Source organism: Globicephala melas, chromosome 15 (genome assembly GCF_963455315.2).
Source record: "Globicephala melas chromosome 15, mGloMel1.2, whole genome shotgun sequence".
Classification (NCBI taxonomy): domain Eukaryota; kingdom Metazoa; phylum Chordata; class Mammalia; order Artiodactyla; family Delphinidae; genus Globicephala; species Globicephala melas.
The window spans coordinates 13,096,529-13,565,274 of record NC_083328.1 but is presented as its reverse complement, the minus strand read 5'-3'; the positions used below and the strand labels follow the sequence as shown (position 1 = coordinate 13,565,274).

Below are 468,746 nucleotides of genomic sequence, written 5' to 3'. Positions count from 1 at the left end.
AGAGGAAGGGCGAAGCTGGGTGGTCTGAATTTAGACTTTCATGTGGCTTCCAGTACAGGGAAGTCCTGCTCCCCAGGAGGGAGGGCGGCCCCCTTCCCCTTTCAATTACAAAGTTGTGCCGGGGAGATTTGGAGATGGAGGAAAAATGGAAAGAAACCAAAGAAGATAGGGTTTTGGAATTTCGTGGGGAAACAGACTACTCACAGGGTGCCCTGGACCAACATGTGGCCAGAGCACTGTGGCAATAGCACCCAGCCCAGCGAGGGAGGTGAGGCTTCTTCCCCATGGCCTGGGTGGGGCCCCTGGGAAGTCCAGACATCTCTGCAGGCAACACTGTAAGGACCTGCAATTAGTGAAGTGACCAGTGGTGCAGAATAAGCTTGGAGGCAGGATAAGGTGGCCACGGAGCATAGCACCCTTGTGCCCTGAAGATGCTCCTGGTTATCAGAGGTGGATGGCTCGCGGAGACCATCCGTGAGGTCAGCGGTGGTCCTGAGGCATGCACAAGAAAAGAGAGGTCAGGGGCCTAGAGTCAGGAAGAGCCCTGTCTGAAGTTTAGTCCAGCCAAGAGGGCCAGGAAGGCAGGCTAGGTCAGCATTTTCTAGCCCCTGAGTTCAGCTCCCAGAGGCTCCTCTGAGAATTGTGACATTTCCTCTCTTGTCCACTAGATGGCAGTGCTGCAGTGCTCCTTCACCTTTAAGAGGGAGGGTCTCACATCCAGGCAGGCTCCCCGAAGGCAAGAAGGGTTTCCAAAACATCTTTCAGTGTCTCCCTGAGGTTTACTCTATGATGTCCCTGGTGCCTCAGATTCCACATCTTAGAGCTGTTCTAGAGCTTGTCCGCCTGTCCTACCAGCAATTTAATGAGGATCAGGGTTCTCCTGCCTATGTTCTCCGGTGAGATGTGGACAGAGTAACTGGCTGGGCCCCTCATGGGCCCTGGAGTGCTCGTGACCTTGGGACTCTGGTTGTAGCCACAAGAGTGGATACTTGCTCTGTGGCCCAAATATTGATCTGTTGTGTCTGAGGGAAGCGATTACAGATGTGGATATTGTGCAGCTGGATAACCCACCGCTTCCCTGCACTTTCTGGAAAGTTAACTACCGCTTTGCCTTGGGGGAGAATTATGGCAGGTCATTAGCTGAAGTGCCTAAAGCCAACTGCTTTGTAATATCCCGCACTCCTGGAGGGTTGCCTCTAGCTCTCTTGCAGGGAGGACCTAGCTAGAAGGGATCTCTGAGGGCTTGGAGGAAGATGAGGAAGATTCTTTTGCCCAGACTTTAAGTACTGGGGACCCTCTTCCTGACTCATAGATACACCCCTGGTGTCCTCAGCTGATGAGCCCCTACATGGAAGCTTTAGAAAGACCCCACCAAAGAGAACCTGGTCCCTGACGAAGTATCTAAAGAGGGACTTCAGGGCCTGCGTCAGGGGTCCAAGGCTGGAGCTGGTTAGCTGTGATTCTCCTCAAACATACAAGGACTCTGGACCAACTGTGCCCCCAGAACCCCATTCCTTTCCCCAGGGACAAGCTCTCCACATGAGGATGGAGGCTTTTGTCTCATCGTGGTTTCTCTAAGAAACAGACACTGAGACAAAGATTCAAGTGCAGGTTGTTTTTTGGGGGGAAATGCAGGAAACCAGGAAGGCAGCCGATAAAGCCAGCTACCACCGTGGGTGACTGGAGTTTAATCCCGTGGGGGAGATTCAAGGAAATGGCATGGATGGCTCCCCCAGATTCTCAGAATTTGCCCACTCAAGTAGTGAGGAAGCTGGATATTTACACACAATTGTATGAGGCATTGTTTGGCGGCTGTCAGAGGCCCCCCCCAGGCAAAGAGATGCTGGCATTGGGAAGTCAGCGGGAGCTCAGTAATGTGAAAGGCCTGAGGGATGGATATAGGTGGCCACCAACAGCATCCCTTATCCTCACAACCTTCCTTTACCTGCTGGGAAAGCCTGATGGGAGTCTATACCACGTCCCATGGGTCCAAGAGGAGAACCAAAGTGTTTCCTATCTATAGTTTAAAAGGGGCTATGAGACAAATGCTCAATCTGAGGTCAAACCAGAGAAACGTGCTGAACAACAGTCATCAAAGTAGGTGACGTAAGCAAGCCTCTTTGGCCCAGTGTGTGGCAAAGTGGCATTTAGAACCGAGAAGGCTGGGAGCGAAGAGGAACGGAGAGAGTCCGTTACCAGAACAAATTCTAGGCTGAGATCCTCTGCAGAGGCTGAGAGACGCCCTTCTGACCTGCATCCTTCAGGGACCTGGAGCTGGAGGCTGGCTGTGATGACCTGGGAAATCAGCATTCTGCTGGGATATTGTCGGGTTGTCTGGGCTGGTGATGGAGTTTGGGGTGGAAAGATGGAATGACATAAAGGCTTCTGCATGGTGTTGGCACATAAGACATTTTGGCCATCTTTTTTTTTTCCTAAAGTGTGTACTGTTACTATTATGATTAGTGATGAGGGAGTCCATCCATTGAATTGCTGCGTGCCTTTAACTCGCTTGGGAGCTTTGGCTCCTAGAAACCTGTGTGGTATCAGGTGGTGCCTTGGTACAATGAGATTGGGACAAGACCTCTATCTCTGCAGCTTCCTAAGCTCAGGTCCATGGACTCCGAAGGGCTCCATGTGTAGGATTCAGGGAGTCTGTGAACTTGGATGAGAAAAGAATGATGCCCTTGGTTTTTTTTACCTCTAAGTGAAATTTAGCATTTCCTTTAATGATGAAAGGAGATAACAAACCACAATTGATGAAAAGTACCTGTACCTTTGTCACCAATAAAAATCACAGTTTCATGTCAAATTAGTTGTTGCAGAAATCTTACAATAACATCTATAACCATACAACTTCATATGTTACAGTGATATCACATCTTATTTAATGTATTAATAAAATGGTATATATATTTCTATATCATACATTTGTGTATTTCTATATAAGTGGGTTTCTTGGTAATCCTATGTACTTTATTTTACACATTTCTAAAACTTTATTCTAAGAAGGGGTCTGTAAGCTTCCACAGACTGCCGAAAGGGTCCGTGGCGTGGAAAATGTTAAAACCCCCTGGCAGGCCCTCAAATGTCAGAAGGTACAAGGTCAACCCAGGCTGGTACCACCTGTCAGACCAGAGGCCAGAGAACACGGGGAAGGTCCCAGACTGTGCTGGTCTCCTCTTCCCCGCCCCCTGGCGAATCACTGGAGGGGCACAACCTTCCCTGGTTTTCTTTTAACTCATTTCAGAGGAAAGGAGCAGCGGAAATCAGTCTGGCGCCGGCAGGAGGTGCAGCCGCATCGCTCAGAGCCGCCTACGGGAGGCGGTGCATCTACGGAGCCCCGACCGCATCTCTTCACACCTCCAACCACCAACTCCCCGCCTCCCACGCGGCACACGGCGCCACAGTCCTTGGCAGCCACTCCACACACCCGGGCCAGACCGAGCCACGGGCAACCTGGGCCGGCTTAACGATTCGCTGTCCTTTCAGACCCCACCATTCTCTGTCCTTTCAACAGGTATGGGGGACGCAGGGTCCCTGCCACTGAGGAACGGAACTCGAATTTCCACCAGGGGGCGCTGGGTATGCAGGTGCGAGGAGAGCCCACCTGCATTCCTCCTTCCTAAAAAGATGGGCTTTGAAAGAAAGATCGGAGGTGACCAGCCTGCTCTCCACTCCCTGGTTTTTTTCTCTCTCTGCCTGTGCATCCCACTCTGCTTATCTTGCGCTGTCTCTGACGTCTCTTTCTTTTTTTTCTTCTTTTCTTTGTCACCTTTCTGTCTGAATGTCTCTCTCGTTGCTATTTCTAACACTGTTTATTTCTTCCTGTCATCTGTGCTTGTTTCCTCTCTTTATATAGGTCTCTTTCTGCCTCTCTCCTTCCGTCTCCCTCCCTCCCTCTGTCAGTCACACACACACACCCTCATGATTCCCTCCTAAGGCTGCAGGCAGCTCTTTGGGGCTGGGAGCCAACCCTGCAGCTCAGGAAAGCAGGGACTGTGTAGAGGGACGGTGGTGGGTGAGCAGCCTCTCTTTTTCAGGCTCCTAGGCGAGTGATTTCTATTTCCTATTTCTGGGCAGCCTCAGTGCTGGGTAGGATGCACCTGAAGCCCAGATGGAGGTGTGGGAAGACAAACACAGGTGCTGGCCCTACACAGCTGGTTCTCTCTCTACCACTGATGACCTGTGTAACCCTGGACAAGCTGACATCATCAGACATCCAGTGCCTGAGATGATTGGATAAGACAATGCTTATGTTTTTTTATTTTTTAATGGAAGTATATGATTTACAGTGTTGTGTTAATTTCTGCCATACAGCAAAGTGAGTCAGTTATACACATATATACATTCTTTTTTATATTCCGTTTTGGTTTCCCAGGATACTGAATATAGTTCCCTGTGCTATACAGTAGGACCTTGTTGTTTATCCCTTCTGTATGTAGTAGTTTGCATCTGTTAATCCCAAACTCCCAATCCACCCCTCTCCCCGCCCAGCAACCACAAGTCTGTTCTCTATGTCTGTGAGTCTGCTTCTGTTCCATAGATAAGTTCATTTGTGTCATATTTTAGGTTCCACATACAAGTGATATCATATGGCATTTGTCTTTCTCTTTCTGATTTCACTTAGTATGATAATCTCTAGGCTGGATGGTGGGATTCTTGATGTTATTTTCCTCTTGTTATTACTTACCTCTATTATTTAATTTTTCTCTAATCAACCTTCAATTCATTTGTAACTTACCCCCCCAAGTTTTGCTCCTGTTTGTGTCGGACTATTTTCCTAGCCTGCTGAGGGCTCTTTGAACCATTTCAGACAGATCCTGCCATTCCTTTTTCACCTTAAAGTACATATGTGTTGCCACTTCAAGCTGACCAGAGGGAAACAGAAGTCTGGGCAGGAGGCAGAGCCTAAGGCAGCGCTGGCCGTTGGGAGTCAGCGGCCGCCTCCCAGGGACCAAGATGCTCCCAGGGCCTGGGGACGTGTGAAATGAAGTTGGTGACTCTCTGCTCCGCCATCACGCAAGCATCCGTGGCAGAGAACCTAGGCATAGTCGTGTAACTGCTTAGCCAGCCTCCTCCTGTCTTATCCGAGGCTTTTATGTTAGAACAGAGGGCTTGGAGCAAAGCTGCTGGACAGGTAGTGTTGCCTAATGATTATGAACAAGTGCTCTTGAGTGAGTCTGAACCGCAAACCTGCCCCTTACAGACTCCGGGACATTGCGACATGTTCTAACTCTCTGAGCCCCGGTGTTCTCACCTATAAAGGGAATAATAGCACTGGCCGGGAGGCCGTTGGGAAAATTAAGAGAGAGGGTGCTTGTAAAAGCCTTTGCCCGTGACCTGCATACAGCATGTGCTCACATAAAGGTGGCTGTTATAACTATGGTGAGAATGACACTTTTGTGCCCCCCTCCCCGGCACAGGCTGGTCCTGTCCTGCCAAGCAAATCCTCCCCACGACCCGCATCAGCAGTTAGCACCAGCCTGATGAGGAAACTGGCCCACCAACAATGGAGATCCAGGGGAAGCAGTAGAAATGAAAAATAGCAAAACAAAACCAAAACACAAAACCTCGCTGTGTTTGAGAGAAACACTTGCCCGCACTCAGCCTCGCCAATATCTAGGTGCCAGTGGGAAACTTCCTCACCCTTCTGGAGAGTTCTTTTGGGGTAAGAAAGGTCTTTAAACAGCAGATAACTCAAAACCCAAAAATTTAAGACCAAAAACAAAACCGAAGAACAACAACACACTTCCCACTACAACGACCCAAAGCACAGACTATTTCCTCCACAGAGATGGCAGGTTTCTTCCACTGAGCTGTCATCAAGCATGTTTATCTCACAGCTGTCAAGAGCTGGACTCTGTCTAATATGACACCTCTGGGAGACTGTCACATGCACTGGGAGAGCCCAGGAGAGCAGAGGCTCTCCATCAGGGTCAGGGTCAGGGTCAGGGTCAGGGTCAGAGTCAGGCTGTGGACCACCTGAGCACAGGGTGGATGAGAAGCAGGAGTTTCTGGACTCTTCTGTCCCAGGCTCCTGCAGAGAGCTAATTTCCCCCGTGCCCTGCGTGCTTCGAGCCTAGCGCCGTGCTGGTTACTGACCAGAACCTCACAGAAATGCTCCAGAAAGAAACACACGTTCTCTCTAGGAGCCAGAGCAGCAATTCCACCTTCAAAAAGAATTCTAGAAAGAGTCCCAAGACAGACTTAGAACCTCACTAATTTGGACAAATTTGTGGTGGGTTAGGGTTGGGCTTCTGGGGACAAAGGGACTCTGAATTCTAAAACAGTGGAAAGGAAATGCATTCTCAGTGCACATGGGAACCAGAACTTTCCTCTGATTTCTGCGTTGGCACTAGGTGGGTGACACTCTTCAAAGAACATCTAAGATGTGGGTATAAATAGCAGAGTGGTGGGATGCATGTCCAAGGGGGTCTCGGAGGCACTCTGCAACCGTGCAGTGAAATAATCATTTTCTAAGCTTTGGTCATAGGAGCAAATGTCCAGGCAAACATTTACTCAAGCATCTGAAATACTGAATCAGAGAGGTTGGGACTTGGAATGATGCAGAGAAATTCGGAGACATGAATTTGGGCACCAGAAACTTGGTTTGGTGGCTTGGGCCAGGACGGGGAGCTTTCGTTCTTCTTTGTGTGTTTTCAAGGGCAAAAAAGTCTGAGGAAAGTTTTAAGCAGAGCAGCCTGTACATTCTTTTTTTTTTTTTTTTTTTTTTTTTTTTTGAGGGATGGGTATAGTTGCTTTACAACTTTGTGCTAGTTTCTGCTGTACAGCTAAGTGAATCAGCTATATATATACATATATCCCCTCCCCCTTGGACCTCCCTCCCATATGTCAATTCCAATCTCCCACTTCATCCCACCCTGCTTCCCCCACTGTGTCCACATGTCCGTTCTCTACATCTGCGTCTCTGTTCCTGTCCTGCAAATAGGTTCATCTGTACCATTTTTCTAGATTCCACATATACGCGTTAATATACGATATTTGTTTTTCCTCTTTCTGACTTCCTTCCCTCTGTATGACAGACTCTAGGTCCATCCACGTCTCTACCAATGACCCAATTTCGTTCCTTTTCATGGCTGAGTAACTGTACATATGGCAGCCTGTACGTTCTTGTTTGTTATCTGCATGGCTGGAGTATAAACCTGCCTTATAACTAACCAAGGGCGGTGCCTCTGTAGAAATTTCAGCATCTGAAGTTGCCGATGCACAAACCTCGCCCAGTGCCTGTTGGATGTGACCATTGAAAGCTCTGCTTTTCCTGCTGTTCAAAGCTGCATCCCACACTGGATGCAAAAGCCCAGACTCCCGGGGCTGAGGGAGGGTTCCTAATGTTAGCTACCCATGAACTACGTATTTGTTGAAAAGGTTAGTCCAGCTGAAATTGACAAAGTTCACCAAGAATCTCTCAGCCTCACTCTGACCAATTTGACTGTGCCATGAAGTGCTTCCTTTAGGTGAAAGGTGAAAATTCTCCACTTAACAAGGAAAGAAAAAAATCATATGTTGAGGTTACTAAGATCTGCAGTGAGAACGAATCTTCTATCTGTGAAACCGTGAGGAAGGGAAAAGAAATCTGAGCTAGATTTGCTGCCGCACGTCAAACTGCAAAGGTTACGGCCACAGCGTGGGACAGTGCTTAGTTAAGATGGAAAGGGCATTAACTTTGTGCAATAAGAAATACTGAGAGAGAGAGAGAGAGAGAGAGACCACATTCACACAACTTTTATTACAGTGTATTGTTCTATGTTATCATTATTGTTGTTGATCTCTTACTGTGCCTAATTTATGAATTACACTTCGTCATAGCTATGTATGTATAGGAAAAACAGTATATATAGGGCTTGGTACTATTGTAGTTTCAGGCATCCACTAGGGGTCTGGGGACGTATCCCCGAGGATAAGTGGGTACCGCAGAGCACCCTAGCCTGTGGCAAATGGATCGTGGCTGCCTAGCCAAGACAGTGAACCATTTCACGAGGCGGCAAAGATGAATTCTGTCCATGATAAAGCTGTCGTCAAGGGAACATAGGTTGCTTCTCTCTGTTACAACCAGCAGCATTAAAGCTTCACAGAGGGGCCCTGACTTAAGGTGCAAGGTAGATTTTTTTTTTTTTTTTTTTGCGGTACGCGGGCCTCTCACTGCTGTGGCCTCTCCCATTGCGGAGCACAGGCTCCGGATGCGCAGGCTCAGCGGCCATGGCTCACAGGCCCAGCTGCTCCGCGGCATGTGGGATCTTCCTGGACCGGGACACGAACCCGCGTCCCCTGCATCGGCAGGCGGACTCTCAACCACTGCGCCACCAGGGAAGCCCAAGTGCAAGGTAGATTTTAACAGGCAGTTAATCTTGTTTTCAGAGTTCCAGAGGGCCGGACAGTGGGAAGCAGTTACTGATATTCAGACCTTATTTGGTTCACTGTCAGAAAGAGGGTTTCTGCCCTAGAACTAGCTGTCTCTAGAGTTTATCAAGCCGATAGTGGACTGGTGGATGGGCCTCCAGTGGGAGAGCGGATTAGATGGTATTTTGACCCTGGAGTAACAGGAACCCCCGACCATTTATTAAGGATGATGATCGCTGGCAAGCCGGACAGTTTCCAGGGTCCCGGAACAAGCGGCAGCATCAGTGATGCCTGTCTGGCCTTCTCACTTCCTCATTTTGGCTTTTCGTGTTTGGACAGTGTTGGGGGCCCACATCAATAAGCAGCAGCAGAAGCGAAGCTGGGAGCCACACTTGCAAGAGCTACCCATTGGCTGGAGCCTCTTTGGGGAAAGAACACTGGAATCTGCTAACACGCCAAGAACCCCATTTACACCGATAGGCAAAGACCCCATCTCATGACTGCCCCGGCTCCAGGGGTGGGGAGGCCCAGTATATTGTTTCTGTTTTCTTTATTCAGATATAAGCTTTAAAGGGTAAATACCATGGTACTCGTCATTCATCATGGTGCCTTGCAATTGCTCAATATGTTTTAGGTCCTCCTTCTTTCGTTCCCTCCCTCCCTCCCTCCACTTCTCTCCCTTCCTTCCTTCCTTCCTTCCTTCCAGGAAGTCTTAAAAAGCAAACCACAGAATAGGTGTCCAAATATATTTGTTGAACTGGACCGAAGTAAACCTCTGGAGTTCGGGGCCCGCCACCTGTCCCTATATGTAGGTCCTGGAAACTGGCCTAAGTGAGAAAGCAGAGTAGCCGAGAGACCCAGGGACTTGTGCTTCGGGCGAGAGGAAGGGGCAGCTGATTAGGAGCTGGGGATCTGCCAGCCCACCTGCTCCTCTTGAGCTCAAATCCAAACAAGAGGCTGGCACACTGGCAATCAGTGGGGATTGGGAACCTGCTTCTGGCCCCTTGGCCTTTCCAGGCTTCGTGGACCACCTGGTTCCGTGTGCAGGCTCCGAGCTCCTCCCCGGTCCATCCCTGGGCTTCTGACACTCAGCTCTTCTCAGAGCAGCCCTTAAAAGCAAAGTGGAAGGAGGGGAGATTGCATACAAATCAGGGACGACCGATCACCGGACAGCCCAGGGGTGTGCGGGTCACCGGCTCTGCCCAGGCCTGACTTCTGCCCTTTGTGAAACAGGGATCCTTTCTGAGAATAGTGGAAGAAATAGCAGATGAAAAACACGTGGCTTCAGAAACCCAAGTCAAAGGGTTTGGAGTCATGGCTTACGATGACGACGTCTGGCCCGAACTCACCTTTCTCTGCCCTTTCGGTTTCTTCTTTTGTAGCCCCCAGAATCAGTATAAAGAACACATTCGAGAAATAAAACATTCAAAGGCGTCAGCTTTCATGGCTTGGACATCGATCGGGAATACCATCTGTGATTTTTTTTTTTTTTTTGCCTTATGAATCGAGGGGGAATAAATGAAAGAGAAGGAAACGGCCACCAGACAGGAGAGTGGGAAGCGCCTATGTGACGGGACCGCATGGATGGAGGGAGGTGCACAAAGGTTGTCAGAACTCAAGCCCGATGCCTGGAGCCTGCTGCCTGAGCTACGCAGAGGGATGGGTCTCTGGAACTTCCAAATTCCCCTGAAGCTCTGAGACCCTAGGCTTCCCCAGGGCCCTGCTCATCTTTTCTCTCCTCCCTCTCTGGCTACAGTTAATTCTTCTTCTGTGCTTTGGCCGCTGGCCTGCCACCCCCAAGCCTTTAGGTCGCCTGGGATGCTGTGGGGCAATGAGGATGCCGACCCAGATGCTGGCCTCAGGCTCTGGCCTTTGGGAGGAACCAGTGCTGATATGAACAGACAGCCCAGGCTTCCTGGATGCTGGAAGCAAGGGCCAGAGCCAGGATTTGCAGCACACATGCTGTGCCGGGAGGCTGAGAGGCCCCCATGGCCCTAAACCAGCACCCTCATCCCCATCACGTAAGCAGGCAAACCCAAACATCCTGCCTGCTGCCTTGTGGCCCTGAAGAAAAGCAACACTTCTCTCTTGAAAACTCCAGGGCTCTTCCTGCTGTGCGTATGCTAGGGGTGCAGCCTTAGGAATAGAAACGAGCCCAAAGCGCAGTGAGCAAGTCAGAGGGTGGGGCTCCAGCTCCATCGGGGGACACAGAGCAGGTCTTGCGGCTTCTCTGGTCCGAGGCCATTTCGGCCCATTTCCCAGAGGATGAAGGATCCCACAGGGGCCCACTGAGTACCCCGGGGGGAGTTGGGCTCAAAGCCTCAGCTAACGGTAGAATGGAGTATTTGTCTTCTTTGAGCTTCTACCTTCAGAACCGCACAGGAGGAGAATGGCTCAGTCTGGGCAGGACCGCTCCTCAAAGCACCGCCTTGGAATGCTACCCAAGGCCCCCTTGACCCCGCGGGGGACCGGCAGACCCTTGGCTCTTTCGGCTTAATAGTTACCCCGAGGATCTGATGTTTAAGTTTGATGAACCCCTCCTCACCAAACAGCAGAATTTTCCATCTGTGCTCATGGACCCCGATTCTCAAAGAGCCCCCCCAAACGGCAGCTGACACGCATGTCTGTGGGTTGGGTTACGCCGAACGAGCCGGATCTTCTTGGCTTCCTGGGAGGGAAGAGACTTGGGGCTGTCAATGCCCAGGGGACTTCAGCCCATTTCCTTCCAGGCTCATTTCCAGGGCAGAAGGCCTGCCGTCTTTTTGGATTTCGCTTCTCCATGAATAGAAGGGGCAGCTGCTTCCACTACGGGCTCTCTGGTCTCGAGAGATAGGAGTGGCGGCCGGCAGTGCGAAGAGGCGGGTCAGGACGCTTGGCCAGGTCACCCACGGCCCTTCTCTGCGTCACAGCTTTCTGCACCCACCTGACCCTTCTAATCTGGGGTCAACAGGGGGTTAGCAAGCAGGTGTCCAACGTCAAGTTCTGTCCTGCTTTGGGGGGAGGCGAGAGCAAGGGCAGGCTGGCCGTGTCCCCACCCCACGAATGAACGCTCTTTGCCTTTTAATAAACCAGAAGCCCTTGCCACGTCCCAGGAAGTGCTTCCTGGCCCAGGCTCTGGAAGAATCGAAAAGCCAAAAAGGCTGAGCTGGGAAGTGCTCACATGTATTTATTTCACAAAGGGGGGAAGGATCACCAGTAAGATGCCACCACATGAGACACTGTGAACCCCAAACTGGGCAGGTGTGGGGTTTGGTTCTGGGCAGGGCTTGGCCGGACAGCATGAGGGAGACAGATGGGAACTGGCAGAAGGGCAGCCTTCCATCTGGGGTGCCAGCCCTGTCACATCCTGCTGGCCAACCCACCCCCACAAGCTTCTCAGCATCCTTGATCTGATCTGGGCTGGCAGTAATGCAACAAGTCCAAGGCCACACCTCTACGTCTGCCCTACCGTGCACTCAGACGCACACGCCCTGACACACGCGCCATGCACGCACGCACAGGCAGCAGCACACTCGCCCCACCAGGCACACACCCTCATACGCATGCACACTCGTCCATATATTAACTCTGATTTATAAGTGCACCCTAACCAGAGGGCAATCAGAAAGAAGTTATTACTCTTCAGAGGGGACTCGACTGCCTTCTTCCCTGTCCGCTGGCCGAGCACAGGGAGACACGAGAGCATCCTCCAGGGTCCTGGCCCCCTATGTTGTGCCGACGTCAGTCCTTAAGCTCCAGATGGGGGCTGATTGCTGTCCCCGCTGCGGTAGCCACTGTGAGTCCGGGCTCCCCGGCGCCTGGGCAGGCAGAGCAGAATGGGCCCGGCTCCAGCCTGGGGGCCCTCACAGCTGAGACCACCGCACATGCTCTCTGCCTCCCTGCTGACGACATACATGGAAGAGCTGGTCCAGGCACATAGGATCCTAGTGCCCAGGTGACCGTGGGAGCATCAGCTCCTTCCAGGTCATCTCGGGGGTGGAGTCCAGAAAAGTCCAAGGCCACCTGCTGGAAAGGTTTGGGGGCTGGCGATCTTGGGCTGTGAACAGGTGTCTGGGCAGAAGCAACCCGGGGGACACTGGGTCTCAGGGCCTCGCTGCCTCCTCAGAGGAGGGGGAGCGAGGCTGTGGCCCAGCACCCCCCCCCACTTCGTTGAGGGCTCAGGTGGAATTCAGAAGCTGCTGCTGCTGCTACGAGAGATGAGAAAAAGGAGGGGCCCCCGCCTGTCCCAGTCCTGCAAGTGGATGGGAAGAAGGACAGGAGGAGATGCGATGTGTCACTCCTCAGTACCAGGTCCGTATCCAGGCTGCGGAATACACGGCTCCTGTGCTCCCAGCGAAGGGTCAGGGAGCTCTGCCAGGGCGCACGAGCCTCAGGCAGCTGGACGCCTGATGGAGGGGCAGTGTCTCCATCTGGGCCCCAGGCTGCCCTGGAGAAGCCCCGGGAGGCCCACTGAGCACCTGCTGACTCCTTGCTGTTTCTCTCCCAGCGTGGCTGGTCCAGAGGACGCAGACCCTGTCCCGAGGGCCAGGTTCCGAGGGCCCCAGCTCCTTCCACTACTTGATGAAGTTCTTAATTGTCCACCTCTGTCCCGTGCAGCTGCGGAGGATGAGGTCGATGCCAGCCAGGCCTCGGTTCTCCACCTCCAGGCAGCGCCCTGTGCCCTTGTTCATGACGGCGCCATTCTGGGAGCACGTGGGGGTGAGAGGGAGAAGAGACAGCCAGAGAAGGAGACAGAGAGATGGAGACGGAAAGACAGAGACGGAGACGGGAACAGAGAGACAGGAACAAAGAAACAGAGAGAGACAGAGACAAGGATGGAGAGACAGAGAGATAGAGACAGACAGAGAAAGATATAGAGAATGAGAGACAGACAGAAACAGAGAGAGAGATACGAAGAGACAGGGAGAGACAGAGATACAGAGACAGGGAGAGGGGGAGGGAGGGACAGGGAGAGGGAGAGAGAGAGAGATTTAACCACCATAGTGCCCGGCACATGGCCCCTCTTGGGGAACAATCCCACCAAAATTCTGTGCACAGGAGGGAGGGATCTTTGGGCCTTTGGACCTTCTCTGGAAACCCTAAAGTCAGAAAATAAATAAGCTTCACCGAGTCTGAGTGGCTGAACCAGGTGAAAGCATTGGTAGGGGATGGTGTCAGGATGGGGGACTGCCCTGGATAGTCTCAAGCTGACTTTCTCCATCTCTCTGGCATTTAGAAGATTCCAGAGAAATCACCCCGAACTCCCTCTCGAGATGTATCAGAGCCCAGCCCAGCCTAGCGCTGCTGCAGGGATTCTGAAGGCTGTGTCACGGGGAAAGGCTCCAGTGATTCTGCCTGAACCTGTGCAGCAGTCCATGTGCCTTAAGCCGGGAGACTGTGGGTTGCACTTTGCTGGCTGCCCTTCCCGGGGGCGCTCGCGGCACCCTCCCGTGCTCTGGGCTGCCAGGCCTGTCCGTGGAGCACTTACCTGGATGAAGTTCCAGCGCTTGTACAGGCTGCTCTTGACCTTGTCGCAGTCCAGGAGCTGGGGCAGACGACTCTTGGAGTTGTCCACCAGGCAGCGGGTGTCAGGGAGGAGCGTGGTGGTCCCCAGGGCTCCCAGGTGCAGGAAGCCCTCCTTGGTGTAGCGGGCCAGCTGGGGAGAGAGCAGAGCGGCAGGGCCACGGGAGGTAGAGGTGAGACCACGAGGGACACATGGGTCACCCAGGACTTTGTCCATGCTGCAGTCCCGGCCACCTTCACAGGCCTGTCACACACACACCCAACTCACAGGGGCACCCCGTCCAGGAAGCCCACGGCTTGCTAAGCCTGCATACAGATTCCCTGGACCACTCCCTGATTTCCTTCTAAGCATGTCCTCGGTCAATGTTTCAGGAGTCTGGCCTTCTGTTCAACAACGCAGGGAGCAGGAATAAGTGAAAAAGCGGGACATCCGATTTCTAAAGCTTGGCTCTGTTTCCAGCTGGCTGGGCCACCTTGAACAAGTCAATTAACCTCTCTGAGCGTCCATTTCCTCCTCATTTGTAAACCGGGATTAATTAAATCTACCCTGCTGCAAAAGGGCCCAAAGAGTCAGTTCACCGAAGAAGCAACAGGCATATGAAAAAGCATTCAACCTCCTAGGTATTAAAATAAATCAAAACAATGAGACACCACGTTTTAAAAAAAGAGATTATTTCTGTTTTGTCAAGGTGAGCCTAAGATGGGCTGGAGGGAGGGTAAATTACTACAACCTTTCAAAAAGGAATTGCAAAATATAAGCAGTGTGCTTTTAAAATGTTTCTCTCCTTTGACCCAATAAATCTACTTTAAAAAATCTTGGGAGGGCTTCCCTGGTGGCGCAGTGGTTGGGAGTCCGCCTGCCGATGCAGGGGACGCGGGTTCGTGCCCCGGTCCGGGAAGATCCCACATGCCGCGGAGCGGCTGGGCCCGTGAGCCATGGCCGCTGAGCCTGCGCGTCCGGAGCCTGTGCTCCGCAACGGGAGAGGCCACAACAGTGAGAGGCCCGCGTACCGCAACAACAACAACAACAACAAAATCTTGGGAATTCCCTGGTGGTCCTGTGGTTAGGACTCCACACTTTCACTGCCGAGGGTGCAGGTTCAGTCCCTGGTGGAGGAACCAAGATCCCTTCGTAAGCCATGAGGTGCGGCCAAAGAAAAGAAAAATGAAAAAAAAAAAAATCTATCCCAAGAAAATAATTAGAACTGTGAACAAAAGTTTATGTAGAGGGGTGGGGAGGAGGAGGAACTGGATGAGGGCAGCTAAAAGGTACACACTTCCACTTATAAACAAGCACCAGGGATGTAATGTACAGCATGGTAAATACAGTTAACACTGGTGTATGTTATATAGGAAAGTCAAGACAGTCAATCCTAAGAGTTCTCATCACAAGACAAAGAATTTCTTTCTGTTTAATTTTGTATCCGGGAGAGAGGATGGATGTTCACTAAACTTACTGTGATTATCATTTCGTGATGTATGGAAGTCACGTCATTATGCTGTGCACTTAAACTTATACAGTGCTGTATGTCAGTTACATCAGTGAAACTGGAAGAAGAAAGTTTATGTACAGGGTATTTATTGCAATGTTACTTCTAATGCTGAAAAGGCAGGAATACCCTAAATGCACAACCCCATCCTGGTACTTGCTCCAGGCTCCGTGTACTGCAACAAATGCTAGGTAGCATTGGGTAGGTTCCCAAAAAGGCCACATCCTTCTGTGCGCCCTGGGCAATATGACTTTGCTGCAATTTCTATTAGGAAGTGGAGTCTGTTTCCTCATCCTTGAATACTGGCTGGCTTTGTGACTTGCTTTGGCCCACAGAATGTAGCAGAAAGGGGGATGCGACTGTTGCTGGTATACACCTTGCATATTTCCACCCTCCTGGAGCCCTACGGCCACCATGGCAGTAAGGCCAGGATGGCCTCTGCTAAAGGATGATAGCCACGTGGTCCAGACAACCAGCCAGTCGACCACGAGACAAGTGGACGAGGTCATCGTCGATCAGGCGGCCCTCAGCCGAGCTGCTGGCTGATGGGAGATGCGCGAATGAGTCTGACCCAAATCATCTGAACCTGGTCCAGATCACAGAACCATCCAGATGACCCATAGACTTGTAAACAATAATAAATAAATAAATACATATTGTTTCATGCCACTAAGTTTTGGGGTAGTTGTTACGCAGCAATAGCTATCTGATACACAGATGATAGTGCCTGACAATCCTTCTCACAACTAGTTGTGAGTCCGTACTAGTTTGGTGCCTTGGCCTCTCCTGACTGCCCACGTTGTTTAAAGCCCTGTATTCCAACTTCTGAACAGATACGTTCACCTGTCTTTCACGCTCCTTTGGGGCAGGGATCGTGTCCAATTTATTTCATTCTTCCTAGGAGACGATCACAGACCAAGGGCTCCGAACATGTTTGTGAATGAACACATTACAAATGCGATCAACATCATCATTTACAAAATGCAGCCATGGCTATTCCTTTAAACTCCACAAACATGTTTTGAAGAGTCCTCTATGTGCCCAGGCTGGGGACAGGCACTGAGAATACAAGGATGGGGCTGTATTCCCACTGAGATGATTCCAGGGCAGGTTGGCGAGAGGCAAGCACAATCTTCACGTTCATTCTCATGATCCTATGAGGTGTCTAGAGCAGGAGTGATGATCATTATTAATATACAACGGATGCCTAGTCCATTACAAAACAATATTACCAGCCAGCATATATTGGAGGCATACTCTGCCCCATTTCTAAGCATGGTACAGAGAATAAATTATGTAATGTCTACAATAACCTGTGAGGTAGGTGCTATTAACCTTCCCATTTCAAAGAAGAGGAAACAGGCATGAAGACATCTGGTCACCTGGCCGGGTCCTGGCTTTTATCCTTGGGTCCCCAGAGATTCGATGGTTGGAAGCCTTGGCCCAGCAGCTGAGCAGCAGAGGGACCTCCTCTCAGATGATCCTGGGTTCCTGAAAGCCTGGGCATTTCTTGCCAGGAATGGAGCAGAAAAGTACCTCCGCCCTGGGACACAAGTGCCTCATCAGGGGATAAGATGCTCCGCAGGGGCTCTCTCTTCTGGTGAAAGCTGTCAGAAACCCTCTGTTCTGATCCCCAAAGGGAGGCTGCCTGATCCCCTCAGGAACAAGTGACAGGAGTTTATTAAATGCCCTTGAGAGAGAGATGTGGTTAACATGTGTTTTAAACCCAAATTAGTTCCAAATCAGAATAACTGTTAGAGGCAAAATGGTAAAAAAAAAAAAAATCAGAAGCCCCACCCCATCCCTCTTTCAACAACGTCTCTCTGAATGTGTTTAAATTCATCAAATGCAAAGCGATGAACGACAGCAAGCTGCCTTTATGTTCAGGGGAAAGATACACACAGCTGCTTATTGAAATTATGAATCAATCTATTACCCAGCAGGCACGTGAGCGGCGCTCAGAACATTAACTAACTGAGCATATCTGTGACCCAGATGTTTAAAGAGTGAAGCTAAGTGCCACTGGGAGTTAGAAGCTCTCCTTTCTGAAGTCTTTTAGGACATGAAAACAATAAGACCCAGACTTCCGGGACCTGCAAAAGGCCACGTATCCAGCCCCAGGTGAGGAGGGCCCTGCGGGATTTCTTTTCTGGGGGAAGGTGGTTTCTCACACCGGGAACCCGTACAAGGAGGCCACATGCATGGGCTCTGCTGGCCTGGCCAAGGGGCCAGGGTCAGGGGAAAGGTGGCGAGTGCTGAGACCTGACATCCACCAGGTCCCCCAGTTTCCCCAGTCCTGGATTGAGAGCCCATCTAGTCCAGTCCCACCACTCCGCACTCCCTAGTACTCCTTCTGTAAGGACCTCCGCTTCCCATCCTCTGCATGTCCAACTTGCTTTCCTGCCTCCAGGGCTTTGCTTCAGCTGTTTCCCTGCCTGGAAATGTTAGTTACTGGGCTCCTTCTAGAACTTTCTGGCTTCAACTCTCCTAGAGCTCAACGCAATTCTCTCCATTCCACAATGTCTCCTTTCATTCTTCCAGCCTCCAGTTACCTCCTCTCCAGTCTTTGGGACAACGTGGACCCATATTCTCTGGTGCCTCCCTTCAAGGCATGGAATAGTCCCATCTCCTCTGGACCATCCTGTGTGTCCATGCACCAGGGGATGGACGTTTGGACTGTTTCCACTTTGGGGTTATTATAAATTATGCTGTTATGAACAGTCCTGTATAAGTTTTTATGTGAGCGTCAATTCTCTTGTTTATACAGTTGACCCTTGAACAACACAGGTTTGAACAAGGCAGGTCCACTTACACGTGGATTCTTTTTCAAGGAATATGTACTACATGATTCTCCGTTGGTTCAACCTGCAGATTCAGAAGCACAGATAAGAAGGGCCAATTTCTCATCTATTTCCTCCTAACATCCCAGCTAAGACTCTTCTGGGAACTGAACTGCTGCACTAGGCTTGTAAACTGGTCCCCCTTCCAGCCCTTCACAATTTCCATTTGGCCTTCCCAATCCTGCAAATTCAGATTCTATCATTCCCTGCCTCAACCTTCAATGGCTCCCAATGCCCACGGATTTATGAATAAACTTGTAACCATGATCTTCTACTATAGGTCCCCAACTCACCTTTTGTTTTAACTCTTTGATTCTCAGCTTAGTCTGACAGATGACTTGCAGTTTCCCAAAAAGAGCCAACAGTCTTTCCTGAATAAATTATAGCCCCACCCTCCCCCTCCCCCATCTCGCTTCGTTCCACAAAGCCTCCCCACCATGTGATCTATTTCAGCTTACATACTTGTGTGATATTAACATGTTTCCCTGTTACAGATTTTTGTCATTGTTGTTTTAGTACCGTAGCATCCTACCCGTTGTTATATAGCACAAGGACCAAGAAAAGTATCTCGCAAAGAACCAAAGCTCCATAAATGTCTTTTGAATTGAATGGGATTATTCCAGATTTGGCTGCTGGGCCCATGAGAAATAAATGTCATTATCCACAACCCGAATGCATTAGGAAAAAACCCTCTGAGCTCAAATACAGTTAATTCTCATTTAGGAGGAAAAGGAATTTTCTATTAGAAATGATCTAAGAGGCATGTAAAACTATTAACCCACATTTAACAGCCTTGAGGGAAAACTCAAATATGCAGGTTATAGCCAAGTAAACAAAACCCAGCCAGATAATTGTGGAATAACTCTGGAACACAGCAAAATCTATCAGATTGTCAATAAAAACATGGCTTGCAATGGCTTTCGTATTAAGGGTCTTTCTTATCACTTTAAAATCAGGCCTAGTGAGGGTAGAACACCATTGCTAAATGAAAAATGCAGTTTATCCAGCTTCTAGCCAGGAGACAGAGAGATGGGTTCTGTTGATTCAAAACTGCTTTGGGGTAAATTTATTTGTTTGTTTCATGGCTGAGGCCACAAGAGTGGTTTCTGGTAACTACGTGTACATGTGTACATTTTAAAAAACAAATAGACTTTCTCCATCACTGTCCAGGGCATGCCAGCACTCAAACTGAATACAGAAAAAAAATATTTCCAACTGTATCTCAGAGTGGATGCATAGTGCTGCCTGGGAGCCGGGGTGGAGCAAAGGAATCTCTCGGGTGGTTGGGGGCAGGAATGGAAATGTTCTGTCGTTTGATTGAGCAGGGAGTTCCACAGGTGTGTACCCCCGCCAGAACTCCTCAAATTGTACACTTTAAACAGACGGTTTATTGTACCGACCTTATACTTCAATAAAGTTGATTTAAAAATCTATCTGGGAGCCTGGAAGGCACGCTATGGAACAAGATACAGTTCCTGCAGAGAGAGCCAGCTCCTGGGGGGTGGGATGGTCCCCAGGACCTCTCTCCTCAATCTTCTCCCAACCACCATTATGACCCACCATGCTGGATTCAAGCACGGTGTTTCCAGAAAATGCACTTGCTACTTGGAATGAATGGGGAGACATATTTGTGCTACAAAACCTTAGGTTGATTTTCCTGCAGACGGGGGTCCAGGAGTGGATGGATTGGGGCAGTGTCCCTGGAGGTACGGGAATGGCAGGGTCTGGACCACACAGCTTTGCGGCGAGAGCTGGGGGCCTCTGGGAGAGGAGTCCTGAGGGTGGGGAAGCACCAGGATGAGGGTCGGAAGAGGCAAGTGGGACAGGGGATGGGTGAGCAGTGTAGCCCTTTCCTACTTCCCAAGGACCAGGAGCAAATTCCTAAGCATGCCTGCCAACCTCACCCTCAATGCTAAATGGGCCAGAGGAGCAAAGACTCTGCTTTTCAATGAGACAGATGCTGTTTTTCAGTAAGCAGATGCATGTCGTTCTTGTCTCTATCTGTGAAATAGGAAGGTAGGATTATATCCCAGTACGGTATGGAAATGCTGATAAACATTTTTTCCCCTTTTCAGCTGATCTTAGTTACATCTGTCTCACCTTCTCATTCTGCCAACTCAAACAGCAGCCTGGCTTTGTGCTGGGTCATCAAAGGAGATAGCATATGATATGGTTAAGGACTCAGACTCTGGAGCCTGTTTAAGAAATCCAAGCTCTGCCACTAACTAATTTTATGACCCTGGGCCTGTTACTCTGTCTTCTGGAAGTCTGTTTCCTCATCTTCAGAATGGGGCTAATTTTAGGATTTATCTCACGGGGTAGTTATGGAACCAAACAAATTAGTGAGAAGAGGATGCAGTGTATAGTAAACCCCGTGTGTTTGTTACCCTTATTTCCCCAGACCTCACACACCAGTGGAGAACTGGGGCCTTGTTCCTGCTTCACTACAGATTCCTCTTCCTCCCTCTCGGCTCCCGTGTGGGCTCCCGGGGCCAGCATCTCCCAGCCCTAGTTCCTTCCCGACACTCAGCCACTCCAGGCTTCCCACTGTCTCCAGAACCATTTGCCCAGGGGAGGCTGCCCCAACGGCTTCAGCGATACTGCTGGGCAGCCCAGGACCCTCAGGCAGCTACCCAGCCCATCAAGCTCCCTTGGGCTGGGTGTGTGCGTTTCTTGGGTTGGACGCCTGACCCCCCATCCCCTACTGCTCTGCTCCTGTCCTTCCCCTCCCCTCCCCCACTTCCCTTTCCCGGTTTGGTCCAGATCCTACATGCCCTTGCCTGGAATGGGCCAGATTCCTGAAAGGGTTGGGCCTTGAATTGGACTCTTGACAGCATCCCCAAAGCCACTGTGTGATCCACGGATGCCTGCCCTGGGGCGTTAGCGCCCATGGCCTCTCTCTTGGACTCTGCCCCTCCTGCAGTGCCTCTGCAGTGGGGGAAGAAGAGCTCAGCCTGTTTTCTGCTCCTGGCATGTTCCCTGATGAATCCAGGCAAGCCATCGGCTAGAAGCCAGCCTAGATCAGCCTGGACCACCCGAAAATTCAGAGCCTCAACAGAGGAGTTAGACGTGGGCCTGGTTATGACATCCACACGTGAGAGCGGGTGTGAAGATGCTCTGATGTGGAACCAGCCCCAGAGACTTAGGACGAGGTTTCCATCATCACTGAACCCCCATCATACTCCGGGCCTCATTCTGGGGGTGTTCATTCGTTCATTGGCAGGATGTTATTTAACCCATGACAATGACCCTACAAAAGTCAGGGCACGCCCCCCTTTCTTTTTTCCCAACGCAGACACTATATTTTTTCCGTCGATTCTAGAAGCCCAAACTCCCACTGGCATGGTGGTTCCTTTCGTGCTGCCCATCTCCACCCTCCCAGCTGAGCCCACCAGTGCATCCTGGTGCTTGTCCCAGCCTGAAGCCACCCTGGGCTCACCCCAGGGCTACCACACAGGCTTGGCCAAAGCATCTGGCCCCTTCCCCCTGCCCCAGGAGTTAATAGGCCATTTGTGTGTCCTTCATTCAACATTAAACATTTGTACGTTGCCCACCATGTGCCACGGCCTCTTCATGTTCCACGGAGAGAACGCGTCCCCGGAACTCCCCGGAAGAATGCCCTTCCCTGGAATCTGGGGGCCTCAACATTGTAAGCTATGCTAGGTGAGCTGGAAATTGTAGGTCTTGGAGAGTAAACCTGGGTTGGTGGATCAGTTGATTTCCATGTCTCTGTTGAGGCAAATTCATAAATTCCTCTTAGGAAAAAAAAAAAAAAAAAAGCCTACGTTTCTGCTCCAATATCCCATAATTCGATGCAGGGGAAATTATAATTTTACTCAAATTCAGATGACAGACATCTACTTTCTGAGCATTAATTCTCACTGTTCTCTAGATCTTCCACTAATGTTTTAGAAACGTAGCTAGTTTTTTTGTTTAGTCTTTTATTGCCCTTATTCTGCTTTTAAACATGCTTGCAAGTGCCAGTCCCTCGTAGCCACTTCATCTGTCTTCTCACCTTCCCTCAAAGCCGAGCTTCTGGAAAGTTCTCTGCATCATGTCTCCACCTCCTCACCTCCCTTTCTCCCCTGCACCCAATCCAGTCTGGCTTCCTCTTACCCACGGTTTTCTTGTTACTGCATTGAACATGCAGTGCAGTCTGGCTACTGGCCCTCTGGGCAGCCGTGTTTGGCTCTGCTCTTCCTTGGTTGGTGTGACACCCACCTTTCTGGTGTCCAGTGCTCTGGCCCCATCACCCACTAAATGTGGAGCCACACTAGGGTCTGTCCTAGGACCCCTGGCCTGCTGTCCCCTGGGATGCATCTGGAGCCCCATCGGCCTCTGCCCTCAGCACTGAGTTGGAATGTTCAGCTGCCTGGGGAGGACACCACGTTGGGATTCCCAAAGCCTCACCCCCAAACTCACATGGCCCACAACAGAACTCAGTGGTCCACCGTGTGGGTGGAATTCCAGCAAAGTGTCTCATACTTGGCACTCTGGACAACCCTAGCTCCTGAGCCAGGCAGATGGTACAATGAGGACAGTCTAGAAACTTCAGCCACCCACACTTCGGTCTTCCTTTGGCCGCATCTGATGGAAACCCAGACTCCAGAGGCCCCGTCATCTCGTACCAATGGCCTAAACTCCACTAGCCCTAAACTCTTTAGCGAGAAATAAAATATTGCCTCTGCCCTATCAGTAAACAAAGGAGGTCCAGTCCTCAGCGATTGCAGCCACCTGGACGGTGAGCCCTGAGGGAACTCAGGAAGGAAACAGAGAATACCTGCCGTCTAGCAGTCATCAAACTGCAGCCACCCCAGAAGGTGCAGCCTCAGAATGAGAAAACACAGGATACTGGCCCCAGATAGCAGAGGTGCATATCAAAGGAATGGTGTCAGTGAGCCCAGACTCTTGCATCTTCCCATACATAGAAAAGTGCTAAATTCCGTAACTTGAGAAGTCTAGTTTTCTTTTATTTACAGTAACCTTTTCTTCTGACTACCTGGGGTTGTTGTAAGAACTCCTACGTATCCTGGGTTCCCCCCTTCCTCTTTGGAACAGTTTTCTCAGCGTTTATCTGAGAGGCTGTCTCTCGGGTTCGAAGTTCTAAGTCCGCCGAATAAAACTTAACTCTCAACTTCTAGGTTGTGCATTTTGTTTTCAGTCGACATTAGGATCCACCCTTAATTCTGATCGGCCCTGTTCTCAGATCCTCTTCATTTCAAACAAGCAATGTCTTTGGAAACAATCACTCAACAGATACCACTGCTCCAAAGAGAAATCAAAACTCTGGACTGAACGGTCAGGGGACAAGACTGTTCAAACATTTTGTATTTATTTGCTCTGCTGCATCTCATGGTGCTAAGACCACAAAGACCTTTTTACTAGGTGGTTTCACCTTCCCCCTTGTCCTTCAGAAGCAGCAATGTTGTTTCCTTATTAATTCGGTGATACGAAAACCACCTAAGAGAGCAACATATTTCTTTGAAAAAAAAAAAAAAAGAAGGCTGAAAGCAAGCCTCAGAAATGATAATGGTTGTTTGAGGGTGGTAGGATTATAGACGATTTAAATCTGTCTTTTTCAAATTCACCATAACGCTGTCGCACCTTTAGGGAAAAAGAAGAAGATTGGCAGTGACTCGCTTTGAATTTAGTAGCTCTGGGCAAGGTAGGAAGGCTCAGCTGCTAATGTGGCCACCACCCTAGTGTCCCATCTGATTTCATTATTCCAAGCCTAACAGCAACACAAAACCTGCCTGCATCACTTATCGTGTCTGGAGGAAGATTAACTCAGCTTCTAAGGAGATGGGAATTTCCTGGCGGTCCAGTGGTTAGGACTCCGTGCTCTCACTGCCGAGGGCCTGGGTTCCATCCCTGGCTGGGGAACTAGGACCCCACAAGCCCCACAAGCCCCTCGGAGTGGCCCAAACAAACAAACAAACAACACCCAATAACTTCCAAGGAGATGTAAAATTTTAACTAAGAATCTTCACTGGAAAACAACTTATGATCGTAACTCCGATTTTCTGGGAAGACTAGCTCATCAACCCATTCTGGCGAGAGAGAAAAAGTACAGGAATTCCTCCTTAACCTGGAGTCCCCCTTAAGCAAAATCAAATACATGTGTCTGTAGTTCTGTATGCCATTTAGGACATCAAGCATCCCTGTTCCCTGTATGTGGTCTGTGAGACCTACTTTTCAGGGATAATTAGAAAGTGGGAACCAAGGACTGGAAATAGAAAAGCAAAGCAAAGCAGATGGCAGAGAAAGAGGCTTGGGTCTCCCGCTAAGTCTCGGGAAAGTCTCAGGGAGCAGAAAGCAAGTAACCCTGCTCTCCTTCGAGGTCTGCGAAGAGGGTGGGCGTGAGGGATGCCCACACGGGCTAGATGATAGCACAGCCCGGGAGGCAGGAGCTAACAGCTCTGAAATAATAAAACCAGAAACGTTTTGAATGTTTGGAGAGAAGATGAGTCAGAGGAACAGAAAAAGAGAATCTGCCGCGAAGCATAACGGATTTCTAAGTGTCGCACCGGAATGCGGGGCAGGGTTTTTCAAAATATCGCGTAAAAGATGGGAAGTGGAAATACTGCAGCTCAGAACCTCCGAGATGTCACGCTTCAGCACCGGTACTGTCTCTCCTGCTTTCCGTTGTCTCTTTTTTGTGTGTGTAGGTTTCCCAAACGTAAACGATACCTGCCCTCGCTCCTCCAACCCTGTTTTCCCACTGCATCTAAGGTGGCTCTGCTTTGACCTCGTGGTGGTTTCCAGGAATCGAGGGATTACAGGGTTTGCTTCTTACCGAAGGTGGGAGGCTTGCTCCCAGAATCACGGGCCTGTTCGCTGGGGCAGAGCCATCTTGCCCTGGGTGCTAACCCCCATGTGCTCTTCATGGCTCCGTCCCCTGAGCCCACCCCTTACATGACTTCACCTGGAAGCCAAGGCTGCTGGATGTCATGAACTTCTGCATTTTCCGAGTGCCCCCCGCAGGCTAAGCTCTGTCACTCCGTGGGGCACTAGCGCCTTATTGGCAAAATGCATCATCGTGACAAGGTGTTTGGATGATGGATTGCTTAAACGACGAAGCCATCAAGGCATAAGTCCAAGATGAGATTACATTTAATTATGGGATAGAAGAATTCTCGTCTGTCATTCTGTTGATGAATTAACTGAGGGAGGGAATGTGAGCTTCTCAGAAAAGAGGGGAGAGGAAGACTAAACGTACTGACTGAAGGACAAACAGGGGAGACCTGTGATACCCTCCCAGGAACCCACTGGACAGGAGAGTTCCTTGGACAAAGCCTGACTTCTCTCAATTCCTCTCCAAGGTGCACACCTCGTCTTAAAGACATCCTTTACAGTTTGTAGCTCTTTCAAAGAGTGTTCCGTGGAGTCCCCAGGGCCACTGCACTGGAATGCTTGCCGGTCGTGCTCTGTCCATGGCGGGGCTGCTGGAAGCTGTGGTTGGTCCACAGCTCGGGAGGGAGGAGCCCGCACTGGAATCGGTGAGGCTGTATGCGTGGTCCCCATGACCAGTGAAGCTGGTCCTCAGGTTGGATGTGTCGCCCCTACGCATGCTTCAAGTCTTTCTTCCACGCCTTGCTGGGAGCTAGAGAACGTCTGGGGTCTCAAGAATGTGAGACGCGTCCCCTCCCACGAATGTACAGCCCAGACCAGGAGTTCCAAGACCAGCCCAGACCCAGATCCAAAACCAGGAGGCACAGGATGGTCTGGAAAGTGGCCTGGCATTACCTGAATCTCAACTTTCAAAGCAGCAGGGGGAGTCACTACTTACCTGATAGGATAAACGTTACCCAAACCCAAAATGGGTTTATTGTCAGCCTTTTGTTCCCTGTTTCAATCCAGCCACGGCACTGGCCCAGGAAGCTGCATCACTGGGACCTCGGGCAGCAGCTCGGACGCAGGGACTCGAGAGCACCACGAAATGAAAGAATGATGCCCCGGGCCCAGCACTGCCTACCTTGTTCTCCCTTCTTGACCTCCGCCCTCAAGGGAAATCAGAATGGGAAAGGTTGACAGGTTCACTAGGTGGGCTGGGAGAGAGCACAGGAAGGGGCTGGCAGAGGAGGGCAATCCCACGGCCAATATCCCGGCAGGGAGACCTTAGCTGCTGCACTGAAGGGACCCACAGGGACCTGGGCCCAGGATGGCAAAAGCTGGGAGTGTGTGGGAGAGCCCTGGGCCTGCCTAGACAAGACCTCCCGCTCTGAATGGGTTCAAGCCAACACCGAAGGCCTCCCCTGTGCCCTTGACGTCTGTTTCTTTTAGGTTTGTGATATAAAGTTTATTTTAAAATAATTGTAAGATAAAAAGACAGCCAGTTTAAAGAAAAAGAAATTTAAATAAAACACTGGCTCAGAAAAGAAACGGCTGTTTGTCTAATGCAAATTAGTAACCAGACAAGCGCAAGGCTGGTCACTCGCTCGTCATGGAGCAGGCTCTCTGAGTGGCTGGGAACCGTTTCCATCTTGTTGACAAACACATGTTGCAAGGCAGGAAATTACCCTCCTCAGTGCCTATTTTATCTCTGTTTAATTGCTGTTTGATAATAAATTACAACACAGAGTCCATTAATTAAACTAACAATGTCTGTGGAACACCAATTCCTTCTTCTGGGAGTTGCCTTGATATGGGAGCTTTGATTCAGTTTGTTTGCCCAACAGCACTTTATGAAGTGGTTTAAAAAGATGCCAAGGCACGTGACTGGTGGGGCAACACTCCTGGCCTAGGGGGAGCGGGTTTGGGCAGGAGGGGGAGGAAACCTTGGTGAGCGTGAGGAAGGGCAGCCTGGCAGCTGGAGAGCAGTACCAAGGATGCACTCTAATTCAGAACATGCGGTGGAAGAGAAAAAAACCAAAACGAAACATTAGGTCTACTTTCAAAAAATCAGCTGCTGGAAAACGACCATGGTCCCCACTTACAGGAATTCATCCCAGAGTTGGAGGGGTGGGGGAGCAAAGACCAGCCTGATCTGGTTTGCCATTCCATCATCAACTAAACGGAAGGAGAATTCATTTGGAAAAGTTCTGCATGCAGGTGGAATGGGTGAGCGATGAATTCTAGATATTTCCCAACAAAGCCCCCTGTACTGGGCTGTGAAGGCCCCCAGCTCCCAGCAGGAGAGGAGAACTTGGTGCCCGGCTCCTGTCCTGGCAGGGAGTAGGCAGGTAGTCACCAGGGCAAAGACTCTCCTAACATTTCACCTGTGCTGTCTGGGAGGTAGGCTACCTGGGCATTCCAGCTGGATGGGTTTAGCAGGTGACCAGGTGGGACCTTGAGGGAGGGGATGCAACACGAGTAAAGGCTCTGGACAGAAGGGGTTGGAAGGTCAAGTTCTCAGGGAACTGCCCCAGACCGTTTGGAGATGTGGGCATCACAAGGGTGTTAGACCGGGGTTCTGAGCAGTCAGGGTACATGGGGAGGGCAGGGGGCCCTGGGAGGAGGTGGCCGCAGGTCTGTGAAAGGCAGATGCAGCCGCCTTCATGCCCTGGCCCTCAGGTTCAGTCAAAAACTTCCTGAGTGGCTTGGAGAACCTTCCCCTGAAACACCCAGGTGAAAAGGCACTGCTTCGAGCCCTAGGAGGAAGCCCTCAGGTCTCTGGGAGGCATTTACTGGACCATTTTTATCCCTTTTCTCATTCACAGAAGTTGGCTTGACGGGCTGGTTTTTGACTACGCAAATCCCTGCACGTGATAGTGTCTGTTACCTCACAGTTAATAAGCACTCAGTTCAGATGGGACCTCTTCAGAAGGTCGGACGAGGAAACCTGGGAGTTCAGCGTTCTAAAAGCTACTCCTGGCATTTCCCAAAATGATGCTCACGTACAGCATGGTGGCCCAGAAGTGGGCATCTCCAAGGCTCCGTGTCCAGGCTCCAGCTGCCCTCCTGGCCCAGTACCACCACGTCACCATCTCCTCTCCCAGCCATCCCGCCCGAGACTAGTGGGGGTGGATAACTGGCTTGTCATCTGACCTCTTCCAAGACGCAGCCTCTTAAATGGCTGACACAACCATCCCCTTCAGGCCACAACTCCCCACCTCCACTTCCCCGGCCACCAAGACTTTTAGGGCACTTTACTCCTCCAGACCCTGGCAGGGAAGAACTGGAGAGTCAGTAGGGACTGACGGTCAGGATGGCTCCAGAGCGTCCATCCCTCTCTGAACTCCTCCGGGACTGGCTGTGTCTGATCTAAACGTATCATTAGGGCTTCCCTGGTGGCGCAGTGGATGAGAGTCCGCCTGCCGATGCAGGGGACACGGGTTCGTGCCCCGGTCTGGGAAGATCCCACATGCCGCGGAGCGGCTGGGCCCGTGAGCCATGGCCGCTGAGCCTGCGCGTCCGGAGCCTGTGCTCCGCAACGGGAGAGGCCACAACAGTGAGAGGCCCACGTACCGCAAAAATAAATAAATAAATAAATAAATAAACAAACATACCATTACCACACTGCCCCCCACCGCAGCAGCAGATGAACCTTCAAGGGCTCCCCAGTGCCCTCAGGGTCAAGTCTCAAACTCTCCAGGACAGCATCCTTGCATCACTGGGAACTTGTTAGAAATGCAATATCTCAGCGCCCCCCACTCCCCTCCGACTCGGAAACTCTGAGGATGGGGCCCAGGAGCTGTCATAAGCCTTCCAGATGATTCTGCTGCACACTGACGTGTGAGACCCAGTGCCTTGGAACATGTCTTATGAGGCCTTGGAGAGCCGCCTCTCCATCTCTCTTCTGCCTCATCTCTCAGCACATCCTTCCCTCTTGCATTCTAAACCCTGGCCAAACTGGGCCACCTCTGCCTCTTAGCACCCAGCATCCCAGGCTATCTCACTCTTCTCACATCGTCTACGCTGTAGGTTTCCTGGTCTTTCCTCCTCCAGTCTAAACCGCTTGAGAGCAGGGGCTGTATCTTATCAACTGCCAAACACAGTCGTCACCAGTGACTGCAGTAGGTGCTCAAGACCCATCTGCTGAGGGAAGGAAGAAATGAATGGAGGAAGACACTGGGCTCTTCAGTGCCTCTTGCCTTTGATGTTAAAGCTCTGTTTCTCCACGGAAGGAAGCAGGTCTGGGCTTCCTGGTCGTTCTTCTACTCCCTGCGGGCACTTTTAGGCAGTGGTAGGGCTCAGGAAATTTTCTGCAATTAAATGGACTGGATTTGAACTTAAAATGCTTGGGTTGTGCTGGAGAGCCTGCTCCAGCACAACCCAAAAGAGCCTGTTCACAGGCATTTGCTCCTCTGTGCCTCAGTTTCCCCATGCTGCCTGCTTGCCTCCTAGAGTGACCGCAAGGAGAAAAGGAGCAAATTCAGCCTGGCGTTACTTGTCCACTTTCAGAAGACACGTCACACACTGAAGGGAGCGGAGGGTCTGGATTCTGAGAACTACCTGCGGTGATAGGAAAGGAAATACAGCTCTTCTCTTTCCAGATGCTGGCTTAATGGGAAAGCAAAAGTGCTCCGAGCGGAGAGAACCACGAGCCATAAATGCACGCGAGAGTCTGTGTGTATGACCGATGAACGTGAACTTGGCACGTAAGGTGTGTGTCCATAAAACATGAGAGAGATGAAGGGAGCTTACGGGGCATTCTGTCCACTGTCTTCCTTTTATAGATGAACAGAGATTGTAAGTCTGGCTTAGAACCAACCATCTTGTGCTCCTATGGGATTGAATATGTTTTCCCAGTTTGTAGCTTGCCTTTTATTACTATTGGTTGACATAAAATTGGTTCAAACTTTGATGCATGTCAAGTCTAATGACATTTTTGGATATATTTTCTCCTGGTTCTAGAGGATTTCTGCTAAGCTCTTGGTGCACACACCCATATATGCGCGCGCGCGCGCGCGCGCGCGCACACACACACACACACACACACACACACACACACACACACACACACACTGAGGGCTAGCACAAAGCTGTCAAAGGAAACTCATTTACCAGGCTCTATTTTTACTCTGTTGGTTGATTGTTTTGCCCTTTTTGGTTATCTTTGCTATCTCCTGGGAGACCAGAAGACACGTGTGTTCTTCGAAATATTACTGCAAGCACATTTCTCCTTCTCAATCAGTGCTTGGCACTTGTACCAGCACTTACAGATCAGGCCATGCTTACCACCAAACTGGTGATGGCCTTTCAGAACAGAGATATCAATCAGATTCTCATGAGGGAAGCTGCTAACTCTTTGAAGTTGTAAACAGGCATATTTGGCTATAATTAAACATATGTACACGTGGCACCCGTTTGCCTATTAGCAAATGACACAAATTGTATGCAGTCTCGTTTCAGTAGGAAATGTGCCCATTGATCCTCTTAATATCTGTGCTGATGCTACCACTTGGGAATCTTTTCCCCGGTCTCTATAGAGAAACCACCAGAAAGCCTCTCGGCTGCTCAGAACAGTTAACAATTACCAAAGTAGAGGACAGGAGTTCCCAGAAGTCCTTCAAATCCCCTGTAGGTCCGGTGAACTTACTCCCTTCCTGATCCGAGACGGGCTCCTACCTGGGGTCCCCAGCCATGGCACGGGTACAGTATTGCTGTGTGGTTCTCCAGCGGCCCCTGGTCCAAGCAGACGTCTTTTGCCTTGCTGTTGCGAAGCTGCAGGAAGAGGCAAAACGTGACCCGTCAGAGCTCATCTGGTGGAGCTGCTACTCCCCATCCACTGCTCCACTGTGGCTTGGTTCTGACTTCTTGATGCAAAGGCCATGAGACCCACACCCCCGCCCCCAAGTAAGGACCGAAGCTTCAGTCTGTGAGGTGATCACTTCAGCAACAAAGTCCTCCAGTGGGTGGTGTGGGTACTGGCCCTCTGCCTGTGACACACACACATGCACGTAGCTCCCCCATCCCCAGCACAAAGGAAGATCTCAGAGAACCTTTGGACATAGGAACATTGACTACACGTTGGTTATCCAAGTGGACCCCGGTACCAGCACTGGTTCCCACAACCCTGGGAACCATGGGACGGCTTTTCAGGTCATTACTGGCATAGAGGCATGAAAAATAGTAATCAAAAGAGAAAAAAAAAATCTTGCCGTCAGGAAAAGCTCAAGCAACATTCCTTTATATATTCAAAAAATATTTACTGAATGCATACACTGGGCCAGGTTCCATTCTAAGAGTTTGGAATGAATCTGCGGAGGAAAAAACTTACCTAAGGACTTACCTGTAAGTTCTTACCTAATTTGGATGTAAGAACGTACCTAATTTGGATCTCCAGGCCCACTGTGATTCCATATTGGTGTCCATCCCACCCACCACCTGAAATCTCAACCAGTGGGAAAATGGCAACATTGTTGCTCTACCCCATACATCTGAGCCCCCTCCAGATTATATTCTCCATGGAAACCACACTAACCAGGGATAAGTCAAGAAGAGAGGCACGGGGCCATCTGCTTTTGCGCACCCAAGTTGTGTCTGGGTTCAGACAACTGAGCAGACTTCTAATAACTTTTTAAAAAAGATTTAAAAAGTAACACCATCTCATTGAGATGCTTTGGAAAATACAAAGGAAAGTAACAATGGTTCACAATCCTCTTACTCAATTTTTTCCCCAACTTTGGACAATTTAATTTTGTTTCATTTTGGCTATAATGAGCAACAAAGGATAAAGCTTTGTTCACGTTTCAGGTTTCCTTAAGAATAGACTCCTAGAACAGAGCCTACGCTATCAAAAGGTGTGGAGACCTTAATGTTCTTAAAACCTGCTGCCCAACTGCTTTCTGGAAGCTTTGGACTAACTGATATTCCTATCCAGAAGGTATGTAAATACTTAACCAGTCCTGAGTTTCACCATTTAAAAGTATTGTGTTGATCAAAGTGTACAAACTTCTAGTTATAAGATGAGTAAGTTCTGGGCATCTATGTACAACATGGTCATTATAACTGACAATATTGATAGCAACATACTTGACAGTTGCTAAGTGAGCAGATCTCAAATGTTCTTACCACAAAAAAGAAATGGTAATTATGTGGCATGTTAGCTAATGCTATGGTGGTCATCATTTTGCAATACATAAGTGCATCAAATCAACAAGTTGTACAGCTTAAACTTACACAATGTTATATGTCAATTATATCTCAAAGCTGGACAGAGAGAAAGAAAAAGAACATCAGCTTGGGGAAAAAAATCAATAGGGGAGCGTTTTTTTTTTTTTTTGGAAGCTACAAGTTTCAAGCCAGAGGGAAAGCAGCTTCTGATATCTATAACCCCTTTTCTCTTGGAAACCAATTCCTTATATTAAATCCCATGTTTGAAATACCTAGGATAGATTCTCTTTTTCTTTCTGTCTCTCTCTCTCTTTCTTTCCTTCTTTCTTTTCTTTTTTCTTTCTTTCTTTTCTTTCTTTCTTCCTTCCTTCCTTTCTTTCTCCCCTCCTTCCTTCCTTCCCTGTAGCATTCTTTTTATTTATTTATTTATTTATTTGCGGTAGGCGGGCCTCTCACTGTTGTGGCCTCTCCCATCGCGGAGCACAGGCTCCAGACGCGCAGGCTCAGCGGCCATGGCTCACGGGCCCAGCTGCTCCGCAGCATGTGGGATCCTCCCGGACCGGGGCATGAACCTGCGTCCCCTGCATCGGCAGGCGGACTCTCAACCACTGAGCCACCAGGGAAGCCCTGTAGCATTCTTTTTAAACCCAAGGTTCCAAAAGTCCATAAAGAGGGATGTAGAGAGAAGTGATGAATCAGACCTATTAAACAACATTCCCAAAGTTGGTCCAAAGAGAGCTATCTTTAAAGAATTGCAAAGCTAGCTTAGGAGACCAGCACTATGACTTTAGTTCTTTTATGGATGCTTTAAGGAAATGCTTGTTGCCAGTGCTTTCGATGGTGTAAAGATTAGTTACATGGAAAAGCCCAGACAACTTCTGAGTCAAAAAGTAATTCAGAAGAGTTAGATTTTTGCAAGTGATGAAATTTTAAAAATACCTTTACCAATGTATTTTGGGTTTATTTTTCTTTTTATGTATACATAAGAGCAATATGGTAAAAATGTCTACTGAAGTCTAACAAAGCATTTAAACTAAGGGTAAAATAAAAATTAGAGGTGATAAAAATTAATAAAAAATATTACTGTTTGAGAGCAGACAAAAGATATCCTGTTTTTATAAATTTATACTGAATAGTAAATTGGAATGCTTCATGTTTAGCAATTATTCCCTTTTTGAGAATTACCTACATATTTTCCCATTGGGATCTCAAGTGGTTTCATTATAGATTTGTAAGAGCTCTTTACATATTAAGGATATTAATGTTTTTGTGGCATATGTGTTCCATATAATGATTTCAGAAAGCCAGGCTTTTAAATTGTGTTTCTAATGTTTATGCAAGCACATCTCTCATTCAGTAACTTAATAAATATTTATTGAGGGCCTGGTACTGTGCTAAGTGGAACGAGCACAAAGATAAAAAAAAAAGAGTCCCTGCTCTGAAGCATGGTCTGGAGAGAGAGACAGACACAGGAAGAGCTAGTACAATGACTGAATTATGCCAGGGCAGCAAGGAGCCTGCCTTCACTCCGTCTGAGGGCTTCAGAGACTAAGGGGAGATGACACCTGAGCTAAATGTTAAAGAGGATAAGTGGAAGAGATGCTGGCAATGTTCTGTTTTCCACCCAGGGGACGGCTACACGGATTTTTGCTTTATATTATTATGTTGCACATGTTTCGTTTATGCATATTGTATGTGTGTCATATTTCATATAAATAATGCTAAAAGAAAAAGAAAAGACGAGCAAAAGTGAACTAGGGAGCAAAGGCTTTTCAGTATGAGCCTAGCACAGAATTTGGAACAGAAGAGTTGGTGGCTAATGTTTCTGTACACACTGAAGTGCTTTTGCATTGGAAAGGCGATATCTTACACATGTAAGAGTCAGGACCTAAAGTATTTGCATATATTTAAAAAATTTTTTCTTTTTATTGAAGTATAGTTAATTTACAATGTTGTGTTAGTTTCTGGCGTACAGCAAAGTGATTCAGTTATATATGTGTGTGTGTGCGCGTGTGTGTGTGTATCTTCTCTATATGTATTTATATATATATTCTTTTTCATATTCTTTCCCTTTATAGTTTATTACAAGATACTGAATATAGTTCTCTGTGTTATACAGTAGGACCTTGTTGTTTACTCTATATGTAGTAGTTAGTATCTGCAAATCCCCACCTCCTACTTTATCCCTCCCTGCATATCTTTCTTTAAAAATTAATTTAAGACATTCCAGCTGATAGAGCAGAATAAAAATGTACAACTCAAGGAAGAAAGACTTATTATCTAAGTGGGTGTAGGCCCCAACACTGCTTGTAGGGTGAGGCAGAAACACCAGGGGCTGACACCTGCTCAGAGGTGTCTGTCTCCCTTTGCCTCTGTGCTGGGGTCTGGTGTGGCAGAAAGAACTAGTAGCAATGAGCATTAAAATACAATTGTCTGAATAATGGTAAATTCTGTCACGGAACTGCATTTGACTAAAAAGTTATTCTTCAAGAAGGTATAAAGTGCAAATAAAGTATAAAAATGTTTGAGTTTTAACATTCCACATAATGTTAACAAAAGACTGAAAATTCACATCAACCGATGAAGAGGTCGGTAAAGGTTCTTGTATCACATGCCACTTGACCCTTCATTCTGGAGGCTCAGAGATTCATTTAAAAAATAAATTAGAGGTTACCAAAATGTAATTATAAGAACAGGGCATATACAGTGCACATGATGAGAAAGCTTTTTAAAAGCCCTCAAACAAGCTAGCTAAAAAATGAAGAAAGAACAAGGAGCATTAAAACCAGAAATCCTCACTGGCCTGGGGAAAAACTCCCAAACAGAATTGTACACGAAAAACAAAGGCCAGAAAGTACTCATATAGTGTGATATTCACTCTGCCTTCCTCTTTTTCCCACTGCTCTGGGGTCTGGGTGTGGTGAAAAGAACCCACAGGAGTGTTAAAAACAGAGTTGTCTAAATAATGCTAGATTTTGTTACCAAACCGAATTTGATTCAGTTTGGTTTTTTCCATTTAATACCAGAGTCCACCTGAAATATATTTCAGTATATGGTGAGCTCAGCAAACAGAGAAGGAGTAAGAGAAACCAATGCCCTAACGTGTTAACATCGATCATAGCTGGGAATTGAGATTTTTTAAAAAATAATTAATTAATTAATTAATTTTTGGCTGCCTTGGGTCTTCGTTGCTGTGCACAGACTTCTCATTGCGGTGGCTTCTCTTGTTGCGGAGCATGGGCTCTAGGTGCGCAGGCTTCAGTAGTTGTGGCACACGGGCTCAGCAGTTGTGGTTCGTGGGCTCTAGAGTGCAGGGTCAATAGTTGTGGCGCACAGGCTTAGTTGCTCCGTGGCATGTGGGATCTTCCCACACCAGGGCTCGAACCCGTGTCCCCTTCATTGGCAGGCGGATTCTTAACCACTGCGCCACGGGGGAAGTCCCCGGAATTGGGATTTGACGTAAGTTTTATCTTTTTGTTTTCTATGTAACATATGTATTGAATTTATTACTTTAAAAAGATAGGAAAATTTGCAAAAACAAAAGGCTTCCCCCTTCCAAAAATCAGATTATGATCTCTATGTTATCTCCAAGGCCACTCCACCCTTCAGCTCCACAGCTGTCATTTACACTGTGCTTCATGTGAAGGGCAGGCCCTGGAGTTGTGCAGTCCACAGCCTGGGGAACTGTGCCCTGGACTTCTGTCATTTTCATTCTTTCTCTTTGCAAAGGTATTTTTCTTCATTTATAAAATCATCACATAAACATTAGTGACACTTGGGAAAACATGATAAACAGTTCCACATAGGAACTGTCTGTCCCGCTATGTAGAAGTTTCACCTCCCAATACTATTCTCTTGCTTACTTCCGATCTAAAATGGTAGCTAATCTAATTTTATAATCCTGACTTTTTCCTCTTAAGTCTTATATTATCAATATTTTTCTCACATCATTAAACTTTTGTATACACCTTTTGAACTGGATGCAAACTACTGCAAACTATTAATATAGTATATTTAACTAACCTTCAAGTTAAATTCAAATTTTTGATCAAGGAAAAAATAAATCCCCGAGGTGAACAATTTTACTCGCAAATCTTTGTCCTCATTTCAGATTATTTGCTTGGGATAAGAGTGGAGAGAGGAAAGTATGACTATCATTAAGTCTTTTAATACAGGTGGTTCAAACCGCTTTTTAAAAAGCTTGTTTCAATTTGCACTCTCACCAGAGGACCTGTGCTTTTTCATATTACTAAGATCTCGCTGGCAAAGTACCAACATATAGTCCAAAATTGAACCTTTGTTCATTTGGTAGAAGGAAAAAAGCTACCTCAGTGTATTTTAAATTTTAATTTCTTTGATTATGAAATAAATATAAAAATTTCATCCACTCGTATGTTCTCTTGTACTTTGTCTATTTTTCTTTGGGGATGTTTTATTTTCTTATTTAAATGAAAATTTTTATTTAAATCAGTTCACAGAATTCATTATACATTAATGGTATTATCCACTCATCTATAGTATTTATGACATACAGATTTCCAGCTTGGAATATTATTTCTCCATTCAGTTGATATATAGATTATTTTAATATTTATGAGCTCATATCAAATATCGTTTTTCTTTGCATTTTCTTCCATAGCTTTCACTCTTAGAGAGCCCGTCCCCACAGTTCAGATTCATATCTATTTCCGGATGGTTCGATTATGGCTTCTTTTCTTTCATTTAATGCTATAGTCCTTCTGAAATATACTTGGGGGTATGATATGCTGTAAAAATCTAAGTTGTTCTCTTTTCCAAAGAGCTGGGCAATTTACCCAATTGTCTTACAAATAATCCATTTACTGCCCACTATTTTTCGATGCCTCCTTTATATTTGATCTTTGAAAACCAAAAACAAAGAGAAACATGTGGACCTATTAATAAGTAGTAGGACGTACCAGGTACTGGTCTAAGAACTCTATATATGGCGGCTTGTTTCATCTTCCCAAAAACCCCACGCAGTAGGTACTTTCACTTCCCCATTTTACAGATGAGGGGACAGACGCTGAAAGGAGCCACTCGGACTTGAATCCAGCAGGCTGGCTCCAGAATCTTCACGAGTCCTTAACCACTACACTCACTGCCCCTGCAAGAAGCAAGCTCCCCATCCAGACTCCAGCCCCACAGGGACACTCCGCCTGCACCTTGATGATTTAACCTGGCGCTGATGTACTCCCTACAAAAGGCTTCTCGCATAAAACAGAAAAATTCACAGTTGTAGAAAAAGGAAACACTCTAAGTCCATGACAGTCTTCCTAGCTTCAGCCTGATTGTCACGGGGAGTCCCAGGGAGCCCTGGGAAGAAATCCAAATGCCAGAAGTGGTGGGCTATCTCTGGTGGGTCCAGAGCACCGGGCTCCCGGAGCCCTGACCAGAATCTGTGCCGCCGATTCCTCATCCAAACACACAGGGATGTAACAGGGAAGATGCCCAAGTGCTTATACACATGCATGTTCTCAGCAGTGCTGCTTAGAATATTGTCTTAAAAAAAGGAAACAACAGAAATGTCTATGTTTTCAAGCAAAACACAGCATACACAAAAGGTACCATTTTATACAGCCATTAATAATGTTGCAGAAAAAGGTTTAACACAGGAAAATATTCTCTATTATTAGTAACATTTCAAATTATTAGGCATTGTGGACAGCCTGCTTTTAGTTTCAAATATCTATATACATCTATACCCATATCTATATCCATAGAGAAGTGTATATAAAAAGTATATGTATGTATATAAAAACTATATTTTTAGTAAAAAGAAATACACACACACACAATAAAGGAGACCATACATCCAAATGTACTTTATCTTTGGAATTAGAATGCTTACGTCTAATCCTGGCTTCATGACTTACAAGCTGTGAGACCTTAGATAATGTATTTCATGTCTCTAACTCCCAGCGTTCCCATCAATAAAATGGAAATAACACTACTGCCTAGTAAAGTGAGGGTGACTGAACACATATGTGAAAAGCACTTAGAACAGTACCGGCACATTGTTAAGTGTTCATTGCTATTATCGCTATTTTCAAACTTTTCTAAAATGCAGGTTTATGGCATTTGTACTAAGAGAAAAGTCAATCTGTTTCAATATTCAGAAAGGTGACATCATAGAAAATCTGAGAAGAGCAGCCGTACCCTTTCTTTGGCAGTTAAGTGGCTCCGGCCCACGGCACTGGGCAGTGGACAGACAGGTCCAGTCCCCGCCTCTCTTTATACCCAACTTCCTGCTCAATGTCCCAGGTACATGTCCCAGGGGACCTCAGAATGTCCTAAACAGAACTCATGGTCCACTCCACACTCCACAGAATGTCCTACAGGTCCCAGGGGACCTCAGAATGTCCTAAACAGAACTCATGGTCCACTCCACACTCCACACCGCCCACGCCCCCACTGATTACATGTATCCCCCCACCAGCCGGTGAGAGCCTTGCTGTCAAAGCCTGCACCTCCAAAAACTAATCATTGAATGAATGAATGAGCGAAAGTCCCTGTTCCCTGTTTTCCCCCAGCAAAGCAATCCACAGCCCACCGCACAGCCACCCAAGCCGAGAGCATGCGTGGTCTTAATTACCTCCCCGTAGGCAATGGTGTTATTGTATCTTCTCATTTCTGGGTAGACGTGGTCCAGGTACCACTGGAAATTCTTACACTTTAAACTTTTCCTTAAGGCTTTTCTTTCGGAGACATCGCCTATGTCAATTCCTGGATTCTGAAAGTAAGCAAAGGGCATTAGTGACCAGGGGGCGCTGGCCAGAGTGGAGGACAGGCAGCATCACCTTTGGGGAAACCGTCGGAGAGAAATCTGAAGCCCTTACTTGATCATCTAGCCCCGAGCTAGACAATACTGTCCCCTGAGCACAGCACGCAACCCCCAAAGTCAGCCAACCTTACCATCATGAAAGGGATCCCGCGACACACTGATATTGACAACCTAGGCCCCATCTCCATCTCTGCCATTTCTTCAGTGACTCTCAGGACCCAATTATTAGAGGAATTATTTGATTAAGACGAGAAAATAAACATCTATAACCTCCTCCCATCTTTCTTTTCCGTACACGTGTAATTTCCCCCCTTTGCTGGCTCTTTGCGAAGTTCATTATATGCAGATGTGAAAATAATTTTCCACTGCAAAGCTTGTAATGATGCTCTAATGAATAATTCACTCTGCTTTTACAGAAGTGAACCTGTAATGTGCTGCTGTGTGCTGACAGGGGAAAATAAAGTAGCTGAAATACGATTCCAGAGTCAGCCACAGGATGGCTGTGACCCAGTGCAGACAGGATACGCGCTCCTCCATGGCGGACAGCCAAGCATCATCTTGGAGCAGGAGAAATGTTTAAATGATTTCATTAAGATTTCTTCTTCAGCAGCTAAACAGTGATTTTTTTTTTAAAGAAAAGTCCCTTTAAATGTCAAACATTAATATCCAAAGGCAAACCTGGGCAGTGATATTTAACTCTTTGTTTTAATATCCTTAGCGTGATTAACGAGGATGGTCATTTATGAAAAGCCTGGTAGGGAACACTGGCATTAGGGACCGAGGTGGTTTGTAATGATGGAGAAGCACTGAAATAGGGTTGGCAGCCCTCACTTCTTCGGACCCCAAGTCACACGCCCATCCTAGATCACAACTCTCAACTGCAAACAAGAGAAATGACAACGTCTGTTCCACTGATGTCACAGGGCTGTGGGCAGAGTTGAGTGAAGATGCCAGTTCACATCCTTGCCCTGCCATGTGCTGGGTGTAGGACCTTAAGCAAGTCAATTTAACTTGCCAGAGCTGCACTTTACTCATCTGTAAAATGGACATCACAGTGGGTTCATATCAAGCTAGCATTTATTGAGCACTTACTATTTGTTATGCTCTGTTTTAAGCCTCATTTTTATCCTTCCAGGAGCCCTATGAGACCAGGGTTAACAATCTCTGGTTTACAGATGAGAACACCAGGGCAGGCAGTTCCTCTGTCATGAGGTTGTTATGAGGGCTAAATGAAATATTGCAAATAAGAAACTCAGCGAGTACCTGGGAGAGTGTAAGGAGCTCAAGAAAGGCTGCCTATTTTTATATAATAATGTGGAAAATCATTTCTAGTTTAACAGCTATAAAGTGCTGCATGGCCATAAGGGGATTTTCAGTGCTTTAGAACATGATTTCAATAATTGTAACAACAATGATATAAAAATGCTTCACTTTTAGCCTCTTTATCCACAAACCCGCACATATTCAACTGCATTTCTGCTGTCCTGGGCTCCAGCCTCCTGAAACGCAGGGGCTGCCACTTCTCAGTGGGAACAATGCCACAGCTCGGACACCTACAGGTGCTCTGGCTGAACAGATAAACCCAACTGTGGCTGAGGGTATAGGTCACCCCGCTGTGCACTGGAGGACGGAAATGCTTGCCAACATTCCATATCCTGTGCCAGGCACTGTTTTAAGTACATCACATGTACTTAGTTTTAGTACGTTAGTACTTAGTACTTAGAGTAAGTACTTCTGATTTAGTTCTCACAATCAACCTAGGAAGGAGGACCTGCTATTTGCCCCATTTTATAGCTGAGGAACCTAAGATACAGAGATGATAAGCAGATTTGTTCAGGATGTCATAACCGTAAATGGCAGGGCTGGGATCCCAACCAAGCCAGAGCACAACCGCCATGCAATACTCCTGTGGGGCTGTAGTAACATGGGGATTTTCCGAGATTATATTCTGGGTAGAATATGGAAGAGAACCGAAGAGCCATGTAAACAGGGATCCAGCATACAGCAGGGACATACGTCACGGGGCAGCTGGAGCTCCACGGGAGGGCACACTGTGAGAGCAGACGGCAGGGTCTGGTGCCAGAAACGTTGGGCAAGGATCTTCTGGACATGGTGTACATTCAGAAGCAGGGTGTCAAGATTAATATGAGACCAGAATTAACACGGTGAGACCCCGCTAATCTCTGTAAATGGATCTAGAGATTTCCATGGTGCTGATCCCCATGTAAAGCAGGGGTTCTAAAACCTGGAGGTCTGTAAGCCACCTCAGAGTACACTTATAATTTTGCAAGGGTGAGCCTCTTTCTGGGGAGGAACCATTGGCTTAGTAAAGGGATCAGTGACCCATCAAACATAATGTCAGTGTTCTAGGGTGATGGGGAGGGCTATTCGGTCCTACCTCCAGTGGCAGATTCCACGCTATGTACACATGAGACTTGTAATCATCCATCCAGACCTCGGCAACCCGGAGAGCGTTCCTCTTGGTGTAGAAGCCAATGTTGCTGTTGTATGGCTTCTTCTTCCGCTCGATGTGGGCCACCCGTGAGCAAGGCAGGACCTCCATGCTGCCCCCGCACAGCCACACCTGGGGAGGGGGGCAAGGACTTCATCAGCCTGACAGAGAAATTCCCAGAGGCCACTGCTCCCTCCCCCAGGCCCGAAAGCAATGGTTCAGGAGACAGCCTGAGTGAGAAATGTGTTTTCACATATACAGCCACTGAGCTTTCAGGGTTGGTTTGTTACTGCAGCATAACCTAACCTCACCTGACTAAAACTGGTAGAAAAGATGGTTTTGGGGAGCTTTTCATAGATACAGCAGCTCAGGATATTAAAATGCAGCTCTTCCTAAGAAACGCCAATACATGTGATGTGCTCCTGGTGACGCATGGGTTTTCTTAAGTTCTCAGTGGTGCACAATTGTCACCTGTGAAAGTTTTATTTCCCATCTGGCTGAAGCTGGGCCCTACGGAGCTATAATGGCAAATTCAAACTAAAAAAACAGAATATCTTTATTCGTATCAGCACAAAGTGTACAACGGTTTAATTCTCCATTTACTAATATGCTGTGTTTTGGAGTCCTAAGAGCACAGACGCCGGGCCTTCTGGAAGCATCCACCCCAATGCCATCATGTACAGGTTTCACTTGTTGCTAGAATATTTAAGTGGAAGGCTGAAATGTTAATTGCCTCTAAGGATGCAAAAGCCCAAGGAAGTGACAACTTGCCATCCTCTTGCAGGAGCACGGCAGGCTTCCAGGCTCAAAAGGCCCTGTTCCCAGAGGAAAACAGGACCACCCAGCTTCTCTCAGTCCCAAGCAGGACAATCAAAGCATTTCTGATGGTCAGGAAGGACTGATTTGTGAAAATGAATTCCTGGTACTGGTGAGGAGAAGAGGAAGAAGACACAGAGAGGTTTCAGGGACCCATGAGACAGTCCTGTACACTCTCTGTAAATGAGAGTGTGCCGGTGAGCTAACTCAGGTCAGCACAGACCACGTATGCTCATCCCAACCTAGGTCACTTCAAGACTTTCTACCTTCAGTTTCCCAAACTCCCTCCTCGAGGATACTGGGACCCTCTCGAGTGTTTGCCCACCTCCCCTGGGCCTTTATTGATTGAATGTAGTGGCAAATTTGTGTGTGTGTGTGTGTGTGTGTGTGTGTGTGTGTGCGATCTTCTGTTTCTATTTCCCAACTCTGGCTGCACCACAAGGAAATAATACAGATGGAAAATTCTCCTCATAACCAAGAATCTTCACCTTGCCTGTTTCTTCAAGGAGGAGAATGTGAGCTATGAGATTGGTAGACAGCAGGTGATCCAGACTAGTTTGATTTGTGACCTGACAACTAGATGCCCCCATGAACTGGGGCAGACTCAGCTGTTGGCAGTGGAAGGAAGCCAAGTCAGGGAAGCAAAATATGGCAAAAGGCCTATGGGGGAATAGAGGCAAGAGACCTTACAGGGTAAAAGAAGGTGGCTGAATTTCCAGGAGTGGGCAACATACAAACCCACAGAGTTCCATGGGTACGCGGCCCTAGACAGTTTCAGGATTCTGAGAATGAACAGAAAGACATCTCATGTTCACAGATTAGAAGATTTAATACTGTTATGTTAGCAATACTTCCCAAATTGATTTAAAATTCAACACAATTCTTATCAAAACCCCAAAGGCTTCTTTGCAGAAATTAACTGATCCTAAATTTCATATAGAAATACAAGGGACCCAAAATAACCTTGAAGAGAACAAATTTGGAGGACTTCAACTTCTGGGGCAACATGCAAAACAATGAATTTGGACCACTACCTCACAACATATACAAAAATTAACTCAAAACAGATCAAAAACCTAAATGTAAGAGCCAAAACTATAGAACACTTAGAAGAAAACGCAAGAGTCAAGTTCATGATCTAGGATTAGGCAAAGGTTCATCAACTGATAAACAAAATATGATATATCCATACGATATTATTTAGCAATAAAAACAAAACACAGACACACGCTACAGCCCGAATGAACCCTGACAAGTTACGTAAGTGAAAGAGGCCGGTCACAAAGGACTGTATGTTATTTGATTCCATTTATATGAAATGTCCAGTAAAAGAAAATCCATAGAGACAGAAAGTAAGCTGATGGTTGCCTAAGGCTGAGGGTGGGGTCAGAGGAACAGAGTGACTGCTAGCGGGTATGGGTTTCTTTTTAGGGTGATGAAAATGTTCTCATATCGATAGTGGTGAATACTGCACAACTCCTGGATATACTAAAAACCATTGAGTTGCACACATTAAATGGGCAAGCGATAGTAGTATGTGACTATCTCAACAAAGCTGTGACAAAAATAGATAAATAAATAAATACACAGAGAGATGGGGAAAAGAAGATTCAAGGGATGGATTCCAGTTTGGGGAGGCTCCGGCGGACTGGAAAAAGCAAAGCAGAGCTTGGTGAGGATCTCAGATGGTTGACTTCTTTCACTTAGCATCATGTTTTCAAGCTTTACCCATGTTGTAACAAATATCATTATTGCATTCCTTTTTATAGTAGAATACGATTCCAGTGTATGGGTGTCCTACATTTTGTTTATACATGTATCAGTTGATGGACACTCGGGTTGTTTCCATTTTGGCTATTACAAATAACCCTGCTATGAACATTCATATGCAAGTTTTTATATGGATATACGTTATCATTTCCTTTGGGTACATACCCTAGGAGTGGAATTGCTGGGTCATAGGGTAACTCTATGTTTAACCTTTGATGAATTGCTAGACTTCTCCAAAGCAGCTGCACCATTTTACATTCCCACCAGCAGTGTCATGAGGGTTCTAAATTCTCCCCATCCCCGCTAACCCTTGTTCTTGTCCATCTTTTTGATTACATCCATCCTAGTGGGTGTGAAGTAGTATCGCATTATGGTTTTGACTTGCATTTCCCTCATGGCTAATGATGTTGAGTATCTTTTCATGTGCTTACTGGTCATTTGTCTGTCTTTGGAGGAATGTCTATTCAGATCCCCTGTCCAATTTTTAAATGGGTTGTTTGTCTTTTTATCATGAGCTGAGGCCTTAGGGTGAAAATGAAGTTGCCTTCCAGTGTCATTTCTCTTTCTCTTGTCTCAGTCTTCATCATCTTTTTGGATGTCAGTGTGCAAGACCTTTCAAATCATTCCTTATGGGCGGTCTGTCCCCCGGGCTCTGTATAGAGCTGGCGTGGAGAGGGCTGTGAGGTGCAGAGGAATGAACCGCAGCAGAGGCCAATATTCTTGTTCAACGTCCTCCAAAGACCAGCTGTATGACATTAAACAAGTCACTTTCTCCCTCTCCCCCGAGGTGCCCCAGGCTCTCCATCCCCGTGTCTCAGCCAAACCTAGCAAGGCAGCCCTGCACCCCCCAGGCTACCTGGAAGTCCTACTCTGATGTCTTTCACGATGCTGCTTTTCACAAGCTATGTTTGGCTTTTCTCCACGTGAGAATGAGGAATCTCAGGACTCCAATGGGAGAATGGCAGACAGTTGACAGGTCAGCCAGCCAGAAAGTGGCAGGCTTCTCTGTGAAGGCCTCCAGTCTGTTTTTAGCAAGCTTTCTTCCCAACTCAAAGGGACAGATACCTGAAGTAACAGGAGATTTCACTGACATCTCTCAGGAGAGAAGAAAACATATGTTTCTCTAGATTTTGTCATGTAGATTTGAAATATAGGAGAGAAAAAAGTTTACCCCTAAAAAAAGTGGGGGAGGGGAGTCAAAGGACACAGAGGTAAATAAATCAATGTGGTTCCTGTGACCACATCCTGGTGTTCTGGATCACGAAGTGTTCTAGGGCCACACAGGCCCCTGCAGCCCCTATAATCCATCCCTGCACAGAAAGGGAGCCCCCGACCTTCACCTCCAGGGTCCTTACTTGCATGTGCTCCTTTCAAGGCCTGAGCTAGTATCTGACCCCAGAGAACCTGGAAGCCCTGGCCTGGGGACCCCTCCCATTCTCTCTCTTAGGGAGGGAAGCCCTAATGCTCTGGAGCTGGTCTCTCCATGTTGCCTCCCCAGAGACAGGAATTCTCCCTGGGATCAGATGTGAAGTCACTTTGGAAACCACTTAAACCCATTTACAATGTTAAAAGCAACACTGAAGGAATGCTTAGTGCAGAAATTATGTAAATAACCCCATCTAAGGGCAGGCAAATTTTAGCCTTTTCTCGGCTGGCAAAATCTGTTCAAGACAACGCAGATTGCTGGCTAAGAGAGTATTTTATTTGTTACTTCCGTCCTCCCAATCCGTTTCGGGACTCCCTGGTAACCCGCTTCCCAGAGGCGAGGACTCACACCAGCCCCTCAGCGCTCCCCTCTTCCATCCTGGGGACAGTACGCTGGCGTTTCCCAGTCTACGTGCGCAGTTTCTCCACTACACTGGATGGGCACATAATGGCTTTCCTCCTCAAGTCCTTTTCCAAAAAGTCAATTTCAAACTCTTCTTTATTTATTACTGTTTCTCAGTAATAGGATTTACCAATATGGACCTCAAAACATACCTCAATTTAAACACCGCAGCGGCGAGAAGCCCTAAATACCTGGATCCTACTGCCAGTCGATGCAAGTCATTTCTCTTGCATTTTCTCTATTCTATTTCCAAGATTTTGGATCATCTTTGCTATCATTACTCTGAACTCTTTTTCAGGTAGACTGACTATTTCCTCTTCATTTGTTAGGTCTGGTGGGTTTTTACCTTGCTCCTTCACCTGCTGTGTGTTTCTCTGTCTTCTCATTTTGCTTATCTTACTGTGTTTGGGGTCTCCTTTTTGCAGGCTGCAGGTTCATAGTTCCCATTGTTTTTGGTGTATGTCCCCAGTGGCTAAGGTTGGTTCAGTGGGTTGTGTAGGCGTCCTGGTGGAGGGGACTAGTGCCTGTGTTCTGGTGGATGAGGCTGGCTCTTGTCTTTCTGGTGGGCAGGTCCATGTCTGGTGGTGTGCTTTGGGGTGTCTGAGGCCTTATTATGATTTTAGGCAGCCTCTCTGCTAATGGGTGGGGTTGTGTTCCTGTCTTGCTAGTTGTTTGGCATAGGGTGTCCAGCACTGTAGCTTGCTGGTCGTTGAGTGGATCTGGGTCTTGGTGTTGAGATGGAGATCTCTGGGAGATTTTCGCCGTTTCGTATTACGTGGAGCTGGGAGGTCTCTTGTGGACCAGTGTCCTGAACTCGGCTTTCCCACCTCAGAGGCACAGCCCTGACTCCTGGCTGGAGCACCAAGAGCCTTTCATCCACACGGCTCTTGGGAGGTCTGAGGTCTTCTGCCAGCGTTCAGTAGGTGTTCTGTAGGAGTTGTTCCACGTGTAAATGTATTTCTGATGTATCTATGGGGAGGAAGGTGATCTGCGCATCTTACTCTTCCGCCATCTTCCTCAACCCCCCCATTTCTTAAAACTGCTATATGTTCACAGGTGCTGCAAGGACATCTTCATAAAGATGTACACAAACGTTGACCACATAGATTTCTTTGAGGCGCAGCCAGCCCTCCTCCATTCTCTGCTTCCCGCGGGATTCCGCCTCCCCCACAGGTCATTTCTCTTAATGCAAGATGAGGAATTAAAACGAAGCTTGGCAAAGTCCACATGATTCAGGGGAGAAAAGAAACGCATACTGAGAGCAGCTTGATTGATGGAGCATGAAAAGGGTGTTGGTGGGGCTTTTTCTCCTTTTCTTTTGATGTTAGCTGCTGTTGCTTATGCACGTAAAAGAATAATAAGGGGAGGGGGTGGGAACAAATAAATCAGGTTTATGCTCACTGATTTAAAGTTTTCACCGGTCTTACTATCCAGCCTGCTGGTATGATATGGTCAGAGAGGGCTGGGCTTCTATGTTAGAAGAATAGCTCAAAGCAGCCTTAATCTGGTGCTTTTGGGTCAGCTTGGCCCCGTCTTTCCCCCCGCCCCTTGCCCATCTCTCTTTCCCTATCCTTAGACAGCCCCACGTTGGCTTTCGCTGGCTGCTGTCTCTGCCCCGCCATCTCTGCCCTGTTTACAGACTCCTTCCTTTGGACTATCCCTTCTTGAAAAAGCAGCTCCGACTAAGGAGATGTCAAGCATTTTACCCATCTTTGCATCCCCAACACCCAGCTTGATGCCTTTCACTTCGCTTAGTCGTTCAATTCAATGCTGCATACGTGTTCACTAAGACCAGAGCTCAGAGCTAAATGTTGCCAGGGATGCAAAGATAACTGAGACATGAATCCTACTCATAGCCTTTGTTCTTTCCTCAGAGTTTAAAACTGGAATTCCAGGAAAGTGTTGAGGACCGCCCTAGAACCTTGGGGTGGAAGCAGCCAGAATGGGGGGGGGGTGATAACACTGCATTCATCTCCCCACGTATGCAACCATGCTCTACTCTCACTCAGTCTGCATTTTGCCTAGGATTAAAGAGGAGTTGGTAGGGCGCCATTGTGGATGAACGATCTCAACCACAGAGGAAAGTGAATTCGATTCAGTTTTTTTTTTTTTTTAGTTTTTAGTTTTTGTTGAAGTATAGCTGATTTACAATGTTGTGTTAGTTTCTGGTGTACCGCAAAATGTATATATATGTGTATATGTAGGTATATATTCTTTTTCATATTATTTCCATTACGGTTTTTTACAGGATATTGAATATAGTTCCCTGTGCTATAGAGTATGTCCTTGTTTATCTATTTTATACAGAGTAGTTTGTATCTGCTAATCCCATACTCCTAATTGATCCCTCCCCCACCCCCTTTCCCATTTGCTTAACGTAAGTTTGTTTTCTAGGTTTGTGAGTCTGTTTCTGTTCTGTTTTGTTTGTTCATTTGTTTTGTAGATTTCACATATAAGTGACATCACATGGTATTTGTCTTTCTCTGTCTGACTTACTTCACTTAGTATGATACTCTCTAGGTCCATCCATGTTGCTGCAAATGGCATGATTTTATTCTTTTTTATTATGGCCAAGTAGTATTCTATTGTAGATGTATACCACATCTTCTTTAATATAGATTCAATTCTGTCTTTAACCCCAAAGGGCCAGAGCTCTGAGATTGTGTACAGTGATCTGGAAGGAGACTGGAATGGCCGCATGCTTCAAAGAGTATCCCGCCGCCACGGTTCAAAAGGCCCTCGAAGGTTGTGATCGCTTTCTCTAGCGCCCGAGTTCCCTCACTGAAACTGACTTGGTCAGGGTTAACTAAAAGACCTTGACAATTACCTCTCCCAGAAATCTGCAGAAGGGGACTGTGGCTTCGGGGTTGCCTGCAGTTTTGGACTAGAACTAATGAGAGGCCAGGACGGATGAGCCCTCCGTAGTGCCACCAGATGAAACAGCCCATCTACCCACTGGCCATCGGCTAATAAGGACCTCCCATCCCATTCCTTAGGACACAGGCTGCCTGAGACATGCCTTGGGGAGAACCCGGCTGCTTAGCTAACTCTTCTTTCTTCCCCAGTGGGGGCCAGAGGGAGCCCCACTCTCCCTTGTCACTGGGGATAGAAACGTGAGAACCCCTCACTCAAGTTCCAAAGTTTGGATCCCAAGAGTGAACCGCCAAAGTCTGCATCAGTGGACATGTCCAAGTCCAGACAGAGTTTGAGAAGCACCACACAACAAGCCATCCATCCCGGTGCCCCAGACCAGGATCTGAGGCCAAGACAGAGCCAAGGGCGGTGGGGAGAGCTGGTAAGGGGAGGGCGGGGCCCCCTTCTGCAGACGGGAGGAAGTGGGCATCGAGGACCCTGAGAGTCACTGCGGGAACTGCAGGGCCGCTGGCTCCAGGCTTCCCACAAGCTAGTATTGTGACTGCTGTGGACTGTGATATCACGAAAGGGCAGGGCTGGCTTTGAAGCGCTAGGCTCACGTCCAGCTCGGCCACATGGCAGCTGCAATATGCTCATCTCTGGGCTTTGGTTTCCTCAACCATGAAGGGCAGGTGATAACAGCGCCCTATTTGACAGACGTGCTGAGGAGGAGACGAGGTGATGCACGTAAAACTTGTCATCACGATGGTGGCTCATAGTAAATGCTGGGAAAACCCAAGTTAGCGATTACTTGCTGACCACGAGAGTGGCTGCAAATGAGCTGTGTCCTGAGCAGTGACAGCAGGAGGGCCTCTGGCTGGTGCCCACAGGAAGGACATCACCAAACACACTGGCCTTGGTGGTGATGGGGTCACCAGGAGGCATCGTCCAGGTGCAGGAAGGTTTCCATTCCCTTTCCACTCCCTCCTCCTGCAGCTGAGATGAGGGGTGAAACCAGTTTCCCTCCCCTGTGAGCTGGTTCGCACAGGAGGCCACCCTGATGGATGAACACACGCTCAGGTTCCAGGATCCGCAAAGAAAAAAGAGCGGGAAGAATAACTGGAAGGTAAATGTAGACGGAAAGCGAGTCCACCTCCCGGCCCCCTCGAAAGACATTAAGACAAGGAGACCTTTCAAGGCTGGGGGCTCCTCAGAACCCTTCCAATAATTCCATACAAGCCTTTTCTTTTTGCATCAACTGCTGAGAACGTCAACTAATGTTTTAAATGCTGGACTAGTAACTGGACTGATAATAAGCTGTGATTCCGGAAAGGGACAGGATGGAGCATCAGGGTCCAGGGACTCGGGGGCAAAGTGGATGACCCGGTCGTTACTGATGGTCAGCAAGGACTGGGCAGGGGTGACCTTAGGGGCCAGGATGCTGCCACCATAGGCGAGTCTGGAGCCCAGAAATTCCAGGCCATCATGCCATTCAGTGCTCTTGGAGATGCTGCGTGGTTTAAAGCAAGGGAAAGACAAACACAGATCCCGGTTCACTTGCGTCTGGGCACAAAAAGAAACTCAGAACCATTAGACGACCCTCCTAAGTCAATCTGCGCCTGCGGCTGGTGGCTTGGGGCCTGGTGAGTTACGATGTTCGTAGATTTCACCACTTCTTCAAGATTTTTGGCATAAACCTTAGGGCTTTGATCAAGAAAGGATCCTCACGGTGGGAGTAGACATGCATATGCTGAGAAGGTGACAAATCTGAGTCTCTTTTACTGAATTCCAGCTTCTATTTTGGTGCCCAGGTGGACCAGAGGATCATGTGATGCTCTCCTTGGGCCCATAACCGTCCCTGACGAAACAAACCTAAACACGGCACTGCTCATGGGAAAGATGGGGCCAACCTCTGCCAGTGTCAGCACCGGTTCCTGCAGACTCTATGGCAAAGGCTGCAGCCTGGGCACCACAGCCTCCTGGGCACCCGCAAGTCTGGCTTCCCCACGGGAGGTGTGGCCTTAAGACTCATTCTCACCGTGTATGGGAGCCTAGGGGAGGCGTGTCCCCCAGGGCTGATGTGGTTGAAAACCCAGCATGCTTTCTCCATCCTCTCTCTCCCACTGCACAGGGACCTTGGAAGTCACCTATTAAAGGTGGAGGAGCCACATGTGGAAGGAGTCGAGGTCCCCAAATGACCACAAGGAAGGCTACCTGCCAACCGTGAACATCCACAATTGGTTTTTACTAAAATCTCAGCGAAGCCCCTGAGGTTTGGAGGTTTGCTTGTTCCAGTGGCCAGAATAACCAGCCCCAGAGATGCCCCATCTCCTGTTTTGACTTGAAAGTGTGTAGAATTTTTTTTTTTTGGCGGTACGCGGGCCTCTCACTGTCGTGGCCTCTCCCGTTGCGGAGCACAGGCTCGGACGCGCAGGCTCAGCGGCCATGGCCCACGGGCATGTGGGATCTTCCCGGACCGGGGCACGAACCCGCGTCCCCTGCATCGGCAGGCGGACTCTCAACCACTGCGCCACCAGGGAAGCCCAGTATGTAGAATTTTTAAACATCTACAGGAATCCCAGGCTTTGAATGGATTCGATGACCTGAAGCAAGTGGCCTCCCAGAGCTTCCTTCCAACCCAGTAATTTTATTTCCATTTCTCTCCCAGAAAGCAATGCATTCCTCCGCGTCTGTGGAGGCTGACTATTGCATCTGAATACTGACGATGGCAGTGATGCGCTCTCATCCTATTCTGTCCACTGCCCTGCATGGGGCCAGTTTCATGTTTGGGAAATGGCTGGAATGGTAGCCAGCAGCAGAGATGATAAAGGGAAATAGTCTTTTAGATTTTTAAACAGTTCTCCCTCTTGCTCTCAACGCTGTGTCCGGCAGATCTTCCAGGCCTGGGGTCTATCTGAACAATTCTAACATGTCATCTCCTACCTGCTGACTTCTGCTGCTGTAAGTAGCCAGGGGCCTGGCTCCTACAGAGGCTGTGAGGCCGAACACCTGAGCTCACTACCCATTCACAGAAAGCGCGGTCCAAAAAAAGCCAGCCTGACCGAAATAAGTCTGCCCGCTCTCTGGCTCAGAGAAAACACAGGAATGACACTGTATTATCTTGAATGTACCCTTTTTTCCCTTTTGTGAAAATCCTGGGGTCTGTGGGGTTGGGTTTCGATAGTTCTTAGAATGCCATTGAATGGCACTGATTTTGAAACCTTAAAGAACCAGCAGCTTGGGGTTACTTCAAAGGCTGCCTCAAGGCCTTTGTCCCGGAGAATTTGAAACACAATCCAGCCTGTGATTGAAGTTCATCATGTCTGACATCCTTAACAGATGCTGTTTGCTCCTGCCTTTTCTTGCCACCCCTGGGTCCTAGGAAGAATGCTCAGGGGACAGGAAGAAATCATGACTGTTATGGGCTGAATTGCATTCCCCCACCTCCACCCTCCGACCCCCTGGCAAATTTATATGTTGAAGCCCTAGCTCCCAGGACCTCAGAACGTGACTGCATTTGGAGATAGAGCCTTTAATGAGAGAATTTAAGGTAACTGAGGTCATTAGGGTGGGGCCCTAATCCAAAAGGACTGGTGTCTCTATAAGAAGAGGAGATTAGGACACAGACATGCACACACAGAGAGAAGAGCATATGAGGCCACAGACAGAATCTGGCCATCTACAAGCCAAGGAGAGAGGCGTCAGAAGAAATCAACTCTGCCGACACCTTGATCTCGAACTTCTAGCCTCCAGAAGTGTGAGAAAATGAATTTTTGTTGTTCAAGCCACCCAGGCTTGTGGTGCTTTGGTGTGGCAGCCCTAGCAAACTAACACAATATCCTTCCTACATTTTCCCTGGATTTCATCACAGGGCACTGCCCTGGAGGAACCCGGAGAGAACAGGGCCAATAGAAGGGTGTCGAGAATGCAGAAGAGGTTCTGTAAAGGAACACTTACCTTCAAAAGATTCATCTTGAAGTAGTTAGTTGCCTATGAAATTGTAGCCCCTTTTGTTATTAGCTTAGAGGCCCGCTTTGGGAAAACATTTCAAGTCCCCTCTCAGAAACAGAGGAGATTTGGTTAAAGTGCTTCCCATATGGAGGGAAAGTGGTTTCTGGCCCGCAGACAGGAAGGAGCTTCTTCCACAAAATGAGATGCTACATTCCACGTGAAGGAGTGGGGCAGTCAGGGGGGATGCTGCCCTCTCGGGATCATGGAAGAGGCATCAGCAGACAGCCCCGTACTCCTGGTGACAGGTCAGCCCATCTGGGATAGCTGGTGTTGGAAACACTGGGAGTAGATCCTCTAACACAGCTGCCCTGGAACCTCTAGGACAAACACCCTGCCGAGCTTTGGAAGCCAGGTCTTACTGCCTTTCTATAACCATTGCTTCCCATGCCAGCCACAGAATAGCTCCTAGCTCACAAGCAAGAACATCACTATCTTTTTTTTTTTTTTTTTTGCAGTACGCGGGCCTCTCACTGCTGTGGCCTCTCCCGTTGCGGAGCACAGGCTCTGGACGCGCAGGCTCAGCGGCCATGGCTCACGGGCCCAGCCGCTCCGCGGCATGTGGGATCTTCCCGGACCGGGGCACGAACCCGTGTCCCCTGCATCGGCAGGCGGACTCTCAACCACTGCGCCACCAGAGAAGCCCAACATCACTATCTTTAACAACAATGGTACCTAAGACCTACTCAGCCACTCTGCAAAGTACTGGATGTTCATGATTTTATTTCATTTTCACAACAAACTTGTGAGGTAGGTCCTTCCCCAAGTTACAGAGGAGGAAACTGAGGCTCGGGGCGTTAAGGAGCATGCCCCAGACACACGCTTAATAAGGCCCCAAAGTAAACTGGGATCTGTTTAAGCCCCGTACTCTTTCCCACCTTACACACTTCCAGAAGTGTGAGAAGACCTTGTCTTTCTGTGCTCCAGCCTCTCAGCAGAGCCACCTCCCAATTCCGAGGGCTGGGTTACTGGGATACAGATGATCTAAGTCAGAGGTTTCCAAATAACAGACCTCTGACTTGAGCTGACCGCAGCCCCGTCACCTGGGGAGCTTGTGAAACACACACGCACCTAGGTCCTAGTCCCTGAGGTGCTGACTTAGTGGATCTTGGGATGGGCCTGAGCATCGACATTTTACAAGCTTAGGGTATCTACTTGTTTGGAACTAGGGGAAGATCTGGAAAGATTTGTGCCCTGGACACCTGTGCAGTCTGGAGAAGCCTACGGATCCCTTCTCAGAATAAAAATGCATCCAATATCATGCAACCTAAATGTCCGTCGCCAGGCGAATGGATAAAGATGTGGCACGTATATATACAATGGAATATTACTCAGCCATAAAGAGGAACGAAATTGGGTCATTTGTGGAGACACGGATGGACCTAGAGACTGCCATACAGAGTGAAGTAAGTCAGAAAGACAAAAACAAATATCGTATGTTAACGCATATATGTGGAATCTAGAAAAACGGTACAGATGAACCGGTTTGCAAGGCAGAAATAGAGACACAGATGCAGAGAACAAACGTATGGATACCAAGGGGGGTGGGATGAATTGGGAGATTAGGATTGACTTATATACACTAATATGTATAAAATAGATAACGAATGAGAACTTGCTGTATAGCACAGGGAACTCCACTTCGCTGTACAGCAGAAACTAAGACAACACTGTAAAACAACTACACCCCAATTTTAAAAAAAACGCATCAAATAAAACAAAATGCATAGAATTACTCTGGAAACCAATTATATTGAAATATAGTCATCAAGTTTTGTTTGTTTGTTTGTTTGGTTGGTTTTTTTTTTTGCTGCACGGCTCGTGGGATCTCAGCTCCCTGACCAGGCATCAAACCCAGACCCCTGGCAGGGGAAGCACGGAGTCCTAACCACTGGACCACCAGGGATGTCCAGGTCAAGTATTAAAAATCATGATATAGTGATACATGTACTTCTTTAAGACATTAAATAAGATCAAGTGTGGATTTCACAACTGCTATAAATTTAAACTCCTCTTACAGACAGGAGGAGACCTAAGTATTTCACGATGTCTATAAGAAGTAGGATGTGATATATGCTTGTCTGTGATTCCTCTTGGAGTCAAAAGCACAGTATGGCTAATGGTACAGACACCTATGGCCTCCATTCATAATTGAAATAATTGCTAATGTCGGTTAGAGATGAGTGAACATAAAACAGGCATTTTACATTCCGGACCAAGTTTACAGAGCCGTCGATTTTATCAGACTCCTTGGAGATGCATGGACTCCAGGCTAAACTCCCTTGTTTTGGGGTTATTATCAGCGATCATCTAAAAAATTTAGAATATGGATTTCAAGAGATTTTTTTCATCTCTCCCCAAATAGGTTTTACAAGAGGTAAATCAAGACAAAGAGGTATGTGATTTTCTTTGGCAATGAGAAGGCTGCATGGATATTTTGATCTTTTCTTCCAGGCAAAAGGGACTACATTAAATGATTGATTTAGAAATTAACGACCGCTAGTGGAATAGCAACCACAAGAAATAACATTCATGCAAATCTCACAAGGGAAAATGTTGCATGATTTATCTTTTGGTCAGCATGCCGGCATTCTAAGATGAAAGTTATTTTTTTCTCCACCCTTGCTTTGTTTTGTACTTATCCTAATTTTTTAAATAACACGGTTCCCAGATTGCGAGAAATGATTATCCCTTATTCAGAGCAAACGGTGCCAGAGATCTATTCATGAACAGAATAGATTCTTCCCGTGATCAACCAGCCTTTCCTTTGCCTTGTCGGAGTACATCCTCCTCTTATGAGATTACCTGAAGTTTCAACTGGATAAAGCCATAACAGAGAGCCCCATGTAGCGGCTAGGAGCAATGCTTTATGGGCACCAGAAAGTTTGCTGTGCTTAGCTCTGCACTAGATCCCAAGATAACAGGATTTTGTGCACGCTCGCAAAGCATTTGATAGCTCAGAGCATTTCTTGCTTTGCCACTTTCAGTTGTGTGCTGTGGTTTAGGTGGGTTTCAGTGTTTCCCAGGCTGCGCACAATTATTCATCTCCGTGGCAGAGGTAACAAGGAGTTCCACTTCGCCTGCTGGAGCGGGCTGAGCCGTCCCCACAGGCCTCCTTGCGCAATTCCTCTGCAGCAGAGCCTCTGGTGGTAGGATGCAAACACCAACCTGGAGAGGATGAAGACAGCAGCACCTCCAGGACACTGAGGGGAGAAAGCGGAGCCTGTCTCCCAGGTGTGCACCCTGGAGATGAGAGTGTGATCCACCTAGACACGGCTTCATCCTTGAAAGGGTCTCATAAAATCGCCCAGTGCCACTCAAATCTCAGATCTTTTTTTCTGTTGACTCCTTTCAAAGCAATGTTCTTCCCTCACAAAGCATCACGAGCCTCAGTCCCCAGGATCCCAGACTTAGAGCCCTCACTATACACTGAGGGCAGGTACCCAAACCCGAATATCGATAGGACTGTTTCAGGGACTTCTCTCGTGGCGCAGTGGTTAGGAATCCACCTGCCAGTGCAGGGGACATGGGTTCGAGCCCTGGTCCGGGAAGATTCCATATGCCGCAGAGCAACTAAGCCCGTGCTCCACAACAAGAGAAGCCACCGCAATGAGAAGCCCACGCACCACAACGAAGAGTAGCCCCTGCTCGCCATAACTAGAGAAAGCCCGTGTGCAGCAACACAGACCCAATGCAGCCAAAAATAAACAAATTTATAGATATTTAAAAAAAGCTCCATTTCATTATTTGCGTCTGTTACTCCGGCCCAAGCCTACACTCCCAGATTTACCTCCTGCGTCTCCCGCATTACACTCACCACAAGCTCTCCTGTCGATTCTAAACTCAGCCAGTGCCCACATCAGGACCTCCCTCTCCTGGCCTCTCTGCCCAGCCAAATTCCACCCACTTTTCAAAGCCAGAGACCCCTCCAAGGAAGCACTTTCCTAACCATCCAAGGGAGGGGCAGCCCCCTTTCCTCATCTATTATAACACTCCATATTTGTGCCACTATTTCACAGATGAAGCAGATGGTCTAAAATGTACGCTGTGCACGGGTACATTGTACACGACTCCAATTCGTGAGTTGCATACAGAGCCAGTGCTGAGAAATGTCCAAATTTCCCTGTCTGCAGTGACCCTCACCCTCTACATCAATGCCCTGTTCCCACAGTTCCGCACTGGCCAATTCGGAACGACCCACTCTGACCCCAGGCTCCTTTTCTTTTCTTCTGTTTCTCTCATTCACTTACTCCCACTGAACCTTTTCATAGAGCGGGGAGCCTCAGGCCATGTGATGCCCGTAATGGTAAAATTAACAACAAAATAATGAGAGCTAACACTTAGCTGTATTTTAGGCACTTCACATTTACTAACTTATTACTAACTCAATCACATAATAACATTATGAGGTAAGTGCTGTTATGTTCCCCATTTTAGAAACAAAGAAATTGAGGCAAAGAGAGTTTAAGCAAATTGCCCAAAGACACCCAGTGTCCTAACCGTATTTTCTTAGACTCTATGTTTGTCTATGTGGCATCCATTAATCACAGGGCCCAACTACACACAGGGCCAAACCACATTGTTTATATCTCCCCTGCCATCCAGGGCCCATACTCTGATCTCTCTCCTTACCTAACTCTCACATACCAAGCCAAGATTCCCCCTGCCCTAAATCACCCAGGGCCAGGCACCAGACACCTTGGGACAGCCCCTATGCCCCAAGCGTGCTAGAATTATGCAAACCAGCCAATCCTAAACTGTTTACCCTGCCCCCCCCCCAAGCCGGTAGAAACCTCAATAAGGGCTTTGGCCAGCTTTTCCCCTCACTCCTTTTGCCTCCTGACTTTGTGGCCTATCACTCATTTCTAGGAGAAGTCTGAGCAACAGTAAACTTTTCTTTCAGTGGCATTGACCTCTCTGTGTCATCACTATCACCTTTATCAATTAAGCCCGAGGTACAAATCACCCAGGGAGGTAGTAGCTGAACGGGGGCTCTGCACCCTGCTACTGGCATATCCTGCCGCTCCTACTTGGGCTCTGCCTAGCCCTTCCTTTCCAGCTCAGCTTACAGTCCCTCCTCTGTCCCTCTGAATTCTCTCTTGCGCCCTCTCATGGTGCCTCTGCGCCCTGCACTCTCTTGGCAAAACCACCGCCTTGGATGGGACCAAGGGTCTGCATTTCCTGGACCAACACTCACACTACTAAATACTATTGGAAAAAAATCTTATAAGCACACAGAGTTGTCTCCATAAGTATAAGTCCGCAAACCTCAAGGGGGCCCTAAATACTGCTGGGGAAGCCCACTTTTCAGGGATCTTTCTCCCTGAAAAGATCCCCCTCTTTTTTTTTTTTTTTTTTTTTTTTTTTTTGCGGTTCGCGGGCCTCTCACTGTTATGGCCCCTCCCGCCACGCAGCACAGGCTCCGGACGCGCAGGCTCAGCGGCCATGGCTCATGGGCCCAGCCGCTCCGCGGCACGTGGGATCCTCCCGGACCGGGGCACGAACCCGCGTCCCCTGCATGGGCAGGCGGACTCTCAACCACTGCGCCACCAGGGAAGCCCGAGATCCCCCTCTTTGATCCTCACGGCAACTATTCCAATCTTCCCCGTCCTCCTCCAATCTCCAACCACCCCTCACTTTCAGCTGATGCCATAGTGTGCATTTCTCAGGGCAAACAGAAGCCACCAGGTGGGAAACTGCACAGCCCCAGACTCCCACCTTCCTCCTTGTACAGGGGGGATGTGTTCTCCACAGCGTGACGGATGCCCTTGCTGCTGAATCAGTCTAAGGGCACTGGAACTCCTCTTCATATGTACTTCTCGGTCCTGCTGACCCACTTCATTCATTCATCTGCTGAGTATCTACTATGTATCAGGCACCAGTGAAAACAACTGGAGATCTCTGCCTGGTGGAGCCGATACTTTTAGCAAGGGCAGACAGATATGAAATAACACATATAATACATCAGTAAATTATGTAGCACATCGGAAGGTGGGAAGTCTACGGAGAAAAGAAGTAAAGCGGCGTGGAGTACTCAGCAGGGCTGGGGGTGGCGAGAACGAGGCGAGAGAGGCTACAACGCGAAGGCGGTACGAGATTTCTGAGGCAAGGGCATTCCGGACGCTGCGAAGGGCTGCAGCAAAGGTCTGACGGCAGGAGGCTGCCAGGTGAGCTCGAGGAACAGCGAGGAGGTCAGCGGGGCTGCAGGAGAGAAGCTGGGAGGACCAGCAGGCCATGAAGTCAGTTCTCGGAGGGGTCTGTCTAGGGGACCGAAAGGACTCTAGCTTTTACTTCAAGTGAAATGGGGAGCCATTGACGGTTCTGGAGCAGAGAAGTACCACGACCTCACATAAGTGTTAAGAGCATCACTCTGATTGCTGTGCTGAGATGGACTACAAGGGCCGGGGCAGAGGCGGGGAGACCAGAGAGGAGGTGAAGCTGAGCCAGGCAGGAGGTGAAGGTGACTTAGCCAAGAAGGGAGCAGGGAGGCGGCAAGAGGTGGTGGGTTTCTTGGACTCTCCCCTCCCGTGGCTGCCATGGGGCCGGTCTCTCTTGGTTCTTTCTGCCATGCTGCCTGCTCCTTCTCAGCCTCCCAAGAGGCGTCTCCCCTGGACTTTACATGCTGGGGCTCCCCAGGGCTCCTCTTCCAAGCTCTCTCTGGTCAGTTGCCGGTCGCCCGCTGGCGATGTTGAACATCAGACCTGTAAGTCCAACGGTCTGCTCATCCCTCTATCTGGATGGGCCACAGACCTCAGAAATTTAGTCCCAATCTCACCAGAAACTTGCTCATCCCATCTCAGGGAAGGGCACCGTGGATCTCACCCAGTTGTCCAGAGAAGAAACCTGGGAACTTCATTCTCCTTTAATATCAGAGCCAACTTGTCACCTTTAATATTAAAGCCGACCTGTCACCAGGATCTGGTGATCTTGCCTCTGAAACAGCTCCTGAAAGCATCTGCTTCTTTCTAACCCCGCTGCCACTTCCCCACCTGGCATCTTCCCGGGAGGACCCTGGTGCCACCCTGATTGGTCTCCCTGCATCTCTGTCATGACCCGATTCAACCCATGCTCCACAACCCCGCCAGACTGAGCTTCCCAGAGTGCCGATCGCACCTCAGCTCTGCCCATCTTCCATCTTCAGGGGCTTCACATGACCTCAGGAGATGGTCTAAAATCTACCCACAAAGCGTGGAAGACCGGGTCTCTGCTGATCTGCTCCCGTCTCCCCCACCGATGCTCCAGCCACAGGGAAAGGCTCCCTGTCCCCCCCAGAAAAATCCTCTTGGCCCAATTCTGCCTGATAACGAGACGTCTCATCCACCCTCCATCTCTCCCCCTCATCCTCAGGTCTCATCTCAATGTCGCCTTCTCTAGAAGCTTCCCTAGCCCTCCCTCGGAGCTGCATGCCCCACAGATGCCTCGTTTACTTCTCCAGCCATAGCATTTCCATTCTGCCTGCTGTTTCCTTGTTTACGTTCCCATCATGTTGTCAGGTCACCCAGGTGCCCCGCCTCTGATTCCTCGTCCGAAGCCAGCACAGAGGGATGTCTTTGACATCGCAGGCATTTACTGAATAACCAGCATATTAATGTGTGGAGCCAGGATTCTCAGGGAGTCTGGTCTCTGAACAGAAGAGTGGTTCCCTGAGTCAGTCCTATGATCCATGAGGCCAGACAAGCGACACTGGAACATCCTTTATTACCATGAACATGACAATCTGAAAAATAATAATTACATCTCTGACGTGCAAGGCCTTGGACTAGGCACTTTATAGCTTATTCATTTAATTCTTACAATTATTCTATCAAATTACTTATATACCTTTCATTTTACAAATGAAAAACTGAAGCTGTGAGAAGGTAAATAACTTTTGCTGCATAGCGAACGAGTGGCAGGATGCGTACCGTCACTTTGGGTTCGTGTGTCATCATGACCCACCGTGATGCAGGAAAAATAACCCTTGTTTTTCCAATAATTACCTGTTGTCCTCCTACCCCCCAAATTTCTCAACCCTCTTTTCGAGTGCATTTTATTTCTGGCTTGTATAGCTTTAAGTTCCCTGGTATCCGGACCTCAGTGTAAGGAAATAACGCCCTCTGATTTGTCTTCCAGCTCCTCTGCCCTTAAAGCTGGGGTGGGCGTGTAGTGCTGGGTCCTTGCCGGGCCTCGCAGGGCCTGGGGTCACCTGCCCCTCTAGCCCTGGTGCCCTGAGGGGGCTTCTGAGAACAGAGGTCTCCATCAGCGGCTTTCCTCCAAGCCTGCCCTGGTTTGGTCCTTTTTACAGCAAGTGACCCAGCTGGGCACCCAAATGCTGGCACCCAAGCTGGCCTGTGAGGCTTCAGACCCCAGGAGCTCCAACCTCAGGGCAGAGAGCAGGCCTGCACCTCACCACCCCCGACCCCTGGGATGGCAACAGGGCAGAAAATAGACCTTGTTGGAACTAGTTTTTGAGGGAGAGAAGAGAATTTGATGAAACAAAACTGCTTGTTTATAAACAAGAACTGAGCACCAGAGCGCTGAGGACAACGTGTCTGGCTACCTCGGCCAGACCCTGGGTGACCTGGGCCCAGGACAGTCCTGCAGAGAACGCGTGAAGAGGGTGAGTGCCTCCCGTCAGGATCAAAGACATTTGCAAACAATCCCGGTCCATCAAATGTAAGGAGGTGTCGATGCTGAAACAGTAGCCAAGGGATGGACCAGCCCAGGCCAGAGGTCTGAAAGGGGAGATGCAGAAAATGCAGGGGCCAGCGCAGGGGCTCTCAGGGAAGCCCCACCTGCCCAAACAGCCACCCGGCCAATGCCTCCTCACCCAGGGCCCAAGGCATCGGCCCTCCCAGGGACCCTGTCCTCTCTCCAGGCCTCTGGGGACCCCGCGAGTATGCCTGGCAGCCTCAGACCCAGGCAGGGAGGGGGAGGCCTCCCTGTGCCCCGGGTCCCCCTCTAAGCACAGGCACCAGTTTCCCTCCTTTGTCTCTGCCTCGCCCAGGGCTGCCGCCCTGCCCTCACCATTCCTGATGCAGCTGAACACTTGTTTCAAATGCAAAGTAAAAAATGGGCTTTTTTTCCTTCGCTCCTTACCTGCTAATTGCCAATGACGACGCCCTGGATTTGCCATCGGCTGGCCTGCCTCTCCTACAATTCCCTTCCTCTCTGGTACTTCCAGAAGAGCGAGTAATGAGAAACCAGAAACAGGACTTCAAGAACAAATTCGACCAAATAAATGCTACGAGAAACATCTCAGGGCCTCCAGAGGGCAATGAGGCATGTGATATGAAGATTAGCAGTGAGAACAGCAATCCCCCTAAATAAATACATAACGAGGTGGCACGTTCCCACAGCCGTGTTCATTTCCTCGGCCACTTACCCCTCTTGCACTCTTACACTCCCTTCTCCGTAGGAGAACTTTGCTCCGGATTCAGAGGCGTCCCAGGGGGAGCCCTCCCTGAACGCATCAGCTGACTGCAGGGTTCTGCTGGCCCTCAGGACGCTGTTAGCCCCAGCCTGCCCCTATGTAAAGTGTCTGGGTAGGTGGGCTCTGATTTTAAGGCCCCTTCCTCTAATTTTATGATGCAAACTTCCCACGTTGCGCCCAAATGCCCCACCCTGGGAAACCTCTCCAGTCTAGAGCAAGGCTGAGCCTGGGGTGAGGCAATGTCTGCACATAATATTTAAGGGGCACCCTAAAAACTCAGGAATGGAGATAAATAATATTTTGACGCAATATTTTAGGAATCAAAAATAATGCAAAAAATCCATGACGAGCAAAATGTCAACATTTTCAGTAAAGACAGGCTCCCACCCTACAGGTGCACGGCTCACCTCACACGCCTCCCTCTGGTCCCAGATCCAGAGTATGAGTCCCTGTATAAGATCGGGGCACCCTCTGCAGCAGCCCACTGCTCCTCCTTGCTTACCACGCTCTGGTCTTATTTTCGATGTCCAGGAAGGTGCCCAGTTCTCCCCTCGCCCCTCGTCCCCAAAGCACACAGACCCACAGATCCATTACGTGGCTAAGGGTGTTCGTGCTTGCAAGCGTGGTCTCAGTTATCACTCTCTTCACCCTAAGCCTGACGAGAGCCCCTCTAGGAACACTCCTATCCCCTTGGAGCACCCAACATCGTCTCCCCTCTCTAAGGGGTGGGACTGGATCTTGTTCAATATTCAAACCCCAGCAGCTGGCAAGAGAACCGCATCCCTATCAGAGGGATGACGCAATGCTAAGGCGCCTCTGAATTGGGGAGGCTCCCAGTGTCCACAGCATCCTGACAGGGGGTCCCATGGGACGTGACGGGAGCTCAGCATCACCGAAGCTGCCTGTTCATGGTGGGAGAGCTTGGCGGGACAGAGGCCCTTCCTTATCTAGAGTCCTAACAGTACTCCTTGTAAGCGCATCTCTTTTTCTTTCTCTCTTTAGTTTAAACATCTCCGGATCCTTTAAAGGATCCCCATTTGATGTGGCTCCTGGACCCCGGCAGACGTCCAGCAGATAAATAATATTTTGACGCAATATTTTAGGAATCAAAAATAAGAGGGTGCCGGGGGTTACTTCAGGCCCTCAAAGTCTTAGATGGGCTGCTGGCGAATTTTTTTCTTCCTCAAAGTTTGCCATCAGCTTCAAGCGCCTCCGCTTGCCCATCTGAGTTGAAGCCACCTGCTGCTCTTACCTGGATTATTACCACCTTAAACTGCCACGCTGGACCCTTGTTTCTGCTCTTTTCCCAGTAGAATCCCCGTATAGCAATGAGGGATCCTTTTAGAACATCAGTCAAAGTCGTCAATCTGCTGCTCAAAACCCTCCCGTGTGGGCTTCCCTGGTGGCGCAGTGGTTGAGAGTTCGCCTGCCGATGCAGGGGACGCGGGTTCGTGCCCCGGTCCGGGAGGATCCCACGTGCCGCGGAGCGGCTGGGCCCGTGAGCCGTGGCCGCTGAGCCTGCGCGTCCGGAGCCTGTGCTCCGCAACGGGAGAGGCCACAGTGATGAGAGGCCAGCGTACCGCAAAAAAAAAAAAAAAAAAAAAAAAAAAAACCCTCCCGTGGCCTCACCGTACTGAGAGTACACACCACAGTCCAGACGATGGCTGAGGGTCAGCCCTCTGCTGCCCGTCATCTCCTCTCACTCTGCCCCTGCTCATGCCCTCCAGCCACATGGACCTCCCGCTGTTCCTCAACGGGGCGAAGCCTGTACTCGCCACAGGGCCTTTGCACTCGCTGTGCCTTCTGCATGGGACAGTTTTCCCCCAGAAATCCACATCCCTTGTCCCTTCACATCATCCGGGTCTACTACTTCAATACTTCCTTATCCTAAAAACATTCCTTGTCTACACTATTCAAAACAGCCTCTCCCCCAAACCCCAACCTCTGTCCCCTTGCTCCATAATAGGTACTGGCTACTCCATCACAGCAGGGACCATGTCTGTTCTGTTGATGGTTGCATGCTGGCGCCAGAACAGGGCCCGGCACACAGTAAGTGTCCAATGAATACCTGTTGCATGAATAAATGAATTGAAGAACCTGCCTCTGAGTTTATATTCTTATCAACACACAGTATTCTTGGGTTTGAACCCAACAGTGGAGTCTCTGTCAGATTTGCTGTTTCTTTACACCTCTCTCGAGTCCGCAGTGCCAAGCTCCATGATTGCTGGATTGCAATGGAAGATCCAAACATTTTGTCTTTGCCATTTTCAACTCTTGCTGAGTTGAGTCCCAGGCCTGCCTTTTCAGTGTTGCCCTGGTATTTTTAGAAGAGCACTTCTTGTGTGTTTGTGAGGGCCAATTATCCCAGCTGCCTCCCTGGATACGTTTCCACTTGCTGGTTCATTTTTACATTCTCTACAATCACTGATGAAATTGCCCACTAAGTATGTCCCAATCCTCACAGACCCCAGCGGCATTCTGGTCCCGAGTGGCCTCGCCGCCATCCGGTGGAAGTTCACAAAAATAAGTCCATGAAAGGGATGAAAATGCAGAGCTGCTGACACAGAGAGGTTGGGGAAGGGAGGACCAGACTATATGGGGGGTAGGGGGGTTGTCAGCACATTAGGAGGACACCAAGCCCCTTGTTCCCCAAGATATCTTGGGTTTACCCTCCACTCCTCCTTCATGGGAGCTTGGCCAAGGGAAGGGTGTGGCTTTGCCCCCAGCTCCCTGGAACCCAGGCTAACCTCTGGGCGGGGACTGTCCCACGTGTACCTGGCAGACCAGTTAGAACTGGAGTCAGCACACAGTCGCGATCCATAAACGCGGCAGCCTGAATGAATGAGCACAAGAGAACAGTTCAGCGGGATGGGCTCAGCTCTCTACACTGGCTCTGACTCTGGAGACTTCGGGCATCCGAAGTTGCAGCTTATGGGACTGCGAAACCCGCCCAACCCACAGATTATTCATACGATGTCTTGAGTTCGTTCGGTCTTCCGGGAAGGGGTCTGTTGGTGCCCTCAGAATCTCCAAGTGGCCATGGACCCCAAAACATGAAGGGGCGCGTGGTAGAACAGGACGCTAGTGCAGCCCGCAGGGCTGTGGGTCCAGCTCCTGCCCGAAGCCATGTGCTCTGCCCTCTGCCCCGCCCGCGCTCCTCCTCTGGCCCCCACCCTCTGCCAGAGCCCCACCTTGTACCCTCCCGCTCGCCACGCCAACCTCGCAGGTGCCATGCGCTTCCCTTGAGGGCTCTGCCCAGACTGCACCTTCTGCTGAAACACGCTTCCTCCTTCCCTAACTCCCGCTGGTGCTTCTAAGACCCCTCAGGGGTGCCCTCCTCAAAGCTTGTCCTGAACACCCCTGCTTGTCTCCCCCACCCCAGCAGCCCCAGACCAGCGCTTCCCAGAGTGTGGCCACAGCCTGTCCACCAACGGTCTGCAGAAAAAGACTCCGAAGGAAATTGTGAGTCAGCTTTGAAAGCATTTATAGCAATTCTGAGCAACTGTGTATCAGTTGAATCCAATAATAAAAATTAAGGGTTTGTGTTTGTTTCTTTGTTTTTCTCTATTTTATTTTTCTAGTAATTCATTTTTATTGCATTTTATAAAAGTAGCAGTTCTTGATAGATTGGAAATAAGAAAAGATCTGGTCTTTTACTAGATGTCTGTATTTCTCAACCTTTTCTCCACTACTGCCCCCCTGTGGAGCACTTTTAGATATTCCCCACCCCCAGCCACCTGCTCTGCTCCCCCCATGAAATCTTAACACCAGAGATAGTCTGTGCATCTGTTTGTGTGCTGTATGTGTGCTCGCGATTTACACATAAAAAGAACAATACTTTTTTGCATCCCCCTCCAAGAGCCAATTTTCATCCTATTGGGGACCATGTCACTCTCGATCGGAATGCATGGCACAGGTAGTTTGAGAAGCACTGCTGGGGTGCTGGGTAGGCAGGCGCTGCCCCTAGGAGGGATTTGGAAATCGTGTGGGTGCTCTTGTCAGCTAGTAGTCGTGCGGAGCACAGCAATATACATATTCTTGTAAATCCCCTTTCTCGTATTTCCCTTGTACATTACAGCTAAGGCATTACATTGATTATGACTCTGGGTGTCGGTAGGTTCCCTTATCTAGTATCTACCCGCTGGGTCTTGTGAATCTTTGAAAGATGAGGAGGCGGCGGCCATGGTCATGCCCATTGGTCACCCCCAGCGTTCTTGCTCTCCTGGTCATTTGCTCTGTGACCACTCACTGCTTATCATCTGGACATCTCCGGACAGCTATGGGGAACCTCGCAGGCCATCTGGAGAGGTTCCTTCTAGAGTGTGGGTAACCAGTGCAGCAGTTGCTCCGCAGAAAACACTAATCTGGGAAATGCTCCCCTCTGATATACCTGCAGTGCCCTCAGCATCATCGTAAAGGCTGGGAGCCATGTCCCCTGGGCACTGAAGCCCGCTTACCTCTGTTTAAGTCAGAAGCTTCCACCTCCGTTACTTTTAATGACATACACTCCCTTACTTTTTGTAGGAGACCCATGACAACCCACAGAACCAGCATTCCAGAGAATACGCTTTGGAAAAAAAACTGAGCCTGAGGTTTTATTAATTCATGTTCCTTTGCCCCAAAGCCACGGGTCATTGGAAGTCCATCAGTAAAAAGCAGAACTGCTTCCTCGTCTGGGCTGATGCAGAGGTTCCTGGGGGGCCAGCACCTGTGCACTCAGACCCCATCACCCAGCTATGAATCCTGCCCATTACTGCTCCTGGTGTAAGCCTGAGGACCCCTGTGGCTCCTGAAACTACCATGACCTTGGCTCTGGTCATTCTCTTTCCCAAGGCTCAGCACAAGACCTGGAAGACACTGGAGACTCAAATTCATTTCCTAGTTTCTTTTTAACCAGAGGTGGATTTGTTCTACCTTGAAGATGCCTATAGTTTCTCACTCTCTCTTCTTAGGAGACAAGCCAAAGTACAGGGGCATCACAGCCGCATTTAGTGCCCAGATCCCCTGAGCACTCTCTGAGATGCCCAGATGGTGTATTTTCTTTTTTTTTTTTTGCGGTACGCGGGCCCCTCACTGCTGTGGCCTCCCCCGTCGCGGACGCTCCGCGGCATGTGGGATCCTCCCAGACTGGGGCACGAACCTGCGTCCCCTGCATTGGCAGCAGACTCTCAACCACTGCGCCACCAGGGAAGCCCAGATGGTGTATTTTTTTCAGAAGACTCTTTAGCTCATGTCCTTAAATCGTGGTCATTCATCCTCTCCTGGAGGGAATTATTTAGAGAACAAAGAAATACGTCTCAGTTCAAAACAATGATCTGTTGAACTGTTGGATGCAGGCTCAGAGAACATAACGGATGCTGCATTAGTCTGCTTGGGCTGCCATAACAAAGTACTGCAGATGGGGTGGTTGAAACAACAGAAATTTTTCTCACAGTTCTGGAGGCTGGAAGTCCAAGATCAAGGGGTCAGCAGGGTGGGTTTCTCCTGAGGCCTCTCTCCTTAGCTTATAGACGGCTGTCTTCTCCCTGTGTCCTCACATGGTCTGCCCTCTCTGTGTCTGTGTCCTAATCTTCTCTTCTTACAAGGTACCAGTCGTACTAGATTAGGGCCCATCTTAATGACCTCATTTTAACCTAATCACTTCTTTAAAGACACTGTCTCCAAATATAGTCACATTCTGAGGTTTTGGGGGTTAGGGCTTCAACATATGGGGTGTACACAATTTAGCCCACAACGTATGGACAAGGCATCTGGCCTCTCAAGTTTAACTCTCAGAGAAACACAGACTGTCAGAGTTTTGCTGATTGTTGAACACGTTCATTTCATACATTCAGAAAAGAGAAGGGACGGCCTGTAACAACCCAGCTCACGGGTCCAGTAACCTTCTCAGGCACCCATCAGACTCCTTCCTCCCCCGCACTGCCCTCTGTGCCCACCGTGGGAACTGCTTCTCTGCCTGCTAGGAGGAGACTCGGGGATGGTGGCGGCTGGAAGTTCCCCGACCTCCCAGGGCTCACTTCATTAGTCTCTGATGGGCCCCGTGCGTGGGAAGAAATGTGGGAAATCAGACCTCTCTGCTGCCCCAGACAGTTCATAAGCACAGACGGGGCAGTGGCCAACACCACAAAGCCATCATGAAATGCCCTGGGTGGCCGTGTCCTCCCTCCATCTGTGACAGGCCCTCTCCTGCCAGCTCCCTTGACATCTCAGGTGACATTTGAGCTCTCGTTCTGATGTGGGTTTTCGGGATGCGGTTCATTATAGATTCATCTTTTGGGTCTTTCAGCAACCTGAGTTTTGGTCTTTCCTCTTACCATCACCTGGTGATGGGAGAAGGGAGATGGTGGAAATGAGGTTGAGAGGCAAGGGGGAAGCCTGCATGCTTCTGTGTGTGCAGATTTGCACACACAGAGGCTCACTGAGTGCACATTTCCTGAGAACCTCCATGCCAGGAGGTACTATTGCTGGTAACAGTGATAGAGCTTACACCAACTAAGGGTTTCCTTTGTGCCAGGTGCTGTTTTAGTCGTTTGCGTGTATTTATTTATTTAATCCTCACAACCCTGGAAATGAGGTGCTATTGTCATCCTCGTTTTGCTGATGAGGAATAGAAGGCACAGAGAGGTTAAGTAACTTGCCCAAGGCCACACAGCTAGTAAACTTCAGAGGAAGGGTTTGCATTCAGGAAGCCTGGTGCTAAAGCGCGTCCTCTTTATGGGTATGCCGTACAGACAGAACACAATGAGATATCTATTCTCAGGGAGGGGAGGAGCTCAGAGTCTGAAAGGAAGGATGACATCCAGATCCAGGAAGATGGGAAGGGGCAGATGACTCGTGCTGCAGGTCAAACACTGCACTCATGCAGAGGAGAGAATCTGGCATTGAAGAGGAATAAAACGCAGACAGGAGCACATGGCAAGGAGGGGATAGAGAGAGGGAGTTATGAGCAGACGGGCCAGTGAGGAAAGTCTGGGCCTGAGGACCCTGACTCACTTCCCTAGGAAACTCTCAAAGTCCCACCCGGGGTTTATAAGAGGCATTCCAAACATCACCAAAGAGCCACTGCCCACTCCCCACTGCTATAGCGTCTTAGGACTCGGCTGGGAGAGTCCACATTTATGGAGGATTTTCTGAAGAGTTTGAAATCACCCCAGTCTTTCTACCACCTCCTGGCTCAAACCAGACCCGAAGGGCAGTCTCTCAGCCTATGAACAGGAGTGATAAAGCCTAAACCAGACAGAGTCAGGTCAGCTCCTGAGAGATGCCACGTCCAGAAAGTGTCAGATCCTGAAACGACCTGGAGAGAAGCTTCAAATTGTAGTGGGGCAAGGCAGGAGTCAGGGCAAGAGGATGCGTCCGCGAATAAAGCCAGCAGAAGCTAAGAGACACAAAGGCGTTAGTGAGAGTGGGCCCACAGAGGGCTGGCGGACGAAGGCCACTCATCCTAGGGACTTCTGAAGACCCAGGGTTCCAGCCACTCTCAGTAAATCTTAACAACCTCTGTGTCCAGCGTTTGAACTCATGCTTCTACCACTTGGGAAAGTATGCTCTCATTTTCTGTTCCAATATGTACTGTGAGACCATCATTTTATGCTCAGAAAGCCCCAGAAAAAGAATGCCTAACACAGTTTGATGGATACAATGGAGCGACCTCATAATGTTAGCCTGCACAACAGGCTTTCTACCTGCCTGAGAGCAGGGTCACCAGGGACTCCATTCATATACATTCTGTGCTGAGTCCCCTTCCCTATACGGTATGTTCTGAAGCCATCACTCCAAAGTACCACGTGTCAGAAATCCCTGCAGCAAAGGAGCTGGGCAGACTAACTTGGGGTCTACTGGTTCTTCATCTCCAAGGAGATGAAAAACAAGCAGGTCCCCAGGCATCTATTCAGGAAGTACATTTTCTTTTTTTGTGGGGGGGGTGGTTTACAGATGGAAAAATTAAGCCCCAGAGATCATGATCAAAGGAAAGATATTTTACTGAGCTTGACTAAAGAAAGAGGACAAGAGCCCTTTCCTAGAGACACACCATGTGGCCAGTCTGGAAGAAAAGCCAAGGGGAACCTTTAAAACAAAATGAAGGTTGTATTTCTACCCTAGGATGCTACGCTCTTATCATGGTTTCCAAAAATAGAAGATAGGAAAATAAATATTTTTATCCATTGTCCATCTGTCCATCCATCCATGCGTTTATTGATCTGTCCATCCACCCACTGGTCTATCCATCCATGCATCCATCTGTCCATCCAACCATCCATCCATCCATCCATCCATCCGTCCGTCCATCCATCCACCCATACTATAAATATTTCTTAAAGGCCAATGACATGCCAGGCACCATATGAGGTTGCTCAGAGGATACACTGATGAATAAAATAGACACAGACCCTCTTCTTAGGGAGCTTGCAATCTAACAGATAAGGGAACTGATGAAGCAATTACAAGTATTTCAAGCACACTGAGAAGAAAAAGATGTTCTGGGTGCCACGAGAGCACAGATGTAAGGCAAGGGAGAAAAAAAGAAAGCCAGGCATTGAAAAAGGAAGTGTGTTCTCACTGAAGTGGTTCACACTGAATTTATACCCGGCTCAAACTCTCTTTACCTAAGGATCTCATTAAAATGTGGGATTGTGGTATCTCTCATATCTGCATTCGAATAAATGACTTAAGCTTATAATTAACTGAGTTTTTAAAAAATGCAACCCAGTAAAATCTCAGACCCAAATCCTGTCTTCTGAGTGATACACTAAGTGCCCGATTAGCAGTCAGCCAAAGGTCGTTGTCCCAAAGGCGGTAATCTGGTCTTCAGTGCGATCTGAATTTGCAAGCCTGTGGAAACTGAGAATCAGTATGAACCTGATATTTATCCAAGGGGAAAAAAAAGGCTGGCTGCTGCCAGCAAAGAATGACAACCGGAAGAGCTGAAGAGGTCAGCAGAAGCTTGACAGAGAGAAGGCTTTACGCTTCGGACAGTTATTCCTTTTCTGTCAAAAAGATTTGGTGCCTTTCCCTATTCTCTCCACCTTACTTCAAAATTACTCTCTGGGTGAAAAGAATGATCTCAGAAAACTTTCAGACATGGTGAGCAATGAGCAATGTATTGATCAAAGCAGAAAGGTTCACATTTCTCCAAATATAGCATCAAAAGCAAAGTGAAGGGGATCTATGTCAGTTCACACTTCCAACTAATCTTAGGGGTAGAGAAGAAGGAAGGAAACTTTACTTCACTCCTTCCTCTGGAATCTCATTCATAAGATGAATGATAAAGAGCGTGACAAGCGCCTCACCCCAGGCTCCGTGTGGGAGTCCCTGGGCAGAAGTGGCTGCAGAGCTGGTGTTTTCCTCGTTGACAGATGGGGCAACACTGGAGGGGAAGGGCCGTGGTATGCAGGGCCCACCTTTTATTTCCAGGTGGGCCTGGAAATAAAAGAGGAGGAGAGAAAACCACACCTAGAAGGGGAGGAGACCGGCCAGTTTCTATGATGAAAAATGGTGCCTGGGAAGAGCAAGGAATCTTGGATCTAGTTGACTTCAAGCTTACCTTGAGGCACCAAGCTAACTGCCCACCTCAGGCTCGAAGAACAAGTTCAGATTCTAGTAAAAGCCTTAGTCTGGTTTAGACAGAAGTTGGAGGCCACCTGCCAGGCACATGGTTCAGTGTTCAGCAACAGATGAACGGATAAAGACGATGTGATACGTATATACCATGGAATACTACTCAGCCATAAAAAAGAATGAAATTTTGGCATGTTCAGTGACATGGATGGACGTGGAGGGCATTATGTGAAATAAGTGAAATAAGTCAGACAGAGAAAGACAAATACTGTATGGTGTCACTTATATGTGGAATCTAAAAAACACACCAACTAGTGAACGTAACAAAACAGAAGCAGAATCACAGATACAGGCAGCAAACTAGTGGTTACCAGTGGGCGGGGGGGGAAGGGCAATATAAGGGTGAGGGCGTGGGAGGTACAAACTATCGGGTGTGAGACAGGCTGCAAGGATGTACTGTACAACACGGGGAACAGAGCCAATATTCCGTAATAACTGTGAGTGGAGCATAAGCTTTAAAAACTGTATTAAAATATTTACATGGCGCCCCAGGAGGTGTGCCAAGGCCTCCTGTCCCACCCACCTGTGAGGTCAGCTGGACAGACACTCACTCCATTTGACAGAAGCACGGTCTTGCCCACCCAAGCACTGCTTAGAACTGCAATATAGGTTTCTTCCTGCTGCCTTAGGCTGCCCCTGCTTTCTTTAGAGGTGGGAGAGATGAGGGCTAACCCTCCTCCACCTGGAATCATCAGTGGACACTTTGTTGCCTACCTGTCAAGCCAAGTGGAGGCCGCGCCTCTTCTCATGGCCTCATTCATTCAGAGCCTTTTGGAGAGAAAAGGAGTTGATGCAGAGTAAGGGAATCAGAAAGTACTTTGCTTCTGAAGAGCAGACAGAGAAGGGAGCCAGGGTGACTTAACCTATTCCACACACAGGCTGGAAAAGCCACACCTGAGGCCGACCACCCAGGTGACTTGGGGGCTGGCCAGTGGATGGAGGGCTGGGAGAGTAATAAAGTGACAGAGGCTGGGACAAGGGGACAGAGCAGGTTAGCGGGTTGGGAGGCGGTCTGGATAAGGCCCCAATTGAACAATTGCATCTGAAATTAAACATGACAGAGTCTGTTCAGCTACACAAAGCACTGGCAATGAGATTAGCACCTGTGCTCTCTGCTGTCACTCTTTTTTTTTTTTTTTTTGTGGTACGCGGGCCTCTCACTGCTGTGGCCTCTCCCGTTGCGGAGCACGGGCTCCAGACGCGCAGGCTCAGTGGCCATGGCTCACGGACCCAGCTGCTCCGTGGCATGTGGGATCTTCCCAGACCGGGGCACGAACCCGGGTTCCCTGCATCGGCAGGCGTACTCTCAACCACTGCGCCACCAGGGAAGCCCTGCTGTCACTCTTGCATCATCATTCCCTGCCCTTCCCCTCCAGACACCGTCCCTTCCAGGGCAATGTTCCTCCCCACCAGAAGTTATCACACTGGTGCTAGAAGATTCTCGCCAGTCACATTGGTCTTGAAACAGGCTGTCTTCAAAGGAAATAGTCATCCATTTCTCCCTTAAGGAAAACTAGATGAGGGTGGAAATGACCCCAAGAGTGATCGCCAGAAGAAAAATTGGGGTTGGCTTCACTTAATATGTTCACAGAAAAAAATTGGGAATTAAGGGACTTTTTTTGTTGGTTTTGAAATACTAACTTTGTGTGATGAGGTTAAAGGGTTTTATCATAAAATCCTGGACTATTAGAACTAAAATAAAATTGCAACTCCCAGCAAATGCCCAGAGAGGTTCAAAGACTTGTTCTAGCTCTTACAGTTAGTGAGCTAGACCTGAAATAAACTGGGGTTCTTGACTCTCAGTGCTATGAGTTTTTTATACTTGATTTTTTTGAACTTATGTGTCCTGGAGCCAAACAAGATAGAGGGGGTAACTAAAAATATCCAGAAGTAACCATTCAACCAGTGGAGGAGACTGAACGCAATGATCTGGAATGCCTCTTCAAGCTCTGTGTCCTTGCTGGTCCTCCCAGAAAGCAACAACTGCTCATGGGAAGATGGATTCTGCTTCAGATGATGCACCTGCAGGATGACACTGCTTCCCAGAGCTGGTTAATGCTAACCCTTTGGTATTTTTTGCATTTGGTTTCCTTAATGTGATGGCTCTGTTTCCTCACTGTCTAGCTAAAGGTCAATTCCTATTTGTCCTCTAATAAATGGGCTGTTTAATGCCGGGGGGGGAAAAATCAACAACAGAAAACCCTCATCGCCATCTACAAATAACGCTAACGTAAATCATCTACTATGGATTTCTTTGAACTTTAAAATGTTTATCACCTACAAATGTACCCTCATTAGTCCTCCCTGGCAGCATCTAGCCCTTTCTGGACTAACTGCCCTCAAAAAAGATCATGCGTTTTTGGACACGCTGCATTTTGGGCTGCAGCCTTGAACTTCGGGGAATGCGACTTCTTTTTCATTGGAACCAACAACCAGTGCTGGCTTGGATTCAGAGTTGAGCTTCCCCGCATCAGAAATGTCTGCTGCAGCTTGGAGATCAGGGAGAGAGTGGCCAAGTCACCCACCTTCGGGTTATGACTCTTGGGGGAAGCTCCGTTTGTCCCTGGGGACTCTGCCACCTCAGGAAACAGAATTTCCATTCTCTGACCAGAAAAAGAAGCAGTGTCTGTCATTCATGGGCATCAGCAAATTGAAACTAAGTGGCCCAGGCAGAAGACTTCACGTTGCCCAGCTGATGTCTGACAAACTAGAAGCTCAGATGAAAGGAAACAAAAGAATCACCAAGGAAATTTTAAGTGTTTTCCATCAATATGCCAGGCCCAAACGTCCTTTCCTTTCCAAAGGAAAGCGATTGCCTTCTATGACTGAGGGGAATAATCAGCATTCTAGACAGAAGCCCATCGCTTTAGATTCTCATTCTATCAAGCAATTATTTAAAATTTACAGCTTATTAATACAACAGCGCATCTCACTGACACAGTAGGTTAAAGAGCTTACGCCTAATCAGCACAGCAGCACGATGGACTCCTAAACACCGTCTCTTCTCCACGCATTCCTTTGATTTAACTAATTTTAACCAAGCACACAGAGGGCATGCGCTGACGGCCAGTCGTCCATGCTGAAATGCAGGCAGAGTAATTACGTGCCATAGAAAATGACTTAATCCTAAGCGTCCAAAGGGCTATTTCCATATGCACAGCACTGTGGATGGGGTGTGTGTTGGACTAGATTTAGCCGCTTTGGGATGAAAACCAGCATAGGGAAAAAAATCCAAACAATCTGGTAAAATTCCCTCTTCTCCCACTCACGTGAACTCAGGGTCTGAACTCAAATTCCTTTACGCCCTTAGTCTCACTTTGCAAACGGCAGATAAAGTCTTCTACGTTGGGGGAATGTTCCATTTGAACTCACTGACATGGTTAATACCAGCTACGCAAGTTTTCCAAGAACAAAGAAATCTTCCTTGGTCTGAATGATACCAATTTCTTCATCCACTGATGCTTTCGAGACATGAAATGGGGCCAACTAGCACCCAAACTGTGGCAGGGTAGCGGGTGTGTGGACCCTCCAAACTCACCAGTCTCCTCATTGGAGACTGTTCCCTGCAGCTAAGGTGGCAACGCCACCGTCCCCACACTCACTCCTTCTCTCTGCTTTGGGTCATATTCCTTCAGACAGAAATTCCAGGCCATGGTTCCAAGGTTTTCCTTTCTGCAAGGCCAGAAACCATATCGGGGCCTCCTGGGTTATTCCACACTACAATTCTGCTTTCTCTGAATTCCTTTAGCACTTTCATGGCACTGGATAATATACAGTTTCCCCCTTTTCCCAAACGTGTAATATGTTAATGCCAACATGCAAGTAAATGCTTTTTGAATGTCTGTGACTGCTCTAGGGCCCAGGAAGGATGCTCTGTCGTCTAGCAAACAAAGGCACTGTGCTCAGGCATCGTGACAAAGAGAAGGGGCAAAGAGATTCATAAAGGCATAGGACATGGGAAGGGAGCTTCTAAAAGCTACTGGGAACAAAGAGAAGTCAACAGATGTGTATTTGTCTACGATACAGTGATGTCGCGCCAACTATAAGCAAGGACGGGGGCTGCTGGGTTGGAATGCATGATGACTTGTAACTAGAGGTGACCTGGCATTTGAGCTGGATTTTGAAATCAGTGCATTTGACTGGGGTCCTCTGGGGAAGGGGCCTTGAGTGCCCACCCACGGAGGACAGGTTTCAATCTGACATCAGTAGGGATACGGTAAATGCTTCTCACGAGGGGAACAGCAGGTCCTATCTGTTTCAGAAAGAAGAGGTGGTTGAAAAATCCCAGGAGGTGGAAATAACGGTCTAAATGAGGGTAGGCAAGGGGCATAGACAGCAGTGTTGCTGGAAGACAGTCTGAGGGTTCTCGGAGGGAACCCCTGGATGAATTGGATGGGAAGCAAAATAAAGAGCTGGAGACACATGTTCAGAGGCTGTGTGGCTGCTGGTCAAGGGAATTTTTGACTGAGATTGAATATTCCTGATCCCCCCTACCTGCTCCGAGCACCGCATGTAATTGTAATGCCTACCGTGAAAGCTGTCCATTTACCTTTGAGCATTCCTTTGGCAACAGTCCTTGGATTGGATAAGTACTCTTTTCACTTGTCTTATTTTTCAGTCACCTGTTAGGATTCTGTTGGTGTTCTCCTTTGCCCAACAGTGCTATATTTAGAGGCATTTTGAAATGGCAAACCTTCCTTCCCCAGGGGTCTTTTTATTTAATCCTATATTATCGATTCATGATTTTATTATATTGTGATCAGAGAATAAGATCTGTTAAGATTTCTGCTTTTTAAGATATATGAAAATTTTTCAGGCTAGGATATAAGCAGTTTTTGTGACTGATGCATGGACAGTTGAAAAGAAGTTGTATTCTCCTCCTGGGAAGTGGTCAAGTTCTAAAAATATATACCTTTACTAATGATGTGTTCACTCATTCATTCATTATATAATTGATGAATAAATGTTTGTTAACTATGATTAAGTTGAATTAATTATATCTTTCATATCAACTGTATCATTTCTTTATCTCTCTCTTTTTTTTCTCAGTTTCACGTGTTAAGAATGGTGGACTAACAATTTCTACTTCCTTTCGCAGCTCTGATTCACCTGGGGCTTTGTACCTCGTTCCTCTCTCATCTCAACAGTGGGTGGTCCTTTGCCCTCTTCTTCAAGCTCTCACACTCACAAATGAACACGTGTGACACCAATTCTCCTGTTTCAGGCCTACTGGTCCCTGACTAGCCCTCAAAGGGTCACTCATTCTGAATCCGTCATCTCTATAGGCAAGCCCGGGCAAAAAATAAATCAATGAACCAATGCTGGGGAGACAGACTAAGGCACATCCTCCAGTGTAGACATCCACACTGTAATGAGGGTCCCGGATGAGAAGAGTTGAACAGTTGGGTCATCTCTCTTGGCTTTGATCAGGAGGAATAAAGGATGTCCAGGTGACTACACAGCTGGCTCAAAAAATGAGTTTGGTGTTTGGTGTAGACCTGGCAGGAAGTGGAGGAAACCAAGTAGAGTTCAGATCTCCTGTGGTTACAGTCGAAGAGCTAAACATTCTCTGACTGCACTCAGACTTCATTATTTTGATACTGCTTGTACTTGTGTAGCTATTCCTTTCATTTTGGTTTTCACCAAGGTTACTGGGACAGTGATATTTACCACTCACTGACTATCCACGTGCTCACCTACATGACCTGTCCTCCTCAGAGTTAGATGAAGTTCTCGGATTCCAATGAGCAGTGAGTGAAATAACGTGCATCACACCTGGGCCAGAGCATTTATGGACAAAACAGATATGTGAGTCTCCAGTTTCTCCCTTCCCTGCTGCGGGGACCTGGAAGCCAGTTCTAGATGGTGTAGCTAAGATGACTATATAACTGATGCAATCACATGTATATTTTAGGGAGAAAAAGAGGAACTTGTAATAATTATGTCAGGACAACAGGATTTTCTTGGAGGAAACAGAACCATGGGCACCCTGTGTTATGCAAGTTGGAAGCAAACTGAGTCCCTGAGTTACCACTTGTAAGCAGACTGCCTTGGAGAGCCACCAACTCTTACTAAACTTTCCATGAGTGAGACATAACTTCTGTGTGTTAAGCAAGTTAAAGTTCAGGGTTTAGTTGTTACTGCAGCAGAGTTTATCTTATCCTGACTGATACGGTTCTTCAGGAAATATCACTGTGTCTCCAGGTACGCTGACCATCAGCAAGGAAGGAAGGAGGTTTGGTCCACATTCGGTCTGATCTGTTGAGCAAGTGATATTTACCAAGTGATATTGTTGAGCAATATCACCAAGGAAGAGTGAAAATCAAGAGACAGTCAATTCTTCTCATCCTCTTTTCATCTGGGGATTCTTTCCCCCTCTTTTTCTTTGGGAACTCCTATCATTCATAGATTCTATCTCTATGTTTTATTACCATGTCCATCATATTTTCTTGCATTCTTCTGGAAATATTTCTTAAGTGTATCTCTTTATCTTCTTCAGTGGATAATTTTGCTTTCTAGTGCAACCAAAAAAAAAGAAAGAAAGAAAAAGCCAGCACATAGCTTCTTACAGTTTTAATTCCACTCTGTTTATGATGAATAAAGTCCCCCTCTGTCTCACTGAGAATCTGTAATAATGGCTTCCTAACTTTACCATGGGTTTCAAGTAAGAAATAATTTAGATGCACGTTTAAGCTTTCATGACTTTATTCTTTTGTGTTACAAAACGTTTTCATAGGCTTTAGATATTTTTTTCTGTTTGTTCACATACTTTCTTGAGTCCAGTGAATTGATGATAAAACTCTTTTATCTCTCAGGCAGTATTTGGAAGTATTTTTAATGGGCTTCTCACCATATCACCATTTTGGGTGATATCAGCTTGTATTTTAACAAGACAACTAGTTGGGGAGAAATGGGCCATTTATTTCTGATCACCAAATAGTTCTTAGCTTTGCCTCTCCCTGACACTGTCCCCTTTTTCAGATTCATTATAAGCTCCATTAATATTGCCTGTGGCTTCTTGAATGTATCAGTCTGTCTCAATGTATCAGTCTGTGATCCAAGATTGTGAGCAAGATAAATCAAAACAGGATTCGTGTGTGTGTGTGTGTGTACACCTGTGATCATGTGTATGAGTGTGAATGAGCGTTAACAACAATGGTTAAAGCTGACAGAAGTAAATTCAGCAAAGCCAAGAATCTCCTAAGAAATATTCACCAATCACATGACCGTTTACAAACTGGAAGAGCAGAGGATGAGAAGGATGGGTATCAGGCCAACCGAGCAATGCGACATTATGATCAGGCCACCGGGATACCAGAAGTAAGAACCTTTACATACTCTGTGAAAATAGAGATGTACCGTCTCTGCTGTGAGATAAGATCAGATGTTACAAAAGATTAATAAATACAGAACATCCCTCTGGTGGAAAAAGATAGGAGAAAGGACAATTTCACAAAAAAAATAACACTGCCAGGAGCTGTGAGTCTCCTTTACTCTCTTCGTGCTAAGTGCTGGCCACTGGAACACAGTGGCCACAAATGGTGACAGATTCAGAATGGGGTGAGTGGTGCCTGAAAGATGTGCACCCTTAGCTGCAGTCCATAAATATTTAAATTGGTAACTCTTCCAATATGATTTATATTAATTCTCCCTCCTTGATCTTGGAAAGCATCCCCTAGGCTAAACGAACTTCTCTTTCCTCTGATCATGCCCTTCTCTTCTCCTAGAACCTCATTACCCCTACGTGTCTTTTAAGGTACAGCCAGATGTGATTCTGGACCACCCCAACCCTAGAATCCTCTTCTGTAATCCCAGATTATCCTGGCACATCTGTATTATTGTGCTCATCACACTTTCTTCTATGTATGGATTTCTTCTTTTTCATCTTTGGGAACAGGACCTATAACTTCCTTACAGTGTATCCCCAAATGCAGGGCTCTGCTTGAAACCTAGTAGGTGCACTACTGCTCTGGAAATATTGAATGAATGAATGAATAAACAGAATGTTGGCACAAAGGCAAGGCTTCCTTAAGTTTAAATATACACTGTTGAAAGAGGGATCAAGTCTGAGGGTGGAGTACGGAGACAGCTTTCTAGGTATCCCTGACTCAGATCTTCTCTATGTAGCTTCGGTGATTAGTTTTAAAGGGAATTCCCCAAAACATTTCTTTGTCTGTGAGAAAACAAGTGGGTTTGTTCATGCAGTATCCACAGTGTGATGTGAGCTTAGGCTTGAAGCATAACTTCCAGAATAAGGACTAGGACATGTGCCCCCCATCCTGCCCTTGGCCATGTATGAAGAGTCACGTTCTTTTCTGAGCAACACAAGAGGAGAAGGCCCTGGATGACAGGAGATTTGAAGCATGAGATCAGAACCAGAGAGGAAACAGGTATGTTTATCCTGCAGAAGAGGGGATGGATGGGAGAGGGGATGGGGAAGACCCACCACTGGGGTCTTTTATGTGAAGGGATTTTACCAGAAGAGGAATTGAACTTGCATTGCAGAGCTCCAAAGGGTAGAACCATGCCCTGTACAAGAGCCACAGGGAGACACAGCATTAAAGCTACTGTGAAATAAATTATAAAGCAATACCGCATGGTGGTTCATTCTGCCTGAGTCTGACGTCTTGCTTCTCCATTTGCTAGCCCTGTGACTCAGCTTCCCACTATGCAATGTTGATAATAACAGCTCACTGGGCAGATCTAAGTATTGAATAAAGCGATGAGCACTTAGCATAGTATCTGGTTTATGGTCAGCATTCTAAAATGAGAGCCATTTGTAGTGATATTTCCAGGGGTCTTATGACTCTGGTGGGGTTTCAGGTGATGAGCACCTTGTCGCCACAGGAGTTCAAGCACAGGCTGGCTAACAACTGATATATGAACTTTTAGGTCCCTCCCAACGGACCCCTACAGTGAATCTGAGGCTGATGGTGTATCTCCCCTGGAACATGGCTGCAGGCACTCTGCATCCCTCAAACAGCTGGAGAGAGAGAGAGAGAAGAGCTGCATCTAATCTGTGTGCAAGAACCATCTTGGAGAGAGCAACACGTAGAGTCAATTATCATAATTCCATTCCTAGTTTAAATGCTCTAATTACTCTACATTAAAGCAACTTTTCCAAGTTGAAACATCAACGATTCAGCCCTTGCTGTCTTCCCAGGTCACCACTGGCGAGCAGAGGAGAGTCAATCTGTTTGGGGGTGTGTGCCGGGGGCTGGGAGCTGCCTCTCCAGCAGTGAGCCCTCTGGACAGGATAAAATCTGGAATCTGAGATGGGAGTAATACTTGCCCCTCAGATGGCATGAAGTAGCATTATTTCCCTTTGTAGATAACCTAGTTTGCATGGGAAATAATCCCCCCTCCCTTTTTTTTTTTTTTTTTAATCAGGGATGCTCACAAAATTCCTTCCCTAGAAGACCTTGACCTTATGAGGACAAGGACACTGGCAGCAGAAGCTCTGGGAAGTACTCCTTGTCATGAGCCCTCCCAGAATCCCCCATTAGCCCACCAAAGAGCCCAGGTAGGCTCCAGTGTTGGGTCGCCTCAGGCCAAACAACCAACAGAGAGGGAACCCAGCCCCACCCATCAGCAGACAAGTGGATTAAAGTTTTACTGAGCTCTGCCCACCAGAGCAACAGCCAGCTCTACTCACCACCAGTTCCTCCCATCAGGAAACTTGCACAAGCCTCTTAGATAGCCTCATCCACTAGAGGGCAGACAGCAGAAGCAAGAAGAACTACAATCCTGCAGCCTGTGGAACGAAAACCACATTCACAGAAAGATAGACAAGAGGAAAAGGCAGAGGGCAAGGCAGAGGGCTATATACCAGATGAAGGAACAAGATAAAACCCCAGACAAACAACTAAATGAAGTGGAGATAGGCAACCTTCCAGAAAAAGAATTCAGAATAACGATAGTGAAGATGATCCAGGACCTCGGAAAAAGAATGGAGGCAAAGATCGAGAAGATGCAAGAAATGTTTAACAAAGACCTAGAAGAATTAAAGAACAAACAAACAGAGATGAACAATACAATAACTGAAATGAAAAATACACTAGAAGGAATCAATAGCAGAATAACTGAGGCAGAAGAATGGATAAGTGACCTGGAAGACAGAATGGTGGAATTCACTGCTGCAGAACAGAATAAAGAAAAAAGAATGAAAAGAAATGAAGACAGCCTAAGATATCTCTGGGACAACATTAAACGCAACAACATTCGCATTATAGGGGTCCCCGAAGGAGAAGAGAGAGAGAAAGGACCTGAGAAAATATCTGAAGAGATTACAGTCGAAAACTTCCCTAACATGGGAAAGGCAATAGCCACCCAAGTCCAGGAAGCGCAGAGAGTCCTATACAGGATAAACCCGAGGAGAAACACGCCGAGACACATAGTAGTCAAATAGGCAAAAATTAAAGACAAAGAGAAATTATTGAAAGCAGCAAGGGAAAAATGACAAATAACATAAAAGGGAACTCCCATAAGGTTAACAGCTGATTTCTCAGCAGAAACTCTACAAGCCAGAAGAGAGTGGCATGATATACTTAAAGTGATGAAAGGGAAGGACCTACAACCAAGATCACTCTACCCAGCAAGGATCTCATTCAGATTCAATGGAGAAATCAAAAGATTTACAGACAAGCAAAAGCTAAGAGAATTCAGCACCACCAAACCAGCTCTACAACAAATGCTAAAGGAACTTCTCTAAGTGGGAAACACAAGAGAAGAAAAAGACCTACAAAAACAAACCCAAAACAATTAAGAAAATGGTAATAGGAACATACATATTGATAATTACCTTAAATGTGAATGGATTAAATGCTCCAACCAAAAGACACAGGCTTGCTGAATGGATACAAAAACAAGACCCATATATATGCTGTCTACAAGAGACCCACTTCAGACCTAGGGACACATACAGACTGAAAGTGAGGGATGGAAAAAGATACTCCATGCACATGGAAATCAAAAGAAACCTGGAGTAGCAATACTCATATCAGATAAAACAGACTTCAAAATAAAGAATGTTACAAGAGACAAGGAAGGACACTGCATAATGATCAAGGGATCAATCTAAGAAGAAGATATAACAGTTATAAATATATATGCACCCAACATAGGAGCACCTCAATACATAAGGCAAATGCTAACAGCTATAAAAGAGGAAATCGACAGTAACACAATAATAGTGGGGGATATAAACACCTCACTTACACCAATGGACAGATCATCCAAAAAGAAAATTAATAAGAAAACACAAGCTTTAAATGACACAATAGACCAGATAGATTTAATTGATATTTATAGGACATTCCATCCAAAAGCAGATTACACTTTCTTCTCAAGTGCTCACGGAACATTCTCCAGGATAGATCACATCTTGTTTTTTTTTTTTTACATCTTTATTGGAGTATAATTGCTTTACAACGGTGTGTTAGTTTCTGCTTTATAAGAAAGTGAATCAGTTATACATATACATGTGTTCCCATATCTCTTCCCTCTTGTGTCACATCTTGGGCCACAAATCAAGCCTCAGTAAATTTAAGAAAATTGAAATCATACCAAACATCTTTTCTGACCACAACGCTATGAGATTAGAAATCAATTACATGGAAAAAAATGTAAAAAACAGAAACACATGGAGGCTAAACAATACGTTACTAAATAACCAAGAGATCACTGAAGAAATCAAAGAGGAAATCAAAAAATACCTAGAGAAAAATGACAATGAAAACATGGTGATCCAAAACCTATACGATGCAGCAAAAGCAGTTCTAAGAGGGAAGTTTATAGCTATACAAGCCTACCTCAAGAAACAAGAAAAATCTCAAATAAACAATCTAACCTTACACCTAAAGGAACTAGAGAAAGAAGAACAAAGAAAACCCAAAGTTAGCAGAAGGAGAGAAATCATAAAGATAAGAGAAGAAATAAATGAAATAGAAACAAAGAAAACAATAGCAAAGATCAATAAAACTAAAAGCTGGATCTTTGAGAAGGTAAACAAAATTGATAAACCATTAGCCAGACTCATCAAGAAAAAGAGGGAGAGGACTCAAATCAATAAAATTGGAAATGAAAAAGGAGAAGTTAAAACAGACACTGCAGAAATACAAAGCATCCTAAGAGACTACTACAGGCAACTCTATGCCAATAAAATGGACAACCTGGAAGAAATGGACAAATGCTTAGAGAGGTATAACCTTCCAAGACTGAACCAGGAAGAAATAGAAAATTTGAACAGACCAATAACAAGTAATGAAATTGAAACTGTGATTAAAAATATTCCAACAAACAAAAGTCCAGGACCAGATGGCTTCACAGGTGAATTCTGTCAAACATTTAGAGAAGAGCCAACACCCATCCTTCTCAAACTCTTCTATAACATTGCAGAGGAAGGAACACTTCCAAACTCATTCTATGAGGCCACCATCACCCTGATATCAAAACCAGACAAAGATACTACAAAAAAAGAAAATTACAGACCAATATCACTGATGAATATAGATGCAAAAATCCTCAATAAACGACTAGCAAACAGAATCCAACAACACATTAAAAGGATCATACACCATGATCAAGTGGGATTTATCCCAGGGATGCAAGGATTCTTCAATATACACAAATCAATCAATGTGATACACCATATTAACAAATTGAAGGAGAAAAACCGTATGATCATCTCAACAGATGCAGAAAAAGCTTCTGACAAAATTCAACACCCGTTTACGATAAAAACTCTCCAGAAAGTGGGCATAGAGGGAGCCTACCTCAACATAATAAAGGCCATATACAACAAACCCACAGCAAACATCATTCTCAATAGTGAAAAACTGAAAGCATTTCCTCTAAGATCAGGAACAAGACAAGGATATCCACTCTCATCACTATAATTCAACATAGTTTTGGAAGTTCTAGCCATGGCAATCAGAGAAGAAAAAGAAATAAAAGGAATACAAATTGGAAAAGAAGAAGTAAAACTGTCACTGTTTGCAGATGACATGATACTATACATAGAGAATCCTAAAAATGCCACCAGAAAACTACTACAGCTAATCAATGAATTTGGTAAAGTTGCACGATACAAAAAAAATGCACAGAAATCTCTTGCATTCCTATACACTAATGATGAAAAATCTGAAAGAGAAATTAAGGAAACACTCCCATTTACCATTGCAACAAAAAGAATAAAATACCTAGGAATAAACTACCTAGGGAGACAAAAGACCCTTATGCAGAAAACTATAAGACACCGATGAAAGAAATTAAAGATGATACCAACAGATGGAGAGATATACCATATTCTTGGATTGGAAGAATCAATATTGTGAAAATGACTACACTACCCAAAGCAATCTACAGATTCAATGCAATCCTTATCAAATTACCAATGGCATTTTTTTACAGAACTAGAACAAAAAAAATCTTAAAATTTGTATGGAGACACAAAAGACCCCGAATGGCCAAAGTAGTCTTGAGGGAAAAAAACGGAGCTGGAGGAATCAGACTCCCTGACTTCAGACTATACTACAATGCTACAGTAATCAAGACAATATGGTACTGGCACAAAAACAGAAATATACATCAATGGAACAAGATAGAAAGCCCAGAGATAAACCCACGCACCTATGGTCAACTAATCTATGACAAAGGCAAGGATATACAATGGAGAAAAGACAGTCTTTTCATTAAGTGGTGCTGGGAAAACTGGACACCTACATGTAAAAGAATGAAATCAGAACACTTCCTAACACCATACACAGAAATAAACTCATAATGGATTAGAGACATAAATGTAAGACCGGACACTATAAAACTCTCAGAGGAAAACCTAGGAAGAACACTCTTTGACATAAATCACAGCAAGATCTTTCTTGATACACCTCTTGAGTAATGGAAATAAAAACAAAAATAAACAAATGGGACCTAATGAAACTTAAAAGCTCTTGGAAAGCAAAGGAAACCATAAACAAGACGAAAACACAACCCTCAGAATAGGAGAAAATATTTGCAAAAGAATCAACGGACAAAGGATTAATCTCCAAAATATATAAACAGCTCATGCAGCTCAATATTAAAAAAACAAACAACCCAATCCAAAAATGGCAGAAGACCTAAATAGACATTTCTCCAAAGAAGACATACAGATGGCCAAGAAGCACATGAAAAGCTGCTCAACATCACTAATCATTAGAGAAATGCAAATCAACACTACAATGAGGCATCACCTCACACCAGTTAGAATGGGCATCGTCAGAAAGTCTACAAACAACAAATGCTGGAGAGGGTGTGGAGAAAAGGGTACCCTCTTGTACTGTTGGTGGGAATGTAAATTGATACAGCCACTATGGAGAACAGTATGGAGGTTCCTTAAAAAACTAAAAATAGAACTACCATATGACCCAGCAATCCCACTACTGGGCATATACCCAGAGAAAACCATCATTCAAAAAGACACATGCACCCCAATGTTCATTGCAGCACTATTTACAATAGCCCGGTCATGGAAGCAACCTAAATGCCCATTGACAGATGAATGGATAAAGAAGATGTGGTACATATATACAATGGACTATTACTCAGCCATAAAAAGGAATGAAATTGGGTCATTTGTAGAGAAGTGGATGGGTCTAGAGACTGTCATAGAGAGTGAAGTCAGTCAGAAAGATAAAAACACATATCATATGTTAACACATATATGTGGAACCTAGAAAAATGGTACAGGTGAACCAGTTTGCAGGGCAGAAATTGAGACACAGATATAGAGAACAAACGAATGCACACTAAGCGGGGAAAGAGGAGGGGGGCGGGGGTGGTGGTGGGATGAATTGGGAGATGGGCACTGATGTATACACTGATGTGTATAAAATGGATGACTAATAAGAACCTGCTGTATAAAAAATTAAATTAAAAAAAAAAAAAAAGAAAATCTTGAGCTTAGAAAGAAGTCAGTTGAGATAGGCCCAGAGGGAAGTCAGGAGGCATCCTGATTTATTTAGCAGGTATGAAAGGCCAGGCCAAGGCCAGCCTTGCCTGGGAAAGAATTCATTTGCAGCTGCCCAGACAAGCCTGCTTCAACCCATCTCTGCAGCCACTGGGGAGGAAAAGGCACCTGGAGAAGGTCAAGGGATGGATCGCACTGAACTCTGAGGTTGATTCATTCATGCTTGCGGATCCTTAGCCCCTCCCTCCCTCACATCGAATCTCTCAAATTTCAGTTTTCTTCTGATTCATGCCCCACTGTCACGCCTTCCTCTCCTCCTTTCCCAGCTCTGTCTCCATCCTGTCCCAGAGTTTCCCTGCTCTCTCACGATCCCAAACTACCCCTCAAGGTGCAAACCCTCCTAATCTAATCGGCTGTGACCCACCAAGGTCAAGGTCACAGTCTCTGGACATTGAGTTCACTGTCAATCTACGTGTGCCTCCACTTCCCAGCTGTAAAGTGGGAAATAAATAAGAGCTTTTATGGTGCGCGGCATTGCTTGTGTGTATTAAACCAGCTGGCCCAGTGCCCGGCACGTGGGCAGTGATTCTCGTTAGCTATTGTGATGATGAGTGGTCCCTGGTGCCCGACCCTTCCATGCTGCCCTCTGGTTCCCCATTTCAATTTCCAAATTCCTGTCCTACAGCCTCCCGGAAAAAATGGCTCCCCCTTGGTCTAAAGCAGTGTTTCTCAACCTTGTTTTTTATTATTACTCCCCTGCCCCTCCGAAGTCTTTTTAGACATTTTTTGCTAATTGCCTTCCTCTCTCATGGAATTTTAGTGTCATGGATATATATACTGTTTTGTTTTTTTCTTTTTAAATTTTATTTATTTCTGGCCACACCACGCAGCATGTGGGATCTTAGTTCCCCAACCAGGGATCAACGCCACGCCCCCTGCATTGGAAGCATGGAGTCTTAAACACTGGACCACCAGGGAAGTCCCGGATATACTGTTTATGTACGTACTATGGCCCTTTGAAGCATTACAAACCATTGTAATAGCTAAGATCTGCCCCCTTCAAGAACCAGTGTTATTACCTACCCCCCTACCCCCATGGGGGCCACAGTGCCCCAGGGAGAGGGCATGGTCTACATCAGTGGTTCTCCACCAAGGCCAACTTTATCCCCTTCCCCTCTCCCCAGGGACATTTGGCAATGTCTGAATGTCTGAATATATTTTTGGTTGGTGAGGAGTGGGCACTACTGGGGGTAGAGGCCAGGGATGCTGCTAAACAGCCTATAACATACAGGGCATCGCTACCCCCTAAACCAATAATTACCCAGCCTTACATGTCAACAGTGTCCAGGTGAGAAATTCTGACCCTCGAGACCTCTAGGGTCCTCACCTCCAACAGAAGAAGTGTTCTAGGTTTAAAATTCAGCCGGGCTCTGGCTGGCTTTCAGAGATGCTCTCACAGGTGGAAGGGCCTTTCTTAACATGGCAGGGCTCCTAGAGGGACTAGCGAAGACCATACCTTCACCACCAATGAGGTTCCCAGGCCCCGGGGAGACCCCAATTCTGGTCACCACTGCCAAGCCCTCGTCCTGCAGAGACTCAAAAGAGTCTGATTGTCAGAGGGTGGCCTTGACCTTTTTTTTTTTTTGGTGGTACGCGTGCCTCTCACTGTTGTGGCCTCTCTCGTTGCGGAGCACAGGCTCCGACGCGCAGGCTCAGCGGCCATGGCTCACGGGCCCAGCCGCTCCGCGGCATGTGGGATCTTCCCGGACCAGGGCACGAACCCGTGTACCTTGCATCGGCAGGCCGACTCTCAACCACTGCGCCACCAGGGAAGCCCTGACCTTTTAAATAAAAGAGAGCAAAGCCCCTACCAGCAAATCAGGGATTTCCACTGCAATTGGACCGGCCCGTCTCCCTTAGCTCTGTCTCTCATCCACGTATGTTGTGGGTCATGTGGTTCTCCCTTCAATGAGAACCACATACCCAACGTGCATGGTGGACTCTGGAGCCCCACGTGATCTGGGCCCTTCCTACCTTTCTGACCTCTTCACTCTCAGTCTGCACGCTGACCGATCTGCTCAGCCATCCCTGCCTGGAGCTCAACAAACCCACTTGTCTCTGGAGCTCGAGGCCCTGTGAATTCTGTTCTCTGCTGTCTCCTTCCCCCTTCCAGTCATCTTCAATATCATTCCCGAGACAGATCCTCCCTGACCACAAATGTCCCCAGCCTACCACCCTGGGGACAGCCTACCATCCCCTGTGCTTTCCCCGAGCACTTAGTGCTCTTCCTTCCTATAACGTATGTATCTCAAGGCATCACTGTCTGTCTGTGTGTGTTTAGTTACTTACTGTATGATCCCCCAACCAGACTGTCAGCTCTATGATGTCAGAGACCTGAAACCCCCAGGCCTCTCAGAGTGCCAGCACACCCTAGATACAAAAAGAATCAAAAGCTTCCAGACAAACCCAAAAGTCACCCTGGAAACCACAAACTGCCACCAAATGCAGATAAGAGAAAAGGCGAGCACAGCTGTTGTGTCTCCACGTGGGTGAGATCAGCACACATTCTGTGAGTGTCACCAGTATCCCTGCTGACCAAGGAAGCCAGTTTTTAGCTACAGTATGTTAAGGACACACCTTGCTGCTTCTGAGGCAGTCAGCCCTCAGTCAGTGTTATCAGAGAGGCCAGTCTCTTCTAGAACCTGGGCGGTTCCTGCCTTCTCTGAATTGGAAAACTGTGTCTTCTGTCAGAGTAAGAAATGAAGCTGAGGTGCGGTTACAGCAGAGTGGAGGGATCACGGGAACAGGTGAGGAGTCTGAGGGGCACAGAGAGACGTCAGGGGCAGAGACCTGCAGGCCCCACCTTGTCCTGCAAGGCAGTCTTGCAGCACCTGTCATAGGGGGACCCAGAAATGGAACCAATCTTCACCACCTCCACCAGGAACCCTCTTTCGATCTCCTGATTCCCCACCACTTTGCTTCCATGTGACATGCAGCACTAAATCACATCTGGCCTGTACCGCGGTCAGCTGCACACCCATCACTGTTCTCCATCACCGCAAGTCCTCCCAGCCTGCAACCTTTCCCCTCTCTGCCAACACGGGGCCTGATGCGACACTTAGCTCACTTTCTTGCATGCAGGACTCCAGACATGCCTATTGGACTAAATGTAACTCCTTCTAGGGTGGAAGACCAGACCAAGGTTGCAAGAACCAGACGTGGCAGCAGGGACAACCCATAAAGGAGCTGGCAGAGTCAACAGGGGAAGGGAGGGAGGAGAGACTGAAGAGACTATCTCAGCCCCCTGCCATTGGATGGTGGATGTCTAATCCACCCAAGAGGAAGTGGAAAACATTCTCCAACGTGTAGATTATATTTCCCCCAAAATTGCCACAACCATCTCTTCCATTCCACATGCTCTTTTGTAATGTGATTCTGCCCGTCCAGAAGTGGGGTCTATGTCCCCTCCTTCTGAAACCCAGGCTTCCCCTAAATTGTGACTACAGTAGACATGACACTGGGTGACTTGGGTGGCAAGGTCATAAAAGGTGATGCAACTTCCATTGGGCTCTTTTGAGATGCTTAGTCTCATCATGTTGAGAAGGTGCCCAAACCAGCCCACCCGGGAGACGACCTGGAGAGCCATGTGGAGGTGTCCTACCTGGGAGCCAAGCTCAGGAGACAGCTAAAAGCCAGCACCAGCTGCCAGACATGTGCCTGAATATTCTAGATGGTTCCAACTCCCATCCTGTAAGTCTTTCTAGCTAAGGCCCCAGGCAGGGTGGACTAGAGACAAACCATCCCCACAATACACGTATTAGTTTCTTTGGACTGCTGTGATGAAGACCTCAGACTGGGGGGCTGAAAACAGAAATGTATTTTCTATAGTTCTGGAGTCTGGAAGTCCACCAGGGTATTGGTAGGACCGTGCTCTCTCTGAGCCCTTCCTTGGCCATCAGTTCTCCGTGTTCCTTGGCATTCCCTGACTTGCAGCTGCATCGCTCCAATATCTGCTTCTGTTGTCACAAGATGTTCTCACGATGTGTCTGTGTCTTCGCCTCTTCTCAGCAGAACACCGGTCATACCGGATGAGGGCCGGCCCTAATGACCTCATTTTACCTTGATTACATCTGCAGAGACCTTATTTCCAAACAAGGCCACAATCCCAGGTACCGGAAGTTAGGACTTCAACATCTCTTGGGGAAGGCGGGCATAATTCGTCTCACAACACGTTGTGCCCTGTCTGAATTCCCCACTCACAGGAGAGATGATGAAATGATGGCTACTATTTTAATCCACTCATTTTGGGGCTACTTTTTTTTTTTTTGGCTGTGCCACATGGCTTGCGGGCTCTTAGTTCCTCGACCAGGGATTGAACCCGGCCCCCCTGCAGTGGAGTCCTAACCACTGAACCACCAGGGAATTCCCTGGGGCTATTTTCTATGCAAATAGAACTGGAACATCAACCAACTCCCTCAAGCCCATCCAACTCTTCCATCATCTGGATCTTAAGAAGTTGTGCCTCCCACTTTCCTGCCTGGATACAGATCTCTTCTTAACAGCTTTACTAGAGTTTGTCATAGCTGCCAGTTCTTTAAGAAGACTGAGCATCTTGCCTCTGGGCTAATTTATCTTTGATAACTTTCCAAAAAAGAGCCCCAAATTTGCCATAACCATTCTAAGCCCAAAGGACTGGCTGATTTTCTGGGTGAGCAAAACAGGAGAACTTGGTATGAGCATCAGGGGAGGTAAAAAAACATTTTTAAAAGAAAATGATAACCTTTCACTGAAATCTGCACATTCTTTTGGCCTCTTTGCATCAATAGAATGGACCTTTGTAATATCCTACATGGTTGTTCTTGTAGGAGGAGTGGAATGTGAATGTGTCACCAAAAGGTTAAAAAGACTCTAAATGCCAGTCAGAAAACATATGTGAGGTTTTAATGCCTCCCATTTCTGTCACGTAGAGGAAACACATAGATGTATTTCTAAGCGTGAGTACTTTAAAATTTATGGCGTTGTCAAATGCACAATATATTTCCCTTTTAGATTTTCCAAAGCGGGGAGGGGATTAATTACGAAATAGTCAAACGAGCTGCCGTTTCATGCTCGGTGAAGCAGACAGTGGCTATGCGTGGCTGTCCCTGGAAGATGTGCCCCTATATGGCATTTTGCACGTGGACGAATGGTGGCTTCAAAGCTGAGGGTAACCTTCGGCAAATCCACTCACCATATGTCCACTTAGACTTCTTTCCCCAAAACTAACTGGCTTAAATAAGAGCTTCCACAAAAATAAAGGCCATTAGCATAAACAAAGAGTTTCTTTGCTGAGCTAGGCTGGTATGTAATACTTAGGAAATGATCTTTAAGGACAAATGGTTCCACCTGGGAAGAGTCTCTGGCACAAACTTTCCATTTTCAGAACATGATAAAGAGATGTCAGAGGTGCTTTCATGCTTGAACCCGGCTCCCTCAGGGGGGACTGCAGCTGAGCGAAGGGTTGCCCTATTCTGAGGGCCTTTCAGTGCAGCCAGCCCACGCAAGCATCCTGCTGCAGAATGCGTGAGGGAGACAGCCCAGGGCGCTGGAACCCACCTGTCTCCGGTACTCCTCCAGGATTTCTGTCCACATTGCTTGCCCGGTCCATCATTTCTCCCTCTGGTCTTCCCAGCTCTCCAATCCTCTGGCCACACACTCCAGCCCCGATTCCTCCTCATGCCCCTTATGTTCTCATTTTAGTGATTATTCAAGCTCTCTTCCCACTGCCCACTTCCCTGACCCTGGAAGCATCAGATTTCTAGGCCCAAACAGCCTTGGTTCCATAGGACCCCAGGCAGCTGACTAAGGATGGCTCCCTCCTTGGCACCTCAGCAAGGGAAGAGGGGATAAAACACTGACGTTTCTCAGGCAAGCTCTCCTTCAACGGGCCAACAGATGGGATGCCAAGGATGGATAACCTGGGTTTGTCCAACTGGCTCTCTGCACGACAGCAAATATCTGAGAGGCCCCCAGACATTCAACTATTTTCCTGTTGAAGCCCTAAAAACTTTGCAGTGGCAGTTTTCCTGAAAGCTGAGCACATCGCAGTGCCCAAGGCCCATGTTTGCAGATATCCACCCCACTACTGGATCCTGGGCTGAATGCAGTGGCTCAGGATCCTGGTGGCTGTTCTTTGTGGCATGGCATTCCACAAGCCTACATGGTACAGGGAACGAGACAATTGTGCCCTAAATATTGTAGAAGAGGGACAGGTTGATTCCCACCCCCTTTCGTGTAGAAATAGTAGAAAATGGCAACAAACACACCAGGCAAGGATGCTACCTTCCAGTCTCCCGCCCCAGAAACCCAGAGCTATAGACCACCCACATCACTACAGTCTTAACTGGAGAGGATGGTGTAAATTCAGGTTCACATTTATAGAGAATCAAATTACTGCTTTATTCCCAGGGAGATGAATGAGAGTGACAGACGTTTCAGAGTTGTAAAAATAGATGAATGCTTCCTATAAATAACTCACAGATGCCTACAGTAATTGACAATAGATCTGGCAGTCTGGGAGCAGGCAAGTGAAATTCCAGATGGAACACCACAATATTTTCCAGTGGTAGAGTAGATGGCTTGGCTATTATGATAATACATTTCAGCAAGGCAAATATATCTCCCCTTAATAGAAATCCATTAGACACCACTTATAAAAATATCAACATCGTGGTTCCGGTTCTCAAACTATAACTTACACATAAATATCACACAATTTATGGATGAGGAAATCCAATTTCATGCTGTTTCAAACACGTTTTTGTTTATTGCATAAGTACAGTTCTCTATATATGAGATAGTGTATTACATGATAGAGGTGGATGGGCTTCGTGTCTATCTGGGTGTCTACACAGGAATTATGAGCACTGAATCTATTGCAAATGGAAGTACTTTATGATATGTATTATAGACAACCAACATCTTGAGCACCTACTGTATGATGACATCATTACATAATCAGCAGTGTTGTCACCTCCATTCACAGGGTGGAGGGATGCAGCGCTCTGGATGAATAAATATTCTAAGCAATAGGTGAGCGAAAACCTCAGAGAGCTTTAGAGTCAGACAAATTGGGGTTGACTTCTGGCTCTTCCATCTATCAGCTGTAAGATCTTGGACAAATTGCTTGCCTCCTAACAATCCCAGTGTCATCCGTAAAATGGCATCGATAATGACTAATTCACAGGATTCTCATGGGGACTGAATAACCTAATGTTTGTAAAGTGCCTATGGGCACAGTGTCTGGCCCAATGTTAGTGCCAACCAACAGCAGATATTATTAAGTGTTTCTCTCTCCCATTTAAACGTCATGGCATTTGTGGGAAATGCCCGAATTTCTTCTTAAGCACCGAGTACAGACTAACTGAATATAGACTAACTGTGGTGCAAAAAAGTACTGCAACAGTGAAGGTTATAGAGAAGGTCAAGCCTGTGGGTTCTTCTCACCAGGGCCTCCCTTCTCTTCTCCCTGCTGTCCCTCTACTTATTGATGATGGTGTAGGTGTTTCCTGACGTTCTCTGCCCACTTTCAGAATTTTTGGGGTCCTGTCTTTACCCCTATATGGGTAATTTTTCCTCTGTGGTTTAGCTTTGTTTATTTATTTATTTACAGTTGTGCCGGCTCTTAGTTGTGGCAGGTGTGTTCCTTAGTTGCGGCTCGCCAGCTCCTTAGTTGTGGCATGCGAACTCTTAGTTGTGGCAGGTGTGTGGGATCTAGTTCCCTGACCAGGGATCGAACCCGGGCCCCCTGCATTGGGAGCGTAGCGTCTTAACCACTGCGCCACCAGCGAAGGCCCTGGTTTGGCTTTGGTATGCAATGATTTAATTTAGCTCTGACAATCAATATGATGCTTTTTTGCAGGGGAGGGGGAGGGAGGAGTATTTTTTTTTATGCTTGGCAGTTTTTGAATTTTTTTTTCCAATACTCTAACAACAGTAACAATCCTAGAGCCCCCGGTGAATCAGACACATGAGCTCAGCCACAGTGAAGGTGGGCTGGGACAGATTTATACACAAAATGAATCCACGTGAAGCAGCAGTCCAGACTTGCAGCTCCTCTGGCAGTGTGGGTTGCTGGACATCACAGAACCAAAAGCCTGAGAGGGTGCTGGGTAGAAATCAGCCTAAAAACAGAGGGCTTGGCCCATGCTGCTATGATTATACAGTGTTGCCAAAATTACACACAGGCACGTATAGCAGTTTTATTCATAATTTCCAAATCTTGGAAGCAATCAAGATATCCTTTAGTAGAGGAATGGATAAGTCAACTGTGGTACATCCAAACCACGGAATATTATTCAGCACTAAAAAGAAATGGGCAACCAAGTCACGAAAAGACATGGGGGAACTTTAAATGCAAATTACTACGTGAACGAAGCCAATCGGAAAAGGCTACATACTGTACAATTACAAATAGACATGTTAGAAGATGCAAAGCTATGGAGACAGTAAAAAGACCAGTGGTTGTCAGGGGCTGGGGGTGGGTGGGAGGGATGAGTAGGTGGAGCACAGTAAAATTTTAGGGCAGTGAAAGTACTGTGTATGACACTACAAGGATGGACACCTGTCACTGCCCAAACCCGTAAAATGTACACCAGCAAGAATGAAACATAATGTAAACTATGGACTTTGGGTGATTAGGATGTGTCAGTGTAGGTTCATCTACTGTAACACGTGTACCACTCTGGTCAGGGATGTTATAATGGGAGAGGCTATGTATCTGTGGGGAAATCTCTCTACTGTGCTGTCAATTTTGCTGTGAACCTAAAACTGCTCTTAAAAAACATAGTCTTGGGCTTCCCTGGTGGCGCAGTGGTTGAGAGTCCGCTTGCTGATGCAGGGGACACGGGTGTGCCCCGGTCCGGGAAGATCCCACATGCCATGGAGTGGCTGGGCCCGTGAGCCATGGCCGCTGAGCCTGCACGTCTGGAGCCTGTGCTCCACAACGGGGGAGGCCACAGCAGTGAGAGGGCTGCGTACCGCAAAAAACAAAAAAAAATCTTAAAAAATAGCCGAAACTTCAGGTCAAATAAGTCGTCAACTGACTTGTAACCTCAGCAAAATTTTTTAGAAAAGTAAATTTTGTTGTTCATTGTCATTTGACTCTAACATCCTATATCAAGGAGGTGGCATAACCACAGAGAGAAAAATGATTTCAAATACCTTTAAAACACAGAGCATTGACCACACATGACTAGTGGAATACATTCTAAGAACAAAATAAACCATAAAGAAACACTGAATTTCATTCAGTCAACTTGTTAGCTGGCATTCTTATTTTGAATATATATACATACATATATAATATATACAGTAGAATAAAGCAAGTAAGAAATTATGTCAATAAGAATATGACATTCTATGTATATTATAATAAGCCTTTCAGTGAAAGATAAGTATAAAATCAAAGAAGTAAAAATCCTGTAATCACAAATTTGAATTGGAAATATTCGTATGAAAGAACGACTTACATTTCTCTTTCTAAAAAAGTCAGTCTTGTCCAGCTTTTTTGAAAAGTCTCAGACAAGATAACAATCCAGTAGCAGCGAGCACCTTCACTGACAAGACTCTGGTCTCTAATTTCCCACTAGAAGGAATCGGGGATCCTTAGAGTAATGGCTGATTCCAGGTTTGAGACATAAAATATATGCGACAAGTCTGGAACCTCTTGGGCCAGAAAGCAAGGAAGCTCTGCGAAGTGGCTGTTCAGGTGTTTTGCCATTTTTTAGTCTTGACTTTTAGCTTGTGTTATATAGAATCTGGATAAGATTCCTTTGTCAGATATACTTCTCCCAGTGTGTGGCTTGCCTATACATTTTTAAAGGTTATGCTTTGATGAGCTGAAATTTTAAATTTTGATTAAATCCAATTGATCACTTTGTTAAAAAACTGTTAATGTTTTTTGTACCCAGCCCAAAAAGTATTGCCTACCTCAAGATATTCTCTTTTGTTTTCTTCAGGGCTGTATGGCTCATAGACCCAAAGGTAAAAGCTAGAACCATAAAGCTTCCAGAAGAAAATATAGTGGAAAATGAATAAACAAGCCATAGACTAGAGAAAAATATTCACAGTATGTATATCTGAAAAAAAGATCATACCCAGAACACGTATAATGAATCCCTACAAATAAACAATAAAAATAAACAACACAATGGTTAAAAATGGGCAAAAGAAGATGTGCAAATTATCCATAGGCACAAGAGATATTCAACATCATCAGCTATCAAGGAAACCACATCGAGGTACCACTTTAAACCTACTGGATTCGTTAAAATAAATACTGACAATACCAAATACTGGCAAAGATGTGGACACCTGGACCTCTCATATAATGGTGGCGTGAGGGGAAAATGGTACAAACACTTTAGACACTTGTTTGACCATTTCTTAAAAAGTGAAACATGCATCTTCACTACATTCTAGCTATTAAATTCTTATGTACTTACCCAATAAAATCTAAACATATGTCCAAAAAAGACTTTAACATGTATGTTCATAACAGTCCTAAATTGGAAAGAACCCAACTATCCTTCAGCAAAACACTGAATATACAAATGATCATATTTTCACACAATGGAGTACTTCTCAGAAATAAAAACAACATGGAGGAATCTCAGAAACATTCATTAGTTAAAAGATTAGAGTATATAAGGTTTGATTCCATTTATGGGAAGTTCTAGAACAGACACAACTAGCCTATGGTGATAACAATCAGAAAATGGTTGCCTGGAGCGGGTGGTGTAGGGGAGTAGAGAGAAAAGATAGGAAAGTGGCAACGAGGGACTTTCTCAGGCAAAGGAAATGTTCAATATCATGTCTGGGGAGGTGATTATTGGGATGTATGTAACTGTGAAACCCATCAGACTGAAGACTGAAAATCTGCATTTTACTGTATTAAATAGGACTTTAATAAAAACACATACAGAATGGGCCAAAAATGAATCATGACTGTAACGGATTTAGAAACATAAAAAAATATATATATATTTTTTAACATCTTTATTGGAGTATAATTGCTTTACAATGGTGTGTTAGTTTCTGCTTTATAACAAAGTGAATCAGCTATATGTATACATATATCCCCATATCTCCTCCTTCTTGAGTCTCCCTCCCACCCTCCCTATCCCACCCCTCTAGGTGGTCACAAAGCACGGAGCTGATCTCCCTGAGCTATGCGGCTGCTTCCCACTAGCTATCTACCTTACGTTTGGTAGTGTATATATGTCCACACCACTCTCTCACTTTGTCACAGCTTACCCTGCCCCCTCTCTGTGTCCTCAAGTCCGTTCTCCAATATATTTTAAAAAAATAACACTACTGGAAAAGAGCCTATTGGTCACCTTTGGAGGTTGCTATAGCACCAAATCAATATTCTAAAACTGTTTAAATAAAAGGAAAGAAGCAAGCATTTATCCGGCCTTTCCTATTTCAACTATATTTCAGAGTATCCAAATAGTTGATGAGGTTAAGTTCATTTTTAGTAGAATTACGGCTTAGAGGCGCAGGATGAAGGTAAAATTAAAAAATCACCATTTCGTAAGCCCTAATGAAACAATGGATATGGGCAATGATCATCAGTGGCTGCTAAAACCATTAGGTGAAAGGTTGAGTGGGGAATTTTATAATGGATAAATCAGTCTGAAAACACATGGACCTACTGTTGAATCTTAACATCACTAAAATCCAGACAACCAGATGGTATGCATCTCCTAATGTGATGTGATAGGAAGTTTACAGCATCACCTAAAGTGTTCTTGTGGGAAAGAAGGAAGGGCTAGAAAGAAGGAAACTGAGTCTAATCAACCTTCTAGATCGAATACGGCTTAGAGAAGATGGAGATTAGAGGAACATGTCGAAGACATTAAGTGGAATCAATCCGTCAAGTCCAGATTGTGCAAAATTTTACAAGACAGATGGTTTGGCGTCTTCAGTAAATGAATGACGCGAGAATAACAAAGGTGAGGGGAAATGTTTAGATGAAAAGATACTTAAGAGGAATCTGGGTGGGGAGGGATGAATTAGGAGTATGGGATTAACAGACACACACCACTATATATTACAGATAAACACCAAGGATTTACTGTATAGCACAGGGAACTCTATTCAATATCTTGTAATAACCTATAATGGAAAAGAACCTGAAATTATATATAACTGGATCACTTTGCTATACACATGAAACTAACGCAATATTGTAAATCAACTCTATTTCAATTAAAAATTAAAAAAACTCAAAAGAGGCATATCAACCAAATGCAATTTGTAGACCTTGTTTGGAAAGGTCTACAAATCGCACTTGTTGTTGTTTTCGTTGCTGAGAAAATCTCACAGAATTTTGAGAAATATTTTTGAGAAACATGAACTGGTAATGGATTTTACTATGTGTAAATTTACTTCGAGCCTACGCTTTAGAAAAGTCTTTATATATTAGAAATGCACTCTAGAGTTTTTATAGGCAGAAGGATATGATGTCTAGGGATTTGCTTTTTAAAAGCTGAGAGGCGGCAACTGAAAAACACACAGCAAAATGTTGCTATTTGTTGAAGCTGAATGATTTGTACATTTGGATTCATTAGACTGTTCTATTTTTGTGTATGTTTCAACTTTTCCATAATAAAATGTTGAATAAAAATAAAAGACGTTAACATAAAATGTAATGACAATTCTTCATTCTCCAATTTGTTTTGAGGGGAAAAAAAAGTAACAAGAGGCAGTATCGTCTAATCCCTTCATCCACTTGGGGTGGAATTCCCAGCCAGTAGAAAATTATCATTAAAGATTTTAGAAACTCTATGGAAACCATTTTATTCTACAAACTGACATGATGTTGCTGGCCGTCCTTGGGAAAGTCTCTTGAGGAAGGCTTGTTTGGGGGGCGGGGTGTGTATACGCATATGTGTGTTTTTTCAGCTTTTCTTATTTAAGAGGATGGCAATACACTTTAGAGATAAGTCAGCCTAAACCCTGAGCCCCACTGTCCAGTGGAGCCCAGAGTGGCACGGTGAACACCCCATACTTCTCCTGGAACCTCGTCCCAATTCCTGCTCTTGGTTGGGACCCCGTCCTATGCCTGTGTTCCCTCAACATCTCACTGCCAGCTCACAGAGGACTGTTACTCCTCAAACTCAATGTTTCTAAAATGGAACTTCTCGAATTCCCACCTACAGACCTTCTTCTCTGCCAGTGTTCTCTAAGTGAATCCACCCGGTTGCTCAGAAACCGGGGAGCTACCCCACACTCCCCTCTCATTCATTCCTCATGTTCAATCATCCACCAGCTCCTGTTCATCATGTCTCCTGAATGGTGCCCAGATCCATCCCTTCCTCTCCATGCCTGCTTTGGGTATGTATACACATTCTTCTCAAATCCACTCTCTCTTGGTTTTTCTCTTATTCCGGGTCCCTTCTTCTCAGTTTCCTTTCCAGCCACTCCTTCCACACCTTAAATGTTGCTTTTTTTCTGGACTTCTGTCTTATCCCCTCTTCTCATTTCTCTATGCAACCTGTTGCCTCTGGCAACTTCAAATATGACCTAGGTACCAAAGATGCTCAAGTCTATCTCAAGCTTTGTCCTCTACCCTTAGCTTCATCTCCACACAACCAACTGCCTACTGGATGAACTCGGCAGTGTCAGGAACTTCACACTGACCACATCTCAAACAGAAAGCATCATCTTCTGCCTTCTCCCAGGCATCCTCCAACGGTGCTTCTCATCTCAGAGAACAGCAACTCCCAATTGTTCAAGCTAGTGACTTGAGAGTCAGCCTTGACGCCTGCTTCCCTTCATCCCCTCTGTACACTCAATCCTCAGATCCTGTCTATTCTGCCTTCTGAATTTGTCCATTTCTCTCCCACTGCCCCAACCATAGTCCAGGCTCTCTCACTGCCCTTCCTCTGAGTCCATCCAGCTTTATCATCCATTCTCCACACGGCAGTCATAATGGTCCTCTTATTAAAAAAAAAATTCTGATAACCTCGCTCCCCTTAGATGCCTCCAGAGGATCTGGGTTATGGGTAAAACATGGGACTATGTGTAGATACACACACACACACAGATATATGTCTCTTATATCGCATGTCTTTTTTTTTTTCTTTCAAAATGTCCACAGTGGTCCTTAAGAGAAAGCCAAATTCTTGTTTACAAGTCTTGCATAATCTAACGCCACTAGATTGCTGCCACTACCTCTAACATATTTCCCTCTCCCTTTACCTGCTCCAGCCACCTGGAACGCCTCGCAGTTCCCAGAATATATTTCCTTCCCAGAATTCCAAACGTTTGCACATGCTTTTCTCTCTGCCTGAAATATCCTTTTTCTTTTTAAGACCAGTCTATTGAGGCATGATTGACATTAAAAAGCTGTACATATTTAACGTATACGACTTGAGTTTGGAGATAAGTATACCCCTGGGAAACCATCACCACAATCTATGCTATAAACATACACATCACTTCCAAACGTTTCCTCCTCCACTCTTTACTTATTATTACTGTGCACCTTAAACTTACACAGTGATGTATGTCAATTATATCTCAATAGATAAACAAACAAACAAACCTGTTTTGAAAAGAATACAACATAAGATCTACCGTCTTAGCAACATTCTAAGTATGCAATGCATTGTTAACTGTAAGTACTATGCTGTCTAACAGATCTCTACAACTTAATCATCTCATACAACCAAAACTGCCTGGAATATTCTTTTACTCTTACACTCCACTTCCACACCTTCTTGGCCTATCTAAATTCAACATATTTTTCAAGTCTTCAACATCGTCTCCTTAGGGAGGCGCTTCCCAACTCCCTAGAGTAGCATATATTCCCCTGTTATCTTCTCCTCTATTCTCCCCTTGTCCTATCTTTTCACACTCATCCCATTGGTAATTACTTATTAAATGAATGGTTTTTCTGCCTGACTATAAACTTCATGGAGATAGGGACTGTGTCTGTCTACTGTGGTCTCCCTAGCAAAAGCGTCTGCTAGAGCAGAGAAGGCTCCCCGTTATACCCAGAAGCATTCATCTGAACTGTTGGCCACCTGAAATAGATGCATCCAGATTAAAGACCAGTCGGTGAAATCCCAAAGCCTATTCTATCTACACGAGACCAGGGACTTTCGCTCTGAATTTTATCACAGGTATATACTCTAACCCTGCGCTATGAAGACCTTCCCATAGCCAGAGATGACCAACGCCAATAGGGAAGGAAGAACCAAAGACTCATACAGTCTAAGGATTAGGAAAACGAGACAGAACTGATGGTTTGGTCACCTCCAGGAGTGACCATTATCCAAATCACAACATCCAATAGATAGAGCAGACTTAAAACCAAGAGTTCCAAACGGAAGACAAAGGGCACAAGAGGCTTCTGGACATTGGGGATTTTGATGTCAAGGGTCTGATAGAGGGCAGGGAGGAGCCTTCACGTTAAAATGGATGCTGGGTGATGAGTCCCAAAGCCCATGGACAGAGGAGTGGCTGGGGTGGGGATCAGAGCATCAGTCAACAGCACTTTTCAGAGCTGTTTCATGTTTCTACTTGGGCTGAGTTATCCATCTTCACTCTCAGACATCAGTACTCCTGATTCTTGAACTTTCAGAGTCAGACCAGGACTGTATATGCCATCAGCCCCCCTGATTATGAGGCCTTTGGACTCACACTGAATTATACCACCAGCTTGTCAGAGACAAGACACAAGATCGGGAGCAAAAAAAAAAAAGAAAAAGAAAAAGAAAAAAAAGAACAAGAGATGGGGCAAAGAGTGGGAGAGGGAGATTCCATGTTCATCTGGAGCCCTGGGACTTAGGTCACCCCAGACAGCCCATAATTTCTAAGCCCTTTGAAGGAGGCAGTCCTTCAAATGCTGGTCTCGACAATATTTTCAACAACAATGTACACACATAGGAATTCTGCCTTTTATTCAGTTCTTGAGATTCATGGTGAGCTAAGACCTTTTCTGGTGGCTTGAGGATCTGACAGCATCTTTCTATCACCTTCCTTTCAGATTAGCTGCCAGACAGGATTCCGCAGTGGTGTATGTCACGCTCTTATATGAGAGCTCAGAATAAGACAGTGCCTCTTCTTCCCAAAGCAGACGGATATATTGGAGAAACCTGAGGCCGTCTGATTTTATACCACTTAAAAGTAATCTATCTGGTCTTTTCTCCTCGGAGAATTTTTTTTCCTCTTACCATTTAGACATGTTACTATAACATGCCTCGTTAATGGTTTCTGATTAATGTTACTCAGAACAAGATGAAACCTTTCAATTTCTGATCTCATTTATTTTCTCAGCCCTGGAAAGCTTTTTTTTTCCCCTCCACTGTATCGACTGTTTTGGTCACAGGCAAGCTTGCCTTTCATACAAACAATAGCCCTAGAGTAAATCCTACTGTTTTTATTTCCCTGAACCACAGTGAGACTTTCTATTCTTCCTGTTCTTTAATTACTGAGGATGGAATTAAAAAGTAATGAAAAATGTTAGAGAATAGTTAGATCACAGATGGACCTATTTCTTAGTCAAAGAAATTACAAAGATGTGGTCTCATATTAAAATTTCCCCACTTAACTAAAGCATAGAATTTTGTGTCATTTCTTACAGGTTATTATAGGTTAATTTATATAATGTATGTGTGTACACTTTATATAATTATATATGTGTATGTATGTGTACACATATTACATAAGCTCTGAGTTTTTTCAAGCAGCAGGGATGGCTTTCTTAATAATGTATTTTTCAAGGTGGGCCTTGAAGCATGTGGACTCTCACCCGGGCTCGTTTCTGAGAATAGATACGTGTTTGCCAGGAAGCCGGCTAAGGTCGGGTGTAGATCAGGGGCTCTGAAACTTGGGTGTGTAACGGAATCATCTGGAAGGCTTATTAAAACACAGGTTGCTGGACACCACCCCAGAGTGTTAGTAAGTGTAGGATGGGGCCCGAGAACCTGCATTTGTAACAAGGGCCAGGTGACGTGGATGCGCTGGTCAGGGACCACATCTTAAGAACACAGACTACTGTGTAGATGGTGGCTACGTGGACCCTAGACCCAGGCCTTGGCCCTTAGGGTACCAACAGCAGTCAATTCCTGCTTTGAGAATCAGCAGAAAACCAAAGCTTCTGTGGAGAGTCAGCTCGTAGGTCATGGGATGACACGGTCTATGGAAGTAAGAGGCATAAACATTCCCAAATGTCCAGCGTGGATGCCGGACGTGCCCGGGATAAGAGGCAAGTGATTGCATGAGGGTGGGATCCGAGCCCCATCCTCGGATGCTTACATAAAGACGCGTGGAGGCCAGCCAGACACGCAGCTACCCCAGAGAAGACAAGTCAGAGAGCAGGCTCTGGGCCCCATTGCTCCAGCCTGCCACATGGAGATGCAGAGCGGACCTCACGGGCCCTCAGCTCATGGCACAGGGGCTGTGCTCTACTAGGCTGTGCTGCTGCAGGACCAAGACTCACAAGCCCCTCCCCTCCTGCAGGGATCGGGTAGCCACGAAGGACTGTCACTGTCATCAACATGGAGCCTGGCAGAGCCTGGCACCCAGACCTTTGCTGTGCAAGCATGGGGAGACCAACATCCTAGAAAGCCTTATCAGTGGGTTCCGCGGTCACCACCTCTGTTCTCCCCGGAGCGCAGCCTGCCCCTGCAATAAAATCTGGGGGCCCTCCTGTGCCCATAACCCCTCCACCTGTGCCCCTGCCTCCGGAGGGACAGTGCTCCCTCATCCTGTTCTCCCCTCTGTTGGTGACGTCTGACCCTCCACTGGGTTCCTTCTCACAGCATATAGAGACATTCAAATCTCCCTTAATAAAAGTATTAAATTATTAAAATTAATAAATTATTATAAATTTTAATAATTGTATACATATTATATACATAAAATTTTATAAACTATCATAAAATTTATAAAAAATTTAAGAAGTTTAACCATCTCAATGCAGGGCTGCCTTCAGCTCCTTCCCTTCACAAATAAGTACCTGGACAAGTTATCACCTCCCATTTCACCATCGGGCTTGTCTCCATGATGTCGCTGCTTCTACGCATGTTGGGTCCTCATAGGCATTCAGTCATCAGTCTAACAGATACCTACTGAGCCATGTGTTAAGCATGGTTCTACATGCTTGGGATGCAAAGGTGAGCCCCACAGAGATCTGTGCCCCATAAAGCTTGCAATCTAGCTAGTAAAGGTAGAGAAATACAATACGCACAATAAATAAGTCAGTTCCCTGGCGTGCTAGAAGCGGATGAGAGCTCAGGAAAAGAGCAGCGTGAGAAGGGATGAGGAGATGGGAGCAGGGCAGAGACTGAAGTTACAGGCCAAGTTCAACATGCTGGGCCCAAATTTTTTCCTTCAATTAAATTTCAAATGGGTAAATGCCAAGTATATTAGCTAGGGTAACATATTCATGGGCTTTTTAATTGCTCGACTTTCAAAGAAATCTTATGTAAATTCCACTTAGGAAAGAACCCAGCCTGGAACCGAAAACACAGCAAGAGTCTGCAGTCTCCAAAAGGGAGTGATTTTAGGATCCAGGGAAGGTCTCCACCATCCTCTTTGCTTCTGCAGCCTGGACGTTCATTACATCATGAGGACATGAAGCCTTCCATTCCACGAAGGGGGCTCAAGTGTAGAGGAGGGGGCAGTGCAGTGTCTTAAAGGTCCTGAGCAGTTAGGGATAACGAGTGAAATCTGACACAGAGAGCAGGCTTTGACTGGAGTACTTGCACTAGGTACTGGGTACTTGCCTGGCTAGAACAAGAAGGAGATTCCAGCAGCGGAAGGAGGAAGAAATTCAATAAACTTAAACCTTACAGTTGTGTCCTGAGTCGTTTCCAACAAGCCTACTTCCCAGGGGCTCAGGAATGCACAAGCTCAGGACAGGGAGCAGTGGGGACACAGAGACCCCAGCTGGGCATCATCCCCCAGGACCCCCCTCTTTGCGGTATGGAGGAGGACGTACCAGTTAAGCGGTTACCAGGTGTCCCCCATCCACACCCCTCATTCGGGTTCATTCACTAAAGTGAAGAGGTTGGAATGCATCAATTTGTCCAACTTTTTTGTTTACGGTGAACTTCATCTTTCAAACAGAATCTTAAGCAATACCCAGTGTCTGAAATATCCAGCAGTGGAGCGGATCTGAATGGGGGGCCAGCAAGAGGCCATTCTGTGTCTTCTTCCTCTCCCCACTCCCATTATCCTCCGTAGAAGCATTTCTGAGAAATGGGAGAGTCCCACAGAACATGGTCCTTCTCTCCTCTGGCATCTTATGACTCTATGATGTACATGAATTGTCAAAACATGTAGCATGTAAATTCTAATTTAAGGAGATGATTTAATTTTAAGAAAAATTTAAGGAGAGAGTGAAACTGGATGGGAGTGGGGACCAAATTCTCTAGCTAATGTCCAGATTGGGTCGCCCAGGCATGAACAAATTGTTCAACCTTTCGAGGGGCGAAGGCCAGGTCTCCCCCAGTCTGAGGAGGGGTGACAACCCTGCTGGAACATCTTTAGGAACAGAAGTGGGATGAAGGATTCTGTCATTCACCAGCTAAAGAAGCTTCAAATACACAGCAAAAATGACCAGGCAGTTCTACTCACAAACACAAACAGACTAAGAGGAAAGGATGCCATGACACAAACCTTGATTCCAAGTTCGATATTTTCTCCTCCATACACATCCATCCCAGGGTCCAGAAGACCAATTTCACCAAAGAACTTCCTGTTGACCACAAACGAGCAGCCAATCATGGCTGGCGTTCTGCGGGAGGGAGAAAGAGGCAACAGTCATGTGATACGTACATGCGAATATTACTCAGCCGCGAGAAAAGGAAATCCTGACATTTGCAACAACACAGATGGACCTTGAGGGCGTTATGCTGAGTGGAACAAGTCAGAGAAAGACAAATACTGTAGAACTCTCTTATATGTGGAATCTAAAAAAGTCAAATCATAGAAACAACGAGTAGATTGGTGGTTACCAAAGGCTGGGGGGTGGAGGAATTGGGGAGATGTTGGTCAAAGGGTCTAAAGTTGCAGTTAGAAGATAAACAAGTTCTGGGGATCTAATGCACAGCACTGTGATTATCGTTGAGAATACTGGACTTGGGGTTTCCCTGGTGGCGCAGTGGTTGGGAGTCCACCTGCCCACGCAGGGGACACAGGTTTGACCCCTGGTCCCGGAGGATCGCACATGCCACGGAGTGGCTGGGCCTGTGCGCCACAACTGCTGGGGCTGCGTTCTGGAGCCCGTGAGCCACAGCTACTGAAGCCCGTGCGCCTGGAGCCCGTGCAACGGGAGAGGCCACCGCCGTGAGAGACCTGCGCACTGCAATGAAGAGAAGCCCCCGCTCGTCTCAACTAGAGAAAGCCTGTGCGCAGCAACGAAGACCCAATGCAGCCAAAAATAAATAAATTAATAAATTTATTATAAAAAGTAAAAAGAATACTGGACTTCCCTGGTGGTCCAGTGGGTAAGCCTCCGCACTCCCAATGCAGGGGGCCTGGGTTTGCGGAACTAGATCCCACATACATGCCACAACTAAGAGCCTTCATGCCGCAACTAAAAGATCCTCTGTGCCACAACTATGACCCCATGCAGCCTAAATAAATAAAATATTTTAAAAAAATACAGTATTTATATACTTCAAAGTTGCCAAGAGAGTAGATCTTAAATATTCTCATCACAAAAAGAAACGATAATTATGTGACCTGTTAGGGGCATTAGCTAATGCTACGGTGGTTATCTTATTGCAATACAGAGATCAAGTCAACATGTTGTATACTTTAAACTTACACAGTGTTATGTGTCAATTGTATCTCACTTGAAGGAGGGGGAGGAGAAGAAGCCGCCTCTAAGGCATTTTACTGGTGCCGTAGGGGGTAAAGAAACACACGACATACTTCCTGCGTTCAAGCAACTAAGTTATTATTATTACTATGATTATCGCAGCCATTTATCGAGTCATTACTACAACTCAAGCATAAAGGCAAAGCACATTTCACACACTCTCTCACTTAAAAACATCCATGGTCGTGTGAAGGAGGTAGGACCTCTCCAGCCGAAGCCCGCGGAGAGCTCGCGACCTGGCATGAATCATAGAGTAGAGGTCAGGACCCAGCCAACTGCAAAGCCCTTCATTTTAGCCTTTCTGCTTCACTGCACTCTTCAGAAATGGCTTCGTGAAGGAGCCGGCAAACGCCCAGACTGCCAAACGCCAGAAATGCTGTTCAGATGCTTTCCCGGGCGAAACAGACGTCTCATGTGGGAGGCCCCGTGAAACTCCACTGGGGCCGCCGGGAAGCTCTCCGGTGGGAGGCTCCTGAGCTGAACTGTAGACCTCAACGTTCGATCCTCGTCCGCTCCTCCAGATCCTGAGCTTGACTTTGACCTTAACGTCCAGATTTTTGACCCCTCTCGGTGCCCACGTGGTGCGGCAGCAGTGGGACTCACTGGAAAGGTGAGTGTTCAGAGTTGAACGGACCTAGTTTGATGAACATGGGTGCTGCCATGGGAAAGTGTACTTGTGTGAAGTTAATGGACCCTCCTGGATCCCAGTTAACTCTCTGTGGAGTATCGCTGTGAAAAGATATGCAATGAGCTCAGTGCAGAGAGCAGGGGCTCAATAAACAAGGCTCCTCTGCCCTCCGCGTTTCTCCCGGAAGCTCACACCAATCCCATCTATGGACACAGGACACTGCCCTCTACTGGGGCAGCTGTACCAGTTACGCCAGGACGGCAACCACTTCACCGTCAGTCATTTCCTGCAGCCTTTGGTCCCTCTGAGAGAAGCAGCTGACCCCTTGCTTGCAAAAGCACTATGTGAACCCAACTCTTATCTCAGTTAACTGAACCAGGAGTTAGCACAGATCCCAAACGGGGTCAATCAGATTATGTTTTTCCCGAAACTTGGGATCGAGACAGTGCTGGGAGCTAGAACTAGATGGTCTCATCCATCTGTAGGGCTCAGGCTGCCATCTGGGGGCAGCTCCGGTGGTCCCTGTACAAGGATGGCTGAGCAGAGGGAGGCAGATGCACTGTGGAGGTGTGAGACCACGGGATGGGGGGTGGCCTGGTGTCTTCGGCTGCCCGTCTGCTGACAGGCCTGGCTCCGCTCTCTGCCCCGGGTCATGTGCGAGCCCCCTGGGTCTTTGCGATCTGTCCTCCTTTTATTTATTTATTTTAAATTTTATTTATTTTTGGCTGCGTTGGGTCTTCATTGCTGCGTGTGGGCTTTCTCTAGTTGCGGCGAGCAGGGACTACCCTTCGTTGGGGTGCGCAGGCTTCTCATTGTGGTGGTTTCTCTTGTTGCGAAGCACGGGCTCCAGGCGCGCGGGCTTCAGTAGTTGTGGCACAGCGGGCTCAGCAGTTGTGGCTCAAGGGCTCCAGAGCGCAGGCTCAGTAGTTGTGGCACCATGGGCCCAGTTGCTCCGGGGCATGTGGGACCCTCCTGGACCAGGCCTCGAACCCGTGTCCCCTGCATTGGTAGGCAGATTCCCAACCACTGTGCCACCAGGGAAGCCCGATCTGTCCTCCTTGACTTAACCCGTATTAGACAGGTTTCTGTTCTTATGACACGTGCCATCTCCCCCACCCTCTCCTTATGATCCGGGGGAGGGTGCATGTTTTATCACACAGCCAGAAGAGGCAAACTTCAGGGAAGATTCACTCTGGGAGAGTTATAAGCCGGGGTCACTCGAGTGATGGAGAAATGCCAGTGACGTGTGTGCTTGGAGACGGGACATGTGGTCCTGGGAGGGCGGGAGTCTGCAGAGAAGGGGGAACGGGAGCCAGTGCTGGTGTCACCTCAGTTTTCTAGAGAGCCATTGCTGAGCACATCAAGAAATTCTGAGAAGTCAGAACAGTCTCTCCAACCCCTAAACTCAAGGTCTGAAAATTCCCAATGCTAACACGCATGCGTAATAAGATCCTGCTCTAAGACGCTGTGCTTTCTAACCCCTCGAGGGCAAGCAGGGCAGTCAGAATCACAGGGCACAGCAGTCAACAAACACTCTCGAAGGGGTGGCTCTGGGCACAGCCCCATGGCTGAAAAGCATGTTTCTCTGAGATTGGTTCAGGATCCACCTACACCAGCATCACCCGGAGGGCTCCTTAGAAAATGCAGATTCCTGGGTGCAGCCCAGACCATGGAACCAGACTTACAGAGACGGGACTTAGGAATTTGTGTTTGTACCAGCAGAAGCAGCCTGTAGAGCCCATCTCCCTCTTGAACTGCCAGGTCTCCAAGAGCAGAGAAGTTATCCCCCTAAGTTCTCGTTGTATTCCCAGGAGTGAGTGCCTTGCTGACACAGAGCTAGATACTATTGAGTGAATGAATGAGTGTAACAGATCTGGTGACCGCCCCTGGTGGGGAAGGGCCCCGTGATGCCCCAGGGACAAACTAGCTGACCTGAACCAGAAGCCAAGGGCAGCAGGACAGTGTGCGTTCGCTAGGGGAGGGAGGGAGGGATGAACAAAGAAGGAGGGAAGGAGAGGGAGAGAAGGAGGGAAGGATTCAAGGCACAGGACTTTCACCGTCAAGGACACAGGCCGCTTCTTCCTTCCCGATACCTCTCAGATCGCCCTTTAGGAAACATCTTTCGCCATCACGCAGCCTGATCTCTTCATGTAACTGGCTTCATCCGGATGACATCGTTTGGTTGCGGTGGCGAGGAGAGATGGATTCACAGTATGAGTCACCCTGGGTCCTCTACCTGCTGCTCACAGCTGTATTCAGCGTATTCCAGCAGGTCCCACAGCAGAAGCCCTAGGATTCCCCACGACAGGACGGTGAGGTCCCCTAGTGCCTCCTCAGTGAAGTTAGGCCACAGCAGCCACCCAGCTGTCACGAGGCCCCACAAAGAGGTCACAGACAAGCAGGCTGCTGTCTGCATCCTGGCGGGCTGTCAGAACCCAAAGATCAAGGGCAGGAGGCTGGTCCTCACGCAACGAAGATGTGGAATGAGCATGTGATCATTACTGCTGTTGGTGGCATGTGGAAAGGTCCCCTAAAGGCCACGGTCAAACACCTGCCACCGTGTCAAGAGGGTGCCTGGGCGCTGGTACCCATCTTGGCACTCTAATGAGGCCAAGCTTGACAGGGATGGTGCAGAGGAGGGGCTGGAAGCAGCCTGGGAGACCAGCCCCGAGGAGACGGCTTCCCTGCTAAGTCAAGAACCCAGTCTTGCAAACAGCAGGGCTCCGAGGCTGCCCCACTGTGCTGGGAGCGGGGCAAGGTTCAAGCAGGTGACTGATGTATCCCTGGTCGATGTGGAGACTAATTAAAAGGCGTATGCTCACCCCTGGCTGGGCCAGCGAGGGTTGCTGGATGACTGCTCTGAATTCTGGACTGATGATGGACAGCTGTCCTCACTGCTCGGGAGAAGCAGGTCTCCAACAGAAAGCCTCCACCTGGCCTATCTGGGACCCACTGCACTGGTGGCGTGGTTAGCCAGACCCGTCCTTACAGGCAGAACCAAGAGCCCACCGGGGCCCCACTTCCCCTCCAAGGTTTCATCCTCACCTGCCCATCAAACCACAGCTGATGGTACTTCGGGGTCACGAGCTCCTGGAGCGTGAGCCTACAGCCTCGTTCTTCAAACTCCACTGCGATTACCACCATCAGCACAAACATTTCAGTTCGAAATCATTCAAAAAGGATAATCATATTAAGGGATCTGCCAAAGTCTAATAGCTCCATTACGGAGGAGAAGAACGGAAATTAAAAATAATCGCTTTTATTGTTGCTGTTCCAGAGAATGTAGGCAACATACACGACGGTTCCAGCTGAGAGAGAGGGGAAAGGGAGGGAGAGACAGGAGAGGACAGGGCGGCAGGCCCAGGAATTTCCACCCGGATATGCAGAGCTTTGTCAATGTCACTGCTTCCTCTCCTCGTTGGTGACAAAGGGCCCACCTGTGTTCTAGATGTGTCCACCCTCAAAACCCTTCACTGGCTCCCTACTCTCTCCTGAGTTAAATAAAGTTCTTAGCATGCCTGCCCATGGCTTGACCACACTGGGCAATTCATTGTTCGGGAAACGTGTCCCAACCTATGTCTGGACGTCCTTCTCCAGAAATGTCCTCCACAGGACCACCTCCGTCTGCCCAAATCCTAACCACCTCTCAAAACATATTTATCTTTTCTGTTGCAAAAAACAAAGATATATGTCTTACAGAAAATATACCTTGACAAAAATAAGAAAACAATAAATTCATCTGTGCTCTCTGGCCATAAGCTCTCAACTCTGTCATCCAGCCGCTATCGTTCCAGTTCACCTCCTCAAGTTCACCGGATCCACCCCACTGGGACCTGCAGTCCACTGGCGCTGCCACCTTGACAGTGGAACCCCTTCTCTTGTGTTTTTCCCACCCGCCAAGCTCAAAGCCATGGTTGCTTATTGTAAGAGCGCCCCGGCTTCCCCATTCCCACTTTGCTTTGTTGGCAGAACCCTGATGCTGATAAGTGCAACTCTGATTTGGCTTTAAATTCAGGGCTGTGTGTGTCCAGTGGGTCCTCAGTGGTGTCCTACAATCCTGCTCCGGGGCCCGAGTCACTCCAGCCTGACTCTCCTAGGAGACTCTGCCCCAGCTTCTCCTTCCTCCGCAAACCTCCCACACGACCTCCTCCCTCTCAAGCAGCCACGTTCCTTCCCACTTCCCTAAGAAAGCAGCAAACAAAAGCGAATGTCCCCACCTCCCTCGTCCACCCACTTAGTGGGCCCCGTCACCCTCCTGCCTCCCTTTTGCTGTAATTGAACTGTCCATGCTCTTAGCTGAGGCCAACCTCTCCACCCATCCTCTCTTGCTGCTCGAGGACCTCACTTCAGCCATCCCCCCTCCCCTGAATACCCCTGTATTAAATATCTATTCACCTGTATTAAAATCTATTCTTATTTTCTGTATTCTTGGTGCTTTGACACTCGGGGCCTTGTTGACTGGGGAGAGACTGCCCCTCCCAGGGCTCGCCAATTCTTAGAGACACCAAGAAACCAGCTGGAGAGGATGCCTCTCCTATGCAAACTAACGAGCCCAGAGCCCACCCCAGTCACCTCCTCTACCTGGTCTTTACACTCCAGGAAGCAACAGCCCTCTACCCTGATCATCCCAGGGCCAGGAACCAGATAACTGGAGACAGCCCCCTACACCCCAAAATGTTCCAACTAGCCGATCCTAAGCCAGATCAGCTGCTTACGCTGCCTCGCCCATTTCTTCTGGAAGAAACCACAGTAAAGACTTGGGCCCTTGCCTTCTCCTCACTTCTTCTCCTCCTAACTGCCCCAGGTGCTTCCCCGGATGGCCCTGTGTGGCATGGCAGGCCTCCTTCTCTTGGAAACTGTGGGTAACAAACTATCTTTTTAATGGCAATATTCTGTTGTCCTCACCATATCTGAATTTAAAAACCCTGAGTACGTGTTAGAACAACACTGTACATTATCATCTTCCGTCCTGGGTGGGCTCATTCCTAGCAGCTCACAGTCGACAATTCCCCTCTTGACCCACTTCCCTTACAGCTGCCTCTCCTCATTTTTTGCTCCCCCTTACAGCAAAGCCCCTTTAAAGAGCTGTGTAGTGGCTTCCCTGGTGGCGCAGTGGTTAAGAATCCGCCTGCCGATGCAGGGGACACGGGTTTGAGCCCTGGTTCAGGAAGATCCCCCATGCCGCGGAGCAACTAAGTCCGTGTGCCACAACTACTGAGCCTGTGCTCTAGAGCCCGTGAGCCACAACTACTGAGCCCACGAGCCACAACTACTGAAGCCTGCGCACCTAGAGCCCATGCTCCGCAACAAGAGAAGCCACGGCAATGAGAAGCCCGCGCACCACAATGAAGAGTAGCCCCTGCTCTCCGCAACTAGAGAAAGCCTGCACACAGCAACGAAGACCCAATGCAGCCAAAAATAAATGAATGAATTAATTAAATTAAAGAGCTGTGAACACCTGATGTCTCCAATTTTCTCTGCAGTTCTCTTCTAAGCCACTCAACCAGGCTCTCACCCTCACCACTCCACGGCAAGTGCATTTGTCAAGGTCAGAGACAACTCATCCTAAATCCAATGGCCAATTCTCAGTCCTCGTCACGTGTGCCCTCCTAGCTGCATCTGATACAGCAGACCATTCCCTTTCCCTGGAAGCAGGCTCTCCGTGCCCGGCTGTCTTCGTGGACGCGCCCCTTTCAATCTTCCTTCTTGACTCTGCCTTTGCTTTCTGATGTTCAGGGTAGAAGGACTCCAGGGCAGAGCCCTTGGATCTCTTTTCTTCTCCATCTGCATTCATTCCTTGGTGATCACGTTTGCTTTCTTGGCTTTCAGTAGCATTTATATGCCAATAGTTTCCAAATTCACACTCCAGTCTGAATCTTTCCTCTGAACTGCAGACCGGTACATCCAATGGCTCATTATGTCTAAGGGATCCCTCAGACACAGTTGGAAAGGAATCGTTAACCTTCCTTCCACTCAAACCCATCCCACCTATCTTTTCTATCTTAGGTAATGTCAACTCCATTCTTCCAAATGTTGGGGTGAAAACCTTGGTGTTGGCTTTGGGGCCAACCGGTCAGAAATTCTTATGGCTCTACCTTCAAAATACGTCTGGGATCTGAGAACCTCTCACCATCTTCACTGCCACCATGTAATCTGAACCATCATCATCATATTGCCTGGATTACCACCATGGCTCCCAACTGGCTTTCACCCCGCTCTCTTGCAGCCAACTCTCAATGATCTATTGAAACACAAGTCAGATCAGGCTATGCGTCTGCTGGAAACCCTCCCATGATTCCCCATTTCCTTCAGAGTAAAAGTCAGGGTCTCACAACAGCCTCCAAGGCTCCATCCGGACAGTCTGTGTTTCCGAGTTTCTTCTTGCCCTCTCCGCTCCAGCTACATTCCTAGGTATACGCTCAAAAATAACTGACAAGAGGTATTCCAACAACAACTTGTACATGCATGTTCACAGCAGCATCTTTCACAGTAGCCAAAAGGCTGAGCCCAATGGATGCATGGATAAACAAAATGTACATGGTCCACCTGTACAATGGATGACAGTTCTGAGACACGTTGTAACATGGATGAAGCTTGAAAACATCATGTTAAGTAACAGAAGAAAGAAGGTCATATATTATAGGATTCCCTTTACATGAAACGTCTAGAACAGGGAAATCCATAGAGATAGAAAGCAGATTGGTGGTTGCCAGGGGCAGTGGGGAGGGGACAGTAGGGAGTGACTGTTTAATGGGTACAGGGTTCCCATTTGGAGGAAAATATTCTGGAAGTAAATAGTGGTGATGGTTGCAAAATATTATGAATGTACTAAATGCCACTGAGTTATACATGTAAAATGGTAAATTGTATATGTATTTTACCACAATAAAAAAATGTGGAACTGGTGATAATAATTCTTAAGCTTCCTTTGATTGTCACATTACATTATAAATGGGAACCCAAATTTCCCAGGTGCCGGTAAACAGAGGGCAGGAGACTGCAGGGGTGGTTCTATCTCCATCCTTACCTTCTATTCATGGAAACTATTTTCTAACACTCTGGAGATACCACCCCAAGATGCTTCCAGTTTTAGCCCAAACACCACATTTTCACAATCTGGGATAAATGGCGCAAACACCAAGGTGCTCACTCTAGGATGGGTGAGGACACACGGCCCCAGGGCTCAGGGAAAGCATATTAATCTAAACGTCCTGCTGGGTGGTGTCCAATCTTCTGTGACAGTCTCCTCATCAGTAAACCGGGCATGAGACTCTGCCCTGGACACCTTATAGGACTGTGGTTAGAATCTGATGAGGTGATGAAAACACATGGTCTCCGTGCAGGACAATGTACTCAACACGTGTGAGGTGTTATCAAGAACTTGAAAGAAAAGCAGAGGGATGAAGGACTGAGGGGGAGGGGAACAGAGGGAAGAAGCTGGTGAGGGAGTATCCCGGCAAATGGTGTCCCTCCAGGAAATATTTTGGGTCTAGAACGAGACAGGCAGCGAAGGAAGCCTGAGTTCTAGGAGGAAAGAGAAATAAGGAAGTCTAGTACACAACATGGTATAAAGGTGTGAAGTCTGAGGTCGGTATCAGGGGTGGGTGTATGAAAACACCCCAGGGAAGAGAGTGGGGCAGTCACAGTGGCCCAAGAGAAATGCCTGTCCAACTCGCAGTGACGGGTGAAGGACGCTTAGCCCCGCAGATGGCCCAGCCCGTCCAGAGGTCACCTCCTCTCAGCCCTGAGGTCAGGGTCAGTCTGTGCCTCAGCCTGTGGGGTCAAGGAGAAAATGTGTGAGATCCCACCTCCTTGCTGCTCCTGGCACTTGTTCAACTCAATGCCTTATCCGCACGGCACAGAAGGGCTCTGAGTAGGGGTCAAGTGTGGCTGCTAATTTGTGCACTTGTTCATCTGGTCAACAAGCATCACCAGGCAATGGAGGATGCCTTTGTTAGACTATGTAGCAAGCACTTGAGGAGATAAAAACACACTAAGAGATCGTCCTAGTGGGGAAGTAAAGCAAGCACTAGTTCTTGGTGTTCCTCAGTAAAAACGATTTCTGGTTGAAGCTATGGAGTTACAGCTATGTATCTATATGTCTGCATCTGTATGCGTCAGCAAGGCTGTTGGAGTGGAAAGAGCAGACTCCAGGGGTGCAGGGGAAAGAAGGAGCTAGAAACGGAGACTGTGGATCTGTGGCGTGTGGACACGGTGATGAGCTGTCTTCAGAACAAAGCCCCCATCGGGAAGGGTCTTCCCTCCTCCCCTTTTCAGTGACGGCTCTTACCGGGGCACTGGGGTGTGTGTGTGTCACAGCGTGGCTGGCTGTCTAGGTCACCACGGTGGCTACAGGGGCTGGAGTGTCTGCCTGCCCCTTGCTTTGCCCTGCCCACCTCTTACCTCCTGCCGCTCTTGGAGCTCCCAACTGCCCCCAACCACTGCCAGCCCAGTGGCCACATCTCCAAAGGCATGTCTAGCTGATGGTTCAGGAGTCAGGGGTCCGGAGCTTACCCTGTTTTCTCTCTTCTCTTTTCTTTGGGCCAAACTGCCTTTCTTTGTCCTCAGATTCAACCCCTGCCATTTTCCTTGGTCCCAGCTCTGCCTCAGCTAATAACCAGGCCTGTTAGCTGAGAATCTTCTAACACCAAGGCCCCATTTGTAAGAAAAACATAGACAACTCATTGCCATCCCTGGAGCTGTCTTTGCATGAATTTCTGCAAATCCCGTTCTCAGAGCCCAGCCAGCACTGGGTATTTTGGGGGTCCCATCACGTTTTTCGGCAATAAGTAGCTTGGTTAATCAAAAATGCACTGATTTCAGTGCATTTTATTATAACATCACACACCATGAGTTCTTTTACACCATTTCCTAATAAACACAAGTTCCTGATGTGGATGTCACCCTCCTCAGTCACCCTCTGGCACAGACACTGGTTTGCTAAAGTGACCAAAAGACAGGGCAGGGACGGGAGAGGAGAACTCAGCAGGCACTGCGTCACCCAGGCCAGCAGTGCCCTGTTGCAGATGCATCTGGCGCTGCAGGAGTATAATTCATAATTACACCTAATCCTCAAAGCAGCTCTACTTGGTAGTTATTAGTCCCACTTTCCAGCCAAGGAAACTGAGGCTAGAGGTTAAGTGAACTGTCCAAGGGCAGACACATGCAAATAAGTTCGGAGCTAGGAGCAACCTGGTGGTGTCTGATCCCACAGCGTCCTAGGTATCCTGCTGCCTCCCAGACGAGATCACTGAACACCGGCAGCAGCTAAGAGCTCTCGCACTGGGTAAAGTAAGTGGTCCTACTTTGAAGATTCCTGGGAACTTGCAGCCGCTGAACAGTAAAAATACAATTTGGGGGAAGGAGCTGGCTGGCTCTCATAGAATTCTCAACTCGCACGGTACAGTAATTTAATACTCAGAGCTCCATTTGCCTCTGCTATACATATAAATACCTAAAGGGTAAGTACCGCTGCCTTTCTAAAACATCAAATGCTGGATCCAGCACACAAACATCCCACCAGAAAATAGGGCCCAAAGGCCAGCGCTTCGCCTGTTAAATAGAGGTAACACGTTCCCTTTTGTTGCTGAAAAGATAATTCATGCTGAAACAACTTCCTCCAGATTGGGGAGTGAACTGTCTGGGTATTAAGAGCCTTTCCTTGTGAAGGATAAAGGCAGCGCTCATCTCTCTGCAGTGCGATTTTTCACAGATGCAGAAAGTGTCAGTGGGGATTGAAGTTGCCGGTCCCAAACGCCTTTCCTTGGCTCACTGATTCGCCTGGGCTGGATTTATTAAAACAGAGACCCTAACAAAACTCTGCAGCAAGACGTTTCCTATAAATAATTTTCTCAGCATAACACTTTTGCTCTTTGCTAATCATAGTTTCTTTAGGCTTTGAGAAACCGATTTGCAAAGTATCCTTTGAAGGCTATTTCTGTAAAAGCATCAAGTTTCAGAAGAAGTGGTAACACATTAAGTAGTTATCAGCCATCGATATATATGGCGCATATATATATATATATATATATATATATATATATATATATATGACATATGCTATCTTGTGAGATGAAACATAGATTCAGTGAATGTTTGGGGAAGAGAAAAAGAAGAAAGGTCCAGAGCAAGGTTCTGGCTGTTTCTGTCCAGACAGAGAGCTAAGAACATTTTTCACAGACGAACATTTATAATCCATTTGAAGATGGAAGCACTTGCTTTGAATCTCAGTGAAGCAAAAGGCTACCCCTCCCCCAGCAAAAATTCAGTGTTCCTCATTAGCAGACCCGGACTCCAAAAAATTGAACTCGTTATTATTATATTTTGAATTTCACCAGTAAAATATTTGTGGAAGTTGGTTTTCACTCTTGTTCAAAAGTACCTACATAATAGCTTTGATTTAGTGTGTCTTGGATCCTAAAGCTTAAAAATATTGACTATTTGTCCCTTTACAGAAAAATTTTGCCGAATTCTGTTCTAGAACGGGAGCCCTGGAGGGAAATCCAGATGCCACGTGGAGCAACTTGGTACCTACCTGGCGAGTGGCCGGAAGGGAACTTGGAGAAGGATAGATAAGGGCCTCAGGGGAGGGAAAGACTTGGAAGATAGATGAGCCTCTTTCTCATCCGTTAAAGGGGGATAACAGTCCTGCTGCAGCTTCCAGAGCTGATGTAAGAACAAATTTGATAAATGCTTTGGGCCGTACACTTGAAAATGGCATCAGGCTCTCGACACACGTGTTGTTCTATAAAAGAAAGTGAAGGGCAGCAGGATGTGCCACCCCAAAATACGCCTCTTTGGCACAGAATTATCTTGAGCTGGTTATTTTTAAGAAACAGCAGACTTAGGAGAAGCTCTGAAAAATCTAAAAGTAACTCTTTTGAAAGAGAAGTTTACATTCAGAAAGGAAATCTCCATTTGTAAGGGTGTCTCCCTCTCTGCACCAGGAAGAAAAGGATGACCCTAAATCTCTATAAACTCTCCCCAATGGAGAAGACACCAGCTTAAATCTACGTAACAAACCTTACCTTTGTCTACTGTGCTTTTCTTGTTCACCTTCCATCAACAGGCCTCCCTGCTCCCCAACATCTTCTTTTGTCTTTAGCTGGAGATGGTATTTCAGGTGGTGGCTTTGGCCATTTCTGGGAATTACTCAGTGTTCTTGGTTATCTCCATGAATACCCAAGGCATACAGGTTATTAAACAGATGTTTGTTTTTCTCCTATTAATCTGTCTTTTTATTATGGGGTGGCGGGGGGGGGGGGCGGTTCTCAGCTGAGAACCTAGAAGGGTAGAGGGGAAATTATTTTTCCTCCTGTACCAAAAGAAGAGTGTTGAGATTTGCGCATGCTGGAAAATTTTCCTGAGAAGATTTTAGAACATCCTATATAAATGCAGGCTCTATGGGATAACATAAAATTAAAAGTAAGTAAATGAGATGTACCAAATACGGACTCATCTCAGGCAAAGCAAGATGATTGGTCAAAGGAAACCGGGAAGAAATGCCCCATATAAGTGATTCAAACTACCACAAGGACGCGACTCTCTCTCTGAGTCCACCCGTGTGTCTATCCACATGTACCCTTTTTCCTCCTTATAAACACTTTACATGTTTCACTATGTTCTGTCTCTATGTAGAAATTCATTTCTATACAGCTGATGGGCCAGGGCCGTGTCACTGGCCACTGGCGCCTGGTGGTCTAGTGGCTGGGATTCAGCGCTCTCGCTGCTGCGCCCTGACTTCAGTCTCTGGCCGGGAACCAAAATCCTGCTTCAAGCCGCTGCAGGCTGAGGCCACCTGAGATCAGTAGCTTTGAGATGGGACTGGGATGCTTTAAGACTAGGATGAAAAGAAGCAGAAAGATGTGAATTTTCGGCTGTGACGATAAAACCAACCCTTGAAGCTAACTTCTGAAACAGTCTCAAAGCCAGGATTTCATGAGCATGAGCTAGACACGGGAGAAGTGTTTTCTAAACTGGGAACATCGCTGAAAATATCAAGGATGGCGGTCAGGCAAAGCCAGAGGATGGAAGGTGTAACAGCGCCGTGGGTCTCGATGCTCACTCACCTTAGGCTCACCTGGGGAGCTTTGAAAAATTACCTGCGCTCGGGCTCCCTTCCAGACACTCTGATTCAACTGTTCTACATCCATATTTGAGTCAAAAGTGCAACGAGGGTTGAGAACCATGACAGACGGGATGTGTCCAATCCCAAAAGGAGGCTAGTTTTTCCTGGGTTGGGGTTGAAGGCTGAGGGGGAGTGGAGAAAAGAAAAGCCCTGAGAGAAGAGCTCTTCTAGTCTTACTGCTTAGGCTGGAAGTCAGGGTGGGGAGAGGAAGCCTGCAAATAGACTAGGAAGGCAGCTGAGATGATGCCTTGCTTGCTGCCTAGAACTCCGGGGGGAGGGAGAAAGTGTTGCTGGGTGCCCAGAGTGGGGCAGATATGATGGAGAGATATTTAGGCAGAAAGGAGACCTACAACAGCACTCCCAGTGCTCACAGCCAGCTCCTGGTGTGGCACGGAATCCTGACGTTCCTGCATTCCCCAGGGAAGGGTTGGCAAAATAGTTACCAGGCTGAATCACGAGGAGTCAGGAGACTGGAGGGCACAAAATAGGTAGATATTGTGCCCAGAGTTCAAGACCAACACCAAGGACGTCAGCAGTGAATACAGAGGGGGAAAGCTCTGAAGATGGGCATGTGTGAGATGAACCAGCAGCGCCCAGGAAGCTTCCAGAGGGCAGCCTGCAGCCCAGCACCTCTCCCCATGGCCAGCTCCCCTTGCTCCTAAGTGCTATTCAAGAGGGGAGGCGAGAGAAGGAAACCCTCTGAGGAGGAAGAGTGGCCCTTACAAAGAATATACCCCGCTTAATCCTGATTTTGCTGAGCAACTGACTTCAAAGAGATGGGGATTTAAATAGGAAGAAACTGAGTTACCTTGAAGTGACATGATTAGTTTTCATTTCCATCATCAGTGAAACAGGAGTTAGAGACCAAGCTGAATTTCAAATATGAAAAAATAAGTCAGTATTTTTTACATCTGACTTGCAACTGCAATGTAAAACCTGCTACAGAGTACTTAGAAGAAGTATTTAGAGTACTTAGAAAAATAAATGGACTCTAAGACAGCAAGAGAAAACAAAGAGGGAAAAAGAACAAAGGAATAAGACACTGATGAAAGAAATTAAAGATGATGCAAATAGATGGAGAGATATACCATGTTCCTGGATTGGAAAAATCAACATGGTGAAAATGACTCTACTACCCAAAGCAATCTATAGATTCAATGCAATCCCTATCAAACTACCACTGGCATTTTTCACAGAGCTAGAACAAAAAATTTCACAATTTGTATGGAAACACAAAAGGCCCCGAATAGCCAAAGCAATCTTGAGGACGAAAAACGGAGCTGGAGGAATCAGGCTCCCTGACTTCAGACTATACTACAAAGCTACAGTAATCAAGACAGCATGGTACTGGCACAAAAACAGAAAGATAGATCAATAGAACAGGATAGAAAGCCCAGAGATAAACCCACGCACATACGGTCACCTTATCTTTGATAAAGGAGGCAGGAATGTACAGTGGAGAAAGGACAGCCTCTTCAATAAGTGGTGCTGGGAAAACTGGACAGGTACATGTAAAAGTATGACATTAGATCACTCACTAACACCATACACAAAAATAAGCTCAAAATGGATTAAAGACCTAAATGTAAGGCCAGAAACTATCAAACTCTTAGAGGAAAACATAGGCAGAACACTCTATGACATAAATCACAGCAAGATCCTTTTTGACCCACCTCCTAGAGAAATGGAAATAAAAACAAAAATAAACAAATGGGACCTAATGAAACTTCAAAGCTTTTGCACAGCAAGCAAAACCATAAACAAGACCAAAAGACAACCCTCAGAATGGGAGAAAATATTTGCAAATGAAGCAACTGACAAAGGATTAATTTCCAAAATTTACAAGCAGTTCATGCAGCTCAATAACAAAAAAACAAACAACCCAATCCAAAAATGGGCAGAAGACCTAAATAGACATTTCTCCAAAGAAGATATACAGACTGCCAACAAACACATGAAAGAATGCTCAACATCATTAATCATTAGAGAAATGCAAATCAAAACTACAATGAGATATCATCTCACACCAGTCAGAATGGCCATCATCAAAAAATCTAGAAACAATAAATGCTGGAGAGGGTGTGGAGAAGAGGGAACACTCTTGCACTGCTGGTGGGAATGTGAATTGGTTCAGCCACTATGGAGAACAGTATGGAGGTTCCTTAAAAAACTACAAATAGGGCTTCCCTGGTGGCGCAGTGGTTGGGAGTCCGCCTGCCGATGCAGGGGACATGGGTTCGTGCCCCGGTCCGGGAGGATCCCGCATGCCACAGAGCGGCTGGGCCCGTGGGCCATGGCCAATGAGCCTGCACGTCCGGAGCCTGTGCTCCACGACGGGATAGGCCGCAGCAGTGAGAGGCCCACGTACTGCAAAAAACAAAAAAACAAAAAAACAAATAGAACTACCATATGACCCAGCAATCCCACTACTGGGCATATACCCTGAGAAAACTAAAATTCAAAAAATTCATGTACCAAAATGTTCATTGCAGCTCTATTTACAATAGCCCGGAGATGGAAACAACCTAAGTGCCCATCATCGGATGAATGGATAAAGAAGATGTGGCACATATATACAATGGAATATTACTCAGCCATAAAAAGAAACAAAATTGAGCTATTTGTAATGAGGTGGATAGACCTAGAGTCTGTCATACAGAGTGAAGTAAGTCAGAAAGAGAAAGACAAATACCGTATGCTAACACATATATATGGAATTTAAGAAAAAGAATGTCATGAAGAACCTAGGGGTAAGACAGGAATAAAGACACAGACCTACTGGAGAACGGACTTGAGGATATGGGGACGGGGAAGTGTGAGCTGTGACAAAGCGAGAGAGAGGCATGGACATATATACACTACCAAACGTAAGGTAGATAGCTAGTGGGAAGCAGCCACATAGCACAGGGAGATCAGCTCCGTGCTTTGTGATCACCTAGAGGGGTGGGATAGGGAGGGTGGGGGGGAGGGAGACGCAAGAGGGAAGAGATATGGGAACATATGTATATGTATAACTGATTTACTTTGTAATAAAGCAGAAACTAACACACCATTGTAAAGCAATTATACCCCAATAAAGATGTTAAAAAAAAAAAAAGAACAAAGGAGTCACATAAGAGAAACAACTTTTCTGGAAAAGAATTTGGCAATATGTCACACGAGTGTCAGAAATGGACATGTGTTGGACCTAGAAATTTCATTCCTAGGAATATATCCTGGAGAATAATAATGACATCTGCCTCTGAGAATATCAGATTATGTGATTTGCACAACTGTCTAGGTGAAAACAATGGAAGAAACTGGGCAAAAAATTGAAATCTTAATAAAACCACTAAAGACAAACACATGGAAATGATTGAGTTGAGATCTCGCTGAGAATAGAACAAAGAGAGAGAAGCCCAGCAGTTGGTTTGCTTCTGCTCGGAGGTATGTACTAGTCCAGAAAGGAAGCTGAGAGGCTGAGTCCCCTTTTGAGGTTGCATTTTTGGCCTGAAGATTAGGACTACAAACACGAACGTCGGCAGTGAATACAGAGGAGCAACCTCAAAAGACTAGGGAGTTAAAAGTTGGACTTCAGGGTTCCCCAGGGATGAACAACCTGAGAAGCTGCCCTCCCTTTCTGTCTAGGACCCTGAAAGGCTGTCCTTAGAGTAACTGTCTACTGGAAATCAACCTGCCCTCCCACAGGCTGCCAGGCTGCATCATGTCATCTGGGTGGTCCAGAGAACCTCAAATCTTAAAATTCAATTAAGGGCACCAGGGCTGCTAGCACTCCCGTGTTTACAGAAGTAAGCAAAAATTTTCACTATAGGCAGATCATACCACCCGAGGTTTCAAATTATTTCAGTAAATAAGTTTTCAAATGCAATCTCTAACATAAAACCAAAGATAATTAGAAGCATCAGGAATCAAGATGTCAAAAGTTCGACTGGTGGAAATAAGAGACAAGGGAAAGTTTGCCACAGGACCTACAGATATTGGTACTATCAGACACTAATTGCAAAATATCTATGTTTACTGTGTTTACTATGTTTGAGGAGATTTAAAAAAAAACTTAAAATTTTCAACAGAGAACTAGAAGTTACAAAAAGTGACACATCAGGTTTGAAAAAAAGAGAAAAATCTAGAAATGAGAAGTTGAGTAAAATTAAGAACTCACTGGGTAGTTTAATAGCAGATTAGACACAGCTGAAGAGAACATTATTGAAGTAGATGATAGATCAAAAGAAAATTTCCAGAAAGAAGCACAGAGATAAAAAGATGGAAAATACATGAAAGAGGATAAGTGAAACAGAGAATGCAATGATGAGGTCTGACATAGGCTTCAGAAATCCCAGAAGAGCAGAAATAGGGCAAGGCAATATTTGAAGAGGTAATGACTGAGAATGTCCCAGAACGGAAGAAAGACATCAACCCATAGATTCAAGAAGCCCAGCAAATATTAAGCAGAATAAAAAAAAAAAAAAAAAAAAAGAAATCCACACCTAGACATGTCATAATGAAATTTAAAAAGTTAAACGAACAGGGACAAAATCTTATAAGCAGTCAGAAGGGAAAAGAAAAAGAAATAAAGATTTTTAAAAAATGTTTTTGTATAAAATTTTTAATCAAAACATTACTTATCATGAAGAAAGACTGGAAACCTTCTGAATTTCCATCAATAGGGATATAGTTAAATATATTTTGGCATATTCCTATGATGAAATGTATGCAGCTATTAAAACATCATTTTTAAAAATACTGAATTTAATGCTAATAAAAAAGTCAAAATACAGTTTCTCAGGAGATGGGCCAAGATGGCAGAGTAGAAAGACCCTGAGTTCACTTCCTCTCATGGGTGCACCAAGATCACAACTATATGCAGAACAGCCACTGATGAAAAAGACCAGAACCTACCAGAAAATATCTTCTACTGCTAAAGACATAAAGAAGGAACCACAACGAGACAGCTTATCAACAGCATAAAATGACCTGTGTTCAAAAACAAAAAAAAGTCAAAATACTATGGTATCAATGTATGATCTCTTTCTTTAAATATATATGGTATATTGGAAGGGAATATGCTAAAAATATTACCAATCATTATTTCCAGTTTCGAGGCTGTGGGTTATTTTTATTTTCTTCCTTGAACTTTTTTTCATGTTTATGCCGTGAACCTGTTGGCTTTTAAAATCAGAAACAAAAATGGCTTTTGCTTAGTTTCATTGAAAAATACAACACTAACCATCTTTGCTGTTCTCAGTTCCAAATTGGGGCAGGACCCATTTGAGCTACGCTTACTTTGCACATGTCACGTTCTAATTATTCTATTTTTAAGTAACTTGGGGTTAATGCACTGAAAGACAGTCAGGAGATGGTTAATGTTCAAACATGGTATTACTTGAGTGAGGCTGGTATATAGCTGCTCTTTTCTGGACGCTTCTATGGACAGCCTGCCAAGCTTTCCCTCTAAAACTTTTCTTTTGTTCTCCTAACAGCAGACCATGTAACAGGATGGGATTCTTTTCCCCAAAATATTCTTGCAGCAGTTTGGCATGTCCCCATCCCCTCCTGGGCCTGACATATACCGAGCTGGGATAACAAGAAGGGCTTTTCTAACACAACTCAAGGAGAAAAAAGAAACACTCCTCTAGTATAAGAAGACATATTAAATCTTTAATATCATGATCTTTTCTCATGGTCTTATAGATGCTTGACCTAGAAGCTCATGAAGGAAAACTTCCTTCTATCACCTCTTCATCCCACACGGGTCTAAACAGCCTCTGGAATTCCATTCAGGAATCAAACTGACAAAGAAGCAGGTGTCCAGGACTGATAACCTTGGCCAAGCAGGCTTGGGGTGTGGGAAACATACTGGAATAAGATTCAGAGCACATGAAGCATGGACTGTACTGTCCTGCCATCCCAGAGATAATGACACGAGGAAGTGGTTTTTCATAAAGGCCAAGTAATCACCAGGGTCCAGAGGCTGGCAAGGGGTTTCACTGGATCCAGAACCCCCAGAGCCTCAGAAGAAAGCGGTTTCTCACACACCCTCACTCGCTTCCTGGCTCAGTGAAATCAACTGCAGTCCGTTATTTGCTTCCAAGGCTGATTAGTTGATAATTACATGGAGATGTAACACATGGAATTAAGCAAAATACTCTACAGGAATGGGACTTTGGCTGCTTTTTTTTTCCTTAATGAAATCATTCTTGTTTTAAACGTCTCTGCTCTGAGGAAGAAGACAGGACAGCCAGCACAATGAGACCAGCTGGCTCTGCCTCAAAACACCACCCCTGAAATGCTTTCTCCCAGCCACCTCCAAGGGTACGGGTAATAGCCTCTCAAAGGTCACTCCCCTGCTCACTTTCAAGGCATCCCCGACACCTGCCTGATGGATCTCAAACTCCCCGGCAACATTCAAGGCTGGCAGAGACTTGGCCCCTTGCTAGCTTCCCAAATGTCTTATCTACAACCCCTTCTGTGAATCCTCACTCACACGCCACGAGCATTTGTGCTTCCTCCTCCGTGTTTATGCCATCCTCTGCTCCCTTCTCCTCAAGTCCTTCTATTTTATGGGGTTGGCTGCAGCCCCGTGGCCTCCATGAGTCTTCTGGCCAGTTCGGCACAGCGGCTCTCCACCTCTAGAGTACCTGCTGTCTGCAACAGTCCTTTGGCAAGTGTACTGTTCTGTTTTTCACTTTTCCGTGTCTCCCCACCCCTACCTTCAGGTCGCAGGACTGGGGGCATGGCCATATTGCTCTTTTCCTAATCAGACATTGTGCCCACAGGCTTCAGCGATGGGAGCGCTTGGGTACCATGAATCAGCAGCAGCGCATGAGTCAGCCTTTAATGGATATGATGACTGCATCGCATCCCTGCCATCCACACATCAGATTGGGTCCAAAAGAGCAGAATAATTCTGTCACTGTGGGCTTTGAGAGGAGGCCAGAAGGGAATGAGATACTAAGAACAGCTTTGACTCACAGGGAGCAGCTGGGTAGGAGGAGGGAGCTTGGCAAGCCGGGATGGAACCCGGAAGATCAGCAGAGGCTGGCCTTTTGTACAGGGCTGGGGTGTGCCCGGCAGCCTGGCCAGGTCCAGAGTTTCAAAGACAAGCCTCCACACGTTTTCCAGGGAGAGGCCAGAACATCCAAATTCAGGGTCAGAGTCAAGTCCGGACCCACAGGGAGGAGTTGCAGAGCAAATATCAGAGCAGGAAGTATATCCCCCGAGGATCGGCTGGGCAGCTACGATTTCAGCTGGTTTTTATGAGCCTGGGGGTACCTCTCCTCACCTGTCAGCTGTGAGTACGCTCTGCTGCCCAGCTTGAGCGGCAGTGGGTTTTGAGCCACTAAATTTGCTGCTCTGCCACCAGCGCCGTAACAGCTCAGGTTTATTGAGTGTTTGGCAAGTCTTAGGCACTGTTCTAAGCATTTACCTAAGCATTATGTTCGAAACATTATTCTACCTAAGCCTCCCAACAACCTATGCGGTAGAGGCTATTAATATCCCCAATTTAAAGGTGAAGAAACTGAGGCACAAAGGAAGTAGATCATTTTCCCAGTAGCAAACTACTAGTAAGTGGTGTAGCCAAGACCGGAACTCGGGCTCTCAGGCAAGGCCCTTGGCGCTTTCTCCCCACCTGACCTTCTCCACCTGTCTGCCTCACCTTTGGGTGAGTCCTGGCCCTTGCCTGGGGGAGAACCACACTGCTGGCAGTGGTCCACAGAGCAGCGATGGGGCTGGTCCTCCCCTGGGGCATGTGCTCCTTCAGGCAGATTCTTCCTGCATGCCCTCCCCACGAACTCCAGCATCCCTGATCTTCCAGCCTCTTGTCTCCAGGGAACGTATACCTTCCCAGCTCCTCTAGCCTGCATCCTTCCTGCTTCAGTCAGATCCCTGCCTCCTGTTCTTTCTCTGAGACTCAAACCCTGCTGAGACTCACAGCCTGTGCTCTGAGTCCTGTGCGGTCAAGGGCACAGGGGCGACGGAGGTGTTTAGGGGAGTCCGGTACACTGTGTTACTGCAGCCTCAGTTCTAATGACATCTGCATCAGGGGGTCCCCAAGACTACTCCCAGGTTTGAGCACTCACTAGGAAGATTCATAGGACACAACTATGGTTATACCATGGCTATGACTTACTACAACAAAAACATTCAAAGAAAAATCAGCAAAGGAAAGGGGCATGGAACAAAGTCTGGGAGAAACCAGGCACAAGCTTTCAAGATCCTCTCCCAGTGGAGTTACACGGCACAGCAACGAGCTGTGACAACACGTGTGAAATGGTGTCTACCAGGAAGGCTCAGTGGAGAGCCTGGGCGTCTACTGGAAGGGTGATCGTGGAGGTACCCTCTGCCTAGCATGTACCAAAATTCCAGTCTCCCGGACGGAAAGCAGGCGCTTAGCATAAACCATATTGTTTGTTCAAGTAATTCAGATACAGTGAGTTACTCTTACCAGATATCCAAGATGTCGGCCAAGGGCCAACCTTGTAAGCAGGCCGTTTGAAGAATAAATGATTAGGCCTCCTATGCTAACTCTTTTCTGTACACAATCCAACACAGACAATATAACACCCCATCAGAACCTTCTTTTCTTTTTCATTTGTGCCAGATTCCACACTTCCAAAGTTTGCCTATATTTTTTTATTTTTTTTACATCTTTATTGGAGTATAATTGCTTTACACTGGTGTGTTAGTTTCCGCTTTATAAAAAAGTGAATCAGTTATACATATACATATATTCCCATATCTCTTCCCTCTTGCGTCTCCCTCCCTCCCACACTCTCTATCCCACCCTTCCATATATATGTGTTAGCATACGGTATTTGTCTTTCTCTTTCTGACTTACTTCACTCTGTATGACAGACTCTAGATCTATCCACCTCATTACAAATAGCTCAATTTGCAAAAGCAAATGCAAAACCTCACTGGAGACACCTACATTCAACCCAGAGCCAGACAACACTGAGTTCCAACCCAGAAGCTCCACTGAAGGTGAGCTCATCATCTAAAATTACAAAAATATAAGGAAACAATCCACCATGAGTGAGAGTCAGCAAATACAACAGGATTAGAACCCCCAAGAACTTGAGATAATAGAACTATCTTGGGGCTCAGGGCAGACCATCCCAGAATATGCCACAATGGCATATTGAATATTTTGATGATTCTGAATTAAAGTTACACAGGACATGGCCAATGCAAGAGAAACACTCTTGACACTCTGCTTTCTGTCTCCTTGAAAAGAGGAAATAAATCTCTCAAGCAAAAGGTACATTCCTTGCATCTGGAGGTAGAAGGCCACCCTTATCGCCAGAGAGAAGAAATTCAGGCTGAGAAGTCTACAAACTAACCTTGTTACTTCTTTAATTTGCTACCCTAAACCCAAACTCTGTTTAGATTCTTCACTAGTTGGGCACCCAAAACCTAAGTCTCTTTGTCTTATCAATTCCTCTCAAATGTATTGTTTCTTTGTCTAAAATAAAAGCTGTCTGCTTTGGCCACAGCTACGAGACCCATTCCTATGAGACCTCCATGCTCACGAATTAAAAATTGGTTTCTTTTTCTCCTGTTAATCTGTCTTGTGTCAATTTTATTATTAGTCCAGCCAAAGAAGGCAAGAGGGGTAGAGGGGGAAACACCCAACGCCCTTGCCCCAACAACTACCAGACAGAGACCGTAAAATAAAAGTGTTCAGGATGATTAAAAATATAAAAATAGGGCTTCCCTGGTGGCGCAGTGGTTGAGAGTCCGCCTGCCGATGCAGGGGACACGGGTTCGTGCCCCGGTCCGGAAAGATTCCACATGCCGCGGAGCGGCTGGGCCCGGGAGCCATGGCCGCTGAGCCTGCGTTCCGCAACGGGAGAGGCCACAGCAGTGAGAGGCCCGCATACCGCAAAAAAAAAAAAATAAATAAAAAAATAAATAAAAATAAGGATCCAAAACATAAGAAACCCTATGAAGAATACCCAAGCCGAATAAGCAAATGAAACTTCTAGAAATGAAAAATATAGTCTTTGACATTTAAAACACAACAGACAAATAGTAAACTTGTAACGAGTAAACTTGTAATAGTAAAGTCAAAGAGTAAATTATACTTAGCTGAAGAGGGAAATGGAGCGAACAAAGGGAGAGATTGATGAAATTACCCTTAGTGCATATAAAGAGATGGAAAATATGCAAAAGAGATTAAGAGATAATGAAAGCTGGCTCCTGACATGCCAACATTAGCCAGCAAGCTACTGGTGCCTGGGCAATTCCTCCCTGTGGCCAACAGCAGTGGAAATTACTAAATGGTCTACATTCAAATAAAGCTTTATAATTTATAAACAAAACTTTAGAGGTTAATTCCTATAATTCATTTGATCTTTTAAAAATCCATGCAATAAAGCTACAGGTACTAAATTACTCACCTTACAGATGAAAAGATGGAAGCTAAGAAAGATGTAAGGGACTTACATAAAATCATACAGCTCATCAATGGTGAATTTGAAAACCAAAGGGGATCTTCAGAATCCAAGAGCCTTTCCTCTCTACTACATCCCTTCCTGATGAATATTTCTTAATCAAAGGGTGCTGCTGTCTTAGTCTGTTTGGGTTGCTGTAACAAGATACCACCGGCCGGGCAGCTTATAAACAACAGAAATTTATTTCTCACAGTTCTAAAGGCTGGAAGTCTGAGATCAGGATACCAGTATGGTTGGGTGAGGACCCTCTTCTGGGTTGCAAACTTCTCAGTGTCTTCACATAGGGAAGGAACAAGAGAGGTCTCAGGCCTTTTTAAAGACATTAATCTCATTCATGAGGGTCCTGCCTTCACTACTTAATCACCTCCCAAAGGCCTCACCTCCTAATACCATCACGTTGGGCATTGGGCATTAGGATTACAACAAATGAATTTGGGGGTAGGGGGGACACACATTCAGACCATAGCAGATGCCAACTGGGATGATAATGGAGGAAACTTTGCCAAGTTACCTGAGTCTCCACAGTGTGAAGTCAACCATAGAACCTTAGAACCACAGAGCAACTTTCCTGCCTTGTCTTTGAGAGCACCCGCTATCTGCTTAGGCAGAACTAGCCTGGACTGGCTTGCAAAAAAGGTGAATTGCTGGCTGCAGCCAGTTCTCAGAATGAACTCCTACCACCCTGGGCTTCATCATTTTGGGCGGGAGGAAATGAATGCCTCATTCATTTCCTCCCTATTTTAGGGGCAAATAAACTGGATGGGAACTCTGTTAGGGTCAATTTCACAGGCAGGGCACAAGATAAGAAACATATTCTCCACCGTGGGTTGAAACCATAAGTCAACCACGGGTTACTGCAACTCTTTCACCAAAGGACAAGGAGAAATGAAATTCTTTGGGTGTGTGGGCTCTCAAGCATTTCCCCGCTACAGACACGGAAACAAACTGTTCAGCTGCAGACACCCTCACACACCAAACAGGCTTGATTTCTATACTCTGATATCCCCAATTTAGAAGATATTGGGGTTCAACACATCTGCCAGGTGGGATCTCAAATCTGACGAGTCTGTGCATCCATTACCCTTGGCAGAAGGAGCCTGGGTAAAGCTGCTTGCAAAATATCTGTTGTGTATTTTAATTCTCAAAAGGGCAAGGCAAGTAGAATGCAGATCTATAGGTCCTGCTCCAGCTACATCCTTGTCAACTTCAATAACCTTCTCAAGATGATGATTATCTTTTATTAAAGAAACGTGGCTTCTCCCAGAGTTACAGGGCAACCAACAGCAAAGGGAAGTATATCCTCTAGACTCTAAGCAAGCTTCGTTCCTCACCTCTTTTAGGCACTTATTGCTTTCCACCTTATATGGCCATTATCCACCTACATGACTGAGCTCTGCTCTAAAAATGTGCCCATGTTCTAGTTCCCTTGTTAATCATCAACAGCACTTAACACAATATCTTTCATTGAGTAAGTGCCCTATAAATATTTGTTGGGTAGCAAATGAATGGATGGGCCTGAGTGGGACACTCTTTCTTTGGTAAGCTTTCTGCTTCAAAAAGCCTTCTCTGCAAAGGGCCTTCCTGTGTATTCACACGAGAGCGGCAGGAATTCAGAAAGAAATGGCACGCACGTCGCTAAGCGGTCATATTCGTAATGAAGTTGTCCTTTGCATTCTTGTTTCAGATTTGCAGCCTGATCACATTGGTTCTCAGGAAGAATTCACAGGAAGGTGCTCCAGCTTCTAGCTCCTTACATCGTCCCAGATTGGGAAAGAGTAGAATAGTGGCCATGTTACACACGTAGAAGGGGGGCTGGGAGTGGGAACAGGAGACTGAAGAATCCCCTCCCCACACTACCCGGTAGCAGGACCACTGTTCCTCCAGTTCAACTCTGTGTGGTGGCTTAAAGAATCAAGGGCCGGCAAGTGCAGAGTACAGATTCAAAGCCGAAGTGGATCTAATGCATTATGGATGGTAACGAGCCTCTGTTAAGAAAGAAAATGGCCCACTGGTGAACACTGTCTTCATGGGCAGTTCCGGTTTGTGAGTTATGACACAGTCATGCTCACGTGTTTGAACAGAACACTTCTGCTTCTAGGAAACTGGCCTAGAAATATGTCTGTGTAACAAAATGGACATTTGAGGCTAATCACTATTGTATTTGTTGGAATAAAAAAAAATAGAAGTAACCTAGTGTCCATCAATAGGTCCTGATTAAAAGCCTCCAAGGACAGATGGACTTCTGTCTGTCACGTGTACTGCCGTAAGCCCAGCACCTAGAACACTGCTGGCGCACAGGAGGTGCTTAGTAAGTGTTTACAAGATGAACAGGACGGCATCCGACTGTTAAAAGGACTGAGGCAGAACTAAATTCCAGCTACGGACATGCGTCCTTGATGTATAGTAAGTTAAAAAAAGCAAGTTACAGAATAAAGTGAATGAGGTACTAGGAATCTGGTGCTTGTAGGTGTCATCAAGATATCTGTTGGAAGAAACAGACTCACAGACATAGAAAATAACTTAGGGGAGGGATAAATTAGGAGTTTGGGATTAACAGATACACACTACTGTATATAAAATAGATAAACAACAAGGACCTACTGTATAGCACAGAGAACTATATTCAGTACCTTATAAGAACCTATCGTTAATCTGAAAAAGAAATTATATATCTCTATATATAACTGAATCAATTTGCTGTACACCTGAAACTAACACAACATTGTAAATGACTTACACTTCAATTTTAAATGTGTGTGTGTGTGTGTGTGTGTGTGTGTATTTGCTGGAAAACGTTTGTTGAATTTACACAGAAGGTGTCATGTATGTTTATGAGCACATGTACGTGCTACACACACAGGCACACATACTGGTAAATGCATAAAGGGTCTGGAAGGCTGTATACAAACAGCTCAAAGGAAGGGAGTGAGGTAAGGAACTCTCAGTTTATGTAATTCTCCAAGAGGTGAATTTTTTACAACAAACATTTTTCTAGTTTTGAAATTTAAACATTAAAAAAAACCACTCAGCCTCCAAGAAAATCTCCCTGTGCCGAGGGCCAGGGCCAGTAACTTGCATAAAGGGCAGTGGATAATCATCGCTGGCCCGAGGCTGTTCTTTCCAGCCCTCCAATAGGATGTGAGGTGACGGAGAAGTCATTCCAAGGGCTCAGCTCCTGAACTCACAGCGAGCAGAGAAGGGACTGGAGAAACCCTTCATAAAATGAGGGTTAATTTGACAATGGAGAAGGTGTTCCCGCCACCACATTACCCAAAGAAAGGGAGATTGATAAGGGCAATTGATCATTTTATTTCATCACTTCAAGGGACTAGGGAGAACTTTCACAGGCACTGAACTCGCTCTCAAGTTTAAAGGCCTTTAAATCAATTTTATTAGGTTAATTGACGATCTCGTCCATGCACTTTTGCTCTGCCATCTGCCATGTCCTATCCGGTTGACAGTAAGGCTCGATGTGGAGTTCTTGGTCTCTTATCCCCACTGAAAGTGAAACAGAGCGGGTGCGGTCGACCTCCATGTGCCGCTGGCTTAAGGGCTAAAGAAATAAGAGGCCATTTCATCCTTCAGGAAGGATGAAGGATGGAGCACAGTTCTCGAAACAGCCTTGGGAAGCTCTGATTTCCAGGGTCTCAAACGGACTCATAAAAATGTGATTTGGGCACAACACACGTTTAGAATTTTCCTTTTCTTTTTAAATATTGTCAACCACTGTAAGTGTTCTAAGCACAAAATTAGCAACGTTTATTTAGTTAACGGCTGAGCCCCCATTTTGTACTAGTCACTCTGTACGTTAGTTTCCTTGGGCTGCCGTAGCATATAATCGCAAACTGGGTGGCTTACATTAGAAATTTATCCTCTCAGCATTCTGCAAGCTGGAAGTCCAAAACCAAAGCATAAGCAGGCCGCACCCTCTCGGAAGGCTCTAAGGAAGAATCTGTCTTTGACGCTTCCAGCCTCCAGGGGCCCCAGGAGTTCCTTGGCCTGTGACTGCATAACTCCAATTCCAGCCCTTTCCTCTGTGTGTCTCCTCTTCTGTCTCTTGTAAGGACACTTGCCATGGGTCTTAGGGCCCACCTGGATAATGAAGGATGGTCTCATCTAGACATCCTCAACCCAATCACATCTGCAAAGACTCGCCTCCTTTCCACGTAAGGTCACAATCACAGGTTCTGGGGGTCAGGATGTGCACATATCCTTTGTGGGGGGGCGTCATTCAATCTGCCACTCTATGGTAAGCACTGAGGATACAAAGATACATATATCATCAAGTAAGTGTGATACAATGTGCTGTGAAATATAAAAGGTAGATGGAAACAACAGTCTTGAGGCTGGAAGACTGATTTAGGAGAAAGCTATGAAGAAGAGGAAGCAGGCATTCGGGCTGAGCCTTAAAGAATAAGTAAGCCATCAGTAGGCAGACAGAGATGCGGTAGGATGAGAATGGGCATCCCAGGCAGCAGAAAGATCACGGGCTCATGGAGGAAGGAATGGAGGTTTGAACGTGCACGGTGTGTTCGGAGCAGGCAAAGCCACCCAAGGGGACAGGAGCATAGCATCCTTGTGTGTGTGTCTTGGGGGAGAAAGCAGGAGACGGGGTTTACCATATGGGGTCAGGTTGTGAAGGATCTGGTCCTTCCAATTCTACATCTTGCCAAACACTTGCCATCACTCAACTTTTCAAGGACTAGTCACTTCAAACTTATCTATACCTGTGTGCACCCCATTATACAAGGAGCTCTTCAAGGCTCAAGGTCTCTCTTCTGTGCTTCCTCCTGAGCAATGAACATGACTGTGTCTGAGGCTGGACACCTGGGCCAGGCTGCTCCAGCTGTGCCTGGAGAAAAGGTGAGGCCTAGATGTAGGAGCCCCCCAAACACGGAGTATTGGGTATGACCGGGGGAACAAGTCCACTAATGACAGCCGGCTCACTGAGCTATCTCTGGGAAAAAGAATTTAGTGAAAAGAGCAAAGGCTAACGCTGATAAACAACCTCTCCTGCTATGAACAGCCGTTGATGTTTGGTCTTTAATCTTTGATGGCTAAATACCCAAAGAGACTGATTGTTAAGACAGTCAGTTGAGTCATAGTATGAGTTGTTAGGCAGAATTCATTGATTTTTATGAGTAAACACACTCCGATAATGGCCTGGCTGGGGTGTTATATAGATATGGCTTCAGCATTACTATACACAGAGTCGAAAATTCCAACTGTTGGAAATTAAATGCATTTATTTCTACAAATTAAATTGCCTTGGGGGAATGGCCTCAGGTGCAGAAATACTTAATGTTTACCAACTCATATTCCAATTGCTAAGTAACCCCTGGTCGGGTCTTGACACTTGGTTCAGAAATAACATCTATCTTCTTAATAAGCAGATAAAATGAAATCATAACCCCATGAGTACAGATTTCACGCCCACCACTTCTCCTAACACAGATGCTTGATGCAAACTCTGGAGACAAAGACAGTGTGGTCACCACCGAGCCATATGTTAGAAGGAAGCGTCACAAAGTGGGATGACTTATTGTTTGTACACTCGTCTGTGGATATGAGAATTCAATGGTCCCCCAACGGAATTTTTATCTACTTTGACTTCACAGGTAAAAATGCATAGAAATGAAAGGAAATGTACCAGATTTTACTCAACTGTCCTTCTCTTCCATACAGATCTGATCTGGTGTCCTCATCTTCCAGGGAGCATGAACCCCGATAACATTTCAGAACAAAGAGACAGGAGAATAAGGACAGCATGAGCTGGATTCAGAGGTCAGTCAGCATCTGGCTAGCGCCCACCATGCCACGTGGTAAGATGGATGGACATACAGAAGAATATAAACATTTCTAATCATTCTAAAGCTTGGATTCAGGCAAGCTATGGCCAGAATCTGGCCAAAACAGCTACTAACCACACGTCAAGTGGGGCTGGAGGGACAAACACAACTCTGGACACTCTTGAAACAGTATTCTTGCCCTCTTGAAGGATGAGAAGAAAGCTAAATGATGCTTTCTCACCATCCTCCCCCTGGCCCAAAGGCTCATGGGTAGAGAGAGAGAAAAAAAAACTGGGCAGCTTGGCTCTTACTCTTTTACGGGACAAGATACTGGGTTGTCCCATTCTCCCTTAGGAAACGAAAACTCCCAGAAAACAACAGGCTGGAAATATGGCCACAGGGAATGTGATATACCGTATCACAGAAGTGCAGTTCTCCCAAGTGAGCAGGGAAGGGAGAAGGTAGCACTGAGACAGTGAGACTCAATATGCAACATGCATGCAAAGAACCCCCAAACAAACATGGAGGAGCAAATGCACAGAGCCTCAGAGACCCCCCAGGGATGGGGTAAAGATACGATGCCTTAGAGACCCCCCAGGGACGGGGTAAAGATACGATGCCACCTCAGCCCCGCAAAGGCTCACTCCTTAGAGAGTGATGCCTTAGAGACCCCCCAGGGATGGCGTAAAGATATGATGCCTCAGAGACCCCCCAGGGATGGCGTAAAGGTATGATGCCTCAGAGACCCCCCAGGGACGGGGTAAAGATACGATGCCACCTCAGCCCCGCAAAGGCTCACTCCTTAGAGAGTGATGCCTTAGAGACCCCCCAGGGATGGCGTAAAGATATGATGCCTCAGAGACCCCCCAGGGATGGCGTAAAGGTATGATGCCTTAGAGACCCCCCAGGGATGGCGTAAAGATACGATGCCACCTCAGCCCCGCAAAGGCTCACCCCTTAGAGAGTGATGCCTTAGAGACCCCCCAGGGATGGGGTAAAGATATGATGCCACCTCAGCCCAGCAAAGGCTCACTCCTTAGAGAGTGATGCCTTAGAGACCCCCCAGGGATGGGGTAAAGATATGATGCCTTAGAGACCCCCCCAGGGATGGGGTAAAGATATGATGCCACCTCAGCCCAGCAAAGGCTCATAAATGAAGCTTCCAGACGTCTACCTGTGATCCGTGTGGCTGTAAGGATGGAGAACGGGCCCTGACTGACTGCCACCTCAAGCCTAAGCTAATCAACCATTTTGCCCGGCATGTCTCCTGAGGATGACAGTCTGTGGGAAAACACTGCAAGGCAAGGGAAAGAAAATATCTTCCTGAAGTCTCCAAGAAAGAGTAGAGCTCTGAAATTACCAGCTACAGGAACCAGAAACTGAAAACAAGAAAAAGTCTGTCATCCTCCACTGCACTGGTCTCATGATCTTCCCTAGTCTATTTTCTAAGACGTTATACGTCATATTTATTTTACGAATTCTGGCAGGGAAGGAGGACACATATTTGTCCCCTACAGTTGAATAAATTCATGAGCTAGTCACTCATATTACTGAATCCTGTTGGTTCCTGCCTCAATGCCTCAGCTTTGCTTCCACGGGAGGACTTTTAACTTGTACGATGAAGATACGTTCCTTTAGGTAATTCAAATTTTTAATAAGAAGTATATTTCTAAATGTTTGGTCTGAGTGTTGGGTAAAAGAGAAACGCAAGCATCAACTCCTCTGGTCCCTCACATGGGGTTGTGGGTGGAGGTGAGGCGCATCTCCAGAGATGAAGAGCTTGGCCGAAAGGAGGAGACACAGAGGCCCTACGAAGGCAACGGGGCTTTTACTGGGAGAAGCACAGAACCTGTAAACAGGTGTAGCAAGAAGCAACTTCTCTTCCATGTATTTTTTGTTCCTTTTTTCCTCCCGGCTTGAGAGCAGCAAGCCTTGGAGGGCTATGGACAGGAGTGGACCCGGGGGGGAAGGCAAAAAGTGGGTTCCTTGGGGTTGCCTCTAGAGCTTCGAGCTCTGCACGAGAAGACGCCCCAAGGCTTAACAGAGAGGAGACCAATTAGCAAAATAGGGAAGAAATCTCCACGAAAGGGGCTGGTAGCCCTCTCGTGCCTTTATTCCTATGCACAGACCCCAGCTGAGGGGAATGTGGAAACTGCCAATAAGTCAAGATTTGGTTCTTTAGATCCAAACCATCTCAGGAGACATGGTCTGATCTGTGCTATTGAGCTTGGAAAGTGATGATGTCCTTCATACAGTTAGACATAACGCAAGTTTAAGAGACGCGCTAGTGAATTCCCTGGCGGTCCAGTGCTTAAGACCCTGCGCTTTCACTGCCAAAGGCCTGGATTTGATCCCCGGTTGGGGAACTGGGATCCCACGGGCCCTGCAGTGTGGCAAAAAAAAAAAAAAAAAAAAAAGACATGCTAATCAAGAAACTCTCTTCAGGTGATTTTTCTAATCTCCCTCAGCGCCAAACCCACTCTTCTCAACCCGGCACTGTGATACTGGGGCAGGAAGTCCCCAAATGACATTTCCCAGACCCCTTCGCCTGATTATATTCTGATTAGATTTCTGATTAGAATCTGATTAAATTAGGTTCTGTGGATTCTGTGTGCCATAAAATTAGACGTCTGCCAATGGGAGGCACTGGCAGGAGGCAGGAAGTCAGGGGAAGGAAACAGGACTCATCCCCTGTCTTGGGCTTGGAGCCACATCTCTCAAGAAGCAAAGGAAGACGAGAGCCCCAAACTCCAGGGAACTGCAGAGTTCCTGGTACCACATGCACTGCGTCCCCAGGTGAACTGAGCATATGAACTTATTTACAAAACAAAAGCAGAGTCACAGATGTGACAAACTTATGGTTACCAGAGGATAAGGGGGGGTGGGTAGGGATGAACTGGGAGGTTGGGATTGACATATACACACTACTATATATAAAATAGATAACTAATAAGAACCTACCGTATAGCACAGGGAACTCTACTCAATACCCTGTAATGACCTATATGGGAAAAGAATCTTAAAAAAGAGTGGATATATGTATAACTGATTCACTTTGCTGTACACCTGAAACTTAACACAACATTGTAAATCAACTACACTCCGATAAAAATTAAAAGAAAAAAAACCCTCTGTGTTTGAAATACCTCTGTTCCTGATTGGATCCTGACTGACCCACTACCTCTAGGAAATATCCTAGAATTTTGTGAGGCTTAAATGAGTTAATACGTGGAAAGTACTTAGACTAGCGTCTGGCATCTAGTAAACTTGAAAAGCCCAAGAGTCAAGTCACAAACGACCGGCTATTGTTACTACTGTTATATCACTACATCTGCTACTGTTATTAAATTATCGTCTATCGCAACGCTATCCAATACAGTAGGCACTAGCCACATGTAGCAATTTAAATTTGAACATAAATTAATGAAAATAAAACTAAATGAAGAATTCAGTTACTCAGTTGCACTGGTTACATTTCAAGGGCTCACGTGGCTACCACAGTGGGAAGAGCAGATAGGGAACATTTCCATCATCCCAGAAAGCTCTATTTGGACAATGTGCCTAGAAATCAACTGGACAGCTTGTTAAAAATAAAATTCCTGGGCTCCTCCGAAAGATGCTGATTTAGAGGGTCTGTGCAATCAGGGTTGATCACCGGACCCCTCAAGGGAGCTGATGTGGGTCTTCCCCAACCACACTTTAAGGGTAACTGAGATGCGGATGGGGTATTTGTCTCTTCACACGCCTCCTAAAATGTCTTCAAGAGAAGTGTGTGTGTGTGTTATACACAAACATAAATACTGTTCTCTCACAATTAACCAGAATAATAGAAATCACAATTCCAGAGATGGCTCCAACTTAAAGCAAAATCTCTGTCAACCCAGATGATCAGGAGCATATCCACTGTCCTGAAGGGACAGAAGGGACCCTGTTCTGCCACCTTCTCAGCGGAAGGCTGTCCTTACATGACAGGTGACCAGGTAAGTAGCAGAAAGGATAACAGTAGCCAAAGCTGCCTGAGTCACAAACCATTTGTTCCTGTTCACCTTCTGAATCACAGAGCTCACTGTTTAGCAAATGCTTCTCCTTTGACGGTCACAATTAATCTTTATTTTTAAACAGAAGTATGTTTACATTTTATTGGTATTTATACTTCAGAAGCTTTCCGTAGAAAAGCCCACGAGTCAGATTTAAACAACACGTTTGTAACAATGAATTCTTGATTGTGCAATTAGCTTTGCAAATATTGAAGTAAACAGGACTAAAATTCATGGATTATTAATTCCCTAGCAGTGCTTGCAACACGTGCCCTCAACCTTCCCACCTACAGAGAAGATGCACGTGGCATGCGTAATCTGCTACGGAGTCAAGAGGCTGCTGATTCCCTTTATGCAAAGAACCAGATCATAAATGTTCTGGAAGCTCAGAGCTGGGAAAAGTTGTCTCTTGCAATGTGCTTGTACACATCTCACCAGCACCAAATGAGAGCTGAGTATTCCATCCCTCCTTTGCCCTGACTGCTAGGTGGGCCATTTCAATCACTGAAACTTCATATTTTCATTTTATATGTAACCTTATATTTTACTTTACATTAAATCTTTTTTACACATTTAATCTTATGTCACATGGTTTAAGTTTTATATAGCTATGCTTTTACTGTAAGTCTCCTCACATTTTTTCTGCAGATAGGTGGTTGTAAATTCATCCATCCATCCACTCGTCCAGCCAAACGATTCTTCCATGCTGTGGGTAACAGCTACCACTTGGTAACTAAACTCACTAGGATTTCTAATCCCGCCCCCCGAACATACCAGAGTTACAAAGGGAGACAGACTGTATTAACCGAACACAATTGTTCGTCTTCTCCCTGCTCTGACCATGCTTTCCTGGGTAGCTCCCCGCCTCACCGACCATGATCTTGGTTGTGTGACTTGCTTGGGCCAATGGCGTGTGAATGGAGGTGATGCAGGCCGTATTCAAACAAGATCTTCAAGTGCCCTTGTGCGTTCTGGCTCTGATTGCTCCTGCCCCCTCCATAAGACTATCACGTACCCACAGGTACGACTCTTCGGTTGGGTCCCTGAACGAGAAGACGTAGAACAGATTCCCAGTCAATCCACAGCCCGGAGAAGAGTCACACGGTTGCCCGTAGATGACATGTGACATGAGCAACAGTGACCTTTTGCTGTTGAGGCCACCAAGATGCGGGGTCACTGGTTATGCCACATAACAGAGCATAAGCGCTCTTCTTAGCTTGGTTGTTGCTGATGCCAAAGGACAAGACTGGAATCCTGGCCCCAATCCGACGGCGCACCCCAGCTGGGATCAGCTCGTGGGACACCATGCCTGCTCTAAGGCCAGAGACACACGTGTGTTACGCTTGCCTGAAACCTTCTGGCCAAGAAAACAGAAGTACGTGAAACAGAAAGAATTCCCAGACGATGAGGTGATACCCAAAACTGCAACAATGAAATCCAAGGGCACTCCATAATCCTGTATCCCAGACGTCAAGGAGAGGTTGGAGCCCCCTGTCCTGCTATGAGTCATTTTCAGGCTCTCTGCCGGGTTTATATCTCCCCTGCAGAGACCCTTTGGGTTTGGCACACTAGCCTCAATTACTTAGCCCCCCAAAAATGGAAGGGAATGTTGGTAAAAATCTTGGTCCAACAGTCATATTTCAAAAGTGGAGAAAAGATGAATACAGAAAGGGGACGGTGATAGGGAGTGTGTGTGTGTGTGTGTGTGTGTGTGTGTGTGTGTGTGTGTGTGTGTGTGTGTGTGTGTGTGTGTGTGTCAGAGAGAGCACACATGTGTGCGTACTTAAGGAGAAAATCAAGGTCTCTTCTGATGAAATGCCAGGTTCCCTGTCTCGCTTTTCACTGCAGACATTTGAAGATTTTGCTACATTTGAAGATTTGCTACAGATGGCAAACATTTATTAACAAACCAACTATAAAATGAGCACCGTGAGAAAAGACAGTTAAAAGTTTACACAGTCCTTAAAGTCAAGACTAAAGTGAGCCTTCAACGTCAGCCTGTGGAGGACAGGATAATAATCAGATCAAAATGGAAGGAAAAATGGATCTCCACGTAGCTGGGGCTCTGAAATCTCCAGCCTGAGAGCTCTTTCAATTACATCCCAGGAAACCTAACGACATTCTCGAAGGACTGATCTCACATAATCAGAGGTAAAGCAGTCGTTCTTCACACTTAAACGGTGGCGTTCTGTGATGACTTGGTTCTAATTCTTCTACTCTGTGGATTCGTATTGCTTAATGACGTGCATAATGGTTTTCCTGTGTGATTTTTATATATCATACTGAACTATCTTTTAGACCTTCTTTCCCTTTTAATATTTTACTGAAGGGATGTTTTCAAGTATGCTGAATTCACGTCATTCATTCAGAGTCTACTGAATATCTCCATCAACAATCATAATTATGACAACAGTGGATGGCATGCTTATAAATGAGCAATACATTGTGCTAGATACAGGCTGGACACATAAATAAATAGGACTAGATTCTAACTTAAAATTCTAATGAAAGACTCTCATAGAACTTGGAGGCTGATGGAAGTGATAGGGATATGACATTTAATAACTAATAAAGCAAAGAAAATGACCGTTGCCATAAAGGAGGTGCAGACGGAGGGGCCGTGGAGAGATTACATCAAATTTGGAGACGAAGGTGGGCTTCATGGAGGAGGTGGCAGTGGGAAGGCTGAGCCTGCTTCTGGGCATTGGTAGTCGAGGAGGTCGTTTTAAGCAGATGTAACCTTGCCGGTTAAACCAGTGAAGCAGGGCAGTGTCTGGAAATGTTGCGAGCATGGTGTGACTCCAGTTTACAAAAGAATGTATTTTGCATTTCCAAGTGAGAAGCTTTGCCTGGTCCTCTGGCTAGGTTCAACCAGTTTGTGAAGAATTGGCTGCAGATTCCGGAAAAGAAGTTGGTGTTTGAGAGAGAGAGAAGGAAATTGAAATGACCCAGGTCCTGTTTCTATTCCTGGCACCATGTGTAAGCAGCAGTCACAACAACTTTTTGCTGAGAAAAAAGTCTAACATCCTACTAAAAGAAGAATCCAAATGAAAAAGGAAAAGTGGGAAAATTTTGGACTAAACGAATTTGTGGCTGGCACTAAACACACTTAAACAGGTCTGATGATTATAATAGATGTGGCCACAGAAACACAAGCAACTGTCAGTCTTATTCTTTTTTTTTTTTTGCGGTACGCGGGCCTCTCACTGCTGTGGCCTCTCCCGTTGCGGAGCACAGGCTCCGGACGCGCAGGCTCAGCAGCCACGGCTCACGGGCCCAGCCGCTCCGCGGCATGTGGGATCTTCCCGGACCGGGGCACGAACCCGTGTCCCCTGCATCGGCAGGCGGACTCTCAACCACTGAGCCACCAGGGAAGCCCAAGTCTTATTCTTCAAAGAGATGATAGCTAGTGTAAAAATTAATAAACTGAGAATAATGTAGGCCTAAACCCTCAGATTTCATTAATAGAAGGAATGGAGCAGGGAAGACAAGGGACAGGAAAAATTTAAATGAGTCCAACACCTTGTCTTATTTGGGATGGAGTCAACCAATAGGGATTTCTTCTTGAGTTTGATCATTTAAAAATATAGACTTCAAGTGTTTTTGAAAATATAAATAGAAGTAATAGAACTAAAAGGAAAATGTATGTCTTCCAAATCACTGGAGAAGACAAAAACAAAGAAAACATACAGCAGAGAAAAAGGTAGAAAATGAAGGCCAAGGGAGTTTGCAAACAGGAGGCAAAACCCAGAACACAAGTAAGGGCGATGATGTCTTTTCCTGACAATAATCACATAGAATTCAGAACCCCATCCTAAAATGGAAAGGCTCTTACACTAAGTTTAAAAACAAAATTCATCCACGTACGACTCACAGGCAGCATGCTGAAAACAGAATGACAGAGAAAGGTTAAAAAGATCAGCAAAGATTTATCAGGCCAAAACAAACAAAAAGAAAACAAGGGTGGCAGCATTAATTTCAGAACAATGAAAGTCAGTGCCTCTAGCCCATAGAAATCAGACAGCTGCGCTGATAAGGCCTACTCACTATTTTTCATAAGATTGAGACAGAGGGGTTATAATCTCAGGAACACAAGGACATCACTTCCTTGAACAGCTTTCTCCGAGGGCAAGTACCAAATGTTTTAGGAAATCCATGTGGTCTACCGTGGCCATCTGCTCAGCTGGTTGGAGACCGAGGTCATGCGTGGACTTTGGGTAGAGTTCTGCTGGAGCTCTGTGTACCCGGGACAGCCTAGACCAGTGGTCCCTGGATGTGGGTGGCATCAGAGTCACTTGGAGGATTTGCTGGGCCCATCCCCCAAATTTCTTAGTCACTAGGGCTGGGGGAAGGGAAGGTGAGAATCTGCATTTCTCATAAGTTACCAGGGAATGCTGATGCTGCTGGTCTAGGAAGCAAACTTCGAGAACCCTTAACTTGGATGATTTATTCCCCTACTGATCCAAACATTCTCAATCTTAAGAAAACTACCCCAGGGGAAACCAGATTCCACCAGGGAGGAGGCCCGGGCTCTGTGACCACATCACTGGCCTGAGGAGAGGGCTAGTGAAGGTGTGTGGTCAGTTTACGCCAGCAGAGGCCCCAAGAATCACCTGCATCACTGCAGAAAGGGTGCGAGGACTGTTTGCAGTTTTTGATGTTGTGCCAGGAACACATCAACTCTGTGGGTTTCTGGCACGTCCTTCTTTTTTTCTCCTAGAGAAGACAAAGCAGGTCCTGAGGCCCAAGGGTACAGCGCAAAGAACACCAGATTGAATGCCAGGGGCCCAGGTTTTATCTCAACTTCATCACTAAATAGCTCAGTGACCGTGGGCAAATCACTTAGCGTCATTGTACTTTGTTTTTTTGTTTGCAAAATGAGACATTTGGATGAGAAGCTTTTCACGGGCTCTTACGGTCTAATGTTCTATGACTCCTTCTAGAAGCAAAACTTTAGGGGAAAAAATCCTCTAGGATTGTGGGAGTACTCACTCAACGGTTACACTTTTAATACAGACCATCTGTTACCGTTTCAGATATGTCATAAACACAATGCCATCAGCTAGTAATCTGTTGTCCTTTCTTTACAGTATGATTGACGATATTCAACTTGCCACCAAATGTTTTTCGGGAAGAAACCATTTCCCAGCAAGCCAGCATGGTGACACATGGCTCAGAGCCTGGACACAAGAAGTCCAAGAGGAAGAGAGTGGAGCAGCCTACATCAGCAGCAGGCCCAGAGCTGGGCTCAGCCACTGTGATCTGAATGAACTGCCGTCCTCATCCACTGGGGGCAGAAAGGCTGCCACGTCGGTACCAGCGTTCCAAGGACGTTCCATGGAGAGGGTGCGGGCAGCAGCCGTTAATACAAAGATGGGGTCCCAGGCAGGCCCTGCAAATCGGTGGTCTAGACCCCAGGGAGAGGTGAGCAGGGGCTGAAGGAGGTTCCCTGGGCAGGTGAACAAGCATAGAGGCAGAAAGCAACCTCTATATTGGGCAGACCTGGCCACTCTGGCCACCTGGGGACAGGTGTGCTAAGCCTGGCCTTTGACTCGCTGGCATGCAAATGCAGAAGTAAACCCATGCCAGCCCTGGAATCTGCCTTCAGAAAGACAGCTGGCATCTGTCTGGGCACCTGTAGTCACAGCTCTGTTGTGCTACAAATAGGTGTATGTGACATTCTGGACTCCAGCACACACACACACACACGGGATCATCAGGCTCTGCATGGCCCTCAGGAATCTCCCACAGTCCGCTTTCGCTCTCCTCCACTCCCCCCTACCTGGAGAGAGCGCCCAAGATCACACTGACCCCGTAGCAGATTTTACTGTAGGGTTCCGTGGGGAAACAGAGGGAACCGGCGTCATTCACCACTGAGCCAAACTGAGTCCAAGCCAACCACTGGCTGTTCCCGTTCGTTCTTTCCTAGTCTCTCTTCCTGGCAGTGCCTTTGCTGGGTTCCTGTATCTCACACCCCATCTTCTCCCTCCAGACTCCTAACCCCACCCCCGCCTAGTAAACTTTCCAGGAATCACCCTGACCAAGAATAAAACAGTCAACTTCCTGGCATCAGGATCCAGGGCAAGGGAGGGTGGCCCCTCCGTCTTCCTGCCTTTCCCATCATCCACTTCAAGGATGCATTTGTAGCTTCTATACACACCATCCTGCTTCCTACCTCCTTGCCTATGCTGGTCCCTCTGCCCAGATGTCCCATCCCATCTCCCCTAACGTGGAATTCCAGGAAGAGGTTTGGAGAGGTCACACAGGATGGGAAGCCCCCTCAACTCTAGGTCCTCATGGGACTCTGCATAAATCCACCATAGTCTGACCCCACTGTATTATAATAACCTACCTAAATGGATGTCTCCCCCCTTGGACTGTGAACTCTTGGTGGGCCAGGGCTGCTGCATCTCACTGACTTCTCAGAGCCTCCTAGAAGCCCAGCACATAGTAAGTGCTGGATAAATGTTCACTGAATGAATGAATATCGCTGCCTTCTGGTAGATAATGGCCCCAGCTCATTTCCGCCTCTCCTGCATCCCATACTGACATGGTAGTTACACAGATCTCTTTAGAATAACTGCTGAACCTACTTCTAGATCACACCTCTCTATTTGTCACCCCCCTGAGCCAACTTATCTGCTTCTCCTGGCTTTTTCTGCTCTGAAGGTATCCCCCCTACCTGACGCAAACGCGTTAACTTGGAAAACAGAAATATTCCTGAATGTCCTCAACCATGACCTTAAAGAATCCCTGTGATTTCTTGCAGGGAAGAAACGCTGTCTTTCTCTTCTCAGTGTCTTCCAGGACATCTGGCAGAGTGTGTGGTTACAAAAAGAATGAATGTGAGAATAAATGAATGGACTGGCCAAAGTTCACTGACTAAACCATTGACCTAATCCAAGCAAGGGACAGGGTAAAAATAGGCATGGAACCATTTATTGGAACTCAGAGAATCTTCCAATTTCCTTCCAGGCGAAGGTTTTAATCTTGCCTGGCAGTGGCTTTTAGAAAGATGTGTTGTTCAGAACATCCATCTCTTCTCCTCCCGCCCAAGGGGCTGTGTGAGAGTCTATCCAAATCATGATTAGAGAAAAAGCTGCCGTGTTCTGGGGCTTTACAGCTACGCTAAAGCTTCCTGGTGACTCACCGAGTTGAGAAGACATTCTGGAAATAACAGTCTCAAGGCATATTGATTTGAGTAGTACATGCTGGACTGTGGCTCTTGGGTGATTAAATCTCACAGCTTATCCAGGACCTTCAGAAACTCCACAATCAAGTGGAGCAGGTTAGGATGACTTGAAGCGATGGCAAATCACCCAACCAGAGTTCCTTGGGGAAAGCAATTTCTGGGTGAGAACTTGGATCCCAAAGGAAAGGGCCAGTAAAAATGACGATATGAAGATCAAGTATTTGTCTTCTTCAGAAATCAAGGGAAGCAAATGAGCAGAGCCAATAGAAAATAAGAAAGAAGACGCACAGGTTGGTCCTCACCTAGGAGCATCCTTGCGTTTCGTTTCTATAAACTAGATCAGATCACTCATGCCCCTATGTAAAACCCTCTAAAGGCTTCTCCTTGAGCTAAGGATAAAATGCTCCCTGCTTGCCCTGGCAGAGAAGGCCCCCCTGACCTGGCCCTGGCTGCCTTCTCTGCTCCCCCCACCGGCTCCTGCCTCTCTGCTGGCCCTCGAGTTCCCACAAGGGGCCAAGCACTGCCTTCCCCGGGGGACTTTCATAAGCCGCTCCCTTTCCCCATGGCTGATCCTTCCTGAGCTTCCCTGCAGCAGTCCCCATGTCACACTCACGTCACCCCACTCAATTTCCTACAGGACATTTATCACAGACCCAGGTTCTCTGTTTTAATTTGCTTGGGGCTGGCTGGTTTCATGATTTTCCCTACTGTCATTTGTAAGCACCGTGGAAAGAGGGGTTCTCTGTGTCATTCACCACTGAGATCCCTACATCTGGAACAGCCCCTGGCATAGGGACAGCCATCCTCCCCAACTCAGAAGTTCTAAATGGCAAGCCAGCCCACTCCATCCCACCTGGGACGTGAATCTCCCCTTTGTTCAGCGTATCCTGCCCCTCGGTCGCTTAGTAGCTGCCTCGGTTATCAGATGAACTGTCGAGGAATCACCGCGCTTAGATTCCTCTGACTCTTTTTACTTAATAATGGCTCCAAAGCACAAGAGGAGGGATGCTGGCAACTTGTGCCAAAGAGAAGCTGTAAAGTGCTTCCTTTAAGTGAAAAGGAGAAACGTCTCAGCTTCGTAATGAAAGGGAAAAAAAAATCATACGTTGAGGTTGCTAAGATCTACGGGAAGACGCAATCTTCTCTCCGTGAAATTGTGAAGCAGGAAAAAGAAACGTGTGCTAGTTTTGCTGTCACACTTCAAGATGCAAAAGTTAGGGCCACAGTGCATGATAAGCGTTTAAGACAGAAAAGGCATTACATGTCCACGCTAAGATGCTCTGAGACTACATTCACATAACTTTTATTACAGGATGCTCTTATAATTGTTCTATTTTCTTGTTAGTTACGGTTGTTAATCTCTTACTGTAATTGCTTTATGAATTAAACTGTATCATAGGTTTGTATGTATAGGAAAAAACATCGTTTATGGAGTGTGGTACTATCCGAGGCTTCAGGCATCCACTGGGGCTTTTGGAATGTATCCCCCATGGAGAACTGTAGGTGCAGCCAACAAATCTTTTTTATTAAATGATTGACCTTCATTATCCTATATTCATCTTAAGTCTTCTTTTAAAATGGAAGTATAGTTGATTTACAATGCTGTGCAAAGTGTTTCAGTTATACATACATATATATATATATATTCTTTTCTATTATGTTTTATTACAAGATATTAAATATAGTTCCCTGGGCTATACAGTTGGACCTTGTTGTTTATCTATTTTATATATATAGAAGTTTGTATCTGCTAATCCCAAACCCCTAATTTATCCCTCCCTCACCCCGTCCTTAAGTCTTACATAGAGTGATGTCTAATCTAATAGGAAAAACAACCACCACAAAACTGAAAACAGAATTTAATGAAATGGATTGGAAAAAGGACACTCTGAAGTTGTGTCATTCCTAAAACAGCTTCACATGAAAATCAGGAAGATGGGCAAACAAGCAGGGGAAGCAGTGGTCCCCTCCTGAGTTCTCTGACATCCCTACACGACTGTCAGCTGCCCCTGGGGTGACTTCAAGCTCTGAGGAATGGTGACACAAGAGACAAGATAAAGTTGGCCAAGAGGACATTCATCCCAGGTGGCCCAGGAAACCCCCCACTGGGGCGCTGTGAGCTCTAAGCTCTAAGACACCAAGGGTGAAACTGGGAGAATGGAGTAGCTTCTAGCTAGGACAAACACGGTACGTCCAGCCCCGAAGGACAAAGCAGGAATCTTGGATGAACAGGGACTCTGTGGTGGGTGAGAGGGGGACGGGCAGAAGAGGAGGAAGTGGGTGCCAACTGGGGCAGGGGGGCTGCTCTGTGACACCTGTGGGCTGACCTCAGGTACCTCCTGCCTGTTTCCATCTTCCCCAAGAAACCTACATACCCGGGGAGCGTGAGGTGCATCCTGCCCCCTCTGCCCTCTGCGATCTGCAGCAAGCTCTTCAGGAAGCAGGCAAGGAGGAGGAGAAGAAGGGCTGTTTCTCCACCCCTCAGACGGCCTGTTCTAGAATGAAGGGGTTCTACAGTCGACCCCACGACCCTGTGAACACAGGCTGAGGACTGTTCCGTCTCTCCTCCAAGACAGTGAAACCCAAGCCCCAATCCTCCTCTGCTACTAATCACCATAGACACTGAACAATTACTCAGTTCCACAACTATAAGGATGAGAAAGGTAATATCTCACCTCTCCCCACAGGGAGAAAAAGAATGGATGAGCCAACTTAAAGAGGTCCTGCACCCCTGAATGAGGAGAGAGGGGGGACCATCACAGGCCCCGTCCGAACCTTAGGGAATGTTCCTAAGAAGTCCAACCTCAAAAGGCCTTACTGCCAGCCCTGATGAAATCCTTTCTAGACCACAGAGCCCACAAGGGGGAAAATGAAAGACACAGAGAAACTGGGGTGATGTAGCCTATATACACGAACACGCTTCAGCAGGAGGTGAGCAGTGACATCTATCCAGGGGGTCTCCCGGCAGCTGCACAGACCCCTAGGGAGTCAGGGGGAGAGGATAGGTACACTCCTGGGGGATGTCAACTCTACTGCTCACTGCCTCTACTGCCCACGGCCATGTTCACTATCTGACTGAAACTGACCAAAGCAAGAAATTTAGATTCCGTGACTGCAAAGCAAGCATTTGGATTTCAATCTGTGGAGGAAGGGACATGGCTGGAGGCGGGACAAGGTCGAGCAAGGTAATGATAGGATGAGAGTGGGTTTCAGAAGTATTAACCCTGGGAGGGAGGGTGGACAGGTGTATGGCTGAAGGGGATGAGCCAGTTTGCCAAAAGAGAGGAATGAGCATCTGACGAGGGCGCAGGTGGAGAGGGGACAGCTGGTGGAGATTTACGATGGCAGAGCCAGTAGGAACCGGTCCCTCATCTCTCAAGGAAGGCGTCTCTGACAGCAAGACCCCCAGTCCCGAAAAGGAAGGAACACTGCTCATCAGTCCAAAAGGCTCCTACCTTTCACCTGGCTAATGCCTACCCATTCAGGTTTGACCAGGATGCCTCCCTGATCACTCCCTAGCTGAGTTAGGGACCCTGCATCCCACATGATCCCGTAATGCCTTGTAGGGGCGATAACACCAATCACATCATGACTTCTTGTACTTGACTCATCAGTTTTCCCAGCCAGACCTTAAGCTCCTTGGGGCCAGGTACCACTTGTCTTTGAAATCACTGCAGCCACAGTCCTGGGATCCAGAAAGTTTTTATTCATTTATTTTTATTGATGTAGAGTTGATTTAAATATTTTGTCAGTTTCAGGTGTACAGCAAAGTGATTCGGTTATATATATATATATATATATATATATATTCTTTTTTTTTTCAATTCTTTTCCATTATGGTTTATCAGAAAGCTTTTAGCCCATGTCAACTTCTCTTCCCAGAATTTTCCTACATTGTTTTTCTCTTTAGGAAAAATGATAACTAGTACCTTAGGGGAAAGAAGAATAACCAAAGGGAGATCCCCTGCGAGTTGATCTTTGTTGAAGGTGGGTGATGGGTCCGTGGAGGTATGTTGCACTGTTCTCTTTACTTTTGTAAATGCTTGAAATTTTCCATAATAAAGAGTTAAAAAGAAACTGAAATCGCCAGGGGAAGAATAAAAGATTTAGAACGCAGGGTTCCTTGCCTCCCATGGAATGTGGCTCATTCCCTAAAAAGACGACTCAGCCTTTAGTTACAACAGACCATCCTTGAAGAGCTACACAAACAGCCAACCCCACCCGGGGAACATAGACACGGCTGTTTGTGAAACTTAATTGCCATTTTAATGTGTTTTCATTGCATAGAAATGCTATTTAATGTAGTGTTTTAGCTTCCGCTTGCCATTTTGGGAAATCGCAGAGCTCCAGAAGAGGAGGCCAGGTTGTAGCTAAAGGAATCTTGGCCCATTTGACAACAACGAAATATTTCCCTTGACAGGCGGCCTGGGCCCCGGGCTTGTTTCTCCTCACGTGCCCCCCATACCACATTCCTCACACCCACACACATACACACACACACATACACGGAGCCAAGTCTGTGCCTGGCCGTCAGAAGCGAGAGAAAATGATGCCCAGGGCAGCACCAGAGCACAGCTCAGTACCGGGATAACTGGGGCATAGCCGAATGGGATAACTGGGCCACTTCCCACGTGGTGGAGCTGAGAGCCTGGAAAACATCTCCAACCTCAAACACTTCTCACCCCCCCCACCCCACCCCCCACTGCGTAAGGAGGAGGCCCAGAACAAGGAAACAGAGGGAGCTGGAAAGCAAAGCGGCCCTCTAGACCTCTGTGCAATGACCCAGGCAGACATTTTCTCACGCGGCAGCTCCCTGAAAGGTGGAGGCCACAGGTCTTTTGTGAGGTCCAGGCGGCCAGGCTGACCTAGGTGCTCGAAGTCAGGGGCTGTCCACACAGGTGGTGAGAACAGAGCTAGAAAAAACGTCCCCTAAGCCACTTCTCACTGTCACACCTCATAGCACATCTGGACAAGGAAGGGTGACCTCAGTGAGGCCAGGAAGATGGATCCCTAATTAGCTGTACGTTGATATACAGTCAGTGCACGGGGACAAACTCTGCTGCAGGTAAAAGAAAGAATTCCTTAAGTTAAAACAATGTCAATTATATCTCAATAAAAAATACATTTAAGGGGCTTCCCTGGTGGCGCAGTGGTTGAGAGTCCGCCTGCCGATGCAGGGGACACGGGTTCGTGCCCCGGTCCGGGAAGATCCCACATGCCGCGGAGCGGTGGGCCCGTGAGCCATGGCCGCTGAGCCTGCGCGTCCGGAGCCTGTGCTCCACAACGGGAGAGACCACAACAGTGAGAGGCCCGCGTACCGCAAAACAAAAAAACAAACAAAAAAAACATTTAAGAAAAGAAAGAAAGAATTTCCTTCCAACCAGGAAGATGGGACATGGGTCCTAGGAGTACAGTGGCATGTGGCAGTGACTATCAGACACACATAGCGGAGGTAGGACTCTGGGATGTCTGACAAGAGAAGGGAACCCTGCCACTCCCAACAGTGTCAGAGAAGTCTGCTGTGGATGGCAGGCAGGGCTGCTGCACGTGGTGGTGCAGGCTGTGCACTGCCCAAATTTCGGGGGGCAACACCATAGATGTGTATATTAATTATGATGGTTTTCCAGCAGAGGGCAGTAAAGTGTCTCGTGCCTTTTCCTAATTTGCACAAAGTGCTGTTGGGGCCAGCAAGGGTGCTAGCAACCTGTCATGGGACTGGAGTGTAATGGCTGGATGAGGGCCAGGTGGGGCTGGAGAAGACTAACAGGAATCCAGGGCTAAAGGGATGAAGTCCTTAAGTCGGTGGACCACGTCTCAGCAGGAGGTCAGATCAGGTCGCATCCCTGCTAATTAACGCTCTTCAAGGCGTCCCACTGCTTCTGGAATACGATCCAAACACCTCACCAAGGTCACCAAGAGCTTGCGTGCAGGCTCTTGTTCCCACTTCATCACGGCCCTCCGCCCTCAGGAGTCCCACTCCAGGCCCTCGGGCTTGCTACCCGATCCTTGCAAACTCCAAGCCTGTTCCTGCTTCGCCCATCTGCCTGTGGATGCTGTCCCCCCAGAACTCTGCTCGGCTGTGCAATCCTCCTTCAGGTCTCAGAGGGGAGACGCATGCCCTGACCAGCCTTTCGAAAGCCACAGTCCCTCCCACCTGGGAAGAGGATGCAGTAAATGGCATGAACACGAGGAGGAGAGGCTTTTCACAACAGCGGTCCTGGATCTTGGAAGAAAGAGGTGCCGTTTAACGGAGGGAAGCAAAGAAGATAGTTGGGGGCTTCCCTGGTGGCGCAGTGGTTGAGAGTCTGCCTGCCAATGCAGGGGACACAGGTTCATGCCCCGGTCCGGGAAGATCCCACGTGCCGCGGAGCGGCTGGGCCCGTGAGCCGTGGCCACTGAGCCTGCGCGTCCGGAGCCTGTGCTCCGCAACGGGAGAGGCCACAACAGTGAGAGGCCCGTGTAATGCAAAAAAAAAAAAAAAAAGAAGATAGTTGGGTGCGAAGAGGACCACGGACAGCATCGGGAAGCAGCATGGTAAGCAGATGCCGTCAGAGCCCAGCCCGCAGCCCTGGAACACTCCAACACACACACACAGACACCTGCTGAGGTCTTCTGTTTCCAGGCCTCTCTGCCTGGGGGTGTTTTGTGTTTTCCGGGTGGATGTGAGCTTGGCCTGTGAGCCTGTACTCTGGGCAGGCAGGATGTGCCAGGGCATCAAGGTTCACCCAGGAGTGACCCAAGCGATGCAGGACCCAAGAATTCTGGTGAACGAAATCTCCAAAATCTATGAGACAGAAAGTAGACTAGTGTTTATCTAGGGCTGGGAGGGATGGAGGAGCTGAGGGATGGCGGCTATGAAGTACGGGGTTTCTTTCTGGCATGATGGACATGTTCTAAAGTTGATTATGGTGAGAGACGCACAGCTCTGTGAATATACCAAAACCCAGTGAGTTGTACACTTTAAACGGGAGGACTGTATGGCATATGAATTACATCTCAATAAAACTCTTAATAAAAAGACCCTGAGTCTCCTGAGAAAATGCTGACTGTGTTCCATGCAGGTTTTCCAAGGTCCCACGGGGCTGGCCCCCGCCACCCTCAGCAATGGCTCACTTGCTAAAAGCCCCCCCCCCACTGCCTTGCTTCCCCTTCACTGTGCTTTCTGGAACCTTCCCCCCGATAAACTGCTTGCCTCGAATCCCATCCTCGGGGTCTTTGGGGGCACCCCCCACCAAGACGTAGGCTCTGGTTTGAATCCTAGCTCTGCCACAAACTTATTAGCTTTGGGCAAGTTTAAGACTCAGGGAAGCCAAGTGTTTCCTTAGCTACAAAACAGAGATAATTACACCCACTTCATAAACATTCTTGTGAAAATTAAATAAGACAGCAAACATAAACATCTAGAACAGCGCTGAGCACAAGAACTAACAGAGACAGGAGTGAGTGCAGCGGACAGGCGAGTGACTGGAAGATTGTTAGGCTGAGGAGCTGTCCACACACACACACACACACACACGTGTGCACACACGCATGCGTGCATGCGCTCAACACACACACAATGGCATTCGTGGTTTTCTCCCGGGAACCTCCGACACTCCAGAATGGTAGTTCTTGGGTCTGAGGCTTGTCGTGGGGAGGGACCACGGTCCTCTGGAGGGCAGTGAAGCACGAAGACTGTCACACCTCCTACTACAGATTCCTAATCTGCAAAACCAGGGCTATGGCCCTGAGCTGGGCAGGACTGGGGAGCCGGAAGACTTAGCTCATCAGGACCGGTGTGGGCAGGAGCCTGGAACAGTCACCTGCACCCAGGACAGCGGCCCCTCCTCAGCTGACCTGCCAGAAGAGGGCTGTGTGTGTTCACCCCTTTGGTTTCTCATGGCCGCTCCCACTCAAAGGAACCGGAAAAGCGGGCAAAGCTCTCACCATATCACGTATGTCTCTGTCTTAAACAGCCAATGGGAAATTGCGCAGTGTCACAGATGCAAATCTGGGACCAGCAGTTTCTGCTTGATGAGTTGCTGTAACGTTTCCAACTTGCCAAAACCCAGACCCAGAATTAGCTGGCTTACCATAATTGCAAAAGAGACATAAGATGACTTTTTAAAATATGCTGATGGATGTCACACCCTTGTGGTCTTCGTTTAGATTTCATTTCTTTCTTCGCCTGGAAACAAGGTCCCCAGGCTCTACAAATCAACCAAGGGAAAGAAGCAAAGTGGAGGAAAGGTGAAGCGTGCTCGTAGTGAGTGCACGGCTTTGGACCCCTGCAAACCCAACACTTCATGCCCGCGGCTCAGTGCCATCTCGTTAGGACAAGGAAAGCTGGGCATGATTAGAATGCAGTGGCTTAATTTCTTGTGGGTGGACTAGCGCAGCTTAAGATACTTAATATTTTGTTTTATCTTCATTGACTTGTCTAATAATACAGAAAATATCCTTCTCGGGCATTGAACAAAGGAGCTTATCCTGTCACACCAGCTTAGCAAAGCCTGTGAGCTGAATGCTGATTTCAGGTGTGTGGAACTTGAAATCCCCTTCTTAAAACAATTAGGCTTATCCTGGAGAGAGATGCTTCCTTTCCCTTCCTCGTCCCCCCTTCAAACACTTCTCAGCCATGTACACCTGCATTGTAGCTCCTTTCCTCCTGTGGGAAAATGTGCAATGTTCTAGACTACTCTTTTATCCAGCAGGTAATAAACAGGTAATCAGAAGATGCATGTCCACAGACACAAGCCAGTTTATTTCTTCAGTGTATCAAGGCAGTCCACAAAAAAAAAAAAAAATTCCCCACTTGAGGGTCAAAAGGGACTGGGATAAGTGTTTACTTCCAGCAGACCATCTTAAAATTATTCCAGACCCGTGACAAGGTTTTCTCCAGAAACACCTCGGTGGCATACATAAATACCAAGTGTTTTTCATCATTTTGGCTGAATTTCTGTTTTTCTTTTCTTTTGGCCCCGCCATGTGGCTTTTGGGATCTTAGTTGTCCGACCAGGGAGCAAACCTGGGCCCCTGCAGTGGAAGCGTGGAGTCCTAACCACTGGACCAACCAGGGAATTCCCTGAATTTCATTTTCATTGTATAAAAAAAAACAGGTTACCAAATAAGTTCAGGATCAAAACTGCTGTGTCCAGGAAGGGGCAATGGGGTGGAGACCTCACACCTTCTGGTGCATCGAACGCGCCTTTCTGAAGCCTTCCTTCTGTAACTCAGCTGGTGTGGCCTCCTGCTTGGTTTTGATTCTTGATTTTGCTTTAGCCAAGAGGCAGAAAGAAAAAAAAAGTACTAGAGCCATGAAGGCTGCGGCTTCCACATTTCAGGTACACATCCTGAAATGCTTTTTAAAGAGCTAAGAGAAATGCTGGCAGACATAATCACTTCTTTCTCTCTCTGTCCTCACAGTTTTTGCTAAGTACTCTGAGAAGAGGCATCTACGGAGGGCCTTCAAGGGGCTTATACTCAGGATGAAAATGTAATCCAATAATCACACAATTAACTGTGGAATCGCTGGAGTTGGACACCCAGAAGGAGAAGCACATGCTAACAGAGTATAATAGAAGAATCTGATCTCATCAAGAGTGCCCTTCAAGTTCTCCAGAGAAGCTGAATTCTGAGTGATGAGAAGGAATTAACTGATGGAAGAGGGAAGACAAGACATCCCAGCAGAGGGATGTGCAAAGGCCCTGTGGCAGGGGGCGATGCAGCAGGAAGAAGAGGAGGAGGGCTGGTGGGGTGAGAACAAACAAAGCGGGGGGTGGAACTGTTCCAGCTGGGGCTGGAGAGGTAGATACAGCCACAGCACCCTGACTCTGTGGGCCAAGTAAAGGATGAGACTTCTAATCCTAAAAGCTGGGGGAAGCCACTGCATTATTTAATGTGTGAGCACTCAAGCATGGGTGTGTGTGTGTGATCCAATCTGCATTTTGACAAAAACCCTGGGATTGTGATAGAAAGAAGAGAATGTCAGAAGGGGATGGCAGTAAAGCATTCCAAAGGTTACAGCAGAGGTGCAAGTAAAAGATACAGCAGCTTAGTCTAGGGGGGGCTGCAGCACAGAGGCAGAGAAGCAGAGAGCCTAGAGAGAAATTCAGGACATAGCACTGAGAGCTGAATGGGACACGGAGGGTGAGGGACAGGAGGTGGCAAGGATGATGCTTCTGGCTGGGGGGCAGGGCAACTCACTTTCCCTTTTGGTCAAAGGTACCTTGCACCCTCTCTTGGGTTTCCTCCTTGCTCAGGGGCTAATCCTTCTCTACATGTGGGTGTCCCCAGCCCTCTGTGTGGTGTTTTTCTGCTTTTCTCTCTGTGTAACTATGCATCTTCTCTAAGTGACCTTCTCAGCCTCATGGGTTTAAATAATGACACTGAGCTCCCAAATATCTCACGCCAGCCCTGATTTCTGCAGACTCATATATCCAGCCACTGCCACCTACTCAGCATGTCCACGTAAACGTCCAATAGGTATCTCAGATAGGTATAGGTATAGGTAGGTATAGGTATCTCAGATTCAACACAGCCAAAATAAAACTTACAAGTCACCCTGCGACATACATTCTCCCCCCACCCAAGTCTCTGCCATCTTAGGAAATGGTACCACCATCCTGCATCCCATGGCTCAAGCTAAGGGTCTAGAGATCATCCTCAATTCCTCCCTTTTCCTCATCCCCCACATCTAACACACCCACAGATTCTGTTGACTGGTATTAAGAGGCAGGAAAAAGGAAGATCTAAGAAAGAAATGCCATTTCATTAAATGGTAGTGAACTTGGACATGAGGCTTGGAGATGAAAAAATACTGCCACACTGTCTTCCTGCCTTTGGAGCCTCCTGAGAATATACTTCTGCCAAAAGAGTTGCTACGGAGATTTACAAAGTATTCCAAGGTCCTGTGGGTCATCCTTACAGGTAGAGTTGGCAGAGCACAGATTTCAAAGAAAATATCAACAGATGCTCTCAGCATCAAATGTCACCATCTCTCCAAGATAGCTTAACTCAGGGGTTTTGCAGTTTCACGGAACCACAGAATCTCAGGGTTAGGAGGGACCTTGAATGCCATCTATTTCAATCCTATTCATCTCTTTGACACAGTTATCTGGCTCCTGCTGGAACGTCCATCTCCAGGGTCTTCTGAGACAGCAGAGTAGCCGCTGCTTCACAACTACACCTACGGGTCCTCCACTCCCAGCCTCTGCCGTATCCTGATCCTCTGCTTCCAGTCATCTTGACTCTGGGCAAATGGACATCCCCTCCTGTACACTCCATTCCCTCTTGTACCCCCCAGCCCATCACTCTGACATTTCAAGTCCTGGCTCAGCAATCCAAATGCCATTCACTGATACCAACTCTGGGGCTAAACCTTCACCTTTTCAGTATTTTCCTTCTTCTTGGTCCTATAGCCCTTTCTCACTTTTATAGTACCAACGTAAATCTAGATTCGTTGTAGAAAATTTGGCAAACACGAGTAAGGATTTTTTGAAACTGCAATCACCCATCGTCCTGCCCGCAGCGATAACCTCTGTCCCCACTGTGGGCTGTCACATCAGAGTTCTTTGCTTGCACGGATACGAGGCGTGATCACACATGCACGTGTGCACACGCACGCTTTGAAGTAGGCTCATGCTGTATTGTCTGCTTTGCAAACTGCCTTGTACACAGAATAATAGTATGGAGTGCGTGTTCTTCCTCCCCAAGTCCCAGTCATCTGTAGGACGAATCGTCACAAAGAACACCTGGGTTCCCACAGTTAGCCGTTCCTGCTGGAGCCCCACAGACAGTGTCCCTGTCCCTTCCGGCCTTGCCGTTCATCCAGGGCAATGAAAGCAGGCGTGGTCAGCAGCGGTGGCTGCCGCTAACCTTGGCAGGCTGTGTGCAGGCATTTGGAGGATGTGCTCCAGGAAAACGGCACACTTCCCAAAGGGCGTGGTGGGGCCACACATAACACGGGCTGAGTTGTGCATCACCCTCCTCAATTCATATAAGTCCTCACCCTCATATGTCAGAATGTGACTATGTTTGGAGACAGGTCTTTAAAGAGATACTTCCATTAAAATGAGGCCATTAGGGTGGACCCCAATCCAACCTGGGTAGTGTCCTCATAGAAGAAAAGGTTTGGACATAGACATACACAGAGGGAAGACCACGTGAAGATCCAGGGAGAAGACGGCCATCTGCAAACCAAGGAGAGAGGCCTCAGAAGAAACCAACCCAGCTGACACCTTGATCTCAAACTTCTAGTCTCCAGAATCGGAAGAACAAAATTTCTGTTGTTTAAGCCGCCCAGTCTGTGGTAACTTGTGCTGGCAGCCGGAGCAACCTAACACAGGGAGGAAAGTCAGCTCCCTGGGGAGAGATACAGGAAAACACTTGATTCAAGTCCCTGCTCCCAGTTCAAACAGATGGGTCCACATTCCTGTCCTGGGACAAATGTCCTAACCCTCAAGTCACCTTCACTGACTGACACTCAGATGAGTCCAGCTGAGAAGGCTGACTTTCGTTCCTATCCGGGGCAGCTAGAAGGTTCTGGAACAGGAAAGAGGATGTTGCCAGTTCTGAACTACGTCTTCCTCTTCACTCCTCTGAGGTTGGGTTACAAGGGGAGGTGGAGACGGTCTTATGTCACCAGAGGATGTCAGTGCTGGGGGGTGCTCTGTGGTCACCGTGGCTGCCTTGGGCTCCAGTTGGGGCTCACGGCCTCACCAATGTGGTGGTCACCAAACGGGCTGTGTGGCACGCAGTTTTTCTGGGGAGGTGTTCCCCTCTATGATAAGGTTCTCCCCATCCCCACCAGAGAGGCCACCTTGTCTCCCATTGGCTCCGTCACGCAGCCACCTGGGCATTCCTCCGTGCCCTGCCCGTCTCTGGGTCCCTCACTCTCAAGCCCAGGGAGCTTCTGTGATCCTCTTTTATGTGCCTCAAAGAACATGCGGAACTGGGAAAGGACTCCCCCTTTTCTTTGATTCCCAAGCACTCATAGACGGCCCCTCTAGCCTTGGTGGCATTTGCAGGTCACTGGGCTTGCCTTTTTTATCATTCTCTAGACCCAAACTAGACATTCCTAGAACTCTCTCCTCGCTCCCCTGCAGCCTCCTACACACTCGCAGAGAGGAGGGGAAGGGGGTCATAAGCTGCAGCAGACCCTGCAGCCTCCTACACACTCGCAGAGAGGAGGGGAAGGGGGCCATAAGCTGCAGCAGACCCTGCAGCCTCCTACACACTTGCAGAGAGGAGGGGAAGGGGGTCATAAGCTGCCGCAGAAGCATTATTATCTCCAGTCCAAGCAGAGAAATCACCAGCCTCTACACACGACCATCACACATCCTCCGGTCATGGTGGTTGCACCAAGATACAATGCTCCCTTCCCGGGCCCGGTCAGGACTCGGCGGTTAGGGCCTGGGTACTGGAGTCAGACCTCAGTACTACACTGAAATCCAGCTCTGCCACTGCTGGCCTCAGGCAAGCTACTGAATCCCTTTCTGCCTCAACAGAAATGAAGACAATAATAATAGTACCTCCTTCACTGGCTTGTTTTGAGTAATAATAAGTTACTGATCCCTGGAGAGTGATGAGCACTGTGCCTGGCACATAGTATGTGCTCAATAAAGGTAGCCATTATTGTTGTCATTGTTTCTTCTTTACTTTTTTTCTTTTTTAATTGAGGTTTTGTTACTTTACAATATTATATTAGTTTCAGGTGTACCACACAGTGATACAAAATTTTTATAGATTATACTCCATTTAAAGTTATAAAATATTGGCTACATTCCCTGTGCTGTACAATACGTCCTTGTAGCTTATTTATTTTCTACACAGTAGTTTGTACCTCTTAGTCACAGACCCCTATCTTGCCCCTCCCCCCTTCCCTCTCACCAGTGGTAACTACTAGTTTGTCCTCTATATCTGTGAGTCAGTTTCTTTCTTGTTATATTCAATCTTTTTTTTTTTTTTTTTTTTTGCGGTATGCGGGCCTCTCACCGCTGTGGCGTCTCCCCCTGTGGAGCACAGGCTCCGGACGCGCAGGCCCAGCGGCCATGGCCCACGGGCCCAGCCGCTCCACGGCATGTGGGACCCTCCCGGACCGGGGCATGAACCCGCGTCGCCTGCACCGGCAGGCGGACTCTCAACCACTGCGCCACCAGGGAAGCCCCATTTGTTTTATTTTTGATTCCACATATAAGTGATAACATACAGTATTTGTCTTTCTCTCTCTGACTTATTTCACTGAGCATAATACCCTCCAGGTCCACTGTCATCACCGTCCTCACACAGGATATAGAGTATATATAATCCCTCCTAGGCTTCTCTCCTCTGTTTACCAGAAAGTGAGAGAACACCTAAAAGATCTAAATGGAAATACCTGCATCGTTCAGACAGGAAAGGCAGAGGCATGGGGGTGGGGTGATGTGAGAAGGAAGGAGAAGGGGAGGGAAAGGAAGGGGGCCAATCAAAGCTCAGTTCCTTCTCCTTACCAAGTGAACGTAATTCTTCAACATGAAGGTAAACTGGGGCCCAGTCAAGAACATCCAGACAACAGAAGATGCACTGGCAGGGATCTGGCAGTGGGGGAGAGCTCACAAGAGCCCCCGAAAGACTCGGGCTGGATCTGGGCATGAACCTGAGCTCCTGGAAGGCCAGGCGATGCTCACGGATCTCTGTGCCCCCAGCACCCAGCCCTGGCACCTGATACCTGCCAGAATTTAAGCAGGAACAGGAGTGGAAATCAAAACTATTTGCTCGGGAAACTGACCATTTCAACTACAATATGTATTTATTTATGCAGTTTATTTAGATGCAAGTAGGAATCAGGGGGCTGAGAGGGACACATCCACCCAGAGCATGTGAACTAAGGAATGCTACAGGGGGACCCCTGGCCCCCAAATCTTCCCACAATTACTGCTCTGGCCCATCATACGTTCTCCATTTGGGTCATTCCTTCAAGAGAGGACTCTTGCTACAATGCACTTTGGAAGGAAAAGGGAAGAATGATGATACGGTGTCAAGTTCTTTTATCATCAAACTGAATTCTCACAACGGTTCTATGAAACTGTATTCTCTCCATTTTACAGATTAATCAACTGAGAGAATTTAAGTAACTTGCCCAGTTTCATCCAAGCATCTGCCAACATTTCTGTGTTGTTGTTGTTTTTTGCTTTTTGGGGTTTTTTTGGCCGTGCTGCAAGGCATACAAGACCTCAGTTCCCTGACTAGCGATCGAACCTGCACCACGCCCCCTGCAGTGGAAGCGCGGAGTCGTAACCACTGGACTGCCAGGGAAGTCCCTTGCCTGAACTTGGGTTCAACGTATTTTTTATTTTTTTGCAGTATGCGGGCCTCTCACTGTCGTGGCCTCTCCCGTTGCGGAGCACAGGCTCCGGACGCACAGGCTCAGCGGCCATGGCTCACGGGCCCAGCCACTCCGCGGCATGTGGGATCTTCCCGGACCGGGGCACGAACCCGTGTCCCCTGCATCGGTAGGTGGACTCTCAACCACTGTGCCACCAGGGAAGCACCTCAACGTAGTTTTTGAACCCAAGTCCCACAGCCACCAAAGCCTCTCTCTTCTGCTCTGCCAGGGCAGAGCTGCCATCAGCCACCCGTTATCTGATGCCTTCGTAAAAACACCATGGAATTGGGATGCTGGCTCCTGACAAGGCCCTGAAAGTAACAGCCAAAGAATTGAGGGTGTCTATGGGTGCCAAGGTTGGAAAGTTCTAGCACAGGATGCATTTCGGGAAAATGGGTATAAATGATACAGCTCTGTGCTGGGAAAGAGGACCTAAAACAGGTCCAGTTACCCCTGGAAACACGGACACCGGATCCAGCTCCTGCTTACAGAAGAAAGATCTCACTGCAGATGTCTCTAGGTCAGTGCTTCTCAAAGCCTGGCTCCCAGACCAGTGGCATCAGTGGCGTCTGGTGACTTGTTAGAAATGCAAATCCTTAAGGCTGCCCTAGTCCTAATGGATTGGAAAATCTGCGTGGGACGCAGTGATCTGTGCTTGACAAATCCTCTGCACAGCTGGTCTGGGCTGTCTTCTCCAACTGCATCAGGATGGCGCTGGGGTCTACCACCAAGACCACTCCATCTGGGGCCACTTCCACCCAGCCTATCCGCCTGGGCTGTGAACAGAACCCTCTCCCCTGGCACAGATAGTAGATTAATTTACCGGGGTGTGTGGCTGCCTTAAATCTTCCCCAGAACTAGGCAGGGAACAAACATATAAATAACGCTGCGTGCTTCACAGGCCAGGATGGCCCTCATTACAAATCATAAGCTGTAAAATCAACTGGTGGAAAGAAATCGTCTTGACAGCTTCTTACATTCCCTGCCTTAGGAAAAATAAAACCACCGCCACCCTTACCTCCGCTCCTGCCACCTCTACCATTGGCCCAGCTACTCAATAGCACCACAAAGGCCCAGGAGAATGGGCAGGAGACAGAGCCCAGGGCATCAGAATGCCAACATTTTGCAGGGACTGGCTCCCCTGGCCCCTCAAGATGCTGTCCCAGGGAATTCCCTGGAGGTACAGTGGTTAGGACTCCACGCTATCACTGCTGAGGGCCCGGGTTCAATCCCTGGTCAGGGAACTGGGATCCCACGGGCCACACGGTGTGGTCAAAAAAAAAAAAAAAAAGTTGCTGCCCCACTCTGCCTGCACCCTCCATGTGCTGTACAAACACAGGGCTTTGCTATCACCATTTCATCATCCATCATTCTCTGTACTTCTCTTTCATTCTATCTAGTTATTCGATCTTGCCGTCATTCTATCTAGTGAGAGTTTGTTCGGGTTATAGCACCTTCTATACTTGATCTCAGTCAATTCTTCCCAGTTCTACAACCACCCTCCCTGACAGCTGGTGTTCAGATGAACTTTGTTCAGAGGAAGAACCAGGCTCAGAGCATTTGAGTCACTTCCCATAGTGAATATCTGACTCTAAAGTCTGTTGATGAGATCCATCAGTCTGTTTATATGAATCTCCTGATCTTACTTCAGGTCTCTGTCTTTGCCTGGAGCAGTTGGGTGTGACTAAGACCTTGGAGGGCTATCTTCAGGTGTTGGTGTCAAGCTGACCTGTCTTCTGTTCTTGTTCTATGTCAAGGTACTCAGACCATGGCCCCAGTCCATCAGCATCAGAGTCACCTGGGAATTTGTTAAAAATGCAACTCCTCAGGCCCCACCCAACCCCAGCCTGCTGAATGAGAAAATCTGGGGTGGGGCGGGTGGCGCCAGGAACTGCATTTCAACAAGCCCGTCAGGTGATCTCGATGTGTAACTGGGTCCAGTTCTGCTCCCTGTGTGGAACCTGCCATTGTTCTGAACATTTCTTCACATTCTCCAAAGTCTGTACGCCTCCTCTGAATTCCATCAGGTGGGATGCTGGGTCCTGCTCTCTCCTACAGGACCTCATGAGCTCGCCTGCCCAGATACCCTATGGTCTCCACCCTAGCAGGCCCCTTTGCCCTTCCCTTACCCCACTGCCCCTTGTGCTGACTGCCTACGGCTTCATTCTTGCCTTCCGTCTATCGTTGCTTAGCCCCCAGTGATTCCCTGGGCCCTGGACAGGCTTTCGGTCCCGTCACCGAACTTCTGACCCACCTGCTCTAGTTTCCAGACGCTGGTTTCTTCCTGGTCTACCCCATTCTGTCTCAGTGAAGCACAGCTAAGGAAATATATGAACAAACTCACGTTCATACTCCAGCAAACTGGGAAATGCTTAAGGAAAAACTTCACCCTCCTGGTGGAGATACCAGTCATATGTCAGGTCCCCAGGAAGTAGTCTCTGAAATGGAGATTTGGGTGCAGGGTGTGAGGGAACCAGATAGGAGAGGAGCTGAACCGTGATGCAGTTACAACAAAGACCTCGGCTGATCCCCTGGGAAACGCTGGATCAGAGTTGCCCTACAGAGATGTCTCAAATCAGGCAAGAGGGCTGGACCCCCATGCCCCACGATGAACAGTCAGTGGGTGATGGCCGTACTTGGGGACATACAAGGACGTAACCTTGGGCAAGGCAGCACCCTCCTGTCATCGAGATGTGAGGAGAGGGACTCAGCTGTGAGCTGTGAGGAGGTAACAGTCCCACCAGCTGGAGGAACAAGTAAGTTCCTTGGTCTTGAAAGGACAGATGTAGGTGATAGACGGCAGCGTCCACAGAGCACTGGTATTGCCACCAAGGCTTCTGCTGCTGTGAGAGGCAATGGGCTACGGTCCGCACTGAAAGGTCTCGACAGTCTAGGAAATCACAAAGATCTGCCATTACAAATACAATCAAGACCAGGATGAAAATATGTTCAGTGTACCTTAAGTCCATCAGATCTATTGAACACTGGTAGCTGGGGCTCTGCTTATTCTCATACTATAAAATCTGGGTCAGTGAAACATGCTTTTGCTCCAGGCAGGGAAAGATGATGATTCTGTTATGAATTTCTTAAGAGGAAGTACTGTGTCCTGTCGCATCTGACTCCATAGCCCACATAACTTCTGGGGAACAACGCAAATACTCACCAGCCTCTTCAGTCCAGAGGACGGATTATGACTGAATCTAAAAAAAACAATGTCACTATGAAGTAAACCCACAGGGGATGCCAAGGGAGCTACCATGACAGCAAATGACAAGACCACAAAGCACATCTTAGCTCCAGAAATACTAGCGTATCACCTGCTTGTCCCTTAACCATGGAGTCGGAGGGGTTGGTGGGACACAAAATTAGAATGGACATAGTGGATGGTCTCAAAGCCCACCTCCACTGAGCCATAAGCATGGCTGGGTGAAAGGTAGCAAGATTAGCTCTCAGTGACGGCACCAAGGGCAGAACAAGCACCCGCGATAAAGGTCGTTCGAAAAAAACAAAGTCTGAGCCAGCATACACGATCAGAAGCTAGGACTATCACACTTCTGCTCAGACTGAAAGCAGAGGCCAAAGTAAGATCTCAGATTAGTGAGCTAGAGGAACAAAAACATCCGAAACAGGGCGCCCAGTGCACCAGTCAGGGTTCAAGCTGAGAAGCAGAGCCATAGGAGATAGAGATGCAGATGTAGATGTATAGATACGTAGACAGATGGCTTGTTACAGAGATTTGACCCCACACACAACCGCGGGAGCTGCTTAGGCAGTCTCTGGAAGGCTTCCGTCTTCACGTCTAATGCTGGAGCTTCAATTCCACAGGGTAGACGGTCAAGAAGGGGAGACGATGGCTATAACATAGAGAAGCAAGATCAAGATGGAACCCAATCCCACTCCTGGGCATATATCCTGAGAAAACCATAATTTGAAAAGATACATGCACCCCTATGTTCACTGCAGCACTTTTTACAACAGCCAAGACATGGAAGCAACCTAAGTGGCCGTCGACAGATGAATGGATAAAGAAGATGTGGTACATATATACAATGGAATATTACTCAGCCATAAAAAAGAATGAAATAATGCCACTTGCAGCAACATGGATGGACCTAGAGATTACCACACTGAGATAAGTCAGACAGACTTATTTGTGAATAAGTGAAATAAGTAAGTCAGACAGACAAAGACAAATATTACTTATACGTGGAACCTAAAAAAGTGATACAAATGAAATCATTTATAAAAGAGAAATAAACTCACAGACATAGAGAACAGACTTGTGGTTACCAAAGGGGAAGGGTGTGGCAGAGGGATAAATTAGAAGTTTGGGATTAACACGTAGACACTACTATATAGAAAGTAGACAATTAACAAGGACCTACTGTACAGCACAGGGAACTATACTCAGTACTTTGTAATAATCTATGTGGAAAAAGAATAAAAATATGTATAACTGAATCACTTTGCTGTACACCTGAAACTAACACAACATTGCAAATCAACTATACTCCAATATAAAATAAAAATTAAAAAAAAAAAGGAACAAGCTGGAATCCACAAGCACAAGCTGGAGCCCAGGAGGACGAATGAAACTTGTCAAAGTGTCTCCTTGCCTCTGACCTTGGTGGTCTGGGAAGTCCTGCAGAAGCCAAGGCCCTTCATCACGGAGCTAAACACACACACCAGGCCCAGGAGGTGGAGAAGCTAAAGAAGCTCTTGGGAAAAGTGGAGCAACTACGGAGCAGCCAACAGGTGGAGGCAGCAGAGGAGTGAAAATGTACATGAGCTACAAAACGGCTGCTGTTTCACCTCCATCGTCCACATCTCCCCTAGGAATCTCTCCTGTGGACCGTCCTACTGGAAAACACATAGGGAAGGAGATTTGGGGAAGTGTAGTTCAGCCAGGCCGAGCGGACGCATCCCCAAACCACCACGCCCAGCTTTCATCTAAGGTGAAGGACTCATCAGGCAGGCTTTCATACGGGACTCCGAGCTGCCTCCTGAGAAAGCACACTGGTTTGGCACAAAGCTGGGGGACCACATTCAAAGGAGCGAGGTGACTGCAAGCCTGGGATATGTGGTCTCTTTGCCTTATGATCTTCACAGGCAGGCTGCAAAGGCTCCCCGCTCTGGAACTCTGTGCTGACCGAGCTGCAGTGAAAGGGCTTGTGCAGGAAAATCTTCTGTAGGGTTTTGAAAGCACAGGCTCAGCAGGGTAGGCACCAGCCACTTCTGCAATGATGAGAGACAAAGGCCTTGACATCAGACTCCAGTGGCTTCACTGATGGGCCACAGGGGTCACCAAAGCACCTTGGGTGAGCATGGACGGCTGTGCCTGCCACGGGCACCGTGCCGCCCACAGTGTTGGCATTTGGGGCATCACAGCAACAGGAGAGACATCACAGGGCATTGGGAGAGAAAAGTGGAGGGCATCATGCTGGCGGCGAGGAGAACTGACTGCACGATCCTGCCAGAACTGTGCAGGAGTCCTCTGAGGGGTTCCCAAGAGCCACTGACCTGTGACCATTCCTGGGACCAAGTTGTTAACCACCTGCCCAACTGGTTAGCATGGCCTAGAAGACAAGTCATCAAAGGATCAACAAAGGATCAAAGCACACCTGGTACCAAAAGCTTCTTCTCAAAGGATAGACCTGCTTGGCCAAGAAGGGCTTTACTTCAAAGGAGAACGATTATGGCTCCGTCAGCATCGTGAAAGATGTGACATGACTCACAGAAGCAGATCTGGCGTAATGCTTCCATTGGAACACTGTAGAAAAATGGCTGGAACAACCCCAAAGTGGACTCTGGGGCCTGAGAACATCAGAGCAATCCTTGAAGCAGTCCTTCAAGCCTCGGCCTAAAGTTGAAATGCGACTTTGTTTTTCATCTGAGCATGAGTTTGATGCCATCTCTGTGTTCAATGTTACAATCTTCAACTTGTAAAAAGAAATTTTACAAATTTCTACAGACATTTAAACATCTTTCTGTTTTGCAAATGAATGAGTTCCAGCAAGAGGAAAAAAAAAATCCTCCTCTATGACTGAATTAGGAAGACTTCTTCCTCAAGGACCAGCTGAAAAGAAAAGGTCTGTGCTGTTATCACTCACAAATGCTCTTGCCTGAATCAATTAGCTACTTGAGTGTCACTTGAAGCCATGCCGAGCTGTAATCAAGGAAGCGCTATCAGCCTGTCACGGCCACTTCTCTGTGGCTTCCACCAAGAATCTATTAAGACAGAGCCCACCTAAAGCCATATGTGTTGAGAAACACAGTGGAAAACTGGGTAGAAAAAAGATTAACTTTTGGGGTTTTTTAAAAATTTACTTGAAATAGTTTTTGAAATTCAAGTATAGAGATTGAGTCAGTCATCCATGTGGTCACCATGGGCTGTGTAAGTCCCTGTCATAAAGTCACTGGTCTTTTTTTTTTTTAATTGAAGTATAGTTGATTTACAAAGTTGTGTTAATTTCTGCTGTACAGCAAAGTGATTCAGTTATATACATACATTCTTTTTCATATTCTTTTCCATTATGGTTTATCACAGGATATTGACTATAGTTCCCTGTGCTCTACAGTAGGACCTTGTTGTTTATCTATTTTATAGATAGTACTTTGTATCTGCTAATCCCAAACTCCCAATCTATCCCTCCCCCACCGCCTTTCCACTTTGGTAGCCATAAGTTTGTTTTCTATGTCTGTGAGTCTGTTTCTGTTTTGCAGGTAAGTTCATTTGTGTCATAGTTTAGATTCCACATCTAAGTGATATCATATGGTGTTGGTCTTTTTCTGACTTACTTCACTTAGTATGATCATCTCTAGGTCCATCCGTGTTGCTGCAAATAAAGCCACTGCTCTTGAACTCATCTGTGAGAGATGATTTCTGGTCTACAGACAAGATACAACCGTTAGGTTGTTCTCCCCAAACCTACCTAATGAGAGTGGGCAACACGGAAGAGGTGGGAGCCATGAAGGTTTGCCTGATGGCTACAGTGAGTATTGAACCAAAAAAGGCAGAAATGCAAAGGGATTTGGCCTGAGATGGTTCTGTTGTTCCATTTCTCCTTCTGCAGCAGGAGGGCTTCTGAGTTACAGTCTACAGAACTGCCCTTAACTAGTTTAGCCAAACAGGAATTTATTAAAGGATGCACGTATCCAGCTGCCACTTGGTCCACGCGGGAACAAGATGCCACAACAAAGACAGGCCCCACTTCTGCCTCTCAGAGGCTTCTCCTTCCTGTCGCCAGAAGAGCCATGATACCTCCTCCTTTCACTGTCTCCCTAGGCTCCCTGTAGGTGAGTCTGATTGGAGAAGCTGGTTCTCCGACTGGCCTTATCTGCAAGGGAGGCTGGAAAGCGAGTTTCTCTGAGCTAAGAGAGACTCATGGTGGAAACTCCCCCAACTATAAGGAAGGTGGGCCCAGGTGCTAGGTAGCCATCAAGCAGGGTGACAGATGGCAGCAGGATCCTTATTCTTCCTGGCCCTTACCATTCTGTGTTCAGAAGAGGCAAAAACATCAGCTGTGGATTGATTTAAAACTCCAACTTCCAGAATATGTACTGCAATTGGATAATTTCAGCTGCAAATCCTACAGCAGCTAAGCGTTCGGAGCCAAGTACAGGTAGGCACAGTAAATGTCTCAGTGAATGGTCTCAATAAGATTCTCAATAAATGAAGAACTCTTTTATTGTATCCTGTTGGATGTGTTCGTTATGGTCAGAAACTACACCAGTTCATGTGTGGAAGATTTTCAGACGTGGGTTTGAAACCCCACAGGTTTTACTAACAGGGTCAGAATGGATACATGAGAGGGTCAGCAATGGTACAGGGGAAGCCATGGCCTGGGGTCCCCACCTGGCACTGTGACCTGTGCTACAACCATCAAAGTTCTATTGTCCAACTACACAATGGAAGGATTAAAACACATGGGTTACTTTCAAACTTTTGTTGAGCAACAGGAGGACCCAGCTGAAATACTCGATCTCACACCAGCACAAGAGCAGAAAAAAGAGGGTAGATGATGGGGTGATGTGATGGGTGACACCTGGAGAACCCCTCCCCCTCCCCTCTGGCCCCACGATAGCCCCTGAGCCATCCTCATCCCACCCTGTGGGATCTGAAGGACATCATTTGAAAACCACTCAACTTTGCATGCCATTTCCAAGTTTCCGTCCAGGGTTCTGATTCTATAAGGCTCAGACTCTCACCCTAGATGCAAGCCTCTCAGCCTCAGCTCCCTTGACATCTTGGGCTGCATAATTCTTCGTTGTGGGCTGTCCTGTGTCTCTCAAGATGTTTAGCAGCATCCTGTTCTCTACTGACTAGATGCCAGCGGCACCCCTAGCCGTAATGACCAAAAATATCACCCTATATTGATTGCAAAGGTCCCCTGGAGGACAAAATTCTCACCCGTTCCCTTGAGAACCACAGTCCTAGATTGATTCAAAATTCTACTAAATGTCACACTCCATTTCTTCAGCATTCTCATCAACCTATGGTTTACCCTCATTCATTAAAGAAAGAAATACAATCTCCTTTTAAGCTAGCAATAAGGCACTTACTTCAGCTATTCAGGGGATTTGTGAGCAAGTGTTTTTATATCCTGTGGGCATGTTCCATGAGTTTTGTTTGTTGAAAACCACACATCTTTTCATTTAACTGTCCTTTTTGCTGCCTGTGTCTTCCCAGCAGCTGAGAGGCTTGGATAATCCAAAGCGCATCACTGCTAACACCCTCCACCTCCACCTAAGAGCTGGCGTAGTAACCTCCAACTAGAGCAACCATCCTTTCACTCATAATCCCACTCATTATTCTCTGCCACAGGACATGGATCCCAACCAGCTGACTGAATCGTTGGTTCCCAGTCAACACAGCCCACCAAGTGAAAAGAACCAACCGCAAACATGAAGGACAATGAAGATAATAATAACTGTGACGGTGGTGATGACGAAGGTGCGTAATTAATTATTCTTAGGAGTAGTAAGGGTAGTATCCTAGCTAAGACTTATGTAGCAAACCTTACTATGAAGCAGATGCTTTATATAGATTCTGAGCACTTTAGACTTTACATATATCCCAAGACCATCAGGAAGAACTGTCCGAATTTGGGAACAGGTAGGAGATTCCTGATCCTTTCAGTGAAACGCTGGGTGTGGTCCAGCAGAGCCCCTGGGGAGTGTGCGCCTCAAGTTTCTGTTGAGGGCGCTATTTTACAACTCTGTAGCCAACTCCTGCAGCTGCTGTAACAAACTGTCACGAACTGGGTGGCTTAACAAACGACAGAAATGTATGCTCTCTGAGTTTCACTGGGCTGAAATCATGACACCTGGGGCCTTGCCCTTCATACCCTGCGTGAGAGATTCTGTTCCTGCTTCTTCCAGTATGTGGCAGCTGCTGGCATTTTTTGGCTGGTGGCTACATCACTCCATTCTCTGTCTCCGTGGTTACACTGCTCCCTGGTGTGTGTGTGTGTGTGTGTGTGTGCGCGCGCGCGCACGCGTGGGTGTACACCATATCTCTGTTTCCTTCACATGGATAGGAATACCACGGGATACATGTGGTTCCATTCAGGGTCCACTGGGATAATCCAGGATAATCTTTTCCTCTCAAAATCTTTAGTCATGTCTGCAAAAGTCATTTTTGCCAAGTAACAGTCACAAGTTCTAGGGATTAGGTTGCGGATATCTTTGGGGAAGGGGGTGTTAGTCAGCCACCCCCTGCAGAGGTGGCTGCCACATTCTAGAAAACTGAGAAGAATGAAGATGCCACCTGTAGTGAACTTTTTTTCTGGTAAAGAATATAAATCTCTGTAAATCAAACTTTCATTTAACTGGACTTGACATCTTCCACAAGTTAAAAATGTGAATAAAGTATTATGTTTTCTATTTGCATGGAAAACACGATTTTACCTTTTTGAGAACTCTGCTTTCACAGTATTAACTCAATAACTCACACAAGCCCATGAGACAGGTGCTGTTAATGTTCCCCATTTTAAAGATGATAAAATCGAGTCCCAGAGAGGTTAAGAGACTTGTCTAAGTTCACACAGCTAGGAAGGATGGTCTGGCTCGAGGGCCCACTGTACTGTACTGTCATAATGTGGTGACTGGACTAAAAGACCTGTAAGGTCCCATTAAGTTGGCTTTGTCACGAGTCCCTAAAAGCTTGGAGTTTGCTTTGGGAGTTCAGTAAACATCTTCCATGACAACCCACGTGAAAAGTGAAGCCCAGATCAGGCTCCCTGAGGGCAGACCTAGTGCTCTACCCTGTTGAGGAGAACTGGGTTATTTTTCTCTTACTTCAGAACACAATCATAAAATGCAAATATTAGGACTGAGCCAACACACACATGCAAACTGAAACATAAACATCTGTGATGGGAAAGCATTATGAGTTACTTATAATCCCCAACTGCAAAGCATGGAGCTCTAGAAGGGTCCTTTGTTTGCTGAAGGGGATGACGGGCTTGAGAAAATCAGATTGGAAAACCTAAGAGGTAATGTGCTTAGTGTGAGAGAAGCACAGAAAGATATCGGGGGAGGAGGGGGAAGGTAAGTGGGAGCCCATGAGGAAACTGAAGGGTAGAATCAGGTTTTAATAGCAATTATGTCAAGTTTTAATGTGGCATGTGACATGGCCTTCTCTACTACGTCTCGCGTTAATTGCCTGTGAAATCTATTTTACACAAAACATGCTTTGTGGAGTCGAATTTATTTTTGGAGGATTCAGTGCTGAGCTCTACTTCTAGAAGGATGCAGGGATTAAAAACAGGGCCCCAGTCACGTTGGGTCATGCATAATTATATTTTAAAACTATATGTATGCTTTTCAAAATGTCCAACAGATTAACTGTGGTGTAGGGAATCAGATTGGCAGGATTCCAGTCCATTATCACATCTCAAATTTAATGAATTTGCATGAAAAAAATGTGAAAAATAAAAGGGAAATAAGGAGAACCAATGATCACTCTGTCTAAAAAAAAAGATTATTCAATATGCAAAACACGCACCCTCACTCTCTGAAATCCAAAAGTCAGACAGATGACTTCATTTGTGATTCTCAGTCACTTGTTTTCAGAACTCAAGGTTCCCTTAGGTGTCTTTCAGCTGAGTAAGTTCTCCAGTCTGTTCGTTTCCCGATCCATTTAAAATCTCTGCCTAGGCTGTGGTTTTTACACCACCTCACTCCTTCTGCTTAGATCAGTCTTTTCATTTCTAAAAACCAGCAGTTTAAAAGGAGTTTTTCCTTTCTGAATCTGGGTCTGAACAACCAGAGAGAGACCCATGGATACTGCAGATAGGAAGGGGACTGACCAAAGCCAAGGGACATTCCATCCAAAGTGCTCCCTTCAACTTGGCTTCCACTGGTGTTTCTCTTCCGACCACTGGAGAGACCAAACACCAATCAACCAACCAACCAACCCATCAACTAACCAACCAAAATCCTCCCCCGCCCCGCCAATCTTAACTTTGTATTCATATCCTATCTCTTATTTTTGGAAATATACCATTGCTACTAACTTCCTAACCAGACTACAGACTTAAATGTAAGGGTACCATATATGTTGAGACCAACGTTTTTTGTTTCTGTTTTTTACCCCTGACGGACAGTAACTGTCATTGCATGATAAAGTCATGTTGGTCCTCTGGTCCCTGGCCTCAGTCTTTAAAGGCCACACACAGTGGCTGATATTACTAACAATCGCCCTAGGGATAGGTACCACTGCTATTCTTTTTTCCAGGTTTAACTGAGATATAATTAACATATAGCATTTTGTAAGTTTAAGGTGTACAAGTGATGATTTGATACATGCGTAAATTAAGAAGTGATTAGCACAGCAGGGTTAGTTACCACCTCCATCACTTCACATGACTATCATTTCTTTTAAAAAATTTTTTTGTAATTAATAACTATCATTTCTATTTTGTGCTGAGAACATGTAAGATCTGCTCTCTTAGCAAATTTCAAATATATAATGAAGCAAAATCACCATGCTTGTATGACTGTTAATCTACAAATGAGGAAATCGGAGGCTAATAAAGTTGAAATAACTTGCCCAAAGTGATAGAGTGGAGCTAACATTTGAACCCAGGCCTCTGGGACTCCAGAACCTTCTTTTACACGGTTCCTCTATCTCTCCTCCCTCCAGCAACATGACCTCCTAGCGGTTCCTGGAAACTGTGATGTTTCTTTTCCTCCCCACACCCAGAACCTCCACTGACCATTCCCTGAGCCCAGAACGGCTGCCACCCTTCTGACAACCCATTCTCCCTTCTCTCCCATTCTTTTGCCTGTTGATCTCTTACATATTTCATATCCCCATCGCATCTCCATTCCAATGTCCCCATTGTGAGGGAAGCTTCCCCATCACCTTCTCACATCACATCTTTACGGGCCAGGCACTTACCTCAGTTTGCAACTGTGAGTTCATTTCTGTGATGATGTGATAAATGGCTCTCTCCCCCACTAATCTCTGAGCTCCCTTAAGCAGCAGGAACGTCTATTTTGACTTATCACTATGGCCCTGAAGCCAGCAAGTAATAAGAGCTCAATAAATTTTTACTGAAGGAAGGAAAGAACAAGTGAATGACAGACTACGAGGTGGATGAATGAAAGAATGAGGGCAGTCCCAGGAGGAGAACCCAAAACTCCCTGTGCAGGGACAGACACTGCGAATGACCAGGTCAAGAGCACAAGCCAGTGAGAATTCAGGGGGTCCCATCTATGAGATCAAGAATGGCCCCCAGAACACACCCACACTCTCCCCCACGTGCCAGTTCATAAAACTCAGATGCAAGGTCCGGCTGGGGCAGAAGCCCTCACCGAGGGCCCCTGTGCCATTGTGCCAGTCTGTGTAGACAACAGCCTGTACGTTTTGGTTCTGAGACCCCTTGGTCCCCATCACAGCTGTCATCCACGTCTGATTTTCTCAGTACTTAGACTTCAGGTTTCCCCACAGACGTTGAGCTTCCTTTGGCTTTCCACGTTCCCTGGTGTCTAGAATGGAACTCTTTGCATGAGCCTCAGGCCCCCAGAGTCCCAAACCTTCTTCCCATCAGTAAACTGGTAGCTCACCAGGCTGGGTCCTGCCACGAGGAGGGAGTCAAGCTAACAGGATTCAAGTGCAGAAATTCCTTTAAAGGCCACTTTTTCAAGCACACATCTCTTACATAAAACAAGGTGACTACTTCTGATGAAAAAGAGGGCTCCTTGCCTTTGCGTTTCTCTATTGATGGTCACTACTTTGCAGGCATGGCTGTGTCCCCCACTGCCCCAAATTAACCCAATTGTTTTTAAAGAGATGCTTTTGTAATACAGACAATGGGCAGGTACTCCATCTCCTGTGGGTCTTACGTAAATAAAAGCCTATTTAAAAGACACAGCTGACCCCCCTGATCTATAACACAGCATAGCTGATGTGCAAATGGCTCTAAGACACGTTGCCCAGTCCCACTCCAGCCCCTTTCTGACCAGACAGCTGTCCCCGGGATGGACAGCTTTCCAACTTCTTTATAGAACCTGGAGCCATTACTGCTGTCCAACCAAGAACTATGTAGAGAGTAACTTGAAAGAGGAATTAGACTTGAGGAAGAGAGAAAGCAGGTGAGTACAAAGCAAAGCAAGAGCTAATGCTTCTTCTAAGCAGCCTCGACGGCAGAAGGAAGCTTTTACCACCAATGTCGGGTCCTGGTAGCTTAGACACAGAAGGAGAAGACAGAGCTGGGGAGGAAGGCTCCATCCCATTTGTATATGTCTATCAGGCAGTCATCTTGGGGAGAGCGAAGGCAATCAAACCTCACGTATGAAGAAGCAGATCAGGCTGGGACTTCCCAGGTGGCACAGCGGTTAAGAATCCACCTGCCAATGCAGGGCACAAGGGTTCGAGCCCTGGTTCAGGAAGATCCCACATGCTGAGGAGCAAGCATGCCTGTGCACCGCAACTACTGAGCCCGTGAGCCGCAACTACTGGAGCCCGCGCACCTAGAGCCCGTGCTCCGCTACAAGAGAAGCCACTGCAATGAGAAGCCCGTGCACCGCAACGAAGAGTAGCCCCCGCTCGCCACAACTAGAGAAAGCCCGCGCACAGCAACGAAGACCCAATGCAGCCAAAAATAAATTAAAAAAAAAAAAAGAAGTAGATCTGGGGAATTCCCTGGTGGTTCAGTGGTTACGACTCGGTTCTTTTACCGCGGTGGCCTGGGTTCAATCCCTGGTCTGGGAACTAAGATCCCACAAGCCACACGGCCAAAAAAAGAGAAAGAAGTAGATTTGGTAAACTCTCGAGAGAGCAAGCTGAGGAGGTTAAATGAAGATTCCTTAAAGCTTTTCTTCTTGAGCTTATGTTGTAACTCTGGAACTAAAGTGTGTTTAGGAAGCTGAAGACAACAGTAGGAGGAAGGGAAACAATCAGAAAAGAAAGCCATCTCCTCTCTGTCTCTCATCAGTCCCCCAGCACCAGGGTTTTAGGGATCCTGATGCCATCCATGGACCCCGCGTGAGTCAGAGATGAGAAACGCGAAAGGACTGCCAAGGAGTGTCCTAACTCCTGCCCTTGTCTTGGCACAAGTAACAGGAAAGAATGAAAAGACCATTTTCCCAGCAAATCTTTGTGGTCTGAAGGTTGTCCTGGGGGAGGGGGAACAGAGGGTCATAAAACAGCTTCTTTCTGTTTCAGGGGCATCTCTGAAGAAAGCCCCCAGCCCACCCCTGCTTACAGGTTAGGTCCATCTTGGGCATGGAGGGCAAGGGGCGTAGGCAGATGACCCCTGACGAAGACTCTCTCCTTGACCAAACTTTAGTCACGCTCCTCTGAGCCTTCTTCTCCACCAGGCCTTGGCCTTGGCCTCCTGTGTCCATCCTTTGCCAAGTCCAGTTTTAGCAAGTACCAACCACAACTCGACACTTGCCGTCTACTCTACAAGGATTAAATCATGAGCCGCTGCAGCTGCTGACCTTCAACACCCCCTGAAAGGAGCTGAGTGTGGAGATCAGGAAGGAGGCCCTCTGTGCTCTGCGAACAACTGGCAGAACAGGTCTTCAGATAGTTAGATATTTTCAGGAGAAGATTTTATGAGCCCAATCCTTGCATCTCCTCATATCTAGAAAAGCACTACAATCGTTAACAATGACAGCTGCTCCTTGGAACTAGCAGCTAGCTTCTGCCAAAATGTGTGCTTAACTGCACGTACCCCCTTCACTAAGATCATACGTAACACTGACCTTCCCCCTACCTCTTTGGAACAGTTTCTTAGAACTATCTGGAATGCTGTCTCCCGGGCTATAGTCCTCATTATGCCCCAAATAAAACTTAACTCACAACTCTCATGTTGGGCTTTTTTTTTTTTTTTCAGTTGACACAAGGATGCTGTGAAGTCAGTGTAGACAGAATCCTACCCCCTTCATATTTAACCAAGTTCCTCATCTCCCACCCTTAATGTCTACATCCTTGGCCTTCCTTCAGCGAGAACCCTGTTAGCTCAGTTTAGCAAGAACCCTCCCACCCTTGATGGTCCTCTTCATAATTTTCCCCCCACTGACCCTGTCACCCTGATCCTTGGCTATAAATCCCCACTGTCCTTGTATTCAAAATTGAGCTTGATCTCTCTCCCCTATTAAAACAGAGTCAACCCCTACTGCAATAGTCTTGAATACAGTCTTCCTTACCATTAAACAAGCACCATAAAGCTTTTTAGCGCCCGTTGAATGGAGGGGATGAATGGCTGGGGTGAGGATGAACATTACTACGGGGGAGAACTTTGCCCTGGTCCCCTCAATGCCCCGACCGGGAATGGCTGCACGGATGCCTTCGGAAGGCTGGGCAGCAGGGAGCGTCCTCCAGATCTACACGAAGGGTGGGTCTGTAACCCGGAGCAGCTCTTATCCCCACCATCACTGAGCACAAGGGTCTGCTGTGCCTTCCCAGGACTTTTGTGTCCTTGATGAAATAGGTGGGAACAGGAGAACTGAATAAAGGCATTTCCTGCACATCTAGCTAATTAAGCCAGTTTTCAATTGATCTCCAAACTAAAGACACGCATCGTTTCTTGCCCAAGAGGGCACCAAGTTCGTAACAGCTGCATAATAACTAACTCAGCCCCACTGGGCAGCTGTGGGACAGAGCGCTAAGATGAAGGACTTCCTGGAACTGGACAGCAAAAGGCAAAGAACCAGGAAGGCATCAGCAGGAGGCCCTGCTCCAGGGCGGCAATGGCCACAGGCAACCATGTAGGAAGCGCTCACTCCCTCCTGAGGATATGCTAATGGAGGTCCCATTTCTGACTTTTTATGTTAATTTAAATGATGTTATATCTATGCCCCATTGAGTAAAAAGGACAGTGAATTAATACACACATGAAAGAAAACCACAGCCCTCAGCAATCACTGTCCAAATACTCTTCTAAAGCCTTTGGGATGATGGACTGCTTTACTCTACTTCTAAGAAATCCTTCCATTATCACCTCCCTGTTTTGAATACTTAGAAGTCATTAAATACTTGGTTTCTTAATGAGAAGAGAGTGTAGTAGGTCAACGATTGATTTCAACACCTCCTGCTTAAGAAAAATGAAAGCCCCATTCTTACATTCTGTCTCCATTTTTTACACAACTTGTTTTTTTAAAGTGTTTGTCTAACATCCATGACATGTATTTCCAATGTTCCCAGTAGTTTGGATTTGGCCTTCCTTTGACAGGTCTGCGAGGCCATCTGTAAGACCTAGAGATACAGGATGATGAGATTTTGACTAATACATTTTTTCTCTTTTTGGCCGTGCCACATGGCCTTTGGGATCTTAGTTCCCCGACCAGGGATCGAACCTGGGTCGCCTGCACTGGAAAGGCGGAGTCTTAACCACCGGACTGCCAGGGAAGTCCCGACTAATACATTCTTGAATGCCTGGGTTTCCATCATGAGCGTGAAAAAGTGAAATGGAGCAGGACCCTGCAGGACCCTCCTGGGTACAAAAGCCTTTCTGTGTCCCCATTTTCTTTGTAGCAAAGAGGTTTCTGCCTCCTAGACCTTCCCTGAATACCAAAGGACAGATTCAAACAGTCACTAATTAGAAAAGCGAGGGAATGCAGAAACAAAGGAAGAGCAGTCAAGAAACAATAGTGCAGCTGTGGGGCCGGGTCCTGGTCCTCCTCAAGGGATACGTGTAACAATATACCTTTGAGTTCTTCTGAAGGAAATAAGAAGCCAACCCTAATATGCCACCTCAAAATATGACTGTAGGAAACCAAAGTATGTCACCCCATATATGCCTCTTTGGCATGAGGATTATTTTGAGAAACAGTGGACATAGAGGAAGCTCTGCAAACAGAGTATAAGTTATCTTTTTGTAAGGGAAATTAACATTTATAAAGAAAATTTCCACTTGAAAGGGTGTTTCCCCCTCTGTACCAGGAAGAGAGGATGTCTCTAAATCACAAGGGACTCTTGGAGAAGACATGGACTTAAATCTGCATAACAAACCTTATCTTTCCTTGTTTACTGTACTTTTCCTGGTCTTCTTCCCATAAGTGTTCTCCTCCACATCCTTCTTCCTTTGTTTTAGCAGAAGATGATATTTAAGCCCCAATTCTAAGCCACCTCTGAGTTGATTCATCCCTGAGTTTCTCCCAGGTATATATGACATATACATGTCAATACATTTCTGTCTGCTTTTCTTTTGTTTATCTGTCTTTCGTTACTGGGTACCAGTCAAGAACCTAGAAGAGTAGAAGAAAAACTTTTCCTCTCATACAGCTTCTGTTTATTTTTTTCTGTCCTGTGTGATCAAAACTACTTAAGAAACAGGGACCTCATGATATTTCACTATCCCCCCCAATCCTATGGTCCAACACTGCCATCCTTGTTTATTTGATGGAAAGCTCTAAGTCCACCTGTGTATCTGAGGGGCTCACCTATTGCTCTATGCAGCTTTTAATTCAATGGGAAAGAGTTCTACTTTCTTTGGTCCTGGAGCAATCAAAGATCAGTCAGATGTTAGTCTTCTGATACACAGAATAGAGACCCACTACATCTGTGGTGGAAAACGGACCAGCCAGCTGCTAAACCTGGCAGCAGGTCTGGACGACCTCACACACTGAGCTTTGCTGTGGTTACTCCATGGCAGGATGGGGTAGGTGATAACAGAGGCCCTACTGGGGAACACAGCATGGCTTCACAGAGTGGGGGCAGGGGGTGGCTGTGTGCCCTAGCTCCCACTGATGCCCACTGTTTGGGATAAAATGTCATGAGCTCCTTTCTCCAAAGAGGCTTATTTTAAGATGTAAATGCTATAGCACCAACATTCCCCCCTTGCCAGGCCTCGCACTTGATTTTCGAGAGTGTAGGAAAGAACTAACTCAGGTAAATGGCATTGTACACGCCACCTCCCTTAAGCTTCACAGGAGCCCCGAGAGGTAACAATCTCTGCTGAGACTTCTCCTGGGACCTGAGGCTCACTGAAATGAACCAAGACATGTAAACAGATAGGGTAGGGGATTCCCAGAGAAAGAGAATCAGGCATGGCTTTCTTGACATGAGAGAAGTCATTTTTGGCCTAAGCCATTTTGTGATCTAAGCCTGGCCACACAGTGCTTGTTCTTGAACAGGTCTTAGTAGTAAATGATTACAAGGTAACAAAAGAATGCAGAAACATTGCCTATCATCAGGCAATAGCGAAGATAATATATCAGTTGTAAAGACTCCAGTTCTGGTTTTTTGGTTTTTTTTAAACATCTTTATTGGAGTATAATTGCTTTACAATGGTGTGTTAGTTTCTGCTTTATAACAAAGTGAATCAGCTATACATATACATATATCCCCATATCTCTTGCCTCTTGCGTCTCCCTCCCTCCCACCCTCCCTATTCCACCCCTCTATCCAGTTCTGTTTTAATGGTAAAGATTAGCCTGAAGCTCAACCACCAGATCTACGGGAACCTAAGGGATGATGATGTTGACTTTTTCTGACCCTCATGACTTCAATCAACTAAAGCTCGAACTCGACCGCCCAAGCCCCTTCGGGAGTATGCAGGTAGCCTGAGCTTAAAGCTTCCCCACCTTTGCTGTGGAGGGAGACACTGCTTTGGGAAAGATGCCTGGGGTTCTCCTTCCTTGCTGCTAGTAATGAATCCTTCCTTCTTCTGACCTTTGGCTTGGTTGTGTCTTCTGGCTTGACACCCACCAAGAGGCAAACCCAGTTTTCAGGTAACAGACAGCTAACAAGTCATGAGGCCGAGGTTTGATCCAGGTCTACTTGGTTTTAAAAGTCTGACTTGTTCTCTTAGGTAAACAGGACTATCTTTTAAAGAAAAGTCATGGCCTGCCCAGTGTGGTGTTTGCCCAGTGGGATCTGAGGTTCCAGATGGAACACCCTTCCCCGACCCAGGCTGGGGAGCCTGAACTGCAAGACAGCTGTCTTCTCTGTGAGTATTAACTCTTCTTGTCCCCCAGGGTCTGGTACAGTGCCTGATTCACGGTGCTGTTCAAGAAATGTTTGCTGAATCAACAAACAAGAAGATGAGTAAAGACTCTGATTAAAAAACCAACCCCCTCCCCAAAAGAAACCTGAAAAGTATTAATACTCATGGGACATATTAAGTTATTATATAATATTTTTGAATTGTAATATGCAAAGGTTTATAAGGGATTAGCAAGTCAGTTACCGAGCTGGGGTCAGACAGAAAAAGTTCTTTCAAGAGGGATGTGGGTCAATCAGTGTGTCTGCTGATGTGGACAAAAGGAGCCGGATGAAGGCACTCAGCATCCAGTGAGGACCTGATGAGGGGGAGAAGGCTGCTGAAAAAAACATGAAGTGGTCCAAAGGAGGAGGATGGGAGAATATCCTCCCATGTTGCTCACTTCCCAGCCTTTCCACATCTGCCCTTTCCACACTATCTTACATGGAAAGGATAGATATTAGTGAATATTTTAGAATCAAGTTTGCTGATTACCCAGGTTACTATGCTAGACAAATATCTAGAATATAATTATGAATGATGTTCAAAATGAAACTGGTTTTATCTATGAAACAGAAACAGAATCACAGACATAGAGAACAGACTGGGGTTGCCAAGGGGAAGGGGGTTGGGGGAGGGATGGAGTGGAAGGTTGGGGTTAGTAGATGTAAGCTATTATATATAGAATGGATAAACAACAAGGTCCTACTGTATAGCACAGAGAACTATATTCAATATCCTAGGATAAACCATAACAGAAAAGAATATTAAAAAAAAGAATGTATATATATGTATAACTGAATCACTTTGCTGTACAGCAGAAATTAACACAACATTGTCAATCAACTAGACTTCAATTTAAAAAAAATGAAATCAGTTAGCAACACCCCCAACTCAGCCAGCCACTCTCAACTTGCATTCGTGCAAAAAAATACTATGTTTCAGGCTGGGGACTATACCTTAGAAAGATAACAATAACTAAGGTAAGCATGGCTCCTCCTAGAGTTCAGAGTCTGGGACTCACTGAGCCACCAATGAGAACAGAGAAAATGATGGATGAGACACATAAGAATACTAAGACTGATGGAGAATCAGGGCCAGGTTCTAGGCAGAATTGACAACCTTTTTAAGGCATATGGAGGAAAACTGAAAAAAAGCTACCCAGGATTGAGCAGAGCAAATATTCTGACTATACTTCATGAAACAGAACTTGCCAGGAAAAAAAAAAAGCAATGTAATTTACTTTTGCTCCAGAGCCCCTGAGCCTGTACCCACTGGAGATTCCCATTCCCATGAGACACTGAGCTAAAGTAGACAGAGGGTCACCTCTGCTCAGCTCAGCTTGTACCGCTCCTCAGGGACAAACCAGAAGCAAATGCCAATCAGTAAAAGATGTTACTTTCTTTCAATGGACAATACAATGAGAACACAATTTCTTTTCCAATAACCATTATAAAAGTTGATCCAAAAAATCTTAATAATAATTTAAAAATCATCACAATGCAGTTTAATCAAGAAATTAAGAATGAAGGCTTAACATATAAAAAAAACTAACATTTAAACATTGGTTATAAAAAATACTTCTAAATAATTCTTAGATCAAAGAGGAAATTAAAAATTGAAATTTTACACTATTTACAAAATAGTGACAACTCTAGCACTACATATAAAAACTTATGAGCTGGGGCTTCCCTGGTGGCGCAAGTGGTTGAGAGTCCGCCTGCCGATGCAGGGGACACGGGTTCGTGCCCCGGTCCGGGAAGATCCCACATGCTTCGGAGCGGCTAGGCCCGTGAGCCATGGCTACTGAGCCTGCGCATCCGGAGCCTGTGCTCCACAACGGGAGAGGCCACAACAGTGAGAGGCCCGCGTACCGCAAAAAAAAAAAAAACAACTTATGAGCTGTGGGAAGATCTGTGCTCAAGAGAAAAACACATAACACTAAAGGCTTTTGCTATTAAGCAAGACAAAAGGAAAATAAATGAACTGATTTTTTCAACTCAGAGGCATAAAAAGCAAGAAACCAAGGGTAAAAGAAGAAAAGACAAAACAAATTGTAGAATTCATATCCAGAGAAGAATAGGAATTGATAAATAAGGAGTTGGTTCTTTGAAAAGGGAAATGAAATAGATTTTAAAATTAAATCTAATTTTAAAAGGAAAGAAAAAACATATAAATGCTATGAGGACTGAGAAGGGGCTTTGACCACAAATATAAAGAAGCTTTTAAATGTCTTAATGACAAATGAATGGCAGAAACGTCAATCCAGAAAGCTTTCTGAGACAGGAGAAAACTGGCATAGACTATTCACTGGAAAGCCTGGAAAAGTCATCAAGCATTACTGTCCAAAAAGGCACTAGACCCAGACTGTACAAGTACATTCTGTTTATTTTTTGAGGAAGAGAAAATGGCATGAAATCGAAAGTAGCCCAGAACATAAAAGAAAATGCAAAAGGTTGTAATTTTCTCCAAGCATGTATAATGCTCACGATAAAAGCAGTACATCCATCAAATACACCTTGGAAACATTATGCTAAGTGAAAGAAGCGGGTCCCCAAAATACCACTTTCTCCATTTACATGAAATGTCCAAAGTGGGCAAATCCACAAAGACAGAAAGATTAGTCAATGAAGGACTGTGTGGGTCAGGGGAAACGAGTAACAGATTTCTTTAAGGTGGCGAGTATGTACTAAAATCAGGGTGATGGTTGCACAACTTGCTGGATATACTAAAAAACATCTCATCATACACTTTAAATGGATAAAACATATGACGTGAATTATATCTCAACAATGCTGTTATTAAAAAAAAAAAAGACAACACACACGAAAGAGAAGGCTACGTACAAGTTTCACTGATCAGTTGAGGGTTGAAATTTTTAACTAAAATACTAGCACCTAACACACTAGGACCAAGTAGAGTTTATTTCAGGGCTACAAATATGGCCTTATTTTAGATCATTGATGAATATAATTTAAAATATTAATAAACCAAGAGAAAAAACATACAATTGCCTTCATAAATGCCAAAAAGCCATGTGAAAATATTCAGTATGTATTCCCAAGAAAAACTCCTACTAAATTAGAAAGAAAATTTCCCTAACTTGATATCTCTTTAAAACAAATATCCAATATTAGGCATACTGGTGAAACACTCAAAGGATCTCATTGTCAGGAATGAAATAAGACCTGCTGAAATAAAGACCACCATGCATATTCAGTATTGTTTGGTAGATTTCACTTGAGACAATAAAAAAGTTCAATATAATGAAAGGAAAGAAAGAGGCAACATTATGTTTATTTGTTCGTAATGTGATGCTTCACCTTGAAAAATAAAAACAAGACAATCAGCAGAAATTATTAGAATTATGAAGGCTTCAGAAGTGTTGTCAGTTGTCATTTCTAATGAAAGCTTTTTATTAAAGTAGAGCAGAGATACAGAAAAGTGTGCAAATCTCAAGTGTTTGGCTTCTGTCAATTTTCACAAATGGAACACACCCATTTAACCATTATCAAGTCAAGAAACAGAAGGTGACCATTTTCCCAGAATCCTCCTGTGTGCTCTCTCAGTCATGACCCTCTCGTTACCTCCCCCATTGTGAGTTCCAACACTGTAGATTAGTTGTGCTTGATTTTGAAATTTACGTAAAAAGAATAAAACTCTATATAGACTCTTTGGGATCTAGATTCTTTGATTTAATAGTATGTTTGAGAGATGGGCATGCTTTTTGTTTTGAAAAAAATAGCATGGATATCCTCAGATAATTAGAGAATATATCACATTCATAAAACAAGAACTGGGTGCTGTAACAAAACTTCAGCGAAAGAACCAATAAGAGCTCTGGAAAATTGAAACGTAAAAGCAGAAAAAGGAAGTTTAGAAAATAAAGTTAAGGAAATTTCCCAGAAAGTACAGTCAAAACACAAAAAATGAAAAATAAGAAAGTAAAAGATAAGAAAATTAGAGAACCAGTCCAGGAGGTTCAACACCCAAACAAAAGGCATTCCAAAAAATGGAGAACACACACACACACACACACACACACACGAAGAATATCAACCACGAACATGGGTTTCCGTTGGAAAGTTCTAACGAGGGTTCAGCATCACGGATAAATGTAAATCTCTCCCAAAGCACATCATCATGAAATTTCAGAACACCTGGGATAAAAGGATTTCTAAAAAGATAAAGAAAAGTTACTTTTAAAAAACCAGGAGTCAGGATGGCCCTGGACTCCCAAATAGCTATATTGGAAGTGTGGAGACAATGGAACACAGGAGGGAAAATCATTCCAAGTGGGAAGTGGGAATCCAGATATTTTTAGGTATGCAAGGACTAAAAAATTTACTTGAGGAGGATTCATCACTAAAATGAAGGAGTAAGTCAAGAAAAGAAAGACATGGGATCAGGACACAGGGGATCCAACACTGGAAAGAACTGAAGGGAACCCCAGAATCTGTGTTCCACTGGGCAGCCAGTCCTGATGGAAAGGGTCAGAGCACTCTGGAAAGTCTTCTTCAAAAAAGATGAACTGGACAGAATATCAAATGTGGCTGAGAGGATTGAGAGAGAATTCAGACAAGAGGCAGAGGGTCTGGGGTTGAGTTAGTGAAAAGTATATAGAGAATGAAGTAAGCAAACAGACAGAAAGGCAGTAATTAAGCATACAGAAAACAAAAAGCTGTGCCGGAAAAGGGAAGTAACCTTGTGTGAATCAGCTGTAAGTAGTTATAATAACGTAAATATTAAAAAATGATCTAAACAAAATTACAATATAATTATAATGGAGGACGGGGGAAGGAATGAGAAGGATGTGTAAATATGGTTGTGGGTGTGGATGAGTGATAAAGAGTTATTACATCATCTTTCGTAGGAGGAAGTTAAGAAACACACCTACATCTCAAAAAACAAGAAGTAGAACTGTAAGTATGTGGCGATAGAGAGGTAAACAAAAGGATCATTTACAAGAGTGGAGAGTGGTGCCTCTAGAGAGTGAATAAAGCCTTGCAGAATATATGTTTGACTTTTTAAACACATCCATATATAATTTTTATAAAACTACAAAATAATTTAAAACATGTAAGAAACTAATGAAATATTAATAGCGGTTATCACTAGGTGGTGTGATTATGAGCAATTATCTAATCCTTTTTTTATTTTTAAATTTTTCCAATGAATATTAAACTTACAATGCATACATAATAAATTTTACCATGAATAATTTAAAAAGTATTGTTACAATGTGATTTTTAAATTCTCCAGTGTCCTCGTCCCTGCCCCTTGTTCTTCTCTGCTGGGCTGGAAGACAACATCTGGATTAGAAGCAGGGCAGAAAATTATTCTTATTTCTTCCATTCCTGAAAGCCTATAGGCAAATTATAGAGCTCTAATTTCATGGCTGTCAGCCTCAGCTCTTCCTTCCTCATATTCTTCGGGATTTGAAGACTCTGCAATTTCAAGTTTCTTCATGCCAATATTCCAGTTTTCCAGAGATAACAAGATTTAAGTTTTCTTTCTTTTTTTTTTTTCTGGGCACAGTTACTTTTAAGAAACTACTATAGGGTTTGGGAGAGGAGAGTATGGAAGTCCTGGTCACATAAAAATTTACAATCAATGAGACCACCCTCCTTCACAACTTAGAGGCATGAGAGTATATACAAGGGGATACATCAAGACTGGGGTTAGGAAGGTCAAGGTGGCCATTTGGAGTCAAGGAAGGTTTTATACCAGCCACAGAGGCACAGAGGTGGCCTGAAAAAGTGCAGCCCTTCATTTTTATTTTTTTATTTGCTTTTTTGGTCACACCAAGCACGACATGCGGGATCTTAGTTCCCTGACCAGGGATCAAACCCGCGCCCCCTGCAGTGGAAGCTTGGACTTCCACCAGGGAAGTCCCAGTTCCGCCCTTCAAACACAATTACTGCATTTGAGGGTCCCAGCAATTTACAACCAGAGCTCAGTGATCTATTGGGACACCAGGAATCCAAAGAGCAATCTTGGGGCTGGGGGCAGGGGCGCAGCAGGCCAACAAAGAAGCAGGATTCAGAGGTGTGATTCCAGGGCAGGCAGGCACTGCAAACATTTCTAGACGCCTAGGACTCTGAGTGGATGGCTGGTATCCCGAGAGACAGACTGGCCAGAGTCAGAAAGGCCCCGGCTCTCTGGAAGCCAGGAGTCTATGAACAGGGCATACTCGTGGACTGGAGCATGTCAACGTGGGGACGTCAGTCCAGAGCCTCATGATCACAACAAGGGCCCGTGGGAGCAGCGCTGGTGAATGGGATGAAGGGGATTCTGGCAAGGATGCCCGGAGGTTCACGGTTCAAGATGTGAACCCAGCTTCTCAGCTCACAGCGCAGCTGCTGGTTTTGAGCCTTGACCCCCACGTCAGACATCCTGGCCCAGGACCTAGAGTGGGGCTGGGTGTGTGAACAAGAAGGTAGGGCAGGGGTCTTGGAGGAGCCGGGGAGAGAACAAGCTAGGGGATGAAGGGCAGGGCTGACCAAAGACACGGGTCCTCACTGCTGTCCCCACTCGTCCTCCAAACCCTGGGTGATGCAGGGCCTGGGGAGCAGCTCTCCTTCAGAAATCCCGTTTTCTTTGCTCTGCAAGAGGTAAAGCCTTCAGGAGGTGATGTAAAGCTCAGAGGAAGCAGACCATGGGCTCTATAACTGGAGAGAAAGCCAAGTACTGGGGCTGGTGCAGGGAAGAATTAAGAAGCGTTTTAAACAAAAGCCCATGGTTTTCCCACCTAAGATCTCATAGGGAGGGGACAAGGGACAGGAAGGTGGGGAGAGGGGACATGTGCCCAGGTTTGGTCCAGAGACATGGAGAGATGTGTTTGATAGTGAAGTTGGCACAGGTGGCCTCATAGCCATATGGGGCCCATCTCATCTAAGTGACCATGATGGCGCAGTGGGGTCGTGTGGCGGGAGGCTCAGTTCCCATGGAGAGAAGGGGGAGGCCGAGTTGAAAGCCACAGGAGCAGCTGAGGGTCCCCCTCCCGGTGAGATGAGCCTGCTAGGATGGGTGGGGGGAAACATCACCTAAGCTCAGGTGTCTGCAGCAAGCGTGGGCTACAGGGACCCAAGGCAGACGGGCCCTCATCAAGCCAAGAAGTCAGATCACAAGTTGGGCCAGCTGCAGACGTTTGCCAGTGACAGCGGTAGAGCCAGGAGCAGCCAGGAGGGCCAAGGACGCTGCCCAAGGGAAGAGGAGACACACAAAGACCCTGAGGCTTCTGCTCAGCCGTTTAGGGGGAATAAGCCTGTCTGTCCGCACATACCCAGAAACCATCTGAGACGAGTATTCTTTCCTGAAGAGGCTGCGCACTTCCGAAGAAAGGAAGTCGGTAACCCAAACCCAGCAGCAGTCCCTAGATTTCGGAATTGGCTGAGTCTGGCCTATAGTACGGGCTCAATCCATATTTGCCAGTGAGTGAATGAATGATTGAATATTCTGCTCTTTCCTGTCCAAGACATTCAATTTAAAACTAGAGAAACTGGGGCTTCTCTGGTGGCACAATGGTTAAGAATCCGCCTGCCAATGCAGGGGACACGGGTTCAAGCCCTGATCCGGGAAGATCCCACATGCCACAGCAACCAAGCCCATGCGCCACAACTACTGAGCCTGTGCTCTAGAGCCCGCGAGCCACAACTACTTAGCCCATGTGCCACAACTACTGAAGCCTGCGCGCCTAGAAACTAGAGAAAGCCTGCGTGCAGCAACAAAGACCCAACACGGCCAAAAATAAATAAATAAAATTAATTAATTAATTAAAAAAAAGAAACTGAAGAAATTTACTAACAACCTAATGGCAGATGTGATATTTTATCATTCATCTCCACATCAGAGCATTTAATTGAGACGAGGGTACCAGAGGCCAGGTGAAAAAGTTCATGTTCACAACGTTTCTTTGGCCTCATTGCCTTTTTGCTTCCATTTACTTCATCGTCACATACATCAGGGGAATGGGGTGATATATACAGAATTAAGAGCAATGTCTGGATTAAGACTTACCGTCAGTTTGTTTTTCAGTACAGATGAAAGCAACTTGCTACAAACCTTTACTGAGGGATGGCGAAATAAATGAATACATGAATGATGAATGAACGCATTAATAAATAAATAGATACCACACTACTGGCTTACGATAAATTGAATTTGGATTGGAGATGGGATCGACCTCTAAAGTAAAAAGCTGCCACTTGCCAGGAGTCATTCTCAGAGCCCTTCCCTCCACCTGAAACTTCAGGTATGGCTGGAGCATGGGAACTGCTCACCCCACAGCTGGTTCTGTCCTGGAAACCGCCCGCAGCTACCAAGCACGCCACACTCGGAAATTCAGTGTTAATCAAAGACGCTCAAGGGAACATTTTTCTCCTCTTTCCTTTAAGTTAAACTTCTTAGGAGCCTGGGGTCCACTGAACTTCATGCATGGAAGTCAGACTCCAAAATACTGACTTGGGCATCCTACCAAGTCTGTAAAGGGCCTCCTCGGTGGGTGAGTTTTCCCAGGCTTTCCACACTGCCCGGTTCTCAAAATGTTTTGAAGGGGCCACTGCTCCATCATTCAGAACAGGTAGTTACATTGTTTAAACCAGTAAAACAAGCCTCTCTGCTGCTATGAGGATGTGCTACCAGGGCAGTTTAAGACACAGGAGCCTGGAGTTCAGAAAATGAAACTCATTGCTTCTTGTGTGCTTGGTTGCAGAAGCTATTTTTAGAGCCACGTTGGCAGCAAAAAGAGTGAAGACTGTGACCTTAAACTCCAGAGAGACTGCAAAATGTCAGCCCAAATTTCCCTACTTTGGGAAAGTCTGGGTAAAAACTCCTGCAGCCTTGGAAACAGTGCTGGGTCCCAGGCAGAAGAATGTCTCAGTGGCCAGGAAAGCAACAGCAAATGGTCACTTGTGTCGGCGGGGCAGCTGACAGTTCATTATTTGGCAGAGAAGGTCACTACAGGCTCTGGAATCAGTGCTTATGATGAATTTCCCGAGCTCGGAAAGAAAATTCTATTTGCTTTCTCTCCAATCTAAGAGAAGTGAAAGAGTTATGTGTTCCTGAATTTCCATAAAAGAGAGGAGAATGGAGCCTTGAACATAACAAACACTGTGCCAACTGGTGAGGCCTGATAAGAAGTAACCAGTCTTGGAGGATGGAAAGTCTTCCAAGTGCTACTTGCGTAAATGGAAAAGGCTGTTTGGGTTTGAGAACAAGTTATAATCTGCAGCTTAGCCATTGCGTCCAAAGGATCTGCTAAAAAACGACTAAGGAATAATTAATTTTGCACCCTCCTCTAGTTACTTTTTGGGCTATGAGGGTGGAATAGAAAAAAAGGAATGGGAAGACAGGGCAGGAGAAAAAAGGAATATTAAAGGGCCCAGCTGACAGCACATTCTCGTATCATCTAGAAAGGAAGGATTAAAGCTATCAAAATTAACGGCTGGAGCCTACCCCTCTCCGCAGTCATACCCATTCAGCTCCATCCAAAGAGGGATCTGAACCTTACTGTTCTTCCTCCACCGGATCAACTTGCTACAATTCATGGTACTGCTGCTCCCCTATTTATGTCCAGGAATAACTCAGGAGCCGGACATTTAACTCAGAGCTAAAGCGTCTTCCATTTTTAAAAATCCTTAAATTTAAAGTGAAACTTACCTGCTCTTCAGCCCACCACACTGAACCTCTCTGTGGGCGAGGAGGAAAACCTTTCCAAATTATTCAGATTCACCTACTTGGCTGCTGTGAGCTGTCACGACACATGTCGGTTGACAGAGGCAGGATGATGCTCGTCAAGGCCGAGAACGGTTACCCTGCAAGCTTTGCTCTCGCTCCAGGGCGCTGCCTGGGAATTCTGCTTCCAAAGGAAAGGTATCTAGCAGCGCTATCAATGTGTCATGAAAAAAGAAAAATTGATGTACCCAGGCTGGTGTTGAAGGTACAGAGGTGATGTCAAAAAATACCATTAATTTCACCCAAAAGCAGTGTGTTCACCATTGAATAAACGTATTTCATTTTAGAATGAACTGCCTCCCTCAAGGGATTGACTTGGGAAACGTGGGCCCCTTATTTTCGTGTGCAAATCCCCTGGCATTAAAAATGTCTCTCCTTGGGGCTTCCCTGGTGGCGCAGTGGTTGGGAGTCCGCCTGCGGATGCAGGGGACGCGGGTTCGTGCCCCGATCCGGGGGTATTCCACATGCCGTGGAGCGGCTGGGCCCGTGAGCCATGGCCGCTGAGCCTGCGCGTCCGGAGCCTGTGCTCCGCAAAAAAAAAAAAAAAAAAAAGCCTCTCCTTAAAAGAGAACCCTCCTACACTGTTGGTGGGAGTGTAAATTGGTGCAGCCACTATGGAGAACAGTATGGAGGTTCCTTAAAAAACTAACAATAAGGCTACCATATGATCCAGCAATCCCACACCCAGGCATATATCCAGAGAAAACCATAATTCAAAAAGATATATGCACCCCAGTGTTCACTGCAGCACTACTTACAATAGCCAGGACATGGAAACAACCTAAATGTCCATCGACAGATGAATGGATAAAGAAGATGAGGTACATATATACAATGGAATATTACTCAAAAAGAACAAAATAATGCCATTTGCAGTGACATGGATGGACCTAGAGATTATCATACTGAGTGAAGTTCAGCCAGACAAAGACAAATACATGATATCACTTATATGTGGAATCTAAAAAGAATGGTAGAAATGAACTTATTTACAAAACAGAAATAGAGTCACAGATGTAGAAAACGAACTTATGGTTACCAAGGGGGGAAGGGGGTGATAAATTGGGAGACTGGGATTGACATATACACACTACTACATATAAAATAGATAACTAATAAGAACCTGCTGTATAGCACACGGAACTCTACTCAATACCCTGTAATGACCTACAAGGGAAAAGAATCTAAAAAAGAGTGGATATGTGGATATGTATAACTGATTCACTTTGCTGGACAGCAGAAACTAACACAACATTGTAAATCAACTAGACTACAATAAAAATTAATTTAAAAAATGCCTCTCCCTGCTAGCACCCAGGGTTCTGCTCCTTATGTAGGATACTAACTCAAGGATAATACAATGATTAGGTTATTTGTCATGATCATCCAGCTGTATGAATGCCCAGATAATAAGAAAAGGGTTATAGGATTCCCACAGTGAGGCGCAAGGTTTGCTCTTGTAGGCTACAGAGGAACAATAATAACAATAGCACCAATAATAATAGCTAGCATTTTCAGGCATCTTACACGCATTATCTCATTTAAGAATCACAACCACCCTGTAAAATAGATTATCATCCCTACTTACAGATGAAGAATCTGAGGCCCAGAGAATTAAGTAGCTTGACCAAGTTTTCATAGAATGGGTCTGTAGCACATCTAGTTTTTATACAGAGAAGTAAGCTGAGGCTCAAAGCCAGGTGCCAAGTCTAGCCTAGAAAACAAGTCTTGGGACCTGGGCATGTTCTCTCCACCCCATAATGCTGTGGACACTTCAAGTCATTTGAGAACAACGTGCTCCCAGCTGTTGGGATCAGGTATTCTTTGAGCACCAAGAGAAGGCAGCAGTCAGCTATGGAGGGCTATGCAGAGCAGACAACTGGGCAGTGACGTCCTGTGTTCCCATGTGGACTGTACCTGCTGTTTCCATGTGGACTGTACCTGCTGTCACCAGGAAGTGACAAAGTTGAGGTCGATGCTCCTTCAACGTCTCAATCAACTGTGTTCTCGCTGAGGCGTTCTTGCCAGCTAATCGTCTGACTACATGACCAATGTTTTAAAGAAATGGATATGTCTTCCATTAGACAGTCTTACAGAAGGGCAACCCCTACTCGTTGCTTCTTCAGCAGTCATTGTCATCCACTGAGTTCTCACTGGGGTCTCAAAAATATGTCGACGTGGATAAATTTGACAAGGACTGTGGCAGAAGGAGAGCATCCCCCATTCTGCTTAGAACAGAGGTTTATACACAATAGGAATCAATCAATGTTCATCAAGCCAAGGAGGGAACAGACGGAGCACCGCAAAGCCACCCCCTATTCCTGATCCCATTTTATAACGATGCTTCTTCTGGAGGAGCATGAAACCCCACGGTTGACCAGTACTGACGGAACCAACACCTTCCATCAACCGGGCTCCTCCAGGATTGTTCCCAGAAGGAAGCATGGAGAGTTTTGTAGAGGTTTTTAACTGTAAATTTCCCCCGTGACTTGCTTCTGTAGAACTCTATTAACCGAAACATTTAATTATCTACAACACCTCACACCATAAACTCAGAGAGTTTACAATTAGAGCTTTTCAACTAAAGGACCAAAAGCTTTGTTATGGAAATTTTCCACTACTGGAACAATATACCTTTAAATGCTGGGTAGGTTTTATGGATAAGAAAATTAAAAGCTCATTTACACAGATGGTGAGTGACCCACCTAATGACACAGACCCTGTTGGTGGCAAAATGGAACAGGTCATTCCTGTTACTGGTAGACTCTAAGGGCAGGAAAAGATGGTTGAGAATGGCTAGCTTTTCTCTTATGATTTTTCTCTTCCTGAATTGTGAAAGGCTTCCCTTGGCCCCTGAGCTAGATTCCTTTTCTGACTCTCCTTTCCTAGACCCAAAGGGAAGTCCTAACCACTGTGGTCTCTAACCCACAATGTGCTGCACTTGGCCAGCATCATATACACAGCCCAGGTTGGTCAACAGAATCGGTGGGTCTGTCTCTGTGAGACATTCAACTTCTGCCCAGGATGCTCCTTGGTTTCCAAATCCCTGCTTGCGATTCTACCATGACAAATTCTGCTGCTCTGGGATTGGACCCCAGTTTGATCTCCTGGTGTGTTCTCTGTGCTGTCCTGCCACTTCCCTGAAGAGGGAGGTCCACACAAGGCTCTGAGCCAAGGATTAATACCCGAGTGTCTTCATCTTGTTGCAAGATTGGCCACCTGCCATCTACTGATGGCCACCAGCTCCTAAGGTAGAATTCACATTCCATACAATTCATCCATTTAAAGTCTACAATTCGATAGATTCTAGTATGTTCACAGAGTTGTGCAATCATCACCCAAATCAATTTTAGAACATTTTCATCATGCCCCCCCAAAACCCTGTACTCATTAACAATCATTCCTCTCTCCCACTCCTCCCTTAGCCCTAGGCAACCACTATTCGACTTTTTTATCTCTCCCAATTAGCTTTTTATTCATTTTCATTCCAGCTCATTGGAACAGTGGATTGAGTCCGGGTTCCTCCTTCTGTCTTCTAGAGCTCTCCACAAAGTGGACCTCCTGTTTCAATCTACTTAGTCTTCCATCTTTCCTCTATTCTTTTTCCCCTCCACTTTTTAATGCACATTCTCTACCTTCATCTCCTCACCAGATGCTAAACACCCCATCCTCATTGCGCTGTCAGTAGACGGGTAACTCAATGGACTTGAGTTGCCCAAACCCTGCACATCCCAAAGAAAGAACTCACCCTTGCCAGGCTCCTGGAAGATAACCACTAAACCCTTGGAATATCCTGCCCGGTAAGAGTGTCCAGGAGGCCCTGGGCCATGCTGTATTGGCTTAACCTCTGCAGGGGGAGGTGGGGAGGAGCCGGAGACCAAGGAGCCAAGGTTGGTCACATGTTTGCTCCACGCCTACGGGACTGACCCCCAGTAAAAACCAGGAACGCTAGGGCTCCGGCGAGCTTCCCTGGTTGGCAACGCTTCATCACGTTGTTATAAATCATTTCCAGGAGACTGAAGCTCCGTCCGTGCAACTCCACAGGGAGGGGGCAACCGGAAGCCCACGCTCAGCTTCTCCTGGACTCAGTCCCATGCCTCTTTTTTCTTTGCTGGTTCTAATCTGTATCCTTTCACTGTGATAAACGATCAACATGAGCATAACAGCTCTTCTGAGTTGTATGAGTCCTAGTGGATCATCAAACCTGAGGGTGGTCTTGGCAACGCCAAACACACTCATGTTCACTACTGTACCTCTAATTGTGTCATCCCCCACATTTTCACTCTGCCAGTGAAAATCCCCTGCAGCTTGCAAGGCCCACAAGTCACCGCTTTTTCAGGAGGGACAGCACAGTGGGGAAGGGCACAGACTCTGGACCCACTAGCTCCGAATCCCAGCTTCAGCTCTTACTGGGAGTGTGACCTTGGGTAAAGTGCTGCCCCTGCGTCTCAGTAGCCACGCCTGTGAAATGGGGACGACCGCAATACTTATCTCATAGGGCTAGTATGAGGTATACATGGATTTGTACTGCGTAAAGCAAGAGAAAAGTGCCGGGCACGTAGAAAATTCCAGTGTTAGTTATGATTTTGATAAGCTTTCCCATCCACTCCACTCACAAAGCTTCCCCCCTCCTACAAATCCACACTTACCTGCGCTAAAGTGTGATTATGCACAGTTGAGCCCTGTGTCTCCAGCTAGTCCAGTAACTCACCCAAGAAGATCATGTAATTTACCAATACTGTCCCCCCAGAAGTTCCCACCACGAGGCTGAGCACACAGTTGGTTCCTAAAATATATTTGCTGATGCATAGGGACGATAGCTCTATTTCCAAGTCTAAGACAATCTGATTCTTCACTTAAAGATTTCCTCTCAGCAAGCCAGTCATCTTCCTCTAGAGAGGAAAAAAAAATAACCTTCTTCTTTTATATACATTTGTGCACAGAATGTGAGATTCCAGCAACTATACATATCCAGGACAGCCCTTTCAACTCCCAGAGTCTAACAGGCTCTAATGGCTCCTGTACCTTATAATTTATTATCAAATTATATGTTGGATTAAGGATTGCTAATTGTTAATCATCAGCTTGAATTAGTTATTAATGAGTAATGTCGCTAATTACAGGGTCACCTAACACAGAGCAGGCAGGCACCGCTGGCACGTCACAGAAGACGCCTGACTCAGCTTCAGCCAGTGCCCTGAAAGCAACATGCTATAAACCTTCCCATCTCTGACGACTCCATAGACCCTTCCCTCCCCTGGTAAAAGTCACGGGATATTACAGCTGGAAAGAACTGTGAAGATCAGCGGTTCCCAACTTGTGAGCTACAGAGCTCTGAAGGCTGCTGAGCTAAGGCAGGTTCCCATGACGTCATGGAGCCTTCAGGCTAAAGATAGTATATCCCTCTTTCTTACCTTTGCTACTATTTTTCACATATATGGACATAATACTATGAATAATACAATTTAAGTTGGTATCGAAGCACGACGGAGTTCATAGTAGTTTTTTGTCAAGAAATCTTCATGGACAATCTATTGATTTTTTATTTCTGGGCCCCCAAGACAGCCAGCGATTCATTTTTGGGTTCTAGGTCAGCTCACCCATTCCCATCCCTCTTGGCAATTATGCCAGACCTTTATTTATCATCTTTTCTGTAGCCCCCGATCCAAAATTTCTCTCTCTCTCTCAGCAGTGATTTCGTCTCTGAATTCATAATGTGGGTCACACAGCATAAGCTCTCTCTTCCTGCTCTTCAAGACCAGACTACAATTCACGTTCTTGACCCCATCCCCTACTGCCTCTTCAGGGTCCTTCTTTCCCAGTCAGCACTCTTCCTCCTTTCTGTGTCTTCAGACCCTCCCTCTCTCCTTGCTTCATGCCCTCAGCTGTATGTACTGTGTTAAAATGAGACCTTTCACGTCCACATCTGAGCTGAGGATGTTCAGGCAATAGATGCTATACTCAAAGAGATCATGCAAAAAGTTCAAAGCAGATAACCAAAAGGCAGCTAGCTGCCTGATGAGGATGAGTAAGTGGAGTTTGGGAGACGAGTGTGTCAGGGAGAGATTCCCTGGAGCGAGGTGTACCCTGAATCCCCTTCCCCAGGGGGAGAAGGTGGGCATCCTACCATCTCACCCCAAGCCTGGTGGTCAGCACTCCCGGCAGTGGAGAAACATACTCACTGGTGCCTGACTCATGCTAAGCAAGTGAAAAGTGGCCAGTGGAGCAGATGGGGGCCCTGTGTGTGAGAAGTCACCTCTCCCCCCCCACGCAGGACAAAGGTGTGTGAGTCTTGGAAACCAGATACGGAAGCCAGAAAGGATGCTGATCTGTGACCACGTTAAGGTGCTCACTATAAAAACTCACTAGAAAAAGGAATGAAGTACTGACACCTGCCGCAACATGGATGACCCCCAAAGCCACATACTGTATGATTCCACTTATAGGAATTGTCCAGAATAGGCAATTCCATAGAGACAGAAAGACTGGGAGCTGTCAGGGGCTGCGGGGAGGGAGGCATAGGAATGCATAACGGGGGAGGCAATCTCATCCTCTTCCGAATCGTGCACGAACCCTGACTTCTCTTCTGAGCCTTGGATGTCACTCATCCATTCGTTTGTTCACTAAATGTTTTCCGCATCCCTACTAAGTGCTAAGTACTCATTAGTCACGGGGGTTACAGTAGAAAAAACCACAGGCCTGGCTTCATAAAGCATACAGACTAGTAGCTGATAAAGAACGGTAAAGAAAGGCTCTTCCACTGGGAGAACCAGGTCGAATGTCTAGCAGTGGTTTGGCCACATGGCTCATGGGATCTCAGTTCCCCGACCAAGGATTCACACTGGGCCCTCAGCAGTGAGAGTGCGGGGTCCTAACCACTGGACTGCCAGGGAATTCCCTTGCAGTGGTTCCTAATATAAGCCCTGTGGATAATAAGCAGGTGGCTTCCAGGCATCTCACAAATTCATGAAATTACATGTGAAGTTCTGTTCACTCATACATACTCAGGAGTGAGGTGATTATGACTTTCATTAGATTATCGAAGAGGTCCTCGACTCAAAAAAGTTTAAACTCCACTGGTCTAATGATAGGTTGTTGACGCGACATTAGAGATGATGTCACTTTGGAGAAAAATCGGGGCTTAAGACATAGGTTGAGAGCCTTCTCTGCACAGAGGTGAGAGCGGGGTCGGCACTTCCCAGAGTCTTTGACTTAAGAGTCTGGGCAGCAGAGGACTGTGACACACAACAGAGGCGGCAGGGGATCTCTGATGGCTTAACTCAAGCTCCAGGAAGTCCAGCCATGTTTCTTCCACGGCTTTGAGTGACACTTTCCCCAAACCCCTCAGCCCCACCATAATGCCACAGACCACAGGTGCCACAGCTCCCAGCATGAGAACCAAGGACTAAGGCTGTCCTTGGGAATGACCGAGGTCTTCATGGAGCAAGTATAGAGCACAGACCAAATTCTGGGGGTCCGGCTGGTCAAATCCACTCTAGAAACATGTTTGGCCCTCATAGTTTTGAAGAAGAGGGATTTATTGCCAGTATTTAGAAGTCAGGAGATTTCACAAAATGATCTGAATTTGTGTCTTTTCTTAAAAGTCTGAGGACTTGACAACGCCGGCCCTCTGTGCTCCCGTCACCATCACGGGGGGCTGGCAGCTGCTGGCTCCTTGGGCGGGGCATGTGTTCTTCAGTCCCCACTGCCACCCCTCACACTTGGCTCTCCCCTCTTTAACGGCATCTGTCTACTCTCAATGCCTGAACCTCTGGTGTAGACAAAGAAGAGCAGAGGAAAAACCTTGGGAAATAGCTGTTTACCAAACAGGAAGAAAAAAGCGTTACAAAGGAAGAAAGAGAAAAAGAAGTAAAACAGAAAGGATATACATTCCCTTAACGCAACATCTCCTATATCGTATGGCCTACTGGGAAGACTCAGCATCTAAAGATTCATCCAATCTAATGTCATCTGGATGGTGAAAGAGTTCTCTTCATCCTACCCTTTATCAGAATAATCATTCCTTTTAAAATACTGAGATCACAAGGAGGAGGGGGAACCATCACATCCTGACATTTAAGAAAGAGCATTGTTGGGACTTCCCTGGTGGCGCAGAGGTTAAGAATCCGCCTGCCAATGCAGGGAACACGGGTTCAAGCCCTGGTCCGGGAAGATCCCACGTGCTGCAGAGTAACTAAGCCCGTGTGCCACAACTACTGAGCCTGTGCTCTAGAGCCCATGAGCCACAACTACTGAGCCCACGTGCCACAACTACTGAAGCCCGCGCGCCTAGAGCCCGTGCTCCGCAACAAGAGAAGCCACCGCAATGAGAAGCCCATGCACCGCAACAAAGAGTAGCCCCACTCACCACAACTAGAGAAAGTCCACGTGCAGCAGTGAAGACCCAACGCAGCCAAAAATAAATAAATAAATTTATAAAAAATAAATAAAATAAAATGGTTAATTTAAAAAAAGGGTATTGTATCTGCTTAATAACATCAGAAGGGCCATAAAAAGTCCTTCCTACCATTAAATATCTCCATCAACTATTAACAAATTAAGCATTGCATAAGTTATGATACATTAAAAAGGGATCACCTGATTCTGTTGTGTACATCAGAGATATTAATGACTCATGATCACGACTCCATTTTCTTCAGTCCTTTTAAAATGCGTATTACTCCTCTGTTAACGTGACCTAAAGTACACGCTCAGTTTTCGCCTAGTGCCTCACATACTCGGGGATAGCTCTGTGTTCCGGGCGTCCCAAAGCACTGCACTGTATCCATTCCTTTTCCTCTGTCCCTAACACCACTGTTACACTTTCACTCCCTTACCCGTCATGGCTGGAGGTCAGCCTCCCTGTGTGTCAGGGATGAAGCAGTGCTTGGACAAAAATACGAAACTCACCGTCAAGCCATCGCTTCAAGATCTGAAGGCCACGGGGTCTTTAAGCACACCCCATTAATTTTGTGTTAATCGTGGTACAATACACATAACATAAAATGCACTGAATTAGCCATTTTTACATGTACACTTCAGTAGCGTTCAGTACATTTGCAGGACTGTGCAACCGAGTTCCAGAACTCTTTTCATCTTGCACAACTGAACCTCTACACCATTAAATAATAATTCGCCATTCCTCCCTTCTCCCCAGCCCCTGGAAACCACCATTCTACTCCCTGTCTCTGTGAATTTGGCTATCCTAGCCACTTCATATGAGTGGAATCATGTAATATCTGTCTTTGGTGACTCCCTTATTTCACTTAGTGTAACGTCCCCAAGCCTCATCCGTGTTGTAGCATGAGTCAAATTTTCTTTCTTTTTCTTAAGGCTGAATAATATTTCATTGTATGTACATGTCACATTTTGTTTCTCCATTCATCTGTTGATGGACATTTGGGTTACCTCCACCTTTTGGCTATCGTGAATAATGCTGCTATGAATACGGGTGTACAAACAAACATTTCTCTGAGACCCTGCTTTCGACTCTTTGGGGTATATACCCATAGGCAGAATCGCTGGACCATATGGTAATTCTATTTTTAATTTTTTAGGAACTGTCATACTGTTTTCCATAGCAGCTGTACCACTTTATATTCCCACCAGCAATGCTCAAGGATTCCAATTTCTCCACATTCTTGCCAACACCTGTTATTTTGCTTGTTTTTATACAGTAGCCATCCTCATGGGTGTCATCTCAACCATTACATTTTAAATATCTCTGAAGGTTACGCTTTGGTTCTCAGATAACACCTTGGTGATGAGTCGACATTATTATTTGCAGAAATCCGAGAGCACAGCCCTGCAGCAGTACATGAAGACACTGAGCATCTAGGCTGGGCTGGGAACTGAGCCACGAGACATCTCCAGCTGAGCAAGTTATTAGCCCAAGATTACCTTCTTTGTTGCATAAATTTGCCCGTGAGTGGCTCTACCCTAATGCAATCTGTCAGCTTTCAATTTGTGCCAGAAAATAAGAGAATATGCCACGGGGGGGGGGGTCTGTCCATCTCAAAATCCTCCTCTGGTTGATTAAAAATGTATAAACTGAGAAAGAACTTTATGGGTACTTGCAAAAAGTCCTGACTCCTGTTCCACAACTGCCCCCTTTATACCAACAAACACTGTCCTGAAACGAGGGCAAAGTAAGACGGCCCCTTCCACCTCTTCTAACGTGGAACCATGAAGATACTAAGCCAGTTTTGACCCTCACATAGGACCCACAGAAAGTACTGAACTGTAACCTGGGTATCATCTTCGCTGAAAATCAAAGCGTTTGTTGTCGGCTAAACAATATTCCCCATCCACCCCGCCCCCCAAAACCCACATCCTAACCTCTGGAAACGGCAAATGTTACCTTATCTGGAAAAAAGGACTTCACAGATATGATTAAGTAAAGGATCTTGAGAAGAGGGAGACTATAGTGGGTTATTCATGTGGACCCCAAATGCCATCACAAAGGTCCTTATGGGAGGGAGGCAGGAACGTCGAGGAAAGAAGGCAGCCACGTGATGAAGGAAGCAGGGGGAGAAAGGGAGGGGATGTAGCCGTGAGCGGAGAAATGAGAACAGCCTCCCGAAGCTGGAACAGGCAAGGAAATGGATTCTCCCCTCCAGCCTCCAGAAGGACCCAGCCCTGTAGACACCCCGCGTTCAGCTCTCTAAGGCTCACTTCAGATCACTGCAGTACCTTTAGAAAGTAAGCACATTTCTGTGCTTTAAGCCCCTGAATTGGTGGTCATTTGTCACAGAGGCCACAGGAAACGAATACGACATCAGAATCCACCTACTTCATTCCCCATCCTTTGTATTTGAGCTTCCCAACTGGTACAACATGAGGGATCTATCTCCTCACCTCCAGGGATGCTGGGTGGGGCCTGGGGCAAAAATCCTACAGAGCTGCCCGAAGGCCCTGGGCTACCCCAGCTACCATAGAAATACTGTCCTTCTCTACGTGCTCCTGCGTCACGGCGACTGTGAAGCATGCAAGTATGAAAAAGTCCCAGGAATTCATACCTTTCAAACGTCAACACTTAAAAGCACCTGAACACAGTTCAACAGATACGAGGAAGAATAAAAAAAAGTGTGAGCCGTCCTATCAATTTCCATCCTTCAGGACTGCTGTTCGATAAGCTGCACTGGAGAATTTTTAGCGAAAGAAGCAAAATGCAGCATCCTCTCTCAGCAAGAAAACTTCAGTGGAAAGACACCCCAAATTCCTAAAGACACCCCAAATTCCTAAAGACACCCCAAATTCCTAAAGACACCCCAAATTCCTCAAGCAGCTATTTCCACACTGCAGCTCCATCCTCAAGTGGTCCCTTCCAGCCTCCCTCCCTCCCCCCTCTCCCCGGGTGGGTGGGGTCCTCTCTCCCCTGGGATCTGGGGACAAATAAGCCACTGGAGCGCGTGCTTGGCACAGACCTGATGGGAAGGGAAGGGTCTCCGGCGTCCCACCAGTCTTTCGGGGGGCTGATGTACATGCACCACAGCTCCCAGCTGTACCCGTGGGCCGAGTTCTCATACCGCTGCACCTCGAAGGTGTCCTGTTTGATGTTGTCGATGGACGGGAGGATCACCCGCTTCCGGTTCTCCTGTATCCGCGAGAGAACTGGCTCGGCCCTGAAACACAGAGAAGCAGAAATAAAATCTTTCACCTGTGGCTCACCAGCACCTCCACCGGCCCAGACCCCAAGACCACAGACAATGAATAGAAGCGTCGTAGCTAAAGGCTGGGCAGGCTGGAACTCAGAGGGAAACTGGGCTCCCAAGTGGCTGCTCCAGCTGGATCAGGGGGCCTTTTTTTTGTTTGTTTTTTATGGTACGCAGGCCTCTCACCGCTGTGGCCTCTCCCGTTGCGGAGCACAGGCTCCGGACGCGCAGGCTCAGCAGCCACGGCTCACGGGCCCAGCCGCTCCGTGGCATGTGGGATCCTCCCGGACCGGGGCACGAACCCGTGTCCCCTGCATCGGCAGGCGGACTCTCAACCACTGCGCCACCAGGGAAGCCCTAGATCAGCTGGCTTTAAAGGAGCCCTGTGACGTGCAGCTCACGCCCTCACCCCTGTGGGGTTCCCACAGTGCTGCCTGCGTTGGCATGAGAGGCCTGAAGCAGGGACTCAGAACACGAGGGCTTCTGCCCCAGAAAGTATGGCCTGTCTTTTATACCAACAGTGTCTAAGCCAAAGCTTAGACAGATATGAGGAAGAATAAAAAAGTGTGAGCCGTCCTATCAAGGCCCTCCTGATAAGGTTTGCATCTCCCTACAGTTTTGTACAGTGTTTTCGGTTTCCCCTCAGGCACTGGCCGATGCCTCTGGTTTTTTGTTTTCTGCTGGAGCTGAATTGCCTTTTCCCCAAATAGGTCACTTCTGCCCTTGATGGCCTGGTTTCAATAAGCCTTTCACTAGCTTCTTTGTGCGTGTGCCTATTTCAGTTGTTTTAATTGATTATTTAATTGATTTCTTAAAAGGGATCTAATTGGATGGGTTAGGGATGGCAGGCAGGAACTAACTGAATGCAAGGGCAGGCAGGATCCTGCCTCTCAGCTTGCCCGCCCGCTCAGGGCTACAGCAGGCGACAGGCAGGGACCTGGCTCCGGGTTTAAGGTGTAGCCCTGCCAGCCTAGGAGAAAGCAGATGGTCAGGCACCCCTGCCAGAGTGCGTCTCTGACGTAGACGTAGGAAGGGATCATTTCCCGTATTCGAGAACGAAAAGATGGCTCTCATAAACCAGGGCATTAATCTCCCTGCTTAGAACAGGGCGCAGGCTTTGGAAAGGAATCAAGTGAAAATCCCATTCCTCTGCATTATTTTGAAGAATAATGAGAACGCTCGGCCTCCATTCCATCTCTTTTCATTTGCACCTACTGAATTACCTGTTGGCACATCTCGTGTTTCTATTTAAAACGAGCAATAAAATATACCCTGGGCCATTTACTGCCTCCGATACTTTTGCACACACCTTAGAGACGGATAACCAAATGGGACTGACTTTCCCTGGTTTCTAGACCTGCTTCAGAGCTCCGCCCCCTCCAAGTCCTCACTCTTGTTGTTCTCCTCCAGGAATGCCCTTGTGCCCAGGCAGGAAATCTAGCCACCCACACAAGCTTCTCTAATCAAGTGCCACCTCTTCCAGGAAGCCTGCCTTTATTTCCCCCAGTAGAAGACTCTCTCCATCCTCTCAACTCTTAGAGCATCTTCTCCATCATATTCAAGTCACCCTGATAACACGCTGTCTTTGCTGATCTTTGAACACACGTTTTTCTTCCTTATAAGCTCATGATAGCAGATGTTTATCAAGCACTTACTACTTGCCAGGCACCATTCCCAACATTCTGTATGAGCTGACCAATATAAATCTCGCAACAATCATATGAGGCAAATACTATGATCACCATTTTACACATGAGGAAACTGAGGCCCACGGAGGTTATGCCCCAGCCCACACAGCCAGCTGGAGGTAGAACCAGGTTTCTAACCCGGATGGTCTGGCTTTAGGCCCAACCCCTAAGCTCCACAGCCTCCTTGGATGGGCCACCCTTCCCCTAGGCTGGTCTGGTGCCCTGCAGGTAGAAGCATTCAGCTCGGCCGTCACTGTGTGGGGGAAGTTACTGAGTGTCGGGCAGAAGACCTTGGTTCAAATCATGCTTCTGAAGCTGAGGAGCTCAGTCTCCCAGTCTGTGACAGAGCGTACAACTGTTCCCAGCGGTTTGCTCCCCTGCCTCGGGACATCCCGCTGATGACCCCGAGGCCTGCGGTATTTCCCTGCTGAGGGGCACGCTCTCCCTCAACCCCAATTAACGTTTAGCTTGGACATGTGACCTACTTTGGCCAACAGAAGGTGTGACCATGTCACATCTGAGCAGAAACTGTTATCCTTTTCCCTGAGCTACAAAAGTGGTACATCCTAGGCAGGGGTGCTCCTTGGGTCCTGGGACGCAGAGGCCGTATGGAGCAGAGCCACAGACAGACAACCCGCAGCGGATCTGCCACGTGGACAGGACAGAGATCGTTACTGCAGTGTGACCTAGTGAGAGTTGCGACACACTGTCTATCTGCCATGAGGACATACACCCCTCTGTTGGAAGTCTGGAAAATGAGTCTGAAGGGCTAAGACTGGATCACAGACATCAGTCAAAATTAGACTATAGGCTCAGGCTCCTGGAGGGCGGATACCAAATCTCACCAGATTCTGAACCCCAGCTGAGTGACCAACTGTCCTCTTTGCCCAAGACCGTTCTGATTTTACTACTGAAAGTCTTGCATTTTGGGAAATCCCTCAGTACTGGGCAAACCCGACCAGGCAGTCACCTAAATCACAGCCTAGAGCGGTCTTTGGGACATGGTCTCATCACCCAGCAAATATTTGTCAGTTAGTTTAAGTGAAAGATATTGAAGGTCTGAGCGGGAACGTGGAGGTCAAAACGGAGAGGAAAAGGCAGACGTGAGAAACAGAGGAAAAACCAGCTAAAGCTGGAGGAGGCTTGGATGAGTAACACGATGGGGAGAGAAGAATCAAGTGATGGGGACATGGGTGGTACCACCAGTTTTGACAGGAAAGAAATGAGGAAGGAATGATATGGAGGAAAAGGTGAGACAGGGCAAGGCTGAGGCTCCAACGGAACATTCAAGGGCTTCTGTTCAGAAGGCTTCTAGCTCAAGGGTTCCCAAACCTGAGTGAGCAGCAGAGTGCCCTGGTGGGGGGCTGGTTAAAGCAGCTTACTGGGCCCCATCCCCAGAGCTTCTGATGTCATAGGTCTGGGTGGAGCCCAAGAATCTGCATTTCTAACAAGTTCCCAGGTGATGCTGATGCTGCTGGTCTGGGGACCACACTTTGAGAATGATTATGAGAGATAAACAGTGGTGAGGCTCAGAGGAGGTCAGGGCTGCACAGCTACAGCTGTGTGTATCAGGGTCTGATGGTGGCAGAAAAAGCAAGGAAGAAAACTGGGGTCTGAGATGGCAACAGATGCCCGTGTGCAAATGAAAGGACCAGTAGTAACGATGACCCCACGTTCCAAACCTTTGTGTGGTCATGTGCATGACCATCCTTTTCTCTGGCCATTAAAAGGATTCTAAAGTTTGTTTCAAATGAAGAATAGACATTTTAAGGCGTAATTAGTGATGGGATATTGGCTCTTCAAATATGGTACCGTGAACTTATTCAAGATGGTATCATTGAGTGTAAATAAACATTATTAATGAAATTAAATACTGCTTCTTACTAATTAAGCAATCCTGTCATAGGGGTTTAACCTCTGACTTGATTTATCATTGGTTAGTTAGAAATAATCATATAACTGTAAAGCTCTAACCTAATTTTAGAGCTGATCAATGACTGATTTGGGCATTTTTTTTTTCTTTGGTACGCGGGCCTCTCACCGCTGTGGCCTCTCCTGCTGCGGAGCACAGGCTCCGGACGCGCAGGCTCAGCGGCCATGGCTCACGGGCCCAGCCACTCCGAGGCATGTGGGATCCTCCCGGACCGGGGCACGAACCCGCGTCCCCTGCATCAGCAGGCGGACTCTCAACCACTGCGCCACCAGGGAAGCCCCGATTTGGGCATTTTTGACGCTTCACTCTCTTACATCCAAAATCTACTCCCTGTACGCCCATCGATTTCTCTCATATTCTTTTCACCTGGAGAAACATGAGGGGCCACATCGGCAGAGAGAAACTCTTCCCTTCCTCCAAATGCTGTTAAAGATGATCCCAGAATTTTTTTTTTTTTTTTTTTTTTTTTGGCCACACGACATGCGGGATCCTAGTTCCCCAACCAGGGATCATGCCCTCACCCCTTGCATTGGAAGAGCGGAGTCTTAACCACTGGACTGCCAGGGAAGTCACGATCCCATAAATTCTGGGAAGCTTTGCCTGAGTAGGTAAAACTATAACTGAATCTCTTGTTTTCAACAGTCAACCACCCTCCCCGGAAATGGAAACGAGCAAAGTAGCAAGAGATTCTCCATTCTCGCCAGCGCCCCAGGGGAAACGGCCAGAGTGGCCCACCTCCCAGACTCCAGCCCCGCTGACCACGCTGCAAATCCCGAGCGCTTCTAGCCTTCAGCTTGAGACCTACCAGCCAGCGGTGAACTCCACGTGGGCATCAAAGAAGCCGGTGACCTGGCCGGTGGCCACCTTCCAACCCTCGATGCGAGCTCGGATCAGGCCCTCTCTTTTTCGATTTCTCACCACCTTCACCAGCCCGGGGTAGCGTTTGTGGACATACTCCTCCAAAGGGGCCTTCAGCTCCTCTACAAATGACAAAACACAGGAAGGTCCGTAAACGTGTCAAATGTGCATCCAACCCACTGTGAGGCCGACAAATCTTCAGTTAGTCCAGAGATTGCAGAAAATTTTGCATGTTAGTCATTTTAGTAGAAAAGTCAACTTGGTCCCAGTGATTCAGGAGACATCTCTGACTGATGTCCTTCGGGATTTCTTTCTGACCCTCCCTCCTTCCTTGGCCAGCATTCCTGTGCCCCCACTGTCCCCTGGGTCTTGTTTATCAATTTTATATGGGTTTTTCCATCTGCACATATGCTGGTTCTCACAGAATGTGTTCTGGGAGGTCCAGACCCAGAGTCACACCCTAGATGCAACATTAACAGGGTTTGTGCTTTGGTCACAGGATGTGAAAGAAATCCTTGCTCAGCAGTAGAAACGCTACCTGGATGGTGAAAGAAGGCCATCAGGGCTTGAACACTCCCTCCTGCCACCAGCAGGTGGTACAAAGTGCGTGATCTATATGATCTAATTTAATCCTTACGGCCACCCTAGGTGGTTGCTAGATTAATCCCATTAATTAACTAGATGAATTCCACACTGCAAATTAAGAACAGTCTTAGGGAGACTAACCTGTCCCAAGGTCACAACCTAGGAACAGAAGAGCTGAAACATGGGTCACATGTGTCTAATTCCACAGACGTAAAGGGATACCTTTGCGTACTTGAGAATCACTGTCTCATCACAAGGAAAAAAACATTATTTTAAATTTTTTGTATCTATATGAGATGAGGATATTAACTAAACCGATTGTGGTAATCACTTCACAGTATATGTCAGTCAATCATCATGCTGCACCCCCTAAACTTAGGCAGTGCTGTATGTCAATTGTATCTCAGTAAAAATGGGGGAAAACCAGCAGGTGTCGAAGGATGGACAGGGAAGGGTTGACAGAGAGAGGATTCTGAGATATGCACACTCCAAGGATGCGCCCTCGGAGAGCCTCGGGGGTCCAGAAGCAGCCCAGCTGACTCAGATGTGAGTGGTCCACAGACGATACTTTTGGAGACATCGTCACCTCTGACCTTGCTCTAGAAAAACCCACAAGGCTGTATTTACGGACATTGTGCAGACCCCTCACTTCCTAGTTATACACAGCAATGTCTGGCAAATTAAAGCCATATACTCGCAGCACATGTCGAGGCTGCCCTCTCTAGGTCATGGCTGTTGTCCCTGGGAACGATGCAGCCATGTGACCCAGGAACAAGTACAGAAAGTGGGGGGTTTAGATGGATGGGAGTGAAAGAGCCCCCAAGGGTACAGAGACATGATGTAGTTCCTGTCAGCTAAAGGCATGGATGGTGGGGGAACAGGAGTGTCATGGGCTGAATTGTGTAACCCCCCCCAAATTCATCTGTTAAAGCCCTAATACCCAGTAACTCAGAATGTGACCATATTTGGATATAGGGCCTTTAAAGAGATGATTAAGTTAAAATGAGGTCCTTAGGGTAGGTCTTAATCCAATCTGAGCAGTGTCCTTAAGAAGAAGAGATTTGAACACACGCACAGCCCCCAGGAGCACGCACACAGAGGAAGGACCATACAAGGACACAGGGAGATGGTGGCCGACGGCAAAGCAAGAACAGAGGCCTCAGGAAAAACCAACCCTGCCAACACCTTGATCTTGGACTTCCAGCCTCCAGAAAAGTGAGAAAATAAATGTTGTTGTTTAAGTCACCCAGTCTGTGGTACTTTGCTATAGCAGCCCTAGCGAACTAATACAGGGAGGAATTAGTTTGGAAAGGAGAAAAAAATAGAACCTGGGTGGAGAAGGGGCAGAAACTCTAAGGGGGCACAAGGTGGTCGGGTGTTCATACTGGACTCAGACTGCCTTGGGTTCAGAACGCTGTGCTACCTTTTACTACCTGAGTGACCCTGGGCAATTTAGCCAGTCAATGTGTGCCTCAGTTCCCTCATCTACCGAAGGGGGATGGTAATACAGTCATCCCTCAGTATTTGCAGGTTCCAGGACCCCCAGGGATACCAAATCCACAGATGTTCAAGTCCCTTACAGTTGGTCATCTGTACCTGCAGGCTTCACATCCAGGGATACTGAGGGCTGACAGCAACAGTATGGATACCACAGGGTTGTGGTGAGGATTACAGATGTTCATAAATTCAAGAATGCTCAGAATTATCCCTGGCACAGTGTAAATGCTCAACACGGAGTAGCTGATATGAGTAATTAACTTCCCTCTTTCCCTCAATATAAGTTTAGGGCAAAGCAGCCCAGGGAGCCTGAGGAAGCCATGTCCAAGATGGAGAAATAGGCCTGTAAACCAGAACTCTGGTTCTCAAACTGGAGGCCACCAACAGCGTCAACTGGAGGGGCTGAAATGGACTGCTGGGTCCCTCGCCCACAGAGTTCACTTTCAGAAGGTCTAGGCTGGGGAACCCATGCTCTGGGTATGGGGAACCACACTTTGAGAACCACTGAGTTTGAATGTTTGGCAGGTAGCATTACACCCTCAGTAAGTTATCTATTGTCTGTCTTTTTGCCCGGTTTGCTATCATCTTTGCCATCATCCCAGAGCCGGTGAGGGGCCTGGTGCAGAAGCCAGGCTGTGGGGACCGTCGAATTCTTCACTCAGCCAGGTACATGGGACTGGGGTGACCCAAAGAATTTTCAGCTTTTAGAGACCATCTCCTGACTGAAGGTTGGCTGCATTTTCCCGTCTGTTCATTAAATTTCTTGGAACAAGAATGCTAGCAAGAAGGCTGGATGGGCCATGCTTGCTTGGTTTTTCATTTACTCCCCTCGAGTGCTGGGTGGGTGGGCAGGCGATGAGGGACACACCATGGAAGGCAAAGGTTTCATTTCCCAATCCCTGTATGTGATTCTGGACCCAATAATGTATTGAGTTGTGCCCGGCTTGGATTTAAAATCAAGTCAATGGACCCACAGAATAATACGGTGGGAATCCTGCTCACCCTCTAGGGTTGGCCTGGGATGGCAGGAGTCTCAAGAATCTCTGTAAGTTCAGGGAGAACATTCTGGACGCCGAGTGCCAGGTGCCACGACAGGGACCTGCAGGCATGGTTGACCTTCAGCTGCCAGGCGACCTGGGACCCTGAGGTGCTCTGCCCTGTAACTGGATGTCAGGTCCCAGCCATGCCGGTCACCATGTCTAAGTATCAAGTGCTCTCCACCTTTGTTCAGCGGTTGTGACAGAGCCTTCAGAGGAGAGAGATAAACAGGCATTTACAAGTTTGGCAAAAAAGAGTGAGGTTTGCTACCACTGCCCTTCAACATCTCCGGGCTAGTGGGATATGAATATTAAAGTGCTTTGAAAAGTTTAAAGGGATAAAAGGATAATGCCTCATCATTTGGTACTAGCCTATGGTTGCTAAGAATAAATAAGATTTACATATAAAGCCCTTGACATGCATTCAAAATCTTATTTCTGATACTAATTGGTCTATTAATATTATTCCCATGGATCCATTTTATAATACCCCATGAACAAGAGCACATCCTTCTAGCTAGTCAGTATCATTTTAAACTCCAGGCACCATCATTTTATAGCAGTAGTCACCAGCCTCCATCTTTCAAGATTCAGTGACACATTGTTCCAGACACAATTGAAGTGACGCCCTGGGATCTTTCATGGGAACACGAAGGGAGATGCCAGCATCTGACTAGCAGGGCTCGAGAACAAGAGACACTGAGAAGGCTTCATTTCCCAATCCCTGTATGTGATTCTGGACCCAATAATGTATTGAGTTGTGCCCCGGCTTGGATTTAAAATCAATTCGGACACAAGCACTCCCTTGAGATGCTTACAATCTGGGCAAGGAGATGAGACATGTTCAAAAAATTCCAATATTGAGGAGCTAAGGGCCAAAGAAAAATGGTCGTAGAGGGAAAGTGTGATGGAGGGTCGGGGGGAAGGTCACAAAGGGAGAAATGATTTTGGCTGCGGGTGTCCAAGGAGAAGGTCGTATCTGAGTTAATCAGCAGGTTTGGACGTGTGCTCTCACTACTCCAGAATACACAAGCACACAGTGAAACACAGGCGTGGAACTGGATCTGCTGAGGCGACAGTCACTAGCGTCTGGGAGACCGGGAAAATGCCATTAATCAGAAAAGAGGAAAAGAAGAGAAGCAGAAGTTGATGGGTTCACCTGGGGACAGGTTGAGCGGCTAGCAGACCTTTGGGGGCTGAGTGCTGAACCAGGATAATGGTCCAGAGTGAGAAGACAGGGCACAGAGTGTCAGGGACATGGTGGGGAGAGACGATGGCACAGGAGGGAGTGAGAGTTCCAGAAGAAGACTCAGAACCCCACTTTGGGAAACGTGTGCATCCAGGAGGCAGGAAGCAGAGCTAGAGGACAAGACAGGCTAGAAACAGCATCACAGGGGCAGAATCCTATCAAGCGTAGAGCTTCCAAAAGAAGAATCTGTGCATTCATTTCATAAATATTTATAGAGCGCCTACGTGGTTGAAAATGACACAATCCCTGTTTTCAAAGAGTTATTCAACATCCAATGTCAGGGAAATCAAATGAGTTAGAGAAAATGAGAGCTGAGAACAGGCCGCTGATCTAGACAAACAGTAGCTTCCTGATGGGAACAGTGAGAAAAAAGAATTCCCTTCTGGACGCAGCTGGGCCCTTCGGGGACAAGGTTAGCTTAGGGAGAAGTGGATGAGTAGGGCAGCTCAGGAGAGATTTCCAGAAAGGCTGGTCCTGGTGGAACAGAGTTGTGACAGCCTGAGGGCATTGGGGTGTTGAGATTTCAAAGTTGCTTTAAAGTGAGAAAGCCCACGAGTTAACTGAATAAAAACAAGGCCTCCAGACTCACCATGGAAGGAAACAAATTCTCAACCTGACAGCGGTAAGAAATGTCACACCCATCACCTAAGATCCTTTATCATCCTTAACAGATGAAACCATTCCTGGACATTATAATGACAGCTAAGAAAAACATTTTACATACGATTTTTCTCACCTACAGACTCAGAGAAGAAAACAAAAACTCACTTCTGCAAAAATAAATGTTTACCTACCAATGTTATGAAATCCAATACTAAATTGGTCTAGAGCCATTTGGGAATGCTTGTGTTTCTTAAGGTTTTGGTAAGTAGCACTTGAGGGTCAAGAGGGGAAAGGCAACCACTGCCCGTGATTGGAAGGGACCAGACGGGAGATATATCTACTCCTTAACAATAAAAGGACCGCCTGTCATCCAGGCTTAAGGAGTAGACGTTGACAGAAAGAAAGTGACAAACAGTGAGAACTAAAGCAAAAAACATTATTACAGAATTATATCCAGATCGCACAATTCCAGAGATATTAGAGAATAAAACATCAGCCTAGTCTCTTGTCTCTAAACCCTGCTCAGAAAAAAGTGTGGACATAGAAGGCATCTCCACCTGCTCGCAAAACTAGTGCATGAACCTGGGTACCACACAGACGTGGGCTTGGAAGTGGCCACACCGTCCGGGGTTGGGCCCCATCCGTACCTCTTAACCCGCGAGTTATCAAGTCTTGCTGATGAGACTTACTGAACGTTGTAATTCTCCTCAAGGTATGGAGACTCAAGAGAATCAGTCTAAGTTTAGATGGTGTTTCTCAAACTTTAACCTGCGTGAAAATCACCAGTAGGTCTGGGGTGTGGCCCAAGAACTTGCATTTCCAACGAGCTCCATGAGGCTGCCACTGCTGCTCTGGTGAACGCACTTGGAGTAGCTCTGACTTAGAGCTGACCCCCTATCCAACCCCACCTGTGACGAATTAACCCCTGTGCACAGAATAGGTCTCATCCGAACTGGGCAGACGTTCCAGAATCCCAGTGTTGGCCACCGCCTGTCTCTGCTTTTCCCACTGCCTGGGCCTTCTTGTTCCGCCTTGTCTGTAAGATGGAACCCCTTGGAGATGACCTCAACCCCTTGAGGTTGCCCCAATACAGCAACCTCACCATTAGTCCCTTGACAAGGACCCCTGATGTTCCTGGCTTCTGCTCTCAGTCCCACAATCTATTACAATGACAAGTGGTACAATTCTACCAACACTGCTTCTGCTGCCATCCGTGCCACCATCACCATCACAGCCACTTAGAACCAACACTTCTCCCTGCCAACAGCTGCTGAGGTGTGGGCATGCTGCTCGCTGGGAATGCATGGGTTGTGACAGCTGGGATGAGAAAACAGCACATATGGCATGTTCCAATTAAAAACAAAAAACAAAAAAAAAAACCCCGCCTGCCTCAAAGCCAGAGTTCCTCAGAATGTGAGATTCCGCTCTACCTAGGAATCACCTGGCAGGTGACGCAGGTTCCCGGGCTGCCCTAGGCAGTTCTAATTTAGTGGGCTTCGGTGGGGTTGACCCAGCACTCCAGATGATTCTCCCACAAACCCAGAACTTCTCAAATGCACTGCCTGATTTTTCTTTCATTGTTTTTTTACCGTGGTTAGATACACATAAAGTTAACCTTTTTGACCATTTTAAAGTGTACAATGGCATTAAGTGCTTTCACAGTGTGGTGCAACCTTCACTGCTATCTAGTTTCAGAACTTCTCATCACCCCCAAAGGAAACTTCACACCCATTAAGCAGTCACTCTCCGTGTCCTGCCCTCCCCGCAGCCCCTGGCAACCACTAATCTGCTCTCCATCTTGGCCTCTTCTGGATAATTCATAAAAATAGAATCATACAAGATGCGGCCTTTTGTATCTGTAAGCCCTGGTCGATTTTGAAGGGGCGGGGGCTGAAGTATTTTTTTTGAGTGTGAATTTAAATCCCTAGGCCTTACTGAAGGTCTGATTCTTGTTCTGCTGCCCATTAGCTTTTCTGATCCCCATTCTGGTAATTTGGTTCACTGGAAGCTTCTTTGCAAAGCCCCTCTGGACTCATTAAAGGGGGTTCTAGCCTCTCAGAGGGGAGGATCCAACCCATGGATCTGTGTTCACACCCCCAGTGTCCCCCCTGACACCAGCCTTTCTCCCCATCCCTGATGGAAACTTCCAGCTCACCATACTTGGGGACTTTAAGTCAGCAGAGGGAAAAAACACGGTCCTTAACACAGATTCAGCGCAGCCGTTAGGCACGATGCCCTACATTTCTGCAGTGCCTTTTTTTTGAGATTTCTTTTTTTTTTTAATATGTGAATCAGCCATGATGCCACTGAAAGAAAACAAAAAATAGATTAAGAACACCTGGATTTTCAGGCATGCCTGAGAATACCTTTATGCCTGAAATAACTAACCAAAACTAAAGGCATAAAAGTGGCCAAAGATCAATAATGCATTTTTTTAATTAATGTTTTTTTAATTTAAAAAGGGAAGGGGGAGAAACCTCATGCAATATGTGGGTTTCTATCTGTCAGATGGAGTTAGTTAAGTCCCAGAAACGAATCTGGGCTTTGAAGGACCTGAAGTTTATATAATCTGAAGGATCCCCTTTAAGAAAACGAAAAAAAAAATCTCTTTTGTAAATTTTACAAAAACCCACAGTCCTGTGAACCACTGTTAGGCTCCCTACCCACTGCCGCCTCCACACAAGTGAGGGGCCCCAATCATGAGTTTCCATAGCTTCAAGGTGAGTACACCCTGTGAGGCGGGCTTCTTGGATGCAAAATTGCTCTTTGGCTGACAATCACTACTTTTCAAACATTTCAAATACTATGTTTGTCTGTATCTATAATAAAATACTGATATCCCCTAATTGCTAGCCAAAGCTGACTAAAAATGTCAGCTCATCATGAAATGCTCCAAAATACTACTCAGATGAGTTCTCCTCTCGTATTTAACTCGAGAATGCTCTCTCTTGTAAACCCGTAAAATTCCTCGAGTTTTGCTTTCACATTTACTGAATCCTAATTAAGGATATTCTGTTGTAACTGCTTTACCTCTGGCAACTCTTTCTACCCTCATCAGCACTCTGTGAGGTAAGGAGTATTATGATCCCCATTTTATGGAGAAAGAAACTGAGGCCCAGAGAGGGTAAGCACTCGGCTGAAAGTCACACAGTTCATAAGCGGCATGCCTGCCCTCCTTGTCATTCTGCCTGATTCCTGCGGATGCAAGGCCGTGAAAACTGAAGTCGTTCATCTGCTCGTGCAGAACTCAGCCTTGAACGTGGGAAGTCGAGGCCTGACTCAGGCCTGGCCAGGAACTGGCTCTCTCTGGAACTCTGAAGCCCCCATTTTTCTGCTCTGGGCACACTTTTCCAGCCATCCGTCCACTGACAGTGGTTGGCCCTCTCCAGAGAAGAAGCCCCCCCTGGCTGATTGAGAGGCTCCAAGGGAGGGGGTAACAAGGATAACCGGCTGAACTTCAAACTCCTCCAAACAACCCCACTAAACTCTGAAGGGACAGCAGTGACGTAAGAGCCACGCCCCTCCCCTCCGCTGCCACGCCCACCGCTCCGTTGCATGGACCTGGCGAGTGTGTAAAAACCCAAGACGAAATAACCCAGAAGGCGTCTATACTGTATGTTTCATTCTCTGGGCATCGCTCAGCTTTGTGGACTTAAATAATGCATTTTCTGACTACAGGAGTGAAAAAGAGGTGAGGCGAGAGCCAGAAATTTTGGGAAGAATGGGGGAGATTAAAAAGGGATGTTTTTGCTCTGTATGAAAGCATTTTAAAGGCGATTCCATAGTGAGATCAAAGCAAGGAGAAAAGAAAGCGAAAGACAAAAAGAAGCAAGAAAAAAGATGTGAGGTGCAAAATACCGAGGTGTTAAACTAAATATATCACAGGGAGTTGTGCATTCAGGAGAGGGGCTTTGAAAAGGAAAGCCATCTCTGCTTTCAACTCCTTTGCTAAGAAATTCCTCTCCACCGCTTCTTCCATTTAAATTTCATCTTCAAAAAAAAATAAATACAAGGAGCCCAAACCAACAGGAAAACACCGAAATGCCTCTAGGGGTGCCTCCAGATTGCTCCCCCAAATTAAGAGCGTTCCCCTATCTCACCCCATCAAAAGGCAGTTGAAAGTCCGGTACTTGCAGCTGATTCTAATAATAACATGTGAATTTAAGCGATAAAATTTGTCTGCAGCCTGGAGTGTGTTTTTCTTTCATTATGTTTCTTATTTACTGAGATATTGATTCTGAACGCTCTGAAGCTGGCAATCCTCTTCCTTTAAATAACCAAAGTCACCGTCATTAAGGGGGCTCGGGGGGAGCAAAACGGCACACAGGAAACAGGAAACCCTGGAGAGAACAGGGTCACAGCGTGGCGCTTGGTCACTTCTTGGAGTTTTCTTTAAGTGCAGCTGGCAGCCAGGAATGGAATAAGTAGAGTACAGCCTCTGGTCAGTTTCCCCTTCTCCAGTATTTTGGGGACCTCTGTATTCAGAGCCCTGAATTCTCCAAGGTCAAAGGCAGTATGGGTCCTGTGCAAAGAAAAAAATGCTTATGCACGCTCACCAAAAACTGGTGCAGGTGAAGGTGTCAGGTAGCACGAAAATGTTCTATAAATAGCAGCTTTGATTAGGGTCCAAGAGGTTTGCAGAACCTAACATGTCTCTTCTAGCCCAGGGGAGACGATCAAGATCTAGAACAGCCAAAGACAGGCAATGACCGGTCAGAACAGATGCGAGCTGTAAGGCCACGCCGGGATGTGCCGGCTGAACAGCAGCTCTGCAGATCCCCAACCATCACCGCACCTGACGGTCACACACGGGGCCCTCATTCGGACTGAAGACTCGAAAAGTACTCCCAGGGTGCACAGAGCAGGGATGTTCTGAGGTGGAAAAAGAATGAAAACGGAGAGGTCTCTGGGAGGGAGGGTACCTTGGGGCCACGTGCATTTGTGGATCACTGCGCTCCTACACGGAGCCTGGGGGCACCTGAGAGGCAGTGACGCACCTGGTCAGGAGCATTCATCGTGAGCTGCTGCACGATGTCAGGGTAAACAGTTAATAGGGATAATACTGGTCCCTACCTGAGAGGGCTGTTTGGGGTATCAAATAAGTGGATGCATGCAAAGCGCTTAGCTCAGTGCCAGGAACACAGAAGCACTCGATAGATGTTAAAATGATTACTCATTTTTTATTGCGTGTGTCGCTGTATACTGAAGGGAGAGTGGACACGTCTTGGGAAACAATGAGATGAATCTGGTAAGGGGACAGGAGGGCTGCGGGGGAGGGAGTCTTAAACCGGAAGGAAGAGGAAAAGCACAGAGGGAGGTGACAGTTCCCAGGGAGGAGGCCCCAGAGTCCTGGTTCCGGGACGAGGATGGCTGAGTTGGAGCCCCGGCTCCTGCAAATTCTGGCTGCGCTGCCGTGGATTACAGCACTTCCCTCTCTGAACTTGAACTTCTTTTTTAAAATGGATATCAATGACCATATCCCAGTGTCAAAGGGCGTGGTCAAGACTCCAGGAGATGCGTGCTCAGTTAGCACCATGGAGTCGTGCCCAGGAGGGGAAAGGGAGTGTCAGAGCCCCTCTGCATTTGTGCTGCCCAATCCGGCGTTTCTTGACATCCTACAGGGTGTCAGGCCCCCTTGAGACCAGACATCTGATGTGTAAGACAAGGAAGCTAGCGGCCAGGCTGGACCTGGCCCTCAGGATTCAGAAGGCAGCCATCCTGCCCTAAGGGTAAGAGGAAAGGAAAAGATTTGTTCCAAACTGTGTGCAGGTGCCGGGCACAGTCCCTCCCAGACCCTACAGCACAGCCTGAGGCCACAGAGCCTCTGCCCGGTAAGCAACTCAGAGCTCACAGCTAAAGTGACCTAAAGGTACTCTTGGCAATGCCAACTCAAGGATCCACCTCGCTTTTCGAAGAAAATAACATTAAAGCTCCAACACCACTTTTTGGGGAACAAAGGTGAAAATGGCCATGGCTGGCCTTCCTGACGATATTGCCACCAACCCCTGGGCTTTCTTTTCTTTTCTTTTACTTTATTTTATTTTTATTATTATTTTTTTACCTTTCCTTTTTTTTACATCTTTATTGGGGTATAACTGCTTTACAATGGTGTGTTAGTTTCTGCTTTATAACAAAGTGAATCAGTTATACATATGTTCCCATATCTCCTCCCTCTTGCGTCTCCCTCCTACCCTCCCTATCCCACCCCTCTAGGTGGTCACAAAGCACCGAGTTGATCTCCCTGTGCTATGCGGCTGCTTCCCACTAGCTATCTGTTTTACGTTTGGTAGTGTATATATGTGCATGCCACTCTCTCACTTTGTCACAGCTCACCCTTCCCCCTCCCCATATCCTCAAGTCCATTCTCTAGTAGGTCTGTGTCTTTATTCCTGTCTTACCCCTAGATTCTTCATGACATTTTTTTTCTTAAATTCCATATATATGTGTTAGCATATGGTATTTGTCTTTCTCTTTCTGACTTACTTCACTCTGTATGACAGACTCTAGGTCTTAATCCACCCTTCCCTCTGTCTCATCTGTCAGCTTCTCTGATCTCCAGCCTGGGCTAGGCTGTTCAAGGAGCCTTTTTTTTTAATCCCTCCTGCTCTGCGGCTGCTCAGCGTTGTCACGGGACGTGGTCAAGCTGTCCCTCCTCAATCCCGTGGCCCAGCAAGATCCTCCATCTCTGACTGGGACTCTCTCTCTGAAACTCCAATCCACCCATCAATTCTTACATGTCAAATCCCATTGCACGCCTCTCTCTCTATGCCCCAAGCACCTGTGCCTTGAGATCCGGGTTTGTCTACTTCCCCCCACTGCTGTTTCCTCCCATCCACATGTCCAAGTTCTAACTGTCTCTCATGGTCCAACTCAGGTTCCACATCCTTCTCAAAGGCCTCATTTATTTCCCCAACTTGTGGGAACTCCAAGTGCGAATCTCATGGATGTTGTTACAACATTTGGGGTCCATCGTCTGCCTGTCCACCCTGCCCCCTCCATTTCTGAAGACTTCCTCCATGGTTACTGGTGTGTGGTAGTTCTATGCATGACCCTGCCCTCCTGGCCACAGTTGACAGGTCCGACGAAGGGTATGTGACCCAAACTAGAGCACCAGTTCCCTTCCCTGGGATTCCCCTGGAGAGGTGGTCCTGTCTCCCTAAAGTGGCTGAAGCTGTAATTACAATGTCAACTTTGGGCTATCTTTGCAGCCATATTTCCCTCCAGATGGCCTGGAAAACTGGAGGTGGCCAGGCTTCCCAAGCCGACAGGGGAACAGAAGGGCTCAGAGACCGTGGAGACCCGGGACAGAGAAACCTGACAATGTCTGAGTGCCTGGGTCTCACTTTCCCTTGGGTCAGCCTCATGCCCATCCCTGGGGTGTATCAGCCCCTCCAGGACCTTATATTGTTGGGTGTTACCTAATGGGAGCTCAAAATCTGATCCCAGGGCAACACTTTCAACACAGTTTTTGGATTACTCCTGATTCTGCAGGAATGCAACCCATTCCCCTTAGTATCATAGTCAAGGTCACCAAGACTAACACAGAAACTTTTCCTCCACTGGAGGCTGGGCTGGAAGATAAAAAAACCAATCAGATTTTTAAAGACACAGTGTCACATAAATGGACTAAATGACCAAAGAAGTTTGCTTGAACATGTGTCTACCACAACTCAAGTAATGGGGCTCTTGGGCATTTATCCCAAGGAAATGAAACTTTATTTTCACACCAACATCTGTACACCAATGTTCATAGCACCGTTATGTGTAAAAACCCCAAACTGAAACAACCCAAATGTCCTTCACAGGTGAAGGGTTAAACAGACTTGGTAAACCCACACCATGGAACACTGTGCAGAAGGAAGAAGCCAATCACAAAGGTTATGGTTCAATTTACAGAATATTCTTGAAATAACAGAATTCTAGAGATGATGAACAGACTAGTGGTTGTTAGGGGTGAGGTAAGGGGAGTTGGGTGGTAATAAAGGGGTAGCATGGGGGAGCTTTGCGGTGATGGGGCAGTTCTGTACCTGAACTGTGGGGAATCTCACCTGTGATCAAATTGTATAGAAACACCTCCCCACACACACACACGTTAAACTGGTGAAATCGGAATAAGCTCTGATCATACAATTTGTGGATCGCACCAGAGTCAATTTATAGGTTGTGATTAATGCACTAGAGTTTAGCAAGATGTTACCAGTGGGGGAAAATAAGTGAAGGGCACATAAGACCCCTTGTACCTTTGTGCAACTTCTTGTGAATCTAGAATTATTTCAAAATAACAAGGTTTTTTGTTGTCATCACTTTTTTTAAGCCAGTTAGCGTACGAAGCTTTAGCCGGGGTTCTCACACTATCTCTTGTGTAAAAATATACACACTCCTTCTTCTCCTCTCCTCCCCATGGCCTAAAATACACAGGGAGGAATGTAAACGCACAACCTAATTGTGATTACAGACCCACGGAGCAAATGCCGTCACACTGCAGTGATCTGGTTGGGGACAAAAACAAGCATTATTTCCAATCAGGAAGGCTCTTTACAAGCGGGGGAGAGGCAGGCAGATGCTGTCCCAGTAAGGAAGCCTGGCCCAGCGTGGAGCTGTGTGATAACAAGGTGTCTCTTGGCTACTTTACTCAGAGCCTCGACAACACAGGAAAAGTGTTATCTTCCTGAAACACAAGACCTCTCCTATCTCTGCAGTTATAAACCAAGAAGAAAAGCAAACAGTGTCCGTATGCCTTCTCCAAAATCCCTTTTGAAAGCCCAGAGGGTTGAACCTTCCACTGAAAAAAGTTCTAACTTGAGCCATCCTTCTTTCAACCGTTGAACATACCAACCAAGAGAAGACCTTGATCAGGTGTGCTTGCTCCACGGGGAAATATTAGTGACAAGGTCTACAGCCACCAAGAGCATCGAGAGATGCAAATCATGATGATTGGAGATAGGTGGTTTGGGGGACCTAAATCAAAACAACTAGAGTATTGAAGCCAAGATACGTACAACAATGCCAAATACAAAAACTCCCAAGATGATGCCAGTGGAAGTAGAAAGAAACACTTTGCACACATGCCGTTTAAAGGAACGTATTCAGTGATCCCTATAACTTGGTGTGCAAGGCACTGGGAACGTAGCACAGAAGGAACTATGGTTCTTGCTCTCAAGGGTCTTATAGTTTAAAGATGGGCAAGTGCACAGAGGCAATTCAGTGAGCCAAGTGTTGTGCCAAAGTACACACTGATGCCTGGGAGCAGAGGCCCCCAACCCAGCCACACCTGGGAAATCCAGGAGGGCTTCCCAGCAGAAGTGACACAGAAGTAGAATGTTGAGGAATAAGCTGGAGCTGGCAAATCAAATACCACCACAAGTGCACTCAACAGTTATGCCCTTTGTTATACTGCCAGGACCTGTGCTACATGCTTTACAAGTATTACCTCGAAAGCTTGTAATTTAAACCCTGCATAAAAGCCACTATCATCCCCAGTTTACTCAAACTCAGAAAAGGTAGGTGACTTGGCCAAGACCTCCACATACTATTGCCTAAGGAAAAGAGGAAGAAAGTTTTTCAAAAGTAGTTAAAAACTATTGACAAGACATGTATTATATATATAATCTTATGTATTAAAGATTGTAACAGTGGAAACGAAGAAGCTTCTAATATTATTTCAACTTGATGGCTAAAGTTACCCCTCAGTTTGGAAGGCACAGTAAAATTCCACGGGAATCTGGACTTGACATATCCAAACGGTGAACTCAATCCCTCTCCCAAACCTATGCTACCGTACTCCTTATCTTAGTGGATGGCAGCAACCTGTCCTGTCACCGGAGCCAGGACCCTGGGAGTCCTCTTTGACCCCTCCCTCCTCTTTACCCTCCTTCATAACCAATCAGTCCTCATGTGAGTCAGCCTCAATGTTTCCAAATGTAAAATATTTTAGCATACGAAAACAGGATATTTCAAATAAGTGGTGAGGATGAATTATTAAATACATCGAGATAACCATACTTTGAGACAAGGGTCTCTAGGTTAAAACTTTCTCACACCTGATACAAAAATATGTAATCTGTTGGAATTTATTTTGAAAAGAAATATTTACCTATAAGAAAACATGCATGAATATTTGAACCTTCTAGGGACCATGAATAACTTTCTTAGGATGTTACTAAAGGAAAAGACTGATGGATTTGACTATATAAAAATGTAAACTTTAGGCTTGTCTAAAAATACTGTAAACAAATTAAAGTGAAAGCTCAAATTGAGAGAACTATCTATGAAATGAATGTAAAAAGTTTTTAAATATATACAAAGTTCTTATAAATTAATAAGATAAATATTCCAATAGAAAAAACATGAGTGTCATTATTAATGGGCAAATCCCTAAAAAAGAAATATGGTCAAATGTATGAAAAACTGTTCAATATCACTAATATTCACAAAATGCAGATCTAAAAATGATATGCCATTTTTCACTCATCAGAACAGCAAAGATGACAAAGATTAATAAGACTTGGTGTTGGTGAGGATACAGAGAAAGAGATAGTTTCGTATACTTTTCATGGGACAGTACACATATCTGGAGAACAAGTTATCAATTCCTATTAAAAGTTCTTAAAAATAAGTATGGAACTTCTGGGATAAGATAATAGATTTGACTCGTGAATTGGACAAAAGTCACTGAAAACTACAATAAAGGGATTAAAAAAAATAAAATAAACCCATAACCTTCCAAGGGCAGAGAAGACAGAAGACGAGACATCAACCGTGAAGTTGGGGAGGCTGGAAAGCGGATTCACAGATCGACAGATGTGTCCGACCCCTCTGCTGTCAAACCCTGGAAGTCCAAGCACTCAGAGTGTGTGTGTGTGTGTGTGTGTGTGTGTGTGTGTGTGTACATATATATAACAATGTGAAATATTCCATTTTACTTTACAGTTCAGTGATATTAAGTACAATCACATTGTTGTGCAAGCACGTTACCACCATCCATCTCCAGAACGTTTTCATCTTCCCAAACTGAAACTCTGTATCCATTAAACACTAACTCCCCATTTTCCCTCCCCCAGCCCCCAGCTGCCTAATCACCTCTTAAGAAGTAATCATGAGCTGACAACAGGCTCGGGGGAGGGGAGAGAAAGCCTCCAAGGTGGGAGATAGAAACTAAATAACAAAGAAAAAAAGCACCTTCTGGAAACAGAACACACAGGGAAAAAACTGAAAAACAAAACATTATTAATATCCTCCAAGGGATCAGAAAATATATTGCTTCCATTAAATAAAAACAATACGCTATAAAAAGGAACTCTCAGAGAATAAAAATGAACTGGAAGCAGAATCATGATAGCAGATATAAAAAACGGAATAGAATGGAAGGGAGATAAAACTGAAGAAAGCAAATATATCAGAGCAAAAAGATAAGGAAAGGTAAGGAAGCAGAGAAAAGATAAGAAAATTGGGGGTTCAGTTTAGGAGGTTTAATAATGGAATACAGTGGGAGATGCTGAAAGAGATAACTGAGAAAAAATGGGGAGGCATTATCAATTAAATATTCCAAGAAATTTTCTGAAAACTGACATTAGATTCCAGATTGAAGCCACTGGATGACCTACACCAAGGCTCATCACTGTGAATTTCCAAACTCTGCAAACAAAATGAAGATTCAAGCTTCCAGAAAGGAAAGAAACACGCAAAAGATCAGGAATCAGGACTCTTGTTTCTTCTAAAAAACACTGAAAGACAGAAGATAATGGAGCAAACCCATCAATATTCTGAAAGAAGGTGATACCTAACTCAATCAGGCCATCATTCACACAGAAGATTTAGGGAAAAGCTTTCTTCAGACATGGATAATCGCAAAAGATTTTATCTTCCTTGTAATATTTCTCAAGAAACTTCTAGATGTTGAGTTTCACCAGAATCAGTATGTAAACCAAGAAAGAGAGAGGCATGGGGTCCAACATAGGTGGGGGGCAAAGGAGATCTCCAGGAGGATGGGGAAGGGAGACAGATCCACCATGGCCAACCATCACATGGGAGCGGTGTGGCTTGAGGCAGACGGGTTGAGGGTTATCGTTACCATCTCTCCTGCAACCTGACCACACTTAAAGCTGAGGGGAGATCATCCGAATAAGTCTGGTCCCCATCCTTCCCTATAATTAGATGTTCTGACCAGAGACTGACTAGGTTTGTGCTGGTTTTCCATGCCTGCGGCTTGGACCAGCTGAGGTCATTCATTTCATCCTTATGCTCTGACCTCCTCCTGAACATAGGCAGTACGCCTTGATGAGGTCCGAACCAGAAAATAGAGGACACGTCATTCCATCTGTCCAGATTTTTGCCTTCTACCCAGTACCTGGTTCACACGATAGCCCTGCCAGGTGCCCCCACTGGGGTAAGCCCTGTACTTCCCTGGGGTCATTGATGACCTAGCTGACTCCCCAGAAGAGGTTTTTGTAACTCTTAGGAAAGCACAAAGGTCAATTTCTTGTTCTTGACATGGTAGGATAACGAGTATTTATTAGTAAGTACTTTTTTTTTTTTAAATAAAGGTGTCAGACAAATGAATCTATTTATGAAACAGAAACAGACTCACGGACATAGAGAACAGACTTGTGGTTGCCAACGGGGAGGGGCTAGGGGAAGGATGGAGTGGGAGGTTGGGGTTAGCAGATGGAAGCTGTTATATAGAGAATGGATAAACAACAAGGTCCTACTGTACAGCACAGAGAACTACATTCAGTATCCTATGGTAACATAATGGAAAAGAATATTTTAAAAATGTATATATATGTACAACTGAATCACTTTGCTGTACAGAAGAAATTAACACAATCTTGCAAATCGACTATACTTCTATTTAAAAAAAGAAAAAAAAATTTAAATCAAATAAAGGAGTCAGGAAAACTAAGCAAGAAAAAACAAAAGGTATCCAGATTGGAAAGCAAGAAATAAAATCATCACTATTTGAAGAGGATATGAAAGGAGAACGGTAAGTTAGTCACTGGACTGACTGAGTTTATGGTCTCAGAGGGACGCTGGGTAGCCACCTAGGAGGCAGAAGACACACAGGTGTGGAGCTCGGGGGATGGCTTTGGAGGTCAGCAGAATGTGCACAGTGGAGGAGGCTGCCCAGTGTATCCTGATGGTGAGAACCATGAGTGACCCCAACTAAAGCACAAAGCCGAGGAAAAGGACGACTGAAGGACAATCAGAAGACAGTGGTGCCAGGGCCTCCAGAAGAGAAAGATGCCGAGAAGGAAGCTGCCAGCAATGTCAGATGTGGCCGGATTGGAGAAGGAAGTGCCCGCTGGATGTGGTGAGCAGTGATTTTGCCTGACTGATTTCAGTGTAATAATGCATAAAGGTACAAAGAATTGCTTCTTACTTGGGATTAATTTAGGCCAATGTCAATATTCAAGCTGAATGAAACAAACGACTTGAAAAAACAAAAACTAAAAGGGAAAATCCCTGACTTGCCTGTGTACCCAGATCCAGAGTTACCTGGCTTTATTCACACTTTCCCCAAGCCAGTCTTTTTTTTTTTTTTTGTAAGTTCTTTAAAAACCTCTTTTTTCTTAATTTATTTTTTTATACAGCAGGTTCTTATTAGTTATCTATTTTATACATATTAGTGTATGCATGTCAATCCCAATCTCCTAATTCATCCCACCACCACCCCCCGACCACGCTTTCCCCCCTTGGTGTCCATACGTTTGTTCTCTATATCTGTGTCTCTATTTCTGCCCTGCAAACTGGTTCACTTGTACCATTTTTCTAGATTCCACATATATATGTTAACATACGATATTTGTTTTCCTCTTTCGGACTTACTTCACTCTGTATGACAGTCTCTAGATCCATCCACGTCTCTACAAATGACCCAATTTCACTCCTTTTTATGGCTGAGTAATATTGCATTGTATATATGTACCACATCTTCTTTATCCATTCGTCTCTTGATGGGCATTTAGGTTGCTTCCATGACCTGGCTATTGTAAACAGTGCTGCAGTGAACATTGGGGTGCATATGTCTTTTTGAACTATGGTTTTCTCCGGGTATATGCCCAGTAGTGGGATTGCTGGGTCATATGGTAGTTCTATTTTTAGTTTTTTAAGGAACCTCCATACTGTTCTCCATAGTGGCTGGATCAATTTACATTCCCACCAACAGTGCAAGAAGGTTCCCTTTTCTCCACACCCTCCCCAGCATTTGTTATTTGTAGATTTTCTGACGATGCCCATTCTAACTGATGTGAGGTGATGCCTCATTGTAGTTTTGATTTGCATTTCTCTAATGATTAGTGATGTTGAGCAGCTTTTCATGTGCTTCTTGGCCATCTGTGTGTCTTCTTTGGAGAAATGACTACTTAGGTCTTCTGCTCATTTTTGGATTGGGTTGTTTGTTTTTTTACTATTAAGCTGCATGAGCTGTTTATATATTTTGGAGATTAATCCTTTGTCCGTTGATTCGTTTTCAAATATTTTCTCCCATTCTGAGGGTTGTATTTTCATCTGGTTTATAGTTTCCTTTGCTGTGAAAAAGGCTTTAAGTTTCATAAGGTCCCATTTGTTTATTTTTGTTTTTATTTCGATTACTCTAGGAGGTGGGTCAAAAAAGATCTTGCTGTCATTTATGTCAAAGAGTGTTCTTCCTATGCTTGCCGCTAAGAGCTTTATAGTGTCCGGTCTTACATTTAGGTTGTTAATCCAGTTTGTGTTTATTTTTGTGTATGGTGTTAGGGAGTGTTCTAATTTCATTCTTTCACATGTACCTGTCCAGTTTTCCCAGCATCACTTACTGAAGAGACTGTCTTTTCTCCATTGTATATCCTTGCCTCCTTTGTCACAGATTAGTTGACCATAGGTGTGTGGGTTTATCTCTGGGCTTTCTATCCTGTTCCATTGACATATATTTCTGTTTTTGTGCCAGTACCATATTGTCTTGATTACTGTAGCTTTGTAGTATAGTCTGAAATCAGGGAGTCTGATTTCTCCAGCTTCGTTTTTTTTTCCCTCAAAACTGCTTTGGCTATTTGGGGTCTTTTGTGTCTTGATACAAATTTTAAGATTTTTTTTTGTCTAGTTCTGTAAAAAATGCCATTGGTAATTTGATAGGGATTGCACTGAATCTGTAGATTGCTTTGGGTAGTACAGTCATTTCACAATACTGATTCTTCCAATGCAAGAACATGGTATATCTCTCCATCTGTTTGTGTCTTCTTTGACTTCTTTCATCAGTGTCTTATAGTTTTCTGCATACAGGTCTTTTACCTCCTTATGTAGGTTTATTCCTAGGTATTTTATTCTTTTTGTTGCAATGGTGAATGGGACTGTTTCCTTAATTTCTCTTTCTGATCTTTTGTTGTTAGTGTATAGGAATGCAAGAGATTTCTGTGCATTAATTTTGTACCCTGCAACTTTACTGATTAGCTCTACTAGATTTCTGGTGGCATCTTTACGATTTTCTATGTATAGTATCATGTCATCTACAAACAGTTACAGTTTTATTTCTTCTTTTCCAATTTGGATTCTTTTTATTTCTTTTTCTTCTCTGATTGCCATGGCTAAAACTTCCAAAACTATGTTGAATAATAGTAGCGAGAGTGTACATTCTTGTCTTGTTCCTGATCTTAGAGGAAATGCTTTCAGTTTTTCACCATTGACTATGATGTTTGCTGTGGGTCTGTTGTATATGGCCTTTATTATGTTGAGGTAGGCTCCCTCTGTGCCCCCTTTCTAGAGAGTTTTTATTATAAATGGACGTTGAGTTTCGTCAAAAGCTTTTTCTGCATCTATTGAGATGATCATATGTTTTTTCTCCTTCAATTTGTTAATATGGTGTATCACATTGATTGATTTGCATACATTGAAGAATCCTTGCATCCCTGGGATAAATCCCACTTGATCATGGTGTATGATCCTTTTAATGTATTCTCGGATTCTGTTTGCTAGTAGTTTGTTGAGGATTTCTGCATCTACATTCATCAGTGATATTGGTCTGTAATTTTCTTTCTTTGTAGTATCTTTGTCTGGTTTTGGTATCAGGGTGATGGTGGCCTCGTAGAATGAGTTTGGGAGTGTTCCTTCCTCTGCAGTTTTTTGGAAGAGTTTGAGAAGAATGGGTGTTAGCTCTTCTCTAAATGTTTGATAGAATTCGCCTGTGAAGCCATCTGGTCCTGGACTTTTGTTTGTTGGAAGATTTTTAATCAGTTTCTATTTCATTACTTGTGATTGGTCGGTTCATATTTTCTATTTCTTCCTGGTTCAGTCTTGGAAGGTTATACCTTTCTAAGAATTTGTGCATTTCTTCCAGGTTGTCCATTTTATTGGTATACAGTTGCTTGTAGTAGTCTCTTATGATGCTTTGTATTTCTGTGGTGTCCATTGTAACTTCTCCTTTTTCCTTTCTAATTTTAGTAATTTGTGTCCTCTCCCTCTTTTTGATGGGCCTGGCTAATGGTTTATCAATTTTGTTTATCTTCTCAAAGAACCAGCTTTTAGTTTTATTGATCTTTGCTATTGTTTCCTTTGTTTCTATTTCATTTATTTCTGCTCTGATCTTTATGATTTCTTTCCTTCTACTAACTTTGGGTTTTGTTTGTTCTTCTTTCTCTAGTTCCTTTAGGTGTAAGGTTAGATTGTTTATTTGAGATTTTTCTTGTTTCTTGAGGTAGGCTTGTATTGCTATAAACTTCCCTATTAGAACTGCTTTTGCTGCATCCCATAGGGTTTGGATCATTGTGTTTTCATTTTCATTTGTCTCCAGGTATTTTTTGATTTCCTCTTTGATTTCCTCAGTTATCTCTTGGTTATTTAGGAATGTATTGTTTAGCCTCCACATGTTTGTGTTTTTTATGGTTTTCTTTCCTGTAATTGATTTCTAATCTCACAGTGTTGTGGTCGGAAAAGATGCTTGATATGATTTCTATTTTCTTAAATTTACCGAGGCTTGATTTGTGACCCAAGATGTGATCTATCCTGGAGCATGTTCCATGTGCACTTGAGAAGAAAGTGTAATCTGCTGGTTTTGGATGGAATGTCCTATAAATATCAATTAAATCTATCTGGTCTATTGTGTCATTTAAAGCTTGTGTTTCCTTAATAATTTTCTGTCTGGATGATCTGTCCATTGGTGTAAGTGAGGTGTTAAAAGTCCCCCACTATTATTGTGTTACTTTCAATTTCCTCTTTTATAACTGTTAGCATTTGCCTTATGTATTGAGGTGCCCCTATGTTGGGTGCATATATATTTATAACTGTTATATCTTCCTGGATTGATCCCTTGATCATTATGTAGTGTCCTTCCTTGTCTCTTATAAATTCTTTATTTTAAAGTCAATTTTATCTGATATGAGTATTGTTACTCCAGCTTTCTTTTGATTTCCACTCACATGGAATATCTTTTTCCATCCCCTCACTTTCAGTCTGTATGCGTCCCTAGGTCTGAAGTGGGTCTCTTGTAGACAGCATATATATATGGGTCTTGTTCTTGTGTCCATTCAGCAAGCCTGTGTCTTTTGGTTGGAGCATTTAATCCATTCACATTTAAGGTAGTTATCAATATGTATGTTCCTATTACCACTTTCTTAATTGTTCTGGGTGTTTTTGTAGGTGCTTTTCTTCTCTTATGTTTCCATTAGAGAAGTTCCTTTAGCATTTGTTGCAGAGCTGGTTTGGTGGTGCTGAATTCTCTTAGCTTTTGCTTGTCTTTAAAGCTTTTGATTTCTCTGTTTAATCTGAATAAGATCCTTACCAGGTAGAGTAATCTTGGTTGTAGTTTCTTCCCTTTCATCACTTTAAATATATCGTGCCACTCCCTTATGGCTTGTAGAGTTTCTGCGGAGAAATCAGTGGTTAACCTTATGGGAGTTCCCTTGCATGTTATTTGTCATTTTTCCCTTGTTGCTTTTAATAATTTTTCTTTGTCTTTAATTATTGTCAATTTGCTTACTGTGTGTCTCAGCGTGTTTCTCCTTGGGTTTATCCTGTATGGGACTCTCTGCACTTCCTGGACTTGGATGGCTATTTCCTCTCCCATGTTAGGGAAGTTTTCGACTATAATCTCTTCAAATATTTTCTCGGGTCCTTTCCCTCTGTCTTCTTCTGGGACCCCTATGATGCAAACGTTGGTGCGCTTAATGTTGTCCCAGAGGTTTCTTAGGCTGCCTGCATTTCTTTTCATTCTTTTTTCTTTATTCTGTTCTGTGGCAGTGATTTCCACCACTCTGTCTTCCAGGTCACTTATCCATTCATCTGCCTCAGTTATTCTGCTAACTGATTCCTTCTAGTGTATTTTTCATTTCAGTTATTGTATTGTTCATCTCTGTTTGTTTGTTCTTTAATTCTTCTAGGTCTTTGTTAAACATTTCTTGCATCTTCTTGATCTTTGCCTCCAATCATTTCCCAAGGTCCTAGATCATCTTCACTATTATTATTCTGAATTCTTTTTCTGGAAGGTTGCCTATCTCCACCTCATTTAGTTGTTTTTCTGGGGTTTTTTCTTGTTCCTTCATCTGGGTACATAGTCTTCTGCCTTTCCATTTTGTCTATCTTTCTGTGAATGTGATTTTTGTTCCACAGGCTGCAGGATTGTAGTTCTTCTTGCTTCTGCTGTCTGCCCTCTGAAAAGCCTCTTTTTCCTTGAATGTATGTGATAACATGGAAGTGGAGGGCTGCAGTTTCCACCTGAGCCATTCTTGACTAGCCTGAGAATGGTCCATTCTACCCTCATTAAAATGATGGTTGCAGAACTTTTTCTTAATAAAAAGGGAGATATTATGCTTCACAGTTCAGAGGAGAAAAAACAATAACATTAACTTGTTTTTACTATAGGATCTTAATGTAAAACATGCATTGAAAAAAAGAGGGTGAGAACACAGGCAAATGAGCAGTTGCTTCTGGTTAGTCTCTTCAGTATTTGTTTTTGTCCAATTATATGTGCTTTTTGATAAATTCAAATGTCCCTACAAAGAGCGTGCATTACTTTTAAGATCAGAAAAAAAAATTGGTAAGGCTGGAAAAAACTGTTTTAATCAAATTCAAACAGAAGGTAAGCAGGGATAACAATATTAATGTTAGACAAACTAAATTCAAGGCAGGGGGAAAAAAGTATGCTTTTAAGATAAAGGGAGCATTACATAATGGTAACAACCACTGCTAATAGTGAAACCATTTAGATACAAATCTACAGTTGCCAAAGAAACTGACAACAAGATACAGAAATCAAACATTATTAGGAACACAGGAAGGAGCAGTCATTGTAGGAGGAGATGTTAAAACACCATTATCAAAAAAACTTAAAAAAATAAACTCATAGTCTAGCTAAACACACAAAGTTGATGTCTGGCAGGAATTCAATTTCATGATTATAGAGTAGGGGTATCTTTTCAAATGTGTATAGAACATATACAAAATTTGTTAATACTAGTCACAAAGAAAAAAAATGTTAACTTCTTCTTCCAGTTAAAGAGAAGGTACTTCTAGCCTGGAAAAGATATAGAGGCTAGAGCTGGGGAAAGAAAACAGGGAAACAATATTAATGTAGACCACTCTGGGTTCCCCAGGTATCTCGGGGGACAGGGGAGGATGAATGGGAATTAACTTTATGATCAGACTGAAACAAATACCTCTTCCCTACTTGTTCTCACCCATTAAACATCTTCATTTAGACCTGAAGTGTGAACCACTGAAATGGTACTTAACCCAGTGGGTCTCAAAGTGTGGTCCCTACACCAGCAGCATCACTGGAGAACTTGTGAGAAATGCACATTCTCAGACCCACCCCAGACCTCTTGATGCAGAACTTCCTCCAGGCCAGGGTTCCAGGAGGTTCTGATGTGAAAGCATCTGATGCTGAAGGTGTATACAAATACCTCAGCTCCCTCACCCTTGAGCAGGTCAACTCTTGAGGGGAGGGTTTTACGCTGGCTTTGCCTTCCCTTCCTTATCCTACTTCCCCACTCCTCTAATGATGCACTTTACCTCCCAAATAAACTAATGCACTCAAATTTTAGTTTCAGGGCCTGTTCTGGGGGAACCCACACTAAGACATCTACTGGAGACCCCCATTCTCACAGAGCTTGTGTTCTGGTTGAGACTGACCTATTCTTCCATTTCTTCCTCTTGGGCTGGGTCTGCTGAGATTTCCTCGGGGAAAGGAGCCCCACTGGTAGTGAGTCCTCACCCCCAATTCAGTCCAGCACCTACTGTTTGCTTTCTTCTCTGGGTCTGCTAGCTGTTCTCTGCACCACCTCTGGTCACTTCGTTGCTTGCCCCCTGCTAGCCCTTTCCCAGCCCTATTCAGCTTCATCATTTACTCCCTGGCTGGGCTGTAACAGGGAAGAACAAATCTGACTCCATATTAGATCTGTTCCTTTTACTTTAACCTTTGTGCTCTGTTGCCTGTGTTTAGTCATGCCGGCTCTTCACCTTTTGTAAAAGTATGTTGTCTTTAGCCTGATATACAGGATAACCTGTTTTCAAGGCTCTGACCTTTAAGGGTATAACACTTTTCCACTCATGTAGTGATAAAGAGTTGCAGAACAGAATAACATTTGTCTTGGAGGTTTAGAGGAACATCCTGACCTGGTCTACGTGGACAACTACAAGAACAAAGGATTCTGACACCAAGAAGTTTGCAACAAGTAATCATGGCCTTTTAAAGTGCTTTGCTGAAATCCTTCAAGGAGTTTGGCGGTTTTTTTGGCATGAGCCACCTGTCTCCTTGAATGGCCCTGCAATAAACCTTTCTCTGCTCCAAACCCTGACATGTTGGGTTGTTTGGCCTCACTGTGTGTCGGGCACAAGAACTTGTGTTCGGTAATAGGGTGAGACTCACAGAGGGCTGGCTACCAGCCAGGCCCTGTGAAACCAAGTCCTGCCCGGTACTGGGAGTCCAGCTATGAAAGGCACAGCGATCTCATGTGCTGTGTGCTACAGGAGGATACAGGGAGCTGAGGCAGCACAGAGCAAGGGTCTTAGGATGTCAGCAAAGGAATCTCCCAGGAAGTGACACAGAGGGGACACCCAGGGGACGAGAGGGATTTAGCCAGCAAACGGAGGGGGGGAAGTAGGAGTCAGGATTCCCTGCAGAGGGTTTGGAAGTACTTCTGAAGCCAGAGGTCTGCAGGGGCACACAGAGAGGCTGCAGAGAAGGCCACTGTGAGCCATGACTTGGCCGGCTGACTTAGAGGCTTCAGGGAACTGAAAGAACCTCCTTCTCCCAAGAAGACCCTCCATGTAAGTTTTAAAATAAGAATGTGAAAAATCCAGCAAATGACCCATTAGTCCTCAAAACTTGGAGGCCCGGGAAATGGTGGTGCCCTGATGGGTGTAATGCTGGGTCCAGACCCACTCACACACTTCAGTGGTAACTATCAGCTGGTTCAGAAGGGTCCGGGGGACTTCAGCTCCTGGGCCGATGAAACGTGAGCTCATTGGAGCTGCTGAAGACATTCAGGTTTCCATCAGGACCCATGACACTGTCCTGCCTCTTCCTCACCCTCTGCTGACTGGGGAGCATGGGGTCATCTTCTACTGATCACACCGAGAGCAAGGGGTTCAGCTTGCTCCTAATCTTTCAGCTGCTCTGAAGATAAGCCTCCCTGGCCTTAAGCACGCACACTGGCTGCCTTTCTTTGATGTCCTCGGCTAGTGCGCGTTTCTCCCTGCAGTGAATTTTTTAGGCTGGGATCCAACACAAAGGTACAATTGGCCAAAGCAACCCCCCTACCACCACTTTCACACGAGGCCTCCGTCTCCAAGGACTTCAAAGGAGTTTTGATATTGTCATATAACAAATACAAAAAGTATTTGTTATATTTTTTAATGGAGCCATCATTCCTAGTAGAACTGAACTCCTGAAGACCTGCAAACCTTGTGCATTTCTACCGACAGTCACTTTGGGCACAGTGGCCCAGAGGGGAATTCTGATGTATGATCAACAGTTCCCATCACAAGATAGAATTTCCCTTTTTCTTCTGCCTCTGGCGAAAGGGCCAAGGAGATGGGATGGGGGGTGGGGATCGCGGAGGAATTCACCTCTTCGATGTCATCTGCTTTCGGTAATATGAAGAGGGGACATGAGTCCAGACACATAACAGTAGTTTATTCTTCAGAGCCCTAGAGGACTCAAGGACTAATTAACTAGTGTTTACCTGGATTTCTTCCCCCAAAACAGGCCCCCATCCTCCAGCTATGCCCCAGGGACAGAAGACAAAGTCACTTGGGCTCAGGATGGAATGAAAGTGACCCTTCCCCCCGCTCACATCGTGTGCTTGCACTGTCTTCTCCAACAACTGCATGCAGGTTGGCGGCCCCATACCTTCATCACTGTTGTCATCCACCAGGATGATTTCCTTCAGCAGGTGGGTCGGTGTGTGGTTGACCGCGCTGTGAACTGACCGCAGGATCACCGACAGGGCCTCGTTCACGAAGATAAATATGATGGATATCTGGGGCAGCTCCTCGGAGAACTTCAGCTCCTTACACCTGGGGGAAGACAGCAGGGGACAGCAGAGTCAGAGGAAGGAGCAAAGCACAGGCACTGTGGCTGCACACGGTAAGGCCGTCAGCCCAATCCTGGTACACGTCCTCCCAAGGTGAGAATCGTTGGTTCCCTCTTGGCCTCTCTGGGCTAATATCTGAGAATAAAGCCTAAGGAGGAGACAGTTAAGAAATCCAGTTCCACTTCTCCCAAATGTACCACCCCACAGGAATGAGGAGCATCAGTCTTGGGCACATGTCGCCTGTCTCCCAGGCTGCCACGCCCACACGCACCCCCTGGTCTCACTTCAGTGCACACCTTCCCGACTTCCCACTCCAGGCTCCCGCATTTCCCTCCTCGGAGCCCACTTTGCTGCCTTCTGGGCAACTGCCTCACCCCCATCACTTCTCATCCAGAGGCAGCTGGGAGATGATGTATAAATACTCCAGCTCCCTCAGCCCTTGAGGTGGTTGACTCTGAGGGGTGGGGTTTACACTGGCTCCCAGAGTTTCCCCCGGTGGGATTAAGCTCCGTCACCCATGGTGGCAAGCTGCATGACACCCTCTTAGGGGGACACCTTCCCTTCTCAGTCCTACTTCCCCTTAGTGGTGCCCTTTTCACTGCCCATATAAACGAATGCACTCAAATCTTTGTTTCAGGGTCTGCTTCCGGGAGAACCCAAACTAAGACATCTCTCGGACCTACCCAGTACCCAGCACCGTACAGGAGACCTTTGCTCTCATGGAGCTTACACTCTGGGAAAAGACATGAAACACACATGAAATGTATCATCATCAAGGAAGAGGGGCCTCTACCTGCTAGGACTGTGCTGCCTGACACACCCTAACTCTTCTTGCAAGCGTTCCTAGAATCTCCCTGGGGACTGGAAATGTGACCACCTGACTAAGAGGTCCTCCCTTCTAATATCCAGCAACTCCCCCATACCTGAAGACAGGGTGAGAGAGAAGAATGTTTTTCATCCAGGCTGGACTCAAGGGCGTAGCGTAGGGCTTGGGCCTCCCTGGGGGCGCCCAGTGATATAAGAGATGACTGGTACCCAGGGAACCGGCTCTGCATGCCTCAGTGATGGAAGCACCAGCACTCTGGCCCGGGGAATGTGGTTTTATGCATAGTCTGAGCCGCATCAGAAATACCAAGTGCAAACAGAGCAGAATGGAATACAGAGCTAGTGCATTTCAATGCATCCCCCGCCTCTCTGTGTGAGACTGTACAGCATACGGCACAATGCGTTCCAGAGCAAAACGAAGGGAATGGAGTGAAAGGGAAGCAGCACTGAAGAGACAGCAAGAAATACAGCTGTTTTGTTATGCTGAACAGCTTGGGCTGTGTTGGGCCATATTAATCATGTAGGCAATTTTCAGAAGAAAATAAAGTTTTGTTACAATATACATTTGTGTCTCCTAGAGGAGACCATCCAGGGATCCACTGATCATGCAGCCTCATTTTTACCTCGATGCTGTAAATTCACTTCTGGGGGCTGTCGAGGAGATTAGAATGGTTATTGATGGGCTCATGGGCAGTTGGCGGGGATCATCTCATTTACTGCATGGTGAGCCGGGGGAGGAGGGCGCATCCCGGAAGGTCCCTCGGAGCCTCCCTGACAGGGCCGGCAGCCATCCTGAGCCTGGCAGGCTAGCAGCTGCTCCTCAACATACACGCGAGCACCCCGCCCGTACACACGTACCTACTCTGACATGCACTCCTGGGCCTGGTTTCCTTCTTTCTTTCTTTCTTTTCTGGCTGCACCACTCGGCATTTGGGATCTTAGTTCCCTGACCAGGGATTGAACCCGTGCCCCCTGCATTGGAAGTGGGGAGTCTTAACCACTGGACCACCAGGGAAGTCTCAGGGCCTTTTGTTTTTAAACAGATTCTGGCCCTTGAAATTAAGAAGACAAAAAGGCCAAACTGCATCGTACCAGCACCGTCTTCTCCAGCTACAGGTAATGGGGTCAGGCTGCCATTAAGGCTGAGTGGCGGGTTAAGCCTCTTGGCCAGAGAAGGCAATTCCCTCTGCTGAGATGGGACTCGTGGGCCCCCGGTCCTGCCCCTTCACGGTCAAGGTGGCCATTCAGTAAATCGTGGGGGAATCTCAGAAGCAAGAAGCTCTCTGCCACACACTGAACCTGTCACCCTGGGCACAGTGCTCATGTTTCTTTCATCTCTAAAGCTGTCAAAATAATCCTCACTGTATTTAGTTCTAGGTGCCTGGCTAAGGTCCTCATAAGGATCAGGTGAGACCAGCCTTTGAGAGTCCTGGGAAAATGCAATGTACCAACCGATGGAAAGACCAGCCTGCCTGCCCGGCCCCTCCATCCTCCCTCCTGCCTCCTCTGATCCCTTTTGTAGATTTCCCATTACCATGGGCCAGGCTTCCAGAGTTTTCATTCAACCCAGACCCTGCAGGACCCAGCCAGGACTCTGCTCCCCAAAAGGGCTCCGGGCTCCAACCTCGCCCAGCTCACAGCGATTCACCTTTCCTGTGCCCAACATCTCAGTGTTTCCCAATAGGCAGACAATAGGAATACGGTCATTATGAAAATCAACATGGTTTTGTTGCTCTACAGGGGCAGACTCTACCTTAAAAAAATCTCTAAGCCTGGCTTATGGCCTGATATGCAGGAGTGGCCACAGTATGCTGGACAGATAGAAAACTGAGGCCGTAAGCACCTGCTGTAAAGAGGAGACATAGACTGAAACATACATTACTTCCGATCAGACACCCATGCCCAAGGCAGCAGATGAGTGCGGGAAGGGAGATTATGGATGGATGATGAAAAGGAAACAGGGAGGCCACACAGGCCTTAGAAATACTAGAGACTGCACAGAGGAAGAGAACAGGTACGGCTCCTGCCCCTGGAGTTGATGCTGGACCAATCCTCCCTGTGGCCTGATGATGCTCAGATGGTGCTTCCAAACCACACAGATCTGAGTATCCCACACCCTGCAGACTAGGGCTGACGTGAAAGAAGCATCCCCCCCCCCATTTCCGAGTTCCTGCAGAGCTGACCAGGTGGACGGTGCTCAGTGCCAAGGTGCTGTGCAATGGCCCACAGGCAGGCAGATTTTGGGAAGCGAGCCGTCAGCTCAGCTCAGCATCCAGCCTTGTCTTTATATCATGGAACATACAGAAACAGATACGTTTCCTGCCTCCCCGACTGCAAAATCCAGGTGAATGAGAGAAACCCGGAAGGTCGTGTGGATAAAAGAACAGGTTCCAGATTTGAAAGATACCCGGGGAGAGGCCGGCATGCCACAGAAAATGCAAAATAACTAAAACTCCACAGGGCTTTGTGTGTGTCCTCTAGAAACAGACCCAGAGATGGGTCCCAGAAATCACACATTTGCTTTCAATAACTAGTCAGTAAGAAATAAACAATCTTGGGACTTCCCCGGTGGCGCAGTGGTTAATAATCCACCCGCCAATGCAGGCGACACGGATTCGAGCCCTGGTCCGGGAAGATCCCACATGCCGCAGAGCAACTAAGCCCGTGCGCCACAACTACTGAGCCTGCGCTGTAGAGCCCGCAAGCCACAACTACTGAAGCCTGTGCGCCTAGAGTCCGTGCTCCACAACAAGAGAAGCCACCACAGTGAGAAGCCCGCGCACCGCAATTAGAGAAAGCCCACGCGCAGCAATGAAGACCCAACGCAGTCATAAATAAATAAATAAATAAATTTATAAAAGAAAGGAAAGAAGTAAACAATCTTTTGTCTGAAAGAAAATGGTTGGTGGGAAACCTATCTTAAGGTCTGGATCAATTCCAATCAAAGCTCCAGGCCAGGAGGGGAGCTACAAAGAAATTCGAGACCAAGTTCCTCTCCTCAAAGGGCTAACAAGGGACCAGATTCTGTGAAGCTGTCCTCACAGAGAAAAGACGGCAGAGACCAATAACCAACCACGTGACGTCTCTTAGACACCTTACCACTGTTCATCTGTCTAGCTGTCCGGGAGGCCTTCTTGAACTCCGGAACTGCCTAAGGGTAACCACTGTCCCCCCTCCCTCATCCTGATCACCCCAGAGTCACTGGCATTGACTTCACTTAGCACCAAAAGTGCCCGTGCTCTTCCTTCACTGATGCTGAGTAAGAAGAGTTTGGGAGACTGGGCCGCCTCTGGGAACGCACTAGAGAGTCAAGTGCCACGATCAAGGGTCAAGGTCTCCAGCAGGGAAGAAATCAAAGCCCAAGGAGACGCCCACGCCCTCTCAGAAGCAGAGCCCTGCCCACGAACACCTCTGAGGGAAACAAGTTCTATGACCCCAATGTGATACAGGTAAGAGGTATCAAAACACACTTGTGACCCAGTCGGCCAACCTGGAAACAAAAAGAGGACCCCAGGGCTTCCCTGGTGGCGCAGTGGTTGAGAGTCCGTCTGCCGACGCAGGGGACACGGGTTCGTGCCCCGGTCCGGGAGGATCCCACATGCCGCGGAGCGGCTGGGCCGGTGAGCCATGGCCGCTGAGCCTGCGCGTCCGGAGCCTGTGCTCCGCAATGGGAGAGGCCACAACAGTGAGAGGCCCGCGTACCGAAAAAAAAAAAAAAAGGACCCCAAAAGATCCCCATCATTGTAAAAATATTTAGATGCAACCTCTAGGAGACCCAGAAGATCACAGATAATAATGTTGATGATAATAACCAACACTTCATAGTACAGGTGTCAAAAACTGCTAGAAGCTTCCCTGTGCTGTACTATCTCATTTAGCATGAACAACGATCCTATAAGGTAGGCAGTATTTTCATCCTCATTTCACAGCTGAGGAAACTGGGGCACAGAGAGGTGAAGTCACTTGCCCTAAGTCACACAGCAAGTCTGAAATGCTGCAGGGGTGCCTGGACGTGAACATCACCATCTGACTTTTAGACTCTTGCAAACGCCCCTGCGTGCCCAAGGCAGGGTGTGGTAGCTACACAATTTCCAGCCCAGCCCCTTCCTAGCTAGGGGGACTTGGCTAACTGGTTTGGTCTCTCTGAGCCTCAGCTTCCTTTTCTCTGCCCTAAAAGCCCCAGCGAGGTGGCGGTCCTCCGTGTCCAGCTGCACCATACCCAAGGGCTGCTGGGAACACAGTGCAGACCAGGAGAGGTCCCTTCAAGTGGGACAGGTGAGCAGAAGCCAGCTTCATCATCCCCGGGGGCTGATAAGGCTGGTGGGAATATGGGCAAATCTCCTAGTGTTCTGGCTACGAATCTGGGCAAGGGGCCAATTGAGTGCTGGTCTCCGAGGAGTTATCAAAGTCTTTTAACTGAAGACCCCAAGCAAAGGGAGGCCACGTCTGCTCTCAGCCACGCCAGGACATTGCCAAGGTTCCGCTGCTTATGAACCACTTCTGTCCTCATGCACTCAGGCCCATCTCTGTGGGTCCCCACCAGCCCTCAGGGCAGAGGCAGGGAACCCCAGGACCTATAAGGCTGGGTGTGGAGGGTGCACATGTGTGTGCTCAGGATGGTAGGTGGGGCTGTCCCGAGGGCCTGAGCCCAGGCTCCAGTCCTTGCCCCTGGTCCCCCTCCTGGTCATCAGCTCCTGGGGTCCCACCTAAGGTGAGGGCTCCCCTTCACTGAGCCTACCTGGTTTCTCTGTCACTCGGCTCACATGGCCCATCACTGTGCGGCCAACCTGCAGGGCCTTCCTAGCTGCTCACCTCAGCTCTGGCTCCCCAGTGCAACAATGCCCTTCAGTCTCTGCCCCACTGTCTTCCCAACCCTAGTGAAGGGACCAACACCAAGCACTGTCCGAGCACTGATCCCGCTGTCAGTAACGAGAGTCTTGGGTTTGATGGCTAAAACGCACTCAACACGATGACAAGGCAGTGCAACGCAAGGCGGCAAATGCTATACAGTCATCCCTCGGGATCCACAGGGGATCGGTTCCAGGACCCCTGCAGAAAGCAAGCCCCGCAGATGCTCGAGTCCCTTATATAAAACGCGCAGTACAGTTGGCCCTCCGTATCCGCGGATTCAGCCAACTGCGGATCCAAATCTACCGCTGGTTGACTCTGCACATGTGGGACCCGTGGACACGGAGGGTCAACTAGACCTACATCAGATGTGACAGATAAGCTGAGATGGGTCAGGAGGGCAGAGAAGATGACTATGGGCTGGGTTTGAAAGATGGATCAACGGATGACACTTGCTTGGTCAAGAACAGAGGGAGAGGCAGGCGAACAGCACTTCTGAGCACACAGAGGCACTAGGGCTCCCTTCCTCTCTTCCAACGCCTTCCAGAAGAAAACTGTCCAAGCTTGCTTAGAGCTGGGGCGCCAAAGTGCCAAGCTGTGCAAACAGAGACTCATACGGGGCTCTGCAAATTCCTACCAGGCTGATTCCTTTTTCATTTTCAAGGTGCTCCAAAAACATGCGTAAGGTCATAAAAACTCATTAACAAAGGTTCTACAGCTGACAGCAGAGTCTGTGCTGCCTCAGTGGCAGGCCTCTCTACCAACCTTTCTGAGTTCGGGAAGGCGATGTGGAGTAAAATGAGAGGGAGGGAAGTGTGGGGCGTCAAACAGAATAGGCACTTTGAGTCATCAAACCCCACCTTGCCATCCCAAGAGCAGCTGTGCTCCAACGAGAAAACCCTTGAGAATTGCGACAGGCATGCAACAGACACATCTTCACCTCTACTCCTCCCACTGCTGAGGGCAGATGTGGGAGCAAGGACTCCCAGCATCACATCGACACGACATCCAATCCGCCTCTAAATGGACGGTCCAGGTCCCTGGGTACCTACCCTTTAAATACTGATCGTGCTCTACGTATGTGAGCAAACCTGGAAAGTACCCCCGTTCCCCCCTGCACTTCCGAACCTGCCGGCTCCCCCCGCTGTGCCGGCACATGCTTCCTTGGCTTGGCCAGACCCTCACTGGTCAGCATCTGACACACTCCACGTATAGCCCAAAGCCCACGCTCTCAGACTGAGAGCCAAAAGGGCTCTGCTCCCAAGAAAGCGTTAGTGTGGCCCAGCCACTTAGGAAGAGGATTCATTTTTCAAATAGTGGTATCCAGTTGCCAGGCAGAAGGAACCAGAAAGGGAAGGCGAGTGTGTGGAAGAGTCGCCTCTTGGCTGCTGCCTGAATTCCACGTGGCCACAGACACTGAGAGCGCACGCTGAATCACAGACGTGGCTACGGGGCACATCAATCCAAGGTATCGCAAGCCATGGGTTAGGCCCTACCAAGAAGAGAAATGAGCTCCTCCTAGGAAGCCCTATGCAGATAGGCCACCATTCTTTTTTTTATATACATTTATTTATTTTATTTATTTATTTTTGGCTGCATTGGGTCTTCATTGCTGCGCGGGCTTTCTCTAGTTGCAGCGAGCGGGGGCTACTCTTCATTGTAGTGTGCAGGCTTCTCACTGCGGTGGCTTCTCTTGTAGCGGAGCACGGGCTCTAGGCGCACGGGCTCCAGTAGTTGTGGCTCGCGGGCTCAGTAGTTGTGGCTCGTGGGCTCTAGAGCGCAGAAGGCCACCACTCTTGAGCTCGGACATGGTCATGACCATTAACCCCATGCGTGCTGACTGACATAAAACAGCAGAATACACCACACGTTTTCTAGGGCGCACCACGTCCAACAACCTCACCTTTTCTTCAACCAAGAAATAAACTCCTCCCTCCTCTCTCTGTCTCCCTGTGGACACAGGGCCAGATTATGAAATCAGATCACCAAGCAAGTCTAACTGCCCATGATGGTTAATTTTATGTGACAACTGGCTAAGCCACGGTACCCAGATATTTGGTCAAACGTTATTCTAGGTGTTTCTGTGAAGGTATTTTTAGATGAGATTAACATTCAGATCAGTAGGCTTGGAGTAAAGCAGATTACCCTTCAACCTGTGGGGGAGCCTCATCCAATCAGTTGAAAGCTTTAAGAGAGAAAAGACAGAGAGCCCCTGAGGAAGAGGGAATTCTGCCAGCAGACTGCCTCTGGACCCAAGCTGCAGCATTAACTCCTCCCTGGGTCTCACGGCTGCTGGTGAGCCCTGCAGATTTTGGACATGTCAGCCTCCACAATTACGTAAGCCAAAGTCCTTAAAATAAATCTCTCTTGCTTTCCATCTATGTACCTATCTATGTCTCTATCATCTATCTATATCTTATGTACAGATATCTTTATCACCCATCTGTATGTTATCTATATCCCATTTATGTCTTAGATACCCTATCTTATCTCTATAGATAGAGATAGATAGCTAGATGGATGGATAGATGGATCGATGGATGGCTGGATAGATAGATAGATAGATAGATAGATAGATAGATAGATAGATGGATAGATGGATGGATGGATGGGTGGGTGGGTGGGTAGATGGATGGATGGATGGATGGATAGATAGATAGATAGATAGATAGATAGATAGATAGATAGATAGATGGGTGGATAGATGGATGGATGGGTGGGTGGGTGGGTGGGTGGGTGGGTAGATGGATGGATGGATAGATAGATAGATAGACAAATAGACAGATAGATAGATGGGTGGGTGGGTGGATAGATAGATAGATGGGTGAGTAGGTGGATAGGTAGGTAGGTAGATAGATAGATAGATAGATAGATAGATAGGTGGGTGGATAGATAGACAGATGGATGGATGGGGGGGTAGTGGATGGATGGATGGGTGGATAGATAGATAGATAGATAGATGGGTGGGTGGGTGGGTGGATAGGTAGGTAGGTAGGTAGATAGATAGATAGATAGATAGATATCCTATTAGTTCCATTTCTCTGGAGGACCCTCACTGATACACTGCCCTGTAGTTTGGAAGAAAAGATTATACCAAATTGAGGTGTCATGTCTCATTAGAACCTTGTCATTCCAATCTCTCCTTCCGGTCACAGCCTCAGACACCACCCAGGACAGCCAGGGAGCTTCTGACCCATAACGAGAGATGCCCAGAAGGACCACCTAGTCTGGCAGTGGAATTAGCCCGAAGCTCCCATGGCCTTTCCTGGACCCCATCACTGCCCAGAGCTGCTGCACCTCAAACATCTCCACCTTCCACAGTCACAGCCTCCCTTCCTTCCAGTTCTCCCCACCTTGCATCCCCAAACCAGCCACTCTTCAACCTCAATGAGACCTCCCGGTCCTGGGCCACTCTGTTTCCACTCAGTGTATCAGCTCTACCCTCGCCTGGCCAAGATCTTCCTTTCATCCTTGCCTTCGTCCCACCCTTTCTCCCTTGGCCTTCTTTCCCACAAGCCCTGAAGAACCCCAGCTGGGGTTCACTCGTCCATCTAACTTTCCTCCGCTTCACACACACTGCTGACACTGCAAGAAAAAGTCCCACCACTGCAGTGGTGACAAGACAAATCCAAGGTCCCCAGTCCCCGTGAAGCCCTGGGAGCTGCCCCACACCCTTCTTTTCGAGGCTTTTCAGAACTCTCAATTCCCCCATCCCCACCCCGATCTCTACTCCCTACTTCTCTTGCTTTCCTCGAGCCAACCTCTCTCTTGCAGGCACCTCCTACTCCACAGAGGGAATCAAGGTCACCAGCAGGCACTTCCAAGTGTGGTCTCAGGCCTGTGGCAGCAGCAGCAGTAGCAGCAGCACCCCCCAGCAGCCTGTTAAAAATGCACCAACTTGGTCCACCCAGACCCACTGGCTCAGTGTCCCTTAGCAAGTTCTGCAGGTGGCTTCTCCGCACCACGTGGAAATGTGAGAAGCACTTCCCGAGTCCCCCTCACCACCTAAGAGCTTATCAACCTCTGAACTCAGCCTCGAAGGAGGCAGCCTCAGGAGGTCAAAGGTAACCCCCCCTCCTCTGTGCTGTGGATTCCCCAGCCTCCTCCCATCCAAACGCCTTGCTTCACCCATTATTCTCTCTCCTCCAGCTTCACTCTTCTTCCACTGACTTTTTCCACTCAAGGAAGGGACTCAAGTCTCTCCCATTTACATCCAAAAAATCCCTTGCCCCACAGCCTTAATCGGCCTCTTCTCCTTGTCTGCCCTCCCTGACTTCCCCCTTTATCTGTCATTCGTCCCTCACTAGACCATCATTTGCCTCCTAGTTACCTTATTCTGCTAAAACTGCTCTTGTTAGTTTCCAGTGACATCTACGTGGCCCGGATCAATGGAAACTTCCCAACCTCACCCCAGCTGACGATCCTTTCTGTAGTGTTCAACACGGTTGCCTCTCTCCTTACATAAACAGTATTTACTCCTGGATCCTGGCACCCTCGCCATCTCCTCATCCCCACCTCTGCTTTTTCTCCCACTGGAGATCTGTCCTGGCCACTTGTTTATTTCACAGGTTGCCCTTTTGTGCTAATCCTCCAAATTCCAAAATTCCTCAAGGCTCCTTCTTCTGCCCTCTCCTATTCTCACCTGGTCAACTCTTTCTGGGTGATCTCATCCAATTCTACAACTCCAACCACGATGCCAGCAACTTCCAAACCCCCATCTCTAGTCTGGATGCTTCCCGCTTCTGCTTCCCACTGGGCATCTCCACTTGGATGTCTCATCAGCATCTCAAATGCAGCATACCTAAAACCGACACCTGCTCTCTCTGCACCTTCCTGTCTTCATTGGAGGCCACCACTCTTTCTCTTTGGGAGTCAAGTCAAAATCATGTCCCGTTCAACATGTCACCAAGTCCTAAAGATTCTACCATCTTTAGCATCTCTTTAGGACACTCCCCTCCACCCCCATTTCTACTGCCACACCTCCACTCCACATCATTCCCCCTAGGTGACACCCAAAGCCACCTAACCGGTCCCTGGCCTCCAGTCTGTCCACCTGCAGCCCTCTGTGGGTTGGTATCTATCCACCTCACTGCAGCTAGCATGATCTCTCTAAGATGCAAATGTGATCATGTCACTCTTCCATTTCCACTATCCCCTTGGCTCTCTGTAGCTTTCAGAATTAGCTTCAGACTTCTTTGCCTGGCACCCCCGTTCAGCCCCAGCTCACCTCTCCAACCTCATCTCTTCCCTGTTGTTTCCCCCAGGAGCCGTAAACTATTTGTATTTCCCAGAACTGGAAACGCTGCCTCTCAATTCACACACCTTTCTCTCTGTCTAAAGTGCCCTTCCTTCTGCGTAACCTGTCCTCCTCCCTCAGCCCAGCTCCAGGCAGCTCTCCCAGACCCCCAACAGGATGTCGTGCCCCTGTCCTTTGTCACTTTCTCTCCCTCTGCACGCTGTCATCCTGACACTCTTCACTCTGTCCTCTCCCAGTGCGGGGCAGCCAGTGGGTCTTCTTTCTTTTTTGTTTCCCCAGAACCCAGAACAATACTTGGCAGATAAATGGTTACTGAATGAACAAATAAAAAGCCAAAGTCCTCCTATCTTCCCAATTTATTCCCTCCGCTCTTCTTATGATCAAAGGCATCACTTATCTCCTCCCGCAATTATAACTTCAGTGATGGCGCCTCAACACTTAAAAGATACCATTCTGAACACAACTGTCTCCCTTCATTTACTAATCAGAGCTCACATTCTAAAGGCTGCTTGGGTCAAGTGCATTAACCAGCCCCAAACTCTCTTTTTTTCTTCCGTCCTTATCAAGCCTTGCCTATAGCCCTAAGAAAGAGTGCTATCATTTTTAGCAACAGCAAACCTTGCGAAAGAAGATACGAGGCTGAATAAATGAGAGGCATGAGGCCCCTCTTTCGGATCTCTCCTCATTAGGGAAAATGCACACTTTCCTGAGTGGTTGAATTTCCTCTGGCTGAGCTCAGTTCATCCAGGAAGAAGCAGCACACCTCATTAGCTCAGTTTCCACACAGAGCGGTCTCCGAGATGAACTGCCTACTGCGCCAGTTGAGTCTGCACGTATCCTGCCTATTTTCATGAATCAAGATTCAGCCTGCTCCATGCATGGCATGGGTCCCTATCTTGGGGTCCAGGGAGCCCCAGGAAAAGCTCCAGAAATTGGATGCAAGATGTTGTGGGTGTAGGAGGATTTGTTTTCTCGGGGCTCCATCGGCTTCCCACAGGAGTGCCGTGGGAGGGGAGGAACCCAGGCCATACAGCCAGCGAGGACCATTGTCAGTTGCAGCCCCACATCCTGGTCAAGACCAGTGCCAGACTCACACCCTGTTTTCAAGCACCGTGGGGTAAACACAGCTCTATGCTTCCCCTGCCAGCCTGGTTCCTATAAACATTTATTTTGGAATCGTCCTCAAACCACCTCTGATTTTTGGACTGAATACCGACTGGCTCCATGGCTTCCTGGGAAGTCTCTTTCACTGAGTTGTGAAGAGTTGCTTTTCCAAGGACAGGGCAATTATCTTTAGCCAGAAAATCCATGAGACTCAGCACTGCTTGGCCAGATGTCACTATGCCAGTTTCAAGACATAGTAGGAGGTCCTGACGTGGGCAAAGAAACCCTACCTGTCTCTATCTTCAGAAGTTTTTTTTCTTCATTAAGTGAAAGTCTCCTGCTCTGTGCAGCACTGCTTTCCCTAAAAGGTAGGGGGAACCACACACATATGGGGCTGGGGCAGGGGCAGGGACATCCTTCAGATTCTCAGCCTAAGAGATGAATCTGCCTGAGTGTGATGTAGCTTATCTTGCTGTCTTCAACTGAAGGGAACAGAAAAAGAAAAGAAAAACCCTTGAGTTCCATTAAGCAGTGGCTCAGGAGGAGAATTTCTAAAAACAATTAAGGATAAATGAATGCAGACAGTTTCAGGCCACAGCTAAGAAAGCCTCAGGGCACTTAAGACACAGGAAATACTGCCTAAGTTACTCATACATAGTATTTATCCTATAAGCTTTCTAAAGTGAGCAGGGACAGCCCCGACTGCTGCAGGAGGGACAAAAATACATTAGGAAATGACGCAGATTGGAAATAATAAATAGCGGTGTTCCAAAGCCCAGAGGATCCAAAATTTGGTCAAAAAGATTCTTTATAGAAATTGAAGGCCATACAACACTCTGTTCTCAGCCAGTCCCCCCTCTCTCCACCCCCAGCCCCTCACAAAATGCCAATCTGGTTCTAAAGGTTGTTACCCTGTCACTTCAGCACAGCAACGAGAAACATATTACCAAACTAGCTATTTTTCCTTTTCATGTTCAAGCCAAACTACCCAGTCACGCCTATCTTTTTATAGACGCTGACCCTGAAAACACTTGTGTTTATTCCTGCATCTGGGCCGTCCTTGGCAATTACTGTTGTTACTTTTTTCCCCCCAATTTAAAAAATTGAAGTGCAGTTGATTTATAATGTTGGGCTAGTTGCAGGTATACAGCAAAGTGATTCGGTTATATATATATATTTTTTTATCAGATTCTTTTCCATTTTAGGTTATTATAAGATATTGAATACAGTTCCCTGTGTTATACAGTAGGTCTTTGTCATTTATCTATTTTATATATGGTAGTGTGTATCTGTTCATCCCAAACCCCTAACTTATTATTGTTGTTGCTTCTATTGTTGTTACCTCCATCCATAACGTCTTCCCCAAAGACTGGCCCTCCTTACTCTGAGTCAAATCTGACACACCAGCCCTTCCAGGTCTTGCTTAGTCCTAACCTGGCCATGCCTGTCTTCCTGGACAGAAAATGCCTTCTCCCTCTCTGGACCACTAAAGCAATTCAGCAGATCCCCAGTCCTTCACCCCTCAAGGTATGCAGGTCCTTTGCCACGTGATTCTGAAGTTCTCACTACAGAGGCGAAGTCTATTTCCGCACTCGTTGGATCTGGGCTCAGCCCCATGACCTGTTTTGACTAGCAGGACAAGGTGAAGCGCTTGTGCCAGCTCCAGGCATGAGCCTCAAGAGAGGGTCTCATGCCTTTGTTCATCACCTGAGGAGCACTGGGCTGGCTCTCTGGTCCTAGATGAGGATGGAATCTGGGTGGTAAGAAAGTGACATACCGCACAGGACACTCATGCATGGGTGAGCCCAGCCAATGCAGCTGCTCGCCACACCAAGAACTTTCCAGGGTATACATTACCTAATCACTTTTCACCATGAGCCAGTCATGTGGGTATCCCCATTTTGCTGATGAGGAAAATGAGGCTCAGAGTCACAAGCCCAAAGGCAGGTGAGTGGTAGACAGAGCGAGGCTTTCAACCCAGATCCACCTGACTGCAAAGCCCCTTGTCTTAGCCTCTGCAAAAAGAAATGACTTATCAAGGAGGGTCTGGCTGGAGGGATTTTGATGGCTTCTGTTTCTTCCTTTATATTCCACACCAAACATAACTTAAAAAATACTATGAATGTTACTTTTTGAAAGGTTTTTACGGAAATCATTTTAGCACTTAACACATGACTTCAGCATTGACCTGAAAGAGTAAACAGGTAAGAATAAACAACAAAGCCGTTGAGGGGAAAAGGGTACTAAGGAAACCCAGAGACATACATGATGTTAAAATCCAATATGATGTTAAAACCCAGAGACATACATGATGTTAAAAGCTAATATAATTTAATCAATAACAAGTTGATTGACAAGTGAAACAGAACTAAGAGGCCAGAAACCAAGCTGATCTTAGAGAATGTATACCAAGAACGCACCACAAACCAAAGGGTGGGGGAAGAATCATTCAAAAAATGTGCCGGGACTACTGTCTCCCTATTGGGTAAAATTGTGACAGTGTCCCCTCCAAACACACCGCAAAATAAATTTTAGATAGATAAAACAGTTAAATTGAGAACTCAAAATACAAGGAAAGTAAAATAAAAATGAAAATGAATATTCACACAAACTCCAGATATTAAAGAATCAACAGTTTGATAATAATTGCAAACCTCTGATTATCAAAAGTAATAAAATTAAAACAACAGCAAAGTACCAAAAAATTTTACAGCAATTACAAAAGAGTAAAAGATAATGAAAACCCAAAGCACACAATTAGGTAAATAAACAAAAAACATGAACACAAAATTCAGAGAACAAAAGAAACAAATAAACATGAGAAGAGGTGGACCCTGAAGAGTAATAAGAGAAATTCAAAGTAAAACAATAATGAAATGTCATTTTGCCTCTAGGTGGTGAAATCATCAATAATTTTTTCTTGCTTCTTTACACATTTTCTGTTCTTATTTTTTATAGTGAGTGAACATAACACAGAAAAACACATCAGTTTAAATTAATGCATGATGACAGAACCATATTGCAAAATTAAAGGGAGTAGCAGTGCTTGGCTACACGCCCTTGGAATTTTGTGTGTGACATCAATTGGCATAAGTAATCGACACCCCATGTCATCCCACAACATGCCCTCTGAGGCCACAATAGGAAAGAGAATTCTGAGTCAAAACCAAAATTACAACTATTCTCTTTTCAAAGGCGGATGTGGGAGAAAGATGACACGGCCCGACCTCGTGTTATTTATTCTAGAAAACAAACATATGTTGCTCCACCCAGAAGCTATTCCATGATGGCCTCGTATAATAAACATAAAACCAATCACTCATAGACCTTCCTCTGTTAGCCAACATGTAGCTTTGAAAAGGCATGAGAAACTTAAACATAAAATGACTGTAATTTGATAAAAGCCCAGTTAGCTCCAGCCATATGCCAATTTCTTAAAGTTACGGAAACTGCCATTTACAATGATAATAAATGCTACACGGGATGGGAACCCAAGCCTGGGCATTTTGTAGAGAAACTGAACCATCCAACTGAGCTTGCCAGGCACCTAGTCTCACCTATTAATAACCACGTATAAAACAATCTAATGACTTGTGTGACCAGTTCCTAACTTCAGGATGTACTTCTGCTCTGCAGTAAAATCTGAAGTGAACTTGGAGACCTCCGTGTTGACACAAGTCCTCACATCTTGGGCTGGTGAGAGAGATACAGAAATAGCAGTGGAGACATGAAGCAGAGGCACTGGAATAAATCTTTCCGTGCAGCCTTTGGCCCCAACACTAACCCTTCTCATCACTAGTCTGTAGATTCCATGAACTCAGGGACCACATCTCTTTGATTGATATATCTCCTGCACATGGGTTGGGCTCATCCCAGATGCTCAATAAATATTTGTTACGTACATGAACAAATAAAATAGAGAAAAGAAATTCTAGTCACCTGTGGCGTAAAAGGGTTATATGGAGCACACAGTTCTGGAATTCCAAAGATTAAACAAAGAACCTATAATCATAGGAAAACTGAGTCCCGTCCCAGGGTACCTCCTTAGCCTGTTTGAAGCTGTCACATCAGTTCACTGGAGAAGCAGCTCACCTTGCTGAGGATGGCGACTTTATTTAATTCCAAACATTCTTTTTTTTTCCCTACTAGCAAGATCCAGGAGAGGGAAAACTCCTAGAAAACTGAGCAGTACAAATACGCCTCAATGCTTATGACAGACGGAAGGCAATGCCTATCCCTTGATCTAACATGGATCTTGTGTTCACCCAGAAAACCTGTTCCTTTATTTCTAACACACCAAAGGACAAGTGTATCTGTATCACCTGGAAACACTAGCTTAACTGTGACATTTGCACACACTGAACATCAATTACAGACCAGCAAGGTGTTGAAGATAGAGAAGTTTTTTTAAAACCTCCCTAATACCCTAGGAAAGCTCACAGCTCCATAAGGGGAAAAGACAGGCAAATAATAATTATGATTACGGGATGATAAATGTCACCAGGGAGGTTTATTCGGGATGCTCTGGGAACTTAGTTCTGCCTGCAAGGAGATAGATGGGGGCCCACCCAGGGAAGGTTTCGCAAAGGAGATAAAATTTGATCTGGGCTATGAAGCATGAATAGGTAATTGCCAGGTGAGGGCCTGTGAAGGGAGAGAGAGGAAGAAGGGAGAAACTCTTGAAGCAAAATGAAATGAGTAGCATGTGCAAAAACAGGAGAGAACATGTACATTGCACCACCAGGAAACAGAAATAGGTATTTCAGAGGGTGTCTGGGGTGAGGAAAAGAAAAGAGCAGTCAGCCAGCTACACTGAAGCCTGTTTATAAAATTCAGATCCTATCCGCCAGCAGTGGGAAGCCAGGACATCAAGGATTATTGACCAGGGAAGCGACATGACAACACATGGCATGTGTCTAAATCAAAGAAAGGCCTGTCTTCAAGTCGGCCCAAGACACAACCTCACAGGCAATGTTCCAGGCTCTCAAAAAGGACATGCGGGGGGGCTTCCCTGGTGGCGCAGTGGTTGAGAGTCTGCCTGCCGATGCAGGGGACACAGGTTCGTGCCCCGGTCCGGGAAGACCCCACATGCCACAGAGCAACTAAGCCCATGCGCCACAACTACTGAGCCTGCGCGCCTAGAGCCCACGCTCCAAAACAAAGAGAAGCCCGTGCACCCCAACCAACAGTAGCCCCCGCTCACCGCAACTAGAGAAAGCCTGCGCACAGCAATGAAGACCCAACGCAGCCAAAAATAAATAAATTTATTTAAAAAAAAAAAAGGACATGGGGATAAACGTTCCCCGTACAAGGAGCTCTTTCGTGTCAGACTGCCCAGATTAAAACCCTAGCTTCTCACCATGTCTGTTCATCTTCTCCTCATCCGCCCTCAGAGATTCCGCCCCATTTGGCCCTGGGACGTCCTCCAATGGTACCCACAACTGAATCAGATGCTCCAATTCCTCTCCTAGGTCCTAAAACTCTGGCCTGCCCACTAGTTCTCAGAGTGCATCTTTGACGTGTCCTCTCTATCCCATGGGACAAAAAGTCCCTCCTTGATCACATAAACCTAGAGCTCACTGCATTATTGGCAGAGAACAATGTTTTTCAGTTCAAGTCATTAGGACTGTGGCTAAGGCATTTTATCTCATAGGCAAAGCCCCAAAAGGAATGGGGCTGAACTGTGAAATTAAATTTAGCAGGAGCTGGTGGACTCATCAATGACTAGTAAGACCAGGCAAAGAAGCAGGCAACTGGCCAGGTCTGAAGTCCCAGTTTCTGAGCAGCCTCAGACATTAGGGGGCCTCACCCTAACCTGGCCCTACCCCTTAAAGGCAAACCCACATTACTTGGGGATGCCCATTCAGAAATCACCAACAAACATGTCAAACAGAAGGGTAGCCCTGCCTATACCAAAGGCCAGTGGACCATGCATTACAATGGTAGCTAAGCAAGGAACATCTTCCCCCCGCCTGCCCAGGGACTGGAACTCTGGGTTTCCACCAATACTCTTTTTGGCCCCATACCTTTCATTAACTTATCCTTATGCTAATACCCAGCTAGGACTGAATCTACACTTTAGAAAGATATTGTGAAGGCAACGAGGAAAACATTTTGAAAAGGAGGCATCAGGAAAGGAGGACGATCATTAAGAAGATAATTGGAGTGGTTTTACAAGAGACACAAAAGGATTCAGGGTCAAGGTTTTTTATTGATAAAGTGTATGACTTAGGACAATTAAATGGTCACGAATGTATGCACCTAACAACATGGTTTGAAAACACATGAAGCAAAATGTTTTGAAAAGCCAAGAAGTAAAAGACATATTTAGAATCAATCATAGTGAGAGATACCAACACATCTCTCAGAAATTCAAAGAAATAAAAATATCCAATAAATACATGAAAAGATGATCAATCTCTATAGTAATGAAAGACATGCATCCAAGTGCTCTAAGGAAACATGTTTTGTATCCTGAATTCAGGTTGGCCAAACAAACAGGCGAAGTCTATTTGAGATCAAGTTAGCAGTACCTTTCAAAATTAAAAATATGTCCAGCATACCCAGGAATGAGAAAATGTCAGATACACACCGAACAGCTGATTGTAGTTACCTTTTTTGAAAAGAGTAAGGTTTAGAGCTGAGGCTTTAAGAGGAATTTTTTTTTTTTTTTTTTGCGGTTACGCGGGCCTCTCACTGTTGTGGCCTCTCCCGCTGCGGAGCACAGGCTCCGGATGCGCAGGCTCAGCGGCCATGGCTCACGGGCCCAGCCGCTCCGCGGTATGTGGGATCTTCCCGGACCAGGGCACGAACCCGTGTCCCCTGCATCGGCAGGCGGACTCTCAACCACGGCACCACCAGGGAAGCCCTTTAAGAGGAATTTTTCTTGCTCTCTCTCCATCTAAATAACTCACAAATAATACATTCAACTGTTATCTGTATACTTTCTTTAAATTAAAAAAAAGACAAAAAATAGATATGGCAGTTAGAAAATCATAGGAGACACCTGTACATTTCAACATAACAGGCATATCCTGTTTTATTGCATTTCTCAGGTATTACATTTTTTTACAAATTGAAGGCTTGCGGCAACCCTACGTCCAACAAGTCTATCGGCGCCATTTTCCCAATAGCATTTGCTCACTTCATGTCTCTGTGTCACATTTTGGTCATTCTCACAATATTCCAAACTTTTTCATTATTTTTATATTTGTTATGATGACCTGTGATCAGTGATCTTTGACATTACTCTTGCAAAAAGATTATGACTCATCGAAGGCTCAGATGTTGGTTAGCATTTTTAGCAGTAAAGTATTTTTAATTAAGGTATGTCCATTTTTTTAGACATAATGCTATTGCACACTGAATGGGCTACAGTATAGTGTAAACATAACTTTTCTAGGCACTGGGAAACCAGAAAGTTGTGTGACTCACTTTATTGTGATATCGACTTTATTGCAGGAGTCTGGAACCAAACCCACAATATCTCTGAGGTCTGCCTGTACTGTTGCCTATGAGGAGTCCTGGAGGGGGTGATAGACCCAGTGAATCAAGGCGATTCCTCCCAGAAGCCTGGGAGTGGAAGGAAAGGAAGGAGCACAGAAGCAGGTTTAAAAAGAGGAAACTTCATTTGGAATTCAGCCCCAGCCAATGAGTCCCTCTGGTCCCGTGCTCCTGCATCCTTGAAGAATCTTTTTCCTCATTTTGCCAGGAGGCCTGATTGCAGGCAGGAAGCATGTTAAGGTCTAGCAGGCAAAGTAATGACTTTTTTCAAAATGAGTGTCCTGGCACAGCCAACTCTTCTCTTCCTGAGACATTTTACTCCCTGACTGTGTCCATGTGGATGTTTAAAATTTGCTTTAATAGGTAATTCCAAATGAGTCCTAATGAAAAAATATGTAGCAAACTGTCTGCACATTGGTCTGAAGAATATTTATGGGAATGCCACTGTTATTGGGCAAAATGGTGTTCTATTGGGAATTCCACCCCTACACAAACATCTCACAGAAGAGGGGCCGGGTTACACCCGGGTGGGATTTTGATCCTGTAAGGTCTAGGGCTGGGGTGAGAGGCTTCCTCAAGACAGAGTCAGAAAAGAAAAAAAACTGTGTAGGAGCACAGAGGTCTAAAATGCCAGGAATCGAGAAGGCCAATCACCAAATCTGCTGCAGGGGTGAGAAATCAGTATATTAAGCCAGGAGTTTGCATGCAGTATGAGAGGGGGCAGACAGCTGGGCTTAAAAGGTCAAGCCTGAGGCAGACTCCAGTCCCAGGGAAGCTGTCCCTCAGCAGCCTCGTCTGTCCTGTTACATACGAAGCCTTCCTGAAGCAGGAGGCTGGCTCCAAAATCTTCCTTACTGTCTACTGCTCCAGGGCTAGGAGATGGTGCTGGCACTGGAGAATTGCAAGACTTTTTCCTACACCTACTATCTCTGTGTCCAAGTGGGCGTGGCAAGGAAAACTGCAAAAGATGCGAAATTCTGGCAAAAGGACGGGCTTGCTAGGGCTGGAACATCACAGGGTTTCTGGAGACAACAGCCCCAAGTAGCCATCTTAAGTGTCGGCAAAGGAAATGAGTACATACGTCAAGGAAAGCTATGGAGGGCATCTCCAGCTGGAACTTCTTTGACTGATGTCCGATGATAATGTTTAGCAGCTACTTCATACTGTACACCTTGAACTTCAAAGTGGCTCTGCAGATCCCCTGGGCAGGCTGTGGACCCTTCCAGTCCTGGCTAGTGCCAGGGTGGACCGTGGGCTCGTTGGTACCCAGGGAAGTGCGCAGGGTGCAAAATATCTGTGTGCACTGCAGGTTGAAGAAAGTACTGGATTGTTACTTGTCAATCTGGAGAAGCCAGGGCACTTTGCCTCGACTCCCGTCTGTGTACGATCATTCAATACCTTTGGGAACCCGCTTCCACAGCTCCTTGACCTGGCTGAAAGTTACTGTATGTACATGTCTTTCTGCTGTCCTCCCCAAGCTACCTGTTGGTTTCAATGATGTTGGATGTAGTGAAGTTCTCAGGCCTGGGCAAGACCAGGGTAGGAGAGCCTCTCGGTCCCAGGGTCCGGCCACCAGGAGCACAGGAGATGTGCGAGTCAAGCCATGGGAAGAACATCACCCACTTCACCTGCTAGCGGGGAACCGGCCAGACCATCTCAGCTCTGGAAGGTGAGAATAAAGGTGAATGGGAGGCCGTCCTAGCTTCTGGTGATTTGCCAGCTATCTTTGGAGTTCCCTGACTTGTAGACGCATCATCCAATCCTCTGTCCTCACATTAACGTTCTCCCTGTGCCCTTTCATGGTCTTCCCTCTGTGTGTGTCTATATATCCAAGTTTCCCCCTTTTAGAAGGATACCATTCATATTGGATTAGGGTCCACAAATGAGACTTCATTTTAACCTGATTACTTCTGTAAAGATCCTATTTCTAAACAAGGTCACATTCTGAGGTATTGGGGATTAGGGCTTCAACATATCTTTTTTAAAATGATTTTTAATGGGGGGACATAGTTCACCCCATAACACCAGGGACCCTCATATTTAGACTGAATGGATCTCTGAGGCTCTATATCTAGTTATGGCAATTGAGGGAGGACAGCAGACATCAGACAAATTTCAATGTCTCTCCAACTACAGGGCCATACATGTCAATTTCTTAAAAGTAAATCTTGTCATTGTGCTGTGAATACACTGCATTGTTTTTGTGTGTCTGTTAAAAATGTAAATTTGCAAAGGGTAAGCATTGAGAATTCACCGTGTAAGTTTTGTAATCTTGTGGTGGCATTTCTCTTTCATTGGGAGCCTCAACAAATAAAAGTAGCCAAGGCCTTTGGGGGGAAAAAAAGGTTAATGAGAGGCCAGTCAGTGTGCAGGTCTAAGACAAGGTTTCTCAGACTTGACAGTGTCTGTGAACCACCAGAGAACCTTGTTAAAACGTGGGTTCCGATTCAGTAGGTTTGGAGCGAGGCCCGAGATTTCACATTTCTAACAAGCTCCCAGCTGATGAGGGGTCCGGGGGTATACAGATGACACTCTGAGTTGTAAAGATTCAGAGCAGACCTGACTTTGAATCCCAGGTCTTACCAGCCATGAGCAAAGTTACTTACCTGTGCCGGGTCGTGGGTGAGGAAGGGGGAGGACCTGGGAGGAGGGGCAAAAGGAGCTGGTTTGAAGTCAGAGAGTGGAGGCAAGAGAATTCCAAGCTGGGAAGACAAGAGTGCGCACAGGAAGGTCTGGATCGAAGGGGATGGGGAGGCAGGGCTGTCCCAAGAAGTGTGTAACGCGGCAGCCGACATGGGCCACCCATCTCTAAAGAGTGACCAGGACAATTACTCAGCCATAAAAAGGAATGAAATGGTACCATTTGCAGAAACGTGGATGGACCTAGAGACTGTCATACAGAGTGAATAAGTCCGAAAGAGAAAGACAAATACCGTATAATACTGATTATATGTGGAATCTAGAAAAATGGTACAGGTGAACTTACTTGCAAAGCAGAAATAGAGACACAGATGTAGAGAACAAACGTATGGTTACTAATGGGGGATGGGGAAGTGGGATGATTTAGGAGATGGGGATTGACATATATACACTATCGATACTATGTATAAACTAGATAACTAATGAGGACCTCCTGTATAGCAGGGGAGCTCTACTCAGTGCTCTGTGGTGACCTACATGGGCAGGAAATCCATAAAAGAGGGGATACAGGTATACATACGGCTGATTCACTTTGCTGTACAGCAGAAACTAACACAACACTGTAAAGCAACTATAGTCCAATAAAAATTAATTAAAAATAAATCAAAAACAAAAACAAATAGAAATGTAAAAAAACAAAAAAAGTGACCAGGACATAATGTGTTTGGAAAAGATTTCTCTGCTCTGAGGGCAAGGACTCTGCCTCACAATCACCACTGTATTTCCCAGCGCCTGGTGCGATCCAGGGCACATCATCCGTACTCCAAAAATATTGGTTCTTGAGTAAATTAACACTATAGAAATGGAAGCATCTTGTTTAAGGGCCAGTGTTCACAGCTGGAGGAAGGTGTGTCCAGGGAGCTGGGACGAGCCAACATCACACAAGCAGGACACGGTCTTTGAGTCGGGACCTGAGTTGACCTTTCAACAGCTACAAATCGGTCATGCTTCCTCCACAAGCCACTGAGAAGGTTGTTACCAGGGAAGGGATGAGTGGAGTATTTCCTCTAAAACTGTACATAAACTGATTTGTTTTCGTGAGACACCTTTGCCAAGAGAAATGCCACTAAATCAGCATCTTGGCCATGAAGGAAAGCAACAGCAAGTCTTTATCCAAATCACAGAGCCACGCGTGATGTACTCCCTGAGGCCAATGCACCAGCTTCAAGGAGGCAAAAAGGGATCCGTGAATTTCTTTGTTCATCTTGGTATTTGCAGGAAACAAACAAACCAAGCGTTCTGCAAATCACCAGCTTTAATCTTCAGAATTACTTAAACTGGGGAGGTTTACACACAGCAGGCAGCAAACATTCTAATTGCTGTTAAGATCATCTGGTGTAATATGTTGGGGAAATGTAGTCGTTGAATCAGTTAAGCATGAACACACATGGTCCCGGGCAGAATGCGAGTTTGCACACAGACACGCTCACCAGAAGTGTTTTAGTCACAGAGACAACATCTCATACAGGCAAAGAGGCTGCCTCTTCCAGACATTCACAGCACTAGGACCCAGTTCAATCTCATAAACAAATGGCCAGACAAATTGTGCACAACCTTTCCTGTTCCTCTCTGCCCATTCTCTCTCTGAGTTCACCTGCAGTCAAGATGCCATGCTATTTATAACATATATTGTGCTGCAGTCACTAGGATTTGCAACCTGCAGCAGGAGACATTCAATCTACCCCACGGAAGTAAAGGCTCAAATGGAAACTCAAAGTCATGGCTATTTCACGTTGCCAAGTATTAACAACCACACGCGGGCTTCCCTGGTGGCGCAGTGGTTGAGAGTCCGCCTGCCGATGCAGGCGACACGGGTTCGTGCCCCGGTCCGGGAGGATCCCACGTGCCGCGGAGCGGCTGGGCCCGTGAGCCATGGCCGCTGAGCCTGCGCGTCCGGAGCCTGTGCTCTGCAACGGGAGAGGCCACAACAGTGAGAGGCCCGCGTATCGCAAAACCAAAAAAAAACAAAAATAAAACAAACAACCACACGCGCCCACTTCTCCTACTAGATTAAAAACTCCTTGCAGGTAGGTAGCATGTCTTGTTCATTTCTTCATTCCACAAGCTCTCAGCTCTGTGTCTACCCCATAGTAAATAGGTAATCGCTATTTGTTAAACTGAATTCTACCCCAGAATTAAAGTGAGAAGGAACAGAGAAGAACATGAAAAGGGGAAGGGACCTTCAAGGTCATTCTAGGTCATGGAACTGGTGTTAGTGGGTTTTAAGTGCTGAAACTTACCATGCAAGGCAGTGATAAAGCTTGCTGACTCCCAAATCACAGGGAAAAGGCAAGACTCCATTTTTTTTTGAATGATAATCCAATTCTGGGTTGATTTCCATTTATATCTCTGAAACCATTTGAGGTCTTCCAGTCAAGTGTGAAATAATTCATTTAGCCCTTGGTGCATAAGAAGAACTTTTTCAAAAATCTGACAAGTTGTCGCTAAGTAAATAATTTCCCCAAGATGAAAAAGAAGGCACAGTGTGGTTACCTGACTATTCTGACTAATGGGAAGCCACTTGGCTAAACCATCCACAGGCCAGGTTGCAAAGAACTGAAGTGTTAGGCTGCACCATATACAACTGTCATTTCTTTTCTCTCTCTTTTTTTTTTTTTTTTTGCGGTACGCGGGCCTCTCACTGTTGTGGCCTCTCCCGTTGCGGAGCACAGGCTCCGGACGCGCAGGCTCAGCGGCCATGGCTCACGGGCCCAGCCGCTCCGCGGCATGTGGGATCTTCCCGGACCGGGGCACGAACCCGTGTCCCCCACATCGGCAGGCGGACTCTCAACCACTGCGCCACCAGGGAAGCCCAAAATTGTCATTTCTAGTCAAAACCAGTAATTTCATACGGCTCAACCAAATACAATGAAAACACACACAGTACTAAAGGAAATCTACTGAACACAATTTGACACGTTTACTATTTTATAAGGACTCTTAAACTCATTTGTTTAAAACTTATTTCATCTGATCATCCAGATAGTAAGATGACCAATTCAGATAAGATGTGATCGCCACCATCACGGCTCATGAGTAAAAAGAAGAAACGTGATTTCCACTTCAGATGAATCACTGAAGCAGGAACCCAGAAGGAAGAGCTAGTCTGTGATGGAAAAGTCATTTTCCAAATTCCCGGGAACATGGTTGTGAAGCATCACTTATAACTCTAAATACAGCTGGCAGACAGGACATGCGAGACTGGCCTGATCTGTTTATAAAGACAGACACTGAAAATGCTTTGTTTTTTACTAACTCTCAGATATTAAATAGATTGCCATTTGTTCTCTCTCTTAATAAAAAGGTGTAAAATACGTACATGGAGAGATTTTTTTTTAACTTTCTGATGGCTATAATTCACATAAAGAAACAAATGATCCTGACAGAAGTTATTGGTGGCAATAAGCTCTTGCTGAATGAATGTATAAATGAAGGACACAATGGGGCACATAAATATTGTGTGAGTTACCCAAAGTCCCCTGAATTCCTGTCTGCAGTGTCGTGGCCAACAGTAGCCTTTTCTATATCAGACTTTATATTTTTATTTATTTATTTTTGGCTGTGTTGGGTCTTCGTTTCTGCGCGAGGGCTTTCTCTAGTTGTGGCAAGTGGGGGTCACTCTTCATCGCAGTGCGTGGGCCTCTCACTATCGCGGCCTCTCTTGTTGCAGAGCACACGCTCCTGACGCTCAGGCTCAGTAGTTGTGGCTAACGGGCCTAGTTGTTCCACGGCATGTGGGATCTTCCCAGACCAGGGCTCGAACCTGTGTCCCCTGCATTGGCAGGCAGATTCTCAACCACTGCGTCACCAGGGAAGCCCAGACTTTATATTTTTTACCATCTGTATCAGTGACTCCCAAACTTTAAAGACTATAAGAACCGTCTGAGGTATCACTTGAAATACAAATTCCTGGGCCCCAGTTCCAGAGATTCTAATTTATTCAATACAGGGTAGAGCCCAGGAATCTGTAGTTCAACAAGAGCCCCAAGGGATTTTGATGCAGTTGCTCCACTGATGGAGGTAAACATTCCCACCAGTATAAACTTTGAATCTAGTATTTACAAACATTAAAAAAAAAAGCATAACATAAAAAAGTAATAAATAACGGCTAAAAGGACAAATAAAATCATAGCATTACTATAAGACAGAGAACCCCCTAAACTTCAAATTATCTTTAAGTAGAAAAATAAGAAAGCAGGGGTGGTTATCCTGATATCACAAAAAGTAAAATTCAAGCCAAAACGTATTACATGCAACAAATTAAATACGACAAAGAAGGCCATTTTTAATGCTAAAAGCCATAATTGACAGTGAAGAAATAACAGGTTTTCATATTTATGCACCAAAAAACATATCAACTATCTTTATGAATCAATAAGGTAGATGCAAGAAGACACAGGGCAGAACCCACAAAAATAGTAGATATTAACACTCTAAGTACAAGCAAATCAAAGAGACAATGAGTAAGAACATAGGCTAAATAACATAATCAGTAAGCTAGAACTTACGGATATGCATCAAACTTTACTCTCAGAAAACAGACACTATGCCCTTCTTTGCAACCTCAGGGAAAGAGTTATAAGAAACGGTCCCAAAGGTAACATCAGTACATTTCATAAAATATTAGTATTACAAACAACACTGTCTGATCAGAATGCAATAGAATTTTAAATTCTTAATAATTTTTTTAAAAGCCATCCACCTGGAAGTTTTTAAGAACTACTAAACAAATCTTGAGACCAGGGTAAATACAAACCAAAACTTTCAAATTTCTAAAATAATGATAATGAAAACACCACATAAAAGAATCAGTGGGACGCTTTCAAGCAATAAGAAGAATATTCAAAGCCTTAAAAACTTTCAGCAATAAAAATACTTGAATTTCATTACCAGCTCAGAAAGCTAGGAAAAGAACAACAAAGTAAACCAAAAGGAAATACAAGGAAGGAAATAAAAAATATAAAAGCAGAAGTCAATGAGTTAGAGAATAGAAAAATACAAAATGTAATCAATAAATCAAAATTCTGGTTTTAAAAAGTAATCATCAAAATCAGACAACCTTTAGCTAATTTAATTGGGGAAAAAAAGGGAGAAAGCACAAAGATATAAAATAAGAAAAAAGAGAGAAATAACCATTTAAACAAGAATTTTTTAAAAGAGACTAATTTGCAGATGTCTGTAAACAAATTTAAAAGCCTAGATGAAATGGAGACTTTCCTAGGGAAAGGCAGTTAGCCAAGGTTGACTCCATTAGAGACAAAACTTTAACAGACCTATTCCCAGGAGAATTAGAGAAAACTATCAAGAAATTACTGCTTAAAAACCATCAGGACCAGATGGTTTCACAGGTGAATTCTACCCAACTTTCAAAGAGCAGATAGTCCTAATGCTCCCTAGATAGTTCCAGAGCATTGAAAAGGAAAGAAAACTCCTAATTCTTTTTGTAATTTTTGGATATCTAAACCTCTTAAGGACAGTACAAAAAGAGAGAGAAAGAATTACAAATATTGATGCAAAATTTCTAAGTAAAATATTAGTGAATATTACATTAAGAAAAAAAAAAAAACATCATGACCTAGTGGAATTTTTTCCAGGAATGCAAACTTGGTACAATATTAGGAAATCCAATAGTCTAATACACAATATTAATAGATATGGGGAGAAAATAATCTATGATTATTTGTATAGATACAGAAAGTACTTTTAAAAACCTTCAAAAATTCAACTCCTCCTAATAAAACTAAAAAAAAAATAGGAATTGATGGATATTCTTAACATGGTAAAGAACTATACCATAGTTATAAAGCCAGCATTTTAATGGGGAAACACTAGAGGTACTTCTATTAAGCTCTATTACGGTCAGGAACAAGGCATGGGTGCCAACTTGTTCTCCTAATTCAACATTGTACTACAGGAATCAGGAAATGTCATCGACTACCAGGCAGACACCACCTTTAACCGAATCATCAACATTAACACCCCCAGGAATGAGACGAATAGATCCCATGTGCGTCCTCATAAGATGCCCTGAGATAAACACATCACTTTTGTAGCATTCCTGCACCACAGCATAGCCTGAATCTAATTCCAAAGAAACAGAAAAATCCAAATCGAGAGGCATTTTTCAAAATAACTGGACTGCAGCCTTCAAAACTGTTCCTGTCATGAAAGACAAATAAATACTGAAGGACCATTTCAAAACAAAAAATCACAACAATTGAATGTAATACCTGATCTAGGACTTTCTTCTTCTATAAAGGACTTATTGAGACAGTTGGTGAAATCCGAATAAGGTCTACAGATAGTAGATATGATAATATTATCATAGTGTACTGTGGTTATGTAAGAAAATGCCCTTGTTCTTAGGATACACACACTATTTAGAGGGAAAGGCGCATCACGTGTGCAACTTACTCTCCAATGGTTCAGAGAAAAATACGTGCATATAGAAAGATACAAATATTGTAAAATGTTGACATTTTTGTGGAATCAGGGTAAAGGGTAGGCAGAATGTTTCTGTACTATTCTTGCAACATTTTTGTAAGTCTGAAGTTATACAGAAACAAAAATTTAAAAATAAACAATAATGATCACAATAACAACCTCCTCTGATTCCCAAAGCCCTCAGCTGCAGCCCAACGACTCTTCTCCCCTTCACGATAAAATCTGTCAAGCCTAGTTAATTTGCTCTCTCCATTTCCTCCCTCACGTTCCTTCCTTAACCAACCCCAATCAGGGTTAAATACCTTCGTCAAGATGATCAATGAACTTCCTGTTGCCAAATCCACTGACCACTTCTGGCATCTCAGTACCAGTCACTGCTAGGGACCCCTCCTTCCTTCTAGAAGCACTCTCTTCCATGTCACTGCGTTCTCCCGGATTTCTTCCTTCTTCATTAGCTGTTCCTTCTCCACATCTTTTGCTGAATTCCTCTCCTCTTTCAGGAGTGACATCTGAATTTTGGAGTGACACAGCGCTCAATGCTGTGCCCTAGCTGCATCTCTAGCTCTCCTTAATGATCTCAGCCTTGATGGCCGTCTCTATGCTGATGCTCCAGAGGTGTACCTCCAACTCCCACCTCTCTCCTGAGTTCCAGAGTCATCAATCAGTCACCTCTTTGATATCTCCAAGTGAATGACCAAAAGTCAAGTCAAACTTAACATGTTCAGTGTAGAATTCTTAAATATCTCCCCAAATCTGTTTGTTTCCCTCAGCCCAGTAAACAGCGCCACCTCCACCTATACATTTCTATCTGAAAACCTGGAGGTCTTCCTTGATTACCTCCAACAAAAATCTCTTTCTCCATCTCACTATGCTCACCTTAATTGGAATCACTATTACCTCCTACCTGAACGATCCTCCCAACTGGTCTCCTTGCTTTACTCTTGCTCTCTGCAGCCCATCCTCCAACAGCAAAAAGAATGACCCTTTAAACATATAAACCAGATCATGACACTTCCCCGTATCAAATCCCCAGTGGCTTCCACTACTATCAACAGGAGTTTCCTAGGGCTGTCATGACAAAGTATCACAAATTGGATGGCTTCAAACAGGAGAAATTTATTCTCTCACGGTTTCGGAGGCCAGGAGTCTGAAATCATGGTATTTGGCAGGGCCGGGCTCTGAAGGCTTTAGGGAAGAATCCATCCTTGCCTTTTCAAAGCTTCTGGACATTGCTGACAATACTCGGCATTCCCTCTCTTCTAGGTGCATGACTCCAATCTCTGCTTGTGTCTTCCCACAGCCTCCTTCCCTCTGTGTCTGTCTGCATCTCTGTGTCCTCCTCTCCTTCTGAGGACACCAGTTATCCTGGATTTAGGGCACACCCTAATCTAGTATGACCTCATTCTAACTAATTTCATTTGCAAAGACCCTATCTCCACGTTAGGTCACCTTCTAAGATTCCAGACAGAATTTCAACCCAATATGCCACTTTTAATCCCACTGGAATAAATCCCAAATTCTTTATCGCTGCTCATGATCCTGCACAATCCAGTTCCTACCTACCTCTCCATCTTCCTTAAATCATTTGCCAGTATATCTTATCAGTTCCTAAATAAAGCCAAGCCCGTTCCAAACTCAGGACCTTTCTGAGGACCATTCCTTCTTCAGGAGAGTTTTTCTGCCAGATGTTTGCATCACTGGATTCATCCTCATCTCCTCTACTTTCTCAGTGGACCTTCTTTAAAGTACACCCTCGTTTCCAGCTACTCCACAGATTAGCACCCTGTTTATTTACTTCAACGTACCTGTCACAACCTGTAATGATCTCGTGTTTGCTTTTTCCCAGTTTATTACATCTCCCATTACCGTCTCCGCATCCAACGCAGTACCTAGATGGGTACATACAACGCAGTACCTTAGATGGGAGCTATTCAACGAGTATTTGCTGAGTTAACGAATAAATTCAAATGCGTACAGGAACTGCATCATACACATCTGTTAGAACTCCTACAGCACCTGCCCCAGGCTACCTTCATAGCCCCTGAAAATGTGGGTTGAAATCAACTAACTGATAAATGCCATCCGTTTTCTCCATGCCACAACGTGTACTTACACAAGAATTCTCAGTGGCTCCAATTCTGCCACCAGGGTTGCAAATAGTAAGAATTACGTATCTAGCATAGCACAGTCCCAGACTCATCAAACTGCCAATTACCAGAAACTGCCTAAGCGTTCCCATGTGCGAAGTGGAACTGCATCCACCATGACGATAAGCCATGGCTGATTTAACTTCTTCAAGGTTATGTTATGTAACAGGACTGTGCTCCTAAAAAATTTGTAGCCACACAACCCTGGAGAGTTACGGAGAGCTCAACAGTGTTATCAGGGGTCAAGTATACAGCAAGTGCTACCCACGGAGGCATATCACATTACTTCATCATCACGACATGTGCCGTTAAAGGAAGTGTCCAGGGATAATAATTTGCAGTACATCTACTCGAAGCAATTTTGTACTTATTTATTCAATTGAATTCTTTATGTTATTCATAATGAAATGAAACACAAACAACATTGGTTCCATCACGTCTTCCTTTGCTTTCATTTGGTTTACTGCTTACGACTATTTTTATGCAAATGAGGTTATGATAACATTAAACATTTTCTACTGATTTTGCAAGAACAAATATGTTCTCTCCATATGCCACAGTCTCCTTTTTGCTGCATCCATCCTCAAAGTTCTGTTGAGTGATCAGAATTTCTTCTAAATTAACTCTGAGGACATTCCATCTGTAATACTGGTGAGCCTGTCTCCATTTGCAATACTCGTGAAACACTGCCATTAATACCTGAATCTAGCCCATTTGCCCATTCCCTTATTCGTCCCTCCAGCTCACTGTAAATCTCACCTTGTTACAAAGCGTTGTGGCACCTCCCTGCTGCCAGTTCGGGGGATGTTTACTTGACTCACAGAGCAAAAACAACGAACTCCACACATAAAAAAGTGTTGTGACTGCAGAGACGTTTGTTCTATTGATTATATTCAGGACTGAGAAACAAATGTTTTCAGGAAAGTATTTCAAATAAGTAACCACTGGACCCACCAGAGTGGAATTAGGCAGGTTGCCTAAGAGGGACTCTCGCAGGCTAGCTTGGGCTTTCTTGCAGGGGTGTGTGTTTCTGTCTGTGTGTGTGTGTGTGTGTGTGTGTGTGTGTGTGTGTGTGTGTGTGTGTGTGTGTGTGTGTGTGTGTGTGTGTGAGAGAGAGAGAGAGAGAGAGAGAGAGAGAGAGAGAGAGAGTTTATTTTATCTCAAAGTGCACTGATAGAGTGAGAGACACAGTAACTGGGCAGACAGGAAAAATCCTCTAGAAACATACACACTGCAGGTTCAAAGTCTGGAGTCCCCAGTAACAGCCATCACGGGAATTTCTGAGAATGACACGAGGTGAGATGTTCTCCTACAGTTCTCCAGTGCCAACAATCCTCACATAAAGTAATCAAAGGGTTATAGAAGCAAGAACCACCGCTGCTGTAAATTGTTTTGATTCAAGGTTATAAATCAAGAATTCCATTTCCCATAGTCACATCTACATCTGAGGAAAGTAAATCTGGAATTCAATGACCCTGCGGGTTGCAAACAGACCACAGAGCAGATCCATTCACGTAGACAGGACAAGGTTCACATTGGTTTCTACCCACTGATTCCAAGTTCCCCATGCAAGAAATTGAAGCTTGTCCAGAAAGCTCTCTAGAACAGAAAGAAAGGGGAATCTTTTCTGCAGCCTCACACTAATGCATTTAGATGCTAATCTTTTCAGGGCCCAATAAAAGATTGAATTAACTTTGCCAATTCATAAATTGGGGACAGCCAGGCTGGCACTACCTCCGGGAGATGTGGGAATCCTTTCTTAAAAATTAGCTAAGTCTTCGACCCCCATCATATTAATGACACCCCTCGTAGTGCAAATAGTATCTCCGCTTCATATTTCTCTTTCTACTCTGTATCTCTACGTTTGAAACACTGCCGAGAGTTTCAACCATTTTATGGGGTATAATGAATTTCTAAAAGGAAAATCATTCAAAATGAGGCTGATTTCTATTCATTTTCATTCACTAAATAAACAGATGCACTCAAGGATATGGGATGGAAAGGAACAAGCAGAGAGATGGAACGGACACAAGGTAAATCAACAAGGAACAGGAACTTCTCAAGCACGGGAACCCCTGCCCTGTTCCGCCCCTCATTTTCTCTTCCATCTACTTCCACAGAATCTCAGAAAATGGCAGGGCCCTAGGATGCTCCAAATTTAAAAATAAGAATCACTCAGGAATCTTGTGAAATAGTGTAGATTTACCAGTCTACTAGCTCTGTAGCTAGGCCAAGACTTGACATTTTTAACCAGCGGCCTTGGTGATTCAAATGCAAAGACCACACTTCCTGAAACATGAAGGCCCACAGGTTCTCAATGTTTTGAGACACTGGGGTTACCTGGAGTTCCTATTAACAAGAAATTAATACTGATGCTTGAACCCCGCTCCCAGGGATTCTGATTTAATTACAGTAGGCCCTCCGTACCCATGGGTTCTACATCCATGCATACACTCTGGGGTGAAGTCTGGGCTCCCAAAGATAAAAGCTTCCCAGGTGATGTCAGTGCCCAGTGAAGGCTGAGAACCTATGTCAGGCTCTCCCAAGAACCACCTGTGTGGAGAGACCAGGGGTCTTTTTTTTTTTTTTTTTTTGCGGTACGCGGGCCTCTCACTGCTGTGGCCTCTCCCGTGTGGAGCACAGGCTCCGGACGTGCAGGCTCAGCGACCATGGCTCACAGGCCCAGCCGCTCCGCCGCATGTGGGATCCTCCCGGACCGGGGCACGAACCCATGTCTCCTGCATCGGCAGGCGGACTCTCAACCACTGCGCCACCAGGGAAGCCCAGACCAGAGGTCTTTAAGCAAGTAGGGTTGCAGGCCCTATACAAGCTTCCACATGTCACTCTTGCAACTTCTGACACTTTTACCCCAAGAACATTCCAGACCCCTGTCTGAATCACCATATTTATTCTAAGATTTCCATCTTTTCATAATAGGCAGGAAATGATGAAAATGGAGTCATTTGATGCCCAGACCCCAGCACAACCTGGAGGATGAGGCAGCGCTTCCTCTTCCCTCTCTCAGCTGCACCCCCTACTCCCAACCTCTACCCCTCACCAAAGGTTGGCTTCTGAAGCCCAGTCACGCTCCACACCGGAGCAGCTTCACAGAAAGTCTCAGAAATCAAAACTCCACTGAGGACATAGGCTTTCTCCAGCCAAGGCCACAGCTGAACAATGCCCACTCTTTCAAAACTCTCCTTACTACCTTAGAGGTTCTCAACAGAGGGAATTAATTCATAGAAAGAGCCAGGACTTCAGAGCAGGAACACTGCATACGGCCCAGCCACCTACATTTTTAAACAAGTTCCAAAGACCTCCCTTTGAGAAACACTTTAAAATATGTTTTTTTAAATATTCAGCCCTTTTCATCAAAAAGACGATTTTAATATGTCAGGAAAATCATCATTTCAATTGGTGAAAAAGTAAGAATACACATTACACTGTGTTTTTGGTCTGACGACTATGGAGTACGGCAGACTAGAAGCAGGGGGCAGCTGTCCCATCCCACCAGCCTTTACAAAGTCTCCTGTGCCCTCAGGACACCCGGCTGGACTTCCTCAATATGGAAGCTGTGGTGAATCCCAAAGGTGAGCCTCCCGATCTGTCCTGGAAGAGCCTTAGGAAGCGAACGTTCCTTCCCAGGCACTCACCACAGCCTGGTGTCTGTCTCAGGCCGGTCCCCTGGAATTCTGTGCTGACCTGGGGACAAGGGAATGCCCATTACCTTAGACTTGAGTTTCCATATTGGAGTGAGGCACACAGTTGTACCCACCTTTCATTCGGGTAGATACTTTCCTGAAGATTCTGTCATTAAATCTTGCACGGTATTTTAAGGATAAGGGGTGTGTACGGTAAAGGAGCTTTCACAAAATCATCATAGCTAACATGTATTGACCAGATATCATTAATTCATGAGAAGGTCTCAGAGTAGTGCCTGGTATATTAGTCTCTGCGGGTCACATGGAATAACCGATTTACTCTTCACAACAATTCTATGAAGTCGGTATCACCATTTCACATATGAGGAAACTGAGGCACAGAAAGGTTAAATAACTTGCCCAAGGTCGCAGAGCTTGTAAGAGGCAAAGCTGGGATTATAACTCAGTCATATTTCCAAGTCTGTGCACTTGACCTCCATGAAAAATTCTCTTATTAAGGCTTTTAAGTGACCCAGACATGCTTTTCATACCTAGGGAACCCATGAAAGTGGGATGAACATTCAACTACAAATACTTCAGGAATTATCACCCTCATATATTGAAGGACAGGGCACCCCACCCCCGACCCCATGTGGATTTCCCATCACTCTCCCACCCACTAGCCAGGTGAGGACAAGCCCTAAGCAAAGAAGTTCTCCCTGGTTACGCCTCTAGGTGAAATCAACTTTATGGTAAGACATTTCCTGAACCTAATAATATTACAGTATTTATTTTTACTGAGCTTTACCCACCCCCCAAAATACCATATCTTTTCAAGAGGATTTCAACTATATTACACTATATACTAGGAAGTCTTAATAGGCAAGGGTTATTAATCAAATTCAGGATACCGCCCCTTTGGTAGTGGAATTTTGGTAGAGTTGGAAGGGGTAAAAGGGAACAAGAGAAGAAAACGTAGGAAGTAAACACACACAAGTACACAGACATGCATGTGCACACAAAAACACTTGCATATGCATGTACACAAACACAGAGGCGTGCACGCATGCACATACACTCACTTCCCCAAAGGAACTGTCCCGTCTCTAAGACTCAAAATTTTTTTGCCTTCTAATGATACCAGCATGGAGTAGAAAGTTCCGTCCCACAGATACAGATGGGGAGGCAGAGGCACCTATGTGTGTGGGTATGTGCACAGGCCTCAAAGACACCCACACAGCTGGGTTCGAATCTGAGTTCCCTCACTGCCTGACTGTGTGACCTCAGGCAGGTTGGTTCACCCCTCCCAATGCCCCTTCCCTCATTTATAAAACAAAGACAGTCACAGCTACTTCGGAGAGTGGTTAAATTTAAAAGAGATCAATAAAACATGCAGCACAGTGACAAAAACATAAAAGGCAGTCAATAAAAGGGAATAATTATTGTGGTTAGTGGTTCAAAGACATTCCTAATCAGGCAACTACTTATTATTTCAACCAACAAGGATTTGCTGGATGGCTACCCACTGTGCCCACATCTATAAAAGAGAAAGTTTAACATAGGGTTCCTGACCTTCTTTAAGGTGCTTTCACTCTAGTTGAAGACCAGCCTGTAAGACGCAGGATACCCATCATCAAAAGAATGACTCAGAAAAAACAAAAAGGCCAGTCACAGCTATAATTATCAAATGTGTCCTTTTCACATGGGATGGAAAACTTGAGTTGGGTCTTGACCAATGAGTAGATGCATTCCACTAAATGATAACACCGTAACTCACATACACACAGACTCAAAAGACCCACTGGACTTGGATGACTGCACATCTCTGCAGTCGGGCCAGACATCATTCCTGACCTCCAGACCCAAATATACAATTGTCTGCTAGATGTGACGTGAAGACGGTCCAGAGACATCTCACACCATATGTGTCCAAAGCAGGCACTGTTGGACTACGGCAGCTTAGAATTGGTGGCAATAAAGAAAAGAGGAGTCTTTGTGAGTGAAGCAAAATGAATTCCAAAGAAACCTGACATCTGGATTTATAAGCAGGAGGCCAAAGGAGAAACTGAAGGTATCAGCAGTAGAAACTGCCCATAAATTACCTACATGGCCTGGGAGGAGAAAGCAAGCCATAAAATGTATGCAGGGATCTCAGCTGTGGCTTTAACAAGCTCAGACAGATTTCTGTGCTGCTAGGTGGCCCCTCCCCCATATTATAAGTGGGCAGGCAGATAATTAATATGCCACAACATGATATAGAATGGGATATCTTGGCAAGGAAAAGGAGTGGCGGTTAATAAAGCCTTGTCTGGCTTCTGGTGTCTGCAAACGTCACCTCCTCACCGGCACACACATAGTCAAATAATGAATAAAGCCAGACAGATTAATCTCATGGTTCCCTCAAGAAAGCCATAACTACGGGGAAGCCTGGACAAGCAGCATTGCTACCCCCTTGCCCCCACCTCCCTGCAAAACATGAACCTCTCTGCAGGATTCTCTCCTGGTTAATGAAATCACTTCCACTCTGTCTCCCAAGCTAGAAACTTCTGATTGCACCCAATTCCCCCATATCCAATTAACTGACTCATCTCACTGATTCTTAGAAAGTTTTCCCTGAATCGAGCCCTTCCACTCCATCCCTATTCAGTCCTTGGTTTTTTACAGAGAAATGACTTCCGTGAAAGGAATAGGATAATTATAAAACACTCACTGTATTATCAAGTCTTTCTCTTCTGTCAAGCAATGCCTAGCAAATGGTTGGCGCTCAACAGGTGTTGAGTGGGAAAAGAAGAGATTTTATTTAGCCATCCTGCTCCCAGCCTCCAATGCCTCTAACCTTTCTCCACATTCTTGTCACAGTTAAACATTATTTTTTTTAAGAAATTACCACAAAAATACAATCTTGACTCAAAAATACAATCTTGACTTCATTGGCATCCAGTGACAACGACGAACATCACCACCTAACACAGCAGTGGCACATAAGGTGCTTCAGAACCTGCCTCCCCTTTCCCTCCAACCTCTTCTTCCAAGATTCACTCTGGAGACCCTATAACTCAACACAAAGTTTCTGTGCTGTTCCCCCAGCCCTGAAATCCAAGAACTATCCCAGTCCTCTTGCACATGCTGTTCACTCTCTCCAATGTTCTGTCTTCACCATTAAGATCAAGGTCACCTCTGCGCTGCCCTCTGACTCTCCCAGAAGTGCACATCCCCTTGTCTTAGTTTCTAAGGTCCTCTGAAAACAAGTCAAAGGATTGCAAAGCCCCACCTGCCTCGCCCACTTGCTTTGATTTCTTAGGGGGCCAAGATGTGCCTGTTCCTCACCATGTCTTTAGCACAGTGTCTGGCAGACTGGGAACTTCAGTCAAAAATCATTTTCCATGATTTAAAAAAAGAAAGGAAAGAGAAGAAAATGAAAAAAAAAAAGAAACAGACCAAAAAAATAGCACAGAGTCTAGAAAATAAGCCCATTTATGTATAAAAAGTACAAAATGTATTCCATTTAACAGCTCCAAATAAGAGAAAGAGGAAGCATTATTTCCAAAATCATTTTGAAAAAGCTGCTTTGAAAAAAAAAAAAAGGACAGACATTTGAAACAAAAGATACATATCTTGTACCATATTCTAAAATAAGCTCTGGATGGATGGGAGTGATGGAAAAGGAACACAAAACAGAGTAGAATATTTATAAGTACTCTTTCTCTGCTTTAAAGCAGTGAAGAAATGAAGATGGAAAGATTGACAGTTGGGGGTTCATACAAATTTAAAATATCTGTCCAGGAGAAGAAAAAAAAAAATCACAGAATTAAAATAAAACAGAAAACATTTTGGAATCCATTTGCACAAAATGTGACCAACAAATGGTTAATCCCACTATTACCCCCCAATTCATTCATATTTATGAGAAACAACTCTGTCAAGAGTAGTGTAATAATAAACCAATAAGAATGAAAGCAACTTGAGGTTCTGTATAAAATTGCAATGACATTAGCCAATTTCAGTTCTCTAAACTTGAGAGAGCTTTTGGGCAGTGTCACAAGCAAGATCTTGCCCGTGGGGGGATAATTCCTCCTGGGCTTGGGCTGCATGGGGCGGAAAGAAAGTGCTCTGGCCCCAGACAGCTGCCTCCCTTCCTATCCCCTGGGCTCAGATATCAGAGGAGCAGCTTCTACAGGCAAGGCCCTTGCCCTTCTTTGGCGGCAAGGATGAATTTGCAACTCACCAAGGTTAATTTGGTACCTTTGGCTGTGGAGCCCAGAATTTATAACGCTACCTCTGGTTACCACGTATGACCTGTGGGCGAGCTCTCAAGTTCATCTTTAATTTCACCTTCAAATTCATCCTCCATATAGCTGCCAGAAAAATCTGAAGAGGCAGAGGTGGTCACATCATTCAACCCAGTTCTCCAACTCTTTCTTCTATTATACTTTCATCCTTCCACCTTGCACTTAATTTTTTGGTGTCGATTTACATTTATGGCATAATTAAACTTTTATTTTATTAAAACAAAATACATACAGTCTTATCCCATTTCTGTACTCTCAATGTTTCTAAATAACAATCATTATGCTGCAATTCCTGATGTTTAAATTTTAGATATTTTCAATTGATTTTCTGTTTCTGACCATAAAGGTTTAATTTTCTTATACTACCCACACCTCTCATACACACTTTGCCTCTTCTTTCTTCCAACAGAGTTATACCATAATTTGTGGTTTAATACCTATTCAATATTTGTATCATGATATTGTTCACAGCTCAGCCACAAAATATATGGAATTGCAATTCCTTTCTTGAGGAACTTTTGGGTTTTTCCTGTGCTAATAATTGCTTTCCTTTTTCACAAGCTTTGTGTGTGTGTGTGTGCACCCATCACTAATTCAGTTCCAAACTTTCTGAAAGAATGGTAAAAATTTTTTTTTGTTTGCAAAGACAACAAAAACAAAAATAAATAAGGGAGACTAAATTCGTTTCTTCACAGCAAAGAAAACCATCAACAAAATGAAAAGACGACCTACTGAATGGGAGAAAGTATTTGCAAATCATAAATCTGATGAGATTAATATCTAAAATATATAAAGAATTAATATAACTCAACAGCAAAAAACCCCCATACAATCTGATTTAAAAATGGGCAGAGGATCTGAATAGACACTTTTCCAAAGAAGATATACAGATGGGCAACAGGTACATGAAAAGATGCTCAACATCACTAATCATCAGGCAAATATAAATAAAAAACAATGAGAGGGACTTCCCTGGTGGCGCAGTGGTTAAGAATCCGCCCGCCCAGGCAGGGCACACGGGTTCGAGTCCTGCTCCGGGAAGATCCCACACGCTGTGGAGCAACTGAGCCCGTGTGCTACAACTACTGAGCCTGCGCTCTACAGCCCGTGAGCCGCAACTACTGAGCCCGTGCACTCCACAACAAGAGAAGCCACCGCAATGAGGAGCCCGCGCACCGCAACGAAGAGTAGCCCCTGCTCGCTGCAACTAGAGAAAGCCTGCGCGCAGCAACGAAGACCCAATACAGCCAAAAAAAAAAAAGAGAGAGAGATATCACCTCACACCTGTTAGAACGGCTATTAACAAAGACTAGAAAAACAAGTGTTGGCGAGGATGTGGAGAAAAGGGAGCCTGTTGCACTGTTGCTAGATATGTAAATTGGTGCAGCCACTATGGAAATCAATGTGGAGGTTTCTCAAAAAATTAAAAATAGAACTACCATATGATCTAGCAATTCCACTTCTGGGTATTTATATAAAAAACAGGGCTTCTCTGGTGGCGCAGTGGTTGAGAGTCCGCCTGCCGATGCAGGGGACACGGGTTTGTGCCGCGGTCCGGGAAGATCCCACATGCTGCAGAGTGGCTGGGCCTGTGAGCCATGGCCGCTGAGCCTGCGCGTCCAGAGCCTGTGCTCCGCAACGGTGAGAGGCCCGCGTACCGCAAAAAAAAAAACAAAAAAACCCCACTAATTCACAAAGATATATTCACCCTCCCCATGTTTACTGCAGCATTATTTACAATAGGCACAATATGGAAACAAACTACGTGTACATAAATGGATGAATGGATAAAGAGAATGTGGTACATACAGATATGAGTCAGCCACAAAAAGAGTGAAATCTTGCCAATTGCAATGACATGAATAGACTTTGGGGGCATTATGCTAAGTGAAGGAAGTCAGAGAAACAAATACTGTAAGATCTCACTTATACACACTCTTAAAAAACAAACCCAAGTTCATTGACAGAACAGATCACAGTTGCCAGAGGTGAGGAGGGGGTGGGGATGGATGAAGTGAGTCAACAGGTACAAACTCCGGTTATAAAATAAGTCATGAAGATGTATTGTACAGCACGGTGGCTATATAACCTGGTATTAGTTTCAGGTATATAACATAATGATTCGATATTTGTATATATTTTGAAGTGATCACCACAATAATTTATTTATCTAAACTTTCATTGAACTATTTATTTCTATCTTATTCTTAACTTCCAAGACCTCTTGTTCATTCTCTGATTATCACTTTAACATAGCACTTGATTCTTATTTTGTGAATAAAACAAAACATTCCATGAACTAAGACATTAATTATAGTTTTAAAGTGTGTCTGTTTCCTCCAAATGCCTTTTCTGTTGTTCTTCTTCTGGTTGCTAAGGCCCTTTATAATAGAGTTTCTCCTGAAATGTCTAGGAATTCTGGTTCTCCTTTCTTATTTTAGAGTAAGACTGCTCTGCGTAGATGGAAGAGCCTTACGAATGTTTAATGAGTAGAACCCAGACATTTCGGGGATGCGGGGACCTATCAGATCCATTGGCATTTCTCTGAGGTTGAATGGCTTCCTTAGAGTGGACTCTTCCAAATCTGGACTACAGGAGTGTGAAAGCTTGCAGAGGTAATGAGGCCAAGGGTGTCCCCACTTAGTACACAGCCCTATCTTCTGTCATCTTATGAACTAAAGCCCAGAGTTCACCTTCTCCAGGGAATAAACCTCCCATGTTCCACCAGGTAGGGAAGGGCAGCGTCTGGCTCTGTAAAGTTGAAGAAAGGATCTGGGGACACAGCTATAATCCTTCTATTCAAATCTACCTCCCAGCCATCAGAGGTACCCAGAACCTCCAATTCCTGAGTCTCTGGGGTTCGGAGGTGTGACTAGGCTATATTCTTCTGCCCTTCCCACCACTTCCCATCATATGTAGAAGGTTGGGTCTCAGCCTCATCCAGTTTGCTATGTCAGTTACCATTCATCCATCCTCTTTCCATCTTCCAAAACTTTGTGGGTGTTTCTTCCCTGCTGTGGGAGCCTAACCTGTTTTTGTCCCTTATAGGCTGTCATCCTCTGTAGTCCTTTACTATCATCTTAGTAAAGTTTCCGGAGGGACGAAATCTAAGTGGTGTATTCCAGCAGTCCCCAAACATTTTGGCACCAGGGACCGGTTTCCTGGAAGACAATTTTTCCATGGGCGCGGGGTTGGGGGGGGAAGGGGATGGTCCAGGCAGTAACGTGAGCGACGGGGAGCGGCAGATGAAGCTTCACTCACTCGTCCACCGCTCACCTCCTGCTGTGCGGCACGGTTCCTAACAGGCCACGGACCAGTACTGGTCCGCGGCCTGGGGGTTGGGGACCCCTGGTCTATTCAAGCCACCATGCTACACTATAGAGCACCACAGAGCTGTGTATTCCTCCCTGGGCGTGCCATGTTTTCATCTGCATCCCCAGCTCTGATCTTGCTATTCCCCTTCCTACTTGTCTATATGTGTCTCCTAATGGGCCTTCAAGATTAAGCTTCTGCATCATCTCATGCAGGAAACCTTCCCAGATCCTCCCTGTACATACTGTGTATGTCTCTGGCCTGACATACCCACATAGACCACAATGTGCTGGATTGACCTGCTTGCACATCTGTCTCCCTCCCCCGACAAGAGTATGTAGGGAAGGACTACCTTAGCCGATGTTCTGCCTCTAGTGTGGGGAAAACCATCTGGTACATAACATGTGCTCACTGATATTGTTCAACTGACCCATTTCCACTAAGCTCCACGTTGGAAGCATCTTCATTCTCACAGGACTACAAAAATAACAGCTCTGTTTATTTGCCAACATCCAAATAAGAAAGGCTAATCAGAGAGCACCAGGAAATGAAAACAGCCAGATGTTTTTGAGAGCAAAAGTCCAGGAACACAAAATAGCTTCCAACAGGGGTGATGTATGTTTTCCTAGTGATTCAAAATGAATATATGCTTATTAGGCAGAGAGAGAGATTTAACAGTTTTCTCAGCTAATGCTGCAATTTTAAATTCATTTAAGGTAATTTTCCTTATCTTGAATCTATTTTTCTCAGTAACCAGGATACTTAACTGATTTGTACAAAATCCATTTGAAAAAGAAATAATCTACTCTAAGCAAGGGCACACTGCAAATGAAAGAAAGAGAGACACCACAAATCTAACAGAAGATGAAGCATCTGTTTGAAAAGCCAAGGAGGACTACTGCCTAGAAAATAGGATATTTTCCCCCAGCATCTTGATTTTCCCACCAATCTCTCTTCTTTCACAAAGAGAAAACAAACAATTCTTAAATCTGAGAGCACAGAACAAAGACCTCTCATAAACCAACCAAGACACAAACAAACTGTTTCAAAGGTAAGAATCTCAAACAAAAATTGTAAGTTGAAACAATCACAGGATGTACTCTTTCACCTACCAGCTGGGAAAAGCATTATTTAAATGCTAGTACCCAGTTTGGGAAGGGTCTAGTGAAGTTCCAATAGGAGCAGAAACTTCTATAAACTTTCCGGAGGAAAATAGCGCTATATGTATCTAGGGCCTCCAAAAGTACTCCTACAGTGTGATCTAAGGATTACACCTTTAGAAGTGTGGATTAAGAAAGTAAATATCAAATCAATATACATAAAGATTTGAGTGGGGAGATATCCATCCAAGTGTTATTTATAAAAATGAAAATTTATTTTATAAAAATTATAAATATGTATAATATTATAAATATTTCCTATTTCTAATAATGAAAATTTGGAAATAATCTAGATTTCTAACAATGAAAATAATGATCATAACTAATAACATCAGAAAATGCTCATGAAATAATAAATGAAAAAGAGGATAAATGAAACACACCATATGCTCATAATCTGTACAGAAAATAGACTCAAAGACAAAATACTAGTATTTTACTAGTCACCACCTCTAGGTAATGAGATCATGTTGATTTTTTAATTTTTACTTAAAAATTTTTTGTATCACGGACCTTTCTCTATGCTTCTGTATTATTTTATAAAAATTAAAAATTCTTATTTAGCTCTATTTATTTTCATAATCAGTAGTACTATTTATTGATTATGGAGGAGACGAGATAAAAGCCCCTCCACTAGTTACAAGTAACACAAGAAAATGTCACAGACATGGGTCTACGCCCAGCCATCTGATAAAGCAAGCGCCTCTGAATGACTGAATCAGAACTTACTTGGTGGGACGATAATCCGGAATGGAACGATCCAGTGAAATTTTTTCACTGAGGTAGGAATTGTAGCCATACTTCTCATGGGGTCCCTTGGCTTTCTCTTCTTCAGCCGGGGAAAGGGTAGCAGGAAGGCCCCCTTTGCCCCGCCCACCATAACCTTCAATGAGCCCAAGGGATTTAGATAAACCTAGAAAAAGGAGGGGGAGAAAAAGAATTATTTGAAAATCACCATACCAGGATATGCCACTCAGGCTCAGATATAGCTTCAGTGGAAATTTTAACATTACCTGTCACAGAAAAAATTATGTTCTCAATTTACTGATATCAGAATATGTCCTGAACACATTTCAATTGAGAGGAAGGTCAGAGCAACTGTGAGGTGTGGGGTGAAGGCTGGTCACCCATGAAGAGCCTCTCCCTCCTTTTGGGAAATGGGGTGGATGGCAGGGGCGGTCTATAAAAGGGAGAGACTGCCAAAAGCAGGGGACATGTGGACCAAGAAAGACACACAAAATGGGACAGAACTCGGGCTGTCATCCCTGCCTGATTTCCTTTCTTCATGATCAATTACCACAAGGCTAGATATTCCAGGAGGTGCGCAGTACAACACAGAAAAGGCAGCAATAAGGAACTTCCAGACTGCAGGTGTTTTTGCTTCATTTGAACAGAGAATAATATACAGATTGATTTTATCATGAGTTTAAAGTGTGTAACCATCTCCCACCGTTCTATACCTAATGGTTTTATTTAAATCTCATTTAAATGGCAAAAAGGAAATACAAAATGTTTGAGAATAAATCACAGAGAAGAAAAACCCATAAGGGTGATAACCGTGCCCAGAAGAGTAGAAGGCCTCGGTGACAAGCCTCATTGAGCAACTGCACGTTCCCAGGATGGTGGTAGCTTTATACCTATTGTTCCATTAAACGATAAACAGCTTGATGGGCAATTTTGAAATCCTACAGTTACGGGAGGTTTTACTTCTCGGCTTGAAAACTCTTGCTGTTAAGGGCTCTCATTCTCTTTTGCTATTTCAAATGCCCAAGCTACCCTGTTCACCGTCAGGCATGTGCACACACACACCCCACTTCCTGCCACGGGCAGGAAGACCATGGACCAGAGATGTAAAAAGCATCCTCAGCTTTCCTGGAGGGCAGACCACAAAGCCTAGGAGGACCACAAGCTCCCAGGAAGGCATCCTCAAGTAAGTCAAAGGCCAGTAAATCTGCTCCAGTCACAGGATGCTCCTCCACCCCATAATGGCAACACCTGTAATCCGTTTCCTGCTTCTCTGAAAATAAACATTTATTTTCTGTGATATAAAATCAAAAAGGAAAGGTTCAGCAAGCATCTCAGGATTGGTCTCAAGTGAGCATCATTTTGCTACCTGAGAATCATTTCCACCGTCCATGGTGTTTTTCGGGAACCCTGACATCTTTTCTGCCCTCCACCAGCCCAACAGAGGAACCATCAACTGAGAACTGGATCACTCCAACACTTCCTGGTCACAGGAGGTGACCTGCTTCCTGGCCTTTAATCTCTCGTGCCACATCACCGTGCACCAACCATTCCAATAACATCACCTTCACTGTGCTCCAGAATCTGTAAGGACTCGTCCCAGGTCAAGTACAGACACCTGTGTTGGATTTTAAAATCACTCCCGATAGGACATTACTAGTGGGAACGCACAATGGTGCGGCTACCTTGGAAAGTACTTTGGCAGTTCTTCAAAATGCTAAGCGTAGTTTTACCATATGATCCAGCAGTTCCATTTTTTACCCTAGAGAAATGAAAAGATATGCCCACTTGAAAACTTGTACACAAATGTTCATAGAAGCATTATTCATATTAGCTGTGTCTATCAACTGATAAGTGAATAAAACAAAATGCGGTACATCCACGCAATGGGATATTATCTGGCAATAAAAAAACGATCTTTTTTAAAAAGTACAGATCTTCCTCAACTTACAAAAGCGTTACATCCCGATAAACCCATCATAAGTTGAAAATATCGTAAGTTGAAAATGCATTTAAAACATCTAACCTACCAAACATCACAGCTTAGCCTAGCTTCCCTTAAACGTGCTCAGAACACTTACCTACAGTTGGGCAAACTCGTTCTAACACAAAGCATGTTTTGTAATAAAGAGTGTTGAATAGCTCATGGAATTTACTGAATACTGTACTGAAAGTGTAAAACAGAATGGTTGCATGGGTACAAAATGGTTGCAAATGTGTTGGCGGTTTACCTTCATGTTACGTGACTGACTGGGCGCTGTGGCTCGCTGCCACTGCCCAGCATCAGAAGACAGCACCGTACTGCATACTGCTGGCTCAGGAAAAGATCAAAATTCAAAGTATGGTTTCTACTGAATGCTTATCACTTTTGTACCATCACAAAGTCAAAAAAATCATAAATCGAACCACTGTAAGTCAGAGACTGTCCGTAGTGATATATACAACATGAGTGAACCTTGAAAACATGCCGAAGAAATAATGCTGGACAGGAAAGACCACATACTGTGTGGTTCTGTTTACCTGAAATGCACAGAATAGGCACATCTATAGAGATAGAAAGTAGAACTGTATCTGCTTAGGGTGGTGGGTATTTGGGGAGGGAATGGGGAGTGACTGCTAACGTGTATCGAGTGTCTTTTTTGGGCGATGGAAATGTTCCGGAAATAGAGTGTGGTGATGTTTGCACAACTTTGTGAATATACTAAAAGCCACTAAATTGTACACGTTCAGTGGATGAATGATATCATGTGAAAAAAATCTCAATAAAGCTATTTTTAAAAACCCACTTATGATAGACAATTCTATTTCCAGCAAGATGGAAGGCTAAAACAACAGGAAAACTTTCCAATAAACTACCTAGAAATTCTGAATGAAAACTTTTTTAATACTGTAAATGCATAGCTGAGCTTGCAATAAGTTAAAGGAAACACCCAGAGGTAAGTTATAATCAGAGCTGAGACTATCTGCTGGGATGGGGTGAAGGATGCATTGCTCATTAACTAAAGGCTGGCGTTTTGGAGCTCAAACGTGCACAGAATACGAGACCTTTTGTACGCCTTAAATGTTTCATAATTTCTAATTATGAAGGTACTGAGTTGATCAGTGGCCCCCCGTCTACTCTGAACCTATGAGTATGACCTTATTTGGAAATAGGGGTTTTGCATATGTCATCAAATTAATATAACTGGTGTACTCATATGAGAAAAATTTAGAGATAGAAACACAGATACACGGAGGGAAGAAGGTCATTTGACAACAGATATTGAAGGATACAGCTGCCAGCCAACCAATGCCCAGGATTGCTAACAACTCCCAGAAGCTAGGAAAAGGAAAGGGAGGATTACTTCCTAGACCCTTCAGGGAAAGCATGGCCCGGCCAACATCTTGATTTCAGAATTCTAGCCTCAAACTGCGAGAGAAAAAATTTCTGTTGTTTGAAGCTATCAAGATTATGGTAATTGGTTATAGTAACTACACAAAATGAATACAATCAATATTTAAAAAACAGAGTGGAATTGGATAAAGAAAATATAGACCATGACAATACTAACCAAAAGAAAGCTGGAATCACTCTATAAACATCAGATAAAAACAGACTTTAGGGCAAACAGCCTTATGGGGATGAAGAAGGTCGTTACATAATGATAAAAGTAAAAATCCACCAGAAGCTCTTAGGAATGACAAACTACCAAGCACCTAACAACATAGCTTCAAATCACATAAAGCAAAGATGGACCACATTACAAGAAGAAATGAACAAATCCACAATCATAGTGGGAAATATTAACACATCTCTCAGTACTGAACAGATAAGGACAAAAATTGAGCAAAGATACGGTAGAACTGAACAACAAAATTAAGATGTTTGATCTAATGGACATTGTACTTGACTTTCTAATAATCGTACATTCTCTACAAGAGTATATGGAACATTTAAACAATTGACAGGCCACAAAAAAGTCTCAACCTAGCTTACAGATCATCTTTGAACATAAAGCAATAAAAAACAGAAGCCAACAATAAAAGACCACAAAGGATTCACACATTTGGGCAGTTTTAAAAGACTTCTAAAACAAATATGGGTCAAACAATTAATCATATTGCCATTAGAAGTTACATGAAACTAACAGAACATGAAACAGTACATCTCAAAGCTTGTAGGATCGTGCTAATGCAATACTTGGAAGTAACTATATAAATGTGTATATTAAGGGGGGAAAAGGAAGAACTGATAATTAATAAGGTAAGCATATAACCCAAGGAATTAGAAAAAAAAAGAGAGGAAGCCCAAAGAAAGCAATAATAAACAAAAGAACAAAAACTAATGAAACAAAAGAAAGACATCAAGTAAGAAAGGAGTAACAGGGAAGGATGGAGAAAGAGGAAGGAAGGAAGAAAGGAAGGAACGAAGGGAGGGAGGGAGGGAGGAAAGAGAGAGAGAGAAACTAAAAGAAAAAAAGATGGGTGGGAGGAAATAACCTCAGCAAGACTGGGGATAAAAAGAGATAGAGAGAAGGTACATGGTCCCTTCAGGGAGGACTTATCTATTCATCACAGTAAACACAGTGCCTAGGTCCCCCAATAGTTTTAAGGGTTCAGGAAGATGTTTAAATTTCTTTTAAAATCAGAAAGACACAGTTATCAAATAAGATTTTTAATACTCTTTTTTAAATTCTTGTTTTATTGTTTTTCTGTGAAGGCCAAAGTGCTTAGGGCCCACGAGATTCATTATGCAGCCTTGGTTCCCTTGAGGTTAGATTTTATCTGTACGTGACAAGGTACCTAAAGCATGGAGAAGGAAAGTAACAGGATCTGAGGCACAATTTACAATTTTTACCTAGAAGGTAGACAGCACAAGGACAGACCCCAGGCACTAACAGTAAGGCCAACTACCATTTATTGAGCATCTGTTGCGTGCTGGGAAGCACCCTGCTAAGTGCTTGACATATATTCTATCACTGTTTCATCTAATCTTTTGAAAACCTCATGAGGAAGGTATGATAATGATCTCTGTTTGACAAATAAGGACACTGAATCTGAGAACGTGGTAACTTTGTTAAGGTTCTGCAGCTGTTAAAGGAAGATGAGACCTGAGTTCTGGATATAGTTAGAGATACAAGAGAGGATAAAACCTGGTCTCTGTGACAGATAAGGAGACTAGTTCTGGAGCTGCTGCAGTAGCCCAGACCAGGATAGAAGGGGCATCATGTTAAGGTATGAGGGGTGGTGATCAAAAAGAGAGGAGAGGTTTGAGAAACATTTAAGAGATATCATCACAAGGCAGGAGACAGACACGAGTTAGGGTGAGAGAGAAGGAATAAGTGAGTGAGCTTGGGGTTTCCAGCGAGAGGACTGAGTGGCAATATCACTCACAAAACAGGGCACACAGAAGAAAGTACGAGAAGATGCATTCTGCTCTCTACATGTGGTATATGGAGCATTCATGGGACATTCAGATAGGATCATATGCCCAGTGGGGAGCTGAAACACGTGGGCATGGAAGTTCAGAAGGTAGAGGAGGCCCAAAACATGAACCCTGGCAGCTATCAGTTTGGAGGGGAACGTAGCCATTGTAAGGAGTGGGAGGGCCAAGATGTTGAGTAGCAAGAACAAAGAGACAATGCTCAGGAAGTGTTCTCTGACCACACGCGCTCTTATGCTTCCACCATATCTACAGGAGGAGTTGCATACTTTTAGGACTTACTACTTCTGTACTCTGCACGCATGTTCTCTCACTGAAGCTTCCTTTGAAGCTCAAGACTTCAAGGAAGGCTTAAAAGGATGGAGAAACATCTCAACACCAACCAAGTGCTTAAACTTTCTGCTGTCTTCATAAATCCACTTGACCACTCTCTCCCCACCCACTGTTGACTGTTGTTTAGGCTTTAAAATTTTTAAATGCTTTTGTATCCATTTTTCTCTTAGGCAGGCAGGGTAGATATTACCATGATCACTTTAGAGATGAAAAAAATGGAGGCTTAGAAGGGTTAATTATTTCACCATCCAAAAGTAATGGAGACAGAATAAGACATTCCACCCAGCTCCGAACAAACACACAAATACTCCGCCCAGGAAATTTTGCAGGAAGGAAGAATCCAGTGTTCAAAATACAATGAAGAATGGTAAATAAATGGTAATACACTCATTAAAAAGGAATACTATACAGCAACGAGAATGAACGACTTACAGATAAACAGATAAATCTCATAGACTTCACGTAAAGAGCAAGCATCAAAAATGCACAGAATTGAGGGGCACCTTCAAGATGGCGGACAAGTAGGATGTGGAGATCACCTTCCTCCCCACAAATACATCAAAACTACATCTACACGTGGAACAACTCCTACAGAACACCTACTGAATGATGGAAGAAGACCTCAGACTTCCCAAAAGGCAAAAAACTCCCCACGTACCTGGGTAGGGCAAAAGAAAAAAGGAAAAACAGGTCTTCCCTGGTGGCGCAGTGGTTGAGAGTCCGCCTGCCGATGCAGGGGACATGGGTTCGTGCCCCGGTCCGGGAAGATCCCACATGCCGCGGAGCGGCTGGGCCAGTGAGCCGTGGCCACTGAGCCTGTGCGTCCGGAGCCTGTGCTCTGCAATGGGAGAGGCCACAGCAGTGAGAGGCCCGCGTACCACAAAAAACAACAACAAAAAAAGGAAAAACAGAGAAAAAAGAATAGGGACAGGACCTGCACCTCTGGGAGGGAGCTGTGAAGGAGGAAAAGTTTCCACACACTAGGAAGCCCCTTCACTGGTGGAGACGAGGGTGGCAGGGCAGGGAAGCTTAGGAGCCAAAGAGGAGAGTGCAGCAATAGGGGTGCAGAGGGCAAAGCGGAAAGATTCCCACACAGAGGATCGGTGCCGACCGGCACTCACCAGGCCGAGAGGCTTGTGTGCTCACCCGGCGGGACGGGTTGGGGCTGGGAGCTGAGGCTCAGGCTTCAGAGGTCAGATCCCAGGGAGAGGACTGGGGTCAGCTGCATGAACACAGCCTGAAGGGGCTACTGCGCCACAGCTAGCCAGGAGGGAGTCCGGGAAAAGGTCTGGAACTACCGAAGAGGCAAGAGACCATTGTTTCAGGGTGCGCAAGGAGAGGAGATTCAGAGCCTAAACGAGCTCCAGAGACGGGCGCGAGCCGCAGCTATCAGCGTGGACACCAGAGATGGGCATGAGATGCTAGGGCTGCTACTGCAGCCACCAAGAAGCCTGTGTGCAAGCACAAGTCACTAACCACACCCCCCGGGAGCCTGTGCTGCCCGCCACTGCCAGGGTCCCGTGATCCAGGGACAACTTCCCCGGCAGAATGCACGGCGCGCCTCAGGCTAGTACAACGTCATGCTGGCCTCTGCCGCCGCGGGCTCGACCGGCATCCATACCCCTCCCTCCCCCAGCCTGAGTGAGCCAGAGCCCCCGAATCAGCGGCTCCTTTAACCCCATCCTGTCCGAAGAACAGATGCCCTCCGGCGACCTACACGCAGAGGCGGGGCCAAATCCAAAGCTGAGTCCCGGGAACTGTGCGAACAAAGAAGAGAAAGGGAAATCTCTCCCAGCAGCCTCAGGAGCAGCAGATTAAATCTCCACAATCAACTTGATGTACCTGCATCTGTGGAACACCTGAATAGACAACGAATCAACCCAAAATTGAGGCGGTGGACTTTGGGAGCCACAGTAGACTGGGGGTTGGCTGTATGCGACTGACTGGTTTCTGGTTTTATGTTTATCTTAGTTTAGTATTTAGAGATTATCATCACTGGTAGATTTGTTTATTGACTTGGTTGCTCTCTTCCTTTTATAAATATACATTTTTTTTTCCTTCTTCTCTTTGTGTGAGTGTGTATGTGTATGCTTCTTAGTGTGATTTTGTCTGTATAGCTTTGCTTTTGCCATTTGTCCTAGGTTTCTATCTGGGGTTTTTGGGGGTTTTTTTTTAAGTATAGTTTTTAGTGCTTGTTATCATTTGTGGATTTGTTTTTGATTTGGTTGCTCTCTTCTTTCTTTCTCTCTTTTTTTTAATTACTTTTCTATTTTTTTATTTTTAATAAGTTTTTTCTATTTTAATAACTTTATTATTTTATTTATTTATTTTTCTTTTGTTCGTTCTTTTTTTTTCTCCATTTTCTTCTGAGTCGTGTGGGTGACAGGGTCTTGGTGCTCTGGCCGGGTGTCAGGCCTGAGCCTCTGAGGTAGGAAAGCCAAGTTCAGGACACTGGTCCGCCAGACACCTCCTGGCCTCACGTAATATCAAACGGTGAAAGCTCTCCCAGAGATCTCCATCTCAATGCTAAGACCCAGCTCCACTCAACGACCCAGCTCCACTCAACGTAATATCAAACGGTGAAAGCTCTCCCAGAGATCTCCGTCTCAATGCTAAGACCCAGCTCCACTCAAGCTACAGTGCTGGACACCCTATGCCAAACAACTAGCAAGACAGGAACACAACCCCACCCATTAGCAGAGCAGCTGCCTAAAATCATAATAAGGTCAAAGACACCCCAAAACACACCACCGGACGTGGTCCTGCCCACCAGAAAGACAAGATCCAGCCTCATTCACCAGAACACAGGCACTAGTCCCCTCCACCAGGAAGCCTACACAACCCACTGAACCAACCTTAGCCACTGGGGGCAGACACCAAAAACAACAGGAACTACGAACCTGCAGCCTGCAAAAAGGAGACCCCAAACACAGTAAGTTAAGCAAAATGAGAAGACAGAGAAACACACAGCAGATAAAGGAGTGAGGTAAAAACCCACCAGACCAAAGAAATGAAGAGGAAATAGGCAGTCTACCTGAAAAAAGAATTCAAAGTAATGATAGAGAAGATGATCCAAAATCTTGGATATAGAATGGAGACAATACAAGAAACGTTTAACAAGGACCTAGAAGAACTAAAGAGCAAACAAACGATGAAAAACACAATAAATGAAATTAAAAATTCTCTAGAAGGAAACAGTAGCAGAATAACTGAGGCAGAAGAACGGATAAGTGACATGGAAGATAAAATAGTGGAAATAACTACTGCAGAGCAGAGTAAACAAAAAAGAATGAAAAGAATTGAGGACAGTCTCAGAGACCTCTGGGACAACATTAAACACACCAACATTCGAATTATAAGGGTCCCAGATGTAGAAGAGAAAGAAAAAGGGACTGAGAAAATATTTGAAGGGATTACAGTTGAAGACTTCCCTAATATGGGAAAGGAAATAGTCAATCAAGACCAGGAAGCACAGAGAGTCCTATACAGGGTAAATCCAAGGAGAAACATGCCAAGACATATTCATCAAACTATCAAAACTTAAATACAAACAAAAAATATTAAAAACAGCAAGGGAAAAGCAACAATTAACATAAAAGGGAATCCCCATAAGGTTAATAGCTGATCTTTCAGCAGAAACTCTGCAAGCCAGAGTGAGTGGCAGGACATATTTAAAGTGATGAAAGGGAAAAACCTACAACCAAGATTACTCTACCCAGCAAGGATCTCATTCACATTCAACGGAGAAATTAAAACCTTTACAGAAAAGCAAAAGCTAAGAGAATTCAGCACCACCAAACCAGCTCTACAACAAATGCTAAAGGAACCTCTCTAGGCAGGAAACACAAGAGAAGGAAAAGCCTTACAATAACAAACCCAAAGGAATTAAGAAAATAGTAATAAGAACATATATATCAATAAGTACCTTAAATGTAAATGGATAAAATGCTCCAACCAAAAGACACAGATTGGCTGAATGGATGCAAAAATAAGACCCGTATATATGCTGTCTACCAGAGACCCAATTCAGACCTAGGGACACATACAGACTGAAAGTGACAGGATGGAAAAAGATATTCCAAGCAAATGGAAATCAAAAGAAACCTGGAGTAGCAACTCTCATATCAGACAAAATAGAATTTAAAATAAAGTCTATTACAAGAGACAATGAAGGACATTACATAATGATCAGGGGATAAATCCAAGAAAAAGATATAACAATTGTAAGTATTTATACACCCAACAGAGGGGCACCTCAATACATAAGGCAAATGCTAACAGCCATAAAAGGGGATCTCAATAGTAACACAATCACAGTAGGGGACTTTAACACCCCACTTTCACCAATGGACAGATCACCCAAAATGAAAATAAATAAGGAAACACAAGCTTTAAATGATACATTAAACAAGATGGGCTTAATTGATATTTACAGGACATTCCATTCAAAACAGCAGATTACACTTTCTTCTCAAGTGCTCATGGAACATTCTCCAGTATAGGTCATATCTTGGGTCACAAATCAAGACTTGGTAAATTTAAGAAAATGGAAATCGTATCAAGTATTTTTTCTGACCACAACGCTATGAGACTAGATATAAATTACAGGAAAAAAATGTGTAAAAAATACAAACACATGGAGGCTAAACAATACACTACTAAATAACCAAGAGATCACTGAGGAAATCTGGTGGTGGTGGTGGTGGTGGTGGTGGTGGTGGTGGTGGTGTGATAAACTGGGAGATTGTGATTGACATATATACACTAATATGTGTAAAATGGATAACTAATAAGAACTGCTGTGTAAAAAAATAAATTAAATTAAATTAAAAAAAGAGAGAAAATCAAAAAATACCTAGAAACAAATGACAATGAAAACATGAAGACCCAAAATCTATGGGATGCAGCAAAAGCAGTTCTAAGAGGGAAGTTTACAGCAATACAAACCTACCTCAAGAAACAAGAAACATCTCAAATAAACAACCTAGCCTTACACCTAAAGCAATCAGAGAAAGAACCAAAAAACCCCAAAGTTAGCAGAAGGAAAGAAATCATAAAGACAAGATCAGAAATAAAAGAAAAAGAAATGAAGGAAACAAGAGCAAAGATCAATAAAACTAAAAGCTGGTTCTTTGGGAAGATAAACAAAATTGATAAACCATTAGCCCGACTCGTCAAGAAAAAAAGGGAGAAGTCTCAAATCAACAGAAATAGAAATGAAAAAGGAGAAGTAACAACTGACAATGCAGAAATACAAAGGATCATGAGAGATTACTACAAGCAACTATATGAAGAAATGGACAAATTCTTAGAAAAGCACAACCTTCTGAGACTGAACCAGGAGGAAGGAAATAGAAAATATAAACAGACCAATCACAAGCACTGAAATTGAGACTGTGATTAAATATCTTCCAACAAACAAAAGCCCAGGACCAGATGGCTTCACAGGAGAATTCTATCAAACATTTAGAGAAGACCAAACACCTATCCTTCTCAAACTCTTCCAATATATAGCAGAGGGAGGAACACGCCCAAACTCCTTCTACAAGGCCACCATCACCCTGACACCAAAACCAAAGATGCCACAAAAAAAGAAAACTACAAGCCAATATCACTGATGAACACAGATGCAAAAATCCTCAACGAAATACTAGCAAACAGAATCTAACAGCACATTAAAAGGATCATACACCATGATCAAGTGGGGTTTGTCCCAGGAATGCAAGGATTCTTCAATATACGTGAATCAGCCAATGTGATACAACATATTAACAAACTGAAGAAGAAAAACCATATGATCATCTCAATAGATTCAGAAAAAGCTTCTGACAAAGTTCAACATCCATTTATGATAAAAACGCTCTAGAAAGTGGGCATAGAGGGAACCTACCTCAACATAATAAAGGCCATATATGACAAACCCACAGCCAACATCGTTCTCAATGGTGAAAAACTGAAACCATTTCCACTAAGATCATGAACAAGACAAGGTTGCCCACTCTCACCACTACTATTCAACATAGTTTTGGAAGTTTTAACCACAGCAATCACAGAAGAAAAAGAAATAAAAGGAATCCAAACCAGAAAAGAAGAAGTAAAACTGTTACTGCTTGCAGATGAATGATAGTATACATAGAGAATCCTAAAAATGCTACCAGAAAACTACTAGAGCTAATCAATGAATTTGGTAAAGTAGCAGAATAAAAAATTAATGCACAGAAATCTCTTGCATTCCTACACACTGATGACAATAACCCTGAAAGAGAAATTAAGGGAACACTCCCATTTACCATTGCAACAAAAAGAATAAAATACCTAGGAATAAACCTACCTAAGGAGACAAAAGACCTGTATGCAGAAAACTATAAGACACAGATGAAAGAAATTAAAGATGATACAAACAGATGGAGAGATAGACAATATTCTTGAATTGGAAGAATTAACATTGTGAAAATGACTATACTACCCAAAGCAATCTACAAATTCAATGCAATCTCTATCGAACTATCATTGACATTTTTCACAGAATTAGATCAAAAAATTTCACAATTTGTATGGAAACACAAAAGATTCCGAATAGCCAAAGCAGTCTTGAGAAAGAAAAACGGAGCTGGAGGAATCGGGCTCCTGGACTTCAGACTATACTACAAAGCTACAGTAATCAAGACAGTATGGTACTGGCACAAAAACAGAACTATAGATCAATGGAACAGGATAGGAAGCCCAGAGACAAACCCACACACATATGGTCACCTTATCTTTGATAAAGGAGGCAAGAATATACAATGGAGAAGACAGCCTCTTCAATAAGTGGTGCTGGGAAAACTGGACAACTACATGTAAAAGAATGAAATTAGAACACTCCCTGACACCATACACAAAAATAAACTCTAAATGGATTAAAGACCTAAATGTAAGGCCAGACACTATAAAACTCTTAGAGGAAAACATAGGCAGAACACTCTATGACATAAATCACAGCAAGATCCTTTTTGACCCATCTCCTAGAGAAATGGAAATAAAACCAAAAATGAACAAATGGGACCTAATGAAACTTAAAAGCATTTGCACAGGGCTTCCCTGGTGCCACAGTGGTTGAGAGTCCGCCTGCCGATGCAGGGGACACGGGTTCGTGCCCCGGTCCGGGAAGATCCCACATGCCGCGAAGCGGCTGGGCCTGTGAGCCATGGCCGCTGAGCCTGCGCGTCCGGAGCCTGTGCTCCGCAACAGGAGAGGCCACAGCAGTGAGAGGCCCGCATACCGCAAAAAAAAAAAAAAAGCATTTGCACAAAAAAGGAAACCATAAACAAGACTAAAAGATAACCCTCAGGGCTTCCCTGGTGGCACAGTGGTTGAGAGTCCGCCTGCCGATGCAGGGGACACGGGTTCGCGCCCCGGTCCGGGAAGATCCCACATGCCGCGGAACGGCTAGGCCCGTGAGTCATGGCCGCTGAGCCTGCGCGTCCAGGGCCTGTGCTCCGCAACGGGAGAGGCCACAACAGTAAGAGGCCCGCGTACAGCAAAAAAAAAAAAAAAAAAAAAAAAAAAAGATAACCCTCAGAATGGGAGAAAATATTTGCAAATGAAGCAACTGACAAAGGATTAATCTCCAAAATATACAAGCAGCTCATGCAGCTCAATATCAAAAAAAAAACAAACAACCCAATCCAAAATGGGCAGAAGACCTAAACAGACATTTTTCCAAAGAAGACATACAGATGGCCAAGAGGCACATGAAAGGATGCTCAGTATCACTAATCATTAGAGGAATGCAAATCAAAACTACAATGAGATATCACCTCACACCGGTCAGAATGGCCACCGTCAAAAAATCTGAAAACAATAAATGCAGGTGAGGGTGTGGAGAAAAGGGAACCCTCTTGCACTGTTGGTGGGAATGTAAATTAATACAGCCACTGTGGAGAACAGTATGGAGTGTCCTCAAGAAACTAAAAATAGAACTACCATACAACCCAGCAATCCCACTACTGGGCATACACCCTGAGAAAACCATAATTTAAAAAGAGTCATATACAATAATGTTCATTGCAGCTCTATTTACAACAGCCAGGACATGGAAGCAACCTAACTATCCATTGACATATGAATGGATAAAGGAGATGTGGCACATATATACAATGGAATATTACGCAGTCATAAAAGGAAATGAAATTGAGTTATTTGTAGTGAGGTGGATGGACCTAGAGACTCATACAGAGTGAAGTAAGTCAGAAAGTAAAAAACAAATACCATATGCTAACACATATAAATGGAATCAAAGAAAAAAAAGCTTCTGAAGAACGTAGGGGCAGGACAGGAATAAAGATGCAGACATAGAAAATGGATTTGAGGACACAGGATTTGAGGACACAAGGGTAAGCTGGGATGAAGTGAGAGAGTGGCATGGACATATAAACACTACCAAATGTAAAATAGATAGCTAGTGGGAAGCAGCCACATAGCACAGGGAGATCAGTGCTTTGTGACCACCTAGCAAAGCAGATCGGTGCTTTGTGACCACCTAGAGGGGTGGGATAGGGAGGGTGGGAGGGAGACGCAAGAGGGAGGGGATATGGGGATATATGTATATGTATAGTTGATTCACTTTGTTACACAGCAGAAACGAACACAGCATTGTAAAGCAATTATGCTCCAATAAAGATGTTTAAAAAATGCATAGAATTCCATTTATACAAAGTTTCAAAAAGTAATCAAAATATAGTTTAGAAATAAAAATCTATGTACTGAAACTATAAACAGCAGTAAAAAAGAGCGTCGATTATGATGGGAGAAGGACACCCAAAGGACCTCAAGATCCTGGTAATGCTCCATTGTAAAGCTGGGAGGGAGACACGGCTAGTATTCATTATATAATTATCACCTGACACATATGTGATATATATGATGTGTGAAATATTACATAATTTTAGAAGATGATAAAGAGACTACTGACAGTGGGTTTTTCTCCTCGTTTTGTCTGCTTTTGATCATTCACCCTGGGTTTCCCTTTTCCCTCCCCAATATTTGCAGCCTCTTCTCGAAAGCCAGAAACTCAGCCTTCTGCAGTTTTCTTGCCATAATGGAGCCCAAGGGTCAAGAAGAGAGACTGCCCAAATGGAGCAGGATTGACCTTCAACTTAACTCAGCAGCTTCGGTGGAAAACATCTGATTCTTCCTCTTATTTCATCTGTGCACACCTTTTTCTCCCCTTGACAATACAGCATTTCTTTTGTCCAGTCTAAATAGATAGCTTCCAATCCCAGGTCATAAAATGCCACCTCGGAGCTAAAATGCATCTCAGCTGTGTTTGCCCAGCATGCTCCCATGGACAGCCTTTCCAATGCAGGCAGAGGGGCCAGGGAGGGAATTTATTACAAAATGGCATGGGAATTAAGTCTAGGAATGCAGGCTAATCCTACCAAGGACACATGGGGAAAACCACCTCCCAAGTGAGATTTTTTTTCCCTTTCTGTGGCATTATTTCTTCCATCATGAAAGGCACCCACTTAGCAGCCTCAGAAAAGATCATTCCTCAGAGTGCAATGTGACAACTATGAATTATATATTTTGTGGTCCATGTGTTCCATTTTCCCCCCAATTGAATCTGCCAGAAAGGTTCAACAAAGCAGCAAAAATTTTCACTTGCATTTTAATGTGCTTACTTAGCAGGTCCCAGAGACTGCTGGCAACAATAAATAACAGTTCGAGTTCACCAACAAGACTCAAGTTGGTCCTTACTTAGCTGGGAGAAGATGCCACTGGGACAAGCTGGGATGACTCCATGCACCCAGGGAACCTTCTTTTCTGAAAGTGCCCTTTGCTTTTTGGCCAGAAGCAACTGTAGCCGCTGCAGACTGATATGAACGTGTAGGCATGGAAGTTGCAATTGGCAAAGAGAAGGAGGGAAAGAGGGAAGAGAATGGGGTGGCTGCTTGGCCCCAGGCCTGAGAGGACTCGGCATTGCCTTCTTCTCCCTCAAGAGGCGCTGCCTCTTGAGTTACTGTAGCTGAAGACCGCAGAGCCAAGGGATGCTACTGGCAAGAAGTTGAAGGTAAGGAAGAAGGAAGGACAAATTGAGGTCAGCCATCCCATAGCACCTCTACTGAATATTCTTCATGTTTCTCTCCACCCTATTTCTCTGCTTTATGCCCCAGGAGACAGACCTATTTAGACAGCATCATGGGTTCCCTTGCCTTCTGGCTTTGGGTTGGGCTCAACCACCAGGAGCTGCCTTGAGGAAACTGATGGACAAGAAGAGAGAGAGGCTGGGGTACTTATCCCCCAGCCCCCTCCCGACCAGGTGTGGTTTGGTAGAGGCTGCATGCTACCATGGCACAGTTGTGTTCAGGCAGGTATCTCCTAGGGTTAGCCTAGGCTTAGAGCTAACCCCGTGTTCTGTTAACCTCTCCCTCTTCCTGCCCCTTTAGGCATTGGCATGGCAACTGCTTCCTCCTCTGTTCCTAGCCTTGGAGTAATTCAGCGTGCCTGGTCATTCCTTGCTGATCTCCCTTAGCTCTGGCCAAACCTTTGTAAATGCTTTGCTAAAGTCCCTTTAATCACCCCTTCTGAGTGTGCCACTTGTTTCTTGCTGGGATCCTGACAGATACAGCATCTTACCCGTCCCGTAGGAAGGCTTCTCCTACGGTTCCACGTCTAGGTACTTAATGGCAGGGATGTGGTCATCCCAGTGCCTGGCCCATAGAAAGGTCTTAAAAACGGCTGAGTATATATGGATGAGTAGGGATGAGATGTGAAGATTGAACTTGGAGCCATCTATCATAAAGTGATGTTGAGAAAGAAAAGTAAATACCCATGAGAAAAACATCTACTAGGAGAAGAGAAGAGGGATTCCCACTACATACTATAGTACGTGTATATTCATAAAGAAAAAGAGAGTCCACACTGATGAATGTCACAGGGAAATCAAGCCTGAAAAGGGCCATTTGGTTTGGCAGTGAAAAGGGCCCTGGTAACCTTGAAGATGGCCATGCCAGCGACATTAAGTGCTTCCAGGGCAGTGTTTTGCATTCTGGCTATAACCAACCAGAGTATCAAATTTAAAAATTTTCTATCTGTAAAAGCAACAACTATGACAGTACACTTAGACATAACTTTAACCAATAGGAGGAAAATTATAAAATTTTACTAAATGGGTAAAATGAGACATATATAAACTGGCAGAGGGAGACATGTTTCTTAATTAGAAGATGGAATGTTATGAAGATACCATTATTTCTTTTTAATGTACAGGTTTAATGTAATTCCAAATGGAATTTTTTTTCTGAAACATAACAAAAGGTTCTAAAATTAACCTAGAAGAACACAGAGGTAATAAAACTTAGATATTTTTCTAAAAGAAGAAAACTGAGGGGGGGGGCCTATCTGATATTAAGAAATAAAGCAATACTAATTAAAATGCTATGGTTAGGGAGGGTGGGAGGGAGGGAGATGCAAGAAGGAAGAGATATGGGGACATATGTATATGTATAACTGATTCACTTTGTTACAAAGCAGAAACTAACACACCATTGTAAAGCGATTATACTCCAATAAAGATGTTAAAAAAAAAATTGCTATGGTGACTGAGAGGAAATTTACATAGATGCAGAGAGGTTAGAGCATAGATGCTCTAAACTATATATTCTTTTCTCAAATAGCCACCCAATTTTCCAAATATTAATTAATAAAAATAACCTCCACCTCTGAAATTTGAGAAATCCCCTTCTAGTGCAGTTGAGTCAACACCAAATTTCTGCAGGACACCTCACGTGGATGAGGAAGCAGCTTCATCTATCTCACACCGAGCCCAGGAGTCCCGAGGTCTCCTGGCTCGATAACTGCTCAGCAAGAATAAATCACTCTGCCCACCTCTGTCTTCGGTTTGGCCCAAGCTACAAAGGCTCCATGGCCAAGGTTGTAAGTCAGCTCGCAGCTACCTTCCCACCTCCCTGCATACAACTAATGACATCATTTTCTCCAGGGTCACAGTTTAAACTGACGAGTTTACAGATAACCAGCGTTATCCTTTCAGAAACAGGGACGCAACTCAAAACACACGCACACACTCCAGGGTAGAGACAGAAACAAAATGCAGTCTGGTGCCTCGTCAACCCATAAAGCTCCTCGTCATCTTGGCAGCCACAGCCTAGTGTGGGGGAACCACACCCACCAACACAGACACACACAACACACACACGCACGGACACACACAAACACACACACAGCCAAAGAGCCCAGCATGTCGCATGGCCTTCTTCCATTGGGAAAGCGTGTGTTGGGGGGTCTCTACAGAGGCCCCAACGCCTCCTGAAAGTCACAGAGTCCCAGGGAGATCCCACACGATGTCAAAGCATTTGGAAGCTGATAAAACTTACAGACACTCAGGAAGTCACAGCCATAAGCTTAATAGTGAGCAGTAATTCCAGGCTTATTCCGGAATTCCATGTCCACCTGGGAGGGTGAGGGGGCCTTCCCGAGGAAGCCAGCATGATCACAGAGACAGAGAGGAATGTGTGAAGAAGAGCCAGGAAGGGAGTTAACCTATCAGCTAGGAAAACACACTGAAAAGCTCTAATTATTAAGATAGTGAGTACATACATATAAGGGAACATTACTCAGCCATTTAATAAAGAACGAAATAATGCCATTTGCAGCGACATGGATGGACCTAGAGATTGTCATACTGAGTGAAGTAAGTCAGACAGAGACAAATATCATATGCTATCGCTCATACGTGGAATCTAAAAAACTGGTACAAATGAACTTATTTACAAAACAGAAATAGAATCCCAGGTGTAGAAAACAAACGTATGGTTACCAAGGGGGGAAGTGGGGGAGGGATAAATTGGGAGACTGGGACTGACATATACCCACTACTATATATAAAAGAGATAACTAATAAGAACCTGCTGTATAGCACAGGGAACTCTATTCAATACTCTGTAATGACCTATGTGGGAACAGAATCTAAAACAACAGTAGATACATGGACATGTACGACTGATTCACTTTGCTGTACATTTGAAACTAACGCAACATTGTCAGTCAACTCTACTCCAATAAAAATCACTTTAAAAAAAGACAGTGAGATAATGAAAGAAGAAATGACAGGTGGATCAATGGAACAGAAAAGCTCATCCGGAAATACTGCCGAAAGAGAGAGTGGAAGCACCATTTTTGGATACAAATGTTAGTTTTACTGACAAATGTTCATTAGATACAAAGCATTATACGAGCACTTTATTACATATATATATAATATTAATGTTAAACATATGTGCTAACTATATAAATTGTGCTATATAATACATATTCCCTTTATCTTTCTAACTATAATATTTCAAATTCATTACTCAAATGACCCCTGGCGCTAGTTTCTCACACCTCTGGACTCTGTTCCTCCTCTCCATCCCTTCTGCCGCCACCCAGATTCAAAAGCAAGCCATCTCTTCCTTGAGTCATTGTGGTCAACTCCTAACACTGTGTCTTGCAAAGTGAGCTTTCTAACATGCACATCTGACCACGAAGCTTAAAATTCATTAGTGCATTCCTTCTGCCTAAAAAAATCCAAAAACTGTCATGTAATGGACAAAGCCACTCCCTAGCTGACTCCCTGCCCAGCCTCATCCTCCACCTTCCTCTCTGTTGCATCCTTTTAGCCACCCCACCCACTTCTGATGCTTCCAAGCAGCCACTGCCTCTCAGTGCCTCTGCCAGTCATCCTTGCTACTCAACACAACACTGCAACTCCTTGCTGAGCGCTACCCAACCCAGAAAGTCAGATGCCGCTCCTTGGTAGAACTCTCAACCACAGCCTTGCTTCTATCCTATTATAGGTGTCCTTGACTGTTCACTCACAAGGGCACAGGCTTCTTGCAAACAGGGTGACATCTCTGTGTCTTACAGATAGCCTTGCTCACAGTAAGCACCTCATACATGTTGTACACACGAAGAAATGGATGGATGAGCAACGCGAGTGAGTAAATGAATGAGTAAGTGCATGGTAAGATGAACTGACCAAATATACCACGTGCTGATGTTGATACAGAAATTTCCTGGGGACATGTCAGAAATGGGTAAACACTGCTTCATGAACTCATGTCAAATCCTTCTTGATTCCCCAGTTCATATATTAGTATGAAGATCTTGACTTTTGTGGACATCTGCATTATTATGCTGATTTTGACATTTTCTGCCCTGTATCCTCAGTGCTCCCCAGACATCATGTCCACAGGTTACGTCAGTCTTAATATCTTCAATGAGGGCATAAGAGTTCAAGTACATCAGTTGCTTCCTCGTGGAAGAGAACTGAGTAAATCATTCTCTAAGCCTAAGGCAAATAGTACACTTGGGTTCCGACTCACAATCTTGAGTTGGAAGGAAAGAGAGATCAACTCTGCCAGCACCCTGCCCCATCAAGTGCAGGAATTCCAGAGAGATGGCCACCCAGTTTGTACTGTGTTCCTCCAGGAATAATGAACTCACCACCTTGCAAGGCAAGGCATTCCTGGTTTACAGCTCAACTAGATAAAATTTCAAAAATGTTTAACTTGGAGTTTCAGTTCAAGATGGCAAGGTAGGAAGATCCTGAGCTCACCTCCTCCCATGGACACACTGAGTCTACAGCTACATATGGAACTATTTCCTCTTTTAAGAACCTGAAAGCTGGCTGAATGACAACTACACATCGGACAAACAAGGGGAAAACCACATTGAAGCAGGTAGGAGAGGCTGGCACACCATAAACCCCATCCCTGGCACAGTGACCCACAATCAGGAGGGAACTCAAAACCCAGAGCTTCTCCCAGAGGAACAAACGGTTCGAACCCCACATCAGGCATCCCAACCTTTAAGACACACACTTGAAAGAGGAGCCCTCAAACATCTAACTTTGAAAACTAACAGGGCTCGCGTCCTGAAACCCACAAAACTGAAGCAATCTGAGAATCCGCTCTTAAAGGCTCACGAGCTCAGACTCGCCCATCCCAGGAACCAGCAGAGGCAGCTGATGGATCGCGCCTAGACTTGAAGTGAAGGAGGCTCAACCGTTTACGTGGAGGCGTTGGTCTGAGGGGTAGGCGTCTAGTTTAATACACATCTAGGAGGCTGTTGGAACCCTCTCCAGGGACTGAGACTGGCAGGCTCCATCTTTGTACCCTCCCTCTGCTCTAGAGCACCAGTATCTACCAGAAGAGTGCTTCTACCTACATCTGGTGCCCCAGATTTTGTGGCTGCCATCTAGGGATGTCACTTGATTGGCTGGCTCTGGAGGCCAGTGGGGCTTATGCTTATGGGTCCCCCAGAGCTGTAAACAACGAAGAAAGAGTTCTTAAACAGCTCCCACCCCATGGGTGCAGTAGCAGGCAACAGACCCAAGCAATCAGTCTTTCCATGAAGGAGGCCTGTTAGCTAATTATCATGACTGTGGCATAGGGGAAAGATTCTAATTAAACATGCATCTAAGGGCTGGTTGTAATCCCTTCTAGAGACTTCAGGGGGCAGCTATCTTCATACTCATCCTTGCTGTGCTCTCGAGTGCCAGTGTTTCCTGAAGGGGAGTTTCACAAGCCTCTGGTTCCCTGGTTTCTATATCTGGTGCCCCAGTTTTTGCAGTTGCCACCCAGGGGGTATCCCCATGAGTGCCTGCCTTTGGTGGCAGGGGGCAAGGGGTACTGCATTACTGGGTCCCACAGACTATGGAATCAGAGAGAAGGTTCTTGGCAGGCTACCACCCCAGGCCACTGCACAGACAGCAGACTGAGGCACACCCCCCAGTATTTCTGAGAAGGAGTCCGCTTTGTCGGTCCTGGGGCTTCACCCTGAGGGGCAGGCTTCAGGATTGCACACACTTAGTGGCCTACAGAGGTGGTCTCAAGGATTGTAGGCTGTGCACGCCATTCTGGTGCTCTCCCTCTGCCTTGCTATAGCTCCCTGGTATCACCCAGAAGAGAGCTTATACACTCATCTGGAGCCCCAGTTTTTGTAACTGCCACCAGGGGACACCTCCAGACGACCTGGCTCTGGTGGCTATCAGGGTTTATGCTTTCAGTCCCACAGGACTGTATATATTTGCACACTTCTCAAAGCTGATCCCTGAGGATCTGACTTCTAGTCAGTCTGAATCTAGGTACCGAGGTGCTCCCCTTTGGGACACTGACAGGTCTTGTGCATCCTCAATTACTGGGAGCTATTAAAAATACAACAGGCTGCTTGGACAAGCCCAGAGGTTTAAGAGATAAGAGCTCAAGCAGGGCTGAATGACAAGGTCCATCTCCTACACAAGACCACGCCTTCAAGACTGGGAGAGGTGGTTGTTTCACTTACTGTACAGAAACCTACACAGAGAGCCAAGCAAAATGAAGAAACACAAGAATACACTTCAAATGAAAGAACAAGATAACACCTCAGAAGAAACCTTAATGAAATGGAAATAAGTAATTGACGTGATAAAGAGTTCCAAGTGATGGTCATAAAGAAGGTCACCAAACTGGGGAGAAGAATGAATGAACACAATGAGAACTAAAGCAAAGAGATGAAATATAAGGAAGTGCCAAGGAGAAGACACAGAGCTGAAGAGTAAACAATGCTAGTGGCTGTGACATGAACAGAGGTTTGAAATGTGCTTGCACTGCTGGTCTTGGCCTCTTCATCTTGGTATCATCATGACAACGCGCTTTTGCACGTTGCTTTTGCAACATTATTTTGCAGCATTATTTCCAATAGCCAAGATATGGAAACAACGTAAGTGTCCATCAATGAATGAATGGATAAAGAAACTGTGAGATATATAGGTAGATAGATAGGTAAGTAGATAGGTATAAATACAATGGGATACTAGCCATAAAAAAAAGAATGAAATCTTGCCATTTACGACAACATGGATGGACCTTGAGGGCATTATGATAAGTGAAATAAGTCAGACGGAGAATGACAAATACCGTATGATCTCTCTTATATGTGAAACCTAAACATACATCCATACATGCATATATACATACCAAGCTCATAGATACAGAGAACAGTCTGGTGGTTGCCAGAGACTAAGGGTAGGGGGTGGGAGAAATAAGGAAACTGTTTTTGATGTTGTTTTCTGGTTTAAATCACTTGAATTTTTTTTAATGTGTAGTTTGGTTTCTTCTACCCAGTGGTCTTATTGCTCTTCTACGTCTATCATGCAAATAATTACACTTCCAGGTCATTTTCAAATATTTCAAGACATTATCATGACCTGTCCTCATTGTTTCTTTTTTCCAGACTAAACACATCTATCCCTTCCATCATCTTTATAAGACCATGTTTTCAAATTTTCCCTGATGTCTTAGTCTGTTCGAGCTACTATAACAAAATAGGAAAGATCAAGTGGCTTCAACAACAGACATTTACTTATCAGAATTCTGGAGGCTGGGAAGTTCAAGATTAAGGTACCAGCAGACTGGGTTCTTGGTCAGGGCCTGCAGACAGCCACCTCCTTGCTGTGTCCTCACATGATGGAGAAGGAGCAAACTGTGCTTGTCTTTTCCTCTTCTTATAAGGTTATTAATTCCATCATGGGGACCCAACCCATGATCTCATCTCATCCCTATTTAATTCCAAAAGCCCACCTCCTAATACCGTCACATGGGGGTTAGGGCCACAACATATGAACTGGGCAGGGCGGGGGGAACACAAACATTCAGTCCATAACAGATGGCCATCCACTGCTGGATTCAGTCCTAGAAGACAAAACGATGACTAATAAGTCTCTGGACATGTGCTCCCCACCCCCGGAGCCAGAATCCTGGAAGTACGTTTCTGCCCATTAACCGAACTGCTCATGCAGCCTTTGCAGTTCCAAGAGATATGAATCACTGTTATGTGCCTGAAGTCCTTTTGCAACAAGCTGTCTATAAATTTTCAAACTGCAGTTTTATTCAAAATGACATATCTTACATTATGAACTTTAGACTTCCTGGAATATTTCTACAAAGATTATTTAATTTGATCCTAAGAATGACCCCATCCACATTCAGCACACGAGAAAAGAAAGGCCCAAGGAGGATGAAGAATGTTCTTTAGGTCACTGAAGGTAGTCAGTGGTGGATCTAGAATCTGGGTCTCCAAGCATGCCTTAACAAAATGCACTCTCAGATTTCATGCAACTGTGATGAAAGGGATGAAAAAGCCCTGAATCCCATTCTCAGTGCAAAGCAAACATTGACATAAGCATCTCTCTGTGTGTAGAGGTGATAAACACATGTCTGTGGCCTGGCCCAAGCTCCGGTTGATTCATATGCCTGAGGGTGTAGGTGAAAAGAATACTTCTAACAAAATAAAGAATAGAAGAGTTTGGCAATTGTCGGGATCGCTTGGAGCAGATGGATGAAAGACGGTGACTACAGGTTAATTGTGTCACTTAGCCTCACATCACTTACAAATCCACACAAAGGAAAATAAAGCTGACCGAGGGCTGGGTAGGAAATATGCTGAATGGAAGAAAGCCCTCTGCCACAACCTAAGAAATCTGCTGGCGTCAAACGCACACAAGACACTGCAGACCAGGCCACGTGACACATTCACTCAGCACCTGCCGGTCCTGATGGCTTTCAGAGGAAACTTCTTTCCTCCCTTCTCATGCCGCAAGACTGCCTAGGATCTTATTCCTAGCGAGAGGGGTAAAGAGGAGAGAGAGAGAGGGCAGTGAACATTAGCAACAGTAACCTTCACCAGATTCTGCAAAAAGCATTAATCTTTTAATATCATATGTGCAGATCCACAGATTTTGAGTGACAACTGGGGTCACATCGTAGAAGGTAAATTATGAATTCAGAGGAGGGATAAGGGAAGAGTAAGACAGACAAAATGAACCACCCTAGGGAAATGTTTCTACTTCCTTCACCCCACCAAAATCATCAGTATCACCTTCCTTCAACACACACACACACACACACACACACACACAGCACCATCACCACCACCATCACCATCACCACCATCACCATCCCTAATTCATTATCAGAACCTGAAAACAAAATACCTATTCTCAAAGAGCTATTCAGAAGCACCACAAGTTTAAAAAACACACATCCAGTTCTTCACAAAAGACCCTACTGACAAGATTTCATTTCCTTATAAGTAAATTTCTTCTCTTCTTTTAAGCACATCCCCAAGGTGGTACTTTTGATTTCTGTTCATCAGATATATACTCTCTGCCCTCCATGCCCCTGGGAGGAGTACATATCCCACTCCATTGATATTAAGCCTGACCATTTTGGCTGGACAGCGTGTACTTTCTCACGCTTAACTTTCAGCTTGGCCATGAGACTTGCTTTGGCCAACAAGAGACTAGCGGCTGTGACATGAGCAGAGGTTTGAAATGTGCTTGCACTGCTGGTCTTGGCTTCTTCATCTTGGTATCATCATGACAACGTGCTTTTGGTGGCCCACTGGTCCAAGGAGGGGGAGAGACACATGGGGCAGCTGGATCCAATGTGTAGCTTAGAACCAAGCCCAGCCGAACTCAGCCCAGATCAGCCGAACCTCTGCTTATCTGAAGACAGATGAGAGAAAGAGAGGCTTCAAAAATAGCTCCCTTTCACATTTCTGGCCTGAGTGATGAAGAATGTCGGATGTTGGTGCCAGTAACTAAGATGGAGAAGCAGAGAAGGAAAAGATTTGGGGTGTGAGGTGGACAGAATCAAGAGTTTGGGGGGATATATTCAATGGGAGATGCTTATAAGATATGGAGAATGGAGATATCAAGCATATGATATGGGATCATGCATATGATATGGGATGAGGAGATATCAAGCATATGATATGGGATGAGGTCAGGTTTGGAGACATAAAATTGAGATGCACCAGTGTCTAAAGGGAATTTAAAGACAGGAACCTTGAGGAGTCACCTAGGCAACAGAGATACACAGAGAAAAAGGAAGCCTGAATCCTGAGGACCAGAAGGAGAAGAGCCAAGAAAGGAAAACCGAGAGGAATGTAGACGGAACACCCGGAAATGATAGGGTCCGAGAACCAACCCTTGGATTGGATAATGCCGAGACATCAGTGAATTTTGCAGAACCAATTTCAGGGAACCAAAGCCCAGAGTAGTTTCGAAAGAGAACAAGAGGTGAAGAAATGAAGGCAGCAGGTCCAGGCAGTTCTTCCAAGGAGTCTGCTATAAAAGCGAGCAAAGAAATGTACTGCTTTTATTTTAGGGATCACTATGGAGAAACAATTACCCTAACAGAGAAAAGCAATAACGCTCGGCATGTGCGGGGTGTCGGTCTGTAGATCCTAGGCCAGCTCTGCCCAGTCAGTGATGACCTTAGACCAATCCCAGCCACAAAGCACACACATGTAAAACAGGGACGTGACAGAAGAGTGTCCGAGACCGCTTGGAGCTCAGATTTCAAGCTCGTCTCTCTGCAGCTCCAGTGTGAAAACATACATGACAGAATGAGGACACAGCAAGGAAGCACGTCCATCAGGAAACAAGGAGTGTGGAATAACATGACTATATCTGGAAATCTACAGATTCTCTTACGGGGTTGTGTGGCTCCGGGTAGGAAATTGTGAGGTCTCTCAACACCTGATTCAAACCCCAGAAACCAGAAGAAGGAAAGTAAGGCAAAATTCTTGTTGATCTGGGCAGGCCCAGGTACAGCAATATAAACACTAGCTTAGGATGTATCTGCTAGATGTACACGTGGTAAAAGCTAGCTTCTTGGAGAATTGATAAACTCAGCCGATACAGAACAGACCCTCCACCACCAATAAATATGAACTGACCAAATATGCAAAAACCTAGATCTCAGGATCGTGCAGGGCCACTCCGGTCCCTGACCTAACGCAGTATACACCCTCCACACTGATGCCTGGGCGGAGTCCAGCCTCAGAATAAAAACCTCCAGAGCTACAAACTCACTTGTGAGCCCTCAGACAGCCTCCTCCACAGGGCTCATTTTAAATGTTCTCTAAATAGAGTCAACATCAGCCTCATTGAGATATCTTCCACATCTCGGTCTTAATTCTGCCTGTGAACACACAGGAAAGGCCGATTCCTCAGAGCTCCAGAGCTAATCAAGGCCACCGCAATCCCCCAAACTCAAGGCATCCTTTGACCAGGACGGTTTTCTCCATCTTCACTCTTCCCCGGTTCACCTTTCATGCCCCTCCCTGTTCCATGTGACTTTGCTTTCTTCCCTTGCTAGAATTCTCAGATGGGAAAAGCAGGCCCAGTAGAGGTTGAGCATTCCATGGGGGAAACAGACACCTGTCTCTCAGGGTGGGTAGCAGACCTACCCAGCTCCACCTGCAGGCTGCAGAGTTACACAGGTAAAGAAGCAGAGTAGTTTGCAGATTTCACTAAAGAAAGATGCAAGTGGTTACAAGAGGCCAAAAGAAAACATACACACTTCCATGCCCCAGTTATTCTCCACCTCTTAGAAAATGACCTTTATGGCCAGAGTTTGAGGAAATAATCTATGAAAAACACCCTGAATATACTATTCTTGGCTTGGAAAGATCTGGAAACCTTAGAGGGATTAATGACCTACAGAACAAACATGTCCATTCTAAGAGGCCCCAACACTGAAATGCCCGTTTCCATTTCCAAAGAGCTGCCGTGAATGGACATGGAAGGAGTGTCTCCATTGCTCTTCTTTCTGGCACCTGGGCCACTCTCCCCAGCAAGTGCTTGTTAACCGTAGGCCAGGGCCAGAACATTCAGGAGGTGTGAGGCAAACACTTGCCCGGGTGTGCAGGTGTGAATGGCGTCACCAGCTTTTCCGCAGTCCAGAGGAGGTGCCCAGGTTACACGGCACAGGTTTAACTTGACATGGAGGAGCTCTTTAACTTGGGATGTACTTCTTTACATCCCTCCTACTTGCAAAAATAACAATAACGGAGGCAAAAATCAAGAATGGAGAGAATGATAAATAACTGAGAAGCAACGAAATGAAATTATGTATCAATAGTCTTTGGGTTTCTAATCTAAGGCAGGTGTGGATGGGTGCGGACATAGGCAGAAGATACGTGTACAGGTGGTCTCAGGATGTCCAGTGGCTCCCGCCACAGTCGGGGACCCAGACCAGCCCATTCTGTCCTCCCTCTGGTTCTGATCCACAGTGTCCTGCTGGGCCCCAGATCGCCCATGAGGCTCCTGGCTTCCCTTGGCCTCTGCCTTGGTTCCAGCTGCAGACACAGCAGAAAGGCTGGTTACTCTGCAGTGTTCCTGCTGCTGCACTGGACACAGTGGCTCTGCCCAAAACCGGTCTGTTGCATTACTTGTTATAGGCTAGTTTCAAGTGACCCTCACCAGAGGGGACAGGTTTCAGGTTTCAGTCTTAAGGGAGATACCACAGTTGGTCACAGAGCGATAACCTCAGTGATCTCTCTTTCTGTCTTAAACACTCAGAGCCTCAGTTTCTTACCCTGTAAAGAAGGAATAAGGACTATAAGCTCATTTGACAGACACACACCAAGAGGATAACACAGTGCTTGGCAGACGGCAGGGGCTCAAATACTAAAGGGCACTCTTGTACGTTGCTGGCAGGGACGTACAATCGTGTGGCCACTTCTGAAAACAGTTTAATTAACAGTTCCTCAAAGGTTAAACAAAGAGTTACATGTGACCCAGCAACCCCACCCTTAGACATATACTCTAGAGAAATGAAAACGTTTCTCCCACGGACACTTGTACACAAATGTTCACAGTGGCATTATTTACAATAGCCCCAAAGTGGAAACAGCTCACATATCCATCAACAACTGAATAAACAAAATGTGGTACATCCATAAAACGGAATATTTTTCAGCCATAAAAAGGAATGAATGATCATTTCACGATGCATACATACACTGAATCATTTTGTTGTACACCGGAAACTAATATGATGTCACATGTCAATTATGTACACCAGAAACAAATATAATGTCACACCTCAATAAAAAAAAGAGTTTTTCAAAGGAGGAAACAAGTAATATTATTCCCACTTCATAGTGAAAACTTTGAGGGACAAGCCCTCATCAGCACCAGAAATTCAAGGTGTATTTCTTGCCTGCTACCAATCACTTTGCCCAAATAACTGAGTTTTTGGTGTGTTCCTTGCAGATATAATTCCTCAAGAACAGACACTTATTTTGTATTTCCCCAAATTTGGAACCATTAAAGATGTTAAGTAAAGAAAAAAAAAAAAAGGAATGTAGTAGTGATACACGCTACAGCATGGATAAACCTTGAGAACATTATGCTACGTTAACGAAGCCAGACGATCAAATATATTGTGTGATTGCATTTATCCAGAATAGGCAAAGGCACAGAGGGGGAAAAGCACCACAGTTATTGGGGAACAGGGGCGGGACGGGATGGGAGTGATTGCTAATGGTTACAGAGTTTCTTCTGGGGGTGAAGAAAATACCCCAGAATTAGCTAGCAGTGATGTGTATACTTTAAAAGAGTGAATTTTAAGGTATGTGAATTACATCTTTAAAAGTAATAGAAAAAAATAAAAAGAGAATATGCAGCCAAAAAAACCAGTTAAGGACCCTTTACTCCTCTTTCCTCAACTTTCTTTTGTTGACTTCAAAATTTTATGACCGTCAAGCTCAGAGCAACCTCTTTGGGCCCTAAGGCAGTTGCCTGAGACTAACACAGAAAAGGTCTTTGCTTCTTTCTCTACTGGGTCATATCTATCCAGCTCCAACTCTCTATTTATCCATCCATCTATTTGTCTATCTATCTATGCATCATCTATTTAAAATTTCCTTCTACCTCCTTTCCTCTGCACAGTTCTCTAACTACTATATTTATCCTGCCTAACAAGGTACTCTTGCCAAATAAATTAGAAGCCATTTTGTGTCATGGTTACACACACACACTTTTCTATTCTTCAGGAATAATTAACTACTCTAACTTTCCCATTCCACTGTCTGCAGAGTAATAAACTACAGACAAAAAAATGTTTCCGTTGCGTTTTATTTTATAAAGGTAGAAAAACTCACAGTCCCTGTAAGGATGAGAGGCAACACCTGCCTCGCCCCTGCCCACGATGGCTAACAGTGGGCCAAAATTAAATTACCTTTTTCAAAATCCATTAGGAGGAAGATTTTTTATCAAGTAGAAAACCTGCCGATCTCCTCATGAATTTTCCCGACCTCTCACATGACAAAGCATCCCCTCTAATCCCTTCCCAAGGCTAACAACGACTTCAATGCAACCCTTCCCATTTAATTTCCTTTTAAAAGCAGGTTTCTAAGGGGGCTTGGCATCCACAATACTTACTCTGGAAGGGTTCCATGAACCTCCAATCCAATATGTAATCATTGTTATGCAAATTGCCTTCGGAGAGGGAAACTCTGAGTCCATATACATTTTCTCCCCAGACTAGCTCCTTCTCTCCCCTCATTAGCTTTTACTGAGCTATGACTCGCTCACCATTTTTTTTTTAACATCTTTATTGGAGTATAATTGCTTTACAATGGTGTGTTAGTTTCCGCTTTATAACAAAGTAAATCAGTTATACATATACATATATCCCCATATCTCTTCCCTCTTACATCTCCCTCCCTCCCACCCTCCCTATCCCACCCCTCTAGCTGGTCACAAAGCACCGAGCTGATCTCCCTGAGCTATGCGGCTGCTTCCCACTAGCTATCTACCTTACGTTTGGTAGTGTATATATGTCCATGCCACTCTCTCGCTTTGTCACAGCTTACCCTTCCCCCTCCCCATATCCTCAAGTCCATTCTCTAGTAGGTCTGTGTCTTTATTCCCGTCTTACCCCTAGGTTCTTCATGACCTTTATTTTTATTTTTTTCTTAGATTCCATATATATGTGTTAGCATACGGTATTTGTTTTTCTCTTTCTGACTTATTCACTCTGTATGACAGACTCTAGGTCCATCCATCTCATTACAAATAGCTCAGTTTCATTTCTTTTCATGGCTGAGTAATATTCCCTTGTATATATATCATTCTTATCATTCTTCTTTCCTAAAGAGAAACAAGAACTATGGATCCCCATTACATTGGACAGTTGGCCAAGCTGCAGGGGGACCTTTGTGTTTTGTTTTTTTTTTAACATCTTTATTGGAGTATAATTGCTTTACAATGGTGTGTTAGTTTCTGCTTTATAACAAAATGAATCAGTTATACATATACATATGTCCCCATATCTCTTCCCTCTTGTGTCTCCCTCTCTCCCACCCTCCCTACCCCACCCCTCTAGGGGGTCACAAAGCACCGAGCTGATCTCCCTGTGCTATGCGGCTGGAATATTACTCAGCCATAAAAAGAAACAAAATTGAGTTATTTGTATTGAGGTGGATGGACCTAGAGTCTGTCATACACAGTGAAGTAAGTCAGGAAAACAAATACTGTATTCTAACACACATATATGGAATATAAAAAAAAAAAGTTCTGAAGAACCTAGGGGCAAGATGGGAATAAAGACACAGACCTACTAGAGAATGGACTTGAGGATATGGGGAGGGGGAAGGGTAAGCTGGGACAAAGCGAGAGAGTGGCACGGACATATATACACTACCAAACGTAAGGTAGATAGCTAGTGGGACCTTTGCCTCCTGATTACTATCTTTTCTCATTTAATCTTTCCAATTTCAGCTTACTGAAAAAGTGTCATTCCAAGCACTCAAATGGGTACCTGGAGGGAAAAAGCATCCTGAGATGTAGCCTTGCTCTCCTGGAATCTACAGTCTGGACAGGAAGCTGAGATACATCCACATGGCTTAAGTGGTCAAAATAAAGACTCCCTGAGAATAATTTTTAGAATGATTCAGAGAATTGAGAGATCCATATGGGCTTAGAATAACGTATTCATGTTCATAATATCCAAGGACGGTAAGAAATGATGTTCCTAGTTCAATAAGTGGAAAAGTCTGTGGCTCTCCCCAACATGGACTCTGGGTTGGAATTTTATAGCTTTCTCTTTGGGGAAGCTCCCACCTGCCAAGTCCATCAAGCATGACCAGTGTGCACCCCACTAGTAAGCACAGCTAGGAATGGTCCAGGAGACATGTGACAAGGGTACAGCAAATGGAACAGAAAGGAAGAGAGTCATTCCTGCCTTTAACCAATATAGATTTACTGAGCACCTACTATGCCCCAGACCTAGAGATTTAGCCACAAGTAAAACAGACACAATTCCTGACTTCATGCCTCTTACAGCCTAAAGGGGCAGATGGATATTAGGCAACTAATTATACAACTAATTCATCTCAATGAGGTAAAGTGCAACAGGTGAGCTGGATGCTACGCTAAGAAAACAAGTACCACGCCCTGTAACTGTTACACGCTGAAGTCTCAATTCCCAGGACCTCAGAAGGTACACATATTCAGAGATAAGGTCTCTAAAGAGGTGATTAAATTAAAATGAGGCTGTTAGGATGGGCCCTAATCCAATCTGCCTGGTGTCCTATAAGAAGAGGAAGAGACACCAGGGATGGGCACCCAGAGAAAGGTGATGTGAAGAGGGCAGCCGTCTCCAAGCCAAGGAGAGAGGCCTCTGGAGAAACCAGCCCTGCTGACACCTTGATCTCAGACTTCCAGCCTCCAGTCTGTGAGATGATACATTTCTGTTCTTGAAGCCACCTAATCTGTGGCTTTTGTTACAGCATCCCTAGGAAACCAATATATAATCACAGACAATTATGTTAAATTTTCTAGGGCTTTTTAGTACCGGTGATGTTGAGGCAGGAGTTAAGGTCAAGATTTAGATCCAGGTACACACAGGCGGTGTAGGAAGGTAAGCAGTCTCTTCACTAATGTTCTGTCCCATCTCAGTGATTACCAAGGCCCTTCTTAGCTTCAGCCTCTTCTGCTTCTCCCACACAGTGACTGCTGAGCGTGTCCATCCGCATCCTTTACAATGAATGCTCCTGCTACGTCTTAGCCCACCTCAAGAATTAGAATGAGTCAAGGGAAGGTGCTCCCACTGCTTCCTCAAACAGCTTTACACGGACAAGCTGTGCTGCCCTGGCTAATCTCTCCACCGCCCTGGATGTCAGGCTCCTCGTTTATAAAATGCAGACATTATCCTAGATCAGAGGATTTTAGTCTGTGATGTGGAGAAAAGAGGAGCATGAGCTGTGAGCCCTCTCAGCTTTTTTTGATTTTTTAGGTTATCTATACTTTAGTCTAAAAAAAATTTTTTCCTCCTCCAACCCTTATTTTTCATAAGCTTAAATATTTATTTTTAAAAACTCTTTATATTTTATTCTTTCAAAAGGTATTCTCTTACCAACCTACTTTTTGTGTGTATGTGGTTGTACGTTGTAATTATTTAATTGTTTTTTTTCTTTCTTTTTCTTTTCTAACATCTTTATTGGAGTATAATTGCTTTACAATGGTTTATAACACCAACCTACTTTTGACACAAGTTTTATTCATTTTATTTCTTTGCTTTTCATTTTTTCTTTTTAAAATTTTTTTTTCTTTTTTTAAGTATAGTTGATTTACAATATTGTATTAGTTTCAGGTATACAACAGGTGATTCAGTTAATATATGTATATATCTATAGTCTTTTTTCTATTCTTTTCCATTATAGGTTACTACAAGATATTGAATGCAGTTCCCTGTGCTATACAGTAAATGCTTGTTGTTTATTTTATTTTGTTTTGTTTTTTAATTTTATTTATTTATTTTTGGCTGCGTTGGGTCTTTGTTGCTGCACGCGGGCTTTCTCTAGTTGCGGCGAGCGGGGGCTACTCTTTGTTGTGGTGCGCCTTCTCATTGTGGTGGCTTCTCCTGTTGTGGAGCACGGGCTCTAGGCACGCAGGCTTCAGCAGTTGTGGCACGTGGGCTCAGTAGTTGTGGCTCGCGGGCTCTAGAGCACAGGTTCGGCAGTTGTGGCGCACAGCTTAGTTGCTCCATGGCATGTGGGATCTTTCCGGACCAGGGCTCGAACCCGTGTCCCCTGCATTGGCAGGCAGATTCTTAACCACTGCGCCACCAGGGAAGCCCCGGTTTATCTATTTTATACATGGTAGTGTGTATCTGTTAATCCCATACTCGCAATTTATCCCTCCCCGCTTTCCCCTTTAGTAACCATAAGTTTGTTTTCTATGCCTGTGAGACTGTTTCTGTTTTGTAAATAAGTTCATTTATACTATTTTTTAGATTCCACATTTAAGTGATATTGTATATTTGTCTTCTTCTGACTTACTTCACTTAGCATGATAATCTCTAGGTTCATATTCTTTTGTATTTTTTAAATTTTAATGCTCTAAGTTTTAGCTTTTTATCTCCTTTATCAAAAATCTGAATTCTTTTGTTTTATTTCCTATCAACACTTTATTTCCTGTTTTTATGTTCTTTCATTTTATCTTCTTGATTTGAGAAATATTTTAACCTTCTGCCTTCCTTTTAGGATACAACCTTTTATGGCCATCCTTTCTGGTGTATTTCTTGAAGATTTGTTTTTATATTGGCCAACATGGTGGTGGGAGTGTAAGCTGGGGTAGCTGCTACACCCACTGTGGGGACACTGGAAGCTTTTTTTCTCCTAAATAACCTCCAGCTACCCAACAAGGCTCCCTCACCCCTAGGCTCTCCCAGACCTCCTAAGGCACCTCCTCAGATGGTTCTGAAGACCTTCCGGGGCATGCCCACCAGGACAACCGTGTGCAGACAGCACATCTGAGTAACCAGAGGGGGGATTTAAGAAGCGCACCTTCATACCCTTCTATGAGGAACTGATTGTCTGGTAATCAATGCTGTTAGTTGGATAGGTCCCCAATCCATCACAACACTGAAGTGGTGAGTGGAGGCCACTCCCAGAGAGAGAAGAAACCAGGTGACCACTGGCTTTGTTTTCATCTAAACATGCCCACCTCTGGAATACTTACTTCTGAATTTCCCCCTTCCTTGCCTCCCTTCTTGGCCAAATTCTGGGAAGATGTCCTTTGGAGGAGGGGGGACAACTTCACTGAGTTCATGAAGGTCCCAGCGTTGCTGACTAGAGCAGGGCTCATCCCAACTTGTTTCCCACTGTGTCCTGCTGGGTAGCTCACCAGTGTGTCAGGACAGCTGGACCTACCAAGAATGTGGAAACCTGGGCCAGAGGTGGAAGCCATCTTATTTTACGCTGGCTGTTCTCTGGTGAGATCCTTGGGGTTTAGAGGACAGACTGAGATTGACCTTTTACAACCCCTAGCCTATCACCCAACTCCAGAAAGAGCACACACACTTTCCTATGGGGTTTGCATCCCTGATGGACGATTAAATCTATTTTCAGAGCTTAAGTCAGAATTGCAATCCCTGCAATTAATGATTTTCAGTTCTCTCTTCATATACGTACCCGTTGGTTTGCCATGTAGGAACCAATTAGATGGAGTTTTTCCCCCACACAGGACCTCCTTTATTGTTGCACAACTTTTCTAACTGTGCCTCCCACCAGCTTCAATAGCAGCACCCTTGGTTCACTTCTCACTGGGGGGTTCAACCCGCAGCCTATCTCCAACCACGGGAAGCTTCCTCATCTGGCTGCATACCCAGGGAGCATCCCCCGGCATGGCTTGGCCAGAAGGCCTGAACCCCATAAACCTTTGCCAGGCCTAGAGCACACCATTCCTCCATGATCTCCACTGCTCCTTGGGGAATCATGTACTCTTTGGGGTCCATCGACTTTGCTGGAGGGATGTGGTCCCTTATCCCCAAGCTCACTGAGGGACAAAACACACAGTTCACTGGTCAAACAGCAAGTCATCACTCCAGTTATTGACAGGAAGCTTTACTTTCCAGCTTCCAGCTGCTCAGGTTATAGATAAGGTCAGTGGAAAAGAAAATTATATCCATAGAAGTTTGCTGAAATGAAATACAAAGTAGCCCTTCTGCTCAAGACTTGAAACTTATTTGGAGAACGAATCTAACCCACGGTGAGCTGCATACTGGGTTTGCCTCCTGTAAAATAGGATTTAGTGGATTGGCGTTGGTTAGAGACCTACTGTGGCCACCACTCTTAGCTCTCATCCCAAGAGCCCCTTTTCTTCTCCCACCTTTGTCCTTGTCAACAGGACATTGACCTCGCGGCATTTTGCCCAGCCTCATGATCACAGCTGGCCTCAGCCCATCACACCCTTCTGTCCAACACTTCTCCAGACCTCGTGTTGCTCAGACTGCCATGTAACCTTGCTCTGGCCAATGTAAGGGAAAGTCTTCTAAAGAGATTCTGGAAAGGCCGTTCCTCTCTGATATAAAGGAAAGCCCTTTTCTATCTAACCTGCTTGGGATGCTGGTGTCAGGACGTTATGTTTGGATCCACCATGAGGGAAAGAGTGCAGCCAACCAGGAAGAGAACCACACACCAGACACCACAGAATTACTAACAAGCCTGGGACCTTGGATGTCTAGAATTCTTGTTAAGAAAATAGCAAATGTCTTCACGGTTTCAGACACTGCTAGGAATTCTGTTATTTGCAAATAAATACAGTTAGGCACAAAATGTGCGGTTATATTTACCTTGCTGACCTGAAATAAACGGACTGTCAGATATCTCTCCAGTAAAGATGGGTTTATTTGGGATCAGCAAAGAATTGTAATTTGGGATCTGCAACTGTGACGAGCTACATACAAGTCCCCACACAGCAAGGGAAGGAGAACTCTTTTATAGAGGGGAAAAGGAAGTTGGCGGGGCTGAAGTAAACAAAGGGTCCAGGGCTTTTCATTAGCTGAGTCCTTGCCAGGAAAGAAGAGTCTTTCTTCTTCCTGTTGGGCTCTGCTATCGTCACAGGGCATGAGAGCACCCCCTCTGGTCTCCTGATTCTACTTAATTAAGGTTTCTGTTTATTAGTTTTTTACAACCTCATATACCTTTGAAGACATAGTGATATGGTTCCGGGTGTGCTTTATGTCAACTTAAGAGAAATTTTTTTAGGGTCTCAGCACTAGGTATAGTTGAGCAGCTTCTGACTTGCTTTGTCCTGGAGATAAGGTGAACCCCATGGATGATATTTCTTTCTTGGTGTTGGCTGGGAGGAAGAACAGGTGCAAATGTGGGCTCCATTTCTGGCAAATACCCTGGACTTTACAACACACACTATTCATAGTCACGTGACTTCTGGCTTCATCCTCACGCTCCCTTTACCACGAACTCCGTACGTAACTATCATTAGAGTATCACATTCTATATTCATAAGAATAATTCTGTAGTATATAATTTCTTTTTTTTAAATTTTATTTATTTACTTATTGGCCACACCATGCGGCATGGGGATCTTAGTTCCCGACCATGGGATCAAACCTGCACCCCTCGCCTTGGAAGTGGGGAATCTTAACCACTGGACTGCCAGGGAAGTCCCTGTAGTATGTAATTTCTATTTTGTCGCAAATGATTTTTTAAATTAATAAGTGAATAAATATAAAGAAAAGAGACTTTGGGGTATTTATGGGGTAAGTGGCAAAATGAAGGTTTGCACAAAGGTTATGGGAACCCAGAAGAAGGCATGGCTTTCTCTCCCTGAAGGGGAATGGACAGCTTCCCCAAGGAGGTGACATTTGGGTTTCCTTCTGAAGGACACGTGGGTGGATGCCAGGCCAAAGAGGGGTGGAAGAAACACATTCCCAGGGGAAGGGAAGGCACAGACCTCGCACCACAGCAGGGAGAAGAAATTCAGAGCAGAATGAGATGGGAGAGAGGTGGGGCGTGAAGGTGGCAAGGTCAGAACGACAGACAGGAATCAGCTTGCAAAGGGTCATGGATTTTGGTCTCTGGGTCAAAGTAAACCCCGAAACATTCCGAGTAAGAAAGAGAAATGATCAGGTGTATGTTAGACGGTACAAAGGTGACTCTGACAAAAGTGGGAAAAATGACACCGAGGGGAGAAAAGACCATTAGACGGTAACGTCAGCTGTCCAAGTCAGATTAAAAAGGCCCTGAACTAAGAGAAGTGGGTAAAGAGAGCAGAGAGAAAGGAAAGATGCTCCAGGAGCAGAGCCCAGAGGGTCTGTCCCTTTGTACTCCCAACAGCCATCACATCCATTCATTCACTTGCCTATATTTGCTGATCTCCTGCGAAGTACCTGACACTCTGCAGGTTCCGGGGCGAGGAGCGGGGGGTGCACAGAACTCTCTGGGGGAGAGACAGGTTTCCAGGGGGGCCTTCCAAGGAGCGTGTACTAAATACAGAAGCACTAAATCAAACTTTGGAGGCGGGATTTTGACACAGGAGTTGAGCAAAATTATATCCACTCTCCCTTTCTCTGTCTCTCTCCTCCCTGAGAAAGGCAGACAGATCTTGTGACATCAGACCTGCTACCTCTTTTCAAAGCAGTTCTAGAAAAGGCAATGCAGAGGAATGAGAACGGGCACAGAGCAGTCTGAGCGTCAGGACGGCCCTCAGAAACACGGGTGAGATCACACACGGCTCCATCCCAGGAGCGGGAGGCAGACTGCCCGCCTCCAAGCTGCAATTCAATCCTTTCTTCCTCTGCAGAGAGCCTCAAAGGTGGGACAAGTGTCAGTCATCACAAGAAGAGAACCATTTTAAAATAGCAGGCCTTTATGTAAGTTGCTTCTCTCTCCATATCCTGTCACTGCACCTTCCTCCATGTGACAGGCTCGCAGGATCCAGAACCTTTGAACTTCCCCAGAAGTTCAAGCAGCAAGCACCCGTCACCTGGGTCAGGCTCCGTGAGCACCTCCCACCTACTGACCTGCCCCAGAGATCTCAGTTTGGCCTCTTTCTGATAACCACAAACCGTAAAGTAAGTCTCCTGATTAAGTGACCGTTACAGCCCCTCAGAGCCAGAGAGACACACAGACCGAAAGGAAACAATGCTTCAAAAGTCATTCTATTCCAAAAATATGGCTCTAACCCAAACCTACCAACCACTGAGAATTTAGGTTTAGTTTTTCATTTTCTGGTTCTTTCTACCAAGTAGGCGTTAACGAATGCTTTAAGAAGTATCCCCACCTCTGGGAAGTCTTCCTTGACTGCATCCACTCTAAGACCTGTCTCTGTCATGACGCTTGGTATGTTGCATTATAATTTTCTGTTTAGATGTCTCTCTCCTCCAACAGACCATGACAGTCCTCCCTTGTGGCAGGAACTGGGTCTTACTGTCTCTGCACACTAGCACCTGAAGATGTAATGCACACACAGCAAGCGTTCAAAATCGCGGCGGAAACCACAGGGAGATACCACCTCACACCCATCAGGATGGCTGTGTCAAAACAAAAACAAACCAGAATATAACAAGCGTGGTTGAGGATATGGAGAAACTGGAACCCTGTACACTGTTGGTGGGAATGGAAAATGCTGCTGCTGCTACGGATATTTGCTGATCTCCTGCAAAGTACCTGACAGTATGGCAGCTCCTCAAAAAACTAAACAGAGAATTATGATATGATCCAGCAATCCCACTCCTAGATATATATATGAAAGAATTTAAAGTAGCATCTCGAAGAGACATTTGCATTCACATAGCCCTATATTCATAGCGGCATTATTCACAATAGCCAGAAGGTGGAAGCAACCCAAGTGTCCAGGTATAGACAAATGGATACACAGAATGTGGTCTATACATACAATGGAATATTATGCAGCCTTAAAAGGGAAGGAAATCCTGTCGCATGCTACAACATGGGTGAACCTTGAGGACATGATGCTAAGTGAAATAAATCAGTCACACCAAAAAAAGACAAATACTGAATAATTTCACCTACGTGAGGCACCTAGAGTAGTCATGTTCATAGACACAGCAAGTCACATGGTGGGTGCCAGGAGCTGCGGGGAGGGGAGAATGAGGGGTCACTGTTTAAGGGGTGCACAGGGTTTCAGTTTGGGAAGATGAAAAAGTTCCGGCGATTGTTTGCATAATACTGTGAAGGTACTTAATGCCCCCGAACTGTACAGTTAAAAATGATTAAGATGGTAAATTTTATGTTATGTATATTTTACCACAATTAAAAAAAATGTTTAATGTCAATCAAATCATGATGCTCTCCTTCTTACAACAGCCAGTGGCTTTCCAGGGAACCTGAATTTAAATTCTAAAAAAAGAGGTGGCAGGATGTCAGGGAAGCGGTCTTCTATGGCCAGTGAGCTAAGTGGATCACTCCTGAAATCTAAATGGTAGTTGAAACACGGAAACTCTCCAGCTCCATGGCCGAAGCCCGTGATGCCAGATAACCAGCCTGGAGTGTCCCTGACCACTGATCCCACATAGAGCTGTGAGGACAACATCCAAAAGAGGCCCTGCCCTGGCCGTCTTGCGGACAGCCACCCAAAACCTGGCTGTGAGGAGCACAGGTGACAGCTTTACTCTTCAAGGGCATGTCAGAGACACATCTCCGCAAAAAAAGATGGGACCAGATTGTAAGAACAACTGCTAACGATTTCACTCCTGTGAATTTCCAGCACGGAATCTACCATCCCAAGGAAAAGAAAAATGTATTCTTGCCATGCGTCGGCCAGAAAGAGAAAAGAGAAATTGTGGTGCTTTAGCTGGGCGCCGGATTAGATCTACAACCTAAGGAAAGTTGCCCCAGGAAGAAAGAAGTGAGGTCCAGATTTGCTAATATATAAAGTTTTATATTTGCATCTAGTAATTGACTAGTCCTGGGAGCAGGAGTGTAAAAAAATAGGTAAATAAACCTCTCTTGAGAAACCAACGAAATTCAAATGTGGTCAAAGCCTTTTTTGCTCCAAATCGGATTATGTTTGATAGAAGAAAAATAATGAAGTTAGGGATTAAGGTATTTAATTTTATATATCCATACACTTGTATCTGTATCTCCATCTACTTCTATTGCAACCTTGGGTTTTTTTGTTTCCCCATTGTATTCGTCTGCTTGGGCTGCCGTAACAAAATACCACACACGCTAGGGGGCTTATACAACAGAAATTTACTTTCTCAGAGTTCTGGAGTTCTATAACTTCAAAACAAAGTGTCAGCAGGATTGGTTTTTCCTGAGGCCTCTGTCCTTGGTTTGGAGATGGCCGTCTTCTCCCCGTGTCCTCATCTGTTCTTCCCTCTGTGTGTCTCTTTCTTAATCTCCTCTTCTTATAAAGACAGATCAGATTAGGACCATCTTAATGGACTCGTTTTGTTTTTGTTTAGTATTTATTTATTTGGCTGCGCCAGGTCTTAGTTGCAGTGCGCGGGATCTTCACTTGCAGCATGGGGGACCTTAGTTGCAGCATGCATGTGGGATCTAGTTCCCTGACCAGGGATGGAACCCAGGCCCCCTGCATTGGCAGCACGGAGCCTTAACCACTGGACCACCAGGGAAGCCCCTAACGGACTCATTTTAACTTAATTACCTCTGTAAAGACCCTATCTCCAAATACAGTCATATTCTGAGGACCTTTGGGTTAGGACTTCAACATATGAATTTTAGGAGGACACGATTCAGTATATAACACCCACAGAAGAAAAATACTGGATTGCTAAGTAAAATAATGGACTAGCAAGGGATGCTCATTTAGCAGAGCATTTTCCAGCACACTAGGAAAAGAAGCACAAACCAAAGCTCTCCAAACTGCAGGCATCCCCTTGGCACAGGTAGTTTGGATCTTGGGAGCCCTGAAAACCGAGTGGTTTCCAGTTGATCAGACCTTAATACAGCCCAAGAATGATGCCTCTGGAGTACTTCAAACAAAAACATGCATGTAACACTGTAATCAAAGCCCTCTCCGTGTTCAGTGTTTTACCCATTGACTGAACGTAACCAAACATATTCAGACACCTATTCAGGGTCATTAGAAATTTCCCCCAAGACCATTCAAGCTACAAAGGGAGAGATCCATTGCCTGAACCATTGTTGTCATCTCCCCCTCCCCCCCACCCCCTTGCCTTCAGATTCCATCTACAGAGGGATGAATCCCTAATTCACCTCTCCACCGCTTTTCACTTAATTTAGCTTTAGATCTATATATACAGGTATTGACTCTTCCAAATTGGAAGTCAGTATTTTTATCCTCAACTTCTTTTCCCCACCTCTGTGCTTGCTCTTTTCCCATTGGGAAAAAATTACTAAATTTCTGGACAAACACAGCAGACTGAGCATACCCATATAATTTTATTCTCTCCCCAACCTCACCCCCCCGCAACTAAACTTCAGAAAAGGGATTTATTTCTGAAGGCATAAACCTTCATGGACGGGCGCACGGAAGAGGAAACAATCGTAACAGGATTTCGGGTGCTCGAAGCATGTGGATGAATGGTAGCAAATCTGATCAAGTGATGAAGCTGCATCTTCAGGCAATGGTGAGACCAGGTGAGGACCAGCCCCATCCCGTCCACGGAGAACCCTGAAGTAATACAAAAAGAGATGGCACCAGGGATGGCAGCAATGCAGGTGCACTGCCTGACTCTCCCTTCCAGGAAGAACCTGCCCAATGGTCAGCCTCCAGCTGTCAGCACCTTTTGGATCTGCCCCATCTCTGAAGCAGTGGCCATGCTCTTCGTGGCCACTCACTGAGCATGACCAGGGTACCGGGGGCTCATCATTTCTGCCCAACATGGGACAGACAATCAAAACAACCAAGAGAGGGCTTCCCTGGTGGCGCAGTGGTCCGCCTGCCGATGCAGGGGACACGGGTTCGTGCCCTGGTCCGGGAAGATCCCACACGCCGCAGAGCGGCTGGGCCCGTGAGCCATGGCCGCTGAGCCTGCGTGTCCGGAGCCTGTGCTCCACAATGGGAGAGGCCACAACAGTGAGAGGCCCGCGTACCGCAAAAAAAAAAAACAACAACAACCAAGAGTCAACCAAGAGTCTGGCTCTGTTAGATTTGCATCATGGTCCAAGGCTCTCCATACCCATTCCTGCTGCATGCCCCCTTCCCTCCCACAGCTGTCGGGTCCACATTGCCTCTTTCTTCCTTTCTCGCTTTCTCACTTTCTTTGCAGTTGTAATTAAGCTAAGATGAAGATTAGGATGGGCCCTAAATTCAATGACTGGTGTCCTTTTTTTTTTTTTGCGGTACACGGGCCTCTCACTGTTGTGGCCTCTCCCGTTGCAGAGCACAGGCTCCGGACGCGCAGGTTCAGCGGCCATGGCTCACGGGCCCAGCCACTCTGTGGCACGTGGGATCTTCCCGGACCGGGGCACAAACCCGTGTCCCCTGCATTGGCAGGCGGACTCTCAACCACTGCGTCACCAGGGAAGCCCACTGGTGTCCTTTTAAGAGGACAGGGACTTCCCTGGTGGAGCAGTGGTTAAGAATCCGCCTGCCAATGCAGGGGACACGGGTTCGAGCCCCGGTCCAGGAAGATCCCACATGCCGCGGAGCAACAAAGCCCATGTGCCACAACTACTGAGGCTGCGCTCTAGAGCCCGCAAGCCACAACTACTGAGCCCACGTGCCACAACTACTGAAGCCCACACGCCTAGAGCCCATGCTCCGCAACAAGAGAAGCCACCGCAATGAGAAGCCCGCGCACCGCAACGAAGAGTAGCCCCACTCACCACAACTAGAGAAAGCCCATGCGCAGCAACGAAGACCCAACGCAGCCATAAATAAATAAATATATTTTTAAAAAAAGAAAGAGGACAGACACCCAGAGGGAAGATGGAGACAGATTGCAGTGATGCAGCTACAAGGCAAGGAACACCACGGCTTCTGGTACAACTAAGAAGCTAGAAGAGGCAAGGAAGGATTCTTCCCTAGAGCTTTCAGAGGAAGCACAGCCCTGCAAACACCTTGATTTCAGATTTCCAGGCTCCGGAAATCTAGAATAAATGTTCGTTGGTGTAAGCCATCCAGTTTGTGGTTATTTGTCACACGAGTCCTGGGGAACAGATACAAGGGTGCAGGTGACCTGGGGTCAGTCGCTTAACCTCTCTGAGACTCAGTTTCCTCCTCTGTGAATAGAAATACTAATAACAAGACTGACTCATAGGGTTGTCACGAGGATTAAGTAAAAGCATGATGAGATGGTTAATTTTATGTGTCCACGTGACCGGCCATAGGATGCCCAGATTCAATATTATTTCTGGGTGTGTCTGTGAGGTTGTTTCCAGGTGAGATTAGCATCTGAATCAGTGGACTCAGTAAAGTAGATTCCACCCTCCCCAGTGTGGGTGGGCATCACCCAAGCCATTAAGGGCCTTAGCAGAATAAAAGGCAGAGGAAGGAGAAAGTCACCCCCCACCTCCAGCTTTTATTTCTGCCTCACAGCTTGAGCAGGGCCATCCCACCTCATCTTCTGCCCTCGAACTGATTTTTACACCAACGGCTCCCCTGGTTCCTAGGCCTTCGGACTCAGCCTAAATCACCCCACTGTCTTTTCTGGGTCTCAAGCCAATTTCTATAATAAATCTCTCTTTCTCTCTCCCTTTCTCTCTCTCAGTTTACCTTTCTAGACCACCTTAAATCCTGAATATTCATAAGATTTTATCCCTTCCTCCCTGAAACATTTCTTTCCCATCACCATCCCAGGACACCAACCTCTCCTGGTTTTCCCTCCCATTTCACCAGTGGTTTATTTTCAGTCTCCTTTGGCGATTCCTTCTACTTCCTGGCTCCTGCCTCAGGACCTTTGCAAGTGCTGTTTCCTCTAACTAAAGTCCCCTTTCCCCAGATGTCTGTATGCCTTCAGTCCTTGCTACTTTGAGATCTTTGCTCAAATGTCACTCTAAAGAAGGTGCTTACATGTGGAATCTAAAAAACAAAAATGATACAAATGAACTTATTTACAAAATAGAAACAGACTCACAGACTTAGAGATTGAACTTATGGTTACGGGGCGGCGGGGGGTGGGGCGCGGGCAGCAAGGGGCGGGGGTGGGAAATAGATCAGGAGTTTGGGATTAACATGTACACCCTGCCATATTTAAAATAGATAACCAACAAGGACCTACTGTAAAAATAAATAAATAAATAAAATTTAAAAAAATAAATAAAAATAAAGTATCCTAGAGGCATTGCTGATAAAAAATTAAAGTATTCATATAAATTTTTTTAAAAAGGGAGGCAGGACCTCCCACTACCCTCCATCCCCCTGCTCTGCTTTCTTTTCTTTCTAGCCCTCACTGCTATCTTACGTAGGTATTTGTTTGTCAGTCTCCCCAGAAAATAAGCTCTAGAGGCCTGGAATTTTGTGTTCCCAGAGCCTAAGCCATGCCTGGCACTTTGTAAATGCTCAGAAATTATTTGTTGGGTAAAAGATCAAAAGAATCAGTGAATGAATGAATATTGCTTGAGTTGCTGATTCTCTGAAGAAGGAATGCTTGCAAAAATTAAGTTTGTGGCTACCCAAAGAGCAGAAACGAGGTGTGTTTGGGGTCAGACTAGCAAGGTGCGCTTGAGAGATGAGTGAGAGAAATTAAAAGTGAAAAGCTCTGAGTCCTTTCTTGAGAGACAACCTTGTTTCGTATTTTAATGGACTCAAACCCACACGTGCGCTCCCTGAGACACGTGTAGAAGAATAAGAGCCGACTCTGGTTTGCAGTCTCCAGAGGACCGTAATGTGGTTGTTTTTAAAATACTTGCCTCACAGCTCTCCCCGAGGAGTTTAGCTATTCTTTGGATCCTGGAGAGAAAAATGCCCCATGGTTTGTTGTCAGACTTCTATAAAGAGAAATTCCAAGGGCTAATCTCAAATGTTGGGGGTCAAATTTTGCAAGGAATGTGGCTCTTCATCAAATTTAAGGGCTTTAAATTCGATGAAGGGGAGTCCAACCTAATCTGAGTCGTGCAGAAACAAAGAGAGTAATTCCCCGATACCAGAGATTATGTGAATCGCTTCCAAGTAACAGATCAGTGTGCTAAGTATCTGTAATTACCACATGAACGAGAAAGATGAGAGTCAGACATCTTGGCAACACAAGTCGGAAAAAATACCATGTTTGTATTTGACCATGCCTGCTTTCCCCTCCAGCATCCCAACGTATATTCAAGCCATGGTCGTGAACAGACCCCTTCCAATTCAGAGTTAGGGATCATTCACTCCAAATGGGCTGGCTAATTTCACTGTGGTATAATTTGTGAAGAAAATGAAAAGAGAGCAATTAAGTCCATGTCTGACCTACAGAAGCCATCATATGTTTAAGGATCTTAGTACACTAATTACATGCATGAAAATCGCATCACTGCTCGGGACAACAAATGCAGGAAACAAGGCAAGTTCAACAAAGTCTCAACTTTAGACAATTTTTTTTAACAGCAGTCATGCTATGTTTCTGAAAATAATAAATTCACGAAAACTAATAAAACCCAGTAAAACAGTATTTCCAGATTTTCACCAAATCAGCCCAGCTATCTCTCCCCACTGTGGTAACACTCTATGTAGTTATAGGATCTGAGCTTGGTAGCAAAAGACAAGAAGACTTAAGTGTCAAGAACAACCAAGAGAGGGTTGTGTGTGCACACACAGCCTAGCACTTTTATGTTTGTATCTTTCAAGCACTGAAATGACTGTATAATATTCCACCGTGATCAACGTTAGTTATAACTTAGAGAACACTCATTTTGAAATACAAATTGAAGTATATGTTTAAGAAACTATCTCATTACTTGTGATCACATTCTATACCTACTGAGGCTATTTTTTCAAAGTTACTGTCCATAGCAAGTTCTTAACCTTCCTCTCCTGGGTAAAAAGCATAAGCTACCAATAAGTGGTTAATTCAAATGATAGTTAAATTCCTTTTTCACGGATGCATACTCCTTAATTTATCTACCATTTACACCATTCTTTTTTTTCTGAATTTTATTGTATTGTGATAAGAACACTTAACATGAGATCTACCCTCTTAACAAACTATCAAGTGTCCACTATTACACTGTTAACTACAGGTGCCACATTGCACAGCAGATCTCTAGAACGTATTCCTCTTGCTTAATGGAAACTTTCCACCTGCCGAAAGACAGAAGAACTACAAGACTAACAGGAAATAACAAAATGGCAGTAGCAAACCCTTCCCTGTCAATAATTACTTTAAATGTTAATGGAGTAAATATTATGTGTTTTAAAAGTAAGTGTCTGGTGAGATGGGGAGGGTGGGAGGGAGACCCAAGAGGGAGGGGATATGGGGATATATATATATATATGTATAGCTGATTCACTTTGTTGTACAGCAGAAACTAACACACCATTGTAAAGCAATTATACTCCAATAAAGATGTAAAAATAAATAAATAAAATAAAAGTAAGTGTCTGGAATAGTGAAATAAATGCCGGATGATAAGTTATGGAAAAGGACCCATTCCAGCTTCCAAGGCCATCAGAGCAGCTAATGTCTCAGCTCCGGCTGGAGGATGCAGGGAGGTCCCAGAAGCTCAAGGCCAGTCTCAAGTCCACCCAAGAACATGCTCTATATGCCCAGGATGTGTACACATAGCGTCCACATTATGAGGAGATGCAGCAATGGGGATCATGGTTGGATCTCTGGAAATCCCTTTCGTCTTCTTCCCCTTTTAGAAATACTGTATGCAATTTTTTTTTGGCCATGCCACACAACATGTGGGATCTTAGTTCCCCAACCAGGGATTGAACCCGTGCCCCGCGCCGTGGAAGTGCAGGGTCCTAACCACTGCACCATCAGGGAAGTTCCACCGCGTGCAATTTTTAATTTTCCCTTGCAGCATGTTGATAACGGTATGTGTATACGTATGCAAGTGTGTGTGGAAAAAACAAACGACTTGCCTCCCAAGCTAGGAGGAACAGCTGTTTCTCACTTACTAGGATCAGAAAATAACCCCCTTCCACTTGTTATCCTGTCCAAGTCCATGAACGTACAATAGTCAGTGATTCGGAAAAGCTCAGCCACGTTCGCTCTGGCAGAGATGGAGGAACGCGCCAAAAAAGGCAGACAGATCTCTTGTTTCCCAGCACGCGTTTCAGTGTCATCTTGATTTTTAAACTCAACAAGTCTCCTTGTAGAAAGAAAGACTTCAAGGCCGGAGCCCAAATCCACCTCCTCTCTGTAATGAGACCATACATTCTTTCACCCTAAATTATTAAAAGGAGCCCCAACTCCCAAAGGTTGTTATCAAAGCAACTTAAATCATCTCCCTCAAGGGTCTGATTGAACATAGCAGACATTTTTCTCCATTGGTGCCAGGCTTGAAGAAAGGGCAGGCTCTGTGATGCTGTGATTATGAGGGTGAATCATTCCCTCCAAAGAACTAAAAGCACAGGCACGTGAAGGACACACGGCTGCCCTGACCCCTGGCATTCTGTCCGCTGCACATCACGTCTGCACTAAACCCCACTGATTCTCCAACTGTGAAAGAAACAGCACTGATTGCATCATGGGGCAGCCTGCACACCCCCTGAGGGCAAACATGTGTGTCCAGTGCCTGGCATACAGCAGACACCTATTGAATCTACACAACAAAAACCAAGGTTGTATTACTACGGAGGCACAGGGCCAGGGGGTGGGGTTCATCGTGTCACAAATCCTTTTGGCATAGGCCTCAGTTTCCTTATCTGTTCAATGGGGCAGATAATCCCCACCTCACAGGTCCACTGTGAGGAATTCATGAGTTTGATGAGCACCTAGCTCATTGGAGGTAGCTTCATAAAAGGCAGTTCCCATGCTCTCTGTACACGAGGACTCATGACAGTAATCCAGGCAGATCAAAACAAGGCCCAGGGGACTTCCCTGGTGGCGCAGTGGTTAAGACTCTGCGCTCCCAGTACAGGGGGCCCAGGTTCCGTCCCTGGTCGAGGAACTAGATCCCACATGCAAGCTGCAACTGGGAATTCAGTTCGCATGCTGCAACTAAGGAGCCCGCCTGCTGCGACTAAGACCCAGCGCGACCAAATAAATAAATATTAAAAAAAAAAAAAAACGCCCAGGAGAAAAGTTAATAAAGTGCCAAGAGCGTTGATCTAGGTGGGACCCAGCTCTTCACAGGTCCTTCACTCTCCAGGGAGCAGGCTGCTCACCTGTAAACCGAGGGGTGGGCCCAGGTGCTCTAATTAAGGTCGTGGGGGCAGAGTCTTTCTTTCTCTGTGTGTGTGGCTGAGAGGTCCCGCCCCCTCACGATCATAACTCTGCTAGTCAGTTACAGCGCGGTAAGTCAGCATCCACAAGTTACTGGTGTGAAAACACTCACATGCCCCCTCACGGAGATGTGCAGATCCGCCGTCACACCATCGGCCCCGTCTCCCTGCCCAGCGCCCTCAGGCAGCTACTATTTTTTAAAATCACATTCCGTATCTTGGGATTAAAATGCATTCGTCTGTCAACTCCGAAACAGGCGTCCCCATACTCAAAATAAATTTCTATCAGTGTCCCCCTGAGAGCATAGATCTGTGATGCTGACTCTTCCATGCCTCCTGAGGCAGGCTCTCAACTTCAACTTCAGTACATCTTGCTTTGAATCATATTCATATTTTCTTCTGGCTACCATATTTCTTTGTTCCCCAAATTTTTCATTCTTCTTGTACTGATTTTGTTAAACTGAAGTGAAATTCACATAAAATGAACCATTTTAAACGTATCGGAGTACATTTAGTACATCCACAGTACTGTACAACCAACACATCTAGTTCCAAAACATCTGCATCACTCATAAGGGGACTCCATTCCCACTAGACAGTCACATCCTATTCTCTCCCCCAAGCCACTAGCAGCCATTAATCTGATTTCTAGATAGTTCATATAAATGAAATCATACAATATATGACTTTGGGGGGCTTCCTTCACTTAGCATAATGTTTTTGAGGTTCACCCATATCTCCGAGTACATTAGAACTTCACTCCTTTTTATGACTGAACAGTATACCATGTATGGATAGAACACATTCTGTTTATCCATTTATCCACTGATGGACATTTGGGTTGTTTCCACCTTTTGGTTGTTGTAAACAAGTACTGTGTACAAGTATTTGTTTGAATATCTGTTTTCAATTCTTTGAGGTGTATACCTAGGAGTGGAATTGCTGGGTCAAAGGGTAATTCTATGTGTAACTTTCTGAGGAACCACCAGACTCTTCCACCTGGCTGCACCATTTACATTCTCACCAGCAATGTACAAGGTTTCCAATTTCTTCACATCCTCACCAATATCTGTTATTTTCTGCTTGTTTGACTATAGCCTAGTGGTTGTGAAATAGTATCTCACTCCTCCTATTTTTTTTTTTTTTTTGCAAAAGCATGACCATGTAGTTTATTGATGTAAAACTTACAATCAATAAAATACACAGATCAAAAGTTCAATGCGTCTAAAGACCTGATGTGTAACCATCACCCAAGACAAGATCTAGAACACTTCCAGCTCATGAGAAAGTGCCCATATGACCCCAGAGACAAACACCACATTGTCACTTCATCACCAGAGGTTACGTTTGCTCTTCTAGACCTTTTTAGAAATAGAATCCTATTGTAGGTGCTTCTTTTGTTAAACATGAAATGTTTTAGATTCACCCATTTTGTTGAACACATTGGTAGTTCGTTGCTGAATAATACCCCACAACATGAATATAATAGTTTGTTTATTCATTCACCTGTTGATTGACATTTGGGTTGTTTCCAGATTAGGTCTATTAGGAGTAAGACCTTTATACAAACATTTCCAGGCAACTCCTTCTTGTTTCATAAGATCAGTTTTGAAACTGTGGCTCCCAAAAGTAGAGGCTGTAGTGGCACCATGTGTGTGAGACGTGCCTTCCCAACAGGGAAAGAAGAGCCTTGAGAGTTTTCACTTAATCCACAATGGGGGTAAGTACAGGCTTCTCTCTTTTTTTTTTCTTTTTTTTTTCTTTTTTTTTGGCGGTACACGGGCCTCTCTCACTGTTGCGGCCTCTCCTGTTGCGGAGCCATGGCTCATGAGCCCAGCCGCTCCGCAGCATGTGGGATCCTCCCGGACCGGGGCACGAACCCGCGTCCCCTGCATCGGCAGGCGGACTCTCAACCACTGCGCCACCAGGGAAGCCCCCAGGCTTCTCTTTAATCCACCCATGCAAGAGTAGAAGAATGCCAGCAGGCATTGGGCTAAAGGCAGGAATTGGGCTAAAGAACTAGGTTCCCATCTTTCCTGACATCCGTAGCTTTGAGAGGAGGAATCTACTGGCGTGGCAGGCTCATGTGCCGTGATGGGGGCCAAGGTCGTGTCACACAGCAAAAAAAAACTGTGCGTGTTTCCACACATATATACACATACATACACACATTTCATATTATAATATACTACATATATTATATTTCTATAGCTAGACTTAATGTGGTGATCATTTTGCAATATATGTAGATTATATAGTTATACAGATTATATATAATTTTATATATATATATATATATATAGTCATTACCTGAAGCTAATGCAATGTTATATGTCAATTATGCCTCAATTAAAAAAATAAGTGTGTAGGAATAACCCTGGCAATAAATGTTTAGAAAGATAGAAAATATTTAAACCAATGAAGAGGTACACCCTTTTCCCAGATGGTAAGACGATATTGTGAGGCAGCCAGTTTTCACAAACCAAGACATAGCTATAATAGACCTGGATGCCAATCACTCCCAATAGAATCTGGGGGCAACCCAACAAAATAGTTCTTCAGAGTACACAGAAGAACAGGAAGGTAAGAAGACTCAAAATTCTTTTTAAATTGCGAGAAGCATTACTCCAAGATAGTTTAATAAACCATAATCATTAAATTATGTTATTCTAATAAAATGATTAGCAAACAGACCAAGAGAATAAAACCAGTCCAGCAGCAGGCCAAGGATACAGAAGAACTTTAAAAAAAGGTGTTACAAATTAAGGACGCCATTATTTACCAAATGGTGTTGGGGAAACTGGGCGTTAACTCTAGATGGATAAACCAGTTTATTAAGGTGAATATATTAATAATCGTAAGTACATTTCTATTAATAACCATTTGGGGGCACTTAAGCTTTGTGCCAGGCATTTTGACAAAGGATTTTCATGCACTATCTCATTTAATCCTGACAGCGATTCCTATGAAATAGGTATTATTACTTCTAGACCATTTATTCCAACCAACTCACTCAAAAATGATTGGAGGGGAAGCTGGGACAAAGTGAGAGAGTAGCATTGACATATATATACTACCAAGTGTAAAATGGATGGCTAGTGGGAAGCTGCTGCATAGCACAGGGAGATCAGCTCAAGGCTTTGTGTCCACCTAGAGGGGTGGGATAGGGAGGGTGGGAGGGACGCTCAAGAGGGAGGGGATATGGGGATATATGTATACCTATAGCTGATTCACTTTGTTGTACAACAGAAACTAACACAACATTGTAAAGCAATTATACTCCAATAAAGATGTTAAAAAATAAAAATAAATAAAAATGATTGCAAGTGTGGGATTGACATGTACACACTACTATATTTAAAACAGAAAACCAACAAGGACCTACTGTATAGTACAGGGAACTCTGCTCAATATTCTGTAAAAAACCTAAATGGGAAAAAAATTTGAAAAAGAATAGATACATGTATATGTTAACTGACTCACTTTGCTGTACACCTGAAACTAACACAACATTGTTAATCAACTATGCCCCAGTATAAAATAAAAATTAAAAAAAACGAGCAAACCAAACCTCAGAGAAGGCAAGTGACTTGGCCAGGGTCACACAGCAGGCAGAGAGCCTGGATGAGCACTATGTCTATCAGCATTACATCTATCTAACCATACTGTTTCCAATTATCACCTTTTAGAAACGGATGCAGCTCTCTGGAGTCTGCACATATAAGTTTGCAGAACCGGAGTATGTAATCCACGGCAGACAGACGCAGAGAGAATCGAATAACACATGCAAATGGACCTTCAGGGAGGGTTTTCAGAGACAGAAGCTAAGGATCTAAATCAGGATGTAACCAGCCAACACTGGTGCTTTTGTCAAAATTGTGGAGGGAGCTTTTAATAGACCAGCCACCCAGGACCTTGGCTCACTGCCTCTCTGCAGGCAGCCCCTCTGCAGCTCAACTCTCTTCCTTGCTGTGCTGGGCTGGCTCATCAGGGTTTGGAAAGCAGAGGGGCGTCCACGGGCTCCACTCTCTCTCCCCACCCACCACCCCTCCAGCCTCTGCTAAGGGCCTCCCTAGAGCACCTTCCCCAGTTCACTCTTACAGCATCAGCCATGAGAAAGAAGGCTTTGCAATCCAGGGCAGGTTCAAAAATTCCTGGACCTCCTGCCTGGACAGAAACCTCTCCAAAGACAATCATTATCAAGCAAAAGATATACACCCACTGGAGGAAGACACACACACACACATAAGCACACACTCAGCATCATGATTTAGCAAACCTTTAAAAATGGAATATTCGACAGCTAAGGGGCACGGAGTTTCTTTGGGGAGTGATGAAAATGTTCTAGAATTAGATGGTGGTGATGGTTACACCACGTTGTGAAAATACTAAAATCCACTGAATTGTACACTTTAAAATGATGAATTTTATGTTATGTGAATTTTATCATAATAAAAACATAACATTTTGAAAAAGGAAATTAAAAAACTAAGAGAAGAAAAGAAACACCTAACTACTGAGAAATACATATAAGGGTATCTCTATATTTACATGTAAAATTAAATAAGTAAATATATGTAAAGGCAAAAAAACCCCGGAATATTCAAAACTCAATCATGTCCTCATTAAATATGCCCAATAATGATAATTAGGCACAAAATAAGATCGCAAAGAAAAAGACGTGTGGCCCAATGATGAACACACAGGGAGGAGGTGGCCTAAACAAACATTCCGGGTTCCCACTTATCTGTTTGATCCAGGACTCCTGACTTCTCATCAGTGGACCTCAGTTTCCCCATATGTAAAATGGGCACACTGAACTATGTCGTTTATTGTCTTTTCAACTATAGGAACCAAATCATGCTTTGGCATTCATTTAATCATTTCAAGAAAAATCTGATGAAACGCTAGCCTCATCAAAAGAAATATATCCAGAACCAACATGTTCCCAGGGTCAGTGGACTCCCCTCTCCTGCACCCTACAGCAGGATGGTTAGGGTTAGTTCTGAAATCGTGGGAGCCTCGGAATTTCCAGGTGAATGCGTGCATCAAAGCAGAACCATAGTCAAAAAACTGTCCAAAAAGCAGGGCCACGGTGCTGCCACTGGGCCCGTGAGCCCGTGGCGGGACCATCTGGGGAGAGTCAGGTGCTTAAATACCTGCGTGTCTGAGCTCTGCTTCTGAAATCAAAGGAGCACAAAAACAATTTCCACAATGATCCAGCCAGCTCAGGGCTTACAGTCGGGAAAATAGACCCTGATAGGATGTCAGAACAATGCCAGGAAGTAAAAGGGTATCAGGAGTCAGAGAAATGAGGACAGTAAAAAGCTCCACCTCCTATCTGGATGTGAGACGAGAGGCAGGAACACTCTTCTTGATCAAGCAGAGGACAGTGCAGCAAAATGGCCTTAAAGGTCACCTCTAGGAGACCATTTCTCCTTGACAAATGAGGAAACTGAGGCTCGGGAGGGTTGAAGACAAGAACTTACGGCCAGCTTGTGCCAGAGCCAGCACAGTCACAGGCCTGTGGATTGGTGCCCAGTGGTCCCTGATCACACCTAGATACCTCCTGCTCCAAATGCTCCTCCTGAGAGGCAGATGGAAAAAACCCTGGCAAGCTCAGAGCTGGCTTCCTTATTTGCAAACAGGAATAATACTGGCCCTGTCTAGCTCACAGGGCTGGAGTGGAGATGAAATAAAATCAAGCATTGTGAACCCTTGCAAACTGTAAACCACGACACAGATGTAAGGAAATGTAATTATCATCTGGGCAAGGATTCTTAACGCCTATTTCAAGGGAAAAAAATTTTTTTTGAATATTTAAAGGTCTATTAGAAAAGAGAAAACACCAGGATGTGCTATCCCAGGTCCCTCACCCAGGGGATTTAGTAAATATTCACATTCAGAAGTAATCAACGAGGGCAGAGTTGGATTTCCCATGAAGCTTTTGCTTCGGGGCCCCTCACTTACATGGGCCCCTTGCAAGGCCTTTCTGAAAGGGCCCCAGCAGTGTGTGCCCATGGTCTGATGTTTCTAGAACATTTGCAAAAGCAAGATACTTTTGTTGCAATCAGCTAAGATGACTGTCTCTTGTCCCTCCAGTTTGCCCTCTGTCACAGTTCTGGTGGTGGGGCAATTTGAGGGAGGGGCATTTCATTAGAATTTGGCTTTGGAAAATTTAGGCTAAGAATACATTTGGTTTAGCGTCAGTGGAATACGTCTACAATGGTTCCCAGTCTCCCCGATATTGTTATGCTGCCCTGGAATAGCAACAGCTTCCAAGAACACTCATGATGTGATCAATTCAAAGTACATTTAATACAAGTGACCACAAAAAACCATGGAATGCCTTGTAGTCTTAACAGCCCACATAGCAAAGGGACAGAAGTCACCCTAAATTTGACAGTCGTTTAATAAATGTACCTGACATGGCCAATGTTGATTGTGAAGCTAAACTTCATCTTCTAAAGTATCAACTCTTAAAAAAAAGTATCAATCAACCATCCTGAAAGAAAGAGCAAATGCCTTTCTAGTCTCTCAACAGAAAAGGATATTCCTAATTGCTGTCATATGAAGTCAGTCAAATAACACGTAGTCCAAAAATATAAGAAAAAAAAGATTATAAAGGTATGTAGGGTAGCTAATAAAAACATTATTTTCCTGGAATCTGTGATATTGATGATTTTGTCAGCTTTTTTAACTTGGCTTTTTTTTTTTTTACAATTTTTCTCATTCTAGATAAATATTTATTTTGCACCTAATTCTGTATTTCTAATTTTACATTCTTTTCCTTAAAGAGGGAGCCAAAATTGTATAAGCTTCAAGCCCCAATACACCCTGAATCCCGAGCCCCCTAATTGAGTGTTCTAACATTTTTCATTTCCATCAGTTTCAGTCACTTATGAAAAACAGCTCAGAATTTCCTTTCAAAAAACATATGCGCTGATTTTAAAGCTTCTCTACCAAAGGACAAAAAGAAAATGGATTTGAGAAGCAGTGGGTAGCACAGTTACACAGAAGAGAGAGAATCTTCTAACCATGAAAACTCACAGAACTCTTCGTCTAGACCTCTAAGAAACCGCTTTGTCTGGAATAGATGGGAAGAAGCTCTTACCCAAGTACACATCAATACTAACTCCCTGAAAGGCGAGCGTGACTTTATTAAGCTTGATGAAGAGCATTTTTTTTTTTTTTTTTTTAGCAAACGGACTTATATGTATGTACCATATATGAGAATAACTTGAAAGTAGCTTATGGTACAATAAAATTAATATAATTAATCCATGACAAAAACTGGAATCACAATTTTAAGGAGGAGGAAGAGAACGAATGAGTCCTGGGAACCACATGGCTGAGATACATCAGCGCTGCTCTTCCCACCTGGGCTCTGGGAGGGCTCTTCCAGCTAATGCCACCCCCCCGCCTGTGTGTCCTGGTCACACTCAGAGCCCCTCCTGCCGTCACTCCTTTCTGAACCTCACCCCCACCCTGCCCAGGGCCCCTCCCTCCTGGCAAGCCGCTCTCCCTCCAGCAAACCCTCCCCAAGTGGCCTCAAAGATCCCGCCCCACAGCAGGTTAGAATCCATGTGGCTTCAGCCTCTTTGCAGCAAACCCACCCCCCAACCTCATTTGCTGTCCCTGAAACCTGACCCTCCCCAAAGATGCAGACACCTCTTCCCTTTTAGGGGGACTCATCACCCAAACCCAGAGTCCATATGGGACATTCTCCCCAACCCACAACCTACTTGCAAGCATTCCTCCCCTCCTCTGCCCTTTTGCAAGGTTTTCCTTTGGGTGTATAAACATGCTCTAAGCTCTCCAGTCTGGCTGAGGCTCTTCCTTCCATCCATCCACCCATCCATCCATCCATCGCACATGGAAAGAGCGTCCGCCATGTGCCTGACACAGCACTAGATGCTGGACCTATCATGAGAGCCAAGAACACCACCCTTTCCTTTCCCTTCTCCCTAGCGCTGCTCTTCCCCACACTCTGCTGAGACCCTGATCTCTCCCGGCAGGCTCAAAGGTCCCCACGTGGCTGTGTCTCAAACCCCAAACGTTTGCTAAACTGAACTGAAAATAAAGTAGCCCACGTTGGTCCCACTCTCGTGGTTGGGAGTTCCAAGAGTGCCAGTTGTCACTGGAGTGAACAAGCTTTTGCCTGAGCTTGAGTTCGTATAAGAAAGCATCCCACTGAATGAGTCTGGGATTTCATTAGATGGCCTGAACCACGTGGATGCCTCTGGGGTATGTCCCATGAAAGCAAGGTTCAGCGAAGACCCAGGAGCCCGAGGAAGGGGGCCTTCTCACTCATCACCAAGGGAAGCTTGGAGAACCTTGAGAAAGAAACAGTTAATACATCAGGGTTAACATATAGGGTCCTGTAACCCAGACCCTAGTAGGGATGACAAGAAATCAGGTTTGTTCCAGAACAGAACTGGCTCTGGCAGGTGACCCATCTTCATCCCAGGAGGCTAACCTGAAATCTATGGGTCACTTTTTTTTTTTAATTCCAAATGAAGTTTCAAAACATCGACTAGAAAATCATAAATTGTTCCCACATGGGGAAGTGGTGAGGTCAAAATGGATTTTTCTGATATCAGAAAAAATATATAATTTTCTCACAAATTCAAAACCGCAGACACCATCCCTAGCAGAAGGAAACAGTGGCGCCCTGACACGGCAGCTGACTTTGGAAAGGGCTCAACTCCGGGATGTGATCACAAAGGGAAAAGTGAGAGATGGCAGAAGATCACAAACAAAAGAACTAATGCATTTCTACACTGATGCTCATTAGAGCTCAGCTGAGAAGCTGCCTCCCGGATCCTGTCACTTCCTGGGCTGTCACAGCACATGGGACCCAAATCCTATCAAAGTTGCAGCAGCGTGTCTGAAATTACTTTCTCCGGCCCATGCATCTGCGTGTGGACACTTGCTGATTCCAGGAAAAGGACTATTTTCCTGTCTGCACTGGAGCTGGAGGTCAAGGGAGCCAATTCCTTCGAGCTCAACGGCATTCTCTCCTTCCTCGGCAAGATGGCCCCGCGCTGGAGCTCTGCGATGGCAGCCTCTGTTCCAACAGCAAGAAGGCCATCGGGATTGCCTCTACCTGTGCATTCACCACCCGCACACTCTGGGGCTGAGGGCAGGAGAGGGAATCCGCCAGAACTTAGAGTCGAGGGTGGATTTCTGCTGAAGTTAACTCTTGACGATGGCTAGGCAGGCCTTGAAACTTACCTGGCTGACTTTTATACATATCAAGGCTAAAGTATCCTGCTGGTCCGTCTAAGAACTAATCCTCCATTTTCGGCTGGGCTGTTGCCAGCCCTCTGCTGTGGACTATTTGTGTCCCCCCCAAAATTCATATGTGGAAGCCTGAAGGTGAAGGTACTCAGAGGTGCAGTCTTTGGGAGGTTAAAAGGTCATGAGGGTGGAACCCCATGACGGGATTAGCATTCTTGGAAGAAGAGGAAGAGAGCCATCCCTCTCTCTCTGCTCTCTGCCATGTGAGGACACAGTGAGAAGGCAGAGGTCTGAACCAGGAAGTGGGCCCTTCCCAGAACTCGACCATACGAGCGCCCTGATCTCAGACTTCTCAGCCTCCAGATTGTGAGAAACAAACGTCTATTGTTCGAGCCCCCAGTCTACTGTGATCTTTGTTACAGCCACCCAAGCTGACTGAGACAGCCTCCACCTGGATGCAGTCTTAGCTCAGACAGTGCCTAGAGTAGATGCCTGAACTTCCCACTAGAACTCAACCCTGTGCAATAACATGGTATTTATTTCAACTGGGCCTCCTTCCAGGTTCTCCTATTTCTGAGCGCTCCTCAGACCTGCGCCCTGGGCGTTCCCAACAGCTGGTCCTGTGGTTCCTGCTTTTCCTTCTCCTTATGATTCCTGGGCTGAAGCCAGCTACTCTCCTGGAGAGACCACCACCACCTCTGGGCATCTGTGCAGCACCCCAACCCCCTGTTTGTGGGAACAGAACTCCTCGTCTGTGTGTGAACCCACCCCGTGTGGACCAGGGTGATTCTCCTCTGCTACGGCACAAGCAGGCATGGGATTGAGACGAGGCCACTCACAAACCCTAGGCCCTTGTGATGTGTTCAGAGACAGGCACATGCCTCAAACCAGACCAGAGACTTTCCTAAGATGTCTCTGATGGAACTTTCCAGGAAGAGCTTCTTTCTCCAGCTACCATCTTAGCTATCAGATGAGAAAGCCTGTCTACAAGAGAGACAGGGCGGGCAGGGTCTTGAAGACACCATTGAAACCCCCCATATTCCCAGTTACAGGAGCGAATAAATCCCTATCTCCTCCTTTTCATGCGTAGATAAGGATAGATTGGTTTTCCCCTTTGGAACAAGACCGTCTTGGTAACTAGATATTCCTGCCTCGGTGTCTTCATCCTGATCTCTTTCACTTCTGCTCCCATCTGCTGCCTTGCTCTCCTGGTGGAAGTGGGAAGTAGAGGCAGCTGTCATACCGACTTCATTCCGCTGCGCCACCAATGGGCCACGTGACCATGGGGAGGTTCCTTAACATCTCAGCTTCCAGTGTGGTAAAATGCAGATAATCCCACCCACCTCACTGGGTAACCATGAAGACAAAGGAACACAGGGAAGCGGGGGCAGCGTCCTTCTATCCTCTGGGGGTCTGGACCCCATTCCCTCCCTCTCTTACTCCTCTCTCATCCAAAGGCAAAAAAAAACCACCTCCCAATGGGGTAGAAAATGCTATAGTCTCTCCAACTGAACAAAATATGCTTAAAACTATACAACCCAGACCCATTAAAATCATGCCCCAAGATATACTGACTGAACACACATAGAAAGAAAGAACTCCAGGCTGTTATCAAAGAGGACTGAGAAATAAAAGTCATTAAATGGGCCAGACAACTATTTAGTTCTGATAAAAGGTAAAATCCCCGATGAAGACATGACTGTGAAGAAAGCTTACACGCCAAACACTCTAAAGAACGTTAGCAAAGCCGAATACCACCGCACTGGTGCAATTTTCTCCTGCTCCCAGACCACCTTCCCCCCGTTCCTCCAGGTGTGGGTGCCCCTCCGAGGAAATCCCTCCACGTTAGATGCCAGCCTGTATAAGGCAGCGGAGAAGACTCGGCTCTGAACGAACAGTCAGACCTGTTGCAGGGGTTAAATGGTGTCCTCCAAAAATTCATGTCCACCAGAACCTTAGAATATGACCTTACTTGGAAATAGGATCTCTGCAGTTGCACTTAAGTTCAGATGAGGTCAAACTGGGTTAGGATGGGCCCTAAACCCAATGACGGGTGTCCTTATAAGAAGAGGACACACAGAGGGAAGAGGCCACATGTAAAGATGGAGGCAGAGACTGGAGTGATGCAGTTACAAGGCAAGGAACACCACGGCTTCTGGTACAACTAAGAAGCTAGAAGAGGCAAGGAAGGATTCTTCCCTAGAGCTTTCAGAGGAAGCACGGCCCTGCGGACACCTTGATGATTTCAGACTTCTAGGCTCCGGAAATCTAGAATAAATGTTCGTTGGTGTAAGCCATCCAGTTTGTGGTTATTTGTCACACGAGTCCTGGGGAACAGATACAAGGGTGCAGGTGACCTGGGGTCAGTCGCTTAACCTCTCTGAGACTCAGTTTCCTCCTCTGTGAACAGAAATACTAATAACAGGACTGACTCATAGGGTTGTCACGAGGATTAAGTAAAAGCATGATGAGATGGTTAATTTTATGTGTCCACGTGACCGGCCATAGGATGCCCAGATTCAATATTATTTCTGGGTGTGCCTGTGATGTTGTTTCCAGGTGAGATTAGCATCTGAATCAGTGGACTCAGTAAAGTAGATTCCACCCTCCCCAGTGTGGGTGGGCATCACCCAAGCCATTAAGGGCCTTAGCAGAATAAAAGGCAGAGGAAGGAGAAAGTCACCCCCCACCTCCAGCTTTTATTTCTGCCTCACAGCTTGAGCTGGGCCATCCCACCTCATCTTCTCCTGCCCTCCGACTGGGATTGACACCATCAGCTGCTCTCCTCTTTCCATGTCTTTGGATTCAGACTGAATTAGACCACTGGTTTTCCTGGGTCTCAAGCCAATTCCTGTGATAAATCTCTTCTGTCTCTCTCTCTCTATATATATACATACAATAAGTAATAATAGTAAAAATTTATTAGTTAATAATAAAGTACAATTATTATTGCATATATAAGGTAATAACTAATTTATATTATAGTTTTAATATTTATATAATAATTACATATTATACATTATATAATTATTACATATATTACATCATTACTTGTATATAAATTGTATTATTGTTAATTATTATATATTAGTATATCTGTTATAATATAGAATATAATCTACAAATAATATATTAAATGGCATAAACAATATACAACAATAATATATAATAAATAACATTTTATATTATATATAATTATTATCATTATTACTTATAGATGTATCCCTCATCCTCCCTCCCTCCCCTGGGCACACCTCAAAAGTTAAGATGAGCTGCCTGGCTTGACTTTTAAGTATCATCAAAGAAAAGTCAGGAAAAAATACCCAAATATCTTAGGCTCCAAACACAAGCTCTGTTCACAAATTAATTTTTCAAACTAAAAAGAAGCAAATGCATTTCAAGTTTCCTTCCCTTTCGTGTCACTGAGATGCTTTCCTTCGGGGGAAGAAACTGGGCATAAAAGCAGCATGCAAATAAATGAAAACCAAGACCCCAGATGGAGACTGGGATAGAAACACTGCACTCATCATTAGTCCTGAAAGGAGAAAACTCTCTCCCCTCCTCGGACAGCTGTTTTCTTCCTTCCTTCCTTCCTTTCTTTCCTTTTGTCTCCTTTCTTTCTTACTTTCTTCCTCCTTCCTTCCTTTCTTTTCTCTCTCTCTCTCTTCAGCTTTACTGAAGTATAATTGATATACAAAAACTGCACATACTTTAATGTGTACAATTTGATGAGTTAGGACACATGCATACACTTGTGAAACCATTACCACAATCAAGGTAATAAACCTATGTTTCCTTATGCCCCCTTGTTTTTTCTTTTTGGGGGGAGGGTGGCAGTAAAAGGAACATCTAATATGAGATCTACTCTCTTACCACATTTTTTTAAGCGCACAGTACAGTATTGCTAACGACAGGCACTACGTTGTACAGCAGATCTCTAGAACTTACTCATCCTGCATAATCAAAATTTTATACCCACTGAACAACAAGCTCCCCTCCCCCAATCCCTTGGCAACCACCATTTTACTCTCCTCATCTATGAGCTTGATGCAGTGGTTTAAATAGCTCATATAACTGCGATCATGCAGTATCTGTCCTTCTGTGACAACCAATTTCACCAACAAAATCTCCTCCACGTTCATCCGTGTTGTCACATATGGCAGAATTTCCTTCTTAAAGGCTGGATAAAATTCCACTGTTTTATATACCACATTTTATCTATTCACCTGTTGATAGACATTTAGGTTGTTTCCACCTCCTGGCTATTGTGAATAATGCTACAATGAACATGGGAGTACAGATATACCTTCAATATCCTGATTTCAATTCTTTTGGATAAATACCCAGAAGGTGGATTGATAGATCATATTGGTAGTTCTAGTGTTAATTTTTTGAGGAATCTCTATACTGTTTTCCATAGAGACTGCACCATTTTACATCCCAGCAGAAGTGTATAAGAGTTCCAATTTCTCTATCTATCTCTTCACCAACACTTGTCTTTTGGTTTTCTGGGGGGGTTTTTTTTGTTTGTTTTTTTTTTTTTTTTGATAATAGCCATCTTAACAAGTGTGAGGTGATATCTCACTTGATTTTCATTTCCCTGATGATTAGTGATGTTGAGCACTTTTCCATACATGTGTTGGCCATTTGTATACCTTCTTTGGAGAAATGCTTATTCAAGTTTTTGCCCGTATTTTAATCAGATTATTTTAGTTTTTTGCTCTTGAGTTGTAGGAGTTCGTTACATATTTTGAATATTAAACCCTTGTCAGATACATGGTTTGCAAGTATTTTCTCCCATTCTGTAAGCTGCCTTTTCATTCTGTGATTGTTTCCTTTGCTGTGCAGAAACTTTTTAGTTTCAGGTAGTCCCTTGTGTCTATTTTTGCTTTTGTTGCTTGTGCTTTTGGTGTCACATCCAAGAAATCACTGCCAACACCAATGTCAAGAAGATTTTCTGCTATGTTTTCTTCTAGGAGTTTTATAGTTTCAGGTCCTATATTTAAGTCTTTAATACATTTTGGGTTGATTTTTTCATGTGATGTAAGATAATGGTGCAATTTCATTCTTCTACATGTGGATATACAGTTTTCCCAGTGCCATTTATTGAAAAAACTATCCTCTCGTCATTGTGTGTTCTTGGCACCCTTGTCAGAGATCAGTTGACTGTATGTGTGAGGGTTTATTTCTGGGCTCTCTGTTCTGTTCCATTTGTCTACATGTCTGTCTTTATGCATGTACCGTACTGTTTTAGTTACTGTAGCTTTGTAATATTTTCAAAATCAGGAAGTGGGATGCCTCTACTTTGTTTAGCTGTCTACTTTCTAATGGCTTTTTTCAGTGCTTCCAGGTCACCAAAGAAATACACAAACTGTGATGCAAACCCCACCTCTTTACATCTGTGAAGTGCCCGGATTTGCACACTTGCTGTCCCTCAGAATACTCACTCATCCTCCCACCCAGTCATTCCACAGACATTTACGGGGACACCTATCATGAGCTGGCCACTGTTCGAAGGTGCTGTGAGATGGCAGCAAACAAAACAGATAACGTCTCTGCCTACATGGTACTGATATTCTGCTGGGCAGGAGACACAAGAGACAAGTAAACACTATAATAACACATGATAAACTTAAGTGCAGGAAGTAATAAGTGCTGTGAAGAAAATGAAATAACCAAGTGCACAGGGGTGACAGGAGCTGGTGGGTGTGGACTCCAGGAAAGGTGGTCCATCTCACCTTTGTTTCTACCTCTCCATAGTTAAGACCCAAGTTCTCCTAGGGCTCCACGAGTCAAGACAAAGCACTGCCCCAACTTACCCAAGGGAAATCTATAAGCTGGGCAAGAAGAGAATGAAGAAGCCCACGCCTGAGAAAGAGGGCGTTCCCTAACCTAACCCTGTAAAAGCAGCCTGCTTCCTTCCTCTCCTGGCCGCACCTTCACACAAAGTCACCACCATAGAGCTGGCAGCATTATCTGCCCCCCTTCCTCAACCCACAGACCACCTGAAATGTTACCTCCCTCAGAGTGCCCTTCCTGGAGCTGCAGGTGGCAGAGCCCATACCCGTGCCAGGCGCTGGGCTAAGTGTTCACACCTGGGCCACAGCAATCCACAAACAGCCCCAGACTCAGGGGTCTCACACCTGAGTGGGCACCGGCATCACCTGCGGAGCTGGGCAAACACAGGGCAATCGCTGGGCCAACCCCAGAGCTTCTGGTTCTGGGGTCTGGGGCGATGCCCAGGAATCTGCATTTCCAACAAGTTGATGCTGCCGTTGCAGATCGGGGGACCCCCCCCAACTCTGAGAAACTGAGGCTCTGTAAACTAAACCATTTGCCACGATGGCAGGAGGCAAACACATTACTCCTACGTTCGTTTTACGGGGCCTCCCTGCACTGAAAACACACAGCAGTCAGTTCAGGGACCTGACTCCTGAGACAGGCCCTCACAGCCTGCGTCGGCACCCCCTGTGGAGACCAGGGACCAGAGGGCAGGGGTCATGATCTGCTCAGCTTTGGATAACCAGGGCCAAGGCTGGTCCCCATCACAGCACTACCTCAATAACCACGTTGTCAATCAGATAACTAACTTCTTCTTCAAGGACTTCTTGTCCTCATTTGAAATGCAAATCAGAAGAAAGCCCTGAGTTTTCCTGTCCACCCAGTTCCTGCAGCATCCGCAGGCCCAGTGCACCCACGCAAAGACACCAGAGCACAGAGCACGGACGTAAGGGAGTTTCCCATCAGACCACTGAAACCAGCCAGGTGGCATCGTCGAGTGTACTTTAACCTATTATCGTGTGCACTGACGTCAAGCGCAATGCTCTCGACAAATGTCTTACGAGGGGATCTCTGGGAAAATTAAACACGTTGACAGTGGATCTCTGAGAGAAGCAGAATGTCCCTTGAAATGAGTGGTGGGCAGGAGTCAGCTCTGCCACAGCCAGCTGTTAAATATGCAGAAGCTTTGCCAGCCAGCTGTCAGCCACTAGAGGCTTGAAATAGACCACAGTGGGAAGATCTGCATCAAGGCCCCCACCTAACCACCATCACATACCCTCTCCCTTCTTCCTGATTAGAGAGTCTGTTTGCCAGCACAGCATTGCTTGGCAGCAACATGAGTATTCTCAAATGTGGTGCTTGCTGGGCTTAGAAGCCAGACACTTTCTGAGGGTGGATGTCTCAAAAATGAATCTTTGGAATTAAAACGGAGGTCATTGGAAACCTATGATTCTCTCTCTCTCTTTCACACACACACACACACACACACACACATTATCTCATTAGAGAAAATTGTTTAGAAATGCCACTGTTTTATTTGACCGTCAGTAACAATCAAACTTTTCATAGCTGATCAAAAGAATGTTCAACCAAAGGCTCTTTATTCTGCCCCCTTTTTCTACTTCCCTGAAAGAAATATTTGTTGTCTCCAAAGTCCCTTAGAAGAACGAAGCTCCTAAGAAAGTTTGCCCCATACCAACTCTGAACACAATATTCTGGTAGATATAGGCTAGAACCCATAGACCACAAATGGGAATATCTCACTGTCCCCCTTCATCCAATCTTTGCTGACTTTGCTAACAGAGAAAGGGCGTAGAGCATGAATAATTCAAATCCCCAGACAACCCAAAAAACTCTATTTGAGCCAAACTTTCAACTACAGCCATAACCAGGGAGAAAATAATCCAGCCTACATTTCTTGATCTTCCATTTCTCCCGTCTGAACCAACTGAGGATGACACTGAGCAGTCAAACAAATGGCCCAAGAGGGAAAAGAAAGAATCCACAAACTATATAAACTGTTCCTTTTATGAGCAAGAGTTGACAGTATTTGAAATCAGAGCAAGGTCTCCAATAACATTTCAGAGGACTAGCATCTGGGAAGCGAGGTGAGTGATTACAAGAAGTCGCCTATGCCTAAAGTGAATTTTATATTAAAAATCACAATGGAACATGCAGCTTCTACTCCAAGCAGTCTTCGTGACATTTCCATGGAATTATATGTCTACAAAATGGTTAAAAATAACAAAGCAGATGAAAAACAGTCTCATCGACCTTCACTGCTAATAACAATAATGCTTTACTTCAATCCTGAGGTTTTAGCCAACAGCAATAAAAATGGCTTGAAAGCAATAAAAATAATCATGCTCTCCTTTCTTCTTTGGATTGCACGTTTCCGTTTTCAAAGCTCTTCTTCACTCTCTATAGGGTGGGCAAGGAGCCACGATTATCTCCATTTCACAGAAGAGGACATGCAGGCTTTAAATGATCTGTGGGGGTTACAGGCATCATAAGTAGCAGAAAAGGAATGTGGTCCCAGACTTCCGAGAGTATGTTCTTCCCACCGTGCCACAGGGGCCCTCATCAGCCCTGTACGCCACGCCTGCCTCACCAAGCGTTCCATGGCAAAGTCTCCCACCAAGTGGCACAAAGTACACCCATTCCCAGGGAAGCCTGTAGTCAAGTTCCTGAAGTGTGAGCTGAAGGCCTTCAGGAGAAAGAGGCTCATGGGGGCAACAACTGAAGCCAGCTTTTTAACAGTGCATCCCTGCCCTTCCACATATAAGAATTTGCGTGACGTCTACACACATCATATAATGACTAAAAGGATTCCTGATAATAACAAGTGCTGGCAAGGATACGGAGCAACTAGAACTCTGATACGTTGCTGCTGAGCATGCAAACACGCACCATATGGCGTAGCAATCCCACTCCTGGGGGTCCACCCAAAAGAAACAAAAACATATGTTCACACAAAGACTGTCTATGAACATTTAATAGCAACTTTATTCGTGATTGCCCTAAACTGGGAACAACCCAAATATCCATTCATACATTGAAAAACTACTCAGCACTGAGAAGGAATGAACTTCTGATAGATGCAACGACACAGATGAATCTCTAAAGCACTATACTGAGTGAAAGAAGCCAGACCCCAAAGGCTACATGCTGTATGGTCCCACCTGTAGGACATTCTAGGAAAGAAAATCATATAAGCAGGGAGCAGATCAATGGCTGCCTGAGGATGGGATTGAGGACTGACTATGAAAGGGCGCACGGGAAGCTTTGAGGGCGATGGAACTGCTCTGTATCTCAACTGAGGTGAGAGACACATGGCCGCATACATTGTCAAAAGGCATGGAACCTACAAAGGTGAATTCTATTACATGCAAATTTGACTTCAATAAATTTCATTTAAACAGAAAAACCTGAATGAGGGCCAGAGGTTTTTAAATTCACTCCCATGAGATCAGATTCCTTCGAAAACTGCTTCTGGCACTTTAGCAAAGCCTGCTTCCCAGACACGAGGTATCTGAGAGCAAATGAGGTTGGATATGGGGTGGGATGAACAGGAACTGGGCACAGTCTGCCTCCAGCTGACAGTGACCCTTTGGGAGCCCCAGTTCCCACTCTGAGCATCGCCACCCTCACAGGCAGAGCAAGAAAGATGCCGGGGCTGTGCCCACTGAAATCTAAGGGGTGGCCATTTCTTACATTATAGGACCTGGGACGGGGATCTGGGATCAGAGTGTATGGTTTTTGCTGTAACTGTGGGGTTTTTTAAAGGAAAAGTGCAGCACCCTTAGGCAGAAAATACTGAAAGGAAATGAACTGGCAGCAAATTGTTATTCTCAGCTTCTCTAACACATGTGAATGAGCGAGTCTTTAAAAGCTTCTGTCAGCTCCCTTTAGAAATGAAATTTGATATTATTAAGACTATCCAATGTGAAATAATTATATAAGTATAAATGGAAGATTCATTTAAAGGGTCAGGATGAAATCCCTGGAAGACGCCTTCCTGGTCCTTTTCTTTTCCTTTTTTTGGTCTGACTAAATAAGGTCAGATAAGATGAGGACAAAACTAAGTCAGCATGCAGAATTTAAATTACTTGAATTACTTTTTTTTTTTTTTTTCCTGCAGCTGAACTTCAGAATGTGGGAGGGGAAATGAACAGCTTAAACCAAAGCTAAGCCCTTCTGTTCTGTATCAAACGGCAATTACTCTTCAACTGTTTTTTTTTTAATCCATCCTCTCAGCAAACATCCACCACCTCAAACAGATTTGCTAAAAGAGGCAGAAGAGCATGAGGGCTTAGAGCACAGCTTATAAACTGAGAATTGCTGAGGCTGAGTGAGTGTATGTCGAGTCCATTACATTGTTCTCTCTACTTTCTGTTTGTAAAATCCCATATTAAAAAATTGACAGACAGAGATGATGGGGATGGGGGCGGGGGAAGACTGGAAAAGGGCAGAGAGAGAGAGAGAGAGAAAGAAAGAGAATGGTCCAGGGAGCCAGAAGGCCTAGGCACAGCTCTCTCCTCCTCCACACTTGCTGTGTGCCCTTAGGCAAGTTTCTTAACCTCTCTGTGCTTCAGTTTCTTCTTTGTAAAATAGGGCTTATAACAGGACCAACTCGCACGGTTGTTGAGAGGATTAAATGAGTTTAAAGCACATTTATTACATGTGTGGAGCAGCAGAGAGACATTGAAAAGCACCTGTCGTATGCTATTATATAGAGACGTGATATATACAAGTATACACACACGCATGCACACATATTTCTAAAGCCTCTAAGTCAGTACAAAGCAGTTCACAGACGATATTAAATCTCTGATCCTGAGTTGATACCCTGCATTGTGCTCCTGTCAGGTTTTGTAACAAATTTATTGAGCTGAACTCCATGGAGTAAAAAGGCAAACGGCTCCGTTTTTCTTCCATTGCTGCCCCAGCTGCGCTCTACCATCTCCCTCGTTTGCCTGACGATGATCTCGGACAGACCCCTCAGCCTCCCACTCAACGTTCAGTTACAAGAACAAAATCCGTTAGGAAATTAATATTCAGTTTTAGGATTTAAGTGGTGCAGTGCAGCCCACAGTGAACCCTTCAATTGACGTCCAGTTCCCAGCTTCGTCCCTCCCCTCAGCTTTGGGTTGAGGGCCACAGGCAGGTGGACCACTGGCCGGTCCTCCACATGTCCTTCTCCTCCCACCTGCTTCCTGGCTCCTCCGAGACCAAGGCAGAAGGCAGAACGGATCAGACGAAGCAAGAGAAGCAAAATCTTGCCTTTTAAAGGCTTTGCTGCTACTGTCCGGCGTTACCTCCTGGCAGGTGATCAAAGGTGGTCTCTCCTATGGGACACATCTGAGGTCCAGGCCCTGCCGTGAAGCCCTCCATACTACAGGGCTCCCTGATATGGGGATGAGCTCTTCTAGGAATTTTACTGGACCTGGCCTTGGCAGTCTCAGCGCCCATGTCTGCTCCACAGCAGACCCCCTTTCCAGCCTGCCCCTTGCCCACTCCAGGCCTCCAGGGGTCCACAGGAGACTCCCACCTGTTCGCCATGTAGGTAGGGGGAGACAGTGAAGGGCGCTCACCCTGCTGCCCACTGGCCTCCTGACTTTAGAATTCCCCCATGTCCATGTAGGTCCCCCCAATCCAGGGAACTCATGTCAATTTCTTCCACATTCCAGAGGCTCCCAAGAACATTCTCATCAAACTCTGCTTCCTGGTCTAAAGACAGGCCTATGAGAGCTGTAGCTCAGCGGGCACCCAGCCAGGGAGCGAGACGCCAGTCTCCTCTTCAGGAAGGCACCCTCGATCTCTTCGTGTGTTCTGCTTAGATCTCCCCATTTAACCTGGGGGGAATCACTCCTACTGGGAAGGAAACGGAAGCATCCTATCTCTCCCGCAACTATCTCCTCCATGAACTCCTGAACGCATCTTATAGAGGAGAGGTCATTGAGGTGCTGGACCAATCTTGCTATCTTTGGATAGCTCCTCCCCTAAGGGCTCCATCCTCGCCATGAATAATGGAAAATTCTCCCGCATTGCTCTCAGCTTGAGGGCAGAAACCAGAATTCCCAAGCAAAAGGAGAAGTTCCCTTCAACATCCCACTCCTTGCTTTTAAATAAAGGAAACTACTATTCTCTATGTCTTTAAGGAATAAGCAGGATGAAAGAGACTGAGAAAGAGCCAGAACACACAGGAGACAGAGAGCTTCAAAGACCCATCAGCAAATGAACAGAACAGCTATTTACTGAATCAGATGCAAGAAATAGCATCTCAAGGGAGAGCACATTTCTGGAAACATGCAGGCGAGTAGCCTTGAAAATTACCTTCTCATATTTCCAGCTGAATTATCCCTCCTTGATAAATGATTTCCAAGTCCTTTCCAGCTATTAGGTTTATTTACACCCATTTTAAAGGCTACGTGACATTCTGGAAGATACACGACTCCCTGAAGGGGCGAAAACTAAAATATTCGTAACTGTGGAGATCAAGGTTAATAACTCAGACCCCTTCGTCATTCCAGGAAGGCGTGAGAGTGAGAAAGGGGTCTTAGCAACAGCCATCTCCTGGTTGCCGGCTTCAGGGCTGCCCAAGGGCGTCCAAATCTCTACATACAAAAAGAGGAACTCAACAGACCGGAACCAGAGCCTGCTACGCAGCCAACACCTTCCCAGGTGCTCCAGAAACTTGCAGCCTAACACATGAGACAGGCAAGTAAACACGTTGTCGGCTAATGGGAAGCAGGGAGCTTTGGGAACCCGAGGACAGCACTACACCTGCCAGGGAAGGATTCCTGAAAATTCTAAAGACCAGAGAAGTGAGGCAGGCAAGGAGATGGAAGGACCTGTCCTTCTTCTCTTGATTAACAAGACCATTAAGAATGACACCATTTTAGGGCTTCCCTGGTGGCGCAGTGGTTGAGAGTCCGTCTGCCAATGCAGGGGACGCGGGTTCGTGCCCCGGTCTGGGAAGATCTCACATGCCGCGGAGCGGCTTGGCCTGTGAGCCATGGCCGCTGGGCCTGCGCGTCCGGAGCCTGTGCTCCGCAATGGGAGAGGCCACAACAGTGAGAGGCCTGCGTACCGCAAAAAAAAAAAAAAAAAAGAATGACACCATTTGAGAACTTACCTATGAAACAAACAGACTCAGAGACCTAGACAACAGACTTGTGGTTGCCAAGGGGAAGGGGGGAGGGGAAGGATGGAGTAGGAGTTGGGGGTTAGCAGATGCACACTGCTATGTAGAGAATGGATAAACAAGGTCCTACTGTAGAGCACAGGGAACTATAGTCAATATCCTGTGATAAACCACAATGGAAAAGAATATAAAAAAGAATGTATATATGTGTATAACTGAATCACTTTGCTGTACAGCACAAATTAACACAACAGTGTAAATCAACTATACTTCAATTTTTAAAAAGCAAAAGCGCAAAAAAAGAACGACACCATTTTAAACCTCAGGGTTATCCTCCATGTTTCCTATGCCTTCATCGTCCACTACTGAATTCTCACCAATTTTTTCCTCTCAATTCAAGCCACCATCTCCTCTCCACCCACAAGGACACCCTTTGGGTCCAGGCCCTCCTCAACCCTTACGTGCCCTTGGGGACCAGCAGCGCTTGGATTTCTCTCCCCTTGTCCAGGTAACTTAGAATTCCTCAGATGCCCTGTGATAGGCTGAGTAATGGCTCCCAAAGGGTATCCACATCCCAATTCCCAGAACCTAAGAATGTTACCTTCTGTGGCAAAAGGAGCTTTGAAGGTGTAAGTTAAGGATCTTGAGGTGGAGAGATTATCCTGGCTTGTCTGGCTGAGCCCCCTGTAATCACAAGGGTCCTTATAAAAGGAACGCAGGAGAATCAAAGTCAGAGAAGGCCAGGTGACCACAAAAGCAGAGACTGGAGTGATGCAGCTATAGCCAAGGAAAGCTAGCAGCATCTAGAAGCTGGTACAGCCCAGGAACTGATTCGATTCTCCTTTAGAGCTTCTAGAAGGAATGTAGCCATGACAACACATTGATTTTAGTCTTATAAGTCTCATTTCCGACTTCTGACCTCAATAATTGTAAAATAGTACATTTGGCTTGTTTTAAGTCACTTAAGTTTGCAGTCATTTGTTACAGAAGAAATATGAAACTAATATTGTACGTGCCCTCATTTCTTAAAAGATAAATATCAAACCCCCAGCAGATGGAGGTGGTGCTAACCTACCTCTTCCACGTCAGCTCCCACCACGTCTCCACCCGCAGACATTACGCTTCAAGCTACACTTAACTCCTTAACTCTTCCCCAAAGAGGCTGGATCGTTTCCAGCCCCATGGCCTTTGCACCTACTGCCCTCTCAGATGACAGCACCCTGAGCCCTCCTCTCTGCCAGGAAAAATCTCTGCTCATCAGTCCCTCTCCAGGTGTGAGGGTGCTACCTTTGTCCAACCTTCTTCTCCCTCCCTGTACAAAGTTAGTCACTCTGTACTCTATCATCACACGGAATTCCCCACCAAGAATTTCTTCAGAAATATTACATTTTTACAATAACCATTTACGTGACTGTCTGTCTTCATCACCTCTGTAATCCCAGGGATGTACCTGCCCAGGTAAGACCAGAACAGAGAGGAACCCTAACAACACTGGGAGAATGACTGACTACAAGGCTAGATACAGGTTATTCCCTTCTGTTTTGCCAACAAAGAGGGCCTACGAGAAAGGAAGCATTTCTCGAATGCTCAGACCCTGAAGAGTGGGTCAGAGAGAGGGAAGAAGCCAGGATTTGAAACGCCAGTCACCCCAGCAAGCTAACCCTGATGGGCCCCCATCAGTCCCACAGTCAAAATATTCAAAAAGCTTGGAAGGCCTACTGGGTACCATTGACAGGGCTGCATTTGTTAGATCAGTGCTTCTCAAAGTGCAGTCCCCAAGGCCAGCAGCATCCACATAACCTGATCCTATGGACTGGACGTTTGCATCCCCCTAGAATTCGTATGTTGAAGCCCTAATCCCCAATGTGATGGTATCTGGAGATGGGCCGTTGTTGTCATCAATATCATCCCCAATTAGGTCATGAGGGCAGAGCCCCTGTGAATGGGATTAGTGCCCTTCTAAGAGGAGGCCAGAGAGCCCGCTTCCTCTCTTTCCACCAAATGAGGACACAATCAGAAGTCAGCAGTCTGCAGCAAAGAAGAGGACTCTCACGAGAATCCAACCATGCTGGCGTCCTGGTCTTGGATTTCCAGCCTCCAGAACCGTGGGAAACACATTCCTGTCGTTTATAAGGCACCCAGTCTACGGCACTTCGTTAGAGCAGCCCAAACTGACTAAGGTACCTGGGAACACACTAGAAATGCAAATTCCCAGGCCCCACCCGCTCCTACAAACTGAAACATCAGAGACTCTGCGGGGGAAGCCCAGCAATCTGCTTTCACCAGAACTCTGCATGTTCTGAGGCCCACTGAAGTTTCAGAACCACTTTTTCAGAGGCAAGAGAAACCCAAGGAAGCTCTAAAGGCAAACTCCAGAAAGTGGCAGAGGTCTCGGCCCCTGGATTAGTTTCTGCTGGGGCTGCCATAACAAAGGACCACAAACTGGGTGGCTCAAAAAACAGAAACTTAGGATTTCGTGGTTCTGGAGGCTGGAAGTCCACGATCAAGGTGTCGGCAGCACTGGTGTCTTCTGAGGCCTCTCTCCTCGGCTTGCAGATGGCCTTCCTCTCCTGTGTCCCTACATCGTCTTCCTTTGTACAATTTCCTCTTCTCATAAGGACACTAGCCACACTAGATTAGGGCCCATCCCAAAGACCTGATTATAACTTAATGACCTCCCCTTACCTCCAAATATGGTTATATTCTGAGGTACAGGGGGTTAGGACTTTAACATATTCATTTGGGCGAACACAATTCACATATTATTTCCCAAGAATTCAAATCATGCCATGTGAAAACCTGCAATTTGCCTGCAATGAGAAGTGACATGTGCATAAGGGACCAACAGAGCAATTAATCCTGAAGAGTGAGGACACTCTTCTTCTTCACCACCATCAACTGTAAAAGGCAGTGCTTCCTGGCTCTATGTCAGGGGTTAAGGGGTGCCCAAGACATTAATCCTGTCAGTGCTGAAGGCTCCTGGAATGAGGGCCACGGCCATCACCTCCAGTCCCCACCAGGTGTGTCACGCTTTTACTCCCGTGTTCTGTACAAATGTCATCATTTTCCATGGAGTGGTGATTTTAAAAAGGTAAGATAACAAGAGTCACCACCGAAGAGATTATTGAGAGGAATGCGGAAGCTACATGCACAAAACACCTGGCACGGAGGCCACACCTACACAGGAGGACGCCCAACCAGTGTTCATTATGGTTGTCGCCATCATTAACATCATCACTGTCGTTATCATCAACACTGTAATCTTTATCATCAGCGGCATCAACTCTGTCATCATTATCACCATCATCATCATCAACATCACCATCATCATCATCATCATCAATATCAACATCAACATCATCAATATCATCAGCTGCAGCAGAAATATCATTATTGTCATCATCAATATTGTTATCACTGTCATCATCAACATGATCGTTATCATCATCACCATCATCATCATAGCTAAGAGCATCAGGGTGAGCTCCTTGCCAAGTCACATCAAGAACTTGAGGCACATGAAGCCAATCTTCTAGGGGCTCCATACCAAGGCTCCAAGAAGTCAAATCACTTCCTCAAGATACACAGGCTGCAGGTCGGGGAACTGCAAGCTGCTCTGCTCAATGCCTTTATGGAACAGGAGACAAGGGGTCCTGCCAGGTGGAATCCAGAATGTATCTTAAGCTGTGATTCTCTGACCTGACTGCACGTTGGAACCACCCAGACAGCTTTAAAACCCTCTGGTGCTGGGCCCCACCCAGGGTTCTGATCTAACCGGTCTGCGTGCAGCCTGGGCACTGGGATTTTTCAACTGTCCCCAAGTGATTCCAAAGTGCAGACAAGACTGAGAGCCCTGCTTCAAAGCCAGCAGCCCACCTGGGAGGGGGTACTTTCTGTGACAATCAATAGGATGGTGTAAGACATTGTCTCTATGCGTTGAAATCTAACAATTGTGTCTTAATCCTTCTGGAATCAAACGAGCTTAAGAGATGAAAAAGAAAATAATCTAAATAGCACCCCAAGGAGAAAAAATCCTGGGGAACGATGAGGTATGGCATGAAAGGGGAGAAATTGAGCATTTCTAGGAAACTGGGTCCCAGGAAAGCAAATGCCTTCGCTAAAAATACTTTCCCCAATTTCTTTTGGCAAATGGCTCCCACACACTGAAATAATGAAGACAAAGGCTGGGTGTCAGTCAGCCACCCTCTCAGCTTCTCATGTCTTCACAGAGCCAGGCCTCTCCTGGGAGCCAGGGGAGAACGGCAGAATTACAGCAACATCAAGAGATTTGTAGAATCCCCAGACTGGAAGAGACATTGCAAATCATCTGCTGGGATCTCCCACCCAGAAGAGGAAGCTCCTTGACAGTACTCCTGCTGCTGTCTTTGCCTCTCAGCCGGAGAGTCTTACTGTTTCTAGACAGCCCAGCGCAATCTGAGACAGCCCCAGCAGTTAGGGGGAGATCAGCCTCACTGCAACATCCACCTACTGCCCCCCAAGGCCAGCCCAGGCGAATTCTTCTTCTACATGAAATTCCCACAAATCTCCAATGACAGTGAGCCCCCCACCTCACAAGCTGCCCTGGTGTCTTCTCTGCTCCCTTTTTCTTTTTCGTAGGACGAGACCAAGGACAGCAAGTCTCTGTCCTCTGCATGCACTTTACTTTGTTAACGTCCTTTCATACATGTGATGATGTCCACGAAGCACATTCTCTGGTTGAGATCTGACCCACAGGACAGGGGCCATTACCTGCTCTCAACTGGAGGCCATTGTCTTCGTCCGCTCAGGCTGCCATAACAGAATACCACACATTTGGGACTTCCCTGGTGGTCCAGTGGTTAACGCTCTGTGCTCCCAATGCGGGGTGGGGGGGGCCGGTTTAATCCCTGGTCGGGGAACTAGATCCCACATGCCGCAACTAAGAAGTCCACATGCCACAGCTAAAGATCCCACATGCCGCAACTAAGACCCGGCACATCCAAAATAAATAAATATATATATATATATATATATTTTTTTTTTTAAAAAAAGAATACCACACACTCAGTGGCTTAAACAGGAAACATTAATTTCTTACAGTTCTGGAGGCTGAGAAGTCTAAGATCAAGGCACTGGAAGATTCTGTGTCTAATGAGGACCTGCTTTGTGGTTCACAGACAGCCCTCTTCTGGCTGTGTCCTCACATGGTGGAAGGGGCTAGGGAGCTCTCTAGGGCCTCTTTTATAAGGGCACTAATCCCACACATGAGGGCTCCACCCTCCTAACCTAATTACCTCTCAAAGGCCCCATCTCCAAATATTTCCACGTTAGGAATTACATTTCAACATACGAATTTGGGGGAGACACACATATTCAGCCTGTAGCAGCCGTGCAGAGCCATGGTAAACACACGGTCTCAAACTCTACCGCCCTACAAACCCTAAAATCGTGGGCAAGTGGCACAACCTCTTGTATGCATTAACGATACTTTATTAGACCCTAGTGTACAGAACTTAAAAAGAAATTTAAAGCCATCCTCCTATCTTCAAGTATCATATAATCTATTTGAAGAGAAAAGACATTCATGCATGAAACAGGAAATGGCAATCACTCATTCACTCAACCACCTGCTTTCTATTTCTTCTCACACCCCACCCCCTCCTCTCGCTCAGAGACCTGTGGCTTTGACCCCTGCTTTTGACACTTCTGGGCTTGGAATCCCCTAGGCATTCAGATTTCATCACTCTTCCTGAAAGTGGGTGCTCCCTGCTCCAGCTCTAGCCTGTGGATTCATCCTGGGTTCCCATCCTGGCCCCTCCCTCCCAGTGGGTACTGCGTGCCAGGCTCGGGGTCTAAGGCAAGAGCAACATCATGAGAGGCTCCAGCCTCACGCTTGCTCCCTATACATACACCCTGAGCGTCCATCTGCAGAAACACACCATGCCCCACCCCATGGCTTTTCAAGCCTTGCTTCTGTCTGTGTCCTTTCTGCTTCAACTGTCCTCCTCACTCCTTCAACCTGCTTTCAACTCGGCAAACCCCTATGAATGCATCAAGACCCAGCATAAATATCATCCTCCCTTTGAAGGTTTTCCTAAGCCTCCCAAGTAGATGGTAAGGCTTTCTTCTCTCCAGGACCCTGCAGCATATGTCTGAGACCTCTCTCGAGCACTGAGCATGTTTATCTGTAATCTTTCAATTCATGCATCTATCAGCAGACTGAGAACTCCTTGGGGACAGATCCATGTCTCATTCAACCTGGATCCTCAGAGTGCAGCTCACCGCTCAGAATACAAAAGGTGCTGTATAAGTATTTGTTGAAGAGAATCGACTTGCAAGCTAGCAATACCCAGCCTTCAGGAAAAAAATCGTACTTGAGTTAGGTCTTATCAGGCGAACACGAAACCACGGAAGAGTTCATGAAGCATCGCTCTTGGCCACAAATCAGCATGGCACTCTGGGAATTCTGAGCACCACGAACAGTTTCAGATCTGGGAAAAAGCAAATGCTTCTTGTTGACACAGACAATGTGAGTCAGCCTCCTGGCCCTTGGAGGTCCGGCCCTGTGTTCTGTATCCAGGAAGAAGTACCCGGGGGCAGCTACTTCTCCCCAAGGGACTTTTGGGTCTGAATTCGTGTTAGCTCCAGGTCAGCCCTGAATCTGGAGGGATTGCCTTGAGGCACTCATGTCAGTTTCTGGGTGTCAGCAATGGCGGGAGGCCAGGGAGGTGGCAGAGGGAAGCAACCCTCTGGGTTTACATGTACAAAGGGCTGACACAGAGGGTCAACACAGTAGGACCAAAGGGTCACACAGGTCTTCCAAGAGTTAGACAGCCTGGCCATGCCCAGGATGGTCTGGGAGAGAATGATTCATGGAACTCGGCAGCACACAAAGCTGAACCAATAACAGTGTAATTTCCTCCTTCTGTCAAATTCCAAGTCCCCCCTAAAACTCACGGTAGAACCCACACAGGACAAGCTGAGGCTCTGACACTCCCCCCTTGGTGCTGTCCTGCTGCAGACCCATCTCCAGCTTCTCCATCATGGATGAGAAGTGACCAGGGGTGCTTTCCAGGCACCCTGAAGGAAGCAATCACTGAATACAGTCATCTTCCTGAAGCCAATGTTACGTGTCACACTAAATCCACAAATATTAGTGGAAAAGTATAGGGCAGAAGCCTTACAAAAACCATATCAAATCTACAACTTTTACACAGTAAACTGACAAGCCATTTATTTTCACTTCTACTTTTTCCCTCTTTGAAAAATGGGCAATAGAAGTTCTGGCTGTGCTGGGAAAATACACTTGCCTTTGGAGAAGAAAACTTCATTAGCGAATCCACCTACTTGGAGAATCTATTTCCAAGGCTGAACTTTCAAGAGGTTTTATAATGGATGCCCTGACTAATGTAGGCATGAATCTGTTCCAGATGGTTAATTACTTTTTATCATTCCTTTTAATAATAGTTAAGAATAATAAGACAGGGCTTCCCTGGTGGCACAGTGGTTGAGAATCCACCTGCCGATGCAGGGGGTACGGGTTCGAGCCCTGGTCCGGGAAGATCCCACATGCCGTGGAGGAACTAAGCCCATGCGCCACAACTACTGAGCCTGCACTCTAGAGCCCGCGAACCACAACTGCTGAGCCCATGTGCCACAAATGCTGAAGCCCGTGCACCTAGAGCCTGTGCTCTCAACAAGAGAAGCCACCACAATGAGAAGTCCATGCACCGCAACAAAGAGTAGCCCCCGCTCGCCACAACTAGAGAAAGCCCGTGCACGGCAACGAAGACCCAACGCAGCCAAAAATAAATAAAATAAATGAATCTATAAAATTTTAAAAAAGGGCTTCCCTGGTGGCGCAGCGGTTGAGAGTCCACCTGTCGATGCAGGAGACATGGGTTCATGTCCCGGTCCGGGAAGATCTCACATGCCATGGAGCAGCTGGGCCCGTGAGCCATGGCCGCTGAGCCTGCGCGTCCGAGCCTCTGCTCCGCGGCTGGAGAGGCCACAACGGTGAGAGGCCCACGTACCAGAAAAAAAAAAAAATTTAAAAAAAAGAATAATAAGACAACTGGTGTGAAAAATGAGAATGCAGAAGGAATTAAATTGAAGTATCTTGCACCCATTTCCCAAAAAAGAACAAGTTGAACTTGTGCAGACAGCCTTAAAATACCAGTTTTTAGAAATAGCACAGGTGACAAAATTGTGAGCTACATAAAAGAAATTTATTTCTATGCTAACCAAATAACATCCCCAGAAGTGGTCAAGCAGAGGCCACTCACCCATCCAGCAGGGATGCTATAGAAGGAATTCCAGAGACGGCAGGGGTTGGGGAGCACTTTTAGACAAATGTGTCCTCTCCTGCTCTAATGGGTTCACCAGCTTCATGTTGGAAATGTACACCCCTCTGGCACAGGGCCCGGGGTGACAGGACCCCTGTTAATCAAGCTGGTTTCATCTCCCACCTCTCTTACTTCTCACTTTAACCCCCAATAATACTGAGTTACCATAATATACTGAGACACAGCATGTCTCCCAGCCAGCCACCACACCTTTAGCCATTGAGGACAGAAAAATGTCACCTACCCTGTCAATAAACAAAGGATGTTGCAGCCTTCAAGCCACAAGCCACTGCAGCCGCCCTGATTGTGCTCCATGAGGGGATTCAGGATGGACAAAAACAAGATACTGGCCCGAGATAGTTAAGGGGCCTATCGAAGGCATGATTTCCACGAGCCCAGACTCTTGCATCTTCCCATACATTTAGAAAAGTGCTAAATTCATTCACTTGAGATGCCAGGTGTTCTTTAATTAACAGCAATCTTTTGATGTTCCAAGACTACCTGGGTTTTTTTGTTTGGTTTTGTTTTTGTTTGCAACAACTCCTACAGATCCTGGCTCTTCCCTTACCTGTCCAGAACAGTCCCTCGGAGCTATCTGACAGGCTGTCTCCAGGGGTTACGTCCTCAGTATGTCCGCCAAATAAAACATAATTCTCAACTTTTAGGTTGCGCTTTTTTTTTTCAGTCGACACCACGCTGCTCCCTCAACCGGGCATGCCTTCTCCAGACACTTCACCTGAAAAAGTCCTAGTCAACCTGCAAGTCTCTGGTAAAGGGCTATTTTCCCATCCTAAGCCCATCCTCACTCATCTGCAGAGGAAGAACTCTCTCTCCCCTGAACCCACAAGCAGTTACCCTGGAAGCGGACGCTTGCAATCTGCATGTCTGTCCCCCAGTGAACTGTAAACACCTCCAGGGCAGGCAGAGACTGACAGGCTTTTCCTCTTGGCATCCCCAGCCTCAGCTCCATTCTCAGCACAGGATTAATACATAATGTGTTGAATGGGTGAGTGAAATAGAAATGAATCCACTGACAGAACGTTCTTCTTGAACATTCTGTGATTCTAGATACCTCTTCCTCGCTGCCCGCGCCTATCACAGTGGATGCTGCAGGGAATGAAATCTTCTCTGGGCAGAAGGCCACCAATATATACGTGTTCTCTTGGGGAAGCTCGGGCTCTTAAGCAGACCCAGAGGCTTCTCCTCAGATGGGCGACAGGACTTGTGATTTGGTGAGAGCTGCCCTGGTCCAGTCTCATTTCCTGTTTCCAGGAAACGCCGGTCAACATGGGGCAAGTGGCAACTCCCTTGGGCTTGGGGTTCACCCTCCATAGGCTTCACATAGGGTCCAAGGAGAGCCAGAACAATCCACAGGGCTATGGGAAGAAAACGCAGGGTCACAGTTCCATAACCAAACTCTTGGATCCAGCTGGGTTTCAGAATCAGAATTTTCGAGGTTTTAGAAAGATAATATGTTACCTTTAACTATATGATGGGCCTGGGCCAGCACCCCAGATTCACACGTGAATATCCCTGCCCTATACAGAGTAAACACAGTCACGCCAAAGGGGATACATGCATACCACAAATAGCCTTTTATTCAGTTAGGGTTAGGTTTCACCACCTTTTTAAAAATTATTATTGAAATTTTTATTTTTTTAGAGCAGTTTTAGGTTCACAGCAAAATGGAGCGGAAGGTTTCCCGTACACCCCCTACACCCACACAGGCATCACGGCCCCCCACCCATGCTCAACATGCCCCACCTGTGTTACAACCGATGGACCTACACTGAACATCACTATGACCCAAAGTCCCTAGTTTCCATTAGAGTTCACTAATACAAGTGCTGGCGGTGGCATCCCTCTGGCAGGGGAATGTCACGTGTGGTAAGAAAGTGGGGGGCCCCTGGTGAGCCCAGCACCTTGACAGCCTGGGGGAGGCAACAGGAACACCCCTGCTTGGATGTGATCACAGCCTCCCCTGAACATGCAGTGTACCTGTGTCCACGCAGTGAGTGTATAGATTCTAAGACATGGGTTTCACGCAACCAGCCCCCATCAAACGGGCCAGAGACTTGAAGATTTTGGCCAAGGACCTGTGCACTGCAGATGATGGCAGGAAGGCAAACACAAGGTAATAACCCAACGGGACAAAGCTGACACTTTTCCTTCAGATGGGAGCTTGTCTTCAGCCACAATACAAGGTCAAAATAGTGACAATCTGACACTGATCCAGTAAGCAAAGAAGGAAGCATCTAGAAGATGAAATACATGGGTGAAGATCCACTACCAAACGGTGACCCCTACCTTAAGAATATATTGTGCCTTGAGCTATTAGCTAAGCATAGCAGGAAGCCGTCTTACTTGAGATGACATTTCAAAATGAAACATACAGAAATCGAAGACGCATTTCCGCAATGTTTTCAGTGATATTTAACATGTACTAGACACAATCCAAGTGCCTTCTAAATTTTCTTCCAACCAAATGTAAACACCTTGACTCTTCTAAGGTTTCTTACTTGATTGGAAAAGGTAGGGAAGCCACGTGGGAGAGATGTCCGTGCTCCCTCCCGATCGCACCAAAACTAGCTGAACCATAACACGCTACACAAACGGCCGCAAATTAAACACATCCCTTTGTCAGCAAATACCTTTGGAAAAATGTATGAAAAACATCGGTGACAATTTGAAGGGAGAAATGTGCAAAGATTCACACAGTGTGGAGGCTGGCTTTGCGCCCTGGGGTGATGGTTTCACACCGCGGTTCAGTCTGTGGCATTTGCTAGGTTCCATATCTGTAATGACACACATAAAGTGCATTTTTTTGGTGAGTCGGTTAACGGAAGATTTACAGTAAATTCATGTTCGGAGCTGAATGGCTTCTTAAATGAGAATATTGTTCCAGAGAGAAACTGTCTGAATGTAGCTCCTGATGCAGTGGCTGCTCTGCCTGAATCAAAGCAGGGTTTGGGGGACAAAGGAGCAGAGCTAGCAGCACAGAGAAATTCATTCACTCCATCATCCCTGGCAAGTGATCGTAGCAAGAGGCACCAAAGGCTTCAGGATGTCAAGCGTAAAAACACAAGATATTTAAGATGCAGTTGCATCTTCACCAAACTTTGTGAATAAGATGGGCAGTGACCTCTATCTTCTGAGACACCCAGAAGTTTGCTGGTTACCCAGTGTCAAAGAACTTTAGAAGAGTTGCAAATATAAAAATATATTATGCAGGACTTCCCTGGTGGCGCAGTGGTTATGAATCCCCCTGTCAATGTAGGGAACACGGGTTCAAGCCCTGGTCTGGGAAGATCCCACATGCCGTGGAGCAACTAAACCCGTGTGCCACAACTACTGAGCCTGTGCTCTAGAGCCCGCGAGCCACAACTACTAAGCCCACGTGCCACAGCTACTGAGCCCACGTGCCACAACTACTGAAGCCTGTGCACCTACAGCCTGTGCTCCGCAACAGGAGAAGCCACCACAATGAGAAGGCGCACCGCAACGAAGAGTAGCCCCCGCTCACCACAACTAGAGAAAGCCCGCGTGCAGCAACAAAGACCCAACACAGCCAAAAATTAATTAATTTTTTAAAATAAATAAAGATTAAATAAAATTTAAAAATCTAACTTTAAAAATATATATATTATTCTTTTTTTTTAAGTTCAAAATTTGATGACCTATTCTTGGATGACAGGTGACTATCAAGAGCTACGGCAGCCAGCAGAGATTTTCAGGAAGAACAAGCATATTTAATTTGTCCCTTCAAGGTAAAGATGACATTTTAACAATGAATAAGAAAGCAATGCTTCCCACAAACGGTACTAGTGGAGAGGCGTTTTGAAAACGGACGTTTAGAAACATTTCCATGATTAATGATTTGTGGCCCAAAGCCCTGTAATTTGATTTATAAAAACATATCTGCACACTTCAAAAACTTGCAAACAGATTTGTCTAGTCTTTTAAAGATCTTCCAAACGAAGAATTACGGCAGGTTTTGAACCCATTCGTCAAAAATGTGGCACCCTTCAGTTAGTTTACAAGAACAAGTGGCTGACATCATGAGAAATGGAAATTTCCTTGCTGAATTTCAACAAAAACATTTGCATAATTCATGGATGGGACTGAAAAATAAGAGTCATAATTTAGGAAGCACCGCCGTCTGTGAACTTCCACTTGGCTCTACACGTCTTCTCAAGGTACCTTTTCAGCTACTGAGACCAAGAATAAGTGAATTAAAATCAGACATTTGAATTACTGTATCACAAAGTACTAAATCAAGATTTTTGAAATTAATAAAACATACCCACTCACACCACTCTGACTGAAAATAGGACTAGTCATGATATTTTAATGAGAACAAAAAGGTCTCCTAGGCTAGTAAATAAAACTTTATGACAACTATTTTTTTTAATAAATTTATTTTATTTATTTAGTTAGTTTTGGCTGCGCGCGGGCTTTCTCTAGTTGCGGCGAGCAGGGGTTCCTCTTCGTTGCAGTGCGCAGGCTTCTCATTGTGGTGGCTTCTCTTGTTGCGGAGCACGGTTTCTAGGCACGTGGGCTCAGTAGTTGTGGCTCCCGGGCTCGAAAGTGCAGGCTCAGTAGTTGTGGCGCACGGGCTTAGCTGCTCCCCAGCATGTGGGATCTTCCCCGACCAGGGCTCCAGTCTGCGTCCCCTGCGTTGGCAGGCAGATTCTCAACCACAGCACCACGGAAGCCCCAAAACTTTTTTTTTTTCCCAAAAACTATTTTTTAAACACTGCTTATTTCATCTTATCATCTCATGCTTTTACATATGATCCACCAGTACTGTGATCCACGCATATCATTTATAAGTAAACAAATACACAGGTATTAGAGGGTGTGCTCAAAATTTTTCACCAATGGGGTAAAAAAATTTTTTAAATGAGAGATCACCATCCATTGAATGGGGAGACCAACCACATTAACTCACCAACTTCAGGAGAGAAAAAATAAATATGAAAATGCTTTGAAAGAAGGAAGGAGTACCAAAGAGAGGCAAAGCATTATAAACAGAGAGATCTGAACTAGAGGGAGCTGTTGCTTCTGACCTAGCTGGTCAAAACTCAGTGTTCTTTTGGCCTCATCCAGGCTTAAAGTATCCAGTGTTCACTATAACAAGGCTTTGTTGAACAAAGGCAATAGCTTAAATATCATTGCAGGAGGTATGTTTACCCCACATAAGAAAGAAAATCTGTAACAGATGCTGTTATTTAAAGATGGACCTTAAGAATTCATGAAAAGGGCTTCCTTGGTGGCCCAGTGGCTGGGAATCCGCCTGCCAATTCAGGGGACAGGTTCGAGCCCTGGTCTGGGAAGATCCCACACGCCACAGAGCAACTAAGCCCGTGCGCTACAACTACTGAACCTGTGCTCTAGAGCCCACGAGGCATAAATACTGAGCCCACGTGCCCCAACTACTGAAGCCCGTGTGCCTAGACCCCGTGCTCCTCAACAAGAGAAGCCACCGCAATGAGAAGCCCTCGCCCCACAACGAAGAGTGGCCCCCCTCGCCGCAACTAGAGAAAGCCTGTGCGCAGCAACAAAGACCCAATGCAGCCAAAAATAAATGAATAAATAAATCTATTAAAAAAAGAATTCATGAAGAGAGGACAGGTATCTGGAAATAGTATCTGGAAGTTTTACTCACCCTCTTCATGAACCTCAAGGTGCCCTTCTACTTCTGTCATTTTTTTCTTACTACTTTATTTTACAGACGTTATAACGAGGATGGCGATTAGCAGCTACTGTTTACTGCATTTACTAAATCTCAGGCCCGAAGGGAGCACACAGGACCTCTACTCTCACGACACATTTAGAAAGAGCCAGGAAAGCAGAGGTGAAAGACACCTGATGAGGAAGGAGGCCGGTGAGGGCGCTGCCGTTGCAGTCAAACCACTCAAATCACGTGGGTTTGGAAGCCCAAACCTGCTCTCAGTGACCCACATAGGACAAGCCCAAGCTCTCCTGCCTGTCTGTAAGTACCTAGCCCAGGGGCATGGGGAAGTCTGCAAGAATGGATGGACGGGCCAAGAACAGAGCCTAGAGGGAGATCAGGGGGTAATATCAAGTATTATTGTACCCATTGTACAGATGACAAAACGGATGTGATTCCATGACAAAATCAGGATTTGACCTTTAGCAGCAATAATGAAGATACCTAAAAAAGGAAAAACAAGCACTCCTGTTTTCACCCCATGAATCCATCAAACATGCTCATTTTCTGCACGTTCCTTCCAGGCCCTATTCATGTGTATATATCTTTATCTTATACACTAATCATAGCTCAGACAGCATCTTACCTTACGCTTATTTTCACTTACTTATATCATAAAAGACTGCTATTTCAGATAGATGTATACTTCTACATGGTATTCATAATTATAATCTTAATGAACGCATGATACTCTGTGATTCAATATACCATCATTTCAACGACCATTCCATTCCTGTTGGCCTTTTAGGTGGCTTCCAAATTCTTAATATTGAAAGCAATGAGGCAATCAGCCTTTTTATGCATGTGGTACTTTTTTTTCTCTCTCAGATTGATTGCCTTAGGATAAATTCCCAGAAGGGAGGTTACTAGTTCAGAAGGTATGGAATATCTGTGTGGGTCATGAGATGCACTTCCAAATGGCTTTCCAAAAGTGTAACTGTAAATCTACAAGGCCACCAGAGAGCTGAGAGCCATGGGTCCAGGCAAAACCTTAACTATAGTGGGGAGCAAGTATTTCTTGGGAAAAAATTCTCCTCTCTGTAGATTTCACAATTCATGCTAGCCTTCTCCTGTCGGTTTCCTCTGGGTTTTGGGGGGGGGGGTTGTGGTACACGGGCCTCTCACTGTTGCAGCCTCTCCCATTGCGGAGCACAGGCTCCGGACGTGCAGGCTCAACAGCCATGGCTCACAGGTCCAGCCGCTCCAACGGCATGTGGGATCCTCCCGGACCGGGGCACGAACCCGTGTCCCCTGCATCGGCAGGCGGACTCTCAACCACTGCGCCACCAGGGAAGCCCCTCCTCTGTTTTTATTGTTTTCTGCCCTTTTTTTCCCTCAACTTTTTTCATCTCCAGAAAACTAATTTGAAATACCAATTTACACACAGACCTCCCTTTAATTATCTCTAGCCTCTGCCCATCGGAGAGCCAGAACATCTAAACACCCAACCAGTCCAGTCCCCAGTATCCACAGAACTATTCACAGAGACTTGGAACTAGGAGCAGCACACAAGCCTGGGGTTCCTTCAGAGCCCCCAGTTTTTCCTGGCAAAATAGTGTTTCTCCAACTGCACCCAGCCTGGCACTCTATGTTCTCCTGCCTGCCTCTTCCTTTCCAAGCAGCCCAAAGACAACAGATCTGCTTGGAGTGTCACTATTAACGTGGACAACTTCAGACCCTTGCCCTCCTTTATATCTTGGGTGACAGACAGTGCAAAGGAAAAATGGCACAAGTCTGCCTCCCAAAATCAATGGTTTTTAAAACAGCCCATCTTGGGGTTTCCCTGGTGGCGCAGTGGTTGAGAGTCCGCCTGTCAATGCGGGGGACACGGGTTTGAGCCCTGGTCCGGGAAGATCCCACATGCCGCAGAGCAACTGGGCCCATGGGACACAACTGCTGAGCCTGTGCTCTGGAGCCTGTGAGCCATGGCTACTCAAGCCCGCACGCCTAGATCCCGTGCTCTGCAGCAGCCCCGCGATGAGAGGCACGCGCATCGCAACGAGGAGTAGCCCCCGCTCACCGCAACTAGTGAAAGCCTTCGCGCAGCAACGAAGACCCAACGCAGCCAAAATTTAATTAATCAATTTAAAAATAAAATAACACAGCCCATCTTTTCAGCACACACTCTTACCATGGCTGCCACAGAATCGTCCCGATTATTATGCAATGTGTATTCAGTTAGAAAAAACCACAGGTCACAATCACATGATTTGTAGGCTGTGACAAAGGTTCCACACAGTTGGTGGGTAGAAGACCAGGGTGACTGGATGCCCATGATTGGAATGTAATTACTGAATGGCTTGTTGTCTATGACTCAGTAAACAACACAAATACCATGGGGAATTTGGGAATGTCTAGGGTGGGGCTATGTAACACAGATCAATTGCTTTTCCTTAGAAATACCTATTTCTTCGTGTTGGGGGGGGGGGCTTCCCAATAGATGGATGAGTTTTTTCGTTGATTTCTAATCCAAGTTTTGGCAATGTGAGGCATCCCACTGGCTGTCTTCATTCTGAGACCTTCATTCCCACAAAGCTTGTGCCATCTCTCTTTTATTCATCACCCCAAGCCTAAGAGTTACATCCTTGAGGATAACTTCCATTATCCCCCTTTTACAGAGGGGGACGAGGAGGCTGAATAATTTACTCAACATCACACAGCTAATAAAGGGCAGGAGGAAGGTTCACACTTAAGTCTGTGTGACTCCAAACGTCAGCTCCTGACCACCAACCTCTCTGTCTCTCTTAGAAGAATCAATGAGCCCCAGAACGGGATGCGAAGGTGTTAGAACACTAAGTGCTGGGAACAGCTGACGGTGCCTTGGCACTTAGTCAAAGCCAGAATGACAATGACGAGCTTTTCCATGATGATGGCAGACCCATGGTGAGGCCGAACGAGAGGGAGCAGAGAAGGGTGCACTGATCTAGAACAGTTCAGAGGATGCCCACACAGCCAAGAGAAATCTGTACTGAACAGGGATGGGCATCGAGTGGTGAAGGCTGGACCCTGGGGCAGGGCGGGGGAGAAGGGGGCCAGGAGATTCAAGGAAGAGACTAGATTGCAGACCAAAGGTGGAGGCTCAGGAAAACACACAGGACTGTCCTAAATGAGACGGAGACAGCACCTTCTGGGGCCAGAAGCATATAGGACATGGCTGTGCCCTGCCCACAAGCCTTCCACCTCTCCCACCTTCAGGGGAAACGGCTCTAACAAGGCAGCAACTGCTGCGGTGTCTTTTCTCTACCTGCCCAGAGCCCAAGGTTGGCCCCTGCACTGTTCTCTTACTCTCATTTCCACTCCCAAGCATCCCTGGCCCTCCAGGGTACCACCCAACCCATGGATCAAAGCTGAAATCTACCCTCTCCAGGCCTGTATCACCAGGGACACACATATCATGTGGAATGCCCCTACAACTGAGTTTTGGAAGCCCTAGTACCTCAGCTGGGCACCGTGATCAGCCCTCACACAGGTCTTTAAGGCTCCCTTTCCCTCGCCCGTCACAACTACTGCAAATCATCACCACGTGACTCCAGCTGCTTGTTTAAAGTTCACCCCAGTGCTTGGCACACACCCTTGTCTCCTACCTCACTGATTCCACCAAGCTTATCTCCCTGGGCTTCTGGATGGAAAAGATTTGCTAGGGCTTCACAGCAAATCCCCTTCGGCACGTCTTCTCTCCCTCCCTCCCTCTGGTCGCAAAGGATGAAATGTCTCTCCCATCTGTTCATCGTCAAGTGGCCCAATTTCATTCTCGCTGCCCTCCCCACTCTCCGCAGACAACGCTCTCTCAGCCATGCCTTCTCTGCCCTGCAACTTCACCTGTTCCCTCAGTCTGAACTCTCTTAGCTGCTGAATCTGTTCAAGTCCCTCACATCCTAATGACAGGCACAGCAAATGCTTCCTGTAACCCCGCACCTCCAACTCTCTTCTGCTCACGTCTCCATCCATCAGCTCCCTTTCCCCATCTTCCCACTTCCATCTGGCTGCCACCCCTTACTCAGAGGCCAAGGACACCCATGCCCTCTGAATCGTCAAGCCCAATAGAGATGCTTCAGTCCTGACATTAATGGACATTTTTCACTTTTACATGAGTTCGGACACTGTTTATCACTACCTCCCTGAAAAACCTGCCCCCCAATGTAGCGTTTGGAGAGGGCTCGAAGGGGAAAATAAGAGCAAAGGTGGAAATTGGTACTATTAAGACTGCCCCATGGGCTTCCCTGGTGGCGTAGTGGTTGAGAGTCCGCCTGCCGATGCAGGGGACGCGGGTTCGTGCCCCGGTCCGGGAAGATCCCACATGCCGCGGAGCGGCGGGGCCCGTGAGCCATGGCCGCTGAGCCTGCGCGTCCGGAGCCTGTGCTCCGCAACGGGAGAGGCCACAACAGTGAGAGGCCCGCGTACCAAAAAAAAAAAAAAAAAAGACTGCCCCATAATGTGTTGCATCATCAAGCTGGGAGCTAAAAGGACCAAGAATGAATGATGTGCAGAAATTGATGCCAGTGATGGGTGGACTAGAGAGATGATCTAGAAGATTCTTTCCAACTCTAAGATTCTAATGGCTTAAGTGGTTGGAGGTGACAGACTGAAGAAGGAAGGCAGAGTTCGTCTGCAGCGGTTGTCTTTACCTAGGGTGGTGACTTGTCCAACCCCATAATTCAGTGAACCCTGGGTACCTTCTCCAGGCATCCCGGGAGATATAAAGGGTAGGAGTTAGGATACTGTACTTGTGCTGTGTGTGATGGAGACTGGAAATGACGCTGGTGGAAGCAAGGCAGGTGGCCGTCTTGCTTTGCTCTTCCCCACCATGCCTAGCTCGTCACCTTCTTCCTTGTGGTCCAAGGTGGCTCAAAACTACATCTGCACTCCAGCCAGCGGTAAGGGGGGAGGGGAAGAGGAACGCATTGTCCTTCACTTTAAGGGCAAGTGTGGCAACAGCACACGGTACTTCTGTGCAAATCCTGTTAGTTCCTATCCCTGTGACTACACCGCAAGGGAGGCTGGAAAATGGAGTGCTCTTCTGGGTGGCTGTGTAGACAGCCGTAACATCTCTACCCAGGGAAGATGGGGAGCTCAGAAGTGGGGCTGGGGGCGGGGGGGTGGGCAACACACAGTCCTCGTCACAAAGGGTGAAGGACACAAAAGAAGCTTGCTGTCTCTCCCCAAAGAGCTGACTTACCCAAACCACTCTCCCATCAGAGCCCTGCCCAGATCAGCCAAACGAAGGAGGAGAGAAAAAACAAGCAGACAAAGGGTCACCCAAGGGCGTTAGTCTCCTTGGGAATGTTTAACTTTGGGAATATGCTACATATATTGGCAAAACAAGCCACTTTCCAAGATCCTACGGACAAGCTGGGAGCCAGGGAAACAGAACGACCAGATTTCCCAAATGCCGCTAGAAAATATACGTGATATCTGAGATATGTCTTATCTAAATACAATTCACAATCCCTCCAGTCTGAGCTGAGGCGGCTGGGGCAACACATGTATCTCTGTCTATTTCTGGCTCTTCCCCGGGCACCGCCAAGTAGCCACTTGGTAAGAATTTGAAAGAATAAGCGTGCTTTCAATGCTCCGTGCTCTAAGGAAAGCAGTGGGAAATGTCGTTTCTGCGTAACTGTGAGGCATTCTTTTATTTCAATGTGTCCAAGGTCCCTTAAAACACCCAAATTTAAGAAAACTGAGTTCTAACTCCCAGCGACTCCAATGTAATATAGGACAAAGATGACAGCGTATTTTTCATAAACTCCACAAACCACCACCTCCTCTGACTCCAAAGTCACTCATCACTTTGTTCTTGAAGAGTAATAACATAAAAATAATTTTCCCAGCTGCACTCAGTGTTTCCTAAATGGATGGCTTAAACTTCACAGTGTAATCTAGTAATGTTATTTTTAAACCTGTTTGCAGAGCCTCATCACGTGGTCCAGCTTGTCTGTATCCTTAGTCTGGGGCCTGGGGTGAAAAAAGAAAAAAAATCCTGGGAGTGGTTTGGCTGTGCTGCTTCCAACAGGCAGTCTTGTTTCTTTTTGAATAAAAGGCGGTGGAGTTAAGACTTCACTGGGCCTTCTTGGTAACGCTGCTTTGCAGGGGCCCTTGTTCAGGGAGAGAAGACTTCTGTATTAGCTAGCTATCATCGAATACAAGATTAATCCAAAATGTAGTGGCTTAAATAGCATTTATCATCTCACAGTTTCTAAGAGTCGGAAGTCTGTGCACAGCTTAGCTCGGTGCCTCTGGTTCAAGGTATCTCACTGGGATGCAACTAAAGTGTCAGCCAGGGCTGCTGTCTCATCTGAAGGCTCAGTGTGGGGTTGAACGGAATTCTCTTCTAGGCTCCACGCACACACGTTTGGCAGGCCTCCATCCCCCGTCAAGTGGGCCTCTCCACAGGGCTGCATCTTGATGTGGCAGCTGGGTTCTCCCAGGTGAGTGAGCTAAGGGAGAGTGAGAAAGGGCACCCCCCAGGTGGAAGCCACAGTTATTTAATAACCTAATTTCACAAGGGTCATACAGCACATCTGCTACATCTAATGTGTTCATTAGAAGGAATCAACAGTTCCACCCACATTCAGGGAGAGAGGATCACACAAGGGTGTAAATACAGAAGACAGGGATCCCCGGGGTCCACCTTGGAGGTTGCCTACCACGACCTCCTTGTGATGATAAGGGCAGGGCTTTGCCTGCGTATAAAGGGAGGCATCATTTCATTATTTCACTGGGGGCAGGAGCAAACAGAATCCGAGAGATGCCTGGGCTGGGGAACCCGCAGTCCCCCAGCCTTTGGTGCTTAACCCATCCATTTAACAAATACTGAAGGTAGCCATGTGCAAGTGTGAAAGTCTTCAGAAGTCACCTCTCTCCCACTCCCCACATTCCCTGCCCCCACCCCAGAACCAGAGTGACCCACCAATGAAAAGAGGAGGGAAGAAAGTCACTGCACTTGGCTCAGCACCCCCTGGGGCTCCCTCCCTCTTGCAGCTCTGCCTGCCACAGCGAGGGTGTGGCTGACCTGCCCTCCCACAGGGGAGCTGTCCAGCTCGGGCTGTGTTTGGCAGAGAAGTTTAATTCTGGGGTGAAGTAGCAGAAAAGCCACTGTGGGTGCAGATTTAAGCCACACCCTTCAAGCCAACTTTTATCACTAATGAAGTAGATATTTGTTTACTCCACTGTCCTGATTCCTGTGCTTCTCTCTCAAGTGATCTCACACTCAGGAGGGGTAGACAGGGTGCTGACAACTGCCCTCCCCCCAACCATCCCCCACTGCACTCTGGGATCCAAGCATCTAGTCCACAGCCCTATTTTACAGGTGAATAAATCAAAGCACTAAGAGACAGCAGCAGAGCACGGATAACAGCCCCAGAGTTCCCACCTCCTCTTCAGCCACCATCTATGTACAGAGCACCTACTATATGCTAGGCTGCGTGCTGGGGCCTGAAAATGAGAGATCTTCCCATCCTGCTCCAGGAAAACGACTGGATCCCTCTGAGCCCCAATCCTCTCATATTGAAAATGGGAAGCAAGTGAAATCATGCACATAAAGTTGGTGTAAAGTACAGAGTAAACAGTCAGCAGGCGTCAGCTATTCCGCCCACCACGCAGTTCACGAGGGGGAAGCTCCTTTGGGTTACAGGTGGGGACAATGCGACCCTCTTTCAGGGCAGGACAAAGAAGGATTCAATTTGCCTACAATCTGAGGAATTTGGGCACCACTGTTCCCCTCCCATTACTTACGGCCCCACCTCCCACTCTCCGGCCCCCCAAGAAGCACATGCTCGTCTGCCTGTGCGCTGTCAGGGATGCATGAGATTCCCTGAGAGTTCTGGCAAGCAACGCATGAAATTCTGCCAGGGCAGGAACAAACCAAGACAAAGAAGGGAGGCAAGTCCCTCAAGGACACTCAGCGAGCACGTAGCAGAGACAAAAATAGAGCAGAGGACGGATCATCGCCTTCCCCGGGCTGGCTTTCTTTTCTTCTCCCTTTCTAGCGGTTTACATTATGATTTTTTTTTTTTTCCCAGCACGACCATCAGTGAAGCAGCAGGTGCAGTTTTTGTAAACACCCCCCAGAAGTGCTGTGAGCGAGGTCAAGGGCAGGTGCCCCCTGAGGAGGGCTGGCCCAGATTCCATGTTTCTTGTAGATCAATGGCACGGCATGGAGGTTTCATCTGGAGATCCAGGAGCACCGGCCCAGCCCTCCCAGCTGGGATGGGCAGGAGTTTTGGGGCAAAACAATGCAACTGTCTCCTCCTTGGATAAAGAATCAGGCAGCCTTACAACCAGGAGAGGGTGTGGCCACCCAGGACGTGTGGTTTGCAGAGCACGGAGAAAGCACCCCAAAAAGGAAATGGGGCTCATGCAGCCATAAGGCTATAGAAGTGAGGCCATGTGGCTGAACCCCAAGGGTGTGCACGCTGAGAAGACACAGCCTGCTTTCTGGTGTATAAAGTTCCAGTCTTCCTGGTTCAGCGCTTGGATCCTTATTTCACACCATTCAAAATTAAAACACCCCAAGAGAAGTTAACAGTGAAGCCCTATCCACCATGTAAACCTCAGCGTGGATGAGTCTGTCAGCTCCTTTCTTGAGAACAGATTTTTCAAGGCAAAAGAGATGAAAGAACGAGGGTTACTGATAATGGGGGGAGGAAGGGTTACCCCAAAGTGGGAGGAGGGGCTGGAGGGAGAAAAACACACCTTCAAAGTCCTCCCCGGTGCTGGACCCCTGCAAAACACAGGCCACAGGCAGGACTAAGTGGAAGTCTGTTCTCATTTAGTGTAAGATCCACTTTGCATCACTGGGAGCCTGAAAGGGAGGCTTGATGGGAGACTGATAAAAACCTTGACGTTTCAATAAAAATGGAGGAAACTATCTGATGATCCTTTGTCTTATCCTTCTGCATTTTCCGACTCATCGGCGCTAATTCTGTACAGCGGCAGTTCTGTCTGTGGCCCTCTTTTTTTTTTTCCCTATCTCTTCCCCATGAGGTACTGGACAAAGGTTTCTCATTTCATACATCATTTATTCCAGCGTTAATTCCATCCAAGTCACTTCAGGTCCTTAGCAAACAGAAACAGCAAAATGAAATTCTGTTGCGGTATTATGACTCGAGACACCGGGTAGCAAAGTCTCAAATCCTGGACAGAGGGTCTCCTTCCCAATCAAGAGCAGAACGAAGATGAGCAGACTGAGTTTTTATCGATAAGGGCAAAGTTAAACCTCCAGTGGCCACTAACAGGCAGAAGATCCAACAGTCCCTACGCAGGGGCAGCCAAGGCACGAAAAGACATTTAATGCCAGAACCAGACCTTCTGTCCCCAAACTCAGGAATCAGCGTCCATATATTGTAGTTTGTTTCAACAGTGGGAATAGAGCAATCTGGTCCAATACTGTGGTTTATGATTGCAGAAAGCTCCAGAAGAACATGGTTAGTTACTCCCATGGATGAAATGAAGATCTGTTCCAGAACACCTGGCCAGTGCATGGGAGTTAAGAGTTTAGTTTCCCTCCCTTCACCCTACCCTGCCCTTCACATCCTGTTTGTCCTACAAGATTAAGTATAATGTCAGGATACGCTAGCTCAGAAATCGAACGTGCAAAGTCACCCAAAAGAGACAGCATGGCTCCCAGATGGTAGGCTGGTCCACTGTGTTCAACGTCTAAAGCCACAGGTGTGTGCTCCAAAGGACCAAGGTCAGCTTGGGATCCCGGAATGAGAGTCCCAAAGACAGGACCACCCTTCACAAGGCAGCACGGATGCAGCCACTGCCCTAGACTGGGGCCATGACACACTGATCCATCTGGCTCCCTTGTCTGGATTCCAGGTTCACAAAGTAAACTTGTTATTCGTTGGCTTTCCATACGGTCAACAGAGAGCTCCTGTGCTGGTCATGCCAACATAAACCTTTGAGCAGTCGTAGTATTCCTTGCAGTTTAACCCACTGGCATTGTAGGGTCTACTTCTATTGAATGTGATTTCCAGCTCATGAGTCCTTCACACGGCCACCACCTTTGGAGCCTTCAGAACAGAGGACAAGATGGGGATCCAGGATGGGCCGCCTAAGAAAGGTGTCCCCTAGCTCCAGCTCCATCCTCTCCCACCTACACCTCATCCCAGTTCTGTGAAAACAGGATGTAAGACTACAAGGTGGGGAGTGGTCCTCAACCCGGCTCTGCTCTCTAGGAAGCCCACAGCTCGATAACTCACAGACTCCATGCTTAGAAAGGAAGGTGTGAGGGGAGTTCCTCGGTGGCCTAGTGGTTAGGATTCCAGGCTTTCACTGCCATGGCCCAGGTTCAATCCCTGGTCGGGGAACTGAGATCCCACAAGCCACACAGCCCAGCCAAAAAAAAAAAAAAAAGAAAGGAAGGTGTGAGGCAGGTGTGAGGGAGGGTGCACGTGGCAGGCAGACAGGCAGGGTCAGCGGAACACCTGACAGCCTAGAACTCGGCCTTCCTCCCAGGTGGTGGCACAGCCTTCAGCTCTCTGTACCTCAGTTTCCCCTTCTGTAACACAGAGACTACACCCTACCTCACAGGGTTGTTGAGAGGATTAAATGAGATGATGTGGAAGAATTTGGATTTCACCATGGAAACATATGTTGCTCTCAATCGCCTATGAAGATCCCCCCTTGGCCTCCCCCTCCTTCCGCATCTATGCCCCCTCCTCTCCTCTACTGGCCCTGCGAAAATAAAAGGGACCCTGGGGTGGTCAGTGGAGGTACAGTGTGTTCTGAAATGCTGTACCCCCCCCATTGACCCTGACCACCAAGGCCCCAAGAGGGGCTGTCACCCCTGCCCCAGTGCAATGGGGGGTGATTAGAGAAAGGGGGACAAGCAGTCAAGTCTGACAGGAGAAGGAGTGGAGGCCTCACCTTGTGGGTTTAGTTGATCATCCCCCCAAGCTTCCCAGTACTCCCTGGTCTTTGTGGCAATCTGAGAATTCTCCAAAGTGAATGGTGACTTGGAGCGTAACTCAGGGGATTCTGGGGATGCTAAAGACGCTCTTATGCCCCCAAGGGAGGCCAGCCGTCCAGACCCTACCTGCCCGTAGTTTTGGACTGAATGTTTGTGTGCCCCCCCCACAAATTCATATGTTGAAGCCCTAACTCCCAATGTGATGATGGTGAGATGGAGGTGAGGTTGGAGGCAGGGCCCCCCTCCCTCCCTCCCCCTTTCCCCTTGCCCCCTCTTCCTTTGCACTCTGTAAGGACCCAGCAAGAAAGTGACCATCTACAAGCCAGAAAGAAGGCCCTCATCAGAACCTGCCCTTGCGGGCACCCTGATCTTGGACTTCCCAGCCTCTGAGTCAGCGGTTCGCAAATGCAAATGTGTACCAGAATCGGCAAGAGGGCTCGACACACAGGCCACTGGTCCCGCCCCAGAGTTTCTGATTCAGCAGGTCTGGGTGGGGCTCAAGAATGTACGTTTCTAACAAGCTCTCAGGTGACACTGATCGTGCTCGTCTAGGGACACTTTGAGAACCACTGTCCTATGTGGCCTATCTTTGGACGCGCCCATGGGGGAGGGATCTGCAGAACCAGAAGTTTATGGCACCTGAAGTGCACCCAGGGGTGGGTATGGATCCCATCCCTGCCGCCCTGGCAGGGTTTATTGCTCGTAAGTCTCTCTTCCTGCAGGTGCCCAGATTCTAAAGTTCTACAAGCAGTGCTGTGCCAGCCCTGCTGGCTGCCTGAACCAGCTTCATTCCCAACCCCCAAATACCCACCATCGCAGCCTGCTCTGCAGTTATGGGTAGCCAGGTGACAAAGTTCTGACCAAAGAGACAAAGGGAAAATCTGCTGGGGGAATGGGGAGGGAGGCCTGAGAAAGTTATTGTTCCCCTGATGCTGGTGCCAACTTCCCTTCCTCCTTCTTGAATACAGGCAGCATGCCTGGAGCTATGGCAGCCTCCTTGCAGCCATGAGGGAATCCCTGATATTCAGCTTCTGACCCTATGCAGTAGCAGCCCATTCCCAAATTCTTGATCTTGAGCAAAACAAACCGCCTATTTAATTTCCTTTTAGTTGGTTTTCTGTTTCTTGACGGTGAAAACTTTCAATATCCCACTACCATGCTGAATGTCCAAATATGAAATAATTGGTTAGAATTAAAGTGGGGTAGTCATTTAATTTAATTTTAACCAACTGGACATTCAGCATCTTCCTCATGGGGGATGGGGAGATTCACAGAGCAGAAACAGCAATAATAATGTAATAATAATAATAATAATGTAAGTCCTGGCAGTCCAGTGGTTAAGACTCCGCGCTTCCACTGCAGGGGGCACGAGTTCGATCTCTGGTCCGGGAACTAGGATCCCGCACATCGCACAGCGTGGCCAAAAATAAATAAATAAAGGCAAGAGAAGATACTTTAAAAATAATAATAATAATAATACAAGGTACACCCTCAGCTTTCTCTTCTCCAGTCCAAACCTACTCCATCCTCTTGTCCTTTCACTGACAGGACCTACTCCTCATGGCTCAAGCTCTACACAGTGTTTGGTCCGAGCTGGGCGATGCCTAAGATCCTCTCTGCAGGTTAGGGTTAGGGTTAGGGACAGGGTAAGGGCTAAGGTAAGGATCAGCGGGTTAGGGTTAGCTGGCCTTCGGCTCAGTCAGTCTGAGCCCATCAGAGATGCAGGTTTCTGCTCTCGGCTTCATCCCATCATTTGCCTTCTGACTGTGGGGTGACCTGAGTAAGAATCTGTCGCACCCTGGGCACAGCTCGCCGCAGACACCAAGCTGAATGAACAGGGTGGGTGGATTCCCACCCCTTCTCACAGCACACACGTGACCACGGTCCAGCTACCAGCACACACTTAACGTTTGCTGAACTGACTTAGGAATCTTTCGAAGAGTCAAGGCATCCTGTACCTCCGTCTGCCTGGACATCAGGGGCTGTTGGGGGCAGCTTGGAGTCTTCTCTCCATAGGAAGAAGAGGGACAACTCAGAAGAGTCCCTAAACTTGTCTCCTGCGTGTGGATTTCCCTGACGTGACCTTATCATTCAGACCCCCTGGCTACCAGACAGTAAACCTCAGAAACAGCACAGCCTGTGGCCAAACCGTGTGGCCAGCGGCACACCAATGTGCCGTGGCCACCGGAAGCACCTGAAAATACTCCAAGACACGTCTCTGGGATCCACACTGGGTCCATGGTAACCTTACCTGCCCCCCACCCCAAGGCCACTGAAGTCAGGCTAGCCTGTCAGCCTGGGCAGAAGGGCTTCTCACATGAATTCCAGATCAGTGAACAGCCTTCTGGCTGCAACTCTTAGCAAGCAGTGGCTTAAGCCAGAGAGACACGGAAGCAGGCAGTCTTGCCTGAACTCTAGGTCAGAGCCTGCGCTTCTCTTGGACATCCTCCCGGGACTGTAAAAAGGCTACATCACCTCTGAGTCATGCCCTCACACAGCAGCACCCAGAGCAGGAAAGAAAGAGCAAGAGGACATCCTCCTTGTGCTGCTCTCTTTGGCAAGGATGGAGGCAAATTCTGGATGCCCAGTGCCAACGTGCCCCTCACCTCCTGGACCAGAACTGAGTCACATCCCAGACCAGCCAGGTGCAGGAGACTAGACCTCAGCAGAGGAACTGACCAAGTAGGATCAAATAGGGCCTTGCAAGGGAGAAAGAAGGGCTGTTGCAGGTTGAAGGATGTCCCAAAGACAGCAGGTACTAATCCCTGGAACCTATGAATATAATCTACTTGGGAAAGGGGTCTCTGCAGATGTGATCAAGTTAAGAATCTTGAGACAGAGATTTTCTCATGGATTATCCAGGTGGGCCCTGAAATCAATCACAAGTGTCCTTCCATGAAGGAGGCAGAGGGAAATTCAACAGACACACACAGGAGGGGAGAAGGTGAGATAAAGACAGAGCAGAGAGAGATGTGAACATGCTGGCCTTGAAGAACGGAGATGGCCACAAGCCAAGGAATGCCGACAGAAGCTGGAAGGAGCAAGAGATTCTCCCCTTGAGCATCCAGAGGTAGCAAAGCCCTGCTGACACCTTGACTTCAATCCAATGACTCTGGACACTGGCCTCCAGAACGATGAGAGAATAAATGTCTGTGGTTTTAAGCCACTGAGTTTGTCATCATTTGTTACAGCAGCAGCAGGAAACTAATACAAGGGAGAGGGGCTTCTCGGCAGGAAACCAGCTGTGTCAGCCCCAGGTTCCTTCACTGAGACTCGGACCTCTCCTTCCCACGTGAGCCCACAACACACGTGTGTACACACGTGCACACATGCAGGTGCGCGCGCGCGCACACACACACACACACACACACACACACACCAAGCAAGGTCCTCCTGATTCTCTGCCCTGTTATATTCTAAAGGTGGCTCCCTGAACAAACACCAAGCTGGGATCCTCTGGGGCGACTGTTTGCTCCCCTACTGGGCTGAAGGATCCTGAATGTTCTCTAACAATGAAAGGGAGCCCTGGGCATAAGGCATCCAAGAGCCACCAGCATAGAAGCAAAGGACCTGACCGTGGCACACAGCATAAGAAGGCAGGCACGCCAAGGCCAGCGGCATCTCTCCCCGTGTCTCATTCAATCCATGTCCTGGAATGAGGAATCTCGGATTCACTCGGCCAAGCACAAGACGTTACCAGTTGATGTGCTTTTCAGCAAATCACTCACAAGAAAATTCACGGCTGCAGCTGACCCTCATCAGAATGTGTTTCATTCAATTAAAACATCAATCCCAGAAATACACATTTGCTTAACAGGCAGAAACGATTTGGGGATCTCACGCTGCACACCATCAAATCAAATCAAATGGTGGGAGCAGATGAAATGAAGCCATCGAGCAAAGAGGGCAGGAAGGATAACGGGGGTCTCTCACCAAAGGAACACAATCATGGCTTATGAAGAGCCCAAAGCATCCAGATTGTACATCCATGCAAAGGAGTCAAATGGGGCAAGGAGTGTATTGAGACAGGATACACAGGGAAGCAGACGGATTGACCTCAAGAGAACCAGGTTCCCACCTGAACTCTCCCAGGAACCTGCCACTTGACTTCCAGATTCTCCCTACTGAATGCTCGAAGAATCTGAGGAGGGGTCAAAGGCTGAAGAGGCCATGATGATCGCCAAGCTTCCCTTCCAAAGAAGGCAGCATGGGATCGTACAGATTCAACCTAAGAAACTAAGGGACAAAGCCAACATCCCAACTCTTTTCCTAACAAGACCTGAAAGGCGCACAGAGTCTTTCCAGTGACATTTTACATTCGTCTACAAGGCCCTTTCAGGTAGAGTCTCTCTCTTGTTATTGTACTGCTATGAAGCAGAGAAGCCCTTCCCGTGCCCCAACATAACCAAGGACTAGACGACAAAGACAGGAAATGAAAGCTCCCAAGTTAGAATCCAGGTCATTGCTTTTTATACTCACCTTTGCTCTGCTGCTCCCCAAAGGAGGTCCTGGCTCCCCACCCCCGGCTGCCCAAGCCAACTGCGAGAAGGGCAAGGTGATTGGTAGGGAAAATATCCTAATCACAGGCACCTAAGACCTTAACAGTTCATTAAATGACAAGTGATTAAAGAATCACTTCCTACACACTTCACTCACTGTTCAGAAATTTCAGTTCCCGAAGAAGGGCACTAGTGTCATATGACTCACTTTTGTTCTAATTAATGTATTACTATATTAATATAGAGTAATTAATATATTACTGTTTTATTAATATACTACTCACAAGTGATACTGATTTGATTTAGAAAAATTTAAAAAAACGAATAATCAAAAGGACAAAATACCCTATAATAGAACCTCTAACTTTTTATATGCATACATGCAATTTTTTACAAAATGCAATCATACTATACTTACTGTATACAACTTTGTAACCTAATAATGCATCATAAACATCATTTCATGTCAAAAAATATACATCAACATTATTGTTTAATGGCTGCATAGTATGCCATTGTGTGAACGTGACATAATTTACTTAACCAGTTACCCATTATTGGTCATTTGTGCCATACCCAGTTTTCTTGGGTAATAACAACACTGCAGTAACCTTCAGGCACATTCCTTCCCTGTGTACTGCACACTTGCCTGCTTATTTCCTTGAGATAATTTCCTAAGATGTAAATGCTTGGTCAAAAGGCCAGCTGTGTCATCCACTGCAACAAGATATTTGAGGAAATCTCTTAGATTACCCGGTACAGGACTGCTCTGTGTGTGAAAACTAACATGCAGCCCTATTTATTGACTGGACTTAATGCTACCTATCTAAGTGAAGCCCGGGGGCAGTGAGTTGATAGCCACAAACATTTCAGATGTCAAAGAAGCAGCTTCCAAAGCCATCAGTGCCATCATGATGCAGCAGAAAGTGCAGAACAATCTGGAAACAGAAAGTAAGGTGTGACTGCTTCAAACTACGTGCAGATCAATGGAGATTATTACGATCTCTACTGCATGCCCTCCTTGTACACTTAATGTAGTAAAGCACAATTTCTGTAAGAATGAGATTATAATAGTTAGGAATGAAGGTTCCAGGAAAATGAGCAAATTGGTCTCAACAATAAAGGGAATATTTCGGTCCAGGAACAGGATGTCCAAACGGAGGTCAGGTGAAGCTACCTACAGCAGCAACTCAAACAAAGCCCCAGTGTGCTGGTTCTTCCAGTATCTTCTTCCTTCCTGGGTTGGCTTCACCCTTAGACTCTTCATGGAGACATAGCAGCTCCTGACTCTTAACTCATGGTGGCAAAATGGCTGCAGCAGTTCCAGACCTGAGAACACATCATCATCCAAGGAAAGGGAGAACATTTCTTCTGGTTGCTCCTATAGAAGAAAGAGAAAGCTTCTCCTTCCCAGAAGCCCTAGAAAAGGTTTTCTTGTGGTTTGGTGCCTCTGACTAGGATGGAATGTGCCAAATATTTTAAACCAAGTTGGGTCGTGTGCTGGAAGTTAGATGTATTGTTAGTCCCACCCAAGGGCACCAGGCTAAGGATGAGCGAGGAAATTCAGGTTATTGTTTCTGGAAAAACCGGGACTGGATGCACTCCTTCAAACAGATGTCTACTTCAGAGATTATTTATTTAGACGACAGTAAATATAAATTAATTAACCATAACATCACAAGAAACAGAAAATCTTTACAAAAAGGTTTAGGGAAAACATTTTGTTGGACACTTTTTCTCTGTCCACTTCTGTTATCAAAACAGAAGTAAAAAAAAAATTTTAAGTCTATAAACTATACAAGATGAGCCGGAAGCATCTTGTGGTGTCAGTAAGGAAGTGTTTAGAAAATGAAAAAGAAAGGTTGGAGGCACATTGAAAGGACACAAGAAAAAAAAGACAACCTGACAGAGCGCGAAATGACCAATGCTAGAACAATCTGAGCAAAAAGAGAAATAAACATAGTATTGGATATAGCCCAAAGAATAAAATAAATATTCATAAGTCCATACTGATAAAAATAAATCATTGAATAAGCAAATAAATGGAGGAGAAGGGACACGTTTTCCTTAGAGAAGAATTCCAGTTAAGAAGTGTGGAAGGAATGAGAGAAATAGAAAATCTCTACTAGAAACCACAGTAATCATCACTGCAGGCAACGTCCACCAATGAACGCTAAAAATAGAGGGCAAAAGTTTAAGGAGAAATAGGATATTTGCATGGCTATCACCCAAGTATGTATTAATTACAAAGAGGAAACCTTTGCCCTCCACTGGGACTTTACAGGGAAAAACGTGCTGCATGCCATGTTAGCAAGTGATCGCATGAACGCCACTGGCCATACAGACATCAGGTACCCCCGATATGAGGCTCTGAGAGGGCTCATCACCTCTGTGGTGTGCTTCCCCCAAAGCCCTACCTCAATCAAATCATCAGAAAATGCCAGAGAAGCCCAAATTAAGAGACATTCTACAAAATACAGTGTTCTTCAAAAGTGCTGAGGTTGTGAAACACGAGGTAAGCTGACAGATTAGAAGACACTAAGAAAATTTGAGGGGCTCCCCTGGTGGCGCAGTGGTTAAGAATCCGCCTACCAGTGCAGGGGGCACGGGTTTCAGCCCTGTTCCAGGAAGATCCCACATGCCGCGGAGCAGCTAAGCCCGTGCGCCACAACTACTGAGCCTGCGCTCTAGAGCTTGCGGGCCACATCTACTGAGCCCGCATGCCACAATTCCTGAAGACCGCGTGCCTACAGTCCCTGCTCCACAACAAGAGAAGCCACTGCAATGAGAAGGCCATGCACAGCAACGAAGAGTAGCCCCCACTCACCACAACTAGAGAAAGCCCATGCACAGCAATGAAGACCCAACACAGCCAAAAATAAATAAATAAATAAATAAATATTTTTTAAAAAAGAAAATCTGACAATTAAATACAAGGTAGGGTCCTGGATTGGACCTGGGATTCAGGTAAAAAGAACATTACTGAGGGCTTCCCTGGTGGCGCAGTGTTTAAGAATCTGCTTGCCAATGCAGGGGACACAGGTTCGAGCCCTGTTCCAGGAAGATCCCACATACCGCGGAGCAGCTAGGCCCATGAGCCATGGCCGCTGAGCCTGCGCGTCCGGAGCCTGTGCTCCACAACGGGAGAGGCCACAACAGTGAGAGGCCCATGTACCACACACACACACAAAAAAGAACATTACTGAGAAATCTGATAAAATCTGAATCAAGTCTACCATTTAGTTATTAGCATTTTTAGTTTAGCACTGGTGTTGTACCAGTGTTAATTTCTTAGCTTGGATAGTCATACCAACATTATATAAGATGTCACCATTAGGGAACTCACTGTACTATTTTTGCGACTCTTCTGTAAGTCTAAAATTGTTTCAAAATAGAACGTTAAAACTGAAGCTTACCCAGGGCAACAGCATGGAGAGACGGAAAGAGACAAGTCCTAGATCCCATTTGTCCACTGCACGAGGAGGCTGATGCCCCCCACCCCATCCTGGACTACCCACTGCCTTGAACCAATAAATTCCCTTCTTATCCACAGGAGGGAAATTTATGGACTTACAAGGACAAGAAGTAGGAGACTGAACTACAGACAGGCAGCATGAACTAACATTTGGAAGAATAAATGAGGGAGGAGGAGCCAGCAGAGTAGAACACCACCTGAAAGCGGAGAAAGATGCCAATTCGTGCCCAGGACCCTAGAAAGAAGGCTCCGGAAGGTGGGGGCAGAGTGTAGGACTGAGAAAGAAGCATGGCTATAATTCTGTATGAGGTACAGCTTTGCCCCTAGCCTTCCACCTTCTGCCCCCTGTGCCAATCCCACCCAGACAGCTGATTGCATCTCCCCCTAAGAGGCTCTGGCACCAGAGCCCTAGGCATCAAGGAGGGCGAAGGGTCAAAGAGAACAGATGAAGTTCACATGGAAATCTAGCTCCCTGCCCTGAACTCTATCACAAGCTCCCACAGTGCACACAGGCAGGTCTACAACCCTGCAGAAGGCTGGGAGTTTCTTCTCTAGAAAAAGTGAATGGCCTCAGAGGAAAGAGCTACAGATACTAACACGTGAGCTTCACCTGGTGTATCAGTCAGCTCGGGCTGCATAACAAAGTACCACAGAATGGCTGGCTCAAGCAGCAGAAATTTATTTTCTCACAGTTCTGGAGGCTGGAAGTCTGAAATCAAGGTGTCAACAGGGTTGGTGTCTTCTGAAGCCCCTCTCCTTGGCTTGTAGATGGTCACCTCCTCCCTGGTGTCTTTACATGGTCTTCCCTCTGTGGGCCTCTGTGTCCTAAGCTCCTTTCCTTATCTGGACACTAGTCCGATTGGATTAGGATCCAATGGTCTAATGGTCTAATTAGGATCTAATGGTCTCATTTAACCTTAATTCCCTCTTTCAATGTCCTATCTCCAAACACAGCCACATTTGGAGGTGCTGGGGGTTAAGACTTCAACATATGAATTTGGGGGGAGACACAGTTCAGCCTGTAACATCCAGGGAAACAGCCGCCCACCTACTTGATCTGCCCACCAGTGGGGACCATTGGTTGTTCTACCCCACAATGCACAGAAAGCTCCCAAATGCCCCGACACCTTCCTCCTCAATGTGAGAGAACAAAGCGTCACCAGGCCTCGAGGAAAATTAACAACAGGAGGGCAGATGCCAAAACCTACAAATAGATGACATGCACGTGGAACGTGGAGCGTGTGGACCCCGTGCAGAGCATGGGGAAACACCCCCATAATCCCCACGCGTCGAGGGAAAGATGCTACACTCACAAAACAGAAACAGGGTATTCAGAAGAGGATCACTGGAGAATGAGAAAATGTTTCAGAATTAAATATAGAAAAATCTTTAAATTTTAAGAGTTGGGAGACCGTATCTCCCGGGAAACTGGATAAAAAGACAAAACGTCAAGAAATATAAGAGAAATAAGAAACATCACAGGTTCAATCAAGGAAGTTTAGCGTCTGATGTAGAAGCAGCCCAGAAGATAGAGAACAGAGAAAACAGAGGAGGTAAATATTTAATAAATGAATACATACTCGAACTGAAGATACCAAGGGAGCACATTTTCAAAAACAGAAAGAATGGCTTGTGGAAACAGGGCACAGAGTACAGGAGGCACAGGGAATCCCCAGGAGGAGGGCTGCCCACCAGGCGCCCCGGGGCACTGAGAGGACCATCTCCAAGGAAAGAACAAAAACACAACAGAAAATGGAATGAATGCGCTTGACAGTTGGGCATCCAGAGGGGGTTACAATATTGTCAGAGTGTCTGAAAGAGTAACCCAAAAGCTCCAACAAAAACATCCAAACAAGGAAAGGAAAAAAGTGAGGCAACTGTCAACTGCAGAAGTTGTACAAGATTAAACGTGTCATCATAGTTCCCTGGGCTGTGGGGGAACAATACATATAGAGTCATAAGAAGATAAATAATGGATTCAAACAACAACTATAATATGCAGGTACCAGGAGTGAAGGGGCAGAGAGACAGGTTATGGCACTACATGCTCACAGCTGTGTAGCAGATGCCCTACAAGCAAAGGGAAACAAGGACACAACTCAGGCGCTGTGGTAGCCCCTCTCCTCCCTCCAGACACAGTCCTGAAGGATGGACTAGAGTCGGCCTGAGAATAACCTGCACAAACTACCTAGAGAGACTGTCCAGCCTGTTTTTGCTGCTCAATAAATAGTAGCTGTTATTACTCATGGTCTTATAAAAGCACTAACGATCCCCAAAGGGCATGGAGCACTTTGCCATGCAGAACACGTGTACATATCTACACCATGCCTGGACCACTGCAGACACTTCACTGAATGATGGCTATTATTAATATTATTACTAATAGTCCTTTAACTAATCTCTAGCCCTAATATATTCAGAGCAATTATTTACGCCTGTTTCAATATCTCTTACAGCATAAGAAACCACCCCCAAACCTAGTATTTTAACACCACCATCACTTTATTATTTCTCATGATTCTGTGGGTTGGCTAGGCTCAGCTGATCAGTTCTCCTGCTGGTTCTGTGGTTGCAGTGTCCAAGACAGCTTCACTCGTAGTCTGGGGCCTGGGCCGAGAGAGACAGAAGGCTGGGCTCAGCTGGACAGTGGCACAGCTGGCCTTTCTCCCCTCTGTTTCCATTCAGTATCAGGGCCTCTCCCTTACATGTGGGCCCAGGCACACAAGGGCACACAAGCCTTCTTTTTTTTTATTTTTTTTATTTTTTAGTAAAAGCATGGCTACTGTTGATTCTGCATCAAGATATTTTACATGCATTAGAAATAAAATGTTTAGAAATGAAAACAGATTAGGTTTTCAATTTACAAAGGCACAGAGAGGTTAAGTAATTCATTGAGGCCACAAAGCCAGTCAGTAGGTTAGTGGAGGATTTGAACTGCGGTCTCTGAAGCCAGTCAAAGACTGTGCTCTTTAGTATATTAGGCAGCCTCCCTTCTTTCTGACTACCAACTTCCAGGTAAAGCAAATGAGCTCTTTCTCTTATAAACTGGATACCATATTTCTAAAGACATTTAGCAACAAACTGAAGTATGTTTGTAAAAATGCTATATTAAAGAAGGTTAAACAGATTTCTAAAATCTAAGACTTCCCCCAGCATCTCACCTGCTAATACCCACTGTAAATATCCAAGCCAGAGAAATGATAAGCAGAATGTCCCCAACTTATTTGACTGCGGAACCATTTTTTTTTTCTCAGAGAAAGTTTGGCCAATGGTTGGCCAATAGGTCTACCACAGATATGGCTTTACTCCTATGCACACAGGCCTTCCTAAGGCTAATGCCCAGAATCGGCATGGCCTCACTTCCGCCATGCTGTACTGGCTATAGCAAGTCACGGCCAGCGTAGCTTCAGCGTGGAAGGGCGATAGACACAGGCGGCAAACCAGGAGGCGTGGTACATCTAGGGTCACCATTGGAGAGGACCACATTGACCCCTGCAGGAGAGTGGGAGGAAGCAGAGGTGACATACTTGATGTCCCTCTTAGGGTGCCCTGCACATTCCCAGCACTCAACAAACAGCAGCCTATCAAAAGAGGGTGCGTTCCAGTTGGAAAATAATGCAAATACTGACACGGGCATGAAACATCGTGGAGGGATTAGAGAGTACAAAGAACTGGTAGCTGCGGATGGCATACAACAAGAGCCAGATTCAGGGTCCCCACTTCAACCCACCTTCCCCTCAGACCTCTCCAAGAAGTCTGCAGTAATGAGCTTATCCATCATGAGTGATGATGGTGTTGGAATTAAATCACAAAGCCATCAAAAGAGAACAGTCCAGGCTTCCCTGGTGGCGCAGTGGTTGAGAGTCCGCCTGCCGATGCAGGGGACGCGGGTTCGTGCCCCGGTCTGGGAAGAGCCCACATGCCGCGGAACGGCTGGGCCCGTGAGCCATGGCCGCTGAGCCTGCGCACCCGGAGCCTGTGCTCCGCAACGGGAGAGGCCACAACAGTGAGAGGCCCGCATACCACAAAAAAAGAAAAAAAAAAAAGAGAACAGTGCAGACATGAAAACATTTAAAGTATGCAAAAGACACGTAGAAAACACTTTAAAGGGACTGAGAAATTTTATGGCGAAAAGAAATTAACAACTTCTAAAAGATTAAAAAATTTACAATGCTGACAAAGCTGAAAGCCAAGCAAAATACTAGAAGCAAATATTTGCCACTAAAATAAATGTAACGACGGATTACCATCCAGAATGTAAAATCCGTGCCTACAAACCACCCGATGGGAAAACGGACAAGATATGAGAACAGGAAATTCACTGCTTGGTGTTAGCTCTGTTGGGAGACCTTGGTGGTGTCTGCTACAATTCAAAACGTATAGAACTTTTTACCGGGTATTCCTATTTCTAGGTTTCTATGTGGAGAAACACTATAAATATCCAAAACAGGCTGCAACAAAGATGCCAACTGCGGTAGTGGTTGCCGTAGGAAAAACAGTGGAAACATCCTAATGTCCAGCAACAGCGGTCTGGTTGAATAAACTGTAGTGAATCTATAGCAGGCCATGCGGAATCTAAAAGGATGCAGTCAGAGGTATTTTACCAACACAGACAGACTTTCAAGACATGCTGTCAGGTTGAAAGACAAAGTAAGATGCAGAAAAATACACAGTGTACATACTCATTTATCATTTTGTAAAACCATTTAAAAAACCAAGCATTTACTTTTCTGTCTATGTGTGTCAATACCGGTGGATAACTGTATAAAAACCGTTTTGGAAAGGCACACGCTAAACTATCAACGGTGCTAATTAAGCACAGGGTGGGGAAAAGTGCAGAAACAGCTTTTGTTTTTCCACTTCCCTATGGGATTTTCTTCAATAACAATGTATGTACATATGACTTAGGTACTTTTATGAAAAATTTTAAAAAGGAAGGCATGATTAAAAGAGGCAAGAACTAAAAGGTGGAAAAACTAGAATGATATAAGGTATTTAAAATATAACAATCACTGTCCTAGACATAAACAATCTAATTCGTCACGCTGCAGCTGGGGAGAAGCCCGCACACCACAACTAGAGAAGCCCGTGTGCCACAACTAGAGAAGCCCATGCACCACAACAAAGATCCCGTGTGCCACAACTAAGACCCGATGCAGCCAGGTAATAAAAATAAAAAAGAAAGTCTCCATTTTAATTTCTAATATACTATCAATAGATACAACCCACATACATAAAAACATTTGGGGTCCTTGATGATTTGTAGGATTGTGAAAGGGTTGTAAGGCCAAAAAGATTGAGAAGCCTTGACCTGATCCAACTCCCAGTTTATAAGAAGTATGGGGTCTAAGGAAGCAAATTTAATGACACCATGAAGAACATTAGTCATGACCAGGAATCAATATCTGACATTTACAGGTGAAATGACATGATATCTGGGACTTGTTTTAAAATACTCCAGAACAGGGACTTCCCTGGTGGCGCAGTGGTTAAGAATCCGCCTGCCAATGCAGGGGACACGGGTTTGAGCCCTGGTCTGGGAAGATCCCACATGCCATGCAGCAACTAAGCCCGTGCGCCACAACTCCTGAGCCTGTGCTCTAGAGCCTGTGTGCCACAACTACTGAAGCCCGCGTACCTAGAGCCTGTGCTCCGCAACAAGAGAAGCCACTGCAATGAGAAGCCCGCGCATCGCAACGAAGAATAGCCCCCGCTCGCCGCAACTAGAGAAAGCCCGCACGCAGCAACGAAGACCCAACACAGCCAAAAATAAATAATAAAAAAATTAAAAATAAATAAATAAATTAAATACTCCAGGACAAACAAGGGGTGTCTGTGGAGTGGGAATAGAGCAAAAATGAAAAACTGATCAGTTCTAAAGCTGCGTGGTACATGGGTCTCTACATGGGGTACATGGGGGGCATTATACAATCCTTTCTACTTTTGTGTAGAATTTAAAATTTTATTCTTACAATACAACTAAAATAAAAATGAGTATTACAGTAATAGTTAACAGACCATTCTGAAAAATAATCATAATGAAAACACCTTCCAAAAATTAAAGATGGCAAAACAGCCTCCTCCATTAAAAATACTAATAAAACAGAAAGCAAATAAAACAGAAAAAATAAATTTTAGCCCAGTAAAAATAAAATCAAAAAACCCGGGATGGATGAAAATGTATTATGTGGCATTAGTGCAAAACTCTGGAAGCTGGCCAGGGGTGGGTGGGCCCCTGGGCCCAGAACCACATTTGATAAGCAAAACGCAACAACTACCAGACTCAAAAATGACATTCAAGAGACAGTTGGCATCTTTTCTTGAAAAGGTGAAAGGGGGCATTACAAAAATCAATCAAGATTAACATGGGATTTCAAAGAAGACTATGATAAAATGATAACACAATTAAGAACGTCCCAGAAATTTAGTCAAAAGCAGAATCGGTTCCGCAAAACATCACATCAATGGAACAACAGCCTGGAGTATGGAGGAAAGCTAAGCCAATGCAGGGGAGAAAAAGTATACAACAGTGGCGAGCCTGACCTTCAAATGGCAAGGGCACCTCTAAAAGATGAATTGAGAAACAGAGAAGGGGAAAAGTGCCCTAGAAGGAACCAGACTGCTTTAAATCTTAGTCTGGAGATGAAAGGGGTTCATACATTTCTCCCAGAGTCCACAAGCAAGGAGGAAGACACCAGGCTCTCTCCTAGGAAATGCCTCCTTACCGCACTAAACATCAAAGAGCGGGTCACGTTGAAAGAAACACAACAAACAAGCCTTTTCTCGGAATTCTCATCTTAGACCTTAGCGATAGGCATAAACCTTCAGAAATAAAAGCAGAGACTTCAGGTATTCTTTACCCTGAAAAGCTGTCACTTCAGAGCCCTGTGACAGAAGGACCTAAATGTGTCCAACGCCCGAAGGCATCATTTGTTGCTCACACCCCTTACTGACAAATTTCCCTTCCGAAATGACTTCAAAGCAGCAACTGAGTTTAAATGCCAACTCCGTAAGATAAATAAAGGGCGCTAATGGGAAGGGCTGCCATACAGTGAGGAATAAGAATCAATACAATCACATATCAGTGACAACCATGCCAAGTGTGTGGCATCAAAGACAAAGCTACTGAGAAGGAAAGAAAACCGGTGCCTGAGCTTCCCGAAGTTTCAATGTGTGGAGGAAAGGCCGGGGACAGGGTGGGAGTCGGGGTACACAACTGCTCTTCCTCCACAGAGAGCATCCAAAATCGCTGACATTATGCAAAGTGAAATAAGCCAGACACAGAAAAAAAAAGCACTGCATGGTCTCATTTCTATGCAGAACCTAAAAAAGTTGCAAACACAGAAGCAATGTGAATGGTGGTTACCAGGGGAGGGGAGGGGAGGGAAATGGGGAGATGCTGGCCAAAGGATACAAACCTCCAGCTATAAGATGGATAAGTTCTGGGGGTCTAGTGTACAATATGGTGACTACAGTTAATGATACTGTATTGGATACTGGAAATTTGCTAAAAGAGTAGATTTCAGGAGCTCTCATCACACACACATAAAAAAAATGGTAACTCTGGAAGATGATAGGTTAAATTAGCTTGACTGTAGTAATCATTTCGCTCTGTGTGTGCATATCAAATCATCATGTTGTACACCTTACATATATATAATTTTATTTTTAAAAGTTTTCAACCAAAGTTGCTGGTTTAAGTGGTTAAAAATTTAAACATATGTACATAGAAATGAGTGTTTGCTGACCCACTGGATTCAGCAATATTACAGTAGAAAGAGGCTGGTTACCAGAAGAATACAATTAAGAGGGGGATTAAAAAAATAAAGAAGGAATAAGGCCATTGAGGAATGGCCAGGATTCTGTCGTTATAATTGGAAAGAGATGTCAAAAGGACTATAAAAATGAAAATAAAAATTAGGATGACAGAAGATGATTCCAATGTAACACCAAATACAAAAGAATGTAATTATTATCTCATGGTTGGGGAAAAAGAGTTCCTGACTGGATTAGAAATCAAAATCTATTACACATGAACCAAATGTGACTATAAAAGGATGTGTACAGGGCTTCCCTGGTGGCGCAGTGGTTGAGAGTCCGCCTGCCGATGTAGGGGACACGGGTTCGTGCCTCTGTCCGGGAGGATCCCACATGCCGCAGAGCGGCTGGGCCCATGAGCCATGGCCGCTGAACCTGCGCGTCCGGAGCCTGTGCCCCGCAACAGGAGAGGCCACAACAGTGAGAGGCCCGCGTACCGCAAAAACAAAAACAAGAACAAGGGCTTCCCTGGTGGCGCAGTGGTTGGGAGTCCGCCTGCCGATGCAGGAGACTTGGGTTCGTGCCCTGGTCTGGGAGGATCCCGCATGCCGCGGAGCGGCTGGGCCCGTGGGCCATGGCCGCTGGGCCTGCGTGTCTGGAGCCTGTGCTCCGCAACGGGAGAGGCCACGACAGTGAGAGGGCCGCGTACCGCAAAAAAAAAAAAAAAAAAAAAAAAGGATGTGTACAGATTTTTCTAAAAAAAGCAAAAATGGCTAGGTTACTAAGTGTATGAGACAAAATTAATAAACTATAAATGGTCATTATAAAATGTTAAAGGGATACTGAGAACTGAAAACCAGAGAATGTTGATCATTGCTCAAATAATAAATGTCAATAAAATACATAAATAAAAGCGGACTGCCAACATACAGAACATCATAGAATCTCTGTTGTAGTGATACACCATAAAATCACACTGTCAGAATTTAGTCATCCATTTTAAAGTTTAAAATACCAAGCCAATGGGAAATATAAAATTTAAACAAATCAACAATTGGAGAGAAAACAAGCAATTATAAAAAAGAAAAAAACTACACCCCTATTGACACATATATTCACAATTTACCCTTCCAAAAACTGAAAGATCTACAATGAACTTGAATAAATGTAAACACTATTTGTACTTACAACACTATTTGTACTTACAGGCACAGCAAGGATAAATAACTTGAAGGCCACTGTACTTCCAAGTGGGAGTCAGATTCACACCCAATCTCTCTCCTGCACCATCCGTAAGAGTAATAAGGAGCCCAAGAGCGAAACTCATCCCAGGCTTTACTAATATGTTGTCTCTAGGGCTCTAGGGCTCAACTTGTTAGTTGAATGACAATGACATCCTATTACAATTACAAAATAGTTTAATTACCCGCTGTCTTCCCCACAACTCTGTAAAGTGCTCAAAAACAGGGACATTATACATAACCTCAGTAAGCTTCAGTGTCCCCACCTGTAAACAAACAAATACATAATTCGGAGTTTCCCTAAGCATTATGTGAGCTGATATATGAAAAGCGTAAAGCACACTACCTAGTACATACAATATGTTAAGTAAACCATAGCTACCCAGACCCCCCCGAAATGATCTAAGCATTGACCCAAAATCCAGCCCACTGTCTATTTTTGTACAGCCCATAAGCTAAGAACGGTTTTGTATTTTTTAGGGATTGAAAAAAAATATTCAAAGAATAGCATTTTGTGATACATGGAAATTGTATGAAATTCAAATTTCACTGTCCGAAAATAAAGTTTTATTGGCACACAGCCCCGCTCATCTGTTTATGCGATGCCCATGGTTGCTTTCACACTGCAGTGGCAGAGTTGTCCAGCTGTGCCAGAGACCGTATGGCCTGCAGAGCTGAAAATATTTCCTCTTCGGCCCTTTTCAGAAGAAGTTTGCCAGCCCCAACTTAATCAATTATTGGACAAAGGAAGCAAGTCAAGTAATTATAAATCAATGACCAATTATAAGTCAATTCTAATTATAAATCAATGTTTCCTGTGGGTATAATGTTATAAACGAAGATTACATTCCTGGAAGCCTGTATCATACCATAAAAATACTGAAACTGCTTACATAAGGAAAGAAATGCATTATATGACTTTATAAGCACTTATTAAGACAAACACAGTACAAAAGCTATGTCAGATATTTTTCTTTGGGGGGATTTGTCTGTGTGGGTCAGTCTGGCTGAGGCCTTCTGGTTACAGTAATTACAGAGGGGAGGCACCATCTCCCCCTGACGAGTCTCCCTGTGGAAGCAGGCATCTGTTGTTGTTCTGGGACTGTCACGTTTAAATCAAACATTATGACTATGTATCCCAGACCTCCCTGGTGGTCCAGTGGCTAAGACTCTACGTTCCCAATGCAGGGGTCCTGAGTTCGATCCCTGCTCAGGGAACTAGATCCCACATGCCACAACTAATTAAGAGTTCGCATGCCGCAACTAAAGATCCCGCATGCCACAACTAAGACCCAACGCAGCCAAATAAATAAATATTTTTTTAAAAAAAAGATTATGACTGTGTATCCATCTCATAACCTGAACGTGTACCAATGGCTCTAAATGTGTGTGTATGACAAACGCCCAGGCAAGGGCAGTGACCAGAAAACCTTCTTCAATGAACCTTTGTTCCTCCATTTCAAAAAGATGCTGACGGCTTAGCTCCAATGGCTCATCATGCCTCGAAGATCAAGTTCACATTCAAGGATACGGCACAGGGCTTCCCTGGTGGCGCAGTGGTTGAGAGTCCACCTGCCGACGCAGGGGACGCAGGTTCGTGCCCCGGTCCGGGAAGATCCCACATGCCGCGGGGCGGCTGGGCCCGTGAGCCATGGCCGCTGAGCCTGCGCGTCCGGAGCCTGTGCTCCGCAGTGGGAGAGGCCACAACAGTGAGAGGCCCGCGTACCGCAAAAAAGAAAAAAAAAAAAAAGAATACGGCACATACGGCCCCCAAAGGCTGGTGACTGGTTCTCAGTTCATTTCTCACTACCTCCTCCCTACATTCCAGGCACTGGTGACACTTACAGCGGCATGTTGATTCTTGCCCCTGGAAGCCCTTGCTCAGCCAGTCCACGCGACATGACACGCACCCTACTCTATCCCCACCCCCACCCAACCCAGCATCCATCACCTCTACTATCCACTTTGCTGATGAACTCCTTTCAGTCCTTAGTACCTATTAACAGAAGAATGAACTAGGGTACCTTATCTTCCCCATCACTACAGAAAATGAAAATAAATGAAATTATTCTGACTCTATATAACAGAAGATGGGAAAGTGGAGGCAGGTGATGGTAAATAAGAGGGTGGTAACACAGTAATACAAGATGTCAAAAATAAAACTGAAAGGTAAGATATGACAACTGAAAGATAAGATATGACAAACATAAGTTGAAAAAGAAAAAGCCATTGAAATTGCATTAAAATCTATATATAGGTTGCTTACTAAAGATACAAAACAACCAATCAAAGGGAAAATTCAGAAAAGAGCTCTTTGATGGGAGGAGAGAAAGGCATCAAAAATTAGGCTGGGGGCTTTCCTGGTGGTGCAGTGGTTGACGGTCCGCCTGCCGATGCAGGGGACACGGGTTCGTGCCCCGGTCCGGGAGGATCCCACATGCCGCGGAGCGGCTGGACCCGTGAGCCATGGCCGCTGAGCCTGCGCGTCTGGAGCCTGTGCTCCGCAACGGGAGAGGCCACAACAGTGAGAGGCCCACGTACCACAAAAAAAAAAAAAAAAAAAAAAATTAGGCTGGTAGATTCCAGAGAAACAGAATTTACTGAGCAGTCTTGAGGAGAAAAGAGGGACCTTGAACAGAGAGCAAAACAAAGAAAGAAAGTAGGAGAACGCAGAGGTGGTCGGCATCCTATAGCCAGAGAAGTAAGGGAGTCTGCCCAAGTAGAAGTCTTCATCAAAGCTGCAGTGGAAACCCACCACCTCGTTTGCCCTGACAACAGAACTTTTCCCTACACCTCACGGAAAGTTATCATCCTGAGAAAACCCTAAAAATAATATAATACTATTAGAATCAGGGCTACATACTGCCTATGAGGGAACCCCCGGGGAGGAATTTGGGGAATGAGTTACCTCAAAGAGTAATATCTGCAACAGGAGGAATCTGACTTAGTTACAGAAAGATTAACTTGGGCCTCCAGACTCAAGAGAGTTTCTGCAGCCACTGCTTCTCCTGCTGCCAAGACCAAGTCAAGACAGATAATAAGTCATGTAGTCGAGAATTCCCCGGCGGTCCACTGCTCAGGACTACGCTTCCATTGCGGGGGCAGGGGTTCAATCCCTGGTTGGGGAACTAGGATCCCACAAGCCACAGCATGGCCAAAAAAAAAAAAGTGGGGGGAGTCATGTAGTTATATTGTCCTTAGGGGGTCCCCTGGTCCACTCATCACTGCTGTGGTCAGGAAGGGCTCATGCACTGGGGAAGGGGGGAAATCTAGGTCTGGTTAGGTGCCCTGCCATGTGTGCTGGCCGGCAGCGTTCACTCCCCCACTGTGGTCCCTCTCACGCTGTGGAATCGTCCACCTCCCCTCCGCTGAGTGGGTAGGGACAGCTATTGCTGCTTTGAGCAGTCTCCTGATGGGGGCTCAAAAAAGCTCTGTTGAAAGGATAAAGTTGCACAAGTGACACAACTCATGCAAGAAGTACCATATAATTGAACAAATGGAGAAATGTTCAACCTTGAAGAAATACAAACTGAAATTATGTGGTCACCTTGTACATGGAAACATACATATATATATACACACACACACACACCTATATATATTGCTAATTTCATGCATACAAGGTGACTATTGCTCTACATATATATGAATATATGTTTTATGAAATACATATTGCTATATAGAGCTATATATATGAATATACACTTTATGAAATATATAGCAACATATATATATATACGAATACATATTTTATGAAAAAGCAAAGATTTGTTTACATTACATAATTTGTACAGATTCTCAAGCTGGGAAAGCAACTTGGCAATTTCTATAGACACCCGTATGTCTATAAGCTGTGGCCTAGTGACCTCATTGTAGTGACATATCCTAAAAAATCATTCTCAACAAGAAAAATCCATATGGACTACAAAGTTTATTACTGCATTATCTATAATAGCAAAATGTTAGAAACAGCTTAATTATTTAGCAAAAGAACTCGTTAGGTAAATTGCTAAACAATGACTCAATGGAACAGAGTTTACTGACTCACATAAAACAATCATTATTGAAACATAATATGGAGAAATCTTTGTAATATTACAGTTAAATGGATAAATGTAAAATATGGAACTTAAGTTTAGCTAAAATTAAAGACCATGTAAAACTTCATATACATTAAAGGATTATGTGTGCACTTCAAGAAAATATTACAGGTTATTGTGTGTAAGTTTTTCACTTATTTTCGTTACTACTGTTGTAACATTGTGTGATGATTTTTTTATTAGTGAGATATAACTGACATATAACACTGTATTCATTTTAGGTGTACAACGTATATATAAAAATGTGTGTACAGAATACCACAATCAGTTATGTGTAATGTACTGTTTTAATATAGTTAAAGCTTCTCTAATTATATTTCACTGGAACTAGAAAAGGGAAAGCTGCTCTTTATAATTATTTTTGTTCCATAAAACTTTTCCTTACTTATTTACATTATTGTATATAAAACCTAGCTAAAAACAGCAAAAAAAGGAAAAATATTAGTATTGGGGGGGAAAGAATAAATAAAAAGGGATGAATAAAGGCGATTTTCTCCATTAAATACTAGAATATGTTCAAAACAAACAAGTCATAAACAGTAATAATGGCTTAAAGTCCAGCCACAGATCCCTGAGGCAGAAGTGGGACCCCAGAAGTAGATCCAAACTTTTAAAGAATTAAGTGAATGGAAAAGTAAGATAAAATGTCATACATAATAACAGAAACAACAAAATGTAGAAAAGTAAGCTTAGATCCACATCCAATCTAAATTTAGTGGGAAAATATTACAAAATCAAACATATATAACAAGTCAATCCATATATATAACAACTATATATATGGTTTTATAACAAATAAATATAACAAATCAAACCATAGGAAAAACGAGATTAAACAAAATAACATTCTCCTCCCAAGTAAAAGGTTTTTAAAGTTATTGTTATAGAACAGATTTCAAAGGAAAGATAAATATTCATTCATTTCATAAATATCTGAGTTCTTATCAGGCAGCAGTTACTATTACATCTAATTTTATAAATATTATCAACTTTTAAGAAGCCCAGAAAATCTTAAACAAAAGGAAGACAATAGAATTGGAAAACTCAAACATAAATGTTACTAATTACACACCCACCCACCCACCCCCACACACACACGCACGCACACACATGCGCACGCACACACATGCGCACGCACACACACACACACACCAAAAAAAAGTATATATACAAATACCTCATACAAAGGGAAAACATTCCACCCGTCTTCAGCACAAACATGAACACGTGGATGAACGAACTCCTTTAGTAAAACAATAACTGAAAATGGGTTTAATGCTGCCTGTAATTATAGAAACGCAAATCAAAACAGTGGGTAAACTCTTGAAAACTTATTAAATTGGAAAAACGAAGAAAAATTATTAAGCCTGGTTTTGGCAAGGAGGTAAGTAGATTGACTCAATTCTGTGGGAAGAAAGTCTGACTAGTTGTATCAAGAGTAATTAAAAATATGACAAGAACAATAGCCCAATCATATAAATGTATGTAAATAATTCAAAAGAAGAAAAAAAGAGTTTGCTTGTGGGTTTTTTTTTCCTTTCCGTTTACAGATGACAGGAATAGAAAGAAGCATTTGGTTATTTTTTTATATAGATTTATTTTATTTTATTTATTTTATTATTGGCTGCTTTGGGTCTTCGTTGCTACACACGGGCTTTTCTCTGGTTGCGGCAAGCAGGGGCTACTCTTCATTGTGGTGCACAGGCTTCTCATTGTGGTGGCTTCTCTTGTTGGGAGCATGGGCTCTAGGCACGCGGGCTTCAGTATTTGTGGCACACGGGCTCAGTAGTTGTGGCTCGCGGGCTCTGGAGTGCAGGGTCAGTAGTTGCATCGCACAGGCTTAGCTGCTCCGCAGCATGTGGGATCTTCCCGGACCAGGGCTCGAACCCATGTCTACTGCACTGGCAGGTGGATTCTTAACCACTGCCCCACCAGGGAAGCCCCAACATTTGGTTATTTTTAAAAGATAGAAATGACCTAAAATCCAGCAATAGAAAATGGAAAAGCAATAAAGGTATATTAAACCGTGGACTATTACAGGGTCATGACAGCCACATAGGAACGAGAAAGAACATTTACAAAATAATGTGAATCCGAAAAAACTGTATATCCATAATGACTTCCACCCTGTAAAAAGCTCCATGTGTTGAAACAAAGATGGAATGAGGAAAAGGAGAGATGAAAATAATTTGGCCATTGTAATAAAAGTTTATAATGAATTTTTAAAACACTTCTGCAGGATTAAAGTACACACAGAGCGAATACACCACTTTAAATTCTTCAGAACTGTCTTTGAGAAACCATTAAAGCATTCACACCCACAGACATGTGCAATGAAAGCCAAAATGGTACTTGGGCAAAGGGTCCCGCAGAAGGTGTTCTGGAATTATTTACAGGGGTGCTCATAATGGTGAAGAGCACACAGCGTAGGCAGACTAAGCTGGGGTGGTCCATCACTCCAAAAACACATTCCACAAAGAGCCTGCACAGAGCCACTGGCTAGACTGACACAGACATTTCAAGATAACCCGATAACAGAGCAGAGGGTTCTAAAAGGTAGCATCCTTATTCAGAGAAAACCTTTCTGTCATTAGCACCAAAAGGCTACGAAAAGCATCTTTGGAAGGAATTGCTTTTCAACACAACAAACTGGGTTAAAAACATTTATGCCTTTATGTCAAGAAATTAACAGCTTTCTCAAAACATTTTCTGGGAAAATATATGTTTGTGGGGAAGCAGCAATATTAATACAAAGGATTCACCTATTATCTCAATTCACTAAGAAGAAAGAAATGCACATTTTACTTTAACGAAGACAGGAAAGAGGAGTTTCTATTACAGTGACATCAACCTCTTGAGAGCAGGCACAAGGTTTTATCTTTCTTTACAACTCTACAGCCTGCCAGCATATGATGTTGGGTGGATGGCTGCATGGCCGGATAGGTGAATGGCTGGCTGGGTGGCTGGATGGAAGGCTGGATGGGTGGATGGGTGGATGACTGGCTGGGTGGCTGGCTGAGTGGGTGAATGGGTGGATGGTTGGCTAGGTAGCTGACTGGGCAGGGGAATGGCTGGCTGTGTGGATAGCTGGATGGGTAGATGGGTGGCTGGCTGGATGGGTGGATAGGTGGATAGGCAGATGGATAGGAGGACAGTTAAGTAGGTAGGTGAATAGATGAATGGATAGATGGTTAAATGCCTGTACAGCTAGATGGCTGAATGAATGGATGGGTGGACAGGTAGATGGGTGGATGGCTGGTTGTGTGGCTGGCTAGGTGGCTGGCTGGGTGGATGACTGGGCAGGTAGATGGGTGGCTGGGTGAGTAGTTGTCTTGGTGGAGAGCTGGCTGGCTGAGTGAGTAGACAGTTGCGGGGATAGATAGGTGGATAGGGAGGAAGACAGGTAGGTAGGTGGATGGATGAATGGATAGATGGTTAAATGCCTGGACAGCTGGATGGATGGATAGGTGGATGGACGGATGGATGGATGGATGCATGATTATGAATCCTAATCTACAAGGATCTGCTCTAACATTTTAAATATACCAGTGGGTCCAGAGACCTCTCAGCTCCACGTAATATCAAGTGGCAAAAGCTCTCCCAGAGATTTCCATCTCAATGCTAAGACCCAGCTCCACTCAACGACCAGCAAACTACCGTGCTGGACACCCTATGCCAAACAACTAGCAAGACACAAACAAAGCCCCACCCATTAGCAGAGAAGCTGCCTAAAATCATATAAGCTCACAGACACCCCAAAACACACCACCGGACATGGTCCTGCCCATCAGAAAGACAAGAGCCAGCCTCATCAACCAGAACACAGGCACCAGACCAAACAAATGAAGGGGAAATAGGCAGTCTACCTGAAAAAGAATTCAGAGTAATGACAGTAAAGATGACCCGAACTCTTGGAAATAGAATGGAGAAAATACAAGAAATGTTTAACAAGGACCTAGAAGAACTAAAGAGCAAACAATGATGAACAACACAATAAAGGAAATTAAAAATTCTCTAGAAGGAAGCAATAGCAGAATAACTGAGGCAGACACGGATAAGTGACCTGAAAGATAAAATAGTGGAAATAACTACTGCAGAGCAGAGTAAACAAAAAAGAATGAAAAGAATTGAGGACAGTCTCAGAGACCTCTGGGACAACATTAAATGCACCAACATTGGAACTATAGGGGTCCCAGAAGAAGAAGAGAAAAAGAAAGGGACTGAAAAAAATATCTGAAGAGATAAAAGTTGAAAATTTCCTACTATGGGAAAGGAAATAGTCAAGTCCAGGAAGTGCACAGAGTCCCATACAGGGTAAATCCGAGGAGAAACATGCCAAGACATATATTAATCAACTATTAAAAATTAAATACAAAGAAAAAATATTAAAAGCACCAAAGGAAAAACAACAAATAACATACAAGGGAATCCCCATAAGGTTAACAGCTGATATTTCAGCACAAACTGTACAAGCCAGAAGGGAGTGGCAGGACGTATTTAAAGTGAAGAAAGGAAAAAACCTACAACCAAGATTACTCTACCCAGCAAGGATCTCACTCAGATTCGATGGAGAAATTAAAATCTTTACAGACAAGCAACACCTAACAGAATTCAGCACCACCAAACCAACTTTACAACAAATGCTAAAGGAACTTCTCTAGGCAGACGACCTACAATAACAAACCCAAAACAATTAAGAAAATGCTAATAGGAACATACATAGCGATAACTACCTTAAATGTAAATGGATTAAATACTCCAACCAAGAGACAAAGACTGGCGTAATGGATACAAAAAAAAGACCCATATATATGTTGTCTACAAGAGACCCACTTCAGACTTAGGGATACAAACAGACTGAAAGTGAGGAGATGGAAAATGATATTCTATGGAAATGGAAATCGAAAGAAACCTGGAGTAGCAATTCTCATATCAGATAAAATAGGCTTTAAAATAAAGAATGTTACAAGAGACAAGGAAGAACACGACATAATGATCAAGGGATCAATCCAAGAAGAAGATATAACAATTGTAAACATTTATGCACCCAACATAGGAGCACCTCGATACATAAGGCAAATGCTAACAGCAATAAAAGGGGAAATTGAGAGTAACACAATAATAGCAGGGGACTTTAACACACCATTATCACCAATGGACGGATCATCCAAAATGAAAATAAATCAGGAAACACAAACTTTAAATGATACATTAAACAAGATGTGCTTAATTAATATTTACAGGACATTCCATCCAAAAACAACTGAATACACTTTCTTCTCAAGTGCTCATGGAACATTCTCCAGGATAGATAATACCTTGGGTCACAAATCAAGCCTTGGTAAATTTAAGAAAATTGAAATCATATCAATTATCTTTTCCAACCACAACACTCTGAGACTAGATATCAATTAAAGGAAAAAACCTGTAAAAAATACAAATACATGGAGGCTAAACAATCCACTACTAAATAACCAAGATATCACTGAAGAAATCAAAGAGGAAATCAAAAAACACGTAGAAACAAATGACAATGAAAACAGGACAACCCAAAACCTGTGGGATGCAGCAAAAGTGGTTCTAAGAGGGAAGTTTATAGCAATACAACCCTACCTCAAGAAACAAGAAACTAAACAACCTAACCTTACACCTTAAGCAATTAGAGAAAGAAGAACAAAAAACCCCCAAAGATAGCAGAAGGAAAGAAATCGTAAACATCAGATCAGAAATAAATGAAAAAGAAGTGAAGGAAACAACAGCAACGATCAATAAAACTAAAAGCTGGTTCTTTGAGAAAATGAACAAAATTGATAAACCATTAGCCAGACTCATCAAGAAAAAAAGGGAGAAGACTCAAATCAATAGAATTAGAAATGAAAAAGGAGAAGTAACAACTGACATTGCAGAAATACAAAGGATCATGAGAGATTACTACAAGCAATTATATACCAATAAAATGGACAATCTAGAAGAAATGGACAAATTCATAGAAAAGTACAACCTTCCGAGACTGAACCAGGAAGAAATAGAAAATATAAGCAATCACAGGCACTGAAATTAAGATTGTGTTTAAACATCTCCCAACAAACAAAAGCCCAGGACCAGATGGCTTCACAGGCGAATTCTATCAAACATTTAGAGAAGAGCTAACACCTATGCTTCTCAAACTCTTCCAATATATAGCAGAGGGAGGAACACGCCCAAACTAATCCTACGAGGCCACCATCACCCTGCTACCAAAGCTAGACAAAGATGTCACAAAGAAAGAAAACTACAGGCCAATATCACTGATGAACATAGATGCAAAAATCCTCAACAAAACACTAGCAAACAGAATCCAACAGCACATTCAAAGGATCATACACCATAATCAAGTGGGGTTTATCCCAAGAATGCAAGGATTCTTCAATATATGCAAATCAATCAATGTGAAACATATTAACAACTTGAAAGATAAAAACCATATGATCATCTCAATAGATGCAGAAAAAGCTTTCAACAATATTCAACACCCATTTATGATTTAAAAAACCCTCCAGATAGTAGGTATAGAGGGAACTTACCTCAACATAATAAAGGCGATATATGACAAACCCACAGTCTACATCGTTCTCAATGGTGAAAAACTAAAACCATTTCCTCTAAGATCAGGAACAAGAGAAGGTTGTCCACTCCCACCACTATTATGCAACATAGTTTTGGAAGTTTTAGCCACAGCAACTAGAGAAGAAAAAGATATAAAAGGAATCCAAATTGGAAAAGAAGAAGTAAAACTGTCACTGTTTGCAGATGACTTGATACTATACATAGATAATCCTAAAGATGCCACCAGAAAACTACTAGAGCTAATCAATGAATTTGGTAAAGTTGCAGGATACAAAATTAAGGCACAGAAATCTCTTGCATTCCAATACACTAATGATGAAAAATCTGAAAGAGAAATTAAGGAAACACTGCCATTTACCACTGCAACAAAACGAATAAAATACCTAGGAATAAATCTACCTAAGGAGACAAAAGACCTGTATGCAGAAAACTATAAGACACTGATGAAAGAAATTAAAGATGATACAAACAGATGGAGAGATATACCATGTTCTTGGAATGGAAGAATCAGCATTGTGAAAACGACTCTACTACCCAAAGCAATCTACACATTCAGTGCAATCCCTATGAAACAACCAATGGCATTTTTCACAGAACTAGAACAAAAATTTCACAATTTGTATGGAAACACAAAAGACCCCAGATAGCCAAAGCAATCTTGAGAAAGGAAAATGGAGCTGGAGGAATCAAGCTCCTGGACTTCAGACTATACTACAAAGCTACAGTAATCAAGACAGTATGGTACTGGCACAAAAACAGAAATATAGATCAATGGAACAGGATAGAAAGCCCAGAGATAAACCCACGCACATATGGTCACCTTATTTTTGACAAAGGAGGCAAGAATATACAATGGAGATAAACCCACACACATATGGTCACCTTATTTTTGACAAAGGAGGCAAGAATATACAATGGAGAAAAGACAGCCTCTTCAATAAATGGTGCTGGGAAAACTGGACAGCTACATGTAAAAGAATGAAATTAGAGCACTCCCTAACACCATACACAAAAAGAAACTCAAAATGGATTAAAGACCTAAATGTAAGGCCAGACACTGTAAAACTCTTAGAGGAAAACATAGGCAGAACACTCTATGACATAAATCACAGCAAGATCCTTTTTGACCCACCTTCTAGAGAAATGGAAATAAAAACAAAAATAAATGGGACCTAATGAAACTTAAAAGCTTTTGCACAGCAAAGGAAATCATAAACAAGACGAAAAGACAACCCTCAGAATGGGAGAAAATATTTGCAAATGAAGCAACTGACAAAGGATTAATCTCCAAAATTTACAAGCAGCTCATGCAGCTCAGTATCAAAAAAACAAACAACCTAATCCAAAAATGGGCAGAAGACCTAAACAGACATTTCTCCAAAGAAGATACACAGATTGCCAACAAACACATGAAAGGATGCTCAATATCACTAATCATTAGAGAAATACAAATCCAAACTACAGTGAGTTATCACCTCATACCAGTCAGAATGGGCATCATCAAAATATCTACGAACAATAAATGCTAGAGAGGGTGTGGAGAAAAGGGTGGGAATGTAAACTGATACAGCCACTGTGGAGAACAGTATGGAGGTTCCTTAAAAAACTGAAAATAGAACATATGATCCAGCAATCCCACTATTGGGCATATACCCTGAGAAACCCATAATTCAAAAAGAGTTGTGTACCACAGTGTTCATTGCAGCACCATTTACAATAGCCAGGGAATGGAAGCAACCTAAGTGCCCTTCGACAGATGAATGGATAAAGAAGATGTGGCACATATATACAATGGAATATTACTCAGCCATAAAACGAAAGGAAATTGAGTTATTTGTAGTGAGGTGGATGGACCTAGAGACTGTCATACAGAGTGAAGTAAGTCAGAAAGAGAAAAACAAACACCGTATGCTAACATATATATATGGCATAAAAAGAAAAAAAAAAAACAGGGCTTCCCTAGCGGCGCAGTGGTTGAGAGTCCACCTACCAATGCAGGGAACGCGGGTTCGTGCCCCGGTCCGGGAAGATCCCACGTGCCGCGGAGCGGCTGGGCACATGAACCATGGCCGCTGAGCCTGCGCGTCCGGAGCCTGTGCTCCGCAACGGGAGAGGCCACAACAGTGAGAGGCCCGCGTACTGCAAAAAAATAATAATATAAAATTAAATTAAATTAAAAAATAAATATACCGGTGGGTGACAAAAGTTACACTGGTAGGAACAGTGGTGTTCTGAACACAAGCCAAACAGAAGAACAAAGAAAAGACTTGAAAACTCATTCCCTGAAAAAATAAATAGATCATTTGTAAGATCTTTCAAAGAAAAATTGCAGGGTAAATGAAGCTTAAACTCCTCAGTTATTTAATCAGGGTGAATGTCGCATAGTGAAGAGGTTAAAGGAATCACTCTTGACAAAGAAGAGAGAGATGTTTCTCAGCCAGGGTCAACTCTGCTGCATTAGGAGCTGCAGGTCAGCACAGAGGTTCCCAAAGTGTGACCGGGAGGGGTATCAGCACCACATGGGAACTGTTTAGAAAGGCAAATTCTCAGGCCCCACCCAGACCTCCAGGTGATGCTGAACCCCTGTGACAGCACATAAATGAAGGAACTCCACCCTCTGTTTTGACCCAGATTTCTTTTTTTTAAGAGGGGGGAGAGGAAAAGAAGTACGTTTCTTTGATGGAAAACACAAAGACCTTCTGGATGAAATGCAGACATTGAAATCCCTCTGATACTATAATTTCCAACCACACCACCTCCAGAAACCATGACTAAAGTGGTCTGCCAATCAACCTACCTTCCCAAGCTACGCAGGCTAGAGTATGGTTATCACGAGTTTCTTTGTTCTTAGAGTTCTTGGGTTAGCTAGTCCAGACACCCCAGAGGAAATCCTGGAAGTTCAAGGTCTTTTGGCTTCCTCTCAGTCTCCCCAGTACAGGGCCACGTTTAAAGGGTACAGTCAAGTTCAGCAGAGAGCGAGGAATATAACTCAGTGGATTAAGGAAATGATAATGGGAAACAAACTCAAGGCCTTTGCTTTCTTGCAGCAATGCCCACGTGCTCGTCACACTCATTCTGGCTAGTTTTGGCTTTGGAAGGGACAGCAGGAAAGAATGTACACACGGTATTTGTTGAGGGCTACTATGCGCTTACATTTCATTTACCCCAGACCACATCCATTAGAAGATGGCATTTTCATCCCCATATCACAGATGAGTAATAAGGCTATAATAAGTTCAGTAACAGTCTCAAGCTGTGAGCAGAGGCCATTATAGTGTCTCCAGACACAGGAACAGACATCTCTTATCCGTCTCTTGATCTATTCGATTCCTTAAGAACTTTACTCCAATAGGACCATACAACTCTGAGACAGCACTGGACACTGATGGCTGTTGATACCTAAGAATGATAAAGACATCACTCTTTAATTCAAGGGAGCAACGAAACCGGGGGAAACTGAAATTACTTTAGATAATGAGTAAAGTTTAGAGCTGGAAGGAAGAAAGATCATATCCATATCCAAGAAAGATCATATCATATCCAAGAACCCATTTGATAGATGAGAAACAGAGGTACAGAGGGATTAAATGACCTCACTAGGGACAGATGGTTCCTCAGAACTGAGGACAGAACTGTTCCTCAGGGCCCAGACTGTCATCCCCATCACCTCATGTCCCCACTGGTTAGCACCTATGCCACAGGCAGGCTCTCTTTCATCACATGGATGGATCTCTGTGTAAAGGTCTCTTCCCCAAAACCTACTCTTTTGACCTTGAAGATCCAAAACCTTTTGTTTTATGATCCTATATCTCCTTTTCCAAGGTGGGAAAAAAATTAGTCACTATTAAAACATTCTCTTAAGTATCTTAAGACAAACCAAGAAATTTGCAATTTTAAATCCCTATTCAACCAGGACCACAGTCCAAGCTAAGTGACCTTGGGCCAGGTACCACATCCCTCATTTATAAATTGAGCATCATATCTGATCATTTCACAGGTTTATTTTTATTAGTAAGAGAGCAGATACAATAATGCTTTATATCTCTTAAGACACCACACTGATACAAGAAGCCGGTAGGCTTTTTGTCAATTCACAGCAAAAGAAAGTAAAACATTCTTCCTTTTTTAACTGCACGTGGACCAACAACTCATTATTTTATTATTCACTTGCTATTTCTGTAGCTAATTTCCCAGCTTTCGTTCTTTCCTTTTATAAAAGAAGCAAAAAAGAAATCAATGAAATAAGAATACTGCTATTTTCCAACACAAATTAAACTCCACATCCAAACACAACAGAATAACCAGCCGTATATGAGTCTGTCTTCTCAAACTTCCCCCTCACCCTCAGGGAAAATCAACCATATGGCAGGAAGGAATTGACTGAGTGTTTCAATAAATGGGAGCCAGCCTGGTCTGAAGGCTCTGAAGGAGGAAAGACCATAGCGTTTGTGAAACCAGAAATGATGTCACCGTTGCCTTCTTTCTCCCAGCTCTGCTCCACTAACTGAGCCAAGGAAGTGGAGTCTTTACAGCAAAGAAGGCAAAGGGGTATCAGTGTAAAACCTGATTCATGTGGACAATTAAAGTAGTTGATGATTCAAGACCGAAATACATACTGTCAAAGACTCTGGGTAAACACATGCCACTTATTCTACCAGGTTCTGTGTAAGGAGAGGCTATTAAATGCCTGGGAGGTTGACAACAGTAAGAGGCGTGTCTTGCAATAAAGACAACGCCTAGGACTGAGCTCATTAATCAAGAAGCAGTCCGAGTAGGATGAGACACCACTCCACACCCACTATAATGGGTAAAATGAAAACGACTGACAACACCAAATGTTGGCAAGGGTGAGGAGCAACTGGAACTCCCACATGTTGCTGGCAGAAGTATAACTTGGTACAATGACTTTGTAGAACTACCTGGCACCTTCATCTAGCGTTACAACACAGTAACTCCACTCCTAGGTTTTTATACAAGAGAAATTAGAATTTAGGCACAGAAAGGTCTTACACAAAACATTCATAGTAGCTTTACTTATAATACTCCCAAACTGGAAAGGGCCTGGGTGTCTGTCCATCAACAGAAGAAGCAATATATAAACTGTGATATATCCATGCATGGAGTACTTCTCAGAAATAAAAAGGAACAAGACTCCTGATAAACAAAATAACACAGATCCGAGGTCAGCAGACTCTACCTGCAAACCAGCCACCTGTTTTTTGTAAATAAAGTTTTATTGAAACAGAACAGAAATGTTTTTATTGAAACATTTGCATATTGTCAGAGACCTTGTGACTGGCAAGCCTGAAATATTTACTATCTGCTCCTTTAAGAAAAAGTTTGCCGACCCCTAACAAAGGTAAATGCAAAAACATTATGTTGAGTGAAGAGAAAAGAGAAACGAAAGCGTACATACTTCCTGATTTCATTTCTGTGAAATTCCAGAAAAGGGAATACTAATCTATGGCGAAAAATACCAGAATCGTGCTTGTTTCTGGTGGATGTGGAAAACTGACCGGGGAGAGGTACAGGAGAACTTTCTTACACAAATGAATGAGGTTTATCCAAACTGATCAGTCTGTACAGTCAAGATCTGTGCATTTCACTCTATATGTAAATTACACCCCAATTTAGAAATACTAAAAAAAAATTTTTTTTCCAAGAAACAGAAGGGCGGGATCTTAGCTCTAAATTTAGCTTTCTTTTCTTTTGGACTCTGTGCACTGGCTTCACATTTCAAATTCAAGCTCGAGCTCATCTCCTGCAGCTGCTTTTCCTTGATGACCAGCTGTTCCTAATGACCAAGCCTCAGGCCTCTCGGGATCCCTCAGAAGAAGTGGTTTTTAACCTTATTTCATCTACGGTCTTTGTTCAAACAGTCCTACGGGACATGCCCAGTATATAAAAGTTCCAAGTAAATATGCTCTGCTTGAGGCAGGGATAAGGATAGGCCGACCCTTCTCCCAACCTCCCACCCATGACATCATTTGGGCAGCCTCCTCAGAGCATGACCACAGCATCCATGACCTGCATCCTAGCTTTCTGCCTGCACTAACCACTGGCCCACACCGACTAGTCAGCTCTCATGGCCAAGATCGCTCCTGCCTCCCTCTCTCCAATTGCCCATCCTTTCCAGGAACTGAGACTGCAGACCAGCCAGTCCTCAGTTCTCCTTGACCCCTCTGGCACCTACACATCAGGCATGCCACCCCCTCGCCCCTCTTGGCAGAAACAACTTGAGTGAAGGACTATGAGAAAGGCTGTCTTCCAAGGCGCATCAAACCCTTTTGTACAGCCTTCCTCACTACCTTGTTTCAAAACCTTGTTTTACCTTCTTTAAGAGCTGTGGGGCATGAATCAAAACACACGTACTTGATATACCAAGGTGTATTTTACGTTTAAACTGGGCTTTCCCTCCAGAAAAGCCCTTCCCTGCATACTCACTCGCCCCTGGGCCCATTTCTTGTAACATACACTTGTGTCCAGTGACCCAGTGACGTGTCCAAAGCTTTGCTGCAGACATTTCAACATGTAAAGTGACTTGGGTCTCAACAGGCAGCACTGTCCCCGGCACAACGGCAACCTACATGCAGGACAGCATCTCCCGACTTTTAAGCACAAACTATACTCTCAAAAGAACAAAGTATCCCACAATGGAAAATGGACAGGAGGAAAAAAATAATAGCAGGAAAGTATTTTTGTGGCTTCTTTAAAAACAAAACCACCGAGCAAAACTAACAACAATGATCTAAATAGACAAAGCAGACAAAAGTGAACGTAACTCAGGAGAGATTTCTACTTGTCCCTCACAAGTTTCACCACGTCTTTATCCCAGATCTTCTTGTTGAACTAATCATTTTAAGGTATCCACTAACTTGGAGATGTTGTCCCTTTTCTGCAGTTAATGTCTTCTCACCCTGTGGCTGGGTCCATTTGTCAGAGATTTAAGATTTGCTTTTAAATACAAAATCCAGAGAAAACAGGAAAGGGATCTGGGGAGCAGAGTTGCGGACAGCTGTCTCTGCCTGGGTGTTTTACCTTTGGGGAGAAAAAGAGAAAATAAGAGAAACACAGGCTCCATTCTGAGGGAAGGAGTTGCAGGCTGCAACAAGCCCAGCCTTTCTTGCTTCTTGTCTCGGGGAAAATACTTGTTTTCCCATTATAGTGTTGGTCTTGACTTACAGGACCAGGTAGCGGAGTTTTGATGCTCTCAGGCTAATCACCCCTCCTTTCCATCATGCTCCCAAGGTTAATCAGCAGCCCAAAGGCAATGGCAAATGTGAAGTGAAATCTGGTTGGTTACAGGAGTCTTAGGATCAAGCTCTAGGAGCCCCTCCCACCTGCTAAGCCCAAACCCAAAATGCGAGCTCTTATACTCTGTACTCAAAATATGAAAGCCATGGAGCGCCCACAGGAGAAGAGCAAAGACAGCAAGATAGCTGGACCTGCCCCAGGAGGCGGGGCCCAGCTCAGCTGAGGGTTGTAGCATAGATGGGAGAAAGCAGAAGAGGCCACACTCTGATGCACAAGGTTTTGCCAGCCACAGCCAGTCCACCATGAACATGGCCCCATCTGGGTCCTACATTCTAACCCAAGTAGACAAGCGCTCCCTCCTCTTGGAGAGCAGAAAGGAAAATTAGCAAGAGATGCAACTTTAGCTTCTGGTTTTACATAACAAAAGGAAATTAACCAGGGAACTTCCCTGGCAGTCCAGTGGTTAAGACTCTGTGCTCCCAATGCAGGGGGCACGGGTTTGATCCCTAGTCAGGGAACTAAGATTCCACATGCTGTGCAGAGTGGGGCAAAAAAAAGGAAATTAACCAGGAAATACACATCTAATGACTTAAAGACCCACAAAAAAACAGAATTCTCTTTGTTCAAAAACATGTTACAGGAAGCAGGTTCTCAACAGACACCAAATCTGTTGGCACCATGAGCTTGCACTTCCAGCCTCCAGAACTGTGAGGAATAAAATTCCTGTTATTAGCCAAAAAAGAAAAAAAAACATGTTACATATCTAATTACATGGATTACCATTTTTGGAGATGCTAAATAGAGTAACTGATACTTAACACAAAGATTCTAACCACCATTATTTTATATATCTCTGTTGATTCAGAGGTCACATAGGAAACTTGAATTAGCTTGGAGGTCTTTACCACGAAAGTAATAATCCTAACAGCTAACTAACTTTTCCTGAGTGTTCACTCTGGTAGAGCCTGTGCTTCATATATTCTATCTCTAAGTACAGAGATACACAACGACCCTATGACTGACTAATTATTACCCCCATTTTGAAGACATGGAAGCTGAGTTGTAGAAAATTAGATAACGCCCATCCCCTGGTCCCACAGTTGGTGTAGCTGGCCGATTCCAGGTTTAGCCCTAAACTGCCCTAAACTCCCTCCATCATTTCCCATGCAATTTTTAGCGCTGCAATAGGAGTCAATTCAGAGTTCCAGGTAATGGCGCTGGCTCAGCATTTGTAGGTATGGCTACACACAGAATAACGTAAAATGGGTCTTTAATATTGAATACCGGCCATACACTAAAGCCAAGAAGGTAAGTAAGTGATTGGCCTCTTTAAAGTAACCAGCTGTTTTCTATCCTGAGAAAGGAAAGGGAAGACTGACAGCTGGGCCAGGCAGTCAGCAAATTTAGTCAGAGGGGGCATTCTCTAACCCAGCAGAACCTATCCCAAGAGGGTAAGTATCTTAGATGGCTGAGCTGAAGATGGAGACGGTTTACCTGAGGTAAAGTGTGTCAGTGGAGACAGCAACCCGCAGAGGTTGTGTGTGATTATAGCTTTCTACATAGGCCTAAGGGACAGAGCTGGGGAAGATGGTGCAGATGGGCCATGGCACCCAAGCTAAGAAAAGAGATAAATCATCCAAAAGATCTGGGTTATTGGGCTTCTCTGGTGGTGCAGTGGTTGAGAGCCCGCCTGCCGATGCAGGGGACAGAGGTTTGTGCCCTGGTCTGGGAAGATCCCACATGCCGCGGAGCGGCTGGGCCCGTGAGCCATGGCCGCTGAGCCTGCGCGTCCGGAGCCTGTGCTCCGCAACGGCAGAGGCCACAACAGTGAGAGGCCCGCGTACTGCAAAAAAAAAAAAAAAAGATCTGGGTTACTTCAACGGCATGACACTGTGTTTTTTGTTTGTTTTGTTTTGTTTTGGCCACGTGGCATGCAAGATCTTAGTTTCCCCAACCAGGGATCGAACCCGTGCCCCCGGCAGTGGAAGTGCGGAGTCCTAACCACTGGACCACCAGGGAATTCCCAACACTGTGTATTAGCTTGCTAGGGCTGCCTAACAAAGTACCATCGACTCAGTGGCTGAAACAACAGGCATTTATTTTCTCACAGGCTGGAGGCTAGAAATCTGAGATCAAGGTGTGGGCAGGGTTGGTTTCTTCTGAGGCCCCTCTCCATGGCTTGTAGATGGTCACCTTCTCACTGTGTCCTCACATGGTCTTCCCTCTGTGTCTACATTTCCTCTTTATTATAAGGACTCGAGTCACATTGGACTAGGGCCCACTGCCAAAGACCCCTTTTTAATTTAATTATCTCATTAAAGACCTTACCTCCAAATATGATTACATTCTGAGGTTCTAGGGTTGAGGACCAAACATATGACTTTGGCGAGGGGGTGGGGACACAACACAATTCAGCCCGTAACACACTGCGTGGCCGTCCTTAGTGAAGGTGCGATCGTTGCTGCCACTTCTTTGTTGGCTTTTAAACACAAGCAGCCGCAGACACTAGACTCTGGCCATGGGGCGGGGGAGGTGGCTCTGAGATGAGTTCTTGAAGGGGTCAGACATCAGGGTCTTGGTCATACCCAGAATCAACTCTCACCTGGAGAAACCACTACAGGGAAAACTCCTTGGGAGGAATTCAATAACCCTGTGAGGTCCCTGGATCTCCAAAACGTGGGCCTGGGGGCCTTTGTAAAATACATGCCCTCCGGGCAGAGAAGTTAAGAATTGGAGAAGCTTCAACATCTGGACAGCAGGCCGGGTCCCAGCCAGTGGTGTTTGCTCAGGGTGATTCCTCCTGTCTTCAAGAGCTGCACTGGGAAGAAGTGGATGGGGACAGCAAAGCCATCAGCTGCCCTGGACCAGATGGGTGAAATGGTTAAATGTCCAGCCAGAGAGTAGGTGTGCAGTCAAGTGCTCAGGCTTAGTTCCTGGAGAAATGACGCTGTCGTTGCTCAGGCACAGCTCCTGCCGTAAACTGACACTAAATGGAAAAAAAGCTAAACCCCCTCGCTCTGCCCATCTGGGTCTTAAAATCATAAAAGAGTCACAGAATTCTGCAAGGTCCACAGTGCCCCAACAGCCCTGGCATGAAAGGCACATGGTTTGTTCTAAGAAACAATTACTTACCCTCTGCATCCAAAGACCCAGCTTGCAGAACCTGAAAACTTAAGGGGTTCATTAACAGAAACGTAGTTCCCTGTGCAATCCAAACAGAAACCCAAGAAGATACCCAACAAATTGGGGAGATGTCAGGACACCGTCCCCATGATACACGAAGATTCTGCAGATGAGCTAATGAGCACCACGTAATTCCAGAATCTCCCGATCTGCTGCCGGAACAGCCACCTCCGCCCTCCCCAGGACACAGGAGCTGCTGTACCATTTGGAAAGCTGCCTTGTTTGCTCATGAAGAATCTGCGCATGTAGAACATGCAGTGCTCTCCAAACGTTACCCAAGAGGCTCCAGAAACAAGGCTCCGGAGCTCAAGTGAGGTCATAAAGTAGACTTCTTACAAATGTTAAATCGTGATTAATGATCCCACAGTCACCTCTCTGACTGTCGACTCCCGTTGACAAGACGGAGGAACACGTTCATATACAGTCAGCCCCGAAGCAGAAAGGGCAGACGGCAGAATTCATAAAGGTTCTCTGGACTTCGAGCACTTGGTTCTCAAAGTATGGCCCTGGGCCAGCAGCATCGGCATGACCTGTTAGAAATGTAAATTAGGGGGAGGGGCCACTCCAGATCTAGGGAATCAGAAACTCAGGTGGTGATCCTGAGGCACCTGCCAGTTAGGGAAGTGTTGATCTAGTGGTTTGGAAGCAAGCCTCACCCCCTCACCCTTATTCCCATCGCCATTCAATTTATTTCAACTCACATACAACAGGCATTTATGTCAGGGACAGTGAAACAACACAGGTGTCAGGAATTAATAAAGAAGCTACCCTTTACTCTTCTACTTTTTTTCTCTTACATCCAGTATCCTACTTCCTTTCAGTTTTTCCTTTGGAAAGACCCTAATACCCATTTTCCTTTTCATTTCCACAACAACCATGCTCATCACATCACACGGGGCTGACTGCACCTGCCTCGACTGGTCTCTTTGCTCTTCCTTGAGCCCCTTCCTTCCTCGTGCACACAGCTGCCCGGCGTGTCACAAAACCCTCCACTCAAACACTGCGGTGCTCCCCACTGCACTCCACATCTGCTCCAAACGCCTCCTCTTGGCTTTCCTGGTCTCCAAATTCTCCACCCGAAACCTACCTGTCCCTGCTCTGAGAAGTTTTCTCTCCCCACTCGAAATAAAATCGAACTCCTGAAGGTAGGACCACAATGTATGTATCTCCTCAGGTGGACAGTGGTGGAAGGAAGCATGGCGGGTATCATGAAAAGGGCAAGCCACTGAACCCAGCCACCTCAGTTTTTCACCCACAGAAGGGTGACATTAAAAACCACTGGAGAGGGCTTCCCTGGTGGCGCAGTGGTTGAGAGTCCGCCTGCCGATGCAGGGGACACGGGTTCGTGCCCCGGTCCGGGAAGATCCCACATGCCGCGGAGCGGCTGGGCCCGTGCACCATGGCCACTGAGCCTGCATGTCTGGAGCCTGTGCTCCGTAACAGGAGAGACCACAACAGTGAGAGGCCAGCGTACCACAAAAAACAAACAAACAAAACAAAAAAAACCCACTGGACATCCACAAAGCATCTTAGTTCAGGGACAATTTACCATAGACTGGATGGCTTAAACAACAAATACTTATTTCTCACAGTCCTGGGGGCTGGGAAGTCCAAGGTACCAGCAGATCCTGTACGTGGTGAATGCCCCTTCCTGGTTTGCAGATGGCCACCTTATTATATCCTGACACGGTGGAGAGCAGAGAAAGAAAGCAAGCTCTCCTGTCTCTTCTTATACAGGCACTAATCCTATTCATAAGGGCTCCACCCTCATGACCTACTCACACCTCCCAAAGGCCCCATCTCCTAACGCTATCACATCGGGAGTTAGGATCTCAATCTATGATTTGGGGGTGGATGGAGGGGAAGACAAACATTCCGTCTATAACTCAGAGGTACTGTGAAGATCAAAATGAGATACTGCGTTTGAAAGCAATCTGTAAAACAGGAAGCACAGAAGAGCCTTATTTCCTACCACTCATCTTCCTATGACGTCTTAATAAAAGTCAAAAACTCACTGTTATCTTGATTGTAGTGATGGTTTGAAAAGTGTAAACATATATTAAAATTTATCAAGTTGTATATTTCAAATATGTACTGTGTATTAGACATCAATCATACCTCAATAAACCTGTAAAGGAGATCCAATTGTTGACTCTGGCTTCCAGTATGTCCGAATAGTTTGTACAGACTAACTCTTCTGCAGGTAACAATGATCAAATCTAGACAAAATGTAATTTTTTTAAAAAAACATATTTAAAGGTGGAGAGGGACCAAAAGCAGGCAGAAAACAGACAAGAGTCTACCTTTGAAAGACAACTGCAGAAGGTGAGATTTGTGACTTTGCAGCAGGCTTTTGCCTGAAGACAATCTCCAATTTGCATGTATGTAGGGGTGGCAGAAAGCCACAGCCTTAACTGGCTTGAAGTATCAGAGGAAAACTCGGGCTGCTAGAAGAGTAGCTAGAAAGTTAGAGGGAAAATCCTGGGAGGGAGGCAACTACAGTTGGGGTGAGTTCAGAAAATCTATGTACAAATTCACCCAGATTCCTGGCTGACTTCTAAACTACACATGGAGGTGAGAGACCTCAGGCAGTGGTGTGAAAAAGCAGCAGCTGGAAACTGAGAAATAAGCAGAGATGCCAGTTGCTGCCTAGCACAAGGGACTGAGATTGGACTTAGAAACCAGCCAAGTTAACTGTTAGAACAAAAATACTGTTGAAAGGAACAGAACAGGATCCAGAGTCTCTGTAACATATATTTCATAATGTCTAGGAATTGATTAAAAAAATCACTAGACATGCAAGAAAGAGGAAAATATAACCCATCTTAGAGAAAAAATAATTTTCAAATCAACCCAAAGATGACCCAGATGTTCAAATTCCAAACGCGGATTTAAAGCAGCTATTGTACATATGTTCAAGAATTTGTAAATGAAAATATATACACAATTAATAAACAGATGGGGATCTCAGAAAATTAGATACTGTGCAAACAGAACCAAATGTGAATTCTAGAAATAGAATTAACAACTGTTAACAATAATTGGAATGGTATTAACAGCACATTAGAGATAGCAGATGAACCAGATAGCAGATAGATCAACAGAAATTATCCAATCTGAAGAACAGAAAAACAAATTGAAGAAAAATGAACAGAGCCTCCGAAACCTGTGGGACAATATCAATCAGTTCAACTTATATCTGGAGTAGCAGAAGCAGAGGAAACAGATATTGGGGCAGAGAAATTTTTTGAAGAAATAGCGTAAAACTTCCAAATTTAGTGAAAGACAAATAGATTCACAAAACTCAACAAAACATAAGTAGGATGAAGAAAAATGCATCTAAGCAAACTGCTGAAATATGAAGTTAAAATCTTGAAAACAGCTGGAGAAAAATGACATGTTACATACATGGGAACAATAATACGAATGACAATGAAAACAACAACAAAAATAATCCAAATGGTGGACTTCTCATCAGAAACCATGGAGAATACAAGACAATGGAACAGTATCTTTAATATACTGAACCAAAAAACTGTCAACCCAGAATTCAATACGCAGCAAAACCATCCTTCAAAAATGAAAATGAAATAAAGGCATTTTCAAATAAACAAAGTTAGAGAATTTAGCACAAGCAGACCTGCAGTACAAGAAATGCTAAAGGAAGTTCTTCAGTCTGAGTTACTGCAGATGGTCAATACAAATCTACAGAAAGGCATGAATGTCACTGGAAATGACATGCATGCTGTGGTCTCTGAATTAAAAACAGAGGGCTACTGGAAAATTACACAGTTTAGACTACTTAAATCTTCACGCAAGCAAACTTTACCCTGCTGATTTATTTTTCTTAATTTTAACAGAAATAAATATACATTCTATATCAAACTTTAGTATTGATTTTTTTTTTTTAAGGCTCCGGATGCGCAGGCTCAGCGGCCATGGCTCACGGGCCCAGCCGCTCCGCGACACGTGGGATCTTCCCAGACGGGGGCACGAACCCACGTCCCCCACATCGGCAAGCGGACTCTCAACCACTGTGCCACCAGGGAAGCCCCTAGTATTGATTTTAAAATGCTACAACTCTTTCCAAAACACCTCAAAACTTTTGACCAAAAATGTTTCGGCAAAATGTTCCCAATTTGTTGATTCTATTCACATAACCTATAATCTAGATTCAGTTGAGTGGATCTACTCAGGTTTCTTGATAAAAACAAATGTTTGCATATAGGCAGGATGCAATAATATCAACAAGAATTTCAAGACATGAAGGTAAATAACCTCACACAAACTATACGCATGCTCATTTAAGTAGCTTGCTGATAAGAATCATTTAGAATAAAATACCCCTCTGTCCTGTTCCCTGCTTTTTTTTCAAGCTGGTACTCTAACTGGAATGCTTTTTTCATCATCTCCATCATCTCTGTATATTCAACTCTATCTGACTTTCAAAGTACAGCTCACAGGTACTTCCCTCGTCTTCCCAGGGAGAAGGGCCCCCTCCTTTAATGGAACTCAAAATTTTAGCATTTCAGTAATCTCTAACTTGAAATATAGTCGTTTATGTACAAGCTACAGGGAAGCAGACTTGAAGTCAAGGTTTTCAGAATAAACAGTATCAGAACCACCCAGGAAGGATGACACTAAATCAGATTCCAGATGTAGGAAGCCATGAGTGAGGAGTGGGGTGCAGTGTTCCCTGGGAAGCAGGCTTTCTGGGACACTGGATGAATGGAGACAGCGATCCAGGTCAGGGTCATCTGGGCACTGGCTCTGCCTTTTGCCCCAGGGACAAGGGACAGGATGTAACTTTGTTGACGCTGAGTTTGATATGGGAACCGAGAAAGCCCAATGTCTCTAAATGTCCCATATCATGTGAGGACAGTAGCTCCTCTTGAATAGAAATGTACGTGCTCCAAAAAAGACACCAGCAGCAGTGCACCCCGTGGGGAACCCAGAGGCAAGGAAGAGCCCAGCAGGCGTATTTTACATCTGCTCCTGCTGGGAAGTCTGTATCCTTGGAGCTTAGTAATGGACGAGAACATGTAGCCCCAGGCACCATCACTCCTATAGATAAAGGTTTTTTGTTTTGTTTTGTTTTGGGTTTTTTTGCTTTACGCAGGCCTCTCACTGTTGTGGCCTCTCCCGCTGCGGAGCACAGGCTCCGGACGCGCAGGCCCAGCGGCCATGGCTCACGGGCCCAGCCGCCCCGCAGCATGTGGGATCCTCCTGGACCGGGGCACGAACCCATGTCCCCTGCATCGGCAGGCGGACTCTCAACCACTGCGCCACCAGGGAAGCCCTAGATAAAGTTTTTTAAAGCGATGTTGGTCATTACACTTGAATTCTTTTGATCCCAGCATACCACAGGTGCTCAGTAAATGCCTGCTGCATGAATTCAGTAAGTGCTGGGTCCTGACTGGCTGCTCTAACTCCACTGAAGGAAGCAAATGCTGAGGGTCACAGCATTCTCAACAGGCAAGGAGGCCAGGAAACCCAACTCAGCTCAAAGCTATCAGAAAACTACTGGGAAACTCAGTTCACCGTTCCTAGAGCAACGCTACACCTGTGGCTTTGCAGTTTACAAAGCTATTCTGACGCAGGATTTACTGACAAATCAATGGGACCCAAGCCCAAATTCCTTCCTCATCATCTCCCCTTTCCTGGGGGGGCCTGTCCCTCTGTCCTTTCTGTGAATGAATCCTGTCCCTATTGCCTTTCTATGAATGATGCCCCCTCACCCTAGAGGTCTAGGTGTCATCTCAGACTCCTTGCCCTTCCTCCTTCCCCATATCCAACTACAAATTCTGTCATTTCAGCCCTTGGACAGACTGCATTTTCCAAAAATGGTCAACAGCAGTATTTCCAGACCCACGTGAACTTCTAGAACCTTGCCACTCCCCGTCAAGAGGTGAAGACTATCTTCCCTCCTCAAACTTGTGACTGTCTTGATGACTAGAATGTATAGAAAGTGATGGGACATGACTTCAAAGGCTACATCATAACATTCAGTGTAGTTCCACCTAGTGTTATCAAATTTTAGTTATAAATTTTAGTTCAGGCCACCATCAGCTCTCACCACAACAATTTCAACAGGATCTCAATGAGTTTTCCCAACCTTTGTTCCCTTCCTTCACTATTTCATCCTCCATGGTCCTCTCAAAGGAGCCCTCTTAAACACAAATCACATCCCTACTTAAACTCCTGGATGGATGGATGTACAAACAATATATAGAAGGTGGATGGACCAAATATGGAAAAATTATAGAATCTAGAGGTTGAGTTTGTGGATGTCATGTACTATACTTTCTACCTTTATACATGTTTGAAATTTTCTACTTAAAATGGTTTTTAAAAATGAAAACAGGGGCTTCCCTGGTGGCGCAGTGGTTGAGAGTCCGCCTGCCGATGCAGGGGACGCGGGTTCGTGCCCCGGTCCGGGAGGATCCCACATGCCGCGGAGCGGCTGTGCCCATGAGCCATGGCCGCTGGGCCTGCGCGTCCGGAACCTGTGCTCCGCAACGGGAGAGGCCACAACAGTGAGAGGCCCGCGTACCGCAAAAGAAAAAAAAATGAAAATAAACCTTCAGTGACTTCCAGATGGAAATCCAAACTCCTAAGCATGATACCTGAGCTTCTTCTTCATTTGGCTTCTGCTGATGCCCTGTTCCATGCCTGGACCACCCCTCACAGGCCCCCAGAGCTCCAAGCACACACAACCATATGAAGATCCCTGATGGGGCCAAGACCTCACACCTTGGTGCCAATGCTCCGGCATGGCCTCTGGGTAGAGGCTCGCCCCCTGGTTTCTTTCTCTGCCATCCTATGAAGGTGTCAACACTCAGCTCACATGTCCCCTCCTCCGGGAGGCCTCCGTGACCTTGGAGACCTGACCAGGATTCCCCCAGCGTTCAGGCAGCCCCCACGGCAGCCCTCAAGTGGCTTATGGTTTATTCCATAAGAGATGGAGGTGGTTTATTCCCCACCATCTCCCTCTGGCTTGAGTAAGACCTCCTCAAGGGCAAGGCTGGGTCTCCCCCATCGGTCCACTCGGCACCTGGCGCTGTGTCGGTGTAACCAAAAGTGGGGTCTGGCTGCTCGCCACTCAAAAGCCAATAAAGAGGCAAGGTTGGTGGAAAGTAAAGTTTGCTTTACTTGGGATGCCGGCAACTGCGAAGGAGGGTGGACTCCTGTCCAAAGGCCGACTCCCCCCGCTGACAATCAATGGGCAAGAGCTTTTTTTTTTTTTTTTTTGCGGTATGTGGGCCTCTCACTGTTGTGGCCTCTCCCGTTGCGGAGCACAGGCTCCGGACATGCAGGCCCAGTGGCCATGGCTCACAGGCCCAGCCGCTCCGCGGCATGTGGGATCTTCCCGAACTGGGGCACGAACCCGTGTCCCCTGCATCGGCAGGTGGACTCTCAACCACTGCGCCACCAGGGAAGCCCTGGGCAAGAGCTTTCATAAACAGAGAGAGGGGGCTACATACAGAAACAGCATAGTCAGCTCTGACAGTCACCTTAAAATTGGTCATGTGGTGGTCTGACCAGCATCATCTTGATTGTTTTAAGTACATTAGTCTTTATTTCCGGGTTCGGTTTGTTCCTATTTCCTTAAGGCCAGTTCTCGGAATTGTGGCAGCTTACGTCATGGCTAGTCTGGTCATCATGCAGTTAACTTCTTCCACCTGGTCAGGGTTTCAGTCTCTACGAGACAGCTCATGGGATATGGCTCAGAATATTATCTATAGCCCTTGAGAAGGAATTAAAGGTCCTTCACTTTGCTTACTGACTAAACCATTACTGTTTTGTCCTGTTTTTCTTTGCTTCTGCATTTTCTCACTTCTCTGATTAAACTTATTCTTTGGCTAAAGTTTTTCCACAGACAAAGGGTAGGTGGAGGACACGGGGTAAGGGCCATAGGGTCCTGCTTTGTTCCACTGGGACACAGCAAGCACTGAAGAAGCTCTTAAGTTGCCTCAGAGAAAAAAAATCTCAAACAGACAGAAATCCGTTCAAGGACAAGTGTATTCAGTCCTCCTCGCCCTCTCCCTCCCTCACCTGATCCCCATTTATTGTAGTTACGCCGTCTACAAACTCAACTGACATCTATTGAGCGCATACTCTGTTCCAAGTATTGCTCTAGGTATTGAAGAAACGAAGTGAATCAAACAGACAAAGGTCCCTGTGCTCATGTGGTTTCCTTTTAATAAGAAAAATAAGAGTATTAGAAAGATAAAATATTTAGTCACATCATTAGGCTAAACAACCTCTCATCCCATTAAGCAATGACACACATCACTGTATTAAAACCTGCACAGCCCAGGAGTTGAAGGCCACGGTCGTACCGTGACCCCAGGAGGGCAGGCCTGCCATCTTGTTTCCCACTGACATGGCTGGGGATTCTAGAATCCACACCCAGAATCATTCCACCAAGCTCTGAGAATTCCTGAGGGCCCTACACGCACCACCTACCACATCTGAGGCTCAGAGAAACCACCAAATCATTGCATATCCTCGTCCCAGGTTCTTCTAGAATGGGCAGGACAGTGTCCAGGGCCAGTGCCCAGCAGCTACACAATGCATTGTGTTGTGACCAAAAAAAGGAAAAGAAGACAACTTCTTCCTCTTAGAGCAGAGCAATCCTAATCATGATAACAAGAAAGAGACAGGCACTTGGCAGCGACACAAAACCCAAATCCCCATCTCCTTCTCCTGGGTTTCCTTGTCTTGCTGTCAGTTCTTCATCATCTCTCTTCTCTTCGCCTTTAGGACACGACAACATCCTCATTCTAAACCAAACCCAAAGGACTAAGACATTTCAAAGCCACCCAAACTGCTTACCTCCGTAATCAGGTTAGTCTGTTTATTTAAAACATCATGAGGTCTGAGTGAAATTTCAAGGCTAAGGGACATTTATTTATTCAGTAAACATTTATTAAGTTATTATTATGGGAAAGGCATTGTAGAAACTGGGAGATGGTGACACAGTCTTAACCTCAAGTATTCAATAGCTTTCATTCTCCAGGGCTTAGTCTTTATGGGGTCGTCAGCATTAAAGAGCAGTCAAAAACAACAAGGTCCTACTGTGTAGCCCAGGGAACTAAATTCAATATCCTGTGATAAAGTAAAAAGAATGTGAAAAAGAATATATATATGTATGTATAACTGAATCACTTTGCAGTATAGCAGAAATTAAGACATTGTAAATCAACTATACTTCAATAAGCTTTTTAAAAAAAGAAATATTATCAATGGCACAAGACTTATTAAAAAAAAAAAGATGTCATCTACATCTATCCATTGCTTTGAGGCATAACCAAGATTCTCAGATAAGACTAGAGACAGAAAAGGATTACTTCAGGGCTCTTGAATCCATTCCTAAGCCTGGCTAACTTCATCAATACTTCTGATGAACACACACACCTTCACCTCTCTTTTTACTTCTTTGCCCCCTTCCAAAATTCTTCCTACATCATGTTTTCTTTTGTCCTCTAGGGTTACCTCCTATCCACTCCTCAATCCCCTTCCCTTCCATAAAATATCTCTTACATTAGCCCATTCAGGTAACCCCAACAGCTGAAAAACGTCAAGAAAAAGATCAGATTGGTGGGGGGTGGGGGGGGAGTATTCTTTCCAGAAAGTAAATCTAAACCAAATGGAAAACCAAAATTAGTCAAGGAAAACACTATAGAAACTTTCATTCACGTTGTTCTAGATGTAAAACCCCCATAATCCCACATTCTTCACAATAGTGGCTACCTCTTTACAAACGGGATCACAAAAATCAGTTAAAGAAATACCATTTCCAAGCCCAGCAAAACTCTAGGAACGATGTACAACATATGCGCCCTCACTTCCACGTTCAACCACATCGCGTGTAGCTCTAAAATAGTTACAAGCAATTCCCAGTGGTCTCTGGCCACATCCCAGAATCTCTTTCAAATAAAGCAAAAGTAAACAGCACAAAAACTTCAGAATCAATAAATTCTTTGGCGCTACACAGCTAATTCCATTACAGTGGGACGTACGTTTCCCAATTGCTAAACTAGATTAAAAACCCAGTCTGCATTCAGTTTACATTCTGCAATAGCTATAAGCACAAATCACAGAGAATTGAGTAAAGTATATGGTAATAATAATGAGTAAATTCACCTCCCCAAATTAGTAACTTGCAAGTAATTGGAAATCAAAAATTTCTAATGAGGGACTTCCCTGGTGGCGCAGTGGTTAAGAATCCGCCTGCCAATGCAGGGGACACAGGTTCGAGCCCTGGTCTGGGAAGATCTCACATGCCGCGGAGCAACTAAGCCCATGTGTCACAACTACTGATCCTGCGCTCTAGAGTCTACGAGCCACAACTACTGAGCCCGCGTGCTCCAACTACAGAAGCCCGTGCACCTAGAGCCCGTGCTCCACAACAAGAGAAGCCACCGCAATAAGAAGCCTGCTCACCACAACGAAGAGTAGCCCCCACTCGCCGCAACTAGAGACAGCCCACATGCAGCAACAAAGACCCAACACAGCCAAAAATAAATAAATAAAATAAATTTATTTTTAAAAAATTCTAATGAGAATATTTCTGAGACATACATTTTCTTTCTAAAATAATTATTCATAGACATACTCCCTCTACTAAATTTTTTCTCTAGTACTGTTCGTCCCTCAAACTCACTAGGCACCTTAAAAACAGAAAATTCCCATAGAGACTTCCTATTAATCATGTATTTGAGCAATTCTTCCTCTATCCCATTTAGCAATAAAAGTGAAAAAAGAACTAAGCAGCACAGATTATGTAAAATAGCTATAACGTATACTGTCACTTGTTTAGTAAACTTCCATTAAAAAGCAAAGTTAAGGACCATATGATCCCAGACCTGTATTGCCTGGAGAGAAATTTATAGACCACCATGAATTATTTGGGGGGCAATTTAACTCCCAATGAGCCATCCCTTGACCAATGTTAAAACACCAAGCACCCCATCATTATTGCATGCATGTACACTCTAACACACACTCAAAATTCAAAATAAGCTAAATTTTAAATAGAGCTACAACCTTTAAACAGAACACATTATGTTTTGAGCTACCTCTTTGAGGGGGAGGGGAGAAACATCCTATATATTCTTATGGAAATGGAAAATTTCATTCTCATTCATTTATTATATAAACAAACATTTACTATCAGTAAAACTCAGCCATACTCCACAAGGAGACTACAGTCAAATAGGAAAGAGAAACAATTTTTTAAAAAAGCAAAAAAAACCCAAAAACAATGACAGGAGTTAAGACAAGGTGTTATAAATGTGAAACAAAGGAAGGGAACTCTGGATGAACAGAACTTGCACTCACATAAAAAAGGTCAGACAGCCTGGCTACAGCAATACCCCATCTAAAAAGTAAACTAAATGATACAAGAAACCATGATGTAAAACCCAAGTAAGTGACTTCTACTTCCAACCAAGATGGAGTAAGAGAGACCAAATACTCTCCCACCTGGAACCAGCGAAACAGACAAAATATACGAAGAGAACAGTTTTCAAGACAGTGGGTATCAGACAACAAAGCACAGTGATTCTCAAGAGACAGGTGAGCCACTACCTTGAAAGCATTTCCAGACCACAGCGCAGGAGGAGGGAACCCAGGCAGCCGGCAGCCTCCCTGAGTTGAGGGGATAAAGATGAGGGTCCAGGGAAACCATGGCAGCTAGAATTTACTGGCAGCACGCTGGAGAGGAGAGAGCTGCACAGAGAGAGAATTCCAGAGATCTGCAGAGGGTCCCCTCAAGTGTCAGCTGACAACTGATCAGTGCATTAGTGTGAAGAAAGGATGCAAGCCTGGGGAAGGAACCTCCCAGAAGGATCAGAGGTAACAGAGCCTGGGACTCACCAAGGTCCAGGAGAAGTGTCTGTTGCTACCAGTCAACAGATACACAGATGCAGTAATTCTAAAACAAATTTTAGCAAATCAAATTCAACAATAAATTTAAAAGATGGCCAGTAAGGGCAGAGATAAATTAGGAGTTTGGGATTAACAGATACACGCTACTATATATAAAATAAACAACAAGGACCTACTGTATAGCACAGGGGACTATATTCAGTATCTTGTAATAACCTATAATGGAAAAGAATCTGAAAGTGAATATATATATATGTATATACATATAACTGAATTTCTTTGCTGTACACTTGAAACTAACACAACAATGTAAATCAACTATATTTCAATTTAAAAATTAAAAGATGGCCAACTGGGGTTTTTCCCCACTTGCAGAAACTGACTGGTTCCAAAATTCTTTGGGAAATGTAAAGGACCTAGAACAGCCAAAACAACTTTAAGGAAGTATAAAGCCTGGACAACTAATACTGTCCATTTCAAGACATTATAAAACTATAGTAATCAAGGCCGTGTGGGATTGTTGTAAATGTAGAAGAGCACAGCAATGGAACAGAACAGGGTGGAGAGAAATAGACCCACACATACACAGACAACTGACTTTCGACAAATGTACCAAAGCAATTCGTGGAAAAAGGATAATCTTTTTAACAAATGATGCTGTCACAACTGGATACCCATTTACATAAAAAATACACTTCGATCCATAACTTTGTTCATATACAAAAATGAACTCAAGATGGACCATAGATCTAAATGTAAAACCTGAAACTATGAAACATAAAAAAAAATAAAACATGGGGCTTCCCTGGTGGCGCAGTGGTTGAGAGTCCGCCTGCCGATGCAGGGGACACGGGTTCGTGCCCCGGTCCGGGAGGATCCCACATGCCGCGGAGCGGCTGGGCCCGTGAGCCATGGCCGCTGAGCCTGCGCGTCCGGAGCCTGTGCTCCGCAACGGGAGAGGCCACAACAGTGAGATGCCCGCGTACCACAAAGAAAATAAATAAATAAATAAATAAATAAAACAAAACATTAAAGAAAACGTTGGTGACAACTGGTTAGGCAAAGATTTTTTAGCTATGATACCAGAAGCATGAAAGAACAAATTTATAATTGGACTTCATCAAAATTTAAAACCTCTCCTCGAAAGACACTATTAAGAGAATGAAAACGAAAGCCACAGACTTGGGGGAAATATTTGTGAGTCACATATCTGATAAGGTACTTATATCCAGAAGATATAAAGAATTCTCAAAACTCAATCATAAAAGAAAAAAGAAAGAGAAAATATGTGCAAAGATTTGAAGACAGCCTTCACCAAGGAGGTAAACAGATGTCAAGTAAGCACACAAGAAGATGCTCAACATCATTAGTCATTCGGCACATGCAAATTAGAGCCACACAGAGGTACTACTACACACATTAAAATGGCTTCTAAAATCTAGAAGTGTAGACAAGGATCTGAAGGAACTGGAACTTTCATACACTGTTGGAGGGACTATAAAATGGAAAATAGGTTGACAGTTTCTTAAAGAGTTAAATACGTATTTACTATATGATCTAGCCATTCCACGTCTAGGTATTTACCTGAGAAAAATGAAAGTTATGTTCATCCAAAGGCTTTTACATGGACGTTCCTAGCAGTCTTCTTTGGAATAGCCCAAATCTGGAAACAACCCAAATGTCCACCAACAAGAGAATGGATAAACAAGCTGTGGCTTACCCCTATAATGGAACATATTCCGCAATAAAAAGGAATGAATTATTGATACACACCACAACATGGATGAGGCTCAAAACAATTATGCTGAGTGAAAGAAATCAGCCAGAAAAGAATACATTTCATATTATCCCCTTTATGTAATAAAACTCGGGAAAAATGCAAACTAATCTATAGTGACAGAAGGCAGATCAGCAGTTGCCTGGGGGAAGATGGATGGGAGAGGCGGGCAGGCAGAATTACAAAAGTGCACAGGGAAACTTTTGGGGGTGATAAATATGTTTATTCTCTTGACTGCGGTGATAGTTTTAGGGGTGCATGCATACATCAAAATGTATTAAATCATACCCTTTCGACGTGTGCAGTTTATTGCATGTTAATTATACCTCAATAAAGCTGTTTTTAAAAAAAGAAACTTATAGGGAATTCCCTGGTGGTCCAGTGGTTAGGACTTCATGCTTTCACTGCCGAGACCACGGGTTCAATCCCTGGTCGGGGAACTAAGATGCCACAAGCCTCGTGGTGCAGCCCAAAAAAATTTTTTTTTAATTTTTTTTAATAAAAATACATAAGAAACTCAAGTAAATAAAAAGGAATGGAGATTTCTGAACACATCGGATGGGTATCATCTCCATTTTATTCCGGAGGAAACTCAGTGTTACTTGCCAGGTAAGCAGAGAACTCTACTTTGGCTCTATCAGGCTGCTCGACCTTGAGACCCAAGATTCACTGGCAAAAGAAAAATCCACAGATGGACACACTGAGATTTAAGGATGAGCTCAGGACAACTCTGTCAAGGACAACTCTTCAGAAGGAAGACACTTCACTGAGCCCCTCCCTGAATATTTATACCATGTGGTACAGGACCCCATTTACAGAAGGCCCCGCCAGCCAGAGGTAAGGAGAGTTTCAGGTGGGGAAGAAGAGAAGTTTCCCTGAGGGCCTTCCATCTCAGACAAGGGAGGTGGCTTTCACTCCTGTAGACACGCTCACTCCCCAGCCTCAGCCCCTCCATTCTGGATCTAGCTTGGCCTGAACTCCTAAATTCCTGGTTCACTGTTACATCCAAGAAATTAGACATAATTCCAACATTAAAAGTCAAGTCAAAAAACTAAAAATACAGTTACCATATGATCCAGCAATCCCACTCCTAGGCATATATCTGGAGAAAACCATAATTCGAAAAGATACATGCACCCCAGTGTTCACTGCAGCACTATTTACAATAGCCAGGACATGGAAGCAACCTGAATGTCCATCAACAGAGGAATGGATAAAGAAGATGTGGCACATATCTACAATGGAATATTACTCAGCCGTTAAAAAGAATGAAATAATGTCATTTGCAGCAACATGGATGGACCTAGAGATTCTCATACTGAGTGAAGTAAGTCAGACAAAGACAAATATCATGATATCGCTTATATGTGGAATCTAAAAAAAGGGTAAAAATGAACTTATCTACAATACAAAACAGAAATAGAGTTACAGATGTAGAAAACAAACTTATGGTTACCAGGGGGTAAGGGTGGGGGGGAGGGATAAACTGGGAGCTTGGGATTAACATATACCCACTACTATACATAAAATAGATAACTAATAAGGACTTACTGTATAGCACAGGAAAGTCTACTCAGTACTCTGTAATGACCTATATGAGGAAAGAATCTAAAAAAAGCATTGATATGTGTATATATATAACTGATTCACTTTGCTGTACAGCAGAAACTAACACAATTATACTCCAATAAAAATTTTTTTAAAGTCAATTCCATTCCATTAGCAATACAAAGGAAAACAGTTCTAAGGGTAGAAACTAAAACACACATTTCAAGTAAACTAATCAACAGCAACAGAACTCAAACCAAGATCTTCAGACTCCAAGCCCCGTCTTCTTCCCCATTCTTCTGTGCTACCCCCAAGACAATGTCCACCCAGCCCTTTCCAATCCCAGAAAAAAGCCTGTCTTTTTGTTAGGTTTCCCTGTTACTTGGAGTTTTGGTCCATCAGTGTAAAGCGAATTATTTTTCAAGCCTTTTTTATTTTAAATATTCACCTTCTGGAAATAGGTCACTCTTTTATGAGCCTGAGCTTCTCTTTGAACTGATTACCTGTTTCTCCATATCTCCCCTAATAGGAACGTGTAAGGCATTCAAAGTGTGAAATCCAATTCCAGTTAATTTTATTGATTCCTTTCACAGGCTCCTTATTTCTTATGCTAATTCATGTTTATTTGAAAAGGAGAAAACAAAACAGCCTTTTTGGAGAGAATGCCTTCAAAATCTGTAAAGAGTCACTACATTCTTATTCAATTATAAATGAGCTATACAATATTTAAATCACTCACTGGAAATACAGCCGAGTTTTAATCCATTTCAGAACACAGCAAATGTCCTCAGATAATTTAACCTCTTCTTTGAAAGTGGGTGAATGACTGAGAGAATGATAAAATAAATACCTTATCACATCCACACACACTCACCAGGCTACCTGACCATTCACCTGGTCCCCTCATTGAGCTTATCAGTGTGGTCCCTGTCCCCTCAGTGAATTTCCTACTGGAGTCAGAATACACATGGCAGTGCTACTTACGGGTACTTCTCCCAGATTTCCCTTCTCTGCAAAAATTCCTCTTGATTTTGAAAGGGGATGAGGATGTGTATTTTTCCCCTGCGTAATTCACCACCACGCCTGGGAACAGACAGCCAGACACTGGAAGAATGGTCTCAGCCAGTCGGATCAGAATGGCCTGGGACCCATCTGGCTCCTCCCTGCATCTTAGAAATGTTCTGTTTCAGTTCCAAATCTACAGGTTCTAGAGTGCCCATCTTTCACCCTAGTTATGGATTAATCCCAGAGTAACAGAGTCTATGAGCAAAGATGAGATTCTGAAATGTGCTGAGTGGGACTTCCCTAGTGGCGCAGTGGTTAAGAATCCGCCTGCCAATGCAGGGGACACAGGTTCGAGCCCTGGTCTGGGAAGATCCCACGTGCCGCGGAGCAACTAAGCCCGGGCGCCACAACTACCGAAGCCCGCGAGCCTAGAGCCCATGCTACACAACAAGAGAAGCCACCGCAATGAGAAGCCCCTGCACCACAATGAAGAGTAGCTCCTGCTTGCCGCACCAGAGAAAGCCCGCGAGCAGCAACAAAGACCCAACACAGCCAAAGATAAATAAATAAAAATAAATAAATCTATTTAAAAAAAATAAAATAAAATGTGCTGCGTGTCAAAAGCAAATTGATCCCGGACTTGCTTCCAAAATCATGACTGCCTGGACCCAACCTATGGAAGGTAATCACTGCAACCCCTTTCAAAAAATGCATCAACTCTTTAGGTCTGACACCGAAAGGAGTTACTTACTACCTGGCCTCTATCTAACAGGCCTTCAGAATTGGTGTTTCTGAAAGAAGTCATTTCCTCCTAAATCATTAATAATGCAACATTTAAGTGGCAGTAATTCTCTCTTGATCATAAATAAATATCAAGAAATTAGCTTCATCATCTCCCACAGGAATCTGACCTAGAAGAAATACTTCCGAGGCTGGCGGAATGAGGGGGAAGGGGCCTTAAAAGCTGGTCAGTTTCACTGTCTTAAATCTGTTTCTGTCTTCTCTTTATACTCAGTCACCAAGAACATTTTGTTGACAGTGTCTTTCTTTTCAACAACATCCTCGGCAAAGCCTCTTCCTTCCCTTCTCTTCCCCCTCTTTGATCAAGCCCAGATCTAGAATTGCACATCCAACTGTCTATTCACCATCTTCACTTGGATGTTGAATAAGTATCTCAAACTCAATGCATGTTGGATGTTTCATCTCCCCCTTAAACCTACTCCCATCTTAGTGAATGACTATTCTGTTCTTCTAACTGATTAGATTAAAACTCACAGTTATCCTTAGCTGCTCTCTTTGTCCCCTACCTCATACTTATTTCATCCACAGGTTGTCACAGTGCTGTCTTCAAAATATATCTAGGACATGACTGCTTCTCACCACCTCCACTATTCCAAACAGGTCCAGCCACCATTTCCACCTCCCCTTGCCTGGATTATTGTAATAGCCCCTTAACTGCTTCCATCCTTGCTTTCACCCTGGTCCCCTAAAACATCATTTCCACACAGCAGGGTGACCTTTTAAAAGCATCTGAATTGGAGCATGTCACTATTTGGAGCTGAAAACCCTCCAAAGGCTCCCAGCATCACTCACGGCAAAAGTCTTAGAACATCAGTACAAGTGTCATCTCCTCCAGAATCCTTCTCTCTGGTGGAGTTCTCTCTCCTCTGTGCATCCACAAATCCCATGCACACCTTCATCAAGTACTAACCATACACGGCTGACTCACCTGTGTCCTCCACCGACCGTGAGTATCTTCAGGGCTCTTTCCCTTAAAGCACACAACACATACTGGATGCTCAATAAGTATCCATGAAATGGATGAATGCAGGGCTGACTTCACAGTGACTTCATACAGTCTCACAGAGCTCTGCGCTTTGAAGGGCTCTGACACTTGGTTTAATGCTCTGCTGTCACCATCTTGAAACTGTTAATTGTTGAACACGGTACCTGCATTTTCGTTTTTCACTGGACCCCATACATTACAAAGCTGGTCCTGGATGGACAGATGGATGGATTGGATGGACGGATGGGTGGATGGACGGACAGACAGACTACCTAGACTTATGCACTGCAATACTAAATATCATAGCTTTCAGGGGAAAGATTCTGACAAAGGAATCTTATAATTAGCCAAGGCATATATATGTAAAGGCAAAGGAAAAATACAAAAGAAGATCTCTGAAGATCTATCATCTATGTACCTTTCCTTCGGGAAGGTTACTGGTCTTCGAAAGACAAAAGTAAGAATTCCAGTATGTAGATGTTGTGACCAAAAAGAGACAAAGCGATAAGCACAGCAAAAAGGAAAAAAAAAAAGGAAGAAGAGAAGAGAAACAATAGGAGTAATATGGTCACATAATTAATAGAACACGGCAATGCTTCAGGTACAGATATAGCATGAGAGCAGAATAGACATCTCAGAAACATTATCTTTTTATATATATAACAATTGAGAGCACGATAAAAGAGGATGACAAAAAAGTGGAAAACGCAGCATTACTCAACCAATGGGGCTGAAATAACTTAAATAAGTGGAAAAGATCAAGTTAGAACGTCAAATGTCAAGGATAATTTCCAAGCATAATTCCCATGCTTTTTTTTTAGTCATATGCTAAAAATTCAACTTAATTTTTTAAATAAAGCCAGAAAAAAACATGTGTGAATATTTTTTCAAACACTGAATGAGAGAAAACTTTGTAAGATTAAATGCTTTATGAAAATGTAAAACCTATACAACCCATCCAAAGAAATCATCAACATTAAAAGGTAAGCAATGAGTTTGGAAAGGCTATTTGTAATAAACACTGAAGACAAAGAAAATTTCTTCACTACCTAAAAAAATACATGCAAATCAACAATTGCAATAATCGACAGAGAAATTCTGTTTTTAACAGATCAATCGGAACTTAAAATTTTACAATAATGCAATTGCAAATAAATAATATTTGGAAAAATATTCAATCTCACTACCAATCCAGAAAATGCATGCTAAAACAAGAAGATGGGATTGTTTATCAAATTAGAGAGGTTTTAGAAATTATAATATCTATTCGTTGTGAAAGAGGATAACCAGGACGTTTCGGGCATAATTGGTGAAAGTATAAACTGGTAAAAAAAACCTAATGGAAATCAGTTTGGCAAAATATATCCAAAGCCTTTAAAAATCCCATACCTTTTGGCCTAATTATTCCACACTGAGACTATTTCTTTCTGATACTGGATAGAAAGTTCTATCTATAAAGATATTCATCACATCATTATTTAGAATAAACATTTGAAAGCAATTGTGAGATAATAGAAAATATATATTTGGTCTCTGCCCCTAGTTCCTGACACAGGGCTCCTGAAACCCTTGAAATTTCCTGGGTGACAGGAGTGTCTTTTGTCCTAATGACGTCACTCTTGGATGGCCCCTCGATGGCGGCTGGTCACCAGAAAGACCAAGCCATGATTAGGAGCTTGGAATTTTCAGCTCACCCTCCATTCTCTTGAGACGAGAGAAGGGCTGAAAATAGAATTAATGATCCATCATGTCCACGTGATAAAAGCCTCCATAAGGTCCCAAAAGTATGAGGTTCAGAGAGCTTCCAGGTTGGTGAACACACAGAAATGCTGGGCGAGCGGTGGCGGGGGAGGACACAGAGGCCCCTCACATCTTCCCACATACCCTGCCCTACTCAGTTCTTCCATCTGGACGTCCAACTGTATCCTTCAGCATATCCTTTTAGAATAAACTGGTAAAAGTAAGTAAGTTTTGAGTTCTTTGAGTTCTGTGAGCCAGTCCAGAAATTAATCAAACCTAAGGAGGGGGTCTTTGGAACCTCTGATCTATAGCTGGTCAGAAGCCCAGGTGACCATCTGCGCTCATGACCGGCATCTGAAGTGGGGGAGGAGGGAGGCAGTCTTGAGGGACTGAGCCCTTAACCCATGGAACCTGATTCTATCTCCAGGTAATGTCAGAACTGAGTTGAACTGTAGGACACCCAGGTGGCGGTACAAAGAACTGTTCGGTGTTGGGGAAAAAACCTCCATCCATTTGGTGACCAAGAGTGTCAAAAATAAAATATTCTGTGTGATAAAGGAGACACACAGGAGAGAAACAGGAGGGAAGACCTGGGTTTTTCCCTACACAGGAAGAGAATAATCTTGACTTTTTTCTAACAGAGCAATCTACGTCTCTGCCTACAGGGAAGTAAGAAAGTGACTTATGGTAAAACCATTGCATGAAAATAATATCTAACAGCTAAAATTAATGTTTATAAGGTGTTTAATAATATGGGGAAATATTTATATAAAAATGTTAAGAGGAAGCAAAGGATGCAAACACTTAAATATGAATGTGAACGATACAAATGAACTTATTTACAAAACACTTACGGTGACCAAAGGGGAAAGGGGGGCAGAGATAAATTAGGAGTTTGGGATTAACATATAGACACTACTATAAATAAAATAGATAAACAACAAGGACCTACTGTACAGCACAGGGAACTCTACTCAATCTTTTGTAATAACCTAGAAGGGGAAGGAATCTGAAAAGGAATAAATACATATATGTGTGTATATATATATATATAACGGAATCACTGTGCTGCACACCTGAAACTAACAGGATATTGTACATCAACTATACTTCAATAAAATAAATTAATAAATAAGAGTATGATCTTAAAGATACAAAAATGTTTACAGGGGAAAAAAGCAGCAAAATGCTGTTATTTTAATGCTGTAGAATTATAACAATTTTATTTTCTCATTTCTATCTTTCCCTGTTTCCCCAATTTATCACAGTGAACATGCTCATTTCACACAATAGATGCTCTCTTAAATTTATTTATTTTTTATTTATTTATTTTTGGCTTCATTGGGTCTTTGCTGCTGCACACGGGCTTTCTTATGGCAAGCAGCAGCTACTCTTTGTTGCGGTGCACGGGCTTCTCATTGTGGTGACTTCTCTTGTTGCGGAGCATGGGCTCTAGGCATGCAGGCTTCAGTAGTTGTGGCACGCGGGCTCAGTGTTGTGGCTCGTGGGCTCAGCCGTTGTGGCTCGTGGGCTCTAGAGCACAGGCTCAGTAGTTGCGGCACACGGGCTTAGTTGCTCTATGGCATGTGGGGTCTTCCTGGACCAGGGCTTGAACCCGTGTCCCCTGCATTGGCAGGAGAATTCTTAACCACTGTGCCACTAGGGAAGCCCAGTAGATGCTCTCTTGACTGATGGTGCAGACAACACTCCATCATCACCTCTGTAAAATGGAATAAAGGAAGATGCCCAGGGCACGCTGTCTGCTAGGCTAGGAGGCACCCCTCTCTCTAATGGGCCTTTCTGTTTCTTCTCTCACCCGCTGAGTTGTATACCTGCCAACGGTTCGTTGGTTTTTTCCTCAAACCTCTTCATACAAGCTGTGCTTGTTACTGTAATTATGTAATTCTATTAAATTACATAAAATGATGACATTATGAGTGAGAAAAGAAAGAGGGTGACTGTGAAAACCAAGCTGAATGCTTTAGAAAGACTCAATCAACAGCTAGATAAAGGAAGGTAGATGTGGGCAAGACAACCATACAAGATTTGGAAAAGTTCATAACATATGGAAGGTTTCTTGTTGTTTATCCGTTCTATATGTAATAGTTTGCATCAAATAGCCCCAAACTCCCCGTCAAGCACAGGGAACTATATTCAATATCCTGGGATAAACCATAATGGAAAAGAATATAAAAAGCAATGTACGTATGTGTATAGCTGAGTCGCTTTGCTGTGCAGCAGAAATTACACAACACTGTAAATCAACTACACTTCAATGAATATATAAAATTAAAATTAAGTTTTAAAATAAATTTTTAAAAATATGGAAGGTTTCTCGCATATATGTGGAATCTAGAAAAATGGTACAGATGAACCGGTTTTCAAGGCAGAAATGGAGACAAAGATGTAGACAACAAACGTATGGACACCAAGGGGGGGAAGCGGGGGTGGGGGGATGAATTGGGAGATTGGGATTGACATATACACAGTAATATGTATAAAATAGATAACTAGTAAGAACCTGCTGTATAAAAAATAAATTAATTAAATTTTTTTAAAAATTAAAAAAAGAAGAGGGGGACAAAAAAATTCTATAAGGTATGTGGAAAACAACTAGCAAAATGACAGAGCTCCCTCCTTACCGATAATAAAAGAAATATTTTCACATAATCTGTGTTTCATTGATAGCACTAATCGAACAGATTAAAAATAAATGTAATTATATTAAAATATATGAAATTTGAATATAGTTCAATCAATATGTAAATTAGTGTTAACGTAAGAAGCTGAAATTTAATTATTTTAGATGTTTTCAAAAAAGTTATTTTTCTTGCAAAATATTCAGAATTACCCATTTTAACCAAAATGCAAAAATACATGTTAATTAGTAAATATCAAAAGTTAAAATAAAATTACGTAAATAGATTTGAGGTTTGGAAATTGTTTTAAAGATTTAATTGCATCTTACGCGTCTCTGATAAAAACAAAACTACTTGCAACTGTAGCAAAGTCCATTTTTATTTTATATAAAAAAATATATATGGAAGGTTTCTGCACTCTGTGAAATCTGCCTTCTTAAAGTCTAGGTTATCATGTCCAACCAACCTCCCATAACTTTCAAGAACTCTGAGATGACAGGTCGCTTTCTTCAAGAAAGACACATTTACACTAAAGGCTGAGAAGCACCCCGAGGGATGAAGGACAAATCCCAGGCTGAGGACACGCATGCGTAGGGAAGGAGTGGCTGGATCCGGGCTGTATTTGGGGAAGAGAACAGTGGTGGTACAGTGCAGCACAGACTCGAAAGAGCAGAGCTTGGAGGAGGAAACAATTATAGAGTCGATTCCCAAGTCGTAGGACACGTGGGCTGCACAAAGAAGAGGCCGCAGAAACAGGATGGAGGAGATGGGAGTTATCAGGAGCTGGCTATGGGAGCTGTTGGGTGTGAGAAGACAGACGGAAGGTACCAGCTTGCAAAGCCAGAAGATCAGTAGTACAATATACGGATTTAGGAAACACTAGAGGAAAAGCAGGTTTTACATGAAAAGGTAAAAACTGTTCTCTGAGCAAACAGAATGAAATATATTCACCCAGATCCAGCTTATCAAACAAAAGACACCCCAGATGGCATGAGATGAAGGCTTGGTGCAGGCGGAAGAGAAGGCACCATAAGCCCCAAAAGGGGTGCCCACTGCCTGAGCCACAAAAGCACGGGCCACAGCAATGCCCATTATCAAGAGGGTAGGTCTCATGTTAAATGTTCTTATAATAAAAAAAAAAAAAGATCAGTTTTGAAGGTACATTTTGAAACCTTGAAATTAACAGGCAAATGCTGGTTAAGTTACTCAAGCGTTAGAAAGTAAATCATCGTCATCATCATCATCTACTAGAAGCCACAAATGTATCAGACATCCCATGCGCATAAACCCATCTAATCCTCCCAACAGCCCTATCAAATGGATATTTTTTACAGATGCAGACACTGAAACGAGCAGTGATAGCTACCCTCCAAGAAGTAGTTCACAGGTATGAAGGCTTTAAAGCTTCTGCCACCAGGAAAGGACTGGAAAGCACTTCAAAGCAGAGGAGTCAACCATCTCCGTGGCTCCCAGCTGCTCTTCAGAATCACCCACTGAGCTTTAGAAAAGTGAGGCTTTCCAAGTCCCACCCTGAAAAATGTGAACGTCCAGGTGGAGGGTTCTGAGAATTAGTACTTTTTTCCCAAAGTTCCCCAAATCAGTATGAAGCTCAGACAGGCCTGGGAACCACTGGCCTATGGCATCCCTAGTCTTTAGTAAATGTTGACGCCATAGGTATTGTGTGTTCAAGTTAAGACTGCAATTAAAAATGTCCTCACTCTGGGAACAGTGGGATGTTGATTTGTTTCCTGTTATAATTCAGACAAGCCCCCTATGTCCCACTCTACTTAACTAGAATGAAAGAAGTTTGCACTATTATTCAAAGTTCTGCAGAATAAGGTACTCTGTAGGTTTGCAGTGTATATATATATCCTTTGTAGAAGCACCAAACTCTCCAGGTTCCACAAAAAGTAGAAAATATTTTGTCTCCTATGGAAACAGGCTCTGTCAAATGTGTTGTCTCTGCTAAAAGACCTGAAACAGTGCAACTGGAAACTATGTGTAATTGCAAACTCTGGTGCAAGGGTCCATGAGACCAGACGTGATGTTCTCTGTTAACTACGTGATGCCTACGTGGGTGGGAGCCACCGCAGGCCCAGCCCCCTTCCTTCTCCCCTCCCACCACAGGTCCAGGCCCCTTCCTTCTCCCACCTAAACACCGTGGTCAAGGCCAAGGCAGAAACTTGGCTAAAAGATGCCTCAGCTTCTTGGCCAACCTAACCCCTTCTGCAATCGTTAGGCTGCTATCCATAATCTATCAGTGGTAGAGAAACTTAAGACTTAGAAAACAATTTCATTACCTACTTTTATATCCATTTAAGTCTTTAGCACAGTGCTGGGTACTTTTAGTAAGTGCACAAGAAATGTTAGCTATTGTTATGTGTATTAATGTTAACACTGTTATCATCAACATCAAGTCCCCTATTTCTTATGGTGAGGAGGGAAAAAACACTTCATTGAACACAAGGAGACCAGCCCAGTGTTCCAGTCATTATTGCTATATAGCAAACCACCCCAAAAGTTAGTGGCTTAAAACCACTATACTTATTTTGCTCATGAATCTGCAATTTGGGCAGGGCTTAGGGTGGGGACAGCTCGTGTCTGCTCCACTAGGCATCAGCTGGGGAGACTGAAGCTTGTTCACTCACATGTCTGGCCCATGCACTGGGAAGACAGAAACAGCTGGGAGCTGGAACAGCTGAGACTTCTTAGACCTCCCCCTCCATCTCTCAATCTCTCTCTCTCTCCACGTGCTCTCTCCAGCTTGGTGGCTTCAGGGCAGCCCGGTTTCTGACATGGTACCTCAAGGCTTCAAAGATGCACATCCTCAGAGAGAGCACCAGGTCGAAACTCTATCGCCCTTTATGATCCAGCCTCAGAAGTCATGCAGCATCATCTCCATTCAATTCCATTCACTAGAAGCAAGTCACTCAAGCCAGCCCATAATAATCAACGGGAGGGGATTTCAATTCCACCTTTTGCTGGGAATAGTGTCAAAGAATTTGCAGATACGTTTTAAAACCACCACACCTAGGAAAATCATTTCTCATTCCTTTAGATTGAACTTTGTATTGCTGCCAAAAGATGAAAATCTAGGGCTTCCCTGGGGGCGCAGTGGTTAGGAATCCGCCTGCCAATGCAAGGGACACAGGTTTGAGCCCTGGTCTGGGAAGATCCCACACGTCACGGAGTAACTAAGCCCGTGCACCACAACTACTGAGTCTGCGCTCTAGAGCCCGAGAGCCACAACAACTGAGCCCGCAGGCTGAAACTACTGAAGCTCATGCTCCTAGAGCCTGTGCTCCACAACAAGAGAAACCACCGCAATGAGAAGCCCACAAACTGCAAGGAAGAGTAGCCCCAGCTCGCCACAACTAGAGAAAACCCGCGCACAGCAACGAAGACCCAACGCAGCCAAAAATAAATAAATAAAAATTTTAAAATAATACATACATTTTATTTAAAAAAGCAAATCTAACCAATCCTGAGCAGCCGTTGTTTACATGAAAAGATACTCTTTGATTCATTGACTACCTCTCTGATCCATAAAATTACGCAACTTGAACAGACTTTAGATCTTATCTAGATCTAAAGAGGGAGAAAGCTGACTCTCTGAGGGGCTAAATGTCTATTCCAAGGAGAGTAACAGTTCTGTTACCACTGCCACAGTATAATAAAACTCTTCATCAACATTCTCCTAAATACAGTCACTCCTCAAGGTATTTGACAAGTACCATCTTGCACAGTCTTTTTCATACTTATAGAAGCAGCTGCTGTTTTCTAGATGGGCAAACTGGGGCTCAGCAATGTTATGTGAGTCACCCAAAATCCAAGCTTTGCCTTGGCTTTGTTAAGTAGCCATAAGGAAGTTTGAGATTTCATCTATCCAACTGGAAAGCCCGTACTCGGTTCATTGTCTGCCCCTCCCACCCTCCCAGAGGTCATCTGGTTAGGGAAGTAGCTGGTGGGGTCAACTGTCGGGGTCAGGGTTGCATCTTTACCTCTTGCCTGGAACTCAATGCTATTGAACTTTCTCTACTGAAGATTAGGCTTTCAAGAGATTCATCCATAAGAGGTAACCATGAACTTACTCTCATGAAAATGTGCACCATTACACTAGATGCTTTCTGGTGGAGAAGAGGATGGATGCAACTGGATCCCCAGGACCCATGGGAAGCTGGAATACCCATGGAGCAGTGATGCTGGGGGAACCACAAGCCCTTCGCTGGCTGCAGTTGAGCCAAGCTGAGATCTGAGTAAGGAGGATGAAGATGAAGAAATTAAGGCAGTCTACTCCTCCCCAAGGGCCTATGCATATAAGCTACCAAAGAGCAACATAAGGAAAGAACTGAATCCGAACCACACCTTGGTAACTACTGTTTAGCTTTTGTTTTCTCCCCAAACTGCTTTGTGCAAGTAAACACAGCTCGAGGGTCCTTAGACCTTCCTGAGTGTTCACCTTCAGCTAAGGAAGGAAAAGGAAAAGGCTCTTGAAATGATATTTCATGAGATTTGTGTATTTTAATATTAGTTTCAGACCCTTTCTTCAAATCTCCTGGAATCAGTTCAATTGCAGGAAGATGGGTAGGTAGGAAGGAAAAAAAAATTGAAGTGAATTTTAGAACAACTTGGCAAATTAGCAAAGTTTTTAACATCGTTAAAGAGCTCTTCAATATTCTTCCCTGAACTCCATTTTTATTTTGTGAATGCATTTCAGTAATTGCTCTAAAGGAAACTGTGGAACTTTGGCACAAACGTAAATGTTTGCATGATTTAAAATGCAGTGGCGGCAAAGATCATGATTTTTTTAATTGCTAATTCTTAAACTAACCTCTTCAGTTTGTCTCATCTTGAAAAATGCCAGTTCCTAACAGGCAACGGCGTAATAAAGACAATGCATGTATTATTTAGTTGTTTATAATTGCAAACAACTTAGCCATATTTCAATACTTATCCCTAAGCTCCAACATGGAGCATAAGTAGTGTATGATTATAATCATTCCATCATTCTGTAAATAGAACACTGGGACACTGAGAAATAAGACTGCTTTCTTAAAGCCAACAGCAGAGACAGAGAAGCAGGTCTGGAGCCGGGTGGTTTTTAATTCAACCGCCTTACACCACCCAACTTATCATTCAGTATTTGCTGACACATTAATCAAGGATGAAGAGAGATTGTCCTGTGACTCAGGGAGACTAGTGTTCCAAAACCTGCCTAATTGAATTAGTCAGGATGATTAACACTAGCTGTCGTAACAGATAAGCTCCAAGATCTCAATGGCTTAACACAAATGTCCAATGCACAGAGATATCAAGAGAGAGCTGGGGAGGATGGGATGATACTCTGTTCCACACAGTCATTCAGGGACTGAGGATCCTTCCATCTTGTATGCCACCAACAGGCAGACTCCAAGGCTACCACAGGAAGGTAAGGAGGGAAGGCATGTACGACCCCACAGGATATTTTGTGGGCCAGGTCTGACAGTGGCAGACATCACTTCCTCCCATCTTCCAATGCCCAGAACTCAATCACATGCCCCCCACCTAACTGCGGGGAGCCTGAAGATTCACTCTGTGCCCAAGAGGAAGAGACAATCTCCTGGTGAACATGGCATTGACTCTGCCACCCCAACTAGAGACAAAGGTAGTTCTAGGCTGCCTGATATCAGCTCCTCTAACCCAGACCCTGATCTGGTATAAATGATTCCATTAGAAAGATTGCCCCCACCCTTCTAGGAACTCCAAATTAAAGTTCTACACTGCACACGTCAACTCAGGTCTGTGGCCTAGATCAAGATGGTGAACAGGAAAGAGAAGAAGGGTGCATTGGGCCAAAGGGCGTACCTTCTAGACATGAGGGAACCACATCAGTCATCTGCATCAGCTTCATGTTGACACACAGCTTTGAACCCCCCCGCCCCTCCCCCCACACACAACTCTTGGGCCTGGGCCCTTAGCCGCATGGTGTGGCTCCTACTCAAGGCTTGGTATCCAGTAAAATATGACCATCAGAAGATTACACTGCATCTTGCCCAATTAAAGCCACCATGATACCCATAAGATGAAGATTCAATGGTAGGGAGGACACAGGGCAGAAGCCAAGAACAAAGCCTGCCTGAGGCCTGCTGAGAGTTGCCCAAATGAAGAAGAAATTAACAATGCACACTTGTTAGCACTCTTGTTGTGCTAATTCCCTTGCAAATACAAGCAAAACCTTTCAATTAACTTAATAGCAATTTCACTTTTCTCACATTTTGTTTTAATTATGGGCGGGATCTAAAGCTCACACAGCATAATTTAGAGCTCTAGAATTAACAGCTTTACAACTTTACACATCAGTAGCTGCTAAACCTAAGGGAAGCAAGGTTCCCTGCTGCCCTCCTGTCACCGCACTCCCATGCCCACCCCTCTGCAATCCCTGGACCGGCCACCAACACTACTTGGGACTGAGTCCCATGCCCAGAGGTCAGCAAATGCCAACTTCACAAAGGAAGACACAGAAAGGCAGCTGGTGGGTGTCTCTGGACAACTGATTTCTCTGAGTTTCAGCTTCCTCAACTGCAAAATGGGTATAATAGTGTACACAGGTCTGATGTTGAATTAAGCAACACAAAACACTGGATATGCATTAGATGCCAATAAAAATACTGCATACGACACACTACAGTACGCCTGCGTATTTACAAAGTCCATATATTGGGTTTCATCAAATCTAAGATGCCTTCAATTGCAAGTGGCACTATTTTTATGCACCAAGAAAGGGGGGAAGTGCTGCCAATTAAACTATGACACATCACTGATCATCAAATGAATCTCAATTTCAGAGATGTAAAAGTGTGCACCTTAGCACTGACAAAATATGGTTACACATGGTGGTGTCAACCTATCAGACGGCTTCAGGTCAAATCCAAGTTAACCAGAATGCCCACGGACTTAGTATTCTAGTTCACTGAATTTCCAGAGAATAAAGAGTCTTGCTTCATTTTAATATTTGCTGAGAAGCTATTGGGGGTGGAGAGAGGATGGCAGACACCACAGATTCACAATGCAAACACCATCCCTTCTCTCCTTCTCTTTGGCCTCCACCATACCTACTTTCTCTGAAAAGCCACTGTTGTCTTAAAGCAAGGTTAGTCATGTGGCCATTGTCTGGACCGCATGAGCCTACTAGGAAGACTTCTGGAAAAGATTTTCTTTCCTGATTAAACAATAGGAGATGTGGCCAGTGGTACAGTACTTCCTACCTTGTACAATGATGCAATGACTGCAACTACCACAGCCATCTTGTAACCATGAGAAAAAAACAAGGAAATATAATGAACTATGACATTATAATGTCATCATGATGACTTCATGGTTCTAAACCAATACTGGTGACCACTACTTCTGCACTTGCTAAGTGAGAACAAGTTACTTTCTGATGAATTAACTCCTAAATGACATGGAGAAGGATTTTAAAATATACACAGGAATACTACTCAGCCATAAAAAAGAATCAAATTTTGTCCTTTGCAGCAACATGGATGGACTTGGAGGATATAAGCCTTAGTAAAATAAGTCAGACAGAGAAAGACAAATACTGTATGATATCATTTATATGCAGAATCTAAAAAATAAAACAAACAAGCAAATATAACAAAGGAAAAAAAAACAGTCACAGATATAGAGAACTGAGTGGTTACCAGTGGGGAGACAGAATGGGAGAGGGGCAAGATAGGGTTAGGAGATTAAGAAGTACAAACTATTACATGTAAAATAAATAAACTACAGGGATATATTGTACAACACGCGGCATATAGCCAACGTTTTATAATAACTATAACTGGAGTATAACCTTTAAAAATTACGAATTCTTATGTTATACACCTGTTAACTTATATAATATTGTACATCAACTGTTACTCAATAAAAAATAAATAAATAGTAATAATTTTTAAATGAATAAAACCTATTCTCTTGCAAACTGTTACCATGTAAATGATTCATTCTAATGCAAGGCACAGATAAACAACAGCTAAAAGGGACTACCCTAGTGGCACGGTGGTTAACAATTCACCTGCTAATGCAGGGGACAGGGGTTCGAGCCCTGGTCCAGGAAGATCTCACATGCTGCAGAGGAACAGGGCCCATGTGCCACAACTACTGAGCCTGTGCTCTAGAGCCCACGTGCTACAAGTACTGAACCCACACACCACAACTACTGAAGCCCATGTGCCTAGAGCCCATGCTCTGAAACAAGAGAAGCCACCACAATGAGAAGCCTGCACACCACAACAAAGAGTAGCCCCCGCTCGCCACACTAGAGAAAGCCCACATGCAGCAACGAAGACCCAATGCAGCCAAAAATAAATAAATCAATAAATAATTTTTAAAAAACAGCTAAGGGCTTCCCTGGTGGTGCAGTGGTTGAGAGTCCGCCTGCCGATGCAGGGGACATGGGTTCGTGCCCCGGTCCGGGAGGATCCCACATGCCACAGAGCGGCTGGGCCCGTGAGCCATGGCCGCTGAACCTGCACGTCCGGAGCCTGTGCTCCACAGTGGGAGAAGCCACAAGAGTAAGAGGCCCACGTACCACAAAAAAAAAAAAAAAAAAAAAAAAACAGCTAAAAGCAGACCCAGAGGGCAGAGAGCAGAAGTAAGAAGAACTGCAATCCTGCAGTCTGAGGAATGAAAACCAAATTTACAGAAAGACAGAGACAAAATGAAAAAGCAAAGGACTATGTACCAGATGAAGGAACAAGACAGAACCCCAGAAAAACAACTAAATGAAGTGGAGACAGGTAACCTTCCAGAAAAAGAATTCAGAATAATGATACTGAAGATGATCCAGGACCTCAGAAAACAAATGGAGGCAAAGATTGAGAAGATGCAAGAAATGTTTAACAACGACCTAGAAGAATTAAAGAACAAACACCTAGAAGAATTAAAGAACAAACAGAGATGAATAATACAGTAACTGAAATGAAAAAACACTAGAAGGAATCAACAGGAGAATAACTGAGGCAGAAGAATGAATAAGTGACCTAGAAGACAGAATGGTGGAATTCACTGCCACAGACAGAATAAAGAAAAAAGAATGAGAAGAAATGAAGACAGCCTAAGAGACCTCTGGAACAACATTAAATGCACCAACATTCACATTATAGGGGTCCCCGAAGGAGAAGAGAGAGAAAAAGGACCCGAGAAAATATCTGAAGAGATTATAGTCGAAAACTTCCCTAACATGGGAAAGGAAATAGCCACCCAAGTCCAAGAAGTGCAGAGAGTCCCAGGGAGGATAAAGCCAAGGAGAAACACACTGAGACATATAGTAATCAAACTGACAAAAACTAAAGACAAAGAAAAATTATTGGAGATATGGGGATATATGTATATGTATAGCTGAGTCACTTTGTTATAAAGCAGAAACTAACACACCATTGTAAAGCAATTACACTGCAATAAAGGTGTTTAAAAAAGAAGAAAAATTATTAAAAGCAACAAGGGAAAAATGACAAATAACATACAAGGGAACTCTTATAAGGTTAACAGCTGATTTCTCCACAGAAACTCTACAAGCCAGAAGAGAGTGGCATGACATATTTAAAGTGACAAAAGGGAAGAAGCTACAACCAAGATTATTCTACCCGGCAAAGATATCATTCAGATTCGACAGAGAAATCAAAAGCTTTACAGACAAGACAAAGCTAAGAGAATTCAGCACCAGCAAACCAGCTCTAGAGCAAATGCTAAAGGAACTTCTCTAAGTGGGAAACACAAGAGAAGAAAAGGACCTACAATAACAAACCCAAAACAATTAAGAAAATGGTAATAGGAACAAACATATCAATAATTACCTTAAATGTGAATGGATTAAATGCTCCAACCAAAAGACACAGGCTCACTGAATGGATACAAAAACAAGACCCACATATATGCTGTCTACAAGAGACCCACTTCAGACCTAGGGACACATACAGACTGAAAGTGAGGGGATGGAAAAAGATATTCCATGCAGATGGAAATCAAAAGAAAGCTGGAGTAGCAATACTCATATCAGACAAAATAGACTTTAAAATAAAGAATGTTACAAGAGTCAAGGAAGGACACTACATAATGATCAAGGGATCAATCCGAAAAGAAGATGTAACAATTATAAATATATATGCACCCAACATAGGAGCACCTCAATACATAAGGCAAATGCTAACAGCTATAAAAGAGGAAATTGACAGTAACACAATAATAGTGGGGGACTTTAACACCTCACTTACACCAATGGACAGATCATCCAGACAGAAAATGAATAAGGAAACACAAGCTTTAAATGACACAATAGACCAGATAGATTTAATTGATATTTATAGGACATTCCATCCAAAAACAGCAGATTACACTTTCTTCTCCAGTGCACACAGAACATTCTCCAGGATAGATCACATCTTGGGTCACAAATCAAGGCTTAGTAAATTTAAGAAAATAGAAATCATATCAAGCATCTTTTCTGACCACAATGCTCTGAGATTAGAAATAAATTACAGGGGGAAAAATGTAAAAAACACAGACACATGGAAGCTAAACAATACGTTACTAAATAACCAAGAGATCACTGAGGAAATCAAAAAATACCTAGAGACAAATGACAATGAACACATGATGATCCAAAACCTATGGGATGCAGCAAAAGCAGTTCTAAGAGGGAAGTTTACAGCAATACAATCGTACCTCAAAAAAAAGAAACATCTCAAATAAACAACCTAATCTTACACCTAAAGGAACCAGAGAAAGAAGAACAAACAAAACCCAAAGTCAGCAGAAGCAAAGAAATCATAAAGATCAGAGCAGAAATAAATGAAATAGAAACAAAGAAAACTATAGTAAAGATTAATAAAACTAAAAGCTGGTTCTTTGAGAAGATAAACAAAATTGATAAACCTTTAGCCAGACTCATCAAGAAAATGAGGGAGAGGACTCAAATCAATAAAATTAGAAATGAAAAAGGAGAAGTTACAACAGACACCGCAGATATACAAAGCATCCTAAGAGACTACTACAAGCAACTATATTCCAATAAAAATGGACAACCTGGAAGAAATGGACAAACTCTTAGAAAGGTAGAACCTTCCAAGACTGAACCAGGAAGAAACAGAAAATATGAACCAACCAATCACAAGTAATGAAATTGAAACTGATTAAAAATCTTCCAACAAACAAAAGTCCAGGACCAGATGGCTTCAGAGGTGAACTGTATCAAACATTTAGAGAACAGCTAACACCCATCCTTCTCAAACTCTAACAGAAAACTGTAGAGGAAGGAACACTCCCAAACTCATTCAATGAGGCCACCATAACCCTGATACCAAAACCAGACAAAGATACTACAAAAAAAGAAAATTACAGACCAATATCACTGATGAATATAAATGCAAAAGTTCTCAACAAAATCCTAGCAGACAGAATCCAACAACACATTAAAAGGATCATACACCATGACCAAGTGGGATTTATCCCAAGGATGCAACAATTCTTCAAAATATGCAAATCAATGTGATACACCATATTAACAAATTGAAGGAGAAAAACCATATGATTATCTCAGTAGATGCAGAAAAAGCTTTTGACAAAATTCAACATCCATTTATGATAAATACTCTCTAGAAAGTGGGCATAGAGGGAATCTACCTCAACATAATAAAGGCCATATATGACAAACCCACAGCAAACATCATTCTCAATGGTGAAAAACTGAAAGTATTTCCTCTAAGATCAGGAACAAGACAAGGATGTCCACTCTCACCACTTTATTCAACATAGTTTTGGAAGTCCTAGCCACAGCAATCAGAGAAGAAAAAGAAATAAAAGGAATACAAATTGGAAAAGAAGAAGTAAAACTGTCACTGCAGATGACATGATACTATATATAGATAATCCTAAAGATGCCACCAGAAAACTACTAGAGCTAATCAATGGATTTGGTAAAGTTGCAGGGTACAAAATTAATGCACAGAAATCTCTTGCATTCCTATACACTAACAATGAAAAATCAGAAAGAGAAATTAAGGAAACAATCCCATGCACCACTGCAACAAAAAGAATAAAATACCTAGGAATAAACCTAACTAAGGAGGTAAAAGACCTGTACTCAGAAAACTATAAGACACTGATGAAAGAAATCAAAGATGACACAAACAGTTTGAGAGATATAACATGTTCTTGGATTGGAAGAATGAATACTGTGAAAATGACTATACTACCCAAAGCAATCTACAGATTCAATGCAATCCCTATCAAATTACCAATGGCATTTTTTATAAAACTAGAACAAAAAATCTTAAAATTTGTATGGAGACACAAAAGACCCCGGATAGCCAAAGCAATCTTGAGGAAAACAACAGAGCTGGAGGAATCAGACTCCCTGACTTCAGACTATACTACAAAGCTACAGTAATCAAGACAATATGGTACTGGCACAAAAACAGAAATATAGATCAACGGAAAAGGATAGAAAGCCCAGAGATAAACCCATGCACATATGGTCAACTAATCTATGACAAAGGAGACAAGGATATACAATGGAGAAAAGACAGTCTCTTCAATAAGTGGTGCTGGGGAAACTGGACAGCTACATGTAAAAGAATGAAATTAGAACACTCCCTAACACCATACACAAAAAGAAACTCAAAATGGATTAGAGACCTAAATGTAAGACCAGACACTATAAAACTCTTAGAGGAAAACATAGGAAGAACACTCTTTGAAATAAATCACAGCAAGATCTTTTGTGATCCACCTCTTAGTGTAATGGAAATAAAAACAAAAGTAAACAAATGTGACCTAATGAAACTTAAAAGCTTTTGCACAGCAAAGGAAACTATAAACAAGATGAAAAGACAATCCTCAGAATGGGAGAAAATATTTGCAAACGAATCAACAAAGGATTAATCTCCAAAATGCATAAACAGCTCATGCAGCTCAATATTAAAAAAACAAACAACCCAATCCAAAAATGGGCAGAAGACCTAAATAGACATTTCTCCAAAGAAGGTACACAAATGGCCAAGAGGCACATGAAAAGCTGCTCAACATCACTAATTATTAGAGAAATGCAAATCAAAACTACAATGAGGCATCACCTCACACCAGTTAGAATAGGCATCATCAGAAAATCTACAAACAACAAGTGCTGGAGAGGGTGTGGAGAAAAGGGAACCCTCTTGCACTATTGGTGGGAATGTAAATTGATGCAGCCACTATGGAGAACAGTAGGGAGGTTCCTTAAAAAACTAAAAATAGAATTACCATATGACCCAGCAATCCCACTACTGGGCATATACCCAGAGAAAACCATAATTCAAAAGACACATGCGCCCTAATGTTCACTGCAGCACTATTTACAATAGCCAGGACATGGAAGCAACCTAAATGTCCATCAACAGACGAATGGATAAAGATGATGTGGTACATATATACAATGGAGTATTACTCAGCCATAAAAAGGAATGAAATTGGGTCATTTGTAGAGACGTGGATGGATCTAGAGACTGTCAGACAGAGTGAAGTAAGTCAGAAAGAGAAAAACAAATACTGTATATTAACACATATATGTGGAACCTAGAGAAATAGTACAGGTGAACCGGTTAGCAGGGCAGAAATTGAGACACAGATGTAGAGAACAAATGTATGGACACCAAGGGGGGGAAAGTATGTGTGGAGGGGGGGTGAATTGGGTGATTGGGATTGACACATATACACTAATATGTATAAAATAGATAATTAATAAGAACCTACTGTATAAAAAATAAATAAATAAAATAAAATTCAAAAAAATAAAAGCAGACCCATACAGAGTACAATCAGAGTCCAGAAGAAGGAACAATTAATTCCAAAAAAGTGGCAGGGAAGGTTTCGGGGAATAAACGGCTTCTGAATTGGTCTTGGAGAATGCATGAGATTTTAATAGGATGGGGTGGGTGGAAGGGGGTATTTTGCAAATTATGGAAGGGGGTATTATGCAAATCTGAGAGTTAAAAGACCCTAAAGTCACGTCGCTTTTATTTATACACTTTGGTCCCTAGAAATACAGAGAACTAGAACCCGGTCTCCTGACTGTCCCTCACACTCTTTCTACCAGAGAGGTACAGCGCCTAACAAGCCACGTGTAACCACAAGACACCCCTCAGTAAACACTAATCACACGATTAGCCATTGTGTTGGAGGCAGGGATGGTAGGAGGCTCTTCTGGAACCTTGCTCCCTATTAACTGTCAGCACGCTCGTTTGTTGGCGTGTGGCTGTGGCCGCCTGTAATTACGGCCGCGGTTTATTACTCATGCATGGCAAGGCTGAGGCTCTGCAGTTAGCCATGACAGGGACATTATTAAAAGGGAAAACTTCTCTATCAGTGGCTAAACCAATTGTCATCCACATGTCAAGCAGTCTAAAGACCTGCGAGGGGTAATAACGAAGGCAGAGGAAGGTCTTTCAACCAAGTGAGTCTTGCATCTTTTTTTTAAGTGCTACCCTGCATTCGGAAATGCTTTCCCTGCTGAGGGAGATCTTGTCCCCGCTGTCAAAGGTCACCCTGTGGGGAGCTGGCTCCCCTGATCTTCTGAGTTCCATCATCTGGTCCCCTAGGCAGAGGAAGCAGGTCCTACCCTGTAACATGGCACTCCAGCTGGATCCATGAAATGCAAGAGGACCCAGATGCCTGGTGGTGGTCTCAGAAGGCAGACTATGGGGACTGTGGCTGCAACAGCCACAGTTGGGATAAAGCCTGCAGGCAGTGGGCTGCTGCCACGGCAGCTGGAGTGGACAGGCTTCTGTGTCATCTGAGAGCAGCAGCGGGGGACGGGCGGGAGGAGACAGGTTTGCAGCAGAGAACTCCTCCCATCCATCACCACCTCCCGCAGAATCCCTCCAGCCCAGCCCACTTCCTCTGGCTCAGGAAGGAATGGGGGACAGAAAGGGAGACCTATCAACAGGTAGGTAGACAAGCTCAGGGTCAAGCTAAGACTGCAGAGCGTGCATCGTAAGGGCGCCAACCCCCGCCATGGTGGGTCTTTCCTTGGGAGTCAGCCGATCCAGGACTAGGGGGTCACGGGGTGGATAGAGGAGAGGACAGGGGTGGACAGAGGTGAGGACCCTGGAGGAGCTGGTAAAAGAACTCCCGACAGGCTCGCCATGGGAGGGGCTGTCCAGGCTGGATGTGGAAGGATGGAGCCACAGGGAGGGAGAGAAAGGGGCATGGCTGGGGGCTGAGTACACCTCAGTGAAGCTGGGGGTCCGGTGGGGAGCACCCAGGTCAGAGTGCTGAGGGCTGATTCAGATTTCCCAAAGGGAGCAACTCCAGATGCTGACTCTTAGCTGAGGATGTGGCCAAGGAGGGGTTCTGAGGTGAGGGGCACCTGGCATCACTGAGGATTGGAGGGCTGGTTGAGCCCTGAACCAGAGGCATGGCTGGCTCAGTAACGCCAGCATCTTCCACCCACTACTGGATTCTAACCCACTTTCCCGCCTATTCGCGCACACACTAAACCCCAACACAGCGTCAGTCCCCTTACATCAGTGCAGTGACCTGTCACCCAGCGGCTCCCCACGTCTATAGAACTACATCCAAACCAGCCTGAGACTGAAGCCTGGCTGGGTCCAGCCTCCACCTAGTCCTCTCAACAAGTTCCACTTGTTCCTGTGTCCTCACACACATCTCTGCCTCTACCCATCCCCCTTGCCAGTTGCCCTGCAGATTCCCAGTCCTGGGCCCTGACCATCTTCTATGATTTGCTTCCACATCAGGTCCCCAGGTGGTGTCACTGCCTGGGTCCTCTGTTCCAGGTGTTAAAACTTCTGAGTTCTGTCGTTCTTGTTCAACAGACGTTGGTCAAGAACCTCCTGTTTGCCAGGTCAAGTCTCAGCACCCCCATACTCATTTAACATTCCTCTGAGATCTAGCATATACCTGGTAAAACTACAAACGCATCCTTCCAACTGGACCACAGATGTCTAAGTATGTGTGGCATCTGCATCTCTCTGTATCCTGGCATCTAGCCTACACCCAGCAGTGAGGAAGTGCTCACAAACACATGGAAATGACCAACATTTCTGTAACGGGATTTGACATGCAGAGGCTACCATTTCCTCTCCCCAGCCTCAAGAGTGATCAGCCAAAGACACCATCATTCTAAGCAGAAGACGGAGAGGAAGAAAGGAGAAGGAGGAAGGCAACAGAATTCAGCCTCAGACAAACGCATGGAAGAGAGAAGGATCCCACGTTAATTCAGAGTCTAAGCAACTTTGAGGGAAAAGGACCTCCCCCGCCCCGTCTTGAGATTTACATCTCAGGTAACGACGACCACACACTGCCTCAATGTAGCACAACGGTTCATGCATTCATTCCCGAAATGTCTGCTGAGCATCTACTCCGGGCCAGGGCAGTTCTCAGCATCAGAGAGACGACAGGGGGCAAGATCCCTTCCTTCAAAGAGTGAGCATTCTCCCAGCCGCCACGCATCAGGCCCCGTGGCTCACGCGGTACATCTTGAATCCCAATTCATCCTGACTCACAGCGACCCCATTTCACAGCTGAGAGGTGGGGAGGCTGGCCCAAGGTCACACAGCTAATAAGTGACAGAACCAGAAATCAAACCTAGTCTGCCTGCCACTCAAGAGGACACCCTTTCTTCCAATATTCTATTTTTTTTTTTTTTTTTGTCTGCATTGGGTCTTCATTGCTGCACGCGGGATTTCTCTAGTTGTGATGAGCACGGGCTACTCTTCATTGCGGTGCACAGGCTTCTCATTGCGGTGGCTTCTCTTGTTGCGGAGCACAGGCTCTAGGCGCACAGGCTTCAGTAGTTGTGGCACGTGGGCTCAGTAGTTGTGGCACGTGGGCTCAGTAGTTGTGGCACACGGGCTCTAGAGTGCAGGTTCAGTAGTTGTGGCGCACGGGCTTAGTTGCTCCACGGCATGTGGGATCTTCCCGGACCAGGACTTGAACCCGTGTCCCCTGCATTGGCAGGTGGATTCTTAACCACTGTGCCACCAGGGAAGTCCCAATATTCTATTCTTAAAGGATCAGAGGTTTCTGATCTTAGGTGTTTCTTCACTCAACTTGGGCTTCACTGCACCCACATTCTACCTCCCCGTTGTCACTCTTAGCTCTAATTACGGAGCCTTCTTCCCGTCCACAAAGGACACTCCCGATTTGGCAACAGCAAAGGTCAGGGTGTTGGAGTTCTTCCTCGAGAATGACACTGGTGGCCTCTCCCCGCTACCTCTGGGCTGGGCAGGCAGCAGGTGCCCCCGCTGGCAGGGTGCCTGTCACACACACTGGCCAACACAGATGCGCCTGTATCTGAGGGTTTTCCAAGAACTGGGCTCCCCATCTCTCCAGGAGCCACCAGATGTGATCAGTCCATCGGAGGTAAAAGAAGTGAGCGTCCCTCCGGCGCCCAGGCTCTGGCTCTGCTGACCAGGCTTCCACACACCTGAGCCCCTGCCGGCCACCAGGCCTGAGGAAGGTCTACACGCAACACCTAAGGCTCGCACTGCCCTGGTTTCCTTCTGATGCTCACTCCAAGGAGGGATTTTAATACAAACATACACCCTCTGCCCTCTTCCCCTTTACCTCCTTCCCATTGGAAACGCTGGTACATTCCGGCTTAATAGTCTATATAAGCATATGTATATTCCAGGGAAGAGGAAACAGCTCAGGGCCAGCTCTGGCATCCAGGAAGAGATGCTTTCAACACACGATCCCTCTCCTTCTGGCGCCAACTGGGACGCCCACAGAGCACATCTCTGCCTCTGTCCCTCTGCACCAACTCACTCTCCCCGCCTGGTGGGCGTGGCTGATGAGGCAGGCTGGGTGGGCTGCACGTGGGTTCTTTGGGAACGTGCTGGTTTTCTGCAACTCCGACTCCAGCTTCATCTGCCTGTGTGGCTTGGAGGCAGGACTGGGCTGGGTAATTTTGACTTCTCTCCATGCCCGCAAAGATATTCAATTTCTTCGAGCAACCCTACTTCTATTCAATATCCTTCTGAAAACCTTTGGAACCTAACCTCAATCGACTGCATTTCCTCTTATGACAGCGGGGCCCGGGGTTTACTGGACGAAGCAGCCACACGTGCCCCTGTGATTCACCGCACGGGGGTGCAGATGAGGGACGGGGTCACCAGCCAGAGCTCGGGGCTTGCATGGGGCACAGGACCTCCACCCTGCCTGTCCTATCAAGGGGATGCTGGACCTGGGAAAGGTACCGTGATATTCAGGAATCTTGACTCTGCCCCTCGCTGGCTGTGTCATCCTGGCTAAGTCACACAGTATCTCTGTGTCTCACTTTTCTCAGCTCTAAAATGAGAGAAACCAGTAACTTCCTCAGAAGGTGACAGACAGCCAAAAGCCCTGTACAGAGTTACACGTGAATTCTAACAAGAAATCTATCCCTGTGTCCATTTTCCTTATGCCAGTACAAAACCACCATTTTAAAAAAAAAAATTTAACACGGTATTATTTTCTTCTGTATAATCGTTTTGGATTTTCCAAAATTTCCACAATAAAACATGAATTAATTTCGTTCTAGAGCGAGAAAGGAACATAAAACCATCATGTGATGAAATCACACATTCAAAGGAAACATACTGAAACGTGCTGGTCCCTAACCTGGGAACTGCTTCACTTCCAGGGTCCTCCCAAGGGTCTGATGCTCTTTAGTCAGGATCTGGTGAAGGACCAGAGCAGCCTCAAGATGGCACAGGCAAGATGGCGGGGACAGGGTGGTACAGGCAAGATGGCGGGGACAGGATGGTACAGGCAAGATGGCGGATACAGGATGGCACAGGCAAGATGGCGGAGACAGGATGGTACAGGCAAGGTGGCGGGGACAGGATGGTACAGGCAAGATGGCGGGGACAGGATGGTACAGGCAAGATGGCTACCTCACACTCAGTCCCCCCAGCTAAGTCTTCCCAACTCATTCCCCTCACCACATCCACCCAACCCAATCCAGCCTTTACAATGTCAAGGTTATTTCCTCTGTGGCTATCATTTACCTCCTAAAACTAGCTCCCATCCAATTAATCAACCAATACACCTTTGGTGCCCACATTATGTACAAGGTGCTGTGACACATGCTGAAGGATGGAGGTGGTATTAAATAACCGAATAATGGTTCGAGACCTTAAAAAGCCTGCAGTCCAGTTCTGCACTCAAAAGATAAAGCCATCGAGGCACAAAAGTCAAAGCCATGGGTGCAAATGGACACAGACAAGAAAGCTTCAAGCACCCTGGAGCAGGGACAGCTCAGACCGTGTGGCTTCGCACCACTGCCCACCCCCAGGTGGTGACCTTGAGCCAAGCTTTAAAGGATGGATGGATGCAGAAAGGAGGCGGGGAGAGCAAACCAGGACAGCTAGCACTTCTCAAAGACGGGGGCTGAAACGTGGAGGCTACATCGTAAGACAAATGCAGGGTTATTTCAGCAAGTAGATCAGTCTTGCTCGAAGAGGCCGAGGCACTGGGCCAGGGCGGGAACATGGGGGGGTGGGGGGGAGGGCGGCGGGCCTGACTGTCAGCCTCCAGGCTTGACCACGGTTCCTTAGGAAACACAAAACCACCGGAAGGTCTTGGGCCCTTTGGAAGCGGTGCTTTCCACGCAGACAGCTGGAAACACAGAAAGGAGGGGCGGCAGGGCCCTGGGTTAAAGGGTCCTGCAGCAACAGTGAGGGGGCAGCAGACGCGGCCTCACGGAAAGAATGGAGGGGCAGGTGCAAGAGAGTCTGGAGGGACAAAAATGAACTCATCTCTGTGTACTTTCCCCTCCATACCAGCTTTTCCACTTCCCTTTCAAGTGTCCTTTTCAGCCTATATTAAGAAAAACAAAACCATAAAAACGTGTAACTGATTTTCAAAAGGCAGGCACCGAGAGTCTTAGCGGAGAGGCCAGTTCTGAGGAAGTCTGGGTCATCCCTGGCCCCCCCCAGCCCAGGGGCCCCTCTCAGGACACCCAAGGAAACGTCCCAGGAGTGAGAGAACACTGGAGATGGCTGTGCTGTGTCCCTCCTGCTTGAATTTCATAAGGGTCCACTGGAAAGGTCTGAGAAATCGGAGGCATCGTTGAAACACCAGCTCCCACTTGGTACCCAAGGGGCTGGACCCAAGTGGCTCTGTTCCTCCTATGTGCCCAGTGCCGGGCTCTCTCGAGCCCTCCATTAATCCCTGAGGAATAAAGAGCACCAAGGTCAAGGTTACCTTCTCCTCCTTCAGTAGCAAGAGGTGGAGACAGGCTGCAGAGCCAGTGGACACGGGAATCCAGGTCCCATCTCCCAGGCACTCTCCTCCCCTGGCACTCTCCCGCCACAGCAGGAGACCCCGGCAGGCCTACAGTATCAACAGGTGGGGCACGCTTTACCCAAAACTAGCACAGGCAGAGGATGGAGCGCTGGGGGGTGGGGTGGAGATCAGGAGGGTCGTTACAAATGACACTGGTCAGCCAGGAAGAGAACAGCTACCTTAGTTACAGCCTGAATTCCCAGCTTGCCCAGGAAAAGTTCTCAACCCAGCCTTCCTCAGAGACTGCAGGTAAAGAAAACTCATCTTCCCACCCCGCCACACCCAACCCAACCCAACCCAACCCAAGCAGTCCCAAGTGGAGGACAGCCCCAAACCCCCAGGGAATCGCTTACCAGGCAGGGGAGTATACAAGGAAAGAAGCCGAACCCCAGCCCATCTGAAGCAAACTCACAGCTTCCCAGAAGTCCCCACCCCCACTCCAACCAACAGGCAAATGGATTTTCCTCTTTACTCCGCCTGGCATAGGCAGTAGAGGGCACTGGGCCATGGTCCAGGCCACAAGCTTGTCGGAGATGCAAAGTCTTGGGTCCCCACCCAGATCTACTTAATCTGAGATTCTTCGGTTGGGCCTAGAAATCTGCATCTTAACAGGCCCTCCACGTGACTCTGACACACGCCAAAGGTTGAGACACGCCAGTGCAGCAGCTGAGAACCTCAATCCTGGCACCAGATTGTCCAAGTTCAATTCCCAGCTCTGTCATCCCCTAGCTGGGTGGCTGTGAGCAAGCTACTTAGGGGGAAGTATCAGCACCCATCTCCTAGGGTTGCTGGAAAGACTTAACGAGTCCCTGCGTCTTAGTGGCACTTAGTAAATACCCTTTGGAATTTTATCATTCTTATTTGGGGCACTGCGTGGGTGGGGGTATATCATATTTCATTTCCTAATTGAAACGACTTGTGTCCCTGGGTACAGCCTGACACTTGAGGGAACCAGCTATCTTGCACTCTCTCTTTTGGGTCTTAAGGATTGGTCTACGGCACAGATCTGTGTAAAATAATAAGGCCCATCCCATAAGCATCTAATTCCTCCAGAGATGAACTGTGGGCTTTTGTTTCATTCTGTGCCTTGGTTCTTCGACACTCAGGAGAAGAGCTCCCACAAGAACCCCACAGGGGACACCTACAGCCAGGCCACACCTACAGCTGGGCCCCGCTGTCTACAAGGGGTCAGTGGGATTGCAGCGTCCCACTGCAGATACAAGTTCAAGGTATCCCCCGGATACTTGCTGAATGATATCAAGAAGACCAAGGGGTCCTTTCAGAGGGTGCTTGGAAATCTGACCCCCTCCCACCAGGAAGGACCCAGAAGGGAGCGCTGGAAAGCAGAAAGAAGACAATATGGTGACACCCTCCTCCCTGCCTGCCACTGGACTGGTCTCTTGCTCTAAATGCAGGTAGGACAGTAGATGAGTCAGGTCTTACTAATGCAGAACCTTTTTGTAATCAAAATGAATACTCCTTATAACTAGGAGGAGACAGTAGATAGAAGTTGTCAAGAACACAGGCTCTTTGGTCAACCAGATATGGGGTTCTGACTCCGGACTCTACCACTTACTAGCAGCAGGACATCAGGCAACTTAGGTAACCCCTCCAAGCCTCCTTTTCTTATTTCTGATATGGGGAAAGGAAAGAACCACCCTGGACTGATGTGACCACTCAGCGAGATAACGCACTTGGAACAGTCTTGGCACTGTGTCTGACACAATCACAATTCCACCACTAATTATTATCATTATCTTTATGACTATCAGTAGCTCCGGAATTACCATGAGGACATGAGTTAGAAGCTCAGGAAGGGAGGTGGCAGCCTTGACTCTGACCTGGATACCAGTCACATGGACCCTGGAGAGCTGTCCATACTCAAGTGAGTAATACTCTGACCTTGGGGGCAGCAAATGTCCAATGAGCCATCAGTTCCTGGACCAGATGTGACCAGGGTATATTAAAAGTCTCTCTCTTCTCCCGAAGCGCTGAGAACATTTTATATGGGACAGACTCTGACAACTATCACTGATTGGATGGTACACCTCTCTTTGCTACACTCTAAAAACCTGCTTCCCCAACCCACCTCAAACTTTAACAATTGCCCTCGGGCAGCTCTCTCGGGAGAATCCGAGCGTGTCCTTAATAGCAGGCTCACCAAGGCAGCTGCGGGAAGGGAGGAGTCCTCACTGCTAGCCTGCAGCCCGCCTCCTAGACAGATAACATTCCTCCAACCTACTACCGAAGCGCGTTAGCGCCAGACCTGAGGCCTTGACTGTTGCAGACATTTAAGCAGGCCAATGTCCCTCCCCTGTCCGACCCCACCAAACGCTAAGCTGTAAGAGCTCTTTCCTCCCTTAAGTCGCCTGCGCCTCCAGTCCCATTTGGCCGCACGTCTACTTTCCGCACTTGGGCCGGAGCGGCCAGGTAATCATTCCTGCACGCGGAGACCGGGAGCCAGCTGTGCTGACGTGTTTCCACGATAAAAGCAAACTTACAGCTGGAGAACAGAAAAGAAACGGGTAATTCTTTCCAGGAGCCCTGGCCTCCTGGCCGAGACTGGGCAGGAAGAGTAAAAGGGCGCGGGGGAGCCAGGAGGTGCTTGCCTCCTGCACCGCGCGCAGGGCCGCTGGGGGAAACCCGGTGCCCGGCCCGCCCGCGCCGAGCCCCGCGGGCAACCGCGCGCGTCCTTACCATTCAGTTGCCGGTAAACAATGTCCTCGAGCAGCGAGAGGCGCTTCAGGACCGCATCCTGTATGGGGCTGGCGCTCTGCGCGCTGAGGTTGGCCGCCTCGGCGCGCGGCCGAATCTCGTGGAAGGCGTCTCCGCTGCGCACAGAGATGGGCCGACACTTGGCCAGGAAGAGCACGAAGCCGGCCACCGCGATCAAGTTCAACACCAACAGCACTTTGACTCTTCTCAGTGAAGCCATCAAACACGCCCGGTCGGCCCTCGCCCCGGACCCGCGCCCCCTCGGGCTCCGGCGAGGCGCGGGGCAGCCGGGGGCCGTGCGAGCCTCGCGCTCCGGACGTCTGGCGAGGATCCCAGCCGCTCCCGGCCCCACGGCACGGCGGCTAGGGCAGCGGAGACGGTTGGGAGGTCCGGGCGGTCGCGGGGAGAGCTAGATGGCTCACACCGAAGGCTTCGGTCTGCAGAAGTGCTCCCAGAGATGATGCCTGCTCGGTCCACAGCGCGCGGCCCCTAGCAGGCGCCTCGGCTTCTTGCCGAAGGGCCGGGGGTCTCTCCTCTGCACCACCAAGTGGTTCGCCGCTGGACCTTGGGTCACCGGGAGCGGGGCTGCCAGCGCAGCGGACCTCCGGGGCCCGCGGGCCGGCAGGCGGGGCTGCCCCGGCGCCGCAGCAGGAGCGGCGCGCAGGTGCCGGGCTCAGGGTTCGCCGCCCGCCCGCGGAGGAGCGCGCCGCGCCTCGGGCCGCACAGCCACAACCCTAGTCCGCAGGCGGCCGTCGTGGCGCGTGCCCCGCGGTCTTCAGCCGAGGACCGGCTCCCCGGGGCGGGCGCCTTTGTTCCGGTCACCGACCCGCTCCATCGCGCCGAGCTGAGGAAAAACCCGCGCCCAGGGCCCGCATCCTCGCGGCTCCGCAGTCACACTCAAGTCTCGATTACTCTCAAAGTGGGGGCAGCACTAGGGGGCGGGCGAAGGGGCAGAGCGCAACGTCCTCTCCGCCCCTCGCGCCAGGGGACACCCCACCCCGCCGCCAAACTCAACAGCGCGCACAGCGCCGCGGGCTCCCGGACACGTTCCAAGTCCCGAGCCCACGCAGCGAGTCTTCTGGGCCTGCCGGTCACGCCGGCCTCTCTCCGAGCTGGCGCGTTGGGAGGCTAGCCGGAAGGAGTAGTCGGACCTCAAAAGTCACAGCAGTTCTGTAACCCCCTCCACGAACGTCGCGGGGAGCGCGGAGAGGAGGGACGCGCGCCGTCGCACCCTCCACTCGCCAGAACAGGCGGCGCTGCTCTTCCCGCGCCCCAAGGAGCCAAACGCCGAGTCTTCTAATTGGCGGACGCGGTAATACCGCCGCTGCGGCAAGGAGAGCCCACACTGCCCCGGGGCGCGAGAGCCCGGAGGGGAAGCGCAGGTGGCGGCGGAGGGCGGGGCGCGGCCCGAGAGGACCGGCTGCAGCGCCAGCTCCTCCTCCGCCGCTGCTGGCCACCCCTCTCCCCGCCAGCCAGTCGGCCACCGCCGCCCGCAGGCTGCTGGACGCACAGCTCCCCGGCTCGCCGGCTCTTGCGCGCGCACCCGGAAAGGCTGGGGGCGCCTGGAGAGTGCAGACCGTGCGGGATGGGGGCAGTCAAGTCATGCTGACGGCTGCCGCGTTGGAGGGACCCTTTGGTTCTCAGCACTCCCCGAGCGGGCGGGTTTGTTCCATCCTGGTTGGCGATGAAGACATCCCTTTCTGTGTGCTCGCAGCTCCGCTTTGCGTGGCCAGGAATGGCTAGAGGGAAAATCTGGCCTGGAGACTCGGATTCTGTTACTTTGGGAGCCAGGCCGAGCGTTAGTGGGCTGGGTGGGTTCCCTCCGTGTGAGAATTCTCATCGTACAGGTTACAGTTTCTGTGTCCACTCCCACCTCTATGCGAATTTTATCGTAAGAACAATATTTTCTCTCTTGGATTTCCGAAATCTCTTCCTCTTCCCAAAGCCAGGAGCTCCAAATGCTGGAATTCAAAACTCCGCGTTGATCCATTTAATTCCTTGGGCCTGAAGCAAGAAATAAGGCTGCCAACTAAAAAAGATCGGGCAGCGAAGCCCAATAAATCTGGTGGTTTCCACCTTACCATTTCGATCTCATTGAAGCGTTTTGTTGTTGTTGTTACCGTTGGGTTTTTGTGTTTTGTTTTGTTGCTGATTTATTATTGGAGATGTCGATTTTCAACATAGAATCTAAGTGAATGAAAAAATATAACAATCTTTTAATTCCCTCGGGACTCTGTGTCCCGGTTCAATAGGTTTTGCTTTGTATAATCTACAAGAAAGTGAATACAAAACTGTTAGATGAAAAAGGCACATCAGAAGCCACAAGGGACAGTTTTTAACCCCACGGGTAGGGCAGGAAAGGGGTTGAGTAGGAAGAAACCTGAGTTATTGAGCAGTTTATAAGGCAGGCACTGGGCCACGCACCCTCTCCATGTTATCTCACTGAATACCCAGCTGAGTTAGGTGTTATTATAACCACGCTCGGAGGGAAGCTAGCACAATCAAGGGAAGCTTCTGCAAAAATAATTTTGGGGCATTTGTTCATCCACAGGACTGCAGCTGGAGAGGTTGAGGCATTGGGCTAGGGTGTCCCAGTAGTAAATGGCTCTAAACCGTGGTGGGTCTGACTCCCAGGCATAGGCATATTTGGGATTAGGAGACGGGAAGCAAATTAGAGGAAATGGCCTCAGAGTAATGGAGATGTTTCCAGGCAAAATTCAACTTCAGTGAGGTTTCTTTTCTCCCTCTAAAACCAGAGAGTTTTAGACCCAATGAGTGACCCACTGTCATGGTCACACCCTGAAGCCTGTCATCACACAGAAGTGCTGCACTCATGCAATCCTGCACTAAAATCCCACCCTGTGCCCACTGCTTTCCTATTCTCAATTCCAACCAAACAGGTTCTCCAGCCACCGGCAACCCCTCTCTCCCTCCCCAGTATTTCAGCCCTTCCATGCCCTCTTGAGTTACTTCCCTACCCTTCCTGGTTACTCGAGACCTGGTTACTCATTTATTTCAAATACATTTCCAGTAATGGCCCTGATTCACACACACTCACAGACATGGTCTCCCACTGTGCCCCCAGTTTGGCAATCCCCACCTCTGAATCAATCCCACCCAGGCAAGAGAGGGCACCTAGGGAAAACCATATCACCCCAAAGCTTGGGGACATTACCAACTGGTGGTGTATAATGTGAGCTGGATCCTTCATTCTACTCAAAAACACTGTTCCATGTCTCTCATCAGCTCCTCGCCCCAGAGATGTCCGAGGTAGACCAGAAGTACATAAACACCCCTCAGTCAGATACAGAAATTTGTGTGTGTATATCATTTGGGTATTTTTTCTGGGGGGAAAGACCCATAACTTCCTTCAGATTCTTAATGTGGTCAGTGACACCCAAATTTTAAGAACCTGCCTGGCATATGTTAGATATGCAAAAACATAAGCAGCTGAATATTTATTGCAGGCCAGCTGCTTATGAAACCAGTGGTACCAAGGCACACAAGGTTGATAGAGCTCTCCGGTTGCTTGCATATCTCGGTGGAAGAAAGAAAACTCTGGACTAAAGCCAACATGCTTGTATGAATGAAGGTTGAACTGATGTGAAGGGATGGAACTAAATAGAGTCTGCCCGCTGAGTAAATTCTCAGGCCTAAAAAGAGCACATAGCCACTTGAACTACATACACAGAGATTAAAGGACCCATTGACAGAGTCATCAATTACCATGTGCCCAGAGGCTCCCAGAGGGAGGAGTGACCTCCCTCAATCAATGACTGCCATCTGTCTACATACCATTTGCCCCCAATCCAGCTACTAAAACCAAGGAAATTATACCTCAGTGGCTGTGTGGTCTGTTCACCAGGGGATCTGGGTTTTACTACCCCTGTTACCAAGAAGCAAATCAATTCTCGACTTTAAAATAAGAAATTTCTCTTGGATGACTCCAAAAATCTTCCCTAAGCATAAAATTCAGTTAAACTACAAACAACATTTTTTAAAAGAGGTTTATTGGTGTATTTGTTTGTTTAGCAAACAAAGGAAGGAGATTGATGTATTTCTGTTCGTAGGTCACCAAGGATTTTGATTCCAGATACATTTTTCATTCATCAGCCATGGCCCAGAAGATATGGAGCTCTGACTGGACTGTTACCTTTGCTCCTGTTAAAAACCTCTCGCATCTCAGCCTAATCCATCACCGAAGTTAAAAATACTTGGCCATCCTGGGACTTCCCTGGTGGTCCAGTGCTTAAGACGCTGTGCTTCCAATGCAGGGGGTGCAGGTATGGCCCCTGGTCAGGGAACTAATATCCCTCATGCCATGCAGCCAAAAAAAATAAATACTTTGCCATCCAAATATCTTCTTTGGTGAAATGTCTGTTCAAATCTTTGGAGCATTAAAAAAAATCAAATTGTTTCTTATTGTTGAGTTTTGAGAGGTTTTCGGTTTTGTTTTTTTTAATAAATTTATTTATTTATTTCTGGCTGCATTGGGTTTTCGTTGCTGTGCAGGCTTTCTCTAGTTGCGGCGAGCAGGGCCTACTCTTCATTGTGGTGCGCAGTCCTCTCATTGTGGTGGCTTCTCTTGCTGCAGAGCATGGGCTCTAGGCACATGCGCTTCAGTAGTTGTGGCATGTGGGCTCAGTAGTTGTGGCTCACGGGCTTAGTTCTTCCCAGACCAGGGCTCGAACCTGTGTCCCCTATATTGCAGATGGATTCTTAACCACTGCACCACCAGGGAAGTCCCCTGAGAGTTCTTTATGTATTCTGAATACAAGACCTTTGTAAGAAATATGGTTTGCAAATATTATTTTAATTCTATTAAGAATGTTTTATGCAGAAGAAAAGCTTTTAATTTTAACAAAGTCCAGTTTATTGTTACAAAAAATACTTGGAAGTTCATCCAGGAAAACCCGGGGTTCATCTTTCTCCAGAGGCTTTGCCAATCTACTTAATCTTCCAGAAACAGAGAGGTAGAGACTTCACTCTCATAAAACCCTGAACATTACAGCAGATACTGGAATTGTCATTTGGTTTTTTAACTGAGATATAATTGGCATACATCATTATGTTAATTTCAGGTGTACAACATAATGATTCGATATTTGTATATATTATGAAATACTCACCACAGAAGTCTAGTTAACATCCATCACCATACAGAGTTACAAATTATTTTTCTTGTGATGAGAATCTTTAAGATCTGCTCTCTTAGTAACTTTCAAACATACAAATAGTATTATTAACTATAGTCACCATGCTGTACCTTGCATTCCCATGACATTTGTTTTATAGCTGGAAGTGTCTACCTTTTGACCACCTTCACCCATTTCTCCCACCAGTGCTCACCTCTGGCAACCACCAATCTGTTCTCTGTACCTATGATTCTGGGTTTTTGTTTTTGTTTTCAGATTCCACATATAAGATGTTGTATAGTATTTGTCTTTTTCTGTTTGACTTATTTCACTGGAGGTTTTGTTTGTTTGTTTGTTCGCTTATTCTTTTTTCCCAACTTTATTGGCAATATTAATGACCAAAAAAATTTGAGAATCTAAAGTATACAGTGTGATAATTTGATATATGTATGCATTGTGAAAGGATCCCACCGGAGTTTCTTTTTAAAGGAAAAAAAAAAAGACAGAATCCATCCTTTCCTCCACTTCAAGGATGCATAATATAAGGGGAGAAAAGACTATGATAAGGGGGGATAAATGAAAGGGGAGAGACCAAGCTGCTGCGTGTGCTGAAGGCCTGCCTTGTGTGCCAGCCACTGCCTACACAACAGCCTAGACTCACCACTTATTAGCTGTGCGATTCTGAGCAAGTTACCTAACTTTTCTGGGTCTCATCTGTTTCCCCAGCTGTAAAACAGGAAGGATATCCATAATACTACTTCATGAAGTTGCAAAGATAAATGCATGTGAATCACTTAGCACAGGGCTAGGCATATAGTCAGCACTGTGGAAATAAACAAAGATCATCCAAGTGAGGACAAGCAAAGGTTGTATATTCAGTTTGCTATTGCGAGTGTTGGCTGAAAACAAAACAAAAAAAGCACACCTAAAAGTTGAATATTATGTTTTATTTGGCAGACAAAACTGAGGACTTAAGCCTGGGATGCAGCCTCTCGGACAGCTCTGAGAGATTGCTCAGAAGAGGTCAGGGAGGAGCCAGGATATATAAGAGTTTTTGCAACAAAGACCAGGTGGCCAGAGCATCAAAAGATTACTGTTAATTAAAGAAAATCAGGCATCTCAAGTTAAGGAATTTAGCGCTTTTCTATATATGGGAAGATGCAAACGTCTGGGCTCATTGAAATCATTCCTCTGATATGTACCTCAGCTAAATGGGGCCAGTATCCTGTGTTTTCCCACGCTCGGTCTCCTCAGGTGCACTGTCTGGGGGCAGCTGCAGGGGCTGATGGCTTGATTGGGGGGCGGGGGCATCCTGTTTCCACCCTGAGTTCCCTCAGGGCTCACCATTATGGGCAGCTGCAATGTGATGGCTTGATGGCTGCAATATCCCTTGTTTACGGATAAGGCAGGCAACATTCTCTCACTCAGAGGAGTCAGCCACCATTCCTTGGGTTTGGCAGAGACTCAAAGGCAAGCAGTGGAGAGGGAAAGCTTTATAGTGGAAAAAGGGAAGGCTTTAGATATGCCCTGATTGGAGGCTGTTGGCCTGGGGAGAGTAGAGACAAAATAACTAGCAGTCCAGCAGTTAAGGGAACGTATTTGGCTTCCTATGATCGGTCCTACGTTCGGACCTAAGTGGGGACAGAAACTCAAGAAGCTGGCAATTGCCGACTAAATCCTGACCATTCTGAGCCGCCGGCAGCAAGGGCTATGGTTGGGCTTCCCAGACTGGTTGCTGGAGAGGTTGTGGGTCAGAGTTGTACAATCACAGATGCTTTGGCCATTGTTTGTATTTCAGCCTCTCGTCACTCAATAAATATTGGTTATTATTGCTGTTATTACAATGTTGAGAACTAAGAAAGAGTACTAGTTGGTAGAAACATACATCAAAGCAGGTCCGCCTGTCCAAGAGACCTAGGTCACCCCCTCCAGGCCAGGGCCCACTTCACTGACCACAGCCTCATCAGACAGCAGCAGTGGCTTCCAAAGCGGGTGCGTAAGACAACCCACTAGGGCACAGAAATAAAATATTAGAATGCCTGTGTACTGTTAACTAAAATGAGAAAGAAATCTACGTATATTGATGTTTACTATATACGATGACAGAGATGCACGTATATCATTTCTGAATGATGATACGTAGGGAGTTCGCTGGCAGCCTAAGAGTTAGGTTTCCAGGCTCCCGCTGCCGTGGCCTGGGTTCAGTCCCTGGTTGGGGAACTGAGATCCTGCAAGCCATGCAGCACAGCCAAAAAAAAAAAAAAAATTGAAAATAAAGAAATAATGCTACATATAATGGGCATGTACGTTTCATATCTTTTCCTGGTAGGATCTGCTATGAAAAGGAAATACTTGCCTACTGGCTGAGTTGCATGGCAGCCCTGGGGTTGTATTTTTCCCTAGAATGCTCCCTTTCTGCCAGAAGTTGGATTCCTTCTAAAACTCAAAGACCCTTACAAGGCCATTTCAGCAACCCAGTCCTTTGTGGAGTCCTATCAGAGAGCCTAAACATACACAGCTTTTTATCAACAAATTACCCACAGATTGATCTACAAATCTACAAAGCATCGAGTCCTTGACTTATTCGTTAATTGAACATTTATTGAGCACTTGCCGTGCGCCACTGTGTGCAGGGTATGGTAGATACATGTTCCCTACCCTCCGGAGCTTACCGTCTAGCAGAAGAGGCAAATAGTAAACAAATCGTTAACACCAAAATAATTAAATTGCACTTAGGAGAAACAACAGGGCCTAACGCTGGGGGGCGGGCAGGGGCGGGTGGTTGCTGTTTGTTCATAGAGTCATAGGGCTTCAGGGGGCCAAGTCCAAGGAGCTGCAGGGGGAATACCCTTCCCTCCGCCCTGCTGCTGGACCCCTTCTCATTCTCACCCAGGGACTCCCACACTCCTCCCAAGGACAACTCCCTTGCTGGGGAATGCCTGGGCCCTGACATTCTTCTCAAGGAGAGATGAATCTTACCCTAGTCCTTCACATGCAGCAGCTCCTATTGTATTTAAGTATGCAACTTTTCTTAACTTAATTAACATTTATAGCAGCCAAAAGAGCTGTCATTTTTCTAAGTGGAAAAAAGACAGACACACAGAGAAGGAGCAAGGAGGGTGACTTTTCACTGTCTGTTCATGGCTCGTTATTATTATGAGTAAAACTCATAGGACCAGCGCTTGCTTTGGCTTTGGAGTGAGGGTGGAGAGGAGAGAGGCCAGGAGACTGGATTCTCCCTGTCGTGGGCCACACAGATGCTGTGTGATGCTGGTCAGCAGGACCGCGGTCTGAGTGGACTAGGCAGCTCAGAAAGCAAGGGGATGACCAGGGGCTGGAATCATCCACAAGAGGGGCGGCAACAAAGCCCTCACTCCCTGACCTCCCCTCAGCCTCCACGCCAGCTCTAGTCCTACCTGGCAAGTCCTGTTCCAGTTAAGAAGAGCAGATGTGGGTGCTCGGGGTCAGAGGAGGGCAAACTGGAGGCATTTGTTCAACCATGGAACCCCAGCCTCTCTTTCAAGGACTAGAGCTCTGCTTTCTCCGTCCACAAACTGACCTCCACCCCAGAGCCGTATTAAATGTGTATTCACACGCTCCGCGATGCCTTTCTTGTTACATGTGCCAACTGCAGAATGACACTCGCCATCTAACTCTGCAAGGATTACATGCTGAGCTGCCGTAGCTGCTGACCTTCAACGCCCCCTGAAAGGAGTTCAAGGTGGAGGTCAGAAATGAGGCACTCTGTGCTCTGGGAAAAACTGGCAGAACAGGTCTTCAGATAGATATTTTCAGGAGGAGGTTTTATGAGCCCAATTCTTGCAATTCTCCTCGTATCTAGCAAAGCACTAAAATCCTTCATGGTGACAGTCTCCTCACGACTAGCAGTAACCTTCACAAGACTAGCAGAAACCTTCTGCAAAAAAGATAGGAGCTTGATTTCATGTACTCCCCCGTCACCAAAATCACATATATACTGAACTTCCCCCCACCTCTTCGGAGCGGTTTCTCAGAGCTATCTGAAATGCCGTCTCCTGGACTATAGTCCTCATTTTGCCCCAAATAAAACTTAACTTACAACTCTCACGTGCATTTCTTTTCAGTCGACACGTATCTGCTGGTCGATAAGGTACAAGAACCTCTCTCCAATGGGTGGTGGCTTGACCCCAAGACTAGCTCCGCTGGGTGCTTTCATGAAGCTTCCAGAGGTAACCCTGGAAACTACAGCTTCCTGGGTTATTTTGCTGAATGCAACAACTTGTTTGGAGGAAATACCCAGGGAGGCATAATTTTTAATAGTTCATGTGGAACAGCCCAAAACATTCTGCAAGTACTTCGGAAAAGAACGAGGTTACTAGAGTTCTCATGCAGGTGGAGTTTCTGGAATAAATAGAAGTTTATG

The 468,746-nt window shown here is 45.5% G+C and overlaps 1 protein-coding gene across 1 annotated transcript; it reads right to left on the bottom strand.

Moving 5' to 3' along the window:
• Positions 1-11,504: 11,504 nt before the first annotated feature.
• Positions 11,505-460,927, bottom strand: GALNT17 (polypeptide N-acetylgalactosaminyltransferase 17). The gene is made up of 11 exons (XM_030871939.2): positions 459,192-460,927; positions 279,885-280,068; positions 235,742-235,908; positions 208,403-208,577; positions 203,749-203,946; positions 106,372-106,489; positions 41,389-41,574; positions 38,802-38,939; positions 30,701-30,796; positions 13,826-13,993; positions 11,505-13,040 (listed from the first exon to the last, which is right to left on the bottom strand). Exons 1-11 carry the CDS (start codon positions 459,427-459,429, stop codon positions 12,912-12,914), a joined length of 1,797 nt encoding a protein of 598 aa, XP_030727799.1. The 5' UTR covers positions 459,430-460,927; the 3' UTR covers positions 11,505-12,911.
• Between the last annotated feature and the right edge of the window lie 7,819 nt (positions 460,928-468,746).

What these genes read in the sequence shown, in the direction of transcription:
- GALNT17 (XM_030871939.2), bottom strand. Translation starts at nt 459,429, where the DNA reads ATGGCTTCACTGAGAAGAGTCAAAGTGCTGTTGGTGTTGAACTTGATC. An exon ending in ACACCATTGCCTACGGGGAG is followed by an intron (nt 30,797 to 38,801) that starts GTAATTAAGACC and finishes CTCTTCCTGCAG; the next exon opens with CTTCGCAACAGCAAGGCAAA. An exon ending in GCCATGGCTGGGGACCCCAG is followed by an intron (nt 13,994 to 30,700) that starts GTAGGAGCCCGT and finishes CTCTCTCCCCAG; the next exon opens with CTGGCCCGCTACACCAAGGA.